Source organism: Nomascus leucogenys, chromosome 17 (assembly GCF_006542625.1).
Source record: "Nomascus leucogenys isolate Asia chromosome 17, Asia_NLE_v1, whole genome shotgun sequence".
Classification (NCBI taxonomy): domain Eukaryota; kingdom Metazoa; phylum Chordata; class Mammalia; order Primates; family Hylobatidae; genus Nomascus; species Nomascus leucogenys.
The window spans coordinates 62,948,887-63,525,602 of record NC_044397.1 but is presented as its reverse complement, the minus strand read 5'-3'; the positions used below and the strand labels follow the sequence as shown (position 1 = coordinate 63,525,602).

General features: G+C 40.9%; 2 protein-coding genes across 3 annotated transcripts; both read right to left on the bottom strand.

Annotated features, from left to right (window-relative positions):
- Window positions 1-108,505: 108,505 nt before the first annotated feature.
- GLI3 (GLI family zinc finger 3) lies at window positions 108,506-384,912 on the bottom strand. 2 transcript variants are annotated; one of them, XM_012496984.2, is made up of 15 exons: window positions 384,674-384,912; window positions 370,854-371,019; window positions 294,691-294,933; window positions 223,753-223,858; window positions 195,536-195,741; window positions 192,440-192,586; window positions 187,099-187,300; window positions 173,274-173,487; window positions 172,341-172,454; window positions 170,638-170,778; window positions 126,066-126,215; window positions 125,025-125,189; window positions 119,767-120,057; window positions 115,137-115,464; window positions 108,506-114,183 (listed from the first exon to the last, which is right to left on the bottom strand). In XM_012496984.2, the coding sequence occupies exons 2-15, from the start codon at window positions 370,975-370,977 to the stop codon at window positions 111,866-111,868; spliced, it is 4,749 nt and encodes a 1,582-aa protein (XP_012352438.2). In that variant the 5' UTR covers window positions 370,978-371,019; window positions 384,674-384,912; the 3' UTR covers window positions 108,506-111,865. The 2 variants fall into 2 exon arrangements, with proteins under 2 accessions (XP_012352438.2, XP_030652552.1); XM_030796692.1 differs by lacking the exons at window positions 370,854-371,019; window positions 384,674-384,912 and adding an exon at window positions 298,837-298,937 and having other exon boundaries at window positions 111,561-114,183.
- Window positions 384,913-400,675: 15,763 nt separating this feature from the next.
- On the bottom strand, window positions 400,676-401,512 carry LOC100604900 (protein Mis18-beta-like). Its single transcript, XM_030796691.1, has 2 exons — window positions 401,125-401,512; window positions 400,676-401,001 (listed from the first exon to the last, which is right to left on the bottom strand). Exons 1-2 carry the CDS (start codon window positions 401,510-401,512, stop codon window positions 400,823-400,825), a joined length of 567 nt encoding a protein of 188 aa, XP_030652551.1. The 3' UTR covers window positions 400,676-400,822.
- Window positions 401,513-576,716: the final 175,204 nt, after the last annotated feature.

The window sequence follows — 576,716 nt, the reverse complement described above, 5'->3', positions numbered from 1 at the left end:
AAATGCCTTACTCCTAGCAGCTTATCAGGCTGATTTCCTCTTTGCCTTGTATCAGGTCAACCACTATGTATGTAACAAAACCTCCTTCATTTTTTGGCTCCACAAAACTCTTACTCCTTCTTTCTCCCTAATCTAAGAAAGAAGAAAAGAGTGTCTTGGGAGAGCAGGGCCAGGAAATAAGATCATTCTGAGAAAGGTATCAGAACAGAGCAACTCTCTTGAGAGAGTAGGAGGTGAGGAGTGAGAAGGGAGGTTGGGGGAATGGCTGGCATAACTGCTGCCACTGTAAGCAAGAGTGAGGGAGGAAAGAATCCAGGTGATTTTTCACAGAACTTGGGAACAGTGCATTTGTATCTTAATCGTTACCTCATTGACTTGCTGTGTGTTAACCTGAGCCTGGTTTATAACTACTCTTGAAAGTGCATCATCAATGTGGAATTCAGACAATGCTTTTACTCTAAGGTTTTGGAAAGATTCCTTCATCAGTTCTCCCCATCCTGGGGTTGGGGAAGGGCAGCAGGAAGAAGGTCAAGGCTTCGCTAATGTTTGCAATGGTAATGAGAATACCACAGGTGCTCCCTCAGCCTCTCTCTTTGGGTGAAAACAACTTGCTATTGGTTCCTGAGCTCTTTCTCCATCAATCCAGAGACTCCCCAGTATCTCAAGATCCCTGCTTCTCTGGGACAACTGAGGTGGCTCAAGACCCTCTTTAGCGTCTTCCCACCACCTTCCGTAGGCACCTTCTGTTTGTGGCAGACCCTGCTGTTGTCATGAATGGATCTTTGGTTTTGGCACTGAGATTTACCTGTGTTTTGAACAGGGACAACTGTTATATACTCAGAAGCCAACTTATCATTATTATTTATCTCTCACTCCAATTGCAATTATTATAGGAGGTTACCCTCCATTGTTGCTGTATAAAAACTTCAGTAGCCCCAAGAATTTTCTGCTCAACCCTACGTAATAGACAGGCAGTAGATATTAAGTAATAACTTTAGAAGTCTTTATTCTGAAGTCAAAATGTCTATACCAAGATTTAATCTACATACTAAACTTTATGCAGTGTCAGGTCTCCCTTCCCTCATCTTAGGAGCTGCAGCCCTAAGGACGGTGGTAAGTTCTTCTTTCTCCTACTGACACTTTCCCCCCCCACTGCACCTGTGCCTGCCAGGTGTTTTGTGATCAGGTCAGAGAATGGCATAGAAAGAGAAAATGAAAGGCTTCATGGACATGTACTGATCAGGGCTGACTTTGCACCCTGTGCCTGGCAGATGAATAAGGCTCACTCCTTCTCTTGTAGGTACTTTCTTTGTTCTCTGGAGTTTCTATCACCAAAGACCACTTGTGCTGTTGCCTTGAGCCTGAAAGGTATATCCTATTCCAAGTGGAAAACTCTAGAAATCTCATGATAAGCCTCAGCTTCTTACTGTTGGGTTTCTTTACTTTCTTATGGGAGGCACCCAAGATGGCCACATGCCTGACCTTACTCTCTCTCTATTTCTGTGTGTCTGTTTATCTCTGTAGGGAATGAACCATGCTCCATGGGAAATGAACAAGCACTCCCTGGCCCAACAAGTGTTGGAATCACAGGCAGGATCCATCACAGCAGTCTACAACTTGTCACCATCATCAACTTTGTCATCATTAAGCACAACTCCTCCATGTCTTTCAAATGTAGGGGACATGTTTCAAGCTCTCCAGCCACTCACTGGGCTCATGATGAATGGGGTAACACCCATCCCTACCCCTCATGCCTTCTGGCAGGAGACGGTCATGGCACTGCACTAGCTCTTCCCAAGGAAATCTGTTTTCAAATCCTCCCTTCTCTGTTCTCAATTTTTGTTTTATTTGAAGCCAATGAGAGGAGTTAAAAATCAGCAACACTTTACAAAATATCTGTTTGTAAATTTTTCAAGTGGGGATCTACCTGACATTCACTTCGGCATCTAATATCTCTTGTGTTCACACCCAGGTCACAACTGTGGTAGGAAGAGCCTCTTTTAACATCTTGATCCTGCTGTTGAGATTTCGAAGGACTCACTCCCCTCTAGTATCTGGGCTACTTTCTGATATTATCTCTCTTTACAAATTAGAAAATGAAGGCTCAGAGAGGTTAAGAAATTGCTCAACATTCATTAGATTGAGGAGCTATAATTTGATATCCAAGACTTCTGGACTCTAATGTAGGTGCTCTTAACCTCTTAGCTCTGATGGCCACTGGGCGCCAAGTACTGCCTTTTGACTTGGAGAAAAGCTCAGTAGCATAAACTGTCCCCACTGTTCTCAGGGCAAGCTGCATCCCATATGCCCATCAGGCACTGACTGCCTGCTTTTCTCTTTGTTAGCAAGTATCAACCGTAGTGTCCTATGGCTGACTCAGTCCCAAAGTCTTCAATACTTTGCTACTAAAAGGGTGGTCCAAAGGCCAGCAGCAGCACCTGAGAGCTTCTTAGAAATGTGTTATGTCAGTGCCTCCCCACCAATATGCCCGAAGGGAATCTGCATTTCAGTAAGGACATGAAGATTAAAGAAGCAGCGCTCTACACTATTGCTCCTAGGAAACCTAAAGAATCTTCTTGCACATCTATCTCTTGGTGTCTTCCCAGGTGTCCTTGAAAGGAGGTGGAGATTAACTATTCCTCGGAATCCTCGCCACATCTATTACTTTATTATATCAGAATATGCTAATATAATAATATGCCACTTTGTTATTCTTTTATTTATACCCTTCCATAGCCTGTCATCTTGAAATAATATCCTCTGCTCTTTATCTTGAAGACTATAAAACTAATCTTTAAATTAAAAGTAAATCTCCAACTAGCTAATTTGTAATGTACCCCAGCAGAGAACCATTAAGAAAAAAGAGTCGGACCTAGCTAAGGCTAGAAAATGAGTGGTTCACCCTTCATCCCTACCTGCCCCCACCTTGAATGCTCATACCCGTGCATGCCCAAACACACTTCCTGAAACAACACACTCATTTATTATATGAGTCAATAAGTATTTGGTAAGCAGCTACAGAGTGCCAGATCCTGTGAAGGGAGTGAAAATTCAATGATGAAACCCACATAGATTCTATAGGAAGTTAATATCCTAATTATGCAAAGCTTGATCATTTAAGGTAGAGTATGAGACCTGCTGTATACATCCTCTTACAATAGACTATGCTTTGATAACACAACCACAAGTTCTCAGTGACTTTCAACAATTCTTCTGCAGTAATAGTCCATCATGGGTGAGCTCCCTGTTGCCATCATTTCTGGACTCAGACAGAAGAAACAGCCCTTTCTGAGACACGTTGTCCTCGAGGCAGCAGCACTGCATGGAGCAGCACAGAAAGCTCCTGCACACAAATGGCCCACATCACTTCTTCTCACATTCCATTTTGCAGCCACAGGAGGTCACTGGCCATGCCTGATATCAGTGGGGCACCAGAGAGGAGCTTCCAGAATTGGCACAAGGGGAGAAGCAAATATTTGGAAATATAGTGCAATCCCTCACACCTCATGACAGAGGTATAAATGAAGTGCTTTGGGGATTTGGAAACATGAAGAATACCTCTAGCTGAAAAAAAAAAAAAGGAAGAGACTTTCTGAAGGAGGTGATGCCAACCTGGGCTTTGAAATCTTGGCAGTGGCAGTGGGGATGAGAAAGGTGGAAGAAGGAGGACTGGGAAAGCCTGCGGCCATGGAGGCAACGTCCTGGGAAATACTCTGCAGTGGAGCAGAGGATGGAAGAGGAAACTCACATAAATAAAGTTGAAATATAATTATGGAAGGCCTGAAATTCTAGCTAAGATGTCAAAACTTCACTGTAGAAGCAATGAGTAAGGAGCTAGGGCCTACAGTGACAGGGCAAGTGACATGGAGAGAGTCATGCTACAGATAGATTCATGTGGTCTGAAAACAGTGCTTGCAAAACAGCACTTGAGCTTAAGACCCCTAGTTTCTCTCTCTCTCTCTCTGTCTGTCTGTCTCTGTCTCTCTCTCTCTCCTGATCATTTTCTAAGACCAGCCCAAATATCTCCTCATTTGTCCTTGAAGACTGATCTAACCCTGTCATGAAAAATTAATTGATTAATTGATCATTTTTCTTCATACCCACAGTCCTTTTACATGTTATCCTAAATTTGTGTGTGTTTGTCTGTGTGTGTGTTTGTGCATATGAATGTTTGTCCTTTAAAGAAATATGAGTTTTCAAACATCAAAGTCTTGCTTTCTACAATTTTGAATTTTCCATTATAGCTCAGAGCTACACACAGCTTTGTTTGTTGAAAAAACAGTTTGGATAAGGAAAGACAGACTCCATTTGAAGATTATTGCAACAGTGTATCAGTGGAGTGAAATGGAAAAGCCCAATGAAATATACTGATTAATATTTATATATGTATGTATGAATGCCCCTTTTACTTTCAGTAAATTCTGAAGAGGCTTGTTTTTTTTTTAATTTATTTTTTTCTTTTTTTTTTCATTGAAACAATTTTTAATAGTACAAATACATGGCATTATCTCTAATATAGGCCTGACAGTCAAGTCCTTTATTTTTCTGGAAGAAGGCCTCAAGTCCCAATCAATTGTCAGTAACAACATTTTTATGAATCAATGTAATAATAAGGGGTTTTAATTTCCTTCATATTTTTGTTTTTAGCATTCTAGTCTTAAAGACTAGATTACAATTTAGTTCAATTCCCCAGAAGGCAAATCATTTTACTTTTGCAGTATGAAAGAATCCACAAAAACACCTTGAAGAGACTTATTTTATATTTTGATATACTACCCTTTGCATTCCAAAGTTAACACTACAAATGAAGCCAAATATGTCACACTTACCTAAGTCCAAACATCCATGCTTAGTCCAACATTAACTGAAAAATCTTGTGGGGGTAAAATGCACTCCAGTGCATAGAAACCACTTCTCACAGCGTGTCTTATGCACATGCACTGTAGGATGGGGTCAATGGCGACGTTCAAATAAGGAAGTCCCAAATCCTAAAACCCACTTTAATATCCACAAGGTCAATGAACCATAACCATTGTCCTGCCTGAAATTCCCAGTTGCCATGAATTGCTCACTAATGATTTTTCTCCAGGGCCTTCTGGATTTTGCAGTTATCTGCTTCATTAGGACCAGGAACTTGTTTTTTTGAGCCGAGAGAGAGCCTGTTGTGGTGACGTTCAAGAGGAGAGGATAAGCCTGGGCCCTTGGAAAGGATGCTGGAGGTGACTTCACTTTTCAACATTCTTTCTCTAAAGAAAATACCAGGGATGGTGTAGATTACAGAAATCCAGATGCTATATTTAGGCTGGAATGAAGGTTACTAAGGGAATTTCTGTCTAACTAATATGGTGCAGAGGATGGGCTATATAGTCATTGACAAACCCTGTGACCTTCCTCTGAGTAGGTGTATTTGTATGCAGGGGTTACTGCAATACATCATCACAAAATTTAGCTGTAGCCTAAAACAACGGTTCTGAAGCCTGGAAGTCTGACATCCAGGAGTGAGTAGGGCCATGCTCTCTCTGGAACTTCTAGAAGAGAATCCTTCCTTGCCTCTTCTTGTGGTTGCCACCAATCCTTGGCACTTCGTAGCTTGTGGCAGCATAAATCCAAATACCTGTCTTTGTCTTCCCATAGCTGTCTTCCCCCTGTGCCTTCTGTATCTCTATTCTCTCTTCTTAGGAAGACAAGAATCATATTGAATTTGGGGCCCAAGTGAATCGAACATGACCTCATCTTAACTTGATGACTTCTGCAAAGACCCTATTTCCAAATAAGATCACGTTTACAGGTTGGTGGGCATGAATTTGGGGAGATACAATTCAATCCAGGGCAGTGGATGTTTGAAGGAAGAACTGAAGAACATGGGGTGAATGTTTTTATCCAATGAAGCCGAGAGCCAGCCTCATAAAAGGCTGTCACATAATGGGCTGGAGGTCTGAATTTGTGTGGTTATGTGAGAAGGACAAAGAAAAGTAAGAACTGAATTCCTATTCTCAACCACTGTCCTCAAATTTATTTCTAGGCTATTTGTGTATAAGTGAATTTATGTCCTATCTCATTCAAATGGACCTGAAGTCACAAAAGTTAGAAGGATTTTAATATTCCTCAAGGAAATCAACATTCTTGAAGTACATACTAGGTGTCTGGCACAGTTCTAGATGCCGTGCACAAGTTATCTCATTTAAACTTCCTTATCACAAGTAGCAATTATTTTCCCAATAATACAGGTAAGGAAACCGAGCCTGAGAAAATGACTTCTTTTTTCCAAGGTTAGTTGTACACATATTTAACTATTCTTTGTATTCAAATAAAAGTACATATAAAACACTAATGAAATTTATTCATACCATTTAATGCAAAGCATTATCTAGAGTCACACTTTCTGCGGGTGATGGATCCTGTTATTGTGATTTAGTTCACACATTATTTAGGGAAGAAATTCTCTTCCACTTCTTCATGACCTCCATGAAATCTCAATACACAAAGAGTACACAGACAGCATCAATGGTGGAATTGCCCATTGGTTTTTATAAATTCTCAAATCAGAATTCACACTTTAATTCCAAGTAAGCTGGAGAAAACCACTGGAAATTATAAAATCCAATTCTAGCCTGAAATCTGCCACATAACAATCATGCCATTTGGGAAACTCAATTCTCTAGATCCCTTATCTGTTAAACCCGGGTGCAGTGCTGATGTATCTCTAAAGACCCCTTCACTTTATTGTTTTATGATAGTAAGCATTTTCAAACTGCATTACCTTTTAAAACTTCTATGCAAAAAGCCATAATTGGTAAGAAATATATTTTAATTCACTTTAAATTCAAATTCTTATTTGACCACAACCTGATTTCTTTCTGACCCATGTTAATTTGTGGGAAAGTGTGGCACCATATTGAGAATAGATGAGATATTATATTCCTGAATGCCCTCTACGAGTTGCACATTTCTTTACTGTTGATGCTTCTGTTTCTCAAATATTGTCTTTCTAGATGTTAAAATTTTTGAGCTTGTGTATACCTGAGAAGAAGGCGCTTGCTGAAGTGTATTGTTTGCTCCTTGTGGGTAATGTTATTCCCTTGGACTGGCTGTGAGACCTCCTCCCCATGGAGGAAAACCTTGGACCCATGTGTTTGGCAGATGATTAAAGCAAGCTCTGTTTAGAGATTTTTCTTTTGACTCAGAAAATCAGAGAAAAGAGAAAGAACACACTAGTGACTTTCCTCTCTACAAGGACTATTCAACTTTAAGAATGTGGACATCATGACTCCTGAAAAGGAGCACTTTGGATTCATGTTGGCGAGCGGGCCAATAAATAGCATGGCTGAAGGATCTGCCTTTAATAAGGCGGCATTTTATTGGCAGTTCTTGAATAGATCTGCTTCTTAGAAGTAGGATAAGATTTTTACAAGGTCTAGGTTGCAAAGAGTAAGTTTTACCTTGCCTTCAGCATCATTTGACCACCTAGGAATTCCAGCAGAAATTTATCAGATTTAAAATGCATGGATTTAAATAGTTCAAAATAGACTGACTTTCCATCCATAATTTTTGAAAATATCCCATTAATTTTTTAAAAGGTAAATTTATGACTTTATATATTATGTAATAATTATGTTAGTTTTACATGCATGTATTTGGGGATATGTACTGACCAGACAATTACTTTTAAAACTGTTTTTTGTTTAGAAATTAAATTATTTAAAAGAAGCCAGCCTGGGCAACATAATGAGACCCAATCTCTACAAAAAAAAAATAAATAAATAAGATAAAAATAAAAAAAAAAATAAAAAACATGGTGGCATGTGCCTGTAGTCCTAGCTACTAGGGAGGCTGAGTTGGGAGCTGGGTGGATCGTTTGAGCCCAGGAGTCCAAGGCTGCAGTGACCTATGATCCCACCACTGCAGTCCATCCTAGGTGACAGAGGGAGACCCTGTCTGTAAATAAATACATATTTAAAAGAGAGAAACTATCTTATCTGTTTTGAGCCAGGTTTCTCAGGTGTTGGGATGTGCTTGTCACACACACACACACACACACACACACACACACGCACCCACACACACAGCTCCAACAATTATAACCATTCAGGTTGGAATATTTGGACTCATACTGTAGTACACAAAGACCCATCTTTCATGACCAGAATGAGTCAGTTATAGAAACTGATGACTTAAAAAATCCCTGGTGTCTCACAAGACACCATGACCACCATGAACAATTATGTATGAGTAAGTTTTTAATGTAAAATCTGTAAGTAATAATAATATGGTCAACTCTCTACAGACAAATAACCAGTTACAGGAATTAAGGTAATTTTTAAAACCAAAGAAAATAGGGTGACCACGAACTCCTTCTTAAAGAGAAGAAGAATATAAAGAGCAGGCCAGGAGCTAGGTAGTAAGGAAAGTGTTGGGAGGGTGGTCAGTTGGTGAATTATTAGTATGCACTGGTTAGTACTGTTAGACATTGTCTGAGTGCCTGCCCACCCTCCCTGACACTGTCCCCTTGGCCGTCTGTCCTAAGAAGCTGGATTTTCCATTTTTCTTTGAATTCTAAGGAAGGCTCTGGTATCCTTCCAAAAAAAATATTTAAAAAATAGCTCACTGAAGCTGGTTTTCAATATCTGCAATGAAAAGAAATTCACTCATCCTGAATGAGTTGCAGGAAGGGTTAGGACTGCTACGGTATTGCCTAGTGCCTCCTGAGTGGGAACACCCCTCAGCCACTGCGACAGGCAGCTCACTCATGGTGCTGGCCCTTGCCTTCCAGTAGGAAAAAGTCACTCTGTGGAAAGTTGATTACTGCCAGAGAGAATTTGTCTGTTGTGACACCTGTTTCCTGAAAAATAAGCTGTTCTCAGTCAACACAGTGAGAGGGAAGATAAGCGTTCCTCTTTCCTAAGCATCTGCACTAGTGCAAAGTTAATGCCACCGAATGTAAAAGGTCTTCTTCACTCTGTGCACTAAGTTCTCATTTCGGTAACCACATTATACGTATAATGGGCAGTTAAAATCAGTGCCACTTGAAACTCATTTGGAATTTTTGGCTTCCCCCAACTCCTGTTTTCTGGATTCAGTCTCAATTTATGGCTTGGAACGTAGTGTTTCCTACAGGAAAAACTTTGAAATGTGCAAGAGAAAAAAGGGCTCTTGGAGAATATTAAATATCTCTTACAAAACACCATGCTGATGAGTAAATGAGAGTGTAAATGAATCCAGATAAAAAGTATTGTGTTTCCATTGAAATACTCAGGGGCTTAAGAGTTAAGGAAAGAAGTTTTGTGGGGAAATGTGTTTTAGGTTATGCCAAATGTAAAACGTGTGCAAAAGCGTTTGAGATGTTTTTCCTAGATTAAGATGCCACCAGATTACCTCTTCTCAATAATTAGAAAATTAGACAAGTACAATTTATGTGTAAATTCAATGCAATTCATGACCATGAATAATGATCTCAAACTACCATTAAGTACAGAATCTTTGCAGAATTGCCCTGGAGTAAATTCCAGACTCAAAAGAGGTTGTGAATTAGGCCATGAAGAAAGAGATGCAGGTATTGACTTGCAGATTTTGATTTACTTTTTAATGTGGCTTTTAAATTCTTTTGAATTTAGTCATTTTAAGAATGTGGATGGGAGAATAAAACTAAATAATGATTTTAAGTGGGCACCCAGGTCAAATTCTTGTCCTAATTCTAGAAGGGGACAAAAGCAATTGGATTTTGGTACAGTGCAAAAAAATTCAGATGATGTTGAGTCACATGTGTGGATCTACAACTGATTGTTCCTTATCTGTTGGCACTATCCAATACAATAAATTCTTTGGTGTCTTGTTTTCCTTTAATTTTTATTTTATTTATTTATTTTGAGATGGAGTCTCCCTCTGTCACCCAGGCTGGAGTGCAGTGACACAATCTCAACTCACTGCAACCTCTGCCTCCCAAGTTCAAGTGATTCTGCTGTCTCAGCCTCCCGAGTAGCTGGGACTACAGGGGTGCACCACCACACACTGCTAATTTTTTCTTGTATTTTAGTAGAGATGGGGGGTTCACCATGTTCATCAGGCTGGTCTCAAACTCCTGACCTCAAATGATCCGCCCACCTTGGCCTCCCCAAGTGCTGGAATTACAGGTGTGAGCCACTGTACTCGGCCTGGTTTTCCTTTTATATCATTATAGTGGGCACTTTTGCCCGGTGTCCATAAGAAAGTGACACCACGAGCAATTGCCACTTTCTCCCTAACTAACCTCTGTAGAAATTTTCTCTGTAGCTGACACTGCACTATTTGTTTGGAGATACACAGATGGATCTTCCTAGCTTCTGTTCTCCCGAAGCTGATGATGTCAGAGAATCGAGAAGACACACCACAATCAAATTCAATATATGACCATTCTGAGAGTTTCAGAATAAAAAAAAACAAACACCATGGGAGTCCAGAAAAGGATATGAAAGTAAATTTATCTATTCTATATCTTTGATAAAGCTTCTTTTAGAACTTTCATCCACACATATATTGTCCTCATTTTTTGAACTCTTTATTTTGCTACCATTTAAATAACATAGCCAATTGTGCAGTCATGCTCCCTTTGTAAGTCTTTTGCATCTGTACATTCTGGTCCCTATCAAAGCTTCTTGGTGTGATATAAATTTCAAGTATTATGCTTCTTTGAATCCTCTTCTATTGTTTGCAAACTCTAACACAATGTAATAATTGTGTCTTAGTCTGTTTTCTGCTGCTATAACAGAATACCACAGACTGGGTAATTTATAAAGAAAAGAAATGCATTTCTCATGGTTCTGGAGGCTGGAAAGTCCAAGAGAATGGCACTAGCAACTGGCAAGGGTCATACCATGGTGGAAGGCTGAAAGGCAGAAGCCAGCATACAAGACAGAGAGAGAGAATCAGGCTGAACTCACTTTTTTAACAAACCTGGTCTTATGATAACTAACTCACTCCTGAAATAATGACATTAATCCATTTATGAGGGCAGATCCTTCATTACTTCATCACCTCTTAAAAAGCTCCACATTAGTTAAATCTCAGTATGAGTTTTGGAGACAACAAACATTCAAACCATAGCATTCCACCCTTGGCCGTCCAAAACTCATGTTTTTCCCACATACAAGATACATTCATTCCATCCCAATAGCCTCCAAAATCTTAACTTATTTCATCACTAACTCAAAAGTTCAAAGTCCAAAGTTTCCTCTAAATCCAATATGGGTGACATTGAAGACATGATTTACCCTAAGGCAAATTTCCTCCAGTTGTGAGCCTATGAAATCAAAACGAGTTATATGCTTCCAAAATAAAATGGTGGTATAGGCATAGGATAGACATTCCCATTCCAAAAATAAAAGAAATAGACGAGAAAAAAGGAGTAAATGATCCCAAGGAAGTCCAAAACCCAACAGAGAAAACAACAGTAAGTCTTAAGGCTGGAGAATAATCTTCACTGACTGCATGTTCCAAATCGTGAATACACTGGGTCCCCAAGGTCTTGGGCAGCCCTGTTCCCATGGCTTTGCTGAGCTCAGCTCACACTTCAGCTTTCTAGAATTGGAGTCTTGTGCCTTTATCTCTCCCAGGGTGGCATTGCATGCTGGCAGCTCTACAGTTCTGTGGCCTCAGGGGTGGTGCTGCGTCTATGGCTCCACTAGGCACTGCCTTAGTGGAAACTCTCTGCGATGGCTTTACTCTGTGCCTGTGGAAAGTTTTGGCCTAGATACCTAAGCTATTTGCAACATTCTTTGAAACCTAGCTAGAGAAAGCCATGCCCCCACAGCTCTTGTATTCTGTGTCCCTACAGAATTAGCACCACATGGGTGCCACCAAGGCTTACCACTTGCATTTTCTGGAATGACAGTGATGCAGGATTTTTTTGGTGCTGCTTCACCAGGTGAAGACCTCTGGAGCTAACGACACCCCTGCCCAGGGCCTCACTAGGCTCCAGGCTTGTTGCAGGAGGTAGCCCGCCCACTGGGCCCAGCAGGCTGCTCTTGGCTTGCACTTTGGCCTGGATTTGCATGGTCTGGTGAGGCCAGGCATGGGCCAGGCATGCAGCTGAGCTGGGCATGCCATGACCTGCTTCTGCTTTGAGTGCTGGCATCTGGATTAGGGGAATGTGGTGGTGCCCAAAAAATTCACAGATATCAGTGATCCCAGAGCCCCAAAGGGCATGTTATTCCCCCCATCTATAGCTCAGTGGATAGGGGCGTGTTAACAGCTCTTTCAGTCCCATCACTTCACTCATGCCCGTGGCTCCTGGGCGTGCCCAGCCCCACCACTACTTCCTGTCACTTGGAGTGGCCACCCAGGGGAGGGCAGAGGGCTACAGTGTTATAGCCTTTCTCACACCCACGTACAGAGGGTCCCAAGTTCTTGTCCCACATCCAAGAAGAATGAGGTTATGCTGACAACCAGAGGGCAAGCAGGGTGGATAGTTTCATTGAGCGACAGCTCTCTGTGGAGAGGAAACCCAAAGATGGCAGCACCTTTCCTGGAGTTTGGTAGTCCCCCCAACCTGAAGGCAGGTAGTCCCCAAGTATGGCTGAGTACCAGTCTTTTACGGGCTCAGAATGGGGAAGTGTGTGCTGATTGGTTTGTGAGTATGGAAAAAGGGCTAAAAAAAGGCACTCCTCAAAGGTGGACATGACAGTGCAAAAATCCAATTAGGGAAGGGTAGGTATATATAACACAGGTGAAGGGTGGGGATCAATCAGAGGAAAGCATGCCAAATAGGAAGAGAGGTTCTCAATCCAGTCTGTGGATTTATCCAAGACTTGTAGTTTGATTTTCAGGCTTTAAACTGTCTTCAGCTTGAAGGTTGGGTTTCACCAGGCAACTGACCCTATCTGCCTAGGCATTTGACTGCTTCCTGCCACTATCTGGGGCAGCCAAGGAGCACTACATTGGGATACAGAAAGCAGAGACTTGAGGCGCTTCTGGGCAGTAAATGCGTGGAGGGCACCCTCAGCCTGTCTCCTAAAACCTCTGCCTTCTTAGAGCTCTGAGCCTGGGGTGGGAGGGGCAGCTTCAAAGAATTCTGAAATACCTTCAGAGTCTTTCTCCAATGGTCATGATGAATAGCACCCTGCCTCCTTCTGTTCTTGGAAATCTGTTTAGCAAATGATTGTGTGGACACAACCTTGAATGCTTTTTTGTTCTTTACATGGCCAGGCTGCAAATTTTTCAAATTTTTCTTTTCTACTTCCCCTTCAACTATAAATTATGCCTCTACATTATTCATTTCCTCTAGCATCTTATTATAAGTGGTTAAAAGTAGCCAGGCAGCAGCCTAAAGGCTTTGCTGGTTAGATAGTTCTTCTATCATATATCCTAGTTTGTCACTCTTAAACTCCATCTTCCATAAAATCCTTAGACATGGATATAGTTTATCCAATCTCTTTGCTGTTTTATAACAGAGATTGTCTTGGCTCTAGTTTCCAATACCTTCTTCTTCAGTTACACCTGAGACCTCTTCAGAATCACCTTTACTGTTCATATTTTTATCAACATTTTGGTCACAACCCTTAAGTAATCTCTAAGAAAATTCTGACTTTCCCTAGTATTCGCTTCTTCAGAGCCTCGCCAGAATCATCTTTAACTTTCCACTTACAGCAAAACAAGTTTTTTCTAGCCTGTTCCTCCAGACTCTTTTAGCCTCTATCACCCAATTCCAAACCTGCTTCCACATTTTCAGGTATTTGTTATAATAACAACCCCACTTAATGGTACCAATTTTATACCTTAGTTAATTTTGCTGCTGTAACAGAATACCACACATTGGGTAATTCATAAAGAAATTTATTTCTCATGGTTCTTAAGTCTGGAAAGTGCAATAGCATGGTATGAGCACCTAGTGAGGGTCATTTTGTGGCAGAAGGGTGAAAGGCAGAAGCCAGCACTCAAGACCGAGAGAGGAAATAGGGCCAAACTCACTTTTATAACAAACTCAATTTTATAATAACTAACCCACTTCTCTGATAATGTCATTAATCCATTCATGAGGACAGAGCCCTTATGACCTAATCACTTCTTTAAAACCCCATATCAATTAAAGCTCAATATAAGTTTTAGAGGAGATAAACATTCAAACCACAGCAAATTGTTTGTTAATTTTTTGTTGTTGTTGTTTTGTTTTTTGTTTTGGAGATGGAGTCTCTCTCTGACAGTCAGACTGTAGTGCAGTGGCATGACCTCAGCTCACTGCAGCATCCACCTCCGGGGTTCAAGCGATTCTCCTGCCTCAGCCTCCCAAGTAGCTGGGATTACAGGCGTGTGCCACCACATCCAGCTAATTTTTTGTATTTTTGGTAGAGACAGGGTTTCACTGTGGTAGCCAGGGTGGTCTTGATCTCCTGACCTTGTGATCTGCCTGCCTCGGCCTCCCAAAGTGTGTTTGTTAATTTTTTTAATGAAGCAAAGTGCTATTGTGAAACATATTCATTAAGCTTTGTAAATTATGTTATTAAGTCAAATGTGTAATTTTCAATGTAATAATTCACATTTCAAGAAGACTATTGGGCAAAATTCTCTCAGGGAAAGATGGAAAAATTTTACCCTTGTGGAAATTCTCATGGGAATCTAAACAGAATTGTGCATGCTTTTATTTGGTTGGTAAGAATAATCCCACCTCAAATGTTTAGCAAGGCAGGGTGGTTCTTCCTAAATGTCCTGGACACTTCTGAAAGTACAACCCTTAAATGAAAATCATACCCCTCACATTTTCATTATGACAAACATCAGCTCTGACCATAATTTGCTTGCAATGTTTCCAAGCAAAATACAATTTTATGAGGGAATTGCAACGAAAAGAGGAGGCTCTTGCTAAGGATCCTGTGAAACACAAACTTCTCTGTTAGATCATTTTTCTTTGAGTTCTTACTCTAAACATAATCTAGTTACTTAGTCAGAGGGGTGGGTAAAGTCAAAATCAGACCAATTTTAGTCTAATACCATCAGCAAGAAGAAAGAGGTGCTGGGATCATGTGGGTGGGCTTTCAAATTGCCTTTTCAAATGGTTTCCCTGACAAATGGCTGGAATCCAAGCGAATACACATAAAGGAGGTATCAAAATAGCACTTCCAAAAGCTCCCAAATAGGGACTATTTATGGGCCATTCTGAAATGCTGTAGCTGACACCAATTACAATGAGACCATGCTTTTGAGAGTTGGCATGAAAATAGAATGTCAACCTTTAGTGTGATTTTTAAGGCTGAAAAAAGTGCAGTGATGTAGAAGCTACTGCTCCCAAGGTGGAAGGTACCTCTCAACATGGTACTGCTGGCAAAGTGAGGAAAGAAATCCGTTTGGAGTGGAAAAAGTGAAAAGATACCATTTCCTTGAAACTGGGAAATTCTTTGAGTTTATAATTCAGATTGTCACATGTGTTAACTAGCCCTATCTTTATGTTTCATAATCTCTTTGAGAATTATCACTATGTAGCAGTTGTATGGTGCATCATTAATTTTTTCTTCAATTCAACACTCATTGAGCATCTTCCACATGTCAGCCATTATGCTAAGCAGTGGGAATGGAAAGATAATTAAGATATAGACCCTGACATCAAGGTGTTTACTGTCTAACAAAGGAGACAGATATCCCCCAAGATGACTATTCTAAAAAGATGAGTTCTGCTAACAGAGTTTCTCAATCTTGGGACTATTAATATTTAGGGCTGGATATTTCTTTGTGTGGAGGCTATGCTGTGCATTGTAAGATGCTTAGCAGCATCCCTGGCCACTACCCACTAAATGCCAGTAGTACCCTTTCAGTGTGACAACCAAAAATGTCTCCAGACGTTGTCAGATATTCCTGGGAGGCAAAATCTCACCTGGTTGTGAACCACCATGCTAAAGCACATCCAAGGAATTTTGGAAAGACAGAAAATGGAGTCCTTATTTCATGTAGGGAGTCAGAAAAAGCGTTTTTTGAGTTAAGCTCTAAAATTTATTTATTCAGCAAATATACTGAGCATCTACCAGATGTAAAGTGCTAGATTATTCATGAAGTGATTTAGGAGTTTCCTAAATAGTGGGAAGAGTATGTACCCAGAACAGCACCATATGTTCAGAAAACTACAAGGTGTTTGATAGCTATGGCCTGTGATATATGGGATGGTCAGTAGGAAAATGAAGCTAGAAAACTAAAAATGCCCCAGTTTAAGAAAAGCCTTGGGCTTCATGCCAAGGGGTTTAGGAGTTTGGGGTTTACCCTGTGGATGATGAGAGGTTACTAAAAGATATTAAGCAAGAGATTCTTATGGATGAATCGTATTGACTGTTATACAGTTGGTAAAACAGTCTATTGAAAAGTCAAACATCCTGTCAACTACTACCTGCCCTACAACTAATGACCATTTTGTCTGAGTTTCCTCACTGAATGAATCTCACAGATGATCTCTCAGAGCTGAGTTTCCTGGGTTTACAGATCCTTAAGGAAAATTCATTTCTGCCCCTTCCTATGGAAGACTTGCCTTTCCAACAGCTGTGAGGTGCAACATTATTGCCATGTGCACTAGAAGTCCTGCCATCCAAGCTGGAAAAGGAAGACACGTAGATGGAGGGAAACCCCAAGTGGATAAAGCAATTTGCAGAGCCTAACCATTTTACCGATGCCCTAATTTCTAACTTCCAGCATATAAATTTTTATTTTTGAAAAGCAAACTTTGCTGCTTGAATCTAGTTTGGATCTAGGTGGTTTGGGGCAGCCTGCCAGGCTCACAGATTAAGTGAAAGTCATTACAAAATGTTTTTACGCACATGGGAATCACAGGGATTGTTTGGTGCTAGTTTGGCTCTCCATCATTAATTTCAATTATCTCAAAATGCAAACATGCTGAAATTTCCAGCAGATGACATTATTTTCTCCTTGACATCAGACATAAAAGGAAGAAAAATAAACATAGGACAGTGACAACCTTAAGCTGGTAGGCATTTTTCTTTAATATTTCAAATCCAATTCCAGACCAGATTCTCTGTTTTGTCCTAGAGATTAGGGTAGGAAGATTGTCGTCTTGGTCTGATGAAAGCCTTGCCTTTCCAGTTAGCTTAATTAAAGGAAGAAGGGAGGAAGCCAGGAGGAGAACAGTCTGGTTTAGATCAGGGTCAGAGGCTTGGTTTTTACAAACACACCACAGATTTTTGTTGTTTTATGTTTTCAACATTTTTCTGGTTCTTGGTAGAAAGTCCAGTTCCGTTTTCAAAATGAACTAACCCCGTAGGTCCAGTGACTTGGCACTTTCGTTAAGTGTTTGGTGTTTCTGATAACAGCAGACCGGAGCCAGGAAGATTCTGTAGTTTCCAACATAGTCTCAGGACACTGAGAGATGATGGGTAGCTACCACAGTAAATTAGCAATGTGGGTACCCTAGCTCTCAAGGTCTGTAACTAGTACCAGAATTAGATCATTTATCAAAACTTTCTTACCCCATTTAAAAATTAATGTGTAAATTCTATCTGCTGTGGAGACTATGTTCATGCTAGGTCTCTTTACTTCCTCTTGCCATATAATATGTCATTTACTGTACATTACAAGAAATGCTAAGTGTGTTCAGCTATATATCTAGGGTAACCGACTCATCCTGAATTGTCTGGGACTTTCCTCATTTGCCTAAGACCTTTCTGGTTTTAACACTGAAAGTCCTCCATCCTGGGAAATCCCTCCATCCTTGGTAAACCAGGATAGTTGGTCACCCTAGTTGACTATATATCAATTGCATATATACATTATATAGTTGGTGGTTGAGAAAAGCTAATTAGTCACAGCCATTTCTTATCAAATGAAAGAAGAAAGCCTTCTCACTGTGACCACAAAAGGCTAAAACACACAACTATATTTTACATGTGACTAACACATTGAAAATAACCAAATATTAAAAAGGCTTTTTTAAATAAATCAACTGTATTGATAGTTTGTTTACAATAAAATGCATTGATTTCAAGTACAAGTTTCAATGAGTTCTGACAAATGTATACACCACATAAACACCACCACAATCAAAATAAAAACTTTTTTTTTAACTTAAAAGTGTCCCCTTCCTAGTCAATTTCCCACCCTCTACCCTGGCATAATTCTGTCATCAATTTTCTGCTAATAATTTGGAAAATATCAATTGAAGAAATTATTTTTAAGACTATGATTACTAAAAGAATTGATTCAGAAAGAAGAAAAAGAAATAAGCCAAAAACTATGCAATACTTTTTAAAAGTTGGAAAACAGTGTCAGATGGCTTAAAGGAACTTAATTTTCAGGCTATCTGAGTTCCTATAATGCATAGACAAGGATGGGTCAATTCTCAATTAATTTTCTTAAGCTAGTAGTAAAATCTGACAATGAAATAAAAGGGGTTAAGGGAAGAGAGAGAGAGACTGAAACTAGAAGCCAAATGCATTTGTCAATTACATGTAAAAAGTCTAAATCACATTATATCCATTCAATTTCAACAGTATATTAAAAGAATAATACAACATAATCTAAGAGATTTAATTCCAGGAATTAAGGAGTTATTTAATATTAGAATTAACCTATTGGGGTAATATGTAGATCAGCTAGTCTATCTTATCCCCCAAATCTATAAACTTAATGCAATTTAAATAAACTACAAATGGAATATTTTTCTTGAATTTGACAAATGAATTCTAAAATCAATCTGGGAGAACAAATAGGCAAAGATAGCAAATAAAATATTGGGGGGGGAATGAAGAAGGGAGAAATTGATCCGCAAAATATGAAGTATTGTAATGAGAAAGTTTAGTTCTGGTGCCAACATAGAGCAGTGGGACAGAATTAAAATATCCTAAAGAGATGTATACAAAGAAGGGTGGCATTTTTCATGTTTCTTGCATCTAAGGGAGCCCATGTGACAAGTTCTCGCCAGTGGATGAAGAGTGCTGCTTTCAGGCTGACCTATAAAAGGTCCTGTAGAATCTTTCATGCTCTCTCTTTTCTTCCTCGCAGTTCACAGTGAAGGACCCTGAGAGGGCAGAGACATGTGATGGAATGAGCCAGGATCCCTGAGTCCTCACCTCAGGGAGAGATGTGCAGAAGAGCCACCAAAGTGATGGTGTGCTGGTAAACGTTTAGTGACCCATTTGAGGTGTGGGGGGAGGCTCTAACTGGTAACATTTGTTAATTTCTGTAATGCATACTCCCACTATGGCTGCTTTTAGGCAACCAAGGTGATGTCACTGAACACAGTTTGGAATGGATGCATATAATCAGTTCTCATGATCCAGGATGAACCAGCCCTAGCATACCACTGCCCCTAACCCACATATAACTGTGTCATAATTTAAAAATAAACATATTGGGTTAAGCCTTCGAGATTTGGGGGTTGTTTGTTATAGCAACTAGGTAGTGTTAACCTAGCTAATATAATCCAGTACTTAGAAAATTATGAGAAGCAATCTACTTCATTTTAGTGTAGCTGTTACATCAAAATTTGACAATGTAATAGAGGAAAGAAAACATAAACTGTCCTTCATAAACATGAACAATAAATGTCTTACATAAGCTTTAAAGCTCTTAAACAAAACCCAATTAGTCAAACAAGCAACAAGCAAATATTTGTGTGCAAGTTCAATTTATTGTGAGGATGCAAGAATGATTTGGAGTTAGAAATTCCATTCATAATTTATCACAGTAGGTTCAAAGAAAAAAAGTATATTAGCATTATAATAGGTCCTGAAAAAGCAACACCCATTCTCCACGTTGAAAAAAGCAACAAAAACTCTACTAAGAATAAGTGAATGTTTCTATAATATGAGAAAGAATATGGATACTAAATAGCCAATGTCATAATTCATGCTAAAATACGAGAATTCAGAATCAAGAGAAGGATGTCCATTTTTTTTTGTTTTATTTAACATTGTTCTGAAGTCTTAGCTATGCAAATTATACAATAGATGGAAGTTCAGTAATTACTCTGGGAAGGAAGAAGAAACGAATCCCATTATTTATGATTGTACATCCAGAAAACCCTAAGATTCATGGAAAATCTATTAGAACAAACATGTAAGAAAAAACACACAATAGCTGTTATGCCCTGCCCAGTACCTTTCAAGCCTAGAATGGAATTTGAAGATGCAAGATGCTTCCACATAAGCCTGTTGAAAATGCAGACAGAGCCCAGAGTAACGAGGAGGTGTCTTTGCCTGATTCTCTCTTCTCTCTTTCTAGCCTGTGCATTTGCATTCTTCTCCTCTCCCTCCTGTCTCTCTCTTTCTCTCTCTGTCTCTCTTTTCCTCTCTCCTTCACAAACACAAACATACAGCCCTTGGGCATCTGCTACATAGAAGGAGAATCAAATTCTCTGCCCTTTTCTCTTGCTTATGGAGAAAAATAGAGGTGTAGACCTGACAAAGTATTTGCGTTTGATTGGAAATATTTTAAAGAAAAAAATAGCTAATTTTGAAACTTCCTCTGGATTTTCCTGTTTTTAAGGATGGGGCCATTTTTGGCTTAGCAGATCACTCTGATGAGTGTAATGCCAGGATGGAGAATAGGGGTCATGTTTGGAAGAGAATACACATAGAGAAGCTCAGAGACTGATGTGATCTGAAGAACAAAAATCCTCAGCATTAGGAACAGCCAGATACTGGGGAGAAATGGACCAGGACCTGAGTGAGAGGAGAAGAAAGTGAGTAAGTCTGGCAATATCGTGGGAGAGTTGGGTTAGGAGAAAAGGTGCAAAGCAAGGCAAAATCCCTACTAGCCCATGTAGCTTTCAGAGCCAACTGTTCATGAGAGACGTCTGCACATGTCTACTTTCTCCCCTCCAATTCACACTTCAAAGAATTCCAGTCTAGTTTTCTCCCCAGAGACATCTCTGATCCTGCCCTTGTCCAGACCGACTACTACATCCATACTCCAAATCCAACATTTATTTTCTTGGCCATTTTATTTGACCTCTCAGTGGCACCCAAGGCAGTTAATAACACAGTCAGCTACTTGCACTTTCCTGCGTGACTTCTCTGCTCTCCCTTCCTTTTCACAGCATACTCCCTCTTGGTACACATTGCTGGGCAGGACAGTCCTGATGTTGAAAGTCTGTGGAGTTACAAGTACAATAAAAATTACATAAAATAATAAATTTCAAATGCAGTGACATTGTATACAGATCATGGGGATCACTGATCTAAAGTGATCCAGGACATGACAATGGACTAATCTCATTTCATAAAAATGTACACTTTATGTAGAGTTTAATTTAAATTATGGTGTGATATCCAATAATAGCATCTCTCATTGGGACACCCTGGGTTCTTGTCTGTACAAGAGAGAGAAAGAGGGCAGGGAGGATGTGGTCTAAAACCAACTGATGCTGATATGATCAACTGTTGCTGATCTGCAGCCTCATTTGGGTAAGATGTAGCAGATGGGGGAAAAGAAAGCTCCCAGGAGGGAAGATGGAAATTCCAGGATGCCTCATGTTGTCTGGACAAATGAACCTAAAGCCAAAAGGTCAGCTTGATTTGTTCTGCTACAGACTTAGAGTTCTCCGAATGCACAGGGCACACAGATAAGAGTCCTTCCCTGAAGCCACCATCGCAAACAACCCCCTCCCCCCATCAAGAATTCAAGAATGCCTCTCAAGATCTCCTTTCTGTTGTATCCCTGATCTACCCCTTTTTGCTGCCTCCAGAGCCCAGCAGTACGTTTTCTTACCCAGAAAAAAATTCACCCAAGAACTATCCAGTGTGGCCACATGGAGTGACATGAGGGTTCAGGAGGCTCAGAGCCCTGTTGAAAAGTCAGTTAATGAAGGTTTTATACCTGGCATTGTGGAGACAACAAGCATCGCAGATGCAATCCTACTCATGGAGGAGATAACGGTGTAATTGGAGGAGACCAGTCACACATCTGAAAAAAGGAGAATGCAAGTGCAAGGGAACATCAGTAAAGCTTCAGGGATTGTGAGTAAACAGGGCACAGAGATGAACAGGGCACCACCCAGACAGGGGACTAGGATGACTTCATTGAAAAATGGGACTTGACCTGGACTTGGAGTGGCACGTAGGATTTGGAAGTGTGTTGAGGAAGGAGTAGGGATTCCAGTGACAAGGACAGGTGCTGTGCTGATCACTGGTTCCTTTGGGAGGGAGCCCCTGACTCTCCAAACATCTCCTTTCTTTATCATGTTGGCCACATCAAGCAGCCTTCATTCCCTGAAGAGAAGGCTCATGTCTGACTCCACACAAGATACAAAACTCAACACTTGTTGAATTAGGGATGGAGGAAGTCTGAGGGTGACTTGTAGCTGCGCTTCTAACAGATAAAATTGGATCTCCCTTCTCTATGACTCTGCTTTTCTCTCATTGTCTCTCCTGGTGTGAGTCTGCCATGTACTTTGTATAACACTGTTCTGGTGGAGGACACACGTTTTTATTGGAGCCCATCAAAAGCACCCCCTGCATGTGACTCCTTGGGAGCCCCAACTATGTTCTCACTAGCTTGTGCATGGGATGGGGTTACAAACCGTAAATCAAAAGAGAAGGCTACAGAATAATTAACCACTGACACAACCCGAGTGATGACCAGTGAGCATGGACCTAGTACTGAAACACATGAGCTACCTGTCCAACCTGTCAGGGCAGACACGGCCCAGACCAACTTTTCACTCAGATTCTGCAAAGTATTTTTTTTCTGGGAGGCCATGTTCTGCCAGTCAGCACCATTAGAGACTGATTTCCCCAGAGAGCATGCAGAAGAACACAAGCTGCCCCAGCTCTCCCTCCTGCAGCTCATGCCTTGCCCACAGCCCTGGAGATAGTCTAAATATCTTGACATCCACTGTGTACTTCACTCTGTATGTAGTTTCCCCTACCCGGCAAAGCAAGAGCTGTTAAAACTATTCTCCTCATTTCTCTCTTTCTCACTTTCCCGGAATGGAAACTCCAGCCCCCATTTCAATTGTCTACACATCATTTCCACAGGTAGCTCCACTTACAGTGACTTCCATCCCCAGAGACCTACTTCTGTGCACATTCCCCGCTTTTGCCACCATTCAATTCTATCTGTTCTATCTGATGTCTTCACTGGTGTGTATGCATGTATCTAAACATTTCCCAGAAGGAATTGGGACTGTTAGATCTTTTTTTTTTTTTTTTTTAGACATAGTCTTGCTCTGTTACCCAGGATGGAGTGCAATGGCACCATCTCAGCTCACTGCAACCTCTGCTTCCTGGGTTCAAGCCATTTTCCTGCTTCAGGCTTCCAAGTAGCTAAGATTATGAGCATGCACAACCACACCTGGCTAATTTTTTTATTTTTAGTAGAGACGGGGTTTCGCCATGTTGGCCGGGCTGGTCTCGGACTCCTGACCTCAAGTGATCCACCTGCCTCAGCCTCCCAAAGTGCTGGGATTACAGGTGTGAGGCACCACGCCCGGCCAATGGTTGGATCTTTAGTACTTCCTGTTCATAACTGTTGAGAAATTACTGTAAAGGGTTTAAACTCCAGGGAATGGAAGATTCCATCCTCTGGAGGCTTTGGACACTCCCCTCACTCTGTAATGAAGGGCACTGTGTGAGGCTTTGCCCTCCGGGCACAAGCAATTTTCTTAATTAAATATCGTCCTGTGGGAATGCAATGACCAAGATATAGTCTGAACAATCACTTAATAGGGATGAGAAAACACCTTTTAGCTAATCTACTTCTTGAACCGAAATCACAGTGTCATGTTGAAGTTCCTTTATAACTGGCCAAAGATTACCTTTAGGAAGAGTGTTTCTAAAGTCCTATGAAAAAGTTCAGAAGGCTTCTTGAACATTAAATGAGTCTTACAACACAAGGTTCTAATGAGTTATTGTAATTGCAAATGAACCAGAAACAGATGGATTACATTTCCTATTGAAATACATAAGGGATTGAAAATTAGAAGAAAAAAAGAATGATTGGCTAAATACAATTTGGGGCTTGGCAAAAGCCAGCCACTTGGAATAATCATATCTAGTATGTGCCACACCCGAAGTGTAGCCAGGTCAGCTAGGAGGATTCTCTGTGGAAGTCCAGTGTTGAGTGGCAGCCACAGGTGAGGCCCGGGCCTGTGGTGGAGATTGTGGAATGCAGCTGCCAGATGAAAAGGAAGACTAGGGACAAAAGAGGCGGAGCAGGTGCGGTAGGGCAGGGAAACGCACCAGAGCGGGTATCAGAGGAGAAAGATAGATGTGGAACACAGGCAGCTGACTTTGTGGAAGAATTTGGAGAGTAGAAGCCCCCTCTTCCCTCACTCCTACCCTAGCTCCTCCCACCTCCACCTGCCAGAAATGTGAAAGAGTCAGCTTGTTCTTTGAAAAGGGCACTGGCACCTAGAGGTGGGGCTGAGCATCCAGATGTGCTTAAGTGCAGTGACTGAGTATGAGAGGGGATTTGAATAGGGCAATGGATTACACGCAAACTTCTCCCCTGGAAAGCAGGCAGAAGAATACAATTCGAAAGAGAAGAATATAAAACATGAACATCAGATATAAACTATGAAAAATTCTTTGTTTTCAGTCTTCTCTGCAAAGTTAAATAAAGCCATTTGTTGGAAGCAATGAGGTTTGCTGGGCAGATGAAACCATCGGATTTGTTGGGAGACGTTGACACCAAGGGGTTAGCTACAGAGAAAGAAAAAGAGGAGGAGCCCAGTCCAACTCTAGGAGGATGTGGCTTAAAGTCCAAGCTAGGTTACTGCAAAATTTGAAATATGAAACATTTCCCTTTGCCTCTTTGTCAGGCCTTCCTTTCCCACACAGCTACATTAGCAGGAAATTCTCCAGCTAAGGCCGGCCTGCCTCCATCTCTTGAGCAACCTCCTTGTAAGCTTGTTATAGGCTCTCAGTCCCTCGAGTCCAGGATATTGACTAAATAAGCCATGCGGGTGTTTGGGGACCTAGCAGAACCATAGGCTAAGAAGCACTTTTATATAGCAAGGACAAAAAACCAAACACCGCATGTTCTCACTCATAGGTGGGAATTGAACAATGAGAACTCATGGACACAGGAAGGGGAACATCACACTCCGGGAACTGTTGTGGGGTTGGGGGAGGGGGGAGAGACAGCATTAGGAGATATACCTAATGCTAAATGACGAGTTAATGGGTGCAGGAAATCAACATGGCACATGGATACATATGTAACAAACCTGCACATTGTGCACATGTACCCTAAAACCTAAAGTATAATAATAAAAAAAAAGAAGCACTTTTGTTTGTCTAACATATTTTTTTCCTTTTTTTTTTTTTTTTTTTTTTTTTGAGACAGAGTCTCGCTCTGTTGCCCAGGCTGGAGTGCAATGGCGCGATCTCGGCTCACTGCAAGCTCAGCCTCCCGGGTTCACGCCATTCTCCTGCCTCAGCCTCCCGAATAGCTGGGACCACAGGCGCCCACCACCATGCCTGGCTAATTTTTTGTATTTTTAGTAGACAAGGGGTTTCACTGTGTTAGCCAGGATGGTCTCCATCTCCTGACCTCGTGATCCGCCCACCTTGGCCTCCCAAAGTGTTTTGTTTTTTTTTTCCTTTTTAAAGCACTGAACACATCTTAGCCTGACAATATCATGTCACAGCTGTGTCCCCAATCCCTTTCACTTCACACTTGAAATATTCAACAGAAATATTGGACAAATAAAAGTTACAAAGTAACATAAGCTCTATTCAAAGAAATGATGGAAGAAACAAATGTAATTGGTCATTTCTCAAACATTTTGTGGTGACTTTGTCCTTATGTGATTCGTTTTTGGCACAGATTTCAGAATCTGTAAGGCCACTGTATTTAGGTTACATTTTATAATGTCATAACCTTATAATTAACATATTGAACATGCCCATGTTTTTCTTCTACCCTGCCTAGCAGCTTAGTTTGGACAAGGGAAATGTAGATAAGAAACTATTAATTATCTGCCAGAAAGAATAAAAAGGCTACTTATCTTTTGGGGTAAAATAGATCCGAGCACACATAAGAATTATAACTATTTTTGCATAAAATAAATAGTCTCCTTTTGGTATTATCAAGAAGGCGTGGTGAGTTGTCATTTATCTTGTACTCCCAGCCCGCACTCTTGATCCTACTGTAACCCTTAATATTTGCAAAAGATGAAAGCAAGATCAGAATTTTGTGGAGCTGGGAATTGGACTGTAGTTTTGTTGCAATAACAGTCAACGTCCTTGAAAGTGTCTCACTCATGCAGACTGTCTGGTTTATTATGATTCTCTGGTATTTGGCATTTGGTATCAAGTCCAGCTGGACAAAATTACATCTGGGAAATTATCATCTATCTGATGCCAGTCTTCAAGTGGCACCAAAGCCCCCTTCATCTGGTAGGCAATTAAAGGAAGCTCTGGAGTCCTTGGGGACTTTCAGCCCCCACTGAGTACAGTACACTTCAGATAAACGACCTTTCAAGCTGATCTCATCTGTAAAGCTCTGGGCCTGGAGAGGAAAGGCTGGGAGATGGGCTGTCCTGCCTGAGTCATTCCTTGTGGCCAAGTTAACAGGACAATGGTGAGCTTCTGCTTTGAGAACAGGTACATACACGTTCTGTCCTGAGGACCCCTCCCCTTGCTCACCCTAGAGATGGCAAACATGAAGAGCTGATTTATCTCTGCAGATTTGCAGCTTCTGGGATTCAGGCGTGGAGCCGCATTTGTATCCCTCTCCAGCCAGAGAAACTGGTGGACTTTCACACTGGCCAGTTGGATATGTGGAAGAAGAAATAAAGTTCATAACTTTGGGGATGCAAATGAAACTGTTTTCATGATTCCCCAAAAAGCTAATCACAGGAGAGCTCTGTGAAGTTGGCCAAGGGCATGCTTCGAGAATGATAGATTTAACGTTTGCTTTCTTTGGCCTGGACGTTTCCCAGAGTCTCCTTATATCTTTTCTTGATACATAATGTGCATTCTAAGGGAGGCAAGGGAGGACTGTAACTTGGCACCATCTTCCTTACATGTAAATCCCTAAACTGAAACGAAAGATTGTATGATACACTCACACAGAGAAGACGATGGGAAGGGAAATAAAGAGGGGACAATCATCTATAAATTTTAATAAAACTCTGACTTAATTTAGTATAACAGTCTTGTTATTTAATAACGCACATATTAAATAATGAAAAAGTGCTTGCTTGAAACGGCTTTCAGTAAATATTGTCAACAGTAACTGGCCTTTTCTTTATTGTCATAAATGTCCCTGCCAATAATACCAGATATGTAATCAAAGAATATCTACAACTCCAGTTACTGCTCTGTTTTGCCACATGTGATTTGGACCCATTAGTCACAAATATAAGATGAAGTCTATTGACAGACACCTTTCCTTTTTCAGACACTAATTAAGAATGAGGAAGATAATGAGACAATTTTGATAAATGAAGAATGAAGGAGAAACAAATGGTTCTCTCCAGGGTATTCCCAGAGCTCTGGCCTTGAAAGATGGGGCAAAGCAGGAATGTCAGGAATTGCAGGCATGAGAATGGAGGTGGCTGGAGATATTCCATAACCAGACCAGACAGCCACTGCAGAGCACCGTGTGACATAGACTGGGGAGAAACCAGAAGGTCGGGGGACGGGAAAAGCCAAGTCCAGAGTCCTGGACAGAGTCCAGACCAACATCCTTCCTGCTGCAGAGCTTTAGGTGGTGGACCCGCAGTGCGATGTCTCATGGATGCCTTTCACAACACGGATTTGGCACTCACTCTGTATCAAGTAAGGGGCCAGGCACCAGGGGTATATGCCAGATTTCCCACTGATGGTTGAGCTCCAGGCCCTATAAGCCCACAAAGCCTGGTTCAAGTAGGCAAGCTGTGAACACTCATGGCCCTGCAGGCCACCCTATGCCAACTCTAATGCTGGCAGGTTTTCACCTCACCTGCATTATTTTCTGCCTTTGCTGTATTTTGAAAGACAAACAGAAGATTATCGAACAAATACTGAAATAGTCATTGGGATTACGGGGAACCACATGGTCAAAGGAGGTGAGGGGCAAACAATGAAGCTGTGTGTCCCAGGAGCTGTCAGTGTGCACATGGCTGGTCTATAGCATGAGAAATGTAGGAGGAGGGCAGTGGGTGTCAGTTTATGAGGGTGAAGGTTGTCAAAGGATTCCAGTTAGGGGACCGTCTCCTACTAGCCTTCTGCTTTAAGAAGACCAGCCTAGCCAGGTGTGGTGGTTCATGCCTATAATCCCAGCACTTTGGAAGGCCAAGGAGGTGGATCACCTGAGGTCAGGAGTTTGAGACCAGCCTGGCCAACATGGTGAAACCCTGTCTCTACTAAAAATACAAAAAATTAGCGGGTGTGATGGTTGATCCCTGTAATCCCAGCTACCTGGAAGGCTGAAGCAGGAGAATCACTTGAACCCAGGAGGCAGAGGTTGCAGTGAGCCGAGATGGAGCCACTGCACTCTAGCCTGGGCAACAAGAGTGAAACTCCATCTCAATTTAAAAAAAAAGAAGACCAGGCTGACTACAACCACAGGGACAGTCAGTGGCTTACACAGATCTTCTGGATCCTGATATTATACAATTTGAGGAGCTCTTAAGCAAAAAAATTCAAAACCAAGAATATATAATTAGGTATAAAACTGAACACTTATTTAGAATGAGAAGATAAACCTCAAAAAAAAAAATAGAAACTTTAGAATGATGATAAATACCACAACCATAGGTTAAAACATGAGAATTCCAATAAATCTCTTTTGCAGAATTCTCATCAAGGAGGAAAGACAAATGTATGAGGCCTGTATAATTGTATACACAGCATGGCGTGCTATATTCCTGAAAGGAGACAACTTCTGTTTTGACTAGCTGTCATTGAAAACAAAGTCCTCTGCTTACGATTTTACATATCTGACTTTGGAAGAATTTTCCAGAGACCAGCTTCCTGCTTTGTATATTTCAAACTTTGCTTCTCCTTGATTCTGCATAAACGTCTGGTGTCAGATGCTGCAGGACAAATTCATATCACCAGATGACGTTTGACCCTCCACTTCCTGTCACGAGGCTGGGTGCGTCAGTGCAGGGGGCCGTAGGAGTATTCCTAGAAGCCGTTCCTACACCAGGATGACTAGTAATAACTTAACTGCATTCAGAAACAACTACCAACCACAAAAATATCCCCTACTGAACCCAAACTAAATATATTCGCAACTCAACTTCCCTTTAGCTGGTGCCCCAAAATGCTGGTGACGATGCTGACACCCTAACAGTAGGTGCACGGAGGGGAAGTTGAAACAGAAAGGGGAAGCAGTCTTAACCAATTATGGCTAAATATAGCTCACTTTTAATACATTTTACAAAAATATATGACCATGTGAACACATTACAAGGTCTCCCCCCAGCTCTTGGAAGGGACCATGCAAGTGAGGCCCTGAGCTGAAGTTTATTAGTTTATCAGCTAACAGGTAGATCTTTCTCTGAGGATTCACAGATCTATCTGGTGGTCTGATTGCAGCTGAGGACCCCAATCTGGAGTAATAGTAAATAGCTGTAGAAGCCAAGGATCAGAGGCGAGGCAGTGCCATTGTAGTGGAAGGGATACATTCGAATGGTAATTAGCAGGTGGAACCAGGATGATTACAGTTTGGAAGAGGACAGAGTAAAAAATGTGGCACCATCTAGTCTGGCACTTGCCCCTCTTAATTTATCCAAAACATTGAACAACACTTAATAACTTGTGCCAGGCATAGTGCTTGCTGCCAAGCAGAGGGGAGGGTGTGTGACCTGGGCTGTGAACTCATACTGGCCGGCTCGCTGTAGCATCCCCTGCCAGCCTCAGCCCTGGAGGATGTCTGTTTCTCCTCTACTCAGTCAGCAAGGGATCTTTCTTTTTGTTCTTACGAGTGAGGCCACCCATTAAGATGTGTCTAGATACTTTGGCTCCCAGGTCACACCCAACTATTGCCTCTTTTTGATCCAATATATACTTTTTCCATAAACTGGTCAAAATCCATACTTACACAGAGATGGAAAGAGGAGCATAATTTCAAATTGCAAGGGGAAGCTGGGTATAACTCAGTTTTTAAATCTCGAATGTGTATATTTTTGGCCTGATTTCCCACTCTGAACCCCCAAATCAGTAAAATCACAAGGTGAATGCAGACAGGAAAGAGAAAGGAGAAAACATGTCTGCCAGCCCATAGACATGACTTGACTCTGGGACCCTGGGGGAAAAGAGAAAGCAGGCACTTTCCCATCATTATGGCTGCACCACTGCAGCAGTGATGCCCTGAGAACATGAAAGCCAGCAGTAGGGGAAACCCCACCAAACATTTGAGATCCGCAGTCTAGGGATTACTCCTCGCCAGGCACTCAATCTTTGCACAAATCTTACAGTTAACGTGCTCCTTTCACAGGAAGCCTTTACTGCTTCTCAAATAATCCCGAAAGGAGAGTTGCTGGATGTCCCATAATGAATAAAACTGCTGATAGGAATGGAAAAAGTTTATGAAGGATTTGTAAACCCAAAATACCATATGTGGAGTCAGAACGTTTTATTTATACTTTTGCCTGATACTTCGCCCGCGCACACAGGATTATGGAAGAAATATATGGCCGCCTGCTGGCCCAGAATTCTCTCAGGCCGTCCCCACCGGCCTGCAGGGAGCGCCGCTGACCCTGGGCCAAATGTCGATCTGTAGCGCAAAATTCCTTTCCAAGTTGAAAGGAAAAGTAATAGAGAGTAGAATTTAAAATAGCAAACATAGTCCCGTATATTTTGTTTCTGTTTCACTCTACAAATAAAAATAAGCCTAAATGGCCTCTTTTGGCATAAGATTATAGGTTAAAAAATAAATCCACAGCATATTATATAATAAGATAAGAATAATTAAGACCAATATATTTCCTTTTAAGAAACTTGATGGATAACCTTTAAGATGCTTTGAAGGTTGTGTTCAGGCCACACACATGATAGGCAATATTTTATCTTTCTTTTTTACAAAGAAAGAAAGCTAATTTTGCTTAAAATAGAAGGAGGTCTATGGGTCTTGCCTTTACCAAAGAAATAAACTTTGTTAATCACACAAAATCATCTCTAACTATTTCAGGGAAATTAGAACGAAAGCCAAACAGGGAGGTCTGTATGCACATCCACTTGCAATGTCTGTGGACAGGGAGAAGGAGCTCAGTGGATCCTTGGTAGAAATAGAATCTTGTTTGCTGACTTTCTGTGATTCCAGAGCTCCTGTGAAACCCAGAGACTGGGCAGGGTGCAGGGGATATAACATTTCCAAGGAACACAGAATTTAATTCCAGTCTGGGTTTTACCCCTACTTCTATTCAGTAGTCTACATGTGGCTTTGACCTCAGCAGATTTTCATTCCTCGAACCCTCTTTTCCATGACTGTGGAAATAGAATGAATGGGCTGCATGCAGCCAGCCTCTAGGAACAGGGAAAAGAGGGTCCTTCTCCTTCAGGAGTATCCCCTCCACTAAGAAGGGTGTAGAAGGAGCAGAAAATGTCCCACACTCCGAAGCTCTGCTACCACATGGCCCTCCTTTTGGGGAGGAGCATGGTTGGAATGAGAGCGAGGTAAGAAGGTGAGACTGTCTACCATGAGCCAGCAATGTCACAGCTGTTTATCAGACATGATGTCTGCTTTAATCTTTGTCACAGCCCCGTGAGGTGGGCATTATCGCATCAATGTGAAATGAACAGAGGCTAGGAGACCTTAAATAACTTACCTAGATCACTTCATGTGAGGGCTAATTCTATGTATTCAGTTGGCTAGGCCACGGTACCCAGATTTGGTCAAACACTAGTCTAGGCATTTCTGGGAAGGTACTTTTGGGATGCAAGTAACACTTAAATGAACAGACTTCAAGTAATGCAGATGTCGCTCCATAATGTGATTGGCCCTCATCCAATCAGTGGAAAACTTGAATAGAACAAAACACAGAAGCCCCAGAGGAAGAGGGGATTCTGTGGCAGATCGTGTTTGGCCTCCAGCTGCAACCCCAGCCCTTCCCTGGGTCTCCAACATGCTGGGCCTGGCCTGTGGATTTTGGAATTACCAGCCCTCAATCATGTGTGAGCCAGTTCCTTGAAATAAATGTCAATCTCAGCCTCTGTCAATCAACTGATCTACCTATCTATCCATATATCATCAATAGATAAACAGATCTCTGTATATATCCTATTTCCTTTTTTCTATCTTCCATCTATCTATCCATCTATCTCTCTATTATCTGTCTATCTCTCCTATTGGTTCTGTTTCTCTGGAGAATTCTAACACACCCTGCCACTACTGGACCCAGGATTCAAGTAAAATTTGGTCTAATTCCGGGGCTCATGTTCTTTTCCTAACACCTGGATGTTACCATGATTGGCAGAGACTTAACAACACTATGTTTAATCCACTCCCTCATTCATTCTGGAAATATTTATAAAGTACCTCTTTTGTCCGTGGTTCTGTACTAAATTCTAGAAATCCACCAGAACAGTATAAACATGGCCACTGCCCTCACAGAGCTCAGGAATGACTGCCAAGAAAACTTGCACTTCCAAGATGCAGCCAGAGTAGAAGCTCCTGGAGAAGCAGGGAAGAGGGCCAACTCATTGATAGTGGGAGAACTAGTAGATATTTAAGTTGAAACCTGGAGAGTGAACTTGAGTTAGCCAAATAAGAAAGAGGAAGATGATTCAGGCAGAAGGAATTGTGTGTGCAAAGATTCAGAGGTGAGAGAGAGTGAGAAACTGGAGGTAACCCGCTAAACCTGAGGCTTTGAGGGTCCCAGCTTGAGGGCAGAGACAGGTCTGGGAGCGAGCAGTGCCAGCTCTCCTTCTGCAGCCTGTGAGGGCCTGTTAAGGCTTTGGGGTGAGAAGAAAACACTGAAAGGATCACAGTCAAAGACGACTATGGCTTTCTCTAAGATCCCAGCCAAATATGACTGTGGCTGAGGGTGAGGGGAAGGTTGGGAAAGGAGAGGGAGATGGAGGCCAGAACACCTGCTAGGTGGCAGTAATTGCAGATGTGGGTGGGTTTGGCCAGACCAGGTGACTGGCTTATGGGCTTGGGGACTGGAAGAAGGAGTCATAAAGAAGAAGCAATTTGGGGGATAAAGATAGTAAATGCACTTTGCGTTTGTTGAGTTAGGGATCTCTGTGTGATGGCAGGGGAGAGCCATCCAGACGTCCCTCCTTCATCCCTGTTTATCTCTCTCTTCTCACTTTTCCTTCCTGCTCCAGGAAACTGGAGATAGGCCGGACGACCTAATCTCCTTTGGCCTGAGAATAATCAGGCCTATGACGACATACCAGGCCCTAAATCTCCACTTGCTAAATGGAAATGAACTCTTGCCCCAAATCTTCAGCTTTTGCTTTTGCTGAGAATTTATTCAGCTGGAGACATATATATTGTGCAAAAATATTTTAAAACATACAAGATCCCGCTACCTTCTTTTGACCAACAATGGCTCCCTGAGCACAACCAGGTCCTTCCCAGTGTGTGGCTGAAGATCTGGAATAAAAATCCCATCACCTGCAGCACGAATAGGTCAAATGGCCCCAGCACAGCACTGCAAGCTTCCAATGACAAGAAGGAGAATTCCAGAACCCAGCCTCTGTGGCTTCCTCCTGGCTCCTGGCCCACCACAGAACAGGGAGCGTCATGCCCTGAAACCTGCATTATGCTTTCAGAATCCCCAGGATCAAATTTAACCAGGGCTTTGAGACCACTGAGTGCATGCAGGCTCGTAAAGGATGACTCAGATCGTGTGAAACCCCGGCAGGCGCTGTCAGGGGCTAAGTGCTTTTGGCAATGGCTGAGGGGAAGCTGCCGACACAGGGGAAGAATGAGAAGAAGCTACAGCTCCTTGGGAAGACGCACATTCAACTTCCCCAGGGACCCTCAAACACAGCAGTGGGGATTTTCTCGGGGGTGCTTTCTATGAACCCTTGCACCCTAGGCTGCTTCCAGAGGACACTATTACCACTTAAATTGTGTGTGTGTGTGTGTGTGTGTGTGTGTGGTGTGTGTGTGTGTGGTGTCTGTGTCTGTGTGTCTGTGCATACAACATAAAAAGTAGGAAAACAGTAGAGAGAAAAGAATAATTATTTCCTCCTCTTTGTCTTCTACATTAAATCTCAGCATTACATTCAGAGAGCTTCCAAGATGGAATTAAAGGCAGGCAGTAAAATCATGTTTTTCTGATCACAAAACACTTTAACAGTTCATATTTTGCAGGTGCAGGTCCTAAATTGCTCCTGATTTGTTTGCCTTAGCTTCTGGGTAGGGCCCCCGTTTTCCCTGGCTCCGGCTCCTTGACAAAGCCTCCTCTCATGCAACGTGTCTCCATGAACAACTAACTACCCAGGAATGAGTATTGCAGAGCAGGCGGCCCCTTGGCTCTGGGCCCTCCAGGATGGGGCAGTTTCTGAGAGCAGAGCCCGGAAGGCTCCCACATGGGGCTGCAAGCTGGACTAGCCCCTGCCGGGCCCTGCCGGGCCCTGCCGGGAATGACCCCTCCAGGGGCACTGAGATTCTCCTGCAGCCCCAGCCAGCTGTCTGTCTCCAGCTTGGAGAACTAGGCAGCTTGTTAATTATCTGGTGGCTCCTCTGCTTGGGTTCACTGACTCTGTAGGCCACCTGCAGTCTCTGAGGTGCTGCCACAGCTCCTGTTTCACCTCTCAACCCATCCCCACCATTAAGCAGCCTGGAAAATGCTGTCATAATAGCAGGATAATAGACTCCTTCCCCTGCCCTTCCTGTGGCCAAATCCAGGTCTTTATCAGGGGTTTTTTCACTTCAAGAGACAGAAACGCTCTCAATCCAGCTCTACTCTAAGAGGGGAATCTTCTCCAGGGTCCTTTCTTCCCCTTACGGATGCTGCAGATCGTAGGACTGATTTTGTTTCCCTGTTCATGCTGTGCAGAGCCAAATGTGTGGTCCATCTCCAGCAAATGCACAGGAAATTACATTATGCATTTTATGCAATAGCCTCACTTCTGGATTCATCTTTCACTCCTATTTTTATCTTCTCTTTGCCTTATTTCTTCACTTCTTTTAACTTAATTTTATCTTGCTGCTTTGGGTCCTTTGTGCTTCTCTAAAATCTTTTTAGCAACAAGGCTGGAAATCAGCCACCCAGTTAATCAGTGTAGTCCGCTAGCCCCCAGGCTCCCCACCTACCCCAAAGCCTTCTCTAGAGCACTTTGAGATCAGTCTTCCTGGCCTCATTTCTTTATACTCTCCCTTTGCTAACCCTGCACTGAAGGAAGCAATTTCAGAGGATAAATTTTAGACTTGGAGCTGGTTGACCTAGGTCTGTGATTTTGAGCTTGAACCTCACATCAGGTTCTCACAAACTACATGGAAAGCGCTGCTCTGTCTCTCACTGTATCTTTTGACAAACTGCTCACACTTGAATTCCCAGTGTCTTTATCTGTAAAATGGAGCCACAGATACCAAACTCCCAAATGTAATGTGAGCAGAGCCTACATCTCTCCTGACCATGCCCTTCCTCATGTTTTATCCACCTGTGCTTCGAAGTCAGGCTTGGACCCACACCCAACCTCCTTTGTGAAGCCTTCCTTAACCAAGAGTAAATTACAATATGGGCATAGGACTTTACAGTTTACAAAGTGCCTCATATACACAACCTCTTGATCTTCATGCGATCCTCTCAATCAGTCCAGAGAGGTGGGCAGACCTGACTACTCCTTCCTGATAGTTAAATACCCCACTGTCTTGGCAGGTCCTTCTTTTTGTTAGGGTTCTTTAAGGATGTGTGTCTTGTCTCTCTGACTATTTTCTAAATTATTTTTGGGTAAACGTCACATCATTTATTATCTTCTCTGTGCCACAACATCCGTATCCAGAAATTTATCTACACAAACACAATTTGCCACATATTTCATACTCAGAATAGAATAGATGTGCCAAGTTCTCAGCTATCCTCATTTTGAATACTGGGGCTTCTGACGGATGGGGCGACTCCCCTGAGCATTGACGAAGGAGGGGAAAATCTATGAGAGGCAGGGAAAGGTTGATTTGATATCAAGGATGTAGGAAGTCATTAAACATATAAGTACTATGGTTCGCTTGCTCTTACAAGTAGCTAAACCAAGAAAACCCACAGCACTAACTTCTGGAAATGTAACTAATCCTCTCTCCTAAGGTTTCTCTTCTACTTTTCAGGTTTTTTCCCTTAAAAAAAAAAGTGCAAAGCCAACAGAATATATTGTTACTCTCTTTTCATAAATGAAAAACATAGCAAAAATTGATAAGCCACTCCAAATGTCTCATGACCAGACAGGGGCCCAGTGAGCAATTCCAGCTCTCCTTCCTAAACCTGAAAGTTTAGACTCCAAATGCAAGAAGCTACCTTACGAAAAACTTCTCCTGCTGTGTTCAGTAGTTTACTCTTAGACAGAGACAGAAAATGAAAGTGTTTTTCCAGGTGGAACGCAACCGGATGATGAGCTCTCTGTTCCACTTGTGTGCATGGGCCATCGTCTGCCCCCTAAGACATGAGGGCTCCCTGTAGACCAGACATACACCACCAACCCAGAATGGGTGGGGTGTTGAGGATCACAGCTGCAAAGCATGGCCCTCTCCTGGCGAGAACAGGGCCCTTCATGCCTGATGCATGTCAGCACACACAATCGGCCTGCAGAAGAAAAAAAACCATCTATCAATCAGCTAACCAGCAACACCTCCTTCCTGTTCTAATCAGTCGTCTAGGGGCTGCCACAAACAAGAGAGCAAACCCAGCAAAGAAAGCCACCCCAAGCCCTGCGTTTCAGTGCCCCCTCCTCTCACAGTCCCCCTCTGCCCTGGCGTGGGACGCACTTCATTATTACATGGTCCCACTGAGCCCATTTCAGCTGGGCTTCACACCCTTCCACTCCCATCTCCCGATTCCACTGGAGCCAGGCTCCTCTGCACTCACTCAGCAAACATTGAGTGACTTAAGTATTTATTAGCTAGAACACTTGAGGCCCTCAAGGGGCTCAGGAATGAGTAGCGGCCTTCTGAAGGTCATGTCCCATCATCTGGGCAAAAACCACCGAAGTGACTCAGACGGAGGGAACCTCAAGTGCAACAGGGAGGATTGTGGTACTGGATTCAAATGGGGGCGAAATTGTCTTGAGACTGTCTTATTTTCTTTGGATTCTCAGATATTAGCAACGGATATGGCACACAATGGAGATGGAAATTCAAAACGGTGATAGCAATGGCTTACACTTATTGAGCACCCACTGTACACCAAACACTTTATATTGGAGTGTCTAATCATTATAATAACCTTCTGAGGCTTGTAGCATTATTCTTACTACTTACAGATAAGAAAACTGAGGCAAGATTGTCGAGTAACTTTCCCAAAGCTAGTAGCTGGTGGAGCTGGGATTTGAATCCAAGAAGGCCAGCATCAAAGCTCCTTTTCTGTGGTAGACACTGATAGTTGTCCCTATAACTATTCTCTCCTTCCTTAGTGATAAAACACCCATTTTCCTCCAGAATATTGCCTCTTAGAGTAAAAGACGTTTCTCAGCCCCCTTGATAGCTGGATGCGTCTATATGAATAAGCTCTGCTCTCTGCCATATGAGTGGCAGAGTGATATGGGAACTTCAGGACATTTCCTTGACAAGGATGTGGTGTGTCCTTCTTTTTCTTCTCCTTCTTCCTGTTTGGAGCCTGAATGTGATTGCTGGAGTTCTAGAAGCTACTGGGGACTATGAAGTAATGTTGGGAATATCAGACCAGAGAGAGTTACAATGAGCCAAGGTCACTGATGACATCCAGATCTGATGTGTCTACCTTCTCTGTCCGGGGATGGAAATTAACTTTCTTCTTATTTAATTGGCTGCTGTCTGGTCTCTCTCATAATCTGACAAATCATTCCTACCTAATAAACTTTCTAACCAGATCTCATGCTTTCATGGTTACTGGATTTAATCCTCACAACCATATTGTTAGGTGGGTGGCATCCATTTTATAGATGGGAAAATGGCAGCATAGGAAAATTAGGCAACTCAACCGAGGTCACCCAGGGGGAGCAGCAGGAATGGGTACTCATGCCCAGGACAGCAGATGCCAGGTGAACATGCGCAGATCAAGGCAAGGCTGCCTGCATCAGAGCTCACCAGGGGATTCGCTGGTCCAGGAGTTCTGGGTGGGGCCTGGGAATGTGTACTGGAAACAACTTCCCACGCAACGTTAACACACAGCTGGAATCACTGCCCTTTCTGTGTTTTATGATTGTTGGACAAAAAAAAAAAAAAAAGAGGGTGAATGGAAAAATGAGACTGAAGTAACAAGAGTGGGAGCGTGAGGGAGGATCCCTGTGGGTCAGACACACTTGAGGGTGGGAAGGAGAGAGAGAGGAACAGCTTCAGGTCAGGAGGCTTCCAGCAGCTGTAGAGACAGGGACAGCCTGAGCTACAGCAGCTGGGACACAGGCACACTGGTCAGTTAAGGGGATCTTGGCTGGACACCCATAGCATTAGCTCCAGTATGAAATGCATTAGAAAGGATGAAGCCGAGTTGACTGTGAGCTGTTGTTCTTGTGGTTAATCCTAGACAAGGGAAGGGCAGGCTGCCTTCAGCTTCAGTACACACTGTCCACGTGGCTCAGCTCAAAGCTATGGGGTTTCTGTGACCATGGCCACTGATGGCTCCAGCCTCTTCTGCTTCTGTGGATCTGTTTTTATTCTGCTACTGAAAGGGTGCTAATAGATGGAAGAAGAAAGCGAGCATCTACTTTCCTGTTTCCTTTCTCTTACTAAGGCTTGTTTCAGTAGTGCTGAGAAATTACCTGCTCAGTAATTATCAGATTCAAATTACCAAAACCTGGTAAATTGAGACTAGCTGCAAGAAAATCCAAAGTATAGGATTTTTCAAATGCCATTTTATTAGTGAACAGCACATACAATAATGTGTCGTCTGTTAGACATTTTCAAGTGGGATGGAGGTGGCAGAGGCTCCAGAACTTCCCATACCCTTGTGCTGCCCCTTCTGCACCCTTTGCTCTGACTTTGTCCTCCCTTTCACTTCCAAAAAGTTCCTGTTAGATGCATACACATAAGATGAGAACTTCATCTCATTCACTCAGTGCCATTACCCTTGCATCCTATGTAGAAAGAACCCATCATGTATGCCCCCTTCATGCAGTGCTCCTGGGTACTCCGCATTGTGCTCAGGGCTAAGAGTACAACCCAGGAAAACCTGACTCTTACCTCTAAAAGCCCACCGTGGAGTGTTGCATGAGCTTGGACTTACAATGCTACCCAATGAGTGCTATCCAGAAGTAGACACAGTATATTTTGGGCGCACAGGGAAGAAATGAAAACTCCATCTGTGTACAGGAAAGGGCAAGAAGTGTTTTTAAAAGGAATTAGTTTTAGTCTTAAAATATGAATAGGAATTTTCCAGGTCAGAGGGTGGGCGGAGTGGGGTTTCCAGGAAGAGGGAAGCCGTGGGCATACGCACAGCGGCAAGAAAGCTGAGAAGGAGTTGGGAGGCTGCAGATAATTGCGGGGGCGACCACTGCACACTGAAGGCCGGCTGGATCGGACAGGCCTCTCTAATTTAAGAACAGCATCTTTCCAAACAGAGAGGACAATTTTGCTTTCAAAATATCTCTAATTCTCACAGATATTTTGGTTAAAAATTATTTCAACAAATGTGAACTAATAACCCAAAGTTCACCTGGTCACTAGATTTAAACGTGGATCAGATCAAAATTCATGTTCAAATTCGGATGGCTCCGAGTCTTCCTCTGTCCTACAGCCTCACCACCCACAACACACAGCCCGGCTCTCAGTGGGAAGCTTCTCTTGTGGCTAGTGCCCCCTGTTACCCCTGGAGACCCTGAAGGACACCTCTGACGTGCCCCCTCCAGGCCATCTGCTGCTGCTTCATGCAGTGGTCTCCTGGCCCCTGCCTGAAGTAGCTTCCAGCTGGCTCCTGGGGCAACAGCTCAGGGGTGGGTTCAAGAGTGGGAGAGTGGCCTTCTCTTTATCATCTTAGTCCAGAGAGGTGATGCTTACTCCCAAAGCCTCACAAAATGTGCTTTGAAAGCAGCCCTATCAGCTTCTAAGTTTCCCTCTCCCCACAATGACCAGGCATGGCCAGGAAGCAAGCTGTTCTCATTCTCCTCTGGCCCCAGCCTGCTCACAGCATTGGTCCTTACCCCTTCCCAAGTGCAAGAAGAAAGCCTTCTGTGTGTGTATGAAGGAAAACAAATGGGGAGGAGGCCAAAAGGCCAGAAGGCCCAGTGAGGGCTTGAATTCTGACTCTGGGGAAATGAGAAGGAAGGGGAAATATGGACTCTCCTCTCAGGACCTAGCAAAAGAACTGGAGAAATAAGATGCAGTGGGTGTAAACATGACCAGGGAGTGAAAATGAAGCCCAAGGCTACATTGAAAATATCTTGAAGGGTAACAAGCTAATGGTCTATTTTATTTTATATTATTTTATTGGAGAGAGGAGTAAGAGGAGGTGCATTTTAAAGAATATTTAATGTATTTGTATTTAACTTTTGGAGTTGATAATTCACATGGTTCAAAATTCCAAATGGATGAATGAGTATGCAATAAATGTTTCCTGTCTCTGTGCCCAAACACCCAGTTTCCTTCCCATAAACACCCAACATTAATTGTTTTCGCATATCCTTTAAGAGACACGTACAAGCAAATGCTTATACATATGTTCCCCTTTTATTTCACAAATGGTAGCATATTTACACCAAATTCTACACTGTGCTGTTTCCATTTAAGAATGTTTCTTGAAGATATTTTTATACTGACTGCTGTGGTCCAAATGTGTCTCTCTAAAATTCATATATTGAAATCCTAACCCCCAAGATAATGGTACTTGGCGTAAGTGACTTTGGGAGGTGATGAGGCCATAGGGAGAAGCCCTCATGAATTGGAATTATGCCTTTATAAAAGAGGCCCCAGAGAGACCCTTCCCTCTTCTACCATATGAAGACACAGCTAAAAGGCTTCGTGAACCAGGAAGACACTGAATCTGCCGGCAAGTTGACCTTGGACTTTCCAGTCTTCAGAACTGTGAGAAATAAATTTCTGTTGCTAATAAGCAACCCAGTCTATGGTACTTTTTTATAGCAGCCCAAAAGAACAAAAACACTGTTACATAAAGATGTCCTTATTCTCTTTTATAGCTGCATAATATGATTCCACTGTGTGAATGTCCAAAGGTTTCTTTAACAAGGCCTATTTATAAGTATTTTCATTGTATACAATCTTTTGCTACTCAAACAGTGCTTCAGTGAATAGCCTTGTGCATATGTCAGTCCATTAATGAATGACTTTATCTGTGGGATAATTTCCTAGAAGTAAATGCTGGGTGAAATGATGTGTGCAAAATTTGTAATTTTGACAGGTATTACCAAATTATCCTCCAAAAATATCATTTCAATTTACATTTCCACCAGTAGTGTAAGAGAGTGTCTCTTCCCCACACCCTCATTAACATTATCAAATTATTTGCCTTTTGTCATTTATATGAAAGATAAAAAATGGTCACTCAGGGTATGGTAATTTGAGTTTCTCTTGTTCTGAGTAACATTGGATATTTTGTTTCCTGTTTTTATAGAGCCATTTATATGTTGTTTTCTGTGAAAAATCTGTCACAGTCTTTGCCTGTTTTATTATGGTGTTGCTAATATTTTGTTCTTTTGTAGAGATCTTTCCACAGGAGGAGAGAAAGAAGCCCTGGTCTAAATACGAGATAGCAGTTTGGGACACACCTCATTTGATTTCATTTATATGACATTTTGTCTATGCAGAAGATTTTTGGTTTGATGCAATTGGTGAATTAGCCTTTCCTTTGTGGCCTCTAAATTTTGTGTCATAAAGAAGTCCTGGCTGGGCGCAGTGGCTTATGCCTGTAATCCCAGTACTTTGAGAGACAGAGGCAGGTGGATCACCTGAGGTCAAGAGTTCGAGACCAGCCTGGCCAACATGGCAAAACCGTGTCTCTACTAAAAAATACAAAAATTAGCCGGGTGTGGTGATGTGCTCCTGTAGTCCCAGCTACTTGGGAAACTGAGGCAGACTTGCTTGAACCCACGAGGCAGAGGTTGCAGTGAGCCAAAATTGCGCCACTGCACTCCAGCCTGGGCGACAGAGCTGACTTTGTCTCGGGGGGAAAAAAGTCCTTCTGAGTGCTAACATATTTGGGAAGAAAAGCAAAGGTATTTGATTCTGTAAAATAACTTTTTAGTACTTCTGAAGATAATCATATGGCTTTTCTCCTTAAATCTGTTAACAAGATATTTACTAATAGACAATCTAACACTGAATCATCCTTGTATTTATGGAGTAACTCCAGAAATTGGTCATAGTATATATTATATTTGAGTATGCTGTTGGATTCATTTACTAGTGTCTTATTTATTTTGTACAAGTATTCATAAGGTGAGATCCTCCTTATCCTTTCAAATTTTGCTGTACCATTTCTATATTGTCTGGCTCTATATCCCTCAAATTCTGTTTTATTGACTTAATTTCCATATTTTTGTACCACAAATAAGTAGATTCAATTGTCACTCCCAAAACTTCTCCTATAGATTTTCCTCAAGAGCTCATGAGATCAATATTTTTGGAATATGCTAAAGACTATCTGGGTTTTTTTTTGTATGCTAAAAACGATGGTTTGACTGTAAATTTGTAAGTATGATGCCTTGCTTCTAACAGTGAATGAAGCTGTGGAAAGGACTAAACCAGCCTTATTGGTCCCCTTATAAATAACCTTATGGGGGAGAGAGTGAGCTGATTTAGATATTTTTTGAAGCCCAGTAAGTTTACCAGAATCTTGAAATGGATCTGTTTTCCTTGTGGCACAGAGTGCCCCTACAATATCTAAGTTTAACTCCTCTCATTTTATGAGCTATCTTTTTTATTTTTATTTTTATTTTTTTATTATTATTTTTTGAGACAGAGTTTCGCTCTTGTTGCCCAGGCCAGAGGGCAATGGCACAATTTTGGCTCACTGCTGCCTCTGCCTCCCAGGTTCAAGCAATTCTCCTGCCTCAGCCTCCTGAGTAGCTGGGAGTACAGGTGCCTGCCACCACGCCCGGCTAAGTTTTTGTATTTTTAGTAGAGATGGGTTTTGCCATGTTGGCCAGGCTTCTCTCAAACTCCTGGCCTCAGGTGATCCACCCTCCTCGGCCTCTCAAAGTGCTGGAATTACAAGCATGAGCCACCATGCCCGGCCATGAGTTACCCTGAGTTCTAACTTGAATATTGGTTCTGTTGCATTCCTTCAGTTTCTTCTTTAGGAGTTCTCATTAAGCATGTCAGATCACCTTTGCTGTCTTCTAAACTCATCATTTTCCCTTCAGTTTTTTGTAATGCTTTATTTCAGGTCATTTTACTCAATTTTGTCATTTCTGTTTCTGTCTCTTGCTGGGATTTGAGCAACGTCCATCCCTCCTTGTGTTTCTTTGGGTTTTACCTGCATTTCTGTGGTAGTTTCGATTTTCTTCCATGTCCTCCCTTCACCCTCTCTGGTGTTCCTGCAGTGCCTTCCCTCAGCTCTAGCATTTCACCATTATTCATAATAAGAAGTTTGCATGAAATTCTTTATCTGATGCATGGCAAGCTGTTTTTCTGAAATTGTTCTTTATCTACCATTTTTTCCTATCTCTTTTCTCATTTTGCTATGGTATTTTGGTTTGGATCCTCTGTTGGTTCTATTTTTTTTTTCATCATTCATCATTAAAAGCTGAAATTTTCCTAAACAACTAATTGCAGGAAGTTCATGTGCCTAAGAGCCAGGGGCATGGACCACACTAGTAGAAACATTTCCCATGATTCCTAGTTTTCCATGAGTTTGGCCTTTACTCTCTCTCAGCTCAGGATAACGAGCAGCTATTGAATTTTCCCATTGCAAAGTCTTTCTTCTCCAAAGTCACATAAATAAGTTGTTTTCTGCAGATATGGCTTTTCTATATGTCCTCAAACAGCCCAGCCTACCTTGTCTTTCAGCACCAAGTCGGGAGAGAGAAGCAGCTGCAGACATTGCACACCAAGGTTCCCACTATTGCCAACCTTGTTTTGGAAAATGAGGTTTTTGATGACTCTTTTGGAGATTTGCAGCTCCAGTGTCCTTTCTTTCCAGCCTCTTCTCCAAGCTGCCCTCCATGTATCGTATGTCAATTGATCACCCCTGCTTTTGGCAGCACTTTCAAATATTCTGTCATTTGGGCTTTTAGCTGTCTCCTGGTTTCACCCAAAAGCAGATTTCCATATCTGTTTCTTGTTCTCCTTGGTACTTGAGATGACTTACTGGAAGAGAAGGGATAATACAAAAAAAAACTCAGTAAAACTATTCTATTTTTAATAAAATTCAAGCAGAAATAATTTTTTTTAAAAAAGATAAAATACAGTGCTTTTAAGAACTCAGAATAATGGGTACTGTCAAATTCTACAAAGTGGAAGAAAAAATAGTAAAACCCATTTGTAAGTCAATTGACAATTTTAACAGTTATGTTGAAAACCTCAAAATGTTTATACCCTTTGACCCAGCAGTTTCAAAATAATAACTACAAAGATGTTCAATAAAGCATTACTTATAATAGCAAAAGTACAGAAACAGATGAAAAGTTCAATAATAGGGTGAAATGATTTATAGTTCATCCCCATGGAGCTGGAGATGTGTAAGATCATAGAACAAAGTTAATGTTATAAGCCCATATGTGTAAAATAAGTCAAAGGAAAGAAGAAAGGAAAGAAAGAAGGCAGGCAGCCAGGGAGGTAGAGGAGAGAAGAGAATGAAGAAGAAAAAAGAAAGAGGAAGAGAAGATGGATAAAGAGAGGAAGGATTTACACTGTAATATTAACAGACATACTTTTGGAGAGATGAAGCTACAGGTATATTGAATCTTTTCTTTGGGTTTCTCTATATCTTCTAAATTTTCCAAAAAAAAAAAAAAAAAAAAAAAAAACTAGTAGTTCAAGACCTGTGCTGAAGCAGACATACCTTTTGCCCCACTCCTCGCCAACATACAAAAATATACTCCGCAATGTCCCAGACCGTGGTGCCACTGCTTTCCTCTATTCTCACTCTCGAACCCGGAATCTCAGCTAAAACTGTTGGTGTGCTCCACCTGGTCCCAGGGGTCTAACTCAACAAAGAAATGCTCTAAGGAGAATTTGACTCTTAGTTTTGAATAGGAAACATTGGTAGTAACTATTATCTTTTGTGAAACAAAAATATATAGTGTTTTTAAAGATCTAATTTAAGCAACTTATAGACAATAAAGTAACCCGACAGAGTCTCTCCATTTTAGTAAGATGAGTTTGGGTTGAGAAGGCTGTGTCAGGTATTTCTTATCATCCTTCTGAGTCTGCACCCTCTTGAACTAACCTCTAATTATACAATCGTGTATGTTTTGCATGGTATCCTCTCTTAGGTTAGGAAATGTACTATACTTGAGCACTATCTACAATTGTTAAATTTCACATGTAAAGAATGGACCCTTGAGCAACTACTCTTATGTAGGGTTAGCTTTGCCACTTCCATCTCAACTATGCACAGATCCACGTGTGTTATAGGTGATATTTTGGGGATATTAACTGAAGGTTTTCATTCCTGGAATAAAATGGCTCTAATGTCTTATAGCCACCACCCATCTACTCCCCTGTTGAGTCAAATGTATTCTGGTGTAATTTGAGTGTCTGTCTCCTGATATTTTTTAATGTTTAGGCATTTAATGACCACTCTGATATGGGCTTGCAAGGACAACATGTTGATGCTAAAGAAAATTACTAGCAGAAAAAAGGAAAAACATACCTGTGGGTGTTCTTTTAAAAATTAAAATCCATAGAAGATGGCACCATCTGTCAGACTCTCCAAATGCTTTCACCAATAACACCATCCCTAGCTCCCAACCCTCCAAACCCATGTCAACACAGATTACTCTTCCCTTTTTTGAGATGGAGTCTCACCCTGTCACCCAGTCTGCAGTGCAGTAACTTGATCTCGGCTCACTGCAACCTCAACCTCCCAAAGTGCTGCGATTACAAGTGTGAGCCACCATGCCCTGCAGATCACTCTTCTAAAGTTCCACTTCCTTTTCCCTCTCTTCCAGACTACCTGTTGATTAATTTAAATGCAATGCCTTCTAGACTCAACAGTGCTGTATGTATTATGGGGAACCACTCCCTGAGACAGTGTGGTAAATGATCAGGGTAACTCTGATCACGGCAACTGGTTCCGAAGCATCAGCATGGAAGCCAAGCCTTTTCCTTGTCCACACTGAGGGGCAAATGTGGGGAAACAGAAATAAATCTGTCCCCTCACACCCTAACAATAAACATACCAAGTGTGTAGATATGATTTTGGCTACATTTCACTTACTTATCAACCTTTATAAAATTATCCAACCCTACTTAAAACATGAGCCCTATCTCAGACTCTGGAAAAGCCCGTCTGATATGGATAATCATTTGTACTAAACACAACTGAGATAAGTGAGAGGAGCCCCCAGAAAGATATTTGCATAATCATCCTAGAATTCTGCCTAAATGTAAAATTGCAGAGTCTGAGAACAGAAGATCAGAGAGCTAAACATGGAGTTACATGACCAAATTCGGAGATGCAGTATGAGTCTCAATGGATAGCCCAGAGGCTGTCTGTGGGGGAAACAGAAAACTGGTTGCCCTAGGTCACAAGCTGTGAGCACTCTCATTGGTGGCTTGGGATCACTGTCTTCATCCCGGGACCGTCTGGCTCTCCATCCGCTCAGCATTCTACAGGAACCCATCAGGGCTGTGACTGGGGGCCTTGCCAGGATTGGAACTGATATTTAAGATCATAAGTTGTCGTTTCTCCTCAGATGGTTGTGTCCCAAAGTTTAAAACAATATTTTCTTCCTAGGAAAAGTATTAACTCTTCTCTCAAAGGAGAGTTTATCAACTGAAACTTCAACAGTCTCTCTCTGGAACGAAGTTCATGGGTCCCCAAACCTACCATCACAGAAAACAAAGCACTTAGCCAGGGAGCCAAGTGTTTTGTGCACAGTTGGAAGAGTATGATTTTTCCCTTCTTTTTCAGATTTGCCTGAAATTTTCATCACAATTCTATATTTCAAGTACTTCGCCTGAAAGAAAATATTTTTTTCCTTTGGTGCTTACTGAAAATTTAGCAAACAGTAGGAGGTGATTTAGTGTGCCTGGCATATGTAGAAAATAAAATGCTTTGTTATTTTCATGTCTGAATACAAAAATCCATAGAGGCTACACTTTTCAGACATTCTTGATGATTGCCACTGTACAAGAAAAATTATTATCTTTACTTCTCAGTCCAACAAAGATCAGCAGGAGAGGGCTAAGCCAAGGCTTCTGAAAAACTAGGAACACAGTCCCCAAAGTGCACTGGCTGGCAAACAGAGTGGGGAAGAAACAATGCAATATTCGGAATTTGAGACGCCAGCTTTGACAGGAAGCTGATGATCAAACAAACTATATTTGTTTCTCTTTTATGTTCTCTCTGAGGAATTTGCCTTTTAAGTACTGATTTTTTTTTAACTTAATGGCATACGCTGCCCACTGACTCAGGATCTCTATCTAAGATGAAACGAAGAAGCTATCTGGATATTTCATCTTAGAAGGCCACTCATTGTCTCCTGATTATGTCATCATATCAAGGTTCATCACAGAAAGGAATATTCAGAAAGTTAAGAACACAGAAACAGTAAGAGAGCTCACCCTCAGCTGTTTTTTGAACCTAGCCACACATAGGTTGGTATTTACACAGGTTTTTACCACACTAACATGGGTCAATCAGGAATATATAAGGGCCGTCTCTTCAAAAGGGGGTGTCATAGATGGCATAATTAATCTTTGAAACTTTACTAAAGGATATTGTGCTCTCAAAATCAATGTGTGTTTCTCTACCACTTCCAGGTGTTTGCAAGATTGTGATACTAGAAAAGGAAAGGAAAGACAGGAAGATGGCCTCATTTTCAAGGACACAGTGGGCTGGATGAGGAAGGAACAAACCCTTGCCTTCTTCTGATCTAGGAAAATAACCATCAGTATACCTGGCTCCAAGAGTTCTCAAATGACCCCGTAGGGGTTCGTGATGACTCATGAAAAAGTTTGCAATTGTTTGCAATGTAATGAGAGAGAAAATAATGCAGTGGCAATTAAAGGGGATTTTTTTAAAAGCTCGATTTATTCTGTGTAAAGACCATTACCTTATTCCTTAATTAAATACTTTTTATGTTGGAGTGGTAAAATATATTTTTATAATATATTGATGACAGCAGAGGATAGGTTTTCATTGGTGTTTTAATATTTGTATTTTGCAAAATAAAAAAGTTGGCCAGGTGTGGTGGCTCACGCTTGTAATCCCAGCACTTTGGGAGGCCAAGGCAGGCAGATCATGAGGTCAGGAGATCAAGACCACGGTGAAACCCCGTCTCTACTAAAAATACAAAAAATTAGCTGGGCGTGGTGGCGGGTGCCTGTAGTCCCAGCTACTCGGAGAGGCTGAGGCAGGAGAATGGCGTGAACCTGGGAGGCGGAGCTTGCAGTGAGCCGAGATTGCGCCACTGCACTCCAGCCTGGGCGACAGAGCGAGACTCCATCTCAAGAAAAAATAAAAATAAAAAAATAAAAATAAAAAAGTTGGTGTTGCTGAGTTCTGGGAGCCACTGAAGGACATTGCACAACCAGAGTGGTGTTTTCCATTCTGGAGGTACATTCGAATGCCTGGGACACTGAAGCAATACTGATGCCCACTCTTCACCCAAAATCAATCCCATTGGCGTCTCTGCAGGTGGGGCTCTGAGTCAACGCTGTTTTTAAAGTTCTCCAAGTGCAGCCAAGATTGAGAAGCTCTGAAGGAGGAGCTGGAGGGGATGTAGTGTTCTTGCCCCGTCTCTGTCTCTCTTTATGCAAAACATTACTGCTTAACTGTTTCATAGGTGTAAGAGGTATCTATTCAATTGAATCCTAAGATTCTAAAATATAGCTGATAGTAACTTCTTTATCCTTTATTAAATCCTGTTCAGCATCATAGATACTCTGTCAATGAAAAGCAGGCCTTAAAAATTATTTCAGAAAGAATAAAAAAAATGCCATGACTTGACAGCAGTAGGTTAGAGTTTAAAGGAGGGTCCCAAGAAACATTTGGTTTTTGTTTTCACAGAAACTGTTTTAAAAGGCCGTTGAACTTCTCAGGATATAAGAAAATGTAAATAATAAGTAGGAGATAGTGTGGAAAGAAAGGAGATTTTAAAACATGGAAACTGAGAGAAATTGAAAAAGAAATAAATAGACAAGCTAATAAAAAATGTAAGATGATGTGAGAATTGTGACACTAAAACAACAAACAAAGGGCTACAGCCTGTAAGAGAAGGCACTCCCCACGACCCCTCAGTATCCTCCCCTCTCAAACACTGCCTGTTGTTCACCCTTAAGGTACCACTGTCCTGATTTTTGACACTCACTTCCTTGCTTTTCTTTAAAATGTTAATATCTAAACATTACAGTAAATCCTCACTTGACACAGATAGGTTCTTGGAAACTGTAACTTTAAGCAAAAAGACTCTAACAAAACGAATTTTGCCACAGGCTAACTGATACAAATTCCTTTGGCATATTTCTGGTCACAAAAACATCACCAAACTTCTAAACAAAGACCCCAGACACTTCTAATAGCAAACATTGCGATAAATGTGAGTTGTATATACATTTAAGAAAGATTAATAAAAACAAAGAAAATAATTACTCAATTTTTGGCGAATCACTGAGTGACAGTGTTAGTAGTGGTGGCCTAAATCAAGGAATAAATATTTGTGAAGTGAAAATTGTAAAGAGCACCTCCTATAAACATGTAGTTCAAACAATCACAAATAGGGCAGGCTCGCTGAGAGCTTTCTACAGTATCGTTTATTGTTGTGCATTTGTATAACTATCATAGACTATGAATTTGTATTTGACAGTAATTTGTACTCATTCATTCATTTTTCATCCCGCTTATTTGAGTTCAGGGTCACCGATGGCCTCAGCCTCTGCGGCAGTTCAGAGCACAAGGGAGACCCAGCCCTGCGTAGCACGCCATCCCATCACAGGGCCTCTCACACCCAACCACCCTCACTCAGACTGGGACCACATAGCCATGCTCATGGACCTCAAGTGCACCTGGAGAAAACCCAAGTACACATCCGTAGAACATGCAACCTCAACACAGACAGCGGCCCCAGCTGGGAATCAACTTTTTTTCTCATCAATGTTATGGGCAAATGATACTAAATGAAGCAATTATTCAAGAACATGCTATACATAATAGATTGAATGATCACTTTCATTTTTTTATCCCTTCCTATAGCCATGGTTTTTGCTAGTCACTCCCGCTAAGAGGTATACTACCTGGTCCACTGACTTTGGGCTTGTCCATATGACAGGATTTGGCCAATAGAATGTGTGTAGAAGGAACAATGCACCAGTACTGAATCTAGGCCTTAAGAAACTTCACACCTGTTTATCTGTCTTTCTTTCCTCTTAAATGCTTTCAAAATGTTATTTTCTTGGGGAAAAAAGAAGACAGAATCTACAGTTACTTAAAGAGAAAAAACTTGAATAAATATTCAACATGACCCAATATACTTTCAGGGAGGAAAAGGCATCATTACAATGTGATTTTTTCTTTGCTTTTTTTCATCCCTAAACAACATTATAGAGATACACTTATATGACATACAATTGACTAATTTAAATTGTACAATTGAATTATTTTTAGTTTATTCAGAGTTGTGCATTTATCACTACAACTACTTTTAGAAAGTATTCATAATCTTAAAATTAAAAACCATACCCGTTAGCAATCACTCCCCATTTCACCCAAGAGGATTTATGTGTTTCTGCTTGCTGTTTTACACACAAGTTAGCATACTGGTTCAAGATGCATGTAGAGAAAACACAGAATCCACCTAGAACTAGAGACATGTAAACAATCCCAGCCCAGATCAGTCAAACCTCAGCCCAATCACAGACACACAAAAAGGACACATGCTATTGTTGTATGCTGGTAAGGTTTTTGTAGGGTTTTGTTATGCAGCAATGGCTGACTGATACAAGAAAGCCATAGACAGAAAATATTTACAAAACACATATCTGAAAAAGAACTCTCACAGCTCAATAACAAGAACATTTTAAAAAACCTAATTTTTAAAAATTAAAAAAAATTTGAGCAAATATTTCAGCAAAGAAGATAGATGGGTATAAAATAAGCACATGCAAACAGGTTCAGCATCATTAATCATTAAAACTACAATGAGATACCACTATAAACCTATTAGAATGGCTGAAATAGAAATTATTCAATCTGAAAACACACTGTCTTAGTCCATTTAGGTTGCCATAACAAATTGGGTGCCTTATAAGCAACATAAACTTATTTCTCATAGTTCTGGAGGCTGGGAAGTCCAAGATCAAGACACCAGCAGTTTTGGTGTCTGGTGAGGGCCCACCTTCTGGTTCACATACAGCACCTTCTAGCTGTGTCTTCACATGATATAAAGAGTGACTGAGCTTCCTGTGGCCTCTTTTATAAAGGCACTAATTTCATTCATGAGGATTCTGACTTCATGACCTAATCAAGACCAAAGGCCCCAAGTCCTAATACCATATCTTATAGGTTAGGATTTCAACATACTAATTTGCTGGGACACAAACATTGAGATTGTAGCATCAACTCTTGGCAAAGATGCAGAACAACATGAATTTTCATGGATTACTGACGGAAATACACAATGTTACAGCCCCTTTGACAACAGTTTGGTAGCTTCTTATAAAGGTAAATATCCATGTAGCATATGATCTAGCAATCTCACACCTAGACATTTACTTGAGGAAATGAAAACGTACGTTCACACAAAAGTCTGTACATAATTGTTTATAACCACTTTAAGTCACCAAAAACTGAAACTAACACAAAAGTCCATTGCTGCAGACTGAATGTTTGTATCCCTCCAAAATTAAGACATTGAAACTCAATCTCCAATGTAATACTATTGAAGGTGGGGCCTTTGGAAGGTGATTGGGTCATGAGGGAAGAGCCCTCGTGAGTGGGGTTATTCCCTGATAAAAAGGACTGCAGAGAGCTTTCTTGCCCCTTCTGCCATGTGAAGACACAGTGAGAAGACCACTATCTTGAATCTAAAAGCAAGCCCTCTTGGACATCTCAGCTTCCAGAACTGTGAGAAATAAATTTCTGCTCTTTGTAAGTTACCTAGATCATTGTAGTTTGTTATAGCAGTCCTAATGGACTAAGACACCCATCAACTGGTGCATGCATTAACAATCTGTGGTACACTCATACAATGGAATACTATTTGGCATTAAAAAAAATAAGCTACTGATACATTAAAGAATATAGATGAATCTCAAAAGCATTATGCTGAATAAAAGAAGCCAGGCCGAAAAGGCTATATAATTGATGTGAGTGTATTACCAGCCTTTCATTGGTTTGGGACTATTCCTCACTTTTATCTAAATATTTCTTCTGCAAATGATTTTCCCTCTTCTCCTTCTATACTTCAACTGCATATATGTAAGATTTTCTCACTGAAATTTTCATAACTTTTGTCTTGTACCTTCCATCCTTTTTTTCTTTCAGTACTTCTTTCTGAAAGTTTTTTTCTTACCTATCTTCCAATTCACAAATCTCTATTCAGCTGTGTCTAAAATGCTATCCATTGAATTCCAAATTTCAGTTCATGAATTTTCCAGTCACAGATTTCCCATTCAGTAATTTTTGTGTTTTCCAGTTCTCTGCAAAAATAAATAAATAAATAAATAACCAATAATTTCATCAGAAGCATAGTTTCAAAAATTTGGTTTTTGGTAACTTTGGCATTGTCATCCTCTATGTGTCTATTTCTACTATCTACTGTTTCTGCTGAGCTTTGTTCATGCTACCTTATTTATTTTTGTTCCTAGTTATTTTTTGCCATATATCACAATTGTATTTGCAAATTATTTCAAAACATAAATTCAGATCTAGAATGATATGATCTTCCATTAGAAAGGATTTACATTTGTTTCTATCAGAATCACCTCATTCAAATTTCAGAGATTAAGATAAGATTAAGTTGTGCTTCAATCTATGCAAAGACCAGAGTACCCAGTTTACTGTTAGTCCTGCTGTGTAAGTTTCTACGGTCTCAACCCAAGTGTGAAGTTTTACTCACTGTTTCTCTTTGGTTCCTGGATTTCAATCCCTGTACCACTAACTCTGAGAGGCTCTCAGAATTTCCCAACTTCCCAGCTGCCCATTGTGAGATAGGCACATATTCCCTAGGAAAAAGGAGCTTCCAAGTGTTGAGCCTGTATTCTCCTTCATATCATGGCCCAGTATTTCTTCATGATCGTATTTGCCCTCTGGCACCTTCAAGCATGTTTTATTAATATTTTGTCAGGCTTTAAATATGTCTTAAGTAACAGGGCTGATTTGAATTATTTATTTCACTGTTAAGAAAAGCACAACTTCCCAAAACTTTTCTTAATATGTCCAAAGTCAATCATCTGATCTTCCTGACACCTGAATCTCCTTGATTTTCAGTCTTTTCATCACAGTTAATGGTAACTTCATCATTCTAGTTTTTCAGGCCAAGTTTTAGTGTCACCCATAACTCCTCTTCTTCTCTCACATCCTCACTCAGACCAATAACAAATCCTTTGGGTCTACCGTCAAAATACCCAACAATGCTATATAACAAACCACTTTATGGTACTTTATGATAATGAGTATTATTGACTTGCTTACGAGTTTTCAGATTGACTGTGGATTGGCTGATCTAGTCTGGGCTCAGGAGGCTCTACTCTAAGAGGCATTTCTGGTTGGACTTTGTTCTTTGCTGTGGGTTAGGCTTAGGTCTACTCCAAATGGCTCTCTGATGACAAGTCTGAAGTGTCAGCAGAAGTCAGGGAAAGTTCTTCTCACAGTGATGTGAGAAGAAGCACAAGAAGCACAAGACAGCAAGCAGAAACATGGGATGTGTCTCAAGGCCAGGCTTGAACTGGTGCCCTGTCATCTCATTGGCCAAAGTAAGTCACATAGCTGAGTTCAGACTTATGGATCAGAGACATGCCCTCTACTGCCAGCTGGAAGGTCTGCAAACTCATGTGACAAAGGGATGGGTGCAGGATGGGATAAATAATCTCATTTACCACAAAGGCCTAACATATAGTGGCCCCTAATTACTTCTCTGAACTCACCTCCTCGTTCCCTCTTCTTTACTGAATCTCCTGCTCCAGCCACATTGGCCTTCTTGGCATTCCTTGTCCACACCAGACCAGGCAAAGCCCTCACATTGGCTCCTTCTGGACTATTCTTCCCTTTTTAATCTACGCGGCTTTCTTTCTTCTTTCAGGTCTATATTCAGAATGTGCATTCCCAGTGAGGCATTCAGTGACCATGCTATTCAAAATTGCATTCCCTCCATCCTGGCATGTCTCTTACACTGCTCTGACCAAAAGCACTTTTACTTTGGAAAAAACTGTGCAATTTACTTAGTTGTTATGACTATTGTCTGCATTCCTCCCACTGGTGTGTAAGTTCCACAAAGTCAGGGGTTTTGCTTATTTTGCTTACTGAGGTATCCCTATCGCCTATCTGGCACTGAATATTTGCTGAAAATATTTAGTCATAAAATAATATAATAAAAGAAAAACAACGATGTGGAAAAAAAGAAATATCAAGAAGAGTAACAAATCTGTATATTAAAGAAAACATAATTCAATCTGGAACAAGTAATATTTTCATAGTCATATTAATATAAATACCATTATATTACTGATTTTAATGAAATTCACACTGAATTTAACTAAAAACAACACTTTAACTACAATAGATGTTCTCTTCAATATAATTGACTTGCCATATTAACGGCACTCTTCATTTCATTTGCAAATTACATTGACAGATTCCCATGTACACTGAATGCAATCCCCTAGCATACCATTTTCTACCACTGCACTTCCATGGGCAAGCATCAACCTCTCTTCACTTTATTATCTTCATCTGTAAAATGAGATGTTAAAAGTTTATTTTCCAAAAAGACAAAATCATGATTCTCTAAGAAACATTAAATGAGTATGTGTCAAAAATTGTATTCAGCTCATTGAGTAAAGCAGTAAGATGTGAACCCAGTACAAAGAGCATTTGAGAAGATATATATAATTTAATAACTAGAATAAGATTTCTGGGTCAAAAGCAAAACTGATAATATCCAACACAGTCATAAACCATACCCTTTGGGGTTATTTCTTCTTTCACACTTAAACTATTTGCATCTCTACCACACAAAAATATATAAATTAGCCTCTTCCTCTACATGGTTGTAAACTAGTCCAGCCAACAGAAAGTCAAATCCCAGTGGTGTACTGAAAGAGCACCCAGGAATCCCTTTTGGCTATTTCAAATTTCACATTATTTTTCTGAGAGGAATAATAACAGGACTTGTGAGATAGGACTATTAAGAGCTTAAAATATGTTAATATGTCTGAGCACTGAGGGCAGAACCTGGCATACGGTCAGTACTTAATAAATGCCCACTGTGACAGCAGGAGCAGGGGTGGGAGCCCAATCTAATGCCATATACTTGGTGCTCGCTTGTGAGCTCCATGCTTCCCAAAATTCTGTGGGTTTTGTTTGCAAACCTATGTTGTATTTGTTATGGTAAATACTTGATTTTGTTTCATATTACAAAAACTAATGAAATTAGGGTGAGACAAAGAGTTCTTTGTAAGGAAGCTAAGTTGAAAGCTTTCATAATGACAAATCACTAAAAATATTGTTAAAAATTAGAGATAACTAGTAATGACTAAAGAGAATAATCCAAACTCTAGAAGTATTCTGTCCTCAGTTTGCTTTGCAAATGTTTTTAATTTCTTGCACTACTTTAAAGAGACCAAAACTGCAAGTCCATCCTAAAGATGTGCTCTGCATTTGGTTTTTGCAAGGCCCATACTCAAGAAGAAGTCCTTGGCCCTACTTCAAAGGATTACATGCTTCCTGTTATGATAAAATAATCAGGAATTTTGTATGTAATTCTTATGATACCTGCTTTAACTCACTATTTTCACATAAAGAATCAACTATCAGTCATGATTATGTTGGTAAGAAGGTCTCTATAATACATGGGAAAAATGAGAAATCATGTAGTGAGAAATCATGGAGGTGACATGTAAGAGAGCTAAATCTTCAACTATGGTAATGTCAGAGGTGTTTGAACCAGAGTGACTCCATCTTGAATAGGGTCTGGATGAAATAAGGCTGAGACCTACTGGGCTGCATTCCCAAGAGGTTAGGTGTTTTCAGTCACAGGATGAGATTGGAGGTCGGCTCAAGATACAGGTCAAAAAGTCCTTGCTGATAAAATGGGACCCAGTAAAGAAGCTGGCCAAAACCCACCAAAACCAAAATGGCAATGACAGTGACCTCTGGTTGTCCTCACTGTTCCTTATACATTAATTATAATTCATTAGCACACTAAAAAACACTCCCACCAGCACCACGACAGTTTGCAAATGCCATGGCAGCATCTGGAAGTTCTCCTATATAGTCTAGAAAGGGGAGTATTGGTGGAATCCGCCCCCAATGTTTCAAAGTAGGTTCTTTCTATTTTCCATAAGTGTCAGCCAGCTGAGAAATAAACAGAGACAGTACAAAGAGAGGAATTTTGCAGCTGGGCTGCCAGGGGTGACATCACATATCAGCAGGACGGTGCTGCCCACTTGAGTCTCAGACCAGCAGGTTTTTATTAAGGGTTTCAAAAGGGGAGAGGGTGTAAGAACAGAGAGTAGGTACAAAGATCACATGCTTCAAAGGGCAAAAAGCAGAACTACTAGTAAGGGTCTAACAAAGATCACAAGGCAAAGGACAAAAGCAGAACTACTGATAAGGGTCTATGTTCAGTGGTGCACATATTGTCTTGATAAACATCTTAAGTAACAGAAAACAGGGTTCAAGAGCAGAGAACTGGTCTGACCACAAATTTACCATGCAGAGTTTTTCCCCACCCTAGTAAGCCTGAGGGTACTGCAGACCAGGGCGTATCTCAGTCCTTATCTCAACCACGTAAGACAGACATTCCCAGAGTGGCCGTTGATAGACCTCCCCCCAGGAATGCATTCTGTTCCCAGGGTATTAATATTAATATTTCTTGCTAGGAAAAGAATTTAATGATATCTCTCCTACTTGCACATCCATTTATAGGCTCTCTGCAAGAAGAAAAATATGGCTCTTTTTGCCCAACCCCGCAGGCAGTCAGACCTTACAGTTGTCTTCCCTTGTTCCCTAAAAATCTCTGTTATTTTGTTCTTTTTCAAGGTGCATTGATTTCTTACTGTCCAAACACACATGTTTTACAATCAATTTGTACAGTTAACACATTGTCACAATGGTCCTGAGGTGACGTATATCCTCAGCTTACGAAGATAACAGGATTAAGAGGTTAAAGACAGGCATAAGAAATTATAAAAGTATTATTTGGGAAGTGATAAATGTCCATGAAATCTTCACAATTTATGTTCCTCTGCTGCGGCTCCAGCCGGTTCCTCTGTTCAGGGTCCCTGACTTCCCGCAACAGGGAAGAACCCTCAGTTCTGGGAAATCCTTGCCCCTTTCCTAGAGAACTCGTAAATAATCCACCCCTTGTTTAGCATATAATCAAGAAATAACTGTAAGTATACTCAGTTGAGCAACTCATGTCCCTGCTCAGCCTATGGAATGGTCATTCTTTATTCTATTCCTTTCGTAATAAACTTGCTTTCACTTTACTCTATGCACTCGCCCCAAATTCTTTCTTGCACAAGGTCCAAGAGCCCTCACTTGAAGTCTGGGTCACAACCCCTTTCCGGTAACAGTAATGGTTAGTAAATAGAAAATATCTCAAATTGGCAAACCAAGAAATAATAGTAGAGACATATGTGGAGATAGAGAGTTAACATACAAAGAATCAACACAGGAATTAAAGTGTTTGCCTCTAGAGTGTAGGACTATTGGCTGGGGAGGCTTGGAGCAAAAGACACTATTATCAGAGTTTGGCACTACTTAATGATTTTAAACATGTGCATATATTACTTCAATAAAATAATTTTTTAAGTGATGGGGAGAAGAAGCTGTGAAGATAGCTTATGAAAACTATCATCTCTTATGGTCTTTAAATAATCAAAGATGTGATTTTTCTCTCATTTCCATTGGATGGCTTATTCTACTGCTAATTAAAGCTGTTTTCTTTTTTATGCTTTAATTCTATTAAAGTAATATTTTAAATTTAAAATTTAAATTTTTAATTTTTAATAAAAATTATAATTTTATTCTATTAAACTGATATTTTTTCTTTGAATTTGCATTTTAACTACCTTTAATATTTACTATCTGTGCTGTTTTAACACACTTCCACAAATTCTTTGATTTTTCTCCCACCTTAAATGTGGGCTCGTGCTGACACTGAAACTTGACAGAAATAAAGCAGTGCGACTCCGGATGACAGATCATAAAAGATATTTTGGCTTTTATTCTACTCTCTCTCTTGGGTCATTCACTCTGGGGGAAGCGGCTGCCGTATTGGAAGGATGCTCCAGCTGACCTATGGAGAGTCTCCTAGGAGAAACTGAGGCCTCCTGACAACTGCCACATGACTGAGCCTGGAAGCAGACCCTCCTGCTGCATTCACATCTCCAGATGACTGCAGCCCTGGAAGACACCTTGATTGCAACTGCATGAGAAACCCAGAGCCAGAACCACCCAGCTCAACCACACCCAAGTTCATGATCCACAGAAACTGAGATAATAAATGCCTGATGTGCTAAGCCACTTACTTCTGGGATAATTTCTTACAGGCAGTAGATAACTACTACACCATGAAAGTAATATAGATCTGGTCCATCTGGCCTTTTCTCAAGAAGTAATTCCATTCCAGAGACGTTGATATTCAACACTTTTCATCAAGGAGAGATGATGAAGAATTCCTCCCAGATTGAAATGAAGGTCACCCTAGAAGCACAGATTATGCAAAGAGCACTACAAGAATACTTAACACTTGCATAAGATTTATTTTAGTTTATTCAGGCCCTAGAATCTTTCCTTAAGTCATTTGCAAGTTAAAATATAACAGCTTAACTGCTAGTGGTTTTACATTTTCCTCTTCCCCGTTCTTTTGATTTACTTACCTATGTAATAGCCCATTGATCAAGATCCTCCCTACACCTGAATTATACCCTCAAGGAGGAAACATAAGGAATTGTAAGGGACAGTAAGGCTATAGGTCAGGAATGCTCCTCAGGTCATAGCATGGAAACTAGTACCAAGGCAGAACTTGCTGTCTGTATAATTTATAAAAGATTTTGTTTTGGTTGTTTAAAATTCCAAAACTTCCTTACAGAGATTCCTAATATTTACACAGTCTACAAGGGTCAAAAATAGACTGTTAGGAGAGGATGGAAGAACAGAGAAAGGTACAGAGAGATGACACAGAAGGGAAATGGAGAAAAGCCTGCTACATCCCCATGTGTTGCGTGCAAGCTGGTCTGACAATTAGTCTCCATGGTGGGCTCTGCAAAGTGTGTTTCACATGAATGGCTTCTGACTCACAATACCTTTGACTGTTATTATTCCATACCTCAAAGGCCATTCTACTTGCCATTTCACATCATCGATTCATATGGCGTGATTCATTGTCATCTTCCATTCATTGCAACTAACTTTAGAATGACTCTTTTTCCCTGCAAGTAAGTCTCTTTCCCATAAACTCAACCATTTTTATCCTGTTTCCCAAGGAGTATTAGTCTATATTTTTTCAAATTTGATTCAGTTGTTATATTACTCTTGCATTTCTTCCCACGGACTAAGTATTACAAACTCTTGTAATACAAAAGTATCACAAGACTTGCCAGTAAAGTCCTTGAGAAGCCATATGCTAACTGCATTAGTCAGGAAGGTTTCAATTTCAAGTGACAGAAATCTAACTCCAACTCAATCAAGCCTAAAAAGGACTTCTTTTGCTCACATCACAAAGAAGGGCAGGGGTATAGCTGGGGAAAAATGGAACAGGGATCTTGACACAGCCACTCTCTGTCCCCTTCTGCTTTGCTTCTCTGCTTGTGAATTTCGTTCTCTCCTACTGCTAAAGGACTTTTCTCCATGAGGAGAACATATGTAAGCAGTTCAGCTGTTACAAACTTACAGGTTTGCCAGAAGAGAGAACAAAAGGTCTTTCACTCCCAAACAGTGTGAGAAATTTTGGTGACCAGTTTCAATTTGGCCTAATGTGTGTTGTATGCCCATCTTGGACATGTGGAGACAGGACACTGGGAAGGAAATGAAAGAAGATTAGCTAGAAACTCGTAGACAGAGGAGAAGAGGAGAGTTTTATTTTCAGATAAAGAGCAGTGAAGGAGTGATGTGCATACAAAAATACTGTGGATATACTACACTGACTGTCCAGATCCATAGTTGTATATGATCTATAACAAACTAAACACCCAGGGAATTAGGGAAATATTTGCAAAACATACAACTGATGTGTCTAGTACCTAGAATATACAAAGAACTGTTAAAATTGAAAATAAAAAAGGCATAAAAACCAATTTAAAAATGGGTGAAATACTCATATAGACATTTCCCCAAAGAAAATATATAAATGACCAATAAGCATGTGAAAAGAGGCGCAGCATCATTAGTCCCCAGGGAAATGCCAATCAAAACCACAATGAGATAGCACTTCATATCCATAAGGATGGCTATAATTAAAACAAACCAAAACAGAAAATATTAAGTGTTGGTGAGGATGTGGAGAAATTTTGGAATCCTCGTTAGCGAGAATGTAAAATGGTGCAGCTGCTATGCAAAACTGTTTGTCAGCTTTATAAAAAGCTAAACAGAGAGTTACCGAATGATCCAACAATTCCACTCCTAAGTATATACCCAAGAGAAATGAAACAACATACCCACACGAAAAAATTGTACACAAATGTTCATAGCAGCTTTATATTTCATAGTTAAAAAATAAAAAGAACTCATAAGTGATGAGTAGATGAGCAAACGCGATATATCATTATAATGGAATGTTACTTATCCATAAAAGGGATGAAGTTGTTACATGCTACAACAGGGATGAATATTGAAAACATTATTCTAAGTGAAAGATGCCAGACATAAAAGACCACATATTGCATGATTCTATGTATAGGAAATGTCCAGAATAGGCCAATCCACTTAGAAAGAAAATAGATGAGTATTTGCCAGGGGCTGAAGAAAAGATAAAATGGGGAGATTGTTCACGGGTAAGAGATTTTGGAAGTGGATGGTAATGACGTTCTAGAATCAAATAATAATGATGGTTGTACAACCTGGTGAATGTACTAAAAACTACTGAAGTATACGTGTTAAAATTGTTATTTGGTATGGTATTTGAATTATACATCAATAATAATGAATTTAACAATTTTTGGTCCATTCTGATCATTGTTTAGTTGCCGTGTTTTTCCTTTTTTTTTTTTTGGCATGCCATTTTTGCATCTGTCCCAGTTTCAAGTTCCTTACCAAATGATTTTGTGAAATGTATACACATTAATTGGCTCTTTTCCTACAACGAATTTAAAAAAAGCCTCTAAGAATGCTAGTTCTAAAATATGTATATGTGTGTGTGTGTGTGTGTGTGTGTGTGTGTATACATATATACACACACATTCCTTCATGGGTTTTATTTAATTCATTCTGGAAAGTATTTTTGTCAACACTTCTCTTACAAGACTCCTTAATCAACCACGGCCATGAACTCTAAGGTATTTTTTCAAGCTATAATAATGACATTATTCCACCAAAAGGGCTTCCTTTGTAATCCTGTTAAAATATTTGCAAAAAAGAGAATTCCAAATACTTTGAATCATCCAGCATGCTACTAGTGGAGAGGGAGCTAGAAATGATAAATCCTAGCACTTCCTAAGAAATTCCTAACAGCAAGTAAGCCTGTTTTGCAGTGTTCCTGTACTGCTTAGAAAGGAAAGATACTCAGATACATGAGGGAGGGAGAGAAAGGAAGGCACAGAAAGCAAGAGAGAGAAAAAAATTCTTGCAATTATCTTGGCATAAATTCTTTTCGACCAGAATATCATCCATTTTGACTAGAAATCATCCATGCGGGAGTTGAGATTGCAGTGGAGTCCAAAGCTCTGCTCGCTGCTCACCACATGACAGCCAATACGTTGAAAGACAAGGTGTTGGAAGGTGACTTTATTTCAGAGAGAGCCAGCAGAACAGTGTCCTAAATAACCATCTCAGAAGGCATGAATCTCAAGCTTCTTTTTATACTGGGGAAGAGGGAACAAGGAGGTGGCTGGTGACCACAGACATCTGAGCATCAGCACAAGTCCAAGGAGGCTGCAAAACTTCTTTGTCCTTGGTCAGGTCACGGTGCTCCTATAAATATTCAACATAACATTGTTACTTGTGCATATGTCCTCCTTATCTCATTGAGGGTTACTTTGGGGAAGGCACTGTTAACATCTTTGCTTTAAAATTAAACTACAGGCTGGATGTGGTTGTTCAGGCCTGTAATCCCAGCAATTTGGGAGGCCAAGGCAGGAGGATGGCTTGAGCCCAGAATTTTGAGACTGGCCTGGGCAACAAAGAGAGACCCTGTCTCTACAAAAAAAGTTAAACAATTAGCCAGGCATGGTGGTGTGTGCCTGTAATCCCAGCTACTTGGGAGGCTGGGGTGGGAGGATCATTTGAATCTGGGAGGTTGAGGCTGCAGTGAGTCGTGTTTGTGCCACTACACTCCGGCCTGGGAGACAGTGTGAGACCCTGTCTCAAATAAATAAATAAATAAATATTAAAAATAAAGTTAAACTGGAAACTAAATTCCTCCCATAGTTAGCTTGGCCTACGTGCAAAAACGGGCAAAGGCAGTTAGCTTGTGAGGTCAGATGCAAGAAGGAGTCAGCTGTATTAGATTTCTCTCACTGTTACAAGATTAGCTCTACATATTTTTTAAAAGTTCAAACTACAATTTTCTTATTCATTTAGAAATGATTGAAAAATCAACATGTGAGTACTAAATTATCAAAATTACCATTGATAAAACCTAACCTAGCTCTCCCAGTGTGCGAAAGCAATGCTGAGCATTATTTATATATTCTTCCATGTCTACTATTGAAGTAAATAGTGAATAGAAATGCCACTGGTCTTGGACTCAGAAACTTAAGGTTGAAGTTCCAGTTCATCATGGCCTAACCATCTGTATGGTCTTTGAGTCACTGAATCGATTTGGGTCTCAATTTTCTTATCTATGAAGAATATTTTTCTGCAGTCTGTGCAGAGATAGCTCATGTCATTCAGGTCTCAGGTTAAAACGTTCTCTGCTCAGAGCTGCCTTTAATGGTCATGTCATCTGAACTAGCCGTCCATCCCACAGCCACCTATTTGAATTATCTGAATAGCACTGAGGACTCTTCAGTTACTTTTTCCTCATTTAATTGTTTATTATATACTCATTGTTTTATTGTCTGCTACCCCTGGCAAAATACAAGCTTCAGGGAGGGAAAAAACAAAAAAACAAACAAAAAAAACACCTGCCTACTGGTTCACCAGTGCATCACCAGTGCCTGGCACAAAAATAGGCATGCAATAAATAGTCGATGAATGAATAAGTGAATAAATATAAAAGGGGCTCGAACTGATGCCCTGCCAGCTTTCAAAGGCTCTTGTGAGGACCACAAAGAGGAAGTAGATGAGACCATGGCTTAGAATGATGGAACACTCTGCAAACGGAAGATTTTATTACTCCGATTTTAATTTTCCTTCAAGGTTAAACAACATGTTTCTACCCATAACTTGATGAATTATTTTCATAGCTAATAAATTCTCCACATGGAATGTAAGATGGCTCTCCAATTTTCTGAAGCAATTTCACTTAGAAAAAATAAAAAAGAACTCAATGAAATTCACAAAGACAATTATGTCAGGGTCCATGTCCTAATTACAGTTTCTTAGCAAGAGTTAGTTCAAATTTCTTAGTTTCCCTAGTCAATGGAACCTCAGGACTTGAGTGTTTTCCCACAGCATTCCATAAGAGGTCACAAAGGAAAGAGGAGGCAGGGAAGAGCATGCCGGCTTGTGTGCATGTGGGTCTCACATTCTCCACCTCAATGTCTTCTCTGATGGCCTGTCTTACTCAACCGCTCAAGTGATGGCAAAGTAGGTGGCAAGTCACAGACCTCATGATGAAACTCTGGTCTCTATGTTCTTGTTCAAAGCTGACTGCACAAAGCCCTGCCTTTTTCTTAAGTCTTCATGATTTATAGGAGGCTGTAGAATAAATATCAGGCTGGAGCCTTGCTCAACATGTTGTCATTGCATGAGTATGAATTCCTGAGCCATGGAATCACTTGCGTTTCCTACTGGGGGTTGGTGAGTTGGAACGCTTCAAGATGTCAGTGTGGAATCTTCTAAATCCACCCAGCTTCCTGAATATTATGAAAACATAGTGGTTAAGATTATTAGCTTTGGAGTCAGTGAGACCTGGGTCACAAACTCAACTCCATCACCTATGATCTCTGCAACTTTGGCCGATCTTCTCGCCTCTCTAAGTCTCAGTTTCTCCAACTTTAAATGGGGTGATACCATCAACTGTCTTAGAAAATTGTTCGGATTAACTGAAATCATCTTTGCTTTAAAATTAAACTATAGGCTGGATGTGGTTGTTCAGGCCTGTAATCCCAGCAATTTGGGAGGCCGAGGCAGGAGGATGGCTTGAGCTTTAAATCTTTGCTTTAAAATTAAACTTCATATGCATTAAAAATGCATATGAAGTCCTTCACACAATGCCTGGGATACCAGGCTTACTTATTGTTAATTATTATATGACAAGTCCTCAAATATAGAACTACATGTGCTAAAATTCAAGGTTGAGAGAAAAAATAAACTCTTCTAAACTGCAGTCTCCAGTATCCAGAACCATAGAGGCATGATTGCTGCATGACTAAAAGTTAGTTTTTAAAAATCTTTTTGCTTTTGAACACTCTTCTCAAGTGTATGGGTTTAATGCTTTGGTGCATAAATAGTAATTAGAGACATAGTTTTAAATTCTGTAATATACCTAATAATTACGTATATATATATATATCTTTTTTTAATTTATAAAGTGGTAAGAGCCACCTTATAAAGTACATTGAAATCAAAGGGTCAGGTCTTTAGATCTGTTTCTTTTCTTGAATAAGTCCTGAGCCCTCAGGAGCCTCAGTTTACTCTTTGTGATAAAACTAGATCATTGATCCCCAAAATGAATTCTCCAGAACATTAGTTCTGGGAGACAACAAATAGTGTTCAATAGTCAAATTCTGTTTGGAAAAAGATAAGTAACAGCTGTCTTTACCATAGAATTTCCCAAATGCTTTGAGCTCCAATTTGGTCATATGTATTTCCCTACGGAAATGTAGTTTTCTGTATTTCCCAAATATAATTAATTAGAGAATTGTTTAATATAATCAGGCATCTTGTAGGACTAGAGTTCTAAGAAATGTTTTATGAAATGTATGGCTATATAAACACCCAAGGTCCCTTCCAAATCTAAACTATAAAGCTCTGACGCACTTCTCCCTTCTCCATGCTCAGACTGGACTTTGCCACAACAATGCTGCTGATCTCTTCCACAACATTTTACCAAAACCCAAGCTGCTGGATGTTTCCCCAAACATCCCGCACTTTCCTTTCCATTATTCATAGAATAGATCCTTGTATTGCTAGGGTCAATTGGCACATCAACCAATGCACGATGCCAGTCTTCAATCATCATGAAAATGCATTTGTGCAGAGATGAGACCATGGTCTGCATCACAAGAGTAGAAATGGTGATCTCTGGGCTGCTCTGAGGAGCTAACTCTCCCCAAGTGTCTATCAGTTACGGATTCCCAGGTAACACTGCACTTTACCTCTTTCTTGGAGGACTTTGGATGCTCTTAGAGAAGGAGGAATTGAACTGTGTTGTTTAAAGACCATGGGATTTATAGCATTAAGAAAGCTGCCTGACTTTTTTAGCAGCTGATTTATCATCCATAACATGGGAGTGTAATGGGATAGGACCTGCACAGAACCCACCACATGCAAAGAACATGCTAGGTTCCTTTCCTTCATTCCTTGCCTCACTATTTTTTTAACATCCTTTTATATCATGGAAACACATGTTCTTTCCTCACCACAAAGCTGGAGAAGAGAGGCAAATGGACCACCTGAGTCCTATTTATACTCTGAGAGGACACAAAATTTAGTGAATTCCAAATAGTTTCACCATGGTACAGGGCATTATACTGCAAAATGATGATGCAGGGGCATTTCTTTCTCCTAAAATAAGTTAGTTACAAAACTTGCTTTTGTTCAGAAAGCTAAAATCTTTATCAGGTTAGGCAAAGTATAAACTGAGGGTTGTGAATGAACTTTAGTTCCCATGAAAGGAACATGTGTGCTATTTATATGAGTCACAGATACGATGGGAGAAACTGACCAGAAACAGAAGGAAAGCCACTCTCCTATGACACACTCCAGTGGGTGGGAAACTCAGTAGGTTAGGATGAATGATGCCTATGACCAGAAACTGACAACACTCACTCCAGAGGTGGTCTTCCTTCTGGTACACTCAGTGACCATACCTTATGTTCTAGATTCCACACAGTCAAGTTAGGTGGGTTGGGACACAATTCTCATGACCTGAAATCTCAGGTTATGAAAGAGGTGGCTGGGGTGGGTGGGGAGATGCTGTACACTCACACAAGTGTCAAGCTCATATTTCTACACTCTGTGTCCCAGGAAACAGTCCTCCTGGGGGCCATACTATCTTTTCTAGTAGATGGGAAGAAGTGGACCAAAAATAGTCCTTTAATCATTATATTAACTCAGAGGGGAAATGATTAGTATATCCATTTTACACATGAGGAGTGCTGAAGTTGATAGAAGTTAAGTAACTTGCCCAAGGTCATAATGCCAGTATGTGGGGATTTGAAATAACCTTCTATTGTGACATGCTCTTTCTACATCATGTTAATGACAAAATGATCCCCAAAGCAATCCTTGCAAAACTTACAAGTTAATTATAAATTTAGAACACAGAAAAGAAAATGAAGAACCAGAATTCTGGTCATAAATGAATTCTGTTAAGAGATTTCCAAAATTTAATCAGAGTCCCTCCAAATTCTATCTTGACACAAAATGCGTGTTTTCACTAGATTCCAAAATCTTACTGAAGGTATTTATCTGCTTAAAATAAAGAAGAATTAAGCTAAAGAAGTATTCACTTAGCATATGCATTGAGAAAACACTGAAGGAATGATAGTAGAAAACTGAAGTGAGAACTTCTAATAAACTCCCCCAAGAGTATATATGCCCTCTTTCTAAAAGGACATTCCCTTTTATCAGGAGCCCTGGCTTGGGAGTTAGGAAATATAGATTATACCTTTAAAATATCATTCCAGTTCATCTACACATCTCACTGCTTCCTTTGAATTAAATTTACTTCTTTCTTTCTTTTTTTTTTTTTTTCGGATGGAATCTCACTCTGTCACCATGCTGGAGCACAGTGGCTCAATCTCAGCTCACTGCAACCTCCACCTCTCAGGTTCAAGCGATTCTCCTGACTCAGCCTCCCAAGTAACTGGGACTACAGGTATGCACCACCACACCAAGCTAATTTTTGTATTTTTAGTAGAGATGGGGTTTCACCATGTTGGCCAGGATGGTCTCAATCTCTTGACCTCGTGATCCATTGGTCTACCCGCCTTGGCCTCCCAAAATGCTGGGATCACAGGTGTGAGCCACCACACCCGGCCCAAATTTACTTCTTACCCAGGCACATTCAGTAATAAGTCTGCGAGTACTAAATTCTCATAGTCTTTTTCCAGAAATGACTTTATTTTCTCTCACATTAAATTATAATATCACAGTATGTAGAATTCTAAAATGATAGCTATTTTCCCTTTGCATTAGAAAGTCTTGCTCCCATTAATTTGTCTGATTTTTCTGATGAGAAGTTTTCTGTTTATCTAATTTTCCTTCCTGTCTAGATAATCTCTCTCTGATTGTCATTAGGATTTTTCTCTTTGGTAATCTCCAGTTCTATTACAATACATAAATGAGTGAATTTTTCTTTTTAATTTTTCTTGGTTTTCATTCTTGAAGCTGTGGTTATTTTAATCTTGGTATTTGTATATTCCTTCTATTCTGGGAAATTATCAATCATAATCCCTTCAAAGGTATCTCTCCCTTCAAAAGTATCTCTCTATATGAGTTCCTTTGAGAATTCCCACTAGAAAAATTTTGCATCTTCTATCTTCCATCTGTCTTAACATCTTTCTTTATCTCTTTGTGATGCTTTCTGGGTGAGTTCCCTGCTATGTCCTTCAATTATGAATTCTCTCAATAATCTTCCTCCCTATACCTCTCTACCGAGGGCTTCTTTTTAATGACTATACTTTTGATTCCTGGTTCCATAAACATACCTACGTATTTCTTAGTGTCCAGTTTTAAAATTATATTTATATTCCTTCATTTATTTATTTAATACTACTGGTAGATTTGTTAATAATCTTGTGTATAAACCATTTCCCTTCGCTTGGATTGGCCGGAGTGCAGCTGGGGTGCCTGTCGGGGCACTGTGAGAGACGTGGCTGGTCATGATGGATGCTAGGGGTCGAAGTCAGATCTTGTAAGTGGGCAACTATTAAGAGTTTTTAGTAACAGACTGGTATGACCAGATCTGCACTTAAGATACAGTTCTCTGACAATAGTAGGTATGATGATTCTGAGTAGGCAGAGATCAGATTTCCGGAGACTCTTGCAATGTTCCAGAAAAGATCTATCTTTGACTGTATAGTGAGGCTAGCATGGGTGGAAAGAATGGCAAAGACATTGTGGATGTCCCTCGGTTTAACCTTCCTCAGAGGAAAAGAAGCGTTCAGCATCCTGATTTTAACAGGATATATTTGACATGTCTCCTAAGTCACTCGGGTTTTATATGAAATTGCTCCAGTTGTTAATAAACAAGAAGTTCTTTATTCTGGAATTTGGTCACCTCTCTTTGCTTTCACTCCAGTTCAACCTGGTGACCAACTACAATTTGAGGTGAAACCTAATCAAGTCCTCATTTTGCTTAAAAAAAAAAAAAAGTATCTTTTTCTGCCCTGTGGCCAATGGAGCTTCCGATCTCAGCGGCCACTGGGGAGAATTTACAGTATGTCAATCCTAAAACATTTCCCAGATGCACTTCCCCACCCAGCACCCTAGCTATGTCCAATCCACTCTGACTCAAAGCAGGCAGCCTTAGGGTTAGGCAGATGTGCTGGTGCTGTCTGGCCACTTGAGCAGGAGGCAAATTAGATATGCACAGACTCCATGGCAGGGAGTATTGGCCAAGATTAGGCCTAACATGAACTCTTGTGGGTTTGAAGATTCCTGTGCAAGAACAGTCCTTTTTGAGAATTGGGATAATTTGTTTTTGGCAAAACACTGTTTCTTTTTTTGAGGGTGAGAAGAAAAGGAGTGTGGGAAAAGCTTTGGAAATCTTGCAAGACCTCTTGGACATGGACTATGTGTTACAAAACACATTTTGATGAGTTAAGTGTTAACCAATCAAAAACAGACAGATTGTCTTTCCCATGTTGGCTTCAAAATGCGGCAGGGGAAGTGCCATTGCTGAATATGGTTGAGAATTGCTGAACCCAGTCATTTGCAAAAGAATGTCAGAGTCCATATCATAAGAGGACAGGGTTGAGTTTGCTTGTTCCTTTTCACAGAATATGACTGCAACCTTCTGGGAGAAAAAAAAATGAACAATACCAAATGAAAAGCAGCTCCAACTGTCAGCGGAGGGCAGTCCAAAATAAAAATTTCAAAGGAGAGAGAGATTAGTTTTAAGCCATAATGAACTCTCTTTGTCATTGAAAGCTCATCCAAAAAAAAAAATAGTTCATGACAACTTTTGACAGGCAATGATCTGGATGCTTGATATACGGAGACAGTTACTTCTTGCTCTCACACAGCTCCTAAAGTCTCCCTAGGCAAATAGACTTATAGGCAGATAACTGCAATATATTGAGATTGTATAGAATTTAATGTAGCAAGGAGGGAAATGCTGACTTTGGTGAGATTGGGAAAGATCTTGTGGAATTGTTGTTTTTAAAGAAGGTCTCTAAAGATGTTCAGGCATCCCAGAATAAGTAAATAGCATATGCAAAGATTTGGATTCATGAAGGAATTTTGTGATCATACACCAAGAAAGGGAAAGTGTGTACGAGTTGCAGAAGGTGTGGCCAGAGCCCTTAGGACAGATTGGAAGGGTTCCTGCATGGCATGCTAAGAGATACTTGAGCCCTAATGCAATGCAATATTTGCTTAAATAAGGGATTTTACTTTTCAGCTTAGGAGTTTATTCAACAGAGACATGTGCATTATTTTTTTGTGAAAAATACCACTGTCTTAGGATGCTGACCCCATATCTACAAAGGAACAAGAGTGCTACCTTCTGCATATAGCACGATTAAAACTAGAATATATCACAGAAAGACACAAGATTTTTTACAAAAGACAGTTCAGCTCAGAGACATGGAGGATAATTTAAATACTGAACATGTCTGAAAGGAGTTCCATAAAAATGAATGGAAGAAATGGGGGATAAAAAGCAGCAGTATAGAAGAGAATTTTACAGAAATGAGGATTAAAAAGTCTATAGATTGAAAATGGATTCCAAGCACTAAGAAGGATGAATAAACATGAATTCACACCCAGAAATATCAATATCAGTATAGCATATTAAATGAAATAAAACAAGATTAAGAGAAGCTCTTAAAAGTTTTGAGGCAGATGAAAGAAATTACCTAGACAAGAATGGAAAATAGCAGCCTTCTCAGAGATATCTTCAGAGTAAAGGGAAAACAACCATCAAGCCCAGAGTTTATACCCAGCTAAATAAACTTGTTACTAAAGAGTAGGGAAAAATAACATTTTCAAACTTGTAAAGTTTTTGAAAGTTTACCATCCTCACAGTTCCCAAAAAAGCTACCAAGAAATGAGTTTCTGAAAGAAGAGAAGCAAAAATAGAGGTGTTGAAATAAAATTTAACCAATAATATTAATCACATGTCTTCTTAAATATTTTTATTTTTAAACTTTTTGTTTATTATTTGTTTTTGCTATTTTATTTTGTTGTTCATATTAACTTATTATGATTAGAATATTTTAATTGAAAAAATACTAATTTTTAAAGGACAAAATTAAACTCCAGACAACAATAACAAGATTGGGAAATAGAATGTCAAGTTGTGTAAAGATTTTTTTTTTTTTTTTGTGACAGAGTCTTACTCTGTTGCCCAGGCTGGAGTGCAGTGGAGCAATCTTGGCTCACTGCAACCTGTGCCTCCCAGGTTCAAGCAATTCTTGTGCCTTGGCCTCCTGAGTAGCTGGGACTACAGGTGTGCAACACCATGCCTGGCCAATTTTTGTACTTTTACTAGAGGCGGGGTTTCACCATGTTGGCCAGGCTGGTCTCGAACTCCTGGCCTCAAGTGATCCACCCGCCTCAGCCTCCCAAAGTGCTGGGATTACAGGCATGAGCCACCACAACCGGCCAACATGTGTGAGGATTCTTGATTCTTATAATGGTAACTAGGAAAGTATACTGAATAATTTTCAACTTAACTAGAATAATATACAGTTAAATGTATATGTTAGAATTTTAAAGTAACCACTAAAATAATAAAAATGCAATCCATATATATTCCAATCCAACATTAAAAGTGAGAAAAAAATTTTTAAAAAACAAATTTTTTTAGTTCCACAGAGCACAGAAAAGGAGAAAAAAGGGCAAAGAAAGAAAATGTTCTATGAAACATAAAACTGTATGGTTGAACTAAATCCAAATATATTATTAGTCATAATAAATATATACAGATTGTATGTGAAAATTGAAAGGCAGAAATTATCATGCTAGGTAAAATAAAATAAGATCTAAGATTCAACTTACAAGATATGCCTCTACGGCAAAAACACACAGAAAGGCTAAAATTGAAAGGAGGAACAGATATATTTTAATAATAATCCAAAACAAAATGATACAACAGTATTAACACCAAACAAAATTTACATTAAGGCAAAGCATGTTAATAAGTATAAACAGCGGCTACAACATGATCATAATAGAACAATCATCATGAAGTTAGAGTAATCATAAATTTGTATGGGCCTAACTCCAAAACCTCAAATACAGAAATCCTGAATTAACAAAATTAGGAGATATTGACAAGCCAATGAAGAATTTAACCCAATTGTATTAGAAACTGATTGCTTAAGCCTAAAAATCGGAAGTAAGGAGAGAAAATTTTTGAAAAATTCTATTAATAGACCTCAGAGAGATCTGGTCTCCTGGATTGATGTAATATGGAACCATATTTCCAACCAATATATGGGTTTTCTTCAACAATGCTTGGAAATTTTAAATGATATATCTTTAAACTAAGGTTTCTCAGGACATGTCTTCTTTTGACACATGTTTTCTCCTATTTTTTCACTCAGATTTATTTTCTATGATTTATGTCTTCCATGTGTCTATTGAAGAGTCATCTAGCCAGTCAGATGGTGTCTACTGTGGCTGTGATTTGAGACTGATGCGTCTCCTGGGAGCTTCCCAACTTGACCAATGTCTTCCTCTTCAGCCTTTGAACAGTCGTCAGTAATAAGATTTAGTCACACTGATGTGAGTTGAATTTCAACTTGTGGCCTCGAGTTCAGAGGTGCTCATTTTCACTTTCTGAAGAAGAAAGTTTCGTCTGGGACCCTCCCTGCCTTTGGAGGGAGACTCGCAAGTCCAGCGGTTATTCGTGCCCTTTGGAACTCTTCCTGGGAGAGTCCAAGGAATGTCATAGAATCAACCCGAAGATGACAAACACTCACCAGTGCCCTTGAATGCCGTCACTATCTCTGACTCCATTAGCCTTTTATGGTCTTTTCCAAAGAGAACATAATTAAGTTATCAGAACGGGTCAGGCCATATATGTCTTCTGGCCTCAGCTCATCTCTCCAGGCTTCTACTATTGGGCTGGGATGCTGCCTGTTTTTACTTTCCCAGCAACATAGAGAAATTAATATGCTGCCCTTCATAAGTGACAATGATGCTATGGTCATACTCTAGGCTAGATGTTCGTTGTGCCATGATAAGAGGTTTCCATGGAGCCATAACAACCACTTACATCCCCATTGCCCTCACACTTTACCAAGCCTTTTCCTAAGCTGGTGTCATCTGATATGACCCCAAGTCTTATTATATAGGCAAGAGAAGTATTATCGTTTTTATTTGAGAAATTTGAGACTAAGAGAATTAAAAGCGAAATCCTGATTTTCACACAGCTTTCTGGAGATGTAAAAATTAAAACTGACATTTTCTAACTCAAATTCTTACCCTCTTCTCACACTCTTTTTGGCTCTGTCGTACATTTCAAGCTGTAGCTATGGGGTGGAAGTGCCCTGGGCACTGTTGCTCAGCAACAAAATTCACTTTTCTAAGTGGACCTGATAACACCTGAATCTACCCAAATCACAATTTGGCAAAAGACACACACTTTGAAGCCAGACTGCTTGGGCTCAAATTCTGACTCCAACACACAGTCTAAGCTGTGTGACCTTGGGCAAGTTTCTTAACCTCTCTGTACGTCAAGTTTCTTCAACTATAAAATGGGGATATGAATTTCACCTAAGGTTGTTATAGGATTCTGTAAAGTAAATACTACACTCAAGGTGTCCAGAATAGTGCCTGGCAATTAATAAGTACTTGCTGCTGTGATGTTGTCATTGATGTTGCTGTTGCTATAGAATCAGGATTGTTTGGCTCAGGCAATGACCAGTGTTTAACTGCTGTGACCAAAACACCCCAAACATGCCAGGATCTGAGGTTAGCTTAGAGGAAAGGGAAACCCTTCCTTCATTGATGATGTGGAGAGGATGGTCTCATTGTAAAAAGAAAAGCCAGGTGGGTCTGCACAGATGAGCGGGTTAGACAGGCACACAGGCCTTCTCGTGTTTGCCCTGTTCCCAGACATAGAACATCGCCACTGCAGCCACGGTGAATTTTCTCCTTCTTAGGGATTTTCTCCAACTCTGTAAGCAGCTCATGAATCTCATCCCTTCTTACCTCCACAGGCCTTGGTGTCTCCCCCCGCGCCCCCTTGTTTTGGATTCATTTTAGAAAAGAATGAACTTCAGTACCTAAAGTGCCAAGAGCCCAATCCTGCTGATGACAGAAGTCGATGTTCCAGTCACTGAGGCCTGACATGTTCACTCTTCTTTTGTCACCACCTGGTTCACTTCGGTGCCTAACATTTGCTGGTTCAAGTACAAATCTGAAGGGTACCACAGTGTACAGAAGTGTTAGGGACATGCTAAATGGAGCCCCCAGGAAACCCTGGATAATTTTAACTTTCTCCATGATCGAAGAAAGATTTTAAGTCCCAAGCATACCTTCTTTCTGGTTTCCCCTTGTCTTCATTCACTTTTTTTTTTTTTAAGAGACAGGGTCTTGCTCTGTTGGCCAGGCTAGAGTGCAGTGGCATGATCACAGCTCACTACAGCCTGGACCTCCCAGGCTCAGACAATCCTCCTGCCTCAAGCGATTCTCCTGCCTCAGCCTCCCAAGTAGCTGGGACCACAGGTGTGCACCACCATGTCCAGCTACTTTTTTAAAAAATGTTTTGTAGAGGGCCGGGTGAGGTGGCTCACACCTGTAATCCCAGCACTTTGGGAGGCTGAGGCAGGCGGATCACAAGGTCAGGAGATGGAGACCATCCTGGCTAACATGGTGAAACCTCCGTCTCTACTAAAAATACAAAACATTAGTTGGGCGTGGTGGCGGGCGCCTGTAGTCCCAGCTACTTGGGAGGTTGAGGCAGGAGAATGGTGTGAACCCGAGAGGCGGAGCTTGCAGTGAGCTGAGGTAGCGCCACTGCACTCCAGCCTGGGTGACAGAGAAACACTCTGTCTTAAAAAAAAAAAAAAAAAAAAAAAGTTTTGTAGAGATGGGATTTCACTTTGTTGCTCAGGTTGCTCTTGAACTCCTGGCCTCAAGGGATTCTCTCACCTTGCCCTCCCAAAGTGCTGGGATTACAGGTGTGAGCCACAGCACCCAGCCTTCACTACTCTTTGGAGCCCGAAAGCCCTGTCCCAGACCCTGAGCTCATGACAGCTCTCATACTGTGCCTGTGTCCTCCAGCCTATCTGGTTTTGTCATTGTTGTGGGCTGTCAGGGGAGCAGACCCTTGACTTCCTGGGCTCCATGAATAATTACTGTGGTTTCTGGCAGGAACTCCCTGCCTTCCCACCACCCAGCCCGCCACCCTTGTCCTCTCCCTCTTCCAGGAAGCCTGCTTGTTCCTTCCGCTCTCTCCAGCCTGTGCTCTCGAGCGCCACTCGCAGGCCCTGCCAGCTGATTTTCTGGGTCTTCTCTGCCCTTCCTTAGAGAGTGCATTTCTTTGGTCCTGCATGTCTTGTTCACTCCAGTTTTCTCACTTGACTCCTCACGGCCCATCCCAGAGACCACACATCCACTTAGCCTCACGTAAGCAAAGCTGGGTTCAGCACCCAGCAATGCCACACACACCTCCTGACGAGGCTGGCCTGCTCCCACCTTGGAAAGCCACCATTTCCTTCCCCCCCTGAAATGCAAAATGCCAAATGTACTCTAGGAAAGTAAAATTAGTTTGTGGTCAAGGGGGTTGTTTGCCCCTCCGTTTGTGGCCTGTTTTGAGGGAGCTGTCATTGTTTGCTGTTTGTGCAGTTCAGGTGTGCAGCTAACACCTCTTCCTTTGCACATCAGCCCTAGGAGGCGACTATTCCTGAGATATGCAGAACAGCTCTCTAGTCCACCTGAGGATCCTGACCATACAAGCTTCAGGCCTCAGGTTCTAACTAACATTTAAGTACATTTCAATTAAACATCACATTTCAGACTAATATGTCTTTAAAGTAAATGCACTAGGGAGATATGGAAGCCCCATGACACATTTAGCAATCGCATTTTCTCGAATTAGTAGCTAATGCTATATGAAGCGAGGTCTCCTGTTCAAACCCAGAGCTCGGCTATATGGAAGCCCTGTCTTTCTTCCCTACTTCTATTTGCCATTGAAACTTCTCCCTTGGCAGGTCAGCTGCCATGGAGTGCCTTACTTCTGCTTGGGAAACATCTTCACTTCCCCATCTAGTAATATGGGAGATACTTACTTTTTCTCTATATTTCCCTATTAGCCTATATATCTATATATCTATATATATTTTTCTTCCATGCCCTCTATCTCCAAAAGGCATCTGTTTAGGGTATCTGTGCCTGCATCCTGATATCCCAGTCCCTTCAGCTGACAGTTAACCCCACAGCACTTTCAGACCCAAAGTGAGGTCCACTGGTGTTTTTGCATTTTATATAATACTTACACGCACATATATGTGTATGTATGTGTGTGTGTGTATATATATAGATCTGTGTGTGTACATATATACATATATGTAGATATTTAGCTGTCAGTGTTATCATTATGTCTGGCAGATTTATAAACAACAGCTTTTAGACGCTCAGTTAGAGTTTACATCATTGAAACCCACAAGAGATTGAAAAATAAAACGGAAAATTTACTGGAATGGTAGCCATCCTTTTCCCACTGGCTCCAGGATGTGATATCCAGAACAAGAAGATTCCAGGATGTGAGGCACAAAGGAGGCTGCTGTAAAGATCCCCTGATTGGGGCTCTCTCCTCCCACCCTGCACTCCCTAATACCACTGGCCCAACCCGTTGCAGATGTCTGTGGTCCTGCTGTGAGGAATAGGAATGCCTTTGAATTAGCAATGTTTTAATACTAATAGAGTAAGTAACTGAGGGAGCCAAATTTGCTCTGCTAATGTAAACTGCTTTATCAGATCCTTTCCAGTTTGATAACAACTAAGAATATTTTCCCAGAAGAGGACAAACTATAGGAAAAATTGCAAAGGTGGGGGGTGGGGACTTAAAATGGGAACAGATGAGCAGGTGCCCTGGGGAGGTCAAAAAGGGGGCAGAATCCAAAGAGCCTGAGGCACTCCTTGCCTTCTTCACCACACACAGAGACCTATTCTGGATAACCTGCGGCTCTGGGCTCCAGTGAGCAATTCTGGCCCTCACCACACCTGTCAGCTTTTGAGTGTCTGTACATCCATAAATCAGATTAGAAATTCTTAGCAAACTCAGCTTCTCTCCCAGCCCATCCACCCCACAAACACTGCCCCTCATACACCTTCTCACCATGAGAACAATCCTCTTTCAGGTCTTTGAATATCAAAGAACTCTCTTTAGGTCATAGATCATCCTTTCCCAACCAGCCATAGATAAGTGGCTGGAGGGAACAAGAAACCAGGAGATGTAATAATAATGGTATTTATTAAATAGATGATATGGAAATATATAGTAATGGCATTTCTTATAGAATAGACTTATGTAATTGTTACCAGAGCACCAGGCATTCAGTCTGGGTCCCATTGCTCACTGCACAGAAAGCCAATCGCTGAGGCAATGAGTATTGCCAGGAAAGAAAGTTTTTGTGTTCAGGTGATGTCAACGAGGAGAATGGGAGATGAGTCTCAAATTCATCCCCCAGACTTGGGGGGTTTGTATGGTGGGGGAAGGAAGGTAGCTATATGCAGGAAGGATTGAAGGAGAGATAAGGAAGTAATCACAACAAATGAGGGGTCTGTCTTCTCATTGTCTGGGTGTAGTGATCTGGCAAGTTTCAGTCCCTTGCCTGAGAGTAGGTTTCCTGAGGAAGAAACTCAGATGAAACTAGTCTAAGTTTCAAGTTTCAAGACTGGGAAGGTCAATTTCCATGTTTATTCGAAAACTCATAAATATCATTTTTATGTGACAATTGGGTTGTCTTATAATACTTATGAAATACATAATAGTTTATATAGTTAAATTTTCCATCCCTCAATTTCTTATCTTCAAAATGGCAATAACAATAGCACACACAGAATACAGTTTTAAGGATTAAATAAGCTGATATCTGTAAAAACTTGCTTGGAAAATAATAAGTGTTCAGTAAATATTATTTATTGGTATGACTATTTCTGCAGAATCTTTCTAATATTCTGGATTTAAGAAAAGTTGAGTAGCAAGTAACAGATTCCCACCTGCATCTGGGTCGTTAGTTGTAGTCAGAGTCTCTGAGTCGGTGCCAAAATATTCCAAGTGTTAATCCTCCCGTATACACACACTACTCCCCATGTGAAATGAACTCAGGTAAAAGTAGAGAACCATGTGGTCAATTAGGAGGAATCGGGAGAGACCACTAATTTTCGGGAAAACTCATTTCTGACTTTTTTCAGATCAAACAGAGCTGTGAGCAAATTTTTTCTGGCTGTAAGGAGGGAACACATTCATAAGCCAAAGACACAGACCTATGAGGTGTGCAACTTCCTGTTTCCTTGGTGAATGCTTCAGAAAACATTCAGTTGGGAATTTAAAATTTTTCCATTTGCTGTCACCCTTCAAAGCTCGTTGAAGAATGGATGGGGTGAGTCAGGGAGCTGGTTTGGGGATAGACTTGGGGAAGGCTTTCACACTCTTCCTTGATTTTGTAGTAACTCACAGAGACCAATGACCTTTGCATTCTGACTCTGGCTCTGGGTAAGGGTGTGTGACTCCTTAAATTCACAGACCCAAAGCTTCTGAAAAGCATAAGGTATTTCGTGCAAGTCAATGACTAAACCATTCAGGGAAAATGGAACACTATTCTCTTACAAAAATATCTTCTGGGTTAGTGTTCCACTCTGATGGCTCATCCTCGAGACATAACTGTTTAATTAATTCGAATAAGTTTGTTTTGACCTTTCCTGACCTTTCTGTGGCTCTTGACAAGGCAGGCATTGGCTCCATCTTGAAACCCTCCTCCCGGGGCTTCAGGTACTAGTCTTTCTTGGTTTCTTTCCTCTTTCCCTCACCACAGTTTCTCGGCTCCTCTGCTAATAGATCCTCTTTCTACAACTGCCTCTAAAATGCCTGGATGTTCAGAGTTTCATATTTATTCTTTTTCACATTTTAATTCTAACCAATGGTTTTTAATCTTTCCTGGTGACCAACCACTTCAAGGAATCTGAAGAATTCTATGGATTTTGTCACTGTAAAATTCACACTCTTACATCTGAAATGTTACACACGAATTTGGGGGATCCCCAGCCCACTGTAATGACCCCACAGCACCCCAGAGGATCCGTGTGGGAAAGAAAAAAAGCAGCCCGTGAGACTCAGGAACTCATCTGACTCTCGGAGCAGGGCCTCTGTGCTGAGAAGGTTGCTGGTGCTCACATGGAGGGTGGAGGATGTCTTATCCTCCTGTTGTATATGAACCATCTCACAGAACACCAGAAACACCAACATCAGACAAGAGCACTTTGAGACCGTAATAGTCACAGACAAAAACAAGGTGACCACGTAACTAACAAAATGCTGCACTTACCCCCTACCCCAGCAAATATGAAAGATGTTTTCAATTACTTATTTATCAATTATAGCTGTATCCTCACTCTCTCATCTTCCATTCCTATAGAGAAGATTTATTTAGATACTCAGCCATAGAATTGTCTCTGCTTTCTTTTTACTTATTTTTGGTAACAGCTTTCTTAAGATATATTAATAATTCATACACCATACAATTTACCTATTTAAAGTGCTCAATTCAATGATTTTTCCAGTATATTTAGAATTGTTCAACCATCATAAGAATAAATTTTAGAACACTTTCATCTCCTCCAAAAGAAACCCTTCACCCCTTATCAATAACCCCCAATTAGCTCATTCCCCCAACCCTAAGCAACCACTAATCAACTTTGTTTCTCTGTATATTTTCCCATTCTGAACATTTCCCATAAAGGGAATCTAATAATACATGTTATTTCTGTGTGGGGGACAGACGGAGGGCTGGCTTCTGTCAGCTGGTATAGTGTTTTAGGTTCATCCATGTTATAGCATTTATCAGTATAGCATTCCTTTTTACAGGAAAATAGTATTCAACATGTATTTCAATATTATTTCAATGGATATACCATATTTTGTTTATTCATTCATTAACTGATTGACATTTGGGTTGCCCTTGTTTTCTGACAGCACCCAATCTAGAACAAACCCCTGCTTTCGTAAACCCACCTTAAATCACCCAACTGGAGCCAAAGTCTTATCATAAGTCCTTTCTAATACCATCTTATGGAGACAACCCACAGTTCTCCAGGATACATGTTTTTCCTTCCTGCAATGAGTAATAAACCCAAGCCTTTGGTGGTCTTTGGCTGGAGAACATTGACACACAGATTCTATGTTACTGCAGATCCTTGCTCCAGAATTAAGACTTGGCCTAAGTTACGCCATTCAAGTCCTTAGCTTCAACAATCAGCAAAATGTTAGCTCCTAAATGAATATACCCAGGCATCATACATCTCACTATTTATTAGACATATCTACCATGGTGTCCTACAAATACCTCAAATGCAAATGTCAAAAACAAAGTATTCTAAAATTTTATTTTCCTCTGACTGCTATCTTAATTAAAGTCACCACTATCTAACAATACACAGTTCAAAAATCAGGAGGTCACCCCGCACATGTAAGCCCTCAGCTCCTAAATCTGTACTTGCCTCTTCATTTCCACCAAAGTTGCCTCATGTCTCTTACCTAGACTTTTGCAATGACCTTCTTGCTACCTGGCCTCCCTCCTCTCCAGCCTTCACTCCTTCCTTTGTTCCTTCCACATGGCACTGACATTTTAAAAATAGAAAGCTTATTATCTCATTTTCTTTCTCACAATCCTTTCATGGCTCCCATCATCTGCAGAATAAAGTCAACATTCCTTAGGAGGGCATTTAAAAACCCCTTGTGTTCCTGTCCCTGGGTATTGCTCCAAGTACCTCTGTCTTTCATGAACTCCCTGTGTCCTAGCCACAGCAAACAACTTGAAGGGCCTGGAAAAAGTCACCATCTTTATCATCTTCTCACATTAGCGGTCCCCCCCTCCCCAGACTACTTAGCAAGATCCTTTATTCCCAGTCTCATCAACACTTACTTGAGTCCCCTCATAAGTCACCAACTCCATGTTTGACTCCATTCATCCATAATGCTCTTTCATACTATTTTTTAGCAATTACCACCTACTGAGATTCTTAAAGGTGGCATCCCGCTCCAAGGAGACTAGAATTATGCTGTAATAACTATTGTATCTTCACCGTTTAACGGCGCTTCACACAAAATAGAGAGTTAATAAATATTTGATAAATAAAAGAATAGTGCAGTGATCTGATGACCCCAGCCCCAGCCAGTGTCTGACTCCTAACCACATGAGACCCAGAGCAAGGACTGCTTAGCCAAGCCCAGTCAACCCCTAGAGCTGTGGAAAGATAGTAATAATGAAACACCGCTGTTATATTCCACTGAATTTGGAATGGTTTGTTACGCAACAATAGGTGACTAAAACAACCCTAGAAGAGCTATAAGACATAATCAACCTGTACTAAGAGAGGCCAGGAGAGTATCTATGGGCCTGGATCCTGGGGGTGCTAGATCAAGGAGAATAAGGAAGAGTTAGTCTTTGTGAAAGCCCTGCCCCCGACCCAAGGTTTAACACGGTGGCAAGATTCCTGACATGCTGCTAGGTCAGAACTTGGAAGCTTAGGCACACTAACTGGAGGAGAAATGCTGAGTCAAATGGTAGAGAGAGAATACAATGCCCAGAGAAGTGGGCATAGTATTGTAGACACACTTCATAAGGCCAAAACTCTACAAGACAATGAAGGCCTGGAGGTCACTCCATTTACTAAGGTAATCAATCATTTTATTGGCAAGATGGACAGCAATACCATTAAGCTCAGGGATGACTGTCTTCTCTAGGCAAGGCCTGCAATAAGGGATGCTTACATAAAGATGCTGTCTTTGGCTCATTAATATAATTCTGTAAAGCATCACACCATTCTTCAAGTGGGGTCAAGAGCAGATCGGGACTCTATAACAGACTAGGCTGCAGTGCAAACAGACCTTCCATGTAAGGTATACGACATAAAAGACCCTAGGATTTCAGTAGTACCTGTCATGGGAAAGACAATGTACTATAGAGTTTTTGGCAAGCCCTGATAGGAAAATTGCAGCCTACACCCCTAAGTGTCTGGAGCAAGGCCATATTATCTGCAGTAGAGAACTATGTGCTAGTTGAAAAATAGCTCCTGTTGCTATGATTTCTTAAAGGGTGGGGCCTTAGGGCTTCAAGTGACCATTCAGCCAGAATGGTGCCTATCCATTCTGCTAGATCTATGAGGCCATAAGTTCTGCTAGATCTACAAGGCCGTAAGGTCAGGTAGGCTTACCAACAATCCATTGTAAGTTAGATGTGTTGTATCGAAGATGATCACAGAGATGGAGGACACAAGAAAATTTTTATTTTCCTCTGACTGCTATCTTAATTAAAGTCACCACTATCTAACAAGAAAAGTGCATGAACATGTGTCTCAAACCCTCATGTCATTCACCACTGTCATCCTGAATCTCTTTCTCAGCTCTTGTAACCTACTGACAGAGGAGGAATTAGGCCAATTTTGCTTCACAAATGGGCGAGTGAATGTGTAGGTGCAAGCTGAAAATGAACTGTCCTGAAATACAGCCTTACTCAGCTAGTGGTTCTGAGAGTCAGGGGTGAGGCTAAATCCTCTCAAAGGGCAAAGCTTGGATAGTGCACTTGATCACTTACATTGTGTAGAAATAAAAGTAATCTAACTTAAGAATATGTATGGACTTATGGTCTGTGGTGAGTGCCTCTGTTTTTTGTCATGATCCTGGAAGGAGAAAGATAGGAAGATGGGGAATAAAGCAGTCTGTAGAAGAGGTATGTGCCTAAGTCTGTGGACTGGACACAATTAATGAAGATTTTTGTATCACGTTTTAAGGTTCACCAGAAAGCAACTACCACTGGAGAGCCAGTAAGCAACTAAGCAGAGAAAATTAGTTGATACCATCCAGTCTGTGTCACTGACCACCTCTTATCTATCACGATGGACTCATGAACAGTGTATGGAGAATAGCAGAGAAGGAGAATATGCGTGGGTCCCACAGCTAGGTTCCCATTCACTAAGGCTGATTAGCTACATCTGTATCTACAGTCTACCAGCAATAGACACCTGTGCTGAGCCATCACATATGGCACCATTTCTCAAGTTGATCAACTGGCTACTTGGTGAAAAGTTGACTACACTGCACTGGAAGCAACAGATATTCCGGGTACAGGTTTGCCTTTTTTGCTTGCAGGGGCTCAGCAAGCCCCACTACCAAAGGCTTGCAAAGTATTTGATCCACGATGTGGAATTCCACATAATATTTCTTCAGACCAAGGAGATGTGGCAAAGGAAGTGTATCAGAGGGTCACAGAACTGTATCACACCACTAGAAGCTAGTAGCCTGATAGAGTACCGAATGACCACCTGAAGCCCCATTTGAAAATCATGCCCTGTGAGATGGGATGTCATCCTCCAGGTACAGTGTACATGCTCAATCATATATGATGCTCTGACCCTGATAAGTAGAATATAGAGTCCACGAACCAAGAGACTGGAGTAGGCATGATCCTGCTTATCATTATTCCCAAATGTGCACTTGAAGAAGCTGTGCTTCCCATTCCTGAAATTCCAAGTTCTACATAACTAGAAGTCTTAATTCCCAGAGGACAATCACAAGGAACATTGCATTAGACTTGAAGCCATTTCTGCAGCCTGGTAACTTTAGGCTCCTTTTTTCTAGATTCCAGCAATCAAGAAAGGAAGCACCATACTTGCAGATGTAATTGACGTTGGTCACGGAGGGAGGTAGAACAGGCATTACATAATGAGGGGAAAAAAGAAATTTGGCCCCCCAAGTGATCCAGTGACACATCTCTCAGTATGCTCCAGTCCAAATTTGACAAGAAATAGGTAAGTGTATCAACTGTGGCCTGAGAATGTCATGGCACTAGGGGCTCAGAGAGATGAGGGTCTCAGTCACCCACCAGAAAGCCACAATACAAGCAGAAGTACTAATCAAGAATGAGAGTCATCTAGAACAGGTGGTAGGGGAGAGAGACAGTGAGTATATATTGTAGCCTCGAGACTGCTGCATTGGCTAGGGTTGAGGGAGTAGATCCTTCTACTAGCTTTCTTCATCTTGTAGGTTTCCTCAAGAAGAGCGCCAGCCACAGTTCTGGAGTATCTGCTCCTAGACGGAGGTGAATGCACTAGATGAAGTGCATGAACCTGAACAACTTGAGTGAAGGACAGCAGTAGATGCTGGGCTGCTGTCAAGATCCCCCTTACAGTTGGGGCACCCATTCATCCAGCTGCCTGGGTTGTTGAAGGGTAGTGATGGCTCTCAGATGACTCCGTGTCCTGAAATATCCTCAGCCAAGGGAAACTGACTCATCTAAAGTTTTGCCCTCTCCCTGGGAACAGGCTGCACCCATGACTAGTCTTTCTGGGGACACAAAGACTTGATTCCCTTGTCTCAATTGAGACAATTCTCATGGCTGTCTCAAGTCCAGAGCTCCATGTCAGCCTCTGTTGAAAGTGTATTGCAATTTAACTGCTCCATTTGCCGAGTTCTGCCTTTGCTTCTCCCTTTGCCCCATTCTCATCTTTCAAGAGCTTTACTCGATAAATATTTTGCATAAAAAGCTCAGGGTTGTGAAGTCTGTTTTCCAGGAAACTTGCAATACAACAGATGGGTAAACGAATATTCAAATAAAGAGATGATCCAATCCACCTGGCTCAACTGTCACGTTGTCAAGGAAAGAAAGTTCGGTTTTGAGAAGCTTAAAGATGTATGTTTGATATGGTTTGGCTGTGTCCCCATCCAAATCTCAACTTGAATCGTATCTCCCAGAATTCCCATGTGTTGTGGGAGGGACCCAGGGGGAGGTAATTGAATCATGGGGGCCTGTCTTTCCCTTATTATTCTTGTGGTAGTGAATAAGTCTCATGATATCTGACTCTGACGGGTTTATCATGGGTTTCTGCCTTTGCTTCTCTTGTCATTCTCTCTTGCCGCTGCCATGTAAGAAATATCTTTAGCCCTCCATGATGATTGTGAGGCCTCTGCAGCCACGTGGAACTGTAAGTCCAATTTTATCTCTTTCTTTTGTAAATTGCCCAGTCTTGGGTATGTCTTTATCAGCAGTGTGAAAACAAACTATACAATAAATTGGTATCAATAGAGTGGGGCACTGCTGAAAAGATACCTGAAAATGTGGAAGCGACTTTGGAACTGGGTAACAGGCAGAGGTCAAACAGTTCGGAGGGCTTAGAAGAAGACAGGAAAATGTGAGAAAGTTTGGAACCTCCTAGGGACTTCTTGAATGGCTTTGACAAAAATGCTGATAGTGATATGAACAATAAGGTCCAGGTTGAGGTGGTCTCAGATGGAGATGAGGAACCTGTTGGGGACTGGAGCAAAGGTGACTCTTGTTGTGTTTTAGCAAAGAGACTGGTGGCATTTTGCCCCTGCCTCAGAGATTTGTGGAACTTTGAACTTGAGAGAGATGATTTAGGGTACCTGGCAGAAGAAATTTCTTTCTTTTTTTTTTTTTTTTTTAAGACAGAGTCTTGCTCTGTCACCCAGGCTGCAGTGCAATGGTGCAATCCCAGCTCACTGCAACCTCCACCTCCCAGGTTCAAGCAATCCTCCTGCCTCAGCATCCCAAGTAGCTGGGATTACAGGAGCCTGCCACCACACTGAGCTAATTTTTGTATTTTTAGTAGAGATGGGGTTTCACCATGTTGGCCAGGCTGGCCTCGAACCCCTGACCCCAGGTGATCCTTGGCCTCCCAAAGTGCTAGGATTATAAGCGTGAGCCACTGCGCCTGGCCTGGCAGAAGAAATTGCTAAGTAGCAAAGCATTCAAGAGGTGACTTAGGTGCTATTAAAAGCATTCCATTTTAAAAGGGAAACAGCATAAAAGTTCAGAAAATTTGCAGCCTGATGAAACAGTAGAAAAGAAAAACCCATTTTCTGAGGAGAAATTCAAGCCAGCTGCAGAAATTTGCATAAGTAGTAAGGAGCCTAATGTTAATCCCCAAGACCATGGGGAAAACGTCTCCAGGGCGTGTCCTAGCTCTCATCCTTCTGTCTCCCCACACAGAGCTTTCATGGCAGCAGATTCTAGGAGAGGGAGAGAAATCAGACAGGGTGCTAGTGCCTTAGTCGGCTTCAGGCTGCTATAACAGTTTGCTACAGACTGGGTAAATTATATAGAACAGAAATTTACTTCTCACAGTTCTGGAGGCTGGGAAGTCCAAGATCAGAGGTCTGGCATCTGGTGTTTGGCGAGGACTTTCTTGCTTCATCCTCTGAAGGAAGAAACACTATGACCTCACATGGCAGAAGAGTGAAAGAATAAAAGGGATAAGCTCTTTCAGACGGGCCCCTTTATATATAAACAGCATTAACTCATTCCCAAAGGCAGAGCCCTTATGATGTAAACATCTCCCAAAAGCTCCACCTCCCAACACTATTGCATTGGATATTACATTTCTAACACAAGAATCCTGGGGGACACATTCAGGCCATAACAACGAGGTAAGTAGAAATTTCTCCCTCTGGCTCTTCTGGGTGGGGGAGTTAGGGCAGGGTGAGGGAACTTGCTGGGGAAATGAGATTGGGACATTCATGCTTATGGATGGACCACAGGTTGAGTTTTCCACCGGATGTAAGAGTCACCTTCTCAGATATTATGGAGAATTTACTTTGTGTGCCTGTACCAAATCACATAGGCCAGAGGAGAGTGCTGAATGTTAGAGAAAATGATTGAACAGGGCCAGGTTTAAACTCCAGGTGAAGGGAATCTAAACAGGAAGGGTAAGACCTGGCAATGTAGTCATGACCACCTCCATAATTATTAACCCCCAATCCTTGGTTCCAGACTTTTAATCCAAAAAGAGAAGCATCTATTGGGCATGCCTTCTTGTGTGCCAAGTAATGCATTGTCTACACTTGAAAGGGGATGGGATGTTGGACTTTAAAATCATTTAAAAAGCCTATTTCAAATGCAGATTCTGGCCCCCAGAGATTTCAGTAAGAAAGGAACAAGGAATCTGATTTTTCATTTAAGAAGCAGACCAGGGCCGGGCGTGGTGGCTCACGCCTGTAATCCCAGCACTTTTGGAGGCCAAGGCGGGCGGATCATGAGGTCAGGAGATTGAGACCATCCTGGCTAACATGGTGAAACCCTGTCTCTACTAAAAATATAGAAAATTAGCCGGGCGTGGTGGTGGGCACCTGTAGTCCCAGCTACTCAGGAGGCTGAGGCAGGAGAATGGCGTGAACCCGGGAGGTGGAACTTGCAGTGAGCGGAGATTGCGCCACTGCACTCCAGCCTGGGTGACAGAGCAAGACTCCATCTCAAAAAAAAAAAAAAAACCCAAGAAGCAGCCCAGAAGATTCTGAAGCAGGTGGTCTCTTAGCCACTCTTTGACAAGCACAGATTTAATGTCTCCTAGACCGAACAGGCAGACACAGCAGAATGAAGCTCTCCAGCTCAACTGCAGGGTAGATGTGCCTAGTCTGTCTTGTCCCTCTTCCTTGCCGAGGTGGCCATTTACAGCTGCCCTGTTCAATACAGATGAGCCACAGGAACTATTGAGCATTTGAAACGTGGCTAGTCCAAAGTGAGATGTGCTGCAAATGTAGCACAGACATGGAAGTGTGAAGATTTGGCAAAATCAAAAAATGTCAAAGACGTCATTAATAATTGTTGATGTTACACACTGAGATGACAATATGTGGGATTTATAGGTTTAAATAAAATATATTATAAACTTGATTTCACTTTTTCAAAACTTTTTAAAATGAGGCCACCAGAAAATTTAAAATTACATTTGTGGCTTGCATTATATCTCCATTGGGCTGCCCAGGTCTAGTCAATCCCTGCCACAGAACACCGAGCAACACTTCCATCCTGTCCCCAGACCTACTGCCCTTAATCACTGAGGCCCCTTTGGAACTCTAATAACTACAATTTATGGTTCCTTGTGTGCCAGAACTACACTAAAAACCTTATCCATGTTATCTCATTTAATGTTTACAATCACCCTCATGAAACAGCCATTTCAATCTCTGGTTCTCAGATACACTGCCCCCAGTACTGACCTCTTCTGAAGCTTTTCTGGTGCTGTATTGAAAACGTCCTCCTCTCTGTAAGTCCTCCAGCCACCTCTGAGCTGCTGGAGATCAGATCCATTTGTATTTTAATTCTCGCTTCCTAGCACATGGCACTCTGGGACGCAGACAGATTGACTTGTCCACCCTCTGGGTCACAGGGCACCAGGATTTGAATATGATCTGTCTGCAAAGTCCATGCTTTTTTTTGTGTTTTTGAAAATCACTTTACTGAGGAATGACACGTGAAAAGCGATATGCTTTCCAACCATCACATATGCCAGCTCCCAGGTGGGCTGCTGTGGCAGCAGGGAAGGGTGCAGGGAGGAGAGCCCACTTCTCTTTCCCTGTGATTTTTTTTCCTGCATGAGATTGTATGGCCAAAAAATGTGCAAATAGATTGGTAAACACTAAAGCTGGTCTTCGTTACTGACAGGTGAAAACATCTGTAAGACCCAAAACACCTAGGAAGGACATTTGTAAGGTGACTAAGCCTGAGCTCCGCCTGTCTCTTTGGAAGCAGCCAAGGTACAGTAAATGCTCTTGAACACCAGGGGGCAGTGTGTGACCGCCGTTTCTCATTCTGTTCCCGACAGAGCCTCAAAGCAGTTTTTCCCAGTAAAGCTGGTCTCTGCTACATGGGTCCTAAGTCTGAGCCTCTGTCACCTCTGTCAACAAGACTTCCCTTGAGTGACAACACTGAACTTAAGTAATGTAAGTGTCCACAACAGCTGAAGTCTGAGCAATTCTTAGGGCAGGAAGATGTTTCTCTTGCTGCCTGAAGTACTAGAATGGTAGAGCATCAAAGAACCATAGATCCTTAAGCATCTCTGGGCAAGAGGTGCCTGACCCCTATCCCTGGTGGGACTGAGTCCCGTCTGGGACACTCTTACATTTCTTTTCTGTCTTTCTCCTTCCTTTCACCTACAAGTAAATCATTTCTGTTTTAAGAAATCAGTCAAGGCATCAGCAATGAATTCTGGGTATGAGATGCCCACTCATAGGAGCTCAAAATCCCCAAGCTCCTGGGTATTTTCACATGGACGAGACGCTCTCCTCACCCTCAGTGTGCCCCAGCCGCGGGTCACCACCCTCGGCCCCTCCCCTTGTGGGTTTCCTTCTCAATGCCCTGCACCTGGGAGCCTCCCTCTCACCCAGACTTTGCCATGACCTTGTTCTGCTCACTCTCTTCTCCTTTCCCTGCCCCTGGCTATTCCCTGTCACCCACTGACTCCGTGGAAGAGGACCCCCTCCCAGCTGAGTGTGTGACCACAGGGCCCACTCTGCTTTCCGCTGGAGGCAGCCAGTGAATGGTAGAAGCATGGGATCTGCCTTCACACAGTCCAGGCTCTGTCACTGACCTGGCAGATAGCCTTGGACACCTGCCTGAACCTCTCTTCCCTTCCGCCCTTCAGATCCCTCATTTCCTCGTTTTGGAGCCTCCTCTGGGGCACGTGCTAAGACCTCTGGGCACATGGTCATCGCTATGACCAGCCCTGGTCCTCTCTTTTTGGGGGGCAATCAGTTACATGCTTCTTTTGGCACAGAGTTCATCTACATCCATGTTTGAAGTGATTGCCCGGACATGAATATAAGGGTCACTGCCTAACTCGCTGCAACAGTTAAAGGGAGTAACGAGAAGGGGGCCCTGCTGAGTGGTCTGGAGTGGGGTAAAATGAAAGGCAAACACACCTCCCTTGACGCTTTGGACTCCTCTACAAGAGAGACTAATCTACCGCATAGACTAGGACACATTCCGCAGATGAGGAAACAGAGGCTCATATAACGTTCAACAACTGGCCGGGCGTGTTGGCTCACGCCGGTAATCCTGGCACTTTGGGAGCCTGAAGCAGGCGAATCACTTGAGGTCAGAAGTTTGAGACCAGCCTGGCCAACATGGTGAAACCCCATCTCTACTAAAACTACAACAAAGTAGCTGGGCGTGGTGGGGGGCGCCTATAATCCTAGCTACTCTGGAGGCTGAGGCAGGAGAATTGCTTGAACCGGGGAGGCAGAGGTTGCAGCGAGCCGAGATCGCGCCATTGCACACCAGCCTGGGGGACATAGTGAGACTCTGTCAAAAAAAAAAAAAAAAAAATTCAAAAGTTCAACAACTTGTGCAGAGCCACTTGCTACCTGAGGACCCGTGACTCAAGCACATTGGTGTGGTTTAAAGTCCACCCTGTGGCCCCTCCCACGCTTCTCCTACCTCCGGGTCAAGGGGCGCTGACGGAAGGCATTCCGCTTGTGCCTTCCAAAATAAACAACTGCTTTCAAAAGACAAACGGAATTATACATAGACCAGGACAGTTGAAGAAATGCTGGATTCTGTCCCCTCAGCGAAGTGGCCGCCCGATCTGTGGAGGGACTGGGAGCTGCCCTGGCCCGCACAACCCGGAGCACCCCGCGGGCTTCAAGCGTGGGCTTCACGCGTGGGACTCGCAGGCTCAGTCTGCAGGGGCGCTGCTGTCACCGCACCCGCCTCCCCAGCTCAGGCAGCCCGGGACTCCCTCTGGCTTATATGTAGTAAAAAACAAAGGCAGTGTCTGGTTCAGATCCAAGAAAGCCACAGCAGTGGCCACAGAGATGTTTCTCCAAGTCTCATATCGATTTAAAATTCAGAATCCCAAGCATATTTGAACTGTTTAATACCCCCCATATCCCAAGATACTCTTTTTTAGCTAGCGTCCAATCCCTATATTACACTTCCTAAACAAGAAACATTCCCTGTGCTGAATCCACGTGGTTCTTTCCTCTTCAGCGCAGAGAGCGGAGGTGGAGATGGGCTGCTATGCTCCGGCTGAACGGCGATCGTGCCCAGTCATTCCCCGCCTGCACCACGCGGTGGCAGCAGCAGCATGGGCTGAGGGGACTGTGGGACGCGTTTGCAGCTCCGCCCGCTGAGAAGCCACTACTAAATGTCCTACAACTGGCTAATCCCCAGGCCGTCCACAAATGTGGTGAGGGGAGTGTGGAGGGAGGGAAAGAGGGCAGTGGCCAGTCAAGTCTTGGAGATTGTGCCTGATGGCTGAATGTTCTGGAATAGGCCTGTCCTTTCTCTCATTGACAGGGGGAGCTAGAGCTGGCAGGAGAGGGCCAGGAATTTTTCTCTTGCTGACACTTTGCAACAGGTCTGGCCTTTGGACCCAGAACCCCATAAGGCCAGGCCTGTTCTTTTGCATATGAGATTTCCTCGTTCGCAGAAGCTATGACTTCTAGACCAGGCACCGTTGACTTCCGGCCTCCTCCCTCTTCTTCTAAAATTTTCTCCAAAAAGCACACCCACTGGCCCCCCTGCTGTGTCCCCTCCAGCTCTGGTCCTCCAGGGCAAAGCCCAGACTCCTTCATGGGGCGTTTCGGGCCTATGCACCTTCACCCCGAGTTTTCACTCCTGCCAATGCCTTATGTACATCCCATCAACTTCCTTCCTGACCCTCATCAACAGAGGTCCACTTTCCCACCTCATACTGTCTCTTGTACCTTCCTCTCCACCTCTTCCTCTTCTGAAAGGGCCCCTCCCTAGTCAGTGTTTAACTCATGTTCTTGGAACCCTTCCCTGATGTCTGAACTGTTAATTATAACCTATGCCACTTCCCTGGTGCCTGCAAACACTGCAAGACTTAACTCACCTCCTGCTCACAATGATTCAGTCATCTGGACAGATGAGGACACTGAGGCACAGATATATAAACTTGCCTGAGGTCCCAGAGCTAAGGAAGAGGTAATCCTAAATTGTCATCTCTGAGTAAACTCACATATTCTCTGCCTTGGAACTCAGAGACTGGGATTTTGCAACTATGTTTCTCTGTGACTGATTATGACCCAAACAATGTCATCACATCTTCTTTTTTTTGAAACATAGTCTCACTCCGTCACTCAGGCTGGAGTTCAGTGGCACAATCTCAGCTCACTGCAACCTCTGCCTCCTGGGTCCAAGTGATTCTCCTGCCTCAGTCTCCTGAGTAGCTGAGATTACAGGTGCACCACCACGCCTGGCTAATTTTTATATTTTTAGTAGAGACGGAGTTTCACCATGTTGGCTAGGCTGGTCTCGAACTCCTGACCTCATGTGATCTGCCTATCTCAGCCTCTCAAAGTGCTGAGATTTACAGGTGTGCACAACCACTCTCAGCTAATGTTTGTATTTTTAGTAGAGATGGGGTTTTACCATGTTGGCCAGGCTGGTTTCAAACTCCTGAGCTCAGGTGATCCACCCTCCTCAGCGTCCCAAAGTGCTGGGATTAGAGGCTTGAGCCACTGTGCCTAACCCCAAACAGGGTCATACATCTTGATTCCCAAAACAAGGAATGTGGAGAAGTGGTGAGGGTTGGGATCCCTGTTCTTGCACTTGCTAGCTGAGTGATTTCAGAAAGGTAATACACACACACTCTCTCTCTCTCTCCATCTTTAAAGTGGTGGTAATACTAGTAAGACTGTTGTGAGAATAGAGATTAGAGATATAATATGTGTTCAGTTTACAGTAGAGTCTGTGAGTGCAGTATCCAGGAGTATTCTATTTTATGGAATCTCCTATAGCCAGGAACTCAGCGTCAGTCACTGTAAATGCAAATACATGCAGCCATACCCCGATGACTCTGTGAGGTTTCTTTTTTTTTTTTTTTTTTTTGTTTGTTTGTCTGTTTGTTTTTCTGAGATGGAGTCTCGCTCTGTCACTCAGGCTGGAGTGCAGTGGTGTGATCTCGGCTCACTGCAAACTCTGCCTCCTGGGTTCATGCCATTCTCCTGCCTCAGCCTCCCAAGTAGCTGGGACTACAGGCGGCCGCCACCACGCCCGGCTAATTTTTTGTATTTTTAGTAGAGACGGCATTTCACTGTGTTAGCCAGGATGGTCTCCATCTCCTGACCTCATGATCCGCCCGCCTCGGCCTCCCAAAGGCTCTGTGAGGTTTCTAAATAAACACTGTAACTCAGAAATATGTGTTTGGAGGTATTAAACTACAGAGAATTGAAGGATGAAAGCTTACCAAGAAATATTAGCTAGGGCCCTTTCTTTGACAATGCATCCCACATGAGGTTAAATCCCATAGCTCTGACCCACGAGGGGGCCCAAGAAGCCCCAACTCTCATTTCCAGAGAACACTCTCCTTCTGCAGACCCCATTTTCCTTCCCAGCTTGCAGCCTGATTTCAGGGTGTGTGCTGGTTCACAGTGACCCCCAATCTGACACCCGCCACCCCACCTGATGCACAGGACTCACCTGCAACCCTCAATTGCACTATTCAACCCCACACTTCTGGCTGGGATGCTGGTCACATCTAACCCTGGCAGAGTCTTTCCTAGACCCCAGGACTTTGGAGGTGGAAGTAAGGAAGAACCAGTCTCTGCAGGTGACTGTAAATCTGAACGAAGAACCTGGGCACTGTGGGCCACCATTTCCCACCAGCCAGGCAGAACAAGTGTGCTGGGAGGGATGCACGAAGAGAGGATGGAGAAATCAGAATGTAAAGATGTGAAGAGGTTGTTCCCAGGGATCCCAGTAACATGCAAGCTCTCAGTTCCGCTCTCCCCAGAGGGGATCTCCTAAAGCACCACCACTCACCTGGCTACCTTGAATTGGCCTCTGTTCCTTGCCATCAAAAAATGTCCTAACTATGACATCAAGCCCTCTGCAGCCAGAGACCCCAAACATGCTGTGATGAGAAAGTGCTGGACCCTGGTGACCTTGTCTGCAGCCTCACAGTGTGTCCTGCCATCCCAAGTAGGTCTTTGAGAGAAGGGAGAATCCTTCCCTGCCATTGTTCTGCATGAAGAAAAACAGAAGTAAATGGCACTGGCGATGCTTCTGCCATCAACAGAAGTCCCTTGCACATCCCTCCAGTTGATTCATGGGAGCCCCGCTGTCTGGGTGGATTGGGTCACCTCCAGCCACCCAGTTCCCACTTAGAGCTATGATGGGGCTTGAGAGAGAAGCGCAAGCCCAAGCCTTTCCCCTGTAAACCACAGGTTCTGGGCCTCCTGCATCACCTGGGAAGCCGTGAAGCCCTTTCCTCTAAAGCCTCACCTGGCGAATGGCCCTTCAGCATGAGCTCAGGACTCACATCCTAGGAATATCTTCCAGGAACCCCCACAGCCTTCAGTTGGGAAGGTCTCCTCCTCCGCGCCCATGCCTTCTGCTCTCACAATACTTCCCATCCTCCCCTCCAATGTTGCATTTTTCTCTTTTTCTTTCTGGACTGTGAGGTCCTTAAGAGGAGAGTTATCCTTCACTTCTTTTTAGTCACCTACTGGTGACAAGTATTCAGTAAATACCTGTCAAACTGACTTTTCAAAATAACAACCAACCATCACACCCTTTCTTAGCATTTCTGGTTTGATTACCCGCACAGGATTCTCATGGGCAGCTCCCAATCTTGTGGAAATCAGTCCCAGGTTGAGCAAACAAGCAAAGTTTTCACAATCATGTTTTTGGGTTCTAGTTTTTGACTTACAGATTTGATAGTTCTGGAAGTCCTGAGGCCTCTGCACCAGACCAGCTGACTCTGTAGTTTCAAAATGTGGACCCCATGTGGACCATTTTGAGGCAGCTGTTAGACATAGTAATGTCAACATGTAGGAACTCTGTGTGATACCAAGTAAAGAAAGCACTAGCGTGGCATGGGAGACATGGAAGGGTTGGGGTGAGGGTCGGGTGAGGTGCTGGTGACTGTGAAACAGGACAGTGAGCCATGGCATGCAGAGTGGAATCCGGGGAAGGCATGGAGGGGCAAGGACATCTACGGGCCCATTAGCGGGTCACGTTTCCATTCGACTGTGGTTTTAGGCCATCTCAAAATGTCTCCATTATAAAAAGACCCTGTGTCAATATTTGTATGCCAATATTCCATACCCCACAGGGCTCCTCCCTCCCCTCAAACTCCCCTTCTGATCATCTGCAGGGAGGCTCAGAGCTACTGTCAGAGGGTGATGTTGCCGGGTGTCCAGGGATCACTCAAATAACCTGTCCAAGATGGCATACATTTCCGGAGACCTTTGGGACAGAGTATCCCCAGCCCCAGACTGTCAGCTGCCTGGTCCGCACATACCCTGCCCTCCTACCACAGTCAAAACCCAGGCACAGACCTGCTGGAGCCAGAAAAAAAAAAGCAAACAGAAAGTCTCTCTCTCTTCACAGCAGATGACTTTCAAGCTACCTCGTGAGCTGACCTCAGGAGTAATAATGATGACAGTTGGATACTCGGCCCCTACTAGTTTTGCTATGGTGCAGACACTCACTCTCTTCCCTCTTCCTGCCACTGTGGCTGTGAAACCAAGTGTGGCTGGAGCCTGGTCAGCCTGGGCCTGCCTGGCAGTGATGGGCAGAGCTCTTCCTTTACCTATGATGGGTGGACAGCAGGAGTGAGAGATAGGGGTTTTATTCCTTTTTTTTTTTTTTTCTTAAGATGGCGTCTTGCTCTGCAGCCCAGGCTGGAGTCCAATGGCAATGATCTCGGCTCACTGCAATCTCCACCTCCCGGGTTCAGGTGATTCTTCTGCCTCAGCCTCCTGAGTAGCTGGTGTTACAGGGGTGCACCACTACCCCCAGCTAATTTTTTTGTATTTTTAGTAGAGATGGGGTTTCACCATGTTGGCCAGGCTGGTCTCAAACTCCTGACCTCAGGTGATCTGCCAGCCTCGGCCTCCCAAAGTGCTGAGATTACAGGCATGAGCCACCGCACCCAGCCACGGGTTTTGTTTCTAACCACTAAGATCTCGGGTTTTTTTGCCAACATTGCATCCTCCTGCCCAGCCACTGACACTATGTGCAACTGACTCTTACACGGCCTCTTACATTTTACTATTAGGTTGGCACAAAAGTAATTGTGCAATTACTTTTACGCCAACCTAATATGTTTTCGCGTATCCACACATGGCCTGCGAGAGTAAGCTGAGGTTCAGAAGGATAAAGTGGCTTGTCCAGGGCTATACAGCAAGTACACAGTGACATTACTTACCATTTCACAAGTACTTGCAGGCTGTAGGATCTGAGCTAAGTGCTCTGCATGGATCATTCATCTTGGCCTCACAACAAGCCTATGGTGCAAAGTTCATTTACCACCTAAATGCATCTCTGTCTGTCCCCTGCGGAGCTCAGGAACTGACTATGGCGGCCTGGAGAGTTTAACCTGGACTCAGTTCTGAAGCCCGTGCTCGTCTGACTCCACCTTTAGCATATCCTGACTAGCAAACCCAAGCAGAAAACAAATGCATGCTTTTATTATGCTTAATGCTGAGAGCTCAGAAGACATGACTGTTTTTATTAAACTAATGACACCAAACTCATCTTATGTACCAGATTGACCAAATCATGTGATAGTGAAAAACACTGGATTAGTTCCTGTACTTCTGAAAGTTTTAGGAATATTTAATTTATATAAGTGCTTACTTATTTCTCTCTAAGCCTATTAGAATAGAACTCCTTTAAGGAATTTTATAAATTAATTTAGTAATACCATTTGGAGGTGGGAAAATATCACATACATAGTCATCTCTCAGTATCCCTAGGGATTAGTCCAGGACCCCCCACAGATACCAAAATCCATAGATGCTGAAGTCCTTGATATAAAATGGCATAGTATTTGCATATAACTATGCACATACTCCTTATACTTTAAATCATCTAGAGATTACTTAGAATACCTAATACAATGTAAATGCTATCAAATAGTTGTTAAACTATATTGTATTTGTATTTTTTTATTGTTTTGTTATTTTTATTTTTTCATGTACTTCTGATTTGCACCGGGTTGAATCCACGGATGTGGAACCCACTGATACGAAGGGCCCCCCACACCTCCTATGCATGCACAAACATATAGACAGACACAAATAGAAATGTTATGGCTTTCATTCAAAAACTTTGGCTACCAGTCAGAAATTAATGGAGGAATGCACAAATTCCCAATTTATGTAAGAGTTGTTTCTTGTCTTTGCCCCACTTTATAATCTAATCCAAATTGTATTTCTAGAAGACGGAACAAGTTGGAGCTACCTGCTCAATATGAGGGTTAAAACTTCCCGCCAATATTTGCAGAGGAAACTTTCAAAGTTTTCTTTGCCCTGCTGCGTAATCCTATGGGGGCTGTGGACTGAGTTTTAGGTGAGGGACTGAGGATACATCTTGATGTCTCCAAAGCCCATCTGAGCAAATAAAATTTGAATCTGCCTCAGATTAGTGTTTTAAGCCTCAGGTGCTTGCTTTTGGGGGTCCCTGAATCTCTCAAGAGCTCCCAAATCAGGGGAGAAGGGGGTCTAAAGTCCCAGTGACTACAGGGAGTTGAAGTGCTGGAATGGGATGGAAAAGTCTTGGAAAAGTCAACTTGGAAGATCTTAAGTTTTTTCGAAGAAGCCACGGACATTTTAAATTATCCTTAGTGCAATGATGCCAACCATAAAGGAAGTGGCTAGAGCTAGCCTTGTAGCTAGTGGTGAAGCAGCAGCAGGGGCTTGAGAACGGGGTTCCAGTCGACTAAGAAGTTTCCATGGAAGCAGTAAGATCAAGTAAGGAGATTAGCAAGGCCTTGAAACAAAAGCTGGGAGGAGCTTCCAGCCCGAGAGGTACCTCTCAAACAAAGAAGCCTGTGCTGTAATCCAGCCTCAGAGAATATACTGTCTCAAAAGTGACTCAAATGAATAAGCCTTTTTCTGACTTAACCACGGACACAAGAGGCATCTCCAAAGGGGGCACAGAAAATGCAGCCCTTGTAATCCAAAGTCATGCCCAAAGATAACAGAAAGAAGGAAACCAAGTTGTCACAGGCATTAAGGGCAAGGGTCAAGGAAAGGGCTTAGATTTGGACATCCCTGAGAGGTGGCAATGGTGGGTAGGAGTATAATGTGCCCTGTGTCTCAGGTTCCCAACTTGACCTCTAGACACTACCTCCAGACACAGATCTGGCAGTTGACAACATTGGCAGGTGGAAAACCAGAGAGAATACCCTCTCTGATTTCTAAAGCCAAGCTCTCAGGACACTATCAGTGAGCAATATTGGCTTATAGGACCAATACCTGGGTTCTGCTCTATCATTCACTTTCTTATAACAAATAATATTTTAAAATATTACAATATTTAAAACCAATATTTATAAGCAATATTGGCTTATAGGACCAATATTTGGGTTCTGCCCTATCATTCACTTTCTTAGAACAAACAATACTTTTAAACAGCACAACACAAAACAGAACAGAGACACAATTGCTGTCTATAACAGGGGTCTCAACAGCCAAAGACCTAGTTCTAACCAAAAGCATTCTCCTGTAAATCCAAATTTTGAAAAAGACAAGGAGAGACTCATACCACCCTTGCTGGGCTAGACCCCGAACAGAAATCTTAGTGTCTGACTGGTGAGAAAGCATCTTTCATCCGACTTGGTCATAGAGCGAGGAGTCCCAGCCACATCACCTTCATTGTCAGAACTGTTAGGAAGAAAACTTTTCCTCTACCATATTAAGTTTAAATGACTGGAAGCCTGCGAATTAACTGGCAATAGATATAGAAACAGGAGAAAAGACAAGGCTGATTACCTGCATGCAGGAGCACCATGTAAAGAGTAACTCACTGTCTAGCCAGAGGTACAGGTTTATGCAGCAGCTTAGCAAAAGGGAGAGTTTAGAGCTTTAAAGGCAGGAAGGTTCTGATGAAGCTTAACACAATTTCCTTTTTGGAATGTCATGGTGCCTAAGTCAGTCACCATCCTGACCTCTGCAGATTTGTATGGGGGATTGTGGTGGCAGCTGAGTCTCTTAAAACTCTGCTTAAATCAGATAAGGTAAGTTCAGATAAGATTTCTTTCTGTGTCTGCTGCTGAGTTTTTGATCCCTTCATAAGGAAAGAGAAAACAGAACCTAGCCAGCTTTGCAGCTATGAGGTGGGAAAAGCAGTTCAATCTCCTGATTCCCTACCGCTGGTCCTCCCTTTCCCTCGGCCACTGAAAAGTTTCTGAAGGATTTTTAATGAATGATATGGAAAAAATATTCATTAGTAAATGTTATGTGTTATAAAACAGACCCAGAACTAGATCACAAAATATTATTTCTGAGTAATTGAATGACAGGTGGCTTTTATTTTCTTTGATGCCTTACTTTATTTTCCACAAACAGTATGTATTTACTCTTTTTTTTTTTTTTTTTTTTTTTTTTGAGACAGAGTCTCGCTCTGTCGCCCAGGCTGGAGTGCAGTGGCGTGATCTTGGCTCACTGCAAGCTCCACCTCCTGGGTTCACGCCATTCTCCTGCCTCAGCCTCCCGAGTAGCTGGGACTACAGGCGCCCGCCACCACGCCTGGCTAATTTTTTTTGTATTTTGTTTAGTAGAGACGGGGTTTCACCATGTTAGCCAGGATGGTCTTGATCTCCTGACCTCGTGATCCTCCTGTCTCGGCCTCCCAAAGTGCTGGGATTACAGGTGTGAGCTACTGTGCCTGGCATATTCATTCTATAATAAGTAAATGAGTATGCATTTTTCTGAAAAAAAATGCATTAAAAAAAGACATAGCAAACATAGTAAACATAGCAAAATATTGAGTGTCTGTCTTTGCACAGAACTATATGTTTCTCCCCACCAGACTTGTCACTGGGTCACCTTCTTGAATGCTGTAGAAGATAATTTATCTTAAAGTCAAAATAGTTGAAGCATCTAATCAATAAATTTTGTGATAAAATAATTGTTCAGAAATATCACCCTTGAGGCTGTGCACAGTGGCAAGTGTGGGTAATCCTGGCAACTCAGGAGGCTAAGGTGGGAGGGTCACTTGAAGCCAGGAGTTGGAGACCAGCCTGGGCAACATAGCAAGACCCTATCCTAAAAATGTTTCCTTTTTAGTTAAAAAAAATAAATGATTACCCATTTTCAAAACCGTGCCAATAAAATAATTGAAGACAAATTTGCTACAGGGTTCTATGTGGTGAAATATGGATTGCCTTTGACCTCAATTCTTACTGCAGTGACAAGAGGTGTGAATCTTACAGTCTGGTGAGCTTTAAGAGTGGGTCTGGATTGTGCAAATATATTTGTTGAGTGTAGAGACACACACACACACACACACACACACATATCCAGGGTAAGTATTCCTTATCCAAAATATTTGGGACCAGAAGTGTTTCAAATTTCAGATTTTTTTGGATTTTGAAACATTTGCATATCCATACTGAGACATCTTGGGAATGGGACTCAAGTCTAAACACAAAATTCATTTATGTTTCATATATACCTTATACACATAGTTTGAAGGTAATTTAATAAAATATTTTTAATAGTTTTGTGTGCCCATCACATGAAGTCAGGTGTAGAATTTTCCACTTCTGGTGTCAGGTTGGCAGTCAAAAAGTTTCAGATTTTGGAGCATTTCAAATTTTGGATTTTCAAATTGAGGTGCTCAATTTGTATTATCATATCTATTTACACGCATAGATATGTATAAAAACACAGACTTAGAACTAGATCACAAAATGGTATTTTTGAATGGGTAAATGACAGTTGGCTTTTATTCTATTATTTTTTTTTAAATTTTTTTTTGAGACAGAGTCTTGCTGTGTCACCCAGGCTGGAGTGCAGTGGCACAATCTCGGCTCACCGCAACCTCTGACTCCTGGGTTCAAGCGATTTTTCTGTCTCAGCCTACCAAGTAGCTGGGACTACAGGTGCTGGCCACCACACCTAGCTAATTTTTGTATTTTTTTAGTAGAGATGGGGTTTCACTATGTTGGCCAGGCTGGTCTTGAACTCCTGACCTCATGATCCGCCCACCTCGGCCTTCCAAAGTTCAGGAATTACAGGCTTGAGCCACTGCACCTGGCCTATTTTTTAATTTTTATATCACATATAGGTATGATAATAAAATGTCTTTTAAAAATGTTTGTCCTTTTTTGTTAATTTGGTATTAAATATAAATTCTAGAATTCCTGTCAGGAGCCGAGTATACCTTGGACATTGGAGTAAAATACCGTGTCCAGTGCTTGCTTCTTTGGACTTTTGATTGCTACAAGGTTGGATGAATGAAGATACGTTCGTAGTGTTCTGTTCTCACATCCTAACACACAGTGCACAAATCTGTCTGCCTTTGGTTTCAGAACTAACAGCAGGTGGACGGGCTGGAGAGTATAGGCCTCAATGCACCCCTTTGCGAGGGCTTCTGGCTCCCGGGAGCTCTCCCTCTTCCTGCACATTGTGGGCCTTCTTTCCTGTAATTCAGTCCTGTGCAGTCCCTGTCAAGGTGAGGGAAAAGAACGAATAACAACACAAACTTTCACTGAACACTTACTGGGTGCTGAATATGCTCAGCATTTTATATCGACAATCTCAGGTCCTCTTTTCCAGATGAGAACTTTGAAGCTACAAGGAATGAATACGTTGAACATCTAGTTATTGGAGAAGGTGCTGGGGCTCTGTCCAAATGTCAGCCCGGGTCAGCTCTTCTCCAGCAACCTGGGACTCCATAGCTCCAGGCATGTCTTACTCTCATCTATTTTTCTTTCTTAGTCCTAGACTGGCTTATTTCCAAGGAGATGCCACTGTTGTATAAGAAGAAATTTGACTGAGGCCTTTTTCCCTGGTTCCTGGTAAGGAGATGCTAAAACCCTTGGAATTTCTCCAGTGATAGGAGTGTCTTTGTTATCATGAGACCCTTGGATCGCACCTGAGTTTTTTCTAATGAGGTAACTTATGGTGGCTTCTGGATGGCTTCAAGATGGGGCTGGTCACAAGAAAGACCAACCATATGATTGAAGGGCTGGGACAGTGGGCCAAGCCTGACTCCTGGAGAAGGGAAGGGGGCTGGAGATGGAATTTAATCATGTGGCCAATGATGTAATTAATTATGCCTACATAATTCAGCCCCAGTAAAACCTCTGGACCCTGAGAGTCAGTGGAGCGTCCTGGTTGAGGAAGATATTGATCTGCCCACAGGGAGAAAGACCCTGGATCCATAAGGAGAGGGCATGGAAGCTCTGGGTTCAAGGCCCTCCCAGACCTCACCCTATGCATCTCCTCATTTGGCTGTCCCTGAGTTGTAGTCTTTATAATAAAAGTTTAATAACAAGGGTGGTACTTTTCTGAATTCTGTGAATTGTTCCAAAGAATTATCAACCTGAGGGGGTTAGGGGAACCTCTGAATTTGTAGCCAGTTGGTCAGAAGTATGAATGGCCCTGGGAACCCCCTCAACTTCTGGCTGGCATCTGAAGTTGGGACTGTCTTGTGGAGGACTGAGCTCTTAATTCATGGGGTCTACACTGACACCAGCCTCCACATAGTTGATGCCAGAACTGAACTGCAGAATCGAATTCAGCCAGTTGGGTTGGTGTCAGAGCACCACCTTTTCTTTACCCTCTTTGTACTCCTTCTCAGGAGGGGAAACCCTGTGACTGAATGAAGCTAAAATTCTAGTACACAGGGCGGGTAAGGCTGGATTAAAATCAACTTGTTTTCCAAAGCCTTCCTTTTGGCTCAGTGTTAAATCCACTTGATTTAGGATAGCCTCGGAATGCATTTCAAAAAAGTTGGAATCATCACCCTGTTGGAAGCTGCCGGGTGTTCAGCTGGAACAGTGGGAAGTCATATCACCTTGTCTAAAACTGCAGAGCAAGTGAAGAAACCCTGGGTCAAGGGAACCCAAGGAAAGTCTGTTCCTTGACCTTCGGTCTTGCAGGTCAGCAGAATGTTCTCCCTTTTGCCTTGAAGGCTCTGAGAGAGTGTTGTTACTGTCCTGTAGATGAGGCAGAGGTGGGTGAGAAAGGGTCTGGGCTATTATCTCAATTCAAATGACACATTTATCTAAGCTCAAAGGGGAAGGAGCTCGGATTGGATATTTGGTTTTTGTTCTTTGCATGAACTTCAGAAGAAATACTTATCATATTTCATGACTTCATCTTTGGAAAGATGTGGATCAAATGGAAGCTGTCTGGGGAACCTGGTTCATAGAGCAGTGAGTTTCTGAAGAGCATCAGGGCTAAGAATGGCTGAGCAATAAATCTGTAACTTACAGTCACCCCAGAGAGCCTGAGATATCCAAGGCATGAGAGAAAGAAGTCTCTTATTTAGGAGAATATAGCCAATCCTTGAGCTACGACATACACACTGGGCTTTTCTGTTTGTTCTTCAGCCAATACAATTTTTCTTGCCTACCCAGTTTGCTGCTTATTAAAAAAATTCTCTCTGGGCAATGCATCTAGGTATATTTTGGATAAACATTTGGGGGCGTCAGAATCATCTTCAAATGAAAATGTAAGCATTTCTTGTCTTGGCTCACTGGGGATAGCAGCCACAGCCTTCTTATCTTGGTAGTAAGTGAGGCAGCTCAGTTCCTTTTCTTCTTCCCCCAAGGCCCTGGCCTGTCTCCAGCTCTGCGCCTCAGCGGGGGAGGAAGAGAAGGGAGGTAGCTGGCTGCTTGTCTCCAAACAGCAACGGAATGCCTTGGCCTGGCTGTTCAGTAATCCCCTGCCAGCTGGCTGCCTCCCTTTCCTCTGGGAACTCAGTGAATCACACCTCCGCAGCGCGCAGCGCGTTTGGCTCTTGCAAGCCCTGAAGGGCTGGAGGCTTGTGCCTGCCAGCTCCAAGGAGCTGCAGCCCAACTTCTGAGCATGGATCATGTCGGGACCCTGGAATTTCTGAACGCAGGAGGCTTTCCAGCTGCAGGGGAAGAACACTCATCTGGAGGCACTGCAGGATTCAAAGTGGGTTGGGCTGTTCACAGGGAGGGGGCGAGCGCTTTTTCTTTCCCCATCTTTTCTTAGGGACCCTTCCAGGAGCAGACGTTTTTGCGTGTAGGGAAGCAAAGCAGGAGAAGAGTGCTTAGTCCTCTTCCTGTATCTGCTCCATGATGACCTCAGGTAAAGTAAACCTTGCGTATGCTCTCCAGCCATCAGTCAGGGCATTAGCAGAGCCCCAGGACGGTTGCACCAGGTCACACGTATGACCAAATGCATATTTGGGGTTTTTATTTCAATAGTTCAGGAACAGGCACACAGAAGCAGGTAACTGCTGAGATGTCCCATCTACCACTGGCGCAGAAGCATGCATTCTAAAACTGGATCTTTTTCAAAGGTAGGGATGTGATCAGGTTTTAGCTTCTTCCAGCTGGAGTGACTAGAGGGTCTTTCTTTAGATGGGGTATGAAGACAAAGGCCGAAGCAGCACAGGAAGAGAGCAAAGCCAATCCATCCATGGACATTCCCCACCCAGGAATGCTAAATGCTTCCCCAAGTTAACAGCAAGCCTCGGTTCTAAACGGAGGGCCCCAGGGTGAGGCTGGCCAGCTCTTCGGCACTGCAGAGCTCCTTCTAGTCGGGTTAGCAGACTTGCCAGGCCACTTCTCAGCCACAGGCTGGGAAGTCTCAAGTAGGAGAAGGGAAACCAGGAGCAAGAGGGAAGCGTGAGCTGAGCCCCACAGAGCTGTGGCAGGGTGGGAAGTCGAGGTACCTGTGAGGAAATTAGCCTGGTACTTCATTACAATATTCCTGTAGAGTGAAAGGAAAAAAACTAGTTCCATGCGCTGCTCATGTGGAATTCCACATACAGTTCCCTCCTTACTTGGTGAAGAGCTGGTGATGGCAAGTCCTGCTTCTTGGCCCCAGTTCTCCCCAGCATCCCACCTCTGTGGTCACAGTCTTCTTTTGCAGGGGTCAGGCTGGAACCGGCCTCCTGGGGGCTGGGAGGAAGCTGAGGGAAGAGTGCATCATTCCTGACCTCTGCAGCCTCTCCCTTGCCCACTCTCCTGCTTTCTTCCTGCAGGGAGGGAGGAGGAACTTGCAGAATGGGAGGGGGGTCTGGCCACTTGAGGAATCCAGCAGCAGGGCAGCTGTGGGCCCCACGAGAGTTGGAAGGCACCCCAACCACCTCCAGTCCTTCTCCAGCACCCTCCTTGCATGCCACTCCTGTCATTGCCAAAGGGTGTTTTACAGAATTATTTTCCCTGAATAGATCAAAATAATCTCCCCCCACCACCCCTGAGGCTTGCTCCCAGTCTATTCAACCCAGGTCCTGCAGGAACTCAGCAGTGGGCAGTGACGCGTGATCCTCGGGCTGCTTCACGGGGTACTTCATGCTTCCTGCTCCACCTTCCAACCACTTCCTCACTCCCCATTCAGTTCAGAGGCCCAGGTCAGGCTCAGCGGCCTTCCTGACACATTGCCAGATGGTCTTGTCTTCACAGGTCTAAGTCACCTTTGCATTCTCTGGGTTGCTTGACCTATGGCCATTCCAGCACATCAATCGGAGCTTCCCCTGGTCCTTACCCTCTGCCTCATCAATCAGGACAGGTATCTATCTCATGGGTCAAGGGAGTTGCCATGCCGGCTCTGTTCACTGGAACGTCTACCTTGTCCACTCTGCTGCCTCTTTCCTATTGGCCAAGTAGCACAGCCAAGCTTCTTGCATGGAGGAGGAGGAGAGAGAGAGGAAGAAAGAGGAACAGTTACAAAAAAAGTTCCACCTTTCCTCCTCTCCACCCCTCCTTCATCCACTATCTCTTTCCTTTCCTTGGGAAATAATGTCTTTCATACTCTCCAAGGTATGCATTTTTTTTTCCAATTTGGTAACTACTAAAATCGGAGCTTGCCTGTTAGAGGATGAAAAGCACCATGTCATAGTTTAATGGGCAGTGCGTGTTCTTTCTTAGTGGGAACATGGAGTACCATGTGTCTTACTGTGGAAGGCGTCTCAGAGGGGGTGAAATGCAGTATGTTGCTTAAAAGAGGCCACTGCGTTCCCCTTTTTTTCATGTGCCACTTAATTCTCATCTATTGTGTTCTGGTTTCTTTTCCCAACCACGCCACTGAAAAATGCTTCCCTGCGGTCGTCCAGGGTCTCCTAACTCTTAAAACCTGTCTTTTCCTGTCCATGTTTTACTTGATCTGGATGTTGTTTTTGACAGTACTGGCCTTTTAGAATCGGCCTCCCTGTTTCTAGAGCACACCCTCTCTGCTGCCTCTCCCACCCTCCCCTCCCCTCCATCCCCTCCCCTCCTCCCTTTCTAATGCAGGCCTTCTTGTCTCTTGGTCCCTGGGGCCAGTGATCCTCAAGATTTCTTCCTCAGTCCTCTACTCCTGCTACCCCTGTGCCTGGCAATGACACTCTTACCCTTTTTTCATCTGTCACCTGCAGACTAAAGGCTGCCGAGTCTGGGCGTGTACTGGATCTGTCTCTGGGCCCCTGCCTGCAGAATATCTCTCCTTGTATTTTCATTCCATAAACCAGGGGTTCTCAGTCTGCAGCGATGTCTCCCCCGCTGCCCAGCCACGGGACATGTGGCAATGTTTGCAGATGTTTTTAGCTGTCACTATGTGGGGGAATGCTACTGGTATCTAGTGGGTACTGGCCAGAGACACCACTAAACATTCTATAGTACTTAAGACAGTGCCCTACAACAAAGAATTATCCAGCCCCAAATGCCAGTAGTAGAATGTCTAAGAAGCCCCGTGATAAGCACTTCAGACGGACAGTGCCCCAAGCTGAACTTCCCCTTGAACATCTTCCATTATGAGTTGCCATTGCATCCTGTTTCCCTGTCTGCCTCTCCCACTGGGCTGGGAGCTCACGGACATGAACTGTGTTTTATTCATCTCCTCATCTCCAGTCCCTATAAGAGAATATGAATGGCATATTAGATACTCAGGCAGCAAGGTTGAATTAATGGAACATGTCATCACTGCCCTATGTCCCAGACAGCGCAAGGTCTCTGAAGGCAGGGGTCATGATAACCTACCACTGGGTGCTGAGGAAAGGTGGAAGCAGTGTGTGACGTTTGAGATTTGGGGACGGGTGAGAAAAGTTGTAGAATGGAATTTCCATGGCTCTGCTGGGTGAGTGCTGGCCGCAAAATGTATGTGAAGAAAAAAAGCCTAAAAACAGTTTAGAGTCTATTACTGTTTTGAAAAATTGTCAAGAGCTTGAATAACTAGGTAGAAAAGGCATAAACAAGGTCTATGTTAGTAAAATCAAATTTTAGAAAGTAAAGGCTAATATGAAAGGAAAGATGTGTTCAGATTATGTTTGGAATAGTAAATATACTCTAAAGTCAAACCAAAAGGGAAGACTGCCAAGAAAATAAGTAGAGAACCTGGGAGGGGGAAAAAAAGGACAAATAAGACATTCTGGCAGTCGGTAAATTTTTGCATCTCATTTTAGCATTCTATTATATTCTTGTTTGGATAAGATATAATGTCTTTACATTCCCAACATTACTTAAAGGAGATCTTTATGAAATAATAGATTGTAGCTCCACCTTTTTACCTCAAACTCTGCTTCCTTTGTATTTCCTGTGCAAGACGCATTTTTACAAACAAAGCTGTGAGCCCCATCCACCCCGGCTCATGTGGATTGAAGGAGTCCATGTCACCCACCTCGTTCCTGGGGGTGTCCCTTCCCTACGTTTCCTTTCTCTTAGCCTCATTTCTCTCATTTCTTTTATTTTGATTTGGTACATGGCACGTCTCTTTGTGAGCTGACAGTTTATACCTGAGGCAGGGCATAAATTCATATTTTCCTTTTTTTTTCTGGATTCATTTGGATACCTTATATAAGGGATCTAGTTACAAAAGCAAAGCATCTTGGATTGGATGGGAGGAAATTCTCCCTGAGAATCAGGAAAGCATGAAGCATCCTTATGGCCGAAGAAACCCTGCTGGAGGACAGGGAACATACATCCCCCACAGGATATAAGGCCTTGGGAACACATGCTGTTGCACCTCTGTGTGTATACATGCATGTGTGCGTGTGTGCGCCCGTGTACACATGCATGCATCCATCCTTGTAGCCTTGAGATACCCACAGCCAGGACTCCTGCCCTTCCCAGAAACAATTATCCTCAGCTGATGGCTCAAAAGACATGTACTACTACTTAGAAAGAGGAAGGGAAGGCTTTTGGAGTGGTTTACGGTAATCTGGAGAATAATATTGCACACTGACACAAGAAAAACACGGGAGACAATTTATTCTGGCTGAGGTCAGTTACTAAAAGCCACATAAAGTAGGCTTCTATCATGTCAGATTTTCTGTTGACATGTGGTAGGGCATCTCTGAAATGAGAAGATAACATACAAAAGAGGGACAAATTAAGTTGTTAGACATTAAACCCCATCACCGTCCTTCCTCATTGAATTTAGAAAGCAATAATAGAAAGAAACACAATAATTGTTGCAACGGTGTGCCTCCCGGGTACACATCCTCACAACACCATGAGCATGTATGTATCTGCATCTTATTCTCCAGTTTAGGGCTAAGGAATCTGGATCTCACAGCAAAAGTCCATTCAGCTTGTACGTGAGGGGTCTGGATCCAACTACAGGCTCTGGATGTTTTCAAAGAAAGCAATCTTTCCATTCAACTATGCATTTAATAAACAACCCAATAAAAATTTCCATACAAAGAATTTTTTATTGACATTGTAAGAAACATTTTTTTTTCTTTGTTACAAAAGGACTAAGTGTTCTGAAAGCAAAGGTAGAGTTCATCTGTGGCTGGGCTGCAGCCCCTGGGCTTGAGGTGGGCATGATCACGGGGAATGCAGGCTTGTCCAAGGAACGCCTGGGCCAGCCACATCCGAACACTATGCCTACAATACTTAAATGTATTTACATGTGTTTCTTTTAAAAAAAGGATTACACATTTTATTTTTTAAAAAATCTAAAAAAGGTGAAAAAAATCAACTTGTATTTTATTTTACACGTCTTCAGGATACACAAGGGTAACTTGTCAGAAGAGAACATCCTCCTATCAGTTCAAAACAACACAGGAAACCAGGATACAAGACAGCCTCGACTCTGCTACCACCATGCGCTCTCTGGCTGGTGCACACACAGCCTTGGAGTGCTGATTGGGCAACACCAACTGGTCCCTCTCGTTGACAAGATTAACATAAAATAAGGCACATACATCGCAAGAATCAAAACTTTGTGGCTCAAGAGGAAGAGCCAATGTGTGAGGAGTTGGGAGGGGTTAACTTTTTCAGAAAAATAAAACGAAAATGGTTAGAAAACGTTTAACACAGACATTAAGCAGGAGTACCATGTGTGAGCCTGCATGTTTTAGAAAAGGCAGGATGGTGACACTAGTGAGGGGGTCCTCTCGCTCTAAATGCATAGGTTAGAGAAATGGAGAGAGGCTTGGAGGCTGGGGGTGAGTCTCAAGATACGAGATGCCTAGCCTACAGAGATCCCAAAAGGATGTCCCAAAAGGATACTTCTAAGTGACCTCAAAAGACCTTCCTTCCACTGGACTGCCACGACAGATCACTGAAATTCTGGAGGAGTATACTTTCTTCTTCCCTCCCTCCTCTCCTCTGTCCTTCTGAAACTTCCATATTGAGAGAAGGCAAACACTGAGCTGAAACTTGCATCTCCTGCAAATCTAAAAGCAGTAGAAAGGAAAGCAAACATGAAAAAAAAAAAAAAAGAAGAAGAAGAATGGGGGAAACCCAGAAAATAACCTGAAACCATAGGAAAGAGCAGAAGCACAATATAAAAACAGTAGTGAGCCAGATCACTGTGCATCCCTCCATGAAGGACAAAGCTGATACAGGAAATGATGGTAACTGAGAAATGGGGGTTGCATCCAAGAATACTACTGGAAGATCCCTCTGATGGAGGAGGTCAGCGTGGTCCGTTCCACCCAAGCTCCTTTCTCAGGAAGAGTGGAGAACACTCACGCCCCATGCTTTGAAAATAACAGTTGGAAAGGGATTGAGCCAAACCATTAGAGCACATAAGATAAGACCAGAGATTTGGAGATTTGTGGAAAAGTGAGACTGGATCTCTGATTCTGTGACATCATGCCCTGTTTCAGAAACACAGAGAAAGTCTTGCTTTTTCAGCTGAAAAGTGGTAGAGCCTCTACTCTCCTATGCTCAGATCAGTAGTTCTCTTTTGTTATGGGGCTGTTCCAAAGGAGACACATCCTTTAATTTCAAAGAAGACTTACATGGGGGAGGACAGCAGGCATGAAAGGGGAATTGCAGCATCCCTCTGCTTGTCTCAAGAACATCTAGTTGAAAGCAAACCCAATAGTCTTAGCCAAAGTCCCCAGTGGAAAATCAACCTCCATGTGGAGATTCTTGGTCCAAATGAAAGAACATAAACATGAGAAAAGTGGGCTGGTCCTAACACTCTTTCTATTATCTAACACTTTATTTTACTTGATTTTGTCTTTCTACTGTAATTTAAATGGCAGGATTAAAGGGGAAAAGCCACATAATTGAATTATCAATCACTTGCAATAAATCCAATTCCAGGGGTCAATGGGACAGAATACAGCAGGTAGCCTGAGGTGTTAATATTTTAACAGTTTATATAATTTTTTAAAGCAATATGCTGGAAAATCCATGTACTCTTTGTGCACACACAGTATGACTTTGATGTGTATCAAATGCACGTGGGGAGTAGCTGCACTTCAAAAATCTTTAAATGTTTTAATCCAAAACAAAGGTACAGATCCAGTCCACATTAAGGACTAACTGCATATAACACTTAACTTCCTGAATGGATGCAGCATTCAATAGACAGGGTGTGAAAAAAGGCATCCACACAGCTACGAAACATCTTCCCTAGTGCTCTCAAATACTAAAAATGGCTGAAGCAATTTATTCCCACTATGTGGGCTTTCTCTTTTACAACTAAGTTTTATAAATCCCTCAAAATAAGGTATTTAGAATGGAAATCCTCCTTCACTGCAGTGGAATTAATAAATGTTACTGATACAGCCGCTTGTGGGGTTGTTTAAATACCTATATACTTAGAGCTATATATAATCAATTCTCAGTTAAAATGGGAAAGAGATGGAACTAATCAACAAACACAGCAACCTATAAATAGTCCCCTAACTAATTCTACCCAATTGCTTCAATCTACCATCTGTCTGACTTCTTACCAGAACAGATAAAAGTAGCAATGTGGCTGAGTGTCACCAACTGCCCGTGCGAAACTGCACTGAATGTTCATGAAGGTAGTGGGAGGAGAGGCAAATGTGATAACTGAGAACCGACCATACAGACGTAGCCTCCCCCAAAGCACACTTACAGACATGAAGAGCTGCAAACCAAAATTGTGAGCGCCTATTTCATTTACAAGAGCCCCACATTCCCATTTCTGTGTAACTGTGCAAAGTATGCCCTGAACTGAATTGGAGATGGGGAGAACATCAATATTCTGTCATCTACGCTACAGTGCACCCACAAAAGCTTCTTAAACTAGCTATCCATATTCTGATTCTTGTGCCCAATGTGGGAATTAAAATAAAAAACAGAAACCAAAACACAAAACAAAACACTAAGCACATGTAAAGGAGAATTTTAAAAGCTGGAAGTGTAACCCCTTGGTCACAAGCACACCAACTCCTATTTCCTTTGAGCAACAGCAAAACATGTCAAATCCTTTAATTTGACTGTTCTTCTAAAAGAAAGAAGAATATGCACATCACACATTTACATCGGTTTACTAAAAAGGGGGCGGGGCTTACAGTTTTTTTTTTTTTTTAAAGAGGGTGGTTTGAGTGTAACAATACTGATTCAAAACTGAAATGGAAGACAGTTTCTCCCTAGAATACTTTAGGGTTTTTTCAGAGTCCTTTTCCATAAAAGGAATATATTTGAAACACATCTCAGTTAGGTGAGATGAGATTGCTAAAATACATACAGAACTAAAAAAACAGCCAAAACAAAGTCAGTTTAATCTCTTCAACTCCTATTGATTTACGTTGGTTGCAGTCCTTTTTTTCCTAAAGCCTACTGCATAACTGCAAGGAATTTGCTTTCTTCCGCTAGGGAGGTCAGCAAAGAACTCATGTCCCCGATAGCCATGTTGGTGGTGCTCATGGACAGCGCTGGGAAAGGGAGGGACGCCCGAGGCGTGGTGAGGCGGGAGGAGCTATGGGAAAGGTTCTGAATGATACTCGGGCTCAGGACCCCCGACATCAGACTGGAGTGGTCCCCATCGTCTATGATGGCATCGAAGTCAATCTGTACCCCTTCCAGGTCATGGCTGTCGAGGCTGTCCACTGTGCTTGTCACCTGATTAGCACCTGGGGAAAGTAACTCAGAGTTTTTGGCGCTGGTCCCCTGTAGCAGGCAGCTGGCATCTGAAATAGAGAATGAACCAGCTTTTGTGTCTTGCTGACTGAAGCCCACGGTTTGGTCATAGAACTGACCAGAGTAATTCTGCGGATTAGAGCACAGCGGATGGGGCTGCCCTTTCATCTCCATCTTGATGCCATTCACCCTGCAGGTCTGACTTGTGTCACTGAGCTGTCCTGACTGCAGAGCAAGGCTGTCCCTCGGCATAGCCTGGCGCCTGCTGCCCCCAAAGCTGGCACATGGCTGGTAGCCCCTGACAACTGCCAAGCTTGACGGCTGGCTGCTCATGCCGTGAGCCCCTGGCAGATAGCTCTCTGGCCCTTGATAGATGTTGATGTGTGAGGTAGCACTAATCTGCCCAAGCACCTGCTGACCGGGGCGGCCTGCCCCCGGGTGCTGCATGCTGTCGCCGAGGAGCTGGTGAGCCAGGTACCCCTGTCCCACTGGGTCCTGGGTCTGCATGCCATTCACCATGCTGCCAGCTGACTCATTTGGCGCTACCGGCAGGCCGAAATTCAGCTGGCCCCCGCTCCCTTGTATGGGGGTGCTCTTCAGCTTTGAGACTTGAATCCCGGCACCACAGGCACCGTCGAGTGCACCAGGGGCCACTGGCTGCCTGTTGAGACAGTTCCCATACTGCGGAGCCTTACAGGGCTGTTCATGGAAGGCGTTTCCACTGGTGCCACTTCCGGGGCTGTTGTGGAGCATCAAGTGCTCTGGGGCACCGTAGGGGTTGCTGTTCTCCCCGAGGATCTGATAGCCCCCAGCAGGCCCGCTCCTCAAGGGGTTCTGCGGGTGGACAACCATGCCGTTGCAGAACCCAAAGGCGCGAGTCTGCGGCACAGCGGGCCGCGGGCCACACTTGAGCTTGGAGGAGGACAGGTCGGCGCTTCCGGAGCTGACTTCGTTCCACTGAATGGGCAGGTCGGTTTTGCTGCCCTCGGGGCAGGGCTGCTCGAGGGCATGGAACTGCTGGCCAGCGTGGCTGTCTGGCAGCCCAGGCGCGTCAAAGTCACTGGGCCCATGGGGCACTTTGCCCTCAGCCGGGAGGGCGCTGGGGAAGTGCTGCTCGTACCCTGCTTGGTTCTGGGAATTTAAATACTGCACCACGTCGTCCGGCAGGAAATCCTCATCATTCAGGTTGGCATCAGCGTCCATGGTCAGGGACTCCAGGGTGACGTTCTCGGTGATGCTGGGAGGACAGGGGGAGGAGTGGAAGTTTCGGGACTGGCCGCCCTCGGGCCGCGTGTAATTCTGAAGCACGAGGCTGCGCTTCTCCGCGGACGTGGCCATCGCCGGGGGTTTGCAGCTGCTGAGGCTGCTGAAGCGCGGCACGCGAGGCAGGGCCAGGCCCAGACCCTCGGAGCCAGTCCGCACGGGGTCGCTGGCCCTCCTCACGCCGTGGCCCGGCGCATCGTGCGGCTGCAGGTGGCGCCGCCCGTAGCTGTGGGCTCCCCCGTCGCTGCACCTCCTCGGGGCATGAACTGGAGGCAGGGCCACGCCAGGCTCGAGGGCGTCCCCGAGCAGCGCCAGGCGCGTCTTCAGGCTCATCCTCTCCATGTTGGGCAGGGGGGTGGGCGGCGGCCCTCCTGTGGCAGCTGCGTACTTGGCCTTGAGGCGGTACTGCTGGGCGGGCGTGAGGCTGAGCAGGCTGGGCAGGCCGTCGCTCTGGCTGGCTTCGCTGGAGCGGCGCGAGGCGTCGGTGGAGATGGGGTCATAGGAGTCAGCCACGCTCACGTTCTGCGGCCGGCCCTCGGCCTGTGACGCCTCGCTGGAGCGGCGGCTGGAGAAGCAGGGCGAGATCCCTGAGGAGCGGCGGCTGCTCAGGTAGGCCGAGCTGATGGTGCTGGCGCTGCTGTCCCTCCTGTTGAGCATGTTCAGCATAGTGACGTCCACCCCAGAGAGGTCGCTTCTGCCCGGGAGAAGCGTCATGGGCCCACCCAAGCTGCAGGTGTTGTTGGACTGTGTGCCTGGAGACAGAGAAAGGGAGAGACCATGCGGAGATGAATTCCCTTCCAGCATGACTTATACCAGGCATGAGCAACCCTTTTCTGTAAAGGGCCAGCTAGGAACTATTTCCGGTGTCCCAGCCCACACTGCCTGCCTCACAACTACTCAGCTCTGCAGTGTAGCCCCAACAGGGCCACAGACAGCAGTGAGCAAGCAAGCGTGGCGGGGTGCCCATGAAGCTTCCTTTACAAAAACAGGGGTGGCTGGAGATGGCCGTAGGCTGTAGTTTGCTGATGCCTGGCTTAAACAAAACAATAACAACTCTATCGATTCACTGAAGCCCCTCCCCAAGCGCTGTGCAAGGACAAAAAGAATCTTGTGATGGTACACAACGCTTGAGTTCCAGGCAAGTCCCCAGGCAAAGGAATTCCACGAGTTTCACATTCATGCTCAGGGCATCCTGTTAATGCCACATCCTATCAACAGGTAACACCTGTGTTGGTGCAGGGAGGAGCTTCAACCCTTAGGTGCTCTCAGAAGTGTAATTTCAGAAGTGCAAACTGACCTAGGGACTGACAATGCGGAGGGATTTCTGACTTTCCTTGAACTGGGTAAATATAAATAAAAGTGGCTGCTAACCTCCTGGTTTTAAATTTTGGAAGCCAGAGACAGAGTTCCAACCACAGATGCCTCCACTGCTGGCATACCCTTACCCTAATCTAACAGTAATGATTTCACCATCAGCATATGAGTCATGCACAGTCACATTTTTTTCTCAATATTATCCTGTTCCTAGCTGTTTTTAAAATATGGACAATCCAAAAAGGCAACTTGAATGGGCTCAACATTAACGGATGGTTACAGCATCATTTTAGGACTGGTGGAGAAACTAGCAAACATAAAACTGAGGGTCTGCATTTAAAAGAACAGAAAAAAACCCCTGAGCAGATGCATGGTCTGATGTAGAACTCACCATTTCCTATGAGAGGAGAGACTGCAGGGGCTTTAGGGGGTAGAATGGGGTTCAGTCGCGGAAACATTCCATTCACTTGTTTTAGCCTCTCTAGTTTTACGTGCTCCATCCATTTGGTCCCTGTCGGGTTTCTCCTGGCTTGCAAAGCAAGGGCTGTGGTTGCAGTGGAAATGGTCGAGTCCATGACTGGGGTTTCATCGATGGCACTGAGGTCTCCTATACTACCTCCATCGGTCAGAGGAAGCTCGAGCCCACTGTTGGAATAGTTGCTGATGGGGGACTGTTGGCTGCTGCATGAAGACTGACCACCAGGGCTTGGCTGAGATGTCTGTTGGGGTCAAGTGGGAAGGAAAGAAATGTCACCAGGGAGGGTCAAGGAAAGGGAGCCAATAATGAGAGCTCATGCATATCAAGATCTTCAAGATCATCGGTTGGTTGAATGAGAAGAAAAACTATGTTCTGGTGAATGGAGCTGGCCACTTTTGGCCAAAATGACGGATGGATCACCAGGCCGATGGGCAATGGGAGGCAATGGACAGCAGAGAATGCTAGCTGCAGTGTGACTGGCATGGTTATCAGCCATGGAATCCTGCCCCAATCACCAACTTTGCAAACACACTTCCTCAGTTCCAATCCCATCTCCACCACTTTATTCTTTGGGCACATTACTTAGCCACTCTAAACCTCAGTTTCCTTATCTATAAAACAGGGACCATTTATTTCAGGGATTGTTGTGAGGAATTAAGTGTGAAGCCCAGAGAGCACACAAGTATAAAAAGACCTGGACAATAGCAATTGGCTCACAGGGTGTTAGCAATTATTATGATCCCAGGTGGTTTTAGTCTTGATGTTCATTTTGCTCAGCTGAAACATAAATGTAAGATATGCGCCATCAGCACACATTACCTCCTCCAACAAGAGCCCCTCTAGGCTGTTCAGGGCTGGTTAGCCAAGCTCTTTGTAACCTCTCCTCCCTCCTTCCACATTTTCTTGCTTTTGTAGAACCTCAACCAAGGTGTCAGTAAAAGCAGTTGAGAGAGGTAAAACTTCAATCACTTAGCTTGTGCTATACCCAGAAAGAAAGAAAGAAAGGCTGCAGATCACAGCCATCATCAGTCTGTAGAATGATTTCACTGTTCTCTTTAGTGTACTCCCTAATAGTTCACTAGGAGGATTAGGAAATGATTCCCTAACTCCAACCGAGTAGACTCTGTAAGCCAATGCTGCAAACAATGGAATCTTAATCTAGTCCACCGGTCCTCAATCAGGGAAAGTACTGCCTCCTCTTGTTCCCAGGGCTCCTGGAAATTCAGGGTGGAAAGCCTGGTGCCCCAATATCTGGGGATTACTATATAAAATGGCCTACAATGCACAGGACAGTCACACAGCACAGAATTGTTCTATCTGAAGTTCCAGCAGTGTCCTGGTTGATAAACAGTTGAATCCTTTTTGTACAGATAAGAAAAGTGATGTTCAGAGAAGTTTAGTGACTGCCCAAAGTCACAAAGTGAATGGTGCAACTAGCCTGGACTCCTAGGCCGGCTACTTCCATGCGTCTGCAGCGCCTTCACCAGTGTTAGTATAAACACGGACAGCAGCCGAAAGGGAGAGTGCTTTAGGGAGAGATAACTACACTCACTCGGTTACAGAGTACTGTAGTCTCAGGTGGAATGCACAGTGCCACCAGGAAGGGCTCTTCGCAGTGGAACCCTTTCACTTCTTCTGCTATCATGGTACATACACCCAAGCAAATGAACACTTTCTAAGTGAGTGCTGCATGGTACACTAAATTTGTCCCGGGCAACCAAGCAGAGCCAAATAAGATATACAAATTTGATCATGAGTATGTGAAGCCTTGCTTAATTTTTGGCCTCAGCAGAGTGCTGGAATGCCAGACCACCTGCTCCTTCCTGAGGTATTTGTTTCCAGAGTTTTGGATGTCTTCTACTCCTGGACTGTCAAATCAGAGTGTGTGCAGACATGAACCCGTGCATTTGTGCAAACACACAGGCAGACACACTTCAAATAAGGCACAAATGCACTCACAATTAGGAAATTGCTTCAGTGAGTGTCCACATTTAAATAGAGATTACATTGCTAACAACAAATGAAGCCAGATCTTCCTCAAAGAAGGTAGTGCACATCTGGTCTAAGGATGAATATGCATTAGTCAGTACAATAATGAGTCTTTCAGAACATCTGCTTGGTAGGCCCCAGTGTGATTTGTTATGGAAACCTAGACAGATAGAACGATGAATGTCACCAACTAACTCCACATTTTTCACATGCTGAATGTTCAAAACACATTGCTTCTATATTTGAAACATATCTGAGTAATGTTCACTACCAAAGATATCACAAAACCACAAAAACTAAAGAAAAATTAACAGAAAAAAGTAAATGTTAAAAAATGAAAACAAAACAAAAAGGACAGAGAAGCCAAAATTCCCTCACCTTATTACCCACTGTCCTTAGGAAGTGAGAACAAGACATTTAGGAGCATTAGACAGAAGAGATGTTGCATTAATAAGAAAAAAGAAGAAAGAATTTAATTTATAGCATGATGATCAAATCAAAGACATGTTTGTAAAGAAAACTAGAAAAGTAAATTTCATGTTTATTAGTAAATGTCTATGAAGATACCTACTTTTAAATGTGTGTGAGCATATATACACATAGTATCTGCTGTGGAAATGTAATTAATTTACTAACCTCACTAAGCCTCAGCTTCCTCAAAATACGGGTGTAGTCTGATCTCTATGGTTTCTTTTAGTCCTGTGGTTCTAGGTTGGTGCCAAAGTAATTGTGGGTCTTGTCATTACTTTTAATGGCAAAACCCGCAATTACTTTGGCACCAACCTAATATGACTGAATTACTTTATAAAATATTCCACACATTGGGACATCTCAATGTTGCTGAGCCAAATCGCTATAATTTTTATTTTTACCAATTTTCTTTTTAAACAATGGGTGTTTGAAGAGAAAATGACAATTTTCTTGAGCTAGGAATGTACCTTAAAAGTAGAAGAGATTCTGGGTTCTTGGACTATCCCAAGAACATAAATCATTGGTTTCATGACATAATCTAAGACTGCAAATTAACTTTCTTTGTTTTGTTAAACACTTGAGGATAAACTGTTGAATGTTCTATATAATTATTATACAGGTAGGCTTCATTTTAAGAATAGACATGTGCTCCCCTTCAAAAAAAGTACATAAAACACAGTTTATGAACTGATTAAAATACAGTGGTCAATCATAATGGATAAACATCTTATTAAGATACTTTTTTAAAGCAAAGTACAGCTACCCACTGAGAAATCATGATAAATCTGGATAGCCGATTTGTGTTATTGTTGGCTAGACTTAATGTCACTCTCTAAGACTCTTAAGAGTTCAAAGACAAACTCAGTAAGTCATTAAAACATAGCTTCTCACCCTCCCAATGGTAATATCGTGCATTATTTCCCGCCCACACGTACTGCGACATCACTCATGTATTCATAGACTGCCCATCCGATAGACTGCTCTAATTTTAAGAAAATGCTGGCTTTAAGTATAAATCTGTTTGCCTGATCATTTCCATGCATCTGGGAGTCTGAGCATGAAACCTCTCTCTGGTACACTTCCTTCACAGGTTAGAGAGTGACAGCCCAGAACCCAATATATTTGCACAATTAAATCCATTCTATGCATGGCCAGATGGGCTGAATCTCTTCTACTATCTACTCTTTTAATTTTTCTTGTTGTCTTTGAAATTTTTAGGTGTTTTATAAAACCACATTCATGAAGCGAAGTCATGAACTGAAGTTTGAAAGAAGCTGAAAGAGTAGCAGAGCCCACATGTCCTATTAGTCTCCAAACACAAAGATTGCCTACTGAATCTTCCAGATTCCTCTCTCGTGCTCTGCCTCACTGGTTCAGGCCCAAATGTAGAAGTGGTCTCCAGTTTACCCAGTCTCTAGACTGGTACTGGAGTGGTTTCCTCAAAAAACAAGAACAAAAAAAAAAACCAAAAAAACTCACCCCTGCTATGCCGTTCCCCTCCCACCCCTGTGCTCCTCTGCCTCCTCATCCTCCTCAGCTCTTCCCTCTGGAGCACTGAACTCCTGTCCCATGGCTTCCTCTGCCCCGACTGACTGGCAGTCTGTCCCTCTCTTGAATCCTCTTTACACAGACTTGTGTGTAAGCCCCCATCACACTGCACGGTATTTGTTTTTCAGTCTATCTATCCCACTGGACTGTAAACTCCTAAAGAATATGGGCCATGGCCTATTTACCTTGGGGTCACCAGGGCAAAGAAGACAGAAAGCATGTTTACAGGAAGAGTCAATGAATGATTTTTGACATTAAAGACACGCTGGAGAGACAGACAGTCGTGTCTTTCTTCCTTCCATGGCACAGTGGTATGGTTCTGGGAGGGATTTTAAAAATCAGTTAGGAAACCTGGAAACTCTTTTTCTGAGCTGACCAACTTCAAGTAAGCAATACGGGTCACTGCCCTCATCGCCTCCTCAGATCAGAGACAGCCTGACACAGTGAGGACCGGGAAGTCCTGTCCCTCTACGCACCCTACCTGGCTCTTTTAAATGGGCCTGCTGTGAAGTCAGAAGGCGAGTGAATGACATACCATTGGCTTCTCCGCCTTGACAGCTTTCACCTGGAGGCATTCTTCCCGCTTTGAGGTAGTGTTGCTGAGGTCCTGCTGCTCACCGAGGGCTCCCTGAGTCGGTCGGCCAGGCGACCTGGACTGTGAATGGCTGCCGGAATCTCTCGGGGGTGGGGGCCGAGGATGGATGTCCCCTCGCTGCTTCTTGGTGACATGAGCCTCTGGGCCATGCACTGTCTTCACGTGTTTCCGGAGGGAGCTTGGGTCTGTGTAACGCTTAGTGCAGCCTGGGATTTTGCACACATATGGTTTCTGCCAAATCCCACAAGAATGAGGTAAGAGATTGTTATGAAAGAGACTATGCCCCAGCCCAAAAGTCCTTTATGGTTGCTCATTACATTTCTAATCCTTTCAAAACACTTTCACAAGGCTTTGAGGTGTTCAGATACCTCTAGGAACTAATAATTTAATAAGGCCATTAGGACACTGTTCCGTGTCCATAGAATCTAGCTTTAATAGATTATGGCTTGAGAGAGAGGCTCAGGGAGAACTAAGAATGTGTAAACTGCCTTGATATTCTTGGAAGCATTTATACTGTGAGTGAGAAGTATCACGGTGCCATAATAGGCACTCAATAGATATTTGATGATGGTGATGATGATGATGATGATGATGATGACAATGAAGATGGTTTAAAAGATGCCCATCATCTAATCAGGAGAAGACTGCACACCTTTCAGAAGAGATTGTGTGGCAAAGTTTTTTATGGATGTCCTGGTTGTGAGATCGAATATCACTCTGATCCTTTTGAAAATGTGCTATTTATGCATAGGCATAATTTAAAAATTGCCGATGGCATCTCCCATGTTAGATGACACTAAAATGTGCTCCTTTGGGTAGCATTACAAGTGTGGGGATGTTCAGGGCTCAAAATAGCCAGAACCTTTCTGCTCTTTGAAGTTGGAAAGCCCTGTTAGAGACTGTCCATGAATCCTCATCATAAACTGCAGAGGGCTGACGGATGTTCTGGGGACCAGGATTTCTGGTCTGTTTTCTTTTCCTGAGTGAATTTATAGCTAAGGTCTATAAATTATTTCATGCTAATCCCATTTTCTATGTGGGTCAGTGATCAAGCTTAAGGATACAGTCATAAAAAATTATGCGGATGCTTATATAAGCAGATTATTTTCTGAAATCACAGAACTGCTGGCCTTTGGCTCATGACCAACATCGGATTTGTGAGTTTGTTCACTTGGCTTAAAATATAATATACGCAAGAATGCTTTCATGAATATATATTTATATCTATGTATAGCAGAGGATGAGCTTTTACGTAAGCAATCGTCAGAAAAAGCAGGATTACCATAATGTACCCATTATATTTAAAAGGATGCTGTGTCTTGTAGAATGTATGTCTAAAAGATGCTTTTTCACTAAAAGCCCAAGAACAGACTGAGTGCTACCTAAAATGCTGAAATGTCCTAATGCAGTGAAGCAAAGATCCTGAAACTGAGAGGTTTTACCTCCAAACCTGAGATTCCTTTGGGCAGAATTGATTCCCATTAACTATGAATTACATCTATTCAGGAGCTTGTGTGATTTGCAGCATATATATATATATATATATATATATATATATATATATAAAAAATAAGATGAGCACATCAAATTCTATGCATTAGGGACAAAAGACTGGCTCTGACAGTTAGTGCCATTACCTTACAGTGTTCTGACACGGGCCCTGTGCTTGCTCACAGCATTCCTGTGACAGGTTGGTCCATCAGCAGGCAGACTGGGATATATGGGGCAGAGGTATGGAGACCAGAAGGAGAGAGGGAGCACAAAGCCTGCATGTTTGGAGAGCTACTCTTCCTACAAATATATGGATGTACATTATGAGTTAGCTTAGAACCAAGGACGCAGCCAATGTGTAATGAGATACAAATGTGTCAGCTCCTGCACTTCCAGAAACAACAGCCCTGTTGGTGCACCTGTGCCCGTGTGCCCTTGTGTGTGAACACACACATTATCTACTCACAAAAATTCACAAATTCACAAGAATACAGGTTCAGAAAATGTATACCTCACAACAACATAACATAAACAAAATATATTAACCCTTCACACAGCTTTTGCCCACAAATTTTGTTGTGATCAGTGACTGAAATAAAATATAATTAGAAACTAAGAAAAATGTTCTCAGACTTACTGAGGTGCAAGATTCCTCAAGCACAAAGTTGCATACAACAAGACTTAATCATAAGGAATACAAAATCTGATAGGAAAAATAAGAAGATGCAATGATCTGTAATATAAAGTGTGAATGCTATGTAAGGATATAGACAGAGGAGGGATCATTTTTCAGCTGGGATAATCATGGGAGGCATCAGTTATTAAGATTCTATATCTGGGCTTAATGCCCAGCTCCCGGGGTTATCAGTAAGTGCTAATTAGATCATGTACATGAAGTGCTTACCAGGATGCATGGAACGTAGTAAGCACTCAATATACAGAGCTTTTATTAGGAGTCATTTTACTTGGGATGTCAAAAGGAAGTGTCCTCAGCAAAGGTCCAGTGGCAGAACCACTTCATGCACCTAAGCATGGCAGTGCACAGCACCAGCTTCTGGAAGGTTTCATTCATGGTTGTGATAGTGAGAGGTCAGGACTAGAGGGGTGAGCTTCGGCCCTGTGAGAACTGACACTTACACAAGCTTAGGGAGTCTCAAGTTTCCCTACAGGAAAGAGGGAGCCATTGCAGCTTTCTAGAGAGGGAGGTTCAACTGAATCAGAGCTCAGGCAACTTGTTTAGTGGTATCTTTGGGGGAAAAATTAGCTGTCTGATCTGAAGTAAGAAGTCCTGTCAGAGCTAGGGTCGGTCTAGCAGCCCTAAATGAGCAGGACAGCCAGAGGGACACAGAAGTGCCAGAAATTACTCCCTTCCTATTCCAGTCCATTATTTTCTTGGCCACACTTAGAACAGCAAAGGGCTTGGCACATAATTAGCTATCAGTATTTGTTCAGTGAATAAATGAAGTTGCAAATAAGAGAGGAAATAAATGAAAGCAAACCACTTGATTTATCTATGATTGTGAGATTGCACAAATCTGGATTTCCTGGACAAACTTAATTTTGATGCGTCTGAAAATGTCCATCAGTCATACACAGGGCCAAAGTCTTGCATATAGAAGAGAGAAATACAATTTGTTTGTAAATATGTCTGTGGGTAGAATTTTAATTATGTATTTATGATAAAAGTTAATAATTTAAGTAAATTGCTCAAGTGTGGTCAATGACATTACTGCCCAAGATATCCTTTATCTTTTAATCTTACAACAAACACTCAACTCTCACATAACATTGCACTTTTTACCTTGGAGAAGAAAATAAGCTCAACTACACCACAATTAAAGCAAACGGACATGTACAAATATTTTAGGTCCATAAAAAGACAAAAAAGCTTGGTAATTGTCTTTATATATGTGCATTCTGATCCTAACATACCCCCTGTCCAAATTTCTCCATGATAATAGGAGACAACATTGGCCTAACATCTATAGGAATGAATGCCCCCTAAATTTCTAGTCAAAATTACACTTAAATCTATGAAATATACGAAATACATTCTAAGCCAAAACCCCTTAAAACTTTAAATTGAAATATAATTCACATGCTATAAAAATAATCCCTTTAAATTGCACAATTCAGTGGCATTGGTACATTCTAGACATTGTGTAATCATCACCATTACCTAATTCCCGAATATCTTCACCACCCCAACAAAAAAACCTTGTCTCCATTAGCAGTCATTGCTATTCCCTCTCCCCTCTGCTTTTGGCAACCACTGATCTACTTTCTATCTCTATGTATCTATCTATTCTAGACTCCCTAAAATTTTGTACAAAACAAGTATAATAGATTATATTCCAGCTACTGCATACTGTAAAAGCATTTTTACATTAAAAATGGAGATGTGGCATCTTTAAAATGTCTTCAAACAGTTAGAAAATGAGATTCCAAATAACTCCAGTTTCCATGACCTTTTCACACAAAAAGTTGGTATATATGATATATGAACTTACATGTGTGAGTTTGTGAGTGAGTGTGCTTTTTACAGAGTGCAGTTAATCCCTTTAGAGATGTTTTTGCTCTGTCAGTTTCAGCTGAAGAAAACATGGTGAGAACCATCTTTGCCACCTTAAAGCCAAAAGACCACTGAGCAGAATGGCTCACTTTGTTTCTGTCAAGATTCTCTCTGCCCATCTCTCTGTCTGAAAGATCATGAATGTGTTTGACCTGCACTGGTGAGATCAAATGACAGCCACCCCAAGGTCTCATGTGTGCACAATGTTCCTTCTCTAACACATTTCAAGCAAACTGATGACACGCTGTGGTGCTGAACTATGTCTCATGTTAACAAATTCTAGTTAGCTATACTATTTCCACTCAAAATGTGGGGAGTCCTTTTGTTAATCTCTCGATACATTCAAGAGAAGGTTTCACAGACATGTCAAAATTTGAGCTAGACCTCCAAGGCCAAATCGGAAGTCTGTAGGGAGATGTGCACTAAAATGTAAGCAATGAATTTGGAATAATTTTCATTCTTATGCCTCTCTACAATTTAGGGGGGATCACTACCTAAAAATAACAGTAACACAACAGGAATCACCCTGAAGCTTTACTCAATATGTTTTCCTAAGTAACTGCCTAGAAAGTATTCTGGGTTTCTGAGACCATTTTCCAAGATCCTTTGGAATTTAGAATGTCTGAAAATTGCATTTAGCCAAGGCTGGTTGCTCTGTAAAAATCTTTTTTGATATAATACCATTTGAAGATACCACTTGGAGGAAGCAAATAAAAGTGGATGACTTAGCAGGAAGCTGTCAGCTGTCAACATGCTACTTCTTAATATATCCTTGGGGCTTATGGGGTCATCCTTTGCATGGATTCCTGCTATTTTGGGCAGAGTGACTGGCTCAGATTCCAAGTTAAATGTTCCCACTGTTTGACCAGTAGGTGGCAGTTCAAAACAACATGAAACTAGTAAGTTCTCAGGGGTTTTAAGAAGTTTCCTCTTCATCTCTTATTATTCTCCAAATAAGATCCAGTTTCCAGTCCCACCTAGGAAGCCCAAGCCTTCACCTGCAGGGGCAGAGCCCGCTCATGCTGGGAATGGCCAAGGGGAAAACAAAACGAACACACTGCGCCTTCCCATGTGCCTTCCCCGGGATGGTTCTTTGTTTCCTTATGCAAGCTCCGTGCCCACTGAGGATGCTTACCTCATTGGAATGCGTTCTGTTTTGGTGTTTGGCGCGATCAGAGGCATTTGAGAAAGCCTTGTTGCAACCTTCGTGCTCACAGACATATGGTTTCTCTCCAGTGTGAGATCTCAAGTGTGTTTTCAAGTTTTCTAGCCTCGAGTAGGCCTTTGTGCAACCTTCAAACTGAGGACAACAGGTAAATCTGGATTACTCTGCACAATGGCAACAGCAGCTTATGCCTAACACGCCCTCCAAGTTGATGAAAAACTGACGTTTCAAGGGTCAGCAGCTTTTCAAAACCCAGGAACAAAAAGTCCACTAAACTCTGCATTTATTGGGATTCAGATGTAGCTTGGTGCAGTTCAAGATAAAGAGTTTTCAGTGCCAGTAAAAGTCCTGAAGTTTTTTTTTTTAATAGACCGCTCAATGTGGACAATGGGTTTCATTATCTGCTCATTGATCTCCTCAAATTCCCACTGATTTCAGATTCAGCACAAAGTTCATTAATATAGCTTTGTGTCCATACAAAGACATGGAATTTGATCATGTTTGTAAAGGGCCTTTAAGATGTAAAGTACCAGGGCTCAGCGTGCCCAGTGCGCCTCGTGGGCACCTCAGTGAAGAATGCACAACCTTGCGGCAGCCCCGTCCCACTCCATACACCTATGCCTGAGGACTCACTAGGAAAGGAAGGGAAAACTTTAAAACCTGGTATAGGGATTAGTTGTTTTAAAAGTCAACTTCAACTCTGTAAGTTGGAAGCTGGCACTTCCCTTTGCCTTCTGAGCCCCATGGTACCATAAGTTGTTGGGCTGTGGCCAGCAGGGTGGCCCTGTGTTCATTCCCAGTGCCAGCCACCGCTGCCTGCTTGCCACTCTGCAGAGTTGCGCTGTCCAACTCAGTCACTCAAACACCAAAGCATTTATCACCAGAAAATACTCTAGCCCTCTTCTCTTGCCACTCAACCATGCTTCCCCTGAGCTGGCGTCATCAGTTTGCACAGCTCTTATGAGTATGGGGAGGGACCCACGTGTGCCTGCCGTCCACTTTTGTACTCACAGTGCATTTGTGAGGCTTCTCGCCCGTGTGTCTTCTCATATGCACTACCAACATATACTGGGCTTTGAAGGGTTTCTGCTCTCTTGAGCAGTCCAGCCACCTGCACACAAACTCCTTCTTCTCTCCATGAATATGGTCGTTATTTATATGCTGGGGTTTGGAAAAAGAGAGAGAAATCAAATGGAAATGTATTCATCATTTCTGAAGGCAACAGAAGAAAATGCAGACAATACCCCAATCTTAAAAATTCTAAAGACCACAAGAATAACTTTACCATATCACAGATTATAAAAATTCCAGTTAGTACACTTCTCAAGTAAATTTGCTTTTGCTAACTGTATGCATGCTTCCTAACCAGCGGGAGTGGCAAGACCGGGATGGAGCCTGGCATCCCAGGAAATATACCACAGTACATTGGCCACCTGAAGAGCAGAGTTTAGTTCCAGGTTTGGGACCAGCTAGTTATGAAATGGGGTGAGCCACTGTTGACTTTTCTGAACCTCTGTCATTTTTCCTTGCCAAGGCTGGCGATTGAGGCTAAAGAACCGCAGAGATGTTCTCCAGCTCTCACACACTAGGCCATGGGTTAGCACCGTGGCTTAGGCTTCAAAAAGGGAAGGCACACACAGACATGCACAATTCCAGAACAAAAAAACCAAAAGCACTTGCAAACGAAACTTTAGCTCAGGGTTAATCAGATTGCTTCCTGAATAAGAATTGCAGAGAAAAGAAAAGAATTATACTGAGGAAGAGGACTGTGTGGTCATCAACAAACGAGTTAGTCTTTCAGGGCCTTGGTTTTCTTCTTGTAGAAAATAAATGACTGGATTCGCTAGTTGCTAAGGGCCTTTCTAGGTCTAAAATTCTATTAATACGGTTTTTAACATAAAGATGAAGTTCCCTGAATTACTTACCAATTCATGGTTTTAGAATCATTTAATTTCTTGGATTAATACAATTAGGAATCATTAGAAACCTACTGCAGCATGAGAGGAAGAGAAGCTTCTTAATTTGAATCAAATTAAGGTCAATTTCAACAGGTTGAGCATACTATTTCAATGTTCAGCTATGGACTACTGAAGACATTTGTATCCTAGGTTGATGCTGTTGGTCTTTATTTTCTGGTGATTCTGCATTTTATTTGCCTTTATTTAAGGCTTGTGGGAACACTTTCTCAAGTATACATAGAACTACATCACCAAAAAACTTTGTTCAATAAGAGAAAGCTCCCTTTGGCTCCATGCCTCACGTGGTAGTGACACAACCTCTCATTACTTTCCTGCTGAGTCCAGGGCTCCTAAAGCGGTGGTCGCTGTGGGTCTGAAGGTGAAGTTCTGCCCTCAGAGTGGGCCTTTCCCAGTTACTCCACTAGATGGCCTACCGCTTTAGGGGGAAAAAAAATTTACAAAAGTAAAGTTTTCTGTGCTGTTCCTGGAGTTTAAAACTGGGTGAGGACAGAGAAAAGAAATTGTTGTTCTCTATCTCCTCTCCTTGGAGCAGCTCCCAGAAAAATCTGATGAACAGCAGAGAGAGAGTGGTACATCGCAGCACACGAGAAGAGAGCCAACGTCCCATCAGTAGCTCCAAAAATGACACAGAAACTGCAGTGGTGGGGGAGCAATCCCGCGGCAAACAGATGTGGGCTTCCTATGAAAAGCCAACCATGCTCCATGTCAGTGTTTCTTAAAAGTTATGATGATGCACACAGGTATAGGAAGAGAACAGATATTCTGGACAGGGGACAACATTCAATCCGCACGTCTGCTTCTAGTGTCTTTGTAGCCCATACACAAGACCAGGGCTTTCCCAAATGTGTGCTGAAGCCCAGCCTTGGAAACCAAGCTCACATCTTACAGAGGTGTTCTATGGATTCTCAAAAGGGAGAAAAAGAAGTGATCACACAAAACCACTCCATAACAGTTGCTCTTGGTTCAGTTTTCCAAGTCATTGGAAATAAAGCTTGGATCCTTGGATTAATGCACATGAAAGGGAGAGAAAAAAGGAAGGAAGAGGGAGGAAGCAAGGAAGGCAAGCAGAGTGAGGGAGACAGAATGAAAGGGAAGAATAAGGAAGGAACGCAGAAGGGAGAAAGGAAAAGTTAAAATTGGGAAACTGAATTACAGTTTGTGCTGAGCCAACTGCTTACGGTTGGTTCCATGTCTTATAGTTCCCTGTTCTCTCTCATGCTTTTATGAGGATGTGCTGGGTGACGCTCACACCAGGCCCTGTGCTGGAGAACATGACAGATATGATTCTTGCCCCAAGGAATTAAGTCTACCAGAGGGAAACCAGTCATGGCTTAAATTACTATACAATTATAGTTGTGATAGGCATTATGAAGGGAGATACCAGGTGTTTTATAAAAACATGTAATGGGATCGTAAGTCAGTGGGCAGCATCAGGAATCAGGGTCCGCTTCTCCAATGAAGCAGCATTTAGAGCAGGACCTGAAGGATGAGTAGACAGATCAGGTGTGCAGGGAAGGATGGGGTAGGAGAATGGGACACTACAGCGGACCAATGACACAGAAGTACCTGCAGAAGAACAGAGCCTGGCGCCTTTGAGGAACAGGGTGAGGGCCACGCATGGCAGGAGAGAACTGGCCAGGGAGAGACTGCCACCACTTGGCATGGCGAGAAGGCATGAGTTTTCTGTGGGTCAAGTGGACATCCGTGACATAGGTAAGCTTGGGTTAGCTTGCCAGGGCTGACCTAAAATGCTGTGTGCTCAGTCACGTCTTCAGCAGTGAGGATGTGGGAAATACCCCTGCATAAAACTCACATACACCCCAGGGAAAAGCCAGGCTTGCATGTCTGCCCCTGAGGAGGAGGGCATCAGGGAAACCTGGTGCTACTCAAGGGAGCAGGGGTGGCTAAGAAAGAGGTGCCAACAGTGGCCAGTAAAGAAAGAGACTCTCATCTTTTCCTTTCCTGTCTCATTCAACACACTGGAGGAGCTGGACCCTTGAAAGAAAGGGAAGGTGTCTCCTGGCAGCCCTCCCAGGCCCCAGTTCCTTTAGGTGAGGTGGCAAAGGGAGGGCAAACAACCTGCCAGTTCCCTTGAGGCCTGTGCCTCGCTGCTGACAGGGAAGGGAAGGCTCTGGATTGGACCTGAGATTGGAGGTTTAAATTGGACACTTTAGTAATCCAAAGCAACTGGGAAGGTATAGAATCTGCCTACAATGGTGTTGAGGGATCCAGCACCGAGCAAAGAAGGGAGAACTGGCAACCAGTGGAGGAGGGCAGTGCCTGGAAAAATCCCAATCATTTCCTATTTATACCGCACCCAGCTTCTTCTACCTTTGCCACTGAGACAATGTGTGGAAATTTGAGTGGCAGGAAATCCCACGCCAGTCAGCAAGCATGAACACCCTTGGTGTTGTCTCCATGTGGGGAGGGGTGGGGGAAACTTATGTTGGGCACTTAAAGCAACCTCATTTTCAGTAAGGTTAGCATCTTGGGAATGTTCCCTTTCCAACCCCTTAGACCTGAGTCCCAACTAATATATTTTTGCAATTTTCTGGAACTGCTCTTAAGTTCAAACTTGCATTGAGACCATAGTTACTTTTCTTTAAATGAAATTCTACACCTAGGAGAGTGGGGAACCAAGTCAATCTTCCTCTTCTTTACTGCCTAAATGCTGCACAGAGGATGTAATCAATTGCTATAAGGAAAAAGGGAGGCATCTTTCTGCCTGTTTAAGTAGTTCAAATGTATTTTAAGCTTAACATATTTCCTAGAACTAGATTTCAAGTGAAAATTAAAATTCTAAGAACTCACAGACTTCACATGTGCATGTGTTCTAAATATTTACTTTCCTTTAAAAAGCTGCATTGGGCCAGGCATGGTGGCTCACACCTGTAATCCCAATATTTTGGGAGGCTGAGTCAGGAGGATCACTTGAGCTCCAAGACCAGCCTGGGCAACATAGCAAGACCCCATGTCTAAAAAAAAAAATCAGGGTGTGGTGGTATAGGCTTGTAGTCTCAGCCACTTGGGAGGCTGAGGCAGGAGGGTCACTTGAGCCCAGAAGGTCAAGGCAGTAGTGAGCCAGGATTGCACCTACTGCACTCCAGCCTGGGAGAGCAAGACCTTGTCTCAAAAAAAAAAAAAATACATTGTACATTGCCCTCTGCAGTGAGTGTTCATCTGAGGGCCTATATCACAGTAGGCAGAGCACTGGAGGGCAATGGAGGACGCATTCCAGACAATTTCTGATGAGTTGTGTACCTTTGGACAGACCAATTCACCTATTTGGACCTTACTTTTCTCATCTGTAAAATTAGAGTAATGAATTAGATCAGGTGTTGGCAAACATTTTCTGTAAAAGCTAGATAGTAAATATTTTAGGGTTTATAGGGCTGTAAGCAGCCACAGACAACATTTAAATGAATGGATTATCTGTTCATTTATGGATGTGGAAAACTTTCATGTGTCATAAAATATTCTTTGACTTGTTTTTCAACTTTTAAAAAGTGTAAAAACCATTCTTAGCTCACAGGCTGCACAGAAACAAGCAGCTGGATTTGGCCTATGGGCCATTGACTGCTAATCCCCAAACTGGATGAGCTCTGTTTCCTTCTCATACTAACATCTGACAGGTGAGCCCTCAAGCCTGAGAAAGCAAAATTAGAAGGAGGTACGTTCTAGTGCCAGAGAAAAGAAAAGGCAGTAGGAAGGACTGAAAATCAGGATCCTGCGCTATAAAAGGCACCCCAACAAAGGGAGGACCATACATTAGACCAAACTTCACTGTTTGTATCATATTCCTAGGACTAAGTAAAAAAAAAAACATTCTTTTTCTCACCAAAATCCAAGGTAGATAAGAAAAGTGATAGGCAATGAATTCTTAACATTCAATGGACGAATTGACCCCGTATGAAGCTGGCCTGAAATTCAATGGGCACGAGTTTATTTGTGGTTTCACTGAAAATTTGATTTCCCAGCAGTGAAAACGTTAATCAAATATATAAATAATTTAATTGGAGGGAAAATAATGCATGATTAAATTCCAAACTAATCCAACACATAGACATGCAATTTGCCAGAGGCCCGAGAGTCAGAAAGAGATAGATGGTGTAAATTACAATGTGGCATGCCAACTCTCTTGGCGCAGCCACTCTGAACTCTCCCTGTCTGAACAAACAGGGCCGGGACATCAGGACCAGGAAATTTCCCCAGAAAAGCCAAGTCCCGACACTGAGCTTCCCGATGGATCCATGTCTTCAGTTTTCCAATTGGGGCTGCAAGCATTAGCCTTAGGGAACTGGTGACTGAGGAAGTGAACACCTCATGAGCCCATAGCAAACCAATGAAGTGATGTTTTTTTAACTGTCATCGAATGGGAGCAAAATGAGCCAAGACTCAGTATTTCTTCCACTGTTTCTTCCACTCCTTTGGGGCTCCGGGAGCCCACAGAAAGGTGGGAGAAATCACAAGCTGGTTTAGCAATCAAGGAGGCGGAAGGTGCTTCTTTCTTTTAAGGAAGTTTCTTTGGGAAGCCGAGCCCTGGATGTCCACCAAGGAGGCTTGGAGAGCTACAGGAAGAAATGGGAAAGTGAGGCTTTCTTTCACTAGCAGCAAAATAGATGCCACAATGGAGTTTACTGAGCTAATCAGGGTCCTTTCTTCTCACTTTGTTATTTCACTATTAGCTCAGAGCAGGCAGTTTTCCCTTGGTCTGCTCCTAACCCTCCAGATGAAAGGACACATGCAGTCCATGGCTCGCAGCTCTCCAAATAAAGCCGCATTCACGCAGCTCATGAGGCTGGGAAGTACACTTCTGCTTTCTTTCAGTCTCCTCTCCACCAGTTCCCACTCAGAAACACAGTTCTCTGGATAGATAAGTGTCCTCCCTTCTAAGTGACTTCTTCAGAATGCTACCACAAGGCTCAAATATGTGTGTGCAAGATCTGCACATCCCCATTCAAACGCTGCCCGAGGGAATCACTAATCCATAGATACACACCTGGCTGCCTCAAAAGTCTGTCCACTCTTTACATCAGCCAGTTTCTTAACATCAAGAAGGTGAATTCCACTGTTGTAATAAAAATATTACCTTTAAGCACCGCTAAAAACAGTGGAGGGGGGAAATGCAAAGCTTCAGGCTCAACCCTCACCAGTTTCCAGACAGCTCTCCTGTGCATGTACATTTCACGCCAGTCTTTCTGTCAGTATCTAATGTTTCTCAAATCCCACATAACTGCTTTATCAATTTAAGATTCCTACAAAGTACGATGCCAAGTTCAAGTTCATCACAGCACAAGCTACATGTAAAAGCAAAATATATGGTCACAGTTTTCAAATATATATGATCTCTCTCACATACACACAAACACCCATGTGCACACACAGGTGGTGTTATGGCCTTCATAGAAAATAGAATAAGGGCTTAGAAAGCAGGGTGTTCCATATATAAACATCTAAGAAAATGGAACAGCCTTTCTGGCTGGCAGTTCACTGGGTTATCTGGTGAGTCACTGGTGGAAGGCTGGGCACACTTGCTCCACCCTCAGTTGTATTTCCAATTCATGCCTTTACTACATTTCTCTCTCTTGAACCATTAAGATGCCACCATTTGTTGTGGTGATTATATTTTTAAAAGACAGAAAATAAAACTGAAACATTCTCTTCTCAGAACATCAAACTGGAAATGTTTGATAGTTTCAAAATCTTTTTATGTTACTCTACCAGGTGAGCTCATAAATGCAGCTTGAGTTAATTAATACACTGAACAGGATTCGATAATTTGAAACTTCTATGGGATTTGCTGGGGAAAGATATTAAGAAAGTCTTCCACTTTGACATAAGACGGGATATAAAGAAGTAAACTATTCAAGTAAGCTCAATTTTCAGTGTTTCTTGACTTTATGTTATAAGCCTATTACTCTTTAGGTAGTAGTCCACAAATATTTCTGAAAAGAAAAAAATGGGAAAATAATTTAGAATCTATTAAAATTTAATTTATATTAAAACTGATTTGCAAGAAAGACTGAAATGTTTTGCCTAAAAGAACACTTTCCACAAGAATCTCTCAAAACTTTCTGCCTGAAATAAGGTCTATACCTTTCAGTTTTGTGTATTACTTGATAAATGTAACATCTTTGAAAGTTTTACAACTGTCATGATGTGGATTATATTGGGGATACCTTGTAATTGGATTCCTAAAGGCATCACTAGGCAGACATAGAAAAAAACATGAATCACAGACTATCAGGACTGAAATAGGCCTTATATCTCAATATGCACTTTAATTTTAGATAAATAAAATAATTTAAATTGTTTTGGTGGCACCCATCAATCTTCCTTCCTAACAGATTATTTAAAAACCTGAAACAGCCTCTGCTGTGGGAGGGATCTCCCTGAGACTTCACAAAATGCCTGTTTCAATTCAAACTGGTTAATACAAATATCAAGGCATCTTTCAGTTTCTGACATAACTATAAAATTATACCAGAAAATACCAAGAGGACTCAAGACTTTGGGTACAAACCAGCATTCTCTTTATAAAAATAAAGCAATTTCTTATTTCTGATTTGTGAATATTAAGAATTAGAACAAGATAAAAAATATGCTTCTTGGTTAAAAATGAATAAATAAATGGACTTCTTCCTGGCTGTTATTTGAATCCTGCTTTTAGGTACAAATGTGTAAAAAAATTACTTTTTCTTATGTGTAAGAAGGCAAAGTTCTTTAACAAGGTAAATGTTTTATCTGAACAAAGGGCTTTATAATGTTGGATTTGGAGAAGAGAAATGAACTAACCTAAAATATGGCTCCCAACCCACCCCATCACCTCCCCAGACCTCCCCGAGGAAAGTTGGACTGTGTTTCACTGCAGCAGAACACTATCATTTCACATTTAAAAACAAAAGTCTATTAAAAGGAATGAAATACACATACACATTACAACATGGTTGAACTTTGACAGCATGCTAAATGAAAGAACCCAGTCCATGAAAAGATAAATACTGCATGATTCCATTTATATGAGTATCCAGAATAGGTAAATCTATATATTAAAAAATGTGGGTGAATAGAGAAATTGGGGATGACAGAAAAAGGGTATGGGGTTTCTTTGTAGGGTAAGAAAAATGTTCTAAAATTTATTGTGGTATTGGTTGCACAGCTTTGAAAATATATCAAAACATACGAATTGCTGTATACTTTAAATGGATGAATTACATGGTAGATAAATTATATCTCAATAAAGATATTAACCCCCACCCCCACCCCACACCTCCAAAGAAAAACTCACAAAAGTATACTTGGTGATGAAGTCTGGTACCAGGAAATCGTGGGAGAATAGGAAGAAGCTTGAAGGAACAGCCAGGTAGAATGGAATCCGACCTCCCCAGAGCTACACCTCTCCTTCAGACTGACAGGGGTAGGGCCCAGCAAGTGTTTTTCCATTGAAGCACAAGACTGAGTCTTAATCACAACTTCTGCTACAACATACACAGACACAGACACAGACAGACAGACACACACACACACACACACACACACAGATGGGTTGAGTCAAAGTGGAACATATTTTATTTTTTTGAGACAGAGTGAGACAGAGTCTTGCTCTGTTGCCTAGGCTGGAGTGCAGTGGCATGATCTCGGCTCCCTACAACCTCCACCTCCCGGGTTCAAGCGATTCTCCTGCCTCAGCCTCCCGAGCAACTGGGACTACAGGCATGCGCCACCACGCCCAGCTAATTTTTGTATTTTTAGTAGAGACGGGGTTTCACCATATTGGCCAGGCTGGTCTCGAGCTCCTGACCTCATGATCCACCTGCCTCGGCCTCCCAAAGTACTGGGATTACAGGCGTGAGCCACTGTGCCCGGCTGTGGAACATATTTTTATGATACAATATTTCCCAGTGGGTTTCATACTGGTCTCAGTTAACAACCTGGGAACCTCACATAAATGACAACTTCTCTGTATTCCTCTGTCCTCATCATCCAAGTTGTAGAGATGAGTGGAAAGATGGAGAAACCTGAACTTTGTGCAGTTGTTAACAGAACAAAACCAGAAAACGTCATATACTAACATCAGTTCAAGTATGCAAAATAGTGCATGATTTGAAAAAGCAGATAGTTTCTAATCCATGATATATTCTAAAATTTACTAAAGATGCTTGAAAAATTGACACACTGTTAATTCAGAATCTTTATCTTTTCGGTTTTCTGTTACCTTGGATTATATAATAACTAGGTATAAATGTAAAATTTGTGATATAATTTATCTAGCTGACCCTCCACCCTACCCTAAGGAATGCACATGTTCCAGGCTCAAACTCATATAAATATAATCACAGTGCTGACTTAAGGTGACCTAAAAACTGAAGGAAATGTGAGTTTTTGAGAAGAGTTTCTAAGAAGTAAGTATTCATAATATTGGTTGATGTTATTTATATTATTTAGGTCAAAAGGAAACATCCTCATTCTTCAAAGTGCCTTAAGGGCCCTGCTATGGTCTGAATGTGTCCCCCGTGAAATCCATATGTTGAAACTTAATCACCAGTGTGGGTGTATTAAGAGGTGGGGCCTTGGCCAGGCACGGTGGCTCACGCCTGTAATCCCAGCACTTTAGGAGGCCGAGGTGGGTGGATCACCTGAGGTCAGGAGTTTGAGACCAGCCTGGCCAACATGGTGAAACCCTGTCTCTACTAAAAACACAAAAAATTAGTTGGGCATTGTGGCAGGTGCCTGTAATCCCAGCTACTCGGGAGGCTGAGGCAGGAGAATCACTTGAACCCAGGAGGAGGAAGTTGCAGTGAGCCGAGATCACTCCATTGCGCTCCAGCCTGGGCAACAAGAATGAAACTGCATCTCAAAAAAAAAATGGGGTGTGGCCTTAAGGAGGTGATTAAGAGGGCAGAGCCCTCATGAATGGGATTAGTAACCTTATAAAGGGGCTGGAGGGAGCCCTCTCCCTTTCTGTGTGAGGACACAGCCAGAGGCTCCAGCTATGAGGCATAGAATGAGCCCTCACCAGACACTGAAACAGCTGACGTCTTGACCTTAGATTTCCCAGCTTCCAGAACAGTGAGAAATCAACTTCTATTATTTATAAATTAGCCAGCGTTAAGATATTTTGTTATCGCAACAGAAACAGGCTAAGACAGGTCCCTAATTCCTTCTAGAAACTATAAAAGTGCTCCTTCTCTTAAAATTTTGTTTTCTGAGTTCTAAGTTATTTTACTAAAACGAAAATATAACTGTTGTCTCTTAAGAGGCTTCTCTCACCATCCAATAAGGTGCCTTTTGTTAAAGAGCTTCTCAGAGTTTCTTTCCTGGAGTGACCTGTATTTAAGTCCTATTGTGATTTTACATGGAGATGTAAAGTGACATCTGCAAACCATTCTAAGACTCTGTGCACATCGTTTCTACAAGTTATTGGGCAGATTTAATTTTGTACCAGATCCTTTTAAATATCAACTTTGTTTCAGCCAAATGACAAAACCAGTAAACTCTTCTTAAGCAAATTGATTAGAGGCTTAATTACCAAAAAGAAAGATACAAAGAGTTAAGCAAGTAAGGATTCAGTAGTATCTATTCTAGAGATAATTTTTAAAAAGACTATTAAACACAGATAGGCAAAATTATTTTAACTGTGTAGTCATGGAAAAAAATTATTTGGAAAACCATTCTCCAAAGAGGCACCTTCTATTTCATCTCTGTAATGAACAAATCCAGCAAACATGGTAAGAGTCAAGGTTTCTGATTTGAGCTCTAGCTCCAAAGGAGGTGGAGTTAAATCCCAATTTCCTGTTCCACAACTGGCTCCTAGATGAGGAAAATAGAAAGGCCAGAGGAGCTAAGAAAGTGGCTATAAATGCAACCTCTCCAAAGGATCAAATGAATTTGTCACTCATATGCACGGATCATTCCTACAAGTCCAGCATATGGAGAAAGCATTACCATCCATTGCAATTGCATTTATCTCCAAGTTAAGGATTTCAGAAGCCAGATTGTATCCCAGAGCATTAAAATTCCCTCACCTATGGGCTTGGTTTTCTGCCAGATTCAGAAAAGAGAGTTAATGGATAGTTTCTCTCTATACTAATAGCAATTTTACTATTCAACCTGTTGTCAAAATCATGCTTATTTTGGGCTGGGTGCAGTGGCTCACACCTGTAATCCCAATACTTTAGGAGGCTGAGGTGGGAGGATTGCTTGAGCCCAGGAGTTCAACACCAGCCTGGGCAATATAGTAAGACCTCATTTCTAACAAAAAATAAAAATAAAAATTAGCACACGCCTGTAGTCCCAGCTGCCTGAGAGGCTATAGTGAGCTGAGATTGCGCCACTGCACTCCAGCCTGGGTGACAGAGCAAGACCCTGTCTCCAAAAGAAACATAATGCTTATTTTGCTATTAAAACTTTGAAACGTAGGACGAATAGGTATAATAATATTTATAATAGTACACTTGCACTTTTAATTTTAGGGTGATTAATGCTTGCTTACACACACACACACACACACACACAGACAAATGATGACTATCCCTAAGAAGAACAGAGAAGATTTAATGTTTAGTCTCCCTGATTACAAAGGTAGACACGAAGTTTTCCTGTTGAAAAATCAAGCTACCAGGAGTACCAGTATCTAGAAGTACACAGAATGTTAGCCTGTATTTCCTAATTTTTATGATTTCAGCAATCCACATGAAGCCTAAGCATATAGGTATTACTAGTAAAGGATCTGAAACAGTGTGATTCTGAGAAAATTCAAAAGTTAAGAATAAAATAAAAAAAGTAAATGAAAAATGAGATCCAACTTTGAATGGGTGGTCTCTGTCTTCAGTGCCCTACGAAAGCAACCATACTCCCTCCACATCACTGAAGTCTGATTCTGAACATTAGAACAATCAGCTCTTGAACTGGCCTTCAAGTTTAGAAATTCTGATATAATTTTGATCACTAAAATATAGGTTAAAATAATCACAGTTACAATAAAATGTATTTGAATTTCAAGTAGATTTGGAGAGAGTATTTTTAATATTGGGAGAAAAGTTGACAATTTGTTTTAATGAAATCTTTTGAAGATGGGAGGTAGAGAAGTGTTTTTGGTACCAGCCACAGTCCAAACTACATCCACGGTCATGGCTCTCCCTGAAGGCCTACTGCTCGTCACATTGCTAAGGGAGGGTCTTACATGGTAAGTGCTGGGAGAACTTTCCGTTGGCAATTAAAAATAGATTAAGGCAAGTGTGTGTGTGTGTGTGTGTGTGTGTGTGTGTAGAGATGGATGGTGACTGCTGATCACAGAAGCACAGGCACGTCTCAAGAACTACTGGAAGAAAGGAAGGAGGCAGGCAAGTAGGCAAAATTATCCATTTGGAAATCTGCCCACAGTCCCTGCTGAGCTGACTCATTCATTCACTTTCACTCAAAGCTTATTTATGATAATGACAGTTACTGTGCTAAACACTGAAAAGGCAAGACAGAATAAGACATGTCCATTGGATCTTCTCCAAGGTTGGCTGCAGGAATGCAGAAACGAATACTGTCTAAAAATTAGCCTTCAGTGCACGGACACATTTGCTTGGCAATTAAAAGTAAGCTCCTCAGAAGAATGCATGATTCTTTTCCTTCTCTCATGTTCCCCACATCATAGAAAACTAGCAGGCGCATTGCCCAGGGCTTTTCTAGGTTTGTCCTACCAAACCAAGGTGGAAAGGAAGCCCCTCTGCTTTGGCATGCTTTTCAACCTGTAGACGTATCAACTCTATCATTTTTCAGTCAACTCTTATTCACAAGCCACCCTGGTGTGCAATACCCTCCTAAACATCTCGACCCCCTATTAACAGTACATCTAAGTATATAAAAGCAAAATTTCCATACACACAATATGAGTATCCACCACCTGTTCTATACCTAGACTGTAATTTTCTTTAGCTTGTTAGTAGAAGGCATAGAGTTTAGAGAAAGAGCATAGGCCCAGACATTAGGCTACAGGGATTAATTCATTTGTGTGCCATGGGCAAAACATATATGAGACATAGGCACTGTGCCTGAGTCTAAATAAGGTGAATGGGAAACAATGGGATAGGCACTAATAAAATAGTGAAGAAGGGAAGGTTTCATAAACAGGGTAACTGAGCTGAATTCAGAAGGAAGAAAGGGAGGCTGACACAGGAAAAAGTGAATTGAGGAAGAAGGGAAGAGAGATAAGAGGCCCAGTGTTAGGAAAAAACACAACGTGTTGGAAAATGGTGCCAAGTGTATGGTTGGGGAATGTGTGTGCGTGTCTGTGCATATGTGTGTGTATGCACGTGTATGTGTGCACATGCTGGTGAGTGGCTGTAGGATGCATGCTGCAGAGGCAGCCTGGGGAAAAATTATAAGTGGTGTTGAGTGCCCTAAGGCAACCAGATCCCAGGCAACCAAGAGCAGGTCTTAAGCAGGGCAATGATCAGATTTGTGCTTATAAAAGGTAACTCTAGCAACATCACAGAGGCACTAAGCAAAGACTGGGCAATGAACCCATCTAGGAGTTGCTATAATCATCCAAGAGAGCTGTGACCTTGAACTAGAGCAGTAAGCCAGGAGGATGAATAGTAAGGGGCTAGATGTGAAAGACATTACGGAATAATTTGTGGGTGACGAATTAGAGAGAGGAGTAATAGGTGATACCGAAGTCTCCAGCTTGAAAGATCTGAGACAATAACAGCATTGGGGGGCCAGGAGATTTGGTGACAATTACCCTTCTGTGTGGAACATATCATAGTGGAGATGCCTCCAGGACATCTCTGGTAGAGAGATTCCACAGAGAAGACAATCCTGGACATAAAGATTTGAGAATCTAAGAAAGACTGCAGCTGATGGAGGAATGTGGGCCCCTTCCCTACCCCATGTTATCTTTGGTAAACTAAAAAACACCTACACAGTATTTTAAAGATTTCACAAAGCCCAATTTGAAAACCCCTGACCAATGGAGACTGTACAGAGGATGAAAAAGGAAGAAATTGAAAACAATGACAAGACCAGTGTTTTAAGAGATAAGGAAACAAAAAAAGAAAATAAGGAGAGAACAAAGGACACAGCAAATGGCAGGGGACAGAGCATGTCATCATGTAGGGTGTCTTTGGAGGACCCCAACAGAAGCGATTAAGGCAAGGAAGTGTTAAGTTTTTTGCCAGTGGTAGCTTGCCAGCCCCAGTAAGTTTGAGGGGATCGGACAGGAAAGACAGAAAATGTCTAGCATTATGTTGGAGTGTGGGCTTAAGCAGGAAAACTGGTTCATTTGAAATTCCTGTGCTGGAAGGGGCTAAGGAGTTGCAAACAGAAATCAACATAGCACTTGAGTTTTAAGCTGTTTGTTGTTTTGAATCTTTTGTTTCTCCCATGCTGCCTGTAAAATTCAGTTCTGTGCAACAGCGTTTTATCAAGGAGGCCTGCTGGAAAAGTGAGACTGTGACCTCATCCCAGAATGCAGATGAGTGGTCACCAGAAGTGAGCTGGATGTGTGACAAAGTGTCTGGCAAGAAAAAAGGTGGAGTGAGAGGAAACCCGAGGACCACACTGACCTGGAGGCACACCTGACCACCCCTGGAACAAGGGAGACAGAGCAGAGCCAGGGTCTTAGAGGAAAATGCCCTCCAGAGGCTGGCAACGTAGAGATCCACAGCTGGAAACGTGTGGTCACGTCTAGGATGGGGTCACTGAGCGAGGATAACTTGACCTCTGGCAGTTCTTCTTCAAATGCCACCTCCTTACAGAGACTCATCACCCTACTCAATCCTGGTCCTGATGACCCCACTTACCGTCCAACCTCCCCATCCTTGAACTCTCCACGCCCTACCCTGCTGCTCTCCCTTTTTTCCGTGGCCCTTATCACTTCCAACACACTATAATTTACTGACTGACATTGTTTAATATTTATTGTCTGCTCCGCCCACTAGAATGTGAATTCCACACAGCCAGGGATTTTTATCAGTTTTGTTCAATGATATGTTCCAAGTGCCTGGAACAATGCCCAGCCTATAGTAGGAACTCAGTAAATACTTGCTGGAGGAATGTGTTATTAGAAATGTGTTACTGAAAACAACAAGCTTTGGAGCCAATGTGGTCCCAGGCCTCAATATACTCCCAACTGGCTGCCTGCCTTAGATTTGTGCTTTGACAATCAGAAGCCACAGGAAACGGAAGCAATTTCCTGTGATTGCTCTATTCCCCACAATCTGATAAACCTAAGCATCACAGATGCCTGTAGGGTCCACCAAGGAGGGCCTCCTTTCAGACTATAATTTTAGACTGGGGTTCTGAGTTAGTCATGACATAATTCAGAGTTATCTTAGTTGGCTCCTATTTGTTATAAATGAAAAGAATTTTAAAATTTATTTTTGCCCACCATGACAATGTTGACGTAACTGTGGGATAAGGGTTCTGGCATTTAAATGGTAACCGTAACTTTCAATGTTATGTCCCACTGGCTGTAGAAAAAAATAAGCTGATGCTTTATCGTAGGTTTCTCTTGAAATAATTCATTAAAGCATCAGATGAAGGAGGAAAAACAAAGACCAAGTTATCCTTGACAAGATTAAGCTACACTCTAACTCACTGGAATTTGGGCCCCTAGCTATTGTTTTTGTGGACAATTTGCACAGAGATTTCTTCCCAACGCAATGCTGTCAATGAATAGAAAATTAAAGGCATAGTTCCTCCTTAATCTGCTTGTGGAAATCTCATTAATGGAATGGAAATTTTGCCCCCTACCATGACTAATGTGTTTGAAGAGTCAAAAAAGGGAAGTAAGGTTGGTCCTACAGAATTTTCATTGGAGAAATAAAGAAGGCACTTTACCTAGAAACACACGTTTAAACTTGGCAATTTAAAACAAATAAATAAGGGTGTGTGTGTGCAAAATTCTGTGGCCCTTCCAAAGGGGAACTGGGAAGAAAGCCTGGCTTGTGCTAAGCACCATTCTTCACGTGGTGAAATCACTCCTGGGGGAGGGTGACTTTTCTTGAATTTCAGCCATTTCTGCAATTCTGTTTTCTTGCTTTGTCTTTTACCTCCCCACCAAAGTAAGAATTTCATTCCTCAAGAAGTGCTAATTTATTTCTCAAAATATGTTTTTAATTTGGGATTTTTATTCCATGAAACTTATTTTTATAAGCAGATTTTCTTGGGAATATTTGGCCAGTGTATATTGCATAATCATTCAAGTCTTTAAAATCTTTCATTTGACACTTCAGGCACATGCCTGTGACATATATGTGGCTTTCATAATGATCTCCACATTGCATATGAACAGAATATTAATTTAGTGTGGTTATACCAGAGCAACTGGTTAAAAGTTTATGCATTTCAGCACTCTCTGGGGAATAAATAATGAATGCGCTTGCAAAATAAACCAGACTGAAACTAACTGAAACTCAATGTTTGGCCAAATTTTGTTACCTGGATATTTAAAGTAAAAGTGTCCTGTTAGTTATTTTATCTAAAGTACATGCAAAATGATGTCCGTATATTTCATTTGTCAGATAACACAACTGCAGTACAAGTATCAAGAGCATAGTTTGTTTAGCAAAAAGTCAAGATGGGTCCCCTGGTTCCAGGCTGTAGGTATTAAGGTCCTTGCCACCCATGATGGATGTGAATCCATCCATCATAGATGTGGGAACATGGCTGTTTGCATTATGCTCCTTCCTGGTTTATCTTCTCTCATCTGTTTGCAGGAACCTGGTGTGTAGGCTGCACACACTGGGCTTTGGCTCATGTCAACTCTTCTGCCTGGCCTGCTTGTCCGATGTCTTTCTACTTGGCTGCCTGCTCCTCGCACCTCATCTCCCACAGGAGGGTTTTCCTGATGTTTAGTGGGGTTCAGAAGCTTACCTAATAGTGCACCATGAGTTTGTGGCATAGATAAGAACAGAATTCAGGGCTAAACTTTCTACCCACTATGCAGATGTAGCTGAGGAAAAAAGTGGTAACCTCAAGGTCAAAAAAGTTTGCTCATTTGTGAGAAAGTCAAAGGCCTCGACAGAAGAGAACATTTCCCAAATGCCTTTTAATTAAATGCTACAGAAAATGCACAGAAGAGAAGGGGTGCTGTGTACCCATTAAAATAAATGAGAGGAAGAAAAGAAAGAAGAAAGGCAAGAAGGGAGGGAGGGAGAAAACCAAAAGCATCCATGCAGACATGCAGACACAAACACACACAGTGTACTGCTAATACTCTGATTATACTTGGTATATATTCCAAGATCCTAGACTCTGGGGCACTACAACATTACAAGGGTTAAATTAGTTATCCTTGGTTGGCATGACCTCTGCTAACTGGTGGTCTGGAAGGAGATACCAAATCTAAGTGAAAGTCCCCTTCAGTGTAAATGGTAAATTTGCTCTGTTTTGATCCCAGGGCCTGTGGTTCAACTCTCAGGAGGGATGTGTTAACACTTCATACAGTGGATGGAGAGAAAACTGCTGTTTTTAGAAAATTTATTTTTGGTGGCTAAATGCCCTTAAACTGTATGTTCATACATTTATATAAACTATAATTCCCTCTTTATTTTGGTCTTGATCCATTCTTATTAAAATGAGCTGGCTAATTTTCCTAAATTATTTTATCATTTAAAAATTATTTGTTGGAACAATGATTTTTTTTTTTCCTCGAGTCCACATTAGAGAAAAGGCCTCTCTCAGAGCCACGGCCAATCCACTTTCCCAGTGGTCTTCACTGAGCATCGGCAGTTCAAACATACCCAACCTGTACCTTTAAAATGCTCAACACAGAGAATTCCCCAAGGGTTAGTCAACCGCTGGCTCATATACAAAGAAAATACTGTATTTTGCTCTGAAGAGCTTTCTGAATCAATTTAAACACAGTGAGACAGACACAATATCCCAGAGAGAGGAAAACCTACCTTATTACATTCCTGACCCAAGAGAAAGGATTTGCCCTTAGGACATAAAAGGAATCTGAGGGGGTATGAGGGAAGAATTATCTAATCCTAAACATAAAAACAGTTCATAATGCAGCATGACAATGCTTTTAATCGCTGACATAATTGTAATATGTATATATAATATGATACAAGGAAGGTAAATGCAGCTTGCTTTTCAGCCTTAAAGGCTCTCTTCAATATTCTACTTAAGGTCTTCTGGATTTTATGCATGCTTGGGGGAATTTTCAGGGGGAGGTAACGTGATATTATAAGGATTCTTTCTCAGTAAGATCACATCTTGTTCTGATTTGATCTGATGCATCTGTATGTGGCAAGTATGGTAAAGTGAAACTGAGCTCTGTGAATGCAGTGTTTTACAATTCCTCCTTGATTTCCTGTGCAAGCCCATGTGGCCATAAAACAATGGGCAGAAGAATTGGGATTTTTATTTCTTCATGTGGGAAAGCTGCTGGGAGAGACACTCCCGTAATCTCAGCTGTGAGTGGTGTGGGCGTTCACTGTTTTCCTTTCAGGGCTATATAAAATACATTTTTTAATGGGAGTTGAGTTTTTCCCCCAGATGTTTCCATACATGATATAATGTAAGCCTGTGGTACCATCTCCCAGGAAGGAACGGCCTCCCTGACTGATTGGTTGGAAGGTTGATAAAGAAACCTGACATTTTGAGAAGTCCAGCTTTTTTTTTTTTCTTCTTTAACATTATTTATGGAAAGAATTTTACAACACCCTTAAAAGTCACTATGTGGTGGCTGGACTTTACCAACTTTGCAGGCTGACATTTTTACACTAGGCATGGCTGGGACCTAGGAGTTTTGCAGTGTTCGCATTTTACTAAAGTGAACGCTATTGACAATTCTGGCAGATGCCAATGATCATTCCAGAATACAGAGTACCAGACCCACTATTGCTCTTTACGGTCATATGATTAGATGAGCAAAAGAAAAAAGTGTCCAAGGAATAGAAATTTAAAAATAAAGAGAAAGAGCTGGTGTTCTGGCTGGACGTTGTGTGTGTCCTAATTCTCCTGAACATCAAAATCCCTCAAATGATAACTTCTGCTTTGCTTTCTAGCTGGGTTTATTTTGCGTGAGCATGGCTTTGACCCCTTCTGGACTGCTTCCTGAGTAGAGGAACTGTATCACATTCATCCTGGTACCCCACAGGCCTTTACCCTGACTTCCACACAGCAGGTGCTCAGGAACTGGTGCTTGGTGCAACATAAATATATAACTTGAACCAATAATCTGTTTCCTCATATTTCATTGTAGCTGGAGTTAAGCTGTTCACCAATCCAGATGCACTGAAAAGATTTTCTTGATTTAGCTCTAATATTGATGTTTTCTTGCTCTACCTCAGAGGAGGGAAGCTTCTGCTCTAGGGCAGAAGATATCTCCTATATGCTGGCTGCACACTTAGAATTTTTTAATGTACATTTTAATTTATTTTTTGCAAAGGGCAAGAATTAGGAATTCTTTTTGGTTCACATGTTGTCATTAAGCTGGCTCCACCAGGTCATTCTAGGGTAATGCTTGGAAAGAGGTGGTAAAGGATGGAAATGGTCATTAGGGACTTAGAGGAGCCAGGGGCTGACTTCATTTATTTTATAAGTAAACTGAGATGGCTGAAGTAATCAATATATGGCACCTCTTCTAAGGTATTCACACCACAGGCTCAAATTCCAAGCATGTGACAGAGAACGTTGTATTTTCTTTATACATATTAAAAAAATAGCTCTTTTACTGCTTCTTATCTGAAGTGTCCAGAAAGCCTGTAAAAACCATTCAAAAGAAGCCCAAAATATGCTGCAAACAACTGCTTCCCACCGTGGCAGGACACAGGATATGTCATAAAAATTGCTAATTACGCATTCATTAATGGGACCTATTCCACGGCCCTCACTTATATAATTTTTCCCTTCTTAAATGCCTCAAAAATAAATTTCACCTCTAACTTTTAACACCTTTCATCAGACTATGAAGTACAAAATGCATTACTCCTAGTAAGAAAGTAAAATAATAAATTAGAGCATTTCAATAGAGGACTTGATTTTATTGGCAGAGACTCTGAATGGTGTTAACATTGGCTCAGTACAAACTACACTCCACAGCCAACTTAATGCACAAGCTATGGATATTTTCACCTCTACATTACTCACCAAATTATTCATCAACTTTGGACATCAACAATCAAAGCACTTTTTTTGTTATGTAAATTTATGATGTAAATATAAACTAACACCTGCAATTATTTTGCATCTTTCTCTTCTGCTAAAAATATTAGTTTTCACCCCAACCTACTTCAATGTCCTATTTAATCTTCTGTGCTTTCTCCCACATGGCCTTTCACCCTCTATGGAGTGTGATGGGCACGTGCATTGAGATTTTGTTCAAATGTGTCCAAGGTTTTCCACATTTGGTATCAAGTGACTTGAGAAGTTGGAAGTTTACTGAGTATGAAAAATGGATTTTTCAGATGAATGCAGTTTCCTGTTGAAGAGAGAGTAGCATACCATTTTCCACAGGACATTACGCCATGATAGGAAGTTATCATCAATAAATGCTGGACCTTAGATGGCAAAAACTATTAAGAAAAAAAAATGAGACCGTCTGGATTAACATGGGGGAAAAATGAAAATGACCTAGGACACCTGCCTTCATCACTGTATGCACAACAGCAGCACTGAAAAGTCACCCCACAGACTGCTGCACCCTCACAGAGCAGCATAGTCTTGACTTATGCAATGTGGCCCTTTGGATACATCTTCTGAACCGGAACTCAATACTGTCCACAAAGACAGAAAAAGGTTCTAATTGATACTATTGCTTTTCATCGGCTCTGGATTACTGGGGCTTCGCTGGCCACAAAATTAGGCAAACATCTTCCCATAAACCACAAGTATGTCAAAGTCATCCAGGGTGGTTATTCTTGCCCTCATCCACTACTCTTTTACACCTTTCAGACACCACATCTCCAACGCCCTGCATCAGGGGCCCTGAAGCTTCTCTGTGGTGAAGGACCATTCTGGCCTCTCTTATCTGTCGCCGATGGATATGCGGTCCTGCTACACATGACTAGAACAAGCGGGGACCTCTCCTTGGCGATCTTGAATTTGATAACATCCAAATGAGTCTATCCTCTGTTTGATGAAAAGAACCTCTAAATCCTACACTTTTTGGCAATGTCAAAATGCCATCAAAGTTTCTAAATGCATACTATCCATTCTCTGTCCATGAAGCACACTTTGAGTCCCAAGGCTCTACAGAATCAGAAAAAAAAAGAGCACCTGCAGCAGCCTCATGGATAGGGCCTCAGGCCAGTAGGGGAACTGAAAGCCACACACCCAGAGACCCACGCTATGACATGCTGTACTAACTAGAGAAGAACCAGTGGCAATGTCTCATCCAGACAGGCAGAGGGAACATCCCACCTTCATCCTGCAGGGCTGAATGCCTGTCAATCACAGAACTGGCTCAGGCTGAGCCAAGCACGCTCATCTGTTGACTGTGTTACACACTGGAAGCATGGCGGGAACTTTCTATCTTAGAAGGGGATGGAGAAAGCAAATATATACTTGTGTTTGCTTATGTACCTAGAAAGGAATTCCAGAAATATGCAGAAATTAAGGATAGTTTATTTGTAGAGTAGAGTGATAATTAGGCAGATACAGGACAAAAGAAAGAGGAAGATTTTTCAATATAAACTTTACAACTTGCTGGGTTTTGAAGTACATGAATGCATTCTAATTCAAAGCTCTAGAAACAATGTAAAATAAATCAGAAAAAGCAAACAAATTTTTAAAAACCTAAAAATATTTGTGAGTTGAGATAGGAAATGTTCCAACATGCAATGGGATTATTTTTGTACACCTTGCACATAGGCCAAAAGCCCCCACAGTCATAGGAGGTCCACGAACATTCTTTTCTTGCTGAGGACAAGGGGGAGGACCACTAAAGACTCAGTAAAAGCGAGCTTGTAAACAAAGAATTGAAAAACAATCAGAAAAAAATTAGAAATATCTGCTTTCTGTTCCCAAATAAAAAAAAGCAATGATGCCTATAAAAAAAGAAAGCATTCAAGTGGAGAAACATGTGGCTAGAAGGCTGAGGGGGATAGGAAGCAGTCTAAACACACAACAGCAGGACAAAACCCACAGTGGAGGCAGCAAGGAGCTGACTGAAGACCAAGGAAACCAAATCAGATCAAATCATGGACCCAAACATGTCCTGACAGAAGAAAGTGGAATAAAGGAAACTGAGATAAATTAAGTCACAACAGAATTAAACATTCTTGGCATAAACCAGACCTGAACTTCATGTGTAAGACCTAGGTATATTTGGCACCATTAAAACATGTTAAGAAAAAAAAAGGAGGAGGGCCGGGAGCGGTGGCTCATGCCTGTAATCCCAGCACTTTGGGAGGCCAAGGTGGGTGAATCATGAGGTCAGGAGTTTGAGACCAGCCTGGCCAACATGGTGAAACCCCGTCTCTACTAAAAATACAAAAATTAGCTGGGCATGGTGGTGAGCGCCCGTAATCCCAGCTACACAGGAGGCTGAGGCAGGAGAATCATTTGACCGTGGGAGGTGAAGGTTGCAGTGAGCCGAGATCACACCATTGCACTCCAGCCTGGGCAACAGTGCGAGACTATGTCTCAAAAAAAAAAAAAAAAGTTAAAAAAAGGGGAAACAAACACAGAAGTATCCTCCCAAAGAGGAAAGCACAAGTTAACATAATTTTGCCATATACTAATCAGAAATAGGATTCTATGATCAATGGTGTTAGGAGGCCAACCTGACCACATTCTCCTCTTGAAGAGCTGCAAGACATAGTGGCATAAGAAAGGCTTGGATAAGTCTCACAGCCAGGTATGGTTAACTCTATTTATCCTAGCTTTCATTTTCACCTGATACCTATCGACATCCTGCAGAACTAGTGTTCTGCAATCCATTTTAGAAAATATTATTAATAAATGCATATAAGAGAAAATAAAATTTTCTCTGCCAAATTCTTGAATCGTTACTAAGGGACAAAGGGATGACAACAAAAATATTTCAGGAAAGAAGAAGCCATTGCATGAGGGGACCCAGCATTGAAGTCAACTAACACACAGGGCAAAATATGAAACATAGTTGAAGACTGTTATAAAAACAAACATATAAAATAATAAGCAAGGGGGACAATAATGGAAAAATTAATCATTTTACAATAACAACTGAGTCTACTGCATTAATTGATAAAACAGAAAGAAAAGACAGAAGGTAAAAACAGTTTTTAAATTATAAATTGTCTTGCAAAATCATGTATGTGTGTTTGGAAGGCAAGGAGTGATATTTATTTTTCCACAATTAGAAATCATGCATTTAATTATGTGTTCATTAAATGTATAAGCAAAGACACTATTTTTAAAACATTGTGTTTACTTTCAAATTGACCATGGTAAAAATAAGGAAAACATGGCAAGACACACACAGACACACACACACGCACACACACACACACGTGCAAATAAAGGCAAGAATTGAGAGGGCACACAAAAATTCACATTCAAAATAAATGACTCAACGCCACCCACTTTAAGGCAAAGTTTCTCAGAGGGTGATGAACACAGCTATAATGCTCATAAGAAAGTCACTAAAAATTACAGAGAATTGTTAAAAAATAAACAGATGAATATATTAGTGATAATAATCTTGATATTAAACAAATTAGACTAATGACAAAAAGTTTAAATAGCGACAACAGCTGTAGTTGTTCTCTAACATAATCATTAAAGAAAGGCAACACTTTTCTCCACCAAATAACAGAGCATCAAAACATAAAGCAAAACCTGTTAAAATAGGAAGAATATGGCTAGAACAATAATCACCTGAGATTTAATATACCAGTACCAATTTATAATAAAATACGTAGACAAACAGGTAGAGACAAAATGAATTTGAACATCATTAGGGTTGCTGAAAGAACAGACACATACCAATCAGTATTGCCTGAGAATCTATTTTCACTTGACCACAGCATATCATATATATCACATCATGAAAATAACCTCAATAAAATATCTGAATCTCTATCAAGATAAAATTATAAAATGGTACCACAAGCTTAAACACTAATAAGCAAAGTCTCACGTCCAGGGGCTATAAGAAATCATAGCATACTTATTGGCATAGTTTGTAAGAAGCCAACTTGGCTCTCCCACTTACTGGCAATGTGACAAGAGACAAGCTGCTCAGACTCACAGTGACTTGTTTCCATCATCTGGAAAATGAGGCTAATGATAATATCCACCTCATTAGGTTACTGAGTGGATTAAGTTAGTGCATGCTCTTAGAATAGTGCCTGGCATGTAACACGTAGTGACAAACCAAGCACCAGTTGCCTAGTATTAGTTTCAGAGCCTGTATTTTTACAGGAATGCAAGCGCCATGAGGACAGGCATCTCTGACTGTTTCATTCACTGATGTATCTCCAGAACCCAGAACAGTGTCCGACTGATAGCAGTAGATCCGAAAACATTTGTTGAGGAATAAGCAATTAATGACTGAATAAATCATACAAATATAATTAGAGATTATTTTGTAATATCAAAAGAAAGAAGAGAGTCAAAATTCATGGAAGTCAAAGGTAAATTAAAGTGAATGTTATAATCTCGAAGTGCATGTATTATTCAAAAAGAAAGAAAGAAATGAAAGCAGCATTTCACACTAGAAATTATGGAGGGAAAAGCAAAACTCAGCCCAAGAAAATGACGCTAGAGAAAAATATTTCCTAAAAGACACAATTAAAATTTAACATGGCAGCATAAATAACTAATTTCAGAAACTCATTCCTGGAAAAAAAAATGAAACAAATAAAAAAGAAACCACTGACATAACTAAACAAATGAGTGAAAGCACAAATGACAGAAAAATAAAATAATGAAGGTGATTTAATGAAGTGTACAGCAGGCACTTATAAGAGTTTAAATAACCACAGTTTGATAACATTAAAGTTGAAAATCTCATCAAAACCCGAGATTCTTCTGGAGAAAATAGAAATAACTCATATTCATTCAAATATGACCCAAGTCATAAAAAGAAATTTTAAAAATCATTATTAAAGGACTTTATTCTCAAAAGGCTGTAGATCCAAACAGCTTTACCAGAATGTTATTTCAGAAATTCAAGGAGCAAATTATTATGCTATGTAAGGCACTCAAGAGACGGAAATGATAGATATGACGTAGAGTATATATTTTTTTACATCTAGCCATGTCTTTGATATCAAAGCAGCACAAAAAAAGAAACAAAGATATAAATCTCAGTCATAACAATGTGAAACTTATAAATAAACAGGAAACCTGTATCTAGCGACATATCAAAAGAGTAACTCACCTGGCACACTCAAGGGATGCAAACATGATTTAAGACATAGAAATATATCATACCACACAGTAATCTCTATGTGGCAAACAGTCAGTAAAGTAACTACAATCACTTGAGATAAAAGTCTTAGAAAATTTAGGAGGAGAAAGAAGGGCACTTCATTCACATGCCCAAACATTATCTATCTTAACTGAACAGTAAAGAGAATAATAAAGGTTGAACCCCAAAGGCATTCCCTTTAATACCAGATACAAAACTGGTGTTATACAACCAACACAATTATCTAACACAATTCCAAGAAATCTATCCAATGCAATGAGGCAGAAATGAAATATGTATCTGATATTTTAGAAAAATATATATCTGATATTTAAGAAGATAAAATTATTCTTACAGATCATAGGAGTGTATTATTAGAAAACCCAAGACATAAAATACAGAGGAATGAGGAAACATCAAGAGTATTCAATAAGTTGATTGCACATAAAATAAAAAGAAACAAAAACCCAGTATACCTTTGCTATTAAAAGCAATGACCAGGAAAGGAAAAATGCATAGAGAAAAAAACTTCCTGTCTAGGAATAGGCCAGAAATGAAATATAAGGTAAATCAAGATAGAAAACTCAGAAAATGAAAAAAATATATACTCCATTATTATATGGGGAAACTGAATTTAAAAGAAAATTATTTAAAATAGAGACAGGGTCTCATTATGTTGCCAGGCTGGTCTTGAAGTCCTGGGCTCAAGCAATGCACCCACCTGCGTCTCCCAAAGTCTTGGGATTCCAGGCATAAACCACCATCCTGGGCCAGGAAACTGGTTTTTAGATAATGATATTCTTTTCAATTCAAGGCTTTAGTAACATTCCAGGCAAAATCCGAATGATATATTCTTTTAAATTTAGTTCAAATCGTTCTAAAATTCATCTGTTTAACTCAGTTATTTGGTTTTAAAAATTATATCTGAAAGGAACAATCCAAATTAGGAACAAAGAATTTTACACAAAGAGGTTTATTATTTCTGATGGCAAAAAGAGTGGCGAGAAAAACCGTAAATTACAAACAACAATGATTCAGTGATTATGGCACATTAATATGATGAAAGCAAGACACAAAATAGAAACTCACAGAACCCACACACCGAGTACAGACTCAATTTTTAGAAATACATGAAGACAAAAATATTTTAAAATATTAACATTTTAATAAAAGTTGCCTTTGGTTTTAACTACTTTTGAAGGAATTATGGATTTGGGTTTTAAAAAAATAGTTATCTGAACCTTACCGTTTCCCTGTTGCTTTAGTAAGCCTCATTATGTTCCCCTTATTGAATGCTTTGGTGAGTGTGGTCTCTTTAAGGGCTCTCTACTGTATGTGAATATAACATTTGCCATATTTTAGAACGTCAAAATTTAAGAATGGATGGATGGATAGATGGATGGATGTGGAGCAAAGTGCTTAACTGCTAAAAAACATTCTTTATCCTGAATTCACATACACACACACACACACACAGACACACACAGAGACACACACACACACACACAACTGATTCAGAGCCATGTCTGGATAGACCTCCTCTAAATTTTGGAGTCCATTGAGTGAACACGGTGCTGCCTTTTGTACCCTTGGCAGGGAGCAGCTGACACCTGCCCCCTAGAATACAGCCCAGGTGCTCGCCTCCCCAGGTCTCCTGTCCACTGTTCAGACACCGACCCACTGGACTTTGCTGCAGCATTAACCACTGCCCGACGTGGGAAGGGAGGGAAGCGGATGAAGACAAAGGATATTATTTTACTATCTCTCTAGCTTCCTGTTCAATTTCTCTTTCCTTGTTTTGTTCCTCTCGAGTTCTAAAGACCAAAGACAGGGTCCCCCCTGGAGTCCCCTGGAGGACACTAGTTAGTGAGAGGAGTTGAGGAAGGGGAGAGGGACGAGGCTGTTCTCAGGGCGTGAGGGATGGGTATCTCACATTATTCCCTAGTTATAGTCCCAAGTTCAGCATGGTCTCCATAAGCGAAATGATGTTACAACACTTAGAACCAACCAAATGCATGTTTCTACCATAAAGGATCTTGTTGCTTTGCCACTTATCCCTAATTTGAATATATATCATCCCTCAAAAGATAAAATAAGTTTAGCAAATGACGCAGGGAACAGATTCTAAACTAGAATATGGATCCCCCTGTACTTAAAAAAGTATAAGGGATAACCGAGCTCGAAGGGCAACATTGCCCAGAACAAGGCTGTCTGTTGTCTGCCAGACTTCAGGCTCCAGTGGGGCACAGGCTGCCTGGTGCTTCCCTCAATGCAGAAAGTTAGTGGGGGCAGTGGTTCTCAGATCTCTGTATGCACAGGAATTATTCCTCAGCTCTGGGGTGAGGCTCAGGAACAGGCATCTCCAAGAGTGGGAGGAGAAGAGGGTGGGCTGGGAGACAACTGTCCCTGGGCCACCACGTGCTGGCAGAGAACTCTGAGGAGTCCAAGAATTCTCTATGAAACCTGCCCTCCCTAGTCACAATACAGGTGTATTAGACAAAGTATGAAACATTTCATTCATTTATCAGTTTGTGAGCTTGGCTTACAGCTTCTAAATATTGAGATATACAGTGTGTGAACCTGCATGTGTATGAGGCTACAGATACCCTATCAGGGGACAGGCCCAAAAGGCTCCGACAAGGATTACAACTCCTAATTTTGGGGGCTGGGGTCAGTTAGGTTTATTCCCAAGTGGGGAATGTGCTATTCCAGGGAAACATGGATAACTTCAAGTGATCCAGCCAGGTGGAGCCCAAGTTTCTCAGGGAAGGCATTTCTGACACTTACAGGATCCCTAACAGGAATTGCCAGGGAGGCCCTGGTAAGCGCATTTCACAGAGCACTTTCTTAGGACTTAAAGACCAGTTCATTTCTATTTGGTTCTTTTTATTCATTTCTTAGTTTCTACATTTCTTAATGTAGAAATTCTACATTTCAGGAGTTCCTGACTATAAAAGCATCAGGAAGTGGAAGTGATAACAGGGTTGGGTCATTTCTCAGGCTTCAGAAATGTGGCTGGGTTCCACAGGCAGCAGGTGTGGCTCTCCCAGGTGTTTTTAGCTCAGCCTCAGCTTACAGCCAACAGTTTCTCAAAAGGAAACATTCATCCTTAACTGGAAATTCACGAAGGAGAGGAGGAAAATGAAGGGCCAGTTGACCAACACCACCAAAGATATCTTAGCTCCACCCAGAACACAGGGGAATAGAGTGAAGTGAATTACCAAGATAATGATGCTAAGGAGGAAATTTTTAAAAAAAAAAAAAAAAGGAAGGAAGAAAGAAGAACCCAACAGCAAGATATTGCTACACAACAGACAGAATGAGAAAGAGCTCAGCCAAGTTAAAAGTTCTTATGTCATCTCTTATGTGTCTGAAATAAAAACAAGATTGAGATGCACTCTGCTAAGGACTGCGGTTTTTAAAAAGTGATTTTAAAAACTCAATGATCACACCAAGTTTTATATCCTTCAGGTTAAGAGTTAGGGCACACATTTCCACAGTGCAAACCCAAGAGAAAAAGAAGTATTTATTGAGGAAAAAAATGCCTTTCCTGGTATTCTCAAAGTACTTGATTATTGACCTCTCAATAAGCTCGGCACTAATGTTTTTATCTCAAAGGATCTCAGAATAAAATGTATGTGATACAAAAGCACTCACGGCACAAGACTAATTTCTAAAGAAAATTATATGGGAATTTTCATATGTAATACCCATAGCAGGAATGGTCACATCAAAATAAAATGAGAAGAAATAAAAAAATCTAAGAAGTTTTCACAACAGAGGTGGCTCTGGTATACAAGGAAAAACTGAGGCCTCACGGTACCCACATTCTCACCCCATGTCAGTTACCTGAGGAACTCAGAGGTTCACCCTTTCAAACAGTATGTCAGCCTAGTTTGTTTTACTAAGTAGTAATATGTTTTATAATTAAAAAAATTAAAATAAAGAAGGGAAAGTCTTGACCTAGATGGAGAGGAAAAACTGCTGGAGTGTTATAAAACTGAGATGATATTGTTCTTTGTTGAGAACAAATGAAAATCCGTCCCTGCTTTGAACACAGGCATGTAACTGGCTTGCAAGAAACTTCTGCAGTATAAAGAATTTCACTCAGGTTCGAGTGGGACTAAGTAAATCTAGTCCAGCAACCCACTGGATGCTCTGTATTACCTCTATAATACCCCACACCCATGGTGTACAGTTTAAACAACCTCACATTGCACTACAGGAGCTCCCATTTCCCTGGGTAAACATTTTGCACGGGTCTCAGAGGTCAATTCGGCTTTCCTTATACCAAGCCTAAATCTGTCTCCCTATGGTTTCCATGCATTGGACCTTTAATCCATACATTGAGGACAAGCAGGATCCAGCTCCCACAGGACAGCCAACCACCAGCAAATATTTGAAAGCAGTTATCATGTCCCTTGGCACTTTCTGCCCACCTTCAACTTGCAAAACTTCTCTTCCTTGGTTCTTCTTTATTTTTTCAGAGATGGGGTCTCCCTATGTCGCACAGGTTGGAGCATAGTGGCTATTCACAAGTGCTCACTGCAGCCTTGAACTCCTAGGCTCAGGTAATCCTCCAGCCTCAGCCTCCCAAGTAGCTGGGACTACAGGCGCAAACCACACCTTCTTACATGGTTCTGTCAACCACTCTACACAAGGCAAGTCTGGCTCTTTCTCTACCTGATCCAATGCCTATACATCAGTGTATCTTTAGAAAGTGGAGTGCCTTTCTAAAGAAAAAGCACTAAGGTGCTCTTTTCCAGAGATACTTTGAGAAAAATTCTAATAACATACTTCTATTTCTATAGTTGAGAATCACATTAGCTAGGCTTGGTGGAAACTATCTTTGTCTTGTAATAGTGAACTTATAGTTAATTAAAGGCCGTATGTTGTTATCAAAATTTTTAATCTCCTTAGAGCTATTTCATGTTTTTTATTTTTCAAGATCTCTGAGGATCCTGATTCAGTCACTAACTGGATATAAACATTCCTCACAAACAACTCTGATGATAATTGCACTCCACAACTTCATCCTGGAAACAAGTACACCAAATTGTTATGCAGACCAGGGCTGGGAGCCCAGCCCAGCAGCACGGTTCTACAAACAGCTCCCTTGACTGGTGCCAAACCATGCCCTTATCATCCACCCAACAACTACATCTCCTAACTGCTGTTTAACACAACCATCTTCCTCTGCCTTGGCCATAGTTTCTTATTAAAGGTTTTGCTGAAGTCCTGTCAATCATATTTACTATATTTTCCTGAACAAACAGTCTAATGATATTGTGAAAGAAAATGTCAGCCCGGTCTAGGGTGACAGTTTTCTTGGTGAACCCAGAGGGTGCCAATGATCACCATTTTATCTTATAATAGGACAACACGTTTATGATAATAAAAATAGAGTTTTCTCTAGAATTGACATGACCCTACCCTTGGAACTTTCAGAATGCATTTTCTTGTCCCCTTTGAAAATACAGAATGATAGTCACCACTTTCTATCTCCCATAGCAAATTGTTCTTTTTTTTTTTTGTAATTGATAAAAAATTTCTGATATTGGTTCATTGTGCCATTTGTAAGAAATTGCAGTCCTGACGTTGCCATTCAACTGGCCTCTGACTCCCTTGCCAATCAACGATCTTACTCCCGTGTCAGCTGGGCAGGTATGCTTCCTTTTCCCGCTGTCTCTGTTCCCAATGGGAAGCCCCAGGAGAACGGGTCTCATCGGCGTCATCGCTGTCCTCTCAGTTCTTGTTCCAAACAAATAAGAAAATGAACAAATGAACATTCACTTGGACCAACACAGAAGATGGGCAAACGAGGAAGTGAGCTGCTTGCTTTCACTGCCATTCGTTGATTCTAAACCATTCATTCCAAGGGATGTGCCTCCCCATTCCTGGATCCTACAGCATCCTCTCTGCGGCCATCAGGACCCACAGTAGCCCCAGTGGACTGGATATGTTCAGGTAAGTCTGTGTCACTAGTTCTTTCTTATTTCCACATATTTACTTTCTTTCAATCTTTTGTATGTATCTAACTTTATCAAAGAATTCCATTGGGATCTATATTCTTCAAACTTGGTCTTTTCTTTCTTAGATAATCCGTGAATGCTTACAGTGGCTTTCTGGAATGGTCCTCAACTGACTTGCGGCACTTTCTCCAAAGTCTCTTGCTATTCAACAAGGCCCCCCGGGAAGCCAGGATTGACACTCGGAACTGCTCCTGGGCACCTGCCCCTGTGCCTGCACGAGGCTCCAGGGGCTGCCCTGAGAGCCGTTTCCCTCTGGAGAAGCCTCATCTCTGCCTCTCTCCATGTGAAGCTGCGGCTTAAAGTGGGACTGGTAAATAACACAGGGCTGGGTAGGCGAGTGCACTGGGAGCTTGGAGGTTCAAGTTAAGAAGCTATGCTTCCTCTAAGTGTTGCTTCCAGCTTTAAGTTTAGGATAATCAATAGCACACCTGCCCACATCAATAGACAGATGCCTCTTCTGGATGAGTTCATGGGTTTTAGCCTGAGTGGAAATATTCAGTTATAGATGAGAATGTGATTTTCACCTGTGTTTTGATCAAAGGGTCTGAAGTTTCTGACAAAGTGTTATATTCGCTTTCAATGATATCTAACTGGCCATAAATATGTGGGCAAATATCAAACTTGAGGCAACTTGAGTGAAGTGGACAGGGGAAGGGGACTGTCTTTGTTGGGGTGAAGTGTGAGATAGTAAAATGCATACATTTAATCGTTAAGAACATCTAAAGGCCAAACCTTCCTTATATACACCAAGCAGCCATTAAAACAATATGATTTGTGTATGAGGGAACTGACTAATCAGTAGCAAACCACTCACTAATGAGTTTAGTGGCCTTCAATACGTTTTTCAGCCTTTCTAGACCTCCTCATAGTTGGTTAGGTCATTTTTAAGATTCCACAATTAGGAGGGACCACAGCAATAATGTCCAGGAAGGAGGACACACAAACCAGCTACTAAAAGAGGATTATGTTCATTCCTACAGAACAGAACAGAACCTACATCCCGTTCCTCTGAGTCATCATTTAGAAATAAAATGTGGTCAACCTACCAGTCTATTTTATTTGTCTGAGCCCACCTAGCCTAATGCTTTGACTATTTAGTCCCACCTTGTTTAGGGGAAATGTGGCCACTGTAGATGTGGCCACTGTAGATGTATGGAGCTATTTGCTGGGTAATGCCTGTGTACCCACAGATAGCAGTGTCACAGAGCACTCCACAGCCAGACTGAGTCCCCAGCCCAGGGGAGCTTAGGCAGCACTCAAGCAAGAAGGGGTGGTACTGAGGGAAGCAGAATGAAGTTAAAGGTGAGACCACCTGAAAAACGCAGAGCCTACAGCTTAAACCCTGCCATAGCTTTAGCAGTTTCTCAAATAAAGCAAAGAGAATCACCACATGGCCTAGCAATCCCACTTCTAGGGATATACCCAAAAGAACTGAAAACAGGTGTTCAAGCATGAACTTGTAAATGAATGTTCACAGTAACACAGTAGCCAGAAAGTAGAAACTCAAATATCCATCAACGGATGCAGGGATAAACAAAGTGTGGTATAGCCATCCAAGAGAATATTATTCAGTCATAAAAAAGAATAAAGCACTGATACCTGCCACAGCATCAATGAACTTCGAAAACATGGTAAGTGCAAAAAAGGCAGAAATCATACAAAAGGTCACATTTTGTATGATTTCATTTATAAGAAATATCCAGAATAAACAAATCCATAGAGACAGAAGGCAAGTTGGTGGTTTTCAGGGGCTGGCAGGGAGGGGGAATGGGAGGTAACCGCTTCATGCATACAGAGCTGCCTTGTGGGGTGATCAAAATGTCCTGGAAGTGGACAGTGTTGGTGATTACACAACATTGTGACTGTGCTCATGCCACACTGAATTGCAAACTTCAAAATGGTCAAAATGGTAACTGCTATGTGATACGTATTTTACTGCAACATGTTCACGCTAGCCCAGTGAGTACACTGGCCAGACCCCTGGCCGGGGCCATCATCTCTCCTCTCTTCCTCCCTGACTTCCTGCTGGTCCTCACCGCTCGTACCTCTGAGCAGAAAGGATAAACCTAATGAGCCCAAGTGTCAGCACAACATAAATTACGGTCCGGGGAAAAAAAGAAACAACTTGATGCATGGCCGAGGATCTAAGACAGGAATGTCCACCATTGTTTGTGATTATGGATCACATCACAATCTAATAGCAATTTTTATTTAATCAATAATTTCCATGCTGAACAGACAGCCCTGTTACAGGGAATCGACAAGCAGGTACTGATAGCGACAAGCCTCGTTATTAATCTTTCCTCTGCCAGCTTATCAGCCAAACTACTGTAAAAGGCACCACCAAGATGGATTTTAGAATCCACCTTGCTCCTCTCCCCCCTCCCTTTTCTTCTTCTCTCTCCCGTAACATTTCATGTAATGTAGACACTACGTTTATTTGAGTAACCTGGGGCTTGTGTAGCATAAAAAGGCAGTTCACATTAAGCAATTTCACAAATCAGTAGGACCTAGACCATTGCTCAGGGTTAGCCATTATAGGCTAATAAATCATACTTTCTCTTTGAGTTGTCAATCCCCAGAAAGCTTTGTACAAGTGCTGGCATCTGTAATTCCATAAAGGCTTTTCATCTTAAAATAAGATGCTCTGGACTGATAACAAGAATAATCCCCTCTTGATCAAGAAAAAAAAAATCTGCATTTTACCAATTAAAGCTACAGCCAGAAGCCAAATGGCTCAGTACTGAGATTCCAGTGAAGTTTATCTCTGCTAAACACGAGGAGGAATACAGTGAGGGCTGTGTTTCACTTGCAGCTTGACTGCTTTATCTTGTGGTAGAAACTGCACCAGAGGAACCTGTGCGAACTCTCCCTGCCCCCAGGAAAGGCCACCAGGAAGACCTCCTCTTCATGAACCGGGCTCTCCCGCCTGTCCTAGAGAGCTCCTTGGGACAGGTCACATGTGCTGAAGCACAAGGGAGAGCCTAAAGAAACACCATGTCCCTTTAGGCAGGTGGAGCAGCCGAGATAAGATTGGGCCGGTTATGTTAGAGACATGGTCGAGTGGAGAGAGTCCTGTGAATCTAACAGAAGACAGCTGGTGCAGTTTTGTTTTCCTGATTAGAAAGACATTTTCATTCCTGCCAAACAGACCAGGAACTACATCCCATTCATCTGAATTGCCACTTGGAAATAAAATGTGGTTGACTTACCTATTTTATTTGTCTAAGCCCACCAGAACTAATGCTTTGAATATTCATTCTCTGTATTTGTCCAAAACAATCCTGCCCTGATTGGAAGAAAAGTGGCCACTGTAGATGTATGGAGCTATTTGCCAGGTGATGCCTGTGTGCCACAGGATTATATAGTCATAACTAGAAAATAAGACACACCTTATTATTTTTCTTTGAGACAGTCTCACTCTGTTGCCCAGGCTGGAGTACAGTGATGCAATCATAGTTCATTGCAGCCACCTCAGCCTCTCAAGTAGCTGGGACTACAGGTATGCCTCACCATGTTCGGCTAAATTATTATTATTATTATTATTTTGTAGAGATGGGGTCTTGCTATGTTGCCCAGGATGGTCTTGAACTCCTGAGTTCAAGTGATCCTCCCACCATGGCCTCCCAAAGTGCTGGGATTATAGGCATGTGCCACTGGCTTGGCCTGGCACACCTTATTTTGCACAAAGCAAAATAATGCCAAAGGAAAGATGATAACAATCACAATAAAAGCTAACTGGCTCTAAAAACTTGACTAGCACTGTAGTAGGTATCTCCCGTAAACTATCAGAGATAATTCTCCCAACAACCCTGATAATCCTCTTTTAAAGAAAGATAGCAGAATCTTAGTACCCTTTGGTAAAGAGTCTGATGCCACACAGGCAAGAGACAGGGGTTCCATGGACATCTCCTCTCAGCGCTCAGCCGGCAGCCCTGAAGCTTCTGACTTCTCTCTGGATATCATGCAGAACATCCACATCAGCTGCTCAGACTGTACTCATACAACATCTCCAAACTATCCTCCCAAATTTTAAAAAATAATTTCAAATAACTTCCACTGCAGAGTCTCACTTCTGGCCCTACCCCAGTCTACCCTTGCCCTCTTTAATACACTGTACTTGCAACTTCCCAGGTTTTGCAAGGCTCAGCCCCATCTTTCTAAAGCTGATGCTGGCTCAAGCCATTCCTCTCATCAAAAGCATTTAATTCTCCTTACTCCATCTGGAATAAAAGTCAGACTCCTAGTCTAGCCATCACATCTCCCATGACATGGTGCTACTCGGCTCTTTAATCTTACTACCCACTACCCTTCTGCCTTCCGGACATACTTTGGTTCTGCTCTAACTGCATTACTTATCATACCACTCTTCAACCAAAAAGCATAAAACAAATCATTTGTAATTATATTTCTAATTCAAAGAGATGCCCAAAACCTCAGCCTTTTATTATATTAGCTATAATCATAGATAAAATTTTCCCATACTTTCTGTACCCATTAACTTCTTCCTGCTGTCTTCTCCACATAGAATCCCCAATGCCTTTCTGCAATGGTCTTTCTGTGTTTAAGTCCGCCAGTTTATTCTGTACCATGCTCATATCCAATGTCCATGAGATGTATCTTTCATTCCTTCTTCTGTGCCTTCACCTTACTCATTTTCCCGCTGTCCTGCTTGTACATCGATAGTACTCATAACAGCCTGCCCTGTATGCTCCCCTTACCCAAAGGGATAGCCCCCAACCCCAGCACCCTAGATCGGATATGCATGAAGCGTTTTCTTCTAGATACTATGCCTGCAATTTCTGTAGTGGCCACCAGGTGGTGATGATGGATCAACAGCAGATGAGTAAACAGGTAAGATTAACAACAGCCTGCATAGGTGAGCCTGTGCAACTGAATCAATGGTATACTTATGACTATTTTTAAATGTTCATAAAAGTGCACTTAATCTCTCCATTCTTCAACTGAGTGAGTTTATTAGTACTACTTGCTATGGATTCTATTTTTCCTTATGTTTGAATAAAGCTTTTGAGTTTACAAAGGACTTCCGTTATAGGATCTCATTCTATCCTCATAAACAAAAAACAAATTTAAAAATCCAGTGAAGAACCTAGAATGGATATTATTATCTCCACTTTACAGATGAGACATGGAGGACTTACTGCAGGGTGACTTAAATTCAGAAACAGTTTCTGGCAGATGTAGCAATGAAAGACAGATCTCCAACACACTATCTGGTGTTCTTCCCATCCCCCACTCACTGATTAATGCTGGTTTTACTGGTAACTGGGTGGGGTCGAGTGGGGTTGGTTTAAGTTTAAGGCCTTGGCTTACACATACTCTCTTGAGGATATCCCATTTACAGTTCTCTTCTCTTGCAACATTAACTGTTCTAGAAAAAATAAAAATGCCTCCATGGTAGTATTTGGCTAATCCCAGAGAAGCCTAAATATCCCCAAATCTTAAAAAAAAAAAGTCCTCGCATTAGAAAACTGCTTTCTGTTCCCGGAGCTCTGTTTTATGTCAAAGCAGGAGCCTGATCTCCAATTCTGCCTGCCATGATCTCAGAATTTGGAGTCTGTGTGACTTCCCCAGGGCTGAAAAAAAAAACAGTGATGGAGTTTCTCCACCAAGAAAAGGGGCTTGGCTGGTTATGGGCCTTACTGAGAACTACTGTGTGCCTAACCTTAGCAAATGTGGTTTTTAAAGTAAGCTCTGCCAGTTTACACACACACACACACACACACACACACATAGGTATATTTAAGTAGCTTCTTACTAGATACATTTTAATGAGATCATCTCTGATTTCTAATCTGAACATTCTAAAGTACATTGAAACAGGAGAAACTTTTTCTTTAATTGCAATTATATTTTTTTTGTTTTTCTTAAGTGTGTTTTTCTTTCTCCACACTATGCGGCAAGAGGAAATATTTAGGGCAGAACTGGGGACAATACTGTCTCCCAGGGACATCTGACAATGTCTGGAAACAGTTTTGGTTGTCATGACAAGGGAGGGAATGCGCAGGACAGCTCCCCACTATAAAGAACTGGCATCTTGTGGGGAGAGGCCTGGGATGCTGCTCAACACCCTACAGTGCCCAGGACAACCCCCAACACCAGAGAATGATCTGCCCCTATGTGCTAGAGTGGAGAAACCTTGGTTTGGTGTAACCACTGAAGAAAATTTCCAGAAGGATGTCAGGACACATGAACAGGAGAGATGGAATCTCCACACCGCAGAAACGCACAAGGAAGAACCTGCAATGGAAGAAATGAACCCAGAGGCCTCTCCAGTTCTTCTCTCGCAGTGTTTCATGAACTGGGGGCCTATCGACATCTTTTTGTAGTTACTAATTTCAAGCTGACAGACCAACCCCAACACTGCCTGAATATTAACCTAACCCCTGCTTTTACATGTGACATGCATGGACATAGCAGCCTCTAAATATCTTTACATTTTTCTCTCTTATAAGCAGAATCACTAACATTTTATTGAGTATAACTTTTTTAGCTAATTCCCTTCCCATTTTATGTGGTAAAAGTCACTATTTTCCTTGGGAGCAGAGCAGGCTGGGAACCCAGGTCCGTCGGCTTTGAAACACATTCACATTGTACTGCCACTGGGTAACGATGGGAAACAAAAGTATTCTTTCAAATCAGGTGCTAATTATTCTCAAATCATCATCATCACCATCACCATCATCATCATCATCATCATCATCATCATCATTTCATCAGGCCTCAAAAGTTTACCTGCATGATTTACTTTGACCCTAACCATATTTTCCACCTGTTTCCTAGGAGTCTTTTCCAGTATTCCTCTGTACTCCTCCCTCTCTCAGCCCATAGAGTCGCAATACACAATTATGACTTCATTATGTTTCGCCTCTTGTTGTTCACTACGCTTTTATGTTTCCTTATCCCCACCTCCCAGTTAGACTGTCCAGTCCTTGAGGGTGTAAATCATGTGCCCACCACAAAGCTGGGGCTGTGGGTACCACACGGGCTGTCCCCAGCCCATGTAGCACCTACCAGGGCTCTGCACATCTCATCAAGAGCTGTTGAGCAAATGGCTGATCCACTAATTTTGGCTTGTACTTTTCCTAATAAACAGGAGAATATATTATGCCAGCAACATCTGCTATAGGCAAGTATATTCAAATGAGGTATGCAGCCCAGCCCAAAGTGACCACCATTCCCACTTGTCTGGAGTGGATCCATACAGAATATTCCATGGCACTAATTGTTGGCAGAATCTAGAATCTCACCTAAAGTATCATTGAGAACCAGCTAAAAAGCTTTCAATAAGAAAATGTTCCCCAGATGTCAGAAACAGTTACTTGGAGGAAGATTTTGATGAAATATTTCAGGGAGTATACAACGGATGAATGAATTAAGAAAGTAACTAATACATGGCCGCCTCCTAAACTCCACCTGGGGGCAGTCACCCATAACTGTTCACAGCCCCCCCGCCACTCCCAGCCCACCCCAAATTCCCTCCCAGGCTGAAAGGGGAGGGGGACTCTGCACAGCACTCCCAGTGGCTGCCAGCCAGCAAGCTGGCACTTGAGGGAGAATCTGTTTGCCATCCCTGTCCTAAGGACTATCCAATTCAAACTTTTTGCTTTCTTTGACTAAAACCAAGGTTGAACAAGGCAAGATGTCTTGGCCCGGTCTTATTCAGCAGAAACACAATGAGGAAGAAAAAGGAAGTCTCTTGGCTTCAGTCTAGCGTACATCCCAGTTTAGCAACAATTAATAGAAAATAAGCCACAGAAACCAACAGTGCCACCGCATTCTCCTCCCCCACTCAACCCAGCGAAACACACACATAAAACAACGAGAGACGGAGTGACCTCTTCGAGACCCTCTGTCTGTTTCTCATTAGACCTACTGCATGTGATCTCTGCTTGGCCTTGGACATTGGGGACAGCGTTTATTTTCACGGCTGTTTCACAGTATGATAAGTGAGAAAATAACGTTCTAAGGGGTCAAATGGTTCTAAGGAGGTCATCCCAAGAGTCAGGGCAGAGATGGGGCTGCCACTCAGAATCCCAGCTGGGCCTGAGGGGCTCTGGCTGGTGGACCACACAGCCCTCACACACCCTCGCACTCGATCTGATCTCCTGAGTGTCTCTTTATGGGAACAATTTCTGCAGGTGCAATTTAGTCAGCAACTTTAAAGAGAACGTGATCCTTAAGGCAAAATTGTCAAAAGATGGCTTTGAAGTTTGTAGTTCTTAGTCTATATTTTATATGCCGTGTTTCCAAATAATTAGAGTAACCGAATTAACTAGCAACTCCATGTAGGGAAAATAAGATCAAAATCTCCACTCATTCGTTTTATGTTTTATGTGCACACAAAACTAATTTCTGCCTCATATCTGAGACCCCTATCACATCTTAAACTCAATTTTCTCTTAGGTAAGGATAGACAATGCAACTTTAGCAAAGGGATCAAAATTATATGGGAAACATTTAAAATGCAAATTTAGGATCACGGTATTAATGTGAAAAGAATGTCTTAACATCCTAACTCTTCCTTGCGTTTCTACAGACACATCAATTCTTCACAAATTAGATGTGCTTTCTTTATATCTAAATCTCTATATTAAAAAGAAAGCCCCTCATTTTCATGCTGCTGATGTATAGAATTTGTTTCCAAATGGCAGCAAAGGTGATTATGACTGTATTCTTCTGATAAAGGAAACTTCAGCATGCTTTTAGAGATCAAAATTCGCAGCATATGAAAGCATTTTAAAATCCAAGTAGGTGGTTAATCACTCTACAAAAAGGTGAATTTTTGACACTATGCTTCAAGGAGACAAATGGAGGATTACAGAGACTTAAATGCCACCCAATTGAAGCTGGGTGCTAACAGAAATACCTCTCACGTTCTCTGCGGTTCTGCCCCACAGGTAGAAGACAACATCCCCCAGTGTGATTGCCAAGGGCCCTGCAGGGTCATGCTGCTGGGGATTGGGCTGGGGAATAAAACTTTTAAAATCATTTGACTTTTTAAAGACCCTTGCGGGGAGAATATTATGTGTGTTATTTCTTACACAGAAATAGGGGGTTTTCAGGGTGAAAAGTTGCAGAGTTACAGCAAACAGGTGGACATGAAGTATGGTGATGATACTATTATTCTTTCGATCTCAGCACTGATGTTTTCAAGCATAACCAGCCACTCAGCAGTAATGACTCCACACTGAGATGGAAGTTCTTTATGTTTATTCCTTTTCCTCCTCTTAGAAAGCCTCTCAAAACATAGGTGGTATATACAATGTCATGCACAACCAAAGTGTGCAGGTTTCAGAGAACCTGAGACTAACGTGTGCTGCAGGCTGTGCATATTTCTGACACCTCAAACATCAAATAGCCAAAGATGGAACTTACTTCTAGGACAAAATTAAAACAAGAGGGAAATGGATCTCTGTGTAGACAGAAAGCATCCTTCCTCCTTGGAAGAAGTTGAGCTGAGCTGTTTTCCATAATAAACACAAGCTAAACCAAATACCATCAGCACAAACCAAATAGCATAAACAGAAAGCAAAACCAAAAAACACTTTGAGAATGGTTACACTACAACTCTCAGAAACACATTTGAAGTTATGATTCACGTCTTTTATAATATAATGCTCAACAGAAAAAGGTCTGGTTAATTTAAAATTGAAGAAAAATATGGACTTTCAATTCATTTTGAGATGTTAGAATGTGTGCCTTGCAAATGGCGAGAGAAAATATTTGCATCTTGGCAAATCAATAATAAATTCAGTCTTCAATGTACTTGGAATTAATTTTCGTTCTATATACTCCTCTTGCTTTTTTGTTTCCTTCAATTTTAACTGACACCAAGAAAGGGATGAAGTACAAGAACAAAGCTAACAAAAATACACACCTATCTTCTTAGCTTCTGGTCATAAAAGTAAATTTATGACAAATTTAATACTAGCTTGAGAGTAACTAAGCCCAATTGTAATTATCTTGCTGGAAAGATAAATTAATTAAACATCCCTGTGATAAAGACCCAGCAGTAAACCTAGAATAAACACATAATTGGTGAAGGAGAGGGGCTTGAAATAAAGGAGAAGAGAAGGGAAAGGCTAATATTTAGCCCATCTGTTCAGATAGTAATGGACGAGGTAATCTTTTCAAGAGTACATGGAGTGCATTACAGTGGAAATGAGACTACCTGGCGGGCAAAGTCAGCCGAGTTTCTAATTCTCTTCTTCAACTTTGTGATTTGCTAATGTGAAACACATGTCTCCCTTTTGCACCAAGTTCAAATAACTCCAGAATTCCAACCGTGCAGCTCAACGACTGAACCAGAACAAGGGGAGAACTTGTCAGGATTTAAGAGCTTTCAGCAAAGCCCTTCAATTGCAGCCAGCACCCTATTCCCCGGAAGGATATCAATTATAGATAGTGACTTGCTTTAGCAGGCAGTCGGGACTGTCAGACACTAGATAGACAACCATGAAGAATCATGAATCTTTCTATTAACTGTAAGAGGGGGAAAAAGAATGGGTCACGGCTATAAATAAGGCAGAGCATCAGAATGGTTTAACACCTTGCCTCTTGGTTGTATGTGGCATGAAAATTCAACTAATTCACAAAATGTCCTCTCTCCAAGGAAAGTCACAGGAATGGAAACTGTTAATGCTTTCCTCTGTAAAAAAGTAGTTTTTGCAACTGGTATTTATTCTACCACCAAAGTAATTAGGTGGACTTGAAGTAGCTATTCCTTCAATCAACATAATACAAAGCACCTGCCTATTCTATAACAGGCCACCACTACTGCTGCCAGATATACTCATGAGTAAGAAAGTACACGCATGGCATGCAATGTAGAATCAATTTAAACATGCAAACTAGGGGTTCCTGCACCTCAGACAGTAAGTAAAAAGGTGGAAAATAAGTGATATAAACTAGTATTCTTATTTATGTTGTTGTAAATTATAATTCTTAATTTATTTAAGTTTATTTATTCACATAATTTGTCTCAGACTAAAATTAATATCGTAAAGGTAATATATTGGATTTTCTTCTAATCCTGACATGAGGATTTGACATGAATTTCTTCTGGTTAATCTGAAATTAAAATAGTCCACTGTATACGTGTGCATTCATATTTTTTAAAGATCGTTTTGATAAAACAGACAATATGGTAGTCATTTACTTGGTAGTTTTAAGCAGCCTTCCTTTAAAACTACTCAGATCTCTCTATTAAAACATCATTGAGATCACTGGCCACTGAAATTAAATTCAAATACCTGCAATTTCATCATCTTTTAAAAGCTTTCACATTACCGTATTTAGGCTGTGAAAGGGTTAAGCTACTACCGCACTCCAAAAAATATTACTTCAAACCCTGCCTCTTATGAGGAGCACAATTCATTTTAAATATAGACTTAGAATAAGCTCTTATTTCGTTCCTGATTTGGTAATGACTGAACCAGTATCCAACATTCCTTGCAAACTACAATGACTTAGCCTCCAAAACAGCACCATGAGACTTCAGGATATTTTAAAAAGCAAGACACCCTGCCAACATCTCTTCTATGATGGCAGCTTTTACACAAACAATTCTCTTCATGTTTGTTGGTCATTCATTATATCACTAAGGATACACATGGCATATGCTACTCTTTGGGAGTATTTCCCCATACTAAAACAAAAATTCCAAACTTTTCTCCCCTTTGGTATTCCAGTGTCTTTGTGATTTCCATTAAAACAGTCAGCAAGAATAAATGGCCATTAAGTCAGGCTTGGCTTAAAAATAACACTTGCATTAAATTAAAGAGAAAGAATTGAATTAAGTTCATGGAAAAATTCTGGAAATATACCTTAATTAAAAACATTTGACTTTTTTTTTCTGTGCTCAGAAATCTACAATTCTTCCCATACAATCACCAGGAGACATAATTTAAAAAGAAATGGAGGGGAGGGACCCTGGCGATGTCATGTAAAATCCTCAAAACCTTCTGTATAGAACAGAGCTCAAAATCTGGCAACCTGTGTGCTTAACACTGTAGTGTAACTGTAATCCGTGGAATACATTACATGGGATGCGCCGAGTTGCAGGAGATACACATTAAAAGCTCACACCGCCTATGAAACATGTGGGATGTAAGAGGGACTTCATAATTTTAGTGTTTAATCTAAATGGAGGAGGGTTATCAAGAAACATGAATTGCCTAAAAATACAGTTACTGTAAAAAAAAGAATGGATCATGAAAGTGGAGAGAGAAAGAGAAAAAGAGAGAGAGCAGGAGGAGCGGAATCGCAACAAACGCTACTTTGTCCAATTTTTCATCCTATTAAAAGTTTAACTGCCACACTTAATGCCTCAACAAGACCCTGTGCTTCTGCCAGGAGTTGTAGCACCTGCGTCTTTTTATATTCGATCATCTAAATGCCCTTCCACGTCAGCCGCTCCTGGTCCCATTTGCCAGGGAAAACTCCACTGGCCTTCAAGAAAGTGCCAAGAACAGTGAAGCACTGGGAAGGGAGTATCACAAATCAGGCATGGGGTGGGGAGAAGGCTTTGTGCACACTGCATTTTTTGAAATGATACGCAGGAGAGTGTGTAAAAATTCCTGAACCTGGTGAAGAGGAGGTGTGGTTCTCAATCTGACCATGCTGCAGTTTCCAAAACATTCATCACTAAATACATTTAAAAACACATATAACTTTTTCCATGAAACTACTAACCCCACAAGGTCTGGCCTCCAACCAAGAAATTATGCTACCTAGCTCATATAGAGTACTAACTGTGGCTTAAAAGAATGGGAGCTTCCTTAGGCTTTGAGAGTTTGGGAGAGGAAAAAAGAAAATCCCTCATCTCCACATTTTTTCCATTGTTACCGGGTCTTGGAAGAGGAATCAAACTTGGTTAAAAGGTTAATCATAATTCATGTCCAGCTTACTATTACTCAATAACCATCAAAGTCGCTGACTCAAAATAGTGTTTTCTGGCTTACAGGATCAGAGTCATTACACTCTCTATTGAAGACTTTATTGAATTTTACACTCAGCTTTAGCTGACTGAACAGGTCAAGCACCGTGGCTCCGAGTTTTCTTTATTCTCAGAAAGTCATAAAGCCCTCTCCAGCTCGCAATACGGCTCACTAAGAAACTTGACTCAGCTCAGGGTCAGAGAGGCCGACCTCCCTGGAAAGGGTCACAGAGCTGTAAAGCCCCGTTCCTGAATACCATCCACTTACATGCACAAGCTGCTCTTGGGTGTCGAACTCCCTGGCGCAGCCTTCCCAGTGGCAGTTTGTCTCATAGATGACTTCAGGCTCCTGTTTGCTTTCATCTTTGTCCCCTTCCTCCTTGACAAGGGTTGTTCCTTCGGGCTGTTCCTGAAAGAAGAGGGTTGGGGGCAGGGAACACAGAAGGGGTAAGAATCAAACACAATGGGAGGGAAGACAAGAAGAGAAAGTAAAAACCCAAATTAGATTTGGGTCTAGGGTTTTGTGAATTGAAGAAGTCAAACAATAAAATCATTTCTATGCATATTTTCAGATTTACCAAATACACTCTGAGAGTTTTAAACGTCTGATTCAAGGCAACAGCCTGTCAAAATGATGAATTAAAAGTTGAGGCCAAACTTTGCTGCCCTGATTACAAAGCTGAAAATAAACCCAAATGTCTTCTAAAAAAAAAAAACCCAAACAAAACCAAAAACAAACAAAAACAAAACAAGCTCGTAAGAAAATAAATCAAAACAGGTCTTTACCCAAAAGATTGGTACTTCTATTTTGCTTAGTTGTTTTAATTATTTTCGGTCTGCTAATTTGTTTATTCTTATATTTTGTAATCTAGGAAAATGGTTTACTAGTACTTCTAATTCTGTTTTCCCTTTGTTGGAGACTGTGTGAGACACTTTTGTGGACTTTATAGGGATAATGCCCTCCGATTCCACCTCTGATCTCTAAGGATATGCTCACTACCCAGGGCCCAGGGGCCACAGCATCAAAGCTCAGGGGCACAGTCCTTCCGAAACCCCTGCGGCAGCTTCACAGCAATGCAAATACAAGTCATTTTGAGAATTCATCTTGTGTAGATTCAGGTCCCAATCCGGGGCTAGATGATAAAAACCGTACGCAGGCATTGAAGTGTAACCAGCAAGGTTGTTGCTGTCTGGCAATATGCAAGAGGAAAGATCCATTTCAGAGCCTGTGACACCAATTTACTCCAGCCTCCATGTTCTTGCTGAAAAGGAAATTTGGGCAAGTAGTCTGAGGTTTGGGCTGAAGCAGCCTGATGACAGCAAGGTCCAGATTCTGTGGACATCTAGAGAGATTGGACAAGAGTCCAAACTGAGGCCCAGAGAATTTAAGTGACTAGAGGCGGAGTCTGGATTGAAATCCTACACTCTTCCTTTCAGAATTTTAGGCTGAGTGCCAGAATCTAACTAGCCTTAGGTTAGTTGTGTTTTCATCCCTTCTGGTTCGCCAGGCTCTCCTAGAAAGTGGGAAGTAGCAAAATAAGAAAAAATGATATAGGACCCATCAGTAGATCCGCCACAGCTCAAGCTTGGGTCCAGGAGCTCAATAACTCAGGCCCAAAATCACAGATGAGGACTGAGGCCTGGTCTCACCTGTGGCCAGCAACAAATTAATGCAACCATTTCCTCTACGAACTACAGTTGCCTATACTCCCAAGCTGCCTAAACTATCAAGAAGGTATACCCCGCATGGCTTCCTGCACTGTCTGCGTTTGCTTCTGAGCTAGAAAAACAATTTAGTCACTCCATATCTAGCCTTTTGCACAACATGTAGAGTATGGCCAAGGTCAACAATGCAGTGGACAGGGAACTGCCGTGAAACAGACACCAGGTCTAGGGAGGAAGGGGGAGCTGACCCAAAGACACCAATCTTGGGAGGAGTGGGCGCTGGCCTGTGTGGCCTGAGTGTCCTACCTGCTGCCCCCGAGCCCCTGGGCTGGGGAGGTCTTCATCGGGTTTGATCTTGGACCTCTTGTTGTGCATCGGGTCACCAGTGCTGCTCACTGCAGACTCACTCGTGGGCTTGTTCTGCTGGTCACATTTGCAGAGCCAGAGACAAAAAGATTTTCATCAACAAGGAGCAGTACCATAATTAAAACCTTGCAACTCAGGACAAGCGGTCTTATTTGGCTATAAAGCAACGACTCTGATAATTCTCCAATCCCAGGGTAAGTAGAGTTCAGATAGTATGTTCAAAGCTAGAAAATACGTTCATGCAGCAGCTCTTCATTTTTAACTTGTGAGTATAAACTCCCTATGGCTTTTTAAAGCTAGAAGAATGGAGCTGAGGCCCTAGGCTTTAACAAGCTCCAACAGGGTATTTCAAAAGAACAAAGTTGTGATGAGGGTAGAAGACCAACACATTCCGTTTGTGAAGTTCTTTAATTAGAGCATCCAGATTCTTCTCCAAACAATATCAAAGTGGCAACAGTTAACGAGGGCAAAGCACAGTTTTAGCCTTACTCTAAAGTACCACCTGGTGGTAAGTCGCAACTGTGGTTCTAGCAGAGGGAGTGAACAGTGACCAAATGACAGCAATGTATCCACACGCTGCATTGACATGGGATGCAGGTTACAGATGGCACCAGGTCACAGTGAAGCCTTATCAAGCAGCCTGCTGCTATGCCCATGGGAAAATGACTCTGGGGGAAAAAACTGTTTGATGAGAAGCACTTACACCACACGTCCACCAAAACTGAAGACTAGACCTCAGCATTAAGAAGACAGGATGCTAGTATGGAGGCTGTGAGAACACAGAGGTGCTGTGTTGATTAACGGCTGACATGGTGGCCTGCCCCCACCCTCGGCTGACCAGCACGGCCGGGTGCATTGACCTGTCCCTCTCACCTGTGAGGACTCGGAAGGGCCGGAGCTGACCTGGACGGGGTTCAGAACCGTAGGGATCCCTGGAATAGGCCTCTGTGTTGGAAAAGTTGGGGCAGGGTGGATGAGTGGAGGGCTGTGTCCAAAGGCTGAACCTAAGCTCTGCTGTCGGCTTAGGATCTGCTGATGCATGTGGAGAGAGACGGGCGCAGAAGAGTAGGTGAAGCTCAAGGCAGGGCTGCGCAGGGGAGATAAAAAAAAGACGATCATCACTTAAACGCAGAGCTCAGACAAATACACAAGATCTGCAGCTTTCTATCTATAATTTTACCATCCCAAATCAAATTTGTTTAAATGAGAAGGTAGGATTATTGCCAAGCATCTTGAAAACTTCTTAAGGGAAAGATGAACACTGAGATGAGACACACATGTGCGTCGTGCACACATACACGCAGACCTGAAACAAGATTCTGCAAAAATGGAAATAAAAGGCATCAGCTCAATAATAACTATTTATTGCAATAACAAACTTTATATAAAAAAGAGAATGGGTGACTACATGCTTTATAGGACTTTTATTGGCCCTTAGTTCCGTATGTTCCTGTGCATGGAGCAATTCCTTTAATCTTAGCTCTCACACCGCACGCTTTCATATGTCTCCAGATCTTATTACAAGAGGAAAGAAAATCAATTGGTTAAATGTGTTTTGAACACCATGCTTGTCATATCACTCATTTGTTTGTAAAGATGGAAAGCTTGGTTCATCCAGAATGCCACCTAAAGAATTTCCATCAGTGCCGTCTGGTTACAGAAGCTGATGGATTAACCTCTCCCCGCTGAATCAGTGATCAATGGGCTTCGATGGAGGAATATTCCAGTGGGAGAGCACTGCTCCCTCTTCTAGCTAAACAGCATTTAATGTCTATTAAAGCCCATTATGCATGCTAATGCCTGTCACCACTTTATTATGCCACACTATTTCCCAGGCTACAGTAAGTCCTGAGGAAGCAGTGATATTACCTAAAGATTTCTCAACTAGCAGGCAATGCCAAATCATTCTTTGTGCCAGCGTGGTTTTGGAATCAAATCCTCTTAAAAGAATGGAGTGTTCTTAAGGAATTTGCCAATGGCTTAAAAATGCATGAAAAACTAATAATTGCATTCATGGAAATTTCTTTTAAAAAAAAATCAGTGAAAAAAATATTTTTATATATATGTATGTATTTCTCCCTGTCCTGCTGTGTAATACCCAGAAAGAATCAGAGTTTCTTGTAATGTCAAAGTTAGAACTCATGCAAATTTCCAATCTGGTGGGTTAATTACTATGGCTGTTAAGCGCATTAACGGAGAATAAAATAATTACAATAGCAAAATTCAAACCATTTCAACAACTTTAAGTAATAATTCCAAAGATATACTCTGTTCATTAATGTGACTCTACATTTTGCGTATTTGACTACAATCCATAACAGGCAGCTTCAATGGGATTACATTACTATTATTCCTACAGAGAACCTTACATTACAATAGCTTGCCCATTTAAGACTGAATATCATTAAGAATACCCTAGGAAAATTTCACCAGGCTTTGAGGAACTCTCCTTTCATTCCACATTGTATTTCTTTAATAAAGGAAAGCAGAAACATGGTGAAAACAGTCATTGTTCACAGTAAGTTAGGGAGAAATCAGTAATAATATTCCGTTTCTGCGGCGTTATAGTTGCTGCCAGTGTTTCCAAAAGCAAGCATGAATGATTATGGCAAGACTTAGCTAAGGTAGCTGTGTGGATGATTGATAGGGCATTAATCAAAAGATGCATATCTGCCTCAGAATTTGTTCACAAGCTTTCTTCTAATAGCTGATTTCATGTTCACTGAGCTCTATGCCAGTTTGTCCAATTTATTTTTCAGTGTACAAGCCATTCATCAAAAAACACAATGATTTCACAGCCCCCCTTCCTTTGGGTGAATGAGTATTACTAAGTGTAACTACGTTATTCTATTCATTAAATAAACAAAACCCAAAATAACCCACTTCACATATAATTACCACGGCACACAGACTTTGCATGTATCTCCAAACACCTTTCCAGGGTTCTAGAAGCCTAGACTATCTGGCAGAGTTGGGAGAGGGTCCCTGAAGGTCATTTACACTTCTAATTCTTGGAGACACGACATTTGGGGGTTTAAAAAATCAGTACTTAATTAAAAATAGAGACCATTCAAAAAACATTTCACAAAGCAAAATATGCCCTTGATTTTATACATAAGCAACTCAAAAGCATTCACAGACAGATAAGGGAAGTGCATTTTAAAAAAGATGTAGGAGGCCAGGAGCGGTGGCTCACGCCTGTAATCCCAGCACCTTGGGAGGTCGAGGCGGGTGGGTAACCTGAGGTCAGGAGTTCGAGACAAGCCTGACCAACATGGCGAAACCTCGTCTCTACTAAAAATACAAAAATTAGCCAGGCGTGATGGCATGCACCTGTAATCCCAGCTGCTCAGGAGTCTGAGGCAGGAGAATCACTTGAACTGGGGAGGCGGAGGTTGCGGTGAGCCAAGATGGCGCCACTGCACTCCAGCCTGGATGACAGAGTGAGACTCTGTCTCAAAAATAATAATAATAATAATAATAAATAAAAATAAATAAATAAAAAGATGTAGGAGGTGTCCTTACAAAAGATAAGGCTCAGCATTCCCACCGCAGTTTCCTAGGTCTACAACCCTCCTTGCCCTCGGGGAGCAGGGGTAGGGGTTCTGAAAGCTCTTGACATACTTTGGCCATATCCCCATTCGGGGCCCCCATCTTTTTGCTGGTAGAACCAGGTGATGGGAATAAATGTTCTCTAAAATCCACATCAACAATTAGACTGCAAGGGCTATGAGGGAACACACAGTGGACGGTGATCCTGAGCCTTCAGGGCTTATTCATAAGAAGCCAGCAACAGAAACACTCCTCCTCGTGCACAGACCTGGGCCAGGGCAGGGTATGGGACAGCTTGTCTGAACCCAGAAGGGCTGGCCCTCAGCCTTCTGCTGCCGCTCCTGCCAGGGACTGTGCCCCAAGAGGGCGGCTTCACTCCAGATGACAAAGTCAACTTAGAATTTGATGACAAAAGTAGAAGTTCTCAGCTCTGACACAGTATCACTTAACAGATTTGGGAGTCAAGCCTCCTCTGCTCTCAGAACACTGCCATCAGAGTGCTGGGGCTGAGGACAGGCGATGACTGGGCACGGCACATGGATGTCGAGAGTCGCAGACAAAATGCCCATGAGAAAGGATGCCTCCCACGCATACCCTTAACTCTCTTGGGCAAGATCAAGATATGAAAAGATTCTCCTGAGGTTTTCCCACTGGCAGGACAAGAAAACCTGAGCCACCACAGCCTCATCCTTTAAATCAAAGTGGGGAGGGCCATGGAGGAGGGGAGTCCTGCATCCTTTTGCCTCCTGTCACAGCATGAGCCCCTCTGCATCTTCAACACTCACAGTGCCCCCTGCCTGGAACCCTGGGCTTCCAGAGCTCAGAATGGCCACTTCTTTTTTTACATTCAGGTTCCAGCTTAAATGTCACCTCTTCAGAGGGGCCTTCTTAGACTCACGCCCCATCAAAATGAGCCCCCTCTGCACCTCCTTGCCCCATCAATTTTCTACTGCATGACAATTCTATTCTCATGGCAGCATGCAGTACTCTCTAAAACTCTTTCTTTCTCTCCATCTAGGAGGCAAAGTCCAGCTGGACCAAGCAGTGTGCCTGGCAGAGCAGACACACAGTACTGAGTCAACGAGTGACTGAATCTATTCTTCAGTGTCTATTAGTTCCCTGTTGCTGCTGCAACAAATAGCCCAAACTGAGTGGCTTAAAACAACAGACACTGTTTATTACCTTACAGTTCTGGAAGTCAGAAGTCTGCAATAGGCCAGCGGGGCTGCATTATTCTAGACGGTCTAGGCTCCCTGCCTGTTCTGTTTCCCGGAGGCTGCCCACATTCCTCAGCTCAGGGTTCCACATCCCTCATGCCTCCTCCTCCTCCTCCTCCTCCTCTGACCCTAACTTGCCTCTCCTGCCTCCCTCTCACAAGGGCTCCTGTGATTACATCACTGCCACCCAAACAATCGAGGATCATCTTCTCATCTCAAGATCCTTAGCTTAATCACACCTGCAAAAGTCCTTCTGGAGTGGAAGGTAACCTATTCACAGGTCCCAGGGATTAGGATGTGGACATCTTTGGGTCTGTTATCCTGCCTGCCACACTCAGAAGAGTCACCTCAAAGAAAACTATGTTTTCCTCTGAAAACTACAATTTGACAACATGTCTGTAAAGCAGTATTACACAAACGAAGCTAGCGTCTACATCCATTTCCTTCTGTAGCACTTCAATGGCACAGGACAGACTTTGCTGATTAAAGAGATCAGATTAAAAACAAAAGGTAAATTCTATTTTTAGGGGCCCTGAATAAGAACCTTCCTAAATAGTTCATGTATTCATTCCACAATTTCCTACAAATAGAAAGTATTACTATTGTTTATTTTTTATTTTATTTTATTTTATTTTGAGATGGAGACTCGTTCTGTTACCCAGGCTGGAGTGCAGTGGCGCAATCTCGGCTCACTGCAACCTCGGCCTCCCAGGTTCAAGCGATTCTCCTGCCTCAGCCTCCCAAGTAGCTGGGATTACAGGCATACACCACCACGCCCAACTAATTTTTGTATTTTTGGTAGAGACGGGGTTTCACCATGTTGGCCAGGCTGGTCTTGAACTCCCGACCTCAAGTGATCCACCCGCCTCGGCCTCCCAAGTTGCTGGGATTACAGGCATGAGCCACTGCGCCCAGCCTATAGTTGAAATTGTTAATAATCTCTTATACCTTCTCTAAAGCAGGACATAATCTACAGTCTAAACCTTGGTACCTGTGCTTCCCATCTTCATGGCCTCCACATTTCTGTTTACCCTACTCTTTCCAACGAGTCAACAGAAGAGATTAATTTTACATTCTGATTCTGAATTCTCTACATTCAATAATTAATCTGTTATTATTTTTTAAATTACTTTTATAGCTTTTGTTTCTAAATAACTATATGAAAGATGGGGTAATTTAAGACAATAACAACAAACATTTATAAAAATGTGACTTGTAACTGTTAATCTATATTTAGTCAATAAGATCAGTAGAAATAAAGTGTTAGATGGCCCAGATCTTCCCAAGTGACGTGCTAACACAGTCAGAGGCCTCCTGAGGTGAGTAAGTGTAATGAAGAGAAAGAGAAAGAAGTACCAAGGTCATCAAACTCTTAGGAATATAGCCCAGGCCTGTTTCTCTGTGCATTCCTAATGTCCACCCCAGATACAGCTGGTAGCAGGATGTGGAGGAGCTTCCAGAGACCAGTGTTCCTCACAACACACTTTGAGAAACACTCTTCCAGGGCAACAATTATAAAGCCAGAATAAATTAATTTAAAAATTAATTTGCCCTTTATTTTACTAAAGAGCAGACAAGGAGAAAAATGTGGTTGTTAGATAGCTTACTAATCAGAGCAGATGTATGGTCACCGGATTGTTAGTTTGAAGGGCATTCCACTGGATGCAGGGTCTAAATAAGGATAATTTCTCAGTCAGTTTCATCTTCGTATTCAGCTCTGAGCTCAGTTAAAGGTGATTAACAAACCGTTGTCTGGGAACCATTTTTTCTTTTTTACAAAGACGTCTTCAAAATAAAATTATCAAAGTCTGAATCTTTAAGGAAGTTCTGATGTAAATATGCATCAGAAATCAGACATATAAAGTTTTGTCAATACTCTTATAAAGTGTGATCAAATTTTGCAAACTGGTTCTTGTTTCTTAGCATTACAGTAAACAGCGCACTAACACCTCACTTACGTGGAAGTCTCCTTTCTGGGGATCTCAAAAACTATACCCAACAGGGCTAAACAGAGTACATGTAAAAGGAAAACTGTTAAGCAACCAAAATAAATGTCCTAAAGTCTACACACTGCATCTCATTCATTAATTCAGCAAGTTTTAACTGAGTACTTTATACAAATCCCATTTATATTGCCAAAGAAAAAAATAATTATTTGTAACCAGAAAGTTACATATAATTTATAATTAATATATTAAACCTGGAAATGCATAATCATGTTTGGCTTTCACAATAAATATTTATTTTTTTCACACCAGGGAAGTGATGTAAGTCAACATTTGTACACAAACTCTTGTGATCCATTCTGCTAATACAATTTATATTTATTCCCCAAATGATATATAAAATGGAAACGCTAAAAGTTCATATTGTAGAAAATCAACCATTAAACATTTATGCACCCTACTATACATGTAGGCACTTGAAAATCATTAATATTAAAATCAAATGGATAACAATTAAAATAGCATATGAGAAAAGCCTACTTTTTTTAAATGCTTCAGGAATTCTATATATGGCAGGGGGGTCAGAGCACTGGGGATATACTGGATTCCTTAACAATGGTACTATAAATAAAGCAGCATAATATGGCTTCCTGTAGTCCTTTAAATTGGAATAGTAAGTAAGAGCTGATTACAATATTCAAGAAATTTGTTTTTATATAAAAATAAAGAAAACAATTGAAGAAAGTACGAAAAATGTCAAGAGGCCGTATCATCCAGGCACCACACACTCAAAGGTAAAAGCTACTATTTTATTGTTTGATGATTTCAATCCACAGGACATTCTTAACCCTTCCCTAAAATAACAGCTTTTCCCTAGAGTTGCCATGGAATATCTCACTCCCATGTAATTACAGTGCCAGGGTTTTTGCACCAGCACATGATATGTGTGGGGAAAGGGCACAGGAGGATGTGGGAAGCTGAGCAGAAAGGAAGGCTCTTCAGTTTCCAGGTTCGTCTCTGAAATCTCTCAATGACCCAGTGTGCACAGAGCTGGGCAAGTAGGTGATGCATTAGAGAACTAAGCCACAGGCAAGCCCTGGCGTGAGTGGTAATCACACTCCATCACAAAGGTACCAGCTGTCAGTCCAATGTGAAGAGTAACGAATATGTGGCACTTCTGGATTCTTGGGAAATGGCTTGTAAATGTAAATGTAAAATCAACTCTGTCTACCCACCACCTATAAAACACTTCTTCCAATTGCTTTGGTTGTTAACTTTCATTCAGGTCTGAATTTTTTCAACATCCTTAAAAGAAACTCATGGGATAGTATCAGGATCTATTCCTTTAGGTCAGGGCACTGGAATTAAGAAACTTCATGCTACAACAAACCTAGTTTTCTACAGGCTGCAGAAGAATCCAATGAGTATCCCACCTCTCCTAACTCTTTTGCTCACGAAATCAAGATTGGAAGTAAAGTCAGGCAACAGGAACCACTGAGATAACATGGTACCAGAATGTGAGAAACTGACTTCAAGAAAAGAGAAGGGAGAGAGACACGTTCAAAGCCAAGCCAAACTTCCTGGCTACTTTGCGACTGTTGCACTAAGAGGTCATCCTCACTCTGGTTACAGCTGTGGAATTTGCTGCACAACAGCTGCCATCCAAAGAATCATTTTTTTTTCCAGTTTTGCAGAGAATGGGTCAACAGCTATCATTACTTGTATATGTGTAGGGACACACATGCACACATGTGCTTCTATCTGAGAGGGAAAAAAATAAAGCTTCCACTTCCATCTATAAAAGTTTCCAGGGCAAGTTTATTGGAAACCCAGCCCAGCCTCAGAAGTAAAGAGTACACAAATAAAGACCCACATGCTCTTAAGTATCTCAACATTTACATTTAGGCATATGCTCTCTGAATAATGCTTTGGAGAAAAATACATTAGGTTTTACATTATGAAACTGATCTAAAAAGCTAAAAAGCTACTTGCCATTAAGCAGCCAAATAGATATGACCTCAATGAACGTGAATGGCAATAACATACTCTCACATGAGATCTGGCTCATCAGGTATGTTAGACGTGGTTAGAAAAATCGTACGTTAATATATGCATAATCCGTTTCTTCAAAATATCATCAGGTATTATTATTTCTATTATAAATAGCATTTCCTGTCAATGCTTTTCACCATGCCTCTCATTTGAGGATTTCTAAGAGAGAAAGAAGTGTGTCTGGTGAACACTCAGCGTTCGACCCACCAGGTTGAATTTGTGGTTCTGCCACGTGAGCAACTGAGTGCCTTTGATTCAGTCTGCTAACCTCTCTTAACATCAGTTTCCTTATCTGTAAAATTAAACAGCCTTGTGGGGGACCTCCAGGGAAGGCCCTTAGATTTCTGGTCTTCCAGATCTAAGGCCCTAGATCTTAGGCCCTTCCTATTGTCCTTAGTGGTCCAAGATGCTGTGGTATAACCTGGCCCCTGCCTGTGTTGCCAACCTTGTGCTTTGGCTAACCTGCCCTGTGTTTAACTGTCATCTGCTGATAGTTCCCCCAACGCCTTACTCCTCCCACCTCAGGGCCTTCACCTGCTTGGTCTTCGTCTTGGAAACTTGTAGAAAGCTTTCCAGGGTATCTTGTCATCATCCTGTAAGTCAATGGCCAATCCCCTGAATTAGGCCCGTGGTGCTATTCTTTCTTAACATCTGGGTCATTTCCTTTACAGCACTGACCAGAACCCTTACCAGCTCCTTTGCCCCTTTGTTCATTCATTTGTTCCCTTGCTAGCTCCTTTGCTCATACATTCGTTTATTAATATGCTTAGAGGCTTCTCCCTTCTGTAAGTTCCATGAAGGTGGGGGTCGTGTCTCTCTCAGGCATTTGTGTAGCCCCCATTCCCCCAGTACAGCGACTAGCACAGAGTTAAGCTCAGCTAAATATGTGGGGAATTAATAACTGATTAAATGAAATACTATATAAAACTACCACATCAGGTAATATTAATTACTTTTAAGGAAGTAAATGAGAGCTATCTTTTTAAGGCAGTATTAACTATTTTACTGAAAATGGGGGAAGGGAATGTCATCTCCAAATTTTTAGAAGATGGAATAAGAATTTTAAAGACGTCAGTAATTTGGCACTGTATTTATCTGTTCATCAGTATTTTCTCAATTCATTCGTGTGTTATTTCTCTGACATAAGCAAGGTGTTTACTAAGCACAGAGCCAAGGAGCTATGGAGGCCGAGCTGATTTCCACCCTGCCTCAGGCAGCATCAGTGGACCTGTCAGTTGCACCCTTACTCCAGGGTCCTAGTGTCAGAGAGGGCTGATGATCCACGAAACAGAAAACACAACTTGCCCTCTCATCATCAGGCTGAGCTCATCAGTGTTGGCAACAGAAAAACATTGCTCTGTTTTGTGAAGCTGGAGATCTTGGCGCTCAGAGGGGTGATGTGCAAAACGGGAATGTCATTTTCACTGAGATCTCTTTCCTGGTCACACCATAATTAAAACCACTAAGAATATAGAACCACTTTCATTGTAGCCATTAAATAGAAAGTGAGAAAGTGAAACCCACTGGGTTAGAAATGAGTGGAGTACTCATTTCTTCATCCCATTTACATTTGCCGGAAGACTACAGAAGAAGGGTGTCATTTTAAACACCTTCTCTTCCAGTGGTGGCTCAATTTCCTAGGGAGAAGGTTTTAGCAAAGGTAAACTATTTTAACCTACTGTGACTCACTGGCTATTTACAACGTTAGCCTTAACTATGTAGAGTGGGGGTTACTGGCTGTATTTGATAAATATAAATGATCTAGTCTTAGATGGGGAGTCTTCAGGTGATGGAGAAGCCACAACTTCTTGAAACATGCCGTATTTTATAACATACTTTCCAATGTGCATGGAGTTATTTTTGAAAGCTATTTTAATTATGAGATTTTAAAAGACTTGTCAGATACGTCTAGACAATGCATTTTAAAAAATCTGACATAATCAAGTACTGTTATAATATGCCAACGGGCTTTTGTGAATAAATATTAGTTTTATGTGGTATTTTTATAGTAGCCTGGATTATTAAGTAAATATATAAACAAAAGAACCACACACAAGCTTAAAATAGACATTTGCTTTTTTAACCCTTTATTTTCTATTCACCCCTCTGTCTCTGTATCTATCAATCTCAGGCCATGTAATAATATAACACTCATACAGATTGCAGCTTTCAGAAAACCAGAATTATTCATCCACCATGTAGAAACTTACTTTAATAAGGGGATGATGAGAATTCTGATTACTCATGAGAGAGCTCCTTAATTTATTTACTCAAGAAATATTTACTGAATGGCGTCAATATGAGAGAATGCAGGTGTCACAAGGGTGGGAACAAGCGGTACACAGTGATTGGCTTTTTGGTGCTTGTGTTCTGTTGGAGAGAAATGGATAGCAGACTACTAAAGGAGAAAGAAAATATGGAAATGTCAAATAGTGGTAAATGCGATTACAGGCATCTTTAACCGCATTTGCACTAGGGCATAGATGTGAAGGAGACAGCTATGGCATTTCTTAGAAACTGAATGAGTATCTTTAAACATTTAATGACATATTTAGAAATGTAAACATCATTACTGATGCACTGCCAATACCAACAGCAAATTAGGTATTAGGAAACATGTAAGTGTGAAAGTCAAGTGTGTTTAGAGTAAATTAACAAGCAGGAAACTGGAGTGCTAGTGCTGATGCCCACTAGGCACGGAACTTTGCTAACTTCATCTTGCAAAGACCCACTGGGCTTATGTGTAAAACAAGAATAAGGCCAGGTGTGGTGGCTCACACCTGTAATCTTAACACTTTGGGAGGCCAAGGCAGGTGGACTGCCTGAGTTCAGGAGTTCGAAACCAGGCTGGCCAACATGGTGAAACCCGGTCTCTACTAAAAATACAAAAATTATCTGGGCACAGTGGTGGGCCACGATAATCCCAGCTACTCCGGAGGCTGAGGCAGAAGAATCGCTTGAACCTGGCGGGCAGAGGTTACAGTGAGCCGAGATCGTGCCACTTCACTCCAGCCTGGGCAAAAGAGTCAAACTCTGTCTCAAAAAAATAAAAATAAAAAAATAACACCACTTGCTTTGCCAAATAGCTGTGACATGAGAACGGTGAGCAAGCCTGAGCCTTGCGCCTGCCCTGTCAGTCAGCATGTCGCAGAGGCTAAACGCACCTGAAGTCGACTTTCTCTCCTGTACCTTTCGCTGTTGAGAAAGTTAGTTACCTTTTCTAGATGTCTCCTTGCTTCTTTCCTTTCCCAGATCCTCTGGTGCTACCACTAACTGATTATTCCTGAAGTCAGTTTTTAGATCTCAGAAAATGAAACTTAGAGCAGGAGTAAGCAAGGCACTGGCACTCCTCCAGCTAAAGAACTGGCAAGTGGTGACAATGATAACAATTATTATCATCATTATATGGGAAGCTGATCTCATCTTGGGTTATCTGCATTACCTGCTCTGTTTGAGAATAGACATACAGTCCGAAAATACAGCAAATGTGTACTAAAGAGGGAGAGATTGCACTGAGAGAGAAAAGATGCAATCGAAAGTCTCAAAGGCAAGAAAGAAAATGAGGACACAATGGGCCCAGGCACCCAACTGTCACAGCCTCCAAGGACCTGACTGGTCTTTAAGTGAATCTCTTCTTCCATCTCTAATGATATAAAGAGGTGTGGTATAGCTCCTTGGAGACGAAATGGGCAATGATGATTTCAAGTCAGCAGACTGACAGTCTGTTAAGTACTGACACTAGCTTACCTGGGTGAAGATGAGGAGACCAGGAGACCGTAAGGACTAAGGAGGCTGGGGTAGGAATAAATAAAGATAGCATCATGACCATTTCTATATCATATTCTAATCTATGTCCTTTAGATGCTGTAAAAAGTTAAGAGACCTGGGCAGAGAGCAAGAGGAAAGAAAAAGTAAAGAAAAACAAGAGAAGTGAATGTTCATAAAGTGATTTTGTGTGTTATCTTTGTGACTATCACTGTGTGCCACATTTCTGCTACTTGGATGCTATGATTTTAGTCATGCCATGTAATAATTGCACAATTGCAGTAAAGTCACCTCCAGTCCATGTCAGTCTATGACCCAGGAATATTTGCCAGGAGTGCAGGAACAGCCAGGCCAGGATTCTGAGATTGGCATGCTTCCTCGGGGCCAGACTGGGATGGAGAGCAGTGTAGCACAGACAGGTCTGTGATGGCTCCTCTCCTGGATGAACCATCCCAGCTCAGCACCCCCTGAAACTTCACCCCAGGTAGGAATCTCATCCTGCCATTGCAGATCCACACCAGCTTTAGTACAATGTGCCTTCTTCCTATATAGTGGGTGTCTTATCTGTAGTTTACAGATGTGAAGACTAAACTTCAAAGAGCTGAGAGGTAAGTTAGGTTTGCATAGTTGGTTGGTGGCAAAGCTGGAATCTGACCATAGACATATCCAACTCTAAAGCCTTTATTTGTGACTGCAGTGGTTAATCTGGAAAGTGCCCCAGGACCCCTCCCTGTGCACTGACTGCTATCACAGTTGCTTGCAGCTCTCCATGTTTCCACACTTTAGTGACCATATGAAAAGAACAAAGAAAAGCAGCAGAAAATGACATCATATTAAAATTAGGATCTACCACATTTAAATATTAACTTGCCTACTGAAGAACATTGCTGATAATTGAACAAGAATTAAAACTGTAATGGAGAACATTAGGGAAAGACAACAGTATTAATTATTTTTACTAAATGTGGGTATTTTGCTACTGCAAACACTTTTTTTTCTGAATTGATGAAGTTTCCCTAATTGTATACCTACCATGGAAGACCTACCAATGAACAACTAATGCTACCGTTCATTCATAGAAACAAACAAAACCTCACTTATTAAAACCAAGGCTAGTGAAAACATCCATTAGTATGTACTTTTCAAGCAAGGAATTATTCACAATTAACAAAACTACAATTCAAAAAGATTGCTAGTAACTGAATTCTTAAATTATTGGCAACAAATTTTGGGGAAATGAGAGCTAAAGTTTATAACCAGGATTACTAAATTAATTAATTAGAGTACTATCTCATTCTATGTCTCAGCCATTTGTGAGCTGGCTTAGTTCAAACAATAAATGATCAGCTAATTCAACTAAAATTCATATGTTGGCTTACTTTTATTCCCTACTTACTGACATCAGTCCAAGTTGATCATTACCAGTAAGAAATATTTTATGTTAATCATGTTTACAAAAGTCTGTGCTTGTACCTTCACATGCAAGAACAGACATGAGGTGCTTCATGGAAGTGTCAAAGCACTTTCTGTCAAGCAAGGAATTATCCACGGTTAACAAAGGTGTATGGTCAAAACAGAGATCTTTCAGATTAAGCTAAAAATACTTAACAGAAAAACAAAGAAATATTCTTTGGCCAGATTTCCTCTGATAACTATGCTTTCCAACGTCATCTGCACTTATTTTCCATCAGACGAAAAGTCCTGCTGTTTCTCTCTCCCTCCCAATGGACTCCTTTCTCTTCAGAGTTGTAGGACAAGACTTCTGCCATGACTGGTCTTTTTATTTCTGTTCATGTTCTGTACATGTGTCATACAACCAGGTATGAAGTCAGTTTTCCTCTAGAGAACATTATTACAAGGAAAAGGCTGGATAAAAAGATTTGCCATACTTACTGTCTCTACGAAGTGGATTTCATCAGAACTCAACAACTGCTATTTCTATATAGGGGCTATTGACTAATGTCTGCAAACACAAAATAATCTGGGGCCCAATAACTGATTTTGCAATTCATGGTGATATTTGACCTGCCTCTTGGTATAGGCACAGCATCATGCGGTTTTATTCTTCCTCATAGGCAGTTGGTACTGAAAATGCATCACTACAGGTGCAAACAAGTGCTGACATTACATTTAAAAAACACATAATGGATTCAGGAAAATACATACCTGATTGCACTTGCAGATAAGTGACCATAGGAGCCACTTGCTGAAGAGCTGCTACGGGAATTATTGAGAATCGTGACCAAGGAGTTGGGAGATGTCCTTATCATGGTCTGAAGGTCAAAGCTATGATCAGACAGTGGTGATATGGACAGTGTACGTTTTCGGCTCGGCCTGGCTGACAGCCTGGGGCTGGGGAATCTGGTGCCTGTTATATAAACAAAAAAGAACCTAATTACCTGCAGTTGGACTCCATACCAGCTATTTATTGCTACTTGCCTATGTGGAAGAAATGAAGGATAAGAAGCTGGCAACTTGTGGTGACAAGCACCTCTCCTCCCCCATGTGATCTACTAGCTACAATTGAGGAAATTAGGGAGAAATATTTATCTTCCAGGGGCTTACCTCGGGGGAGCTCTGTTTATTAATGTGCAGGGAAAATGATAAATTGCTAAACAAAAGGGAGAGACTTTTATGTGTTATCCCTTTCATTTCTAGTGATTTATGAATCTGACGGCTGCTTAGATATTCCCATCATTAATTCACCACAAGCGACAAAGACAGTGGTTCCCACAATGGCAACATACCACTGTCCCCACCCCAACACACACCATTTTAAGTCATGAGCCAAAGGGAGAAAATGAATTAAAGTATCCTAAGATTAAAAATTCAGCTCAGTTATGCCCTCAGTGCTCAGTGATTTCTAGAGTTACCTGCTCTATGGTATACTTACAGCATTACTAAAACAACTTCTACATAATCACCCTGAATCAGTGCTTCTCAATTGAGAGCAATTTTGCCCCCCTAAGGGACAGCTGACAACATCTGAAGACATTCTGGTTTTCAGGACTCAGCAGATGCTACTGGAATCTAGAGGGTAGAGTCTAAGGATGCTGCAGAACATCTATAATGTTCAGGGTCACCCTCCCCACAATAAAGAATTATCTGGCCCAAATATCACTGAGGTTGAGGACCTCTGCCTTACATTCCCCATATAAAAGGATAAATCCCAAGAAACATTAAAAAGCTGGGGATGTTGCTTGTTTACAGATTTTCCAAGGCGGAGGAGAAACCCTTGCGAGCATGATAACGAGGTACAATGAGCCTATAGGGCATTTAAATTCTTCTCTGGACCTTGCTTCTCCAGTCAGATCCAACAAAGGGTAATAAATTTATTAGAATTTTTAACCTTCAAGAAGATTCCACTGATGGAGTCTTAATCTGTAGTCCAAATCTTGAGGTGAGTAACTCAAACTTAAATGCATGCCAACTTAATACAATGATTTCCTCCTGAAGAGTTCAAAATTAAATGCCAATTTGCATTCAAATTTGGGAGATAATAGAGATGTGAGCTTCAAGACAGAGAAGAATGTGGCCCACAGGTCCATTCTGCCTTTTTGAAGGTCACATTTACATTACAGAGTCATCAAACTAATGAGAATGAGAACATAATCTCACCAGGTAGGAGGCAAACAAAACATGATTAGTTTTAAGTAAAATGAAGAGTTTCTAACACCTCATAGAATGAGTATACCAGTTTATAGGAACATGGCAATTTTGTGGTACCCAGAAAAACTGAAGTAGCAGGTAATCTTTCTTTATTAAAAAAAAAAAAATGTCCAGGCTCTTGGTCTGCAGAAAATTCTTTGGGAATATTTTATTCAATAGAGATGGTTCTTGATACAAGATAACAATCTAACATGCCTGGAGATAATTTAATTAAATGGGATAGATGAATATGAATGACTTTATTGTCAATACTATAGAAATAATGAAAAAAAATCCACAAACTGAAATTTACTAAGTTAGTGCCATCCACGTATAAAACTTAAAAACCAACTTGAATGATAAATGTGGTACCTACTCAACTTTTTCTTTCAGGCACAACTAAAATGAGTTCTTTCATTTAGAATAGTTTCATTACCAGCCTGATTTAGAGCATGTTAGTACAAAATAGCAATCCCAACGATGTACTTTTTTTTTTTTTTTTTTTGAGATGTAGTCTCGCTCTGTTGCCAGGCTGGAGTGCAGTGGCATGATCTCGGCTCATTGCAACTCTGTCTCCCGAGTTCAAGCGATTCTTCTGCCTTAGCCTCCCGAGTAGCTCGGACTACAGGCACATGCCACCACGCCCGGATAATTTTTTTATTTTTAGCAGAGACGGGGGTTTCACCATATTGGCCAGGATGGTCTCGATCTCTTGACCTCGTGATCTGCCCGTCTTGGCCTCCCAAAATGCTGGGATTACAAGGGTAAGCCACTGCACCCAGCCTGTGCATATTTTTAAGGCATTTAAATCAGCATCTTACTTTTATAATGGCATCTGCTTTATTAAACACAACTCCTTCACATGTACTCACCATGAGAGACTAATTTCATCATGGAAGTTTTTCAATGAGGGAATACATGTCACTTCCAAGTAACCCCAAGGACAAGCCAGATTTGTTATCAACTTCCATAAAATCCTGGACAATAATTGCCCTTCTCAATGGTACTCAGTGATCACTGGCAAAGTTAGAAGTGACAGCACATGCTAGACATCCTGTTAGAGTGGATATATCCCTAGAAAATCTCTAACGTTTTAGATCACTAATTGTGATGCAAAAGGAAGAAGCCCATTTGATGCTCTCAAACACCAGGAGCCTTAGATCCCCTCACATCCTCCAAAGAGGGTGAGGGGCCTCTCAAGATCTTTTCACCCTTTCCATGAAACCCTTTGGCTTGCTCACAGCCTGGCTGGAACCTTTCCTCTCTGTGTTTTTCCCTCCAAGACTGGCTCTTATTTAAGTCTATTTCCACCAATATAAATAGTGGTCTTCAGGGGCCCTCATCTCTAGAATGTTCCTTATAAGGAGTATTTGTTCTCATCTTTTAAGGTCACTCTAACTCTGAGAGGTAGAATTGGGACCATAAACAGACTAGTTTATCCTAACAAGCTACATATAAACACTCTGTCCTACATCTTGCTGAAACCTAGATATGCCCACTATTTAAAAGTCAGGTGCTTACCTGAACCCAGTTTATTGAGGGTTGTGTTAATTAAGAAGTCCTAAATATCTGTAACAAGGGATCAGAGTGACCAGACAGACCCCAGGCTTCAATCTACCACTGCAGATGGACAACCACTATAAAAATTTAGGATTAATGTTTCGCTTCTTTGTTGGAAAAAATCTCCTATGGTCGAAATTTCTGGGCAATCTTCTTATATTCTAACTAAATAACTATTAATAAATGCTACTTCAATTACTTTAGAAGAAAAGAATATAGTGCCTTAAGAACTTTCCAGCCCTTTAATATGTTCTTTCCAACTCCTTAATAAGCAAGCAAAAGAAGAGAAAATCAGCATTTGGGGACAGTGATTTGGGATACTCTGTTGAAGGGAGCTGCTAAAATACAAGGTAAGCATTTTCAGAACAGCCAAAAGAGAAGTAGCTCAGTTCTTCACTGATCATACTACTTCTTAAATATAAGCCAGAGAATTCTTACTGTTCTAACACAGATATCTCCGATCTGGCTTTCTGTTAATTGTTTTGTTTCTCTATTCTAATAGGAAATTCTGACAAAGAAAAAGGAGGTTTATTTTTATGTGATGAATGATAGGACATCTAAATTCCTACTTAATGACAATCAATTTACCATATACTCAGGCAAATTAAAATTCCTTTAATTAGTTTTTACAAAGTAAAAGGGTAGCTTCATCCTTTATTTAGATAAAAACCGCCACTGCCTGACTAAACACATTCTCATCAAATAGGGAAAGTAATGCGGGCTGACCTTCCAAGGATTCTCTCTTATTTTAATTCTTTATTTGCAGATTTTAAATAACTGATTTGCATAATAACACAACTTTTTTTTTAACAATCGCTAATTGAAATGTGGTTATGATGAATCTGAAATGTAAGCTCACTATGCTAAAAAGCCAAACAGAACCCCTGAAGAAGTTGTAACACGTTTCTTTTACTTGCCATGTAGTAATGAGCTTCCCAGTGGAAACCAACAGAATCTTGTGTTCCAACGAAACACACAAAGGTAGTTCTTGGTGGTAAGCAGACTAAGGCTGTAGAGTTTTTAGCCCTGTGTGAAATAATCACCTTCTTTCTAGTCCAAGACTCAGGACTGAATAACTAGAGCTGACATATGCTTGCCCTCTGTCACAGAAGAACCCAAATAGATTGTAGATGGAAAAGTGTAAGTTAATTGCTGCTACTAGGAAAAACAAACAAAACTCTAAGCAAATGCCCTACTCGAAGTCGTACTGTTGTCCTATTCAAAGGTAGTGACTTTTGCTGATGTACGACTTGGGTGATGCTTTAGGTTCACTTCAGAGCGCCTTGCAAATGGATGTATCCTTAAAGGATCTGAAGAGATGAGCGCTCTGGAATGCTCTGACAAGAGGTAATTATAGGCATGTTTGTCTATGTGTCTACATAAGTGACCCACAAAAATCATTACACACCTAAGGGACCCCAAAATATGTGATACAACATGCATCTAGTAATCTCACCTTACTCCACTGCTAGGTACTAAAAGCAGTCCCTTCTGATTTGGAAAAAGTTTTTATTTTTTCCAAATAAGCTATTTGGCAACTATTGATAACTTGATAACTATTCTGATCCTTTCATATATTCCGCAGCTACAAACGGTCTTAGTGGAATACAATTTTTTTAATGTAAAGAAAACATATGGGGCAAACTAAATGATTAAGGCAAAAATGTAAAACCTGTTAAAACAGGTATTTTTTAAAATTAATTTTTAAAGCACAAAATCCATGAAACCAAGGGGTGGGGAGGCAAAGTCCATCCATATATCAAATCCATTCCCCCTTATTTTGTTATCAAGACAATCACGACAGGAAAAAATTTTTTTTGGTCTGGGGAGACAGGGTCTCACTGTCACCCAGGCTGGAGTGCAGTGGCGTGACCAAGGCTCACTGCAACACCGACCTCTTGGGCTCAAGTGATCCTTCAGCCTCAGCCTCCTGAGTAGCAGGGACTACAGGTACATGCCACTACACCCAGCTAATTTTTAATTTTTTGTAGAGATGGATCTCGCTATGTCACCTGGGCTGGGATTTTTTTAACCAGCTAATATTTATATATCGCTGCTAATTACAATTGCATGCATCTGTCAGTTCACTGGTATCCTTGAGCTAAACAGGGAGTCTCAGGATGTCCAAATCTGTGGAAGCTTCTAGAAAACCAAGGGAACCAGAGCACCAGATAGTGGTGGTTCCATTTTCTCCTCCAGATCAAAAAGTTGCACAATCACCTAATCTTTCTATCTTCTCTGTTTCATAAAGTTGCCTTTGCCATTTCCCAAGACTCTAGAAAACAGCCCCGTCACTTACTATCCATAGCATGAAGATATTCCATGTGGATGGCCCCTGTGCCGGCGGTGGCAGCCGAGGGAATAATGTCTGCATAGGGGCTGCGCTGGCCGGTTAGCAGGGCCATCTGATGATAGTATTCTGCTGGGCTGACTCCTGCATGGGGCGCTAGGAGGAGACAAGAGATGTATGGTTACTAGTGAAAGACGGTCAACTAGAAGTTTCTCTTGAGGCATCTCAGAGTCCATTACACAACCCACATCAGCAATTCCTTTTATGGCTTATTAGAGTAAAGCTCCTTTAACTCAAATTGTGCTCTTACTTCCATTAAACATCTTTTATTTGAAAATAAAACTGAAGGAAAGGAATAGAAAAAAGTGAAATGCATTACTAAGTTTTTGTTGTTGGTCTAAGAAATTATCAACAAGTAAGAATGATTAAAATGTATATATGTATATAACCACATTTGCCTCCCCAAATAAAATCATTTTTATATCAAATCGCTGTATGTTTGCATTTCTTACAATAGTAGACAACTTAGAAGACTATGATATCTTTCCAGACATACTTAAAATACTTCTCTAAGCTTTCTGACAAGTGTGTCTGAGTTAACTCTCACTCACATGAAAAGTCAGGGTTTACCAGTATGAAAAAAGGCAGCACAGCTTTAATAACACAACTGAATGATAAGCTACAATTTCACATTCCATAATTTAAAAGCTCTCTTTTCCTTTTCTTCATTACAAAATCAAAAAGAAAATATACCTATCAATCTGGAGCAATTTACTGCCAAGACTCAGCTTTCTAACAGGATAATAATCGGTTTCCACCTGCCAATTTTCGTGCAAAAGCAGCAAGACATTGTAGCAGTTCTGAGGGTGGCCTCCAGACTCATAGAGATCTGGATTTAAACTGGCTCCATGAGGTTGTCAGGAGCAAAAATTAAATTATGTATGTAACACACTTAGCACATAGCATTCAATCAATAAAAGTTTTGCAATTATTATCTAGAAATACCAGCACTCTAGCGATAGGTTTGTGGGTATTTTATATTTGTTTCATATACTTTTTATCCATGATAGGTGGTAAAGATAGAGTTTTAAGGAAAAAAACTTTAGGCCACAAGGGAAATATTCATCATGTTACTTTATTTGATTATATTAACTGGATTCTTGAGAGGCAAGAAAAGGAAGGCAAATCAACCAGTCAAAGAATGTGATATATATACTCATCATCAAATGCTACACAAAGCAGATGATAAGAGTACTTTCAGTAGTTTAACTAGTGGTATGACTTTCCACTAGCCCGAATAAATTTCTGCAGGCCAGGCATAATTCTAAGTCCACTGTCAGCTAGCCTCCCTCTCTCCCTCAGTCTATTCTCCTTGTCAGTCATTTCCACCAACTCCCAAGTACTTGAAGGAGATGATTCTCCACTTCTTCAAGTGCAAAATAAAATCTGAAGCAGAAAACCTAATTCATATTTGATTTTCATTTTTAAAATGTGAATCTTGGCCAGGCACAGTGGCTCATGCCTGTAATCCTAGCACTTTGGGAGGTAGAGGTGGGTAGATCTCTTGAACTCAGGAGTTTGAGACCAGCATGGGCAACATGGCGAAACACTGTCTCTACAAAAAATATAAAAATTAGCTAGGCGTGGTGATGCACACCAGTGGTCCCAGCTACTTAGGGGGCTGAGGCAAGAACATGACTTGAACCCAGGAGGTCCGGGGTACAGTGAGCTGAGATTGCACCAACGCACTCCCTGGGGAACAAAATGAGACCCTTTCTCAAAATAAAATAAAATGTTAATCCTGCCCAAAGGGCAAAACTTATTCTTTAGCTACCTATATTACTATTATTAACCAGTAAATTCACTGCACTGAATCAAAAAAAAAAAAAGCGGCTGTTACTGAAGGAGAGCTATTTCTGAAAACCCAAGCGAGTGGATGTTTCCTGAGACACTTCATGCAGCTTCTCCCCATGCACACCCAGGCTCAGGAAGGCGTCTACCTAGAGAATGTGAATAGGGCATGGAAGTCGCATCAAGCACTGCTCAGTGAAATGAAATGCCTGGTGTTTCTCTGATGTGGAACAGGCAGTGGTGACTTGTGATCTCTTGCAAAGAATTCAGAGCCTGCTACCTGTAATTAATAGGTGATGCAATTCTGGACCTTGATTCAGATTCCAGTGATTATCGGGCAAGTGAATTCCTATGTGCGCATGATATGGAAAATACTTTTCCTGAATCAAAGGACCAGTTTATAAGTTGACACCAGGAGAATACACAGCTCCAATTAAGAAGAGTCATGTGAAAAGTAATGGGGGGACTAATAGAACCAACAGGAATTCGATCCTTGAGAGCCTAAAATGAGCATCAAGTATGAGAAAGTTTAAGCTCATTTCCTTTCCCAGTACATTCTTCTTCTGGTTTTCATGTGGCATGGTCAAGGATAGAAAGCAACAGCCCTGCACCATGATGTTTTCTAAGACCTTGCCACTCAGAGTGTGGTCCAGGCACCAACAGCACTGACATCATCAGCTTCTGAGGAGCACAGAATCTCAGGCCCCACCTAATCCCACCTGATGCAGAATCGCCTTTTATCAGGCTCCCCAGGTGGTTCATAGGCACACTGGAGTTTGGGAAGCCCTCTTCTAACAGATGCATCTGTATAAATGTGCTTCTCAGACACACAGAACAGAAAAGTGTTCATCAGAAGGTGAGTAAAACATTCGTTACACATGCACGTGTGTGAATGGCTACAGGACCAGTCTAATCATATGTGAAGCAGCAGAACAGAACCATAGTTACCAGCAGGGATTTGGGACTCAGAAATACTTGCAATGAATTCCACCTCTGCCCCTGACTAGCCATGGGATGACTGCGTTGCAAGTAAACCCCACTGCACACTTCTATTCTGACCTGAAAATGGAGATAACACCACTGCCAATGAGGTGTTACAACACTGAAACACAATCATGCATGTAAGGCATGGAGTACAGCACCTGGCACGTGGGAAACACTCACTAAACATCAGGTCTACTTTATACACATCCCGAGTGAGGAGTCAGGAGGAGGTTGCATGATCTCCAGAAGCAGAATCCATCCTGGACTTACCATCTGTAGGGCTCAGCCCACGGGTTGCTGAGATCATGGAGAGCGACGGGCTGCTGTGCAAGGAGCGGATATAGTCCATGTAGGGATTAATGTAGGGATGTGGAGGGCTGAAGGGAGACTCGGAAGCAGCAGCGGGGTTCCGGTGTGGGGAGATCCTAATGAAGGGCAGGTCCGGATACGTAGGGCTACTAGATAAGGCAGAAGTCCTAGGTACAAAGAAAACCAGACACAAGGGGTATGCATGAGACAAATATCTCCACAGGCAGAGGCTGTCTGTGAAAGAAAATAAGATTTTAAGTGAATTCAAAGGAGCCTTGTGGAAAAAATTGCAGGTAAATACATTTTAGTACTATTATCTTAAAATCAGCATAATATAATGCAGGCAGAACATCGCTATGCAATTGTTTGGGAAAATAAATTGATCTCTGAGAAACTTCATTGCACTCCAAAATAGTAAAATAAAGGTCAGCCTATGGCTTCTTCCATGAGAAGAAATTCTAAATAACAGGCAACTGGGCTTAAAGTGGTTGCTACAATTGTATTTTCCACTTGACCCAAATACTAATGTCACCATTTAAAACTTACCTCTTACTAGCATGGTGTTGCATAAAAATAAGAAAGAAAAGACAAAGAAAAGACAAAAGAAAGGGAAAGAAAAGAACAGAACAGAACAGAATGAAAGAATACAATCCCAAATTCGTCTGGTCTAGAAGCCTGATCATGCACATGGCAGAGCTGCCCGTAAGGAAGAAAACTCATTGCAAAAGTCTGCTTAGAAATGGGAAATCAGTCACTCTAAAGATCCAGGCACAGGTCTGTTTAACTTCCCAGGGCCTCGCAGTGGTAAGTAAAATGAGTTTTATGGATCCGGGTGTGAGTGCTTGGAAGGCAACTCCTCCTCTCTGTGCGGCAGCACCTGGAATCAGCTTTCTGCTCAAGCCCTTTTCCATGAGGCATCCCGATGAGCCACGTTCAGTGAGCAGTAGTAACTAAGTGCTCTGGGGTTAGAAAGTTGGGGAAGAATGCGTTTTCGATCAAGCCCCTGCCTTGGTTATAATGAGCTAAGGTAGAATGTAGGCTTTTGGTTAATAAAAATAAATTCTAAAACACACCTTGCTACCATGATAACCTGATCTGCTTCTGGAGAGAGATTCCTCAAAATCCCCTCACACCTGCTGTCCCACAGCCGCAGCCACACCCTGAGACAGCCACTTCTAGAAGGGCCAGTCTGCATAACCTCCTGGACCGCCAAGTTCCTTCTCTAATGGAAAACATTTGGAGTGGATAATCAGGGAACTGGCTCTGACAGGTTAAACAGTTGTGCTCCCCGCTTTTCCTCATTCACAGAGGGTGCAGCCATAGGAAGGGGAGGCCCTGACAGAGAGAGATCAACTGAGAACAGCAAATTCCTCTTCCACCACTCGCTTTAGGAGTGAAATGAAAGGGAGGGGGAAACACATTTTCTCCTTGCAAAGCAAACGCTCACGCACATCCCGGCCCCCATCACCCTGTCAGAATATAATCTTGGTGAAAGCCAGCTCCACTAAGTGCACAGCGCAGGCACTGAAATAAATGAAATCAAAGATCAGATAATGAATTTTCTCTCAGCAGAAAATAAAAGAAGTTGAAATATGGTGGTGGAGGTGGATTTTCTCACTTTCTCGTTCGGACTCTTTTTTCATTTTGAACTAAAAAAAAAAAAATGAGGCTTTTTATTTGTTACTTAGATGCTACTTTGGGAAAGCAAAATAAAAATCCAAAGTTTTCTAAATTTACACATGGGAAGAGTAAGAAATTACCACCAGCAAATAGCTATTTCTTTTCAAAACAGCTTGAGGCTTTCATACCCAATCAGAAATTAGTAAAATGGCTTGTTTAAATAGAAATCAACATAACCTATTAGTTTTTCCTATTTTAGCTCTTTACTACAAAACAAGTTAGCTTTCTGTTCTTTGTTAACTCAGCCCCTAAGCCCCATTTAGACGTGTCTGTCACTGGTTAAATCTTACTCCTTATTTAGATGTGTTTGCTACCTTAGAAGGTACAGGGGATGCTCTAATTCATTCATTTATTCTTCACAAGAAAGGACAAGCAATCATTCCAATCTGATTCTAAACACAAACTTGTTTATAGATTTCCACTGAGGAACTGGTGCCACCGAATGCAGAAGAGCTGTTTCAAGAAAGCCATGAGACGATGCCTCCTGGGCCAGCTTTTGTGATCCAGGAATAACTTGGTCTGAGCAACATGAACTAAACATCAGGGTGGGCAGTGACATTTCTTATTGGCTTTTCTTGATTTACCCAAAGATTGAAACCTATTATTTCTCCAAAATTCCACAGTTGAGAAGAGTAGTAAGAATATCCCTAGAGGTCCACATTCTATTTTGGAGAATTATGCACAGGAAAACTAATCAGCATCTAGAAAAACACAAAAATTATAGAGTCCAGGCTAGGGTGGTCATCAATCCCAAAGAAAGCCTAGGAAGCTGTTTTCTCCTCACCAAAGTCTATCAAGTCTGATGTCCCTGTCACTGCTTCACTAGGATTCAAGCCTTTCCCACCAGGACACTGAAGGTACCTACTAAACCAGCTTCCCACGAGTGAGGCTCCAAGACCTGGTCATATCTTCTCTGGCAGGAGCACTGGGCTCTACGGTCCTTTTACACACTGCTAAGAAGCAACAGTGGAAAGGAGGGTTCCTCCAGGATTTGAAGATAAAGATACAGATGCATCAGGCAGTCATAAGGGGGTCATCAGGAATTCTAGATACAGATGCATCCAAGCAGTGGGACTCAATGTGAGTGGACCTCAGCCTTGATGCTCACCTTCTCCTCTTCCTTAAAGGTCCAAAGGGGAAGATAACCTTGTGGGAGTCTTAGGAAGATGACATGAGGAAAGTCCCATGTATTGAGCCTAGTATATACTGAATGCTCAACACGTACACACACACATATATACAAATATACACATACATCCATATGTAAAATCATATGTGACATATACATCACATACTGTGCTAACATATTCCACCTGTAATACACATATACAGAAACATATTTATATACACATGTGTATATGTACACAGATATATGCACACATATAAACATAAATACACGCATAGTAGGGGTAGCAAATGCAACATACTGTGTGATTTCAAATATTGAAATATTAAGACATTCTTTTTGTTAACAGACTTTGTTTAGAGCAATTTAAATTCATAGCAAAATTGAGCTGTAGTACAGAGATTTCCCATATACCCCCTGCCTCTTCATATAAATAGCCTCCTGCCATTATCAACATCTTCTGCCAGAGTGGTGCATTTATTACGAGTGATGAGCCTACACTCACACATCATCATCACCCAAAGTCCACAGTTTAGGGGTCACTCTTGGTGTTATCCTTTCTATGGGTTTGGGCAAATGTATCTACCATTACAGTATCATACAGAGCAGACTCACTGCCTTAAAAATCATCTTTCACCAATTCTTCCCTTCTTCCTTTTCCCAGCCCCCAACTCCAGGAAACCACTGATCTTTTTGCCCTCGCCATAGTTTTGCCTTTTCCGGAATGTCATACAGTATGTAGACTTTCCAGATTGGCCTCTTTTACTTCGTAATATGCATTTAAGTTTCCTCCATATCTTTTCAAAGTTCACTTCCTTCTAGCACTGAAGAATATTCCATTGTATGGAATAGCTTATTTATTCATTCACTTACTGAAGGAAAACTTGGTTATTTCGAAGTTTTGGCAATTATGAATAAAGCTGCTATAAACATCTGTGTGCAGGTTTTTTGTGTGGAAGAATCCCCTTTCCATAGCAAATCTGATCACACCAGTCGGCTTTGCTCCTCTCCCTGACAGCACCTTGGAGGCACCTCTTTAGATTTTCCAGGACCTCCCTTAGTAAAATCATAAAGTCACATGAGGTGGTTAAGAAAATTAAGTCAGTAATTAAATGCAAGGGTTTTGAAGGAATGGGATTTGAAGGTTTCTTCACTTATTCCCTCACTCAAGCATCAGTTTCCTTATACACAAAATTGGAACAATCACAGCTCCCTCCAGGAGCTGCCATGAGGGCTGGAATCCTGTGTGTAAAGGTAGGAACACAGTGCCTAAGTGCTGTGGTTGTTGATGTTCTTGCAGAACCAGCCAACAACACTTCTTTTCTTCTGATTCTAAACTCGGAAAAAAAAAAAAAAAAAAAAAAAAAAGTCCAAATGGCGATTTGTTCCCTAGCAGAGCAGTGGCTGGTATTCAGTTCTCATTAAAATTTGGTCACTTATTAATTGTTTCCACATTAGGCTCTCGTGAGCTGGGTTAGCATATTTCTCTAGCGCTAAAGTGTGACAAAAATGAGTTTCTAAGCAAACAAAGCTGAGCACCCAAACTTGAACTACCATAGCCAAACAGCCTCCTGACATGTAAATAGTCTTTAAATAAAGATGTTTTTAACCTTACCTAACAGAGCCACCTTCAAATTCTTGGCAGCTAGATCATTTGTCAGTTATTGTGGCTTTGCTTTTTGTTTTCAAGATGGAGTTTCGCTCTTGTTGCCCAGGCTGGAGTGCAGTGACGCAATCTCGGCTCACTGCAACCTCTGCCCCCCAGGGTTCAAGCGATTCTCCTGTCTCAGCCTCCTGAGTAGCTGGGATTACAGGCATGTGCCACCATGCCTGGCTAAGTTTTTGTCTTTTCAGTAGAGACAAGGTTTCACCATGTTGATTAGGCCGGTCTTGAACTCCTGATCTCAGATGATCCACCCGCCTCGGCCTCCCAAAGTGCTGGGATTACAGGCATGAGCCACTGCTCCCGGCCCAATTATTGTGTTTTTAACTGGAAAGCAAATCTGGGAGAGAAGGTTAAGCTCCTTAAATTTATCAGGCAGACGTGTGTTCGCTGCTATGTGAGGGGCACTCAGGATTATGACCAGAGGAGTGCTGAATTCCACTGAAGGAAGAGGACAGGGGAGGTATGGAGAAGGCGGCCACAAAATTTCCCATAGAAATGACATATATTTTCCTACAAACTATCATCAACTTGGCCTGGTAAATATTTGTCGAGCTTGTTAAAAATCTTCATTTGAAGATTAAAAGTAGTGCCAGGAAAAAAATTGTAGGTGTCTGCTTGATGCATATTTTTAGTAGATACACACAGAAATGAACTGAAGATCACCGCTTTGGGTCTTTGTGGCAGTCCACCTTCTCTCTATCCTGGGACTGTCTGTGGCTCAATCATTGGAGGGGGACACAAACCATGGAGGAAAGAACCAAAACAACAAACAAACATTCTGAGAAAAACACTGAAATTCAGAACTGGCCCAAGAACAGACATTCCATGCTATTTATGTTGCAGCAAAAGAGTATAGAAATATGCCTGTGGCCCTCCAAACTAAATCTGACAAACTGCTGTCTGGGCACCAGAGATTCCCAAACTGTAGAGGGTTGTTGGGACTACGGGGCACAGCTAGGAAGATGTGCCTCGCTCCATTATCCCTGTGTCTTGGCTCCTGTATGCAAGGCCTCTGTGTCCACTCAGGGATAAGGCCCCTTATGCTGTTTCTACCCATTTGTCTTCCAAGACAGTGGAGACCTAATGAGTCGCTGGCATTTTGTTTCCATATTGCCCAGTGGAAACTGTTTGTTTGTGCAGATAACTTGATTTCAGAATATTTTTTATATGGTCATGAAAATAGATTACAATGAAAGAGTAGAAGATTCTTATCAGAGCATTTTTAACAGTGTACCATGAGAAACTTAAAACATGTTGCAGAGAATAACTGGACTTCTGAGTTAGAATGAAATATTATTATATAATCTAATTCATTACTGCCTTTTCATCTATCTTATTAGGTTACTAAAATGCCAAGATTAAAATCACAGTATTTAATCACTTGCATTACCCACTGTGAGAGCATTAAACAAGGTTTATATGCCAGATTATTACAATTTGCTCGCACATTGCTTGGGATACTGGAAATGTACACATATCTCCTGCATCTCTGCATGACTGCTCCAACTACTGAAAGACTGAAATATGTTGGTTTTTTACATAAGCTTATTTTTTGTTTTTTTATAATATAACAAGTAGACATCCTTCTTCATATTCAAGCAGTGGTCTAACAGAGAACAGAGGGTAGTTGTCCTTTTTAATGCATTTTTAACCAATTAATTAATTATTCAATAAACACCATTTTAATAAATCAAAATTTGTAAGAAAAAATTTGCTTTTGCCCCAGTGCAGTGGCTCCTGCCTGTAATACCAGCACTTTGGGAGGCTGAAGCAGAAGGATCACTCAAGCCTAGGAGTTCAAGATCAATCTGAGCAACATGGGGAGACTCCATCTCTAGAAAAATAAAAATAAAAAAATTAGACTGGCATGGTGGCACACTCCTATAGTCCCAGTCCCAGCTACTCGGGAGGCTGAGGCAGGAGGATCACTTGAGCCTGGGAGGTTGAGGCTGCAGTGGGCCATGAGTGCACCACTGCACTCCAGCCTGGGCAAGAGAGTGAGACCTTGCCTCAAATATATATATGTGTGTGTGTATATATATATATATACACATATGTGTGTGTGTGTGTGTGTGTGTGTGTATATATATGTTTTTCTTCCTTTCCATACACTAAAGAAAACAAATATCTAAAATGTTCAAGAGTTAAATAGCAGACACTGTCATAAATCTGCACAATCCTATACTTCTTTTTCCCTCTATGCAAGGTAAGCTTTCAGATAACCTCTGCCCTAGAAACACCACGTGACCCTGAGAGGTGCAGATGGTTATGGTGGTTACTTTCCATTTGCTCTTCCTCCTCCCCAAGGCCACAGCCTGTGTGGGGAGTCTGGTCTTTAAGGTCTGAATCAGCTGGCTCGCCTTCCTTCCGGTTTCCACTTAAGGGAAGCATGGCAGGAGTTGGCAGGAAGGGAAAACAAGTCCCCTCCTCCCTCTCCACTAGCTGTGGCTCTGTGGTATGGCACTGCTCCCCCAAGGCCACTGTTCCTGGTGGGCGAGCCCTCCTCTGCTGCTCCAGCCCTCACTGAATCACTGTTTCATTCCAACTTCGACTGTATTAGGGGCTTTACTATTACTTGTTCGTCCCCTTAACCCTACCCACACCCCTGTACATACCCACTCCATCAGCCCCCAGGCCCCTAGTTGATAAAATGGTTCCATTTCCAATCCTATTTTCATCATCTTTGTAGCTATGAAATACTTTTCCATGAATTCTTAATTGGCATATGCTTTTTACAAATTTACCATTTGGATTTTAATTTTTAAAAACTACATGTATAACCACACAGATGAACATTTCAATGATCTCTTCATTTGATACACATTTGATAGCATTTGGCTGTGTCTCTACCCAAATCTCATCTTGAATTCCCATGTGTTGTTGGGGGGAATGTGTGGGACACGGTTGAATCATGGAGGCGGGTCTGTTCTCCTGATGTTGAATAGGTCTCAGGAGATCTGATGGTTTTACAGAGGGGAGTTTCCCTGCACGGGCTCTCTTCTCTTGTCTGCCACCATGTGAGATGTGCCTTTCATCTTCCACCATGATTGTGAGGCCTCCCCAGCCATGTGGAACTGTAAGTCCATTAAACTTCTTTCTTTTGTAAATTGCCCAGTCTCGGGCATGTGTTAATCAGCAGCCTGAAAATGGACTAATACAACATTTTATTGAAAATCCATTCCCTAAGAATCCACTATGATTTCTGCACTTGGGAGAGATTTCAAGGAGCATGATACGTGGTTGCATGGTCTCTTCTCTGAAAGAGCCTACAGTCAAATGAGGCAAAAGGCTACACTCAAAAGAAGTGTGTATGAGTGGATGTGACCTAATGAGTGGCACAGCTAAAAAGCATTCACAGGAGTCTCCCAAAAGCATCTGGGTCATGAAAAATATGGACAATGAACCAGCACAAAAAGTAAATATGATTTGAATGAAAGTGGCCACTAAAGGTGAGGGTTAGAATATTGCTTAATGTATGCATTAATGCTAAGGTGATGAATATTTTCTTACATGGAGAATTTAAGGGCTAAGGCTGATTTTTTTAAAGACAGAGAAGGGAAATGAAATATTTGTTTTAATGACGAAACATTACTTCAAGAGATTTTTGTAAATAAGTTTATTGGCCAGGCACAGTGGCTCGTGCCTGTAATCCCAGCACTTTGGGAGGCTGAGGCGGGTGGATCACCTGAGGTGGAGAGTTTGAGACCAGCGTGACCAACATGGACAAACCCCGTCTCTACTAAAAATACAAAAAAGAAAAATAAAAAATAAAAAATAAAAATTAGCCGGGCATGGTGGCCTATGCCTGTAATCCCAGCTCCTCGCGAGGCTGAGGCTGGAGAATCGCTTGAACCCAGGAGGCAGAGGTTGCGGTGAGCTGAGATCACGCCATTGCACTCCAGCCAGGGCAATAAGAGTGAAACTGTCTCAAAAAAAAAAAAAAAAGTTTCTTGTTCTGAGTATAAAAGGACTTCATATTCCATGAATGAAAAAGACAAGTGATTATTTAAAAAAAGAAATAGCCATTCACTCTATCCAAGCTAACCAATGTCAACATTTTAACATAATTACTTCCAGCATTTTCTCAGGCATTATGCACTTCTTACATATTCAAAATAAAAGTCATGTATTTTGAATTACACTTTATTTCTTAGTATGATAAGGTTTTTCTATTATCTTTTAACTAACTCTCCATAAACATCATTTATAGTGCAGTGCAAATTAAAACCAAAATGAATTATCATTAAACATCCACTAGAGTGGCTAAAATTAAGAAGTCTGACAGTGACAAATGTTGATGAGGATTTAGGCCAACAGGAACTCTCAATGTGAGCACAAGCTAGAACTACCTCTTTGGAAAACAGTCAGGCATTGGGTACTTGCACAAATTCTTACCATATAATCCAGCAATCCTTTTCCTTGGAATATATGAGACAATCACGTGTGCATATGTGCCATATGTACTCAAAGAGTCATAGAAGCATTAGTCATCCACTTAAAAATCGGAAGCAACCTAATATCTATCAACAGCAGAATGGACAAATAATTCATACAATGAAATAGTAAACAGCTATGAAAATGAACAAACTACAACATAAAAAATCTCACAAACATAATGATGGATAGAAGAAGCCCAGCACCCATAAAAAATAATGAAATAATTCCTTCTGAAACAACTTGGATGGAGCTAGAGGCCATTATTCTAGGTGAAGTAACTCAGGAATGGAAAACCAAATGCCATATGTTCTCACTTATAACTGGGAGCTGAGCTATGGGTATGCAAAGGCATACATAGTGGTATAATGAACTTTACAGACTCAAAGCCAGCAGGGGGTGAGGGGTCAGCGGGGGGTGGGGAATAAAGGATAAAAAAACTACATATTGGGTACAATGTACATTACTGGTGTCACAGGTGCACTAAAACCTTAGACTTCACCACTATACAATTCATCCATGTAACCAAAAACCACTTGTACCCCAAAAGCTATTGAAATAAAAAATATGTAATAAAAAAGCTTTAAAAATAAAAAATTTGTGATAAATAAAATGGGAAGTTCATCAGAAAAAAATAAAAATTAACTAAAAAAAGAAGAAACCTGGCACAAAAGAATATAATGTATGATCCCATTTATATAAAGTTCATTAACAGGCAAAAGTCAACTTCAGTGTTAGGATAGTCAGGATAATGTTGACTTTCAGGTGGGTGGAGAGTATGGAAGAAGGGCTTCTGAGGTGTGGGGATGTTCTATTTCTAGAACTGTTAAGTTAGAAGTTTTCACTCCACAATCATTCATCATCATTTACTGAGCTACATGTGTACATTTTGTGCACCTTTCTCTGTATTATTCATCAATAATTTTTTAAAAGGATACATGCCAAATACATCAAGATTTCCCACAGTGGTTTCAACCATTTCAATTAAATTCAGAAAATCAAATTGATATAATTTTTATTTTTCAAAACTTATAAAATATTGATGCTTTAAAAGGTAACATAAATAACATATTTACTGCTATAAAACAAAAATAGTCTAGCTGACACATTAGTCTAAATTCAACGTAAGCTATGGAAGGTGGACATCTGTGTATTAACTTTGGAGGGGGCAGGGGCTACTGCTAAGCCAATCAAAGGAGCTTCTTGTGAAGAGAGAAGCCAAACAAATATATGTTGGTCATGTTCTTCCAACAACCGAAACAATGTTATACAAGTATCACTGTATAAGAGCAATGCAATTCTTTATAGCTAAAATTGATTTCATTCCTTCCAGGAAAGACTGCAAAGAACAATGTGCCAAATTTGTCTCTACTCTGTACTGTAAATATAACTCATTAATAAATTAAAATTTCAAGGTCAAAGAATTAAAAAGAAAGTCCATTCCAGCCACTATAACGTGCAATGCACTGTTATTAAAAAGAGATCTTAATGAACATACTGCTGGTTCAAATAAGTACTTGAGAGCTAAATGACCACATCTCATAGCCTGGGACTGCGTTCTATCCCACTAACTTTTGTTTAAACTTTTGTTTAAAGAGCTCAATGTATGTGTCTCACATTTTAGAATTAAGAACAGAAGAGAAAAAAAGTGGAGAAAAGAGCGTACCTGAACCAAATGGCAGATGACAACTTGTTTTTAAATAACATATGTTTTAAATATTTTAATTCTATGAGTACACATTATATATTAAATTATTATTTTAGCAGACTTTTTTTGTCCTCCAAATGGAGTCCAAATAGTTCACACAAAGGTATCCTTGTTTCTGCAATGTCTAATAAATGGAAGATATTTTCTTATCTTCTTCCCCTGATTACTAGAGTTGGTAAGAAGGATAAAACCGGTAACTATTATATAAAATGTTTTATTATATAATGTATATATTATATAAATATAAAATGGAATTAATAAGTATAAATGAATATAATATTCATTTATAATTATTAATTACAAATTATAAATTAATATAATAAAAATAAATATAATTCATTGCTAATATGCTATGTCCATCTTTACAATGTCCACAGAAATACCACCTTGATGAAGAAACAGCTGTCGCTGTCAAAAGAGACATTCATATGTCCAGTTGCAATTCTTTTCCTACCACCTAGGTGCCATGTTGAATGGGTGATGGAGAGCTGCTCTCATTGGTTGGATTCTGTGACATCTGATGCGGCTCTGTTTTCTAGACAGTTTCCTAACTGATCTGCATTAAGAAAGCACACACATGATGTCCTTTCCTCTCCTCTTCCCCTGAGATAACAAGTGGTTACCTTTGATCAGCCAAGCTTTTTCCCTTGGGTAGTCCCTTTTCCTCCAGTGGAGCAGGCCACGGCAGAGGCCAATCCAGCCAGGCCCAGAGGATCAAAGGAGTCTCTCCTTCCGTCTCACTCTCCTGCTCCCTGTACCTGGAAGTGTGCATTCAGTAAGCTGTTCTATACACCAGTTGCAAAGTCTTGGGCTTAGGTTTGACTGCTGGGTGAACTAGATCTTTAAAAGCCTACTTTGCTCTCCAGCTACTTAAGCCCAGACAGAGAAGTGGCAGCACTGTACCATTTCCTTTTTAACAGGGAAGTATACAGAAAGCATGTAGCCTGGTGACTGCCACATGGTAAATTCTCAGTAAATGTTGGCCCCTACAACCAACACCTTCATTCCTGCTGCTGCTGCCATTCCTAGAGCTCTGGGCTGGTTAAGGCCAAAGTCACCTGGCTTCCGTTGCCTTCTTGAGTACTGATTTCCCTCAAGGACCTGATAGGGAGTGAGCTGTTTGTGGCCGGGTGAGTTCAGCTATGATGTCACTTCGGCATTACTTAGGCGCACCCATCTCATCTTTTCTCCTAACAGACAGATAAAGCGATTTGATTTACCTTAGTTAAGATGATGGATTTTTTTTCTCCAAAGTGAATTCAAGAGCATAATAATTCTGCAGTTTTCGTTCAGCAACTTCATTGCCATGAGGAAAAAAAAATAAACAAAAAACTTTTCTCTTTAGAGACAGAGAAAACAAAAATTTTTAAATCAGTTTGATTTCTGTGACTTTCCTCTCTATTTTCCACTAATTCTACCGATCCTATTTTCTGCAATTTGATGAATTACCAATTCCATCTCAAAAACAGGACTCAAACAGGCAAAATAATATCCTTTCCAAAAGAAAATACAAGGCAAAATAGAAAAATATTGACACACAATAGCATAGAAAGAATGGCTCCTCAAACAACTAAGTCCCTTTATGATGAACTAACTGTGCCTAGAAAACTCCTGGGATAAGTGACATTTGTTTGTATAGGTGTTACATTTTCCAACAATGTGGAAACTTATCCATCATGATTTCCTTTGGCAGAAACTTTTGAGTCTGAGCCATAATACACATCAAGTGTAAGGGAAAATGACCCTAACATACACACAAGAGACTCAATTAGATCTGTTTACAAACAAACCAACTCACGCTTGTATCATTTACATGGAAATCTCAACAATTCAAGGTAAACAGCTACTTTAAAAGTCTCAGCAGCACTAAGGCAGAATCTGTTATTCAAGCAAGAACTTTCCCCTCGCAGACTTCAGGTACTAGGTGGATATAATTAATTGAAAACAGGAAGTTGGGTTCCAACTATTTAATCCTTGCTTAATCTTGGGTCCAGTGGCAGGTGTTACAGAGGATATTTATAACAAAGACAGGAAGCACCTAGAATTCTCAGCCAAGAAGACAGTAAGGCTACCTCAAGAATCAGAATGAATCTTTTATCAACAGTAGTCTCATCTTCTAGCTAGTATAAAGACTTTTTCTATATTAGTATCATCATCATCCTCATCATAATTATTATTACTGTTAACTACTAACTAGACTGTTTTTTGAGCTATCCCTTGAACCTTGACATCTCACTCCTACTTCTCATTCTTTTAATCATCCTTATTTTAAGTTACATAGAGATGTCCAACAAGGAACTATCATTAGTGATTCAATAACTCTTTTCCAGAATAAAATCTTCAAGGTTTGCTAGGGCCATTGGTCCCATAAAGGTGAAAAAAGTGAGCCCTTTTGAAGTGGCAGGCTCTTTAGATGTAACTGGAAGTAGAGCTTGTAGGACTACTGTATGAGACTAAGGCTTTATGTCCTAAGCATACTTCTCAATATTTCAGAACTTTATCCCCTTGGAGGGTGTTAACTTTTCAAACTTAAATTATATATGGAAAAGGAGTATATGTAGTGTACTCTAGAGTGTATGTAGTGATGGGGAACAATTTGTCTATATTATTCAACAGAAAAGCAGCATCAACTGCTACATAAGGGGATACTTTTCTTAGGGGTCTTGTTATCATGGCCTTCGGGAACTTTGCCCAAGACATAGAGAACAGCATCACGGAGGACTGAAAATGAGTCTGGCTACTTAACAAGGAGCTACAAAGTCTCCTCCTGCAGTTCCTTCTTCAGAGAGAAAGCAAGTCTTCCAGTACCATAAAGGAGGAGAGATTCATCTGACTGGAAATGTCTAAATGATGTGCAAGAATTACTTGTTCATATTACCCTTGGAAAACCTGTGCACAGGACCATGGTCTTATCAAAAACAGCTTTTTGAGCCTCACTGTTTTCATCTGTCAAATGAGAAGCTTTGGAGTAGATGATCTCCATTCTACTCACAAGGTTTAAAGCCCCCTTTGTTCCTAAAATCCAATGATTTCTATGATTCAAACCATTTTTCCCTGTCTGTCATTGCTTAGCTTTGACCATGTTATAAAGTCTGTTGCTTGAATACATTTTTGTTTAAAATTTAGCGACCCATCACTTGACTATCCTACAAATGAGAATTCTTTTCTTTTTCCTTTCTCGAGAATAGCATCACAATCATTGCAGCAACTGATGTCGTCTCTGGGCCATTCTCCCAGGAGAAACGATGGGGTCTGGCTTTATGCTAATTGGATTTGGATGGTGATTGATTAGAAGAAAGTGGGACCAGGTAGCCATGCAAAAGGTTCAGTACTGAGCCAGAAGCTTTAACACTAAAGGAGCTTTTGCCAGTGGGTTCACAGCTATTAGATGTTTTTATATTAACAACATTTCTCCCATCCAGGTTTGTGCATTTTATCTTTATTCTTTCAAATCCTGAAATTGCTTGGATAAGAGAGAAGGTTTATATATTATACACACACACAGACACACACACACACACACACACACATTTCTAAGAGCAGCCTGAACTTTTAGGGGAAATTGAAGAGGCTTTGTGTCAAGTACAGCTAAATCCAGCCTTTCCATATCAAACCTCTGCTAGAAAATTACTGTGCAGATGATAAGGCAGAAAGATATAATAAAAAGTGACTCTACTCAATTTACACTGCAATATTGGTATGACTGAATATTTTTCATTCAGGTGCCTGATAAAATCGCTAAACTGTATTGCAGATAAATAAAGGAGGCTTCTGTCAAGAATAAACACCATTAATCATGAAGTCTTACCCTCTCAGAGCCTGTGCTATGCATCTGCACAAATACACCAGCATAACCATCACACAACACATGCTTTCCTCCTTTATAAACTGTTCCAAGCTGAAGAAGTGCTCGTTTTTTCATTTTGCAAGGTTTAGGCAGCAACAGCAGTTTGAAAACATTCTCTTTACATTTTTAACTTTACATTCTTGCAACTAGGTCCATTATTCTAACATTTAGGAAAATGTGGCTGGGCTCTCAGGGGAAAAAATCTTGACAACGAATCAATTTTTTGACTGAATACATACATACACACACACATAATACATACGACATACTACATATCATCAACTCTAAGATGTTACTGATCTAAAGGTGCAAAATTATGTTAGATACCACTAAAAAAAGATAATGGTTCCCTATCACTTTTGGTTTTTACTTTACTTATTAAAAGAGATCTTTTAGAATTATTCAGACATAGATTTTTTAAACATATATCATTCCAGTACATGTACAAAAAAGGGAAATATAAGCAAAATTATTTTATTAAAAGATACCTGGAACTTCCTCAGGACTGCCACTTCACCAATAAGCAATTGTAAAACACTATAGATTGTAAAATACGTCCCAACTTCAGAGATGTTAAAAGATGGAAAAAGGGATGTAGTACTTAGAATAGATGATTTAAATATGGTGATAGATATGTAGCAGGCAATCCTGCCATTTGTCAAATACCTATGCTGTGACAGACACCGTGTTAAGTGCTATATATATGCTCCTTTGCTGAATCCTTGATATAAAATGGGATTGAATGTTGAAACTGGCTTGGACAGATTCAGTAATCTGACAGTAAATATCTGAGCTGAATTCAAACCCAGTCTATGCTTCAAAGTTTAAACACAAAGAAAAACTGCCCCAAACCAGATACACATGGGCATGTATGCTTAAATACACTTATATTTTTAACATTATTGAGGCTTTTAATAGAAAAGGATGGTATGGTTATCTAGCTACCTTGACTTCCAAAGGGAATCTATTTAAATTGATGTTCAAATTGTAGTGCCATGGCAGGTCACACTGGTGGCTGCAATATACACAAAGTGTCACTTGCAGAGTATAAAGAGTAATGAGGGAAGTATGACCAGCATTCAGGCAAGACTTTTTCAGCAGAGCCTCACATAAGGAAAGAGCAGGCAAGAAACTTTATGGCTTGGGGGGAAAAATGGCATGTGGGCATGCATGTGTCAGGGCCACAATATTTTCATGGAATCCCCTTGTAAGTGTCCACACACTAGGAAAAAACAACGAACAAATTTAAATTTTTCCATAAGCATGAGATGTTAAGAACTAGAAAGGATCTTAAAGATCATTTAATTAATTTATTTTGTACATGAAAACAAGGCCTGCAGAGATGAGGGAAAGTGCTCAAGGATCTAGTTAACTTGTGGTAGAGTTGAGAATGGAAACTCACTGAGGTCCACATTTATTACGAAAACAGATGATTAACTAGTTTTACAAAGATGATCATGAGAAGCCATGTGCCAACAGCACTATGTTTGAGTTCTCTGGAATTACACTTTGAAACCCAACCAAATAGCACTGTCGTGGGTGAATGTAACCAACCAATTATCGGGTGGGGAAGGGATGTGCTCAAAGAAACTATTCAGCAAAGCCATAATCCAGTCACACTCATGAGGGATGTTTAGCTGTGTTATGCAGGAGGCATTATGGAAGCTGCATTTCAGCTCACTGGGGGTTCTGTTTGCAGAGCCCACTCCAAGCAGGAAGTGCCTCTTCTAGCCAAAAGAGGTTTAACTCCCATCTTCCTGATAAATCCTCCCTCTGTGAAGAAGCAGCTTGATCCTGCACAGTGAAGTGTTTATTTGCTAAATGGAACACTAGCAGAGAACCTCACAACAAAGTCTGTGCTCCAATGATGCACAGCCATATTGGGGGCTCACAGAGGTCAGACCCCAAGAGCCTCGTTCAAGCCAGGCCCAGCAAGAAAAGAAGAGGATACCAATGAAACCAGGCCCTGACCACACTCCTTGGTACTTCTGCAGTTCTTTAAGGAAGAGCTTCTGTGTTAAAAATAAGTATTTATACTGTATCATTTTCATCACAGACTGTGTGTTCAATCATTCTTGACAAACTTTTTGGTCCTCTTTTTTATTAATTTTATTTTATAAAAATTATATTTTGTTTATAATTTATTGTTAAAATTATTATTTTAATATTAATTATTATTATTTAATATTTTTAAATTATTATTAAAACTACTCCCAGGTACACTATCAATAAATGCAGACCCCTGGTTAGCTACCATACACCCCATCTGCTTGTTAAGAATAGAAATTCTCATGCACAAAAAGGCAAGTAAAAACAATTGAACATACCGTTTATAAGAATTTTGCTTTTAAGACAGCTGAATTTTGTCAAGCTATATCACAATGTTTTACCAATATCTACATTGAGGGTATAATGCATTAAAGAATAAAATATTTACTCTTTGTTAATAGAGTTAGAAAACCTAGTTCATAAGTTTATCAGCTGTTCATTTCTGTCCCAGTCATAAACCATGCTTCAAAAAATAACATGTACAAGAAAATGTAATGGTTATAGTAAGATACTCGAATAATTTTGTTTCTGTTGTTCATTATTTCTATACATATGGCAATCCATTTTATGCAAATTATGATGAAATTCTTTAGATATGTAAATTTAACTCCAATGGAGCTAGTGGGCTCCCCTCTCACCCTACATGGGATGATTTAGGTTACTAACTTGGGCTTGAGTGTAACACCTGAGCTACCCTCCTTCAATAGCCTTATTCACACTGAAAGAAAACGAAATGACTTAGTAGCCTCTTTCACTGATTTTAAGGCTAGTAATGATTCAAGAGTAGCCATGTTATAAAACTAGAATGAAGCACTACTCTCCTCACTAATGAGGTTAAAAAATGTCTTTAGGTCTCCACGTTAGGGGCACTTAGCAAGCACTCTGCTTGGCAGAGACCCACAGCGGATCGAAGCCATGGACTAATCACACAGGCCGGAATCAAATGGACTGGAAGAATTAGGAGACTTGTGGCTCGGAGGAATGTAATTCATGCAGAAAAGCGTTGTCAGAGCAAGGCCAGGGAACCTCATGGGAAGAAAGCAAAATAAACAGTTCAACAAAGAAAACAAAGAAGGGCCAATAGGCTTTTCTAAAGCTTGAGTACACTGAAACTTCAGTGGGTGCCTAGGACAAAGACCTCATCAAAGGACACCCTTGCAAAGCAAACAGACCAAGGAAGGATGTTTCTCTCCAATACACTCGGGGGAAGGGGGTGGACTCTACTTTTCACTCCTTCCAATTCAACTTTCACAACTCCCAACTTCCAACTCAACTCCCTCCTCCAACAAACACAGAAACCACCACCAATAATAACCTAAGTAACTAAAAAGTCCTGTTTGTCTGGTTAAAAGATGGGGAAAGGTGGGGAGGTTAACACAAATTAAATATGGTGCAGTGCATCTCTGGATTGCACTTCAGATCACGAAAAGGCCTTTGGAAGTGTACCCACCTCCTGGGTCAGATCCCCACAGCCTGCTCCCCACATTCCAGAGGATGAAGAGAGACTTCAGAAGTGCTCAAGGATTTAAACTTTGAAAATTCTCTCTCACAAACAGTATACGACATCCACAACCGTGCAGCTATTTAATTGCAAGAATGGAGCCTAGCGTGGCTTTCTGAAGAAGGCTGCACCTCTGCTCACAGCTCCAGCCTCACTCTTCTAATTTCCAGTGGACTCTTGACTTGGACTGTTCTTCTCTCAATCCAATGACTACATGTATCACTGCAGCCCTGAAATGACTTTGATCATTAAAACAAGATTAAAATACTTGAGGCTGACCTTCTTTTCCCCTCTTGACTACTTCCTTTAAGATGGAAGACCAGGCTGTCTTTGGCTGACTAATCCCAAGGACAGGCTTAGAGTACTACAAGGAACACAGACAGAAGTGAGCGCTGTATGGGTACATATGCATATGCAGTAACATAGTGAAGATATATTAAAAAAACATAAAATACTTACTTTAAATAAATCAACATGGCAGGTAATAAAAGTATTAACATAATCCAACATAATTCTAATATTAATCTGTTATATCCCTGGCAAATAACATATGAAAAATCAGAGGCCCCTTTAGAGGTCTGATTGCTTATGTTACTAACTTAAAATTTCAAATTTGTTCCTGAAAACTTTCCTTAGTGTGCACCGTACATGTTAACAACAATGGGTGCTAGGAATATGGGGATTTTGCTCTGTGGGGGAAGCAGAGATTACTTTGAACAGAGGCAAGAAGCATTTTAGTAAACTGGAAATGTTTATTTCCATGCTGTCTTAAAAATGTAAAGCATATTCAAGCAACATGGTTTGGTGATTTGTTTTGCAAATGAGGCAATTCATTTAACTCCTAGAGCTTCCCTCTCCCCACTCCCCATCAGATGACAGAGATACTATTCACTTATGGTGAACTTGGCAATATTTGGATACTATTTGAATGTATTTAGAAGAATATTGGCAGTTTTCCTGTTTCACGTGTAACTTGTTCCCAGGTTTTGAAAGACATATTAACTTTGTCAGGCCTGAGGGAATCATTTACTGTGCCCAGTTAACCTGACTCCCCTAGGCTGGCTACCTAGGCCATACTAGACTTGGCCATGGTATGCACGGGGCTCCTTAGGAACAATTTACAGGTGCTTCCCGGCAATGAGGGACCCTGTGTGGGAGAACCTTAAAAAAAAAAAAAGGCTTAAAAAAAGAGAATGCCTTCAAGGGCAACTGTACACACAATTCATTTTGGTATTAGTTCAGATTTTCAGTCTGGGGCTAGGCTTCCATTCCCTGTAAGAGTCCCAGCTGAGAAGTTTCTTTTAGTGAATCTGTAACCTCCCTGTATTGCATAAGAAAATTTTAAATATCTGTCACTTATAAACATGTGTGATGCTGCATATGCCAAAGTATCAGGTGATGGAATTTTAGAAAACCTATGGCTTTGGGTTACAGACACTCACTTTTATCTTTATTGGAAATGCACTCACATGCTCTAAGGCAGTTCCTGCCACTCTGACCATTCTCCCTGCATTATTTTCTTCCTGCATATGTGCGTAGACACACACAAGAGAAAAGAGGCAGAGTATATTTCTAGCATTGCACTTGATGTTTTTCAACACAGAGTTATAAAAATTGAGGCAATGTCACCAAATTAGCTAAGTCAGCACAGGAGGTAAATACAGGCCAGTAAGCCATTTAACTTGTTAATTTTTACTGAACTGGAACATAATCATGCCCATTTTTGCTCTGGTCTGCCTTTTGCAAAGTCCATATCAAAACTAAAAATGGCCAAGATTGTATTTTTCAAATTTGTTTCAGTATAGCTATCTGCAAAAACATCCCTACGTTTTCTCAGAACTCCCAAGGATGAGTTTCAAAATCCACCTCTCTCCTCCTATTTCCTTTTAGTGTGCTTAGCTTGCTTGGATCACTGAAGATCCAAAATCTGGCTAATCTGTTACTTCATATTCAAAAAGTTAGCAAGCAGGTTCCTGGAAACATATCTGCTAACATTTACTTTCTGATGTGTGATTTTCCCTGGGGCAGGGATGGGGATGCAACAATAACAACAATGAGTGACAGGCAGCCCTGTGTCATTGGCCTTTGTTCCCCGGAGGAAAGGTCTGAAATGAACTCAGCTTGCAGTGTGGCTATAGGAAATGGCATGTCTTTGTTTAGGTGAAAAAAGTGGGGCTCTGTTACCTAAGTGAGGGAGAGACGGCCACATAGGGAAGCCTGCAGGGAGCTTCAGTTTGGGCAGTATTCATCATATAAACCTAACCTCAAAGTGTCTTCCCATCGGGACAAATTCTGTTAAAGTTCAATTTTCTCAAACACATATTTAAAAAAATAGACAAAATGACGACAGTAAATTTCTGTTTTCTTTGAAGCCAGGCTTAACATGAGTGCAAGCATTGTACTCAAAGAAAAAAGTCTGTTACAGCCCAGTACCTCCCAGGCCCCCGCAACAGGTTTGACAGCAGCCTCTATAGAGTCGGCGGCTTCCGGTTCAGTGAACGTGAATACCTCAGTCAATATCTGCTCCCGGACCGTGCTGCTGAGCACAGCACAAAGAACACAGGAATTTTATCCAAGAAGCTGGGGCTCAGACTCTCTGAATATACACTATAATTAGGGCCTGCTTTCTCTGCAACTGAGGACCGAATTCAATATTTCAGTCATTAGAAATACTGCAAAACAGAAAGGAGTATACGCCCTTTGAGTACAATTTATCTGTTTTGTGGTTGTTTCTTAACGCAAAGTAAAGTGTGTATCAGCGGATCTGGATTTATGTGCCCGCTCATCAGAATTTTAAAAGTTTAGGAATTGAAACTCAACCATCTTTTCCTAACTATGAGGAAACTATGTATGTAGGTGGCCTAAGATAGTCCTTGGAAATTAGGCAGGCCTTAAACTTTTTCAGTTAATCATGAGAAATGATAACCAAATAATAAGACATTTATTTTTGATTTGACATGCAGTGAAAAATGTGAAGAATAGCAGTAGAAAAGCATAAAAGTAGAAAACATGACACATGGCATTACTCATAAAAAAGAGAAAAATAAAGCGGAGAAAGAAGTAGAGTGAGGATGGAGAGGGGGTGTTATTTTAGACCAAGGTTGGCAAACTTTATCTTTCAGGCATTCCAGGGTCATATTCTCTGTCACAGTTACTCAACTCTGCCCTTGTATTGCTAAAGCTGCCATAGATAATACTAAATAAGGAATGTCATTGTGTTCCAATAAAACTTTATTGACAAAAACAGGCCATGAACCGTATTTGGCCCATAGGCCATAGTTTGCCAATCCCTGTTTTAAATAGTTGTTCATAGAAGACCTCTCTGAGAAGCAGAAACTGAGCAGGGAAATGTATGAAAGGAGGGAGCAAGCCATAGGTATCTGAAGGAAGAAGGCTCTAGGCAGATACACATTGTGTTCTAACATGGCTTCCCTTCTATTGGGTTTACCACTATAATCACTAATTATTATCTACCCATGTTCTAATACAGTCTTCTCAAATGTGATTAAATATTGGTCAACACTCCACCCAGTTGATGAATCACAATTTACCAAACCACTCCTGTGGCTGAATATGTAAATTGTTCTGTTGTTTAGTGTCATACATTCTACAGTAGCAAAGACTGATAGGCATTTCATTTTTGGGTTACTCAACAGGCATATTAGGTCAAAAGGCCTGAACGTGGCTTTTTATGGCTCTTCACACACTGTTGTATTTCGACCTTGGGAATTTGCAGAAGACAATGACAGCCAGTAACACTGAAAACTTCCTATCAGGTACTGTTAGAAATAGTTGTGCTCATCCAGGAAATAGAAACTAGAGCAGCCAAGTCTGTGGTCTTCATTTTCACTAGCAAGGCATGGAAGTCCGGAGCAAGGGGTGTGGAGTCTGACTCCTCCTGGGTTAACACAATGGCACTACCTACTTGTCAGCTGGGTAACTTCTCTGTGTCAAGGTTTCCATATCTTTAAAATGAGACTAATAACTCCAGCACAGAGTTGTTATAAATATTATAGGAGATGACTACATAAAGTCTTTAATATTGTGCTTAGCCTATAGTAAGTATTCAAAAATGTCAGCTATGGTCATGATTATATATTTTTTCATCTGAATTGTCTATTCATCTCTTTTTTGCCCTTATCTTTGATATTGCTATGGTCTTCTTAAATTGTTCATTTAAGATGGCTAATTTCATTCATTTTATTTCCATGTGTAGGGTCTGGAAAGCAGCAATACATTAAATAGTACTCAGTCATATAAGGGGACCAGTAATTGCTTTAATATCAGGAAATTCATTTGACAGTGGAGAGCATTTGAAGTGGCAATAGCTACTATTAATAGAATCTCTTCTATCAAAAGTAGTCAGCTTTTATTTTTTGAATCCTAGCTTGTTGGCATGAGGTGACACACTCAAACAAAAACAAAAGAAAAATGATGGTCATAGAAGTGACCTATTATTTTTATCATCATTAAAAATAATATTTAGGAGCTACCATGTGTAGAGCATGGGCTCAGCCTAGCAAATGCAAAGAAATACACAGATAGTCTTCACCCTGAGAGATGTAATTATAATTTAGTTCATGTTTTCTTTTTCTTTTTTGGGGTGGGGTGGGGAGTGTGTTAGGGTTTGCTACAGTATTTGCTAGAGTTTACAATTTGATATGTCATTACACTTTACCAGTCTTAATAATGTTTATGGTAAAGCGCAAACGCTGGGGGGGGGAGGGGGGAATAACTTTCCTTTGTTAATTTTAAGTTACGCTATTAAAATATTCCAAACTAGTTATGCCCCCAAGTATAATTATAAGATTTTACTAAATCTCCATATTTTACTGGAAACTTCCCTGAGAATGCAACGAATGAAATCCCTATTACATGCACAGGCCCAATATAGTGTTTTAAGTAAGCAGCTAGACTGAAGAGGCTCCTATGGAATAAGTATGTGAGCTCTCAGTAAAGATAATACCAGGACAAGCAACGTGCTAAATTTGGGGGAGGGGAACTCAGTAGTAGCCCTGGTCATCTACTTACTATTTCCTTCTCTAAGCTTTTATCATAATGATATATCTTTTCTTAGAGCTTTTTCTCTCTGGGAAGAAATGTATTTATTCATATGCCAAACTTGCCTCTCATCTCCCTGCTCTCATCCCTAACAGGCAGCCATAATTACGGGGGCGAGGCCTTACCTATTTCCAGTACACTCTGTCTCACAGCTGATATTAATGATCTTCATGTACTGAGTCCTCTCCCTGAGGTGAAGGGAGGTGGGCCACTTTTAGTGGGAAGAACAGCTCTCCTTACTTAGGTGGAATGATTCCAGAGAGTGTCAGGCAGCCTTGGAAGGAGCCACATTGACTCAACAAAGAAAAAAAAAAGGGCTGACGTACAGAACAGAACATGAGTGCTCATTTTCTCTAAGACAGAAAAGCTGGTTTTCGAAAGTGGATTAGTAAAGTGGATGGTGAAATGCAACAGCCTCTGTGTGAGCTGGCTTGGGGTGCAGTACTGTTCACATCCACAGCACAAAGCAAGAGCAGCTCACAGCTCGACTGGCAAGAAGATTGGTGGGGCTTAATTATTGCAGTGGATTAGTAACCAAGGACCCTGCTTTGGAAAATGAATTGCAGATCTCAGTATGAAACAGAAAGTTCGAAATTCAATTCATACTGGTCCATAAATTAGAAAACCTTGGCTCGGAAAGATTGTACGTAAGGGCTACATTTCTTTTTCCCAAGAAAAATCCAAAATGAATGAAATCAAATTGGAATTTAAAGCTACTTTATAATTTGGGTTTCTACAAATACACCATGTCTACTTTTAAAAAGGAAGCATGCTTAATTGAGCTCTAACACTAAAAAACAAAAAACACACACTCAAAATGCAAGGGAGAAAGTACTTTAATTATTACTGTGGAAAGTAGTCACTTGACAATGCAATTGTATTCTGGGGTAGTAGGCTGTAATATACCAATTGCCTACATTCCCAAGTGAAATTTTAAAAATTAGTACTTATTTTTAGCCTAGCAGGCATCATTTGTTCCCATAGAATACAATAGTGTCTCCTCGAGTTAGGGAAGGAACAGCCCTGATGTCAACAATGCAAGGCAGGAAATACAGAGGAGACCAAGAAGTAAAAATATACACATAAAATAAGAGTATATGTGTATAGATTCAGGTTCTTTCATTAATGCACAAAATAATCTCATTAATAAAGTAGACTCACTCTGATATTTTTTCTAAAACATTATACTTCTTGCAATCTAGCTTAACAAGTCTCTCAAAGGATTTGAGAGAGAGGGAGACAGAGAGCAACAGTCCAGTTGTTTATTGGGCCTAAGACCTGCTGAATTCAGTGAGAATAACTTTCCGAGGAAACGGGAAGATTCCTCATATCCAGTGTTTCTTAATTTTCAAATTACTTGAATTAAACAAATGCAATGCAGGAATTGTACATTTTATAACAACCTTTATGTGACAACTCAGAGAATAATAATACTTATATTCCAGGTCCTACTTAGAAGTTCTGAGTCTAAATTCACAATTTTGATTTAAGAAGCAAAATGCCATTATATTATAAATTATTTCTAGTGCCAATAAATTATAAATTATTTGAATCCATTCAAGTTTCTGTACTCATTCTACACTGCCTAACCATAAACTGTGGATAACACTGTAAGAATAAGCAGCGCAAGCTGAAGGCATTCCATTTAACAAACTGGGTTCCTTAACACAAACTGACGTATTTCCGTACATATTTATAAGGCTTAGTGGTTATTATTAGTCTGTAATTGCAGTTGTTCTAACACCTAATAAGCCATGGTTGGAAAAACAAAGGCAGGTTAATTTGTGATTTCCTCTACTCATTCAGAGGCAAATTAAGTGTCAAACAGCTAATACGAAACATATTTCATTTTATGAGATTTTAATTTAATTCTGCACCATATCGTTGATGCCTTAATATAGGGTGGTTTATCTAAAAAGAGGAGCAATTTATAAACCTCTTTCAATAGAATCTTTAATGATAGGATATGATAGCGTAATTATAGAAGCGCCTGCCCTTCTTCTAAACAGAGATCTGTCGGCATTTCCATCAACACAAATCCTTGTTTTTAGGAGACTCGTAATTTAGTTTTTAAAGCTGGCACCAGAAGAACAATTGTGTGTACAAAACAATGATAATATCTCCAAATTTTGTCTTCTTATAATTAAAAATATTTATTGCAAAAACTTAGTACTCTTCATTTGATCTCATTTTCTATAAGACAATTATATAGCAAACAGTTTGGAATTCAAGTTTTGGATGAAGTGATTTTACTTTCCTAGGTAACTGATTCATCCCTCAGCAAATATGTGCTTTTAAGATTTCTATAACCAAGCCACATTTGCCTTGATTAGCCTCCACTTTCAAGGTGATCACAGGTGTCTACTTATCATACCTCAGAAGGTGCAAGAGCAACCCAGGGACTCATAACTGAGCAAGGGCAGAATAGAAACTCCCAGTATTTTTCATGCCCCCCACTGCCTGGAATGTCAACCTTCAGCATTTATTTAGAGCTCTGTGCTTTTCAGAGCGCTTACATGAACACTATTTCATTGAACTCTCCCTGTGATCTGAAGAGGTGGGTACAGCAGACAGCTTCATCTTCACATTACGAAACCAATACATGCAAAGGTCAGTGGCCAGAGTGCACAGCACAAGAGAGTGGCAGCACAAGAACAGGAATTCGAGCTCTCTGACTGCTCCTCCACCGTCTCTCAGACTGGGCCAATGTCAGTGTCCACTGAGTGCCTTTTACAAAGTGCCTGACCAAGAGCTGGGCACTGCCCATGAAACTAGCAGGGAGCAGTGACCGTTAACAAAAAATCACCAAGCAAGAGGAAAAGCATCACAATAAAGCTACATGCAAGGTGCTACAAAAACAGTCTCTGGGACGGCCCTTAAATTAGGCCTTGAGGATGAATATAAGCAGGAGTTCACCATGCAGAGAGGGAAGGCCACTGAGACCAACGCAGACAGAATGTCAGTCACAAAGACACAGAGGCGTGACATGCCCCAGCTTGCTGGGGCCCACTTCATAAGCATAGCGTCCACCCAGGGCCCTGCCAGAATGCACTAAAACCAGGCAGTCCCAGGAGGCCACAAACCCATAAGCTCACCATTCTCTGTGCCCGCAGCAATGATATTCCCTCTCAGAATCTTCCAGGACTTCCCTTTTGAGGCTCAGGATCATCCATCAGCTTTACATTATCAACCTTTTTGATAATTATACATTTAGGCTGCTAGAGAACCATTTAGTCAGATGCTAGTAAAGTATCCAAAGCCTGGCTAAAAAAGCAGGAAGAACTAAAATCCAAAGAAAACCCAGCTCAACAGTCACACCTGAAATGTGACTCCCCCGACTCTGTCTACGAGGATGGTCCAGATGTGACCCATCTTGTCTTGTGATGCTATCACCATGGGCCAATGCAGGTCAGTAAGCAGGGCCTAGAACACACAGTGGGGGCTACAGGAGGGCTTGCTGTTATATTCTGCCATAGAACCAAGACTTGGGATTTTTATTGATAAATTCATGTTTGAATTTAATTACAAGACAAACTATAATGAATGCAGAGGAAATAGTTCAGCCTGTTATATAAACTCATTTTAAAAAATTGCTCTAGAACATCATTTCTGAAAGAATGAAGAACTCCAAAATTCCATAGAAAATCTGACTTAAATTAACTACATTACAAAGGCTCCAGTCTGGGAGGAATTAGCCATCCATGTCTCCAAGGTCTATCTGGCCCTTGCATGCTCTGAACCATGGGGCAGATCCTCATCTGAGATCCATGTGGTCACATCTGTATCATAAAACCTCTGTATAATGGGGTGAATTACAGGTCATGTTTCAGGCTGAACTAGGAATTTCCTTCCCTTTGTATAGAGAATTTTAAATTGGCCTCCTGGTTTTATTAGAGGGTATTTTTAGCAGGCTTCAGAACCCTGTAAATACTTACTTGTGTTCCAGTGAAAAGTCAAAGGATAAGTCACAAGTTTCTGCATTCTCTCTCTATAAATACCCACTTCTCCTTTAATGCTTATAGAAGTCTGCAACACAGATTTATTACTTACCTCCAGGCAAATCTGCTCTGAAATTACAATTCAGTAATGGGAGATGGATCCAAAAAACTGTTGGTAAAATATTATATGTGTACTTGGGCATGTAGTTAGGATTGTTAATATCAATTAATTCTGTTCACAGAGGAGGACTTGTTTTAAAACAACTTCATTTTTCTTTGGCATAATATGTAATTACACAGCTGTAACTAATAGCCACGGAGATGCAATCTACCATCTGAATAACCAGCATTATTCTTCAAAGTATTATTTGTGCTTTTCTAACTTTACTGTCTCACAATAAAGGGTGATTATTAGATATGACTAAATGTATATATCAAGGCCGTTAGCAAGGGACAGCCCAACCCAGAGAGTGGCTCCAATTATTATGGTACATGACAGTTTACTGGACAGTACTACAAAAGAATACTGTTTTACTTTGCAACTCCACCATCCTTTATTTCCTCCAAACCAAAGAAGATGGTATTTATTTCCAAGAGATTTCCTTTTTCCTTTTCTAATGTATGTTATCACTAGCATTCTTTCCTTTTATCTTTCTGTAAACCATGTGCTCGATCACATTTGCCATTTTGTTTGGCTGACATTCCCATCAATCAAGTGACTTTTGGTCTACTTACATAGGGGCTATGAAAATTTACCATAAAAATTTCACTACAATTCCTTGTGATCCCCAGAAAAGGACTTTCATGTTACAGAAATTTGAACATAACAAACTTCAAACCTAATGTTGACCAAATACATATTCTGAGTGGTAACTTTCCATTAGGCTTTTACTTTTTAATTTAGTATTTACAGCCCACAGAACATATGTCAGTAAAATATATAGGAAATACTTGTCGGCTACCTAGTATGACAGGCATTCCTCAGGAAGCAGCAGGGATTTGCTTCAGTGAACCCACGAACAGATAGGCTTGCTATATTTCAAAAGTAAATCTTACACTTCTGTCACATCTTCAAAGCCCAGTGGACGTGCCATTAACAAAAAGTCCTGAGATGGTAAAAGCCAGTATCTCATTCCATTTCATTAATGAGGAAAGTGTTAATACTTACATATGCAATGGAGGAATCGGAGACGGATCGTAATGGTAACGGCCCTCATGATGTCTGGCATCAATTGGTACAGGAGGATGGAAGGCAGGGAAAAGATGAGGAGGGTCTGAAAAAAAGAGAGAGCCCAGTTTATATCAAATGAACACTTTCGAACAGCATTCCGATTCACAAAGCAACATTGCTATACTATTATATCTTCACTACTTACACTTAATCTAAGAATTTGTAAAAGAACTCTTTAAGATTAGTTATGAGGCTCTGTGAGGTACTGCAGCAGTATGACTGAGTAAGTAGTGCCTGCACCTACCTGAGAAGGCAGAGCCTGGGATTGACTGCAACTCAAACCCAGACACGAAAGCAAGAAAGAGAGGAACGACGTAGGATCCCTATCTTGAAAGACAGGCTGACCAGAGGAGAAGGGCTGAAGGGAGCCACAAAGCCAAGGGGAACAGATTAGAACACACTTATTTGAAAAATAAAACTACATTGTCAAGTTAAGTTTTAGACAAAGACACTGTAATACAAACACCTGTTTCATTTCTCCCATGCTCACCATACTTTTAAGAGTGGAAAGGCTCGCTAGAATCTGTGGCTGATATATACACGCATACATGTGCTTCTTTCCTTTTTAACTTAAATACATATTCCCCTCCTTCTTGGCCTGGGCTAGGCCTCCATAGTCCCCACACAAAGGCAGCAAATCTATGCCCTGTCCAAGGAAATACTGTGCAGCCTTCCTGGAAGAGATAAGCTGACCCACTCAGACTCACAGACATCTAGAGCCAAACTCAGGGAATTCCTCCCAAGGTAGTGTTAACATTCACCTTGGACCCAGGCCCCCTCCTGCTTCTGCCTTTCCCTAGTCCAACGCTGCGGGTTCCTGAGCTGCTGGGTGTGTGCTCTTCCTTAAAAATAGCTCTCCCACCCCCACTTACTCCTAGTAACTCACACCCATTGTCGCTGAAAATAAACTTTTATTAAAAAAAAATAGTGATTCACTGTAAAAACTGAAGAGAGTTTTAACAGATTTTATACTTAGAAGCATGACTGATGAGTCAAGGTTTTCCCAAGTTTCAAGAAACAAAATGAAGGGGTCCAAAACTTGGAGGTTTGACTCCATGGCTATGAAACTAAATACGACAGCAAAATGTGCCAGGACATGTTCTTCAAATGTGACGGGTCCATACTGGTCATGCTGGGAGCCTGCCCAGAGCTAACGCTGCTGAGGATTGGTGTGTACACCCACGAGCCTCAGAATGGCTTCCAGTTATTTTGCCCTGGTGCTGAGGGTAGCAGTCTCTAAAGGCAATTCCAAATGGGCCCCCTCTCCGTGGACAGGTTCTGATCGACCACCTAAGAATGCACAGAGCGTCCCCACGGGGTGCGAGAGGCTGAGGGGCCATGCCAAACACACAGATTAGGATGAAGTCAGCTGCATCCCCTGAGGTCGGCAACACCGCCATCCCAACTGGGTGGAAAAGGATGATTATTAGATGTGTGTAATGTTGAATTCAGGTGGTTTTGATTTTCTTCCCTACCCATTTCTCTATTTCCAAATTTTCTTCAACAAGCAACTAGTAGAATATAAGCACAACAAACATGTTTTTAAAGTTATAGTACATTACTTCCCTTGTTTTGATTTTGTCCCTGCTGCCTTCAAGAATCTAAGACTCTGTTTATGAAGAAAAAAATCCAGTAAGAATAAAAAAAAACAATGAGCATAGCATTCATAGAAGCTCTGTGGTCTACCAGGGAAGGACCCGAGGCTGTAATTCTACAGTTTACCACCAGATCTAGAATCTAGAAAACTTCCCAGAGGACTATTTTACTGAAATGTCAATGACTCACTGTACTTTGTGACTGTCATAAGATTGAGTAGGGAGGGAGTGGGTGGCATGGAAAGAGGAAGGAATCACTTTGATCTTGTATCACTGTCACTGTAGTATCGTGATATACAACAATGCTGAAAATTCAACAGGTGAGGGATATACTAATGACCTGATCATTTATCACAGTTTTTTTGTTTTGTTTTGTTTTGTTTTTTTCTTTGAGACGGAGTCTCGCTCAGTGGCCCAGGCTGGAGTGCAGTGGCTGGATCTCGGCTTACTGCGAGCTCCGCCTCCCGGGTTCACGCCATTCTCCTGCCTCAGCCTCCCGAGTAGCTGAGACTACAGGCGCCCGCCACCATGCCCAGCTAATTTTTTGTATTTTTAGTAGAGAAAGGCTTTCACCGTGTTAGCCAGGATGGTCTTGATCTCCTGACCTCGTGATCTACCCGCCTTGGCCTCCTAAAGTGCTGGGATTACAGGCGTGAGCCACTGCACCCAGCCTCATTTATCACACTTTATACATTTTGTAAAGTCCATATAAAAATTGATTATATTTTAAGTTTACCACTTAGTAGTTAATATGAAAGGGTGTAGGTATTATTCTTTGTAATGTAAATATTGCAAGTTGATTTGGTAAGTTTGAAAGTTTAAGTTGAATGTTTATTCAGCAATGTTGGCACCTTCATTGCTGCACATAGCTCAGCCATCTTGACAATTAAAAGCCACCCTCTGTAGAGCCAAATATTCCATCTCATTTAACCATTTTCAAAGGAAATTATGCACCCTTCTTAAAACAACATAAAATCAAGTGGGGTCATCTTTTGCACTCATTTGAAAGTCTGACATATACTAGTTTATGTTTACTGATTTTAAACTTTAAAACAAACCCAAATCGATCAGATTCAAAGCTGGGTGAGGGTGGATGGCCATGAAATATGGGGGTGGCTCTTCTTTCTCTTCCGCACCTTTCAGCTATCACTGCCGATGCAAACATGCATGCCCCCTGCAGACTTCTTACTTAACACCCATCATCTGCTCTTGGCAATCAGAGAAATAAACTTACTAGAACAGGGTGTGAATTCAGCATTCATAAAGTCTTACCCATCTCCTCAGGGCATCGCACATGCACCAGTTTATGCGGCTGTTTTGAGGGATACTGACAACTACGTCAGAGTTGGAAGGTATTTTCACTTCTTTATTTCATGGCTTTTGGCTGTGTTCTGCATGATGAAATTCTCTCCACCAGGTAAGTGGGTGTCAACTGTATCTGGTTTTCTCTATGTGGGTGCAACTATGAATTATGACAAAGTACAAAACCATGTTTTTCGCTCAAAATGTGTGAATTTATTCCACATTTAATATATGCCTCATATATCCCCGAAGTAACAGTCGCAATCTTTTATATGAGTGTTTATAATGAAGTTGCAGTGATTACATGTACGGAGTGAAGACCAACCAGTTAATCCCATAAAATCAAAAGCGTGTAACCAACAAGTATAAAATTATCTTCCTCAAGGAAAACCTACAGTGCTATCATGGACATTTAAAAGACACTGCCATCTTCTCATTTTCAAGAAATTATTCTTTCAGGGTTTAAATTTTCTCTCACCCTCTCTCCCTCTTTCAGAATAAAGGAGAAAATGACCTAGCACTGCAACAATAAATTTGAGAGGAAAATAAAAAACACAATTACTGGGACACTAAGTAGTCATTTCTCACTGTTGAGTCCACGGTGTTCTGTGAATTTAAAAGTTAATTCTGACTGAAAATATGTGATGCGTCTTATAACACTGTTTGCACCAAATTCTTAACATTTATTTATGTCCCAAGAAAATTTATGAATTCTGCATTCGAGAATTATGTTTAAATAAAGAACAGAAAATTAATGGATAAGATCTGATTTGACCAAAGACATCTGGTTTTGGTTTAAGTGTCTCACTGTTTCTACATTTCCCCTCTTGATTACATTTAAAATAACTTATCCTGGATTGCAGAAGTCTGTGTGGACAATTATACCTTGTGTTGGTTATTAGTAGAAATCACACCTCTTAAGCCACTTTCTGGGAAAATGCAATGGAACACCCCTCTTCCAATTCAAGACGTGCTCGACTATAGCTTAACAGGATAAATGAAGAATGAAAAGCAGTATGGGCATGTCCTGTAACATACGTGGATCCCATGACATTAATCCTAACACGTTTCTCGAAAAATGCTCCTGAATCCTCAAACGTTGAGTACTTGCCTCGCTGGCGTCTCGGTTTGTCGTTTCTATGTGGCTCAACGGCATATTCCATCACCGGCCCAAAAAGCTGTCCAAGAAAACCCACATGACGAGAACAGGCCCTTGTCACCAGAGCCGCCATAATTACCCAGCTCGCGGTTTATTATTTACACATGAGCAGCGCAGCTGTGACGCATCATAACTCAAGCGTATGTGTAATAAGTTACTGCGCCGCAGCCATCTCCTGCCCTGCCCCTTGACAAAACACCACATGATGACTTCTCCAAAGTCAGGCGAAAACTGCTGAAGCAGAAGGAAGTGCCACGAAACCTGGCTACCTCCTATTTATCATACAATTTCCTGACTGATGGCTCCACAAACCAGCTGCTAAGTGCTGTGTACTCTACTGTCAGCAAACTAACGGGGTAAATGGAAGACAGGGAGAATAATGTGCAGAACTGGTGGAATCAATTTTACTGAGGGAATTAAAATTCTACCAGGTGGGGGCGGGTCTGTGGAGCAGTGGTAAGCAGTCAACTGTACATGCTTATGGTTGCAAAGATGATTTATTACAGACCTGCGAGAGGTTTGACTATTGTACCCGAGTCCTCTTACACTAAACAGAGATTTGAAGAGTGTGTACTCTCCCAGGCTTGAATGGAATAGTCTTTAAACCCTATAAATATGTAATTGGCTTGACACATGTTTAAATTGAAATGCATAGCAAAAATATTTGTGCTGGGTAGAGTTGTCAGTATTCCATTTCACACTGGCTGTCATCACGTTGGGCATTAAGGGTCTCATTAGGAATGAGAGGCATTGATTTTTAGGTCTCTTCACAACAGCCTGGGTTGATCATAAAACCTGTAGCCAGAGAATAACCGAGAAAGACACTTGGAGATTTATCTCTAGTTGCATCCTTCTCCCAAGAAATAGTTATAGTATCCTCAGGCTATAAGATCTCTTGGATGCCATCCTGGGAAACTGTCTTTTAAGGTTTGAAATTTACATACAAAAATTGCAGATTAAAAAAGAGAGATCAAAGTCTCTCAGTTAGTGCCCTGAAGGAGTAATTCACCAAATGATACTTGAATGGTCTGAAAGTGTCCGGGAAACAGTGCAAGAGTAAACTGCCAAGTGCAGAAGTCCTCATGGGTGATTTAAATACTGAAGTCGTCTGCACCCTGGCCTTGGAATTTACTCAACACCAGAGCTAGAGATGATTTTCTGTCATTAGAGTTAGCCCTGCCTGTAGGAATGGCCAGTCACCTCAAACTCATTCAATCATGTGCCATCAGCAGAAATATCATTAAACAGCATCCTCTATGCTACAACCAAAATCACCATCCAGCTTCTATAAAATGAAAGGTCTCAAGCAGGAGAGGGAGAGAAGAGAGAGAGAATGAGAGATTCGACTGCCAAGGAACTCACTCTAGTGAGATGGTAGAGAGGCAGCCCAGGCCTCATCACTGTTTCTTCCCACCACGGAGCTTCTCCAGTCATCATCCTCATGCCTGCAAGACCTTTTTCCAGGGCTCAGTGCACTGTGGGAGGCCATTTGGACTGACTCCAAGACGCAGACTGACTTACTTACTCAGACAACCTTGCAATTCCTGCCTATGGATGACATGGCACGGGAAATGAGCTGATCCGCCCTCTGAGGACACCCCAGGTAACCTGACAAGGAGAGTCTAGAGCAACGTGTTTTGAGCAAGGCAGTCTGTGGCCCGCCATGACCTATGCGAGCGGAATCTAAGGAGTGCTACCCCACAGGGCCCCGCTGAGGACTTGCTGGGCAGAATCCCCATGGCATCACCTCATGGAGCACTAGGAATCTTTTTTCTGGTCTCACAAGCATATTATGTGGGGTTAGAAACTCCTCCAGAATCATCAGAATGAGACATTTATATGATCTTCTATAGGGTAATGCAAGTTTAAAGAAGCTGTGGCTCTAGCATACTCTAGAAATCTTGTAGAAATGCCCTGAATCTTTTTTTTTAATTATCTATTATTTTTTCACTTTACACAATGGCAGGAGCCTTAACTTGAAGAGTATATGCTATAGGAGGAATCTGCAAACTATCACATGTGGGCCGGTTTTTGTAAATAAAGTTATGCTTTAATTTTTTAATTTTTATAGGTACATAGTAGATGTACATATTTATGGGTCACATGAGATATTTTGACACAGGCATGCAACACATAACAAGCATATCAGGGCAAATGGGGTATCCATCACCTCAAGCATTTATTATGTGTGCTATAAACAATCCAATTATACTCTCTTCGTTATTTTAAAATGTACAATTAAATTGCTTTTGACTATAGTCACTATGCTGTGCTAACAAACATTGGGTCTTATTCAATCTTTCTATTTTTTTGTCCCATTAACCATTCCCACTCCCTGCTCAACCCCCACTATCCTTCCTAGCCTCTGGTAACCATCCGTCTATTCTCTATCTCTCTGAGTTCAATCATTTTAATGTTTAGGTCCCACAAATAAGTGAGATCAAGTTCTTTCTGCACCTGGCTTATTTCACTTAACATCATGACCTACAGTTCCATCCATGTTGTTGCAAATGACAGGATTTCATTCTTCTTTATGACTGAATAGTACTCTACTGTGTATATGTACCACATTTTCTTTACCCATTCATCTGTTGATGGACACTTAGGTTGCTTTGCAAATAAAGTTTTATTGGAATACTGCCATACTCATTTGCTTACATATTGCCTATGGCTGCTTTCCCACACCAACAACAGAGCTGACCAGCTGAGACAGGAAACACATGGCCTAACATATTTGTTATCTTATCCTTTATGGAAAAAGGTTGACAAACCCTATTCCAGTGTACCATGATAAAGTAATTTGCAGAAATTATTACATTTTGGAAAAAAATATATATCAATTTTTTCTTTATTGTGTTGTTTAAGCGATAACACTAAGTACGTCAAATATTTTCAATGCACTTTCTTCATATGCCAACTTGTGTGACTGACTTAATATAGTAAAAGTGTTCATATTAATCATTAATCAATAGACATCTCATCTAATTTTAGCAAAACCTGTAACAAGTAGACAAATTTCAAGATAATGGATGAAATTAACCATATATCTAGCAATAATAGCAGTAGCTAAGCATTTGAAAATTTAAGTTGTCTTATAAATTAAGTAAAACAAATACAAGTTTACATAAAACACTAATTAACAACAAAAACTAAGCTATTTCTAAAACCCAATAAGCTTTTACTTCTGGCAACTACCCGACAGTCTTGTCTCCTGGTCTATAAACTTCCACGGACATTCTCCACTACTCAAATAGCAAGCTTTTTACAATTTCTTTTGTGTAAGCATGCAGACTATTAAACTAATTAGTATTTTAGACCTAAATGCTACCCATCACTACACTCTGGTCACACCCACAATTCATCCTTTTTTTTTAAACAGTCAGATAGATACCTTCTGTGCTCCTCAACAAATGTGATCATGTATTTCCCACAAGAAAATGCCAAATGGTCCTCTGCAAGTGAACTGACAAAAGAAACCTCTGCCTGGGAGGGGGAAGGGACAGCATTAGGAGATATACCTAATGCTAAATGACGAGTTAATGGGTGCAGGAAGTCAACATGGCACATGGATACATATGTAACAATCCTGCACATTGTGCACATGTACCCTAAAACCTAAAGTATAATAAAAAAAAAAAAGAAGAAGAAACCTCTGCCTTTACTGCTTCAAGTATGTCCTCAGTCATGAACCAACAATTGATCTCGCCCCTTTCTGGAAACTTCTAACTTCTTCTGTCTGTAAGTCTGCATGTTTCTCCCTTCAAGATCACATCCAGTGGATGCCCAGTGGTAGAAAGAGAACCACATCTACCTACTGGCTGACCAACCATATCCTTCCAAACAGAGACTCTGGAATGTGTCTTGCCTGTGATTCCACATATATGCATCCAACATTTTTGTTGTTTTCAGCTTTCCTGCCAGGATAAGAGAGAAAAAATAACCAGAGGGAAAGGCAGCAAAGAGAAATAAGGAAAGGTTTACATCCATTCTAGCTGAACTGCAGAACTCTCTCAGGGAAATCACATGCAAACATAAAAGAATCACTTAAAAGTGACAAATCTGTTTACTTTGAAATATGCTAATGGTGTATTTTCAGTGACAATAAATAAGCTTGGAAATTAAAAATGGAAATCAGTTACTAGTGACAAATTTTTAAATCAATGACTGTATTTTTGTATCACAAAATTCAAAAGTCACAGTTATAGCTCTAAAAATATACATTGGGACTTTTCTTTTTTTTTGTTTTGTTTTGTTTTTTAGATTGAGTCTCACTTTATTGCCCAGGCTGGACTGCAGTGGCACAATCTCAGCTCACTGCAACCTCCGCCTCCCGGGTTCAAGTGATTCTCGTGCCTCAGCCTCCCGAGTAGCTGGGATTACAGGTGCCCACCACCATGCCCGGCTAATTTTTGTATTTTTAGTAGAGACGAGGATTCACCAAGTGAGCCAGGCTGGTCTCGAATGGTTATGAAATGAAAGCAGAAGAGGAAATTTTTCCATAAAAAGTGTTTGGTTATCTCAGATCTAACTACGGAGACCCTAGAGTCAATAGAATCAGAAGTTTAAACTAAGCCTGGTTTAGTTAGGAAACCAACAACTGATCCACAAAGGGGAGGTCTGGAAGTTGTATTCTATTCAAAATTAATCTGCTGCAAAAAGAGCTTTCAGTGTTGCAAAACTAGCAGAAGCAAGTAGGGGGATGTGAAAGCAAAATAACATAGTATATTTTATAATAGTATACATCTTCTTAAGGAATTCTCTTGACATAAAATAAGCATTCCCAAAACGTTATTATTATTCTCCTAAGTCTTGTTTCTTTTTTAAGTTCTATTATCAAGACAATCCTGAGAACTAAGAAGGGAAAATTTTATTATCCACTCAAAAAAGCTAAATGATCTACCCAGTGTTGCATAAAACTAGGGCCTTATGATGCAAGTTTGGTGCTCTTTCTATTCCAATACCAGAGCACACCGGACTTGGCACTTCAAACGTGATCCCTGCCAGGGCAGGGAAACCCAGGTACCTTCATGAACTGTCAATCCTGCCTGGGAGGCGGCAACCCTGAGGAGCTCTCAGGCAGCACAAACGCATGCCTGCCAGAGACTGTCGGGGCTCAGGCTCAGCATATCAAGAGGTTTACCCTTGTCTTCACAGTTGCACAAGAGAGAATGCTGCCACCAATCATAAAGAATCACTTCCAGAAATATTTGGAAGTCTCTGGAAGACCAGCAGTATTTCAAGAGTATGCTGGTTGGCAACTTTGTAGCAATTAAGAAATGAATAAGGCACATTCATTTTGCTCAAAACCAGGCAAGAAGCTCTGAAGGATTATTGACTCTGCTTCTTTTATCTGGACCATCCACTCCATCTGCAGTTCCTGTCAATCAACAACTAAAGGTCTTCCAAGGTTTGCCCCATAAATAGTAATTAAGAAAAATAATAAAACAATCATGATGAGCACAAGTGCAATTCACTGAATACTTTAATGCAGGTCAGGCAATGTGCAGTGCCTTTTAGATTCACCTCATTTATTTCTTCCTGCGGCCTGACCCTGAGAAGCAGGCACTATTCATATGCCCATTCTTATGGATGGGGAAACTGACCTTCTCCAGTGTTACATGGGGAGACAGTAGTAGAGCTGTGTGTCTTTCTTACTTCAGGACCAGGGCTCTTAGACATTCTACTTCCTGACACAACAATGTCAGAGTTAAGGCTTTTTATCATAGCTTATCTAAACTATACTCCCCACACCAGCATCCCTAAAACCAAGTCTGAACCATATCCCTCCCTTCTCCCAAAATGTATAGTAGCCCAAGATAGCCTCTCCACTCCAGCCCAAGCTCTTCACCGTGAATTTCAGGCCCCAGCCACCAAGCTCTGTCCAGGACACCTCCCCATCCGAGAGTCAGTGCCCCCTCAGGCACCATGCACTTCATGGCTTACGGTGTCCCCTCAGCTGAGGACAAATTCCCTCTTACCCAAGTCTTACCCCCTCTTCAAGACTCAGTACAAACACCACCCCCTCCGTCAGGCTTCCCAGGGGCTCCGTGGGATCGCGTGCTCCTTCCTCCCTTCTCCATAATTCAGGTTGGCCGGAACCGGTAGGGACAACCCAAGGAATTCTACTTGGACCCGCATCATGTCCTCCCCACCGCCTTGCCCTCTGAGGGCCCTGTGCTCACCCTCAGTGCACTTCCTCAGACAAGCACGCATTTACTTAATACGGAGCTTATACCAACACAGCCATGGGAGTGAGCACACCACGCTGCCTTTCCTGCCAGGCAATATGGGGACGAGTCCTTGCTAGGGTGCACACACCCACAAGTCAGAACTGTCTTCTTTCCCTCCCAGGAGGTCTGGGGTGTGAGGGCAGAAGAGGCCCACTTATCCGTGTATACCCAGCAGGAACTCAATAAACGTCTGTTCTAGGAAAGGTGAAAAGGGGGAGGAAAGACATGAAAGGAAACTGAGGCCACGCAATGACAGTGGTGGACCAGGCCAGCCATCCCTACTGGAAACTGCAGGACACTTCCATCTACCTAAGGGGCCTCCAACAACAGGCAAAATGAGGGGAACCCACAGGTATGGGCTGTCTCCTCTTTGGAATCCTCCCTGTGCAGGTTTTTGCATGCTTCCCATGTTCAGAGTGAGCCCAGGGCCAAGGCCCAGCAGATGCATGCACACTCTGGACCAAATCCTAGCACTCTGAAGGGCAGCTTCCAGCCTGACCAGGCTGCCTGCCTTCTGCTGGGCAGTGAGTAACTTCATGTGGGCACCTCACCACCCTACCCCACGCCACCACCTCTAAGACAGGGCAGACACTGATGGGTGCTCAGCAATCACACTCCTGGTTGGGACCTTTGGACTCGGAATGCCCTTTCTCATCAGGGAAACACTGATGGCTCCAGTGAATTCAGGATACTTGATTAGGCTGCTAACACCCATATGGAAAAAGCTCTTTGACACAAAAGGTTGGAGGTCAAAAGTTTAAAAGCTCATGACAGAAATGACAGGGGCCCTTTGCCCCCACCACCATCTACTTTTTTTTTTTTTTTTTTTGTCAATAACATCAAAGGCTCTGGCATGTACTTAATGCTATTATTGTTACGCTTTGGAATCCATTGAAATTCCAGCATGTTTACTGCACACTGGGAGCATTAAAAGGCTCCACTTTCTTGTCCCTTAAACTCTGAACTCTCACTGTCTAAGAAGCATCATTGTTTGCAGAAACACATAAAGCTTTAAAGCAAAGAGTTTGTTTTAAGGGTTTCTTTCACCATGACTGTAAAATAATAAAGCACACGACGTGGCTTCCTTGAAAGGATGAGCAAGGAAATGATAGAAAAGGGAGAGAATCCCCCACTGCTTAGGAAGAAAAAAACCCACTTCACATTTCTTGGCTCATCGGAGTACAAGTAGAAAACATTCCCCATTTTTCTTCTATTTCTCCTTTCTCTGCAACCCTATGTTAGCCACAAGCTGCACATTTTATACACACCTCAAAGACATTGGCTATGTGAGCATCTATCGAATGGTATCATCTGAAGGAGTCCGCAATACCTTTCTTCTTTAGAATGCCTTCTCAAGTCCACCGTCCACTCTGCAGCTACTTCATACTCATTCCTGGATGTGCAGATAAAAAGCCCCACAGCTGCCTGCAGGCTGGATCAGAACTACTCCAAGCTCCACTCTCTGAAGTTCCCACTAGTGGCTTCCTCTCTTGTTGGCTACCCTTCCCTTCCTCGCTGTCTCATCTGGCTTCCTATCTTGATTCTTAGCTTAATTCCAGTTGGAATGCTGAATAAATTTCAGACTATCTCTGACCGTCCACCCCTTAGAGCACCTGCTCCTATGGTAATGCCTTGGATGTCTAACCTGTGCTATAGGCAAGAGGCACCCTGCCTGGGCCCGCAAGCCCACCATGCCCATAAAAGGCAGAGGCCACTCATTGCCCACTCTTCCCCTCCCTGATTCCTGCAGTCCAGACAAGCTAATATGCTCAGACACATCCCAGAGAAATTCACTTTGCCAGCGTTCTCTTTTAGGACTGGGGAGGATGATAGGCTTGGGGATGTCAACAAACCTATTCAGCTGGGCTCTGTTGGGGACTCTCCTCCCTGGGAAGGCAATGGTCCTGAGGCTGCTTTCACTGAGCCGAGGCCGCTAGCTGTCTGCTGCCTGTGCTTCGCTGAGGCCTCAAGCTCTCTTGCGCACTTCCGCTTCTGCAGCCTCAGCAGTGATCTCACTGGCCCTTCATCTGGACTCAGCAGCTGCTCACCTTCTCTAAAAAGACTCAGGCTCTAATGTGATCTCCATCTGAGTCCTCTCCTCCCTCTCTACAAAGTGACCCCTGGCTTCTAGACGAGTCTTCATAAACTATACTTGGTAGATATCTGATGTCAATGATGTCCATGTGCTCTAAGGGCCCCTAAGGACAGAGAACATGGTCTACTTCTGGAGTCTGCATCTATACCTTGTACGCCTAGGTCCACACCTACAGCCCTAGGGACTATAGCCTCAACACATGGATGCGTAATAGTGGACACACTCACACAAAGGTGACCCCAATCTGCATTTCCTCAATGAGTTTCCACTAATCAGAGGGTGTGGCATACACTCATTTCGAGAGTGCAAGACTGCTTCTCATACTTCTTTGCTGTTTGCAAGTGTTACTAATGACTTGAAGCATGATAATACGGGATTTAAACAAAACATTTGAAACAAAGCATGGATTTAATAACTGACACTAGGCAACAGACCAAATTGATGGGAACCTACTGGTCATCTTGACACCAATAATATACTTGTACAGAATTTATCACCCTCAATATGAATCCTTAGAAAAGCCATCTTTTCTACTGAGTTTCCCCTTCTCCAAAATCAGGAAAAGGCCAAATACTCAGCACACTGAATGATGCATGCTGCAACCCTTGGCTGGTACACCCTTCCCACGGGAATTTGTCTGCTCTTCATTTCACCCAAGGCAGCTGAAAAGGCTCCCCCATTTAAAGACATATTTTCTAGATTTCTATAAAAATAAATTAAGATAATCACTACAGCTATAATATAAATTTTCTTTCATCCGTAAAATAAGGCTAGTAAGACTTAATTCTGTTGACTCCACAAAGTTGTACAAGGCCCCAGGTGACATAGGTGGAGGTGGTTCATAAATTCTAAATAACAGTCATGCATCTCTCAACAATGGGATGCATTCTTAGAAATATGTCCTTAGATGATTGTGTCATTGTGTGAACATCATGGAGTGCACTTACACATACGTAGATGGTGGAGCCTACTACATATCCATGCTGTATGGTATAGCCTATTGCTCGTAGGCTATAACGGTACGGTAGCATGTCCCCATACCAAATCCTGTAGGCAACCGTAACACAATTATAAATATTGGTGTATCTAAGCATATCTAAACATAGAAAAGGTACAGCAAAAATACAGTATTAAAATATTTTTAAAATGCTACACCTATATAGAGCACTTACCATTAATGGAGCTTGTAGGACTGGAAATTGCTCTGGGTGAGTCAGTGAGTGAGTGGTGAATGAATGTGAAGACCTAGGACATTCCTGTACAGTACTGTTGACTTTATAAACACTGTACACTTAGGCTGCACTAAATTTGTGAAAAGTAAAGTGACTGTAAATTTATGAAAAGTAAAGTACTATGACGTTATGATAGCCACAGTGTCACTAGGTGATAGGAATTCTTCAGCTCCATTATAATCTTATGGGACTACTGTCTTACATGTGGTCAGTCCTTGACCTGAATATCCTGAGGCAGCACGTGACTGTACCCACGTTTAAGAAGTCACTGTTCCTTCCAAGTCCTTCTTCCCCAACATAAACATCCAAGTTACCATGAGAGTCAACAACTTTATGTGGGTGTCTTCAGCTTTGCAAGTAATCTGAAGGTTCAGGCCATGCTTCTCTCTTGCCCTCAAGCCTTCTCTGATCATAAGACCCAGGAAGAGTCCTGCATATCTCTGTCCCTAAGTAAGGTCTGTGGCAAGGACCTCACTCTGTCTCCTGAACTTCACAGTAGACAGACACCGTCCTCAGCTTAACCTTCAGGGAAAAGAAAATAAGTTACAGCTACAAATATGCTCAAAAAAGAACTATCATTTACTGAGCACTCACACATGCTAAGGACTGCCCTAAACACTCTTCATATATTTTCTTGTTTATACCACATGACAATCCAAGGAAGTAGGTATTCATATCCTATTTTGCAAATGAGAAAATAGGGATAGAGAAGGTAAGAAGTTAAAGTCACTCAGTTAGGAACTGACGAAGCTTGGCCTCCAGTCCAGATGTTCCTGACTACAGTGCTCTGTAAGCTACAGCAGGGCCAACTACCTAGGCATGGGGCCTGTGCAGCCGCTGGGCCTGTGGTCAGAAGGGCCCGAGCATGGTTTAACGTTACGCGCAGTAGCCAGCTTGAAATTCTTAGTAATTTTTCAACAAGGGCTCCCCATTTTCTTTTTGCACTGGGCCTCACAAACTATGGAGCTGGTCCTAAGTACAACTGTATTTCCCACAAAACTACTCCCACTTCCAACCTTCTCTGCTTCGCCCTTGCCAACAACAAAAGCTAAAAGCTGCTAACAGACATTGTCATGGATACACTGGGTGATCACATACATCCCGCCCTCACTGCCCAGGTACAGGTCCCCTACTTCACCCAGGCCCTGCCTCAGGCTTACACTTTGGTCCCCTTGCCCCAGTCGCTCAGACACTTCTCCCAGGCACCAGGGACCCAGCCTAGCAGGCAGCAGGCCCCTAACCAGGCCAGATCTGGCAGGCAGGACACGGGCCAGACATCAACCCCACGATGATGCTCTCTTGCTGCCACTGGGGCCTGCGCACACTGTGCTAACACAGTCGCTATCCACCAGCCCGCTGTCCTGAGGGCTAATTGGGCTTGTTTAGACCGAACACAGCAGAAGTCCCTCTACACAGAAATAAATCACAATTACTAACTGCAAGAATCCAGCCGCTCTCTTCTCCCCTCGTGGCTGCTGCAGAGGAATTCCCAGGCCAGCCAGGACTAGCACAAAAGCCCCAGACTGGGCTGCAGCAATATCCGCTCGCTCGGCTCAGTTTATTATTTAAACAGTTCCTTAACGACTCTTCCCGGAGGTGAGTGAGGCCAAACTGTTTTCCTTCCCTCCACAAAGCAGATATGCATGGCTTATTTGAATGTCTCCAACGTTTACTTTAGTCCCCAGTTAAATACCTTCTACCGCAGAGTCAAACAAACAGTTCACTTCATTAGAAAGGCAAACAATTTAGCAAGAGAATACCACCAGCACTTGAGGGGAACCAAGCTGGGCCTTGAAACCCTCTGCCCGGGAAGCAGGGCCGGTGGCAGCCCAGGCAACAGTGCGTGGAGCTCACTTCAAAAGCCTTTGCACAAATACTTCACACATTCACTGGTAATTAACAGATAACCCCGAAGAGATTATCTGCCATGCAGCCAAGGACCCTAGAGGATTATCCACACCACCCATGCAGGAGAAGGCAGAGTCCAAGAGCACACCTTTTTCTCTGCAAATGCAAGTGGATAAAGTCATCTGAGAAAACACCAAAGTGAGCAGCTACACCTCCCCTACCCCGGTGAAAATAATAATGAAGCAACACCTCATTAAGATAATTATTAATTTAAGCAACAGCCGGAAGTTGTGCCTGAGAAAAGCACACGGGCTGGAGCAGCAAGAGGACACAGGGATGGAAAGTTCAGGACAAGAACCAGGGCAGGAGCGCAAAGCCCGTGATGTGCTGTCAGGATTCCAGCTCAGGAGTGGAGACAACGCTGTTCCCAACAAAGACTTGGGGCACACTGAAAACACTGTGGGGGCTGACCATGAGCAGGTTAGAGTCTGGGCCCTTCTTTGCGAGAGACCCTGAGGCAGGGTCAGCTGCCCATTGAGGTTTGAAGCCATCTGTCACACAGCAGGCAAGCCCCGACTCTCAGTCCAGTGGGCACCGCACTGCCCTGGCTTTTATCTCAGAACCACAGGAGGAATGCACCAGGGTCAGCTCTTCAGTTGACCAACAGATGACAGGTTATACCTATCCATCCAAGGCACAGGATTTGGGGCTCATCTTTTATTTTATTTTATTTCATTTTTTATTTATTTATTTATTTATTTATTTATTTATTGAGACGGAGTCTTGCTCTGTTGCCCAGGCAGGAGTGCAGTGGCACGATCTCAGCTCACTGCAACCTCCGTCTCTGGAGTTCAAGCAATTCTCCTGCCTCAGCCTCCTGAGTAACTGGGATTACAGACACCCGCCACCATGCCTGGCTAATTTTTGCATTTTTACCAGAGACGAGATTTCACCATGTTGACCAAGCTGGTTTCAAACTTCTGACCTCAGGTGATCCACCTGCCTCGGCCTCCCAGAGTGCTGGGATTACAGGTGTAAGCCACCGCGCCTGGTCGGGCTCTTGTTTTTAAAAACAGAAGGGGGCCCAGCGTGGGCAAATCACCTGAGGTCAGAGTTCGAGACCAGCCTGACCAACATGGAGAAACCCCGTCTCTACTAAAAATACAAAATTAGCCAGGGGTGGTGGCACATGCCTGTAATCCCAGCTACTCGGGAGGCTGAGGCAGGAGAATCACTTGAACCCGGGAGGCGGAGGTTGCAGTGAGCTGAGATTGCCCCATTGCACTGCAGCCTGGGCAACAACAGCAAAAAACGTCTCAAAAAAAGAAAAAAAAAAAAAGGTTCCCTTCTCTTTTCTATGTAAGAAACACATATACCCACCACCACTGTCCCCCACATATACAGGTACCACAATAGTAGACAGTAACATCAAACAAAAATGGGGTGGGTGGTGCAGCTGTTCCTATTATACTTAAATTTGGGGTTTCACCCATGCTGTGGCTGTTCTGGACAGGGTCAGATTAAGCAATTTCAGTGCTTATGGCTCTTAAGAATTTGGCAAACCTTAAATGCCAACTGCAATAAATCATACAAGTCTCTATTATAACTATAAATCACTCATGAAATTTAATACTGTCATGAAGAGTAATTAAATGCTAATGTAACAAATTTACAAAAGGAAAAAACAAACACATTAATGGAGAATCTTAAGAGTTAGAGAACACTCCTGTACGGGAGCTTTCAGAAAAATCTTTGTCCCCAAAGAATAAACACTGTTTTCTTATCCAAAGCCAGAGGTCCTCAGGAGGTGAAAATCAGGAAAGGGCCACATTCCCCAAATAAACTCAGGACTGAGCGCTAAAGTCCAACTCCCTTCTTCAACGCAGAAAAACGATACCAAAAATTGACTTTCATTCTGCATTATCCTATTAAGGAAACAGAGAGGAAGGACACAAAAGTCAAGCAAGAGATGAGGAGAGGCCAGTGCCTAAGAAGGGTCTTGGGGTTTAAAGGAAATTTCAGGAAGGAGTCACAGTAGTTCCCTCAAGGTCACTACCTCCCTTGCACTGCCCGCCCTTCAAATCATTGCTGGGTTGATACTCAGCTGTTCTTAGCTCTTCAACGATGCTGACTCTTAAAGTTTAGATAGGACACTTAGAACCAGGAATTCTGTTTTGCGCTGCTTCAGTCCTAACACCTCAGGATTCAGTAAGTAGTTGCTGAATACAGGAACAAGTCAAAACCAATTCACTAGGCAGGGTGTGGTGGCTCACGCCTGTAATCCCAGCACTTTAGGAGGCTGAGGCATGTGGATCACTTGAGGTCCAGAGTTTGAGACCAGCCTGGACAACACGGTAAAACCCCCTCTCTACTAAAAATACAAAAAATTAGGGCATGGTGGTAGGCATCTGTAATCAAAGCACTTTGGGAGGCTGAGGCAGGTGGATCACTTGAGGTCAGGAGTTCGAGACCAGCCTGGCCAACATGTTGAAACCCCATCTCTACTAAAAATACAAAAAATTAGGGCATGGTGGTGGGCACCTGTAATCCCAGCTACCCGGGAGGCTGAGGCAGGAGAATTGCTTGAACCTGGGAGGCAGAGGTTGCAGTGAGCCACGATTAAGCCACTGCACTCCAGCCTGGGTGACAAAGTGAGACTCTGTGTAAAAAAAAAAAAAAAAATTTAATTAAAAAAAAGACAATTCACTCTGCACACCTAAGCAGCACTGCCAGGTACCAGGCCCCATGGATTCCAAGAGCCTAACAAGCCGGTTGCTCCAAGGAGCCCCAGAGGGGAGGGAAGCATGTGGACTGAGGAGTCACAAAGCCACCCACAAGCACAACAGCTCAAAAGCATCCCAGGTCCAAAGACCGCACATGAGGGAGCAGTGGGCAGAGGACTAGGTAGGGGAAGGATGAGGGCCAGAGGAACCTCCTCACCTTGAGGAAAAGCCTTGCTCAGAATGGTGACCAGGAGTGTAGAGAAAAGACACCACAGACAGGCACAGCCTGCTCGGGGGTAAGAGCGTGCTTGGTGACTCCTAAGCAGCTCAGTGTTGCTTTCCAGCATACGTCCTCCAACTTGACCTTGCCTCCAAGTTCCTGCAGAGCTTGTTACAGTGAAGACTGCTAGGCTCCACCCCAGCAGTTTCTGACTCAGTAGGCCTGACTCCACTCAGGTGGAGCCTGAGAATTTGCATTCCTAGTAAGCTCCCAGATGAGGCTGCTGCTGCTTGAGACCCTCCAGGAACCAGGGAAGCGCGCAAGATGAGGCAGGCCTGTGCAGGGCTCCTACACCATGCAAGAGAGCACGGAAGGCTCAGCAGGAGACTGGAATGATCAAACACGCCTTTTGGAAGTATTACTTTGGTGGTAACATGGAGAATGGGTTGGAGTGGAATGAAACGAAGGTGGAGAGCAAGAGATGTAAAGACTCAAAAAACCAAGGCAGGGCAGTGGGAATGGAGATGAATGGGGTGGAGGAGGGGCTCTGGGTGAAGCAGAAGTAAAGGATACAGGAGATGGGTGAGAAGAGAAAGATGGAAGGTGGGCTGACTCTAAGGTTCTGGCCCAGGTGAGTGTTAATGATGGTCTTAGGACCAAGGCAGCAACAGAGAAGGAAGCAGGAGAGGACACAAGAGGAGGGAGGAGAAAGCATGGATTCAGCCTGAGACAGGTGGGGTTTGAGGTGACCACCACAGCCAGGCTCCTGGTAGATGTCTGGAGGGAAGTGGATCTGGGATTTGAGAGCCAAGTCTAGCCTGGAGATGGAGGCGGGAGAGGCGATCACAGGAGTGGATGGTGACATCAGTTAGTGAAATCTCCAGGGAAGGTACAGGAAGAGGAAACCTGGAGGGAGGCTGGCAGTTAAGGGATGAGGGGAGGAAGCAGAGTTGTGTGAGGAGGAAATAGGAGAGACACTGGACAACCACCAGTCAGGGGCATCCGAGGGGCCAGACGGAGGAGGCAGTTTCAGGCAAGACGCACAGCTTCCAGAGCCAGGGTGTGTGCACTGCACTGCAGGGAGCTGACGGGTGGAGAAGCCAGGGTGAACACTGTGGTGCACTCCGGGATGTTGGGCTGCAAACAGAGAAGACAGGGCAGCAGCTAGAGAAGACCCAAGGCCAGGAGCGCTATGTGGGTGTTTTGACTCTGTTTGTTTATGGGTGGAAGGCACTGGAGCCACTGAAGTGGAGGAAGAATGAAGTGAGAGAGGAGAGTACCGATGGAGTCAGGGTCCCTAGAATCCAGAATAGAGCGCAGGTTAGCTCAAACTCGCTTCCCCAGAAAAAAAGGAAAGGGATGGGACAGTACAGGAAGTGGCTGGCTTTAAAGAGTGTCCAGTGTCTAGTAAAGCACCTGATCTGGTCCCACCCCTAAACAGCAGGCTCACAGGAGAAACTTCAAACTTGGTAGCATTGCTGAGTCAGAGGCCATGGTTTCAAAGGGGAGCAGGGTACAGGGCATTCCTCTTGGGAGTTTCAGCCTGAAGGATGCATTCAAAGTGGTCACACCTTTGCTGCCCACTGGCAAGGAGAACTGCTAAGATCCTCCATGAGCGGGTGTCCAGGGTCCCTTCAGACTCCTTACCCTCCACTTTGCCTGCCTTAAGCAGCCACATCCCTCTCTGCCTGGAGAGGGGGAAGGAAGAGATTCCAGAAGCCAGGTCAGAGCATGGAGAGTAAGCAGCAAGGGCCCAGAGAACTCTGCCATGGAAATCAGCCATGAAACCAGACTCCAGCCAGGGAGCTCCAAGGGCCTGGTGCCACCAAAGATAGGTTATCTCAAAAGACTGTTGCCTAAAAGTTGGATGTGATTGTGAGGGTTGGAGAAACACTTGGAGGCTGCGCTGCAGTGGCCGGGCCAAGCCAGGTTTTACAAGTTCACAGCAGCTGCGGTTGCTCTGCGGCCAGCCTAAGGGATGTTTAATAAAAAGCTGTGCTCAATTTCACCCCCTTCACGTCCCTGAATTCAGTCTCTTTATTTATAGCCCCAGACTAGGCATGCAGTGGGAAATCAGAGGGGCCAGGAAAAGGAGAGGGAAAGGAGACAGACAGAGACAGAAAGAGTTAACAGGCAACAGCTTTTAAAGGGTAAAGCGTTTCAGAAACAGAGAATTCACTTGCACTCCCTGCTGCTTTTATTGCTTTCGCTCAACAGCTGGAGAAAATGTTTGATCAAAATATTTGTATTATTGTGTTTAAGTGAAATGACATATGACAGCTCATTATCCCAAACTCAGAATTCCCACAGCATCTGTCACAGCCACCCTATTAGAGACAGTCGCTCCCCCTGGAAGATGGAGGGGCAGGGGGCGGGAGATGTGAGACAGGAAGCAGCAGGCATCAGACCCCCAGACGGTCTCAGCCTCACAGGCCCTGGCCCAGGCTCTGGTTAAGCACGGGGGGCGCTGCTGGAGGGAGACGCAGGTGATGCCTGGGGCCCCCCTTCCCCTGGACACCAGCAGCCTGCCAGGAGCACGAGACCCAGCAGGGGCTCTTGTGTCCATGGAAATGGCCAGGATCCCCTCTCTTAGACATTACTTGGCAAACAGCATTTACTGATCTAAAATTTAACAAAATGTCTCTCTCAAGCCTTTGTCCTTTGAAAGAAGAAAAAATAACTTTTTAAAAATTATCATGCCATTTTCTCTATCCTGAAGTGAGTAAACGTGTAATTCTGCAGAACTTGGCTTTATGAGCCTACATTCCTCTCCATGACAACCTTCAAGGGCCTCAGTTCTGCTCAGGCCATGTCCTTCTACGACACCCCTAGTGGACAGATGTCAGGGTATATGTTCTATACCAGACATGCCAGGGAGGGAAAATCATCTACCAGCTGCTTCCTGTGTGCCCAGCCCATTTCTGAGAACTTACTGGCCTTATTCAAATCCCATGACAATCCCAGGAGGCATATGATATTATCTCCTCTTTGCGGATCAGGAGATTGTACTCAGAGAGGTTAAGCAATAAGCCCAATGACTCACAGCTGAAAAGTGGAAGAGTGAGGACCTAAAGCCACCCTTGAGTCCCTAAAGCAGATTTATTTTCCACAGCCTGCAGGTGCGACCACAGAGAGAAACGACACGTGAAGAAGAGTGCTCAGTGGCCGTGGGAAGGCAGGAATCAATGTGGATGTACTTGCACATGCCCTCCTCACCACACGCTGAACAAACCCTCATTCTTAGAACATAGAAAAGTTTGTTTTTATCCCCATCTCTCTGTCTCTGTGTAATGTACTAAAAAGTGACCCACGCTAACGGAAAAAGATGCTCTACATTTTAGCCCCATGTCAGCCATTTCCAAAAAACAACCTCAGAAGCCTTCCCTCTTGAAGTTTTGGAGTCCCAGTTTCCTCACCTATAGGATCAGGGAGATGATGTGTTTCTGCTTCATGGGGCTCCTATTTGATGTACAGCAGAGGGCTCTGAGACAGTTCCCCAGGATAACCTTGTACACATGACTCCATATCTCTGAACATCCATTTTCTCAGGTGTAAAACCTGCTATATCCACCCACTGGTCATTTTAGGAATCCAAACCAAAATAAGATCGTGTTTATAAATATGCTTTACAAGCTGGAAAGTGCTGTGTCAATTTAGGCTATCTTCCACCCTATCATTTGGGACTACCATGATGCCTCATTTCTAGCAATGCTTTTCACCCCAATTACAAATGTCCCTTATTCCCCAATGGGTCAGATTTTTCAGCTACCCCAAGAGAAAACAGAAATAAAACAGGCCAAATATAGAACTCTCTTTATCCTGCTTGGCTACAGAGAGGATGGGTCGCAAATATCACAACCCAATTCTTATGTATTCTCTCAAAGTGTTTTGAGGCTGAAATACATAAGCTTGGGTGGATAGAAGAGCGGACCTTTGTGTTGTGGGTGATCCTGAGACTCTAACAGTGGGACATCCAAAAGGAAGAGCTGTCGCCGTTCATCCAGGGATACATCTGCCCTGAGAGTGGCTCTATCCCCTGCCTGCTCCCCCGTGCCAAGGAGAAGGTGGTGATATCAAGGAGTACAATTTACCAAGGCTGAGTGAGTTCTGGCCAGGGACTTCATGCTCCGCCCTCTTCCCCACTATCCACATAGGGATCCCTGGACATGCCATTTTCAGAGCAACCAGTTGCTACATTGATAGTAACTTGACATGTTTGATCAGCTTAAGGCCAAAACTTCGGGTTAGGAAATACATATGCAAGCCAAGGTTTCACATTCTCCCAATAATGCTCACTCTGAGTGATTACTTCCTTTGAATTCAGCACCATCTCCCATACACATTGTTTTTATAACTGAAAAGCAATCCACCAACCAACCAATGACTCATTCAATCAATACATGAAATAATTGAAATAGCGCGTACTTAACAGGTTTTTTTAGTTAACAGTAAACATATTTGTAATTTACTAGATTTGTTTTTTTCTGTAACTTCAAATTTTTGTGCAATGAACATATTATATTTATTTTTAGAGATATGTTAGTTTAGTTAGTTATTTTTACAGACAGGGTCTCGCTCTGTTGCCCAGGCTGGAGTGCAGAGGTGCGATCACAGCTCATGGCAGCTGCGACCTCCTGAACTCAAGTGATTATCCTGAGTAGCTGGGATGACAGGCACTCACCACACCTCACTAATTTAAAAAAAAATTATTTGTAGAGACAGGGTCTTGCTATGTTGCCCAGGCTGGCCCCGTACTTCTGGCCTCAAGTGATCCTCCCACATTGGCCTCCCAAAGTGCTAGGATTACAGGCATGATCCACTGCATCTGGCCATGATATTTTAAATATAAGACAAAACATACTTTCAAAACAGTCTGACATTCTAGAAGTCTCTGTGACAGCATGCACATGCCAAAGTATTTTCTCTCCATGAGGATCACGGGCACGTTAGTGCCAATCCACTCTCTTTCTCTGTAACCAGCATCAACATGTCTTTGTAATGAAGAGCTGCTCATTGGATAATGTGTTTATAAAGTCTGTGTCATCCTCTTCAAGTCTAAACACAGGCAGCTTTCTCACAGCAAGTGGGTAGTTAACATGCCAAGTCAATCAACACCAGTGTCTCCCACTCCCAAGCCCAGTGTTTTCTCATGGAGCTGAAAACAAAGACTTGGGAGCTGCCCGGTGCAGCCAAAGCACAGATAAAGGGACTGTGACTGTGAAAGTCCAGCAGCATGTGGCCACCTTCTATGCTGTGGAAGGAGGAAGCCACAGCTGCCTGGTGCAGTGGGTTGAACTGTGTCCCTTTGAAAGATATGTTGAAGCCCTCACATCTGGTATGTGTAAATGTGACCATATTTGGAAATAGGGTCTTTGCAGAAGTAATCAGGTTAGATGAGGTCGTTAGGATGGGCCCTAAATCAATACTCCTAGTGTCTTTATAAGAGGGGATCTGTGGCTGGACGTGATGGCTCACAGCAGTAATCCCAGCACTTTGGGAGGCCAAAGTAGGCAGATCGCTTGAGCTCAGGAGTTTGAGACTAACCTGTGCAACATGGTAAAACCCTGTCTCTACGAACATAAAAAAAAAAAAAAATAGCCAGGTGTAGTGGTGCACGCCTGTAGTCCCACCTACTTAGGAGGCTGAGGTGGCAGGATCACTTGAGGCCAGGGGACGAAGGTTTCAGTGAGCTGAGATTGCACCACTGCACTCCAGCCTGGGTGACAGAGCAAGACTCTTTCCAAAAAAAAAAGAAGAAGAAGGCGGGGCGCGGTTTGTACACAGACACACCACAGGAAGACAGCCATGGAAGAGAGGCAGAGAGTGATGCTGCCATGAGACAAGAATTGCCTGGGGCTTCCAGAAGCTGGAAGAAGCAAGGAAGGATCCTCCCTTAAGATTTCAGAGGGAGGACGGCCCTACCAATACCTTGATTTTGGACTTTCAGCTTCTAGAATTGACAGATAATAAATTTCTGAGGTTTTGAGCCCCCAGTCTGTGGTACCTTGTTCTGGCAGTGCTAGCAAACATACACATCTGGGTTTCCTTACAATTTTGTTTTAGGAAGGCCGCCCTACACCAGTGACTTTTGAAGAGGCTACATTCTCTTCTCCTGTGAGTAGGAGTAGCAGTAAATATTGACAAGAAACAAACAACCTAACAACCCTCAGAAGAGCTGAGAAGAGGAAAGCATGTGCAGTATGTCCATCCTCATTTTTTGGCTGTGAAGCATCTATTCCTTCTTCCCACAGAACTCTGATTTCCTTTGCAGAATTAACTTCTCTCCTACTGTATTTAGGCATTGTGGGGTGATAAATAAAAAATCCAGGACTGGCGCGGTGGCTTCCGCCTGTAATCCCAGCACTTTGGGAGGCTGAGGTGGGAGAACTGCTTGAGTCCAAGAGTTTGAGACCACCCTGGACAATATGTCAAGACCTGGTCTCTACAATTTTTTTTTAATTAGCCAGGTATGGTGGCATACACCTCTGGTTCCAGCTACTCATGAGGCTGAGGCAGGAGGATTACTTGAGCCCAGGAGGTGGAGGCTGCAGTGAGCCATGTTGGCACCACTGCACTCCAGCTTGGGCGACAAAGCAAGACCCAGTCTCAATTTTTTAAAAAATCCATCAGCCTCACTGCCCAAGACAGCCAGGGTACCTGGCTCTGATAGCAGACGGGCTCTGCTGAAAGCCTGAGTCCTGAGTCTGAGGAAGGAGAAGCAGTCAGAGCTCATTCCCCCGGGGAGACTCACGCCTGCTTCCTATGCCTCTACAGCACCTGCCTCTCGAGATTTTCTGACAATTTTAAGACAATTCTATGTCATCCCAGGAATTCCTGTTGGTGCAAGGGTTGGAATCAGTTTCTGTTGCATGTAACCCAATAGCCCTGGCTGATGCAGGAGGAAAACCTCAACAGCCCAGCCACCGAGTAGCTGTACAGGCTGGGTGTGCACTTAACCTCCTGGGCTTCGGTGCCTCATCAAGCAAGTTACACCAAATCTCTTCCCATGCCTAGGATTAGAACATTTATGATTCTAAATGTTTCTGCTGTAAGACGTAAATTATCTAAGGCTCAGACATGGTGAGCTGAACTGCAGGTGAACAGCAATCCTGCTCCGGCTTGTCCCTAAGTCAAGCAGGGTCATTTGAAACTTTTGTCTTTAACAATCCCCTGAATACAAGGATATGGGAGTGCCATCTCAGTTCGCCAGTCACACTGGCGCAGAAATGCCTAATTGTGGCATATTATAACATACAGCAAACTCAAAGCTTAAGAGGCTTTGAACTCCATTCTGCAGATAGATGCTGAATTAGTCACAATTGACCTTCCAGGTAGCAGGTGAAAATAGCGACCATGTACTAACTCACACTTTTGGAGGGTAGAGAATCTGGAAGCGGCTTAGCAGCGTGGCTCCGGCTGAGGGTCTCTCAGGAGGCTGCAGTCACCTCAAGGCCTGACTGGGGGAGAGTGTGTTTCCAGGCTTGGCTCCTCCCCATACAGCCTCTCCACCAGCTGAGTGTCCTCATGGCATGGCCACTGTCCACCCCAGAGTGAGGGATTCAAGAGGGAGGGCAAGAGAGCCACCTGAGTCACAGTCCTTTTGTAATCTAATTTTAGAAGTGCCATCCCATCACTTCACTGGAAGTAAGTCATTAAGGAAAGAGGAAGGAAGTCCCACCTCCTGAGGGCAGGAGTATCAAAAAACTTGTACACATGTCCTTAAACCCCCCACAGTGCCATAAATAGCTGAACTTTTTATCCAATCTCCAATTTATACAGTGACATGATTCAAAGATCAAATGTATCTTATTAAAAAAAAAAGCAGGACTAGGAGGCAAAAGACTGTGGCTTTGATTCAAGTTCTGAAAGCAGCTCACTGTGTAATTGCGGAACCAAGATAACTGATTCCCCAAGATACCTAGGGAACCTCTCTGCAACTGTTTCTTCAGCTATTACACTTTGGCCAAGTGCTATGCTTAACACACATGACCTCACCCAGTCCTTTTCACATTCCAGTGATGTAGATATCTGAATCCTCATTTCTCAGCTGCGAACACTGAGGCATAAAGAGATTAAATCGCCTATCCAAGAGCACCCAAGATAACCCAAGATCAGGAGTCAGGATGGGGCCCCAAATCTGTCTCTCAAGCTTCAGATGTAGATTGGCATGTGAAGAGACTCAGAAAAGAGGAAAAGGTAGAAATAAAAGTGCTACAATCTGATAATGCATTACCATGAACCATAAATAATAACAGAGTTAATAAAAGAAGTGAGAACAACAGTAATGATGGTGCCGATGATGATGTTAGGCATGTGTGTGTCATGTGAGGGGACAGCTGACTTTCTAGTATTCACTGCACATCTCTTTCCTTGACTGTTCACTGTATCTCTGAGGACGATGTGCTTTGTTTGGTGCCCTGTACAAGTATATGAATATACTTATGGTCTCCACTTGAAGAGGATGAAAGCATTGAATAATAAAATGGTGCCTGACAGGCCAGTAGTTAAGATCTATCATCTTCAGTAAAATCCTGAACTTCACTTCTCCAAAAGTCAACATTAGTCTAAATCAAAGATGATGTCAGAAGATAATGCATCACGCAAAACCTACCTAGACATACTGCGTACCCAACATCCTTCAGTACCCAGTTCAGTCTCCTGTGAAAACGCCCTGACATCTGCACCCTCCAGCCTTGTTCACACATCCGCTCTAGCACTTCCCACTTCCCATGTCTACAGTGGGTAAACAGGCAGGGCAGGAAAAATGTCTTATTAATCTTTGAATCCCATAAACACAGCAAGGAATCTGGCATAAAGTAGGCATTTCCAAATATTTACTGAATCAATGAACCACTCCTGAGTTTACTATGTGTAATGGGTGTGAGATTATGAAATCATCATTTAATAAACACACATTTCTGAGATTCAAACTCTTGGCTTAAAAAAGGTTGAAAGATGGATTGATTCAGGGAAACATTTAAAGTTACAACATTGCTATAGAGTGAATGTATTCTTCTAAAATTCACATATTGAACTCTAATCCCCAATGCAATGGTATTTGGCAGTATGGCATCTGGGAGGTGTTCATAAGGGTGGAGCCTTCATGGGCGCGGTTCCTTTTAAAGAGGCCCCAGAGAACTTACTGGCCATTCCACCATATGAGGACACAGTGAGAAGAAGGCCATCTATGAACCAGAAGACAGGTCTTCATCAGACAACAAATCTGCTGGCACCTTGATCTGAGACTTCTCAGTCTCCAGAACTGTGAGAAATCAATTTCTGCTGTTTATAAGCCACTCTGTTTATGGTATTTTGTTACAGCAGCCTGAACAGGTTAAGACTGTGATATTGCCAGGAACTTTGATAATTATTATCTGAATTTATCTGCAGAAACACTGTGAAACTGTCTTCATTTTACAGGTGAGGAAACTGGGGTTTAAACAGAATAAATAATCTGCCCTGGGTCCTTCATGGCCAGTCCTGAAACCGTGTGTTTCTAACTCCTGGTCTGACATGTGCCTGCCACTGTGTACCCTGAATTCAAGTGGGCAAATTCAGGACGGCACACTGAACTCAGCTTGATGTGGACTGATAATCAGGTACTAAATGGTTGTTTCTTTTTTTTTCTGTTTCATAATTTACATCCAGATTTGGAAAAATTTGGAAGCAGATTACATATTTATCACCCAAAGTATGTTTTCGGAAAGAATCTTCTTTCTGAGAAGCATAAATTTAGTTTCAAATATTTATAAAAATTACTCTAAATCAAAGCAAAACTCCATGAAAAAGAAAATGCATTGGCATAGAGAGAAAAGTGAGAAGCGAAAGGAAGTAAGAGGAAAATGAGAGATGGGGAGATAGGACGACGCAGTGGGGAAGGAGAAAGAAAATCAGGGAAAGTTTTAAAAAGAAGATAATATGTACTTAAGTTAATTACAGATGACAGAAAATCTTTTCAGGAAATGTACGTCTGAATTTAAAAACAGCATTCTTTAGTTCCACTTCATCAAGCAAACAGCAGAATCTGCAAGGTGTGAATCCTCCCACTTAGGGCTGGGCCTTAATAGACTGTGTGTGTCCAGTGCTAGCCTTGGGGGAACCAGCTCTCCATACACATCTGTTGAATGGAAATCAATTTTCTTCAAGCAAAGAGGCAGCTCTGTCTCTCGTAAATGAGCACCTCCACGTCTGCAGTCACATAAGACTGATTTTAATGAGCGGGGTGTGAGGTCACGCCCGAGGTACATCCGCTCATCCAAGGGGCCCAGACACCCCACCAGGAAATCAAATTTCTCAGTACATACCTCAATGCTGAACCTTCCTTTTAGCCCCTAAAGGTTTCTCTCATCCTTTTTGCATTTGGTTTTTGGCCAAGCAGGCTGGAAAGTATAAAAGCCAAAAGAGGCAGGAGTGGAGCAGCTGGGCAAGCAGGAAGAAGTGTGTGTTTTCTGGCCTCCATCTCCCCAGCAGTGCCAGCATGTTCCGTAATTGGGCAGCCTGGCCTCGCCGTCCAACAGGCGTCCTCATGCGCCCGCAGTTTCCATGCTGCTCACTGTAAATGTCTGATATCTGCACGTCCTCTGAGAGCACAGCCCAGAGGCTGAGCATGCTCACAGACACCCACTCAGCACCTGGCCCTCAGAACTGTGCTGTCCCCAGCCTAAGGCCTCAGGGTCCAATGCCCACCCCACTTGCTCCTGCAGAAATCTAGGCTGTAGGGTGCTCCTGAATCTCTGTGTCCCTCCAGCTGCAATAGGAACCCTACTCACAACAGATCTTATGGCCACGTGAGCAAGGATGGGCTCCTGCCAAAGCATCTGGTAGCTTCCTGTCCAGGTAAGGTGGGCCTCCCTGGTGGGCTCTGTATTTGTTTTGCTGCTGGACAGAAGAGCTCCTTCTTTTAGAAGCATTTGCAGCGGTGGCCTCTACATACTGGTTGGAAATCTATAATTATGTCGAATAAATAGACACAAAATGAGAACAAGAAGGATTGAAGTGATGAATGTTTCATACAGCTAAAGTTACTCGTTTTCAAAGAATGTCCTCTGCTCGATAATCTGTTCTTCCTACTTCGTGGGGTGAAAACAGCCTTTGTGTTGTGAAATGACAATGACAGCAGAGAACGCTCTGGGAATTGTTTGCTGTTTTCCAGTGTTCCAACTTACCCCAGCCCCGCCATGCCCATATTTGGACAAATATCTGGTATCCCTATGTTGGTATCTGCCCCACAGAATTTTTTGGGGGGCTGGGGGGAGGGCGGATTGTTTTTCCATTTCTTACTGCCAAAAATGTGGGAACTACTGATTTGTAGTAATTAAACACTGTGAAGATTTCCGAAGAGAGAAATGAAACACAAAATTGTGTCAGGTGTGGCGGCTCATGCCTGTAATCCTCGCACTTTGGGAGGCCGAGGCTGGCAAACTGCTTGAGCCCAGCAGTTTGACACCAGCCTGGGCAACACAGCAAGACCCTGTCTCTGCTCAAAATAAAATTAAAAAAAAAAAATTAGCCAGGTGTGAAGGTGCAACTCTGTAGTGCCAGCTACTCAGGAGGCTGAGGTGGAAGGACTCCTTGTGCCCAGGAGGTCGGGGCTGCGTGAGCCGAGATCACACCACTGCACTCCAGCCTGGGAGACAGTGACCCTGTCTCAAAGGGAAAACAGACAAACAAACAAAAAACAGAAACACAAAAGCATCAGGGTAGCTAAAAAGAAATGGCATCAACTCATGAACTTGCACAGAAGCATGGAGTGTATTAAACTCAGGCGACTGAGGGTATTTGGGCATAAGAAACAGGTCGCAGGACAACAGTCACAGGGCTGACACCGAAGGCAGGGGAAAGTGAGAGTTCTGCCCTTGCTGACTGAGAATGGCACTGAGGGCAGGGGATGCAGAGGGGCCAGAGAACAGAGCAGGAACTGGCAGATGAGAAAAGTGGAGGGAAGGTGGCTCTCTTCCAGGGTTTTTGTGAATGGATGGGTGGGGAGTATTTCCCCCACATTCCAGAGGAGGGAGGAACAGTGACAAGGCCGGAGGGTGGAGAAAGGCTTAAGGAATCTGTCTCTGGGGACACTTCACAAATGCACAGCAACCTTTGCATCTGTTCACGCCTGCTCAAAGAACTGCTGCCTGGTATCAGCAACCCGAGCTGTGTTTTGTTTCCATTTTGTTTACTGTTGTTGTTGTTTTAAAAAATAACCAACCTTGCCGGTGGTGTGCTGGATTTTTTAAACTCTTTCCTCCTCACTGGCACACTCACAAGTTTGTTTAGTGTAAGTCTGAGAATCCAAAGGGGTTTTATGTGCCTTACATTCATAAATCCTCAACTGCTTTTCAACCAAATTTATTGCCTCTGAGGATTGAGGGTGAATGGAAGAGTCAAAAGGAATCTCCTGGGCTAGAAGGAGAATGCACAGAGCTCTGTGCACACAATGTCAAATATCCAGATGAAAAGTGAAAACTTGAGCAAATCCTCCAGATGCTTCCAAGGACCTGAATGCTTGGTGAGTCGGCAGAAACATGTGGATGCTTAATGGAACTTTGCACCGTTAGTAGCAATAGTTAGCACTGTGTTTGTACAGCCCACCACGGAATTCACAGATGTGTCTAGACTTAACTTTGTCAATACTGATAAACTAAAAATGATATGGTATGCCTCCCTCTAGAGTCATGACCAGCATCTTCAGATTAGACTAGAAACCTCTAATCTAACAGATTAGAAAACTATGCCTCTTCTGGGGAGAACTAGCTTCTCTGGCACTCAACTTGGTGAGCTGATGGCGTCTTTCCTCAAACTGGAAAGCTAGACTCTTCCTCTGGGTAGCTTGGTGAGCAGATTATGTGTTCAAGTTTAGCCCCTTATTTCAGTCCTTTGTGCAGTAAACAGCCAGCACAACTGTACACAGACACCCTGCCTCCCTCTACAGTGTCCAAACACAACTCAACTAGAAGTCTGACCATTTCAAAGTAAGAGGATAGGAAATAATACATGATTAAGACTTCTTTAGCATGAGCCACACATACAAATAGATTCCACAATTACAGAGGGAAAAAGAAAGAGAAAGGGAAAGGAAAAGAGTGAAGCTGCCCTAAAATGGCTTACCTTAGCATAATAAAACCATGGGATTTCAGAGCTGGAAGGCATCTTTTAAATGATCTATTTATCTATTGCAACCATCCCTTGCAAGAATCCTTTGCACGACGTCCCCATCCCACCCTCCACCAGCAGTCATCCAGCCTAACCTGAAACACCCCCCCACCCCTGTCTCTGAGAACTGGAAGTCTGAAGCCATCACCCTCCTTTCACACTGCTCTATGCACAAGAAATCCTGTCCCCTCCACCCTACCACATTGGCCTCCCTCTAACTTTTGCCCAGCCCATCAATGCATCTTAGCGCTGCATTCTGACGCCACCTACATTAAGTGTAATTGCTTTTCTATGCGATAGCTCTTTAAGTACTGGTAGACATTTAACCATGGCCCCCTAAAATCTTTCGTTTTCCCAGCTAAATAAAGGCACCTTGCTTTAATCCAACCCCTCCTACAAAACTAAGTTAACTGCCAGCATCCATGAACAAATCTGCGGTTCATCACAGTCACTACAGGGCAGCCAAGAGCTGGATAAAGAAATACTTTGCTTTCACTGAGAGGCAACCCCATGTTTTGGAAAGTAGAATTCCTGGAAGTCTGGCACCTCGGGAAATTTAAGGCCCACACAAACCCCATGGGCTGTAATAAGATATTGCTGATGTTTTGGCTGATATGCACCAGAAAGCCCTGGGAGGAAAGTGGCCTAGAGACTGTAATGAATGAGAGCGTAACGTCCTGCACTTGAAGCCACACAATTAGAAAGTGAGAGGACTACAGAAACACCAGCAGGGCGCTGGCATTTTCCAGGTGAGCATTCTGAGCCGACAGTGAAAATAACGAATGAAACACGGCAGAGCAGAAGTGGACTTTATTCGAAAAACCTTGTTTTCCTGGAACTGAAGCTAACCTCTGGGACGAGAGGTTTCAGAACAATGAAGAATCAACAAATAAGATGAAGAGATGCCTACTGACAAAGACAGATAAATTCCATACCCTGGAACTGGACATCTTCCTGGCAGAGGGAAACAGCCTGCTCTAAAATGGGCACAATCAGCAGCAGTTACGAACATCGGCTTTTCCACTTGCAAAAGAAAGATTTTAACTTTGCCTGACAGGAAGGAACACTGACCAAGAAAACAGGAAGTTATGGATTACTTTGCTATGGATGCTGGCTATACCTCTTTAGGATACTTTTTTTTATAGAAAACCAAGCATTACTTTTCTGTGAATGGAATTAAATGTCAGGAATATGCATATCTTTCTTATATAAGGCTTTGTTTTATTATAACAGCAAGAATCATGACTGATGCCTAAAGGCGGCCACAGATACTGCCAAGAAAAAATGGGGTAGCAAGTGGAAGAATCTCACAAAAAATTCTGTGTAACAAAAAGACAGAGGAACCAACCTCTGTCTTATTCCTTTCTTCAAATGTTTCCAAAGTTTATTGTTAGTATCTCCATACAAATAAATTAATTTTCAGTTTTATAGTAGAATTCAATTTTAAAAATTCCTTTTACAACCAACTTTCCTAAAAATCCAGCATAGGATACCCAAATAAAGGTGCATCTCCATTCATTTATATTTTCATTCATTCATTCATTCATTCAAACTTCAACAGCTACTGATTGGTTGGATGTCTATTATGTGTCTGCATTATGCTAGGCATTCAAGAGGCAGTGTCAGCAGCACAGGCGAGGGAAGTGGACATTCGTTATTTCCACAAACAATCACCTACTTTAAAACCATGGTAAGTCCAAGAAAGGACAAGTCCACAGTGTGAAGAGAAAGCCGTAATAAACCCGGTAATTCAGAACAGAGGTAAAAAACACATGCCCTGCACAGCATCTACAAAACACAGGAAACCAACACTTGGTTTTGTGAATACCACAGTGTTGCAATTATCTTAAGCTGTTTTTAAGTTATTTCCAAAATATTATTTTTAATTAAAGTAGAGCATATACTAACTTTAAATGATAGAGGGAAAAGGAGAGATTTGCAACTAAATGAATAAATAATGGAACGGACACATTTTGTTTCTTTTAGTAAATGGGTTCCTGAAAAGCAACATCAACTTATTCAGTGATTGTTTGCCCCAAGGAGAGTAGACACCCAGCGCAAAATGGTTCCCAGCTCTGGTTGGTGGCAAATGAGCCTGTGGTGGCTTGGGAATGACAAGAGTCCAGAACAGCACGAGCTTTGGAAACCAGTCAAACTTGGGTTTGAATCCCAACTCTACCACTAGAGATGCAAACTCTGGAAGGCTATTCATCTTCTGCAAGCCTCAATCTTCTTCTATAATTACTACCATAGTAGGAAAAGCAGTATTAAGATTATTAAGGACTTACTACAGGGCTGGCTGAAATAAATAATAAGTAAATAACAACTTGCATAGTCTATCAACCCTTATCCACACTAAGTTTTGTCAGAAAGTCTCCTGCCAAGAGTGAGACTGGACTGAGGCCGAAAACAAGGGGCAAGGCATGCATGCAGAGTGCTGGGATCAGATATGAGTACCAGCGAACCACGGCATAAGATCTGCTCAGGTGAGGCAAGTTCGGCAGTGTAAGAGCGTTCGCATTAGGTGCTAAGTTGCAAGGTAGCTCATGGGGTCAGATCAAGGGATCTGGACGGTGTTGTCAGTGAGGAGCTATGGTCTGAGCAGGAAGGTAATCTTGGGGGCATTTCAAGAAGATTAACAAGGCAGCAGCGTGAAGAACAGACTGGAGAACAGAAAGTCTGAAGGCCATTACCATAGTCCACACATGAACAGGACACCAGGAATAGAATGGAGGCGATACTTCAAGAAACTGTGTCATTTTCTATGGGCCAAAGGCAAGACAGCAGGCCTGAGGAAGGTAGAAAATGTTTCAAATAGCCAATATCAGGTGCATGAGACACAGCAACAAGAAATAAAGTTCTAGAGCACCTAAGCTTCCCTGAAGCTAAGCACCTTTTCTACCAGCTAGCTCACCCAGCTCTGCTCTTTCCTCAGCTCGCTCTCTTTAGTCCAGGAAAAGGAGCACAGAAACCAGGTGGGATGGCTTAGGTTTGCACAGTCTGTGATGTGATCATGAGCACTGCAGGTAAGCTGGAAAAACACTAGATGACCCATTGTGGGCAGTGCACCAGTATGGGGAATGTTAAAGCAAGATCCAGAAAGTGGCCACCCTAGCACTTAGCTCCAGGGTGTAAAGCCCTGGACATCCAGGAAATAAGAGCCTGAGAAAAGGAATAATAGAAAATGGAACCAATAAAGATAGACACAGAGCTTGTGAAGGACAAAAAAGTGTGCCAGATGCTGAAGACTCCCACAAACAATAACAGGGGAGATTTTACCCCACTATTCACTGCAGGACAGGAATTTCATCTGCCATCTATGATAATATCATGGACTCTTTCTGGAAACCAACCCTTTTTCTCCAAATGCATTATGCCTCACTGTGCATATCCGGGCCCCAGAAGACTGCTGTGTCCACTGTTATTATAAGCAGGAAGCCAGCCAGGTATCTTCAGATGTCGAGGAACAAGATTTGGGCTCAATTGTTCAGTGACCTACTTAGCTTTATTTGGTTATATGACCACAGAATACAGTTCTACAGTTATGGGAGCAAAAACACAGTTAGATAGAATGAATAAGATCTAGTATTTGATAGCAAAACAGTGTGACTAAAGTGAACAATAACTTATTATATATTTTAAATAATGAAAAGGGTGGAATTAGAATGTTCCTAACACAAAGAAATGATAAATACTTGAGATGGATACCTCAATTACCCTGATGTGATTATTACATATTGTACACCTGTATCAAAACATCACTTGTACTTCATAAATATATACACCTATTATGTGCCCATAACAATTAACATTTAAATTTTTTAAATTAAACATAATATACTTCTAATCCCAACCAACATTTTTTCAACTAATAACTATAAGGATGCCTGACATTTACTGAATGTCAGAAGAATCTATGGGCTAGAAACGTGTTCTCCCTATGAAGAAGGTACCACTGCCATCCCTACTATAGAGGTGCATATCTGGGCACCAGGAGACTGTGCCCACATGAGATCATGCATCCCAGCCTGCCCAAGAGAGAAGAGACATTCAGTTAAAAATAAATAAATAAATAGGGCCAGGTGCAGTGGCTCATGCCTGTAATCCCATCACTTTGGGAGGCCAAGGTGGACGGATCACTTGAGGTCAGGAGTTCGAGACCAGCCTGGCCAACACGGTGAAACCCTGTCTCTACTAAAAATGCAAAAATTAGCCGAGCATGGTGGCAGGAGCCCGTAATCCCAGCTACTCACCCAGGAGGCTGAGGCAGGAGAACTGCTTGAACCTGAAAGGTGGAGGCTGCAGTGAGCCAAGATCACACCACTGCACTGCAGCCTGGGCGACAGAGCACGACTCTGTCTCAAAAATAAATAAATAAAGTCCAAGGAATGCCAGGGATGCTTGTATGATGTCTGCATCTCTGGTGAGTAAGAAATACAGAAGTACGGAGCAGTGTGAAGAAGAAGAGGTGAGAACGACCCCCGGACCGACCAAAGCCTGCACACCACCACATCCTGTGCCCAGCACCTACGTCCCGCCGCTGTTGTTGCCAGCATGCCCCAGAGAAAGGCTGAAGGGGATGCTAAAGGAGATGAAGCCAAGGTGAAGGATGAACCACAGAGAAGATCCGTGAGGTTGTCTGCTAAACCTGCTCCTCCAAAGCCAGAGCCCAAGCCTAAAAAGGCCCCTGAGAAGGTACCCAAAGGGAAAAAGGGAAAAGCTGATGCTGGCGAGGAGGGGAATTAACCCTACAGAAAATGGAGTTGCCAAAAAAGACCAGGCCCAGAAAGCTGAAGGTGCTGGAGATGCCGAGTGAAGTGTCTGCATTTTTGATAACTGTACTTCTGATGACTGTACAGTTTGAAATACTATTTTTATCAAGTTTTATAAAAATGCAGAATTTTGTTTTACTTTTTTTTAAGGTATGTTGCTAGCACATAGAACACTTCATTGTTGTTTTTGGAGGACAGGATATATGTCCCTAACAGAATGTCTCTGAAGCTGGACTGATGTGGGGAAAACACCTTTACCTTTCCCTTCTAGTTCTGCGAGACTTCTTCTTGGCTCCCAGGAGGAAGGATTCCCTGACTTTGACACACATGTCCACCTTGGCACAAAAACCTTGTGGGAGGGAAAAACAAATTTGTTTTTATGCCCTCTTCTCCCTTTCCACCTTTCAGCATAGGCTTAACTCCCTTAAAGCCAGACATCTGTTGGGACATGATCCCCAGTCATTGGTTACCAGTGTGTCACACAATCTGGACACCCCTCAAAAGGGCAGTGGTTCCCTTTCTAGATTGTGGAACTTCAGATAAATTCTGCCATTTTCATTCCACTTCCTGAAAGTCAGGGTCAGCTTGTGAAAAGTTGTTAAACAACATGCTAAATGCGAAATGTCAACCCTCACTCTAAACTTTCCCTGTTCAGAGCATCAGATGAAGACTTATTGTGTTTTATCTTGGCTTTCTGATTATTGGTAGTCCATAGAAGAAGGGAGTTTGAAAGTTGTTGTATACTGTTAACGACTGTCTACCCATGTCCTGCCTGAAATACTGTGATTGCTTATGGAACGTATCTTTAATAAAGCTAGGTACAGTTTGGCTTGGAAAAAAAAAAAGAAATACAGAAGTGCTTTCTCAATAGCAGGTATATGTGAAGGATTGAACCGGTTATTAGGGTAAAGAGGCTTAGGAAAAAGAAATGTGTCCTTCAGTCCCTGCTAAGTGACACATCCGCACTGTGCTGTGAAGTTCCAAGAACACTAAGGTCACGTGGCCCCTTGCCAGAATACACCTGTATTAACTCTTCCAGAAATCTAGTGGTGTAGGTATGTATGTGTGTGCAGGTCGGGGAGAGTTTGTTTGTTTGTTTGTTTGTTTGTTTGTTTGTTTTGTGAGATGGAGTCTTGCTCTGTCACCCAGGCTGGAGTGCAGTGGTGTGATCTTGGCTCACTCCAACCTCCACCTCCCGGGTTCAAGCGATTCTCCTGCCTCAGCCTCCTGAGTAGTTGGGACTACAGGCATGCACCACCATGCTCGACTAATTTTTGTATTTTTAGTAGAGAGGAGGTTTCACCATGTTAGCCAGGCTGTTCTCAAACTCCTGACCTCAGGCAATCTGCCTGCCTCAGCCTCCCAAAATATTGAGATTATAGGCTTGAGCCACCACACCAGACCAGGAGAGGCATAATTTTAAAAATAACAGAGCATTTGCAATAGTGAAGAAATAAGAAGAGAGAAAGGGGAAAAAAGGGTTAGGAGACAAAAATGTAATCCCTTTTTCTTGTGTTGGCCCCAAATAATTTTCCTACTTTTTTTTTTTTTTTTTTTTTGAGATGGAGTCTCGCTCTGTCTCCCAGGCTGGAGTGCAGCAGTGTGATCTCGGCTCACTGCAACTTCCACATCCCAGGTTCAAGCAATTCTCCTGCCTCAGCCTCCCAAGTAGCTGGGACTACAGGCGCCCTGCCACCATGCCCAGCTTGTTTTTGTATTTTTAGTAGAGACAGGGTTTCACCATATTGGCCAGGCTGGTCTCGAATGCCTGACCTTAAGTGACCTGCCCACCTCAGCCTCCCAAAGTGCTGAGATTACAGGTGTGAGCCACTGTGCCCAACCCATTTTCCTACATTTTCGGAAACTTCAAATTACCCCAGATTTTCAATTCTCTGAATGGAAGCCAATATAATTCATCTCTTCTTTTCTACCAAACTCCTGATAGTTCAGGTGACGTGGATGTTATATTAACTCTGTCAGGCCCCCAGGCTGCTATTAAGTGCCCTGTAACACCGAGGTCCTACACCCATTTCCCTACAAGTACAAGTTTTTGCCTCCCAAAGGGCCAAACTTGCACACAGCAGGGACACAGTGGGGCAGTTAGTTGGTTGGGAAAGAGAAACAAAATTTCTGTTGAGAGTGAGGTTATTTTAAGGTGGTCACAGTTATGCATAGTCAGTTTTATGCTCTCCGTGATTTCTTATCTCCTCTGAGAGTGGGAAGGAGTTGGCATAGAGATTTTTATTTTCATAGCACATTATATAATTTGGGGTTGGTGGCAAGTGCTAACAACTGTCATACTACCCACGGCTATATTAAAAATAAGACCAAAATAGAGATTGTTGTGGGCTGTCTTGGGTTTTCCCCCAGAAATCCTAAGAAAGAAAGTACCTCAAATGAACAGGGAGGGCATCATCAGCTCATAGAGCAGCCTGGGCAACACCAAGACCAGACAGAAACCCTTTCCAAGCAACAAAGTGGAAACACCAACAAACCCTTTTCATGAGACATACATTTCTGCAAGACCTACCTTGACAGAAGCCACCAGGTCCCAAACATGTCACATGTATGAAAAATTCAAATTCAAATGCGGAGAAGAGCAGTTTTATGGGACCCGCCTTCAGGTACAGCTCGCCTATTTAAGTGCTGAGTTAAAAACCTCTGCATTTTGAACAGCAGCACACGAGCTGATGTGGTTTAATTTATGTGATGAAATGTGGATGCTGGGTAAAATTCACCCAGGAAATAGAAGGGAGAAGCAGGATGCTCAACCCATAAACAATACTTATCCTAAGAAATTTTGGCCCTTTGAAACTGGGTGAGTAAACTAAATAAACTGAAAAGCTTCATTAATACCCAGAGGATCTGGTCCAAGTTTTAGATCTGCAAAAAGAAAAAAAAAAAAAAAGAATTAAAGCTTTCCATCCCCTTTCTAAATACGTGCAGATCTGTTTTCAACCCATTCATAAAATCTATCCTTTTGTTTTTATTATATGAACAACTTAAAAATTGCCAGACCGACCACCTCTGATGCGGGAGGGCACAGCATTGGTTACCGGAGTTGGCCAAAGCATTCTCCAAATCAAATTAGGTTTGCCTCAGTTACAGAGGTCATCTTGCTGTATGTTTTCAGGAATATTAACACAAAATGTATCAAAACACTAATAGAATCCATAAACACAGACAGCTAAAGCTCCACCACTTTTAACATGCCATAATTTAATAAGAGGTAAGTCCATGGTCTCATAAGACCGAGGGTGACCTTTTCAAGTTCCTTCCCTCTCAGCTACTTAAGGCAATTCTCAGAAGTCTGCAAAGTTATCTACGTCCTCCCTTTACCAGTGTTCAGCCATACACAGATATCACTTGTGAACTAAACAGTGTCTTTCCTCCAGGGACAGGGCCAAGGGTACAACATGCTGGTGCACACTTTAAATTGTAGGTAAATGCTCAACCTACGGCAGAATTCCCTATTCTGTGGGAGTCCCAGTTCTTTAAACTAATTCTAACTTTTGGTGTTGACTTTCAAAAATTACTATGTCAAGGAATATGCGATGCTGAGATTTCACTCAATAGATTGGTCAGAAGGGCAGGAGGGAGGAGAGAGAAGAAAAGCAAGCGATAGGGGAAGGAGAAGGAAATGATACCAGCAAAAAGGCCAGGGCTCTGGATTCATGGATGCCTTTTTGAGCAACGTTTTCATTCGCACCACCTAGGTGCACCCTTATATGGCTCTGGTCCTTTATTTATAAGGCTGTCACCTGTCTGACAGGTAGTTTTACATGTTGTGGTACCAAGGACCAGCTGCCTTTTAGGAACAGTTTTGAGAATGACAAGTCACTTAGACACTCATTGCCATGACTCAATTTTAAGAGAAATGACCAACGACTGAGCATTCCTAATGGGGAAGCTTTCCCATCTGATGGGTGTGATTCTGACTCAATGAAATGGGTGCAGGAGAGAAGACATTGAGAACTCCAGCTTTACAAGAGGCCAGGACTCATTAGTGAAAATAGTTTTGACTTGTTAGATGCCTGCTTTTGCTGGGGGAATGGAACAAATGATGTTTCAGGCAGGAGCTGCCAGCACATGAACCTCCTTCTAGCAAAGTGTATGATCTCAGAGGCCATACATGTTCATTTACAGTAGAGTTTAAAGTGATAAATGTGGATCTGGTGTACATTTAAATGCCATTTTGAAAGAAAACCCAGCTCGGGGCTTTCCCGCCCTACATACCACTGCAGATTCCGTGGTCAGGGAGATGCTGGCCCTTGAGTAGCTGCCGCTGTCTCCATGGAAGGACGGCACCATAGTTAATTAAATGTCCACTCTGACAGTAAAGTTCATTATCTAACACTGCAAGTGCAGTTATCAGAATATACTTGATGGGCCAAAGCTGTCAGAAGGCCCTCTCAAACACGTAACAGGAAAAGATAAGATGAATTTGCCTTTCATACAGGGATTTTTTTCTTTTTAATGGAGGCTCAAAATACCAACTTCAGGTTTGCAAATATTCTCATCCCCTTTAAAGCTTAATCATCTTAATGAAATACACTCAAGGGCTTTTTCACCTTTCCATTGTTTTTTAGTTTCTTAATGTGCATGTTAAGTCCCAAATAGTTTCCATTGATGGCAGCATTGAGTTCAGAGTCCTAACTATGGACTAAGCAGTTTTTATTTCCTTTCTCACTGAATTCTTCACAGCAGGTCTGAAAAGACAATATACTTATCCTCAGTTTTCAGGTGATGGATACAAAGTTAAGAGAAAATGAAGAGCTAGAAAGTGGCAGGGCCATGACTCAAAATGTGCCTTCTAATCACACCAAGTCTAACACACAGCAGCTAGAGACCCCTAGCCCCCAATTTTCAGTGTTTTTCTGAGACTGGTTTTTGATTCACATGGGGAATCTCAGAGTTTCTGTGGGACCCAGGGGGCCATAGTTTCTTTTCGCTCTTAACCATCCCAAACCATCCTTGCCAGCACCCTTGATTGTTCTGCTTCACTAAGAATGTGAAGCTGTCAAACTCAGGCCAGAATGACGTGACCATCTGGACGCCTTGACACTACACCACTTCCGCTGCAGCCAGGGGGCCCAGTGGCCTTCTGATTTCCAAGTTATAGTTCTCACCAGCTTAACTTGCTCATTTGACACAGTAAACATAGAATGACAGGCTGTCACCACTGTTTAAGAGCTCCTAATGTACATGGGATAGCTATGGGTCAAAACCCAATAAATCACTGTTTTGAAATAGAAACGACATACTCAGCATTGTGAAACCCAAAACTCTGAAGGGAAGAACACCATTTGTGTGACCCTTTCACAGTACAGCAAGGCTCCTTCAACCACTCTCTCATATAAGCCTCCCGTGGCCTTGGAGGCAGCCAGGGCTGTAGGAGGCAGACAGGGCTGATAGGAGCTTCCCTCACCTACAAGTGACAAGGCTCAGCCAAGGGAAGGAGGGACAGGACAGAGCACACCAACAAGGGAAGCCAAGGCCTCTGACTCCTGCACCGTATTCTTTCATTCCGACTTCTATTAGAAAAAGGGATCTTGTCAATGAATGTGTCCTATGTCTACATTTCTATGTAAGCAAAACAAGAAAACCAAAAAGAACATGTGAGGAAAGCAATTTTCAGTGTTTTTCTTCGACTGGCTTTTGAATCACGTGGGGAATCTCAGAGTTTCTATGGGGCCCAGGGGGCTATAGTTTCTGTTTGCCCTTAACCATCCCAAACCATCCTTGCCAGCACCCTTGATTGTTCTGCTATACTAAGAATGTGAAGCTGTCAAATTCAGGCCAGAATGATGTGACCAAGACCAGCTGTAATGTACACTCTCGTCTTGAAGTAAGTGCTGGGGTTTGGAAGGTTCTTACCCTGGGCATTAAGGCTTGGGAGTACCTGCTTGTTATATCAGCTGGGTCCCTTCCCTGCATTAAAGAGCAAAAGTACCTCAAGCAGAACAGATAGAGAACTGACACAACTTAAAATATCCCCGATTTCCTATAAAAAAAATACAGTCACTTTTCTAAAAATGCCATGAGGGTGACAGTTTGGCAGGAGCATCTCTTAACAATCAGCAGAAATCTACTAAATCCCTCCTAAAAGGTCCATTCTAAACAACGTTCCACAGTGACACAGAGGCCTGACTTCGATTTCTGAATAATTTGACTAGAAGCAAGGAAAGTCACAACAACATTAAGTGCAATAACTTTCTACCCCCTTTTTGGTTCCCAGTGTGAAATTTGCTGAAATAAAACTTGACAGCCAAAAGCTCCCGGGGATGTGTTCCAGATGAATTGAGTCATCCACGCAAACTCACAGACACACGCACACACACCCTGGACCCTCGCACTTACAGAGGGAGTTGTTTCCATCTGTATTTGACAACCCGGTGCCATGGGTCTCGAGGCTGAGGGTTGCTTATGGATGCAACTTTAAATTTAATTTGGGGGGAGATGCTAATTGTGTGGAATGGTAGGAAAATGCTGGCGACATTTTGACTTTAGCAGCCCCACTGCCCTGATTAAAAAATATCAGCTTTCCATCTGCAAGACATTTCTAAGGTGGACACCTTACAAATTGTTAAGGTGCAATTTGTGCACAGTTAATTCTTTGTTTAATCGAGAAATCTGCCCGAACTCTGATTGGGCTGATTTCCCTAAGGCCGGGAGTGAAGGTTATTTCCTTATGCCTTTTGGGAGCAGCAATCTCTCTAATACGTTTCTGAATTATTCCAGCTTGTGCCGAGGTTGAACAGGAGAACAAAGCCCTGGTTCCACAGCAGAAAGACTAACTGAACTCCCAGCTGGGAAGGTTTAGGCAGAGATTTATAAGTACAAACACTGAAGAAATTTGCAAGTAATTGCATGTATTTGCTTTCCGTTGTGGGATGCAGTAAACCAGTATTTATTAAAATACATTGGCGAGGTACTGTTTATTACCCCCTCTCCTTGATGTCTTGTAGGGGGAATAAAGTGCTTGGCTCTTTTCATTTCTTTAAATTAAGGGGGCAAAACAGTATTTCAAAGAATATAAGGAAGAAGCTGAAATTAGACATATACTCTGAATGGCTATTGCCTCTTAGTTAACTTGGAATTGGTGCATGAACATGACTCCAGATATGCTGTTCTGATTTAATCTTGTAAAGCTTAACTTTTTTTCTACATTCATAAGTTTCCATGAATCCAGTATTTGGGGATCAACAATTACCATTTTCTCCCATAGAATTTCTGTTATTATTCTTGGATTGCAGCCTGCAAACGTGAGTGCTAAATAGGCACACGTTCACGGGATATAAAATGACAGGCTCAGAAAGTTACAGCTTAATAAGAGAGTGACTTAAACAAACCACCACCAAAAACAGATATTATGTTCACTGGCTCCTGCATCTAAATTCCTGTGCCATCAGCTACTTTGGGTTTTAATTTGCCAATGACAAAAGGTCAGAAGAAACCAGACAGATGACTCTCCTTCCCTCTTCGACTTGGATCACACCTCCCCACCTGCCTCAGTGTTCCCCTTTTAATGACAGACCCAAATTGTTCTACATAATACTCCTTAACACAATGGTCTCAAACTTTAGGTGCATCAGCTTTGCCTAAAGAGCTTGTTAACACAGATTGCTGGGTGCCAGCCCAAGAGTTTCTGATTCAGTAAGACAGAGGAGGTGCACAAGAAGTGCCATTTCTAACAGCTTCCCTGGGGATGCAGGTGCTGTGTGTCCTGGGACCACACGTTGATAAATGCTGGTCCAGAAAGCAAATGGACAAAAGTTTGGTGCAGTGAAGGTAAGCGGTACCTACTGCCCCTGCCCCCAAAATAGCAAATAACAGAAATGAAATACCAATGTATGTTATTTTAGTCAACAAATGTTAATTGCAACCTGCTTAAATATATGGCTGACAACATTATCTCCATGTAGAATTCCCAAGCCCCTGCCCTCTCTTCCACATTGGTCTTTGCCTACTTTTCCTTCCATCTGATGTCCCTTAAGGATCTGGATGGGTGCACCAAGCTGGGGAGTGACAGCTTCCAGTTTGTATGTTTGCTCTTCTTAGAAATGCAGGATCCTCACATCCCCACTTCCTCCCCCTCCATCAGCAGTGCACCTACCTAAGCACTAGGCACCCACTGAATACCAGCTGCTATTGTTTTAAAATGACAATCAGAATAAAACCAGAGAGCAGTAACAGAAGCTAGTGTGTGCTTCTCTGTCCCTCAGCACAGCAACTCTGGTTATCTTAAGTTCAGCATTGGTAATTAATAAGCCCCAGATCTTAAAATTAAAAGGTACCAAGTAGCCACAACAAGTGGAAGGTTTCTGAGACTGGCAACAGAGATGGCAGCCAATCCCCTCTTCCCTTGGCTTGAGGGCCAGTACCTCCCAGGCTTCCGCACCTGTAACTTTGAAACAGAGAACATGCTACCAAGTTATCTCCCAATGTCTGTGGCATGAAGACAAATGAATTAGAGACCCTAGAGGAATATTAAAATGAAAAATGCTATTTGATAAAAATAAGCCAGACCAGGAAACCAGATAGCATGCTTATATATATTAATATATGTTATATATTATATATATTTTATATTATATATATATATGTATTTTATTGAAAAAGTCCTGGCTTTCACACAGCCTTTCCAGTTATAAAACCCTCACCTCCTGATCATATAAAATCAGATTTTTTATGATTTTTATTAGAGAAGAACCATGAGGTTGGTATGTACAACCACAAATTGGCCAGAAGTGATACTGTTGGAACAGGAAACCAGATTGTTCTGTGCCTCAGGTATTTAAACTTCAATCACTTAAGAGAGAGAAGAGCTTCATACCAATATAGGCTCTCATGACCAAGTGCATATAGGATGTCAATGTCTGAATCCAGATGCTCGACCCTCATACAAGCATCTGAAGCAGGTACTTGGTGTCAGGAAGGAAGCTGAGGGGTTAAGTGACTTACACAAGTCAGCCAGCAAAGGGCTAAGACTAGAATCCTGTCCTTTCTAATTCCAAAATCACATCTGATTTTCCTCCAAGAAACCAAGTCACCAGCACCTATCTTTTCTTTATTAAAAGCATGCGCAAGTCAAGTATATTCTAAAAGATAAATAGCTCTTAAAACTGAATAAGGAAAACCAGCTGTAGTAATCCCCTCTGTACCAAATGCCGAATCAGAAAAGACACCTAGCTTTCTGATAATCAGATTTTCCTAGAGCCTGAACAGGGTGAAAAGTTATTGAATGTAGAATATTTTTACTAGAACGCGCAAGAGTGTCTTTTAGACCTTACGATCAAAATGTCCAAAAGGATAAATCTGAATATTTATTACAAAACTTGTACTACTTCAAACTTTTTATTATATTCTACACCTCTACTGTTTTCTTATGGTTATCACAAGTGCTAACAAAATATTAGCATTCATATCGGTAAAATCAATTGGCAAGTCCATTATCAACATTTATTTTAAATGTATATGTCTGAAGTATGTGTTACTCATCCCTTAAATTAACATCTTCCACTTTGATGGGACAATTGGACAGACCAGGCCAACACTTTTTTCACGAGTAATTAGTAACTCTATTTTCACATTTCTGGAGAGAGAATTACACTCAACCAACATTTCTACATCCTGAATCTGCTAATCTCAGCAACAAGACCTTCCTTTAAAACACATGCAGGGTCTTGACCAAAGAGTAATGATAGAAAACTAATTCACAAACTTGGTGGTTTTTCTAGCAAATGACAGCAGTTTCATATTTAGTAAAGTCTGTATTTTTGTTGACAGTATACACCAAAATACATATTCATTAAAATGCATACAAGGGTGTATATATTTCTATTTCCTAAAAGGAAATTCAGAGATACAAAAACATAATTATACAAATTATCCTTACTTCTTGTTGTTAATTCAATTTAGGCACAATACTTGAGAAATAAATAAAAATTCTCCACAGCATAAAATAACTGATATTCAATCTTTACTTACTGGGGAAAGTACTAAATTGATGTCATCATAAATATTCAATTTTATTTTTAAGTAATTACCAAAAGTAAAGTGTAATTCAAAGAATGGTCTGATGTGCCACAACCAGCTGTGCAAATGTACAGGATCTTTTTAAGATGGAAAATGTAAGTGCTTACCAACTGGGAATTTGAAGAAATTGAGATTGACATCTGACCTTTAAAAGCAGTGGTTCTCACACTTTATTGTTTAAAAACTTGTTGAAAACACAGAATCTAAGATCCAGTTCTCAGGAATTCTGATTCAGGAGTCTGGCACGAAGCCAAGATGCTACATGGTCACACCAAGATCCACAAGGTTGGTTCTGTTACTACAGTTTAAAGAGTCACCTTCAGAGACAAGGCCCCTGATGCCCACCAAGTCATCATTCTGCTTTGTTCGACTCTCCCTCCGCAGCTGCCTCTCCCCACTGTCTTGTCTTGCCTTCCATTATTTACTCACTCATGGGTGGAGAGGAGTTACCCTTAAAATAGACCATCTCAAAAGGTGATTTTCCTTTTGATAACTGTCAATCAATGTAAATACACAACAAAACAATCCCTTGCAAAAGTTAAAAAGCCAAACACGTGCTTATCTCTAGAATGTCAGGTGGCCTATATGACTATATCTTTTTCCCTCACTAAACTGACTGCAGGAGCTTAGCTTGCTTCTGCTGTTATTTTAAAGATTATTTCAAATTTGGAAAGAGTCTGACCTGCAGAAAATGTGGACAACACTTATTGTGGGACTGTGTACCAGTTATGGTACTCGTTTTAATTCCAAGTGCTCCTCTTCCTAGAGGACCAAACCAACACCGGAGAAGCTAAGCAAATGCAGTCAGTTGGATGTGAATTATCTTTTGGTTGCTGACAACAGAAAGTTACCCTGAACCACCGACCAAGGGATGAAAAGCATCCGTGTCCTATTAGTAATTCTCAGAATCATCTCTGTTCCCAACCAAGTATGGAAAGCCAAGTACAGTATCATGGAACCAAATTCAAATGCTGGTCTCAAAGTTCCCGACTTGCTTGCCTTCAAGTGCCACTTGAGAGATTTTAAATGACAGTGAAATGCTTTGTTCAACTAAAAATTCAAAGTGTCGGGACAAAGTTTATTTCTGAGACTCAAGAGATAGTTTTTGCTTTAGTTGTTGATGTTGCCATTGTTGCTGTTGTGTGTGTGAAACAAGTCAGAAATAAAATCTGCCACTTTTCTTTTCCTAAATGATGGTATTTAAAATAGCAAGTCTAATAAAATCTAGCAGTTTGATTTGCTCGCTCAAAGAATATATTTTTAAGATGAAGTGTTCCAAGTAGATGCAAGTTATGCTGATAGATACTTCATAAAGACAATGGGTCAAAAGAACTCAGCCATCCCTTCTACAGCCAAGCTACAGCAGATTTTCTTTCGAAAAAGGGACAGAGTTGACAGAGAACAGAGTGAGGAAGTGGAAGCTGACAATTTAGTGCTAATGGTATTGCTCGCACAATAGCAAAAACACAACAAGAGTCAGCAAAGGGTGCTGCATGCTTACAATCCTCACGCTAACAAGTATTTTTAAGTACCAACAACTTGGAGAGGTAAGGGGGAAAAAAAGGCTGCCACGGTGCCTTGTACAGGTGGCGCCAAGGTCCCTGGCTGGGCCCTTGGACAAAACCATCTCATGTAAACCTTAAAGAGGATTAATCCTCAAGAAGCACTGTAATGAGACCTTAAAAGGCTGAACAACAGCAGCAGACCACGGAGGAAGGCAGTCATCTGCTCCCCCAAGTCTTGCTAGCAGAGTTACATCAAAGCAAACGGGCAGCAGATAGCAGGCTTCCACGGCAATCCCTTATCTCGGCTCCAGCGGACACCGCTACTGTGATTGTCTTGAACTGCCACCTGTCCCAGGCATCTTTGAAGGCAACGCTAAGCCTCTGATGGATCTGACCTCCTTGAGCTGAGATCCTTTTATGTCTTTCTTCATTTTCTGCCCTGCGACATTCTTCCCCTGCCATGCACACAACATGAAACAAAGGGAGTTCTCACTCCTGACTCACTGTCCCCAGCCATTTGAGAGCAAAGAAAAACAATGTTCAGGATTATACTCTGCCCGTAATATGGAGCTGTCCTCAGGAGACAAGCCTCTTATTTTTGAGGGTATAACTATAGACAGCATTTATGTGCAAACGCTGTACAATGGGGTTCAATGGAGCTGGGCGCCAAGATAGGAAAGCTGCATGTCTGAGATAACTCAAAAACACAAGGAATGATCATACAGAACTTGATTAATAAAATCACATATTTTCACAGGAGGAATACAAATATAAATACTGAAATATTAAAACATACTTATAAAATCACTGCACATTGGGGCTTGAAAAAATAGCAGCACACAAATGTCCTTAAACCTGGTTCAACTTAAAAGGAATTTTTTTTAAAAAATGAGAGAAAAAAATATTTAAAACACACATATACTGCAGGTGAGAAAAGTTTGAAACCTGAATGGTAAAATAGTTCCCTCTGAGACCTTTCTAAGAGGCTAGAGGTATCTGACTTTTCCAAATCATACCAGGAGAAAGGGTAGTGCCTGTGTTTCTCTGAAAAGTTCTGACATTTGAGGGGAAGGAAAACTGCTGTGATCAAATTTATTCAACACAAGACTTCTCGACATCCACTTATTCTGTCACACAAGTCTGTCTGCACACATTGATTTAACAACGCTCACCTATGTGACTATTTCTCATACTGAGTGAAATTGTAACACACCTCAGCAAGTGATCTAGAGTGGTATGATTTTAATACTTTGCCTCATTTCGTTAAAGATTTCAGGCAGCATACAAGAATTCACAAGGTAGAAAATGCTAACTAAAGAAAAATCTGATCAGAGAACAGTTTAGATGATCGAGACCTAGAGAAAGTTAAGACAGAATATGCAGGGCGCAATCCAATAAAGTTGGAATAACTGAGCAGCAACTTTAAATCTGAGTTTCCTGGTAAGCAATGAGTAAAGGAAACCAAAATCAGCCATATGATATATCCTGCAGGAAGTCACATAACCACCCTATCTTATATCATGGTCTTGTGTTTTATCTGCACAGTATTTAAAATTTTCAGAAAAGTATACACCTCACTTGACATAGACCAGCAATTCTATTGCTACCATGACAACATTCTTCTAGTCTGGGCTTTGGTCTGGGTTCTAAAACCCACTTATTAGAAGAGGGTCAGCCTAAAGGGCTGGGAAGCTGTGGCCTTCTTGTTTCTGGATTACAGGGCTGTCTCCAGCCCAAAAGAGTGAGGACCCCAGAGAAAAACCCAATGACAAGTGTCAGTCCACAGCCAGCCCCTGAACCATCTACACCTTACACTCCCACACTCGGTATGGCCTCCTCAACTCTGGGGCTATTCCAGCTCTTTCAGTTTGGATTTTTTTAGCTTTCAATTTTTCACCAGCTTTCAACCACACGGTCTTGTTCTCTGATTGACAGCCTATCTTCCCACTTCTGACATGGCTCTTGATTGCAGGCATTCCTTCTGGTAACAAGCCTTTTTAACTTCAGCCAGAGAGGCCCAGCAGTAAGCGGACCTCAGAGCTGATCCCAGGCTTGCGGCAGACAAACTGCCTCATGCTCTTCTGTCCAAGCTGGGATAAAGATGTTTTTCTCTGACACCACAGCCCATTACACATTCTTCAGAGATGCATGATTTGAAAAAGAAACACACTGACATGTACTTCATGTGAGGTGGGCAGCATGTATTTGAAGCTCATAAATCTACCCACTTCCCTCTTCTCAATGAGATCTGACTTGCAAAACTGTTTGCAGACTGTGGTGCCTTTAAACAGCACACATGCATCCCCATGATTCACTATGCCCATTTCTTAGACAGGGCCAGTTTCTATGAGGGAATAGCCTATTTAAATACAGTGCCAACCTAAAATCTTTAAACTCCAGTAGTGTTTGGGACAGACTGAAAATGACTTTTCCAATTTTAAAGCAACCTAAGTTTTACAGCGTATTTTTATTTCTCCAAGTTCATGATTTTTAAACAATGCAGTAGGCATTAAAATGAACCATGTTAAGAAACAAATGTAGGGCCTGGCGCAGTGGCTGCCGCCTGTAATCCCAGCACTTTGGGAGGCCAAGGCAGCAGACGGCTTGAGCTCAGGGGTTAGAGACCAGCCTGGGCAACACGGCAAAACCCTATCTCTATAAAAAAATCAAAATTATTAGCCAGGTGTGGTGGCACATGCCTGTGGTCCAGGCTACTCGGGAGGCTGAGGCAGGAGGATTGCTTGAACCCAGGAGGCAGGAGGCAGAAGTTGCAGTGAGCCATGATCATGCCACCACACTCCAGCCTGGGTGACAGAGCAAGACCCTGGCTCAAAAAAAAAAAAAAGAAAAAGAAAAAAAGAAGGAAACAAATTTAAAACAGGTGCCACTCAAGTATCTTCAAATAGACTTAATATGCAATAAAAAAATAAAATCAAAGAAAACATACATATATAGGAAGATGTTAGGAGAAAAACTTACCTGAGTAGCCAGTCTGTAATAAGGGAGCACTCAATTTAAGACACAATTTGCCCACTTTAATTGTCTGCTATGGTATTAGCCAGAATTCAATTATCTGATTTAAATTTCTATCAACCTATCATGTATTTCTATCGAATACTACCAGTTGGATATTGTTGTTACTGTTTTTAATACATTTGGTTTAAAAAAATAAACAAAGTGACATTTTTCTCAGGACATGAAAGACTAGCTCTTCCAGAAGCAAGAAGTAAGATTTTCAAAAGACTTTTTGGCTTTTGGATCACTGTCTTTGGAAAGCTGCCTCTTTAATCTTTGTAAGTAATTCTATAAAATATGATACATGCCTAGTTTTTATCTAGGTAGAAGTTTAGAATTAAATTCATTTATTTTCAGGCTTCTCAAATTTGTAAAATCATAAAGAGAATAAAATACATCTTAAAAACTAAAAGTAAGAAAGTTATAAAGAAGGATTCAGCAGCATCAGAAGAGATCTTAAATGTGCAGAGGGAAAAACTGTCAGTCAGACAGCCCATGAGCCGTCCTTGGTATGTCAGTATTTTTTTTTTAGGGTGAGAACCAAGGCATCAGAGAGGTGAGGGTAGGAATGGAAGTCAATGGGTTTTAACAAATTATCTCACTTAATTCCTGTTATCACCCTGTGCGGCTGCCATTTCCACTCCCATTTTAGAGATGAGGAAGCCAGTCCAGTATCTAAGAGCTTGCTCAAGGTCACACTGCCAGAAGGTGGCAGAGGTGGGCCTGGGTCCTAAGTTTAACTGACACTATTGCAGTGTAGCAGAAATGCAACATATTTAATCTATCATTTCCAGTTCAAGATAGCAGGCTGGGCAAACATATTTCTCGCCTGTCCCTCTAAAGACCTCTGTGAAATGAAAAACTGGAAGTAAGTTTTGTAGTAATGATAAAATAACACTACCAAAGAATAAAATTTACCAAGCCCTTACTCTGTGCTAGGCACTTCTAAGAGCTTTATTTATATTAAGTAATTCAATCCTCAAAATGAACCCATGAGGTCAGAGCTACTCCCAGCCCCACTGTATAGATGAGAAAATGGGGGCTCAGAAAGGCTAAATAATTTTCCCATAATCACATTGTTAGAAGTGGCAGAATTAGGATTTGAACTGAGGCAGTCTGGGTCTATGGCTGAAACTCCTAACACAGTCAATGAAATACATAAAATTAAGATAAAAAATTTCAACCCATTTCTGCAAGATGCAAAGTGGGTAAGACTGGAATTATAGGTGGATATGGTGGGTAGAAAAGCAGCAGCCTGAAATATTCTTCAAGAGGGCAAAGAAACAGGTGGCAGCAGGTTCACCTAAGAAGCCATGGGCTGGGTTGGGCATGGTGGCTCACGCCTGTAATCCCAGCACTTTGGGAGGCCAAGGTGGGTGGATCACGAAGTCAGGAGTTCAAGACCAGCCTGGCCAAGATGGTGAAACCCCATCTCTACTAAAAATAGAAAAAAATTAGCTGGGTGTGGTGGCGGGCGCCTGTAATCCCAGCCACTTGGGAGGCTGAAGCAGAGAATTGCTTGAACCCGGGAGGTGGAGCTTGCAGTAAGTCGAGATCATGCCACTGCACTCCAGCCTGGGCGACAGAGCGAGACTCCATCTAAAAAAGAAAAAGAAAAAAGCCCTAGGCTGGGCAGATCTTTTACCGGACACACCCACGACAGTCAGATGGCCTGTCTCCTGCCCACAGCACATGAGCACAGGTAGCTGGCATTTCCCCAGATAAAAACTGTATGACTCTTCTTCAAAAAATAGAATGAACTGTCCTGGGAAAGCGAAGGCTTCAGCGTGGATTTTGAAGCCCTGTTTCCACCCAGGTCTATCACTCAAATGCACTCACCACAAGAGTCACACCAGCTCTAACTTCTAGTGTTGGTCCCAGCAAGTTGGTGTGACACCCTTATTGGTACGCAAGCCATACCGGTTCTTATAGCTCCCCAGAATCAAGCCCTCTTCGTTCTGGCATGTGGAGAAGCTCCACCCTATTTCCCTAAAGGAAATCCTGCCAACTGATACATGTGGTCAGGATGCTCCATCCATCCATCCAAGTTTCCATATATCGAGCAGAACGACACTAGGCCAGCTATCCTTCTCCACGGTTTTGGGGAATGATACCCAAGGATCACTAGGTTTATGAGGAGAAAAAAATGACAGGAATGAGAATGACCAATATCAACAAGAAAAACTAACCTTGGAAGAAACTTCTAGAAGGTTTTAGAAAGCATTACATACAAAAGGCAAGAGCAAGATGTTAAGAAGAAGTTTCAATAAAAGATTTCTTAAAGTTCTTAGAAATTAAGATTATGACTGCAAAAAGTTAAAAATCATGTGGTGCAATGAAAAATGAAGTCAAAGAAATTTCCCAGAGCACAGAACCAAAAGCAAAGACATACAGGATATCAGAGAAAAGAGAAGAGACACACAGAAGTGACCTAGGAGGTCTAACAGTCAACTATGTAGAATTTTGGGAAGAAAGAACAGAGAAAACACAGCAGATAAAATTATTAAAGATAGAATAGAAATCATCCATAGAGATAAAGAACGAATCTTCAGATTCAAATGGTCCACGAAGGGATGGGCAGAATTAATGAAAATAAAAATTAAATTAAAACACATCTAGGTACATACTTTCAAACCACTAAGGATAAAAAGATCCCAAAAGTTTCCTGGAAGGAAAAAAATAAGCCATCTACAAAGGAATACAAATCAAAGAGACATCAGACTTCTCATCTACAACTTCGGATGGTAATAGAAAATGTAGTGATGCCTTAAAAGATCTTGTGGGGAAGCCTTTTAAGTTAGAATTCTAACTACACCATCAGGAAAGAGCAAGGGCAGAATAAAGAGAATTTCACAGACGCAAAGACTCAGAAGTTCTGCCTCCACTGTTGTTGGGAAGTTACTTGATGTATTCCAATAAAATAAAGGAATAAATTAGGAATAGCAAAGTTGAAGTCGTAAGACATAGGAAACAGTGGTTCCAATCCAGAAGATCACAAAGGGATGTGTAGAGATTCCTGGTTCAGACTTCTCAGGAGAATGAAGTGGCCAGGAAAGAAGGGAGCTTTCCCTCAAGTGCAAAAGATATGGTTGGGAGGTTGGGGAGTGGTGGGATGTAAGATTATTGTAAAGACAAATAATAGGGAAAAAACTAAATCAACTACCAAAAAGCAATATGACAGGTAGGAAAGCAATTAAAGAGTAAGTGTAGATAAAGCACTTGTTCTTAATGCTAGACGCATCAACATTGGGTGATTTAAGAATTTAGAACACTGGACTAACACAGAAGGTTAGGTATGATCTTAACATTCTACTGGTTCAACACAGAGAATTTCCACAACCATAATGCTGTAGATGCTTTCTAGATCTTCAACTTTAAAAATCAACCTATGGACAAAAACATAGCAGATGTGGTTATGATAGTAAGACCCCACAAACCTATTAACAACCTTGACACTATAATAGAAGAGCTGGCTCCAGAAGATGAGATGTGGATGGCAGAGGGGACCTAACATCCTATGCGTTTTGCTATGAAAAGCTGATGAGGAAAAGAAAGAGAAGCTTACAACACTCTTTAAAGTTATAAAAGCACCCAATAGACAAGTAATAATATAATATCAATATTGAAAGAAGAGGGCAGAGTATTAAAAATTAAAGATTAACTCTCATTGCAAAGTCAATATATTGCATAAGAAATATCTGGAGTTGATATGTCAGGATATAAAAATATAGGCACGTTCTGGAGTTGTAATGATTGTTTACCAAAAGAACTAAAATAAAAACAGTGACAAGTGCCCGCTGGGACTAGAGTTGCAGAAGGAAGGATGGACCACTGTGGCTTTCCATTCCAGGGTCTTCAGGGCTTCATGATTTATTTATTTATTTATTTATTTATTTATTTATTTATTTATTTATTTTTGAGATGGAGGCTCGCTCTGTAGCCCAGGCTGGAGTGCAGTGGTTCAATCTCGGCTCACTGCAAGCTCCGCCTTCTGGGTTCACGCCATTCTCCTGCCTCAGCCCCCCGAGTAGCTGGGACTACAGGCGCCCGCCACCATGCCCAGCTAATTTTGTGTATTTTAGTAGAGACAGGGTTTCACCATGTTAGCCAGGATGGTCTTGATCTCCTGACCTCGTGATCCGCCCGCCTCGACCTCCCAAAGTGCTGGGATTACAGGCGTGAGCCACTGCGCTCGGCCGGCTTCATGATTTATTAAAATGAGTATGTGTTAACTTGTACATGATAATTGTCATAAAATATGGTAAAAAATGTTACATTATAAAGAAAGCTTCAAGGTTTCTTTCTTGCTGGATCTTTCCTAGAAAAACAACAAACTAATATTGCAATAATCAAATAGTCATCACATACAGAAAAAAAAAGTTTGGCTTTTACAAATCCATTTCAAGGAGAAAACTTTGCTTCTACCTGGCTTGGCATTCCAATTTTGGAATATTACTCTGAGGAAGAATTCTAGTAACATCTCTTTATAACTTCTCAGTGGATTACAGGCTTACAGCCCCTGAAGTGTCATTCAATTCCGGGATCCTCAGAAAATTAGCCCCAATTGTTCAACCAAATCTGACACCACTGATCAGAAATGAGCCAACATGAGCAGGTTGATTTTGTAAAGCATTTAGCAGAGCATAATCTTATGAAACATTAAACTGACACTGGAAAAAAGACCCTAAAAGGCATTTAAACATAAAATGAGCTCAAAAAAAACACAAGTAATCTTCACCTACCACCCTATCAATAATCATTTGCTTCAAATCTTTGCACATTACCATATTCCATTGTTACTAACACCATAATCCTCTGCACCAAAACCCTCTCCTATAATGTCAGAACACCAAAAGGCCTTCAATATTAATTCCTAAAAGAAATACTTTTTTAAAGAAATTAACTGTGAAGAATGAAATTTGTTTAATAAAAGTAAAACTTATGCAAAAACATTCTCTCATATCATCAGCTTACGTAAGTGAAAAGAAAACAAACTTATGACTCCTTAGAACAACTCTGTTTCTACTTTGGCTCTTGGCAAAACTAGCTTGGCATTCAAATGCAACAAGGAACTCTGAAATAAATCAGTATTTTACCTTGGTCTCAGATATCGTTAGCTAAATGAGGACAAGTAAACAACAGAACACACTCAAGCATTAGTGTTGCTGATGCCTCCAAGTTCATTTACTTCCAAAACCCAGACAATGCAGCTTGTGGAGCTTCTCAGCCAGTCAGACTCCAGGCCTCACTCCTAATTGCACTGAGTTCCCTCCACACACTGGGATCAGGAAATTCACAGAACAGGAGGGCTGACACTACATCATCACCCCACTGGATCCTGACTCTTCTCAGGAAAGGGGCCAATCACAGCTTTCCTATCAAGCTCTGTATAATAGAGTTTCTAATTAGAATCTTAATACTCTGGATAGAAAGCAGCAGAAAAAAAAAAACTGTGCTTTAGAGTCTTGCTCACCTGGTGGCTCATTATGAGAGAGACACTTCAGAAAATCTGAAGATTAATAGCAGGAGTGTGGCATCAAAGGAACAAGGCCTCACCATTACCAAAAGGAAAAAAAAAAAATTAAGAAAATCCTAGCTGGGCGTGGTGGCTCCTGCGTATAATCCTAGCACTTTGGGAGGCCCAGGCAGGCAGATCACCTGAGGTCAGGAGTTCGAGACCAGCCTGAACAATACGGTGAAACACCGTATCTACTATAAATACAAAAATTAGCTGGCATGGTGGCTTGTGCCCATAATCCCATCTACTTGGGAGGCTGAGGCAGAAGAATTGGTTGAACTTGGGAGGTGAAGGTTACAATGAGCCAAGATTGTGCCACTGCACTCCAGCCTGGGCAACAGAGCGAGACTCTGTCTCAAAAAAAAAAAAAAAAGAAAAAAAAATCCTATTAGTATACATTTCCAAAAAGGAAGTCTAAGGTGAGTCTCAAAACTCTTTTGTCATGGCAGTGGGGTAGGTAGTCCCCAGGGATAACATCTCAAGTAGGCTATTTCACATGCAGTCCAGCAGTCTGATGGCTGTGCTCCCAGACATAAGAATACATGGTCACCAATATGAAATATTAACTTCAAATAACTATGCATGAGAAGGACTCATGTATGAGAAACATCTAGCGTTAACGACCAAAAACCTGAACGATTCGTGTCCTCGAATCAGTCCCTTGTTACTATAAACCCATGAGAAAACACAGAAGAAAGGAAAAGGGCATTTTCCGTAGCTGCTATGGTAAACAAAACATGCCAAACGCAACTTTTAACTACCCTAGATCAGAGGGCAAGCCCACAAAAACCCAGAAAATTTATTACTTATGAGCTTATTAGATTTTGGGGACAGGAACTATGTGCTAAATTAGGCATGCTGTGGGCTCTCAGGTTTGATAAATCAGGTATGAGGCAGAATGAAATCAACACTGACAAAGACTAGCCTTGCACCACCCTCAGAATATGACAGCACGTGCCAACATCACTGAAGGGCCCTGAAAGGTCATTAGACAATAAACTATGTGCTTGGCTGAAATATTAGCAAGGGTCAGGATGAGCTCACATGAAATTTTTCCTGCAAGAAAACTCTAAAATTCAGGGGAGCATTTCAGACTGCAGTTCACAACTCCTCATAAATTAATGAAAGTCAGGCATTAAACTTAATAACAGCTGGAACAGATCAAGCAGAAAGAAAATGCAGCACCGGCATATGTGTTATGTGAATTTCTCAGAGTCCATAAATTTGATATTTGGAAGGAAGAAGGGAAATGTTAATTAGGAGAATTTCATACTGGATTTAAATTTGCCATGGAGTCAAAGATCTATTGTAAAAACCCCCTTGGAATCTGAAATCATCGTCACCAGATCTAGGTCCTGCCTTTCATCTTGCTATTTTACACTTGTTGATATGCAACTTCATTGTTGCATGTGTTGTTTCTTATTTTCTCTTCCCAAATTATAAAATCTAGAACGCTAAGGTCATACCTTTTATTCTATTGTGTGTGGAGCTCAATTAATGTTGGGGGACCAATAAAAAAATCTAAAAATTCATCCCTCTGTCTTCTCTAAAACTCTTGTAGCAATTTTTTATGATCTTTAGACTATTCTAGCTAGCTATATCTCAGAGTATTATAGTCACTCGTAAAAATCTCAATGTTGCCTTTTCTTATTTTCCTGATGTAGCAAGAGAGCATTGTCACAACATGCATCTTTATTTAACAGACCAGATATATCTCAGGTCAAATCAAGTCCCCTGAAACATTACTTTATACAGATCCAGGCAGATACCTCATAGTTGTCTTTAAAGCAAGTATCAGTCCTACTTGCAGGTCCCAGAGACAGGAAGGGATCCCAGTGATCTTCTCCTTGCTGTTTTCACAGATTTTCTACTCAGAGCTCTCTGTGTCAGTCTTGGCCTTCCTTAGCATATATTTCTTTAAGTTATTGGTTGAGAATTTCCATGTCTGTCTTTAGCCTGCATGGGCCCTGCTATCTATACTCAGTCCTTTTCATCTTTTCTCATAAATCATTCCTCCAACCTCTTCATCATGCTTAAGATTCTTTTAGTTTATCTGAGACACCAAAATCAGGAGACATGAACTGTCCATATTAGTGGGACTGTTGGATACCAAGATGCCTTTGTGGAAAAAAAACTGTTTTCTCTCTCTCTCACTTTTTTTCCTCTTTCTCTCCCCCGGCCACATGTAAGCATTAAGTATATTTATAAACAAAGGAGATACTCTCTTCCCACCACCTCCTCCCCTGGGTGGAGCAGGGCGGTTTGCAGCCCTGTGTAGAACCACATATAGAGACAGTTAAGGATCTTACAGTGGACTCTGTATGGCTGGTAGAGCTGGTCCCCAAAAATGCCTAGGTAGGGCCATAAACTGTCTTGTATTATCTGTTGACATGTGAAAGCTCCAGTTATTATACAAGCTGTTCTTGAGAACTGAGATTTCACATAATGAATTAAGATCTTTGATCCAAAGAGACAGCCCATCTTCCAAAAGCCACTGCACCATCGACGAAGCAGATGTGGGGGCAACAGGAACACGGTGAGAAGGACAACATTTTACAAGACAGCTAGAAAAGGAATGCACGTAGGCCTCCCTTCCTCAGTCACAAAGCCGAGGTCTGGAGTCCAGACTCAAACCAGCACCATGAGCAGGCTGTATAATCTCCATAATTTTAATTCAAGTGCTAAATGAGTTTGTGTGAAAACTAAAGGAGATCACATAATGAGGTCCTCAGCCCAGTTCTTGGCACGTGGGAAATATCACACATATGGCCTGTGGTGGTGATTACTACTGTGTACCAACTCTTACATCCTCTAAAACATGGGGGCACAGAGAGGACCGCAGGCTTCCCCATTTTTAACTTCTAGTAAGGTAATGTTAAGTTCTTTGCAAAATATCAGTTAACAAAATAAGAAGAAACGTCTCATTCTTCCCTACAACCCAACACCTGGAGCACAGGGAGGGCAGAGGTAGCAAGGACCAGTTCCTGCCTCTCTGACACTGGGATGCATGTGAACAAAGCCTGGACACCGAAGTGGCATTCAGCCTGCCTTCCCTGATTCTACACACTTGTACTCCAAACCCCTGCCCATCAAAACTGGAAATGCCACCACCTGGGTTCCAGGACATAGTTTCCAAGCACTCCCCAGCTGGGCTGATCCCGAACCACTGCCAACCTAGCCAGGCTCTTGCACAGGTGTGGACTATCATTTTGAAATCTCATCCGTTATGGGACATGCGTGAAGAATCTGAGCTCTGGAGCCAATAAACCGGGTTCAAACCTCAGTTCAGCCACTTCCAAACCATGTAAAAATGGACAACTTACTTAGATTTACTGGGTCTCAGTTTCCTCATATGTCGAAGGGGAAAATCATGACAACCGCTCATAAGGTTGTTTTGTGGGGATTTAGTGACTTCAAGAGCAAAGCCCATGGCGTAACATTGTGGTGCAAACAGAGAGCTTAATTTCTGCTGGCTATCATTTCAGCAGGGATCATTTCCCACCTGGGCCACTGCAACAGCAGCCTGCTAAGTCACCTCCCTGATTCCACATTCCACGCCTTCACAAGAGTCACTGCACACCAGCCAGAGTGACAGCCCTAAAACAAAAATCAAATCACAACACTTCTCCCACTGGCTCTTTGTTGGCCCACAAGGTCCCTCAATCTCATCTCCCCCTACTGTCCCACCCCCTGGCCAGTGACCACACTGGCATGCTCTCTGCTCCTGGTACTTTCTCACAGCAAACCTTTCAGTAGAATGCTCTCCCTCAGATCTCCCAGGGCAGCTTCTCTTTTTTTATTCAGTTATTCTGGCTGCAAAGACACCTCCTGAGCAAGGCTTTCCCTGCCCCACCCACCTGACCTAAGCACAACATTCCTACCCAAGTCTCTCTCTAGCACATCACCTGGTTTATTATCCTCAGAGCACCACCAGCTATAGGTTGAGTATCCCTAATCCGAAAATCTGAAATGCTCCAAAATCCAAAACTCTGAGAGCTGAGATGATGCCACAGGTGAAAAATTCCACACCTGACTGACCTCATGTGATGGGTCATAGTCAAAATGCAGCTAAAATTGTTTCACGCATAAAATTGTTTTAAAATACTGCATAAAATCGCCTTAAGACTGTGTGGAAAAGGTATATATAATCTTCACAATAAATGAATTGTGTGTGTAGACTTGGATTTCATCTCCAAGATATCTCATTCTATATATGCAAATATTCAGAATCTGAAATCTAAAACACTTCTAGTCTTAAGCATTTCAGATAAGGAATACTCAACCTGTATCTTCTTGTTAAGGCTCTGCCTAGGTGTTTGTTTTATGTCTCTTCCGGCTAGTATGTCAGCTTTGAGAACAAGAACCTGATTTGTTTTGGCAAACGCTAACCCCTCAGGACCTAGAATAGTGTCTAACTCACAGCAGGCTCTCAAAAAACTGCACAAAGTTTTTTAATGAAAATAAATATCATGCATCATGTACTCAATGGAGTGAGACTCGAGGCAGGTCACGTCAGCAGTGTTATCAGAAGGGCTGAGTTCCCCAGAGGCACTCAGGTGTCTCCAACTGTTCACTATCTCCCACATCATCGATCTGTGGCAACATGATAAACGCATACTACATTTAAAACATCATTCATGGTAAAAGATAGAGGCTACATAAAAATGCATCTCACAGACCTATATATGAGAGGTAAACTGCACATTTGATCAAAAGGTCAACCCACTTGGTCAAGTTCACTGAGCCAAGCTGGGATCACAGACACCAAGTTGGAGTGGATCACAGATCCTCTAGCAGGGAGTGAGGTCACAGGAAAGCTACCATTGTATGTTAGTTTCCCTCCATCCCTGGGGGAGGAGGGAATAAATTTCTTACAAAGAGGAGACACAGGGGTAGGGGAAGGGAAAGGAAATGTGAAATCTTGCCCCATTTGAGAACAGGCTTATTCCACGAAAGCAAACCAAAAGAAGAGCTGGCATTTGCTTCTCAGCATCCCCCACGTGCACTTCTCTGCTCTTCTCTAAATTACCTAGGAAACAGGCACCTCCTTTTACTCCACTCACAAGACAGAAGCACAATCAGGATGCAGATCTGGGTCCCCCCAGTGGACGAGGTAAACACCCCACTTCCTAGAGTGGGCTCCCTCTGATCCTCACAATGTCCACTGATTAGGCCTGCGGCTCCCTAGGGAGCAGGCACAAGTCTCCTCTGGGGTCCCACCCTCTCCCCTGAGACTCTTTCAGTCCTGGCTGGATTGCAGGCTCATTCCACTAATGCCAGTCTTTGTTCTCATGCTCCCCTGGTGGTGTTAGCTACTAAATTTCCCAGCTGAATTTCACTTGGTTATTTCTGGGCCCTATCTCCAACCTCAGCGTGGCCCCGCTGCATAATTTCTCTAGCTTGACTGATGTGAGGGCATTTGGGAGTTTCTAATGAAATAAAACTCAATGCTTTTTTTTTTTTTTTCATTTTGAACACTGTAAGTGGAAATTAAAATGTGCCTTGATACCGAACACTATTAATTCTTTAGGAATGAAGCCACAGTTATTTCCTATGTTTTTTATTTGCAGTTTGTGATCAAGATATTGTGGTGATTGGGGTTACCTATTACAGAACAGCTCAGCAGTTGAGAACAAGTAAAAATAAATTGTCTTGTCTTGAAGAAAAAATATGACCTGCTGGCTGGGCGTGGTGGCTCACGCCTATAATCCCAGCACTTTGGGAGGCCGAGATGGGCAGATCACTTGAGGTCAGGAGTTCAAGACTAGCCTGGACAACATGGTGAAACTCCATCTCTACTAAAAATACAAAATTAGCAGGGCATGGTGGCTCATGCCTGTAATCCCAGCTATTCAGGAGGCTGAGGCAAGAGAATCACTTGAACCCGGGAAGTGGAGGTTGCGGTGAGCCGAGATCACACCATTGCACTCCAGCCTGGGCAACAAGAGCCAAACTCTATCTCAAAAAAATATATATGACCTGCTACACAAAGGGATGCAGCAGCACATCCTTGAAGACCAGTGAGACAGTAGCCCAGCCAGGGACACCTGGGAGGGGAGCCCTGTGACGGAATCGCACGCTGTCAAATTGAAAGCAGGGGGGGAATTCAATTCTGCAATGGAGAAATTCTGGGTAAGTGATGGGGAACCCAAAGGTCTGTTTAAATATACAAAGGGCCATAGAACAAGTCTTAGTAATCACCCCAGACTCTTGCAGGAGAGAAACAAACAGCTCCTCACAGAAGCTTGATGGCCTGGACCTCTTGAGCCCTGTCTTTGCCACTCCCCTCCTGAAATTCACCATCCAATCACAAAGATCCTTCTCAAGTCCTGCAGGTGTCAGTTCTTCCTTTGGCCTCCAGGCCTTGACAAATGCTCCTTTTTGCCTAGATTACTCTTTCCTCGCCTCTTTCAGATGTCACCTCCTCCAGGAGGCCTTCTGGACTGCCAAGGCTGGGTAAGTCCCTCACCTACTCCCAAAGGACTCTTCACTCTGTCTCCCCTGACAGCTCCCTTGTATTGACTTTTCCATGGCCTAAAGCTCCACAGAAGCAGGCACTTGCTCATTTTGTTCAACACTGTTTAGCACTTAGGCGACACTCAATAAGCAGATGCTCAATTAACACATGACTGACAGAATGAACACAAAAATAAATAGCTAAAGGAATCAAATGGAATCTTGCTTTATTTTGTTCTAAGAAGAAGAAACTCATTGAAAAACTGAGGTTAATGAAAAGCCTGGCCCCCTCAAAAGAAGTGAAGACATTAGGATGATGAGAACAGTCCATTTTAGAAGAGACCCAAATTTAATAGCTTAAAGAATTCAGGAAGTTGGATCCTTTTCAAAGAGTATAACAAGAATCCAAACTGTATCAGAAGACAGGCAGAAGAGAGCAATAAAATGCCAGATCAGTTACTCTAAATTAACCCAAACTGTGAACAGCACACAGAGGAAAATCAAGCCCTTTCCCTAAGAACTATGAAGATACAGCACAAATTTATAGGTATGAGATCAAGAAAGCTAAGGCAGGATGGGAGATTGCAGCTTCAAGAGACATCAAAGGTAACATTCTTTAATTATACAAGAAAAAGGAGGAGGGCCCAGGATAATGTTGCCTCTATTAAGAAAGCGGGAGGGAAAGTTGTTAGCAGATGGCTATGAAATGGCAAGAGTTGCTGTTTCTCATGCTTTACTCTAGCAGGGAAGGAAGGAATGAAACAGGGAGGGAAAGGACGGAGGGAAAGAAACCACAAGCAACTACTAAAAAAGTGCCATTTGGGTGGGTGCCAAATTAGAAAAGATAAATAATTACATGGAATCTTTAAGCAACTGGATTTATGATCCTGAACTGAGTTGCAGATGGGGCCTCCTATTAACATGGATCAGACGCATACTTGGATGCTAAGTTGGGAAGATGTTACCAAAATATGAATTGCCTAGAGGCTGTTGAAGACAAGATACATCACTGAAATTTGGAAAAAAGCAAACAAACATCATGCTAACCTTAATTACAGGGAAAATACCTATTTGTTCGATGTCAGATGGGTGTCATGGAAGAGAGGCAGCTCTCCTGTGTTAATCTTACAGTATTTAAAATTAGGGTCCCCATCCAAGTCTATGAGTGAACTGCCAGCTTATTCCAAGGAATCGAAGTCCCTCCCTTATGCCGGTGAGGTGGCTCACGCCTGTAATCCCAGCACTTTGGGAGGCTTAGGCAGGTGGATCACCTGAGGTCAGGAGTTCAAGACCAGCCTGGTCAACATGGTGAAACTCAGTCTCTACTAAAAATATAAAAATTAGCCAGGCGAGGTGGTGCATGTCTGTAATCCCAGCTACTTGGGAGGTGGAGGCAGGAGAATGGATTGAACCTGGGAGGCGGAGGTTGTGGTGAGCCAAGATGGCACCACTGCCCTTCAGCCTGGGTGACAAAGTGAGACTCTGCCTCAAAAATAAAAAATAAAAAAATTCAGATTTTACAAATATACAAATGTACCATAAATACTTTGTACACTGCCTGCTCTCAGGAAGGATTAGGTGGCTAAGTTTGGATCAGAGGTTGTGTACAATAACTAAATTGTGGAAGGGAAGCAGAAACAGCAATGTCTCTTCAGGTGGTCAAGAAGCCACTCTGATGGGCAGCCTGTGAGCATGGGTCACCTGGAATTCCACCTCCATGGTGACTGTGATAAGTATCCGAGCAGCTCCCAACGTCTCTGCCCTATGGTGGCACGCATGAGTCCACAAGTCCTACCCTAGGAGTTTTGGTGTCCACAGAAAGTAAGTACTGCCTTGGACTAATCACATTATTCCAAAGGAGGTTGGGCCGCCAGGTAGGGGCAACACAAGGAAGTAGCTGTGATGTGTTTAAAGGTGAGAAAGACATGACTACTCAAGTGTCCATGGTAGGAAAATATCCTTGTAAGATGGCTCCTAGAGACTTTCCAAGGCGGTGGGTTGTCAGATAGGTCTTTAAACATAAGCAGGATTTCAAGGCAAAGAGAAAGCAAGTAACTGGTCCAGGAGAAACAACTATACAAGCAGGGCAACAAGGGCAGGGCCAGCACCAGAGCAGTGGCCAATGGGAGCTGAGTCGCTGTAGAAGAGAACAGTGCCGGGCGGCAGGGGAAGAGAGGACTGGACCAGTTCACTAAGGGGCTAAGTGATTTTCTCTAGAAAAATGTGATCTCTCTTGGTCTTTTCTTTCTCTTCCTGACCTGGGTGGTCTTCAAGCTTCTCCCAGTCTCCTATAATAAATTTATCCTCAAAATTGATGAATAAAATTGTTAACAAATTTTTCTAAATGCTACAGGGACTTTTCTCACTGTTGGTTCCCAGTTTCATTCACTATCTCCTAAAACAGAGATACACAGACTCACGGTTGCATCAGGCACAAGAGTAGTCAAGATTCACTGGCAACAGTTCAAATCTGGAACACTAAGAATTATCCCTAAATCTGTACTGCTTTGCTCGAAGTTGTCTTGCAATGCAGCTCTTTAAAAGTCTATGGATCCTGGTTAACATGGTGAAACCCCGTCTCTACTAAAAAATACACAAAAAAAATTAGCCGGGTGTGGTGGCAGGCGCCTGTAGTCCCAGTTACTCGGGAGGCTGAGGCAGGAGAATGGTGTGAACCTGGGAGGCGGAGCTTGCAGTGAGCCGAGATCGCACCACTGCACTCCAGCCTGGGTGAGAGCAAGACTCTGTCTCAAAAAAAAAAAAAAAAAAAAAAGTCCATGTAAGTGGCTCACTGTTTCTAGTCTTAAAACATTATCTCTGGATTACTAAAAGAAAGCCAGGTCATTCTATTGAATTTCTAAGAGAAATACAAGAATAAGCAAGGAGCTATTCTCAAGCTCACAAATAACAGTTTTGCAAAGGTTCATGGACTTGTTTGGATCTCCTCACTCCAGCTCTTACTGCAATTCAAGACTAACAGCCTAGGAAGCAAGAGACCTAGCAAAGCCCCCAGGGTGTGACCCAACAACAGTCTTTCTGGTTAAACAATCTAATTTTCAAAGGGGGGAAAAAAACAAAGCATTTCTGATTGGCTCATCAACTGTTCTCCAAAGAGGTAAAAGACAGTCTGGATGAGAAGAGAACTAAGAGCTCAGGGAACTGTCACTGCCTTTGCAGTTTGGTCAAGACAAAACTGTTCATTTATGCCTCTTAGGCATTTTTGTCTCTCACAGTCTCAAGATGACACTTGGATAGTAAGAGAGAGAAGTATGAGCAGGTGTACCTATTAAATATGTAAAATATACATCCTCTCTTCCATTCACTCAGAAGATGTATTTCTAAAGGGATATGGAAAGTCACCTAATATAAAGACAGACAGGTAGAAAAAAATTCTATGCAGATTTTTAGCACACAAGAATGCAAGTGGGCTTAGCACAACAGCCTTCCACAGAAAATAAATGCAAGCCAATTAAAAATTCAGGGTTTTTTCTTTAAGCTAATTCCTCCGGTTTTGCTAATTAGCAACCAATAGTTCTGTCATCTGAGCTGGGGAACATAGGAAGAATACCAGTGGTATGTTTTCAATCAAAGCATTTGCATGGAAGAATGAATCATATTTTCCATGAAGAATTACTGCTTAGGAGCAGTTGGGGGCAGAAGAAAAGCAGCCTTCACACAACTACAAAACTGTAAAGGAGACCTGAAATTTTTTAAAAAGGAGGCATCTTTCTGCCCCCTTTACCAAAACCAGCAGAGACCCTATAATGTGACATGACTAGTGAATCCGAGAAACTTTGCACAAAGATCCCTGCAGAAAGAGTTTAAAAACTAGACTCTTGACAGTAAGACAGAAGACAATGCAACACATGTTTTCTGTAAAAGGGAAGTGAATAAAAGTTAAGTGTCGGCCAGGGTACAGGAATGCTTTAACTATTATGTCACCTGCCTTTGAAAGTTTATAGAAGATAAATGCATGGCAGTCAATGAAAGCAGGGAGAGATGGCGGTTGGAAACACCGGGCTACAGACAGAGCATGGGCAGAAGAAAATTGCTGAGGAATCTTTGGGCAGAGGATGGGGCTTCTTACCCTGACTCTGATACAAGAAGATCAGGTCCTCCAGTCTAACCCCTACCACGCTCCCCCAAATTATAAAGCACCAGTGATCCTGTAGCCGAAAGCCTGTCAACACCACGCCATGTCTGAGTCATGCACCTAAAACGTCTACTTTTGCGCCTTGATATACAGCCCATTCACTGTGACCCTTCATGACAGAATACCCCGTATCCCCCCAGGAGATTTTATTCTAAACATATGCTGTGAATGTTTGAAGTGCCCGCTGTCCCTGAGTTTCTTTTTTCTCTTTTTTTTTAAGCCACAAAACCTAAAATACTTTGATTTTTGCCTAACTACAATTTCTGAAGACGCAACATTGCATACCCAAATATAATAAAATCTTGTGCAATAAAAATTTTACAGATGTCCTTCTGAAGGGGAAAAAAAAACCAAAAACGGTTTTCCCTTTTCCAGTCTTACAGGAAGCCTGCCCACACTTTAGAAATACAAAGTTCATATATATAGAAACACAAATTAGGCATCTTGGAAAGTCTACAATTTCCAACCACAGAGAAATGAAGGAATTGCTGTGAGTGTTCACATGGCCAGCCCACTGGATTAGAGGAGTCTTTTCTTTTGACCGGCTCAGCAGAGCTAGCAAATAACTCAAGGGCAAGGGGAATGGCCTAAAAAGATGTTTCTGAACTTGAGCTACTGAAGGTCTGCAGTGCGCTTGTGTTGTTGACAGGGCCCACGACTGAGACAAGCTATGCCCACAAGATAAACAAATGTGACCAAAACCGTATGTCTCACTTTAAAAGGAGGGTATTTCTTCATACACTAAAAAATTCATGGAAAATTTATCACCTTCAGTTCACATCAATCATTAGCTTTGCCTGGATAATTAAATCCATGTGAGCATATAGATTTTATTATAAAGTATCTTAAACAATACTTGTGATACTGGTAGGAGATTAAGTAATCCAACAGAGTTCTAAAGAAAAAGTAAAGTCACATCCCATATGATGCTGAGGCTTAGTTTAGGATATCTTTAAATATTCAATATGAATAAATAATACTGTATCTTTTATGTTCCTGCATGTATTAAAGTTTGCATTTGTTACATAAAACACTTTCTGCTAAGAATTTAAAATGTTAACACTTCTCAAACTCATTTAAAATCTTTACAATTTCTTCACTTACAAAACAGAAAAAAATTATGGTCGATCTACTGAGGTTGACTGAGAAAAGATTATGTACAGAAGGCCACAGTGCACAGCTCTAACCACACCACAGTTACAGGTTTGCAGTTTGCTCAATTCCTAATCTGTGTTATAGAAGAAACTGGTCTCAGGCAAGCAGGTGACCAGGTCCGGCAAGAAAGAAAGAAAAAAAAAAGTGTACACTGAATCAAATACAAGTGCAACCCTCACAAACATGACTTAGAGAGTCAACTTATCACATATTGATGATGATGATAATGATGACGAGGATGATGACGTAGAAGAGAAGGAAAAAAAAGAGGAGGAGAAGGAGGAAGAGAAAGCAGAGAAGAACTACTTTATTACTTTTGAGGCACTTACCATGTGCCAGAGATTTTAGTTAATACTTTATTTGCATTGTCTCAATTTCCACAAGAACACCATGGAGCAGGCAGTTATATTATCACCCTATCCCACAGTAAGGAAAGGATTGCTAGAGGGATGAGCACACTTGTCAAGGTCACACAGCTAGCAGGTGACAAAGCTGGACGTTGAACCCAAATTCCCAAGCGTTGAGCCAATCTGTGCAGTCTTTAGGACTTCCCGTCCATATTATCTATATAATAATGTAATTTATGACCAATTTAGGGAGTACATTGGGATGGTAGGTCAAAATTGTATTTGCCATTTGGTTACAGACAACTTATACAATTTATAAGTTATCACATAATTTTAACACTGATTTGGACAATATTGTGGGAAAATCTAACGAATAACCCACTGTGAATGCTGTAACCTCAAAACACGGTGATGAATGAATTCAGATCCCCCTAAGAGCTCTCCCGTGCCCATCGTTAGTTAATAGGACATTGGAGGTCCAGGAGATGGGTCCCACCTGCACCGCTGAGGGAGGACAAGGGTCCCAGGTGTAGAGAGCTCCCAGCCCCTCAGAGGACGGGAAGATTCAATGAGGGAAACCGTTAAAACAAACGAACCAAGAACAAGCTGCAAGTTGAATGGCACAGAGAGAAACTTAACGGTTATCTGCTCACTACTGTCAGCCAAAAAAGAAGTACTCATCAGCTGCCCTGACTAATTAAATACCTCACTAATTAGTGGGCATCTTGAAAAGACAACAAAACATAAATATGAGATGGGAAAAGTTTGTGTTCACACATAAGAACAAAAACAATGCAGGGAGCTTTGGCTAAGAGTCTAGCCTGAATTTTTCTTAAAAAGTAAGTCTACTACCGGGGTCTATAAATATAGCTAGAAAGCATGTAGGAGTCCCTCACATTTTCTGCGTGGATGATGTTTAAAAGAGACTCACAAATAAAAATACAATGCAGAAAACTTAAGAATGTGCTCAGAGAAAAAGCCTACCAAGACTATTTTAAACCTTCATTACTAAAAAGAAGGATGAATAAAATAAAACTAAGTAAACCCTGAATGAAGGAAGGAACAAGCCCAATAGCCTTCCTCCTTATTTCTGTATCTACAGAAATAAGACTGACCAGCACTTTTGAAACAGAAAAGTTGTAACCTTTTTCAAAATCTTAGAAGAATCCAGAAAACTACCCTCCGTGCTTCTGACCACTTTTTAAAAATGCTCTCTCCACTTAAAAAAAATAATGTAGCTTCCATCTTTTCCAACAATATAATCTGGTTGGGGGGGTGTGGGGTAGCGGTTGCTGAGACTTAAGGTTATGCGAGGCCCTTTGATCTGAGGAGTGAGCATTCCCCTTTGCTGCAAGCCAACTAATGAAGGGATGAAATTAGCTTTTATCCTGGGCACTTTCTTGAGCAAAAAAACATGCACTAATCAGCTGTCCTCACTAATCAGTCATCTGGCTAATGACCTTTTGCCTTAAAACACTAAAATTTCTGAATGATGTGGAAAAGGGGAAACACAAACCAGTCCCCCTCACTGGAGCTCAATGGATCATCTGGAATTGGAGTTGGGAAGGTTAAATGGCAAGTCTGAATCCTGGCAAGGTGATAAATCTGTAATCAAGAGCTGCAAGCTTTGGCACCTCAATGTGAACTTCATTACTCCACAACCAAATTGTATTTTTTTTAACTAGAAACAAGGCAGAAATAAACTCAACCCTTATACATTTTTCTTTATATTCTGCCTTTGGAGAAAATCATCCCATACTTGAGTTCAGAGTCCTAGTTAATTTCTTAAACGTGATTAGTGCTGCGAAAGGAGCTTCTGATGTGTCTAGCATGCTGGTTAGAGAGGAAAATACAGCACAAAGAAACATATTCCATATTAAGGAATTTAGCACAGATTTGTTAAAAGAGTTTTGTTTTCACAAACCATCAAAAATGGGAATAGGCAAAATCATTAAATTAAAAAATCATTAAAAATGGGAATTGCAGCGGCAGAGCACTTCTCTTAATGCAGCCTGCTTTCATAACTTCATAACAACAAATTTTTCTCCTGCAGCATCTGTTTGGCTGGAGTAACTCTAGTTCTACTTCTAAACAAAAGTCTCATGTGGATTAGTCACCAATGGACCACTTTCCTGAAGGCCGCCCCACTGAAGACTGACGTTGCTTAGAGATATAAGAAAACATCTCTCTCTAAAAAGAATGGGAAGGAAGTAGGGAAAGTAAGAAGGAAAGTGGAAAGAAAAATTACCCCTTTTAATAAATTATACAAGCCAAAACTTCATAAAGCACACACACACACACACACACACACACACACAGTCCTCCCCATAGCTCCTGAACAAGTGCCGACTGGCATGGGCACTTACGGTAGTGGGGTTCCATGTAACCATTCCTGGGGTCCATGGCAAACACCGTCCCGCGGTACGGCACAGAGGGCTCCGCCAGGTGTGGCAGGGACCCATGGATCTCTTTCTTGATCAATGAGGCCCTCTCGTCACTCGATGTTGAAGGTTCCTCACTGACTTTGCTGAGCCCCTGGACATTCTGTGGCTGCATAGTGATTGCGTTTCTTCTCTCTCTGTGATAAGTCTGTCCAGGACTTTCATCCTCTAAAGAAAGAAGAAAAATGAAAGCTCTGTAAACTACTTTAAGGAGCAATTAAAAAAACATGATCAATTAGGTCTCATTCTCGATATCCCTCTCCCAGAAAAGAAGTATCTTTCTTATTCACGGCAACTTTGAAAGCTACAGGGCTGGGACGGGATTTTTGCAAGACAAAATTGTTTATGAATGAGGGTCCAAAGTACAAATACACAGGGAAGGAGGAAGGGGAGCAGGAAATGAGCCTATTAAACTGAGATGTAGGGGTCGGCAAATTGGCATCACCAGCTTCTAGCTGGGTCTGCCCATGAAGTTTCTGTTCATGGGCTGGCCAACATCTTGCAGGTCCCACGTGGAACTGAAACCTTTGCCAATCTAAGACTGTGCATGTCCAGCTTCCCTTTGCCTGCCTGGGGACGCGGGGCCTCCGGGGTGACACAAAGTCCTTCCAGCTACCCACTGAGGCTCTGGTTGCTCCAGGGGGTGTAGGGCCTTTGCTCCTAGAGAATGACCTATTAGGAAGCTATCCAAAAGTTTATGCGGTTTTGTTGTTTTAAGTCAGATTTGTAACCCAGCAAGAGATTTGACAGAGCCAAAAATGGAATAGAAAACTCACTGGTGACAAGAGATAAAGGTGCCAATCATGAAAACCTACAGAGCCTCTCGTGAGATACTTCCTGCTTCTGTCCATACAACAAAGCTGAGACCTAAGAGGAAAACAGAGTGAAACTGAAAGTCCAGGTGCGAGATGGCTCTGAGGGTGAGGAAGGAAGGTGTGGGGGATGTTGATACGTGTCCATGCTCTGATGGGTCCATACATTTCTTCAAACATGTAAGAAACAGCTTGAAGAAATTCCATATGCAGCTGGTATTCCAGTTTCCTAATACTTCAGTTCCCTTTGATCAGTAAGAACTTTCCATTTCTCCACTATGGTTCTCTGCAAATGTGATTGGATGACCTTTCTATAATAGCAGATCAAAGAACCCATGCATAAAATTAAATCACACTGCCTACGTGAACCCACAACAAGTGGACCGATTCATCTCTTTGAATCATACGTGAACTCTAAACTACATGCTCCCAAACAAGTTCCACATTTAATCACCAGACTGTGCTCCGGCAGATAAGTGCTGATGGAAAGAAAGCTGCTGTCCAGGTACCACTCAGACATCTAATGTAAAAACTGTTTCCTATTCCGATCTTAAAAAAAAAAAAAAAAAAAAACTGTATTTGGGTATAAATAATAATATTGTTGTGCATTTTAGAAAAACAGATCTTGAACACATCTTATTCTCATATACAAATTTATCTTCAAAATAATCCATAAAGCAGATATGATTAACTAAGGGCTCCCCCAATAAACAGAAGAATAATGCTTTAGCAGTTTCATAACTCTGTTCAAATTCAGAAGAAAGTAGAACTGTAAACACAAACTTGCATAAAAATACAAACTGAAAATAACAAATACTATTTATGTTGACTCAGGACTTGAACTACCTAAAGCCAGCAGCAAGTTTAGTCTTTCTGCCTGTGTGTATGACTTGAAAACTAAGCAATATATTCCTTACCTTAGCAAATGACTTGCAGAACAGAAAAGACAATGAGGTATGTTTTGGTCTTTACAGAGAATTTGCTGACTACTACAAGGTAACTGTGAAATACTATTTTAATATTGTTTTGTGCAGATCCTCATCCCAAACTTTATAATTAAGGGGTAAATTATACGTTTAATCTATCAAGTAAAAACAAAAACAAAAAAAATCCTGTAATCCCACATGTTCACACTGATCTCTATGAAAGCAATTCATACCATGCTTCTGGTAATTTTAAAACAAACTACAAAAGATAAAATACATTTTTATTTTCCCTTCTAACTAATATTTTTAAGCAGTAGGTCACCCTTGTACTTCATTAGCAGAAAACCCACAGTCTATAGAATAAGGATTTTGCAGTTATGTAAAAGCAAAAGGGTGTCAAAAACACTAAAACTTATGTCAGTTTTATAAAAATTCCTATAACCTACAAATGGCCCAAGTCATATTTTCCACTAATTTGTGCTCTGTATAAAGGCTTTATTTCAAACTTAAATCTGAAATGAACTTCTAGCACTGAGGTGCAAATTCTGTAGAAAGGGACCTTCATTTGGAGGCCAGAAAACCCTTCCTCAGGGGGGCTGTGACACATAATTAGCATTCTCTGGGAAAGATGAATAACCAAACTCGGCTAACCTGTTCCAGGTTTAAAACAGGATTTCCTTGACTTAATCGTCCTAGAATAAATTAACTTTTCTTCTCTTAAAACAGCATCCCTATAATAAACCCTGTCTTAAAAAACTATGTGTTTATGATGAGCATTTGAATCCAACCTCACAAATAACTGAATAATGAATGGGTTATGGTCTGGCCAGAGAGTCCTCCCACCATTCCCCCAACCTCTTGAGAGAATAAACTCGGGAGGGTAATCGGGGCGGCGGAGGGGGGGAGGGTGAGTGGAAATGAGAGTACCTTTTAGCTCAATGATTTTCTTAATGAGAGTTCACCCAACAAAAGTAAATATTAAAGTTATAACAAGAAGTAACCAAAGTGCACACTTTTAATACGGAAAAAATTAAATTAAAATTACTATTCCCTTAGTAAAGTTAAATGCAGGCAGGAATTTTTTTTTTATGTGAAAACTTCCATCAGGAAACTTGCTTTTACAATAGTCAGTGCTACCCTAATTTTACCCAACCACACCTCCCTGCCCCAAAAGGAAAACTCCAGCAGACAAATACTTCATGAAGTTTACCTCCTGTACCAAGTTGCTTTTGACGGGCATTCATATGAAAACCTGACAGTACACACACTCCACAATACAAACAGCTACGAGGCTTGAAAGCACTCTGTATACAGTGAAAGGGACACTTTCCAAGCAATATTCCTGCCTGCTCTTATAAATTTAGCAACCACTTCAGCAAGCCAAAAGACGAAAGCTGTCTAATCTGGTTCAGTTGAGCCGAGTTGTTCAATAAAGTTTGAGAGTCAGTGCAGACAGGCTACGCCAGGCCAAATTATTGACAGAAACACACTGTCCACCATGGCAACAGGCAGAAGTCTGCTGCAAAAATGTAAGCAAACAGCCCACTGCTCCAAGAGCATCTGCCAATGGACTTTAACAGCCAAACACAAGGCAACTGTTCCCGCTTCTCTCTGTTAAACAGCTGCAAGCTCGGGGGTCAAACCGAAACATGCAATTCACTAAAATCTTTCAGGAAAAAAAATGACTTTAAATACTGTCATCATAATCCCACTTTGTACCTCCTTCTTTTTGCATATCCATGCTCAAGTGGAAGTTAACAAATCGCTGCCCCCAGAGAGCTGCCCAAAGCATCACGTTTTAGAAACTGTCCCAGAATTTCCAAACTCATCCAAAAGCAAGTGACATCAAGTCAGATATTCTTAGTGCTAGAAACTCAGAAAAAAAAAAAAAAACAGTGGGGTCCTTGCAAACAGTGCTTAAGATGTTTGCAATAAAAGTCTGGAGAAGGTAATCACGTTGCTGCATGAAGGAGGACTCGAACATGCACCTGTGGGTGCTTGCAGACAAACATCTATCCGATTTCTCACGGTAACCGAGGGAACAGGTTTCGGGTTTTTTTTTGTTTTGTTTTGTTATGTTTTCTTCTGTCCGTGACTTGAAAGAAAAGTTTCAGGTGATTCCTTCAAGACAGAAACAAAACTCTGCCAGGCATCACTAAGGACACCTCCTGTCACCTAACAAAATTAGCTGATTAGGAGCTCACAGTACATGTGTTCACCCCCTTTTCCCACTTAACATCGATTTTCCCTTAAAACCCATTTTAATACCCACTACTCCTCTCTTGTCCCAAGACCTAGAAGATGCGGAGTATAAGAGAACAGACAATACTTACAACACAGTCCCCAGGCTCTGGCTAGCTACTTTGTGCCAACTTCTCTTGGTGAGCTCTCTCTAGCTGCGCAGACCCTCTAGGAACATTCTCGGTGTCTCTCTGCCTCCCTCTCCCTCTCCCTCTCCCAGGCAATGCTGCTCCCATTAGAGGAATTAAAAGAGGTTGGAGCCATGCTAAATTTAACAAGCTCATTAGTATTCTTTCTGAGTGCTTCCGAGTGAACTCTCCCTATTCAAGCCTCTCTCTCCAGCAGAAGGGTCAGGCGGCTAATCATTAAATCAAACTAATGTCACCCTATCACAATCAGCCCGAGAGAAGGAGGGTTTATTATTTCAGTTTATGCTAAATAAACGGTTTTACAAATGGTCCCCAAGCAAGGTCAACAGCAGCTTCAATTACAAGACAAACTTAACAAGAGTTGCTATAAACCAAGTACTCTGTATTGACTTAAGAACAGGCTCCGCTCCACATATTGCCACTAGCAGGATTGTACAGGAATGCATATTGTAAAATAAAGGAAGGGGTGAGCTTTTTTCTTTGCCAGAATTTGCGAGTGCACAGCGACTCCTCATTCACCTCTCTCCAACCAGCTATAGCCGCTCAGCTCAATTCACCCCACACAAAGGCTGGAGCCTAGACCTCAATGGACCGAGTGAAACATGTTCAAAACTAGGCTCTCTATTGTGACTGAATTTCTTAACATCTTTTCAAAAAGCGGAGAATGCCTTGAGGCTAAAGGAAGAAACAGGCTAATGGTGAATTGGGAATTCTGAGCAAATTTCAGAGCCCTTTCCTCCTAGCTTTTGAGGTTGAAAGCAAGCTCTTTCCTTTCAAGTTTCAAAGTCCTTTTTCCTCCCGCAGTGTCACAGAAGGATTTGAAAAGAAGGTAATTGTGCTCGCAGTCTCCCTGATCAGAGCTTACGTCCTATTTCTGGTATTTCGGAATACTTCTTGCAATAATAGTGCATATAGCTCAATCCCTTAACCGGCCTGCACTCTGCAATTGCTCATTAAATGAACAATTGCGGGTATAAAATGCCTTTTATGTTCAAGGTCTGGATATAAGATAAGCATTCTAGGACTCTAAATTTGGTTTACTAAGGAAACTCTCCATCATTAAATTACAAAACTGAAGTCAGAATATCAGGCTTTCCCAGAAAAGTGGCACTCAGGTTGCAGTGAGCCAAAATGAAGGGAGGATGGGGCGGGCAGGGAGGAGGCAACAAAATGTTAAGGGGGGGGAAAAAAAAGACCGGAGGATACTCAGATTTCTAGCCGAATGGGATTCTAACAAGAAAATACTATCTCCATATTTAATGTCTGAGTTTGTGAAACCTTATAACTTCTATATTGAATGATATAATAAAGTCATGTTCAAATGAATTAAAATACAGGACTGACGCTCCATAAATATGTTGTTGACTAATCTGGACCCCTCACAAGCAAACATCTTCCCCATCCTTAAGAAAAGAAATAACCCTTTCCCATCATTATTTACATCATCTCATGTGATCCTCACAGCAACCCAATGATGGCGGTAGGACAAGGTATTAGGCCCAGTTCAGAAACTGGCCATCATGTCCCAGGTGAGTAAGTGATGCAAAGAAAATTCCCAGTATGCTTTACTGAATCCACACATCCCTGTCCCCTGTTAACACGACAAGAGCTCTATTCCCAGGTAGGCTTTTGGAATGATACCTGGATATGTACCCCAACATCCACTACCACCACCAGTAAAAAGAAAAAAAAAAAAAAAAAAAGGAATGACATTGCTATGCACAGAAAATTTCAAAACTGAGACACTCTCCCATTAAGTTTTTGACAACATAAATCCACTCCTGGGAAACACCGACAGAAGCCCAAATGACAAATCTATGGGGAGACACTGGACCCACGTGGAGGACCCACACAGGTGCAATCCTCCCCCTTCCACGCGCAAAGATACACGCAGGCCCCACTCAGCGCTGCACACCCTCTCCGCCGCACTCCAGGACTCAGCCAGGGGCTTTGTGTGTTCCAGGCGTTTTTAATGTGTCTCCAGAAGCTTGGGGCCCCGCCCTCCTGTCCTGAACAACACACAGAGCATCATCTCTCTCTTCCTCCCAGGAAATTGCTTCGCTGTGTTTGCAAAGAGTATTATTTAATTTTTTTTCCTATTATTCATTTGTTGCATCTTATCAGCTTTTATTTCTTTGGTTATTTACATGTTGGTGCTCTTTGAATAAAAACCAACGGAATCCAAGTCCTCGCCTCCCTGTTTCAGAATTCTCCCCAAGATTGACCAAAGAGAGATCAGAAATGAAAAAGAGAAGAGGCTAAGTATATTCAAAAGCATTGCAGAATTATGCTAGGAAGGGGGAATAAAGTTCCTGTAGTTTTTGAAAGCAGAGTATTTCCTCTTTCCATCTAGATTGCAGTTCTGCCAAAGCCAGGGGCTGCTCCCTAGAATGTCTAGAGCTTGGCTTCCAAAGGGCGTGAGCAAACAATGCCTACTCTAAGAACATTTCCAATACCCTCGGGGTCAGACTTTGCCCTTGTGCAGCTACACATACATCTCCCATTGACAATGACGGATGACAGAGGGAGGGGCCCAGATGGATCAGGAGAAAGCACTCAGCTTTGTTTGCAACCTTTAAACTGCACTGCCAGGCCTGCAACATGAGAGGGCTGCAGCAGAATTTGAAGGCTTGGGGAAATTCAAGTGACAACTCTCCCTCAAAGATTACGGGATTGCTCTCTCTTCCTGCTTTCACCAACCAGGAGGTCCCAGGGTGAAAGGAGAGAAAGTAGAAAATGCTCTCCATCAGGCCGAGTATGGTGGATCACACCTGTAATCCCAGCACTTTGGGAGGCTGAGGTGGGTGGATAACCTCAAGTCAGGAGTTCAAGACCAGCCTGACCAACATGGAGAAACCCCATCTCTACTAAAAATACAAAATTAGCCGGGCATGGTGGCGCATGCCTGCAATCCCAGCTACTCAGGAGTCTGAGGCAGGAGAATCGCTTGAACTCAGGAGGCAGAGGTTGCAGTGAGCCGAGATCACACCATTGCACTCTAGCCTGGACAGCAAGATGAAACTCAGTCACCAAAAAAAAAAAAAAAAAAAAAAAAAAGAAGAAAAGAAAAGAAAAAGAAAATGCCCTCCATCAGAGCCATAGAGTAGCTTAATTGTTTTAATATTTCTACTGTTCTTTTTCCAAAGAATAAAACATAGTCTAGACTGACCAATATCCCAATGGCTTCCACTGGAAACCATTTGCTCCAAAGAGCAGCAGGTTAGAGCTCAAACCAAGGCAAAATTCTCACCGCACTCCCCAACTGCTCAGTTTACAGAGCTCCATTCAACTTCAAAAGAGGTCCCTGGGATAGAAGGGAGTGGGCAGAGAGAGCAAGATGAGAATTCAGATAAATGAAAATGCAAAACCTGAAATGGCTGTTCCCCTCACTGCAGCAGAACGCTTTGATGGCATGCAGAGCAAGCTGCCTCCTGTATTTTTTTTTAAAAAAAAAGATAATGACGATGATGAGCAGATAACACTATCAGCTTGTCTGAAGCTTCCCCAAGCATGCCCTGTAGCCCATAGGGTTTCCATACATTTTCCTGTGCCCCTGAACCCTCACAAATAAGAAGTCTGCAGCCCCATCTCTACCCCTGGGAGGATGCTTCTGAACATTGATGATAAGGTCAGCGAAGATCGTTGTGACCTGGTTGAACACTGCCCTGAACAGGCACTTAAGTCCAAGCACAAACCCAAGGATACTAACCATCTTTCAAAGCTCCCTACAGAAAGACTTGCCAAATCCAGCATGCACTTGGGAAGAGGAAAATATAAACAAAACAGTACCCTTGAGGGCCCCAGCGGGTTCGCCTTTAAAAGGGAGGAGGAGATCTACCTTATTTTCCAAGCGCTTACCAAGATTCTTTCTTGAATTAAGAATTCTAAAACAACGTCATGGAGCTTCTTCTATTAGTCTGCTATTAGTTGCCAGTCGCTGCTTACACAGAGTGAGTTAATTAGTGGCATCAAAGGCAGTACAATAAATTCCCAGGAGGGTCAAAAATTTTGCCTTCTGCTTAGTAGCACATTTATGCCTATCTCTCTCTGTGAGGCACAGTCTCATGAACACTTAGGTATTCAAGATTTCTTTGAGAATTCAGTTTTAGTCTTTGACAAGCAAAGAATGAAGAGTCTCTCTTTCTTACTTTGCACATACAGACCTGAGCAGTTAAGATTCCTCCATAAGGAGATCCACGGCCAACAGTTAAGCAGAAACAATGACAGGCCTGTTCAGAAGGCCAGAGTGTCCAGGTTGCTGCCACCTGGCTGCATCCTCCGATGGGAATGATCCTATCACTCTGGAGATCTAGCCCAGCCCCCGTGTGGCCAGAGGACTTACAGCTTGGTTTTCCTTTAAAGGCACGAAGGAATAAACCTCTGTGTACAGCAGCTTCTTCCTTTGGCAGTGCTTTCAGATGCTGGTTCCCAGGTCCACACCCTCCTCCCATCACCAGCAAAGTCCTATTTCCTAACCTTTCGAACATTTTTCCAAACTGCAGAAGTGAACACAAACTTAATGGGTTGCATCTGGTGTGTTTATGTTGCATGTTTTTGTTTTTAGAAGATCACGGAATGAGAAAGCCTGAGCATATGGTGGTATTATATTTTTAATACATTTTAGAGACCATGCTTATGCCCTTGCAGGAATCGGGCGCTCCTGGAGAGTGCATTTAAATATCATGATAATACCATTATTGTACCAAAAGGAGCTAGAGGCCACATGACCCCCATGAGGGACAGACAGCAGGGCTCACCTACACTCAATCAGCCTCTGGGCAAAGGCCAGGTGCTGCCTGGGGCAGGTTTCTGCAACAGAAACCCCCTCTAGCTATGGCCCACTGACCTCAGCTATGAAATGTGCATTTGAGAAACCCAAATGAAAATACCACCTTTTGATTCTTCACAATTGTTACCTAAGCAGCCTGCTTCTAGTGAGTTAGCCACAAAAGTCTGTAACTTTACAAAATCTCAGATAATGGCTCAGGTACTGCCCATGAGGGAGGAGAGAAAGGCCACAAAACGTCACTTCTCACAAAGCACACCTTCAAGGCCACAGACATGACCCTAGCTGCTCTCCTTCCTCACGCCACAGCCCCAGGAGTTCACTCACTTAGCCACTAGGCTGCCATGTCTCTAAATTGTTTAAGGATTCAAATTTTTGGACGAAAGGAAGGTGGTAGGAAGAGAAATATGTAATTATTTCTATACAAAATTTCTAAACAAAAAGAAAAATGTCAAGGAAATGCACCAATTAGCATAAAAATATTTGTATGGATTTTTAACTTCTATTTCTCAATCATTTTAGAGTATAGAAAAAGCTGATTTGTCTTTTATTTTTAATTCTATGTATGACCTTTACTATAATTATCTAAAGAAGTTCAAATTAAGTACACACAAATTGAAAAATTATCCCACAAGTTTATCTGTTGAAGCCTTGCTTTAAATTATTTATTCCACCTCTTGAAACAACAGAACATAGCTAAGATACAGGAGGCTAGGTGTGCACATATTAATAACATCTCCCGCTGGTATAGGACTTTAAAAGATTTTGATAAATTAGCCTATGTAAAATTATGTCATTTTATTTAAAATTAGCCTATGTAAAATTATATCGTTTTGATAAATTAGTCTATGTAAAATTATATCATTTTAATTATCTCCTATGCATATGCAAACACCTCCCCAAAATGCCAGAAATACCCTAAGGTCCCTCCCTGAAAACTTGTTAACTCAGCTTTTACCAGCCGACTCTGGAAAGGCATAAATGAGAAATGCGTTAGCAACACTAGACTATACTCTGCGCCTCACATTTATTGAGCACTTACTAAACGCCAGGCCAGTGCTATGAGCTCCATATGCGTTAATCCCACTGAATCTTCACAGACTTGTCCAGGATGCAGTATCATCAACCAGTTATTCAACTGAAAGTCCTGCGGTTTAACAAAGGTTAAGTGACTGGCTTAAAGTCACGCTTCAGGTAAGTGCCTAGCTTGGCATGACTTTCCTGTGTATTATAAATTACTATTAACCCCTAAAATGTGTCTTCTGTGAGGAGTCTTTGAGAGCATTCATTTGGTTGCCATTGTTTTATCTGTATATGTGAAGACTATTTTTTTTTTTTTTTGAGACGGAGTTTCGCTCTTGTTGCCCAGGCTGGAGGTCAAAGGCGCAATCTTGGCTCACTACAACCTCCGCCTCCCGGGTTCAAGCCATTCTCCTGCCTCAACCTCCTGAGTAGCATGAGAGAGAGAGCCAAGCACTACACCCAGCTAATTTTTGTATTTTTAGTAGAGACAGGGTTTCACAAGTTGGCCAGGCTGGTCTTGAACTCCTGACCTCAGGTGATCCACCCGCCTCAGCCTCCCAAAGTGTGGGACTGCAGGCATGAGGTGAGCCACCGCGCCCAGCCGAAGACTATTTTCATTGTTAAAATTATTCTGCCTCTTCCTCTAAAGGCCATCAGGAAGAATACTACAGACTTTAATCAAATGAACTTAATTGTAAACTTTAAGCCAGAGTCATGAATGAAATATGGTTCAGAAACTTCTTTGAATTTCTTATTCTACTTCTGTTGTTGCTGTTGTTATTTTTGTCAAGCTCAGGCCTTGGGCACATTTAGTATCTTGCAGTGTAAATGACACCTCTCATGCTGTGGCTAAATTATCTTCTTGTCACCCTATTTCTCCCCACACCTCCCCATTTCTATAGGGTTTCCATGTTCTGAATAGCTATTTTGCAAAAAAAAAAAAAAAATTAACACTGTCTTCAGGGGGACTGTGATGAAGGCTTAGATGCAAGAAGCAGCCTGAGTATTTGGCTTGTGCTTAACTTAACAATAGCTCCAACAGTTAGAGCTGCACATAGTTTATTGAAAGGGGCATATGTCCAAAAGTTAAAGAAGCATATGGTTTACAGAAAAAGGAAAAAAAACTTGCACTTGGAAGCAGCTTTGCTTGGACTATTTACCAACAAATGAAAGGCCCTTCATGCTGCCCAAGAGTATAATCCCTTCCCACTGGCTGGAAAGGAATGCTGAATGAGTCAATAAAGTCAGAATCATACAACACAGAGACATTCTCCCTCCCCAACTAAAGATGGTTATCGAATTATAGCAAATTTAAGAAAGTTTTCTCTTTTTTTAATCAAGAACAAAACCAGACTACTTCTTAAAATGCACTATTAGGAATTGTAACTGTTCCTAAATGTGCCAGATATATTTCCATCCATGCGATATTAAAACTAACAAGCGTCTTTTCAATTTCTTTTAATGATGGGGTATGCAATAAAAATACAGCAGTGCTTCATTTAGCCAAAGGAGCTGGAGCAAAAAAGACCTAAATAAATAAATAATAAACGTGCATGGGCCACTTACCAAAACTAAAATCATTCCATTCAACCTTTTACAGGAGGTGCATGCAGCATTTTGAAAGCAAAAATTCTCATAACACAAACCTCCACTTAAAAATCACTGCCAAGGGCTGGAACCACGGCAGGATGTTATTTCTTTTTCAATTTATTTTTTAATGTTTCGGTATTAATGGCATCAACTGCCATGTAGTATAATAAGGCAGCACAGTGTAATAAAAGGAGTTAGAGAACCTAGCTCCCAGACTCGCTCCTAGCACTTAATCGGTATGTGACCCAGGGTACATTAAAATATATCAGGTTGTCAGCTGCCTCCTCTACAAAAGGCAGATAGTAAAACTTGCCCCTCTTACTTTATAGGGTATTCTGAGGGTTAAACATAATAGCATATGAAAGAGAGCTTTATAAACTGTGGCATTTATGAAAGCTAGGTACTATCACTAATCTGATAATCTGTGTGATAATGCAAAACAGGGTGGCAAGATAAACGAGCCCTGAGCCAGGCATTAGGTTTCTAGGCCTTAGGTGTCCAGGTTGAATATCCCTTATTCAAAATGCTTGAGAACAGAAGTCTTTTGGATTTCAAATTTTGTCAGATTTTGGAATATTTGCATATACATAATGAGATATCTTGGGGATGGGACCCAAGTCTAAACACAAAATTCATTTATGCTTCACATACACCTCATATCCACAGACTTAGGGTCACGGCATACAATATTTCTAATAATTTTGTGTATGAAACAAAGTTTCATACACAAAACTACACCCTCACATGAGATCAGGTGTAGAGTTTTCTACTTGTGGCATCACGTTGGTGCTCCCAAAGTTTCAGATTTGGAAGCATTTGGGATTCCAGGTTTTCAGATCAGAGATGCCCAACCTATACTGCTAGAAACGTCTAATGTTAGGCAAGTCACAGAATTTCTTTGGGCTGCTGCTTCCCCTTATATAAAATGGGACATCTCCTATCAACTTCAGCCAACTCCTCACAGACGTCCTAGGAAAAAGGATGGTGCAGAAGAGAGCTCCGTAACCTCTAAGGCAACAAACCAGTAGACGCCTTCACCAGACGTCAGGATAGACAGCTTAGGAGGGAATAACTGCTGTTTCACAACCAGAAAAAAAGCTCCAAGTTAATAATCTATAATTAAAACTGGTCATCTCTTTTACCCACTTCTTCAACGTATCTCTGGTCAAGCCCAAAATCAACATTTACCAGACAAGTATGCTTAGTTCTTCAAATATCTGTTGAAAACATCAGTCCCTTCTACTTGGTTTTCTACAATGACTTGAGACACTTGAAATTTTCCTGAGGAATATATTTTCTTTCTCCATAAACAATATTTACTAAGAAAAATCAAGCAAATTATTTTAGGGTGATTATTGACAACCTGTATCCCCTGACTGCCTTTGTACAGCCTGCGAGCTCAAATATATCTCAACCTTTTTAATGGATGAAAAATAATCAAAAGAAGAATAATACTTCACAACAGGCAAAATTGATAGGAAATTTAAATTTCAAGGTCCGTAAATAATATTTTGTTGGAACACAGCCAGACTCATTCATTTTCATGTTGTCTACAGCTGTTTTGGAGCCACAACAGCAGAGTTGAGTAGTGATAGAAACTAAATCGCCTGTTAAAATCTGAAAATATTTACTAGCTGGTCTTTTGCAGAAAAGGTGTGTTGTCCTCTGACCTATCTTGTCTCAGGATATGATAAGAACACCCATTAGTAAAACTATGAAACACACCTAGGAAAAATATTCAAAAAATAAGGCAACTATCATCTCCACAGTATTTAATATGAATGCTTTGAAATCTTAAAATAACTATGAGGCAGACAGCAATATCATCCTACAGATGACGGAAATAGGCTTAGAGAAATTAACTTCTCCAAAGTCACAAAGTTAGTAAGTCAGGGATCAAATCAGTCCCCTATGATTCTGAACCTGACAATTATACGACCTAGTGTGGCACATACATTTGTTAATAGGGATGAAAGAGGCATATCCAAGAATAAAGTTTTGAGACTTCCTCTTCCCACATAATTGGGAAACTCCTTGCTAGAGGCAGAAATAAATGCAGTCAGGATTCCGAGGGAGTGTTTCCACCTTTTGTGTCAAAAATTGGGTAATAGGATTTAGAGCAGGCTGAGTCAACACAAACAATACAAACCAGCCCAGCTTGGTTCTTCACATTCAGTTCATACAGACTCATCCATGTCAAGGGCTCCATGTGTCCCAATATGAACCCTGACCTTCTAGGGGGAGTAAAAACAGAATGGCTGCTGCCCTCAAGGCCCACATGACTGATTTTTCTAGATGGGAAACTACCTGAGAAGGGACGCAGAGGCTACGGGGTTAGCACAGGGTAAGCAGTAATGTAAACATCAGGTAAAGGCCATGGAGAGGAAAGGCCTCTTCTTCAGGTTTTGACTGCGGGGGAATAGACCAGGCTTACCTTTGTAGAGGTGGTTTGAACAAGAATTGGTTTGGAAAGTCTCTAATTCAAATTTTCAAAGAGGCTGCAATCTCAACCCAACCCCTCAGGGATAGAGTCAACTGAACTTCGCAGTCTCAATGACTACTCTAATACACTAAAATATTGCACCTTTGGTTTAAGTTGAGAACACATGTAATTTTTCCTGCATTTTTCTTTATTCTTTAATTCACGTCTTGTTGACACAAATGGAAATGTACTTTTTTGGCAGAAAAACTTCTAGAGAAATAATAATAGATTTCGCACTGCACTGCTGCCAAGTCATTCAAAGAAGAACTCTTCCATCCTAATCACATTGTCTGGGCCAGTTCTATGAAAGTTCCCAAGAAGAGTTGATGAAAAAGGCAAACGAAAGACATAATCAAGGCTGTGTTACTGTGCCTGACAATTCTGTCAATTCTACTGAGTTCCTCTTATCTACTCTACAATCTGTAGACAAAAATAAAAATCTTAGTATGGACCAGCTAGAAAATGAAACAGCCCCTCCTATAAAATGAATGCACCTCAGAGCTCATTCAGCAGAATATTAGCAACCACTGCAACTTCAACCCCTGCTTTGTCACAAAGAAGCAGCTTCTCCTTGGCTCTCAAGTAGCTCGGCCTTACAAAGCTCTCTTGCCTAAAGGAAATTCATTTTTGTTTCCCTTCCTATGCATTATTGTCTCTGAAGTCCTGGGGAGGAGTGGTCCAGGGGAAGGAGGTGTAAACACTTTTTTTTTTTTGTATTCTCAACCTATCTTCAAATCTACACAGCAAACTTGAGTTTTCCTGTCAGATAGCAACTATACTCACAAACTAGATATCTTCCATCCAAACACTGATCGTTTGCAATACTGACCTTCTTCTGTAATATTCAGGTCACAGTCTTCCTTACTGAGGGCCTCACAAATTACTCAGACTCAAACCAAGAGTTATCTATCTCTATACACCTGCCTTCCTTTGCCCCACATTAAACAGTACTCTTCTAACTCACCTCTGCTTGTCATACCCCTCCGGACACTGCCAAAGAATGCTCATCTCCATCACCAACGGGCCTCTGCTCTGTAGCTGCCTCTCTTTGATTTGCCTTTTCCCCAACTGCAGTTGTCTCTACCCTTTCACTCTGAGTCCTTGTTGAACTCAACGCTGCCTCTATCTAATGCACCATCTCTATTTTTTTTTTTTTTTTGAGACAGAGTTTTGCTCTTGTTGCCCAGGCTGGAGTGCAATGGTGCTGTCTCGGCTCACTGCAACCTCCATCTCCTGGGTTCAAGAGATTCTCCTGCCTCAGCCTCCCGAGTAGCTGGAATTACAGGCGCCCGCCACCACGCCTGGCTAATTTTTTGTACTTTTAGTAGAGACAAGGTTTTACCATGTTGGTCAGGCTGGTCTTGAACTCCTGGCCTCAGGTGATCCACCCGCCTCAGCCTCCCAAAGTGCTGGGATTACAGGCGTGAGCCACCATGCCTGGCCATGCACCATCTCTATTTTTTACACGTCACAGCCACTGGGCCCATCATAGATCTCATGACCCCAGTGTCTCTCTCTCTGACTTTGTGTGGCTTGCACTTGACCCCTAAAGTTTTCCACAATGTTTCTAAGGAGTGTTCTTTGGCCAGTTTAATGGCTTCCTTACTGTGCTGATGCTTTAGTCTTCCAGCCACTCTGTTCAAGTAATAATCTTTTGCTTACTTGTCTTTTTCAATCTTTGAAATCTGAATGGCTTTAAAATATTACTTTCCAAACCTATGTAATTTTTTTTCCTTTCGTAATGGGTCTATCTGGATAGACTTGAAATTCATTGCTTAAAAAAAAAAAATGCATGCAAAAATATAGGTTCTAATTTAATGGCTAAGAAGAAAAAATAATCACTAGGACACATCCTGTGCATACCCCTGCAATATACAGACAAGCTTTGAAAGCTGGTGTTTTAATATAGTTTTATATTCCTGCGTTTAAATCTGTTTAAAGAATCTAAAGACCAGGCATGGTGGCTCACACCTGTAATCCCAGCACTTTGGGAGGCTGGGGTAGGCAGACTGCTTGAGCCCAGGAATTCGAGACCAACTGGGCAACATGGTGAAACCCTATCTCTACACAACATGCAAAAATTAGCTGGGCGTGGCGGCACAGGCCTGTAGTCCCAACTTCTTGGGAGGCTGGGGTGGGAAGCTCCTTGAGCCTAAGAGGCAGAGGTTGCAGTAAGCCAAGATCGTGCCACTGCACTCTAGCCTGAAAGACAGATAAAGACCTTGTCTAAAAAATATATAAAAATAAAAATAATCGCCAGGTGCAGTGGTTCACGCCTGTAATCCCAGCACTTTGGGAGGCCAAGGCAGGTGGATCATGAGGTCAGGAGATCGAGACCATCCTGGCTAACACGGTGAAACCCCATCTCTACTAAAAATACAAAAAATTAGCCGGGCATGGTGGCCTGTGGCTGTAGTCCCAGCTACTCAGGAGGCTGAGGCAGGAGAATGGCGTGAACTCAGGAGGTGGAGCTTGCAGTGAGCCGAGATCACACCACTGCACTCCAGCCTGGGCAACAGAGCAAGACTACATGTCAAATAAACAAATAAATAAATAAATAAATAAATAAAACTAAAAAGGGGTTTTTTTTTTTTTTTTGTAATGAAATCTTTCATTCTAGGAACAGTCTTAACATTGCAAGGGAAAGCAATAATGAAATGATCATAAAAGAAATGAGGCTTTTAAATCACTATTCATGCATGGGCCAGGAGCAGCGACATGTGCCTGTAATTCTAGCACTTTGGGAGGCCAAGGCAGGTGGATCACTTGAGGTCAAGAGTTCAAGACCAGCTTGGCCAACATGGCGAAACCTCGTATTTACTAAAAATACAAAAATTAGCCAGGCGTGGAGATTGCAGTGAGCCTGGGCAACAGAGTGAAACTGTGTCCAAAAAAAAAAAAAATCACTATTGAGTAGGGTGTGCTCTCTGGTTGGTTATAGCAGATCTGTTACAAATCTTTGGCCTGACAGTGTCCCTGCATCTCTACTATAAAAACCATAGAAACCAGCAAAAGTTCTGGTATAATACTTACCTATCCAATGTGAACTATCTTTCTACGTGAAGGTTTTAAGAGTTCAAATAATATGCAAAAACATCAGGGTTTTCATGGGGCTAGGAGGATATTTTTAAAATACCCCCTTAGAAATACATATTCCTGAAGCCCAAATATGGAAACATTTTTCCACATGGACACTTAAACATCAGAAAAGAAGTAACAAATTAGTTTAATTTCACTGACTGGGTCATGAAGACATAACTGTACCATACAATTTATCACGCCATTAAGTCAAATAGACTGCTGGTGCATTTGGGGGTCTCATTTCCTATTGTTCTGGGTTTAGGCCTTGTCTATAACTAGCTGCTAGGGATATCAAGTCTTGAACTTCTTTTGTACCTGCCTGAGCTGACCACAGAAAGAAACATCTAAAATGCCTCTTAAACGTGGGCAAGTCAATTTTGTAAAGTCACTGAGTATACTAATATTCTAAATAATTCAATAAAAAATGTAGAATCTAGTCTTGCAAACAAAGTTAAAACCATAAAACCATAGATGAAAATCCAAAACATTGGGAAACAGATGCTTGGCAAATCCAAAAATTGCATATATTAAATACTAATGTCAAGAGTACAAAAGCCAACTCGTCATAGAGTAGTGAAAACGGAAGCAAAGTTAAAAGTTATGGTGTTCTGTATGCTCCCCTTCCTAAAAATCTTCTAGAAGCACATGTCACTTCCAGGCTCACAAACCTTGCATGAAGCCCAGGTGTCTGCAAGACCAACTGCAAACTGCCCAGCCCGAATAGAGGCTCTGAGCATGAAGAACCATCCTCAGCCCCTTCTGTCCCATCTTCTGAGCCTGCTCAACTTTCCACCCAATGTCTACCAGAGCATTTATTACCTTGTTTGGTAATTAGCTATTCATTTATATGTCTCCACCACTAGAATATAAGATCCTTGAGGGCAGGGGCTGGAATTCAGTACTGTGCTATCTCTTATGTGCACACCATAGGCACTAGTGGAGTATTCTACAGATGAATAAATAATTGAATGAATGTGGTGGGACTTCCAGGGAATGTCTGGAAGCCACAGTATAAGTTTGCTGCTGTTGCTGTTCTTGCTGTCTTCCAAGCGTGGCTGAAACAACAGGCATCTTTCTGATGGGGATCAGGCCCCAGAGGGAATAACACTGGAGCATCCCTGTGGGCCTTGGCAATGGGGCCCCAAGAAATAAAATGCCAAAAGTGAAAGCATAGCTCCAGTTGGGGGGTTGGAGGGACAACAAACAGGGAAGAAGGGTGCAGAGGGAAGTCTCTTATGGCAGTATTCTGCCAGTGTGGTTCTGATTCTTTTTTTATTTTTTGAGACAGGGTCTCACTCTGTCTCCCAGGCTGGAGTGCAGTGGCACAATCTCGACTCACTGCACCCTCTGCCTCCCGGGTTCGAGCAATTCTCCCACCTCAGCCTTCCAAGTAGCTGGGACTACAGGTACATGCCACCATGCCCAGCTCATTTTTTTTTTTTTTTAGAGACGGAGTTTCATGCTTATCGCCCAGGCTGGAGTGTAATGAGGCGATCTCGGCTCACTGCACCCTCTGCCTCCGGGGTTCGAGCAATTCTCCCACCACATCCTTCCAAGTAGCTGGGACTACAGGTACACGCCACCACACCCAGCTAATTTTTTTTTTTTTTTTTAAGAGATGGAGTTTCACGCTTGTCGCCCAGGCTGGAGTGCAATGGGGCGATCTCGGCTCACTGCAATCTCCACCTCCCGGGTTCAAACGAATCTCCTGCCTCAGCCTCCCGAGTAGCTGGGATTACAGGCTCTCACCATCACCACGCCCAACTAATTTTTGTAATTTTTAGTAGAGACTGGGTTTCACCACATTGGCCAGGCTTGTCTCGAACTCCTGACTTCAGGTGATCTGCCCACCTCGGCCTCCTAAAGTGCTGGGATTGCAGACATGAGCCACCGTGCCTGGCCTGGTTCTGATTCTTTATGACTCTGTCAGCGCATGCCAGGTTATCACCTAAGAACATGATACTGCTATTCGTCAACTTAAGGCTGGTGTCCTTTAGTGGAAGACAAAATGTTAAGGACAGTAAGCAATGGGAATGAAAATAAACAAACAGATGAAGGACAAGACAAATGGACACAAACTACCATACTACAGAATTCCTCTCTCCCAGCATCGATTTTCCATCTGTTCCATGCTCAAGGGAGTTGCTGTGGAGATTAATATTTAGCCCATGTATATGAGAGAAGTACAAGATGATTCATAGTTTACAGAGATACCCATAAAATTGGAAACACACCAGCAAATATCTGGCCCTCCTTGAGTTATTAAATTGTCAGTTTAGATATGTTTGGGAATTATTGATAAATTTTAAATAGGCATATACACACTTGAAAGATTAAAGAATAAAAATTTAACAATTTAGCTTTTTCCGTATACATACAGAGAAAGAGAGAGAGAAATAAACGTAACTCTGGCAATTTCTTAAAAAGGTAGGGCATTTTTATGTAGCACATGCTTTTGTTTTTTTCTCTTAACTATCAGCCTTTCATCTTGATGCTGGTAAGGACTGCATTTGCCACAGGCTGATAAGTGGATATGGCAGAACTTCAAAACTCATGTTAGCCAAAGAATTTAGAGACAGAGAAAAAATCAGACATAAAGCTGGTAAAATGCAGCTATAAAAATTTTTAATGCCTTTTATTTAATTCTACCAAAAGATCACACAGCAGCAGGATCCAGATTTGGTACATCTCTCAAACTCAACTCATGCATGCACATGGCCTGAATCCAATTTCTTACCCCAAAGATTGTTTTTCATTAAGCTAGTAAACCTAGGAAGGTTGCTTATAAGACCAACAAGTTAATAAACTCCTTCCTTTTAAGACAATTCAAAAGCCTTCCATTTACTAGAGTAAATCAAGAAAAACTGATAAAGAAGAAAATAACAAGACATAAGACATAATTCTTCATTTAGAAATGATAGCCTGGTCTGAAGCCAACAGTCATTATCCACAATTTAAATCAGAACTCAGTACCTTGTTAAGAAAACTTCATTACTCTCATCCTTCCTAAAAGTAACATCAAGGAAAGACAAAAACACTGTGCACTGCAAGTCTGTGCTGTTCTTTACTTTGCTCAAGAGATGTCAGGGGAGAGGGGAGAATAAAGATATGTGCGCAAGAAAATTTGTGAAAATATTGTTCTACTCCCAACACCAGGGGCACCAAAAAACATGTAGCAGAATATTCACAGGATCACTCTTTGTAACCAAAAATGTGAAGCCACCAAATGTCCATTAGCAGTAGGACAGATTCATAAATTGTGATATAACCACATAAAGGAATACTATACACCAAGGGGGATGAACATCTACAACTACATACAATGTAGATGAATCTCATAAACATAATGTAGACCAAGGAGAAGAAGCTAGACACAAAAAGAAAACAAATTTATAAAGTTCGAAAACAGGTCGAGCATACTGGCTCATGCCTGCAATCTCTGCACCTTGGGAGGCTAAGGTGGGAGGATCACTTGAGGCCAGGAATTCGAGACCAGCCTGGGCAACATAGCAAGACCCCATCTCTAAAAAACGCTTTAAAAATTAGCCAGGCATGGTGGCACGCACTAGTGGTCCCAGCTACTAAGGAGGCTAAGGCAGGAGGAACACCTGAGCCTGGGAGGTTGAGGCTGCAGTGAGCTGTGATCGCACCACTGCACTCCAGTCTGGGCAGTGAAGTGAAATCCTGTCTCAAAAAAATTAAAAACAAAAAAATAAAAAATAAAATACATGCTGTTAGGTGTCAGAGATCAAGAGGGGCTAGAGGGTGCTGAATGGGTCTGTTTCTTGAGCCCGATTCTAGCTTCACAAATGTTTGGTTTGTGAGAAATTATCTAACTGTCCATTTATAAGATGTGTCCTTTTCTACATGCATATTCTCTTTGGTATAAAATGGAAAGTGTCAATTCAAAAAACTTCCAGACAGCCCTTCAATGTCTGCTTCAGATCTGTCTCTGCGCACCCATTCACAAGCACCATTATTTTTCTAAAATATGAAACTTACAGCTGTTTATTTTAGACAGCCTAATATACATTCAAACATTTGCAATATATAACAAAATGTTACTCTGTATCAAAAAAACCGCCTCAAACTGTTCATGAACAGCCAATTCATTGAAGAAGAAATTTAAATGTGCAATATGAAAATGAAAACTAGTTGTATTTCATTGTGTTATGAAAAAAATAAAATTGAAACATGATGCTATTTTTTTGTCTTGGTATCAAACAAAAAAGTGCTGGTAAAGGTTTAATAAGGAGCACGCACTGTTATTAGCAGGATAGTATTGGTGCATGTTGAATACTCACATATACATACACCAATTTGATGATATGGATGACAAGTCTTAAATGTATATACTGGTTGGCCCAATCCTCCCCTTGCTGGGTACATACCCGAAGAAGTAATTCAGGTTCTATGCAAAGACTTCCCTAGAAGGATGTTCACTGAAACAATATTTATAATAGAGCAAGTAAAAGTCCTAAATGGCCAACAATAGAAGATTAATAATGTCCACAAAGCACAAAAAAAAGAAGCAAAGAGAAAAGAACAGGAAGAAAATGCCAAAGTGTTAGCAGTGATGGTTATCTGTGAGAAGTCAATTACTTCTTATTACTTCTTATGTTTCAATTACTTCTTATATTTCAATTACAATCAATTGAAATATAAGAAGTAATATTCAATTACTTCTTATATTTACTGTATTTTCCAATATTTCTCTAAAATTAAAAAAAAAAATTAGGCCAGGCACATTGGCTCACACCTGTAATCACAGTACTTTGGGAGGCCAAGGCAGGCGGATCACTTGAGGTCAGGAGTTCAAGACCAGCCTGGCCAACATGGTGAAAACCTGTCTCTACTAAAAATACAAAAAAATTAGCTGGGCATGCTGGGACATGCCTGTGATCCCAGCTATTCAGGAGGCTGAGGCACAAGAATCAGTTGAGCCCAGGAGGCAGAGGTTGCAGTGAGCTGAGATTACAACACTGCACTCCAGCCTGGGTGACAAAGCAAGACTGTGGTTAAAATAAATAAATAATATATAATATAATGTTATAATATATAACATATATATATATATAATGTGTATATATATATAAATATATATGTGTATATATATACAATGTATATATGTATATATATATAACAGTATATATGTTATATTATATATACATTATATATTGTATATATATATATATACACATGTATATATATATTTAAAAACTTCTCAATGTAGAAATAAATGTGTTTTTATCAGGGCTGTTTCAAACTTAAATATTACAGTTCTTACAGAGAACTTACTGACTTTTTTTTTTTTTTGAGACAGTGTCTCCCTCTGTCGCCCAGGTTGGAGTGCAGTGGCACAATCTCCACTTACTGCAACCTCCGCCTCCTGGGTTCAAGCCATTCTCCTGCCTCAGCCTCCCGAGTAGCTGGGACTACAGGTGCCTGCCACCATGCCCAGCTAATTTTTTGTATTTTTAATAGGGATGAGGTTTCACTGTGTTAGCCAGGATGGTCTCGATCTCCTGACCTCGTGATCCACCCACCTTGGCCTCCCAAAGTGCTGGGATTACAGGCGTAAGCCACCACGTCCAGCCTTGCTGACTTTTTAAGAAAGTACATGGTCTTTTTGAAATACAAGTTAATGGTAAATAAAAGAGATGCCAGCACTCTCACCACAATTGCCACAATCAAGTATTTGCTTGAGAATTATTTTTTTCTTTCCTAAATCCCCTGTAGGGGTGGGAAGGAGGTATTAGACATTCTGTGAGCTCATGCCCAGTTTAACCCTAATTCCTCAGGCAAAATATAACCTGTGAGCTTTTTGTGGCTTCTCCCTGCAGCAACAATCCGATTGACTCAGCACACAGTTATTTATTAATCATTCTATGTAAAATTATAGGGTTCTATAACAATTGTGCAATGTCCTCCATTCCCCACTCACACCACTTTCCAGCTCTTCTAACTCTATACAGCTCTAGGAACTGTATTAGCAGTTCACTGTCTTGCATCTCACCTTAGCTTCTAATAAGTGTTAGATTCAAAGCTAGACTTGATTGCAAAATTTTCAAGATTGTTCAGAAGTCTGTATGAGATGTGATTTCATGGCCTTCTCTATCATACGAGTCCACTGTCACAGGCTTCATGAAATAGACATTTAGCAAGACATTTTAACACTTCTTCCCAAGTGAAAACTTCAAGATTTTTTTAAAAACTTTTCCTGTGAAGAGAACTAAGGAGATAATGGGCCTAAGTACAGAAGAAGCAAATTAAAAAGAATTTCCAACTCCCACATCACTATGTTTAAGCAATGTGAATACATCCATGAGTAGAAAAAAGACAAGAAGGAAATGTACTAAAATGTTAACAATTGTCATCCACACATGAATAGTGAAATAAGGGTAATCTTTGTTTTCTTTTGCTATGTTCTTCAATATTTTTCAGACTTTCCACATTGATTATTGCTTTTGTTATTAGAAACCACAATCAAGTGCTACAGGACAGAGAAAATGTGGGGAGAAAAAAGGTAGACATCTGGGAATCGAAGGCCCTGGGACTTGGAGCTTCTCAACTTGCTCAAGTTTATACAGTTCTTAAAGCTTTCTTCCAAATGTGGGTCAAAGCTAAGTCACTGAGTCCTCAGAGAATTCCTTCTGTCACTGCAGACAGCCCTTTGGCATTTATAATCCATAGTGGAGGTTGAAAATACAGGTGACAATAAAGAAAAGACCCAAGACTGTGCCATGATCTGTTTTTATCTACTTTCCTTAGAAATTTTAATGGTATTTGGGGGCAGCGTTTCCCACCAAAATTGAACAGAATGTACCTTCACATTGCCTCTGAGAATAAAACAATGTTTACGGCTCCAAAGGACAGGGGCTGGGGGTATCTACAGGACTCATGCACATTCCGCTCTCATGCATGAGATCTCAGCTATGGGTTTTGAATAGAAAAGTACATTTCCTTCTAGTCTTTTCTCTACTCCTGGATGTATTCACGTTGCTTAAACATAGTGACATGGGAGTTTGAAATTCTTTTTAATTTGCTTCTTCTGTACGTAGGCCCATTATCTCCTTCTTGGTTCTCTTCGTAAGAGAAGTTTAAAAAAAAAAAATCTTGAAGTTTTCACTTGGGAACATAAAACAATGCTAACTGCTCCAAAGGGCAGAGGGTGGGGGTGCCTACAGGATTCATGCAAATTCTGCCCTCACACATGAGATCTCAGCTAATGGTTTCAAACAGAAAAGAGGCATGTCTATTTTTTTTTTTTTTTTTTTGGAGACGGAGTCTCACTCTGTCCCCCAGGCTGGAGTGCAGTGGCGCGATCTCAGCTCACTGCAAGCTCCGCCTCCCGGGTTCACGCCATTCTCCTGCCTCAGTCTCCCGACTAGCTGGGACTACAGGCGCCCGCGAACACGCCAGGCTAATTTTTTGTATTTTTAGTAGAGACGGGGTTTCACCATGTTAGCCAGGATGATCTCGATCTCCTGACCTCGTGATCCGCCCACGTCGGCCTCCCAAAGTGCTGGGATTACAGGCTTGAGCCACCGCGCCCGGCTCTTAACTCACTGCCTCTGCGGTAGAGGAGAATTTGCATGGCTGGCATTTCTATCAACCAGCAGAATTAGATAGTAAGATGAAAAAGGATAAACTTTTTTACACTAAAAAGTATAAATGAGTTAAATGAATAAAATGGTCTTGAAATCATCCCACACCTAGATAAATGTATGGGTTTGTATGCATTCTTTGGAGCTTCCCCACTTCAAGGTAGCCCATCCAAGAGGATCTGCGGCTGAGTCATTTGTGCGGCAGCAGGGACGGACAGCACCAATGCATCCGATCCTCCTGGTCCAGCCTCTGGCCTGGGCCTCCAAATGGTTGCCTGGGAGAAGGGGACGAGTTTTCAGCAGTGGAGCTGCGAGTTTGCCTTGAGTAAAGTTAACACATTTCATTACTTGGCTGTTAACACCTTCTGTTTACCAAAGCACAAGCCATTTATGACTCTCAAAGAACCATTCACCTTCTACCTAATAGCACTCTCACAGCAACCTTGCAAATTACGAAGATTATTCCACATTTTACAATTACGAAAACAGACTTGGGATGAAGCATCTTACTCCAAACCCCATCCCTGGGAAGCAGCAGTCAGAAGGAGACAGAAAGGATCACTGACAAGTGAACAAGAAGTCCAGTGCCCTTACCCGGCAGTGCCTGCCCTCTGCAGGGTAGCCCACTGAGCACACTGTAGACCTTACTCTTCCCTGCAAGTCAAACTGTCACAACAACGGGTATGTTTTTATGTTGCATTCTCCCACAGGTAGATGTACCGTAAGTGCTGGTGAAATACTTGATGCCTGGCTGACTTGGAGAGATGCAACCTCCATGAGCACCTGGCTGGATTAGCCAAGCCATGGTTGACAGACACAGCGGGGAAAAAATATTCTAAAAGAATCAATTGAAATGCCTAACACAGAGACAGAAATCTTTTCTCTCTCTTCATGTCTCAAGCAACTTTAAGTTACTTATTTCTAAAGCCCAGTCTGGCCCTAATTTAAGAAAAAAATATTTTTTTAAATTGCATTAATATGACTTGTTCAGTCTTTGCAATAAAACTAGCAGCATGAATGGGTGAATGTCCTGTGCAGATCCAGGTAACGAGGGTGCAGTCTATTTTGGCTTTTGTGGAAAGCTGCCCATTTATTCTGATTTAGAAGCAAATAAATATTATAATATTCTCCAGTCATTTTTTTCCTGTATTTTCCTGTCCTCTTTCCCTTTTTTTATGTGTAACCTGAATGATCCTGCCAGAGTCTGATGGGAGCCTTCTAAACCAGGCTCCTTTCACGAGCACAAAAGACTTTCAGAACCTCTCATTCCCCCAAAGCAGAAGGAAGCTCAGAGAATTCTTTGGGAACTCTAGCACAGCCACTGGCTCTCAGGAAGGGTCCATGTTCTCTGCAACAGGGGAGTTATCCAGGGCAGATGAGGAAGCAAAGTACACGCTAAGAGAACTCAAGAACAGAAGCAGAGCTGGTCTATATCAGCTCCTTACCAGTTTACACTTTTAGTCGTTTTATGCTGGGCACAAGCTTGACCACTGCCACATGGCTTTTGTTTCTGAGAAATCACTAAAGGATTACAGAAATTTTGGCCTGCTATGTTAATTCTACCAAAATATCCTAATTTTGTATTTTTCCAAAGGGCCAAAAGGCAATGGAAAGCAGATAGCTGGTGATATTTGATTTTCTAAAAAAATTAAATTAAATGCAGTATGGTTTCAAGTATTCCATAGGATAAAAGACTTTCAAATATGTACAAGCCATGTATAGTTAAAATACTAGATAAAACATAAACGTTATAATTGAGAATTTCTGATGGCAATTTTACTGAATTTAAAATCAATAAAGAACACCGTCATCTGGGTAACTAATTTTGCTTTTCCGTCTGACTTATTCCACCTAAACCAGGTAACCTTCCCACAGAATAAATATTTCTTTTGACGTTGCTTATGAAATGTGGAATTGACCCAGAAATTCTAATTTCCTGACTTTGTTGACTGAGAACTCTCATTCAAAACTGGGTCAAGAGATGTCTGCATTGTATGTCAAAACTTCTTCCAACTGAATTCACCTTTCAGCCAGTCCCGCGGACTCAGTGGACTTCATCCCAAATGCCTGTTTATTCATTTCCTCCCCTGGAAACGTTAAAAGCTCCGTGTTGTTAACCAGCTGGTTAGAGTTGAGCAAATCCTCATAAATCAGCCCTTTGCCCAACGAGCTGGGAGTTCATGGTCGCTCTTCCCTGACACACAGAGAAAACAACTGAAGCACATTTCGGTTCACAAAAGAACATTCACATGTTCACAGACCTTCGCTTTCATCTGTCGGATCACAGTTCGTTTTTGATGAACTGTGTTCATCAACCGCCCCCCAGGGCCGCACAGAGGGTGACGGCACGGGCGAGGAGTCTGGCTGCCAGGGTTCAAGGCCTGGCTCTGTCACTACACTCAGCTCCGGCTCGGGCAAGTCACTGAACTCCCCGAGCGCCATTTCCTCATCTGTAAAACGTGGAAACAGCAGTGGGCTTGCCGGGAGGATTAAGTGAGGATGCACAGGGGAAGTGTTCTATAGATGTCAGCTCTCAGTAGAACCTCTGCCCCCATGCTGACATGAAGTATGTCTATGAAGCGGTGGGATTGTCTTTCCTGCCTGATTTCTGTAAATGCCGTCTATTACCTTACAGTCGCACCCTGTGCAGCTGTTTGAGTCCATTAAATTCCCGGAGAGACCCTGAGACTAGCTGATCAAAAACACAGCACCTGTGTGGTACTTGGTGTGTCTGTGTGTCTGTGATCAACAAAGTGATAAATGCTTTTAAGTGTTGGGATTCACCAGTGATGCTGGCATGAATAAAGTACACTGGGCCAGTCCCCCCGAAATGCTTGCCTTCCATGCCTCGGTCCAGTTGTATAAGCTAAGGAAACAGACTTCACCCTTTTGGGGCTCAGTCTCTTCATTTGGAAAAATAGGGGCTGGGTACAGTGGCTCATGCCTGTAATCCCAGCACTTTGGGAGGCCAACGTGGGCTGATCACTTGAGGTCAGGAGTTCGAGACCAGCTTGGCCAATATGGCAAAACCCCGTCTCGACTAAAAATACAAAAATTAGCCAGGCGTGGTGGCACACACCCATAATCCTAGCTATCTGGGTGGCTGAGGCATGAGAATCACTGGAACCTGGGAGGCAAAGGTTGCAGTGAGCTGAGATTGTGCCACTGCACTCCAGCCTGGGTGACAGAGTGAGACTCTGTCTCCAAAAAAAAAAAGAAATGACAGTAGTCTCTCTTACAAAACTTTTGTGGCTGAAAGTGAGTTTTATACAAACTTATATAAAAAGCATAAACATTAAAAACCATCAACTCTATATGGGAGTAACTGGATTCCAACTTCCATACCATGATGTATAATAACACTAACAGTAACAACTACCGAATATCAGAGCGTACAAAACCCTTTACCTCTTCGATTTCCTTAAATCCTCACCATGAGCTTATTGTTTCCATTCTATAAAATAAATATAAATAAGTAAAACCAAAGCTTATAGAAGGTAAGAAACTTCCCTAAGGCCATACAGCAAAGCCAGAAATTAAGCCTGGGTCTGTTGGATCCCGCAGCCCATGCACATAACTCTGAACAGTACAGGGCCCAAAACCACCCTCTTACTGGCACCAAGTCTGAACTTGTCAACTGAGCTCCAAGTCACAAACAGAATGATAAAGGAGGATTGTCACACAAGTCAGGCATGGTGACCGAAACAGGGACTGATGTCCTGGCCAGCTTGTCATGAAGCCCTATTTCAATTTCATTAACATTTACTCATACCCCATTACTTTAGCCCCCATATGCTGGTGTTGACCCAAAGATACCCTCAAAGATCCATCAAGATGCCAGAAGGCAGCTGGATTCCAAGCAGAGGTACAGAGAATGCCCCCTCCACAGTTCTGTACAGGACTTTCTCCACAAGTCCTGACAAATCCTGTGAAGGCCCATAGGTCACATGAAGTCCGTCATGAAAACAGATCTATCAGCTCAGGTTTCTAAACCTTCTTCTCTAACGCCACCCAGGTTCCTCTCCCTCTGTCTTTCCAGGGGCCTGCCTGTTCCTTGTGCAGTCAGAAGAACAAGACATGAATTCACGCAAACAGATGCCCAGAGAGGCACAAGCCCATGGCTTGCACAAATAGCGGGACTGCCAACCCCAGCCTGAACTCTGCCAGAACAATCTGCTTCCTCATCTTTTATGGGTCTAAGACAATCTGCTTCTTTAGCCTTAGGCTATTGCGAAAAATACAAGGTCCACAACTTAATTCAGTGAGCATTCCCTCAAAGAAACTATTCCCTGAATCTTCACCTAGTTTTGCTGCTCTCCTTTGGAGGTCAGTGAAGGTGGGATATTGATCCCCAGGGTCCACAGCCCAGCCCTCCTCAGCGCAGCCCTGCCTGAGGGTCCTGAGAAACCAGGCAATGCTGGAACCCAAGGAAGAGCACAGGAACGCTTCCCTCTTCCCTCAGGCACTTTTTAAATCTAGCCCCCAAATTTCCAGGCAGGAGGCCAAGCTATTCAATAGAAGGCATACACTAAACTGAGGAGCCAGACTCGAACGGGAAGTGGCCTTCTCATGGAGCTAAGAAGGGACTCTGTTCATTGATATATCCATCCCTTTCTAATTCACCTATTTACTGAACACCCACTTTGTTACATGAGGCGCTGATCTAGGTACTGACGCTCCAGTGATAGGGACACTCCGTCCTTCCCTTGAGAGCTTACACGTCCTAGTTGCAGCCCATATTCTAGTAGGGGTGCGTGAGAGTGATAGAAAGAGAGTGGCCAGAGGTGGAGAGGAGTGTCAGCAAAGGCCTCAGGGACCCTCACATCAAATATTGAGGAATATCCCCTGATGCAGAGTGGGGAGGAGAGACGGAGGCAGCAGGAGGTCGCATATTCAATGATCAAAAACATAAAGAGGACTGCAACTTCAAATAAAGAGAAAGATCTCAAAACCTTGGCCTTTTAGAAGCTAAGGGAACTGAAACTGAAAAGGTCAGATAAGGGTGGAAAATGAGGCAGAGTCCACAATTATCACCTGTTTAAAGGTGAGGAAAATGAAGTGCAAAAAGGAACAGAACACACTTGGTATATGGCAGCGTTGGTTGGTGAACCCCATCAGTCTGATCCAGAACTTATGCCTTTGCCCACCGAGCTCCAGTTCTACATTTCTATGGCTTAAAAATATGTAGATATTCAAAATCCTAAATATGATGGGAGGAAGATCATCAATAAGCAGCTTATTCAAAGGTTATGGGGACTGAAGACAAACGGAAGAGTAAATTAATGTGAAAAAACGTAGATGGGCCAGCAGAGATAAGCAAGGGGAAGGTTTAACAGAGCGAAGCTGATGCAAACAACAGTGTGCTCCTCTGCAAGAGTGCACCCTGTCTCCTCGACGGGCTCGTCCAGTAAGACAATAGCAGAGGCTCACATGCTGCTGGGATGCCTAACATATGATGTCTGGAGAGGCTTTGCTAGGGGCAGTATCACTCATGACTCCATGAACATTCATGCAACCCCGCTAAATGTGGGGACCAGCTGGACCTTGGTGCACCAAGGATGATAAAATGGCTTCGCCTTCATGGATCTCGGTCACTAGCCAAACTTGACATGGAAACAAATCAGTGCTAACAAGAACTTCAGGTGCTATTCAGCTGAGAATCTGAGGGGTACAGTGAATGTGCTGCCTCTGGGCCCAAGGGCCCAGCTGTGTCCCAGCTGAGATGTCGGCCAAACGCAGCACACAACAAATGTCCACACACCCAACTGCTCTGCTTAGAACAGAAAGCTCCAGGGAAGACAGTCAGGACAAAAGGTGCATCACCTAAAGTCCCAACAAAGTTGTGTATCATCCCTGCAGCTTCTGCTGAGACCTCAGCTTACCTTCATATCAGTAAGGCAAACTGCAGGCCACCCAGATGCAGGTGCTTAATTCCACAGTCATTGCAAAAGTTCCTCGAGAAGTGACCAGGACTGCAGATACCATGGTACTGACCATTATGGAATATGTGTCTTTGAAAAGATAGCCCACTCCCACCACCTACAGAAAAACAAATTAAAGCTAAATGGCCTTGCCTCTGATCTCCAAGGAACTCATCACCCCCCTTCAAGAAGAAAGGAGAGCTATTCCTTCACTGCTACAAAGAAAGGCTGCACTAGACTGAATCAGGCCCCTTCACTCATTCAGCAAACATGTACTGAGCTCCTAATGTGTACTGGGGACTAGTAACTAGACCCTGGTCTAGACACTTGGACTCTAGCAATCAACAAAATAGACACATCCCCATTACTGGAAGATTAGAGTTTACCAGGAGGAAAGGATAGTGTTTGTTAGAGGTTACCAAGTGATAAAAGTAGAGTGGCGTTCAGTGGGACCAGGCAACCGGGGGGTGGGCAGGAGGCAGGCAGGCAGACAGGGCAAGGTGATCTGGGTGGATCACACAAAAAATGGACATTCCAGCACAGACTTGACAGACATGAGCGAGTTAGGAGAACAGACACAGGGGAAGAGGAAGAAGGAAGAGCCAGGGCAACAAGGCAAAAATGTTCCTGGTATGTTTAAGGAAAGCCAGTGGGGAGTATGGCTGGTGATACGGTTTGGCTGTGTCTCCACCTAAATCTCATCTTGAATTCCCATGTGTTGTGGGAGGGACCTGGTGGGAGGGAATTGAATCATGGGGGGCAGGTCTTTCCCATGCCATTCTCGTGATATTAAGTCTCACGAGACCTGATGATTTTTAAAAGGGGAGTTTCCCTGCACAAACTCTCTTCTCTTGTCTGCTGCCATGTGATATGTGCCTTTCACCCTCCACCATGATTGTGAGGCATCCCCAGCCACGTGGAACCAAAAGTCCAATAAACCTCTTTCTTTTGTAAATTGTCCAGTCTCCGGTATGTCTGTATTGGCAGCGTGAAAACAGACTAATACCGATGGAGCAGAGGGAGGGCGTGGGTGGGCAGGTAAGGGGAGGGACAGAGTGGGCTGCCCAAGGCCACTGTATGGACCTTGACTCCAAGGAAAATGGGACCCGAGAGTGAAATAATCCAACTTACATTTGTAAAGGCTCACTGTGTTGACAACAGACTCTAGTAAAGCAAGGATAGTGGTGAGGAAACTGAGGGCTGTTTGTGCAATCCAGGAGAGAGCTGATGGTGGCTCCTAGGAAGGCAGTGACCAGGGGGCAGATTCTGGTGGTTTATGAGGAGAAAAGTCCACAGAATTTCCTAGCAAGCTAGACTTGGGGTGTGTGTGGCAAGGGGATATGGGTGTGTGTATGTGTGAGAGAGTGAGAGAGAGACAGAGAGGTGAAGGAGCGGGGAATATGGTTCCAATGTTCCAACGTTGGGAGCCTGAAGAACTGAAAGCACGGCCTTGCCATCACCTGGGCTAGAAAAGGTGGAGCAGCCTGAAGTGGGTGGAGAGTAGCTCATTTCGCCAATGTCATGTTTAAGATGTCTCGCAGATATCCAAACAGAAGTGTCTGATGGGCAGCTGATATGCAAGTGTGAAGTTTGGACGGGACAGAGCTAGGCTGGAAGAATGAATTTGGACATTATAAGCAAATCAGTGGTATTTCAATTCATAAAACTGGCTGCGAGCTCCCAGGGAACGAGTACAGAGGGAGAAGAGGGCCCAGGTCTGAACTCTGTGCTCTCCCATGTGCAGGAGATAAGAACGAGGAGTGGTCTGCAGAGGACAGGCAGTGGTGGGGGCGGAGGGCAACAGAGATGGCCCAGCTGTCATGCAGAGACTGTGCCAGGTGGAGCAGGGGGGAAGACCCCTGTCATCATGTCAAGCATAATGAAGACTGAAAACTGACCACTGGTCTGAGCAACCAGAGGACCAACAGTGGCCTGGACAAAGTAGCTATTGTAGAACAAGTGACTGGGGCAAAAACTAGAGTGGGTTCAAAAGAGAATAGCTGAGGGTGAAAACAGCGAGCTCCAATGGCTCTGTGAAAGAGAGCTTACATACAGGGGAGCCAGGGGCGGGTGGCAGCTGGTGAGGTGAACACGGTCACTGAGTGTCTGTTTCTTTTCAGAGGATGGACATGTGTATCTTGATGGAGCAATCCAGCAGAAAGACAAATCAGGTGACACAGGAGGGAGAGAGGCTGGAGTGATGGCCTGGAGAAGGCTGGAGGGTAGGACCCAGGATGCGCTCAGCATTGCCTTTAGACAGCAGCCAAACAGTTCGAACAGCTCATCTGTGGGAGGCGGTGGGCACAGACCCTGGCAGATGAGAAGTCGGTGAAAATTATCTCCTGTTGGAGTGAAACTCCAAGATTTCCTTAGTGAAAGTAGAAAGTAAGGTTATCGCTGAGAAATGACATCCAAAAAAGTCTTTGACATCCAAAAAGGTATAATGTGTAATTACCCTTTCTATTGTCTACTAAATTATATAGCCCAAGAATAAGGAAATCTCACATCTACTCTAAAACCCTCTGGCAAACCTGGACCTGCACAGATGTTTCCTTACTGGAAAGGCATTCCAATCATTCACCCATTATCTGGACTGGGGGCCGGCAAAGCTTTTTTTGTCAAAGGCTACAGTGTAAATATTTTCAGTTTTGCAGGCCAGTCTGTTGTAATTCTGCAACTCTGCAATAGTAGGGCTAAGGCAGCCACACACAATCATAAACAAATGGAGTGGCTGTGTTCCAATAAAACTTTACTTACACAAACAGGCTGGGTTTGGCCCTCCAACTATGGTTTGCCAACTCCTATAATCTAGAAAATAGACTTTCTAGGGATTATATTAGAATATCAGAACTTCTCACATACACTAAAAATATTACTGCCTAACAAAAGGAAGGTCCAGATACATCGCAGACAGCAATGGGTAACATGACTTAAATTCCAGCTGATGCAGAATTTCCAGGCTAGACGCGGTGGCTCACCCCTGTAATCCTAGCACTTTGGGAGGATGAGATGGGTGGATATCTTGAGCCCAGGAGTTCAAGACCAGCTTGGGCAACATGATGAAACCCTGTCTCTACAAAAAAATCCAAAAAAAAATTAGCCAGTGTGGTTGGTGGCGCACACCTGTGGTCCCGGCTACATGGGAGGCTTGGGTGGGAGGACTGCCTGAGCCCAGGAGGTCAAGACTGCAATGAACCATGATCACAACTTTGCACTCCAGCCTGGGTGCCAAAGCGAGACCCCATCTCAGAAACAAACAAAAAAACAACAAAAACAAAAACAAAAAACCTTCCAAAAGCCAGTCCATATAGTTTTCAGTATAACTCTATAAATACCATTCAACTGTGATTTCAAGGTGTAATAAAAACATTCCATTGCCCCACACTACATTCCCCTGAGATGACTGTACCCATTTTGCAAAAAGATAATGGCCCAGGTTAAAATACTCACACGAAGGAACAAGGTCTCATACATCTTGGTAAATAAAATCAAGCACTAACTAGCTAGAAAAATCATCCATGTACCGAACTTTCCAGGAGCTAGTATTCTATCTATTGACTGGGCCAGTAAAATGAGACTCCCATCTTCAGATTACAGGACTTCAGAGTGGTCCTCGTAGATGAGCTAGCTTTGTTACTGTTGTTGTCTCATGTTTAGGGTCATCTGTAAGTTTGTCTGTAAGAACTCTTTCTCTCCTAGGTTCCTGGGGCCCTGCAATTTACAACGGGCCTCCAAGAGTCCAGGAATCTCTCGGATTCTAGGTCTATGAGCAGCACTGTCCAACAGCACTTTCTGTGTTGATGGCATGTTCCACAGGTGCTCCGTTTGGCAAGGCAGCCAGTAGACCCGTGGCTGGTGAGCACTTCAAATACAGCCAGTATGACTAGGGCTGAATATTTAATTTTATTCCATTTTAATTTACTTAAATTTAAATATAAGTAGTCAAATACGGTGAGTGGCCACCATGTTGTGCAGGACAGCTTTAGAGGAAAAAATGGAAATGAAAACATAACCAGGTACTACTTTTCCTTTCTTCTTTTCTGTCTAAATTCTCCAAATAGTACCAAAGACCCTACTTTATATCCTTGCTTTAAAAATTAATAATAATAATAATAATAATCCCTGTAAACGCACGCTCTTTACCCAAAGAGCCGAAGTTTCTCCCTAAACTTTTTCACTAAAGGACCTCACATTTCACTTGTGACCAGCTAAGCTTATTACCAACTTTCCAACGTTCAGTGGAAGACAAGGCCTCACATAGAATAAAAAAAAACATTTTTATATGCATATGTAAATGTGTATATATATATATACATATGCATGTATATATATATACACACATATAAATATACACACACACACACAAACACACACATAGGAATTTTTTTGGCAAACAAGAGTCCCAAACAAATTGCTTTTTGCCGGGCGTGGTAGCTCATGCCTGTAATCCCAGCACTTTGAGAGGCCGAAGTGAGCAAAGTGGGCAGATCGCTTGAGGTCAGGAATTTGAGAATGGCCTGGCCAACATGGTGAAACCCTATCTCTACTAAAAATACACAAAAAAATTAGCTGGGCATGGTGGTTCACATCTGTAATCCCAGCACACTGGGAGGCCTGGATGGGCAGATCACTTGAAGCCAGGAGTTCAAACCAGTCTGGTCAACACGCTGAAACCCCGTCTCTACTAAAAATAACAAAAAAATAAGCCTGGTATGGTGGCGCACACCTGTAGTCCCAGCTACTCAGGAGGCTGAGGCATGAGAATCGCTTGAACCCAGGAGGCAGAGGTTGCAGTGAGCCAAGATTGCGCATGGCACTCCAGCCTAGGCGACAGAATGAGACTCTGTCTCAAAACAATAAAAAAAATCACTGCTAATATTAACGTTCTCATCCTTTCAGGGTATAAACACCATCATATTGGTGATGCCAACCTCCATATTTGCCTTTCACCAGGTGCTAGCAAACAGCACAAGGACAGGTGGCAACAGGCTAAATGCTGATGAACTTTCATATGCCAGGCTGTTATTTGGGTGGGGGGCAAATCAGGAAGGGGCCTGAGGCACCTCGTCATTAACTTATCTTACCCCAGCCAGGGCCATAGCAAGGGCCCAGGACAATCAAGCTTTGAAAAGTGGACAATTTCTGGGGACAGCAGATAGGAAGGGGTTCCTAGTCAGAAATCATGCCCCTTACAGGAAGTGAGTTTAGTTTTCTTTCCAGGTCACTGAAGGACCTGTGATAGCCTGAAGACTTCCCAATCCCTACACCACCATCAAATAAAGAACACATAAGATGTCCTATATTATATCTATATTTATGTTATGCATTTGCTCAAGTCATAAAATGATGAGTCATCTTGGATTCCTCTCTCCACAACATAGGCTGAGTTCATCCACTTCCCTCCCTCTTCAGAGCTGAACCATCCCCCACTCTCACCTGGACTCAGCCAAGCTGCAGTAGCCTCCTAAGTGACCTCCTAGCTCTCCTCCTGCCCCACATGTTGACCAGGCCACCTTTTCAAAACAATGACCAGAGCATGGAAATCGGGAGCCAGAAATGTAAGCCTGGCCTCCTCAGGTTGGGTCCCCAGCTCCGACACTGGCCACGGGCCTTAGGCATGTCTCTGCCTCAGTTCTCTCTTCTGTAAAACGGGGAGGGATAATGACAGTAGCCACTTGATAGGATTATCGAGGATTAGATGAGTCACTCATGCAAAACACTCAGAATGGGACGAGCACAGGCTAAGCACTCTCTAGGAGGTGCCCTCTCTAGAACACTCCCCTCTGCTCTACCTCCCATCATGCTTAGAATAAAAGTAAAACTCCTGCCTCAGCCTCATCTCCTTCCCCTCATCTCTGCTCTGGCCAGTCTCTGTTTCTGTTGTGAAACACACCACGCCTGGGTCTGCCCCAGGGCTCTGCACTGCCGTTGCCTGACCTGCAATGCCCTTGCCGCAGATCTCCCCGTGGCTGCACCTTCTGGTGTCTCAGGGTCCCTCAATCACCGGCTATCTCATCAGCTCGTTTATGATCATCAGAGCACCCATTCCACCTGGTACCTTCATGTTCACTGCCTTGTTTACCGACTGTCTCCTGACTAGAAGGCAGGCCTGCTCTTCCTACAGTGAAGGAACACCGTATCTGTTTCCTTCAACGCTCCCTTCAGGGCCTAGAACAGTGACTGATTTTAGGAAGAGCACAATAAATGTGGATTGCTTTCATGAATGAATGAATGAAACCATGTAATATATGTTATGGTGACATCATGATGCCCAACCCAGAGACACAGACACCCTTTAGCGCTCAGCCCATGCAAGGATTGCCTGTGCCACAGAAAGCTGCTTTGAGCAGAGGGACACTCGTTCCTAGGGCAGCCCTCACCAGATCAATAACTAATTTGTGTGAAGGCCTGGCGGTCTCAGTACGACTTGGGACAACTCTTACTCCCCACTGGACCCCTGTGGGGTCAGCTGAGGCTGGCATGGCACCTTCGTTGCATCCTGACATCTCCCTGTACTCCTTCCTGCTCCTCCCCTTTCTTCCCCAGATGCCTGTCTTGAGGGCATTCCCTAATAAACATCCTGTGCACCAAACTCTATCTCAGAGTCTGCCTCCTGGGAAATGCAACCTGCAACACACATGATGCCTGTTAAGGTGAACACTGGCTCCCACCCCACCTGGGCATGCAGGCAGGCAGGCTGAGGAGATCTACACAGTTTGGTGTCTTCCTGCCCTGTGCTACTGGGTCCCCTCCTCCACCTGGACTGATTGCTTTTATAAAGCTGGCACCCAGGGCTCTCAATTCACCCTACTGTGGGGGTTTCAGGACATGTTTCCTGAGTCCATCAGAATCTACACATATTCAAATCCACAAATTCAAATCCACTGTAATTTAGCCATGTGTTTTCTCCCAACTCATGGGAAGAGGTCCAGGGACCATCTAAAAGACCACTTCCTTCTCCAGGCTGCTTTCTTATTCCCTATCACCACTCATGCTCTCCTGCATCTTTTTCCTGCATCCATTCAGAGAGGATTCACAAAATATGCTGAGATGCTTTCAAGTGGTAGTATGATCCACACACTCTTCAAGTCACATTTTTCCTATAATTATGGCAGGATGCTTAGAGCCATTTCTTGGGCAATTCTCAGATACTACAGATGAGCTCTAGCTTCTGTCTTGCAGCTCTCAGGAAGTACAAATATCCAAATGCTTTATTCGTGACATTTTGGAGCTGCCCAGATGTGCTACAGCTTCCCTTGTGCACTCCTATGCACCACAGATGTGCTGCTACAGGGTATATGTGCATGGTCTTCTTGAACAACCAGTGAGTCTCTCCAGCCTGCAACTGGTGCTATTAGTATCAAGGATGAAAGACTGTGATCTAAGAAACACACGCACACACACCCTGGCAGCAGTAGTGTGTACTCACTTTCCTGTGTTGACCATTTATACAAACAGCAGCCTCTCAGAGCTTAGAGCCTCAGCCTGTCCCTGGAGTCATGGGGCATGTGCTAGGCTCCCTCTTTGGGCCAGGGAAGCCATTTCAGCAACTCTTGGCACAGACTGGGCCTATTTGGAGCAGCAGCTAAGAACTTAGCCTCACTGTCACCATGCATTATGCAAATGATCACATAAGCCAGACCATATCATCAGCAATCCCAGGTATAAAACACAGCCTTAAAACGTGGCTCAGCATATGAGAACCAAATAGCGAACTTACCATGGGCTTGTGCTGCAGAAGCTCGTGTCCAAAACGAAAAACAGTAAAATCTCAGCTCCTCTCAACAACTTTCCCTGACAACCCTCCTCCAATCAAATAATTTAACGTTCCTCCTTCCAGCTCCCCAGAGCACTTGCAAAGTCTCTCAACCATAATATTCTTGGCATGGTATTATAACTGAATGTTTAGGCACTGTGTTTCACCCTAGTTTGAATTCCTTAAAATCCACCCTCTCCGCCTTCGTTAGCACCCCTAGTGGCCAGCACAGTGCCTGGCGTATAGCAGGTACCCATCAGAGGCTCACAAAAAGAATAATGACGTTCTTGATTTTGCAAGAAAAAAAGTATTTGAAAGGCCTTTTGAGATTCTCAAAACAAGATCATGTGCTCAAAAGAAGGCACAGATGAGACACCTGAAAAATCACATGAGCACCCAGAGGCAACAGCAGCGGAATGACAACTGCCCTGCCTGGGGACAACACCCCTGGCCATCAGTGCAACTGCACTATGGAACGCAAAATTCAGGGTCTTTCAGGCCTTAGTCACTGGAAGGCCCACAACATTTACAACAAATCCAGTTGCCTAAATAAACCTAGACAAACATCATCTTTGAAAATAATATATCCTAGATCTAAATGCTTGAATTTTCAGTTAGTTCAAACAGACTTCACTTCTGGTTATACACCAGATCAACTTTTATAAACCACAACATCTCATTTTCACGACATCTACATTTTGAGATTAAATAAAATAATGGCTAAAGTGAGCTTTTAAATGTTTTGGAGCCATCTAGAATAAACCTGACAAAATAGCATTAAAGATGATCATGATGGTTAGGTGCTGTGGCTACGCCCATAATCCCAGCACGTTGGGAGACTGAGGCAGGAGGACTGCTTGAGCTCAGGAGATTGAAACCAAACTGAGCAATATAGTGAGAACCTGTCTCAAAAAAAAAAAAAAGTTAATTAGCTGGGTGCGTTGGCACAGGCCTGTGGTCCCAGCTACTTGGGAGGTTGAGGTGGAAGGATCACTTAAGCCTGGGAGGTTGAGGCTACAGAAAGCCCTGATTATGCCACTACACTCAAGTCTGAGTGACAGAGTGAGACCCTGTCTCAAAAAAAAAAAAATATCGTAAAGAAGAGTATTAGCAATAAAATTATTTTAAAACGCTATTCACCCCACATCTAAGTAAACCCCAAATACGTTTTCTTTTGAAAATGTTACAGTGAAGTTTGATATCTAGGATATTATTGTTTAATATTTGTATTAACAAGGAAAAAGAAATCAAGAATGAGTTTATCAAGTTTATCACTGAATATGATGGCAACATAAGAAGAAAGGGTGAAAGTTCATTTATCATCATTCCTGTGGCTGCTGCTTGGTATTATTAATTTTCTAATAAGATTTTCATTATTTTTTAAAGCTGAGTAACAAAAGAAAATAAAAATCAGGCAATCATACTAGATTGAATAGTGTTCTCCCCAAAATTCATATCCACCAAGGACCTCAGAATGTGACCTTATATGGAAACAGCATCTTTGCAGATGTAATTTGTAAGATGAGGTTATACTAGATTAAGGTGAACCCTAAATCCAACTAGTGGTGTCCTTATAAGAAGGCCAGCAAAGCCGGGCACAGTGGCTCACACCTGTAATCCCAGCACTTTGGGAGGCCGAGACAGGTGGATCACGAGGTCAGGAGATCGAGACCATCCTGGCTAACACAGTGAAACCCCGTCTCTACTAAAAACACAAAAATTAGCTGGGCGTGGTGACAGGCACCTGTAATCCCATCTACTCAGGAGGGTGAGGCAGCAGAATCGCTCGAACCCGGGAGGCAGAGGTTGCAATGAGCTGAGATCGCACCACTGCACTCCAGCCTGGGTGACAGAGCGAGACTCCATCTCAAAAAAAAAAATAAAATAAAAAAAATAAAAAAAAAAAAAAAGGCAGCAGACACTAAAATACACATAAAGGAGAGAATATCATGTAAAGATAAAGGCAAAGACTGGAGTGATGCAGTGATGCATCTACAAGCCAAGCAACAGCAAGGATGGCCAGTGGCCCCCAGGAGATGGAAGAGGCTAGGAAGAATGCTTTTCTAGAGCTGTCAGAGGAAGCATGGGACTGCCAACACCTTGGTTGCAGAATTCTGGCTTCCAGAACTGGAGAGAGTAAAACCAGCCAGTTTGTGGTAATTTGTTATAGCAGCCTAGGTAAACTAACTAGGTGGAAAGGTCTCTATCCTGGCAACTATTGTATTGAAGATGACTAATAATATAAATACACACATCGCTGGTAAAAGGGTAAGTTGAGTTAGCTCTTCTGAATATGTATTAAACCCTTAACGTAACTATTTCTTGATCCAGCAATTCTACTTTAAGGAATTTATAAAAATAATCAGAGATAGGAACAAAAAATCAGCTACAAGGATAACCACCACCTGCTTTTATATCAGTAAGAAGAAAAGCAAAACATGAACATGCCACAGAGATTATAGCAGGTTTGTTCATAATTGCCAAAACTTGGAAACAACCAAGATGTCCTCCAGTCGGTAATAAATAAATACATCCAGACATTGGAATATTACTCAGTGCTAAAATGAAATGAGCTATCAAGCCATGAAAAGACATGGAGGAAACTTATATTAATAAGTGAAAGAAGGCAGTATAATAGGCATATTACATATAATATATAATTATATATTATTTATATATTATTATATATTTATATTATATAATAAATTATATATTTATTAATAATTAATATATATTATTTATTATTATATATTATATATATTATAATATATAATAATATATATAATAAAGGCAGTACTATATGATTCCAAATATATGACTCTTTGGAAAACGCAAAACTATGGAGATCACTGTTTGCCACGGGGTGAAGAAAGGGAAGAACTGGTAGAACACAGGGGATTTTGAGGGCAGTAAAACTACTCTGTATAATATTATAATGGCAGATACACATCACTACCCATTTGTCCAAACCCACAGAATGAATGGACAACACCAAGTGCCCCTAAAGTAATCTATGGACTTTGGGTGATAATGCGATGTCCATGTTGGTTCACCAGTTGTAACCAACGTACCTCTCTGGTGGAGGACGTTGACAGTGGGGGAGGTTGTGGTTGTGTGGCGGCAGGAAGGCATATAAGAAATGTCTGTATCTTCCACACAATTTTGCTACGAACCCAGCACCACTCTAAAAAATATTCTATTTTTTAAAAAGAATGCCTTAAATAAGCAACAATAAAGGACTAATAAAATAAACTATAATCCAGCCAATCAATGGGCTGTTTAGAAAAGAACAAACTTAGAACAGTCATCAATCAAGGAGAACATGCAACGTACAAAAATCCTAAACACATTCACACAACAGAGAGATGTTGTAGAAAGTCACCCTATTTAAAAACAAGATAGAAACAGAGATAAAACCACTAAGGTGAATGACTTCATCAATAGTTAGCATTTCAGAACTCCTTCCTGTATTGAGTACTAATCATACCCTTATAAAAGCAATGAGTCTTTTGTTCTCCATTTTTAAAAGCTAATCAGGAAAAGCTGTAATCAGCCAAAATAAAAATAAAACTATCAGTGGAAGAAATAAAATATGGAAGGTTCAGATACTCTAACATGTATTTCAAGCATGTAAAAGATTACTAAGAACACCCACTTTGTACTCTGATGGCTTTGAAGAATAAAGGGGAGGAAACAGGCTCAAAACATAGCAAGTAAGACCTGATGACACAGAAGTGAGAATGTTCTTACCAAAACTTGACAGAGTGCTGGAGTAAATTAGCAAGGATAGCAGGAGTCTCTCTTCCTCTCTGCTGATTATTAACAGGATGAATCATTTCCTTTCTTAGATTATAAGAAGCAAGTCTGAATCAATTACTCTTGAAGTATTTTCAAAATCTATCATCATCTAATATTATATCAAGATAGATTCAGATATATCCTATAATGAACATTCATGCCCAAGCAACACATATATGTGTACATGGACTCAACACACACACATACACACACACACACACACACACACAGAACTATGTTTTGCAATTACATAGGGAAAATGTTTAAAGGTATTAACATTTGCAAATAATATTACCAACAGTCATTTTATGCAGTAACAAAGTCAGTGGCATGAATATCATCTTACTGTCAAAACAACAATATATGGAATCATGTTTATAAGTTGAAAAAGGTAAGAAGTGAAAATAACAACAATGGCAAAAATAAGTTATGAACTGGAAAAAATGAAAACCATTACAATTTATAAATATATCCCAAAGCAGGCCATTTAGAGGATGGGGAACACAACAGACTAAAACACCACGGGCAAATCCACCCAAGATTAGAAAGATAGACAATACAAGCACAAACTGAAAATGGGGTGTAAACATAGACAAGAAAGAGTTGTTTGCTTTTTTAAAAAATGTATTTCAAAATTCTATGCAATTAAATTTTAAAATCCTGATTAAATATAAGTGACCAGAATTGACTTAAGAACATATGAAGGATTCAATAACAATGGAAGAAACTGAAATAGCTCTTCAAAATTATTTCCAATAAAGGCTCCAGACTCAGACCCTGGTAGCTTTGTGTGTGAGTTTATTCAAACACTCAAGGGGCAGATGGTTTCATGTTGTGAAAACTTTTCTAGATTAAGACATATGGAAAAAATTGCAATACATTTTGAAAACAAATGCAATCTCAATACCAAAATCTAATATTGTGAGGACAAAAAAGAAAAACTAAAAGTCAAAACTATGTATGGACACACAGCAAAAATACTAAGATACTAATAAATACAATACTAGCATATCAAGTTACACCAAAGTCTATAATCAAATAGACCTTATACCAGAAAACATGATTAGAAATATTATGAAAAAACATACAAAGATCATCAATAGGTCAAAGGAGAAAAATTATATATCATAAAAACAAGATGATAAAAAGTAATTGATAAAATTTAATACATTTTTTTTAAAAAGGAATGAAACCCAAACTAGAAAGACATCTCCTTAACCTGATAAAAAAAAAAATATTAAAGTGACAGCCAAGATAGTTATCATCATTATTAATCACTATTATCCAGGAAGTTGAAGCCAGTTCAATGTTATATAAGACAGAAATACACTGTACAGCAACTGAAAGGAAAATAAAAATATTATTGGCCGGGCGTGGTGGCTCACGCTTGTAATCCCAGCACTTTGGGAGGCCAAGGCGGGCGGATAACGAGGATCACGAGGTCAGGAGATTGAGACCACAGTGAAACCCCGTCTCTACTAAAAATACAAAAAAATTAGCCAGGCGTGGTGGCGGGCGCCTGTAGTCCCAGCTACTCGGAGAGGCTGAGGCAGGAGAATGGCGTGAACCCAGGAGGCGGAGCTTGCAGTGAGCCGAGATTGCGCCACTGCACTCCAGCCTGGGAGACAGAGCGAGACTCCGTCTCAAAAAAAAAAAAAAAAAAAAAAAAAAAAAAAAAAAAAAAATATATATATATATATATATATATATATATATATATAATTGGCAGATAGCATTATAGGCTAACCTGGAAAGCACATAAGATGTAACAGAAAAATGATAAGAACAAATAAAACATTTAGTATAGCCATAAAGTTGAAAATAAACATCCAGAAATCCATAGCTTTTCTATTTACCAGCAATTACCACTTAATAAAAATAGATATTAGCCAGGCACAGTGGCTCTCGCCTATAATCCCAGGCAAGGATTCATTCAATGAATCCATTGATTCATTGAATTCATTGATTCATCCTTTGGGAGGCCAAGGCGGGCGGATAACCTGAGGTTGGGAGTTCAAGCCCAGCCTGACCAACATGGAGAAGCCCCATCTCTACTAAAAATACAAAATTAGCTGGGCATGGTGGTGCATGCCTGTAATCCCAGCTACTTGGGATGCTGAGGCAGGAGAATCGCTTGAACCCGGGAGGCGGACGTTGCAGTGAGCCGAGATCACACCACTGCACTCCAGCCTGGGCAACAAGAGCGAAACTCCGTTTCAAAAAGAAAAAAAAGATAATATTTTTTGAACACATACTAACTGCCAGAAACATATTAACATATTAACATATTAACTCACTTACTTTTCACAACAACCCTATGAAGTAGATACCATTACTGTCCACCTTTTAAAGGTGAGAAAACCAAGACCTGGAAGAATTAAATATCCTGCCCGAAGTCTCACTGGTAGCCACAACAGAACCAGTAGTAGGTTCTGGCGGTGTGAATGCAGACTGCTCATGAGAATCCATTTTACCATACTGCTCCTAATTAAGCCAAAAGGTCATACAAGCTAAACTGCCAAGAACAAACATAGCCAAGAAAGACATGCAACCCATGCAAAAACATGAAAACATTTAAACTTTTACAATCACAGAAAAAAAAATCCTATTTGAATAGAGATATGTCATATTTCACAATAGGAAAATTGTACCTTATAAAAATGTCAATTCCTTTGAAAAATAATAGATTTAACACAATTCCAATCACTATCTATAGAGATAGCATTTATTTTTTGTTGATGCTGTGTTTTGCTTGGAGTGAGGCAGAGTTTAATGATGTGACTCTAAAGTTCATCTAGTAAAAATGTGAGTAGCCAGCCAAGAAATTGCAATCATAGATACAAAAATGTCCTCTAAGATGCTAGTCACTGGAATCTCCACGCTTGGGTCCACGCAGCATCTCTTCCTGACCATCAGTTTCCTAACAGACTTCTGCCTACACCTTTGGTGGCTCCTTAGTTTTAAGAAAAATAAAATATGAAAGAACCAACAAAACCTGAAACAAGGTTTTGACAAAAGAAAAGATGTTAAAGAAAAAAGACAAAAGAAAAGATGTTAAAAGATGTTAAAATTTAAAACAGCTCATGTATTAAAGTGATGAAATTATGTTTGACATCTACTCTTTGGCCTTCAAACTTTCTTTAAAGAGTCCTTATCATAAAAAGTCTAACAAAACAAAAAAGAACCAAAGAGAGATGGGGGCGCTGGAAAGAGGATGATAAATGTAAAAAACAAACCCTAATTTTACAACATTATTTCTTCTGTTGAAAATGTTTAATCTGGAAAATCAAGGTTCAGGAATCATTTTGCAGCTGTCTTAAAACAGAAGGGGAAAGCCTCCTAATCGCTACTTCAGCATACCTTGGGGTGCACCTCAGGACCACCCCCTTAGAGCACCACCTTGAATTCGTGCCTTTGGCAGTCCCTTCCCTACCACTTAGCACCAAATTATCTAGCATCTTGTCCTCTAATTACATGCAAACAGGCAAGGAGAACCAGCAGGACCTGAGGCCGGCCTGTCTCCAGCCTTGCACAGACCACAGGCCCCGGGTACCCAGCACCCAGAAAGACTTGATGATTAAGAGACTGCAATCCGGGGCTTTCATGGCCCCGGGCAAGTTTAGGGTTTCAAAAAAGGGGGGAAACGGCCACATCAAAAAGGTGACGATTTTTTGACTCAGCTCCAGAGTTTTTAAATATTATGTTTCTAAATAAAGTAAATGGATACTCTAGAGAAATAGCTCAAGGAAGGTCACAGAGAGGCACAACTACTTGAGACTTGATAAATCAAATAAACAATGAGGCTGAGCAAAGGAAAGCCGAGAGCACATTACAGACCCTCTTGCCTTTTTGTTTTTCCATTAAGGAGCTGTTCTTATAAACAATGAGCCCATTCAAAAGAGGTTTAAAAAAATCCCTGGAGGAAGCTTCCATCTCCTCCACCCAGAGAGCTGCTCTCCCTTTCCTCCTGCCTGTGAAAGCCTGGCCTCCAGGAACACACGCAGCCTGAGCTCGGAAGGACACACCTTTGATCTAGAGTTCCAAGAAAAAAAAATCCTGACTCAAATTACTCAGGAATTCTACTGGTAGCAAAAGGTGAGAGAAAATTAAAAGCCTCCACATAAAATTAATTTGTTCTCAGGTGGGACGTTTTCTCCCATGCCCAGCGAGGAGCAGAGGTTTTCGTGTTTTATGACTTTCATGTAGAACTATCTGAACATCCACATCCACCCAAGGCCTGGTTTCTGAATGCAGCTCCTTTTTAACTCGGTATTACCTGTGGTTTTCTCATGGTTTCCTGGATCTAAATCAAACAGGCAGTCAGCACAGACCCCATCCCATCTTATTTTTATTTCTTTAAAAAATAACTCTTGATTACGAAATATTCCAACATACAGAAAAGTACTAAAAGGGATATGCTAGTTATCCACGTTACCTACAACTCAGATTTAAGGAATGTTAGCATGTTCCCACATTTGCCTCAGATAACTTTAAAGAAAATAAAACAGATACCGCTAAAGCCTTCCTCCTCTGTCCCCTGAAAATGTACTCCCTCCCTCTCCAGAAACACAAAAATAGCAAATAATTTAAGTCAGTATGTACATTTCCTGTGGATTTTTGCTTTTACTTTTTTGCCCATGATGATAGTATTGATTTTTGTATTTTAAAAATGCCTGACGGACAGTTCCTTGCCCTATTCCCAGCCCATATCCATTTCTTTTTTTTTTTTTTTTTTTTTTTGAGACGGAATCTCGCTCTGTCGCCCAGGCTGGAGTGCAGTGGCGCAATCTCGGCTCACTGCAAGCTCCGCCTCCCGGGTTCACGCCATTCTCCTGCCTCAGCCTCTCCGAGTAGCTGGGACTACAGGCGCCCGCCACCACGCCCTGCTAATTTTTTGTATTTTTAGTAGAGACGGGGTTTCACCGTGGTCTGGATCTCCTGACCTCGCGATCCGCCCGCCTCGGCCTCCCAAAGTGCCATATCCATTTCATACAGCAAACTGCTTGCAGAAAAACCTTTCAGCTCACACCAACTCTATTTGTCCCAGTATTGATCACCCTCATCATAGATACAAAGACCACGTCAAAATGAGGATAATAAGCTTAGAGGATAATTAATTAATGAAACAGACTCATCAATATTTACATTAAGAAAGGACAGGGCCAAACTTTAATGTGTATAGTCTAGGAGGAGTCACCATATTCTCAGTTATCCAAGCTCCCAGGAGGCAGCACTTTTTGCTCTATCTGCTTTCGGCATTGTTGTCCCAAAGGGTTCAGGCCTACATCCAACTCTTCTGGCTCTGCTTCTTGGACCTCATCCTTTCCCAATTAACATCAACAGTTCCAACTCAAGTCTCTTTTCTAAGTTTCTGAGCTTTATATCCAGCCACTTGGATGCCCTCCAACTTAACCTGACAAATTTGGGGTCATCATTGTCTCTAAATCTGCTCTACTCCTGTCTGTCTTAGTGAACGGCATTGCATCTACCCATGGAGCCCAAGCTAGAGAACCCGGTAGCATCTTTGACTCTCCTTCCTCCATCCCTACGGTCCTACTAAGCCCCGTCAATTTTAAACTAACATGTCTCTAATGCATCAACTTCTCTCTCTCTCTCTTCTCTTTCTCTCTCTTTTTTTTTTTGGTGGAGTCAGAGTCTCACTGTCACCCAGGCTAGAGTGCAGTGGCATGATCTCGGCCCACTGCAACCTCTGTCTCCCAGGTTCAAGCGATTCTCCTGCCTCAGCCTCCCAAGTAACTGGGATAACAGGCACCCACCACCACGTCTGGCTATTTTTTTTATTTTTAGTAGAGACAGGGTTTCACCATGTTGGTCAGGCTGGTCTCAAACTCCTGACCTCAAGTGATCCGCCCACCTCGGCCTCCCAAAGCGCTGGGATTACAGGCATGAGCCACTGTGCACGGCCTCTAATGCGTCAACTTATCTCACCCCCACTGCCACTAATGAAGTCTAAGCCATCACCAGTCTGCACTTGAGTTAATGAAGTAGCCTCCTAATTGTCTCCTGTCTTCTGTGTTGCCCCCCTAACCTATTACATACACTATAGCTTGAGTCATATAACACCAATACAAACCTATCTCCCATCCTTGAACACTGCCATGTCTGCCTTAAGGATAAAATGAAACAAGGCTTCTTAGACATTCATAAGCTAGACTCCATTTAGCCAGCTTCGTCAAAACATACCACCTCCCACTTCCATTCCCCAGTCCCAGTAAGGTGATTTCAATTGCTTGATATACAAGGTTCCCTTTCACCTCTGGAAAGTCTCTCCGACAACCCTGTTTGTCTGGAACATAACCTCCCTTTGTACCTGCCTCCTCACATCTGTTTTTATAGTGCTTTTTCTGATTCTTTTGTAAGTTTCAGCTTGCATATCTCTTCTTCCAGGAAATGTCCCCAGATGCCCAGCTCCGTTCCCAATGGTGCCAGTGCCCCCACTAGGTCCTCTCATATCCCTGCAGTGCTGCTCTATTGCGGCAATCATCATAATTTATTAGTATAGCTTATTTAATAATCAAGCTTCACCACCAGACCATCTATTCCCTAAGGGCAGAAATTATTTGTTTAATTCACTCCCTCAGTACTTAGCACAGTATTGGCACATAGGACATACATGAAAAATACCTACTGAATACATGAATTAATGGGTGGATGGACAGATGAGTAAGTATTCAATAAATCTGGTTTGCTATCTTCCTCCCGCAGGATAGAAGGGCCAAATGAGCAGACACAGTGTGTCACTTTCTATGTATCTTGGCTCTAACTAGAATGCTACAATTAAATGTAATTCCTTTTTTTGATCATTTTTCGTAGGTGACTTTGTTGCCAAGTTGTGCAGGTGGAGTGTGTCCAATAAGGTAATGTTAAACACAAAAATTAATGGGAAGAAAAGCAAAAACAGCCTCCCCTATCCTCACTAATATCCAACAGTACATAAATAAATAAGGTGGATCCCCAAGATGCTTCGGAAGACAATGCTGGCTCTCTTCATTTACTCATGATTAAAGACATTTTCATGGTCCTACAAAATGGGAAATATCTTTTAAAGGGACCTACCTCTCAATACAGGTACACCGTAAATCTCTTTTAGCAGAAAGTGATAAGGAAACATAGTTGGATTATCTAGGCTAGAGAATGTAAGTCAGCTCTTTGAATTTCAACTATTAATTCTCACCGGTGTTAAATAAGACCTGCAGAAAATGTGGATGGGAGGGGCCAGCTTTACAGGAGACTAAATATTTTCTCTACCTACAAAGGAGTCCTGATTAATGTTGCATTGCAGAAGATGAACCTCCCAAAAAAGATCTTTTAAAAATCTACATGTAAATAGAACAACAAAAAATATGTTACACAAAGGCATCCTTCAGCATCCCCTTTTAAAGCATTAAAGATTAAATTTATATAGATTTTTAAAGAGTTCACCACCTTTGTTACTTAAAGTTCACACTATTAGTTTGTCTTAGCTCCAACTTATGAACCTGGTGAAGACAACACTGCTTCTGACATGAAGATTCCAAATTTTCTCTGAAATCTCTGTTGGTACACTTGACAAGAGATCATCTTCAAAGCTGTTTCATGTCTCATTTGGGATGTTAAAAAATGCTGGACCTTTCTAATCAAGAAGGAAAGAAAAAGAAGGGAAGGAAAGCAGAAAGGACAAAAGAAGAAAAAGAAATGTATCTGAATATTGGTTGACAGCATGTTTACTTATGGAACAAAATGGCAAAGAAGCCAGCAAGCAGTATTTCTCAACAGAAGGGACATGGACAGGGAATTGACAATGTCGTGTATACATCATGCGCTTCGTTTCTATTACTCCTGATGGCAACCCTTCAAAAAGTTTTATCCTCTGGATTTTACAAATAGGGAAACTGAGGCCTACCATGTAGCCCTGACTTAGGCCTTCCTGGCCCCTGATACTTAGGTCAGGACCTGAACTCACATCCAAGTCTGGCTGTCTGCAGAACCCCCCGTTGCTGACTGCTTTTCTCTACCATATGTGTCCCTCTTAACGTCATCAAGTTTAATCGGCTTTTCCCAGGGTCCCTAGAAAAATCAAGTCTTCACAACCTATCAATAGCTATCCAAGATCTATGCAGCTAAGAGTAATGACATAAAAATCACTCCATTTTTAGGCTTTATTTAATGTACCAATACCAACCAATAGGCCTCAACTTGTGGATACCAAGATACCCTAGCAGAAGTTATAGAGTTCTAACACTATGGTCCCTTTCTAGAGAAATGCAAGGATCTTAACTTGGGCATCCTCTTCTTATTTTAATCCTCTGACTAACACAATCACAGTTAAAACAACTTGTTCTTAGAGAGCAGGCGGAGTTAACAACTGGATGGCCTTGAAGCCGTATGTTCAAGCACACTCTGAATTCCTCTTCATTACATAACTTGAAAACCAAATGAAATGTTGTGCTACTGGAGCATGGAACCCTTACTCAGTACAGAGAAGGATGGGGGCCTTTGTCACCTGAAATTCACCACCTTGCTATGTTCTGGTCAGCAGGAGGTACAGTTTGCTACTCACAGGCCTAAAAGCAGTGTCCGGCTTAGCTACCCCAGACAGGAGAGTCAGCGCCTGCTCATGCATTTAGACTGAAACAATGGTCTGGGCGTCACAGCAGCTGTGCAAATCCCTGAAAATTCAGTCCATGTTAACGCAAGGATCTTGCTCCACATAACCTTCAGGAAGCCCATGTTGATGTGTTTAAAGGGAACCAGTCAAAGATGGTGAATCAGACTGGAGGCGGAGAGCAGAGAATCATGATTTGGGTACATATAGGTGTGGCCGCCCCAAATAAATGGCCCAAGCATCTACTCTGCAAACCCATCTTAACCCAAAGCTAACCTGGAGCATTTTATTCCCTGAAGGGAGTAAAAATTATCCTAAATTCTTCCAGGTGTGGCTTAAGGTCATTTTTAGACCTACTCATTCATTCCACAAATATTTATTGAGCCCCTGCACTGTGGCGGCCCATGTTCCAAGCACTGAGACACCATGTGAAGGACACAGGACAGGCTCATGGTTCTTACATTCTGCACAGAGACAAAAAGTAAACACACAAATGTGCAAAAAATGGAATAACCGCATACAGCAATTGGTTCCTTGAAGGAAAAATGAAGGGAAATGTGATGGGAAGCCCTGGGCGAGGGCAGGTTTGGAGCTTCAGAGAGGCAGTCAAGTGTCTGAGGCTGGAGAGTGAGAAGGATCCAGGAGCACAAGGGAGAAAACATTCACCGTGAGGTGAGTTTTCCCAACTCCACTGCCTGCCTGGGGAGCCGTCCTGAGATCTCCGTTGCAGAGCCAGTCCTGGGGATGCTGAGCTCCAGGGATGTGGGAGGACTGCATGACTGTACTCACAGGCCAGGACAAGTTCTGTTTATTTTCCAAACATCCTCTACCTCATCTGAAGGTGGTTTGGCAAGACCCGGAATCAGGGCCTTCTAGGCAAATGGCTGTGACTTTCCTAAAGGTATCAAGACTGTAGAACTTCCCTTAAGGAATTAATGTAGTATCTAAAATTTTTAAAAATCAGTACATCCCTCTGGGACATAACTTTGATACCTCCTTGAGCTGCACACACACACACATACACACACAGGCGGCACACACAGATTAACTCTCTTGCAGAAAAAAATGTTAGATGGTGGCACATTAAAAACAACCAGATGAGACATAATTAATGGTGTCAAAAACGCATAACTTAAAATTCTCAAACTCTAAAAAAGTTTCTTTTTTTTTCTTTTTACTAAAAAGAAAAGACTTGGGACAATTTCGCTGCCAACTAGAATGACAAGGCACTTTTCCCCAAAATTTATTATGATGATAGATAACAAATGGCATCTATAAAGCAGTCAGTCAACAACCAGAAACAAAAGAAGAATATACTGGGAATACTAGGAACAGGGTTATAAAAATGCCAGTTAGACATGCAAGAAGCAGCAGGGCTTTAAAAACGCACAAAGCTGGATCCAAATGTTAGATGTGGTTTTAGCTACTCACCGCAAAGTTGGGTTACTAACATTTCTAAAATTTCTGAAAATGATTTTCAGGCCTCTAGCCTGCTTCGGAGCAGACGAAAATTTTCCATTGTTGATCCAAAGACATTAGTATGCAAGGTAAATAACAGGCATCAGGCAAGATATCTATTTCTAATAAGTTTACAGAAAGCACATTAAAAGCCCATTAGAACTCTGATTTACCTCAATACACACAGGCAGAAAACCAGAGTACAGGCACACAAGCAGGACTCCCCCTCCAGTTCCACTGTCTCACCAAGCAGGTTACAGTCCCAGCTGGGGCAGACAGCTCTACTTCAACTGGTTTTGTTTTTGCAGTGAGTTTTTATATGCAATGGTTGTCATGCAAAAGTAGAAGGTGAACAAAAGACTGTATATATGTGCGTGTATGTGTGTGAGCACACATGTGTCCTCTCCTTTCACCTTAGCCTAATAGCTGGACAACATGCTGAGCTCTTTGAGGGCAGGAGCCATGTCCTATCAGTTTTATCCTGTGATGATGGGGGGAGGCCAAGGAGAAGATATTTAATAAAGATAAATATAAAGACCTATACCTGGCCAGGTGTGGTGGCTCACGCTTGTAATCCCAGCACTTTGCGAGGTCGAGGCAGGCGGATCACATAAGGTCAGGAGTTCGAGACCAGCCTGGCCTCCATGGTGAAACCCCATCTCTACTAAACACACAAAAATTAGCCAGGCATGGTGGTGGGCACCTGTAATCCCAGCTACTAGGGAGGCTAAGGCAGGAGAATTGCTTGAATCCGGGAGGCGGAGGTTGCAGTGAACTGAGATCACGCCACTGCACTCCAGCCTGGACAACAAGAGCAAAACTCTGTCTCAAAAAAGGACCTATACCTAAGGCCAAACAATGACTACTCAAGTCATTTTCAGCAAAGAATGGCAGAAATAAGACTTGGCAGCAGGTAGGAAAGAATACCTAGGATATCGCCTTCCGTCATGGAGGTCACGGAGAGTCAAACAGCTGTGAAACCTGGCTTCCTAATTCAATCTATCCCGTTAACAGGAGTAGTTTGCTCTATGGTGTATCCACCATGCCCAGCAGCCCACTTTGTCCTTTCCAAAGGGATCACATGTCCAGGCCCAGGTGAACAGACAGTGAACATTCAAAGCCAACTCAGACAGGAAAAAGGTAAAAGGAATAAAGGAAGGAGACGTTGAGGCCTTATTCTTCAAATATTTGTAAGTACTTGAGGAAGAAGAATTATCACTAACTCATGTAGATGCAGAAAGCAGAGAACCCTCCACTCCCTCCCGTGTCCACTATTTTAAAGTGCTTTTGAACGACACCGGGCAAGGAGGGGTCAGACAGTGTTGAAGTGACCGGGAGGCAGATTTTTGCCCCACACAAGAAAGAGTGATAAATTATATCATTTAAAAAATAAAGCCAGCAAGAACAGTTTTCTTGTGTCTGAACAAAAGCTTCTCACTTTGGACAGGCTGGTCTGGCAATTCCTGTTATGAGAGGAAGGTCAGGCTTCAAGTCTTATCCTAGCTCCCTTGTGACTTCTTGGGCACTGTGGGCAAATCATGAGACAGAAGACTCTCCTTTAGTCAAAACTTTTTAGAAAAAAAAATAGACATTTATATGTGGATTGGTTAAACTTGAGCCTGTCCAAAAACATAAGACAGACTGAAATGCATGAAAACCATTTCTAGGAGAACAGAAGCCTGCCTGTGGACACATTCTAGGACAATAAAATGATGTGCAATTTAGTTTTAAGTAGTATTAAAGATTCAGCACAGTAGTCCCCTCTTATCCTCCAGGGATACATTTCAGTGGATTCCTGAAACCACAGATAGTCCTGAATCCTGTATACACTAAGTTTTTTCTTATAAATATATACTTATGATACAGTTTAGTCTGTCAATTAGGCACAGTAAGAGATTAACAATAACTAATAATAAAATAAAATAATTACAACAATATACTGTAATAAGTTATATGAATGTGATCTCTCTCTCTCTCTGTCTCTTTCTGAAAATATTTTCTTGTACTGCACTTGCTTATTTTTCGACCATGATTGACCATGGGTAACTAAAACCTCAGAATTGACAGAATCAGTCCATCAGGTAGAAACTGTTATTGCCACAGCTAAGGGACAGGTTGAGCACTTTATTCTAAGACCCAAAGCTAGTAGGTGGCCACAAATCATGATATAGAATAGCCCTCACATACACATAGACAGACATACTAGTGCAAAGAAACCAGAAGTCACTTTGGGGCTGTACTGTCATGCAAGGATGGGAATGCATTCTGAGAAATGTGTCGTTAGGCCATTTTGTTGTGAGAACATTATGGAATGCACTTACACGGACCCAGATGGTAGAGCCTACTACATACCTAGGCTGTATGGTATGGCCTGTTGCTCCTAGGATACAAACCTGCACAGCATGTTACAATACTGAGTATTGTAGGCAACTGTAACACAATGGTATTTGTGTATCTAAACATAGTTAAACATAGGAAAAGTACAGTAAAAGTACCGTGGCTCACGCCTGTAATCCCAGCACTTTGGGAAGCCGAGGTGGGCAGATCACGAGGTCAGGAGATCAGGACCATCCTGGCCAACATGGTAAGACCCCGTCTCTACTAAAAATACAAAAATTAGCTGGGCATGGTGGCGTGCGCCTGTAGTCCCAGCTACTCAGGAGGCTGAGGCAGGAGAATCTCTTGAACCCAGGAGGCAGAGGTCGCAGTGAGCCAAGATCATGCCACTGCACTCCAGCCTGGAGAGACAGAGCAAGACTCCGTCTCAAAAAAAAAAAAAAAAAAAAAAAATATATATATATATATATATATATATATATATATACACGGTATTATAATCTTATGGGACAACTGTCATATATGCAGTCCATTGTTGATCCATCATCTTCATGTGGCTCATGAATGCATTTTTTAAAAAACATTTAATATTTAAAACTGATGGTAAATGCAAATTATAATGGGATTCTAAAGATAGAGGCAATGGCCATCTTTGGTCCATGTTCTCTCCAAAAATCTGACCTCACCTGAAATTCATAGAATCTGTCTCTCTTTCTCTCTCTCTCTCTCTCTCTCTCACACACACACACACACACACACACACACACACATATACAGGGCAAATTAGTGTACTACACAGACTTGCCAAACATGCTTCCTGGTTCTAAAAATATGTGAGACAGCAATTCCACTAAAACTAGTGATTAATGTCACAGCAGTAGTCAGTATCAATTGTATTCATTTTATGTCAATGATCAGGTAGCATCACTAAGAATGAAGGCAAGGTTGTGGGTTTCATGTCCACAAAAGCTATGTTCATAACTGCCATCTTGCACAAATAAATGACTAAGTGCCCTCACAAGCATGCACATCACCAGGCTGATGGGCTGAGAGAGCAGCCAGGTGAATGCATCGTCTTTTGCCACTGTCCTCCAGGCCCCCAGGCTGCCATCCCTAACCTAGGGCAGCCTCCTGTTCTCTCTGCTCTGTTAGAAGCTGCAGTGAATGGACAGGGGTCCCACTGACGTCATCATAAAACCACCGCACCAACCTCAGGGGGCCCCCAACATGACTGTAAGTCCCACTCTTATGCACTCAGCATCTTCTCCCATTCCTCACAAAGATAGTTCAACATATTCACCATTCCTAAACCCAATTCTTCTATTCATATCAGCCTTCACAATCTCATGGTAAAAACTAGGGAAAGGAGGAGCTGACCACAGGAGGCATGAACATTCCCACCCCAGTCTTGAAGAACAAGTGTGAGGGGGGCTCTGATTTTCTCCCTCCTACAAATTGTTTTATTTGTTTGTTTATTTATTTTAAATTGACAGAAAAAGTTGTGTGTATTTATTTAAACATGATGTTTGAAATATACATACACACACATTGTGGAACAATTAACTCTGCTTAATTAGAATGTGCATTACCTCACATAATTATCATCCTTGTGGTGAAAACATTTAACATCCACTCTCAGCATTTTTCAAGAATACAATGTAGGGTCATTAACTATAGTCACCATGCTGTACAATAGATCTGTTGAACTTATTCCTCCTACCTAACTGTAATTTTGTATCCTTTGACCAACATCTCCCCAGTCCTGTCCCCCAAGCGCCCCATCCTCTGGTTACCTACTACCATTCTACTCTCTACTTCCATGAGTTCAACTTTAATTTTACCTCCCACATAAGAGTGAGAACACATGGTATTTTTCTTTCTGTGCCTGGCTTATTTCACTTGACATAATGTCCTCCAGTTCCATCCATGTTGTCAAAAATGACAGGATTGCCTTCTTTTTAATGGCTGCATAGTATGCCACTGTGTATATAACACATTTTCTTTCTCCATTTGCCCATGGACATGGGTTGTTTCTGTATCTTGCCCATTGTGAATAAGGCTGCAATGAACATAGCACTGCAGATATCTCTTTAAAATATTGATCTAAGGCTGGACGTGGTGGCTCGTGCCTGTAATCCCAGCACTTTGGGAGGCCAAGACAGGCAGATCACTTGAGACTAGGAGTTTGAGACCAGCCTGCCAACACGGTGAAACCCTGTCTCTAATAAAGATACAAAAATTAGCTGGACGTGGTGGTACAAGCCTGTAATCCCAGCTACTTGGGATGCTGAGGCAGGAGAATCGCTTGAATCCAAGAAGTGGAGGTTGCAATGAGCAGAGATCGTGCCACTGCACTCCAACCTGGGGCGAGGCTCCATCTCGAAAAATAAATATATATTGATTTAACCTGGCCTCCTTCTGTCTTCTACACTCCTCCCAGGTCTGCCACAGCCTCCTGATCATCTTCATTCTCCCCACTCCACGCCATTTTTCCCACTAGGGCCAAAGGGTATTTTTTAAAGCAGATGGTATCCCACCACTCTGCTCTTCCCATTCACATGAAGGATGGAGCCCAAAGTCTCTAGCATCGCCTTCATGGGCCTCCACCAAGAGGACTCATATGCCTTTCCACTCACATTGTCTACCTCCATCCTCCTATCCCCAAACCATGCCTATCCAACAAGCAACCTATCCGGATCGGTACAATTTCCCCAAACCACCAAGAATGCTTATGCTTTAAGTATTTGCTTCCACTGCTCCCTCAACCTCCAATACCTTTCTCCTTTGTCTTATTTTCCAGCCCCTAGTTCCCACTCCTGTCTGCCCCCTGCCATTACTATTGACATGTGAAAGATTTAACTCCTCACCTCTTCTGTGAGACTTTCCTTCATACTCTATAGATGTCGTTTATAATGCACTTAATAAGTGTACTGAATTTTGCTTGTTTACTTATCCAATTATAAATATCTTAACAGCAGGCCCCATATTTTGTTAATCTTCACAATCAAATAAAGTGCCTGGCACTTAGCACAGCTTCAATAAGTGTTTGTTGACTATGGAAGCACATCAGTAAAAATGATCCTTACACTTACAACTGCAAAGGAGTTCAGAAAATAGATGGTCCAAGGTTTTCTATATTTTATTTCCCTAAATTCTGTCCCCAACCTCTTCTAAGCTTGATTCCATTTGAGTATGCTAAGGAAAAAAGAAAAGTTCTTATTAGACAGAATTCCCCTGGACAGGATCTAGACGTGAAAAGTTCTACTGTATGCACGACTTCCCTGAGACACTCCTTCGGGAAAGGAAGGAAGTTCAAATTTCTCTGTGGGCTGGCAAATTTTCTGTACTTATTGACATGGCTATGGTGAATTCGTATCTCCTCAGACAAAAGGCCAACCAAACACTGCATGATTTAAAATTTGGAGAATAAACAAGAGTCATGTCTCTTAATGACTTCCAAAAGTTTTCAGGAGCAAGTTGTGGGTGTGCTTTCAAGTGTAAGAAATTGAGGCTTAAGAAACTGCTGGAATTACCTCAGATGGCAACACTTCTTATCTTCGAAGGGATATATAGCCTGCTACGTGGTGTTCTTAAGGGTGTTTGTGATTCTTTTTATAAGAATCCACCTCATACATACGCATCCTAGCAACATATCATGTACAGAACTGAGACCACATCCTACACATACCTTCTCTCTTTGATTTGACCACAACCAGCATTATCTTAAGTCTGGCACCCATAAGTCATTAGTTGACTAAGGTTACCCTAAAGTTAGGGTAACTTAAGGTCAAAGGTAAGAGTTCCAATATTCCTTTGGCCTTTTCCACCACTATTAAGTAACTCCCAGCAATAACAAACAAATAACAAACAGCCTCAACCCACTCCTAATCCTTGTCCTTGGCACTGATAGATTTCAGAAGAAAAAGTCACCAAACAACAGACGCCACCCTCAAAGAACAGAGAGGGCAGCTGGTGTGACTTACTAAGCATGCAGCCCAATGTAGAGAAGCTGGAGAATCATACTTTTCCTGAGCCATTATAAGAGGTGTTTACATTAACCAAAGTACTCATCAATGTACCTGCAACTTTCAATTCAAGACAGATGAGACAAAAGTAAAACTAAATTGCTTCCAGAACATGTTAAAGTATAAAAGGTGAAAATACAGCAAACACCTGTTAGGTCTTGCCAACTGTTATTTCCTACGTATTTTCCTATAAGTGACAGATTTTTTTAAAACACTTCTAAAGATGAATGCAAAATGTAAACGCCAAAGCTAAGTGTGCATTTGTGTGGCTTTGATGTACGCCTGGGAAGAGAGTAACCTTGTGAGAATGAGACAGAAAAACGACTAAGATTGCTTCCCACAGCCAATATAATTACAATAAAGCCCAATAAGTTAGCTTGATATAACACCAGACAAAATTCTGAAGGGGTTGGGTGCAGTGGCTCATGCCTGTAATCCCAGCACTTTGGGAGGCTGAGGCTGGTGGATCATCTGAGGTCAGAAGTTCGAGACCAGCCTGACCAATATGACGAAACCCCATCTCTACTAAAAATACAAAAATTAGCCAGGCATGGTGGTGCATGCCTGTAGTCTCAACTACTCGGGAAGCTGAGACAGGAGAATTGCTTGAACCTGGGAGGTGGTTGCAGTGAGCCAAGATAGTGCTACTGCACCCCAGCCTGGGCAACAGAGTGAGACTCCATCTAAAAATTAAAAATAATAATAATAAAAATTCTAAAGGGATACTTTTAATCATGACATATTTCAGAGAATAACATAAGCAACATCTAGGTATCCACCACACAGGTTTAATACATGTTAATATTTTGTTACATTTGCTTAAAACCTCTTTTCTTTAAGGAAATAAGATGATATAGATAGAGCCGAACCCTCTCCATCTTGTTCCCTTTCCACTCTCCCCAGAGGTAACCATTATTGCAGAAATGAGTATATCCATGCATGTTTTTATACTTTAACTTCATACATATGAATTCAATAAGTAACATAATTCTATAAAGGTGTTCCTCAAGTTCAGCTAGAAGAAAAAATCGAATAGAAGCCAAGAGCCATTTGAAAAGGAAGAATAATAAGAGAGAATGTGCACTATCAGATAAAATGTACTCTGTGTATAACATCTGAAAGAGTATGACACAACAAAAGAATAGACAGGTTGATCATACAATAAAATTTTACAGAAAAAGAACCTAAAATATATATTAAGGCAGTAACCAATAAGGTATCACTTCAAATTAGTGACAGAAAAACTGGTAAACAATTATCTTCCCATAAAGAACTAAAAAAGTTTTTTTAAAAAGAGACTTCAACAGACACTTCAGAAAAAAAGATATCCAAACGGCTGATAAATATCTTAAAAAGGTACTTGAGTCCCTCAGTCATCAGAGACAAATGAAAACCACAACTGGATACCACTGCATAGCCCAAAGAAGGGCTACAATGAAAAATACAGAAAATACCAAGCGTTCACAAGAATGAGAAGCAAGTCTACACAACCCCTTGAGAAGAGTATTAGGCAGTGTCTACTAAAGCTAATATATGCACATCCTAGGAGACAATAATTCCACTCCTAGGTTTATGCCCAATAGAAATGTGTATTCAGATCTACCAAAAGACAGCTACCTGACAGCCAATGTTCCTGACAGCCAAACCCTGGAAGCCACCCAAATGCCCATCAGCAGTAGCGTGGATCAACAAAGCAAGTGTTTCTTTCTTGACCTGGGCTCTGTTTACATGGTGTGTTCATTTTGAGAAAACTCATTAAGCTGCTCACTTATGCTATGTGACTTTTTAATCTGTGTATTGTATTTCAATTAAAAAGTTTAAAAAGCGAGGTAAGGTTTTCACCTATCCTATCTTCTTTTAAAATATTTCACTAATGTTGATACGTGTTTCTGAAAATGAGCACTCACATAAACAGCTGATGGAAATATAAGTTGCTGTGTTTCTTGGAGCTAATTGGGTAAGATATAGTCAAAGCACACAGAATTTTTTGGAAGGATTTCATCACATCATTATTCACAATTGAAAAAAATGTGCATGTCCAGTGATAGGGGATTGACTGAGTAAATTCATAGCCATTAAAGCCAAGTTGGAGAAGAGTGGTTCATGACACAGAAAATGATCCTAGCATATGGTTACCTGAACAGAGAGAAAGACTGAAAATATATCAAAGTGTTAACTTTTATTTTCCAAGTGATGAGATTCCAGGTCAGGTTCGTGTTTTTCTTTTATGCTTTTCTGAATTTCCCAATGAGCAAGTATTCCTTTCATAAAAATAAAAGCACAGCCGAGCACGGTGGCTCATGCCTATAATCACAGCACTTTGAGAGGCCAAGGTGGGTAGATCACCTAAAGTCAGGATTTTGACACCAGCCTGGCCAATGTGGCAAAACCCCGTCTCTACTAAAAAATACAAAAATTAGCCAGGCGTGGTGGCACATGCCTCTTGTCTCAGATACTCAGGAGGCTGAGGCAGGAGAATCACTTGAACCTGGGAGGCAGAGGTTGCAGTGAGCCGAGATTGCGCCACTGCACTCCAGCCTAGGCAACAGAGGGAGCCGTCTCAAAAAATAGATAAATAAAAATAAAAATAAAAATAAAAACACATTTAAGATAGAGGAGAGCAGGGAATAGCATGGAGGGGTCTAAGGTCTCAGGCTGGAGTGAGCAGGCTATGTGGACTTCAGTGAAGTTAGAGGCGTCCTGCATTCCTGGGGCTCCTTTAGGCTCCATTTTTACTGGAACTCTCTAAAATGAATTATTTTAATAATTTCTATATAGTAAACCATCTAATCTTCGTTAGATGATGCAGCATCTTCTCCAAGTGTCCCTGTGAAAGCTTAGTGCCCTTGCTTCTGCTGCATCTGAATGCTGCTGCCTAACTTTTCAATAACAACGCTCCCCAGCTCCCGCCTGTAAATGCCATTCTCAAAGAATAAATTACAAATATGGGTTACTTGAGAGGTTCAGTGTTTAGGGGTCTGGTAATCAAAGTTTATTGTACTCTTGGTTTTGTTTCTTTTTTCCACTCCAAAAAGTTTAATGCAACTAAATTAGCATCAAAGAAATTTGCAAAAGCTCTAAGTGAAGCCATGATGAACTATAACTACATAAAACCAGATGCCAAACAGAAAACTATGCAAAGCACTCTATGAGGATGTTCAAGAGGTTTGAAAGAGGGCCATGATCTGGGAGGAGTTAGTCACACAAGAGTCCAAAATGTTCCTTCTGGCTGCCACACACAGCTTCTTCCAGGAAGATGAGTATAGGAAGCCTGGTGGGTAGTGAATAACACCAAGTCTAAATCAAGAAAATATACATTTCAGATTTCAAAAGATCAACTGCTGTTGTGGCAGCTAATTGTAATTATCAGCAATTCAGCCAAAACTGGGCAAAATCTCCCTGAATTTGTACCTGAAATGATATCTGTAGAGTACCCTTCAAAATACTTGCAATTTTTTTGTTTTAATTTTTATTTTAGAGACAGGGTCTCACTCTGCTGCCCAGGCTGGAGTGCAACGGCATGATCATAGCTCACTGCAGCCTTGATCTCCTGGTTCAAGCGATCTTCCCACCTCAGCCTCCCAAGTAGCTGGGACTACAGCCACCATGCCCAGCTAAATTTTTAATAATTTTTTTGTAGAGACAAGGTCTTGCTATGTTGCCCAAGCTGGCCTCAAACTCCTGGCCTGAAACAATCCTCCTTCCTTGGCCTCCCAAAGGGCTGGGATTACAGGTATGGGCCACCATGCCTGGTCTCTGGAATAGTATTTGACTCAACAATGTGATGGTACATTTTGGCCTAAACAAAATCTTCAGTGGCTTTTAACCCAAGATGGACCCATACATGTGATGTACACAGCTTAATTTAAAAGGAATTCTGAATTTCCTGTTCTAAACTTAGATTAACTCATTCTTCTCCAGCTCCCCTTATTTATGAGACATCTTTCCTTTCATTTTACATTCTGCAAAATTCCTGTGGAAACTGGAGCCCATGTCATAGAGACTTGAATATCAAGAATATCGAGGGAGAGAGAGCTCTTTAAATCACGTGACCCAAGTCCTTCGTTTTCACAGATAAAGTGATATGAAGGCAGAATCTTTTGAATTCTTAATGTGCAACCAACTACAAAGTTAGCTAGGCTACAACTATGTGATCACATTATGTTGTATATGAGAAAGACTCAGCTCCATGTTTCCTAATCCCTGAGAGGTTCTCTCTCTTTTTTTTTTTTTTTTTGAGACAGAGTCTCACTCTTACAGATCATCATTCCTCCAGAGAGAATTCTAATCATTCGACCTAAATTTTCCAAGAGAAAGTTAGAGCTCCAAATACTCCCTGTAAAGGAGAGCCTCTGGCAAATGCGGGGTCATATATCTCTTTAAGAATCTGAAAAAAAAAAAAAAAAGGGCATAGGCCTATGTCCATAAAGTTCAGTGCAAAATAATTCCAAAGGGGTTCACCCATTCTCAGACGCCTCTCCATCAAGGTCAAGGGTTTTGCGGGTGAAGACGCCCTGCTGTCGAAGATGGTTCATTTCCCTTAGATCTCATATTGGGCTTCAAGTCGTTGTCACTGTGGTCAATGGTATTTGTTTATGGAGGCAAGAGCTAGGCTTTCCTAGAGCTTGAAAACTGACATTATCACCACAAGAGAGAATTTCTATAAAAATTTTACTCTTGTTTTTAAGCACATATAATCCCTCACTTCTATTCAAAAATGAAAGCCCCCCCAAGTTAAAATAAGGTACAAAGTTATGCTAGCGTTTATCTGTAAGACTTGTACTTGTATTATTAGTATACCCCAGTATTATAAAGTTTCTATATTTGATAGAGACTCACTTTCTCCCCATCACCAACCTCCCGGCCCCCAGAGCAGTGTGAATACCAGGGATCTAGTCTGGAATAGCGACTCAGCAGTATTTTGTAGCCTGGTCCCAGCTAATATTATCACTTCTTTATTAAGAAAGGTTTTTCTCTTCTACACCTAACTCGCAACTCTGAACTTCTTGAAAAAGTAGTAAACGAAAATAAAATATGCTTTTTAAAAATCATATCCTTTTTTTCAAGAAGAAAAGGGGAGTGACAAGAGATTTGCAAATTATCTTATCCTCTCTCTCCTTACAAATCTGTTGTTGTTGAAGAGAATCAAGGCAGAGATACTTTGCAGACATCCAGACAAAGGCCTAGCAATAGGTACATGTAGGACCATGTTTCTTCTTCAATCTAGAAAAATCAACAAACTACCTTGTGCTAAACCAACACTAGTCACTGGCAAGAACGAGCAACAAGAGAAATTTTTCTGCTGTAACACTGCACCAGCCTGTTTAATCCTTGGATTCCCCAATATTCAACCAATATGTATGCTGATATGTGTGTGTGTGAATACACATGTAGACGGACAACTGAGAGATTTACAAGCATCTTTTTTTTTTTTTTTCCCTGAGTCATCCAGTTTTTTGGGCCAAACAGATGGATAAAAATATTCTAATTTTGTATGAAACCAATCAAAGAAAGTGCTTTGAATTTATGTGAAAAAGTTTCCCATTAAGATGGTAGCTATTTTTTCAAGCATGATTCTTTTTAATTGCGGAAAAGAGCCGAAAGGCTTTGTCAGAGGGCACATGTTTTCTATAAATCAAAATGTAAATAAATGTGAGATTATTTCACTGGGCATACATATGGTTTTTGCTAAGTAAACTCTATTTATAAAACATTGTTAGCCTACACAGGAACTGCTGTCAACATTTATAGGAAAGGAGCTTTTCTACTGCTCTCAAACTTGCCAGGATTTGAAAACAAGCCTAGAAACATTAGTATTTTAGGAAAGATTGAATTTAAGCTTAATGTGAAATGGACCACTGTATGTTTTCTGTTTTTTCAATGCTTGGAAGAAATCTTCAATAGTATATTAGCTTCATATTTTACCAGAAAATGTTTATGTTGATGGAAGTTCCATTATTTCAACCATGCCATTGTTCTAATCTTTCTAGAAGTTCTCTTTTGGTTATAGGTAAGGGTCTCAGATTATTTTTCTTATCATTGCCACTAAAACAAAAAATATTCTGTGAAAGGGGAGTCTTCGACATTAATTGAAGCCTAGTATTCATAATTGCCACACCATGTCCTCCCAAAGGTTCATTTGCACCATCTCTTCTCTTTATTATACTCACCCTTGACCATAAACACATTTATCAGTTCTGCTCAGAGCAGTTCTCAAAATGAATTTGCTGTGAAAGGAATTAGCCATAAGCAAGCATGAGGCAAGAGTCCTTGAAAACCAACAGCAAACCAGTAAGGTAATGGTAACCTTAATAATAATTTACGTTCTCCATTTTCCATTCAACTTTTCTTTCTTGAGCTGCAGTGCCTTCCAAAACAGAATTTTTTCCAGTGCTTTTGCAATCAATCCCTACTCTATGTGGATGTAAGCCAATGGTTACAGTTGTGAGCAGTTCCAGAAAGAGACATCTCGCTCTCTGTCTCTCCCTCTTGCTTTTTATTTTTGCCTTTCAAGTTGCATCTTTCCCAATTGTAAGATTGTCATCTCTTGGCATGAAATGCATTTGTTTTTATTTTTAAAGATAAATATGCACACAGAAATGACTTATCTTCTTGAATGACAAGGGGAAAATATTAGGTAGTTCCACAAAAATAACTCAAAGGATTTTAAAATCTGCATAAGAAACTCCTGAATGTCCAAGTTAATAAAACACTTAAATATATTTTAGGATTATCTAACATGTAATCTGTATATGATTAAACTGCTTTGGAAACAATGGAAATATCTTCACTCCCAAATATTTTTCCCAACTTATATGTCGAATTCCAAAATATTTAACCCAATTTGTAAAGAAGACTCCATTTCTTTGCAATATATTTAAAAGAGAAAGGTTGCTTATAAAATGTAACCATGGTTCCAATAAACTTAAAAAATAGTCATAGATGAAGAAAAACACAATTATTTTCTGTATCATTCATTTTTCTAATTTTGTGGATTGAGAGCTAGCAACCCTAATAGACACTAATGAATTTGAAATTATAAGGAAAGGCCGAGTTCTCCAGAACTTCTGCTCCTAATCAATCACCAGAGATCAGTGACATCATTAGCGCCTTTGATCACAGCTCCTCTTTCAAGCTCAGATGGGATGGATTGATCCTTGCTGGCACAGAGAATGGAGAAACACCTAGGAATACAATTCACCGTGAAACATGAGAGGTCATCAGCATCTCTTCCCTTCCTTCAAGGGGAACAGAGAGCGCATTCCAGAGCAGCCCAACACCAAACAATAGAGCCACCTCATTAAATCCAAACCTAATTCCCGTCTCATCTTCCTAGGATTCCTAAAGCACTTTAAGAGAGGAAGGGATGATAAGCTACTTTTCTTTCAAAGAACCTAGGTTACGAGCCTTTCAGTTTGTTCTTCCTTACCCAACATACCTACCCGGGGCTGGCCCCAAATCCCCTCACCATGTGGGGAGGGAAAGAATCTGTGGATTTTTTTCCTCCCATTTTCCTCATTATGATGGGCTTAAACAAAACAGAACTTCCCCTTCTACTTCTGAATTTTACATAATGAAACAAGTAATATTTGAGAAATAAAATTTTACTGAATAAAACTGCCAGTTACTCCACACTGGCCAAGAAGAAAGTCCTTAAATATAATGTTGACCACTACAATTTCAAAATACTTACATTGCAGTCACTCAGCATGTTCTCCTCTGAAATGGTCACTTTGGGAATGAAAAGTTTTAATTGACCTTTTCTATATTTATTCCATGGTTGTTTTCTCCCCCTCCCTATTTGTAATAGCAGTCTAATTGAGCTTCGTGACTGGTGGTGAAATGTAGTTTATTATCTCCCTCATCAGGTGATCAATGATTTCATTAATAAGACAGATAACAAAACTGTCATATCATCGACACTGTTATGAAAGATGATCCTAGCTTCCTGCTCCATTTTCCAAGGTCTGGGGTTCTCTGTGGCAGCTCTGAGTCCATTCAATATTTTCCACAGACAGAGAAAAGTGAAAATCCATTTTGAAACCAATTTCAATTAGGATCCAGAAGCTGTTATCACAGGTGTCGCAGAATGGGCCCGTAAGTGGAAATGTCGCCTATCCATTCTGAAATGAAACCTTATCAGGGGCTACAAAGATGGCTGGGGACAGCCTATCTGTAAATTACTTTTCGTCCTGTGTTAACTCAACCTTAGTTCTGTCATATGGAATTCTTTCCATCCACTAGTAATAATCTAATGACTAACTAGACACAGCACCCAAACGGCTTTCAGCCGGGCAGGGCTGTCCCCAGAAACCCTTAAACATGGGTACAAATGCAAACACACTTGGGCCTGCAGGCAAGCAAAAGGACAGGCATGCTTTAAATGATAGAACTAAAAGTTTATTATGGGAAATAAAAGAAGCCCGTCTCCACCCATTGCATTCCTGGTGATTTTTCAGTTGCAAACTCCAAGGCCCCGTTATTTCATTAATGCAGCACCCAAATAGTGAGGCTTTTCTCTCACATCTTTCAGTCTCCTTTTAGCAAATTATCCCATGACGGCAGATTTATTCAGTCAAAGACCTCAGACTTTGAGAGGCAACAAAAGAATCAAGAGACTTTCTGGTCCACCTGCCTGGCGAATGATGAGGCAGGGAAAAGTCTCCCCCAGAGAAACCAATCAAACCATTGTGTGGCACAGTCAGACCTTTTCAACTGTCAAGCCAGAGAGCAGGGAAAGAGATGAAAGAACGCGGGATGAAGCTACCATTTACGGAACCATGTGGGAATGGTCTCCTAAGATTTAATAATTGGGATGGAACTCAACTTTCTACAACTAAAGAAAAAAAAAAGAGAAAGGAAGAAAGAGACCAGGAAGAGGAAAGAGTTGAAGAAAGGGAAAAAAGAGCAAGCAAGAAAAAAAAATAACAGCCTAAATTGCACTAGGAATAACTTTAATACAAAAATTCTGTCTACCTGAGACAAAGTCCAATCTATATAAGTAAAGAAGAAAGGGGGAAAGATGCTTCCAAAAAAAAAAAAAAAGACAGAAAAAAAATAGCAAAGCATTTGATATTTTCCCTCTAGGTTATAGCTGCATTAAGTGTTCAGATTCTAATTTTCTCATGCAATTAATTTAAAGTAACAAAAACAATAACTAAAAGCCCTTTAATATGGCTGTCTTGTAGTTTTAAACATAAAATGGAATTTTAAATTGGCCTAAAATATACATTCACTGGATGCTAAAAAAAAAAAAAAAAAGATTCAAAATAGCAGACGCTCTAGGTTGTAGATTTCTGAACAGTTTTCAAAAAGATTTTCGTTCTACTACAAATTCAACATAAGATATTAAAATAGAAAAAAAGAAACTAACACTAAGTTTTGCTAACAGGACCCAAAAGAAACAGGTTTTTTGTTTTGTTTTGTTTTTTAATGTGAAATAAACACAGCATCAAGCAGCTACTGAAGTTCCTATGCTTTCTATCATTACTGGGGACTCACACCATATGCGTTACTGAGCTGAGTTTAAAGCACAAGTAGTGGTCAAAATTTTGGGGAGGTGCTGGAACTGTTCGGTGTCTCGATGGTGGTGGCAGCTATGTGAACTTACGGATTTTCAACTCATAGAACAGCACACCACAAAGAGTGAATTTTACTGTATGTGAATTTTACCAAATAATAAACTAAAGCAGACATATCTGGAAACATTTCTATGTAAACAAGGTAACAGGGAGTTTTTTGCTTTTACCATCACCCAGCCTCCCCAAAGCTGCCTAGAAAAGCAAGCCCTCCTCGACCTTGGGGGTCAGAGCAGGAGGTGGTGGGAGGCCACCAACTACCTCTCCAGAGGGAGATTTTCCTCCCATAATCACCATTTCGCCCCTTAAGCATCCACTATTTAGTGGTTGTTTCTGATTCTGAGCAGCTTGTTCCTGGAAATTTGAAATACTCACACCCCATGATCACAAGTAATCAAAGGCAACCCAGAAACATCCCATCCAAGAAAAACATCATGTTGTGACTTCTTTTTGCTCTTAAATTTGAAAAATGGGAGTGATACTTATTCCTAATTTATCTGATACTTATTTATCCCAGGAATTGTTCTTTTTGAGGAGAAATCCAATAGCTAAAATCCCAACTTGTGCCAATTTCAGGACCAGTGATTTAAGATATTGTTCCTTAACTCTAGCCTGTTAAGCTAGAACCTGATAACCAACCACATGTAAGGATTTCCTATTAGCCAATCCTTCAATCCTCAATCCTCAGTCCTCAATTAGCCAATCCTCAATCAGACTAAAGCCAAACCATTCAGAGAATACTAACAAATGATGTTATGCTGAAAGGAGTGAGATGAAATGCATCAATAAATTTAATCCTGGCAAACTATACCCATAAGAGTCATATTACTATTACTATCAATAGCTAACATGTTTGGGTACTCTCTGTGCCAGAGTCAGAGAGGTTAAGTACTTAGCCCATGATCACACAGCAATTACGTGGTAGGGATAGGGCTCAAACCCTGGCTTCTAACTGCACAACACTACTGCTGTTACACATGCCCCCTGCCCTCCTGTCTCAAAGTGTTGTAATTTGCAGGCTTATTCAGTATCTGCTAAGGCCCTCTCAGCAAACACACTGAATATGAGCAGGGAGGGGGTAAGATAGAAAAACCAGGTGCTACTCTCAAGAAGTTTAACTAAAATGTAAAACTTGAGTGCTACGAAGGAAGGGACAGGATAAACTGGTGGAGCATGAGGGATCTTTAGAGCATTCAAAGTATTCTGTAGCATACTGCAGTGGTGGATATGTGACATACATTTGTTAAAACCCAGAGAACTGTACAAGAGAGTGAGCCCCAATGTGAATGATGGAAAGTTAGTAACAGTGCATCAATATTGGTTCATCATTTGTAACAAATGTACCACATTAATGTAAGATGTTAATAATAGGGGAAAGTATGTATGACGGGGTATATGAGAACTCTCTGTATCTTCTGCTCAATTTTTCTGTAAACCTAAAACTTCTCTAAAACATGAAGTCTATTACTTAAAATAATAATAATTTTAAAAATAAAAAAAATCTAGTGTTATTAGCTAGTTCCCCAAAGGACACAAGACCTTATGAGGAGAGAAAGAGACTGGGGACATATTCACATTTGAGAATTTAAACATGCATTGGTGTTAGCAAAACACTTCTATGGAGGAATGCATGGACAACAGGCCAAGAGCCCTTGAATTTGGCTAAAGCATAGGTTATGGGATGGGATAGTAGTATATCTACTTCTGAACATATCAGATTGGACTGCCAGACTGGGGCCAGATTTTAGAAGATATCTAAATGTTAAGTCAAAGACTTTGAGCTTTATTCTACAAGTAGCTGGGAGTCACTGGAGCTTTTAGAGCAGGGGTGTGGCATAAGCAGAACTGTAATAAGCCTAATTTGGCAGGAGCAAGTCCCACGCGTGACGAGGGTAGAGATGAAAGGCAAGGTGATTAGACAGAAGGTCATTTTAATCATCTAAGCATGAGGTGTGAAGGTTTTCACCACACAGTACAGTAGGTTGGCCTGAAGAGACACACGAGCGAGTAATTACAGAGGAAAATCTAACAGGACCTCCAAACCGGTAGGACATGGGAGCAGGAGAGAAGGAGGGGTCAAAGGTGATGGTGCGGTTTCAAGCCTGGCTGACCACAGGAAAGGTGATATACTTAGCCAAAATAAAGAACACAGTGGTAACCAGAGTTCAGGACATGTGAGTCTGGAGCTCAAGAGAGTCGGGGCTCTTATTAGAATCAGAATATTTGTCATCAGTTAGTTGATTTATAAACATAAAAACTCTTTATAAAAAATAAAATCTAATTCGAATACAGCACAAACCACCAGTTCAACCCAGGAAAAGAATCAAGAAAAAAGATGTATATATGCTGCTTCTAATGCAATAGCATATAATCAGTACAACACTAGCTTTCAAGGTTGAGGAAACTGAAATAAATTTTCCCAAGATTATCTTCCCTATTTTCTGATTTAAGAAGGCATTTAGAAGGAAGTTTACAGAAACTTTGTTTTTTTTAATCCATCCCTCCTCAAGATGTGCAAACTTAGTCACATTTGGGATTTGTGAAACATCTTGAACTATTTTTCAGACATCTGAGTCCAGCAAATTCACCATTACTTTTGCCAAACATATTTCCCTTAATTTGAAAACTGATGTGTATGTTCAAGAAAACAGAATCTTTTTGTTTTGGATTCATAACGTTTAACTCACCAGCATGCTTTGTCCTAATAGCAATGGCTAACGTTTGCAGAGTCCTTCCTATATGTTTATGACATGGCAGCCTGTGAAGTGTGAAGTAGGTCTTACTATTATCTTGCTAAACTGTTGAGGAAACTGGAATGCTGAAAAGTTAATCTGCCCACACTCACATGGCTAGTCCTTCATGTTGCCAGAACTCAAACCAAGCTTTCAGATCCCAGAACCTATGTGTGCTACGAATGAACATCCTATTATCTGAAATCCATTTTATCTGAACATTCTTTCCACGTATCTGTCATGTGCCAGGAAATGGGATGCGGCAAAGAAAAAGGGTTGGACCTCTATAGAAACAAGAAACCGAAAACTCAAAACCTATGTTCTTTATGGCGTGAACTGCCTGCCCATTTCAGAGCAGAACTGGCACATATACTCTTACCATTAAAAAAAGTCAAGGAGACAAGAGCTCATGGTGAAGAACAGCAGATAAATTTCAAACTTCCAAAAAAACTCAGAGCCATCTGACTCCCAGCTAGAAGACCAACAGACATCATAATCATTGGTTGATGCAAAAGTAATTGCGGTTTTTCAAAAACCGCAATTACTTTTGCATCAACCTAATAACGCCCATGCAATGGACAGTTTAAAAGCAAATCACAAGGCCAAGAAGTGACCAAAAGTTAAAGCAAAAAAAGCGCGTCTCCTTAGGAATTTGCAGACCATAACACTTTCCCCTTACCAACCTTGAAGAAAATAATTTTTTAAGCAAAGAATCAAATTCTTCTTTTTGAAAGAATCAAAGTGAACAGGGAACTTCCTTTGCATCATTAATCTATCAACTTTGGTTTCACATTGCATCAGCGTTAGGATAATAATTTCTGCTTTCTATCACTTTAAAGTATGTTCCCAATAACTATCAGATCTGATAAAAGATCCCCAAGACCACAGCCTACATACGTTTATCATTAGTTTCTTTTTTAAAGCCGAGTTGCAGATTAATAAGAACTATCGAATTACTCCTTTAAAACAAAATCATGGGCCAAAAACGAGGCAAAACACTTCAAATTGAAAAGTCAGTATTTGCAAATCGTTGAAAAAAATTGTATTAGAGAATGAGAACATGTAGAACATTGGAAGATTTAGATGAAAAAAACTCTTATTATTTAGAAAACACAACATGTAGCTTATGAAGTAATGAGTCTATATGAAAAAGAGACTATTAAGGCATTTTACTTACAGTCTTCACACATTAATGGACTTGGACATTTTAAAGTCAACAATTATACCTAAGATCTGCATGCATACTTTCTATGGGAAAGCCACCATGTGAAATGCCACAAATGATCACTTAAATCACAATTGCACTTAAATAATTCAGAAAACTAAATGTCATCTCCTTTATCGTTTACACTTCAAATATAACAATAAAATTTAAAATCAAACTATGGGCACATGAAACTATGGGTACCCTGTACTTCCTGCATAAAGATTACCAAAGGCTTTATATGTTGATATAGGTTCTTAAATGTTACGAAAATCAAATTTGGCTTGCCTTTTTTTTTTTGTCATACAAGATGTACAACACAGTTTTTCACTTGCATTATTTCAAATTTCAGTGGTAAGTGGCAAATGCTTCTTTAAAAAGCTGTTCAAGTTTTCTGAACTGTACCTTTTGGTTGTGGGTCTGCATATGTTTAAACAAAACTGTATACGAATGTTATTCCAGGAGCAGATACTCGGCTGAGAAAAGTACGAAAACAGATCTGTAAGGACATGCAGTGGAATGTGAGTGGTTTGGCTGGGAAGCTCACAATGAAGAAAAAATTGCACCACAGAATGGCTGGAAAAGTTAATTAGGGCAACCTCACCAATAACTCGGCCAGTAACAAAACTTTTTGTTCATTTGTGTGACTTTAATCATGAAATGGTGGATAGGAGAGAAAATGCAGGTATCACATTCATTTGGTTTTTGAAACTGAACTCTTTTTTTTTTTTTTTTTTGAGACGGAGTCTAGTTCTGTCGCCCAGGCTGGAGTGCAGTGGCGCGATCTTGGCTCACTGTAAGCTCCGCCTCCCAGGTTCACGCCATTCTCCTGCCTCAGCCTCCCAAGTGGCTGGGACTACAGGCACCCGCCACCATGCCCAGCTAATTTTTTATGTTTTTAGCAGAGACAGGGTTTCACTGTGTTAGCCAGGATGGTCTCGATCTCCTGACCTGGTGATCCACCTGCCTCCGCCTCCCAGAGTGCTGGGATTACAGGTGTGAGCCACCGGGCCTGGCCGAAACTGAACTCATTTTTAATTGTTCAGTTACAAATGGATATAGTTCAGGGCTTTGTAAAGAAAGCACAAGAACCCTTCTGGAAGCAGTAGCAATCAAACTACCTGTTATAGCATCCACATGATTCTGTTTTCCTTTCTACAAATAGCGTCAGTGCAGGAGTCCAAGCATTTATGAAATATTTATAGAGAAAAAGGGAAAAGATAGGAAGAGGGACAGAGGGACAGATGGATGGACAGAAGGATGGAGGGCCATGGCGATGTCAGCCACCAGCCAGCACACAAATAGTGTCCCAACTTGGAAAGCCTGCACCCCACGAGCTCTAAACCCAGACAGGGCCAGGTCCAAAGCCCACACACCAGTCCCTGTGATCAAGACTGAGTGCAGAGCAGCAGGTGACCAGGTTGCAGAAGAAAGGGCCTCTGCGCTTCCAGCAATCCACGCCCCTCAGCATAATCCTGGGACAGTAAAAAGGCTCTGAACTAGTTAGATGAAAACTGTAGAGGACTCTGTAAAAAAGACCATGGTAATTATTAGCATCACATACACAAAGAAAGGGTTTATTGTCCTTTCTTTTACTTGTTCCTCTCTTTAGATTTATTTGTTTTCCAAGAATCTGCCTGTCGGCTTGCAATCCATGTTTAAAAACACCACTTCCATTTTTCTTTTATTTGATTTTTGTCCCAAAATATAAAACAGTAAATCTCTTAGAAGAAACAAGAACACTGAAAAACTGGCCAGAGTTCACCAGATTTCTAGGACAGCTATCATTTAGGCATGTGCCCTGCAAGTTTGACCAATGAGTGTCTGTCCCCAAACAGGACAGGATTCATACACATTTAGGAGAAAATGTGGGCTCAAGGGCACAAGCTGATCAGGGCAGAAAGCCAGGGGAGTGTGGTTGAGGAAACAGGTGATTATTTAACACTGTAGCACTAACATTTGTAAATCATGACTGCTCCTTCTCTGGCCAGTTTTATCTCGGGGCTTCCTGGCTGTTGTGGGGCTGGTCAGGTTAGTTCTCTTCCCAATCACCCTCAACAGAATCATGAGGGAAACCCGAGGTCCAAGAGCAACTCAAGACAAATGCAGCTGCAGTGGAAAACCTCCTGAGAATGTGTCCAGGTGTGGAAGTGGCACAAACAACAGCATCTTCATAAGAATGAGACTCTGTGGCCATGCAGCTGAGATTGACAAACAAGACAGGCGCTTCTGCAGGCTCCATGCAGCGCAGCAAAATCTTCTGCCATGCACTTGTTCTTGCCTGTTCTCACATTCACACACATGCATGCTCATAGTTACCTCTACCACACACACCCACACACCTACACACTCACGCATACACTTGCCCACACTCACACATATCCTCACACACTCACACTCACTCACACCCTCACACACAGGCATGTACACTCATGCAAACTATAAAGATAACCAAAAGCTGATGTTCCTGAAGCCAAGTACGTAGGAAGCATTTATTCCTACAGAATTACCATAAAAATTACCAAATAACCAACACTGCATATACTGATTCTATTTCTGAAATAATAAATTTGCCTAAATTTTACCAATTCCAGAAAAAAGAAACCAAGATCACATATTTTTAAGGAGAAATGCCTTCTATAACCACATTGGATGAAAAATGCAAATATTCTGGCTCAATTAAAATAAGCTCCAGTCTTGACTTTAAATACCATCAATAAAGGAGGAAATATTTTCACATATATTAAATTCATTATTTTAACTCAGACATAAATATATCTCCCTAAGGATCAATTTAAAACTGAAGTCATTTGCCGGCAGGTTTAAGAACCAGCTCCTTCCCTACCCAGTGCAGTCAGCAATGCACACTCATGAAACCGGGTGAAGAAGTGCAGGTGAGAAGCACAGGCTCTCAGCAGAAATGGAGGGGCCCAGAGAGAAGTGGCCAGGCTGCTTGGAAGTATATGCCCGTACAGTCTAACGTTCTGGACTGCAGTTACCTTCCAAAGGAGATTCTGACTCTCCAGGTGGATGTAAAAACTTGTAAATCAATCAAGTAAAACCTGTCTTGGAATATAGAAAACATAAGAATAGCAGGTTGGCTCATACAAATCAATGTGCCGAGATAGGCAGTGTCCAGGAACTAGGAGAACAGGCCAGCTCATTCTTCCTAAAGGCCCATGGAAAAGCAGAGAAATTCAGAGAGGCCAGGAATGGCTATGAAATCTACAAAAAGGAAAGGCATTAGTGGCCCACAATGGAGAAACAGCAGGGACAGGAAGTGAAGGTTACCATTAACATATTCAGTCTGTTTGTACCAGGGAGGCTCTGGAATTTATTTTTAACACTCCATGCTTGAACTGAAATGCCTCTCAACACTTTGCTGAAAATTTAAAAATACAGAATACAGAAACAGTGGCTCTGTGTTATCTCTGAACACAAATAAGTAAATTAAATTTTTATAAGCTAACAACAAAACCTGCATCTCAGATACTAACATTACCTTGAGGTTCAGTCATTAACAATTCTTAAAATCCTTTAAAGTAGACTACTTAAAGTTGGGGTTGGAGGAGACTGCTGTCCTGTCACTAATTTTGACAAGACAACTTTTGTGTCTTTTGTACTAATTATTCCGAGTAGTATAGATGATCCATATGCAACACAAAGCATTTTGAACTCTTGCCAGACTAGTCAAGATGATTTCCAAAATGCCAAAACAGGAACTTCTGATAATAAATAACCTACCACATTTACATCTCAAATTAGAAAGTTTGGAAGTCAACGTGTAGGTTGAGTGCCAAAATAGAGATTACTACATTCCATGTCCCCCTGCCGCCCCCCCGCCCCTGCCCCATTTGCTTTCTTTAGCCTCTCCTAGAACAAACACTGGTCCAGGTGCAAACGCTCAATTCACAAGGAATGCAGAGAACACAGAAATGACTCCAGGCTGGGCTGCTGGTAATCCCTGTGCTGCTCACCATTAGAAGTGGTGCTGGAAGCAACGGCTTTCTCGCTCACATCTGTTCGAGTGGAGCACTTCACTATGGAATTCTCAACTTTTTTCTTTTCAGTGGTCGTGGAGCTGTGGGACTGGGCCTCCATGATGTCTTCTCATTACTTCAGCTCTCTTCGACCAAAAATGCCCTAAAGAAAACAACAGAGCCATCAACTTTCCAAAATGGTGGAAAAAAAAAAATTTCAAAAGTCCACTTCACCTGTCATCTGAGAAAAGCCTAGAGCTTTAGGAAATTCAAAATGTGGATGACACTTCTCCACAGGTTTTCTGGCAAAAAATGTCTCAAAGTTTAACAAACCGGTGAAACGCTACACATGCAAAAAAGAGAACCAAGGGAAATGCCCATAATGTGGTACTTTTCCCAAATCCCTACTGAGCATCTGGTATCAAACGGTATAAAAATCTCAATTTGCAACTGTGTCTATCATGTGAAACAAGTGTCACATTACTTTTTAAAGCCACATCTGCAAATGTCTCTTCAGGTGGCCAACTTTACAGGAAGGGGCATTTGAACAACTTCCAAAGGGAGGGAAGGTTTTTAATATTAATTAGATGTTTTAAAGAGAGTCCAACAATTTCTAACATCGAAGGCCTACTCCAAATTCTGAATCAGAGGATAATTCAGGCCAAGTAGTCAGTGATTTTTGCCTCTTTCATAAAGATATCTGAATTGCAGTATACCTCTTAATCCTAATTCATTCAGGTAAGCTATACTCTTTAACCTCTTTAAAGCATGAGAATATTTCAGTTCATTTAAGTTACATTTTTAAGACAAAGGTAATAGAACAACACGCTCTTGATTCCACATGGAAAAGTTGAAAGGTCTTTGCAATAGCAAAGACTGGGCTCACTTAGGAAATATCAAAATTCAGCTAAAGGCCGGTTCAGTAGGTCTGTCTTTCACTGGCTTCATTCATGTGATAATCGCCCTAACTCATCATTCATCAATTTTCACTCTGGTTCATGTTCCTTTTTGCAGTCATGTTCTACACCTACAAAGAATACAAGAAAAGAGGAAAAGTATCCTCTCTAGCATGTTTTCTTCAAGTTATCTAGATTGCAACATTCGTGGAAAGCATTTCTTAGTTCTGGCCATCTCGCTTATTTTTCTACATTTAGTAGATGTCGACATCCTCAATCACAGCAGCGGTTAGTGAAATGAAATAAGCAACTGCTTGACCAACTAAAAAAGTTAAAATACAAGATAAAATATTTGCAGTCTACTTTAACACATATTTGCAAGAACTGCAAGCTCTTCATTGTATAATAAATTCCTCCTTGATCTGGAATTCAAGTAACTAGAATGCTTAAGAACCAGAGGCCACATGGCACACTGTAGCACCAGCTCTTCCACTCACTTCCATCTCTTTTCTGAGATTATCCAGTGTCATTCATTGTAAAACACACAAGTTATTTAAGAACAGCTTTTGTAGAATAAAAAAGAAAAAAGAAGCACTAAGTTAAATTTACATATCAATTGTAAGATCCACTCCAAATTCAGAGACACCCCTCAAAGGGCACTGACAAAGTATTATACAACAGAAAAGGGAGCTTGAGATTTCCCTTCTGAGCGCAGCCACCGTGTGTGAGTCTCAAGGGCAGGGCTACCTGCATGGCGCCCCCTGGGGCTAGCTGGCCAGTGCATAACCGCCAACAACCTGTTGCTGAGCCTCAGTGATCCCATCTGTCAAATGACAGAATCAGGCAGTGAGATCTGAGCTTTACTTTGGCCGGGGGGAGCACATCTTAAGAACGTGTTAAAAGTTAAAGAGCTTCTCCCCAGAAAATACCCTTAAACTCAAAAGTGCACATTTAATTTCTAAGGGATCACAGACCTTCCAAGCTTTTCCAAGAATCTGGACAGAGAACCCTTAAAGGAGAAAACTTTGATGGTCCCTTCTAGCTCTAACAATCTCAGAATAATTAATTTTTGTAATGGTCCTTCAAAATTGATTTAAATATCATCTTTGAAGTATGCCACAAGAATAATCCAATACAATTGGCATCATTGTTTCTCACGGTACAAGAACCATTTGTATCAGTGTTTCTACGGTGCTTGCTAAGCATTCAGATTCCTGCAATGCATTTGCCTTGGAGGGTGGCACCCATGAACCTCAATGTTAGCAAGCATTACTAATTGTCAGATTCACTAAACCTTGTTTTTGTTTGTTTGTTTGTTTTTGTTTTTTCGGTTTTGTTTCTTTTGAGACAGAGTCTCGCTCTGTTGCCCAGGCTGGAGTGCAATGGCGTGATCTCAGCTCACTGCAACCTCTGCCTCCCAGGTTCAAGCGATTCTCCTGCCTCAGCCTCCCAAGTAGCTGGGATTAAAGGCGCCCGCCATCATGCCCAGCTAATTTTTTGTATTTTTACTAGAGATGGGGTTTTGTCATGTTGGCCGGGCTGGTCTCGAACTCCTGGCCTCAGGTGATCCACCCGCCTCGGCCTCCCAAAGTCCTGGGAATACAGGCGTGAGCCTTGAACAACTGTTCTACACATTTATTTTTGCTCACTGCTGTATACCCGTGCAGTACATACTCATAGAAGTCTTTGCTGACTGGATGAACTAATGAATGAACTGCACTCTAGAACCCTGAATTCCAATGCCCTACACAAACCTATCCTAGCACCCATCACAATGATAATAAACTCTCCTTCATCTGGAAAAGTCTGTGCTGAACATCCACCTCCCCTTTACAGGCTGTAAGCTCCATGAGGACAAGGCTTCTACTTTCTCAGCACTTAGTTCACGTAAGAATGTTTACTGAGTACATAAATGATCGCATCAATGACCCTGTGACTTACAGGACTCTGCAGTGTCTTGAATTTCAATCACCACTGGTTTAGCTATGTACATTTTCTTTTCATATTCAGTGTTTCGTTGAAAACTGGCAAATTCTATAAAAACTAAAAACTTTAGCAGAAATATTTAATTGATCCAAACACTCCATTCTTAGCCATTTGGGATAAACAAGGATTTAGTATGCTATAATTGTTCCCTTCGACACACACATAACAGTTTTATTGGCTATATTTGAGCAGAGTCTACAACGTTAAAACTACACACTGAAACATGCAAATGCACCAGAAAAAAAACCCATTAAGAGATAGGATTCCTAGTAAGAACTAAGTACCTTCCTTAGCAGTGGGTGCTAATTAATAGGAATCAGGAGACAAGTTCCCAAAATTCCTTGACAAACTTGGTTTTTGTGGAGTTGTTGGTTTTTCCCCCAAGGCAAAGGACTTTATTTTAACAAAGCAATAAAACTCTACCAATGCTCATCACCATAGAGAGAGGCTCAAGTGAGAAGAGGTAAAGCTCCAGGCACTGACTGAAATCACACTAATTAATGGTCTTAAAGAATACTAATTCCTACCCCCCGTCTGAAATGGATTTTTTAAAAATAGGCCCTTGGTCACTCAACAATCTACCCCCTTCTTCTATTTTGACAACTTATTTTTGGATCTCATTAGTTAGTAACTAATTATTTAAAAGTGTGGTTTATGCTTGGAACTGGGCTATAAAGATGGCAATGTGCCAAATCAGACATCTGCTTCCTGTACATTCCTATAAATTATATCAGCTTATTTTACAACTTTGTCCCTGTCAGTTATAAAGGAGAAGGTTTAACATTCTAGACGCCCACACCTCATCACACTGTGGGTGAAGAGTCAGTGAGCGGCAAAAGGTGGCCGCTTTGAGTTGTGGTGATGGAATTTTCAGCGAATAGTAAGTGGAGCTTGGAAAGTCAGTCCTGAGCTGGTCCATTCAAGCATTCGGGATAGAAGTGGTCAGTAGAAATTCCTCATGGAATCTCAAAACACCACTAGGACAGTAGCTCCACGACACTTTTAAAACCTGGAGTTTTAAAAATAATGAAGTATAATTTATTTAGAACTTAAGCATCAAGGGAAAACATTAAGTTCTGCTTCACTTCAAAGACTTTTCCCTGAGGAAAACATGCCACTGTTTTTCAGATGTGAATGAAATGATACTTTTTCCCCCGATATAGGTTCCTTGCTTAGGACTCCACACTGTTCTCCTTCAATCCCTTTCACCACTGAAACATTACATGCAAGATGTGCTGGCATGCCCCTTGACTTTTCATGCTTAAGGGGAAAAATGTTTGTAGCTGATGTTTGAGTCCCAGCAGCTCAGTGAAGAAAAAAAAAAAAAAAAAAAAAAGCAACCAAGGAAAATTGCTCTAATGGTATATCCTTCCGAAAGCTTGAAGTTTCATAGGTAAAAGGAGGGATAAACATTCCTTCCTGAAAGCAAACAGTCAAGGCTTTTTCCCACTCAACTATCCCTGAACCTTTTGTAATTTCCCCGAGGCCTAAACCCAGGGCACAATTAATTCCAGACCCTATTTTAAATCTAATCCGTCTCCCATTTGCAACCTGCCTGCAGGTGGGTCTTTTCTTTCTAAATTATAAATCTGAACCTGCGTCAACCTCTTACAACACAAGGCATTTAAAGCTTCCTGGAGCCACTGACCTGGCGATGCTGTAGTGCACGTCTGCATTTGAAAATAAGCAAGAGAACAGCAAGCGAGCAAAAGAACCGCAACCTTTACCACCTTGGCGAATTCTTGCCGGGACCTACATATTAAACAGCACTTGCACACAGACGCCTCAAGTCGTCCTCTTTAGAGTCGTCACTTAGACCTGCAAGGGGCGGGGTACCAGGGGAACCCCAAACACAAACTTTCACCATTACAAAGGCGAGTCCCCATTGATTATGGTAATTGTTTTGCTCAGGTTGTACCGGTATGGCCAATTTTGTTTGAAAGCTCGCTCTCTCTCTGCGCTTTCCTGTCGAGTTCCCTTCAGGTTCTGGTTTCCTCCGACGGTGGCAAGGGATGTTTTTCACGCCTTTCACCACTTTTGCCAGCGCCTGCGTCCCCTGCCCAAGGTCCCGGGCCGCAGCGGCGGCGCGGTGGGTTCATTAGCGGGCGCGCTGGGCCCGCGCAGCGCCGTCTGCAGCCGCGTCGCCGCATCCATCATCATTACATCAGCGCGGGGAAGTCCACGCCGAGTTCTCCCGGCCCCGGCGCGCCCCAGTCAGCGCGCCAGCAAACAGAACATGCTGGATTGCTCAGAGACGGCTCTGGGTGTCTGGGGGCAGAAGAGGTGCTCCCAGGCCCGGCTTTGATCCGCACTTCTGAAGCTGCCTTTTGGGAGACAATGCATCTCCGCCAGCCAGGCCGCGGGAAAGGGAAAAAAGCCGAGGGCTGGGGGCGACGTGGGGGTGGGGAGGTGAGCTCCAGCGCCAACAGCGCCTGGCAGTCTCCCTCCAGCGCAGAGAAGCGGCCTGTATCAAGGCGTATCAGACTGGTCACCCTGCTCCTCGGAATATTCACGGGCATTTGCAAACTCTACAGTTGGCCCAGCCAAATTTCCAGCAAACACTGGCAGGTGCCGGCCCTGGTTGTGTTCAGAGGGCTCTTTTAACTGGCTGAATTCAGGGAGCTGCAACCTTCCAGGTACTTTGCAATGCAACCACCCCGAGTTCGCATTATAATAAAACATTGGGGATCCCTTGAAAAGCCTTCACAAAACCAATGGGTGTGTGCTTCGCTCACAAAACGTCGAATTCACCTTCTATGGATCTGGCCCCCAATGTGTTTTTCTTCATTAGCTGCCATACACAGATTCAAAGTGCTGTGAATGGCTAAGACACAGACACATCGCCTCATTGTCTTGAGCTCAGGGAGGCCCTGAGTGGAGTCCCAATGTTCAACCTCAACAACCAGAGGCTTTCTGTAGTAAATGGAAAGTATAAAAGTCACAATTGTGGGAACAAGAGAAAAAATTAGCTTTTCTCCTTGCAAGTCTCTGCAGTGAAACCTCTAACCCCCATGGGAGCAGGATTCCTTTATCGTTTAAACACTTATATGTTTAAAAAGAAAGCACCCATGCCAAAGCCAACGTTTAAAATGATGTTTGAAGTGAATGAAACAACTTTCTAATGTAGGGTGAAGTGGAACAGCATCCTTCAATCATGATAGTGCATCCTTCCTGAACAGCAGACGACTTCATTTATTAAGCCAGTTGGTTTAAGTTGCCTAAACTTGGGCAAACACTCTCTTCGCTTTTTTTTCTTAGTGTATTTCAAGATTTAAAACAACTAAGTTAAAAGCCTATTTAATGATAACCCGATCTGTTTCTGATAGGTTAAAACAGCTACTGGCAATGAGAGATCAGAAACAGAAGACATCCCAGGCAAGGCAATGCTATTAACAGCACCATGGCTCAGCCTTAACTGAGAAATTATTCCGTGTAGTTTAGGGAACTATTGCTCCAGTGGAAGAAGGCTTTCCTCCAGAGAAATAACATTTATTTACACCTGCCTGTATTTTCATAAGCTGAATAATCTTGATTTGCTTTAAATATCCAGAAGAAAGCAGCTTGTCATAAGGATTTTTGAGGCAACCTACCCTGTAGCACTAAAGAGTGACATTGCTCTCATACTTGTATTACTAGTAGATCAACTGCTACTTCAAGATGCTACTCCTGGATTAACCATCCAGGTAAAACTCCTATTAAAGATATGTACCTCTCTGTAGCTATTTAATAACCCATTTCTCAAAAATAAATAAATCCTTTAGAGAATTTTTTTTTCAAAATCAAGAAGTACAAATACAAACTAATGTTGATTTGAGCTTTTTGATCAATTCTGGAAGTGAGAAATAGTCTGAGTTTCAATGAGCAAAATGCAGGGAATTTTAAACATTTCAGTGGATTTCATGTATTCATGCACCACAGAAAACCTCTCATAGGTTTTTAATGTGGTTGATGTTTCCTTGTGTTCAAAATATCTTCTGAGGGTAAAATCAATTAGATATGCATAACCTTTGTGACACTTTAGCAGTTCCCAGGATTCCTAGGGCTTCATTTCCTCTCCCTTCCCTGTCTGTGTTACCTTTCTTTTTCTTCAAGGAAAAAAAAAAAAGCCCAACTTCGTAAGTTCTTAATGAAATCTTCATTAATTTTTAACCGTTTTTTCATGTATAATTATTTTACCTTTATATATGATTATTTTTCCATAATCAGGAAAGCCTAGAGCCTTAACTCCAAATAAGAAAGCTTCTATCTGTCCACTTTGCCATTTGGTAGCTCAGGGTTCCCCAAATCCACTGCCTAGTGTCTTCAATCTTTCTTTCCTACATTTCTGATGCTCCTAATCACAGATAAGCAGTATTCATGACAGACATCTCCAAATGGAATTACTCCAAGGGGACCTAAATTACTCTAAGGGGAAATAATTGCCTGGCTATGGATTAAGTGAATTTGGTTTTAGTAAATTAACACTATCTAAACTTTTAAGAAATCCATATATTTAACTTCAACCACTGAAAAGCTTATTTGACATGAAAGTAATCATTGCTATTGCAGTTAAAATCACAAATGACATTTCTGTGAGCCAGTTTTACTTTTCTGCTACTTGTATATAAAAGAAAAGATCATCAGCTACTCTTTCTCTGTTGCCAGAAGTACTTGATGAGAAACATTTGAGGGGAGTATGAGGTCTCCATCTAATACTTGTTACCATTTCTGAGTTCTGTAAAACTATGAGTCCCATGTGCCTTGGTTAGGCACTGCAGGAAGCAGCATGCATAGCAGGTGCCATTAAGGAATGAGCAATAACATGGAGCACACTGGCACCCCCCCTTTCTACGGGGGTTAGCTGGTTACAGGCAATACTTCTCAGACAGAAAAGGAGATCTGGAAGTCAGTTATCAGTCTATAGATCAGCTAAGCTCATGAAAACTGTATTCCTCTTAAATCCACATATATCACAACAATATCATGACTGATCAGATGTGTCCCTTGTCTCGCTTCACTGAGGCTTATAGGAATTAAAGGTTTTCACACATTTTCAGAAGAAAAAACTTCAATTATTCTTATAGAACTTGTATAGCTTTGGTTTCTTAGAATCATGTGTGTCTTTACAGTAAGGCTTAAGGGAGTATAAGGGAGTAGAGTGTATGTTCCATGAATAGTAATTTACTGTTAAACCATCACAAATACTAGACCAATAACCTGTTGCATGTTAAAATCATCTATAGCTATCCCAAAGGTATTTAACATTTTTTGTGAAGTACTACTTACCATATTTTATCCTCCCAACTTTTAAACTTTTGATTCTTGATTCTTAATTGCAGATTTAAAAGCAATACTTTCAGAATTTAAGCATTTATAATTAAGGCTTATCCAGTAAAAATTACCCCATGGTCCACTTACCCTATAAACTTTGCTTGTTCACAGACAGAATTCTTTGGCTGTCTTATTTTTCTGCCTTGCATGTACAAAACTGCCAGTGTAACCCACACCAAACTACACACCCTCTCAATGAAACTCTCTGATATGGAATTTCATTGTAGTATCCACAGTTCAAACAGCAGACACTGTCCTGAAGTGGCATGGCCTGCTCCACACATCTGGCCACTGGATTCCAGGTTTCCATACATCAGAGTCATTAAGCCTTCATTCTTAAGCTGCTGGATGAAATTTCTCTACACACTGCTAACTTTCTTCAGACTGAATCATTCTTTTTAAAAATATCACAAAATGAAATCAATAATAGGGCTTAACTGTCTCAGTCCTTCATTACTGCAATTTGAAACTTATCTTTCATCTAAATGGTGAGTTTTCAGTCTCTTTTTGTAAAAATCAATAGTTTGTAATGTAAAGCACTCTGGAACCTTCCTAGGCATTTCATGCAATCTTCAAAAAAGTTAAAGTAGCAAGAGCTAAAAATTTCCACATGAAAATAAGCAATATAATGTCACACTACCTTCTGAAGTTACTCCAATAAAGATTTAAGTAAAAGTGCACTTATCTCCCATTACTTAATTAATTTAATTTTGTGGCATAAGAATTATAGAAGTACACAATCAAATGCTTGTGGTCAAAATGTACTCCTGTGCCACCCTCCCCCACCGCCTAGCCCCCTCCCCTCTTAAAAGAAAAGAAAGGCCCCTCTAGCTGTTTCAGGCCAGCAGTCAATCCAATTTACTGCAGGTACAATTTATATGTACAGTGCATGCCACAACAAAACCACAGTATGATGCCAACACGGCCCTTAAGAAAGTTTTCCCCTAAATCTCTGGAAAGGAGCTTTAAAAGAAAGCAAGGATTACAGTCAGCTAGAAGGTAGGGAGGGGACTTACCTCAAACCCAGCCAAGCGGAAATCAGAGCAGTAATTCTACAAGTCGACAGAGTACACTTTCAAAGCTATAATGGTGTGAAGAAGTGCTGGGCAGCATGGCCTGAAGGCAGCACTAATACACTGATGACTAATGGCTGGGCCCAGGCAGACAATGAATTTGGGGCTTGAACACTAACAGAAACCATGCAGTACTTTGACAAATGGGCTTTCACAATTTCATTCATTGAATAACCTTTAAGCACAAAATTGGCTAGCATTCTCTTGGGAATTATATGACATGTTGTTGGACAATGATGTAAGTATTTTCTTTTTTAATTATGACTCCTATGCAAAATGCAAAAGTGCCATATATGAGGATACAACTATAGATACCACAGATGCAGATGTGGGGCTCAACACAATATTGCCTTTCAAGAGGGGGCTGAAATGTTCCAAAGCCACCTTATTAACTATGTAATGGCTTTTTCATTCAGCTTCTTTAGAAGGCCATAGATTTTCTGAGACATTTTGTCGGGTTGAAATATATACACACAGAACAAAAAACACTTTCACATTTAAAAAAACCAAAAGACACTCACAGAGGTAATGAGTAGTGAAGAAATTTGGCACTCAAATATAGTGCATTTAGAATTACAAGTGGAAAAAGTCTCTCATTTTCAGGGGCCAGGCAAAAGAAAAGTGCCATAAAACAATTGAGACACCACGTAAAATTCGCGATCAAATGTACTTCCAAACACACTTAACATTCAATTTCTTTCAAACAGCTCTCCTCCCTCTCCCTGGAGTGACTGGCCTTTCGATTTAAAAATAATAATTTTGGGAATTTTTTAAAAAGGGAATGAAATATCTAAAGTGTCTCTAAATTAACAAGTACCACTTACTCCAGACAGCATTGCCTTTAGCAGCCCCTAAAAACTTAAGAAAAGGATCTTAAAACAGGAAGCTTAGTGAGCTCATAAAACTGTTGCTGGAGCCAGGAACACATAGCATATTTAATCTGCAAACTGTGAGAGTCTACAGTGATTTCAGCAAGATCTGAGGCATGCCCTCAAGGTTTGCTGGGATCTGGGATTAGGGGGTTGATAAGAACCTCCACTGCCCATGGACATGTTTTTCTTCTGCAGTTAAACACAAATGCATAGAGACGTTTGACTGCTGCTTGGCGTTACTGCTCAAGTTATATAAAAGCTTTGCAGCTCCTTTTGCTGTCAATATATCAAAGTTTAAAAAAAATCATCAAAGTGTGAAATTTCATTTAAAGTCCTCGCCAGTCTACAGCTCTATTTCACAGGCCCATCAAATAAAAGTAAAGATGAAAAATACACTGAAAGTACTTGAAAAAGTTTGCAGCAGTACCCCTGCCCTGTTGTTGTTTATTCTGTCTCCCTTTATTTGCTTTGAAACCAGAAACAGATCAATTTTCATCTAGAAAAATGACAACGTGAAGAGAAGGGCAGCATCTTCTCCTAGGCTTTAATGAAAAGACAACCTGAAGTCATTATTAGAGTGGAACCTTTTGTTTAACAAACGTGTGTGTGTGTGTGTGTGTGTCCTATAAAGTCATTTCAGCATTTTAACTGCCTCTTATGATATAAGTTGGCAGAAAATTTACTGAATCTTCCAAAACAAATCAGACCGACCTCAGAATATGAATGCCAGCAAAACTAAAACCTCCTTCAAAGAATTCTTTAGCTGGGGATTTACAACAATTGCATAAAGGAGAAAAGTCTGACTTTTAAGATAATCTACTATAGTCTAAAAGCATTAACATTCCATTACTAAAGTTTTCTTGAGGATTTCATGACTCATTGATTCACTTTTCCTTCAAGACTGGTTTTTCTTAGTACATTACTGTCTCCATGTAAGTGAGTGCATGCAACAATGATCATTAAATTGTTTCTTTTCATAAGCTCCCAAACTCTATCCTCAAAAAAAGGAGGGGGAGAAGAGGTCTCAGTAAGCAGGATACCTTACATAGGAAGAAGGACCTCTAAATGGCTAAGCACAGAGGAAGTCTGAAACGCTTACAGCATGCAGGTAATTAAGGAAACTTCACTGGCCAAGAAACAAAGGAAAGTCCAACTTTTAGGCTTGCACATCAGATTGATAAATTAACAATTCTTTCATTAAATAAGTAATGAAATAACTCAACTGAGCCATTTTTCATCAGTATTGAATTTTCTCATTTCTGTCTATGGTCCTTTGCAAATTAGATATACAATAGAAATGTGTTTATATCAAGGTTCAATCAAGGAACAAAAGCATGTTAAAGGCACTGGGAATTGGTAGGCATCTGATTTGGACCTACCAGCCTATTAACAATAATACAATCTATATCTTTAAAGTGTTTCTGCTTGTGTGAAATTTCACTAGACACCTCTCACATTGGACTCATTCATGCATCTTAAACCAAAGCTTCCCTAGGCTGACTTTAAGAATTACATACCCTGAATGGATCTCCCCTTAGGCTGGGAGTTTCTAATTAAATAGCTTTTAGTATAAAATAAACTCTCTACTCTGTATAAGCATGCTATTACAACTAATTTAAATGTTATTTCATGTTTGTTTTAGGTTTGAATATACTTTAACTGGCCAAAGTGTTTGTGTACCAGGTTGTTAAGACCAATATTTCCTAACATAAACAAATTCTTTAGATACTTCACAGAGTTTACATTGTTAAAACCAGTCCCGGCAGCTTTAATATATCCCCTCAACTGAAATACTGTTCTTCTTAGAAAAATGAAGAGATTTTGAGGCTATTTCACTATTTTAAAACATAGCATTTTCCTCCTTCAAAATAATCTTGACACATGTAATTAAGAAACTGTCAGACTACTATTAATTTTTAATCTAAAACCTAAATGAAATAATTACAGGAATCAATCAATAAGGCACCTATTCAAAATTACCGAGCAATTACATAAATACTCAAAATTAATACTTTAGGTCAATTCTTGTAGATTTCGGTCTATAATATGCTAAGACATCAAACAACACAAAAAGTGTAGCATGGGGAGGATGAATGGTTTCTGCCTTAAACAGACTGAAAAGAGCTCATTTCAGACGGCCAGGGTACAGGCCCCCCACCTGCTATGTCCAACGCGCTCAAGCTGAAACTCTTTTATTTTTAAAAGTTAATTTATTTCCACCAGACACATATTTCAGGGATCTAAAAAAACGGCCTCATCCAAATTCTGTACAAAAATCACATTTAAGAGGGAAAGGCCTAATTACTCGAATTTTCAGCGAAGTGTATATACTGTGCTCTGGAAAGCCTAATTGGGGAGAAGAGGGAGGAGAGGAAAGGGGAGCAGGAGGTATTTTTTAGAACTAATAATACCAGCCCGGCTAATGGCACTGCCGTGTATTTGCACAGCGGCCGGCCCTCCATACCTTTGACTAAAGGGTTCTTTGACTTGGAGAAGCAGACAGTCCATCATTTCAAACTGAAGTGGCAGCTGGAAAATGTGGAACAGCTGGCAAAGAGCTAGGAGAAAATGTTTTACATAAATATATGTACATATAAACTGGCAGAGGGCCATGAGCACTGTACCCAAGGCCAGAGTCTACCCGGCAGTCTGCACTGGGGAGATGAGAAGTTGGGGGCAGGAGGACCAGCGGCGGAGGAAGCCTCCTTAATCCTCTTTCCACGCGGGGTCAGGAAGGGAAGCCTGGGATGCAGCGCCTCTCGGGGGACGGCATCTTACAGAAGGAGGTGCAATCGGGGACAGGAGCACAAAGTTCAGGAAAGGATAAAAGGCCGGGTGTGGAGTGGAGCGTCCGCTTCGGGCAATCTGCTTAAAAGTCGCTTCACAAACTCTCCAAGTTTGGGGTCAATATTTACACCCTCTCTGCCTTCTCCCGCCCATTTTCGCGCTGCTACTCAAGAAAGTAACTGTTCCCTGCTGCTCTGGGTAAACGCGACACCTTAAATGATTATTGCATGGACCACGGTTACTTTATTGTATGTCTGTGCGCGCTGCCCCTGGAAAGGAAAAGAAATAAAAGAGAATCCCAAATCATATACAGATGGTACGACTTTCACTTTTCCTCTATGACGACGAAGGCGCGCCTCTCTCCATCCGCTCACACCACACCCCCGCCCTCCGAAGCGAAGCCCCGGCAGGAGAAGCCCCAGCGGCGGCGGTCCCCGCGCGCACCCACCTCGCTGCCCGCCTCCTTCCGCCCATCCCAAGCGCCGTGCGCGCCCGAAGCCCGAGCCGTAGAGCGCCACCGCGCAGAGGAAGGAGCCAGGCGCGTGCGGGGCTCGCGGAGTTCTTCTGAACCCTTTGGGTGGGGGCGGAGACGAGGGGCGCTGTCGCCACTGCCGCAAACTTCGTCCCCCCTCCGGGAGGTGAAATTCTCCAATCCGTCTCCGGCCGGTCGGCGGGTCGGACTCTTGGGAAAGGAGCTTCCAGGAGGAGGGAGCGAATGCAAGCCTTGCTCGGACGCCTCACGGGCGGCTCTCTAAATCTGGGCCCCTTTTGACAGCCATTTTCACTCCATCCCGTCCCCACGCTGGGGACCACCTCTGGCCCCGGAGGCGCGGGCGCGGCCGCAGGAGCAGGCTGCGGGGCCCGCGAAACAAAGAACTTAGAGCGGGACGTACCTGCGGCGGCAGCGGCTGTCAAGTTCCCGAACTTCCCATAGACCCGCGGACGGGGCGCAGGCTGGCGGCTCCGGGCTCCGCGCGGCCGCGGGCAGCTCGGGCTACCGCGAGCGGCCGGGCTGGGCGCGGGGTGCGCCCGCCGCGGACATGGTGCGGCGCGGGCGGCCGCGGGGCGCGCGGGGAAGGCGGGAGAGCGGCGCGGGTGAGTGGGAGCGGCGGGTGTGCGCGAGTGCGAGTGTGCAAGCGCGCCGGTGGCGCTGCCCCTGCCCGCTCCCTCCCGCTCGTGCAGCTCCGGCATCAGTTTCGGGGATCGTGTAATCCGATCCCTTCTGACTCACAGGCCCTGAGTGACAGTTCTGATTTGGTTCAACCGCGGGAGGGAGGGGAAAGAGAAAGAAAGAAACCCCCAGCCGTACGCCTCTCGTGGCATCCAATCGACTTTCTGGAAAAAGGTCCCATCCGGGCCTGGAGCCCCGTGCTGGGTGGAGAAGCCCCCCGCCCCGACCCGGCACCGCCTGCACTACTCACGGGGTGGAAAAGTTGTCCCTCGGCTCTGCGCTCCCCTCCCGCGCGCTCCCTCCTTCCCTCCTCTCCTCCTCTTCCTCCTCCTCCCCGCGCTCCTCCTCCCCCAAGTTTTAACAGATGTTGCCGGACTCTCCTCGCTCCCTCGCACTCCCTCTTCCTCCGCCCCCGCCCCCGCCCCCGCCCAGTCCCTTTTCTTTCAGCCACTCTCGGGCTTGGAGGGGACGCGCTGAGCAGCAGGACGCCTGCCGCCGCAGGGGGCGAAGTTGGGAAAACTTGGAGTGCTGCTCGCCTTACTTTTGCTTTCTCGCTCCTTCCAGGCCGCGCCGGGAGCCCGCGCTTCTCCCGCCCGCCGGGTCCCCAAGCCCGGAGTGGGTCCCAGCTGCGAGGCGGGCGGCGGCGGCTGGGAGGCGGCGCGTCGCGGGCCGGGGTCGGGGGCTGGGGGGGAGCCCGGGCGCCGCGAGCCACGCGCGCGCTCCCTCCCCGCCCTCTGCCGCCGCCGCCGCCGCCTCCTCCTCCTCCTCCGCCCCTCCCTGGTCTTCACACAGACACATTCATGCCTGCTCCTCCTCTTCCCACTCCTTGACCCCGCGCCCGCCCGGCGCGCCGAAGCCCCACCCACCCGGCGAGGGGAAGGGGGCCCGGGCGTGATGTCACCCGCGCCCTCCCTCTCCACACCGCCAGGACACCCCCCAAATGCGCGCCCTGGCACCCGTGCTGCGTCCTGTCTGCTCCCATCTTCTCCCACCCAGCCTCTCTTTCTCACTCTTGCTCAAGGGCTGGACTCCCCTTTATTCTTCTAAGGCTTCTCTGATTACCACCGCCCCCGTATCCTTGGCTCCCCATCTCCTTGTTTTACATTTTCCCCAAGCCAACCCCGAAACTCCCTCTCTCGCGGGATGATGCCTTTGGAAGTTCAGGGTTTTTCTCTCCACCGGACTCGTCTGCCCTCGGGGCCAAATCCGCGAATTGAGGAGTCAGGCGCTCCCACTACACAGCCTGCTGTCCCTATGGGCCACTTTATAAAAAAACACAAAAACAAAGACCCCTCCGGCTTGGAGCCTGAACTCTAACGTGCCGCTTTTCCTTGAGCTACAAAGTGTCTCTGTCCCTGCTTCATTTTCAGAGGCCCATGCTAGTAAAAGTTATTTGGCCTCCTTCCTCGACCAGCCAGTCCTTGTTCATCTGCGTCCTTTCAATATATCCAACCTGGACCTGTAACTTAAAAAAGGAGTTCTCGGGGGCGGGAAACACAGGAAGAAAAAGAAAGAAAGAAAAGAAAGCCCCTGTGACATTCCAACATCCCCTCTTTCTGGTTAAGCCGGGTCCACCCAGCCAGAAGTGCCCCGGAGCTCCAGGTAGCTTGTGTGGTGTTGCCGCCAAGTGTCTTGACTGAAGGAAGGTGTGGGTGGATGAATGATGAGCTATTAGAATTTGAAGAGCGTTTTGAGATTCAAATGCTTAACTGAAGAATCTTTTAACGAAATTGAGGGTGGTATTCACTGTTTGTTTCTTGGGACTCCTTCCTTGTCACAATGACATGACAAGTGCAGAGACAGACTTAAGGTTCTATGGTGGAAGTGGTGGAGGTAAGGTGGGGCTAAAGGCCCTAGTTAGCCGTTTAAGATTTCCCTCGACCTCACGGCTCAGGAAAAAACAAAACACCACTGACTCATCGCAGAGAGCACGAGACTCAGAAGCCCTGTGGCAGCCCCGTCTCCACGCTCACTAACTGGCCTCAGGCCTGGGAGGATTCTCTGAGCCTCCATAGGCTCTGAGCCCATCTAGGGGATAGTGTTAGGAGTGCCAGGTCGCGTACCTCCCAGGATGGCTGAGGGTTTGCAATGAGAAATACATGGAAAAGTTTAGAGGGATGCAAGTGTGTAAGAATTATGCTTTTACAATTGAAGATAATTGCAAGCCACTCTTTCCTTATATACTCCCAGCATCAGTTACAATTGTTTTTAGTATTCATGTACTGCTTCTGCCTCAATCACATGAATACAAATAGTACATCCTGATCGCCTACTCTGTTCACCCAATGGCAAAAAATAAGTAAAAAGAAAGACAGCCAATAAATCAACAAATAGAATAAACTAGATATTTTGACTCTTACTTCAAACAGTCTTCTAGCACATTTTGAATCATGAAGATCTTGATTTTTCAGTTCTTAAAAGACAAGAACAAAGCAAAAGCAGCTAATCTTTCCCCCATGCCCGTCACAATAGCTAAACAAAAAAGAGGAAGAATAATGCTGTGTCTCCTATGTGTCCAACTCTGCTTTAATGATAAACCCATATATATAAGTAGACACATTTTGCAGAAACAGTGGAGGGGTAAAAAACCCACTTTGCCTGAGTGTGGGTTAAATAATGTCATAATGCAGTGACTTTCTCTCTGTGTTAACACCAGAACGCTTTCCAAATGAAATCTTATGTAGAATCCCAAAATATAGAAGAGTTATTCTGGTTGAAGTTGGAGTGAGGTCTCGGAGCCCAATCCCCCTAAGCCTTTCTCTCTTTCCCTTTTCTGCAGTTGCTCCTGAGACATCTGTAAAAACCCAAAGACACCCAGAAACACAGTGCTAGAACCTTTGTTGTAGTGATACACAGCACTAAGAGACTTACAGGATTCTGCGCACTGCCCTTCCTTGATGTCTGAAATTCTATCATAGATTGACTTATTGCCATCTCTCCTCAGTTCTCTTTTCAAATGCAAATATCTTAAGAAATTTTAATATAGTAAGTCCTCAGAATAGTTAAGCTTTTAAGACAGACTTTTTTTGTTGTTGCAACAGTGAAGTAAGAGATACTTGAAGATACTTGTATTTGTTTTCTAGGGCCATGGTAACAAAGTACCAAAAACTGGATGGCTTAAAGGATGGACACGTATTGTCCTATAGTTTCTAGAGGCTTGAAGTCCAGAAGTAAGGTGTCATGCAAGGCCACGCTCCCTCTGAAACCTGGAAGGGAAATTTCTCCCTTGCCTCTTACTGGCTTCTGGTGGTGGCTGTCAATCTGGGTGTCTGGTGGCTTGCAGCTTCTCCCTTTCAGTTTCCACCTCTGTCCTCATATGGCATTCTCCCTTTGTCTCTGGCTTCTCTTCTTATAAAAGCACGAGTCATATTCTGTTAGAGGCCCACCCTACTCCAGAATGACCTCATCTTAACTAATTACATCTGCAACAAGCCTGTTTCCAAGTAAGATCATATTCTGAGGTTCCTAGGGTTAGAACTTCAACATTTTCTTCTGGGGGACATAATTCAACTCCTAACAACACTGCAAAAGATAGTGGGAGAGGAATGAAGGATACGTGAGAGAGAACAAAGGATGAACCTGGAAACAAACTTCACGTGCTCCTCTGATCCCTACCATGGGCCGATGTTATATAAATACTTTTCTTCCCTCACTTACCATGGCAGTTCTTCCATATCCCTGCACAGTAGCACCCAGTTAATTATTGGAAAATTCCAGGAGGATAGTCCATGTGTACTGATAAACTTCAAGTTGCATGGGACAAAATTCCACCTCCAATTGGCTTAAGTTAAACTTCAGAGGGACTGGGTGGCTGTTTTTATTGACGAAAAAGTCCAGAAACATGTAGGTGTGCTTTAGGCAAAACAAGATCTAGGGGCTCCAATAATGTCTACTGGGTTCCGTTTTCATATTTCAGCTCCACTTTATTCACACTTCATACAAAGTTTCTTTAGGCAACCGAGGAAGGTGGCCAGAGGCAGCTGCATTTTCATAATCAATCTGAGAGTTTGCATTCCCAGAAGATAATGACCTTTCCCAAGCGGATCCAATATTCCTCTTGACCAGGCTCACCTCTCTAGGTTTCCTCCTGCCCACTCTGCTTTCCTGGGGCCTGGTGATTTTGTGTGTTCTGCACACACTTTGCCAGCCAGCCTGCATGTAAGGAAAGTACTAGAGAACAAAGGTAGATCCCTGGCCACATGAATCTCTCAGGAGTGCCTTGGGAAAGGAAACACTCTGGTGCAGAGTGGTTGGGCCTGAGCCTCCCCACGCTGACTGGCCAGCTGCCAGGAAGGAGAATACTTTTAAGTGCATCGCACGTGGGGCCCTTCTTGGGGTTTCTCACTCAGCACCCGCGTAACTTGTTCTTCCATCTTCCTGGAACATTGGGATTATAAATGTAACCCAGATGTCTGCTGTGTCCCTCTTCACCTTGGAGATGTAGCTATAATTGGCTTGGACCTCCGCCAATCCCACAAGTTGTGAAGATCTAAAATCTTCTCTTTGGATTTCTGCAAATTTCAGAGCCCCTGTGGATGCTGTGTGACATTGACCCATACCCTATACTCAGATCCTTGCCTGCTCTTCTGGAAACTCACTCACAGTGGGCATGACGTGAGCATGGTGGATTTTACTGATCATTTAGGCAGCCTAGAGATGATTTTCTCTATCCTGCTTTTTCTAAATATAAATAATTTTCTCTCAGTTGTCTCAAACCAAGCACTTCAATAACCAGTGTTTTCTTGAGGTCTCTCCTTCCTTCCCTAGGAACTTATTTATGTGACCTGGTGGTTTCACCTGTCTCTTCTAACCCTCTGAGGCCTCTCCACTACCTTCATGACCATCTCTTATCCACCTGGCAGCAAAGTTCTGCCTTTCTTTGAGTTTTCTTAAAGCTGGGTAACAAGCAGTGGTCTGTAGGGCAAATGTCGTCTGCCAATGTGTGTTAATTTGATATGCACCAGTAAATTTTGCATGCCTTCAGATGAAGCCTGTACTCCTCATTTGGCCACAGTCGCTACCACTCCCTACAGCCTTATACTTGCAGCATCACTTGTTTACATAACTTGCCTCACTCCTGGAAACGTGGGTTTGCTACCTTTGCCCTAAATAATCCACTTACATAAACTGCAGGTTTTACCAAATCTTTCCGAAAACAGCCTATAAAGGAGAGGATGTGACATCAAACACATCACAGCAAATAGCTCCGACATTCCCCACTAGAATGTCTGTCCTTTGTCCTTCTCTAGTCATGCCCCCGTAGAGATATTTTATTTACACTGTCCTTCTATTCAGTGCCCAACCCCACTGACTTCTCTTCCCTTAGGCAGAGCAATTCATATCTGTCCTGCCAAACCTTGTGTTCTGAGAAATTCCAGTATGCAGAAAAACAGAGCCCTCCAGTTAGCAGGACCCGTCTTCCTTAGAAGGTGGTTTACAGCATCTTGTACTAGTTGATCTTGTCTTTTAAGTTTTACCCCTAGTCACCTTGTCCCCACATCTAGCAGCTTGTGAATTTATTTTTTCCAAAAACAATAAGGAATTCTTATGAGGAATTTTGGTGAATACAACCTCCTCTATTTTGTTACAGAAGAGAGGGAGAAAATGGGGGCCACCCACCTGGGAATATAATGAAGAGTTTGGGGTATTTCAAGGAAAGACAAGAAACAGTAGTCATGAGCTTGGGAACCACAGTACCCCTGGGAAAAGGGCACTCCCCAACCTCTGTGGGATTCAGAGGAGGAGCTCTGAGATCAGAGGGAGAGGTTAACATGAACGATAGCAGGAAAAAATGATCACCTTCCAGAAAAAACTACAGCAAAGCCAGTCAAGACCAGGTGAACTGGTAAAGAGCTTACAGTGTCCATGAGAGAACTTTAGTGAACACCAAAGAGACTCCTAGCAAGGGAAAGGAAGGACATAGGATCTCGGAGGCATAGGATTCCAATAGCCTAGAGCCGAGGGCCAGTGATGGTTTCTATACCTTTGTTACTACTGTAGCATCCCTTTCACGGTCCAGCATGACCAGGAAAAGAAGCACAAGTTATACAGAGAATTTGGTAGGTGGGAGTTTGTCTGTCTCTCCACCTGTAGCTCTCTCTTTGTCCATTGTGTGTAGCATACAGCTCTGCTTTTTATGATAGTGACTAGTAGCCTCACTTCTTTGGTGCTTTAATATTAATCAGGTGCATATAAAAGAGAACAGACCTGGATTTAAATCATTTCTCCAACATTACTATCTTTGTAACTTTGCTAAATCAATTCACTCAGTTTGCCCATCTGTGAATTGGAGATAACGATATTCATCTCACAGAGTTATTGTGATTTAAAAAGAAAGTGAGATGGTGTAAATAAAGGAGTGGACCTACTATCCAGATTAGTAGATGCCAAGGAAAGCAAGTTTCTTCTTTCTGTCTACTTTTTTTAAACCAGCTGAGCCCCATGTTAACATTCACAATGTTTTCACACACAGTAAGTAGGATGCTTGAGATGTGGAGATTTATGTCTGTACTCTGCCTCACCTGTGAAAGTGTGATTGATTTTGACTAGTTCTTTTGTTGTTGTTGTTGTTTGAGACAGAGTCTTGCTCTGTTGCCCAGGCTGGAGTGTAGTGGTGCAATCTCCACTCACTGAAACTTCCACCTCCCGGGTTCAACCAGTTTTCCTGCCTCAGCCTCCCGAGTAGCTGGGATTACAGGCACGTGCCACCACACCCAGCTAATTTTTATATTTTTAGTAGAGACGGGGTTTTACCATGTTGGCCAGGCTGGTCTCAAACTTCTGACCTCAGGTGATCTGCCCACCTCGGCCTCCCAAAGTGCTGGGATTACAGACGTAAGCCACTGCACCCAGCAGATTTTGACTAGTTTTTTTCTACTGAAATATACAAAGTCACCAGATTATTTTAGGAGACTATTTCTTACAGAGGGTTCTTGGTAGTCCAATTTCTTCCCCAAGAGAAATTAGTTTCTTGTAGATACCATCCAGAGAAACACATGTTCCGCTTACTTTTTATTTGAAATAACAATGAAAAAAATTCATTCTGCTAACTTCTTAAGCTCCACCAAAATTAGGTATGTTTTAGAACATAAGGATACAAGGTTACAGGTAGTGCCTTTCTATAGAGCACATTTCAAAGACAGGCACGCCAACCAGCACTTTTGTATGAAGTTTGTAAGTAAAATCAAAGTTGAGCCTGAAATACAAATTTATTGCAGCCTTCGTTGCTTGTTAACTTGAATTAATAGTGCCTGAGCAACTACAGTCAGACTTCATCTACACATGAAAAATGAAGTGGAGAATTGAGTAAATTATCTTTATACGGGCCAGGCAATTAAGGCCAAAAAGTGGTTAGTTAGCCTGGATTATCCAGATTCTGGACTTATCAGAAGGCTACATCAGAAAGTCAGAATAAAACATCTTTTTTTAAAAAAAAGTAAAATAATCACAGTGTTGATTGGAAAGGTGCTGGGTAGATAGCCATCAAAGTTAGTCTCCCAAAGAAGGATCCCAGCCATGAAGAATTCATTCAAGCTTGCCCAAATAAGAGAGACTTGGGCAGTAATTAAACTCCTGCATATTTCTCAAACCCAAAGAGAAGGCTTTCACTTGGACAAGGCACCTTTTCAATAGGTCTTCTATTAAAGACAAGGTTTTAGGAGTTTTTAGAGACTTTTAAAAATATTGCCAATTGTACCATGTTCTGGAGCAGGAATGGGCAAGGAGACCTGTGTTTCCCAAGGGAAATGACTCATGTCCCAGAATCATAAACTCAGCTCCAGCTTGCTTTCCAGGAGCATTCACAAAAGGCTCTACTGGTTTATGCTGGACTGGGCCTTCCCATTCTTATCCCATTTGCAGAAGATCTCAGTGATGGCGACAGTGGAAGGAAAGTATTTAGTCCATTCACTTGCTGTCAAGTCAGTATGGAAGCTCCCTGGCCCTTAAGATTCAGCTCAGTGTTGACAACAAAGCCTGTAATCACAGTGTTACAGTACAGCCTGTAATCACAGAATCACAGTCAATTTTACTTTTGCCACTTCTCAGTCATATATTTTTGGGCAAATGACAAAACCATTCTGAGCTGCAGTTTCCTCACAGGTAAAATGGAATTTTAAGATCTACCATCTCGTGCCTGTAATCCCAGGCTTACTTTGGGAGGCTGAGGCGGGTGGATCATGAGGTCAGGAGATCGAGACCATCCTGGCTAACACGGTGAAACCCTGCCTGTACTAAAAAATACAAAAAAAATAGCCAGGCTTGGTGGCAAGCACCTTTAGTCCCAGCTACTAGGGAGGCTGAGGCAGGAGCATTGCTGGAACCCGGGAGGTGGAGGTTGCAATGAGCTGAGATCACACCACTGCACTCCAGCCTGGTGACAGAGCAAGACTCTGTCTCGGGAAAAAAAAAAAAAAAAAAAAAAAGATGTACCTTATAAAATAATTTAGAGAATTAAATACAATAATACTTATTCTGTGCTAGGCACATAGGCAATCAACTTGATTTCATCACCCCTTATTTTAAAGATACTTAGAGTAGTTCCAGGATAGGATCTCAACAAACATTTGTTAAATGAAAGAAACAGAGAAAGAGAGAGAGAAAAAAGAAAGAAAAGGAAAAAAAAAAAAAAAGGAAACCATGAGGGGAGATAAACCATAAGGAAATGAAGCTAAATATTCTTCTCAAATAGGAACTGGAGGGTTGTGTGGCATACAGGTCACCTCAGAGATCCAGAAAGATTACTCTCAAGTTCGGGTTGAATTGCCTTGGACAGAGGCCCACTGCAGGAAACACTGAAAGACCACTGTGCTAGGCACCCTCCTCTCACTCTCAGCTCCTCCCTTACCAACTTCCACCTCATGTGGTTCTGCAGTTGTGCATTCAAACACATGATAACATGCTGCTGTGGATTTCCTAAACTCTAAATCCCTGAGATCCATGTGCCTGGAGTAGAAAGACTATGCCTTGACAGGGGAATGGACAGTCATGCTGCCAGGCCCAGACATCTGCCCACCCCTGACATGTTCATAGGGTTCAGCCAAACCCACCTTCTGATCCCAGACACTGATTTTCAATCTTCCCAGTTTTAACTCTCTCCCAACATACTTTATATGCAGGAATGTTGTGGGGGAATAAACTCATATGTGAAAGTCTTTTTGTTCTCATTTATTTACATGTTAGCAATTGTATGCTTTCTTTCTACTAGACAAGGATGTCTCTGAGCACTGCGTGTGCCCTCCTAAGAGGGCAAGAATGACTGGCCATATCATGGAGCTGTATTGCTTTTAAAAGAACAGAACTGTACATACAGAAAAACAAAACAAAACAAAACAAGAACACTACATTAGACTCATGACTTGCAACCAAGGGAATCTCCAAGGTTATGTTCCTGTCTCTAAATAATATCTTTATGGCAGTCCTAAAACTGTTGAAGCTGTTGTCTTCAGCTGTTGGTAAATGTTTAGTCCTTGGGAGTTAAAGGCTCTTTGGATGATAGAATCTTTTGTTTGTTTGTTTGTTTTTGAGGGACGATATCCTTTCTGCTGGGACTCTGACAAAAGTTTGCGAAATCCTTGACACCTTCTGAGAATGGGTTTATATGCACTGCAGTCTTTTATGTGCCAACACCCCGAACAAGGCAAGGCAGTCCGTAATCACAGCCTTTGAGCGTGGTGGTTCCATTAAGCCGGTTGTATGGGGCAGGCCTAATGTCTGGCTTTTCAAAGTTTAGAGATAGATGCAGTTGTTTTGTGTTGCTTTGAGGCAGATATTGGCAAGGTGTTTAGACGCAGGAGGAAGAAGGGAAAGGATGAACGTTGAACCCGGGAGGTGGAGGTTCACTCTGGAAAAGGAATTCAATATTTTTATTATCGATTACAAGTACATTTTTAACTAAAAATATAAACTCATAGCAGCATACCTTCGAGTCCTTTCCTAAAGACTCCCATATCTCAAATTGGTTGCTTTCTGCAACCACCGATGTCCTTCTTTCAGCCCCCAGTTGTATGGGCCGGAGGCTGGTTGTAGCTTGTAACCCAAATCACCACTGATGTGGTGATCAGTGTGGGTTTCCAGGCTACCTGATGATTAAGAACTTCTAACCACAACACTGTACAGTCACCGTCTAGTGTATTGAGAGACAGCAATTCTTCCGCAGCTGTAAACGTCCTGAGATCTCAGGGGGATCAAAGCAAACAAAGTTACAGAAAGGAAGAATGCAAAATATTCCATTCATTTTCCGGCCCACCACCAGGCATCTGCTTCTTATTCTGCTTCCGTGTAAGTTTGTGGTGCATGGTCCAGTACTTCATTCTATGACTGGTTGACTTGAAACCCCAAGTGTTAGGAGGGAATTAGAAACCACTGACCCTGCCATGGGCAGAAGCTGCAGTACCCTTCTACTGCACTATGCTTCCACCCATTCCTGCTGCTCAGCTCTTTCTTCAGGGAAGGTAGATGTAGCATCTGGTCAGGAGCCCTAGCTCTGGCTCCTTGTACAAGGAGTTTCTCTTTGCAAACTATTCTACAGTCACTCCAACTCCATCTGAACTGCGTGAGCAACACAGTGGCAATGCAGAATAAAATGAGCTCGTCCTAGGTAGAATAACAATGCTGCTTTTGAGCCTTCCTATGTGATCCATCAGACAGAATAGACCAGGATCTCTGATAGAAATATGTACCACGAAGAAATACAATGAGTGTTTGTTTCAGTATTTGGATCCATATGTCAATGGATGGAACACTCTGGAAAAGGGATTCAATATTTTTATTATCAATTGCAAGTACTTTTTAACTAAAAATATAAAATAGCAGCATACCTTCGAGTCCTTTCCTAAAGACCCCCATATCTCAAATTGGTGATAAACCAGAGAACTATAAAAGTTTATACAGTTTTTCCCTCAATGCATCCCTAGAAATCTTCTTGAGAAGCAAATCATCATTAAGTTGCTCATATTTTCCTATAGGGACAGTGCCATAATCGGGAGTGGAGATATTGACTAAGAATCTGGACAAAAATAAATCATAAATATGGCCACCGATCTACCATAAATGCAAAGCCATAACTGCTATAAACCTCAGTGATCACTTAACATTTTAAAATTATGTTCTAAATCACAGAGGCCTATCATTTTATTACTACCAGGGACCTTAGGGATTATCTTGTCCAGTCCACAATTTGGAGATAAGAAAATTTAAATCAAAGACGATTAAGTGATTTGCTTAATTTACTTAACAGCAGAGCCAGCCAGGAAAGGGCCGTGGCTCCATCTTTCCCCTCTGCTGAGTTCTTCCTTGGCAGTCCCCCACAAGTTAAACAGGTACATGCTGATAAGAAAAGGGTGAGAATATGCATATGGTAGATGGAAAAATTATTTCACCATCATGTGACCACGTTAATATTTCTATTATAGTAAAATATTAATTTGAGATCATTTAATCATTCTCTTATCCTCTTTTTTATTTTTTATTTTTATTTATTTATTTATTTTTTGAGATAGAGTCTCCCTCTGTCACCCAGGCTGGAGTGCAGTGGTGTGGTCACAGCTCACTGCAGCCTCAACCTCCCTAGGCTCAGGTGGTCCTCTCACCTCAGTTTTTGTATTTTTAGTAGAGATGGATTTTCACCATGTTGCCTGGGCTAGTCTCCAAGTCCTGGGCTCAAGAGACTCATTCACCTCAGCCTCCCAAAGTGGCTGGGATTCATTACAGGCATGAGCGACTGCGCCTGGCCTTATCCTCAAAATTTAGGAGAGTATTTTAAGTGCCAAAAAAATTCCCTTTTCTCCTTCTTAATAAACTTTTCTAAGCAATCACAGACTCTCAAAAACATTCTGTTAGTACAGGAGTCCTTTACAAACTTTTTATGTAAAAGACCACAACTTTTCAGGCCATACAGTATCCACATGAACTATTCCGCTCTGCCATTGTATCACAAAAGCAGTCATAGAACATACACGAAAGAATGGGCGGGGCTGTGTTCCTGTAATCTCTACCGACAGACACTACAATTTGAATTTCATATGGTTTTCATAATTTTTATGTGTCACAAAATGTTATTCCTTATCTGATTTTTTTCCCTCAACCGTTAAAAAATATAGAAACCATCCTAAGCTTACCACCTTACAAAAACAGGTGGAAGGCCATATTTGGTCTGTGGATTTGTTAACCTGTCTTAGTGGGAAGAAAAGGGGTGAGAGATTCAACCCGGAAAGATTTAGTTTCAAAATTTGTTCATGCCTTGAGGTTGTGACTTAACTTTTCTATCTTAATTTGTCCACCTGTAAATGCAGGTGATGCATTTATCTATTTCATAGGGTGCTTGTGAGACTGAGTGAGCTAACACTCACTCATAGAGGGCCCAGTATAGACCCTGAGACTAACAGGTCTTTAACATTAGTTCTCTTCCCTCCCTTTTCCTCTTCCTAACCCTCATACAAGTACATATACACATGTACATGCACACACACACACACACACACGCACACTTTTTGCTTTTAAAAAAAGTTACTGGCCAGGCATGGTGGCTCACACCTGTAATCCCAGCACTTTGGGAGGCTGAGTTGGGTGAATCACTTGATGCTAGGAGTTCAAGATCACCCTGGGCAACATGATAAAACCCCAACTCTACAAAAAATACAAAAATTAGCCAGGCATGGTGTTGCATACCTGTAGTCCCAGCTACTCAGGAGCTTGAGGTGGGAGGATTGCTTGAGCCCAGGAGGTCAAGGCTGCAGTGAGCCAAGATCACATCACTGCACTTCATCCTGGGTGACAGAGCAAGACACTGTCTCAAAAAAAAAAAGTTACTCTCTTTTCTTCCTATCTCTTTCCTTTTTCCCTTTCCAGGTTACCCACTGTAGCACTGAAGTATGTGAAGGCTTACCCAAGACTTGGGTTGTGATGGTTGGAAAATCAATTTTCTTTGTAATATGAACCATTTGTTTTCCCTTTGCTATTTTAACTCCTTAAAAGAAAAAACAAAAACCATACCAACAAACCACAAACAAGAAACCTCACATCTTTAGGAGTCCAAATGTAGGAAGCAACAGATATGAGGACTTGGGTGATTAACTAAGGCAAGAAGAAGAGAACTTTGACCAACTCATCTTGCTTCCAGGTAGATGGACTTCAGTTTGCTGACTGAGTCAGAGTCCAGAACCTTCCACAGCTGTCACAGGGAGTCATCACCAAGCTGAGATGTGTGGCCCAGCACTTGTTGCCATTTCTCAGGCCTTGACTCAGGGCCCAATACAACTGACCTCCAACCAACCAGAGCCATGTCCCCCATGAACAATTCTCCCCTCATTGCTGGAGCCTTGGGAAATTCCCACCAATGCACAGCCTGGTGCGTGGCTAACACCAAAGTGCTCTAACCTTACTCTGAGTCACCAACAACTCTAAAGAGAGGGACAAGAAGTGTCAAAAGGGCAGCTGGATGGATTTGTATGAGGGAAAAGGTGGGCGGCGGGGGGCTGCCATTTTCCTTCACATAAAGGCCAGCAGGGAGTTGGGAGAGGGCGAATGAATAGGAACATATCATGGACATTTACCTCTGTAATCACACCTCTAAATACACATTAGAAAAGTTGCCTACCTTCTTCCTGTCTTCCTCTGTCATTGCTACAGAAACAGGGGACAGACTGGGGCCCCTGAATTCAGGCATCCGCCCATGTACTAGTCAGGAAGTATGAAACAGCATGGTGGGGAGCTGGGGATTCATGAGTTGATGGAACCATAATTTCTGTTCCCACAGAGCTTGTGCTAATGAAGAAGGGGCAGGCAACACACAAGAAAACAAAAGTGACCATGCCCTTGGTAAGTACTGTCCTGGGGCAACACTGGGCCTTAGGAACTCCTAAGAGGGCCTCTGGTCCAGCAACCCCCAACCTTTTCTGCACCAGGGACTGGTTTTATGGAAGACAATTTTTCCACAGGTTGGGGAGTGGTATGAGGGGGATGGTTTTGGGATGAAACTTTCCACCTCAGATCATCAGGCATTAGATTCTCATAAGGAGCAAACAACCTAGATCCCTTGTAAACACAGTTCACAATAGGGTTCTTGCTCCAGTGAGAGTCTAATGCTGCTGCTGATCTGACAGGAGGCAGAGCTCAGGCAGTGATGCTCTAATGCTTGCTTGCTGCTCACCTCCTGCTGTGCAGCTGGAGTTGGGGGAGTTCGGGGAGTGGTTGGGGACCCCCCTGCTCTAGTCTAGTCTATGGTTGATAGGGAAAGAAATAATAGTCACAGGAAATGACACACACACTAGGCTGAGGGAAGGAAAAGGAGAGCAGAGAGAGAAGAAAGAGGGAGAGGGAGAGAAGATCTGGCATTTGGGGGTTGCTACTACATGCCAGGCATCATTCCTGGATGTTTATGTGTATGGCCTCAATTATGATGTGGTTACTACAGTGATCCCCTTTTACATGATGGAACAGAGAGGTGAGGTTACCTGCTCAGTGTTACACAGCCAATACTTGGCAAAACTAGAATTCAAATCAGGCATTCTGGCTCCAGAGCCTCCACTCTTAACCACTACACAGAGAAAACAGAAAGAGAATATGGCGTGTTCAGAAGTAATGGCAAGTTATCTAGTGTGTTCGAATGGAACCACACTCGTGAAACAGATGCATCAAAAAATGAACACACTTTGACAATTCCTCAAAGAACTAAAAACGGAACTACCATTTGCAATCCGATTACTGGGTATATACCAAAAGGAATATAAATCATTCTACCATAAAGACACATGCACATTGCAGCACTATTCACAATAGCAAAGATATGGAATCAATCTAAATGTCTATCAAGGATAGACTGCGTAAAGAAAACGTGGTACATATACACTACTGAATACTATGCAGCTATAAAAAAGAATGAGATCACGTCTTTTGTGAGAACATGGATGGAGCTGGAGGCCATTATTCTTGGCAAACTAATGCAGCAACAGCAAATCAAATACTGTATGTTCTCACTCATAAGTGGGAGCTGAACAATGAGTACCAATGGACACATAGAGGGGAACAACAGACACTGGGGCCTACTTGAGGGTGTTGCGGGGGAGGAGGAGGAGGAGCAGAAAAAATACTAGGCTTAGTACCTAGGTGATAAAATAATCTGTACACCAAACCCCATGACACAAGTTTACCTATATAAATAACAAACCTGCACATGTACCCCTGAACCTAAAATAAAAGTTAAAAAAAATGAACACACTTAACATATAGTGCACAGAGGGACTCGTCAATACTATTCTCACTACTGTACACACAAAAAGTGACCATTGGAGCAAGATGGATAGAATTTGAGTCCCCTCTATGATGCCTGCTGGGAAAGCTACATTTTCTTTATATTATATAATTATTTCAAGAAAAGTAAAAGTATTAAAGAAGATACTAATATAAAATTTATATGAAAGTTCTAAATAATATATTTTCAACTTTTTTTACATAAGTTAGAAAATGATTTATTAGTATTCATAACAACTGCTCCACGTAGGAGTAATAGAAGTCAACATTAAGCCCAACTCTATTTTCAGACCAACCATGCAACTTTAGATCAGAGGACACATGGGACTTTGTATCTTAATTCCTAAATTTACAGTCAAAGACATTTTCAGAGATAAGTATTATGAATTCAATAAGAATCCAAAGTAAGTTCTTAAGGCAAATAGCTATAAAAGAGAAGAATCCTTAGTTTCTCATGTTCTAAAAACAGCTTCACAAATAATTTGGAAAATGAGCCTAAAGGTAAATAGAAACTGCATTTCCCCTCCATTCTTGAAGCCAATCTTTTTCAAGAAATGACTAAGCAGCACCTGTTGTTGAAGACAGCAATAAAGCCTGAACCTAACATTCAAGCTTTGGTACAGGATCAGTTTTCTGGCTTGGACTGGTCAGGAGTCACTTCACTGAGAATCTTCATTAGTGATTTTAAGCGATCGTGCGTTAGCACTATCTTCTCTTTCAGCTCTGCAATCTTTACTGATAGAGGAACATTTTGAATATCCATCTCTGATGCATTTACTATGGCTTTTGTTTTTAAGAGATAGCACACCAATTTGTCACTGGAAAGGCAGAAGTGACCTCTCAAGGCAGCCAGGGCAGAATGGGTAGAATACAGATGGAAACCAATGGGAATCCCACAAGAACCACAGAATAAAAGGTTGTAAGTACTGCCTTTGAGTGAACCTTCAATGCCAACTAGGAAGGGCGCTTCCAAAACGACGTTATTTGTAACTCTGGAGGAGACCACGGCCCCGAGGGACCACGACAGGTCCCAGGCGAGGTGCACCGAGTCGGCGAGCACTGCGTGGCACTGTGCGCACTGGAACACAGCGCACCTCTCAGGCTGCAGCCAAGATGGCAGCTGCGGGCCGGCGGCCGGCTCCTCAGCCCCCAGCCCTGCGGGGCCGAGCGGCGAGGACCCCTTCACTACCTGCGTATCCCACTCCATGGAGGTCGTAGAAGAAGCTTCGTCAATCGCCCTCTCAGTGCCATCACAGAAGTCACCCCGGGGCGGCGTTGCACAATGCGAGCGATGCCGCAGCAGCTGAGCCGCCATCTTCCCGCAGCCGCCGCCTTCGTTTCTTTTCAACATTTTTGGTGAAACACTTGAGCTTGCTTCCACAAACATAACTTTTATATAACAGATTTTAGGCTTCAAATGGTTACAGGGAACTTCCAATTAAGAGTTTTTAATGCCCATCTTTTAAAAGTCTTGATAGTCACCGTCAATGAGAAATTTCAACGAGAGAGACAGGTAATAAAACATTTAAAATGTTTTATTTTGCAACCATTCAAAATGGTACAAAAGTTGAAATTATTAAAATGTCTAAAAGCTCTTTTTCTTTCATTGACAAAGGTGGAAATGAGAAAGGATTTCCAAAGCAATCACAGTCTTAAATAGAGTATTTTAAGATAATGGTGGAGCTTGCATTAGCAGAATCCACGTGCAATTTTAGGGCAGACGCCTTGTAGCTAGCTGAGCCACGACTAAAAGGACATGTCATCCACAACAAGACAGATGTATTCAATTATGTGAAGAAAGAGTTCCCTGCCCCACAACCATGAGCATCTTGGGAGACTCACTGTGCCCCTGGTGCACCTAGAATGTGAACTTCACCAGCATCTCCAGAAGCACCTTGTTCACAGTGCACAGTGACTTGCTCCATGGCTGCAGCTCGGCGAGACATCCAAGCCTGGTGTGGTCAGCGCATCTGCAGCAGAGCAGCAGGCATCAGTTGGGGCTCCCCATTCCTCCTCCTGGGATCAGGATACACCCTTAGACCTGCTGTGCCACCCTTTGAGAAGCCCTGCACAAGGCTGCTCCCAGCCTGAGGCTACCAGCTTGGCTGCCCCAGGGCTGAACGAATCAATTTCTGATGGCACATCTGTGACTCATTCATGGCTCACCAATTGGGAAGTTCTGAATTAAATAGTTCTTAAGCATGAAGTCTCTGGAGCCAGACTGCTTAGGTTTGAATCCCAGTTTCTCCTCTTCCCAGCTCTGTGTCTTTTGGGTAAGTTAATTAAAATTTCTATTTCCTGGCCTTCTCATCTGTAAGGTCCTAGGCCTTTGTTTACATTAATTGACTTTACAAATGAAGTGCTTTTGACTTGTCCTCAGTACTCAATAAATGTGAGCCATGATTATTACGCTAAGATCCTTGAGTTGAGCATCACTTAGTGACTGAATTTAGATACAGGTTTAATTGTTGAGATATTTACCCTCCAAGTCTTTTTTTTGGGATTTTCTTAAAGCAAAGGGGAGTCACTGAAATGTAGTTGTTATTTAAAAGCAATGGGCCGGACACGGTGGCTCACGCCTGTAATCCCAGCGCTCTGGGAGGCTGAGGTGGGTGGATTACTTGAGGTCAGGAGTTCAAGACAAGCCTGATAACATGGTGAAACCCTATCTTTGCTAAAAATACAAAATTAGCCGGGCATGGTGGTGCATGCCTGTAATCCCAACTACTCAGGAGGTTGAGGCAAGAGAATCACCTGAACCCAGGAGGTGGAGGTTGCAGTGAGCCGAGATTGTGCCACTGCACTCCAGCCTGGGCAACAAGAGCAAAACTCCGTTTAAAAAAAAAAAAAAAAAAAAAAGCCAATGGAATGGAGGATATTGCCTTGGGCACGAATGTAGGGTGAAAACCAAGATGACCTAGTTCACAGCCATGTCCAGCATGTGGGCTGAATGCAGGTGAAGGAGGCCATAGTGAAAGAGTGGCCAAAAATATAGAAGAAAATCCTATCTTTGTAGGTTGGCCAATGTGATGACACAAGAGTGAGGAAAAGAGAGTATTTCAAAAGGGTTGACTCGCCGACTGGGTTGAATGCTGCCGAGAGAGCAAGTGGGAGAGCATTTAAATGTGTCATGGATTGAGCAATAGTTGTCATCAGTGACTTTAGTCAGAACATTATATGGCCTACAAAGCCTGAAATGTTTGTTATCTGGCTCTTTACAAAAAAGTTGGCTGATCCTTGATCTGTAGTGCGTGATTTTTCTAAATGCCAGATATAATTCAATAATTTCTCATCGCTCTAAAAATAAAATCCAAAATTTTTCCTGTAATGAAACCTAGATCCTGGGTTCAAACCCATCTCATGCTACCTGCCCACTGCCCCTTCCACTTTTCCATCTGTTCTCTGTGTTTCTCTCTGCCTATCAATCTCTCTCTTGCAATGTTTGTTATCTGGCTCTTTACAAAAAAAGCTGGCTGATCCTTGATCTGTAGTGAGTGATTTTTCTAAATGCCAGATATAATTCAATAATTTCTCATTGCTCTTAAAATAAAATTCAAAATTTTCCCTGTAATGAAACCTAGATCCTGGGTTTATACTCATCTCATGCTACCTGCCTACTGCCCCTTCCACTTTTCCATCTGTTCTTTGTGTTTCTCTCTGCCTATTTATCTCTCTCTTACACCTTTCTTTTTCTTTTTCTGTTTCTTTTTTTTTTTTTTCATCTTTGTGCGTAGGATTCTTTCAGTTTGGAATGCTATTTTTTCTTCCCCACTTTCTATCTTCCCTTCACCCCACTGTTAATGCTACACTACAAAATTTTGGTCTTGTTTCAGATAAAAAAATAAATGTCTTTTCCTTAAAAATGATTTTCCTGACCCTCTCCATCTAATTTGGTCATCCTGTTACACTCTCTTATGGCACTGTCAGCCTTATCATTGTTTTAAACAGCTTTATTAAAGTATAATTTGCATTCCATGAAATTTATCCATTGTAGGTATACAATTTAATAATGTTTAGTAGATTTATAGTTGTACAGCCATCATTACAATCCCATTTTAGACAATTTCCATTACCTAAAAGAAAAATCCCTCATGTCTGCGTGCATCAATTCCTGCTCCTGCCTTCAGTCTTAGGGATTGCTAATATGCTTTCTATCCAAGTTTACCTTTTAGGGGCATTTCATATATGCAGAATCATATAATGTGTAGTCTTTTACATCTGGCTTTATTTACTTAAATAATGTTTTTGTGGTGCATTTATGCGTAGTGTATTTATTCCTCTTCATTGCTGAATAGCATTCCATTGTATAGACGCCCTACCTTTTGTTTACCTACTCATCAATTGATAGGCATTTGGCTTGTTTTCAGTTTTTGGTGATGATGAATAATGCTTCGATGGACAGTCATATAAGTGACTTTGTGTGGGCATATGTCTTAATTTCTTTTGGATAGGTTCCTAGTAGTAAAATTGCAGGGTCGTATGGTGAGTTATGTTTCACTTTTTAAGAAACTGATAAACTGTTTTCCAAAGTGGCTATATCATTCTGCATTATGACTGGCAATACATAACGGTTCCAGTTTTTCCATATTCTCACCAACACTTGGTGTTCACTTTTTGTTTATAGTTATTCTAGTCAGTGTGTAGTGGTATCCCATTGTGGCTTTAACTTTTGTTTGCCTGTGAGTAATGACTTTGAGCATCTTTTTATGTGTTCATTAGCCATTTTCATATCTTCTTAGTGAAATTTCTTTTAAATATTCTGCCTATTTTTAATGTTTTTTTTATCTTATTGTGTTGTAAGAGTTCTTTACGTATTCCGGACACAAGTAATTTATAAGATATATGATTTGCAAATATTGTCTCCCAGTTTGCCTTGTCTTTTTTATCAGGTGAAGCAGAAAAGTTTTTAATGTTGATGAAGTCCAATTTATCAGCTTTTTTTTATTATGGATCATGTGTTGGTTTCTTACCTAATAATTCTTCACCCATCCCAAGATACTGAAAATTTCTCCCTTCACTTATTCCAGAAGTTCTGTATTTTTAGCTTTTAGATTTAAGTTTATAATCAATTTTGAGTTAATTTCTGCATATGATGTGAGGTGAGGGTCTAAGTTTATCATTCTGTATGTGGATATCCAAAGACTGCTGTAGCAATCATTGAAAAGACTATCCTTTTCCTTTCTAGTTGTCTTTGCAACTTTGTTGAGCACAGGTTGACTATAAATACAAGGATGTATTTCTGAACTCTCAAGTGTATTCCATTCATCCATATGCCTATCCTGCATTAATATCGCACTGTATTTCTTACTGTGGCTTTAGAGTAAGTTTTGAAATTTTGTAGTATGAGGCTTCCAAATTTGCTTTTTCCCCCAAAATTGTTTTGGCTACCCTAGATCTTTTGTTTTTCATATAAATTTTATAATCTGCTTGCTAATGTCTACAGAAATGCCAATGGGAATTTTGATAAGGGTTATCTTCAATTTAAATATCAATTTCCAAAAGCTGTTATATTATTTTTGAGTTTTCCAGTCCATGAATATGGAATTTCTCTCTATTTATTTAGATCTCCTTTAATTTTTCTTTGCAGTGTTTTGTAGATTTTAGTTCACATGTCTTGCATATTACTTGTTAAACCTAGCCATAAATTTTTATTCTTTTTGATGCTATTTTGAATTCAATTTTTAAAATTTTAGTTTAAGATTTTTCTTTGCTAGTAAGTAGAAATACCATTGATTTTGATATATTGATCTTGTATCTTGAACCTTGCTAAAATAGTTAATTAGTTCTAGTGGTTTTAGGATTTTCTACATACAAAATTATGTCATCTGCAACTAAAAGCGTTTTACTTCTCCAATCTAGATACTGCTAAATTTTTTTTCTTTTTCTTTCTTTTTTTTTCTTCCCTATTTCACTGGCTCTCTGGTGCAATGTTGAATGACAGCAGCAAAAGCAGGCCCCTGATATTAGGTGGAAATCATTCAGTCTTTTTTTTTTTTTTTGAGACAGAGTCTCGCTCTGTCGCCCAGGCTGGAGTGCGGTGGCTCACTGCAAGCTCTGCCTCCCAGGTTCACGCCATTCTCTTACTTCAGCCTCCCGAGGAGCTGGTACTACAGGTGCCCGCCACCACGCCCAGCTAATTTTTTGTATTTTTAATAGAGATGGGGTTTCACCGTATTAGCCAGGGTGGTCTCCATCTCCTGACTTCGTGATCCGCCCACCTTGGCCTCCCAAAGTGCTGGGATTACAGGCATGAGCCACTGCGCCCATCCCATTCAGTCTTTTACTGTTAAAAATGATGTTAGATGTGGATATTTCACAGATTCCCTTTATCAGAATCTATAAATCTATTCTTAGTTTGTTGAGTGTTTTTTTTTAAATCATGAATAGATACTGAGTTTGTCGAATGCTTTTTCTACATCTGTTAAGATAATTATTGTTTTTATCATTTAGTCCATTACTATGGTATATTATATCCATTGCTTTTTGTATATTAAGCAAATCTTGTATTTCTGAGATAAAAGCCACTTGGTCATGGTGTAGAATTCTTTTTGTATGTTCCTGGATTTGGTTTGTTGAACTTTGTTAAAGAGTTTTCTATGCTCATGAGGAATATTGAACTATATAGTTTTCTTTTCTCGTGATGTCCTTGTCTATGGCACTCTGTAATTCTTTACACACGGGATTTTATAGACACACACATGCTATATATACTATGTATAACCCAATCATAATGTGATTAATGTGCGTCTCTTCAACTAAACTGCAAGCTCCATGAGGTCAGAGATGTTTTCTGTCTCGTACACTTCTGTGTATTATACATACTGAAGTCATAAAAACAGTTAGGATATCCAGGGCACCATTACTTTATATTTTGATTTGAACATGAAACAAATATTGTCACATGTATGACCAGCACTTTTAGCACACTTTGCTCTTATTTAGCTCTGGTCAATATACTGCAATCAAGTAGGATTTTGTCTTTTTTGTTGTTGATGATAAATGTTAAATGAAGGAGTGTACAGATACATCTGTCTAATCTTTATATTGGCTCTTCATTTCATACTCTGAAGGTGATTTTGAATCCAGAATCTGTTGCCTTCCATGAGTTACTGTATTCTCTTCAAGTTGTGTTAAAATGCCTTCTTGGTTTTCCTATACATGATTAAGATGTCACCATAACTCTCTGGGCTACAATAACAAAATAGCATAGCCTGAGTGGCTTATACAGAATAGAAATTTATTTCTCCAGCTCTGGAGGCTGAGAAGTCCAAGAGCAAGGTGCCACAATGACTAATTGATTGATGAATGGCCATCTTTTCACTGTAACCTCACATGACAGAATGGGTGAGGGAGGTCCCTTGGGCCTGTTTTATAAGGGCTTGAATCCCATTCACGAGGTCTCTGCCCTCCTGACCTAATCACCCCACAAAGGCACTACTTCTCAAATCATACCCTGGGGATTAGGATTTCAACATATGAATTTTGGGGGGACACAGACTTTTGGCCCATAGCATTATCTTTCCTGATTGGCACACAGAAAATGTGCCTGGGTTTTCTTTTTTTCTGTCTGTTTCGTTTTTCAGAATGCAGTTGAAACTGTCTGAACTAGTTTGTTGTTTACTCTTTTATGTGTTCTATCTGAGCTGATGGGCTCCATGGCAGACCTCCACCACCTTGGTCACCTGTTAACATTACAGATTTTCCAAGCAGTCAAATTACCCTAAACTTGTTCATCATCTAGTTCCAAGCTTAGCTAAGGAACGATTTTGTTGTTTTTAGCATGCTTTCAAATATTCAACTCAATCTGAGCTTTGACCATTGCTACATTATTCTTTTAAACAAATGCTACCATTTTTGTGTCTGTGAAGTAGAATAAAGAAGGAAGTTCATGAGCCTGTCAACCATACTCTGACATCCAACAGATATAAATATCTAATGGGTTGCTTTTATTCATCAATAAATGGTAGCATTATCTTTAGGGCTTAGAACTCTTTGTGTTTTAAGTGGCATTTTATATAGAGAAGTGCTTAATAATGTAGCCGTTCCTAGTTAAGCTCTAGCTCTAAGTCAGTTTCTTACTGTAAAACAAAAATGACAATTATAATTTATTCTTTTGCTGTTAAGATTGAATAATATAATTTACATAAAGCACTAGTACAGTGCCTGACACATAGTAAGTTCACAATATATTGTTTTGTTATTATTATTGCTGAACACGATAGTAGCATTCTGTCTACCTTTGTAGGGATTTCCGCATGATAGAAAATTATTTGTGACCCCTTGTGCAAGTAGTGAAGGTTTGAGATCATGTATTTTTTGATAAAACGCAGATGACCTCGCATTTTCCTGCAGTCAGTAATCTCTGACAATTAGCATTACCCACCAAAAGAAGACATTTAGGATCCAAATCAATAACATATATAGTGCCTTCCCCTTTGCTTTTGACTCAAAATCGCTTGGATCCAGCTAACAAAATTTAATTTTTTTTTTTTTTTTTTTTGAGACGGAGTCTCACTCTGTCGCCCAGGCTGGAGTGCAGTGGCACAATCTCGGTTAATTTTTTAAAATAAACCTGTGGGCATCTATCTTCTACTCATTGCATTGTTGTGTATTAAGGCAAAGCAGCTTTGTCTGTGGTATGTACAGCATTGTATGCATCTGCTGTTGTAGCTTTCAGGACTGTAGTTTGGTTCTGTGTATGCACAAAACGACTAGGAAATTTATCATGAGAAAATGCTGACTTAAAATGCCTGTATCCCCAAAGAAAATATTTATCAGGAAGATCATTGTAGATACTTGGAAGAGAGCAAAGAAATTATAGAATTCAATTTTGTAGCAAATCGCACTGGCTAGAGCATCTCTGGAGCATATGATAATTTCTGCAGGGTGAGAAACGACATATATAATGAACATCTACGTACCATTTGACAATTTCTACAAATAATCTCACTAGCAGAATCAAGTCCACAAATGTTCACAAATCTGTTGGAATTCCCACTGCTCCTTACACGTGTTGTACTTTATTTAAATAGAAGCAATGTAAGACTCCATTTATTATTTTACGTATTCAACTGTCAAAATACTGAATAGCTGTTATACTTCCCTGGTAAGATAGCCATAACACATATGAAAGGTATTATATTTTTTTTTTATTTTTTATTTTTATTTTTTTTTTTTATTATACTTTAGGGTTTTAGGGTACATGTGCACAATGTGCAGGTTTGTTACATATGTATCCATGTGCCATGTTGATTTCCTGCACCCATTAACTCGTCATTTAGCATTAGGTGTATCTCCTAATGCTGTCCCTCCCCCCTCCCTCCACCCCACAACAGTCCCCGGAGTGTGATGTTCCCCTTCCTGTGTCCATGAGTTCTCATTGTTCAATTCCCACCTATGAGAGAGAACATGCGGTGTTTGGTTTTTTGTCCTTGCGATAGTTTACTGAGAATGATGTTTTCCAGTTTCATCCATGTCCCTACAAAGGACACGAACTCATCATTTTTTATGGCTGCATAGTATTCCACGGTGTATATGTGCCACATTTTCTTAATCCAGTCTATCGTTGTTGGACATTTGGGTTGGTTCCAACTCATTTTTAAAAGAGTATATATGTATACTATGTGTGTGTATAAGTATATACCTATGCAGAAATAGGACAAGTTAGCGATAATCTGTACTAAACAATTACCTCTTGTCAATAGAATTTTGATGAGCAAGGTGTGAGAATGTTCATTTTCTTTATTATATAATTAACAAAGCAAGTGGTATGTCTGATTTACATGTTTAAAAGTTTAATTACAATGTAGTGAATGAAGGGCCAGGGACAAGAGTAAAAACAAGAAGAGCAAGACAATGTATCTCAATGATAGGTGATGTTGGCTTGCACCAGAGTGAAATGAAGTGAACATGGCAACAAAAGAATGAATTTTGAGTACATTTTGCATGTAGAGACAGTGATCTCAATATTCCTGATAGAGAGGGGGCAGGGTGAGAGGGAAAGAGTGAAATAAAGGATGACTCCTGGTTTTTGGCTTGAGAAACTGGGTAGTTGGTGGTGCTATTTATGTATTCACAATCCATACGTTCAGGCAACTACAAGGTGTGCAGCATGGCTAGAGCATACTATCTGTGTTAGTCCATTCTTGCATTGCTGTAAAGAAATACCTGAGACTGGGTAATTCATAAAGAAAAGAAGTGTAATTGGCCTACAGTTCTGCAGACTTTGCAGGAAGCATGGTGCTGGCATCTGCTCGGCTTCTAGGGAGGCGTCAGGAAGCTGACAATCATGGCAGAAGGCAAAGGTGGAGCAGGCATGTCACATGATGAGAGCAGGAACAAGACACACACAGACACACACACACACACACACACACACACACACAGAGAGAGAGATTGGGGGATGCGAGGAGGTGCCACACATTGTAAATGATCAGATCTCATGAGAACTCACTATTGTTAGGACATCACTAAACCACGAGGGATCCGCCCCCATGATCAAATACCTGTCACCAGGCCTCACCTCCAGCATGGGGGATTACATTTCAACATGAGATCTGGGCCAGCTCAAATATCCAAATCAGATCACTCCTTATCCATCCCTCAGCTATCCACTAACCGTTCACTGTATGCAAAGCCAGGGTTCTAGATTCAGGAATGACAAACCAGAGTCCCATTCTCATGAAATTTAATTGGGGAAGTTACACAAGAAATAAACAGACTATATATTTTATATGAATGTAATAATTATATTAGGCCTTCCTAATATACTCAGTACATTAGTTTGTGTAGTAGTTATACTAGGTCTTATTATTCAGCAAGCCATAGACTGCAGGATGAGGCAGTGCCTGATTATAGGTGCCCTGCAAAGAGGATTGGCTTTGATAAAGTATTCTTTAAAGATAGAGATTTAAGTGAATTGAAAAGTGAGTTGAAGTCTGGGTTGATCCTGGCATCATAAGGAACAGTCTTTGTTTTCTTTCCTTCCCTTCCCTTCCCTTCCCTTCCTTTCTGTCCCTTCCTTCCCTCCCTTCCTTCCTTCCTTCCTTCCTTCCTTCCTTCCTTCCTTCCTTCCTTCCTTCCTTCTTTCCTTCCCTCCTTCCTTCTTCCTTTTCTTTCTTCCTTTCTTTTCTTTCCTTTCCTTTTCCTTCCCCTCTCTCTCCTTCTCTCTCTCCTTCTCTTTCTTCTTTCTCTTTCTTTCCCTTTCTTTCTTTCGTTTCTTTCCTCTCTCTCTCCCTTTCTTTCTCTCTCTTTCTTTCTTTCCTCTCTCTCTCTCTCTTTCTTTCTTTTTCTTACTCTCTCAGCCAGGCTGGAGCACAGAGGTGCAAACATGGTTCACTGCAGCCTCAACCTCCTAGGCTCTTTTTTTTTCAGCCTCTTTCTTTTTTCTTTCTTTTATTTTCCTTCCTTCCTTCCTTCCTTCTTTCCTTCCCTCCTTCCTTCTTTCTTTTCTTTCTTCCTTTCTTTTCTTTCCTTTCCTTTTCCTTCCCCTCTCTCTCCTTCTCTCTCTCCTTCTCTTTCTTCTTTCTCTCTCTTTCTTTCTTTCTTTCTTTCTTCTTTCTTTCTTTCGTTTCTTTCCTCTCTCTCTCCCTTTCTTTCTCTCTCTTTCTTTCTTTCCTCTCTCTCTCTCTCTCTTTCTTTCTTTTTCTTACTCTCTCAGCCAAGCTGGAGCGCAGAGGTGCAAACATGGTTCACTGCAGCCTCAACCTCCTAGGCTCTTTTTTTTTCAGCCTCTTTCTTTTTTCTTTCTTTTATTTTCCTTCCTTCTTTCCTTCCTTCCCTTCCCTTCCCTTCCTTCCTTCCTTCCTTCCTTCCTTCCTTCCTTCCTTCCTTCCTTCCTTCCTTCATAGGGTCTCACTCTGTCAGCCAGGCTGGAGTGCAGAGGTGTAAACATGGGTCACTGCAGTCTCAACCTCCTAGGCTCAAGCAGTCCTCCCACCTCAGGCTCCCAGGTAGCTGGGACCACAGGCACATGCCACCACAGCCAGCTAATTTTTTAGTTTTGTAGAGATGGGGTATAACCATGTTGCTCAGGCTTGTCTCAAACTCCTGGGCTCAAGCCATCCTCCTGCCCCGGCCTCCCAAAGTACTGGGATTATAGGCATGAGCCATTACATTTGACCAGTCTTTGTTTTCTAACTAGTCACTAAGTGAATTCAGAGTTTCTGGGGCAGACTCTCTCACTGGTTCAGCATATTTAAGAGTTACTTTATGGCTCTGTAAATAATGACAGTGCAACATTTTAAAGAATTAATTTAAAGAAACTCACACTTTGGAAATGGTCCTTATTTATCAGCCCAAATACCTTTTTGTTGTTTTATCCATTCCTAAGAACTTTAAAGATACTTTCCTAACATTACTTTTTTTTTTTTTTTTTTTTGAGATAGAGTCTCGCTCTGTCACCCAGGCGGGAGTGCAGTGGCGCAATCTCGGCTCACTGCAAGCTGTGCCTCCTGGGTTCACGCCATTCTCCTGCCTCAGCCTCTCCGAGTAGCTGGGACTACAGGCGCCCGCCACCACGCCCGGCTAATTTTTTGTGTGTGTTTTTAGTAGAGATGGGGTTTCACCGTGGTCTCGATCTCCTGACTTCGTGATCCGCCCGCCTTGGCCTCCCAAAGTGCTGGGATTACAAGCGTGAGCCACCGCGCCCGGCCTAACATTACTTTTTAAGTTATTCATGCTACATACATTTTATTTATCTTTATACCTAAGAGGGATTCCATTTTCTCTGCATTTCCTACTGACTGGCAGAAGATAGAACCCAGTGTTTCTCCCCAGACAGAGCAGTGCCTTGCAAGGCAAACCAGAATATCTGCACCTCTTTTTTTTTTTTTTTTTTAAATGATTAATACCACAGGATGTGGTCTTTGGCGAGAGCTATGGAACTAGACTAAGGAGTGTTCTTCAGGTCCCTGGGCCTGTAATTATCCCAGGCATACATGCCAGATGGGCCACGTGCCATCACCATGGTGACCCACGGCAAAGGCATCTCTCTCCTGGCAACTTGAGAACAGCAGATCCAGCATAGCTGGTCTCATGTACACCTTCTGAGTGCTTACTATAGATACAAAATGAGAGAAGCAAAGGCTCTTTCCTGGCTATGACAAGAGCTCAAAGGGAGTTACTGGCACTTTCATGTCCATTACCATAACAAGAAAGTGCCTCCCCCTTGCCAGTGACAAGTTTATGTGTCTATGTTAACTAAAAGGGAGAGCTTTTAGTTAACATAGTTTATGTGTCTATGTTAACTAAAAGTTAAGATGCTTCTTAGGTTGAAGGGTTGAAAGACACTGTGGGTCAATGTGTACCTTCTTGCACCTTTTGATTTTTCAAGAAATCATAAACATCTTCTTGCCTTTTTTTAAATTTATTTTTATTTTTTATTTATTTATTTTTTTGAGGAGTCTCACTCTGTTTCCCAGGCTGGAGTGCAGTGGTGTGATCTCGGTTCACTGCAACCTCCTCCTCCCAGGTTCAAGCAAGAGGCTCCTGCCCCAGCCTCTCCAGTAGCTAGGATTACAGGAGTGTGCCACCACACCCTGCTAATTTTTTGTATTTTTAGTAGAGATGGGGTTTCACCATGTTGGCCAGGCTGGTCTCTTACTCCTGACCTCAAGTGATCTGCCCGCCTTGGTCTCCCAAAGTGCTGGGATTACAGGCGTGAGCCACCGCACCCCACCAGATCTTGATGCCTTTTGAAATTCCCCTAGCTGTATGCTGCAGAGGCTGCAAGTGTCTGGTGGAGTTAGATCAGAGTCTTTTTTGTCCCATATATCAGGATATTTTTCTGCTATGAAACATACAACAACAACAGCAATGACCACAACAAAACAGAATAGCTGAATAAAATGATTTGCAGAGGTTATTGCTAACTTACCTACCTAGAAATCTGGAGCTAAAAAATTCTGAAATTACTTACTCCGGCAGCTCAGCAATGTGAGGCTGCTTGGTTCGCTTCACTCTGATTGTGTTGGCTGTCTCCTCATGGTCATGAGATGGGCTGTCCAGGCATCCAGCAGCACTTCCCTACCCAAAAATGTCCAAAAGCATGAAGGGCCCTGTCTCAGAAGCCTATCAGGAGACTTCCCGGTATGTCCATTGGCCAGGCGTGGGCCACATGACACCCACCTCCGGGCAGAAGGCACTGGAGTTACCATGAATGCCAGTTAGGGCTCAAACCCTGAGAACACTGACACCTGATACACCAATACAATCAGAGTTCTTTTGGCAAAGAAAGGAAGGCATCTAGGAGTGTCTGCTGGCTCCTGAGAAAGGACAGTCATTGGAGGCTTGTTCTTTGTTTCTTGCTGCAGGTGGGACATCCTATTAGCTCTCTATTAGCTTTCTAATATTAGCTTTCTCATTCTCCCTAAAATTCTAAATCACCAGATTCTCTGATGACCCGTATTTTTTCTCATTTTCACTCACATATGCCAGTGAGAACACATAAACATAAAAACCCAACAGCCCTTCAAACAGCAAATTCTGCAGTACTAAGTTTTGTGCATTTATAGGTGTAACAGCCTCTCACCCTCGAATTATTTCATCCAAGCATTTCTTTATTAAGAAGATATTTATTACACTCCCACTGTGTGTTAGATGTGTTCTCTCTCTTGCAGTAGCACACAGTGTAATGAGACATACCTTAACTATGTGCCTACCTGGTAGTTTTCTTCCATGTAATTTGAAGTGTCATAAAAACAAATTTCGATGCAACAAATTTTACTCAGATAAAGGAAAGAAAAAGAACTTAACTAGGGAAATTGGCCACTAGGGTCTAGGGTGGAGAGAGAGAGGGTGTGTGAGTGAGTGGAGGAGGAGGGTGAGAAAGGTGGGTGAAGGGGGAATCAAAAGAGAAAGACAATGTAAGAAAGGGGTAAGGAGTTTTCATTTTTATTTCAGTTAGGAAAGAACCATTTCCCTCAACCATTTTGGACTTGAGGACTTCTGAGTTTAATTATTAATAAAATCTGGGGAACTTGACATGTATGTTCTCTTATACTCTTTTTGGGAAGTCCATTTTGTGGACTGAATATTTGCATTCTTCCAAAATTCATATTTTGAAGCCCTAACCTCAATACGATGGTATTTGGAAGAGGGAGCTTTGAGAGGTGATTATGCTTAAGGAGGTCCTGAGGGTGGGACAAGTGTCCTCTCTCTGCCACATGAGGACACAGTGAGAAGGTGGTTGTCCACCAGCCAGGAAGTGGGTCCTTAGGAGGAAGCAAATTGGCCAGCACCTTGGTCTTGGCCTTGCCAGTCTCCAGAACTGTGAAAAATAAATGTCTGTTGTTTAAGCCGCCCAGTCTGTGGTATTTTGTTATAACAGCCTGAGCTGACTAAGACATCCAGATCCTCTCAGATTCCATTTGCCAGGAAATAAACTGTGGTTTTCTTTAGGGGATGAGATGGGATGGGATGGGGTGGGGGTGAAGGTGGTCCCCTGGCTGTGCCTAGGTGGAAGGATCCCAAGGTTCTCAGCCACTATGTATTTGCCAAGTGCTCTGTTTTCAGCAGGGATCTCAGCCCCACAGTCCCTCTCAGGGAATTTGTAGGACAACTGGTTTCATGCCAAGTTAGTATCCCAAGAGCTACATCACTTAGCCTTTTGTCTGCTCTGTCTTTTCCTGCTCACTTTACCCTTGTGAGTTAATACCTTGCAACATTTCTTTTCTCACATTTTAGTGAGATTTTAGGAGAAACAGAAGTTAAATGTATGTGATCGGTCTGCCATTTTAAACAAGTTAGTCTAATTTTCTTACCTAATATTCTCTTTGTTAAACTTTAGTATTCAAGTCACAGTAGCATCTGAAAATGAGTGGACAACTTTCACTCTTTTATTATTCTTAGGTACAATATGTATAATACTAAGAATATTAAGAACTATCTTTTTCTTAAAGATTTGCTATTACAGAGGGTTCAAACCACCTAGGCCTGATGCTTTTAACAGGGAGAGTAAAGATTTTGCTTTAGTGATTTTATCTTTCCTTCCTTCTACTTTTGTAACTCCTTTTTTTTTTTTTGATAATTGATTCTAGGTAATTATCCCATTAATCATTTCAGAGAACTGCCTTTTAGTTTGTTAAACTACATCTGGTTTTTTTTTTCCAATTTCATAAACTTTTACTTGTATCTTTGTTATTTGTTCCTTTTGGTTTCTTTGGGCTTACCCTTTTCTTTTTCTAGCTTCCTGAGCTGAGCACATAGCTCATTTATTTTCATATTTCCTGTTTTTTCACATACATGTATGTTAGGATAGAATTTTCCCTCTCAATGTTGCCTTTTTTTTTTTTTTTTTTTTTTTGAGACAGATTTCCACTCTGTCACCTAGGCTAGAGTGCAGTGGCATGATCTCAGCTCACTGCTGCCTGTGCCTCCTGGATTCAAGCAATTCTCCTGCCTCAGCCTCCCGAGCAGCTGGGACTACAGGTAGGCACCACCATGCCTGGCTAATTTTTTTTTTTTTTTGTATTTTTAGTAGAGACAGGGTTTCACTACGTTGGCCAGGCTGGTCTTGAACTCCTGACCTCAAGGGATCTTCCTGCCTCGGCCTCCCAAAGTTTTGGGATTACAGGTGTAAATCACCACGCCTGGCCTCAATGTTGCTTTAGAACATGGTTTAAGATTTGCTTCATAGCACTTGGATCGCAGTTAGTTCTAAATATTTTGTAATTTTGATTGTGATTTTCTCTTTAATTCATGTCTTTTTAAAAATTTGTTTTTAGTTTACACAGTATTTTTTCCATTTTTAAATTGTTGGTATCTAATTCAATTGTTTTCAGTAAAAAAAAAAAAACTTACACATGAACATTAATTTCTTGGAATTCATGAGTCTTCCTTTGTGGCTTATTGGTCAGTTTTTATGTACGTTTCCTAAAGAAACAAATGTTCTCTTTTTCAAGAGTAGAGTTTCTAATCACATATTCCAAATTGATTATAATCTTACTAATTTTTTGTCTTCTTTATCTATCATGCTCTGAAAGAGATATCCTGAAATCTTCCACGTTAGTTCTAGATTTGTTAACTCCTTTCATAATCCTTTATATACTTTGAGATTCTGTGTTTAAGTGCATTCAATTTCTCAATTATTGGTTCTTCCTGGAAAAATGTTTCTTTTACCATTTCATAGTGTGTCTTTTTATGTGTGTTAGACTTTTCATCTTATGCTATTTTTTCTAGTATCCGTACAAATGTTTTTTCACTAGTTTCCTTTTGCTATGTATTTTTCCAGTATATCTTTTGCCATCTTATTATTTTTGAATTTGTATTTGTTTTTAGTGTTTCACATAAGGAACATAGAAACATATTTGGCTCTTGTTTTTGTTTTTCCAAGACAACTAAATAGTGTGTCTTCGATAGGTGGGTTTAATTTATTGATATTCATTATGATTATTGATGTATTCAGACTTATTTCTGCTATCTCGTTTTGTATTTTTATTATATTTTCCCTTTGCTTCTGTTTCTTTTCCTACTTTTGTGATTAATACTTTTTTTTTCACTTTTCTCACCCTGCTAATTTCAGAGTTGAGTTATAGATTGTCTTTCTATTTTTAGTATTTATCTTTTAATTTTTATCACAAACATTTAATGTTCTAGGAAGGCTCATGTCTTTAATTCTGATAAATTCTAAGCGATTTCCCTCTATTAAGTTCTGCCTCACTGCCATTTCCCTTATCATATACTTCTGAAATTCCTCTCAGGTGAATGATGGAGTCTCTCAAGGCTAACTTTAGCTGCAGCCATGTATCTGCCCTTCTATCCCATCACATCCCATCCCATCCCATCCCCTCCCACCGCACCCCATCCCATCCCATCCCATCCCATCCCACCCCACCCCACCCCATCCCATCCCATCCCATCCCATCCCACCCCATCCCATCCCATCCCACCCCACCCCATCCCATCCCATCCCACCCCACCCCATCCCATCCTACCCCATCCCACCCCATCCCATCCCACCCCACCCCATCCCATCCTACCCCATCCCATCCCATCTCACCCAACCCCACCCCACCCCACCCCACCCCACCCCATCCCATCCCATCCTATCCCATCCCATCCCATCCCACCCCACCCCATCCCATCCCACCCCACCCCATCCCATCCCACCCCACCCCATCCCATCCTACCCCATCCCATCCCATCCCATCTCACCCCACCCCACCCCATCCCACCCCACCCCATCCCATCCCATCCCACCCCACCCCCACCCCATCCCATCCCACCCCACCCCATCCCATCCCACCCCACCCCACCCCATCCCACCCCACCCCACCCCATCCCACCCCACCCCACCCCATCCCATCCCACCCCACCCCATCCCATCCCACCCCACCCCACCCCACCCCATCCCACCCCACCCCACCCCACCCCATCCCACCCCACCCCACCCCATCCCACCCCACCCCACCCCACCCCACCCCATCCCACCCCACCCCACCCCACCCCACCCCATCCCACCCCACCCCATCCCATCCTACCCCACTCCACCCCACCCCACCCCATGCCATCCCACCCCACTCCACCCCATCCCATCCCATCCCATCCCATCCCATCCCATCCCATCCCATTCTATCCTATTCTGCTTCCTATAGTACAGATTTACCTGAGAACAACTCCTCTATAACGTTCTTGCTTCGAAGAAGCTCTGCTTCTAAAACCCACTGGGTAAGTAATTTGCTCAAAGTCACACAATAGTGAAGGAGCGCACCACTCCCTCAACTATGTCACTGCAGCACCAACTGCAAAGGGGCTGTTAAAAGCAACTCCCTCTTCTCCACCATCCCAGTGCTTCTTCTGGCAGCCCTCAGTGGATGGCTGTCTCCAGTTTCCATTCTCACTGGACTGCTGAATCCTCATGGTCTGTAGGCCTTGGCTTGGCATGCACAGCTGGTCTCTTTCCCAGGCCTCCTTCAGCTGCTGCTGGGGAATGTCCCAGCCTTGGAGTCTGGGAGAAGTCCACATGGGGAGCGTGGGAGTCTGGTCTTCCTCCATCTTCTTTTCAGCTTCTTGTCCTGGCACAGAAGTTCTGCCCTCCTTCCTCTAAGGCCTTCTCTTTTTGGTTCTTAATAGCCTTTTCTTCTCCTAAAAACCTTCCTCTTGCATATCAAAAACTTGGGCTTTCAAAAGTATTGTTTCTGATCTGGGATCAAGAACTTATTTTGGAAATTAGCACCCAACACTGACTATTTCTTTCTCTCTGGATTTCAACTGTCCTCATTCTCCTTCAGGTTCTGTGGGAGCTGAACAAGAAAGAGAAGAAAAGTACAGACATTTGTATTTCAAGATGCCTTCCTGCCATAGCGTTTAGAACACACTAGCAAACAACCTGGCATAAAGTATGCATGCTGTGCATGTTATCTGTATGCTTTTAAAATTATTGAGTGATTTTCAGCAGCAGCATTTGCTGGTGCAGGTTTCATTACCACAGATTTCTTCTTTGTCTGGTGAGCTCTGACCTCCTCAAAGTTAACTGCTCTATAGCCCCAATCTCTTTCCCTACATAGATATCCAGTGGCCTGGGCCATGGTTCCCTTTAAAGTTTCTCCCAAGGACCTTGGTGGCATTTGTACTAATGGAACTCCTGGAGACCTACTATTTCTGCAATAAAACCACTGCACCCCTGCAGATTTACCCTTCTCCATACGTTGTTATTGAATCACATTGAAATAAGCACAAATGTTTCTCCCTTTGCTTGCCTATCGTCTCTGTTTTGCTTATTACTTTTTCTTTTTCTTAAAGATCTAAGAGTATAATATTTGAATTTCTGTTTTGAAAACCAAAAAATGAAAAGGCGTAATGCAAATCAAAAATTACTCTACTACATCCATTTGAAGACTAAAATCGTGGCCTTGTAGCTATAGGGATGTAAAGACTTGGAGGACAAAAATAAAAGAGTATGCAAAGAAGTACATATATTAAGTTACTTCATGAAATATTGGTGAGCTTCTGCCGATTTTACTGGTACAAGACTGTATACTGGTGAGTACAAAGGAAATGTAAATTACTTGATTGGTTTCCTGTAGAAACTCTTAGTTTCCATGGAGAATAACCACATGAAGTAATTGTTGAGCAATATTTAGATAAGTGACAATCTTTGACCTCACCACTGACACCATCACCCCGTTTCTCCACTGCCCCACATGTTAATAATATAGCCAGCACCGAGTGAGCATTAGCTTGGTACCAGGTGCCATTCTATCCCCTCGGCAAATGTTTGCTCACTTAATCCCATAACTCTACAGACTAGCTAGATATTATTATTATTATGATCCTTTTACAGATAAGAAAACTGAAGCACAGAGGTTAATGATAGGACTCTCATCTCTAGGGCAGAATTCTACTCTCTTCCTACTCTTTTAGTAAAAGCCATCATATCTTACAACATATTTTTGTGATTTGGTGCCTCTCAAAATTTTGCAAAGCCTGCTGTGCTCATTTCAAAGTAAGTGCTCAAAAATGTATAGATGTCAGTAAACTTTGGGATACTTCTTCAGTCCCTTTGTGTTCTCCACTGGCCTCTAGATTCTGAACTTTTCTTTTTTTTTTTTTTTTTTCCCGAGACGGAATCTCGCTCTGTCGCCCAGGCTGGAGTGCAGTGGCGCAATCTCGGCTCATTGCAAGCTCCACCTCCCGGGTTCACGCCATTCTCCTGCCTCAGCCTCTCTGAGTAGCTGGGACTACAGGTGCCCGCCACCACGCCCGGCTAATTTTTTTTGTATTTTTAGTAGAGACGGGGTTTCACTGTGGTCTCGATCTCCTGACCTCATGATCCACCCGCCTCGGCCTCCCAAGGTGCTGGGATTACAAGCGTGAGCCACCGCGCCCGGCCGATTCTGAACTTTTCTAACCCTTAGTATTAATTATTCTGCCTAAGAATTACCATCTACAGGATCCTGGTTATCAGACCTTCCAAGCCAAGAAAGTCAGAAACTAAGAGCTTGCTTTAGGCTCAGCAATTGGTTCTCTGAGCCAGGGCTCCTCATGGGACTAGATAGAGCTGAGTAACTATGGCTGCTGCATGAGGGAAAAGGGTGAGTAATAGTTGTGGGAGCATGACTTATCAAGTTCAAGGAAGGACCTGGAAACCAGAAATTGGATCCAAAGTGAATTGCCAATGTGGAATTGGCCAACAGTCAGAAGGTGTGGGAGGCAGAGTCCAGCAGTGCCTGTGCATGGCATGCAGCTGTGAAGGCTGATGAGCCCTCCTGCTTGGTCTGTGGTTCACATGCATGCCCCATGTGTGTGTGTGTGTGTGTGGCGGGGGGGTGGGGGGGGGCGGGGAGGGTCTGCCTGTGTTCAGTCCACCACAATCAGGGCCTCCTTGGTATATCCCTGAGCCCTTCTTCCACCCTGCTCCCTGCATGATTCCATGGGAGGACTTTGATGGGTGAAGAGAGGAGTCCAATTAGGAAGGCAGGTGTGACAATAATGGGGCCTATTTTCAGAAGTGTTCCCAAGCCAAAATGTGAAATCTCTCATTCTTAGGACAAATACAGTCCTCTGATGGCCATGGTGTTTTACAGCTAGGAATTGAACACTTCAGGGTGAAATAGGTATTTTGCAGTCTGGATGTTACATAGATACAGAGAGGCTACTTTATTCCTTAATCTCTTACAACTCATTTTGGCAACATATTTATGATCTCTCCTTTTTCCCTCAGGAACACAGGCAATTTTTACATAAGGCAATCTGAGACTGTGAAGGGCTACCGTTACATGAAAACCTTCAGTTCCAAGTTGTGGCCTTCATGCAAAACCCCTGTCCATTTAATCCACAGTCCATTATTTCTGGGACCTTTGGAAGATGCTTTTTAGGCTAGTGATTTATATTTAAAATATTGTATCCAGGTGAGGTCTAGTGGGTCACACCTGTAATCCCAGCACTTTGGGAAGCAGAGGCAGGTGAATCACCTAAGGTCAGGAGTTCCAGAGCAGCCTGGCCAACATGGTGAAACCTTGTCTCTACTAAAGATACAAAAATTAGCCAGGTATGGTGGCCTATGCCTGTAATCCAAGCTACTCAGGAGGCTAAGGAAGGAGAATCGCTTGAACCCAGGAGGCAGAGGTTGCAGTGAGCTGAGATCATGCCACTGTGCTCTAGCCTGGGCAACAGAGTCAGACTCTGTCTCAAAAAAATAAAAAATCAACAACAACATTGTATCCACATGGCACATAGATTATTCTTAATACATTAATTTTATTCTTGCCAGAATTTTTAGTTTTAGTTTAAATTCTTTTGGGCTCTCCCTCTCATATTTATATATTTATTTATTATAGTTTATTTATTTATTAAACTATAATAAGAAATTTATTTATTATAGTTCGGGAGGCTGGGTAGTCCAAGGTCAAGGGGCTACATCTGGTGCGGGCCTTCTTGCTGGTGGAGACTCTACAGAGTTCTTAAGTGATGCAGAGTATCACATGGCAAGGGTGAGCTGTGTGTTTTTTTCATTTTGCTTTGATTTTTTTCCCTATTTTTAATTTTTTTAAGAGAAGGGATCTTGCCACATTGCCCAGGCTAGTCTTGAACTCCTGGCCTCAAGTGATTCTCCCACCTCAGCCTCCCAAGTAACTGGGACTATAGGCATGAGCCACTGTGCCCAGCTTTGCTTTGATTTTTGTTTTGAATAGATCCTACTTACCTGAATCTGTAACATGATGAGTAGGAGTGAGTCTAGTTGCTCATTGTTCAGAGGGAATTGCTCTATATTTAGATGATACTCTTAATGATCTTAATATTTAATAAAGAAAACAATACCTTTGTGTAGCATGCTGAGATCAAGACAAAAATTTCCTATCATTTTCCCCCTTGCTTGTTAAATGATCAAAAATGTAACATAAATACCCAGTAGCCAGTAAGGACTCCATAAAGTGGGAACTTTTAGATATGGCTATTAGCAATGATAATCTTTGAAATAATAGGGCAGTGTGAACTGACCTTGCAGACTGCCTAGTGTGAGCATGGCTTTACCACACATCAGTGGTGAGATTTGGGGCAAGATGCTTACCTTCTCTAAGGCTGAATTTCCTCTTCTGTAAAATGAAAATGATAATAAAATTTAATTTAGAAGAATTATTGTTGGGATTAAATAAGAATAATAATTATTGCAGGGAATCTAAATTAAGCAACTAATCTAAAAGAATTAAAAGACTGTTTATGCAAAGATGTTTATTTTCCATCATTCATAATTCAAAAATGTGAAAGTCTGTTAAATGTTCATCAATAAGAGAATCATTAAACAGATTATTGTATAGCTTTTTGGTGGAATGTCTTGCTGCTGTGACATAAACACTTATAAAGACTATGCAGCAAAATAAAATGAACAGAAATCCTTAAATAACATAAATTGAAAACATAAAACACAAAATTAATATATTGTATTATTAAAACAAAATATTAACATGAAAGAAGGGAGAGGGTTCACAAAATGATAAGAGGGTCATTGAGTTATACATTTTTCCTATTTTTAAATTTTTCTATTGCATTATTATATTGTCTTTATAATTAAAACAGCATTATTATTAATCACTTTTATTTTTCCTATTTATAAAAATGCTTACTTTTGAGAACATAAAAAATGCTGAAAATCATGAAGAATCCAACTATTAATCTTAATACTGCCATTAGTATTTTAACTTACATTGTTCCATTTTTATGCATTATACATTATATATATTATGTATATATGTATATGTATACATATACAAAAATAAAGCAATAGTATTGCTTTACTATCAATTTACCTCTCAGTCTGCTTCTCAGGCTGTTGGTTTTATATCTCTTTTTTATCTTTGATCTTTTCACAGAAGTCTATTCTCCTTTTGCCAGGAGCTTTAAATTCCTATGTCCTACTGGGAACACCAATCAGCCATTTTTTGAAATGTCCTCGTGTGTTTTGTCAAAAATAATTACCAGAGGTGAACTGTGCCTCCCACACTTCCAGAAAATACTTTTTCCTTGTGGTGCTGTATTTCCCCCATAGATACTACATCATTATTGTGGTTGTTTTCTCTTTAATTATCCTTAAATATAGTGAGACCCCCACCCTGCCGCAGACCCTTGGTCCTGTGCACCTGCACTTGGATCCATGAAGACTTCTCCCAGATGGAAGGCAGTGGAGCAGGTCAATGCACTCAATTACTTCCCTTTTCTCATTATTCATCTAGTTTGATTCTTCTGGATTTAATTGGAATATTCACCTGTTCTCTGCTCAGTTCTTTCAAAATTAGGGAAACACGTATACTTTATGTAAGTATAGACTGTCTTCAACGTATACATCCAGGAAAAACTCCCAGCCCAGGGTCCCCTGTCCCAGGGATCTTTCTATCTTGACTCCTACGCAAAGCATTTTATGTGAAAGGAGCTATCTACCTGTGGGTAAAATGTATTCTCTTCTGCTTCTTACTTAGGCATAGAACACATATGTGAAGAGTTCACTTCAAGGGCTGGGTTTGTGTAGATGCCTGTGATTCACATAGTCAGAGAATTGACTGTAGGGCTGCGTTGCTCTTCAGCTTAGTACCAGAACTGAACTGAAGGAAGCAGTTGCTCCTTAGGAGTGGGCAGGAAGCTCTCCACCCATGAAACGGATCTGCTTCTCCCTTGAGCGGGAACCTCTGCACAAATGTAAAAAAGGAACGCCGATAACTCGTGGAGCACTGAATGGATCTGATGAGCATAAATACATGTGTCAGAAATCAGCGCCTCGGCAGTAATGGCTATACACATTTCTTTTTTCTTTTTTTCCCATCAGTTACAGAACACTTATATCCCAGCTAGAAGTAGACAGTGAGGGAAGTTTGAACTTTCATCCTACCTACTTTGTAAAGGGAAATCGTATAGTTTGAAGGGCAAAGCATGTACAAACCTGTTCTGCATTTTAATCCAGCCACAACTAAATATGCTTGATAATAATTTTTAGGAATACATCTAAGAACTTTCCAAAATGTCCCCTGTGATCCTCGTTTTCAGAGCTGCCTTAATTTTTTTTTTTCTGGTCAATGTGATAGAACTGTGGGAGAAGAATGTCAAAAATTTATTTTAAAATTGGAGGTCCCTGTTTTCAATTTAAATACTTTGTGAAACATACGTTTAAAAATCGTGACCTTTTATAACGTCTCACTAAACTTGATGCAGAAACACAAATAGTTCTCAATGAAAATTAGTTGACAGAATCTTTGAGGAATTTTCACAGACTGTAAGATTAGTGGAGATGGATGGAAGAAAGAGAACTGGTAGCTTGCCCACCCACCACCTTGTTACGACACAGCATTCTGCCTCACAAAATTGATGGAAGTAACGACGAAAGACATTTAAACTCTTCTCCACTCTATGACCCCTGACTCAGAGCCAGGATTTGACTCAACCAGAGAATCTGGGGGCCACCACTTTACTCTGTGGGTGCCCTTCCCTGCCATAGGCTTCTACATTATTTCCTGATACTCAGTAGGAATGGAGAACCAGACTAGCAGTGGTACGTTGTATTCAAGCAGATACTTAACAGGATAGGCTTTTGTTTATGCTGGTGATGGTGATTCATATGTCAGAGAATCGGCCCCAGGACTGGCGGCTCTTGCACTTACTACCAGAGCCCAACTAGAAGCAATGCCCCTTACCTGCGAAACAGATCTTTTACTGGATTAAACCACCTGCTAAGTGGACTATCCAGGGAAGATCTTCAAGGTAGTATACAGGCCCAAGTTAAGGTTATGAATCAAAGAAAAAGGTGTTTTGCTTTGTTAATAATGTCAAAGATGAAGAGGCAATGCTGAGAATGAAACATGAGGCAGAAAGCAGTGCACTGCAACTAAAAGCAGCAAGAGGGAGCAAGGATGCCTGAGAGGATGCCTGTGACTCAGTCTAGAACACAGAGGCAAGGAGCTAGACTCTGCCTCCGGGGCAAGGAGGAGCCATGCACAGCATCCTAGGGAATGACGTTCCCACACTTCCTTGGCCAGCGGAGAACCTCGGTCTGATTAAAATGATCTGGACGTAAATCTGCCTCTGCATAGTGAGATGACCAGCCGGAGGAGTCAGGAGATGCCTGTTGCAGGGCAACAGAGTCACACATATTTGGTTTCTTTGTGGAGCTCATAAGCAAACATAATTTGGATGGGTCTCCATGTACAACACTGTTTTAGTTATAATGATATATTCTGGAGAACAATATGATTTTGGTAACTTAGAGAACTACCTTTTAAGGCTCCCTGGCATTTTTGCTTTCTTTTGTTTTTTGGTTAAAGACTCTGTTCTCCCCTTCCCCTGCACCCCTAATCTCAGCGTTCTGAAGTGGGCAAAAGCCTCTCTGTCCCTAACTCCCATTATTACTCTTCAGTAGAAAATGACTTTGGGGTAACAAAGAAGGAAGGATAAAATACACAAATAAACTTAGTAGAAGCATATATGAATTGCTTAATATTTACTGTGAAATTATTAACTTCTATGCAAGGTTTTATATTATGAAATTGTGTTCTGTAAACTTAAAAAATAGTCCAGTAATGTTAAAACTGTTAACTTCATAGTAAAAACAATGCAAATGCACAGGCATTGTATGAAACAAAACGTGGAATGATTTTCCATGTATGTATTAGTAATAGAAAATGAGTCATGCATGAATTGCAAAATATGTATGTGGTAAAGGCCAGTAATTTGAAGTTTTATGTCAGAAAAATTGCTGATCCAGCTGTCTCACCACGCTGTGGGACTAACCAATCAACTCACAACATAACAAATGATCAGGTCAAGGAATAATTTATACTTAAAGAAGCAAAAAATGGGAGCAATTACAAATTACAATGAATTTAAGATAGCAAAAGGGACTAATTAATAACAAAGTACCACGTCCCCCCAAATGGAAAGTTTCCAGTCTGTATGTGTACGCACAATATTTGTAAAGTAGAGCCTTGTGTGGCAGCTGTATTTTAAAAAGATACTAATTTAGAATTCTCAGTAAACTCAAAGAACTTGCTAATTTTAGTCCATAAATCATCAATTTTTAGTTATATTTAATATCTCAATTAGGAAGTTATAAAAATAGCTCTAAGTGGTAAGGTTCTATGGAATTATGAGTCAGCCGCCAAAAGGAACTCACAAGTGGACTTTCATATCTCTGAGAAGGTCTGTTAGCAGGTGTCCAGAACTATGCTTGGAGAACCCTTGAGCTGATGTGCCCTCTATTTGGGAGGTAAGACAAAGAAAGGTCTTGCTTGGAGTTAGTACCAATCTTTAAGGCAGAGAAAACTTGACCCATGAGGAATGAAATATAAAATGATGTAATATTCCTGGACTACAAATTGAGAATTGCTCTTTAAAGCACCAAAATTTTTAAGAGCCTTTTTTTAATGGAAATTATTCCAAAGATGTGCACTAACCATTTCGTTGGCTTTTAACTAGCATGTACTCATACTAATTATGTGGCCTTTGTCATCACTATTAATATCAGTTGTTGCAAAATGCTGTAATAAAGTGATACCCGCAAGGTTTTCTAAGAGTGGGATACTTGCATCTACATTACATAATCACAATCTAGTCTTTGAATCCAGAGGTTTTAATAGTTTTTTTCCCCAGTCCTCTTTCTCACTGTCAGCGCATCAATTCTCACCTCTCACTTTTTCTCTGGTCATCTTGCCAAGCTTTCTAAACTGATGCTTCTGATGTGAATAAAAAACTACTATTGTATGAAGAATTAAGTTTTAAAGCATAGCATATTCTAGGCCAAGTGTGGTGGCTCACACCTGCAATCCCAGCACTTTGGGAGGTTGAGTCAGGAGGACTGCTTGAGCCCAGGAGTTTGAGACCAGCCTAGGCAACATAGCAAAATCCTGATGCTGAAAAAAAAAAAAAAAAATTAGCCTTGTGTGGTGGCCACTGCCTGTGGTCCCAGTTACTCAGGAGGCTGAGATGGGAGGATTGCTTGAGCCCAGGAGGTTGAGGCTACAGTGAACTGTGATCGTGCCACTGCACTCCAGCACAAGTGACAGAGCCTGACTCTGACTCAAAAACCAAACCAAAACAAACCAACAAAAAAGCATATTCTAAGTGTGTTTAGATTTTGTGTAAGTAAAAACTCTTAAAAATTTTGATTCTTTTATGAATATAATATAGGAAATCAACCACATGGATTTTGAGACAGTGTTTGATTGCACAAAATAAGGCTCTTTTTGCTTACATAATCAGTGTTAGATTACTACTATTGTTATTATTGATTTTAACAATAACATCTTACATTTTTTATGATATTTTTCAGTTTGTAAACATTTTGACCCATCATTTCTGAAATGATACTTGCCAAAATCCTGATAGATAAGGGGAGCTAAGAGTCATTCTTCATTCATTCCTTTGTTCATTCATACAATTACTGATACTGACAATTCAGGTGCCAAGCACTAAGGAAACCAGATCTCTGAGAGGTTACATAATATGGAAAAAGCAAATGCTCAGTAAGTGAGAAAGTGAGATTCAACTCTAGAGCTCTCTGTTCAGTAATCTTTCCCATGTAATAGGTATCCAGATGGTTGCATTTTGTGGGAGTGAAAGGCAACCACTATTTAATCACCTATATTAACTTTCTGGAATTAGATACTTCTATATAGGCAGGAACTAAGGCACACACAAGTTTTTGGCCATTTATAAAACCAGAGCCAAGATGGTCAGCCCACCAGGCTACTGATGGGATATGAGAATTGGCCAGGATGTGATCATTGTATAATATTTGTGGCTTACATACAATATTTTTAAAATCTTTGCTATTTTTAGCTCTGAAAACCCAAATAGGCAGAAACAGCTTTTGGCAGAAAAAGTCACTCTTCTTGAAGTCAGTAGAAACATTTTGTTTCTAGGACTAGGAGGGTAGGTGGGTGGTTTGTTCCTAATGTGTAAGACCCAAGGCCTCTATGACCTTTTCATTTCACTTTCTTTAAAATGGGGACCATCTGAATCAGTTCAGCCTGCTGAGAGTCCCAAGACAAAGATACTTTTAGAATGCCTTAGATTTCCAAGGACTGTCAACTTTTTTCCTGGAAAATATTTTTTCTTTGAAGGAATATATGCCTGGACCCTTGCCCAAATGTGGCTATGTCAAAATTTTGGACCAAATAGGTGTCTATGATGTGCTCCTTCCCGCAGTGACAGAAGTCAAGAACTCCAGTTAAAAAGAAGGATAAAAAAATTGACTTCAGTTCATAGACTGGTAGAGCCGGAAGGAACTTTTAGGAATTGATTATTGAGAAGAATAGTTCTTATCTTTGGTCTCATGGTAGAATCACCTGGGAAAGTTAAAAGGTTCCTAGCATCACTATCTCAAAGATTGATTTAATTGCTTCCTACCTACTTCAGGAAGGTGATCAGGATTGGATCAAGCAGAGGTAGACTCTGACTGAGAACATATTTTTCTTATTCAGGTGCATTGGTCATGATGGGATCATAGCTTAAAGTACAGTGTGCTTATTTTGAGGGTGGCAGAGTTGATATTTCTGGGAGTAGAGGAAGAAGATCAGCAATAAACCTTGTGTTTAGAAGAAAGAAGTGAGAGATACTGAGTTGCTTTCCTTTTCTTCCGTATGTTGAACACTGAAATGAAAGAAATCTGAAAGAATCATGGGCTCTCTGAATTGACAGAAAATATGGGACATGAACAATTATTTGTCATATGGTTTGATTGAAAATGTATGCTTTAATTGAACAATTATCAACTTATTTTTTCTAATATAAATTATCATCCTTTTTTTCCTATATACCAGGTAGTTCTAAAAGCCACTTTAGCAGCAAAGAGTATTAACAAGTGAGTATTTGCTCATTTAATACCCATTACAGATGAGGACGAAGTAATACTCATTGCAAATGAGTATTCACTCATTTAATTCCCCAAATGACAGTGTCAGGAACTATTATTTTCCTCTACTAAAGTACAGAGCAGTTATGAAATGTGCCTGTGGCCTTTCTGTACATGGCAGAGTAGAATGCAACCGAGGCCCTCAGGCACCTGAACCTCAGTTCTCAGGCACTGTGCTGTTCTGCCTTCTAGTTACACAAACTATCTCAAACACAGAATTCTTGTTATTTCAAAAACATCTCTTTGCTCCTTAGCTTTTCAGAAGAAGCCTATTTTCAAAGCTATTATTATGAAACACATATTTAAACTGGTCAACTGCTTTTTCTGAAAACAATGCAGGCTTCTGAGTTAGCCAGTGGAAGTGAGAGATGAGAGGGAGAAGTGAAAGTCTGATCCAGACAATTGTACTGAGATGAAAGCCACAGACACTGGAGGCTGGAATAAGGTCTTGCCACTTATATGTGCTCCACAGCTATAGAATGGAGAAGGGGCTTTTCTGACTACCAAGAGAATACCTGTGAGGCAACTCAGCTATGCTCTCTCTTGACAAACGTAGTGGCCAGGTTAATCTATGTGAGTGAGAATAATGATCACATCAAGAAATTAACTTAAAAAATACTTCAGTAAGATGGATTTTTAGGACAGTGAAACTACTCTGTATAATACTGATGCTGGAGACAAGTCATTATGAATTTGTTCAAACCCATAGAAAACGTAACACCAAGCGTGAACCCTAATGAAAGCTATGGACTTTGAGTGATCATGATGTGTCAATGTAGGTTCATCATTTGTAACAAATGCACCACTCTGGCGGGGGATGTTGACAGTGGGGGAAGCTGCATATATGTGGGAGTAGGAAGCATATGAGAAATCTCTGGACTTTCTGCTCAATTTTGCTGTAAACCTAAAACTGCTCTAAAAAATAAAAAGTCTATGAGAAGAAAAATACTGCAAGACATTATGCTAAGTGAAAGAAGCCAGGCACAAAAAGCCACATATTATGTGATGGCATTTATATGAAATATTCAGAATAGGCAAATCCATGGAGACAGAACACAGATTCGTGGTTGCCAGGGGAGTAGGCAAGAAAGGGAAGCGACAGCTTACTGGGTGCAGGGTTTCCTTTTGGGCTGACGAAATGTTCCGGAACTAGACAGTGGTCATAGTGATTGCACCACAGTGTAAATATACAAAAAGCCAGTGATTTGTACACCTACGACAGGTTAAAATTGTGAATTTTATGTTATGTAAATTGTTCCTCTTTAAAAAAATTGAAAATATTGGAGCACAAGAGAAGAAAACATCACTTTGAAAACTTAGGAAAAACCATGTTTTTGAAAATGATTTATTATAAGAACTAGTTTACAAGAAGCATCCTCTATGATTTCAAGTGAATGTGAGAAGTTTTGATCTCTTGAAGTAGGTGCAGAGAGAAGTAGTGAGGCTATTCTGAGGTTAAGACAACAGACTGATGTGAAATCCAAGTTATGTGAGATACGGAGAGTTTGAAATAGCATTAAAATTGAGTGGCAGAATTTAAATCCAGATGAAGGTGCTCCAAAGCTGAATTGACACTGTGGAAAAGTAAATCACTGATGCAAGGGAAAAACTTGAGATGCTCTCACGGAATGCAAAAGAAAGAACAAATATGAGAAAATGATGAGCGGGTAGGTAAAAAATATGGCAGACAAAGAATGGTAGAGCCCAGAACAAAAGACTCAATGATCAAAAACATAGTTTAGGTTTTTGTTTTTTTTTTCTTCCCGAGCTAAAACAAAGGCCAACTGTTTTTCTTATATACCCCGTGATTTTAAAAGCAAAGGAAAGAAAGCATCTTATAAATATCAAAACAAGACAAACTGGTTGCCTGCAAAGGAACAAAAATTAAGCTAGAAACAGATTTCTCTGAAGCATAGACTATCAGAAAATGTTAGAAGAAATTCTATATAATTTTAAGGAAAAACTAATGTTAAATGAGTATATTTTCCCAGCCAATTTATCATATGTGTGAAGGCAAAAGACAGACATTCTGAGATAAGTAAGAGCCCAGAAAGTATAAATTCATATCTTTCTTTTTAAAATTGCTTGAGTAAAATTGTACAGCCACTCTGGTAAAGTTTCACAGGTTCTTATAAAACTAAACATGCAATTGCCATATGACCTGGCAGCTGGATTTTTGGCATGTATCCCAGAAAAAAAAAAACAAAACTTATGTTCACCCGAAACCTGTACACGGATGTTTATAGCAGCATTATTTGTAAGATCCCCAAGTAATTATTTGTAAGATCCCCAAACTGGAAATAGCCAGATGTCCTCCAAAATGTGGTTGCTTAAATGGTGGCACATTCATAGCATGGAATATTACTCAACCACAAAAAGGAACAAACTATTGATATATCCAGCAATTTCAATACATCTCCAGAGAATTATACTCAATGGAAAAAGCTAGTCCTCCAAAGTAACATAGTATAGGATTCCATTTATGTAACATTCTTGAAATGAAAACAAACAAACGGAAAAAGAAATGGAAAATTGATTAGTCCTTGCCAGGGATTAGAAACTGGATGGAGTAGGGGAGTATGAAGGAGGTAGTAATCTGCTCCTTTCACATAGCACACCCTGGAGACTTTTTCATAGTGTTCCATTTTCTTTTACAGCAAGTGTTTTTGCATTGCAACCCAATCTCAGGTTGACCAGGCACCCTGCAGAAGGTGCCTTGAGAGATGGGGGAAGGAGCTGAGGACTCCTCACTTTCAGTTCATAAAGTACAATTTTGCTTTCAGCTGCTTTACATATAAGGCTCCTGCTTAATATTTTGTTTAAATATTAAACAGGAAGGGTTGTCCACAGCCAAAAAAAAAAAAAAAAAGCTTGTACATTTCAACTTCGGTGACTTAACTAGTTCTCTATTATTGGGTTCTTAAGTTGTTCACAATTTTTCTTTATTATAAACACCTTTCTCATCTTATCTAGCTGACTAATTTATATTCTTCCACTAAAAGTCTTTCAGATATCAACCCATCCCTACCTCCCACAGAAAGTCTTACAGTTTTCTTTCTTTTCTTACATTCTCTTAATCCAGTATGGAGTTTCTTCCCTGGTGTTCAGCAGAAGCCTGTACATAGCTCTATCATACCACCCTCTGTTGCATTTAAAATCTCTACACACTTATTTCCTAGGGAGAGGACTTTTTGTCTTCAGGAAAATGACTTTTCTTTGAATTTCTGCATTCCCACAGAGGAGGGATTCATTAATGCTTGCTGGATAAATGGATTTCCTGTGCAACTCTTTTTGTGCAAGTTCCATGCCCATTAAATCAGTGGGTCCTTCAGCAGGCATAAGGATCCCTGGGAGAGTTTGCATTGATTCTTGGGCTATATCCGCAGAGAACCTAACAAGCTTCCCCAAGCTACTGATGCTGCCCATCTGAGGACACACTTCTGAGAAGCAATGCATTAACATTCATTTATCATTTTGTCTTCCAAGGGAGATTTTCTTAAGGGAATAACATGTTTTGGTAGCAGATGGAAACATGTGAGTCTAGTTGGATGTTCCCTTTTATCTTATTAACATAGTGAGCAGAAACTCTTATTTTGTAACCATTTTTATGAGTTTGGTTACTATGAGTTATTTACCTTGAGTTTGATTCATGGTGGAAAACAGATAATTCACTTTGTACTTTTCATTTTCTGTGGTCCAGCTCTTGGAATATGTGGACCCATTAAGGGGGTGGCATCCTGTGAGGCTCTCTGAGCAGCTGGCTGGATAGCTTTCCTCCCCAGCCTCTCTGTCTTCTGCCTCATCACCTCTGCAACAAATGGAGTATCTTTTTCTTCCTAATCACTTCCCAAAACTGCTTACTGATTTATGTCCATTAGCATGTGTGCTTAGCAGCAGAAGGCTATCCTTCCAAAATTGGCACTTGGAGGACTAGTTGAAAAAGACTGAAGTAAATCATAGCTGTTATCACAAGCAGAGGAATCTGAGGTGTAGAGGTCTCTCAGGAGGAGGGAGGAACTGGTAGGAGTATTGTGCTTCCTGGAGGATAAGTCATAGCAAAGATGTAAGGTAGAGATGATGCAGGGGCAGGAAATAATTCTGAGGAAGAAGATAATTACCCCCAGAGCTGGCTTGTAATGAAGGGCTGACTATAGCTGGGAAATTGCCTTCTTTTGATTCTCATGCATTTAATGGTGCTAGAGAGAAAGAGTCTTGGGTGCCCTGGCTCCTGTCCAGGACAGTATTTAATAATAATGGGTGCTTCTTTCTCACCCGGCAGAGTCTGCAGGGTGGGAGGTTGGTTCACTAAAGCCCCTTTATGTTGTTTTAGTACCTTTCATCCCCAGTGACTTCACAACAAATTATTATTTATCTTCAGAACCTGCTTTGCGTGTGTGTTTGGGGCAGTGGCAGGCAACAGTAGCAATTTGGGGCAGTGGCAGGCAACAGTAGCAAACGTTGATGCCACCACTTTATGACTGGGGCCAAAGAAACATCCAGGGAGCATGTTATTTGCTGAAGTCCACACCAAGCACTGTCAGTTGCTGCACTCCTTGGCAGCCCATGGAAGTTCAGATGCCCAGTGGTTGGCAACACTTTCAGATTCTTGTCATGAGAATGATTCATTTAAATACAACATGAGTACATGGTTTACATTTCCTCACAGAATTAGCAGAAATATGGACAACAAATATAAGCTGGCTTCAATTTCTAAGGAAGATTACACCCTTACCAAATGGCTTGGGTGATAGTCATCCTTAAAATTGTCACGTATATTTCTTGTACATTCTCAGGAAATTCACCCAACACAGAGCAAAAGGAAACATTTCGAATTTTCTGCCACAATGTTAAGGAAATACTGTAGAATGGAGATTTGAAGCTAATATGAACCCGAATGTCTGAAGCCAATACTCAATTGTTCCAATAAATTTCTGTCCCAGGCAGATCTGTGCAGACCCCACTCACCAGCCCTCTTAACTTCCCTTTTTGGCCATTTAATTCACAGAGTCATTTAACTCAGGTGCTACTGGGGTAGGGGTAGCAAGGAAAAGCAGGTCAGCTCTTCACTGTCTCCGGGCTTTTGGGGGACATTAGATGTGGGCAGAGATTCAGCAGGGGCCTCGGGAGGTGTCCACAGCACAGTCCCTGAATCAACCAACCAACCAACCGACCGACCGACCGACCGACTGACTGACTGACCAACAAACCAAACTCAGCTTTCAATTCCAAATGCAACATTTCTCATAACCAGTGCCTAAAAGGGTGAAGCTTTGCTCAAGCTTTGCTTGAACACTGAATTTGAATGACATATTATCTGTCTTTACTAAATCTCTCTCAGAGTCCTGTGACTATCTGAATTAAAATGTCAGCAAAGTCATCCACTACTTCTAGGTCAAGGCAAAGCCAGAGATATGTGAACCTCCAGGTAGGCTAATAATCTGGGGGTACTTTAATATGATGTCTTAAAAAGAGATATTGGACATCCATTTAGGGAAGAGGCTGAGAGTGGCTGCAAACAAGTCCTGAGAAAGATCCAGGGTCTCCTGTGCAAGCCCCTCCCAGGAAAGAAGGTGACCTGTCTGTCTCTCCTTCTTTAGCAGGCAGTTTACAAACTGTTGTCCCTGGACCACCTTCTTTTTTTATTCTGGTAGATTTAGCCCCATACACCCTTTAAGTGGCCCATAAAAATTCTTCCAATCACATATAGTTTTCTTCATGAGAAACTCTTCATGAGAAAATTCATGAGAACTCTATGAAATAAGGCTTTCTTTACTTCTTTTTGTTTCCAGTCTGGTTTGAGGTCACAGTGGTGTTTTTCTATCCCTTATAGACTAGAACCTTGTGACCTGCCCCATAGTCTAACTCTGTTAATAGAAATGCCAATTAAAAGTCTTTCCAATTCTCAGTCCAATAAATTCAGCCACATGCTCTAGAGTCCTCCACAGTAAATGCTGGTCCGAATACAAAACACACCACTTTAGCCCAAGGTTCAAATGTTACCTCATCTCATTGGAAGCACTTAGTTATAAAAACAACAACAACAGCAGCAACCAAAAAGACACCTCAGCTGTTATGTTGACCCATGCACACAAAATCCATCACTGCTATCTGCTTTGCTATCTTGAGCACATCTAGCTTAACTAGTAAGAATTATTTATCAAAATAGAAGCCACTTTGGAAGTAAAACTGACCTGCCCCTCTCTTCATTAATATATCACCAGGGCTAAGAACTTGGGGTCAGAAGAGCAAACCACAGTAGATTTTTGTGGGAAATGTCAGGGCTTAATTACCAAAATGTATCAGGGAATAGCACAGGGGACATACAAACAATAAACTTGCCACTAGAGTCTAACTCTGAAGTTGGAGGTTAAAAAAAACAGAAACTGAAGAGTCATCTTAAGCTTGGTCTTAACACTAGGACGTTTTTACAGCAATCATAAAAACCAAGCTATCATGATGAAGCTAGACTCACTGATTATTTACTCTAGATAAACAATGTAGTGTTTAGGAAATCCAATCATCTACTGTTTTAGAATTATTTTAAGTATTTTTGCAGGTTATCTGGGATCTAGCCACATGTTATCTCTTCCACTTTTGATCTGTTTACCAAAAGTTTGGAGAGAAGGAACTTCCTTCTTTAGCTTGCAAGCAAAATTCCTGGGACTAGGAATACAAACTACCATTTTCTAGGCTGTAGTTAAAAACCTGCTATCAGGCATCATATACAAAAATTAACTCGAAATGGAACATAAATATCAAATCTAAAACTATAGAACGTTCAGAACAAAATGCAAGACAAAGGCTTTGTAACCCTGGCTTACACAAAGATTTCTCAGATATGATATCAACAGCACAAAGCATAAAAGAAAAAAAGAAAGGCAAATTGAACTCCATCAAGATTAAACACTTTCATTTTCTGCAAGTCCCTGTCAAGAGAATGAGAAACACATCATAGACAGGGAGAAAATATTGCAAAGCACATATCTGACATAGGCCTTGAATCTGGAATATATAAAGAACACTCAAAACTCAATAACGAGAAGACAAAGAAACAAACAACCAAATTTTAAAATAATAAGCAAAGGCTTACATAGACATTTCACTCAAGCATATCACATACATCACTCAATTATATGAATGGCAAATTGGCACGTGAAAATATGCTCAACATTATAGCATTAGAGAAATGCAAATTAAAACCACAAGGGGATACTACTCTACACTATTAGAATGGCTATAAACAAGAACAACCCCAAATAAAGCAAACAACAACAGCAACAAAAAACACTGACAATTCTGAGTTCTGGTGAGAATTAGGAGCAACTGGAACTCTCATTCATTGTTAGTGGGAGTGCAAAATGCCATAGCTACTTTGGAAAACAGCTTGACAGTTTCTTACAAAGTTAAACATACACTTACCATATACTAAACATATACTTACCGTCACTCCACCCAAGAGAAATGAAAACTTATATCACAGAAAAACTTATATGTATATATTTATAACAGCTTTATTTGCAATAGCCCCAAACTGGAAGTAACCCAAATGTCTTTAAACAGGTAAATGGATAAGCAAATGATGATATGTTCATAGGCTGCAATACTACTCAGCAATAAAAGGCATCAAACTATTTACATATGCAACAATATGAATGCATATCAAATACATTAGAAGTGAAAGAGACCAGCTGGGTGCAGTGGCTCACACCTGTAATCCCAGCACTTTGGGAGGCTGAGGTGGGCAGATCACGAGGTCAGGAGATCGAAACCATCCTGGCTAACATGGTGAAACCCCGTCTCTACTAAAAATACAAAAAATTAGCTGGGCTTGGTGGTGGGTGCCTGTAGTCCCATCTACTTGGGAGGCTGAGGCAGGAGAATGGTATGAACCCAGGAGGTGGAGCTTGCAGTAAGCCGAGATCCCACCACTGCACTCCAGCCTGGGGGACAGAGCGAGACTCCATCTCAAAAAGGAAAAAAAAAAGAAGTGAAAGAGACCAGATTTAAAGGTTACATACTGTATGATTCCATTTATATGACATTCTGGAAGGAGCAAAACTATAGGGTCCAAAAGCAGATAGGTTGAGTTAGGGATGAGGAGAGGAATTGAGTATAGAAGGCTTTGAGATAATTTTTTAAGGTGACAGAGCTGGACTATGGCCTCCAAGTAGCTGGAACTACAGGAGCGTGGCACATTTGGCTGTGTTCGTTGAAACTGATAGAATTGTTCACTAGGAAGGTGTCTTTTACTGCATGAAATTATATCTCAGTTAAAATGAGCCTAATAGCAATTACTCAACAGGGATAGTTTTAATTAATTAAGACAGTGTTTCCTCTTGATATGTTACTTCACTGTCATTAGCAAGTGTTTGTGCTTATAAGCACATCACTGCCTTAGGGAATCATCTCAGAGAATTTTCCAATCAGCCCCATCTTTATTCTCCCTCTTCTGGCTTTGTTCAGGATCTTATCACCTCTCAGGAAGAGTATCGCAATAATCTCCTAACTGATCTCCCCTCTATCTTACCTTCATTGATTCATATTCCATGTCAATCTTTCTTTCATGGCAAAACTATATCACTCTACTTTTCTACCCTAACTCCATTTATAATTTTCCCTTCCCTGGAATAAAGTCTGAAGTCCTCACTCCTGAGCACATGCTCTGCTGCCCACACTCCTTCAAATGCACCACACGCTGTATCTGCTTGCACTTGTTCACATTTCCATGTGAATGTCTGCCATGATTCCTTTACATATCTTGTTTCCCTTGCTAACTCCTAACTCATCCTTTATGATTCAGATAGAGTCAGAGCACAGATACTTCCCATTCCTTCCATAGCATCCTGGGCATGGAAAATGTAATTGTGGTCGGGCCCGGCAGCTCATGCTTGTAATCCCAGCACTTTGGGAGGCCAAGGCGGGCAGATCACTTGAGGTCAGGAGTTCAACACCAGCCTGGACAACATGGTGAAACCCCGTCTCTACTACAAATACAAACATTAGCTGAGTGTGGTGGTGCACGTCTGTAGTCCCAGCTACTTGGGAGGCTGAGGCAGGAGAATCGCTTGAACCTGGGAGGTGGAGGTTGCAGTGATCCAAGTGGCGCCACTGCACTCCAGCCTAAGTGACAGAGTGAGACTCCATCTCAAAAAGAAAAGAAAATGTAATCCTAACTTTTGTGTCTACTTATATTGCTCTGCCTCTGAAACTTAATTAATGCTATCTCCCCTCAGTCTCATCCAAGGTCCATTTAGTGAATTTCCTTAAATCATTTACCATTCCCTTATGGAGCACTATCTATGGGAAAGGATCCATCATGCTAGGCAACTGGTATGACGTCTCTGTCCTCAAACAACCCACAGCCTAGTGGGGGAGAAAGAACTAAAGCAAATTAATGATAAGTTAGAACAGAGTGTTAAGCGCCAATAAACACGGAGTGATATCTCTGTGTTTGCAGGTACTTCTATCAATATGCTTCTCAGGGTGATTATTAGCTAGTTTTTGTTGTTGAGAGCCTAATGTGCTCTTTGAAATGTTCTAGGACCACATGGTGAACTAGAGAGAATAACAGAGAATAACTGTCTGTCCTTATATAACTTTATTAGCTTATTACAGAGAATAAAATGTTTATTCTTCTAGTTTTCTTTTTTTGCAATTCTGAAAAGGAGGTTTTAAACTTTGTTCTACCAATTTGAAACCTGGGAATCAGAGAGGTTGACCCATACAACCAGGTCTCAAAGCAAGTAGGGAGAATCTTTGGGGTTGGAAATGGGAATCCAAAGACCACATTGTTTTCCCCTCACGTCCCCTCCACTTAGACTTCGTTGCTATTGGTTTGAATATTTGTTTCCTCTAAAATTCATGTTGAAACTTAATCCCCAATGTGGCAGTATTAAGAGATGGGGCCTGTAAGAGGTGATTGAGTCAGAAGGATTAATCTATTCATAGATAATTAGATTAATGGGTTAAAGAATTAAAGAATTAATGGGCTATCACTGCAGTGGGACTGACGTCTTTATAAGAAGAAGTAGAAGAGAGACTTGAGTTAATATGCTCAGCCCCCTCACCATGTGATGCCCTGCACTGCCTCTGGACTCTGCAGAGAGTCCCCATTAGCAAGAAGGCCCTCACAAAAGGCAGCCCCTTGACCTTGGACTTCTTGGCCTCTAAAACTGTAAGAAATAAATTCCTTTATTTTACAAACTGCTCACTTTCAGGAATTCCATAATAAGTAGTAATGGAGTGAGACACCTGTTACTTTAGTGCTTCTCCTCACTTGGTTTTGTGCTCTATTCTTGTATCCGTTTGAATACTGACCTCATTTTTTCTTTTATTTCTCAATCTTTGACATCTCTTTTGACACTTTGCTAAGCCCAAGATCATAGCTTTTCCTACTTCTACCACAAGTCATAAAATTTATTCATTGAAAGTTTACAATTCAACTGTATTTTGTATATTCATAGAGTTGTGCAATCATCACCCCAATCCATTTGAGGGCATGTCATCATCCCCCAAAGAAGCTCCATGTGCCCAATGGCTCACTTCTCACGGCCCTCCAAACCCCACCAGCTCATGGTAACCACTATTTGCTTTCTGTCTCTATTGATTTGCCTATTCTGAACATTTCATGCAAGTGGAATCATATAATCTGTGGGCTATTGGGTCTGGCTTTTTTCATTTACTGTAATATTTTCAAGGTTCATTCATGCTGTAGCGTCTATCAGTACTTTGTTCACTTATATTGCCAAATATTTCATTGTATGGATATGCCACCTTTATCTACATTCAACCGTTGATGGACATTTGGGGTGTTTTTACTCTTTGGCTCTTATAGATAATGCTGCTGTGGACATTTGTGTATAAATTTTTGTGTTAACACACGCTTTTATTCTTTTGGATATATAAATAGGAGTGGAATTGTGGGATCATATGGTAACTTCGCATTTAACATTTTGAGGAATTGCCTAACTGTTTTCCACAGTGGCTGAGTAATTTTACATTCCCACCAGTAATGTGTAAGAGTTCCAATTTCTCCTCATCCTCGCTGATGCTTGTTAGTTTTTGTTTTTTTGATTATAGGCATCCTAGTGGGTGGGAAGTAGTATACCACTGTGGTTCTGATTAATCCATAGCAACTAATGATGTTAAGTATCTTTTTCTGACCTTATGGGGGCATTTTAATATCTTCTTTGGATCTATCCAGATTTTTTAAATCTGATTTTCAATTGGGTTGTCCTTTTATTATTGAGTTATAAGAGTTCTTGATAGATTCTGGATGCAATTCTTTTTATCAGATACATGATTTAGAAATATTTTGTTTCCTTCTGTGGGTTATTTAACTTTTTAATGTCCTTTAAAGCACAAAAGTCTTTAATTTTGATGAAGTCCAATTTATCATTTTTTTCATGTTGCTTGTGCTTTTGTTGTCATGTCTAAGAAGATGTTGCCTACCCCAAGGTCACAAAAATTTACTCCTATGTTTTCTTCTAAGAATTTTATCATTTTGGCAGTTACATTTAGGTCTATGATTCCCTTTGAGTTAATTTTTGTGCATAGTATAAAGAAGGGGTCCAACTTTGTTCTTTTGTAGATAGATAACCATTTCTTTTTATTTTTAATCATTTGCTTCATTATCCTGTGTCTGCAAACTAGTTTTTGTACTTTTGTTCTGGATTTTTTTGTCCACATGCTAGAAAGATAAGAAAACCAATAGGTCCCATGTTTACATGTCATAGTTTCAGCCACCTGGTGAGAGGCTAAATCCTATTTGCAGTCTCAGTGTCAAATTCTCACTCTGATTGGCCCAACTGATTAAAGTATATGGCCCTTGACTCTCTTACAGTACTAGGGGGAGTCAATCATGACTACCAAGAACTCCCTCTTAAGCATGCAGATCCTGAGGCTAGGCAGATACTCTTTAGGTATCCTATGCATGACTGTGGTTACTGCAGAAAGCAGTAGAGTCATCAGATAAAAGGAGGCCATCAAAGCTAAGGGCCATTCTCATCTATAATAGTCTTTTGAAAGGCACAGCATACAGCAAATAGACCTGGTAAGGCCAGCTGTGTAAGTGAAGAACCATCAAATAAATAAATACATTAAACACTGAAATTACTTAAACATTGTTCAGACATTTAAGGCACATTTTAGTCCCCAGTTAAAAAGTGTGAAGGCAACCTGCTGTAATGTGTGGGTGAGGAGGCTTTGATTCAGGAGTCCATTTAAATTGGAGGCCTGACTTGAGCACATGCTGGCCATGTGATCCAGAGTTCCTCACCTGCAAACTGTGCTTACGATGCCTGTCTTACTTCATAGCACTTATGTGTGGCTAAAATTACAAAGCATGAGCGAGAGCATGCCAGACACTGTGATGCACAATATTAATAAGAATGCCAGGTATTACTATGGAAGTAAAGGGGTGTGAGGCCAAGAACTTGAGAGAGGACACTGTATTACAGAAGAAACTGCTAACATGGTAGTTCAGGAAGCTAAAAGTGAGAGCAGGAGGCAAAAGATGGAAAGACTGAAAAAGATATAAACAGTTACTCTATATTTCTTGGATTTTAAAAGGGATGTAACTATTATGCCCTAGTGCCTCCAATGTGTGATCCATATGTGGGTAAAATATTTCTATTATGTATAGGGCAGGTTTCCCAACCTCAGTACTATTGACATTTGGACTGGGTAGTTCTCTGTTGTGGGGGCTGTCCTGTGTATGGTAGGATGTTTAGCAGCCTCTACTTAACTAGATGCCTGCAGCACCCACCAGCTGGGACAATTTTGTCCTGATGCCCATTGGTTGAGAATCACCACCATAAGGGTAAGGATGGGAGAGTTAATTCCTTCTCCTCACTGATGTGCAATATTTGACCTGCAAAATCCCATTACAGTAAGGTTCTAGTTAGATTGTATATTCCCTGTGCCTGCATCACTGGCGGGCCTCAGTGTTCTCCTAGGTTGATTGCATTACCTTCTTAGGTGGACACTTGGCCACTAGTTCCTATCAGTCAAACCTGTCAGGGCTGGATTTGTTGGTTTCCCAAATGCTTTAGCAATTTGGGCCTTATGTACCTCTTTTCCCTCACCTCCTTTCACCATGCACCTTTGCCTCAGCTACAATGAACTTCTAAGTCCTCTCAGGAGATGTTATGCCCAAATATGACTGTGCTTTTATACACACACTATTCTCCCAGCCAACAATGCCTTCTTCCACTTCTCTGCCTAGAAGACGCCTGTAAATCCCTTTTAAGACCTAGCTCAAGTGTAATTTCCTCTGGGAATCCTTTCCTGATAACTTCAGGCAGAACTGGTGGCTCCATCCATTGCACTCTTAAGACACTCAGTTAATATTTTTTATTGCAGAGCTTTTTCTACCGGATTTTCATTATCCATTTTAATTATGTCTCTCTTCCCCATAACAGACTGGATTCCTTGAGTGTAGGAATTGTACTTACTCCACTTGTCATGTCCTCTGCTCATATCACGTTGTCTGGAACACAGTAGGTGCTTAGTACTGATCAGAGTAGACTAGAAGAATAAACTACTCTAAAGGTAGTGCATGGAAGTTTTCACAGTCACAACCCGTGCTCAGTTTGGGTAATTAGTTTAGAGGTTTCAGTTCCCCAACAATTGATGAAGTTATTTGATTAGGAATATAGAAAAACAAGAAAGGATTTAAGTAGAGCAGAACCAAACAATCCTCCAGGGAAGGTACATACAAAACTGTGCCCTAATTAATTTAAGCATGCACATAGCTAATTACAATATGCAGAGTGCAGGTAAGATCTTGTTTAAACACTAATTCCTACTGGTTAATCACAGTGCCCAGAGGCCATGTCTCAGTTGGGATCCTGGTATGGGACTAAGCCCCACCCTCAGTGCCTGACTCACTGTCTCTTGTAGAATGTCAGCCACTCTGCATCTTCCCAATGCAAGTCCGTGTCCCACTCCCACCACCTGTTTCGTGCTTGTCTGTCCTCTGCGAGTTTGGCATTGCATCACTGTGTACCCAGGGAGAGGACTGGCAGCTACCTTCCTGGGTTGGAGTTCTGCTTTTGGTTTGCTGCCAGGCTGGCTGTGCTAACTACTAGCTACATTCTCACCTGTGTGGTCCCTGACCGGCCATGCTTCACCCTGCTGCTGTCTAGGACTCCCACGTTTGTGCTGTGTCCATCTTGATGGGCTCAGGTCACTGCTGTACATCCACTGTTTGCTTTTCTCAGCACTTTGGGAGGGGCTGTTTATCCAGTCCTGTGGTTTCTGGTGGAAAGAAATAGCTTCAGGGCAGAGGCTTATGAGAAACACTTCTTAGAAACAGACCTCTTTCTCCTGGTTTCTTCCTGCCATCCACAGTGAAGCCTCCTGTGCTGCACATAGATGGTAGAAATTATTGTGCCTATTGCATGCCTCCACTTGGTCAGCTGGGATTGGGGAAGGCCTCAAAAATCTTTGAAAATCTTTGGCAGAAGAATGTGTACAGGGAAAAATAACCCAATAATATTTCCCTCCCATTCCATCTTCCCCCTACCATTTGGGGAAAAAAAGAGGGAAACACACACATGCACATACATATGCATATATTTGTATGCTTATACATATAATTTCTTTGGAAGGGCATATATGAAAATCATGGAATTGGTTGCTTATAAGAAAGGGGTATTGGGTAGGGGGAAGATGGGATGGGAGGGAAATGTTATTGTGTCTTATTTCATAACTTTTGACTTCTCAACCAAGGAAATGCATTATCTATTCCAAATATTTAAGTAGGCAAATGCTATAAATGAAGAGTTCATGGAAAAAGAAATAGCAACATGTATAAATATGTGAAAAGATGCACACTTACTTTTAACAAAAGAAGTGTAAATTTAAACTGGAGGCCAATTTTTACATATTTAATTGGCAAAGATCAAAACATTTAATAATACGGAGTATTGAGGAGAGTGTTGGGAAACAGATTCTCTCATACACTGTTGGTAGGATGTAAATTGATTCAACATTTTGGAGATCAGTAGCTATCAACATGCCCTGTGACCTAGCAATGCTTCTTCCAGAAACCTACCTACACATACTTTCATGTATCAGTGCACTGCATGTAAAGGTGGTCATTATAAAGTTCTTTGTATTGGTAAATGACTGGAAGCAATCTAAATTCTATTAATAATGGGCTGGGCATGGTGGCTCACGCCTGTAATCCCAGCACTTTGGGAGGCCAAGGCAGGCAGATCACTTGAGGTCAAGAGTTTGAGACCAGCCTGGCCAACATGATAAAACCCTGTCTCTACTAAAAATACAGAAAAAATTAGCCAGCTCTAGTTCCAGCTACTTGGGAGGCTGAGGCAGGAGAACTGCTTGAACCTGGGAGGTGGAGCTTGCAGTGAGCCAAGATTGCACCACTGCACTCCAACCTTGGCAACAGAGTGAGACTCCATCTCAAAAAAAAATTTTTTTTATCAATAATAAAGAAATTATGGTAGATTTATACAGGTATAAAATTGTCATTAAAAAGAACATGCTACATTTGTATGTGCTTATATGGAAGAACCTCCAAGATATTTAGTTCAATGAAAAAGGCATGATGCAGAACAGTGTGAATACAGTATGTTTCTCTTTGTATAGTATGTTTTTCCTTTAGAAGGTCTGTCTCTCTTTGTTGCTTTCTCTTTCAACTTTCTATCTCCCCCCTCTCCCCTTCCTTATCATCTCTCCATCTCTCTATCTGTATCTCTAACTGCTTAGGCATAGAAAAACTTTGAAAAGATAAACAAGAAACACTACCAGTTATCTCTAGTGATAGATGTTCCATTTTCACCATCCAGCCTTTTGCACTGCCTGAACTCTATCCTATGAAAAACATATATCACTTTTTATTTTAACTTTTTTACTGTAAAATAAATTGCCAACTCTGTACATCTACTGTTTTTTTTTCCCAGCAGAACTTACACAAAACAGAAACGTACGGCTCAGTGGTATAGCCCAAAATGAGCGGTCATGCAACCACCACGTAGGGGCAAGGACAGAACTCTGCCTGCACTCTGGGAGCTGCTCTGTGAACTCATCCAGGCACTATCCTCCCTTCTCCCAGAGATCACCATGATCCCAACTATGGTTGCAATCACCTCTTTGCTTTTCTTTCCCATCAAAGCACTGCAGTTTAGTTTTGCATATATTTTGAACTCTACATAAATGCATCAATCTAGTAAGATATTCTTTTGTTTGTAGCTTCTGCTGCTCAACATTATATATTTGTGAAACTCATCAATGTTGCTGCATGTAACTGTATTCTGTTCCTTTTCATTACTGTACAGAATTCCAGTGTGTGGATAAATTATAATTTGTGTATCTACTATTAAAGGACATTTCAGCTTACAGTTTGGGGCCATTCTAAACAATGCTGCTGTAAACATTCTTGTATCTGCCTCTTGGAGCAGCATTTCTGTTAAATATTAATCAAGGGTGAAATGTCTTGGTCATGGTGTGATGTATTTTCAATTTTAGTAGCTGACGTCAAAGAGTTTTCCAAAATAGTTGTACCATTTTGCCATTTTCCCAAGTGATGTATGTGGGTTTCTATTGCTCTACATCCATGATGACAGTTTATTTTTCCGTCTTTTCCCCACTTTAGCCATTCTGGTGAGTGTATAACAGTATACTATGGTGGTTTTAACTTTTAAAAACATTGTTTTGATTATTAGTGAGGCTGACCATCTTTTCACAAGTGTATTGGTTACCTGAATTTCTTATTTTTGTGAAGTATCTGTCCAAGGCTCTTGTCCAGTTTTCTCTTGAGTTGTGTATCTTGTCTTATTAATGTAGTAGGCATTCCTTGTATGTTTTGGGCAAAAGCTTTATTTGGTTACATGTGTTACAGATATTTTTCTCTCATTCTGTGGCTTGCATTTTTACTTTCTTTCAAGTTTCTTTTGTTTGTAGAAATTCTTCATTCTGAGAATGTTTTCTTTTGTCATCTTTTTTCTTTTGTGGTTAGTACTTTCCCTACTTCAGTGTTATGAGGATTGTCTCTTGTATTATTTTTAATATTTTCTGTGCTATGGTTTTCTTTTTTGAGACAGGGTCTTGCTGTGTCACTCAGGCTGGATTGTGGTGGTGCCATCACAGCTCACTGCAGCCTAGACTTCCCAGGCTCAGGTGATTCTCCCACCTCAGTCTCCCGAGGAGCTGAGATTACAGGCATGCACCACCATGCCTGGCTAATTTTTTTGCATTTTTAGTAGAGATGAGGTTTCCCCATGTTGCCCAGGCTGGTCTCGAACTCCTGACCTCAAGTGATTTTTCTGCTTTGGCATCCGATGGTGTGGGATTACAGGTGTAAACATCTCAGAAAAACATTTTAAATATATGATATGAAATACATATGATTAAAAAGGAAGCTAATGTTGTCAAAACACAGTTGTTAAAATATTTTTAAAAGTCATTTTGTATAGTAATTTATGTGCTTTTTGTTAACATTAGATACCAAGTTCTAGCAATGGATCAAATAACTACAATAATTTTGAAGTAAAACTGAGTGGAAGTGATATATAAAGCAATCTGCAACATCTGTAGTGTAAAATGAAAATACCTATGATTACTGTTGGTGCCAACTGGACAGGTGCTGCTAACACTACTGTGGATCGTTGTCTATATTCATAATTGAAGGAAATAGTGAATTTGAGTCTGAAAAGTTATGTAAAATAAACATCAGTTATTTTTTCCTGTCCAAGTTTATGAACTTTCTGAATTCTAGCTGTGAACTCTTTGGGGGTTCACAGTGTAGACACCAGGCTAAGAGCTCTTGTTCTATAAGCTTGATTGCTTTACTTTTGGCATGCGGTTCCAGAATCCATTTGGAGCTGGTATTGTTATGGTATGAGGTGGGGATTAGGTTTCATTTTTTTTTCCCCCACAGAGATTTCCAACTTTTCTTAGCATTACTGACTGAAAAGAACCTCTATCTTAGACTATTTTGCAGTACCACCTTTCTTGTCAGTTACATGTAAGTTGAGCATCCCAAATCCAAAAATTTGAAATCCAAAATGCTCCAAAATCTGAAATGTTTTGAGCATCAAAACAATGTTCAAAGGAAATGCTCACTGGAGCATTTTCAATTTATGGATTAGGGATGTTCAACCCATAAGTATGTAATGCAAATATTTAAAAATCCAAAATAATAAAAAAATCTGAAACACATATGGTCTCAAGCATTTCAGATCAGGGACACTCATCTGTGTATATATGTGGTCTGCTTTTGAACTCTGTATTTCATCCCATTGGTCTATTTGTTTTGGCAAATATTCCATATTGTCGTAATTACTACAGATTTAAAATTGGACTTGATATCTGGTAGAGCAATTCCTCTAACTTTTCTACTTGAATATTGTCTTAGCTACTTTTGACCCTTTGCATTTTTACACAAACTTTTGTATTAGATTGTGAAGTACCACCAAAACCAAATCAAACCAAACCAAACCAACACAACCTCCATCCCATCCTACCCCAAATAATAACTGTTGTGTTTTGATTCCATTAACTTAGATCTATAATTCAGTCTTAATTCATGAATTTTATTTAGGTCTTATTTGTTTATTTGTGTGTGTGTGTCTGTGTGTGTGTGTGCTGTGATCATAGCTCACTGTGGCCTCAAATTCCTAGGCTCAAGCAGTCCTCCTGCCTCAACCACCCACTTCCCCCACACTCTGTGTAGAGTAGCTAGGACTCCAGGCTTGTGCTGCAGTCAGTGCCCAGCTAATTTTTTTTTTTTTCTTGGTTGAGAGAGTGTCTTGCTTTGTTTTCCAGGCTGGTCTTGAACTCGTGACCTCAAGCAAACCTCCCACTTCGGCCTCCCAAAGTGTTGGGATTACAGGCATGAGCCATGGTATCCAGCCTAATTTTTTTTGGTTTTTAAAGAAATCAGTAGATTTCACTTTTTATAACAGTTTCAGATTTACAGAAAAATTGCTAATACAGAAAGTTTACACAGCATCCCCTCCAACATGTGCAGTTTCCCCTATCATTAACATCTTGCATTAATATGGGACATTTGTTAAACTTAATGAATCATTAATACATTATTATTAGCTAAAATCCAGGCTTTCATTAAGATTTACTTTTTGTTTTGTGTAGTTCTATGGGTTTTGACAAGTGCATAATATAATGTATCTACCATTAAACTATCATACAGAATAGTGTCACTGCCCCAAGAATCTCATTTGCTTCACTTTTTCCATCACTTTTCTACTTCCCCCCAAACCCAGGTAACCCCTGATATTTTTACTTTACATAGTTTTGTCTTTTTCAGATGTCACACAGTTGGAATCACAGAGTAGGCATTTCAGACTGGTTTCCTGCACTTAACAATATATAATTAAGGTTCCTCCAAGTCTTTTTGTGGCTTGATAGTTCATTTTTAATTGCTAAACAATATTCCTTTGTATGGATGTCCCATAGTTTGCCTATCTATTCACCCATTAAAGTATGTCTCAGTTGCTTTTGGATTTTGATGATTATGAATAAAACTGCTATAAACATTCATGTGCAACTTTGTGGTTGGACATGTTTTCAACTCATCTAGAAATGAATCATATATGGTAAAACTATGTTTAGCTTGATAAAAGCTGTCAAACTGTCTTTTAAAGTGGCTGTTGCATTTCCAAAATGGAAAATATCATTTTGCATTTTCCACCAGTCATGAATGAGAGTTCTTGTTGCTCCACATCCTTCCCAACATTTGATGTTGTTTTCTGGGCTTTTAACCATTATAATAAATGCGTAGTGATGTCTCACTCTTGTCTTAATTTGTAACTCCCTGATAACATATGATGTTGACATGTCTCTTATATGCTTATTTGCCATCTATATATCTTCTTTGGTGATCTGTCTATTCAGATATTTTGTCCACTATTTAATTGGGTTGTTTGTTTTCTTAATTTTGAGCTTGAGAGATATTTGTATATTTTGGATACGTGTATCTTTATCAGGTATATGTTCTGCAAAATTTTCTCCCAGTCTATGGTGTGTCTTTTCATTCTCTTAAACTCTCATTTTTAATAGTTTTTGTTTGCTTTTTGCTTACAATTTTGTATATTCTTTGTTAGATTTATTCCTGGGTATGTGATCATTTTGATGTTATGACAAGTGATGTTATTACAAATTTGATAAACTGTTTGTTGCTGACATATAGCAATACCATTACATTTTATATGTTTACCTCAAATATTATTCTAATAATTTATCTGTAGATTCTGTTGCATATTTTACATGTGCTATGAGTAAATAATGACAATTATTTTCTCTTTATAAACTATATTTTTTCAAAAAACTCTTTCTTGGCTTACAAAACTGGCTAGGATCTCCTGTACAATTTTAGTAAAGTGGTGATGGTGAGTATCCTTCTCTGATTTTTAAACTCAAAAGGAAAGCCTCCAACATTTCACCATTAATACAATGTGTACTATATGTGGTCCATCAAAAAATATGGGCATAGATTTCTATCATCCCCATTTACGTGCCCCTTTGCAAGGTGAGCGTGCATTTACTCCTCTCATCAGGAGGGAGGTTCTATTCATCCGTTCTCCCAGAATCAGAGCTGGCCTTGTAACTTGCCTTGATAAAATAATGCAACATACATGACAATGTGTGGATTCCATAGCCTACACCTCAAGAAGCCTTGCAGCTCTGCTGTCGCTTTCTGGAATTCCTCATTGTCCTGTCAAGAAGCTCTGGCTAGCCTCCCAGAGGAGAAGGCACACTGGAGAGAGAAAGGCCCACCTTTCTATCTGTCACAGCCAGCACCGACCACCAGCCCTGTGAAAAAGAGTGTTTCAGACCAACTGGCTTTTGTTGAGCCACCAGATGTGGCTTCATGAGTGACCCTAGACAACATCCAAGCAAGCCACAAGCAAAAGAAGGCAGAGAATGACCCAAGGTGAAGGGAGGACTGATCTACAAAACCTGCCTAGAGCAAATAAAATGGTTACGTTTTAAACCGTTAAGTTTTGGGGTGGTTAATTATGTAGCAAAGGATAGCTGATGTGCTGTAGATTTTATGTTAACTTTTATTAAACTAAAGGCATCTCTTTGTTTATGAGTGTGCTAAAAAGTCAAGATAGATGCTAATTCTATTGATGCTTTTTTCTTCATCTGCTGAGAGGATCATACCTTTTCCTTTTTCTTTATGGTAAATTACATCAACTGATTTTTCAATATTAGACTAACCATGAATTCCTGGATTAAACTGAACTTGGTTGAATTCTATTATCCTTTTTATATATTGCTGGATTCCATATTGTATTTCATTCAGAATTTTTGCATCTATGATTATGAATGGAGTTCATCTATAATTTTCCTTTCTGCAATGTGTCAGGTTTCGATATCAACATTATTCTGGCCTCATAAAATAAGTGCGGAGAATTCTTTCTTCTTCTATTTTCCCAGTAAGTTTTTTTAAAAATTATATTATTTTTTCCTGAGATGTTTAGTAGAATTCACCAACAATGTTGTCGGGGCCAGAAATTTTCCTTATAAGAAAGTTTTAAATTTTTAATTATGAACTCATTATATTTACTAGTTTTAATAAAACTAAACTAATTTGGATTCTTGTGTCAGTTTTCACAGGCTGTATTTTTCTAGGAATTTGTGTATTTCAACTAAAATTTCAAATTTATTGGCAAAAAGGTTTTTTACAATATTTTCTTACTATTATACCCCCACCCCTAGCTTTAGTGAAATATAACTGGCAAACAAACTATATATATTTAAGGTACACGATACGATATTTTGATATACAGGTACTATCTTTTTAATGTTTGCAGAATTTGTGGGGATATCCCCCAGATTTCATTTTCCTTTACTCTTGACATTGGTTTTTTGCTTCTCTTTTTTTTTCTTGGAAAGTCTCGTAGAGAGTTATAGATTTTATTCATCACTCCAATGCTTCATTGATAATCCCTATTGTATATCTGTTTGTTTCCTATTTTTATTAATTTCTGCTCTTCTATTTGTTATTTACTTCATTCTACTTTATTTTAGTTTAATTTAGTTATGTTTTGTAACTAATCTTTAGCTTGCTGATTTTCAACTTTTACTTTTTTCTAAGATATCCATTTTAGGGCTATAAATATTCCTCTAAGCACAGCTGCATTCTACAAGTTTTAATATGTTTTAATTTTCACTGCTGTGGAAATCAAAATGTTTACTCAGTCCAGGGTGATGTGTCATCATGTCAACAGTCCATTTCTTTTTGGAATGTTGGTTGTTTAAAAGTGTAGTGCTAAATTTCCAAACATATGGGGGCTTTTCTTATTGATTTTTTGCTTAATGGATTGTGGCCAGAAAGCAAACTTCTTTTTTTTTTTTTTTAAGTCTTTTGAAATTAATTGTGACTTGCTTTATTTCCCCAAATGCAGTCAATGTTTATAATATAGCAATATCAGCTGTTGGTTTATAGATCATCTTTTTACTTTCAATCTTTCTCTATCCTTAATGTTTTCGATATGTTCCTGGTAAACAGCAGATGGTTGTTTTAAATTTTCTTAAATCCAACCTGATCTTATCTAAATTGGAGCATTTAGTTTATTTACACTTATTGCAGTTACTGATATGTTTGAGTTTAAATTACCATCTTACTAAATACTTTTTATTTGCCTTGTTCCTCGATATTTCATTTTTCCTCCTTTTTTGCCATATTGGATATTTTTTATTATTCTATTTTTCTTCTATTAGTCTAGGAGTAATACATGTTTCACTATTTTCCTGGTTACCTTAGAGATAGCAGTGTGCATTCTTGTCAGAGTTATTCTGGACAATGCAAAGACTTCAGAACTAACTTGAGCTGCATTCACCAGCCTCTTGTAATTCTTGACCTTTGTGTATTTTAATTCTATAGGCATTTTAAACCACATAAAGTATTGTTATTGTTTTATACTGTAGATATCCATTTAGGTATTCCCACATAGTTATGATTTTAATTTTTCTTTATTGTTTTCTCACATCTAACCTTCCATCTGGGCTTATTTTTCTTCTGAATACAATTGTAGTATTTCCTTTGATATAAATCTGCCAATTAAAGATTCTCAGGACTTTTTATGTCTAAAAAGGTTAAAATTTCACAGTCATTCTTAAAGAATATTTATACTAGGTAAAGAATTCTAGGGTACTTATTTCTTTTTCTCCTCCAGTGTTTTATTTTGAATTTTTTTTTTTTTTTTTTTTTTTTTTTTGAAACGGAGTCTTGCTTTGGCACCAGGCTGGAGTGCCGTGGCACGATCTCGGCTGGCTGCAAACTCCGCCTCCTGGGTTAAGCGATTCTCCTGCCTCAGACTCCCGAGTAGCTGGGACTACAGGCATGCGCCACCACGCCCAGTTCATTTTTTGTATTTTTAGTAGAGATGGGGTTTTACCACGTTGGCCAGGATGGTCTTGATCTCTTGACCTTGTGATCTGCCCACCACGGCCTTTCAAAGTGCTTGGATTACAGGCATGAGCCACCGCACCCAGCCTATTTTGAAGAATTTTAAAGTTACACAAAGAGTAGTACAATGAACATCCATATACCTTTCACTTATTTCAACAAGGTATTTCTAAGAAGCAGGGCATTCTGTATAAGCACAATATTATCACCCCAAAGATATTTAATATCATGAATTAATATTACCTAACATTCAGTATTTCCCAGTGTTCTCAAAAATGCTCATTAGAGTGTGTTAAGTGGGTTTCAAAGTCCAGGATCCAATCAAGGATGATGCAATTCCATATAGTTGCTCCATCTCTTCAATCCCCATCAATCCAGATCAGTCTTCCTGATATTTTTCTCACTAATGGTATAAACATTTTTGAAGAGTCCAGGCTGTATGTTTTGTAAAATGCCCCTAAATCTGAGTTTGTTGAATTATTTCCTTATAAGAATCAGGATAAATATTTTTGCGAGAAAACCGACGTCATGTGTTCTTTTCATTGTGTCAGAACGATTCCCCTCTATGATTAATAAACAATCTGCAGGATCTGTGAGGTGATAATCTGAGACCATATGAATGTTCACTTCCCTGAAGCTTTCACCAAATTGCTTTAGCAGCCATTAATGACTCTTAACCTAAATCCACTACTAGCGTGGTGATTGTCAAATGTAATTTTCTAATTCTATAATTATTTCTGTATTTATTAGCTGACGATCTTCTGTATTAATTTTCTTTTAGTGACTCTATGAATTAATCAATACTCTTTTTATTCATCATATTATAAACTATTTCTATCACTATTCTTTTAGATGCTCCAGTTGTCCCATATTTAGCCAGTGGGAGCCTCTTCAAATCTGTGTCCGTTTGAAGACCTTCATCATTCTTTCAGGACCTCTTGCTTTGTGCTACAGTGAAATCTCCTGGCTTACCAGGAACTATCGCTTCCCCAGCGCTGGGAATCAGCCTTTTCTTCAGCTAGCTATGGCCCATTTTGGTAGGGAAGAGTATCTGGAAACTGTACTAGCTTCCTACTGCTGTTGCAACAAATTACCACAAATTCAGCGACTTAAGACAAAACACGTTTTAAATCTTACTGTTGTAAGGTCAGGAGTCTGAAATAGATCTTGCTAGGCTAATACCAAGATATCAGCAGGGCTGATTCTTTCCTGAAGGCTCTAAAGGCGAGTCCATTTCCTTTTCTTTTCTACCTACTAGAGGCTTCCCATAATCTTTGACTTGCTGACACCTTCTATTTTCAAAGCACCAGCAATGCCTGGTCAAGTCTTTCTTACCTCACACCGCTCTGATGCGATGGACTCTTCTGCCTCTTCTGTCATCTTTTAGGGATCCTTGTAATTATTTTGAGCCCAACAATGTAATCCAAGGTTAGCAAACTTAATGTCATCCACAACTTAATTAAGAGCCATAGCACATACCATAGTCACAGGTTCTGGGAATTAGGATGTGAACTGTTTTTGAAGAAGGGTATCATTCTGCCTACCACACAAACCAAGATCTGGCTTTGGCTGTGCTCATTGCTGCTGGAACATCATCGCTTCTAGGCTGTTGTAGGAAACAGCTAGGAACTACAATTTTATAAGTCATGATTTCATACTGATTCTTTCTATTTAAAGCTAATATTGCAGTAATTTTCTTTACCATATGTATATATGGAAAATAAAGAAGATACATGTGTCTTACATTTTGTCACATTGAGAACATCAGTTCCCAACCATATCTGTGTATTGACTCGTAAACTCCATTCTACAATATAAAACAAGGGTTTTAGAATTATGACACAAAGCTACCACCCATTAATAAAGTTTACTAAACAAAGTTCAAGATTTCTGGGCAGTTCTTTCAGTTCCTAAAATATGTATTACTTGAAATAATATTTTTCCCCTATGTTTATATTATGAAATTCATAATCAGTCAAGTTCTCCTTATAGATAACTTTAAATTTTTTTATCCTTTTACATTTAATTTTTAATATGCAAATATTTACCTGATTCAAAAGTCAAAACTTTGTAAAATCTCACTTATTTTCCTATTTCTACATAGAATGCCTCCTTTTTTACACAAGAGGTGGCATACTACATTCTTTATTCTTTGGTACCTTGTTTTTTTCACATAATATACCTGAAAAAAACACTCCACATTAGTTTATAAACGTCTCGTTTGTTCTTTTTAAATAGCTTCATAAAACTCCATTGTGTGGGTGCCTCATCGTTTACTCAACCTCTCTCTTTTGAATAGACATTGACGTAATTTTGTACATGTTGTTTTGTGTTTGTCAAGGTATAACTTTAGAATGAATTCCTAGAAATGGGATTTCTGGGCCAAAGAGTAAATGTGCACATAGTACTGCTGGATATTGCCAAACACTCCTCCATAAGGATTTTACTATTTTCCCTTCCTACTGTCAATTTGTGAGGGTCTCTGTTTCTTCACAGCTTTGCTAATACTGTTAGACTTGAATATTTTGTCCATCCAGTGGTTTGAGAAAAATGACAGCTCAGTGTTGTTTAATTAGCATTTTCTCAGTGAAGGAAGTTGAGCAGGTTTTTAGTTTTAAGGGCCATTTGTACATCTGTTTGGATAAATTATTTATTCACGTCATTTGCCTATTAAAAAAAATAGTGTTTGGTTTTTATTTGATTTTTAAGAATTTCCTGTAGGGAAATTAGCTCATTATCTTTTGCAAATATCTCCTCCCACTTTGTCATTTGTTCTTTGATTTTGTTTATTATGGTTTCCTTTTTGTTTTTATAATGCAAAAGTTTTCTTCAAAAATGTATTAGAATATATCATCCTTTCTTCGAAACTTCGTCTGGATTTTGGGTCGTAGTTAGATCAGCTTTTCCCACATCCATGTGTTAAAGGAATTCATCATTTTTTTTCCTAGCATTTCTACTGAAGATTTTTTCTTTTATATATGGATATCTGATGCATTTGGAGTTTATTCTTGTGTATGATATAGAGATTAATCTTATCTTTTTCCATATGACCATTCATTTGTTTCAAAACCATTTACTCAAACCTTAATATTTTCTTAGTAATTTGAAATGCTACCTTTATCATATTCTTTGTTTTCATATGCTCTTGGGTAAGTTTGTGGATCTTGAACCAGATCTACACCAGTTTGACACTGTTTTAATTTTCCCTATTGTCTTGCAGGGATAGTCTCTCCAATTGCTCTCTTTTTTTTCCAGCAGTTCCAAGCATTTCTTGTATTTTGAATTTTTCATGTGAACTTTAGAATCAACTTATCTAGCTCCAGAAAGAAAATTGTTAATATTTGTATTGGGATCATTTAAAATTTACATATTATCTTGGGGAGAATTGACATGTTCATAATTTTGATTTATACTCCCCAAGAACAAAAGGTGTCCTTCCATTTATGCAGGTCCACTTTTGTATTTTATATATATTTTGAAATTTTCCTTATGGAGATTTTACATACAGGGATACTTTCATTTATTGCACTTCATGGATATTGTGTTTTACAAATTGAAGGTTTGTGGCCACCCAGCATCTGGCCAGTCTACGGGTGCCATTTTTCTAACAGCGTGTGCTTACTTTATGTCTCTGTGTCAAAGGAAAATGACACATGAATCTGTGTCACATGAATAGTGCAAGAATTGTAATTCTCTTTTCATTGAATTAAACTTTTTCATCATCATCATATCTGTTATGACGCTCCGTGGTCAGTGACCTTTGATGTTACTACTGTAATTGTTTTGGGGGACTTTGCCCATGGAAGATAGAAAACTTAATTGATAAACGTTGTGTGTTCTGACTGCTCCACCAACTGGCTGTTCACTGTTTTTCCCTTTTCTCTGGCCTCCCTATTGCCTGATACACAATATTTAAAAGTAGGCCAATTAGGGTAGATCACGAGGTCAGGAGATCGAGACCATCCTGGCTAACATGGTGAAATCCTGTCTCTACTAATAATACAAAAAATTAGCCGGGCATGGTGGTGGGCACCTGTAGTCCCAGCTACTTGGGAGGCTGAGGCAGGAGAATTGCTTGAACCCAGGAGGTGGAGATTGCAGTGAGCTGAGATCGCACCACTGCACTCCAGCCTGGGTGACAGGGTGAGACTCTGTCTCAAAAAAAAAGATAAAAACAAAAATAAAAATAAATTAAAAAATAAAAAATAAAGGACAGTTAATAACCCTACAGTGAACTTTAAGTGTTCAAGTGAAAGGAAGCGGTGCCTGTCTCTCATTTTAAAACAAAAGCTAGAAATGTTAAGCTTAGTAAGAAAGCCATGTTCTAAAGGAAAAATAGGCTAAAAGCTAGGCCTCGTGCACCAAATCGCCAAGTTGTGAATGCAAAAGAAAAGTTTCTGAAGGAAATTAGAAGTGCTACTCCAGTGAACACACAAATGATAAGAAAGCAAAATAACTTTATTGCTGATATGGAGAAAGTCTGCATGGTCTGGATAAAAGATCAAGCCAGCCATAAGCCAGCCATAACATTTCCTGGACCCAAAGCCCAATTCAGAGCAAGGCTCTAATTCTCTTCATTTCTATAGAGGCTGAGAGAAGTGAGGAAGCTGCAGAAGAAAAGTTGGAAGCTAGTAGAGGCTGGAAAGAAGCCATCTCCATAAGATGAAAGTGCAAGGTGAAGCAGCAAGTCCTGATTCAGTAAGTTACAGTAAGTTTCCCAGAAGAGCTAGCTAAGATCATTCATGAAGGTGGTGACAGTAAACAACAGTTTTTCAAGGCAGACAAAATGGTCTTATATTGGAAGAAGATGCTGTCTAGGACTTTTAATGTCTGGCTCAAAAGCTTCAAAGGACAGGCTAATTCTCTTGTTAAGGTTATTGCAGCTTGTGCCTTTAAGTTGAAGCCAATGCTCATTTACCATTCTGAAAAATCAGAATGGTAGGACCCTTAAGGCTAATACAAGAAAATAGAATTATGCCAAATCTACTCTGCCTGTGCTCTGTAATTGAAACAACAGAGTCTGTATGACAACACATCGGTTTACAGTATGGTTTACTGAATATTTTAAGCCTACTGTTGAGAGACAGGGTCTCACTCTGTCACACAGACTAGAGTACAGTGGTGCTATCTTGGCTGACTGCAACCTCCGCCTCCTGAGCTTAAGCATTCCTTGCACCTGCACATCACCATCTCCGGCTAATTTTTGTATTTTTTGTAGAGACAGGGTTTCACCATGTTGCCCAGGCTGATCTTGAACTCCTGGACTCAATTGATTCATCTCCTTTGGCCTCCAAAAGTGCTGGGATTACAGGCGTGAGCCACTGCACCCAGTGTATTCAGGCTTTTCACCTATTTTTAAATAAAATTTTAAAGAATTGTTGCTGTTGTTGTCATTTTTGCTATTGAGTTGTTAGAGTTCCTAATATATTCTAGATATTAACCCCTTGTCAGGTGCATAGTTTGCAAATACTTTCTCCCATTCTGTATATTGCCTCTTCACTCTACTGATTGTTTCCTTTGCTATGAAGAAGTTTCATAGTGTGATGTAATTCCATTTGTCTATTTTTACTTTTTTCACCTGTGCTTTTGAGGTCTTATTAAAAAACTCTTTGCCCAGTCCAATTTCATAAAACATTTCCTTCTAGTAGTTTCTTAGTTTCAGGTCTTACATTTAAGTATTTAATTTATTTTGAGTTGATTTTTGTAAATGGTGAGAGATAGAGGTCTATTTTCATTCTTCTTCATATGGATATCCAGTTTTCCCCCAATACCACTTATTGAAGAAACTACTCTTTATTCATCGTGTGTTCTTGGTGACTTTGTTGAAAATTGGTTGGCTGTAAATGAACGGATTTATTTCAGGGTTCTCTATTTTCTTTCATTGATCTATGTGTCTATTTTTATACCAGCGCCATGCTGTTTTGGTTACTATAGCTTCGTACTGTCTTTTGAAGTCAGGTAGTGTGATGCTTTGAGCTTCGTTCTGTTTGCTCAAGATATCTTTGGCTGTCTGGGGTCTTTTGCATTTGCATATGAATTTTAAGATTATTTTTCCTATTTCTGTGAAGAATGCCGTTGGTATTTTGATGTGAATTTCTTTGAATCTATAGCTCGCTTTGGGTAATATGAACATTTTAACAATATTAATTCTCTCCGATCATAGAACATGGGATATCTTTCCATTTATTTGTTTCTGCTTCAATTTTTCATCTTCATTTTCACTAGTATTTCATAGTTTTAATTGTATAGTTCTTTCACCTCATTGGTTAAGTTTATTCATAGGCATTTTTTTCTTTTTGTAGCTATTGTAAGTAGAATTGTTTTCATGATTTCCTTTTCAGATAATTTGATATTGGTGTACAGAAATGCTACTTATTTTTCTATGTTGATTTTGTATCCTGCAATTTTATTAAATTTATTTCTTAGTTCTAACAGATTTTTGGTGGGTCTTTAGGCTTGTCAATGATCATATTGATATGTATGCTTATATTGTCTACAAACAGGGACAATTTGACTTCTTCCTTTCCAATTCCCAATTCGGATACCCTCTATGTTTTTCTCTTGTGTAATTACTCTGTATAGGACTTCCAGTAGTATGTTGAATAAAAGTGGTGAAAATGGGCATCCTTGTTTCGCTCAATATTTTAGAGTAAAAGTTTTCAGTTATTTTTCACTCAGTGTGATGTTAGCTGTGGTTTTGTCACATATGCCTTATTGTGTTGAGGTATGTTCCTACTATATCCAATTTGTTGATAATTTTTACCATGAAGTGATGTTGAATTTTATCAAATGTTCTTTAGCGTCTATTGGAATAATCATACAGTTTTTGTCATTGATTCTGTTAATGTGATGTATCATGTTTATTGATTTGCGTATGTTGAACCATGCTGGCATCCTGGATGAATTACACTTGATCATGGTGAATGATCCTTTTAATGTGCTGTTGAATTTCGTTTGCTAGTATTTTATTGAGGATTTTTGCATTTATGTTCATCAGGGATATTACTTGTAGTTTTCTTTTTTGTTTTGTCATTGTCGGTTTAAGTATCAGGGAAATGCTAGCCTCATAGAATGAATTTGGAAGTATTCCTTCCCTCTCAGTTTTTTGAAATAGTTTGAGTAGAATTGGTATTCTTTAAATATTTGGTAGAATTCAGCAGTGAATCTGTCAAGTCCTGAGCTTTTCTTTGATGGGAAACTTTATATTATTGCTTCGATCTTGTTATTCATTACTGGTCTGTTCAGGTTTTCTATTTCTTCATGATTTAAACATAGCATGTTGTATGTGTCCAGGATTTTACCCATTTCTTCTAGGTTTTACAATTTGTTTCTGTATAGTTAGTTGTTCATGGTAATCTCTTGTGATCCTTTGTATTTCTGTGATATCCGCTGAAATGTGCCCTTTTTCTCTCTAATTTTATTTAGTTGAGTTTCTATTTTTTCTAAGGCTAGCTAAGGTTATGTCAATTTTGTTTATCTTTTCAGCAACCCAGCTCTTTGTTTCATTGATTTTTTCATATTTTAGAACCTATTTTGTTTGTTTATGCTCTAACCTTTGTTATTTATTTCCTTCTTTTTTCTCATTTCTTGGTTGTTCTTACTTTTCTGGTTCCTTGAGGTGTAATGTTAGGTTGTTTATTTAAGATCTTTCAACTTTTATGATGTAGGTGTTTATTGCTGTAAACTTTCCTCTTAGCATTGCTTTGATGTATCCATAGGTTTTGGTATGTTGTGTTTGCATTTTCATGTGTGTCAAGGAATTTTTATATTTTCTTTTAAATTTCTTTAGTGACCCATTGATTGTTGATGAGCATGTTGTTTAATTTTCATATATTTGTACAGTTTCTAAAGTTCTTCTTATTATTGATTTCTAATTTGATTCTATTGTGATCAGAGAAGAAACTTGATATTATTTTATTTTTAAAAATTTGTTAAGACTTGTTTGTGGCATACAGATGTGGTCTATCTTGGAGAATGTTTCATGTGCTGTTGAGAAGAATGTTTATTCAGTCGCTATTGGGTGAAATGTTCTGTAAATGTCTTTTAGGTACACATTTCTTATTTATTCTTATTTGCTTTTATGTATTTTATCTCTTTTTGGTCATTATATTATACTATATATTTTCATTAGTTATTGCTTGGGTACATGAAAGTATTAATTTTTGAATGTAAATTTTATGATATGATACCTTCTTTATTTCTTTTTGCTTGTTTGTTTAAGCATGTTTTATTATTTATTCTCTTGGGTTTTAACAGGTATACAATTATATATTTTGTAAACAGAGAATTTTACTTTTTTATTGCTAACTTTCAAGGTCTTCAATTGTTTTCTCTTGCCTAATTCCCTTGACTAATGTATCCAATTGAATGTTAAGTAGTAGTGGATGCAATACATATTTTTCTTATTTCTTACCTTAGTACAAATGCTTCTAATGTTTTCTTATCAAATAATGTGACGATTTGGGATTGAGTTACCCAGTAGTTTTATTTCTCTTTCGTTGAGTTTTTCCAGTTCTAAGACTGGTATTTTATATATATCCATCAGTATTTATTTTAATGAATGATTATAGAATATTATCTATCATAGGATTTTCCCAAATATATGCAGGTAACCATATGCTTTAATACACATTAAAATATGTGAATAAATTTCTTTATATTGAGCCATCCTTACATTCTTGGAATAAATCCTAATTGTTCATGATGCATTAATGTTTTTATATGTTGTGGATTACTAATATTTTATTTAGGATTTTTCATCAGTATTCATAAGGTAGACATATAGACTTTGCTTATGCCATCTTTATCAGTTTTAGGTTTTCATTTTTACACTCCTGTTTTTTGGAATATTATATATAGCATTTTGATTATCTAGTCTTTAGATATTTGTTAGAATTTTCCTAGGAAATTATCTAGTCTGAAACTTCTAAAAGATGAAATAATAATTTGACCACTTTTCACAATTTTCTATGGAAATTGGTTGGCTTCTACTTTCTATCTCTATTGGGGTAAGTGTACATTGGATGCCAGGAAATTATGCATTTCAGCTCATCTTGGTTTTCAAATTTATTTACAGAGTTGTGCAAAGTAGTGCCTATGATTTTGAAAATGTCATTTATTTTAATAGTTATTGGTCCTTTGTCATTTCTTTGTTTTTTTTTTTTGAGATGGAGTCTCGCTGTGTCGCCCAGGCTGGAGTGCAGTGGCGCAATCTCGGCTCACTGCAAACTCCGCCTCCCGGGTTCAAGAGATTCTTCTGCCTCAGCCTCCCAAGTAGCTGGGACTATAGGTGCACACCACCACGACCAGCTAATTTTTGTATTTTTAGTAGAGATGGGGTTTCACCATATTGGTCAGGCTGGTCTCAAACTCCTAACCTTGTCATCTGCCCACCTCAGCCTCCCAAAGTGTTGGGATTACAGGTGTGAGCCACAGCTCCTGGCCCATTTCTTATTTTTTCTTAAATACGTGTCCCAGTAGTTTGTCTATATTGATGATTATTTTTCCTCAATGAAAGAGCATTTTCATTTATTCATTAGTTGTATTATTTCTCTATTTTCTACCATACTCGTTCTGCTTTTATTTTATTTCTTTTCTTTTTGGTTTACGTTTTTCTTTAGTTCAGAAGAGGTTATGATTTAATATTTATACTTTTATTCTTTAATTTTTATCTTTGTAAGGCTATTGTTTAAGGCTATCAGTTTTCCTTATTTATTTGTATTCTATATATCCAATATTTAGTGTTATTATAATGTGCTAGACATTCTGCAATTTCAATCTTTTTCACTTTTCACATAAGTTGTTTAGTAGAGAAGTTTTTAAAAATGTTTTTAATGGCTTTAGAATTTTGCTACTAAATTTTCCTTAGAACTTGCATATAATGTATCGAAATTTTCTTTGTGCTCTAATGAGATATAGTATGTCTCTGTGATTGGTCCATTTATGCTTTAGAAAAAGTTAACAAAACTTCATAAATATGAAAGTTTCAATACATATCCCCAATGTACTACCTTAATGATTATTGTTTAGGATTTTAGGATATTTATAACAGTACTTATTGTTTTATTCAGTTCAGGCTGTATCTTAGTCTATTCCTGCTGATATAACAAAATTGCATAAACTCAGCAATTTATACATAGTAGAAATTCGTTTCTTCCAGTTCTGAAGGCTGGGAAGTCCAAGATGAAGGTATTGGCAATTTTGGTGTCTGGTGTCATATTTTTCATATTAGTTATCTTATTACTATTACTATTATATTATATAATGTCCTTAGTACTTAGTTTTATTTACTTAGACTTCTACTATTTAGTTTTGTCTATTTTAAATGATATTATTTGACTCCCACAAATTATCTATGAAATAGTTTTATTTTTTTGTAATTTCTTCTTTTTATCTTCTGTGTCTTTCCACTTATTTTAGCTGTTCCTACTTTTTCATAACATATAATATTTTATACTATTGTTTCTTCTTTGTCCCCATCTTTCTTTTAGCCTTAGACTTATACTTAAACATATTCAATTATTATCACCCCTTTGCTAAAGCTTATCTGGCTATCTCTTGATTATATAAAGCTTGTCCTCTAGTAGCTTCCTTAAAAATAGCTTGTGAGTACAATATATCCTGAGATTGTGCACTTATAAAATAGCCTTGGTATTTCAAGGACAGCTTGGTCAGATATAAAGTTCTTCATTCACATTTTCTTTTCTCCTTTCTTGAAAATATTGCACTACTGATGTCTTGCTTTGTATATTTCTGTTGCAGTATCTTTCAATAACCTACAGATCTTTCCTTTGTAAGTCACTTGGTCTTTTGCCTATTGGTACAGAATCACTTTTCTCTTTTCAGTCTAATAATTTTATTATGGACCATCTTGGCAAGTAAACTTTTTAGGTACATGGATGGCTTCTTCAATGTATAAATTCATATTCTTTTCTTTACAGAAATTTTATTTATTGTGGTTTTAAATGTGTATTCAGTTCCATTGTTTTCATTTTCTTTTTCTTTAGGATTCCCATTATATCTGTTGGATCTTCTTTGCCTGTCTTTTATATCCAATTCTTTCAGCCTGATTCTATTTCTTTCTTTCTTTCCTTCTTTTTTGTCTTTTCTTTTTTTCTTCTTGAGACAGGGTCGCACTCTGCTACCCAGGCTGAAGTGCAGTGGTATGATCACAACTCACTGGAGCTTCAGTCTCCCCAATTTCAGATGATCCTCTCACCTCAGCCACCTGAGTAGCTGGGATTACAGGTGTGTGTCAACACAACTGGCTATTTTTTGTTTCTCGTAGAGACCGGGTTTTACCTGACAGGTGTGAGCCACCATGTCTGGCCTGATTCTATGTATTTCTGACATGATTATGTTATTTTTCACTCAGTTCTTTTCATTTTTCTTCTCAATTCCTCTTATTATAGCTTCATTGGATCTATTCTCCCTTTGACATCTTCCAGTTTTTTCATTTTCAGAAAATTTTGTCTTTTTTTAGTTTCTTCTGAGTTCTGTCAACTCTTGTTTCTCATGGTTATGTTTTTATGTCTTTTCTGCTTTATGTTTTTAAAATGTTCTACTAGAACCTAAAAACATCTGAAAATACTCACTTAAACATGTTTATTTCAGTTTAAGGTGTTGTATTTTATGGATGTCTTATGGTGAGAATTTTCATCAGCTGAAATACTTGATTCTCACTTTCTGTTTTTTTTCTAATACTAACTTGCATAGATATTGTTGCTATTTTCTGTGCATTTTAAAATGTATTTATTTCTGCCAAACAATAGTAGGCAGATATGATGGGTCTGGGTAGATTACCAGGTTTCTCATGAACATCCTTCGTTGGTATAATAAAGTGCAATTTAAAAAAAGATGATGTCCTTTTCTGTGGGAGAGGGGGTGTGGGTTGGAAAAGTTTGTATGTCTTCTGAATTTGAGACATTTTTTTTGGTAGGATCTTAATTTTCACTGCTTATAATTCTTTCCCATGATCATCAAGACTAAAAAGTACTACCACCACTTTGAAGTTCTCTCTGACCCCAGAGTGGTACCTTCCTGAGAACCCAACCTCTGATTTGGCACTCTTTTCTCTTTCTATTACCCTCATTTCAGGGAAATCTGCCAGGTCTCAGACCTATTCTAAAAATTTCTCCATTCAGTATTGAACTCATTTTTGGGAGATTGTGTGATTTAAATTTCATCACTGTTAATATCATAATGCACTTTATTTATTTATTTTTTTCAGACTTCCTTTGTTGCTGCTGTAGTACGTGCACTGAAGCTGGCTCTGCTGGTTTTGAAGTGTTTGTTTTCCAACTCTCATGGAACTTTATGTTTGTAATATCCTCTGTCATGCACTAAGCATAGTTACATGTCAATTAATTTGCTCTCCTTGTTTTTCTGTATAGTTTTAGAAGGATTTATTAAAAGACTTCGATGTAGGTGACTGATACTGTCCTATAGATGTCCTGGAGGTTTTTATCTTTTATCTCTTCAGGGATGTTTTAAAAATTGTTTTGAATCTTATTATTTCTTTTTAGAAGTTAGACATCAGGTGAAGTGCCTATCTATTCACAGTAAGTCCTCTCTCATTTTTGCTGGCAACTTAAAAATTTTCTCTTTTCCTTCGTTTTCAGCACTTTTACTATGATGGGCCTTCTATTTCCTCCTGCTTGTGGTTCATGGTGCTTTTCAATTTATGGCTTGATGTCTTTAATCAAGCCATAAATATTCTCAATCATTATATTTTCAAATATTGAGGCTGATCCAGTTTCTCTCCGCTCTTCTTTTGCAACTCAAATTACATGTATTTTAGGCCTCTTCTCTATACTCCTTGTCTTCCTCTTAGTATTTTCATTTCTTTTATCTTCCTTTTTGATATTTTTTCTTTCTAGGTATTTTTTCTGATATCTTCATTTTACTATTTCTCTATTCAGAGTGCCTAATGTGCTATTAAATCCATTTATCGAGTTCTTAATTTCAGTTATAGTACCTTCCACGTATAGAGTTTGCATATTCTTATATTTTTTAGTTCTTTGCTGAAATTCTCAACATTTTCTTTTCTAGGGTGACCAACCCTCCTGGTTTACCAGGAGTGAGGGACTTCCTGGGACACAGGACTTTCAATACCAAAACTCAGAAAATTCCAGACAAACTGGAATGAATTGGTTATCCTACTTTTATCTCCTTAAGCTTATTAAGGAGCATTATGTTAGAATCTGCCTTGTATAACTCCAACATATATAATCTATCTTTTTTTTTTTTTAGACAGGGTCTCGCTCTGTCCCAGGGTGGAGTGCAGTGGTGTGATCTCAGCTCACTACAGCCTCCGCCTCCGAGGTTCAAGTGATTCTCCTGCCTCAGCCTCCAGAGTAGCTGGGATTACAGGCACCCACCACCACCACCCCACCATGCCCGGCTAATTTTTTATATTTTTAGTAGAGATGGGTTTCACTATGTTGGTCAGGATGGCCTCAATCGCTTTTTTTTTTTTTTTTTTTTTTTGGAGACAGAGTCTCACTCTGTTACCCAGGCTGGAATGCAGCAGAGTAATCTTGGCTCACTGCAACCTCTGCCTCCGGGGTTCAAACATTTCTCCTGCCTCAGCCTCCTGAGTAGGTGGGACTACAGGCGCATGCCGCCACACTGGGCTAATTTTTTGTATTTTAGTAGAGACGGGGTTTCACTGTGTTGCCCAAGCTGGTCTCGATCTCCTGAGCTCAGGCAATCCGCCCGCCTCAGCCTCCCAAAGTGCTGGGATTACAGGCATGAGCCACCGGACCCAGCCTTTCTATCATTTTTTTCCAGCTGCCTTTCTTTGTATGATATCTTGTCTCCTGGTGTGTTTGGTTACTTTGAACTGTGTTGAAAAATATAGTTTTAAAGTAGTTTATAAAAATAATTTGAAGCCTACCATAAGGTTATTCTTTCCCACAGAGAATTTATGTTTGTCAGATGTGTGAGGCCATCACTCTAGGAAGCCTGATACTTTAGAAAAATGGGATTATCTTAATCTAATGATGATTCCAAGCTGAGACAAATCTTCTGCAAGAACCTGACTACATCCTTTATTCTTAATTCTAGGATTAACTCTTTGAGTTCTCAAACAAAGGATTGGGGGTTTGCCAAGGCCTTCTCATTTTGTTGAGCCCTAGATTCCAATTTCTGTTTTACTAATTCTGTAAGACTATTAAAAATGCTACAGAACTTTTAAGTTGTTCCCTCCATTTTAAGCAAATACTTTCTGTTTTAAAAAATTTAAAAATTGTTAATTTAAAAAATCCTTAGCTCTCCTTCCTTCTTTCAGTGTTACATAAGCAAAAGAGAAAGGTAGATAGAGAGTAGGGAAGGAATCATTAAGTCTATATTCATAGAAACAAATTATTCACAAATTCATCTGTTCTTTAGGCTCAGCTTTTCTTTTTCTTATTGCCAGAAAAATCTCCACTTCTCAGAGCCATTACCTTTTGTTCTAGCTAATTCTTAAAGCTTCAAAGAAGTTCATACAGCCAGAAGAGGAGAAATCTGAGCATTGCTTTTCTTGGGCTAGCTCTTGCTTTCTCTTTAGCCTCTCATTGCTGTAGGAATTGGGGCAGTCATGAAGATCTTAGCTCACTTGGTGGAAGTGCTTCACCTCCCAGTTTCAAGGTGGTCATATTTTCTGTTTATCCCCTACTGTCTAGCTTCGGAAAGTTACATTTCCTTAAGGTAAAAGAGGCAGATTGTGGTCATAGTTTGGTCTGATTAGTGCTGATATCCTTTGCTAAAGAAGGTGATGAATCAACAGAGATTGAGTGAACAAAGATTAATCCAATAATTAGAACATGTTGGAGAAGCTTTGCCTTTTGGCCAGAGCCTGAGAAGCAACGAGGTTTTGGCAAGATTAGAATAATGGACATCCCTTGAGGCAGCCACGGATTTCTAAAATATGCAAGAAAGTCTTTCTCTCCTCAGAGGAGTCCTTCCAGTAATCTTCCTATGCCCTCTTTGCAGAATGGGACAGAGGCGCATTTCTTGTGGCAAAAGATACTTCAAAGGAGTTGTTTAGACTCGGAAGAATGTGCGTTTGTTTTTATAACCTCCTGGGTTGTAGTTATGAGCTAGAGAGAAGGGAAGCACACGTTGTTTTTAGGTTTTCTGTAAGTAACCACCACAACCCCTCAACAACAAAAGCTTCCCTTGTCACATCGTCCACTTGGGCACACAAAGATCTTTTCCATATATAGGTAATTGGATGCCATTCTCATGAATTGATTAGTTGAATATGAAGAAAAAGGTGTTTTTTGTATCAACGTCCTTCTCAGATTTCTATTGTTGGGTGTTGTCTTAATTAAAATAAAAATTTGATTTGAAGTCCCTTTCTTAGCGATCTCTGGTTTTGTTTCATGTTTGGTTTAGTTTCATTTCCCCCTTTCCCTCTGCTGTTTGAAAATTAAGTTTATTTTAAATGCAGAGAATGCCCTGTTTATTCAACCAAATGGTATCTTTATGTGGAAAAGGAAAAAAAAAAAAAATCCAGACTGCTTTCATTGCTGCTTGACTGTCTCAGCTGAATAGTTCTGTGGTTTGTTTTTTCTCTTTTGTGTGCATTTTTACTTCCAGCTGTGCAGCACACATAAAACTGCGCTGTGGTGAGACTCTTTGATAAACTATGCTACTTGAATGTTCATTGAACAAACAATTGCTCATCATCTCTCAACTTCAATGAAATAATATTGCAATGACTTCTTTTTTTCTTTAAAAAAAAAAAGAACTTGAACAACTGATTTTTCCATTCACATAAAATTTGTCTTGGGTGTGCGCTTGTGGGAGTTTTGTTTTTGTTAGGAGTAAGGACTGTAATATTTCTTTTGGTTGTTTTACGTGCATTGTGATAGTTTTCATTTTGCTGCGAATTCGACGTGTAAATACTTTTAGAATTAGTATTCGCAAATATTTTCACCCAGTCTGTGGCTTGTCTTTTCATTTCTTGATAGTCTTTTGCTGAGAAGTTTTTAATTTTAATAAAGTAGAGCATATCAATTCTTTCATAAATCATGCCTTTGATGTTATATCGAAAAAGTCATTGTCTCACCCAAGGTCATGTAGATTTTCTCCTGTGTTATCTTCTAGGAGTTTTGTAGTTTTATATTTTACAATTAGGTCTGTAATCCATTTTGCATTAATTTTTGTGAAGGGTGCATGCTCTATATCTAGATTTGCTTTACATATTTTTGTTTCTTGACAAAAATTGTATATATTTATGGTGCACAACTTGATGTTTTGATACGTATTTTTTGTAGAATGGCCAAATCAAGCCAATTAACATCTGCATTACCTCACATAATTATTTTTTTGTTTATGGTGAGAACATCTAAAATCTATTCTCCTAGCAATTTTCAAGTATATACAATGCATTGTTATTGACTATAGTCACCATGTTGTACAGTGGATCTCTTGAACTTATTCTTCCTGTCTAACTGATATTTTATATCATTTGACTAACATCTCCTCAATCTACCCTCTACTCCCAGCTTCTGGTAATCACCATTCTACTCTCTGCTTCTATGAGTTTGTTTTAGATTCCACATATAAGTAAGATCATATGTTAACTACCTTTCTGTGCCTGGCTTATTTCACTAAAATAATGTTATCCAGGTTCTTCCAGGTTGTTACAAACTACAGGTTTTTCTTTTTTAAAAGGCTAAATATTATTCCACTGTGTATATATACCACATTTTCTTTATCTATTTATCCACTGATATACACTTAGGTTGATATCATATCTTGGCTCTTGTGAATATATTCATTTTTATGCATTTGGATGCCTAGTTGTCTCTGCACTATTTGTTGAAAATACTACATTTGCTCCATTTTATCACCTTTGTTCCTTTGTCAAAGATCAATTGACTATATTTATGTGGGTTTATTTCTGGGCTCTCTATTCTGTCCCACTGACCTATCTGTCTGTTATCTTGCTAATACCCTATTGTCTGGATTACTATAGCTTTATAGTAAGTCTTGAAGTTGAGTAATGTCAATTCTCCAACTTTATTCTCCTCCTCCAATATTGTGTTGGATATTCTTGACTCCATATATACTCTGGAATCAGTTTGTCAAACACAGAAAAATGAAACTGGACACCTATCTCACCATAAACCAAAATCAACTCAAAACAGATCAAAAACATACATAAGACCCGAAACTATAAAAATACTAGAAGAAAACCTAGGGAAAATTCTCCTGGATATTGGTCTAAGCAAAGAATTTAAGACTACATCTTCAGAAGCATGGGCAATAAAAACAATAATAAACAAATGGGATCTAACTAAACTAAAAAGCTTCTTCACAGCAAAAGAAATAACAGAATGAAGAGATAACTGGTTGAATGGGAGAAAATATTCACAAACTCTTAATTCAACTAATATACAAGCTAATATCTAGAATACACAAGGAACTCAAGTCAACAGGAAAAAAATCCCAAATAATCTCATTAAAAAGTAGGCAAGGGACATGAGTAGACATTTCTCAAAAGCAGACACACAAATAGCTAACAGGTATATGGAAAAATACTCAACATCACAAATTGTCAGAGAAATGCAAATCAAAACACAACGAGATCTTATTGCAGTCAGAATGACTATTATTAAAAACACAGAAAATAACAGATGTTGGGGAGGATATGGAGAAAGCAGAACTCTTATACACTGTTGGTGCAAATCTAAACTAGTACAGCCACTATGGAAAAAAGTAAGAAGATTTCTCAAAAAACTAAAAACAGAAAATAGAGAGGGGCAAGATGGCCAAATGGAAGGCTTCATAGTCATCCTTCCCGCAGAAACAACAAATTTAGGTTGAATATTTTGGTGACATTTGGTTTGCCATCATAAGAACCAAAAATCAGGTAAGCGACCATACTACCTGGTTTTAACTTCATAGTGCTGAAAGAGACGCTAAAGAGGGTAGGAAAGACAGCCTTGAATTGCCAACACTACCCCTCCCCCAACCGCCAGCAGTAGCCATGTGGTGTGGAGAGAGAATCTATGCATTCTGGGGAGGGAGAGTGCAGTGATTGTGGGACTTTGCGTTAGAACTCACTGCTGCCAACACTGGGCAGAACACAGCTGATGCTTAAGGAGGGAGCATTTAGACAAGCCCTACTAGAGGAGAATTGCCCATCCTAGCCATTGGAACTTCAGTTTTGCAAGCCTCACCACTGTGGGCTAAAGTGTTCTGGGTTCTAAATAAACTTGAAAGGCGGTCTAAGCCACAAGGACTGCAACTCCTAGGCAAGTCCTAGTGTTGCACTGGGCTTGGAGCCAGTGGACTTAGGGGGCTTATTTTCCAAAGTGAGACATGAGCTGGGGCAGTTAAGGGAGTGCTTGTGCCACCCTACTCCCAAACCCAGGCAGTGCAGCTAACACCTCTGAAAGAGACTCATTCCTTCTGCTTAAGCAGAGAAGAGGGAAGAGCAAAGAGGACTTTATCTTGCAACTTAGATACAAGCTCAGCCACAGTGGGATAGGGCACCGGGCAGAGTCATGAGGCACCTATTCCAGACCTAGCTCCTGGATAATATTTCAAGACACACTCTGGGACAGTAGAGAACCTACTGCCTTGAAGGGGAGGACCCAGTCCTGGCAGGATTCATAACCTTGTGACTAAAGAGCCCTTGGGCCCTGAATAATCAGCAGCAGTAATGAGGTAGTACTTGCCATGGGCCTTGAAAGAGACTTTGAGACATGTTGACTTCAAGTGTGATCCAGCACGTTCCCAGCTGTGGGGGCTATGGGGAGATAGTCCCACTTGAAAAAAGCAAAGGGAAGAGTAAAGGGGACATTTATCAGTTAATGGATGTTTGGCTTGTTTCCACTTTTTGGCTGCTATGAGTAATGCTACTGTGAACATTAATGTGTAATTTTTCCTTGTGAACATATTTCATTTCATTTTGTTGTATATTTGAAAATGGAATGGCTGAGTAATATCATAATTCTATGTTTATATTTTTGAGGAGCTGACAAACTGTTTTCCAAAGTGAGTTCACCATTTTACCTTCCCACAAGCAAAGAATGAGGGTCCTTATATTTGTACCTCCTTGCCAACACCTGTTATTGTCTTTTTTATTATAGCCATCCTACTGGTTATGAAGTGTTATCTCCTTATGCCTTGGATTTGCATTTCCTTGAAAACTAATGATGTTGAACATGTTGTCATGGGTTTCTTGGTCATTTGTATAACTTTGGAACAATGATAAGTCATTTGTCCTTTTAAAATTGGGTTATTTCTTCCTTTATTTTTTCTAAATTTTCCCTTTTATACAGCGTTTTGAGACATCTGCTTGATCTAATGAACATTCTTGCTTACAGTCTTCATGATTTCCTTTATACCAACCATTTCACAATCCTTTCAATCTAACTTTATATAATGGCCCATCTAGCCCTTTGGTCATTTTAATTGCTTTTTCCTGATCTTCCTCTGATTTTATAAAGTTTTTCCTGAGGTATATGGATAAGAATTGTAGATGAAATTTTATTGCTGTGTGCAAAGGAAAGGAAATATTTCTTTTTCCTGAAGATGCCCCATCATGAGTCATATTGGATTTCAAACTATTAGGGAAGTATTTGAAATGACTCTTGTGTCCTTCCTCAGTCATAATTAAAGCCTTCCATGTGCTAAATTAAGTTTATGTATCCCTTATGCAGGTAGAATGGAGAAGAGAAAGCCTGGAAGTTTTAATAATAATCAGGCCTGTTCAAGAAGGCTGATTTTGCTACTTACCATTTTGTGACCTGGGGCAAGTTACTCAACCTCTTCATAAGTAAAACTGGGATAATCATAACCACTTCAAAATATTGTTGTGAAGATTAAACTGATGATGACTGAAAAACAACTCATAAGGTAACTAACAATAAATCACAAATGCTCAACAAATATTAACAACTCTCCTATGGGCCTACATGAAAATTCTTATTAGCTTTCTTTTCTACTTGTTGCTTTTGTGTGCTATTATGCCATTTCATTTTCCTACCACTTTAAGTCCATTTTTAAAGCTTCAGGTTTTACACTGATTACAGGACATAATAAAATTTACAGGCTAATTTAATGCTAGCACTGATTTCCCAGATACACTTTGCATGTTCTTTTGTTATTCTGAGAAGTGTGCATACATGCACATGTGCACACATGCACACACACACACGTGCACATACCCACACTCAGATCTTTTCTGTTCTGATAACAAAACAGTCTCTGCCAGTGAATGTTCACTTATTAAAAACAAACTTTGGCATATCACTTTTTTCTCAGCTTGTTGAATATTATCCACTTTCTTCTTAGAGTGACTTTTTCAGAATCTTTAGTCTTCATTTCCAGTTTTGACTGACTAAACAGCTGTTGCCCTGAGATTTCATTTTCCTTGTAGCATAGTTTCCCTCTTTCTTGGACCTCATGCTTCTTTTTTTCATAGATCCAGTTTCATTCACATGAATACTTTTCAGAAAGGGTGTATAAAACAAAAATCTGACTGTCGTGCTGGCCATAGAATTTTAGATACAAAACTCATATCTCTTAGAACTTGGCTTATTTCCATCTAGCATTCTCATAAGGACACTAGTAATCTGCTTGCTGTTCGTTTGTAAATAAACATGGACACCCCTTCTCTCCTGAAGATTTCAGGATATTTCAAAATTTTTGTTATCCTAAGTCTAAGATGTGTCTAAGAGTGGGATTTGATTGCAGTTTGGAGACTAGCATCTTTCTTTTTTTAAATTACTTTTCCAGCTTTATTGAGGTATAATTGACAAATAAAATTATATATACTTAAGGTGTACAATGTGATGTTTTGATAGGCATATATGGTAAAATAATTACCACAATCAAGCAAATTAATGTATCTATCACCTAACATAATATCACTTTTTTTTGGTGATGAAAACACTTAAGATCTACTCTCTTAGAAAATTTCAAGTATATAATACAGTATTATTAATTCCCGTCACCATGTCATACAGTAGATCGCCAGAACTTACTCATTCAGTATCGCTGACATTTTGACCAGCATTTCACCATTTCTCCCACTTCCAGCTCCTGTCAACTACCTTTCTACTCTCTGCTTCCATGAGTTTATTTTAAATTCCACGTATAAATGACATCATGCATTGCTTAGCATAATATCCTCTAGGTCTATTCATGTTTTCACATATGTCAGGATTTGTTTCTTTTTTGAGGTGGAATAATATTGCATGGCATATATAAGTCACATTTTCTTTAGCCATTCATCCAGTGATGGCCATTTGTGTTGTTTCCATATTTTGGCTATTGTGAATAATGCTGTAATGAACTTAGGAGTTCAGGTATTTTTTTGAGTCCTGGTTTTAATTCTTTTAGATACATACCCACAAGTGAGATTTCTGGATCATGTTAGTTCTATTTTTAACTATTTGAGGAAACTGCATATTGTTTTCTGTAATGGTTGTAACAATATACATTCCCACTAACAATGTGTAAGGGTTCCCCCTTTTTCATATTCTCATCAACACTTGTTACCTTTTGTCTTTTTGATAACAGTCATTCTAGAAAGTGTGAGTTACTACCTCACTGTGGTTTTGATTTGCATTTCCAAGATGATTGGTACTGAGTACCTTTTCATATCTGTATATCTTCTTTTGAGCAATGTTTATTCAGGTCCTTTTCTCACTTTTTAATTTTTTTTTTTAATTTTTACTATTGAGTTGTGGGAGTTCCTCATCTAGTTAAGATGGTAAGCCCTTATCAGATACACGGGTTGCAAATATTTTCTCCCATACTGTCAGTTGTCTCACTGTGTTGATTTTTTTCCTTTGCTATGCTTAGCTTTTTATTTTCATGCAGTTCAACTTGACTATTTTTGCTTTTGTTGCCTGTGCTTTTGGGGTAATATCCAAAAAATCATTGCCTAAACCAATGTTTTCCCCTTTGTTTCCTTCCAGGAGCTTGACAGTTTCTGGTCTTATGTTTAAGTCTTTAATTCATTTTTTGAGTTGATTTTTGTATATTGTGTGTGAGATAAGGGTCAAATTTCATTAGTCTGTGTGTGGATATACAGTTTTACCAGCACATTTATTAAAGAGACTATCCTTTCCTCATAGTATATTCTTTTACCCTTGTTGAAAATTAGTTGACTGGATTAATTTCATTCTATTGATCTATGTGTCTGGTTTTATGCCAGTATTGTACCATTTTGATTACTGTAGCTTTATAGTATAATTTAAAATCAGTAAGTGTGATGCCTCTAGTTTTGTTATTTTTGCTCAAAATTGCTTTGGCTACTTGGGGTCTTTCTGGTTCATATGAATTTATGATTGTTGTTTCTATTTCTTTGAAAAATGCCACTGCAATTTTCATAAGAATTGCATTATATCTGCAGATCTCTTAATGTTTAGCCTATTGGGGATTTTCTGGGCACTAAGACTATGGGTGTTCAATTCTCTTCTCTGATTTTGGAAGTTTTCTGTCATTATTTCTTTAAATAAGCTTTCTTTTTCCTTCAGTTTCTCTGTTTCTTTTAGAACTTCCATAATGTATATATTGGTTCACTTAATATTCACATTAGTCACATAAGCTTTCCTCAACCTTTTTAATCCTTTCTCCCTCTAACTTAATAATTTCAAATAATCTGTCTTTGAGTTCAGTCATTGTTTATTTTCCTTCATGACTGAGTCTGCTGTTGAAACTCTCTATTACATTTTTCAGGCCAATCATTTTATTCTCAGCTCTAGGATTTCTATTTGGATCTTTTTAATGTTTATTATTTCTTCAACAGACTTCTTATTTCATTCATGTGCTATTTTTCTAATTTCACTTAGTTGTCTATCTCTGTTCGCTTGTAGCTTATCGAGCTTGTTTAACACATTTATTTTGAATTCTTTGTCAATCAGTTCATGAATTCTTTGTCAATCAGTCCTTTACTTTAGGGTTGGTTACTAAAGCTTTTATTAGTTTCTTTTGGTAGTGTCACATTTGCCTGGTTCTTTGTGATCCATGTAGAGTGGGGCTGGAGTAAAGTCATGAGACTTGCCTCAGACAACACAGTTGGGTCTGAAGTCAGCATGCTTGTAACCTACAGGCCTGGATACTCCTGGGTCCCTTGGCCAGGGGAATATGACTGCTTCTGGTCTGTAGCCAGAACCACAGATGGCAGGCCTGCTAGTGGTGCATGGACTTGCTTTCTCAAAGCAACCCCCCTTGGTCTTGCTCTCTGCTGGGCTTTTGCAACCTTCTACCTAGATTCTAAAGTTTCCAAAAAGACAGTTCATTCCATGGATAGCAGCCAAATGTTTGTTTTTTTGGGTGGGATATGGGCTGGTGACCTCTTGTTCTACTATCTTTCTGATGTAAACACTAGCATCTTTCTTAAGCTTTAGGAAATCTTTTTTTCCTCCCCCCTTTTCTAGTCCTCCCACGTCCTCTTCCTTCTTCTCTTCCTCCTCCCTCTTTATATTTCCTCCTTTCTGTTTTCTTTTTCTGGAACTCCTATAAGACAGATGTCGAACTTTTGGTTTTATCCCTGATGTTTCTTAACTCTTCTTTTATATTTTCTTTTTCTGATATTTTTATTTTAGTTTCAGGGTAGTTTCTTTGGCTTTAATTTTTAGGACTTCAGGGATTATACTTGCATTTCCATAAACTCTTTCTGATACTATGATGCTCATTTTAAAAAATGAAATCTCTTTCTATTTTACAGATCCATTATATTTGACATTTCCTGATGATATTAGTTATATTTTCTAAAATGTTTTCATCCTATACTTGAATAATAAATACTTATTTCTCATAGAGTCAATAATTGCATATGAATATCTGTCTTTTATTTTGTATTTGATTTTTTTCAAATATTTGGTGATCTCATTGTCCATTTGAAACCTTATGAAAGGTTTCCTATATGACTTTCTACATGTTTTTTTTTTTTCCCCAATCACCACCTCCCCTCAATTTTCAACTTCTAATTCTGTGTTTGTGGGCAGGGATTATTTTTAGTCTTAGCTCTCAGGCAAACGTTTGTTCAGCTCCTGTGGAAGCAGTTTGGAGGTTTCTTGAAGAATTAAAAATAGAATTATCATTCAACCTACAATTCCATTACTGGGCATATACCCAAAGGAAAGTAAATCATTCTGCCAAAAGGACAAATGCATTCACATGTTTATCACAGCACTATTCACATAGCAAAGGAATGGAATCCACCTTGGTACCCATCAACAGTAGATTGGATAAAGAAAATTTATCCAATTTAGTACATAAACACCATAGAATACTATGTAACCGTAGAAAAGAACAAAATAATATCCTTTGCAGCAAGATGGATGCAGCTGGAGGCCATTATCCTAAGTGAATTAACACAGTAACAGAAAACAAAGTACTGCATGTTCTCACTTATAATTTGGAGCTAAACATTGGGTACACATGGACATAACGATGAGTACAATAAACACTGGGGACTCCAAAAGAGGGAGAGAGAGCCCAAAGGTTGAAGAACTATCTACTGTGTACTATGTTCACTATTTGGGAGATGGGTTCAATTAAAGCCCAAACCTCAGCATCAGTGCAGCAAACCTGCACATGTACCTCCTGAATAAAAAACAAACAAACAAACAAACAAAAAACCACAAAAACAACAACAAAAAACAGCATATTTAAAAATGAACAGATAAGCAAGCAAAAACTCACTGTCTCAGTCTGATAGCAAAGGGAGAAGAAACAGAGAGATAAGAAAAAAACACTCAGATCCATCTAACATGCTAACTAGAGATATGTTAGATAAAAAAGATAGCAACAAACTTAGTTGTTCAAATAAAGTTCCCCCTAAAGAACTGGAGAAATTCACATTGAACACACAGGACTCTACTGCATAAAAAGAGTAACAGAAATTTATGTTACTTCATTACTGTAATATTAAAAACTGAGGTACATGTGGCAGAGATATGTAGTGGTCAACACTAGGCGTTCAGAAAGGCAGGCTTCAGAAATGCCAATAGCACCTTCAGTTTAAGAACCTGCTGAGGCAATTGACCCCATGAAGCAAATGTAGGGACCAGTGCAAAATTATCCCAGGAAGTAGGCTTTGTGGACGTAAGTAACTCCAGAGCATAGGAAATAAAATCACTGGATAGAGCCTGCACTCAGGACCAACAATAGAAAACTGTAAATGGAATGAGCATTAATGGTCTTGGATTCAGCAGGTGGGAAAGAAAGACACCTTAAGCTTGTGGGATGCCATTGATACAAAGTTCTGAGTTATGTAAGAAAGCTAAAATATCTCAGCTGCCCTTCACTGGGAGAGTAGCATAGAAGGGTTCGCTCTCCCTACCCACTTCAGATATGCTTGAACACAATTCCACAATTACCCTCCTGACTTTCCATTCTGAACCGTAGACATCAACTGGCCTCTGGGTGAGACAGAATGTCTTCTCTTTCTCCAGATAACCCTGATGATCTTCTATAGAATTTATGGGAATGAGATCATATGCAGATAAAATTAGCACTGGGAAGTTAGATTGCTCTTTTCCTCTTCTAAGAGGAAGAGTCATATCCCTGGGTGACCACAGTCACTGAGGTTACGTCAAATGACTTAAGAGAACAAAAGCTCTGCAGATCGTGATGGTTGGCACTTATCCCCCGCTAAGAATGGAGTTTCCATTCTTAGTGACTTCTGCTAGTAACACTCCTGGCCTCTCTCTGTACCCCTCAGTCCCATGTCAATGGTAAATTTGCTAGAAGAAAGTGAGCTCGACAACATCCTTCTCTTTTGTATCTTCCAGGAACACATTCTGGTCTGTTCTCTGCCACACAATAAGGGACCTGACTCTGGCCTGAGGTTATCTGACTCCACGAGTAACTGAGTAGTAAAGTTTGTCTAATTTAGAAAGGAGGTATAGGCTAGCCCATTGAACCATAGAACTAAAGGCATGAACTTCAACCAGTTTTCTCATGGACATAGTGCTTTCCTCTTGATATGACTGACTCCTATTTCTGTCTTCCACCTGATTGAACTTGAAAGAAGAGAAGGAGCACTGTATTAGTTTGCCAGAGCAGCCATAACAAAAAGCACCACAGACTGATCACCTAAATGACAGAAATTTATTTTCTTACAAGTCTAGAGGCTGGAAATCTGAGATTAAGGTGTCTGTAGGGTTGGTTTATCCTGAGGCCTCTCTCCTTCGCTTGTAGATGGCGTCATCTTCCTGAGTCTTCATGTAATCTTTCCTCTGTGTCTGTCTGTGTCTTAATCTCTTCTTCTTTTAAGTCACCTGTCACATTGGGTTAAGGGTCACCCTAATGACCTTATTTTAATTTAATTGCCTCTTTAAAGACCTTGTCTCCAGAAGCAGTCACATTCTGAGGTGCTGAGGGTTAGGAGTTTGACAAATTTGGGGAGGACACAATTCAGTCCACAATAAGTATTTTTTATTGGATTCCTCTAAAACTCCAGCTGGTACAGACGGATGCATTTCTAGTTTTGTCAAAGTGTTACATTCCTTTACTTCCCTAGCATCTATTGCAGGTATAACACAGAATGGTTTCTTGATATAGCTGTCAGTTCTGGATTTTATCATAAGTTTTAATCATTTACTTTTAAATATAACTTACCAACATAAGCCTAATAAATAAAATTAATTACACAAGCGAATATGCTAACAAGAACCAGGTCATTGCAGCCTGGAGTAGAATGTGACCTCAAACATTTCAACCAAGATTATAAATTATCATTGTATCATTCAAAAATAAGTGATTTTATTAGTCATTTCTCATAATTAATTCTTCTACAAAGAAACATGAGCTCAGAATGACAAAGAGTGAGTTTTTAAATCACAGAAAGTTAACATAAGACCCTGGAAAGAGGCAATAGAAGAATTGACAGGGTGCTAAATCTGTACCTAAAACCTATAGTAAGGAAGCATGCAAGTTGAATTAAAATGGTTAGAGGAAACTGTATGGATGAAACAGAAAATGCCCTGTGTCCTCAGAGGTTAAAGGTTTAAGGCAAGTGAGTAGGACTTACTTGGTAAGACTTCTAGGGAGAAAGTGTCTTAGGTTCTTATTCTGGGATGAGGCCAGAGTAAAGAGGCTGAAAGGAATGGACAGCCTCATCTACAAAGACCCAGGCTAGCAGGGACAAGGCATTTTTATAGTTTGGGGAGCACAGGGCTCATGGAAGGGAGGAATGGAGCACAAACTAGAATAGATCATTGGAAGAAAGTCATGTCCTCAAATTCCAGAGGGAACTTTGTATGTGAAGGCAGGCAGTGTTTTGTGACTGCTGTCCCTGGCTTGGGAACCACAGAAGATAGAGAAAGTGTACACCCCAGGTGGTAGGGAACAGGCCAGGGAGGTAGATAAGGACCAGCTTTGAAGGGCTTTGACTCTGATCCTGGGTTGGTTTCTCTCCCTTCTTCACCATGCTATCCTATATTGTTACTTACTGAAAGTCACCACTTCTTCAAAATCAGTTGTTTTAAGTGCTAAACTCGTCCTTCAGATTGATTTTGGAGGTAAATCAAGTGACTGATTTTTCATTCACCATTTATGTCCTGGAGATTAGGGGAGGGCGTCAGAGGCAAGTAACTGGTAATCATTGAAACATTTGTAGACCTGTCCTTCTTAATTGACTTTGACCCACTCGTTTACAAGTCTGAGAAGGTGCCTCTAATACAGTGGAGTGCAGGTTTTAGACACAGTTTAATTAAATAGTCTGGTGCATTATTTGTTTCCTCCCTCAGCATTTAAAGAATAGCCCATCCATAAGGAACCCTATAAAATATTGCGCCGTTTTATGTATCTTTTAGTTCTTCAGTGCCAGGAAAATAAAATTCCTTTGATCCAAAAGAGTTGTGAGGCAAACTTTTGAAGTTCTCTCCCCACCTTCTCTGGAATCTTTAATCTTTTGAGATCATGAAAGTAGAAAATATTTTTGCAAAATCACCAGTCGAATTTAGGACTAAGAAAACGGTGATTTTTTGGAGTCTGTAGATGTAGGTGGAAAGCATGGACTTTGCCTGCCACAGACCCTATATTTGCCTCATAGGATTTTTCAAGCTCTTATCCTGCTTATTGCTCTTGGCTCTGCAATATCAATTTTTTTCCTGATCTCCTTTCCATACAAAAGCAAGGATCTAATTATTTTAGGATCTGGTTCTCGAGTAGGCCAAAAAAACGTAAAAAAGTTGTTTAAGGAAATCTAGGGAGGTACAGGAGGGCAGTCCATTGAATAAAATCAGCCTCTCCTACTTTCATTTATCTCCTTAATAAATAGATATTAATCATCTTTTATGTGCCAGGCATTTGCTAGAAGTGTAATTTTTATCAAATTACTTAACTTCTTGATATTTCTGATTCCTCACAATGTTGTCGATAAGATGGACTGACATAATATGTCAAATATTGACTAATATGTGGCATAACGGGGCCTCAACAAGTGTAGACACTTCTTTACCTTCTTCATTGGTTTTTGCAGATTAATGTTGAAATATGTGTGATGTTTTTGAAGACTATGAAGTAAAAAATTCCTGGTTCTTATCTTATATCCACCATTTACTGAAATTTTCCAATTTTATACAACTTTTTGAGCAATAGTATCCCTATTTGAAAACAGTATTAAGAATACCAACCTAGGCTGTGTATTTGTGAGGATTCGTGAGATAATCTGGCACAAGGCCTGGACTGAGGGAGACAGGAGATCCTGTTGCTCTTCTCTTCCCAGAGTGGGGTTCTCCCTCCATGCATCACCATGCCTTAACCCTGGGACTCTGAGCTACCAAATGAATGAGAAATTCAAGCCCTAGAAAGATTGAAAAGAGAGAGCCTTTTAGGTAGGAAGGCTTTAAAGTAGGTGTTTCATATATATTTTTTTAAGAAAGCTATAATGTTCCATATATGAGATTTTCATAGCAAACTTAATGTTACATTTTAGAGTTACCATTTTACAAGTGCATCTTACTTATTAGTGTTCAACACAGAAAAAAAGGGTAAAATATGCTTTCACAGAATGAAAGTAAAATCATCCCAGAGTTTTGTGAGGGTAAAATAATGCCAACAAATCAATTAATTAATCAAACCAGTATTAGCGTTATTAAGTGAAGAACCTGATTAAAAGCCAAGATCAAATTCTACATTTCACATAGCAGATTTGATATAATAAAGAAAATGAAGATGACAACAAAAGTCCACTGGATCCTGGACCTTAGATGTGGCAAATAAAATAATCTGGATCAAGCTTATCTACAAAAGGCACAACTATTAATTAATTATAATTAACACGTCTATTACCAGATTCTCTTCTCCTTTTACGTTTGGTATTTATAATTTCTTAATAATAAATTAATATTGAAGTTAGATTATCAGATATCTGAGTTAATATAGTTATGCTATATTTGCATTTATTTACTTGTTACTATTAATCTCGCACAATATTTGAGAAGTCATAATGAATCAGGTCCATTTTAAGATTATAAATATAGAAATGTGCTCTCGAAACCCAAAGGGGACCACAGGAAGACCTGCCAATATAAAGTCCATTAAAAGGCATTTAAGTTTTCAGTTATTCAACAAACATGATAGTGTACTACATATAATCAAAGAGAAATCTTTCTCCTTCCTTTCCTTCCTTCCTTCCTTCCTTCCTTCCTTCCTTCCTTCCTTCTTTCTTTCTTTCTTTCTTTCTTTCTTTCTTTCTTTCTTTCTTTCTTTTCTTCTCTCTCTCTCTTTCTTCTTTCTTTCTCTTTCTCTCTCTCTCTCTCTTCCCTTCCCTCTCTTCCTTCCTTCTTTTATTTTTTTTTTCTTTTGAGATGGAGTTTCACTCTCTCACTTAGGCTGGAGTGCAGTGGTGCAATCTTGGCTCCCTGCAGTCTCTGCCTCCCAGGTTCAAGCGATTCTCATGCCTCAGCCTCCTGAGTAGCTGGGATTACAGGCACCCACCACAATGCCTGGCTACTTTTTTTTTTTTTTTTCGTATTTTTAGTAGAGACAGGGTTTCACCATGTCTGCCAGGCTGGTCTCGAAATCCTGGCCTCAAGTGATCTGCCTGCCTCAGCCTCCTGAAGTGCAGTGATTACAGGCATGAGCCACCGTGCCCAGGCTCAAAGAGAAATGTTTCACAAGTCTGTGAAAAAATATTGTTTTTTTTTTTTTTTTTTGCTTTTTGAGACGGAGTCTCGATCTGTTGCTCAGACTGGAGTGCAATGGCACAATCTTGGTTCACTGCAAACTCTGCCTCCCGGGTACAAGTGATTCTCCTGCCTCAGCCTCCTGAGTAGCTGGGATTACAGACACGCACCCCTACGCCAGGCTAATTTTTGTATTTTCAGTAGAGATGGGGTTTTGCCATGTTGGTCAGGCTGGTCTCGAACTCCTGACCTTGTGATTCACCGGCCTCAGCCTCCCAAAGTGCTGGGATTATAGGCATGAGTCATCATGCCCAGCCAAAATATTCTATTTTTAAAGCAAATATGCCCAAAGGGCTTTATGATTTAAGAATGACCTTGTGGTTGTCATGAAAAATGGTGGAAGAAAAACATCTGAAAAGCCTCTTCATAAAAGCAATGAGAATGCTGGAAAAACATGGTCCAAATTAACTTTTTAAAAACACTGGGGCCAGGCACAGTGGCTCACACCTGTAATCCCCAGCACTTCGGGAGGCTGAGGCGGGCGGATCACAAGGTCAGGAGGTCGAGACTATCTGGCCAGCGTGGTGAAACCCCGTCTCTCCTAAAAATGCAAAAATTAGCTGGGTATGGTGGTGTGTGCTTGTAATCCCGGCCACTCAGGAGGCTGAGGCAGGAGAATCACTTGAGCCAAGGAGTCGGAGGTTGCAGTGAGCTGAGATTGACCCACTGCACTCCAGCCTGGCAACAGAGCAAGACTCCGTCTCAAAACAAACAAACAAACAAACAAACAACCACTGGAAGACCAGCAGTCTAGCAGATACTGGAGTGGTCAGAAAAGTGTTAGGGATCTTTCAAAGCCCCATTTCAGAGCAGTACCATTATTTGACCTGTATGATAGTTCCCTGGAAACCCCACTTTTACAGTTTGTCTTCTCTTGACCGGACTTAAAGCTCACCCACTAGAATAACCTTTTCTATGGGGGCATTTATCAGAAACAATTAATAGTGATTGTTTATCATCAGAGCTACCTGAGGTGGAGATATTTGGGGTAAATAACAAGCTATTCAGAAAATTTAAAAGGACAGACTGGGTAGTGAATTCTACAGGAGGTTTTAAAAAGTTCTGACATATTCTTGGGAATTTAGAAGGCCACATGCATGTGTAGGGCTGTGTGCACGCTCTGAAAATATCTGAAAAAACTCTGAGTTCTGACCTCTGGCTAACCTTCAGGTTCTGCCAAGCAGGAAGTGAAAGCTAAGGCACAATTCTAAACTGCCTAGCTAAGTAGTGAAGGCTTACTCCAACATACATACAGAGGTCCTTCACAAAGACTGGGATACTTATTAGTTCCAGGCATTTAAGGAAATCCTCTCTCCAATAACTATCTAACCACTAAACCAACCAAGCAGAGATTTCAGTGGCATACATGAGAAAGAATGCAGAATTTACAGAATTAGTTCAGGGAATTCACCAGAAAGCAGGAGAGCAAAACCAACAACAGTAAACAGCAATAGAGACAGCAACAAACCCTGGAGAGGAAGAAAGATCTGATTTTCTGATTTAAAATGTCCAATTTTTCCAACAAAAATTGTGATATGGAAAGAAAAAATATGGCTCCTATGCAAGAAAACAAAAACAGTCAATACAACCAGTTAATTCCTCAAGGAATCCTAGACATTGGGCTTAATTGACAAAGACCTTATTATTTATTTATTTTTATTTTTTAGAGACTGGGTCCCACTTTGTCACCAAGGCTGGAGTACAGTGGTGCAATCATGGCTCACTGCAACCTCAAACTCCTGGGAGTGCAAGCACACACCACCATGTCTGGCTAATTTTTTAATTAAAAAAAAAATTTTTTTTTGGTAGAGATGAAGTCTTGCTATATTTCCCAGGCCTGTCATGAACTGATGGCCTCAAGTGATCCTCCTGCCTCAGACCCCCAAAGTGCTGGAATTACACTGTACCTGGCCAACAAAGACTTTAAATCAGTTATTTTAAATGTGTCCAAAGAACTAAAGTAAACTATATCTAAAGAACTAAAGGAAAGTGTAAGAATGATGTCTCACCACATACAGAATGTCAATAAAATTTATAAATGATAAAAGAAGAATTAAAAATAATCTGCAGTTGAAAGGTAAAATAATGAAAATAAAAAATTCACTAGAGGGTCTCAGCAGTATCTTTGAACAGATGGAGAAAAGAATCAGCAGATCTGAAAACAGGTCAATGGAGAATACGCTGTCTGAAGAAAAATAAAAGAATGAAGGAAAAATCCCCCACAGGGCTGCAAGACACTATAAAGAGTCCCAATATATGCACAATGTGAGTCCCAAAAGGAGAGGATATAGGAAAAGGGACAAAAAGAATAAGTAAAGAAATAATGGCCCCAAACTTACCAAATTTGATGAAAAACATTAATCTACATATCCAAGAAGTTCAGTGAACTCCAGGTAGGACTAAATCAGAGATCTGCAGCCAGACACATCATAAACTGTCAAAGGCAAGAGACAAAGAAATAATCTTAAAAGCAGCAAGAGAGAAGCATCATGTACAAGGAAGCCTTAATAAAATTAATAGCTGATTTGTTACCAAAAATCATGGAGGCCAGAAGAAATGGAATGATGTATTTAGTGTTGAAAGAAAAAGACTGTTAACCAAGAATTCTATATGCAGCAAAACTATCCTTCAACATGAAAGGGAGGAAAATGACAAGGATATCTGCTGTTATCATTTTCACTCAACATTGTACTGGAATTTCTAGCCAAGGTAATTAAGCAAAGAAAAAAATGCATTCAGATGGAAATGAAGTAGTAAAAATACTTCCATTTTCAGACTATGTTATCTTTTTATAAACAAAATCCTAAGGAATCCATTACACAACTATTAGAGCTAGCTAATAAACAAGCTCAGCAATGTTGCAGGATACAAGATCTAAATCTTGAAATAAATTATATTTCTATACACTGTCAATGGACAATCCAAAATATAATTTAAAAATTCATTAAAAATAGCATCAAAAAGGATAAAATAATTAGTAATAAATTTAACAAAAGAACTGCAGGCTTGCACACTGTAAACTATAAAACATTGTTGAAAGAAATTAAATAAGACATAATAGAAAGACATTCATGTTCATGGAAGACTTAATATTGTTAAGATGGTAACATTCCCCAGATTTATATACAAAGTTAAGGAGTTCCCTATAAAAATCCAGTTGCCTTTTTTTCAGACATTAATAGCTGATTCCAAACTTCATAGAGAAATGTAGGGAACCCAGAATAGCTAAAACAGTCTTTAAAAGGAACACAGAAGATGCACACTTCCTGATTTCAAATTTTACTACTAAGCCATGATAGTCAGCTTCATAAGAAGAGAGTGTGGTACTGGCATAAGAATAGATTTATAGAACAATGAAATAGGATTAAGGATCAAGAAACAAAGGTCTTATATTTATGGTCAGTTGGTTTACTTTAAGGGTATTAACATAATTGAATGGTGAAAAACAGTCTAGTCCTTTCAACAAATAGTGCTGGGCAACTGTTGATAGTCATATGCAAAAAAAAAAAAGTTAAATTGTTACTGCACATCATATATAAAAATTAATTCAAAATTGATCAAAGACCTAAATATAAGAACAAAAACTATAAAATTCTTAAGAAAACATAGGTGTGAATCTCTGTAACCTTGGATTAGGCGATGTTTTTTTTTTTCTGGATATGATTCCAAAAGCAAAACAACCAAAGAAAAAAAAATTGGCTTCATCACAACTAAAAAATGTTGCACATCAATGGACACTATCACAGTGAAAAGAACACAGAGAATGAGAAAACGTGTTTGTCAATTATGTATCTGATGAAGGGGCATGTATCCAGACTATGTAAAGAATGTTTACAATAAAAATACAAATAATTCAATTTAAAAATGGGAAAAAATTGAATGGAGATTTCTTCACAGAAGACATGCAATTGGCCAATTAGAACATGAAAATATGCTTAACATATTTAATCATTAGGAAAATGCAAATCAAAAATCACAATGAGATAGCACTTCACACTCACTAGTGTAACTATACTTTTTTAAATGGACAATAACATGTGTTGGCATGGATGTGGTAAAACTGGAACCCTTACACACAGCTAATGAGAAGCAAAATGGTTTAACTGCTATGGAGTACAGTTTGGCAGTTTCTTGAAATGCTAAACATGGAGTTGTCATTAACCTAGAAAGTGCAGTCCTGACTATATCATGAAGAGAAATAAATACATACGTACACACAAAAACTTGTTCACGAATGCTTATATCAGCTTATTTGTAATGGCCCCAAAGAGGAAGCAACCCAGATATCTATCACCTAATGAATGGATAAACACAATATGGTATATCTAGTATATCTAATGTTCCAATGGAATATTATTCAGCTATAACAAAGAAGGAAGTATGCTACAATGTGGATGAATCTTGAAAACATGCTGAGTAAAATAGCCAGACACAAAAGGCCACATAATATATTATTCTATTTATATGAAATGTTTAGAATATGCACATCCATAGAGATAGAACATAGATTAGTAATACCTAGGGATAGGGTGCAGGAGAAATTGATTAATAGGTAAAGGGTGATTGTTAATAGGTAAAGGGTTTCTTTTTGTGGTAATGAAAGGATTTTAAAATTGACTGTGGTAATGGTTGCACAATTTTGTCAATGTACTATAAACCATTAAATGGTACACTTTAAATGGGTGAATTATGGTATGTAAATATAAATGTGCCATGATAATCATATCTCTTTCTGAGCTCCACAGGCATAATATCCAATTGCTTACCTGAAATCTTCTTTGGATACCTCAAAGATATCTCAATAACAGTATATTCCATTTGGATTCATTATCTACCTCTTTTCCACTCATCCATCTTTCAGAATTCCTTATCTCAATTGCAAAAACCAGTCCGTCATTCAGTTGCATACTGTAGAAACCTGAGAGCCATTCTTTAAACTTCCCTCCTTTTAATTACTTGTTCATCTTACTTCCCAGGCATCTCTTTTATGCACTTTTATACATCTCTACCTCACCACCATAGTAAATCTGGACCGTTTTAATAGTATCCTAACTAATCTTCCCATATCCATTTACAGCTTTTTCAAATCTCCATGTTCTCCACTTTAAATCAAGGTGCATTTTCAGAATGCTAATCCGATCCTGTCACCCTCAACCGAACCCGCAGACTCAAATTGTAGAGGATCCTACATATTCTGGCCCCTTTCTGCTTGTTCAACCTTTCACACCTGATTTCTGCTAAAAAAAAAAAAAAGTCAACAAATATTATAAGTTAGATAGCAAAAAATTATTAAACTGATTATGTATTTTAATGTCTCTTACAAATATCTATACATGAAGCACAACATTTTTCAAGATTTCATGAATAGGTAGGTAATTTAGAATTATTGTGTTTAAAATAAATTCTTCAATATATTTTCAATGATAATTCTTGATGGTATTCTTGTAATGACTGATTATAAACTTATATTTCAATTAAACAGATAGACCAATCTTTCCTTTTATTATTTTCCCCCACATTTTGAAAGTGGAGGTAGCCTTTCTTCAAATGGAATCTTATTAGAAAACTAAATGTGAAACAAGAAAAATTAGTTGCCCTGGTGAGGGGTAGTGGAAACCGGTCTTCTGTCAGCTTGATCCCTTTCTTAGTATCTGATCTAGATTCCCAATTATATAGGAGACACAATTGAAATTCACTGGCCTAACCTATTAAACATTGTTTATAAAAACGAGTGATGTCATGGCTTTGATTTTTTCATTTGCATTAATATTTGTTCTAAAAAACTTACTTTTGAAATCTTCCACGGACCTCTTTTTAATATCATGGGTAGTACCTCCATTCCTCTTTTTTTCTTGTAGTTCCTGCATGTTGATTTATATTATTTTGTTTCCTTTCCTGGCCACCTGTACTGTATTCATATCTCCTGTGAGAATCACCTCAAGGGTTCTCCATGATAGTTTACAGAAAAATCCATCATTTGAGATGCACTAATTTCTTCATTTGGTAAGATTAATGGTGCTTTCGGAAGCATTGACAATTTACCCTTTTGCTGACCCTGCGAATGATGCTGATGTGCCCATGGAGCACTCAGAGATGAGCATATAAATGCCAGTCCTCTCAGAAAGTCTTACTGCACTCCTCCCCTCAGATAGTATCTTTTCAAATGTCTGGCTTCTACTTCTTCAACTTTTTCCATGCCTCAAAATGCTACTGTCTCCAGTGATGTATCGGTAAATGTTTAATAATTGGCTCTCTTGAGGGTCAGGTGGGGGAGAAAGCCCTGATTTGTGGTGTCTCCCTATTTCAGGATATTTACACGCTGGCTAATTTCAAACTGCTAGCGCTGCCACTGGGTGCAGATTGAAGAAGAGCCATGTGGTGGCAGAGGGTTGAATAGTATTTCCAGCAGACAGAGACAGGAGATGTAAACAACCCCAAGGCATAAATGATAGTAAGATAATTAGGAAGGAGTGAGTTTTGAGTCTTGGAAATGCTTCAGCACAGGGTGACTGTCTTACTCATGGGTAGCCACTAACTGGAAGTGGTAAGGATGCGTGGGCTATTTTCCTAAACGTCAAAGAACAGAGGAAGCAGAGATGGCAAATTGGTTTAACTTGGGAGCCGTCTCTTGTCAGTTGCTTGTGATTTAGTTGGCTGTGTTAAAAAGAATTCTGAAACTCTATTATGAGAGTTCTATAGTCTATTATTAATGTTCACTAAGGACTAAGAAGGAAGGCATATTATATTCCACACACTTTTCATCCCTTTTATAAGCATATTTATATTGTAAAGCATCCCCTTTATAACCATCTAAGCAATAGAGGAATATACAGGGTCTATTTCATTCTCCTTTGACCTCTATGCACATCTGCCCATGCCCCACAGTATGGTTCTGTGGTCCCTGCAGGTCCAGAGATACCTTCCCACCCAGCTTTCTGTGCTCGCCACTGCCTCCCAGACACTGCCCTCCATGCCCCCCTGGCCCTCAGCCCTGGCGGCCATGGCGGTAGCCTGGAGGGCATCATAAGGGCTCTGGCTTCCCTTCTGGAGAGCTCTGGCACTCGATTCCATGACCTTGTCTCCTTGGCTTTCTGCTCCTTGGTTGCACACCCCACCCCGTGATATCTGCTACGTCCCCTCCATTTGCTGGTTCAATGGGCAACCCTTCCATGCTTTACAGATACCAGCTTCTTGTTTTTCTCTCAGTTCAGCCTGTGTCGAACTCCTTAGGCCATAGGGAAGAGACATTCTCTCACCTGACCTGAGGCTCAGGGAATCCTGCCTGACCAGGTGACACTTCCTGTTGCCTCCCCCTCATAATTCCCTCTCTGCTCCCAGCTCCAGCAAAGGGTTTTGGTGTATTCACAATTCCAATTAGATATTTGCACTGAGTTCACCTACACAGGGTCGGGTACACAGCATGTGATTGAGTCTTCGTTCTGTCAAATTCTCTTCAGTCTATGTACTTTCTCCCTAAGAGGGTTAAAACTTGAGGGCAAAAAAAAAAAAAAAAAAATCAATCAATTATAGTTATGTAATTCCCACAACCCTTAGAAAATACACTTTTTTATTGCTAGAAAATGGTGACCAGAAATATTAGAAACCGAGGTGACCTTCTGATGGCTTTTAAAGGTTAAATATATTTGAGAGAAACTCGTTGGCATTTTCATTACAACTAGAGGTTCAATGATTTCCCCTTCTTATGCTAACAGTTGGAAAAAATAACCAGAAGTTGTCTTGTACTCACCACTTAGATGACAAACTGTCCTTCACCCTGAAATGGGCTGAAATGCTGTTAACACACTTCTGACAGGGAGGCTTCTGGACTCTCAGGAAGATGAGAAGCTAACCGAGACAGAAAGAGAAAGCAGCTGCCAGAGCTGTTGCGGTGGAATGAAGGGGCAGGGCTGCACATTTTTGGGTTTTAATTTTTAATTTTTCAAACACCATTGAGTGTATGAGGGTTTTGGCTTGTGAACAGCAATCCTTCCCTTCTGGGCCTATCCTAGTTTGTGGTCACAAGGAGACACTTGGAGAGTACAGGTCAGAATAAGTGAACAGGCAGCAGAGGTCATACAAGGAGAACACTAGAGAAAGGATGCTTTAAAAACAATGCTATAAAATGATAGCAGGCAAAGAGGTCTTTAAAATGCCACTTGAGTAAGCACCAAAACATTGAAATTCCCCAAAGTCTGTGGAAAGAATGAATGGTGATTTGCAAAGTTTTATGTATTAATACAAGCTCTCTTTTAACTAAGATCTAAGTTCTCAGCCTTTGCGAGATGGAGGAGGGGCGGAGAGCATGAGATATAAAGTTTCCTAAAGAAAACGAGAACAAAGGTAAAGAAATGAAATGAGACTGCCTCACAAACGTGGCATGCAGGAAATGCCCAGAATAGAGACAGAATGGGAGTCACTGCTGCTTCTTAGATGCTATTTACTTGAAGTGTGTTTTATCTTAAACATATCCTTCTGTGTGCTGTTTTCATTATCCTCATTAGGAGATTAGGGGAACATTTACTTAGTTTAAAATTCTTGCCTTTCATTCCCTCAAGACTCATTGAACGCTGGAGTAATGTAGAAGAATAAATAATATTGTAAAAGAATTTTTTCTTTACTGAATCACAGGGAACATTACTTTTAAATATGTTCTTAAGAGAGAAAAGGTCTTTTCACAGTGGTAACGCTTCATATTTTAGAAGAAAATGTGCATTTAATTAAAATTCCATATGACAATCATAGCATATTATTTAAATACCAAATGACTATTAAAATCACATTTAATTGTGGTCTAAAAAATATAACAGATATGTACCCACAAAACAGCTGTTAAACATCACCAAAATTTCCTTGATCAGCTTTCTTTTTTCCCTTAAGCATTTCCCAATTACAATTAGCCCGGTTTTGAGAAACGTTTCTTACGCACACATGCACACATACACACATGCAGACACACCAGACACACACACTCATGAATGTTATAACAAGAAATTTTGTTGAACTGAATGACAATTTTGTGAGGATTATCAATGATTCAAAAATAATAGCAGAAAAACCCTGAATTTTCCATGTCTGCATGGATGTCTTCACTATGACGTGCTGTACAGAATCAAAGAGCACCTGGAGAATATCAAATATATGCCACATTGAAGACAGAGAAGAGGAGAGAGCTGTCGCTCTCAGATGAATATTAATACAGTTACTACAATGGCATGGTTCAGTATATTCCAAAGGGCTTTGTGATACCAACTCTGGCACTAAAAAACTGTGGTTGTAGTCTGTCAAACCCACACACGACTTTGAAAGCATGTAACTATTCAATACTCACTTTTGAAATAGCCAACTAAATTAAACACTCCATGAGGAAATGGTTTTTGTGTAGCCAAACATGTCAGTGCAATTCATCAAGGTAAACATTTGATTCAGGGATTGCAAATAAGGCAGTTGCTGTCACCAAATTTGTAGGCAGAATTGCACAGAATACAAAATCAATTAGACTTTTCCTCCTATTCTACGTTTTGGTGCACTTCACTCCCTTTTGGCTTCTCAGGACGCCAGTTATCTTGACTGCAGATTCTAGAAGTCCTTAGGCAGGCCAGGCCCATTCCTGTACTATAGTATCACACTTAAATTTCTTCTTCCCCCAGCAGTCTGCTATGTTACAGTAATTTTCCTTCCTACCCGCAATTCCATTCCCACAAAATCCTAATTCATTAAGACTCAGGCAAATGGCAAACTGTTTAAAATAATACACACTAGAAGACAAACTTGCAGGGAGTTATCTACAATTACAGAGGGGTGCTTCACAAACAGATCTTTCCCTCCCCTGGGCCCTCTCCCTCCCGCCTTACTCCTTGCCTTTCTCTGCCTCTGATTTTCCTTTGTTTTAGAAAAGCAACCTAGGACTTCTGGGTAAGAATGTGATGTCAGCACAAGTGTCTAATTCCTGTCCTTCCGGGTCCCCATTAAAATGACCAATAGGTATAAAAATAAGAGAAAAAACTGCTCCAGTGCTGACACTTGGGAAGTCTGAAACTTGCACACAGAATCTCCAACAATTTCTGTTAGATGAGAATGAATTGAAAGAAAAGGCGAACTCATGACTCACCCTAAGTGGAAGAGGGGCAGTGTGCAGACAAAGTGAGTGCAGAGACACAGATGGAACCCTGTTAATAGCCCTTAGGTTAAAGGAGCAAGGGCTGGACATGAGGTTAGACCATCAGGAGGTCAGGAGAACATCTGGAATCCTTCATCCTGTTTGAAAAGTGTGAGCTGCTCCGGGGGGAAGCTGTTGCAATGGGGCTTACCCACAGCCCAGCCACCTAACCCGAAACCTAACCCCAACCCAGCCATGCCACAGGGACGGGGACGCGGGTAGGGGCAGCGGGTGATGAATGTTTTTGTGCTCAGAGTCTCAAATGCATCTCAGCTTATTTCCTAAGGATACACTCTTGAAAAGAGAATGATCAGGCCCCAAACTGTGAACATTTTTCTGATTACTAATTAGAAAATTGCTCCACAAAAAGATTGTAACAGTTTACACCTCCACTAAACAGCAAACTGCAGTCCCCTTTTCACCAACCCTCACCAGTGTCGGACATTAACAACAGGTGAAAAATGACAACTTAGAGTTATTTAATTTATACTGAGTATTAAGAAAGTTGAATTCTTCTCTCTTTTAATGTGCTTTGGACATTTGCATATATTTCTTCTTTTTTGAATTTCCCTTGCCCATTTTTCTTTTTCATTTTGGGGCCCGTCCATTTCATATTGATTTGTGAGACTCTTGTCTATAAGAGAAGGTAACACTTTCAGAGAAAGTATGCGATCCCAGTTCTTCCTTTCAATGTTTTAAGGCAGAGAAAACTTGGTTTCTAGGGGTTGAACAATAAAAATGCACCCATGTAAACAAGTCCCGCGGTATAAACTTACCAGTATAATTCGCAGGCTTTTTCCTTATCCTTTTTCTGGGTCTGATTGTTTTAAGAGATGCTCTGATTTCATGCTATTTTGTGTTTAGCTTTTGTTGTTGTTATTTTTTGATTTTTTTTTTTAGAATGCGTATCTGGGTATATGTACAGGGGTCGTATTTTGTGAACCTCACATCAAATCACCTTGTCTGATAAATGAGAAGAACAAGACGCTTAGAAAAAAAAGAAGCAACAGAAATTTATTTTCCTATAGTTCTGGAGGCTGGCAGTCTGGCATCAAGGTATGAGGGCGGGGTTAATTTGGCTTGTAGATGGCTGTCTTCTTATGTTTTCACGTGGTGGGCACTTTTCTTTTAGGCAATACCTCCAAAAGAATAGGATGATGCTTGTCGTATGTTCATTTTAATTTTTCCTACAATATTAGCAAACCCTGGCCTAGCGAGGTGTCACAAATAGCTGCTTGATATATAAGAGATTATTGGGTAAGTGTTAAGAGACTGAGGACCATGTCCTAAGCAATGAGGACAAATGAGCAGGGGACAGAGGGCCCCCAAAAGGGAAGTATTCTGCCTGTAAGAAACTACAGGTATGAGGCACATATACACCATGGAATACTATGCAGCCATAAAAAAGAATGAGTTCATGTCCTTTGCAGGGACATGGATGAAGCTGGAAACCATAATTCTCAGCAAACTAACACAGGAACAGAAAACCAAATACCGCATGTTCTCACTTATAAGTGGGAGCTGAACAATGAAAACACATGGACACAGGGAGGGGAACATCACACACTGGGGCCTGTTGGGGAGCGGGCAGCACGGGGAGGGAGAGCATTAAGACAAATACCTAATGCATGCAGGGCTTAAAACCTAGATGACAGGTTGATTGGTGCAGCAAACCACCATGGCACATATATACCTATGTAACAAACCTGCACATTCTGCACATGTATCCTAGAACTTAAAAAAAAACACAGATAAACATTGCCTAATTTATTGCTTTACTTCAGGAGACTCAAGTTTCAGGGCAGGTAGAGCTAATTCCACACTTAAACAAATATATTCTGTATGGTTCACTAGGAGTTTTCACAGTCATCGCTTGCAGCTGAACACTCTCAAGTTCCTATTAATAGCCATGCTCAAAATGGTCCTACAACTCAGCCTCTGGAGCCTACGACTTTAAAATGCCTGAGGCCAGCTGAGCAGAAGGCTGTGGCCGCTGTGTCCGGCGAAATCCTTATGGCTCTTAAGTTTGGCTGGCGTTTTAAAAAGTAAGCTGAGAGTTTCTGTGATTTCCTTCTGAAAAATGCAAAAGAAGTGGCTTCTGTGGGACACCTGGATATCTTATTCTTTACTTCCTACTGCTGCAAATGCTTTACAGATCTTCCATTGTGAGGCTGCAGAGAAGGGGGAGAGCTCCTGCCCTGGAGGTATTTCTCTCATCCCATTTGAAGACCCTAATGAAATGTGCTGGTTTCAGAGCTGTAGCAGCTTGCAGTTCTCCACAATTGAATTCCGCTCTCTAATGAGTTCCCCTAAATCTGCCATCAGATGACTTTATTGACTTCAGATCGTAATTAACCAACACTCACTTTTTGCAGTTATTTTGATTTTTTTCCCCCATTCTGTGTTTGAATGTCTGGATCCAACCTAAGTCATATTTTCCGACAGATACTTAATGATCCGACACCAACAAGGGACGCTGTCTCTTCTCGTCACTTCTGAAAGAAATATTATGGGAGTGGGAAGTGGGGAAGCAGTCTGGAGTATTTTCCAGAACCACTTGATGTCTGAAAAAGTAAGTAGTAGGAAAGAGACCCTTCAATGGGTAATTGACACTGTTTGTGATGTTTTTATTACTTTTCAATTAGGGGAGGTGATAGAACATTCTGTGAGCAGAAAGGCTTGGCTTCATTAGAAGCACATGCTGGCTAAAGTTGTAGACGGACAAGGCTAACTCAGTTGCCACCTTTTCCTTTTTACTTCTTAGCAGACTGAGATAAAGTCTGTGATAAATAAGCAATTAGAAAAAGATCTCCTTGTTTGTTACAGAGATGCATTCTCTTCAGCTTCCCCATCATTTGTTTAAATTTGGCTTCCAGACTATCCAGCACACTGCCTGAGTTGGAAAATGCTCATTAAACAGACATTGCATTTTAACCCAGGTGCGCAGGCACACCACACAGCCTGCGTGCCTTTGTAAAGTGTTCTTTGTAATGTGGAACAGATAGATTTAAGTGCTTCACAATTAAGACTGGGAACCTAGCACCTAGGGGATATAGATGAGTCAATTAATTAGTGAGGCAGTCTTTATTGGGCAGAGCAATGAGTCCCATTTTCCTGTTGGGAGATTTGTGGCCCAGAGGAAATTAAGATCAGTTCAGCATACGGGCTAATTGCACAGATGTCACTTAAAAGTAATTAACATCCTTTCCTCTAAAGCCAGGTTTCTGCTCTCCAGCCCTTATTCCTAATAATCCCAACATGTCCTTAGTAATCCCTGTCCCACCTCTCACCACCGTGTATCCTGGGACAATTTGACTTCTCTGAGCCTCAGTCTCCTAATTTGTACAGTGACAGTTGAAGAAACCTAACCTTCCAAGGTTTTCATGAAGGCTAAATGAGGTACTATTGGTAAAGTCTTAGGACATTGCTTGCTGGCACAGATTATTTAGCACAGGAATGCAAATAATAAACAGTAATATTAAGAATGATAATCAGAATTTCATGCTTGCAGATGAGAAACTCACTGGGTTTGGGGTCCCAGAACTATGTTGGTCCCAATAGGCACCCAGTGGGAGTGCCCACCTCTGTAACCAGAGTTACAGGGCAAACCAAAGAGTAAGGATGGTACTTCTCAAGTTCAAGCACCAGCCTGTGCATAGCATCTCAGTCAGTAAGACAGGGCTTAGGGGCCTGGCCGACACATTCGCGAACTTGGCCACTGCTATTCTGGTTTGGATTATCTCAGATGGCTTCTCTGGGCAACTTCCACTCTAAATTTGAAGCACACCTTGAAGGTACTCATGTTGAAGTTCAAAGGAGTCTGGTAACTGATTAAAAATGTATTTCCCAGTTTGCGGCTCCTTCTGTTCTCTCTCTAAACAAGGAAATGGCCAGAAGCAGAGGGCCTCAGGGAGGTGACAGGAAAGGGCAGCCCAGGAGCAGGGTGGGGGTGGGGATGGGCAGTATGTATTTTAGCTCAACTTGAGCCCTGTCTTGCTGACTCAGATGTTATGCACAGACTGGTGCTTGAACTTGAGGAGCACCATCCTTAGTCTTGGGTTGTAGATCTTGTGGGCCTAGAGCCCATCAGCTCTTTGACTTGGCCATACCTGGCCTGGGTCAGTGCCTGAGGCTGGGCATTGGAGGTTCGAAGACGTGCGTGTGTTGGCTATGATTGAATGGAGCCACTGCTTGCAGTTATCATTTAAATGATGATTGTTTAAATTATTCCTTGATCAGCATCTGACTGACTGGAGTCTTCAGTCTGGAACTGGTCTCCTAGAGTCACATTCCAGCCACCTAGAGCCCCTGGAGGCTGGAAGGGTTGAGCAGGAGTCTAGCAAGCCTTGCTGGAGTATAACTGCTCAGGGACACTGCCTGAATAAAGTCGCTCTTTGGAATTAGGAAAGAATAAAGCTGCATGGGCATATTATTTAAAATGACTTTGTGCTCTTTCGAAACAGAGTCCTGTGTGCAGGCCTTCAACAGACTGAGACTGTGAATGATAATTCTTCGTTGTTCAAATTTTTCCCAAAAACTCTGCTGAAATGTGGATCAGCAGCCACATCACAAAGATTCTCATTTGGTCCGTTCGGAGAAACATAGAGTAGAGAGGTTGCCAGACAGCCTTGCAGCTTTGCAGCCTTGGTCAAGTTCTGGGCTTCTAGTTGGGCATGGGATCTTGGGAAAGATACTTCACCTTTCCAAGCCTCTGCTTTCTCCTCTACAAAATGGGGAAAATAATGCTTATTTCAGGGGTTTGCTAGGTGGATGAAAATGAGTACTGCAATTGTCCTTGGCACAGGGACAACGAACTCAGTAAGTGCTCAGTATAAGGCAGCTATTGATGGTGTTGATAGTAACACTTTATTAAATAATATAGTTGTGATAAAGAAGAAAAGTGATAGAGCCTTGAGGGGCATCAGGAGCAGCAGTGTTCTGGGCTTACTATACCCTTCAATCCTCACCCCATCCTGCCAGGTGCGTACTGTTAGGCATTCTGCTCAGAGAGAAAGGGAGCTGGCATATGTGAAGTGGCTTACATATTCAATCGCTAGGAAGCAAAGGAGCCAGGATTCAGACCCAGGGCTGTCTCACATGACAGCTCTTGCTGTTTCCTATAAGAGTGCAGCACCCATCCCTTTCCCAAGTCACATAGAAAATTAGTCCATCAGCTGAGGTGTGGCTTGTTCTACTGGCCCCACTCTGGGGAAAGCACAACCTCCCTTCTGGTTTAAGCTGCTTTTGCTCTTGTTTTCCAAGTATGTTCTTCAATCTCCCCATATTCCTTCTTTACCTGATTAAGATGTACTCATTCTTTTCTAAGTGAGTTGAACTGTGACTTTTCTGATCTTCAGAGCTGGGCTAATGGACCTTCTTGAATTCCCAAACCAATTGCCAAACACAGCTCTTTCATCACACCTGCCTCTCTGGCTTGGAATAATCTATTTATAGATCTGTCTTCCTACTAGACTGTAAGCTCCTGGAGGGTTATGTTTATCCTTTTCCTCCAGTATCTAACATAGGGCCTGACCACCATAGAAGCTCCATATGTGTTTGTTAAATTAAGCTAAACTTAAGTCGACTTGGAGATGTACTTTTGAAGTTCATGTTTTTCTGTTCCTTTATCTATAAATGTGAAAAAAAACAGTGAGAATGATTTTGCTTTGATTATGGAACAGTGCTCATGTGAATGAATTTCATAATATTTTAATTAAATATTTCAGAACTTGATTCCTAAATGCATGTATACTAACAGGACACATTGACCAAATGTGGCCCCAAAATATATTTAGTTAAAAGATTTCCAGCCAATACTTCAAGTTTTCCATGGTTTTCATGTTAAAAAAAAGTAAATCACACTCTGAAAAAAAAAAAAAAAGCTGAAGTAACACAAACTAAAAAAACCAGTAACTCCTTTTTTTACCACCCTTTGATCTCAATTTCTAGTGACAGTTACTACTGTTAATCTCGGTTATATCCTTTTAGACCAATATCATCCAACAGAACTCTGCAATAATGAAAATGTTCTGTAGCTATGCTAATTTCTACTAGCCATTTGTAACTATTGAACTCTTGAAATGTGGCTAGTGTGATTGAATAATTGAACTGTTAGTATAATGTAATTGCAATTAGATTTATATACAAAAAGCTACATGATGCTGGTGGTTGGCATATTAGGAAGCACAGGTCTATCTCTTTGAATATGCAAGCCTATATTTTCAATATATACATATAGAATTTTTAAAACCACATTTATATTGGTCAAAAGGAATGCCTGAAAACTGTTAGTGCCAGGAACTTGGTGGCTTTGCTCACCAGAGTTTATTTGTGATACCTAGTAGTAGTTTTGTCATTTTGTTCTAGGACCACAGGGGAATATGCTAAGAAAGATATGCACTAACAGGTGTGATGCTGGAAGTGGGATTCATGGTAGCTGGATTGCGACCTTTTGTTTCCTTTTTTCTTTTTAAGCTCTTAGTACAAAGAAATGCAGTCAGGTGGCAAAAGAATTTCCTTACTGTGAATGCTTTTAACTTTAAGGGATATTCTTTAAGAAGGTTAGAGAATTCTTTTCTCTAATGCTTATTAAAAATATCCTAAAAAGTCTTAATAATCTGGGGTGTTTTAAGTATTAGTCATGCCCATACCAGGGGGGATGGGCCACGTGGTCTGTTCTACCAGCTTGATTCTGATAAATCACAGCTTCCATTTATAAATCCTAGTGAGGTTTTTGGGAAAGAATCATTTTTCCTCTTTATGATGACAGTGAAAAAGCTGCTGAATAAATATGTATTAAATGTTGACTGTTTTTAAAAAATACCATGGTAAGGGGGATAACACAGTCTGTGTATTATCACAGCAGGAGGAGGGAAAGGCCCAGGTAGGCATATAAACGCCACTGCCATGGTTCCACATTTTCAGAAATGGGTTGAGCAGTTGTGTGTCATATTTGGGTAGTGTTAAACACCAGGTATTCAGCCCAGGGATTTGAGGCCCTGCTTCAACTGAATTGGCTCTCCCTGTCAGTCACTTCTATTCGATGGCTCTGCTTTACCATGGCTGATCTCATGCATCCCAGTCATGGGTTTAAGCCCTGTCTGGGCTTGTGAGCACAGGCAGCTGTCCTAACCTGAGACAGCCCCCTTGAAAACACACACCCTTTGTCACAAGCAGATCTGAGTACAGAATATGGCAGAGATATGGAGCTGAATACTCACCCAGTTCCCACTAAAATCTAATTTCATTTGAATGTAAAAAGCGTGACAGTGACTATGTTGCTGATTCCAAACTCTGCTTCCTCAACCCTCACAAACCAATTGAGAGAGTGTGAATTAAACATTGCGTAAGAAACAGACATCATTTTGATTCCTCACTTGGAATCATCTCAGCATCACCTTTACTTAATCACAATTGCAAAACACCCCAGAGTCTACAAGAGAAGTTGTCTAGGGGTCTCATCAGAAAGAGAGGGAGAGAGGATATAAAATTACTTCACATCTCAATGGATAAGAGGTCAGTGTCCCCTGGATGACCTGATGAGGGTCAAGTTTCTCTTGTGCCTTAAAGTCCTTATGGCCTCTGGTGCAGCCCTGCTCTGACCAGAGCTGATAATTCATCTACGGAGCTCAGCTCAGAGGCCCACGGCTGTACAGGATCTTGCTACCCAAAAACGTGGCCTTTGGATCTGCAGCATCAGGGTTATCTGGGACACGTTTAGAAATGCAGAGTCTCAGGCCCCCCCACCACTGAATTAGAATCTGTATTTTTAGGAGGCTGCATGTGGTTTGTATGCACATTAAAATCTGAGGAACACTATCTCCGAGTGTCTGAACTTTATCTCCTGAGGGGCAAATCCTGTTTGGCCTCTAAGGTCCTTGATTACAGACTGTGTCTTGTAATCTTTCTGATCTAAATCAAGTTTTCTTTCTGTGCACCTACAATAACTGGCATTTATAAAGCATTCCATTTCTCGCTTTTCTCAGTTTTCTGCCCAGAGATTTGCTAAAATGCTGCTGGGTTTGCTTTGGAAAGCCAGGTGGCTGTATTTGAGTCAAAGACTTGCTGTAAGTTGATTACCATCTATGGTTCTGAAAAATTAAGTGGAAACATCTGTTCTAAGGTCAAGATGAATTTAGTTGACACTCAGGATAGATCCCTGAAATTGCACACAACACGGGGCCAGAGCCTTCTTGTTTAGGGCTGCTGTTAAGGAGGGCCTCTGCCAAGCCAGCAACGGATATTAATCACATCCCAGTCGCTGGGATTTCAAACACTGCGAAGGAAAATCTCCGAGAACATGCAGTGGTGTGAAGGGCTACACAATTTTGCATATGGAACATAATACCATGGGAGGGACATGTTCTCTGGATTTGGATTCTCTTCTTTGTTTTATCGGAACAAATACAGTTTGTTGGAGCTTTCAGAAATCTTCATTTCTAAATGGCTATCACCTGGAATTTGACTGTGTTCCTACCTCTGGTTCATAAGAATCACCTTGCAGTGCTCAGACACGACCTCGGGTCTACAGAATCAAGTCTCCAAATGTGAGACAACTATATTTGTCACCAGCTCTACAGGTAATCTTGGTGCACGGGCACAGTCTGTGGTTTAGGAATGTCCTGGAAGTGTCTTATTGGAGCTCAGTAAAATTCTGTAGGAGATAAACATGCCAATGTACACTGTAACATTAGACCAGCTCAAAAACAGGAGCTGGTGTTTTCTAACTTCTTGAGGCTCAGTGTTTGAACCCTCAGCCAAAATGCTTGTGCAGATAAGTGATTCAACCTGTGAAAAGAGACGCTGAGGTCAGAAATGTTTTGCTAGGCACTCTGGAAAAACAAAACCCAAAAACTCCGAACCAACAATGTTAGACTGAATGGGGTTCAAGAAACATCCTCAGGCCAAAAAGCCATTTGGCACTGATTACTGGGGAAAGTGATAAAGGGAGAAGGTTGATGGGGTATATTGGATGTGAAGAGCCTTGAATGCATTATTCTGTTCAAGTATGTAATTTCAGATATTTATTGATCACTTACTGTATTCATGGCACTGTGCCTCAGAACATGCTGGAGAGATGATAATTCGAAAAGACTTTCATTTGTATTGTATATGTGAATGAAAAGGGCCATTCAGGAGTGAACTTCAGAAATACAAGGAGTGTGCAGATGGTCCCAGACTTACAATGGTTCCACTTATAATGATTCGACTTTACAATGGTGCAAAAGCAATATGCATTCAGTAGAAACTGTCCTTTAAGAACCTGCACAACCATTCTATTTTTCACCTTTAGTATTTAATAAATTACATGATAGTCAACACCTTATTATAAAATAGGCTTCGTGTTAGGTGATTTTGCCCAACTGTAAGCTAATGTAAGTACTCTGAGTACATTTAAGGTAGGCTAGGCTAAGCTATGATGTTCAGTAGGTTATTTTCAATGTATGATGGGTTATCATAAGATAACCCCAAAATAAGTCAAGGAGCATCTGCATTAGGATGGGCCTTTTCGGCACCACCTGGAGCTTGGTTGAGCTGACTAGGCTGAGATATTGACCACAATCTTGCTGCCTGCTTGTCTGCTCTGATTTTGGACTTTAATTCTGATGGCTAGTTTGGGGCCAATAGTAGTGGTGTGGAGGTTGCCTAAGTGTGTGTTTTTGCATGTATGTGAAAAGGGTGTTAGTCCCTTTTCTTCCGTAACTACTGCATTCTTTTTCATAAAAAAACTGTTATCTTATCAACCATAGGCAAAGTTCTGTGTCAGCATGGTTTAATTCCTGCCCTGCTACCCATACTGCCTTCTCCAAATACTCTTTATATAGAAATTCTGGAATCATGAATTACCTCTAGCCTGGGCCCGTTTGCTGAACCATGTCTTTTCCAATCGACTTTTTGCCTCTTATCCCAGTCCCTGGCTGGCAAGTGCTAATCTTCCTTCTGCAGAGTAAAAATCTGAGCTGGAGTCCCATGTTGATAGCCACAGTCCTTGCTGAAGGATATCCACGGTGGCTCTTGCCTGCTTGCACATCCGTGTATCTGCCATTCCTAAGTTTTTTTCTTCTGTTGTTCTACCCCATGAGGACACTTCTTATTAGACTGTCTGAAATTGACTATTGGCCTGTTCTCTTGCATCTCTCTTGGCTATTAAACTCTGCCTGTTGGCCTGGACTTCTTCCAAGCATCAGCAGCTGGGTCAAGCTGCCTACCACCTGTCCCACCCCAGGAGGGAAGGGCTGGTTTTAAGGTCTTGGTCCCTCCTCAGTCCCACTGTCTTCAAGTTCCTCAGTCTACTCAATTAATTGAGTCATGCCTGGCTGTATTCCAAGATATAGCCCAGACACGGGGAGAAGTTGCATTTAGTTTGCACAGGGATGGCTCTGTGACCAGCCTTGCATTACAAGAACCCTTGTAACAATCAAGCTACCATTCCAAGAAGATTATCTGACACCTCAAAAGGACTTCTTATAAATTGATTCATACACATTATTGCCATTACACCCTCCCCCAGTCTTGATGATGTAATAATAATCAGTATTCCCATCTTATAGGTAGGGAAATGATCTGAAGTTTTTCCACTATTAATCATTGCCTGAAGTTTATTTTACTGCATTTCAGTTCTCAGATTAATCTTGTCCATGCAAAGAGGTAGTAATTTTTAATAGTGGGAGACACCCAAACGGAGATCTTTTTCCAACTCTGGGCATACGTCGTGCAATTAATAACAAACTCTTTGGGTATGCATGGTTCTTTTCATTCCAAAGATTCCCAAAGCACTTTTACAAGCTTAACTTGGGCTAAATATCCCCATTACCTCATCTAGCTCTGAAATGTAGCAACCTCTGGGGGAAACTGTGGCAGCTGCTTAACAATGCACAGACATACTGTACCGCAGCATGAACACAGGAGGCTGCTGGGCTAACAGCTCTCTTTTATTTTGCATGGCAAGAGATGCAGATCAGGAGAACTGAATCAGGAAATTGCCCAGGAGCACTACCCCACTCCACGTGAGTGTGCTTTTCACAGAATCTTAGAATGTGAAGAGCACACATTCTTACAATCTTAGAATGTGAAGAGCACAGAATCTTATAAGGCACCTTCATCCAAGGCATACATTCCAGCAGCCAGGCAACTTTTCTGATGCTTGTAGGTCAGGAAAGGAAAGGATTGAATAAAAAAATGGTTCTGGGAGGTGGCTTAGAAGGGTAGCACTTTGTAAAGTTTCCTGCATGTTGAGAATTTAACCTTATGCTTTTGGTTTGTGTGTTATGGGAGCTAGACCATTTCCATGTTCTCCTCTCTTCCACTCTGCTCTGTTCCTTGAGAGGCTGAGTTTTGTGGGGTGCCTCCCTGGGGTTCCCCTGCCCTCTGGCTTCTGGGATCAGCCAATGGTTAGAGAACAATGGTATTGGGGTACTCATCTCCTCTGTGCAGCGTTCCTCCGCCAAAGCTTCAGTGCCTGTGAAAGAACCTTATCCTCCAGCTACAGCCACTTCTGCATTACCTACATGCAGAGAAACCTCTCCTTACCCCTTAGACCAACAGGACAAGTGCTCCCTAGTGTTGTTAGTCCCAGGGGCATCATCTTCCCTTGTTAGTTTCCCTTAACCCCACTCCACTCCACCCCAAGTTACCTTTTGTAAAGAATCCATTTATTCATCTCCTCAAATGTGCTATTTGAGTGTAGCCATCTCCTGGGACCTGATGAGTCATGATAGGAACATGTACGAGAAAGCCCAGAGAAGAATATGTGTTTCTATTAAGACTTAATTTGAATGAACATCTACCTTGGGCTAGACAGGTTTACATGCTTTACCTGTACAATCTCATTTAGTTTATTCATTCAACATGCGATTTGATCATATCTCCATATCAGCCATAATTCTAGGTTTTGCAAAACTAGTGGTCAAGGCAGAAGACAGCTTTGAACTTTTGGAGCTTAAATTGTACTGGAGGGGCTCAAAAAGTAAACTAGGAATTCATACTATTTCTGAGTGTCATAGAAAAAGCCTCGTTAAGGCGCACAGGGGGTAAGGGGCTCAGGGGAGGGCTATGATTTCATGGGATGATAAGGGAAGCCTTCTGTGAGAGGAAGCCATGAAGTAGGACTGAAAGAAGGGAGGAAATGAGCCCTGTGGGAAAGGCAAGTGAAATTATTATTTCTCTTTGATGGATTTTTAAAAATGACGCATTGATGAGTTACATGACTTGCTGAAGGTCATGTAGGTAAAAACTGGTAGAGCCAAGACTGTCTTATGAGAAAGCCAAGCGTAGATTTCCTTAGTTACCCAATACAGGAGAATAGCAGGTCTCTATAAATACTTGTTGAAGGAATGAATAAATGAACTTCAAAGTCTGTGTCATAACTAATCATAACTAATAACAACTGATTATGTGTTTATAACTAATATGAATGCTGTCTCCCTGGGAACAAAGGATAGGACTTTCAAGTTAAGCAAAAGGCTGGCAATCTCTGATATGCAAGATTGGCTCAATGTTAGAAAACTAAGAAGTATAATTCACCATATTAGCAGACTGTAAGGAAGAAAAACATACAATCATCTCAATAAATTCGTAAAAGGCAGAATTCAAGAGCCATGATAAAACTCTCAGGAAACTGAGAATGAACAAGAACTTCTATAACCTGATGAAAGACATGTAGTACAAGCTTGTAGCTGATATTTCTGATTACGTATTAATGAAAGAATGAATGCTTTTAAGATTGTAAACAAAGCAAAGTTGTTTGCTGTTACCACACCTACTCAACCTTTTTAGTGGAGTTATTAGGCAACACAATAAGGAAAGAAAAGGTTAAAAAAAGAAGGCATACATATGAGAAAGGAAGAAATAAATTTGTCTTTATTTTCAGATTACACGATGGCCTGTGTCGAGCATCCCAAAGTATCTACAAAAAAGCTTCTAAAAGTAGGTAAATTTAGTGAGATGATAGGATACAAAGCAAATATCAAAAGATCAAAATATTGAAAATTAAAAAATGTTGAAGTACTATTTATATATAACAAAACGTAAAATCCTTAAAACTTAAATACTCAATACTTTATATGAAATATGTGCAAGATATGTATGTCAAAATTACAAAGCATTCATGAAATAAATAATAGTAGATTTAAATAAAATGGGGGCTATATCATGTTAATGGATTACAAATCTTAATATTTTAAAGATGTTAGTTTACCCCAAATTGATCTGTAGATTCAAGGTAATATCAATCAGCATCCTTTTTTTTTTGGTAGAAATTGATAAGCTGATTCTACATGGAAAAGCAAAGGAGTCAATGTGTCCAAAACAATATTGAAAGAACAAAGCTGAAGGATTCATTCTAGATGATTACAATATTTAGTATAAAGTTACCATAATTAAGATAGTATAGTGTCAATGCAATAATAGACAAATAGATCAATGGAATAGAATGTAAATCCTAGAAATAGACCCACACTTATACAGTGAGTTGATTTTTGACAAAGATTCCAAGAAAATTAAATGGAAAAGAAATAATCTTTTCCTAAATGGTTGTAGGACAACGGATACCCACATGGTATTTTTATACTAATGTCTTCCATCGTACGAAAACAGGATAAGTTTAATATAAAGAATTATTGACGCTAACAGGAGCTTAAAATAACAATGGTTTGGCTTGTAAAAAATAAAATCTCTGAAGAGTAGAGGCATACCAGAAATAAGGAACAGCCGCTACTCACAAGGCTAAGACACAGTGTTCCGAAAGAGGCCCCTGTCCCCAGGGCTGAGAGCTAGACCTTGCTGAACAGGGCATGCCTGTGGCTTCCTGGATGGCAGAGAAGTCAGTGAGGTGCTGTGCTGGTGAGACATGCTGGAATCTTTCTCTAGAACTTATTCATGGGAGGACATCTCACTTGAGGCACTCTCCTACACAACTGCCCCGGGTGTGCCAGGTGACAATGTTGGCTGCTGGGAGCTCTGACCGATGAGCACTTCAGGGGCCAGCACTGAGGAGTCTGTTGAGCAGGCTCTCTAGAACCTGAAAGCAAAAGCCTTTTCCTCCTGCAATGTCTCAGGAGCACCCTCTCCTGACAAGGCTCCAGTGCCATCAGGCAGAGGAAAATATCAAATGGTCTCAGATCCATTTTCACAGAGCAGGCAAAGAGTATGAATTTGAAGCTGAGAGGTAACAAATTGTTAACTGGCACAGACATATCATTTTAAGAAGAAAACATGAAAGAAACGTGTGACTTTGGGTTAGCCAATTATTTCTTAGCTTAGGATCCAGAAAACACAAATCATAAAAGAAAAAAATTGATAAATGGGACCTTATTACAATCGAAATTCTTTGCTCTTTGACACTATTAAGAAAATGAAAGGACAGTTTTTGTTTGTTTGTTTGTTTTTTAACAAAACACATATCTGAAAAAGGGTTTATAGTCTACAGCCATACCATTCTGAACATGTCCGATCTCATCTGATCTCAGAAGCTGAAAAAGAGTTTATTTACAAAAATATGTAAGACCATTTACATATTATTTGTTAGAAATCAAACAACTCAATAAATAATAGGCAAAAGATTGGAAAAGTCACTTCCAAAAACATTTACAGATAGAAAATAAGTGAAATGAAATGATGTTTAATATCAGTACTTTTAGGTAAAGGCAACTTAAAATCAAACTGGTACTACCTACATTTGGAATAGCTAAAATTAAAATAAACTGACAACCCCAGGTGCTAGGCAGGATGCAGAGCAACTGGGACTCTCATTCATTGCTGGTGCCAGTGAAAAATGCTACAGCCTCTTTAGAAAATTGTTTGGCACTTTCTTATAAAGTTCAACATCCTCTTAACTTATGATCCAGCAATCTTATTCCTAGATATTTATCAAAGAGAAATAAAAACGTATGTCCACACATATGTCATATGTAAATATTTATGGCAATTTTATGTAAATCTTAAAGGCAATTTTACTTATAATTGTCCCAATTTGGAAACAACTCTAATATCTATCAACTGGTGAATGGATAAACAATGTGTCCTAAATCCACACAATGGAATATTATACAACAATAAAAAAGGAACAAAATATTAAAATATGTTCCTTTTTACAATGCAATACTATACAACAATACAATGGAATACTATATAACAATAACAAGGAACAAATTATTAAAATACGCAACATGAATGAATCTGAAAAGCATTATTCTGAGTAAAAAAAGACAGACACAAAAGTCTATATAAAGCATGGTATTATTTATATGACATCCTGGGAAAGACAAAATTCTAGAAACAGAAATCTGATCAGTGGTTGCCAAGAGTGTGGAAGAAGTGAATTGTCTACAAAGAGCCATGAGAAAACTTTTTAGGGTGATAGAAATATGTTATATTTTGATTGTAGTGGTGTACACGTTTGTCAAAATGAATGGAACTGAACAAAACGGAAAAGTTCTAGTATATATAAATTGTTTCTCAATAGGCCTGACTTTTAAAAATTCTCATCTAAAAATATTTACATACAGTAAAATGCACAAATCTTCAATGTAGTTACCACCCCACTCACAATTAGTTTGTCCATTCTCTTACTAATGGAGATTGTTTTAACCTCAGCTTTTGCTATAACAAATATAGTGCTGTGAAAACTCAGGCACAAGGCTTGTTGTGAATACAGGCCCTTGAATATTTTGGAATTGGAATCCACTCAATTCTGAGGCTAGGAATTGCTGTTACAGTTTAGATACATGTTTGGTACAAATTGCCAAAATATTTTCCAAAGTGGTTGCAGTATTTTATTATCCCATGAACATATATGAGAATTCCAATTGCTCTACGTCCTCTCCAACACTTGGTATTTTGAGTCTTTAAAAAATAACAATATAAGCACCAATTTGGGTACAGTGCATGCCTATAGTCCAGCTGCTCCAGAGGCTGAGGTGGGAGGATCGCTTGAGAGCAAAAGTTTGAGTCCAGTCTGGGCAACATAGGGAGAGCTTTGTTTAAAAATGACAATTCAAAACAACAGTTAAAATTTAACTTTAGGCTTTCTGGGGAGGTCTAGGGTAGTATCTCATTTTGGTTTTAATTTAGATTTCCTTGATAAGAAATGATGTTGGCTAAATTTCCATACACTCATTTGATATTTGGATATTTTCTATGAAATACCTTTTTAAATCTTTTGAAGATTAGAAAAATGAGTTTTCTTTTTTCTTATTGATTTTAGGAGTTATTAATATATTCAGGATAAAATTCCTTGTAAGATATATGTGCTAACATTGTTTTCTCATGGGAAATTTTGACCAATTACAGTTTAGATAAGGATATGCTGAGAAATACAATCAGTGACTAATGTACACTAATATCCTAAACCACAATAGCTAATTTGATGGGAAGTAGGAAGTAATAGACTTTGGCCAGCTGTTACTCTCTACTCTTATCTCAGTATAAGGAAAACTGATTAGATGTTTATCAAAACCATTTTTTCCTCTTTCCATCAAGATTAAAACTACATTCTCCAACCACCCTTTTTGTTAGCTGTGACCATGCGACTGAATTCTAACTTAAAGAAGAACATGGATGGAAATAATACATCCAACTTCCAAGTTTAGCCTGTTAAAACCTCTTGCATGATTCTCGACTTTCTTTTCCCAGTCCCTCCAATTTACTCACTGAGTGGAGAGGACTCTCAGTCTCTAGAGGATGTTGGAACCACAAGATGAGAATGCCTGGGTCCCTGAATGACTGTGTGGAGCAGAACTTTCCTCCTCACTCCCTTCCCCACTTAACTATCAAATGGATTTGTGAATGAGATTCTAATGTGTTAAGCATCCAATATTTTGAGTTTATCTCTTGTGGCAGCTGATATTACTCAGTTAATATACTTGGATATTTAAGTCTATATAGACAGTACCTGTTCCTTCCTGTGAAAATTCTACTTTCCAAAGCAATGGGAGTCGTTTTATTTCTTTATTCCCAAGCCAAAGCTATCATCAACACCTCTACAGTTATTCTGTGACTGTATTTTTCATCAGAGAAATCAGTTGGGGGAGGAAGAAGGGCAAATAAAAAAATAGATGATGGATTGAATCTATCCACACTACCTCACTGTAGCCACCAATCCCATCTAGTGAAGTTGAAGGAGATGGAGGGGTGGAATCCACCTGTACTTATTTCTGATTTGCACCTGCAAAAGAAACCCACTTTCAGGTGGGAGAATTGTGTAGGTACTGTGGCAAGACGTGTATTTTGATCACTTCCACTTGAGGACATTACTAGCCAGGCTGGCAAATTCTGCATCTGTTAAAAGAGCATCTTACACAGTGGCTTCCTGTGGCATAGAAAATTCCAACTATAGAATTAAAATTGGTGGGTATCTGCCTTCAGGTAGAGCCTATAGTCAACTCAAGATTTGCACCAGAAGGCATAGTAGCCTTAGGAAAATTGTTCTAAGAAAGAAACCATAGAAAAAAAAATAAAGCCAACTATTGATATATTAAACAAATAGTTTAAAATATGTATCAAAAAAACCATACTCTGAATGATAAAACAAGTATTTGAATTTCAGTTTCCAGTTTGGCATGCAAGAAGGCTGAAAACTGTCACTTCATCCTGTCAAGTAAAAAGCTAAACAGACCGAAAATCAATAGCTCTTTTTAGATTCATCAGTGAATTGAGGTCACAGGGAAAAACACTGCCCCCAAATTGGAGGTACAGACAGGCAGATACAGAGAATTGCAACTGATTGGAGTGGAGACCCCTGAGCAGAAACCTCCATGGGAATCGGTATAAGGATGGGAAAACTTGAGCCATGATTGACAGATAGCTGGGAGTTCAGTGTAGACAAATACAAGAGTTAGGAACTCCAGAGAGGCCCAGTCTTAGGGGACACAGTCATACTTTTGTTCTAGATTTCCAAGTCCTCACAGTGAAGATCAGAGAAAAATTCCCTAGTGCTTCCATCAAGAGGAGGGGATAAGTAACCCCTGTTGAAATATGTCACAATATTGTGCTCTTAACAAGGCCTTCCCTCAAGAGAAACTGTTTTACCAAAGCCTAACCTTTTCAGGTTTTATTAGAGCCCAGCAGACATGGAAGAATGGAAACACCCAACTAAAGCCTCCTCTCACCATCCTGCCCCACCTAAGGTTGGGGTGGGGAACTGAGAAGCACTTGTGAAGTTCACAGTCTAGGGGCACAGATTTACTAAAAAACTTGAGACCTAATTATAGGACTACAAAATGCCTTCCCTGCCCCAGCTCGTTTCACAGCATAACTACTTACCACAGTTTCTGTCATCCACTACATCAGCGGTCCCCAGCCTTTTTGGCACAAGAGACTGGTTTCATGGGAGACATTTTCCTACAGACCAGCAGATGGGTATGGTTTCAGGATGATTCAAGTGCATTACATTTATTGAACATTTTATTTCTGTTATTATTACATTGTAATATATCATGAAATAATCATACAACTCACCATAATGTAAAATCAGTGGGAGCCCTGAGCTTATTTTCCTGCAACTGCAGGGTCTCATGTGGGGGTGATGGTAGACAGTGACAGATCATCAGGCATTAGATTTTCATAAGGAATATGCAACCTAGATCCCTCACATGTGCAGTTCACAACAGGGTTCGTGCTCCTATGAGAATTTAATGCTGCTGCTGATCTGACAGGAGGTGGAGCTCAGGCGGTAATGCAACTGATGGAAAGTGGCTGTAAATACAGATGAAGCTTCACTTGCTCCCCCTGCTCACCTCTTGCTATGCAGCCTGATTCCTAACAGGCCATGGGCCAGTACCAGTTGGGGACCCCTGCACTACATCATGTCTTGTTTTCAGCAAAAAATTACAAAGCATATGAAAAGGCAAAACACAGTTTGAGGAGACAGAGCAAGCATCAGACCCAGAATCAAATATGGCAGGGATGGGACATTATCAGACCAGAAATTTAAAATAGCTGTGATTAATATGCTAAGGACTCTAAAGGAAAAAATAGAACGGGTGCATAATATAAGTAGAGAGATGGAAATTCTATGAAAGAATAAAAAGAGAGGCTAGAAATTAAAAACAGTATAATAGAAATGAAGATTCTCTTTGATAGGCTCATTAGGAGACTGCACACAGCTGAGAAAAGAATGCCTGCGCTGAAGAATCTGTTAATAGAAACTTCCAAAACTGGGAAAAAAAGAAAAAAAATCTGAAAATAATACAAGTGGGAATTCTCTATCTCTTTTTCTATAGTTTTTCTTTTCCTCATTTTTCTTTATTTCTGATTTCTTTTTACTTTATTCATTTTTCTCATTTTTTTTCATTTGTTTGCATTGTTAATTAGTGTTGTTAGCAGTAAATCCAACATGCTGTAGGGCCATCTTTGCCGAGGAGGAGATCTGTATTGTCAACTACCAACGTTTCAAGACCATTGCCAAGGGTACCTTCATCAAGGTGAAGTTGGCCTAGCACATCCTGACTGGGACAGAGATGGCTGTGAATGTCATTAACTAGACTCAGTGGAACTCAAGCTTCCAGAGACTATCCTGTGAAGGCCATATCATGAAGGTCTTGAATCACCCCAACAATGTGAAATTACTTGATGGAGATCAGTGAAACACTTTACCTAGTCATGGATTAGGCTAGTGAGAGACAGAGAGGTGTTTGGGTACCTAGTGGGTCATGGTAGCCTGAAAGAGCAAAAGACCTGAATCAAGTTCCCCCAGATAGTGTGGGCTGTGCTATGTGATAGTATTGCCACCAGCAAGTATTGCCCATAAGGAGCTGGAGGCAGAATAACTGCTTTTGGATGATGACATGAACATCAAGATTGCAGACTTGGGCTTCTTTGGCAACAAGCTGGCTGGGTACCTTCTGTAGCAATGCCCCTTGTGCTGCCTAGAACTCTTGTAGGGCCAAAGTATGATGGCCCCAGCGAGGAGGTGTGGAGCCTAGGGGCAGCCTGTATATCTAGTCATGGCATACCAGCCTTTTGATGGACAGAACTCCAAGGAGCTGCAGGAGTAGTGGGAACCGAGGGAAACATTTGATATTCCCCTCTACCTCTCCATGGAGTATGAAAACCTGTTCAAGAGAATCTTCATCCTCAATCCAGCAAGAGAGGCTCTTTAGAGGAACATATGAGGAATCCATGGATGAATGCGGGCCATAAGGAGGAACTAAAGCCTTGTGTCGAGTCACTTCCTGACTACAAAGACCCTAAGAAGGCAGAATTGATGGTGTCCGTGGGTTGTGCATAGGAAGAGCTCCAGGACTAGTTGCAAGGCCAGAAGTACAATGAAGTGCTGGCCGCCAATCTGCTCTGGAACTACAAGAGATCTGAGCTAGAGGGCTATACCACTCCCCTGAAGCATCCACCTTCAGCTGATCCCACCACCAGCTTCCCTCCTTCCCCATCCACAAGGTACAGCATATCATCTCTACCAACCCAAAGCAGCAGAGGTTCAGTGAGCCTGCTATTCCCACCTTTAATTCCTACTCTGAGAATAGTTTATGGACACAGGAGTCAGAGGCCTGAGGAGGGCTAGAAGCCAGAGCAGAAGCCAGCAGCACAGCTAACGAGCCTGCCAGTCCCCTACCCGGCTTGGAGAGAGGATCACCTACCCCTGCACGGCCCCACAGTGAGGCCCCCACCTGCTCCTCCACCCGCAAGCCTGCAGCAGTGATGGAGCCCCAGTTGGAGCCAACTTTTCCCAGGGTGTCTCCTCCAAAGAAAACCAAGATATGCTGGGCAGCTCGGACAGGTGCAGAACCAGCAGCATTTGCCCAAGATATGACCCCAGTCTCTCCTTCTGGAAACAGCCAGAGCCGGCAAGTGGCCACAGGGAGGTTCTCCACCTTCTTCTGCAGAGGCCTATGTTCCAGGTCAACCAGAAAGATCCAGCATGAGGCTGAAAGCGGAGTGAAGACAGTGAAACCTCAGATGGTAGGCAGCAAGGCAGCAATGAACACAGGAAAGCGTGAGGGGAGGTGAAGCCAGCTCCTTGCACTTTACATGGAGCAGGGAGGTCCTGAGCTCCAGAGAGCCCAAAATGGTGTAGGAGATGGGCTTGTGCTGGATGCAAACATTTGTAGGTGGGAGCGAGCAGGAAGCACATGCTGCTGTGCACAGTCTGCCTGGTTCAGAGGACATCCTGCACTGGACGTGCAGGTGTGCAAACTGCCAGGCTTTGCCCAGTAGAATCAGATTAGGAGGAAATCCCATACCTCCAAGGCCTTTGAAAGCATTGTTCCCAAGGTAGGTGCTAAGCTGAAAGCCTGGCCAGAAGCCACCCTGGGGACAAGCATGGAGGGAAGATTCTCTGCCTCAGTCACGGGAACTTCAGAGACTGGACTGCTTCCCCTGGGGCTCTTCTCCTCTCCTCTGCTCCTTTCTGTCTTCTCTTCTGTTTTTATTGGGAAAGGGAGAAGGTTCTATAGAAATAAACAAACATAATCAATAAATGGAAATATTTGCTAATTTATTAGTTTTAAATATAATAGTTAAAGAAAAGGCCTTGCTATAGTTGTCACAAGCAGTTTCTGTAACTTTGCAAGAGAAGGACCCTAAGTCTTTCACAATTCTTTTGTGACCCTCTGAAAAAGAATTCTAAAACGCATCCTTCAAGGGAAATCAAGGCCAGGGGAGAGCATCCTGAGAGTAGATAACTGTCAATGGCTGTAAAGGGGCCTTCTCTGGAGCTGTGGTGATGGCTCTTCTTGCTGGGAAACAAGGCCTGAGGGCCACATCTGTATGGTAAATACTGCTGTGAGACAGCCACTCCGATGTGAATAAGCCTCAAACAATCCTGGTGTAGACTCTCTCATATCCTGTGTGTGGCTGGGCTCAGTTAGTTGGTTGTCCTACTCGTTGTGGTCTCTGCTAGACTCACTCCTGTGAGGACATCCAGCTGGGGGCCAAACTGGGCTGCAAGATCCCAGAGGATTCTCTCACACTCTGTGGCCTTGACGCTGATTGAGGGCTTGGGTACCTCAGTTCTTGTTCCTGTGGCCTCTCAATCACAACATGAGAGTCAATACTTCCCAACAGTGTGACAGCTGGGTTCCAGCAGGGAACATTTCAGGAGGAATGGATGAGTGCTTGTCATCCTTCTGCTTGCCTAATTCTCACAAATCACATGGCCAACTTCAGAGTCAATGTAGGGAGGGATCACACAGGCAGGAGAGTGAGGGGAGGCTGGACCCACTGGGCACCCATGTACAGTCTGTCACACACTGCTATGCAGCAGATCACTGGACTCCTTTCGAGAAGTGGAAGAAAATGCTCCTGGTGGTGAGATTCCTGGCTGAGTGTACACAGGAGTAAAAGAGAAAGCAGAATTCCATGCCTGTGTGTGGAGGCTGAAGGTTTGTCTGTTCATTACCACTGTCCATGGTGCCTGTCTGTGGTCATTCTGTGCCATCCTCTGCCACAACTTCCAATGAACCAGGATTTGATTTAGAATGTGCAAGTGGACTGTCAATGCCTGGAGATTAATCAGTTTGGGAACACAAGGAGCCTTCTTTGGAAGAGGATGATAACTCTCTCTTGAGGTAACACCAATAGAAGATGTTGCTTTGTCACACCTATATTCAGGACAACATCCAGCTTGACCAACACAACAATGTTCAAGGTCACTGTCAGCAGCCTGACTGAACTCATTGGGTAAATGGGGCTTTACTTTATAAGGATTGAGGAATTGGGCATTAGGGCATCATTTCCTATTCACCTTTCAAATCTCATTCTAACCCTCATTTCCAAAGTGGTTATACAATCTTCTGAGAGTTTCAGTTCATCTGTGTCCTCACCAACACTTGTGTATAGTCAGTCACTTTAAAGTTAGCCATCTCGTGGTAGGCCTTTTCTCTTAAATGCAGAGTGGCTTCATTTCTTCAGAAGGAGATCAGATGCTCAGATTTACAGGGAACCATACCAACTTATGCCTGTCGTCCTGGTGAGATTATTGATAGGGATCCTCTGACCCTCCAAAGTGTCATGGTCCGGATAATAAAATATATAATCCTTCCACTTCTAGCCCTGTTGGCCAAGCCCCAGGCTGTCCTTCCAACTCACAATGGCCCATCAAGGGTTCTGTTCAACAAAGACTTTACTCTGAAAGGGGTATTACAGGAGGAAAGGACTGGCGTAACGTAGCCTAGTGCCACCCTAGAGGCCATTCTTGCTATTAAGTGGGAAGAGCTTGGCTGACCATGAAACCAACAAAGAGAAAAGTAGAGCTGAGAGACAGGAGTCAGCCCATGTCCTGATGACATCATTTGACCTTGGCATCTCTGTACTTTCCACCATTTTGCTGTTAACCTAAAACTGCTCGAAAAAAAATAAACTCTATTAAAAACAAGCAAGCAAGCCTTTGCACGCATGTGATGAGTCTGAGATAGTTGATCTGGCTGACTCATAGAAAATCTATCCTGTTGGGCCTTAAGTATTTTATATGTCTTTGGAAATGGCATCAGTGAAAACAACCACAACCAAATCCAGGCTAGTGTGGAAGTCCTGTCTCAATTCTGATTGAATGAGATGTTAATTGGCTTTATATTGAGTAATTTGTTCTTTCTTCCACTTATTAACTCTGTCTGCAGTGATCACAATTGGATCCACAGTTAGCTGCAGAGAAACTCTCGATCTTCCAATATTTAAACTTTTGAGTTTTGCTTTTGCTTTTGTTAATATTAGCATTATCATATTAATATAAATGTTCTCTTTTTTCTCTTACTGATTTAAAAATATTTACTTCATCAGAAATTGATATTGATATTTTTAAAAGCCAATATGAACAAATTATTTATACAAGTATATACAGTTTTTATTTTCTCTTTGACCCAGTAGTTTTGTAGAAGACCATTGTAAAATTTCTAACCTGTGGAATTCTTTATCTAAACGTTTACTGTTACTTCTAATTTTATTTTATTGAAGACAGAGATTCTGTTTTTTCCCAAATAAATTGAGATTTAATTTGTGGCTTAAAATAAGATTATTTTCTAAAAGCTACTAATAAACACTGCAAACAAAATAATAATTTATGTTTGTAAGGTAAAAAGTTAAAAATGTGTATTTTATTTATTTATTTATTTATTTGAGATACAGTTTCACTCTGTTGCTCAGGCTGAAGTGCCATGGCGTGATCTCAGCTCACTGCAACCTTTGTCTGCTGGGTTCAAGCGATTCTCATGCCTCAGCCTCTTGAGTAGCTGTGATTACAGGCATCCGCCACCATGCCAGGCTAATTTTTTTTTTTCTCTGTATTGTTAGTAGAGACAGGGTTTCCCCATGTTGATCAGTCTGGTCTCAAACTCCTGACCTCAAGTGATGTGTCCGCCTCAGCCTCCCAATGTGCTGGAATTACAGGCATGAGCCACCGCACCTGGCCAAAAATGGGTATTTTAAATAATTGTTATTCATTACATTGGGAGCCAATCATATCCCAAAAGACAATCTTGAATGCCATGACCCTCAATGTTGATGTCTCAAAAGATCAAAAATCCCTACAGTCTAAATCTCAAAAATCACAATCTCAAAAGATTAAAATTCTGAAAATATAACTACGGAAAAAAAGTTAAAAACTAACAGATATTTATTTACATTTTAAAAGGGGATTTTTTTGAGAAACATATAAAAACACAAATGACCACTTCATGGGACACTTTACACAATAACATAGGCAATAAAACCATACATACTTTTTTTTTTTTTTTTGAGATGGAGTCTCGCTCTGTCGCCCAGGCTGGAGTGCAGTGGCGTGATTTCGGCTCACTGCAAGCTCCGCCTCCCGGGTTCACGCCATTCTCCTGCCTCAGCCTCCCGAGTAGCTGGGACTACAGGCGCCCGCCACCACACCCGGCTAATTTTTTGTATTTTTTAGTAGAGACGGGGTTTCACTGTGTTAGCCAGGATGGTCTGGATCTCCTGACCTCGTGATCTGCCCGCCTCGGCCTCCCAAAATGCTGGGATTACAGGCGTGAGCCACCGCGCCCTGTCTAAAACCATACATATTTTTGCAGGCATCGACATTCGGGTATCCTAACAGATAAAACAGCTATGAGCGAATGAACCCTATTTATAATAAAGAAATAGGTTGAAGAGCAAAATGTATAAATGCACATCACTATGGTTGGTAACCGTGTGCACCCAGATTCATAATGCAGTCATTTGAAATACTGAGATGAACAACCCAAATCTTTACACAAAATTGAACAAAAACCTGATAGGTCACCACCACACCAGTTGCTCAAAGACCTGAGATCTCGAGAAATTTCATCTTTCACAACTGCACATGTACAAAAAGGACATCTCTTCATTTATTGAGAAAGTTTCAACACTTTTACATATACACATAATGCTTACACACAAAGTCAATGTTGTGATAATGCGCTTCCATACAGTCACATTTGCATAAAGTCAATTGGAACTTTCTCGAAGTCTTTACACAATTTATACCTAAAGTATTGGAAATGATGAGATGAAATATACAGCATAGCAAATTCTAAAAGAAAATGCTGACAGTTTAAAATGGTAAAAAAATAAATAAATAAATAAAAATTTAAAAAACTGAAAAAAGATAAAGGAAAACAAAAACAAAAACTAAATAGAAAATCTTGCATTTGAAAAAGTGTATTAAAGGGATAGATAATGGGCATAGAGATAGTTGAAAAGAACTATCTTCCTCATAGGAACTATCTTTCTTTGTAAGAAAGTCGTAAGACTTTCACTATCATTAACTTGTATATTTTGAAGTCTGGTATCATGATGAATAGGGCTTTTTTTCTTTTAGGACATGGCTTTCCTGGGAGAATATGTTCACATTCATTTTCTGTGTGGTGCTGCTTTTTTTTTTTTTTTTTTTTTGAGACAGAGTCTCGCTCTGTCACCCAGGCTGGAGTTCGGTGGTGCTATCTTGGCTCACTGCAAGCTCCACCTCCCGAGTTCATGCCATTCTCCTGCCTCAGCCTCCCGAGTAGCTGGGACTACAGGCGCCCGCCACCACACCTGGCTAATTTTTTGTATTTTTAGTAGAAACGGGGTTTCATCGTGTTAGCCAGGGTGGTCTCAATCTCCTGACCTCGTGATCCGCCCACCTTGGCCTTCCGAAGTGCTGGGATTACAGGCGTGAGCCACCGCGCCTGGCCTCCTTTTTAAAATTCTTCTGTGATTCAACATACACCAACATGAGCATTTTCTAGTACGTTTTCCCATTTTGTATGCCATGCTTCTGTGTTGTCTCGGTTATGTGGGAATCCATTCATCAGGAAAGCTAATGGGACTTCAACAGAGAAGGTCTGAGTGGGTGGGGTCAGCAGAGAACTAGGAGGCAAAAAGAAGGGTATAAGAAGCCATTTGAAGATGCACGTCCCATACCCATGTCAGGGAACTCATTTCTATGAGACCTCTTGGAAGCACCCACATGTCACCTCTCAGGGAAAAGAGCCACTTGAAACATGTCCAGAAACCAACACCAGTGAATCCATTCCTTCTGGGTACACTCATTGCAGACCACGGATTTGGTGGAAACAATACAGGTGATAGTACAGCAACAATGTTGAGTGTCTTCTTATCTTACCATGCACATAATTATTTTTGAATCACTCAGTAACCTCGCTAGCTTTTTCAGGTAAATACAGCTTTAATTCACTAAAAGCTCCTGGAATGTCATCAGCTGGAAGGAATGCAATGCAGGCAAATGACACATTTTTTAAATTGAAGTTTTTGTCGTTGTCATATGGCATGGCCAATCTACTCATTTGAATTTTCTGCCAAATGCGTTGGAGTGAACGGAGAAAAACCAACTTTATAGGTAACACCTTGATGTTTACTTTTAGAAGCCTTGATCACACCTAATTCCAAATCTGTCATTATGGTTTGGGGATTCCATTGAAATCCATTTTCTTCTGCATGAAGACAATAATGAGGTGATAGTTCCACCCAACATGATGCAACTGTCCTGTGATTATGATTTTGGGGATTTTAGCTGTTAGGGATTTTAGACTTTAGGGATTTTGATCTTTCAGGATTTCAACATTCTGGATTGTGTCTTTCAGGATTATGATCCAAACCCCTTATGTTAATAAAATTAATATTTTAAAATATTTGCCTACTTCTTTGACAAAGGCTGAGAGATGTGTTCATTTGTTCTACAACTGTGTTTTTGTCATTTTTTATTTCCATTTTTAATTTTAATACTTCGACATAAGATTATTTGTCACATAAACCTTTATGATGAATATATTGTGCTTTTGCCAACATAAAATGACCCCTATGTCTTATTACTACCTGTAACATAAATTATACATTGTCTGGAATTATCTTTACCTCAGATGTTTATATTACTATTTGTCTTGTATTATATTACTATTTGTCTTGTATTATATTACTATTTGTCTTGACTATTTTTGGCTTATTTTGTTTACTTGTTGTAGGTACAGTGTTGGGTTTTATTTTATTTCTCTATAGATTCACCCAAGAGCATGTATCTTTTAGTAAGTAATCTAGATCACTTATGATCAGTGACATATTTGGTAAGTTTGGTCTGGTTTCTATTTTTTTTTTTTTTTGCTATTTACATTTTGGTTTCCTTGTTTTGTGTTTTGCTACATGAACTATGTTTTATTTGCATTTATGTCCTTCAGTGTTTTGGAGTATATATATGGTAGACAAGTCTTGGGATACCTTCTCAGGCCATGCCCCTTTGCCTAAGAATGCTCCTCATACCTGTCTGAGGGAGTCCTTGGCAGCCATATTTGTATAATATAATCTATAGCACTGGCACTGGTTGAGTGAAACTGGGTAGACATCTGACTCTGGGCTGATCAGAATCTCTCTCTCAGGTATTTGGACTGGGACCTTTTATGTGCTGGTCAGTTTGAGGTTCTCTCAAGAAATAAGAAAATATATACATAGGAGCTGTGTTTGAGTCTTCACACCATTCGTAGTGGAAACTGAGGAGAAAGAAAAGAATAAAGCCAAGGTGCAAATATATTCAAAAGTATCCCCAGAAGCTAGAGAGAGAGTGTGGGTGGGGGATGGGGCCAGCAGGCAAGTAGAATGCCAAAGAGAGGGAGAGGGAGTGAGGATAGAGACCTGCCTGATCGCCTAGCTTGCCCATGGTTCTCATTTCTAAATCAACCCTCCAATGGGTTCTGCTACGCTTCCTGTCCTTAGATGCCATGAGTGATTGCAGTCATATTCCGGTGGCACCAACCTGGTGTTGGCTTCTGGACATGTTTCAAGTGGCTCTTTTCTCTGAGAGGTGACATGTGGGTGCTTTCAAGAGGTCTCATAGAAATGAGTTCCCTGGCATGGGCCATTCATCCCCAAATGGCTTCCTATACCCTTCCTTTTGCCTCCTGGTTCTCTGCTGACCCCACCCACTCAGACTTTCTCTGTTGAAGTCCCATTACCTCCCCTGTGACCCACTTGGGTTCATCCTTTACGATGATGCCAGGCTGGCTCTTTCCCTCACATATGCCTGGCACACATCTGGTCCATAGGAAACACGTGCATTTTACTCTTTGTAGGTAGGAGTTTAGTTATTTACCAACCATAGCCCTCTATTGCCCAAGGCTGCTGGAAGAAGCCCTGAGCTCTCTCCATGGGTTTTCTTTCAGCTTCTCTCACTAGGCTTGAGGTTAGGGGAAGCATCTTGCTCCATAGGAGGAGCATAAATCACAGCACTTCTGACAAGTCTCTGTATAGTAATATTCTCTAGAATTTCCAACCTCAGACTTTTACAAGCATCAGGAGGCTGTTGAGCAAATGGTCACAAGGTTAGTTATTGGCCACCTCCTTTCCATCCCTTTGGTGATGCTTAGATGATCAGCCCTTTACTTTGGAATGGGTAAGTAGAAGGCAACTATTATTCTGGGGCTACAGACTAACTAATCAGATTTCCATTTCTACAAATATAATATACACATAGACAGAATATTTTCTAATTCTTATGAACTCACACAGGATAAGGGGCCATTATTTCTCCAAAATACACTTCATAAATAGGTTCAGTTGGTAATCTTTCACAACTCATAATAATTTGAGTAGTTAAAAGAATGATTCATTTTTTGATTGTTTATTCTCTTATTTGGCTTAATATTTCTTTTATGATTAAAATAAATAATACTTTACACTGTTGGTGGGAGTGTAAATTAATTCAACCATTGTGAAAGACAGTGTGGCGATTCCTCAAGGATCTAGAACTAGAAATACCATTGGACCCAGCAATCCCATTACTGGTTATATACCCAAAGGATTATAAATCATTCTACTATAAGGACACATGCACACGTATGTTTATTGCAGCACTATTCACAATAGCAAAGTCTTGAACCAACCCAAATGCTCATCAGTGATAGACTGGATAAAGAAAATGTGGCACATATACACCATGGAATTCTGTGCAGCCATAAAAAAGGATGAGTTCGTGTCCTTTGCAGGGACATGGATGAAACTGGAAACCATCATTCTCAGCAAAGTAACACAAGAAGAGAAAAGTGAACACCACATGTTCTCACTTATAAGTGGGAGCTGAACAATGAGAACACATGGACACAGGGAGGGGAACATCACACCAGGGCCTATTGGGAGAGATAGCATTAGGAGAAATACCTAATGTAAATGACGAGTTGATGGGTGCAGCAAACCAACATAGCACATGTATACGTATGTAACAAACCTGCACGTTGTGCACATGTATGCTAGAACTTAAAGTGTAATAATAAAAATAAAAAAAGAGGTACCCTGCTTACATATCTCCCCATAGCAAATCTCATAACCCAGCCTCTAAATAAATAAATACATACATACATGGATAAAAATTTAAAAATAAAAAAATTTGTAAAAAAATACTTAATAACAACGTTTTCTACTTGCTTATACTTTAGCATTTACAACATGATTTCAGAAAAATGATTTTATTTCATCTTTACAGCAATCCTTTAGGGTTCATCTCATCCTACAGAGAATAAAGCTGGCACAGAGAGATATTAATCCACATCCATTGGCTTGAAGTCCAGTGTCCCTTATTTTATATTGCTACTACAGCTTAAATAAATACATAAATACAAGTTAAGATAACAACAACAACAACAACAACCATGGCAATGGGACCCTGACTGGAAGAAAGATTCTGATTCCTGGTCACATCTCTTGAGGAGTGGACTATCACTCACAGTCCCATCTCAGCCACAAGCGTTGTGGCTGATGGCAGGCAGCAAGGAGGACAGGAGCTGAACAGATCAAATGACCCTCTTTATGCCAATGGGTCACACCATAAACCTAGTGAGGTAGGAGTGGGAGTAGGAGCATGTAAGAATTTTCTTTCCTGAGACCTTAAAACAAAAGCATCTCTGTTTATAAAGATTTCCAATGCTCTGCAGGCCTGTGAAGTTGTGAAGACCATGCGTAAACTCAAGTCAGATAAATAAGATATGAAACTACAAACATGAGCATCTTGACTCCCCTGCACTTCTCACCCGTGGTGTCCCTCCTGAGCAGCGATTGCCACCCTGGTCCAGCTTTGATCCTACAGGAATGAACGTGCTTCCAACATTCAGTGAGCTTCTCCTTTTGCACCATCACTTCCAGCTGGAGTTTCCCATCCAACCCGTTTTGAATTAAGATTAATAAATGTATTTGAAATTGAAATCATCTTTTCCCCTTGGCCTTATCCCTGGCTCTAAATTCTCACCCCAGTCTCAAGGCATGATAAATACATACATAATTCATATATAGAATAAACCTATCTTCTCTGTTCACTGTATTGTTGCCATTTGCAAATTCCCAGTGCCTTCCAGCTTTGAGAGAATTTCCTGCCCACTCTCACTCCCACCCAAGTCACTTAACAGTATGTTCTGTAAGTTCCTCCAAGTAAGCTGACAGAGGTTTAACTTACTCCTTTTATTGGTTGTATAAGATTCTATTATGCTGATATTCCAAAATTTGTTCAAACCTTCCCTGCAACAGTTCATGCTGTTTCCAATTTTTTTTCATAACAGATCTGTAATTAGAATATTTATCCCATTTTTTTTCCATATTTATGCTTACATATCTATGGGCTGGGTCTCCAGGAGCCAATGCTGGGTCAAAGGCTATGTCTACTTTTAATTTTCATGGATGTTGTCAAATGGCTTTCCAAACTGGGCTGAAACGATTTATATTTCCAACTGCAATTAATAAAAATTCTCTTTTCTCCTACATCCTTGCCAGTAGTAGGTGTTATTTCTTACTAATTTTTTTTATCAAATTGATGGTTGTAAGTAATATCTGGTTGTTAGCTTAATTTGTAATTTCCTTCACTGTGAGGGAGGAGGAGAATATTTCCACATGTTTATTGGATTTATTCTTTCAATTATTTATTTGAATTTACTGTTTTGTGAAGTATGTATTTGTATTCTTTGTCCATTTTAAATGAGAGTTTTGTCTATTCATTATCAATATTTCTTTCTAATATGAAGATTTAACCTGCCATCCACATCACAAATATTACCACTATTTAACATTAATATATAGACTTAATGTATCCTTTCCATCAAACATTTGTTTGTATTAAAACATGTTCTTCTCTCTTTGATAGTATACATGCATATTTTAACATGTCTTTATTTAGTCAATTGCTATTCATTTTTTGTATGAGTAGTAAGGTAGAGAGTTACTTTTTTTGAAAATATTAATTTCTTACAACACTAACTGAATCATCTTTTTGTTCCCATTAATTTATAATAGCACTTTCATTATATTCAAAAATTGTATGTGGCCGGGGATGGTGGCTCATGCCTGTAATCCTAGCACTTTGGGAGGCTGAGGCGGGCAGATCACTTGAGGTCAGGAGTTCGAGACCAGCCTGGCCAACATGGTGAAACACCATTGTATTAGTCCATTTTCACACTGCTGATAAAGACATATCCGAGACCAGGCAATTTACAAAAGAAAGAGGTTTATTGGACTTAACAGTTCCACGTGGCTGGGGAGGCCTCACAATCATGGCAGAAGGTGAAAGGCACATCCCACATGGCAGCAGACAAGAGAAGAGAGTTTGTGCAGGGAAACTCCCATTTTTAAAACCATCAGATTTCGTGAGACTCATTCACTATCACAAGAACAGCACAGGAAAGACCTGACCTCATGATTCGACCTCTCTCACCAGATCCCTCCCACAATACATGGGAATTATGGGAGCTACAAGATGAGATTTGGGTGTAGACACAGAGCCAAACCATATCATTCTGCCCTTGGCCCCTCCCAAATCTCATGTTTTCACATTTCAAAACCAATTATGCCTTCTCAACAGTTTTCCAATGTCTTAACTCATTTCAGCATTAACTCAAAAGTCCACAGTCCAAAGTCTCATCTGAGAAAAGGCAAGTCCCTTCCACATATCAGCCTGTAAAATCAAAAGCAAGTTAGTTACTTCCTAGATACAATGAGGGGACAGGTATTGGGTAAATACAGCTATTCCAAATGGGGGAAATTGGCCAAAACAAAGGGGCTACATGCCCCATGCAAGCCCAAAATCCAGCAGGGCAGTCAAATCTTAAAGCTCCAAAATGATCTCCTTTGACTCCATGTCTCACATCCAGGTCACACAGATGTAAGAGGTGGGTTCCCATGGTCTTGGGCAGCTCCAGCCCTGTGGCTTTGCAGGGTGCAGCTTCCCTCCTGGCTGCTTTTATGGGCTGTCATTGAGTCTGCAGCTTTTCCAGATGCACAGTGCAAGCTGTTGGTGGATCTACCATTCTGGGGTCTGGTGGATGCTGGCTCTCTTCTCCCAGCTCCACTAGGTGGTGCCTCAGTAGAGACTCTGTGTGGGGGCTTCAACCCCACATTTTCCTTCTGCACTGCCCTAGCAGAGGTTCTCCATGAGGGCCCTTCCCCCATAGCAAACTTCTGCCTGGGCATCCAGGCGTTTCCCTACATCTTCTAAAATGTAGGTGGAAGTTCCCAAACCCCAGTACTTGACTTCTGCACACTTGCAGGCTCAACACCATGTGGAAGCTGCCAAACCTTGGGGCTTGCACCCTCTGAAGCCATGGCCCAAGCTCTACATTGGCCCCTTTAAGCCACAGCATGCGGGGCACCAAGACTCTAGGCTGCACACAGCATGGGGATCCTGTGTCTGACCCATGAAACCATATTTTCCTTCTAGGTCTCCAGGCCTGTGATGGGAGGGGCTGCCACAAAGTTCTCTAACATGCCCTGGAGACATTTTTCCCATTGTCTTGGGGATTATTCAGCTCCTCATTACTTATGCAAATTTCTAGAGCCAGCTTGAATTTCTCCTCAGAAAATGGGATTTTCTTTTCTATTGCATCGTTAGGCTGCAAATTTTCCAAACTTTTATGCTCCGCTTCCCTTATAAAACTGAATGCCTTTAACAGCACCCAAGTCACCTCTTGAATGCTTTGCTGCTTAGAAATTTCTTCTCCCAGATACCCTAAATCATCTCTCATTTCAAAGTTCCAGAAATCTCTAGGAAAGGGGCAAAATGCCACCACTCTCTTTGCTAAAACATAACAAAAGCCACCTTTGCTCCAGTTCCCAGCAAGTTCCTCATCTCCATCTGAGACCACCTCAGCCTGGACCTTGTTGTCCATATTGCTATCCGCGTTTTGGGCAAAGCCATTCAACAAGTCTCTAGGAAGTTCCAAACTTTCCCACATTTTCTTGTCTTCTTCTGAGCCCTCCAAACTGTTCCAACTTTTGCCTGTTACCCAGTTCCAAAGTCGCTTCCACATTTTCAGGTATCTTTTCAGCAGCACTCCACTCTACTGGTACCAATTTACTGTATTAGTCCCTTTTCATGCTGCTAATAAAGACATACCAAAGGCTGGGTAATTTTTTTTTTTATGGTCATTGATATATTTTACTTATTTTTCTCTGATTTTGAGTTTTATAGAACAGTCTACATGCACGTAGGCTCACATGCATGAATATATACATACACACATACATGTATCTAAACACACATATGGAAATACATACATTTGATCCTTGAACAACATGGGGGTTACAGACACACAGTTGAAATTTTTGACTCCTCAAAAACTTAACTACTAATAGTCTACTGTTGACCTGTAGCCTTACTGATAACATAGTTGACTAATGCATATTTTGCATGTTATGTTTTTTTGTAAGGCTGGGTAATTTATAAAAGAAAGAAGTTTATTGGACTTACAGTGCCATGCGGCTGAGGAGGCCTCACAGTAATGAGTAGAAGGTAGAAGGCATGTCTCACATGGCAGCAGACAAGAGAAGAGAGTGTGTGCAGGGAAACTTACATTTATTTTTATTTTTATTATACTTTAAGTTCTAGGGTACATGTACACAACATGCAGACTTGTTACACAGGTATACATGTGCCATATTTGTTCGCTGCACCCATCAACTCGACATTTACATTAGGTATTTCTCCTAATGCCATCCCTCCCCCCGCCCCCCACTCTCAACAGGCCCCAGTGTGTGATGTTCCCCACACTGTGTCCATGTGTTCTCATTGTTCAATTCCCACCTATGAGTGAAAACATGTGGTGTTTGGTTTTCTGTCCTTGTGATAGTTTGCTGAGAATGATGGTTTCCAGCTTCATCCATGTCCCTACAAAGGACATGAACTCATCATTTTTTGTGGCTGCATAGTATTCCATAGTGTATATGTGCCAGATTTTCTTAATCCAGTCTAGCATTGATGGACATTTAGGTTTGTTCCAAGTCTTTGCTATTGTGAATAGTGCTGTAGTAAACATACGTGTGCACGTGTCTATAGGAGAATGACTAATAATGCTTTGGGTATATACCCAGTAATGGGATTGCTGGATCAAATGGTATTTCTAGTTCTAAATATTTGACGAATCACCACACTGTCTTCCACAATGGTTGAATTAATTTACACTCCCAACAACAGTGTAAAAGCATTACTATTTCTCCACATCCTCTCCAGCAACTGTCGTTTCCTGACTTTTTAATGATCACCATTCTAACTGGCATGAGATGATATCTCATTGTGGTTTTGATTTGCATTTCTCTGATGACCAGTGATGATGAGCATTTTTTCATGTGTCTGTTGGCTGCATAAATATCTTCTTTTGAGAAGTGTCTCTTCATATTCTTCACCCACTTTTTGATGGGATTGTTTTTTTTTCTTGTAAATTTGTATAAGTTCTTTGTAGATTCTGGATATTAGCCCTTTGTCAGATGAGTAGATTGCAAAAATTTTCTCCCATTCTGTAGGTTGTCTGTTCACTCAGGTGATAGTCTCTTTTGCTGTGCAGAAGCTCTTTAGTTTAATTAGATCTCATTTGTTTATTTTGGCTATTGTTGCCATTGCGTTTGATGTTTTAGTCATGAAGTCTTTGCCCATGCCTATGTGTGAATGGTATTGCCTAGGTTTTCTTCTAGGGTTTTTATGGTTTTAGATCTTACATTTAAGTATTTAATCCATGTTGAATTAATTTTTGCATAAGTTGTCAGGAAGGGATCCAGTTTCAGCTTTCTACATATGGCTAGCCAGTTTTCCCAGCACCATTTATTAAATAGGAAATCCTTTCCCCATTTCTTGTTTTTGTGAGGTTTGTCAAAGATCAGATGGTTGTAGATGTGTGGTGTTATTTCTGAGGGCTCTGTTCTCTTCCATTTGTCTATATATCTGTTTTGGTACCAGTACCATGCTGTTTTGGTTACTGTAGCTGTGTAGTATAGTTTGAAGTCAGGTAGCGTGATGCCTCCAGCTTTGTTCTTTTTGCTTAAGATTGTCTTGCCTATGTGGGCTCTTTTTTGGTTCCATATAAACTTTAAAGTAGTTTATTCCAATTCTGTGAAGAAAGTCATTGGTAGCTTGATGGGGATGGCATTGAATCTATAAATTACCTTGGGCAGTATGGCCATTTTCATGATATTGATTCTTCCTATCCATGAGCATGGAATGTTCTTTCATTTGTTTCTATCCTCTTTTATTTCTTTGGGCAGTGGCTTCTAGTTCTCCTTAAAGAGGCCCTTCACATACCTTGTATATTGGATTCCTAGGTATTTTATTCTCTTTGTAGCAATTGTGAATGGGAGTTCACTCATGATTTGGCTCTCTGTTTGTTGATAGGAATGCTTGTGATTTTTGCACATTGATTTTGTATCCTGAGACCTTGCTGAAGTTGCTTATCAGCTTAAGGAGATTTGGGGCTGAGACGATGGATTTTCTAAACATACAATCATGTCATCTGCAAACAGGGACAGTTTGACTTTCTCTTTTCCTAATTGAATACCCTTTATTTCTTTCTCTTGCCTGATTGTCCTGGCAAGAACTTCCAACACTATGTTGAATAGGAGTGGTGAGAGAGGGCATCCTTGTCTTGTGCTGGTTTTCAAAGGGAATGCTTCCAGTTTTTGCCCATTCAGTATGATATTGGCTGAGGGTTTGTCATAAATAGCTCTTATTATTTTGAGATATGTTCCATCAATACCTAGTTTATTGAGAGTTTTTAGTATGAATGGTTGTTGAATTTTGTTGAAGGCCTTTTCTACATCTATTAAGATAATCATGTGGTTTTTGTCGTTGGTTCTGTTTATGTGATAAATGATGTTTATTGATTTGCTTATGTTGAACCAGCCTTGTGTTCCAGGGATGAAGCCGACTTGATCATGGTAGATAAGCTTTTTGATGTGCTGCTGGATTCGGTTTGCCAGTGTTTTATTGAGGATTTTCGCATCAATGTTCATCAGGGATATTGGTCTAAAATTCTCTTTTTTTATTGTGTCTCTGCCAGGCTTTGATATCAGGATGATTCTGGCCTCATAAAATGAGTTAGGATTCCCTCTTTTTCTATTGTTTGGAATAGTTTCAGAAGGAATGGTACCAGCTACTTTTCGTACCTCTGGTAGAACTCAGCTGTGAGTCCGTCTGGTCTGAAACTGTTTTTTGGTTGGTAGGCTATTAATTATTGCCTCAATTTCAGAATCTGTTATTGGTTTATTCAGAGACTCAGCTTCTCCCTGGTTTAGCCTTGGGAGGGTGTATGTGTCCAGGAGTTTATCGATTTCTTCTAGATTTTCTATTTTATTTGCATAGAGGTGTTTACAGTATTCTCTGATGGTAGTTTGTATTTCTGTGGGATCTGTGGTGATATCTCCTTTATCATTTTTTATTGTGTCGATTTGATTCTCCTCCCTTTTCTTTTCTTCTTTATTAGTCTTGCTAGTGGTCTATCTAATTTGTTGATCTTTTCAAAAACTAGCTCCTGGATTCATTGATTTTTTGAAGGGATTTTTTGTGTCTCTATCTCCTTCAGTTCTGCTCTGATCCTAGTTATTTCTTGCCTTCTAGCTTTTTAATGTGTTTGCTCCTGCTTCTCTAGTTCTTTTAATTGTGATGTTAGGGTGTCAATTTTAGATCTTTCTTGCTTTCTCTTGTGGGAACTTGTCCTATAAATTTCCCTCTACACACTGCTGTAAATGTGTCCCAGAGGTTCTGGTATGGTGTGTCTCTCTTCTCATTGATTTCAAAGAACACCTTTATTTCTGCCTTCATTTCATTATTTACCCAGTAGTCACTCAGGAGCAGGTTGTTCAGTTTCCATGTAGTTGTGCAGTTTTAAGTGAGTTTCTTAATCCTGAGTTCTAATTTGATTGCACTGTGGTCTGAGAGACATTCAGCTGACCTAATGTTAGATTCTGAGAGGAATTGACGCTAATTACATGTCAGATGACACAGGACTGAGAAAAAGGCAAGCAGGGCTTATCTCATGGAAAATCTTGGCTTTGCTTAATGAAGCAGAAACTGTCTGAGCAAAGAGTGGAGGGTGCTTTGCATCTCCTCCATCATGCATACCAGGAAGCAAGGATTTAGGGCTTGTGCCAAAAAGGGAAATGGTGCATTCATTCTTCTGCCTCTAAGATGCTGATTGCGGGGTTGACAAGCATGCTATCTGCCCCGTTGCTTCTTTCTCTCTCATCTTTGTTTATCTACTTATTCAAAGACCTAGAAAAAGATTCAACCAAACAGCAGGGCCTAGTGTTGGCCCTGTAGAGAAGGACTTTATGTAACTCTCAGTAATAAGGCAGCCATTCCTTGCTAATCCTCAGGTGCTACTTTGTAAAATAAGTAGAATGCTATTTTAGCACACCTCCAATATATTACTGCCATCCCAATTCTTATGGCCATCTTTCCATGTTCCAGGAGAGACACCTTTTATGTGCAATAGATGTAGAGGGATGAATTTGTGGCACACTCACATTGTTGTCCAGGAAATCCCTCTGTCTTGACTGTTTACTTATTTATCCATCCCCTTCCATTCCTTATTTACATTCCTACTCCCTAGTAATCCTCTTGTTTTGAATGGAAATTACAAAATTTTAGATAATAAAACGCATCAAAATTTTCCTGTTGTTTATGCTTTTGGCATTGTGTCTGAGAAGGCCTTTCCAGATACCTGTTATCTGGACCTGCTATCCACAGCTGTATAAACTGTAAAAAGTCAGAAACTGCTCACCAGTGTTGGATAGCAACCAACACAGTGCTATATTTTTGGAGAAATGAGAAGCATGGGAAGTGAGCTCCATATTTACTCAGACTTATTCCCTAAGGGCATTTTCCAAACCTTGGCACAGAAAAATAGAGTCCCCGCATACAGCAGTAATTTCATACAATAAAATAAACAAAGATGGGAGTTTGGATTGCTAGGGTGGCTGGGATTTGTGTGGTTGGGCAGTGGATGAGAGGAAGCTGCAGAAAGGAAGCTCAAAAAAATATGTTTGAAAATATTGCTTGTTTCCTCAGCCAACTCCAAAGCTGTGCATGCCCAAGATGGGACTGTAGAAGGCAGAACTCAACAGCACTGAGAGGCCAAAAGCTGAACAGACATTTTAGAGGTCAGAGTGGAATGTGTTAAAATTCTGGCTAGTCGGAGTGGAAGGACTTTGGTAAACACTTCTGAGAACCCAGGAAGGCCATACCCTAGGAGGAAGGATAGGCTCCAGAAATAAAACAAGTTTCTGAAAGATTAGGGCTAGGGGGGCAAAGTGCCCAGGGTGCAAACTTGCATGACTCAGAATGAAGACCTCATTTGGTGATGTGCTCTGGGTGCCTCTTGTGCTGCATCCCAGTGTTGGCCCTATAGATAAGGACTTCATGTAACTCTCAGTAATATGCTAAAGCAAACTCAGGAAAAGATGGATAAGATGGGTGAACCAAAAAATATTTTAATACAGAATTAAAATAATCAAATTGACATCTAATAATTGAAATATTGGAAATAAATAAAACAGTGAATGAATTAACCTCGGGCTGGAGAGACAGAGTAGAAATCAGAAGTAATGAGTTCAAAGACAGATTGATATGGAATGCATAGAGAGAAAAAAATGAAAAACAAAACACCATAATCCTAGAGATAGAGGGTAAAAGCCATGTAGGACACAGAAGATTTAACAGAAGTGTAAGTGGGGTCCCCCCAAGAAAGAGGAGAGAAAGACTGAGGAATTACATTATAATTAAAAAACAGGAAGATAAATTGAAAATCTCTCAGAATTTTTTTTAAAAACACACTTGTAAATGACTCATAGATCAAAGGAGCAATTATAATAGAATTTAGTAATTACTCTGAGCTGAGAGGGAATAATTAAAATAAGAGTAAGTGAAAAAGAAAACAGACATATAATAGAGAAAATCAACCAGGTCAAAAGTTGGTTCTTTTAAAAAACATTGATACATCACTGGGAAGATGCTACAAGGAAAAAAAAGAGAGAAGGAAAACACAAATTACCAATCTTATGTTTAAAAGAGAACAATTACTACAGATTTGACAACATTTAAAGAATGATGCAAGGGTATTCTAAAGAACTTTATGCTATTAAAATTGAAAATTTAAATGAAATGAACAAATTCCTTGGGGAAAAAACCTTATCAAAAGAAACACAAGAAGAAGCACAAAAATTTAAATATTTAATATCTTCATAAAATGAATCAAATAACATCCCACATATAAAACTTCTGGACCAGATGGCTTTACTGGTGACCTCTTCTGTACATTTAATACAAAATGTATTAATCTTACATAAATTCTTTTGGTGACCTCTCCTGTACATTTAATACAAAATTTATTAATCTTACATAAATTCTTTCTGAGAATAAAAAGGAAAACATCTTTTCATTGTTTTACAAAGTGAATATAATCTTGATACTACAACCACATAAGGACATAAGAACAAAGGAAAATAAAAGCTGATGTCTCTCAGGAACAAATTATTAGCAGCCAAAATTTGGCAACATAAAAAAGAGATAATAAATCATGTTCAAGTAGAGCTCATTCTGGGGATGAAAATTTCTTTTAACATTCCAAACTCAATAATAATTCACCACATTTACAGATCAAATGAGAAAAATTATGAAATCTGATTCGATGAAGAAAAAGCAGTTGATAGAATGTAACACTGATTCATTGTGAAACCCTCAGCAAACTAGGAAGAGAGAACTTTCTAATTTTAAAAAGAATATCTATAAATATTACCGATAGTGATATACTCAATGGAGAAATATTGAACACTTTCTCCCTGATTTTAGGAATGCAACGAAGATGCCCCATATTCCCACTTACATTCAGTATTATAGTAGATGTTCTAGTCAGCTCATTGAAGTGAGAAAAGAGGCAAAATATGTAAAGACTGGAAAACAGTACAACAGTCTTTATTCTCAGATAACATTGGATAGAAAATTCAAAGGAATCTAGAAATGAACTATTATAGTCAATAAGTGAATGTAACAGGATTTCTGAATTCAAGGTCAGCATGAAAACAGTATTATTTCTGAATACTAGCAATAAACAATTAGAAAATCAGATAAAATGTCATTTATAATACACTGAGAGATATGCAGGACCTCTACATTAAAAATCATGAAACATTGCTGATATTAAAGAAGACCTAAATAAATGGTGTACTATTTATCTGTTGCTGTGTATAGAATTACTACAAACTTAGTAACTTAAAACATATTTATTATTTCACAGTTTGTGTGGGTCGGAAACTTGGGCACAGCTAAATTGGGTTATCTGCCTCAGGTTCTTACCAGTTTGCAAACCAGCTGATGGTAGCAGGGCTCTCAACTGGAGACTTGACTGGAGAAGAATACACTCTCACACTTACTTAGGTTGTTAGCAGAATTCATTTCCTTGTACTTGTAGAACTGTGTGCCTCTTAGCTAGGTGTCTGCTGGAAGTGATGCTCAGCTTCTCCAGGCTACTTGCAGTTCCCTGCCATGTGGCCCTTTCCTTAGGCAGTTTACATGATGGCAGTTTGCTTCAAAAGTAAATCTAATAGCAAGATGGAGCCTTATAATAATGTAATGTAGTCAAAGCAGTGACAGCCCATCACCTGTGTCATGTTCTATTGGTTTGAAACCAGTTCCATGTCCCACCTATACACAAAAGAAGGGGATGATAGAAAAGAATGTACCCCAGGAGGTAAGGATCATGGAAGCCATGATCATATATCAGGTGCATAGACTAAAAGACTTATTTGTTTATCTGGCAATTATTTTAACATTGATCTATATATTCAGAACATCACAATCAAAACTTCTGCAAAATTTTTGGAGGTTGGCAGATTTCTAAATTCTAAAATTATAGGGAAATTCAAAGGACTAAAAGAGGCAAAGTAATCTTGAAGAAAACAGGAAATTTTCACTACCAGATTTCAAAATTTGCTATAAAGCTACAGTAATTGAAATACAATTAGCAAGCTGGGCATGGTGGCTCACACTTGTAATCCTAGCACTTTGGGAGGCTGAGATGGGCAGATCACTTGAGGTCAGGAGCTTGAGACTAGCCTGATGGTGAAACCCTGTCTCTACTAAAAATACAAAAATTAGCTGAGTGTGGTGGTGCACACCTGTAATCCCAGCTACTCGGAAGCCTGAAGTGGGAGAATCGCTTGAACCTGGGAGGCAGAGGTTGTAGTGAGCCGAGACTAAGCCTGGGCGACATAGTGAGACTCCACCTCAAAAAATCAAAAAATAAATAAATACAATTAGCACTTGATCAATAGACAAATATTCCATTGGTACAAATTAGTCCAGAAATAGACTCACACATATTTTGTCACTTGATTTACAACAAAGACACTACTGTAATTCAGTAGGAAAAGGGTGATATTCTCAAAAAAATCCTGGAGCAATTTTATATCTATATAAAGAAGAAAATGAACCTTGACTGTTGATATTACACAATACTCAAAAATTAATTTATGGTGGATTATACCCAAATAATACTTAGAGCTTCTCAAAGAAAATATAGAACAATATCTTAACAACCTTGGGGTAGCAAAGCCACCACTAGCAAAATCCTATAAGCACTAAACATAGTGTAATTTTAACTCTGGTTTAGTTATGAAATTATGTTTATCAAACAATGTCATTAAGAATGTGAATAGGCAAGTCACAGACTAAGAGAAGATAATCACAATAAATTTATTGTCAAATATTGTGTACTCAGATTATATAAGGAATTTCTACAATCAAAAAAGAAAAGACAGATGTATTAGTTCCTTTTCATGCTGCTAATAAAGATATACTCGAGACTGGGTAATTCATAAAGGAAAGAGGTTTAATTAACTCACAGTTCCACATGGCTGGAAAACCATCTCATGATGGTTTCATATGAGATTTTTTTTTGTTTTTTTTTTGTTGTTTGTTTGTTTGTTTTTGAGACGGAGTCTCACTCTGTTGCCCAGGCTGGAGTGCGGTGGCACAATCTCGGCTCACTGCAAGCTCCGCCTCCCGGGTTCACGCCATTCTCCTGCCTCAGCCTCTCCGAGTAGCTGGGACTACAGGCGCCTGCCACCACGCCCGGCTAATTTTTTTTGTATTTTTAGTAGAGACGGGGTTTCACCATGGTCTCGATCTCCTGACCTCGTGATCCACCCGCCTCGGCCTCCCAAAGTGCTGGGATTACAAGCGTGAGCCACCGCGCCCAGCCCGAGATCTCATGAGACTTACTCACGATCACAAGAACAGCATGGGAAAGATCTGCCCCCATGATTCAATTATCTCCCACTGGGTCCCTCCCACGACATGTGGGAATTATGAAGGCTACAATTTAGGATGAGATTTGGGTAAGAATACAGCCAAACCATGTCAATAGATATTTATTAAAAATGGAGTAAAGCTTGAATAGTTCCCTCACAAAGGAGGGAATTTAAGTGGTTAATAAGCATATTAAAAGGTGCCCAACTTTATTAATCATTAGGGAAATGCAAATTAAAACTACAATGTGATACTTCTATACATCCATCAGAATGTATAGAAGTATGTATATACTTCTATACATCCATCTTTTTAATCGCACAAAAAGAGATGTGCGAAAATGGCCATAGCAACTTTTTTCATAATGGTCCCTAAGCTGGAAAAGAACCCCAATGTCAATTGGAGAAAGGATAAACAATAGAGCTACATTCATGCAATGGAATATTACACAACAATAAAAAGAACTCAGACACACACAGCAGTGAAGACGAATCTCAAAAACATTTGTTAAGCAAAAGAAATCAGACTCAAAAGAGGAGATATTGCCTAATAACATTTCTATAATGTTCAAGAATAGTCATAATTAATCTAATAGTTGCCAGAATGATGGCCGGAATTCTTTTTTTCCTGAAAAAAAGCACAAAGGAACTTCCTGGGGTGGCAAATATCTATATCTAGTTTGATCTTTGTAGCAGTTACACAGTTGTATGTATGTGTAAGTTTTGAATAAAGTACTAATTTGTGGTATTAAAAATGAACAAACCAAAAACAAATAATTTTTCTATCCCTGAGGCATAAAGATATGTTCTTATAATAACTTCTATTAACATTTTAGTTCTATATTTCACCTTTATGTCTTTTATCTTCCCGTAACATTTGTATACGATTTTAGGTTAGGATCCAGTTTTATTTTTCTTTGTGTAGTGATCACCTTCTTCTTAGCTCCTCGACTTAGTTTTCTTCTTTATAATGCATTAGTTTCCATTTATAGGTAGATCTATCTCCAAGTTCCCAATGATGTTTTATTTGTTTCCATGCCAGTCCTATACTGTTGCTATTACTGTGGTATGTCTTAATATTAGGGAGAGCAAGTTCTTCCTCTCAAAGTTATCTCCTATTTAAAAGTGAACTTAGCTATTCATAGACCTTTATTCTTCAGTAGACACTTAGAATAAATCTATCAAGTTCTTTACAAAACTTCCAGTCGGAATTTTGATTCAGATTGCATTGAATTATGTTTTTTATTTCGACTCCTATAATTTTCATATTTTATATTTCATTCGGTTCTTTTTATGACTTCTTCCTGCTTCATATTAATAGGCTTCCTTATGCCTTAGAGGTATTATTATGCTTATTTAAAATTCATTGCTCAATGTTCTAATAATTCTCCTTTCTGGAATCTGTTTTTTGCATTTGTGATTTTTTAAGTGGTTGTGTTGTTCTCTTATCTATTCTTTAAATCTACGACTTTAAACCTCCCTGGGAATATCAGCTGCCCTATGCTGTAATATATGCACAGGCAGGGTCAAAACACACACTCTAGTTCTCATCATACTACAGAGTTTGGAAGAGGGAGAATAAGGAGTGAACCCACAGAGCTCCATTGATCACTACCTCTTTGCTGCCCCTGCACCAGTCAACCCTTTGTCCAAGAAGTCATCTATAAACCCATCCAAAGACCAAGCACCCCATCAGGTCAGGAGTTCGGGAGGGGGATGAAGAATGGTGGATGCCAAAGGCCAGGGCTGGTTGTCATATCTGGTTCTGTTGGCTTTGCAGGCCTTTTATGCAACTCTGATATTCCTCTGAATGGGGGATGTCCCATGGCAACAGAACCTGCAGCAGCTGTCTTCCAGCTGAATGGAATAAGCAACAGCAGAACATACCCTCTTCTTGATGTTCTATATCTTGACTGACATGTGGTTTATGTCGAGTATGCATTTGCCAAACTCACTGAACTGTACACTTGAGATCTGTTAATTGCACTGTATAAAAATTATACCTCTGAATGACAAAAAATCCACCACTATCATCTTTATTTTACTGTCACTGAAATTTAATCTGGAAAGGCCAATTATTAAGATAAACTATAAAACTAAATTGGATTTATAAACATTAGAAAGAAAGATGTAATGTTATTTTATTTGTTCTTATCATTTTTCCTCTGGAATCCCCAAAACTCATTGAAGAAAAGATTAGAACTACGGAGAGTTTAGTAAGGTTGCCAGTTAATCAATAAGCCCACGCTGATCTATGAGCAGGGTCACAGTTCAAATGCTCACAGCATTTTCCCATAATGATAATGAATGAAAGAAACTGTTAGGAAGGTAATACAAATGTTTTCTTTTATTGAATTTTGGTTTAAACAAGCGATATAAACATCTGTGATACTGAAGATTATATTTTAAATTTGAAATAGAAAAATACAAATTGATAAATTGGAACAATTTTGTTTTATAATTTTTTTCTCACTTGGGGAATGCTGATTTAAATCTGAAAAATATGACACATTTTGTATTAAGATATAAATACCAAGTTTTTTATTTCCATCTTAATGTGTAGAACAGAATTCAACCTTGAGTTCTTTAACTGGGAGCAATATTTTGTTTTATATAGTTTCATATTTCATAATTGAAAACAGCTGCTCACAAATTTAGGAAATTCCTAACCTAACAGAATACTTACACAATGATTTTTCTATTCTGTGAAATCACACCCAGATATTTGTAGAATTGTGGAATTCTGATGTAATGGTGTAAACATGTACCACAGTACTGTACTGAGCTCAGAAACTTTCGTCTGTAGCTCTTCCTTCAGTCTTATTCTGATAAAGGTGAAGAGATCACTTAGTTGTTTTCTCAAAAGCGGAAGTTAGGATATAGTGGACTGTATGAACAATATGATTTCAAGGTTAAGAGCATTAACTCTGTAGCCACACTGCCTGGATTCTACCCTGGCTCCAACACTTAGGAATTGTGACCTCGGACCAATTTCTCAACCTCTCAGGGCCTCAGTACAGTGGTCTGTAAGGTGATAACAATAATAGTACCTACATTAGAGGAAGGATTAAATTACTTTATATATGTAAAATTTTGGGATGATGCCCAGTGCATTGTAAGCCCATTGTATTAATTATTAAAAGAACCTGTTTTTAAATTCAGTCTTAAACCTCACTATTTAGGGAATATAGTTCATGCTAGCATATTTTTGTCTTTGGAATTTGATTGCAATGTAGAAAAATCCACCAGACCCAATTTCATCATGTCTAAGGGTGTCAAACAGTAACTGGGTATCTGTCTATGGACTCTCTTATAGGATATTTTCAAAGTATGTAGGACTATTTGTCAAAGCAAAGGCCAAGTCTTTGGTTGAGTCTTTGTGAACTGATGTGGAGCACATTCCTTGGATGACCCAGCAAGTCAGTTTGTTTCTAATATTCTGCTAAATTACTTCCCTCCACACAGAACAGCAGATTACTGTAATGTGCATTGAAGGCATCAAGGACAGCAGTGAACATTCATCCAAGGGTCAGGCCACTTGAGTATATCCAGATTATGGTGTTAATAACCCGAGATGCATGCTATATTCTGTTTCTACTTTTTCAAGTTCAAAGTGTGTCCTAGTAAATGCAGCAACATGTAAAATGAAAAGTCTCCACCTCTCATTTTCCTGGCAAGGTGTAGATTTCCTGGCAATAGGGTGCTAACACCTGGCATGGAAGGAGCGTCATCTGCAGGTAGACTTACCAAGTTGGGCAAGTTGTATTAAAATTCTTCAGACACCAAAGATAAGTTATTCTCTGTTTTGTGTTGCCATGGATACTTTCTCCAAAATTTCTTCTGTTTCATAAAATTTCTCAAGGGCACCTTAAAACAGCTAATAAAGTGGTATTTTGTGTGTATGTGTCTGTGTGTGTGTTATCAGCTGTGACAGAAAATACCAGAAGTAATTTTACTATTCTATGTAACTTCTTCTCAAAGTTCTTAGCCATATTTTCAACAAACTGAGGATATTTGGGCAAAAATTCAAGCTTCTGTAACAAAGAGATCCAGAACTACAGTGGCAGGAAAGAAAAAGGAAAAAAAGGAAGTTGGTTTCACTGTCACGTAATAGTTTCAAGGTGTGTGGGGACTAGGCTGGCTGGGCTGCACTGCTTGCTGCAGTCATTTAGAAACCCAAGCTCCATCTTGTTCTGGCTTTTCTTGGGGTGTTTAACTTGTCCACATATTTGAAGTGGTGTTCTGGGAATCCATCTTCAGAAACAGAAATTGCTGAAGTATAAGGCAGGCATTTTCCTCAGCAAGTGATACAGCATTAAGATCCATCTCCTTTGCTCACATTTCATACATTTGCACTTTGTATTGGTGTCAGCTTAATCAGGTGGCCAGCATTGCCACAAAGGAGGCTGGGGAATGGAGTCTTGTCCAGCATAGTATTTCTCAGCAGACTTACATTTGTAAATGCTTATTTATTAGAGACATGCAATTTTTGCTGCACTGAATAGGTACTCCTATATAAACTCATTATCTGGAAAATGTTTCAATGCCCAGGGAATTTTTTCTATTTAACATATGACTTCATTTTACTGCAGCTCAACCATTTTATTCAAATTCTGAAATCAAATTTTTGGTTTTCATTTCAGTTTATTAAGATTGAATTCACTTATGTTTTGCAAATCTATAAATATATACACACCCAAACATATATACACACACTCACACACACACACACTGATATGGTTTGACTCTGCATCCCCACCCAAATCTCATCTTGTAGCTTCCATAGTTCCCACATGTTGTGGGAGGGACCTGGGGGAGAGAATTGAATCATGGGGGTGGGTCTTTCCTGTGCTGTTCTCATGATAGTGAATAAGTCTCATGAGATCTGATGGTTTCAAAAATGGGAGTTCCCCTGCACAAGCTCTCTCTCTTTGCTTGCTGCCATCCATGTAAGATGTGACTTGCTCTTCCTTGCCTTCTGCCATGATTGTGAGGCCTCCCCAGCCACGCGGAACTGTAAATACCTTAAACCTCTTTCTTTTGTAAATTGCCCAGTCCTGGGTATGTCTTTATCAGCAGTGTGAAAATGGACTAATACACACACACACACACACACACACACATACACGTACATATACATATATATATTCAAACTCTGGTTGGTTGTACAATGACATCTTAATTAAATTTTCATATTACACTGGAAATGATATTCTTCCCTTCGAAAAATAACCATTCTCTCTTTAGAAAAAAAAAAGATTTATTTTCCTTAGGCTTTTATTTTCCCAGATTTTGAATAAGACATAGATATGAGAAATAGTTAACATTCACATAACTTTAAGATTAATAAAATCAATATCACAAGTGAAACGATAGGTGGGAACTGACATTCAACCACAGTGTTCAGAAAACCCAAGTTCATTTTACTGCAGCACAACCAGAAGAACAATAGGCCTGTGCTTCTTTGGAGACGGAGAGCTTCATCTACAAACGGCAGCTGCAGCAGAGTCCTGGCTGGGTGCTGCGGTGCTCATGTGGCGCTAGTTTGCATCTTTTGACCTATAGCTTTCTTAGTGTCAGCAACAACATATGAGCACATGTAATAAAATAAAAGTGTTATACTCATCATGATGACAAAAATTATTAACTACTTACAAATAATCTTTACAGGAATTGTTAGGCCAATAAGGAAAAAATTACAAAACTTTATGGGTGGATATAAAAGAAGATTTGAATAAATCCCAATTATACCACATTTCAGTAAGAGAAGACCAAATCTTATGACCATTGTGATGGTTAATTTTATGTAAATGTGGCTAGACCATGGTACCTAGTTTTTGGTCAGATACCAGTCCAGATGCTGCTGTGAAGATACTTTTTAGTTTTGATTAACATTTAAATTAGTAGACTTTGAGTAAAGCAGATGATGTTTCAATGTGAGTGGGGCTTGTCCAATCAGTTGAAGGTCTTAAGAGGAAAGCTTGACGTCCCCAGCGGAAGAAGGAATTCTCCTCCTGACTGCCTTCAGAACTTGACTGGGCAACATCAGATCTTCCCTGAGTCTCCAGCCTGCCAGCCTGTCCTGCAGATTTAGGATCTGTCGGCTCTACAATCTTAAGAGCCAGTTCCTTAAAATAAACCTCTCTCCATAGACATGCATATTCTAATTTGTTCTGTTTCTCTGGAGGTCCCTGACTGATACAAGTGTATCTATTCTCTTCTTATCATTCTAATTCTAAACATTTAAGATAAATTCAGTGAAAGGCTCACCAGGATGAAAATGATAATGATGATTAGGAGACAAAGGAAGAGAAGTTGATGATTTTTATGGGTGTGGAAGGACCCAATGCCCATATGATCTTAAAGTTGGCCTGGAAAAATAAAGAAATAAAAATATCGAAAGTAAATATTAGGGAATTAATGCAGAGGGGAAAACTTGCTGTATCAAGACCTTCACACATATTTACGAAGACATAGGATTTAGAAACAGCATAATACTAGAATATCAAATTAAAGAAATAAACCAGATTTCAAAAAGAGAGCAAATATACTTAAGAATTTAATATATGATAAATGTAGAATTTCAAATAAGTGAAGACAGAATGTATTTAATGAATACAAGGTGTTGCAACTGACAAAGCATTTTGAAAAATATGAATTTAATTTTCTGACTTAGACCATAAACCACATAGATTCCAGACAAATTAAAAATGTAAATATAAAAAAAGAGTATATAAAATATGAAAGAAAATACAGATGAATATAAACATAATCTTGGGATAGAGAAGATTTTTTAAAATATCACACTTAGGAGTTGTAAACCTGTTGATACACTTGAGCACATTAACAGTCAAAAGTGGCATATATTTGCAAACTATAGGTGAGGAAATTATCTGGAAATCAATAAGAAAGGCATAATTATCAAAATAGGAAAATAAAGGATAAAAAGAGGCAATTTATGAAAGAAGAAACAAATGACAATATATGTGTTGGAAAAAATTCGACCTCATTAATTGTAAAAATTTGCAAATAAAAGAGCATTAAAATGCTATTTTTTTTCACCTAAAAGTTTGGGAAAATGATGCCCTTGCTAATAGATTTAGAAAATGTATACATAAATGGAGACTGGTGAAACCATTTTGGAGGGTAGTATTCAATATGTGTGCATATGTCCTGTAGATGTTAAGGTTAAGACCTTCAATTGATTGGACAAGCCCCACTCACATTATGAAAGGTCATCTGCTTTACTCAAAGTCTACTAATTTAAATGTTAACCAAATCTAAAAAGTATCTTCACAGCAGCATCTGGACTGGCATTTGACCAAAAATACCAGTGTGGGTTGCATATGTGTACATGTGTACATGAATATACTCTCTGTGAATTCTTTTATTCACTTGAATCCAACAATTCCTCCTACAGGCTATATCATAAGTGTCCAATCATGATCACTTTATTGTCAAAACAAACAAGCACCAATAAAAGCACTGCAAAACAACAACCCAGAAACTTATTTGACCCAACAAAGGGGAAACTTGTGATACCAACTCAGAACCTTAGAGAGAAATGTGTGAGATTATGTGTGAGATGGAACTGTGATCTGGGAGGCCTCAGGAACACGGCAGCTCTTGTTATATCCTTTGCTTTACCTCAGTGTCCATGGGAGCAAACTCTCTGAGAAGGGGACATGGGAACAGGCTGTTCTTTGTTTTTTTGAGATAGAATCTCTCTCCGTCACCAGGCTGGGGTGCAGTGGTGTGATCTCGGCTCACTGCAACCTCCACCTACCGGATTCAAGTGATTCTCTTGCCTCAACCTCCCAAGTAGCTGGGATTACAAGTGCGTGTCACCACGCCCAGCTAATTTTTGTATTTTTAGTAGAGACAGGGTTTCACCATGTTGGCCAAGATGGTCTCAATCTTTTGACCTCGTGATCTGCCTGCCTCAGCCTCCCAAAGTGCTGGGATACAGGTGTAAGCCACTGTGCCCCATCTCACAAAGACTTCTTCTAAGGATGCCAGTCATTGGATTTAGGGCCCACCCTAATCTAGTATGACCTCATCTTACCTTAACTAATTATACCTGCAAAGACCCTTATTCCAAATAGGGACACATTCTGAGGTTCTGGTTGGGCATGAACTTTAGGGTACACTATTCAGCCCAGTATAGACACATGAGGCGGATTCACTTTCTGTTCATGTGATTCCCTTTTCAGTACCCATTTTGTACATGTAGGTTTGAGAGGGTCCAATGCAGTATGCTGCTGTTTGTTGCCTAAGTCATGAATTATTTGAGAAATTAGACAAAAATATTAGCTGATGGAAGTCAAAATATCATCTCTTTTTACTGATAGCGTAACTTGAAGAATGTAGCTTATATCTGGAACCAAGTGAGTTTCCTATCCTGAGTCCAGAACTGGAATCACTCCCTCAGCTGTGCTGGCCTCAGTCGGTGTCACTGCTGTAAGAGCAGAGAGGTGGTGGCTGAGCAGGGCCAAGGCCGTCACACTGATGGCTTCTCCGTGGGAGGAGACATTAGCCCTTTGGGGAGCAGTGTGTCCCACCCTAGTTACTATTCCTCAGACCTGTGCTCCTTTCTTTCCCGTGGAGGGAAAGTCCCTTTCAGGAGACACCCATCCCCTTCTGTAGGTAGAGTTTTGTCCTAAACCTCTGGGCAGATAATCAAGCTCTATCGTTATAGCTCTTCAACTGTCAATAACACCAAATGCAGCCAAGGACACCATTCACGGCCAGTTCTTTCCCTGGTCCCCTCTGGCACAAAGTGAAAGGCATATCCTCCCTTTGCCCTCAGGGTCTCAGCTCTGGAGTTCCACAAACACCTGCTTAATGTCCCAAGTCTAAGTCTTGCCTATGCAAGAAATAGCTCCTGAGGGCTATTTTTATATGCAGAAATATATTTTAGTTTGTCACCGAACAGCTTCTCCTATTACCATCCTTATTCCTGAAGAGGACCTGTGCTGTCTTATGCACCAGACCTAAAGGCTCCTTGAGGACCAGAGCCACTTCTTATAGATGCCTGTGTTCCCAGGATTTAGTGGTTGCCAAGATATGCTGCCATCATCCATTTGGAGTGTTTAAATGGAACAAAAAGTGTCTGGGCATCAGATCTCTGACCACCACCTACCTCACACGCCCTTTCCACTCTGCTCCCAGGGAACTGTCAGGGACCACTGAGCATCACCTGATGATCATGCAGCATCAGTGTGTCCTCAGGGATGCATGTTCCACACATGGCAATGGATTTTGGAGAATACGCAAATATGATTCTGTGAGGATCATCAGGCCTTTCACATCTTCCTGAGGGGATGGGATTTGAAGGATGGAGAAAAAGGAGAGGAGAAGTGAGTTTGGAGAATGTGGTATCTTGAAATAATCAGCTCTCAGGTTTGGGCAGGGAGCCATGTGGTCCTGAAGAGAGCCCGGGGCTCTCGGTCTCTGTAAGAAAGCCCCAAATTCTCTTAACAGAACTAAATCTAGTTCATCTGAGGAATGAGCTATGCAGTGAGAATGTGGCTGAACCTCAGTGCCCAGATCCTGGACTCCAGCTTCACTGTCACCTTGGGATGTCACTGCACACATTGCTGCTACCCCTACCACCGGGTCTTAGGGGGTGGGTCACTGCCCCATCACACGGTGGCTTATGCTGGCTTAAACCTGTGTTCAGGCCCAAGAGGAAGAAGCCTAGAGAATGAGCCATGACTAGCTTACCATTCTGCTGGCCAGAGGCCCTCCCTCAAAGCCGCAAGGTCCTTTCTGAAGACCCTCCCTTCCCCAGATGATTGGCAGCCGGGGGAAAACCCACTGAGTCATGGGAAGACCTCCACTCTTTGCAGCCTTTTCCAGGACAACCTCACCAGAATACAGTGTAGGAAGCACAGCCCCTGCTCAAGAAAGGCCCACAGGCAACATGGATGCAGAAGAGGTTAGAGCCAGGTTAGAATAGCCCTTTAGGAGGAGAATAGAAACACCCAGTTAGAGAGAGTGAGAAACACCCAGTTAGAGAGAGCGAGAAACAAAAGCCATGAAAAGGCTATAGGATTACCTGCACTCTGTCAGCTGTGGAGAGGAAACGGAGCTGCCTTCCTCTCTGCAATCCTCTACTACCATCTTTCCTCCAGTACAGGAGAAAAACGAAATCAGTCTTGCCTAGGAGTTCCCAAACCTGTCTGTGCATTAGATTACCTGTGATCTTAAAAAAAAATTCGAGTCCAGGCTACACCTGGGCTGATTAAATCACAGTCCCTGGGGCTGGGACACAGGCAACGGGAGACTTGGAAACTACCCAGGTGACTCTAATGTGTGGACAAGTTTGGGAACCTCAAGTCTAGACTGGTGGTTCCTAAAGCTTAGCATCATCAGAATCCCCCAAAGGGCTTAAAGCACTGGCTGCTGGGCCCCACTCCCAGAGCTTCTGATTCAGGAGTCTGGGGTGGGACCCAGGAATTTGTTTTCCTAACAAATTCCTGGGTGATGCCATGCTTCTGGGTCAGGGACCACATTTTGAGAACCGCTGGTCTCGATATTATAAAAGTTCATTTTAGTCAATAATGTAAATATACCTTTGAGAGTGAATTCACCCACTAGAAGGAAAATTGTTCAGTCTCAGATTCTCTGTAATAGACGATCATATGGGACAGGGGAGGGCTCCACCCTTCCTCAAGACGTTGGGCTCAGTGACTGCTCTGCACTCATCCCAGACTACTTTGCTGGTGTCTGGAGCTCATGTTTACATATGTGGAACTTGGGCCTGTCCTACTTGGCACACTGAGTGTCTGGTGGCCCTGCCTATGGACTTGGTTTCCTTTCACTCTCACAGGTCCTACACACCCTACTGGAGTCTGGCCCTGCCTTTGCAGTGCCATCACTTTGTCCTGCCAGCACAGGCTCCATGGCCAGCTCGCAGGTCCTCAAAGCAGTGAGCCTACCATGCATGGATGAGGGGTGAGGGATCCTGAGTCAGACCCTTTCTCTTCCGGCGCATGCTGCTCTGCCGGTCAGCTCTGTTGGGCCATTGCATGACCGGCTCCTTTACTGGTGCTAACAGGGAGGAGGCAAGTCCCCTTTGTCTGGAGGTTCCTCTGGGCTTGATTCCTGCAGCAGATGAACAAGAGCGCCCCTCTACGATAAGGAACCTGGGCCTGAAGGAATCTCTTTTAGTGGCTCGGGGGCTCTCAAGCGGAGGGGTCCGCAGATGCCAGGGCTGCAGCTGGGTGGGATGCTGTCCTGTGCTCCACCTCTGCTGTCACTCATAGCAGCTGTGCTACAGCTCTGTTCTCTTCTGGTTCAACTCCCTCATTAGATCTTGCTCTACTCTGGCTTGTAGGTTCCATGACACATTCCTGTTTCTTTTTCCACAAAGTGCTCCTTAGAATCAAAGTCTTCTTGACCATCAGACCAGGTGGTGGGCTGGGGGTGCATGCGCCTGTGACACCTGAGATGCTTATTCAGCGTGGAGTTAGAGTTAAGTCATATCCCAGCACCACTGAATCAGACACTCTAGGGACAGGACACAAGAATCTGCACTATAACAGGCACCCCGGATAATTCTTATGTACACTAAGTTTGAGGACAACTCACACTAGGCTATTAGCTTCTGAGGACAACTGTATGCTCTTGACAATAATGTCTTTACCATCTGCCACAGCCCACACAGGAATCACCATACAGAGGATTAGATCCCAGAGAAAGGGGATAAGGACATGATCACAGGTTTGGGAACATGATGCTTGCAAATCCCTAGGAAGGCCCATATTTGTGTGTGCGTGTGCATCCTCTCAACACAGCCTGAATTTTCTTCAGTTTAGGAATAAACAGATCCCTGCTTTTGCTTAGACAGTGGTCACAAGAGGCTGTGGTTATGCTTCAAACACTAGAGTCATAGTCTGCTGCTTACATGAGGAGAGATCCAAGGGGACTGAGGCCCACTTGAGGGAATAGCAAGTGTCTTTCCCTTTCAGGGTTTCCAGTTCTCTCTTGGGCAATCACAGGTGCAGTGAACAGCTGGGACTGTGCAACTTAGATGGTCCTGAGTCTGAATAGTTGCAACCCTATAAGCTGAAAGTGCATTATTACACATCTCCACTGTAAACATGAACACATGTGTGTTGAATGAATGATTGGGCAGCATAGGTGGCAGTTCATGGTCTGTGATGAAGCTCCTACAATGAGGAACAATGCCTGTCATCAGTCGAGCACTTTGCATGTGTCAGGCTTTGTTTCAGGCACTTTATTCCTTCTCTGACTAAAAAAATTTTCCATTCTCCAGAAGCACAGGCACAAAGATATAAAGTGACTCACCTCAGGTTACAGGGCCAGGGGTGCCTAGGCAGGCCTGAGTGTTCAGTAGTCCCCTCTCTGCCTCTCTGAACATGCATTTCAGAAGACTCCAGGGTGCGTTCTAGAAAGTCTTCCTCAGCTCGGGTCCTCTGTCATAAGCATACATTGCTGTCCCTTTGAATCAAGCCAGGTACAAACATTCCTGGAGACAGAAGCCACCTTTAGGCTAAGGCGTATTTTCTCAAGCACACTTGGTGCCCATGAGGAATTGGTAGCGGGATAACTTTTTTTTTTATTTGAAATCCACAAAAAAACCACAACTCCTATTTAGTTTGCTTCTTCTTGCATTTTGTCTTATGTTGAATTCAGGAGGAATTTTGATGTTATAAGACATTGTCAATTTTTTTCTTTTCTTTTCTTTCCTTTTTGAGACTGAGTCTTGCTCTTCTCACCCAGGCTGGAGTGCAATGGTGTGATCTCGGCTCACTGCAACCTCTGCCTGCTGGGTTCAAGCAATTCTTCTGCCTCAGCCTCCCAAGTAGATGGGATTACAAGCACCCACAACCACACCTGGCTAATTTTTGTATTTTTAGTAGAGGTGGGGTTTCATCATATTGGCCAGGCTGGCCTAGAACTCCTGACCTCCGGTGATCTGCCTGCTTCGGGCTCCCAAAGTGCTGGGATTACAGGTGTGAGCCACCACGCCTGGCTGACATTGTCTATTTTACAGCTAAATAAATGTCCAAATTTCAGGCTTCACTCTGTAGTAAGAGTTGAATGTAAACGTGGGAAAACCCAGTGAAATTATTATAATACCTAACTGTTCACATGTCAAGACGGTAAAAATTCTACTTAAATAAAATAGTATAACCAACATAACATTAAATTATGTCATATAATAGTCATTCTGTGACACACACAAAATTTGGGGGCATTCCACTGATAATGATGGATAGTTTCTACAATTTGTACCTTTTCTAACAAAACTAGAGAGTCTGTTTTGCTTGTTAAAATGCATAGTGATTTACAATAGTCGAAACTACATTTGGCAGCAAGTTATGTTGAAGACAAGATAGGTAGGAAATATTTTCTTGATTAGATAATGGTTGGTTGAAATTCCTTCCAGCTTTTGTGAAACAAAAGTTAGCAATTGAAAGCATATCAGAGGACGCATCAATTTTCCATAAACAGAAGACGGTGCAACCTACTTTATTGAAAAACCTTTATGCGGAGCTAGATTTAATCTCTCAATTTGAGAAGCAGTGCCATGAAATAAGATGTTTGCATGCAAAATCTACAGATTTCCAATGGAAATATAAAACAAAGAAGCGCTCCGTTCCCTTGGGCTTGGCACCTATCTCGGCTTCGTTTTTTCTCTGATGTTCTTGCATGGTTTTATCGGTGGCTTCAGGGAAGTGAAACAGCAGTTTGCTTCCTTAAGAACAAAGACTTGGAGAATTAAAAAAAAAAAAAAGAAAAATAATATATTAAAAGTACTTTCTCTATTGTTCTTTGTATTTGTTATGGATTTCCTTAGGAGTAATCATTGTTTCAAATAATTTACCTTTTAATGATTTTAGCATTTAATCTGGCAAGTAAATATGACCTGATTTATGCTTTGCTTTCTGTTTTTTTCCCTCTAAATCTCACACGAAAATGTATCTTGAAGTAGGTAAGTTTGAACTATACCAAAACTGAAAAAAAACATAGCCTTAAAGACATAAGGAGCAAACTATACATTTCCCATTAGCATATCTCTCCCTAATCAATAAATGAAACTTTATTAGCATCTTTAAGTTTAGTTGGTAATAAAGTATTTAGCACATGGTGCATGCTTGGCAAATAAATGAATGACAAATAAGATGTGGTCCCATAGTCAAGATGCAGCAGTGTAGCTGTGCACTAACTGGTATATATTGCAAATGTGGTGCCCAGGGACAAAACATACTTCCAATATGAGCACCTTATGGTTAACATGATAACCATGTTAGTTTCTTCTTCTCCTCGTTTTTGTAACAAGATATTCATTTCAAATCTGTAATATAGCTATTTAGTGATTTCTGTTTTCTATTGCCAAATGTTCAACCGTTTTACCTACTTATGTAAAAAGTGCTGCCACAAAAACGTCAACATTGTTTCACAGTCTGTTCTCACAAAGCCATTTCTCTCTACACATTTATTTGTGTTTTTACAGGCAATTGTAGGTAAAGTTAGCATAATATCTTACCAAGGCAGTTTAGCCAAACAAACAATTTAATTATCTGAAGCCATAAAATTATGATATACCCAAATTGTTTTCTCCAAATACTTTCTCCTATGTGAGGGAACCAGTCATTCTTGGAGAAATCACCGATTCCAGATCTGACTCCTGCATCTAGAAATAAATAAGATAAGCCTGGATTATCTTGAGAATACAGGTGACTTGAAGAGACTTCCCTAGCTAAAAGTAAGACAATTTCAGCATCAAAAATAATGACTGTAATGGTTTGAAACATTTTAAGTAGGTAAAAAATATGTGATTTCAAATGATGTTAACCAAATTGGTCATCTTTGGAAGTTTCTAGGGCACCATCACGTTATTCTGAATAACTAGTAAAGACATATATAATTAATTTTTTGAGGGGATGATATGTACACATTAACTTTCAGGTGACATTTGTAGAAGAATTCCAGCTAAAAAGTACAGAAGAGATGATAGAATTAGATAGTCATTTTACAACCCCAATGAGAGGCTGGATCTAGGCAGCTATAAAAATTGCCTGCTAACATCATTAAGTGAAGATTGACGGGGAACTCAATAACGACTGGACCAGGCTGACCACACTAGAATCTACAGACTTAATCTTAACATATAGCATCACCCAGAATGGAATATCTATCACGCATTCTGGGCAAAATAATTAAGCCAGCATCTAATCAAATCTTGTCATTTGATTATCAGTTTAGAAGAAATACGGGAAATTAAGGAATATGTGAAGTGACATCACGAGTAAGTAACCAACCAAATCTAGAACATAGGAGGTGCAACAGGACAAATAACCTGGTTATTTTAACAAACAAATGGCATAAAAGAAGACAGAGGAAGGGGGACTGTTAGAAATGAAAAGAAAACCTTAGAGACTTATCAACCAAATGCAACATATGGAACTTATTTGGATCCTGATTTAAATAAACTAATCATATGATGTTTTTAAGACAAACATGAGACTGTAAATCCAAACTGAGCATTAGATGACATTGAAGAATTGTTCATTTTGCTAAATGAGATGGTTGTACTCTGGTTATTTTAAAAATTGTACTTATTGGGCTGGAGAATGATACAAGGTATTTATGGAGGAAATGATACAAAATATGAGATTGCTTTAAAATACTCTAGTCATCCTCCCCAAAACATTTATGGGTGAAAGATAAAACAGGATTGTCAAAATGCTGATAATTATTTAAACTGGTTGATTAGGATTTATATGCCTATTCTCTCTGCTTTTGAGTATAATTCTAAATCTCTAGAATAAAATGCTTATAAAATTTAAAAGGCATTAAGTAAGCAAAAGTAAAAATCAATTGGACTAAACTTATTTGTTTCATTTCCCTTCTGGTAAGGAAAATATCTTAAATCCCTCCCTTTTTGTTCTCTGAGAACAGCTCTGGATTTCTCGGCCTCTGCTCTTGGATATCTTGATTTATCATCCAATGTATATATATATATATATATAAGACACCTAGTTTAAAACCATACTACAAACACCCAACCAGACAATCTGCAGTCACATCTTTATAATTGGTTCAAGGGTAAAGGTAGCATGAAAACTAGGGACTCATTCCAACAATAATGAAAGCATTACTCTGTTCACTGCTGTGGCTTCAATGACTGTGAAATTTTTCCATTTCTGGAAATCACATCAGTAAGAGAAGTAGAGCCAAGAGGCTGAGAGCAGGGGCACCTGAAGGGGCCAAGCTTCTAGCTCTGGCTTTGCCACTGAAAAAGAAGTTGTTCTGTAAAGGGTGGAAATTCATAGTGCCCAGTGCAGAGGATTATTGCTAAAGAGAAGCACATTTAGCTTAGAGCCTGATATAGAGTAAGAGAGTAAGGCATGGTGCACATACTAAGGTAATATCTGTTTTTACTAATTTATAGTGTTTCTGAATTCATCTTTATACTCTTTCCAAGCTCATTCCTTCCTTGCAATCAAATTTATTATTCTGGTTTGGAAGTGAATTTCTAAATAAAATCAAGTTACCTATACAAGAGAAACTACCAGCTTAAACCAATTCTTGTGCTTTTTTTTAAAAAAAATAATTTCCACTTTTATTGTAGATTCAAAGGGTACATGTGTTTGTTGCCTGGCTATATTGCGTGACGCTAAGGTTTGAGATACCAGTGATCCCATCACCCAGGTACTGAGAATAGTACCCAACAGTTAGTTTTCCAACCCTTGCTCCCCTCCTTCCCTTCACCTTTTATCAGTCTCCACAGTCTGTTGTTACCATCTTTATGTCTATAAGTAGCCAGTGTTTGGCCTCTACTTATACAGGAGACCATGCAATTAAACCAATTCCTAATCCAATACATTTGACTCAAGAAAACAATGGAAGCACCCTATACTTCATTTTGGATAATTTTAGACTCACAGAAAAGTTGCAGAGATAATGCAGAGACTTTCTATACAACCTTCCGCAGCTTGTATTTGTAAAACATAAGTGTGAATTATTTGATAAATGATATTTACTGATGTAGGTAGTAGCTGGACTATTTTGAGAGAAACAAAACTGCACCTCAAATGGAAGCCAATAAAACCATTCATTCTACCCTTCTTAATAGTTGGTTGTCTGGAATGGTGCTTGTCTCATGGTAGACATGCAGTAATTTACTACTTATGTGTGCTTAAAAAAGTTATTGAGATTATTGACAGCTCTTTGCAATTCTCCACTGTGGAAAATTTCTTTGGTGACAAGAGAGGTTTCTGGCTTCTAGTTCAAGAAAAATGGCAGAAATGGAAGAGCTGAAACCTCAGAGATAGTGATTAAAATATAACTATATTATTTCAGGCACTGGTTCTCAAAGTGTGGTCTAGAGACCCCAAAGACACCCTTTTAGGAGTTTATGCTAGACCATTTTCATAATAATATTTATGAAATTGCTAGTGATATTAATAAAAGTGTTTTATTACCGTAGAATGCTACAGTAACATGAAATGTATTGGCATTTGGAAGATTTGCAAAAGTCATTGAACCAATATGTTTTAAATGAATAAAATCATGAATGCAAGATCTATTTCAGTCATAAGGCAGACCAAATGTGTTTTAGTGTAGCAGAGTACAAAAAGGTCATCATCATGGCATCAGATTTCATATTGCAACCAATCTCTAAGAAACTACCTCTTGTAGAACTTTGGTACGGTATGAAAGAGGAATATCTACTGTTATCTGAAAAGGCTACTGAAATACTTCTGTCTTTTCCCACCACCTATCTGTGTGAAGTTGGATTTTCTTTATATATTTACCAAAACAACGTATCACAACAGATGAAATGCAGAAGCAGATAAGAGAATCCAGCCATTTTCCATTAAGGCAGACATTAAAGAGATTTATAATAATATAAAAGAGTGCAACTATTTTCAGAAATGTGTTTTTTTCTGGAAAACATATTTTTAATAAAAATGTATAATTTATGTTAACATTTTAAGAATTTATTATTGGGATTTTAAAATGAATTATTAAACAAGTATTGATTTATTTTTAAATTTCAAATACAGTAACTCTTAGTGGATATAAGCCACCTGGTGTCATCAATTAATTTTACAAGTGTAAAGGGGTCCTGAAACTAAAAAGTTTGAGAACCACTGATTGAAAGTGTTTCTGAAACTGAGAAGGAACCGCCAGGGCAGTGCAGCCGTGAGCCAGGAAGCAACCATCCCATGGGGCTAGTGACCCAGTTAGGGCTTTGGACTTGAGCTTTAATGCCCTCACAGGGCTCCTGTTCCTTGCTTCTGCATAAATGGGAGTTGGATGGGACACCTTTGCATAAAGCCAGTACTTTAAAAGACCTGCAACCCTGGAGAAAGAGGAATAATGAACTTTCTTTACAGGCTTCCTAGGCTTGGGGGATGACAAGAAAGCCCATTCATGTCATGAATTTGATGCAAAAACACAAATTCTTATGAGAAATAAAACCCTGATTCTCACCCGAATTGGAATCCTAACCTTCAAAGGATGAAAAATCACCAACCAAGGCATTAATGTAAGAATTGGTTCAGAGTGTTTGCTTCTCATGAGCCACACAGAACAGGCAAATACAAAACTTCTTCAGTGATGCTCTTCAGCAACTCAGTCTCCCTGAGATTCAAAATGGTTTGGGGCAAACTGGGTTGTGGTAAATTAATATGTTTACGGAAGATTTTCCTTCTTTTTCTAATGACTGTGATGAAACAAGAACCTCCTTAGCCTGATAAAGGACTTAAAAAAACAAACACCTGCAATAAATACTCGTAGATATGAAACCATTGAAGTAATTCATTTAATATCTGGGAAAGGACAAGAATAGCCAGTATCAGTGTTAATATGAGGGTCCAGGCACTGCAATAGAACCAATTTAAACAGAAAGGAAAGAAATAAAGTTGCCATTTCTCCCAGAAAAATTATTCAAAATAATATGGTACTTCTGCAAGGTTTCTGGGTAAAATAGCCACATGTAAAAATCAATAGCATGGCTGTATGTCAATAACAAATGATTACAAATGCAAATAAAGAGACATAATTTACTATGGAAACAAAAGCTGTAGGGTAATGAGGAAGAAAATAATTTTTTTAAATAAAAAGAAACCTAAATAACTAGAGAGCTACACCAGTTTTTTTTTTCCAGAGAAGGAAATATTCAACAGATATTCTCCCAAAATAAATTCATACATTCAGTGTAATCACAAATAATATTCTGGCATGATTTTTTTCTTTCAACGTTGATACTAACTTTCATACAAATAGCACATGGTCAAGTATATCTAGGACAGTTTTAAATAAGAGTAAAAATAAAGAGGGACACATTATACTAGATATGAAGACTTATTTTAAAGCAAGAGTAATTAAAACAGTGTAGTATCAGTTCTAGGTTAGAACAATAAAGCAAAGGAATAAAATAAAAAGCCCAGCAAAAACCCAGATATGCACCTTTGAGAAGGATATGAGGGAGGTGACATTACAAATCAGTGAGGAACAAGTTGACCAACCAATAAAATATTGAGCTTTCTGCTGGCAATAAAGATAAAATTAGATCCTTCTTCATTTCATAAGCAAAACTAAATTTCAGATTGAGCAAAACCACAAAACTCTTAAAAGAAAGTATGGCCGGGCGCGGTGGCTCACGCTTGTAATCCCAGCACTTTGGGAGGCCGAGGTGGGCGGATCACGAGGTCAGGAGATCGAGACCATGGTGAAACCCCGTCTCTACTAAAAATACAAAAAAATTAGCCGGGCATGGTGGTGGGCGCCTGTAGTCCCAGCTACTCGGAGAGGCTGAGGCAGGAGAATGGTGTGAACCCGGGAGGCGGAGCTTGCAGTGAGCCGAGACTGCGCCACTGCACTCCAGCCTGGGTGACAAGAGTGAGACTCCGTCTCAAAAAAAAAAAAAATAAATAAATGGAGGTATCAGGTAATATGGGAATGGCATTAGAAGAGAAAATGATATATTCAATTATATACAAAGAAAAAAAAACAAAAGGAAAAGATTGGAACACTTTAATCATGTATCAAATAATGCCCCAAAATTCATGGCTTAAACCACAAAGGTATATATTTTGATCATGCTACATTCCCTTCAAGGCTTGGCAGGAAGCTCCGTTTATTGGAGACACTCAAAAGCTTATGTTGCCAAAGCAGCCACCACCTTGAAATTGTCAGACCTTAGTGAGCCGGGCTGAGGGTACCTTTGTGTAAATTCTATGTGGTCCAAGCTAACAGGGCATTTACACTGATAGCATGTGCCACAGAACCAGTAAAGTACATGAAAACACAGAAATTCTGGTTTGGCTTTGTGAAATTTATAGTAATCAGAGCCACCTCTGCAAACTGCTATACAGTAATGACTAATTATTATGCTTCAAATGACTGTGAATACATGCAAATAAACAGAAGATTCGTCTTTCTCTACACTTGATTTAACTTGATTAAAACACAGAGCTCCATACATAGCTTCAGAAGACACTTAGAGGGACCAAGGTTTTAATGTAATTCTTTTCTGAGTCTTTGGGGAAGTGATTTTGATCTACAGACTTGACTTTTTTATTTGTATATTGAGGAGTTTGGGCTGGATTGTTGCTAACATTCCTTCTAGGTTGTTGACGTCCCTAACTCCATGTTTCCACAACGTAGCCAAGGAAGCACAGTATTAAAGATTAATCTGAGAACTCCAAGCCCATGGATTCACTGTCTCCCTGAAACTGGCAGCATGATCTCTTTAATACCTTAAACTCGTTTTCTCCCTTTTCAGTCATCTCTGAAAATGGCTTTTGTTTAACTTAACTTTTCTTTTAGCCAATCGGTGATATCATTCTTTTGAAGGCTGCAATTAGTTGATTGAAGAAACCACCAAACGAAACCATTGACTAATTAAGGAGCAGAAAACTTGGTTTATGCAATTTTGGTCTACTGATGAATTAACAATAGATGTCATAAAGATTGCCAGTCTAGGTCTCAGGGCTAATTTAGGCATCCTGTAAGTACCACACAAAAGCCCTAACAGAATGTTTTCAGAGACTGCCAATTTTTCTTTTATTTTCAAAGTGAAGGGTTAATGAGGAGATGGGAGAAAAGCTAATGCGAAAGAATCTTGTTTCTGAGCCTGAGAAGCAGATCATTCAAGGAGACCAAAATGTAGGCATTGGCAGAAGTATCGAAAGTATTTGGTGAGACCCGGAATGAAATTATCACCAAGATCATCTCTGCATTGTTTGACTTGCATAAGGTCATCTGCAGCTTGGTTAATGTGCAGCTAGCAATGTACACATTGTGTCTTTGGAACAACCCATCTCTCTGGAATCTGCTTTCTATGTCAAAGATTGTTTGGAGAAGGAGATGAGGCCCATACTAACAGAGTTTGACAATTTTTAAATTTCCGTTCATTAAATACATTCACATCTAGGCACAAGATGCTCCCAATATGATGTCTTATTTATAAGAAGATGCGAGTAGACTCATCATTTGAGAGTAACATTTTTATTATTTTCTCTTTTTTAAAAAACACAGATAAAAGAATGTACACACTTTAATGTAAAATATACCAAACCTATAGACCTTGAAGATATTACATACAAGGCTTAATCATGCTTGTGTATTAATGAAGCCTTTATTAGGCATACAATTCCCAGCAGTTGCAGGACAGGAGCAGCAGCCTCCTCTCCAGGGGGTGAATCAAGTCCATATGGTGGCCAGAGAAAAGGACTGATTCCAGGAGAAAGCCAGGGGATATGACTTATTAACATGCCCCCTGCTTGTTTTGCTGGGCTAGTGTCAGCATCCTTTTAGATCTCTGGGCTAGATTAGAATTACCTGAAGCAGGCATCAAACAGGAAAGCGAAGAATCCTCTGGAGAGATTCCAGGAGCTGTTGGCAAAGGCCTACCCTCAGACAGATCTTGAGCAACAATGCTTTCGGCTCTCTGTGTTGGTTGGACAGAATTGAATGGTGCATTGCTTTTTCCAGTGTTACAAAAGAGAAGGCTATGTAATAATTTTTCTAGAAAAAGTAAACAGGGACATAATTTCTCTTTTTCAAAGCTGTTGTGTACGAAGAGGTGAGGGACTGAAAAGACTAAATATCTCCCCTTTTTAGTGGCTTGATGAAAAACGATGCTCTCTGCTTTGTTTTTTGCCACCTCCCAGAAGCAGGCAGGGGAAGAGTGCAAAGCTTCCTCTTCCTATTTGGTGGGTCCACTTTGTATCAAAGGTCTTTTAAAGCTTGTCTGAATTCTAAGAGCAGTTGAGTCTTGTGTATCTGAACATGTAGACCCCATATTGGAAAACTCTTTCTAGAGCAGCAATGTAATTGAGCTCCATTTCCATTGTCCTGGCTACTGCCTCACATGTGTTAACATCCTACTGAAATTCGCTCTTTTCCATTCTGATGCTTCTAAAAGCAAGTTAGTGTAAATGTACATGGGAATCATGTGTGTGCAGATCTATGTGCACAGACCCATGTTTAATAAATATTTATGTATAGTCCATAATAGAGACTGCTGCCTAACTGTATGTACCAGCCTTTCTGCAATGGCCGGTTTCATAAGTAGACTACAATGCAGAATTCTATGACAGATCTGAAAAGGAAAGCTATATCTCCTTATGTCCAAATGCCTCATTTTAAGTTCAGAAACAGTCGTGATATAAGAAACTTTGAAAGATGATTATCAGCTCTGAAATATGATGTTGCTCTTCCCAAGTTATCCTTGGGCACTGTAAACACAGCCATTAAATGCAATAGAGAGGACTTGCCAAGAAGGGATTAGAAAAGCTAAGATGGGGGGGTGGGTGTTTTTGTTTTTGTTTTTAAATCTCTAGCATATATTGTTACTTGCTAGAGCAAAGCAAAACCAAACAACAAGGACAATAATGAAACCAACACAATCTAACCCAAACAACACAAAATGAGAACATATCAGAGAATGTTAAATAGGTTCTTCCTTATTGGCAGAGACTACAGTTAAGCTCCAAATTATGGACAAGTGGTACTAAGTTTCTGAAATTCTAAGTTAGAGCTCTGCCAGTAGTTTGGCCAGCCATCTCACCAGAAGGCTGCCAGACAGTTGGCAAGAGAGAGGGGGCAGTACTGCCACCCTCCACCCTCATCATCACTTTAAGGGTAGGCTTTGGAGAAAAGGGCAAATAGGAGAATCCTGAGTTTGTGAAAACAGGGTGATTTCCCCTGTCAACCCTTGCACTGGGAATGGGGCTTGAGCTCCTGCTAGTTCCTCTCCTGCAAGCATGGGAAAAATAGAGTAAGAATTGCTCAGAAATAAAGTTCCTGCAAGACATGGAGACAAGATATTCACCCTGGCTGGAATGTTTAGCCAGTGTACCTCCTGACTTGCCCAGGACTACTAAGGCTGTTGGAACTTAAAAGAAATTGAGAAAAAGCCTGTAATCCCAGCTGTTGGCTTGAGCCCAGGAGTTTGAAACCAGCTACGGCAGCATAGCCAGGCCCTGTCTGAAAGAAAGAGAGAGAGAGATAAACAAAAATAAATTGAGGAGAGATGTCATTTTGATAGACTTTTAGGTACAGAAAAGGCCAGGGTTATGGAAGTGGGATTCTACTGAAATGAGGAGTAGATGGTAGATGTTTGGGATTCAGGGTACCAGTACCAGGTGTGGTGTGATGCCTCCAGTGGGAGATGCAGTCTGATCACCAGGGGTGACCAGTGCAAAGGAGTGAGACCTTTATCAACTGGGTTTGTTAGGGCCACTCCCAGGTCTTCTCATATGTCTTCAAGAGAGGGACATATGCCCATTCCTCTTTCCCTCTTTTGCTTCTCACGATTAGAGGAGCTTGTGCCTATAACAGGCTGAGGGAGAGCCTGGTTCTGTCTACTCTCTGACCACAGATGCAGCCTCCATTAAGGAAAGGAGAAGAAAATAGTATTGAATTCCCAAATTGCATATTGTTCTAATGACTCTTGGTGGCTGGAAAAAACACAGAGTTGGGCCAAGCTCTTGTTAAAAGGGTCCTAAATTGGGGATTTGTTGGTGAGATATTGAACAGTACTTAGAAGAAATAAAACTGTTGCAGGTTTGATTCCTCAATATACCTGTTATAGAGACCAGACTTCAAATCTAGTCTATCCCCTCAAAACATGGAAAACTCTTAACACCACCCTGGTACAGAGTGAACGACCCACGTTAATGAGGTGGCACTGGAAGGGGACCATATGTACTTAGTAGCACTCCTGGTGATTAGAGTTGAGACTTGAAGAGATGACAGCCCCAAAGAAGGTATTTCATTTCTTAGTTTTCTGTAGAAAATTGAGCCTCATTTGCATGTCACTTCCAGGGACTCCACACTGGAAATAATAATGAAATTTGGTTGAAATTAAAATGCAAATACCCTGTGGACCCAGTTATAATGGGCCTAGTCATTGGCATATCACAGGTCTCTGCCACTTCAGGACTGAGAAACTCATCACCCCAGGTACTAAAAGTATTGTAGACGACAGCTCTCAGTTGAGTCCCTTTCTGGGACTTGTCCTGTGTTGAAGAGAGCCACTTTATTGGAGGTCATTCCTCTGTCCCATGGACATATTGCATCTAAGACCCCGGTTTAGGGGCATCTAAGCCCTGATTCAGGCTCTCAGCTGGGCCATCCAGTTCAGGAGCTGCTCATGAGATAGGTAGAGGCCCTGTTACTGCTCTGTCTCTTTTCAACCTCTTCCTCTAAACCAGGGATCAACAATCTAAAGCTCACTGGCCAAATCTGGCTTGCTGCCTGTTTTTGCAAGGCTTATGAGCTAAGAATGGTTTTTACATCTTTAAATGATTGAAAAAATTCAGAAGGAGAATGATATTTTGTGACACCTAAAAAGATAGGAAATTCAATTTCAGTGTCCATAAGTGAAAGTTTACTGGAACCCAGCCAAGCTCATTCATTGATGTATTTTCTGTGGCTGCCTTTGTGTTATAACAGCAGCATTGAATAGTTGCCACAGCAACCATATGACCCACAAAGCCTAAACATTTAGTATCAGGTCAGTAATAAAAAAGTTTGCTGACCGCTGCCTTAAAGCAGGCCTGCCTCCTTTGCACCCCACAGGTGGTGATTCTGAGTGTATTTCCTAATAAGCTTGCACCATGTAAACCTTCAGTGCAGGGCCTGGTTCTGGGGCTCCTGACTGAGGATGGTGCCTCATTCTTGGTTATTAAGGTTCTCAGAGAAAGGATACTGTATTTTATATTCTTGGACACCTCATCCCAAGGAGTATTGAATAGTAATCTAATTTTAGTCAGCTACATGGAACTTGCTTAATAATCGTTTAAAAAGTAATACTTGCTATATAATTATCACATAAAACTGAAATGTATTTAATGTTCTCATCTGTATAGTATTATTTTCCCCTCCAGTGAGACATGCTCATTTTCCTCTAGGACCTCTCCACTCCTGGATCATATGAACCCACCCCTGGTACATTGGGTGAGCACATAACCTGGCTAGCCAATGAGAGCACCACATCCCTACACCCTCAAACCACAGGATGCGCACATGACCCCAGGCAGACCAGCAAGAACCCGGCCCAAAAAGTTCCTGGCACTTTTAGAGAAGGGGTCTCACTAAGCTGATGTGATATCAGCTTGAAAATGTGTGGGCCACCATGATGAAGGTCTGCAAAGAGCTGGAGAGATAGAGGTGAGGTCCTAATGGGGTCCTTCCAGCTCTGTTCTCAGTCATGATTTGTCAACAAATTCCTTGGCTTGCTTCAGCCAGTTTTGGTTGGTTTTTGGCACTTGCAACTTACAGTCCTCACCAATGCAGAGATTTGCTTCTGTCCCCAGGGTTTTCACACATGGGGCTCCTTGATCCTTACAACACTCTGACATAAGTATCTTCACACTTGAGGACACCAAGGCTCGGGGAGAAGTAACCTGCCAGCAAGTGATGAATCTGGAAAGTGAATGCCTCTCATTTCACTCTAAATCCCTGTTCTTTCTCAGAGATGATGTACATGATCATTTCTCCACTGCATATATAAAGCAACAGAGAAAATGTTCTCTGCAATTTACAATCAAAGAGAAAAAAAGTGCCCTTTATATTGTGGTATAGTGTGGACTTATTTAACTTTCGTCAGTGGAAATGTAAAACTTATTTCAAGAAAAATACTCAAAAGATTTTAAAGATATCAGAGGACGCTTCAATAAAAGAACAGTTATAAGATTTCATACTAATTGAGTTAGAAATATATAAATTTAATATTATTTAAAATCCCCAAAGTCTTGAAGCTTAAAACAGAGAATCCGTGGCATGTAGAAAGCATCATGTTGTTTTGCTTTGTTTTAGAAGTCTCACTGCTCATGCTGCCACCACTGGTCTGGGGTTCCCTTCATATGGCAATAACAAATCCACCTACCATAAAGACTTCATTATTTTTAAAATTAAAATAGAGGTATTGTTTTGTTCTGATTACATAAATAATGCATACTGATTTTAAAATAAGAGAACAGAAGATTAAAGAAGGAAATAAACATTGCTCAACATCCTTGCCACTGAATGAAAACCACTGTTTCTATTTAGATGACACTTTTCAGCCATTGGCAATGGGGAGCTGGAGGATGGATGGACAGAACATGAGAGTTTGTTACATATTCTCTACTTTTAAATATACTCGAAAATTTCTTTAACACAAAAATTTAAAAGTATTCTGTAGTTAACATCCCTAATATATGCATACTAAATTACAATAAACAAAACATTAGAAATATCATCAAAAAAACCCAAATTCTACTTATTTTTTATCTTATTTATTAAATTAAACAAAGAAAACCACTGATGAGGCGGAAGCCCTTTCAGGATCTTACTGGACTTAACACGCCTGCCCTGCCTTCTGCGCGCAGGCTTCTGAGTCTTCAGAGTACAGAGGGTGCAGTCTGCTCATTCTCTTCTCCCTCCTTTCCCTCAGCATTTCTCCATCTTCTGGTACTGGGACAGGGAGGAGAGAGTAGAGAAAAAGGTGTCACCTCGCCTCTTGGGTGCTTCTGCTTCGAGTTTGCTTACGTCTCTGTGCGCCCTAGAGGTGTGTGCTACGTTCCTGGTGGCAGGTACCGAAGGCGGCGCCGGGGCGTGAGTATGAGTTGGTTAACCCCACAGTACCCCGGGACCCATGTTGCACGTAGGCTCAGGCTTCCAGTGCCATCCCGCCCTCCGCCCCCTCTCTCTTTTCTCTCCTTCCCTGCTTCAAACAGGAACCACGGGCGGAGCAGCACAATACATAAAATTAAATAAATTAAATCAAACAAATTAAATGAAATTAAACAAATTAAATTAAATAAGCACAGTGGAGGACGAGCCTGCCTAGATCAAGGTACCCATCCGCTTTCCCTCCTTACAATGCTGTTATTGGTTTGTTTTGGTTACTGTTTTGTTTTGTGGTGGGGAGCCATCCTGAACCTCTTCCTGAGGAGAAGCGGGAAAGTTGCACCGCCCTCCACAAGGCAGACTCTGAGTAAGGACTGGGAACATTCCCATTTCTTATGGGTTTACCGTTTTTTTGGCCCCCAGGGTGCCCTGAGGTGGGAGGACTACCTCTGGAGAGCCAGGGCCGCATGAGCGCCGCTATTCCTCAATGGATCTCAGGGACTGGGAGCTTCTTTCCCACGGCTTTTGTACCTGGTTGCCAATTCTGCCTCCACAGGAAATTGTCGCTCAGCCTCTTCTTCCACTGGCCCTAGGCGTACTTCGCAAAGTCCAATTGCCTGGAGGTAAGTTCCTCCCCAGAGTTCCTGTCTTCAAGCATCACCTCTTGCTGCTCTCACCATCTGTTTCTCCAAGTCTGTGTTCTGTTTCCATACAGAATGGGAGATGGAAGAGGAAACGAGCCGCAGAGAAAACAGCGGCAAAACTACCCTTTGTTCTTCCTTGGTAAAACGATGAACTAATTCATACTCAAATGATAATGGTTGCGATTTATCATGTCTTCCTACCAGTATTCTGCAGATTGTCCCCTGAGGATTGCCACCTCAGGGCATGGAAAAGCTCCTTAGAACTGAGCATGTGAAGTGGGTCTATTCCATGAAAGGAGCAGAAAGACGCTGAGGGTTGCTGCATAGTAACTAACCATGCATTCAGGAGTCCAAATGCTGTTGGAGTCCTGCAGTAGTAGTGTCTACTAAGTAGCAAATACTTCCATAAACCTCAGTTTCCTTTTCTGTGAAAGAAACGAGTACCCTTCTTCCAGGGTTGCTGTGGGGGATTAATTGAAACGATGCATGTAAAAGAGCTTTGGAAACTGTAATACACTTATACAAATAGGAATTAGAAACGCCCCTCAGGGCCCTGAGATGGTAAGATATTATTACCATGGAGCTGGTTTTGCTTAGTTAAATCAAAAGAAGTTTTGAAAGTTAGTAAGATATGAGATTTATAGGCTACCTTTTGTGGCCTTGATCCATTTTATACTTCTCGTAACTCAGCACTTTGGGGACTTCAAAGAGGAATCTACTCACAGAAAAAGTGCACGGACCAGAAAGAAGAGTCAGGAAGCTTGTGACCGGTTACCTCCTCCACATGGCAAGCTTCACCTCCCTGCACAGGGATGTGGTTAGCTGGCCTGTCTCTTATTACTCTCCTAAGGGCAGGCCAGGACTCTTCCCCGGGGAGCATCAGGAAACTGAATTCCACTAGTGCTTGCTTGTAACAAACCAAAGGCAGACTTTCTTCTCTTAGCTGGCTCGGGCAGCCAGGCCCTTGGACTCACTGTTTATTGTCACCTGGCACCAGGGTTTTAGATAGTGCATGTAATCTCTCCTCACTCCTTTTAGTCTGAGAGCCATGGATTGCACTGCAGGTCCTTTATTGCCATCGTAGCATAACATATGCACTTGTGAGGAAGGACTTACACACAATGTCTCTCCTCTTTATATTTTGTGTAGCAATAGCGTAACTTCTTCAGAAGTGGGCAATAGTAAGCTTTGGACAAAATCTACCACTTGGCTTGAATCTTAAGGTAATATTATGTTTGTCACTGACTGAACAGTTGAGGGGATAATATTCTCCCAGTGATATGCAATAATCATGCCTTTCAGAGTAGATGTTCACATCTTTCATGGAATAGACCATGAATGTGGCTCCACAAATTCCTCATGAACTCCTACCGTGTGGCCACCTTGGTGTGAATGCTGAGAATATGACTGGACTAAGACCAATGGAGTCTCAGCCACAGATCACCGGGAGAAGACAGACCTTAAATAATTATACAAATGCATAATTAATTACAAGAGTAACATGTGCTATAATTAGGGATGTCAGGTAAGATACCAGACAGTTAAATCTGAATTTCAGATAAATATTTGAAACTTACTTATACTAAAAGAGTATACACTGTTTGTCTGAAATTCACATTTAACTGGCCACTCTATATTTTTAGTTGCTGAGTGTGACAACCTCAGCAGCTATGAAGGGGTGCTGGATGCTGTAGGAACATATTTACAGTAAGTCTTAAGCTTGTCTGAAGGTAACAGTGAAATGGACAACTCAGGGGCTAGGAGTAGAAGAGGCTGATGAGCCATTATCAGTTAACTATAATTTAGTATTTTTAAGAAGGAAGTAACCTTCATACACAGCTAAAGAGAAAACATTGACAATATATGGACAAGGTTTGTCCAGCATGCACGCATAGGTAGGAAGCTGATTTCTAAAATTTAATATTGCCATACAGGGTGATTTATAGATTGCACCATGGAAAGGTTTTATGGGAAATTTCCATGCAGAGCTCCAGAGCTCAGGGCAGGTGTAGGACTATGTTCCAAGAAAGTCCGGAAATGCTCACCCTGACCAATTACTGCAAATCCTCTGCTCACAAAGGAGTCCTTGAGAAAGAAAGAAAGTCAGGTGGACACATACCATTTTCTCCAGGCAAGACCAATAGCCAAAAAAAATAAAAATGAAAAACCCTGCAGCCTTAGCTTCCATGGAAGAATGCCTGTTTCACAGTGCATTTACTTTTCGGTCTGGAACCTCCAGGGCTGGCGTGCCTGAGTGCAAAGCCCCTTGGAGGCCGGTCTGAGGAAGAACCCTCTGCAGTGTAGGGGAGGGTAACAGCAGAGCTCTACTGGGGGTTCATGCATGGGCCCAGGCCCATTCTCCATCCTGCCTCCAAGGCCTGGAGCACACCCTCTTGGGCCTTTTCCTTTCCTTCCTGCCTTCTCCTTCACTGAGCTCTCTCCATCTCCGTAGGTCCCGGTCTCCTTTTGTATTTGTCTCTTATGTTAAAAGAAAAACTTTAGACTAGTTAATTGTAACAGAGTGTGATTTAGCAAAGAACGACTTGCTAATCGGGCAGCACTCAAACATGAATAAGTTCAGAGAGACTCCAGCACAGCCGTGTGGTCCAAAAACATTTATGGACAGAACAACGAAAGTGACCTACAGAAAACAGAAATAGGTTATAGCAACAAATGGTTTTTGCCTTATTTGAACACAGTTTGAATAGTTGGTCACCTTTGATTGGCCAAAACTCAAGGCACAAAAGTAGGTTACAGTCTGTTGACACATCCAGTTAGGTTGCAGTTCACTACGTACTGAGAAACCTTTAGGCTGAACTTAAAATATGTGAAGAGGCAGATTTAGGCTAAACTTAATTTAACACCTGTTTTTTCCCTTCTCTTTCCCCTTCCCTTTGCTGGTCAACCCATGAGATTCAGGTATTTAACACAATATCTGCTTATTGTTTAAGGGCAGCAGCATTGTCCATGCTTAACCTTAAAAAAAAAAAAAGGAACTGAACTGTCCTATCAAGAAAACCTAAAAATGAAATTAAGGTGTGACCCTGAATTGTTAGCTACGGTTTAATTCTTTCTCTGTGAGTGGTCCTCCCTAGAAAAACATTCCTTTTTTTCCTATTGTAGATAAGGCCTAAGACCTAATACGGAGTTCAAATCACAGGCATGGAAAAAAAGTCATTAAGAATATACCACACAAGTTTAACTTTCACTTTTTTTCTTGTAAATTTGTTTGAGTTCATTGTAGATTCTGGATATTAGCCCTTTGTCAGATGAGTAGGTTGCAAACATTTTCTCCCATTCTGTAGGTTGCCTGTTCACTCTGATGGTAGTTTCTTTTGCTGTGCAGAAGCTCTTTAGTTTAATTAGATCCCATTTGTCAATTTTGGCTTTTGTTGCCATTGCTTTTGGTGTTTTTAGACATGAAGTCCTTGCTCACACCTATGTCCTGAATGGTATTGCCTAAGTTTTCTTGTAGGATTTTAATGGTTTTAGGTCCAACATGTAAGTCTTTAATCCATCTTGAATTAATTTTTGTATAAGGTGTAAGGAAGGGATCCAGTTTCAGCTTTCTACATATGGCTAGCCAGTTTTCCCAGCACCATTTATTAAATAGGGAATCCTTTCCCCATTTCTTGTTTTTGTCAGGTTTGTCAAAGATCAGATAGTTGTAGACATGCGGCATCATTTCTGAGGGCTCTGTTCTGTTCCATTGATCTATGTCTCTGTTGTGGTACCAGTACCATGCTGTTTTGGTTACTGTAGCCTTGTAGTATAGTTTGAAGTCAGGTAGTGTGATGCCTCCAGCTTTGTTCTTTTGGCTTAGGATTGACTTGGCAATGCGGGCTCTTTTTCGGTTCCATATGAACTTTAAAGTAGTTTTTTCCAATTCTGTGAAGAAAGTCACTGGTAGCTTCATGGGGATGGCATTGAATCTATAAATTACCTTGGGCAGCATAGCCATTTTCACGATATTGATTCTTCCAACCCATGAGCATGGAATGTTTTTCCATTTGTTTGTGTCCTCTTTGATTTCATTGAGCAGTGGTTTGTAATTCTCCTTGAAGAGGTCCTTCACATCCCTTGTAAGTTGGATTCCTATGTATTTTATTCTCTTTGAAGCAATTGTGAATGGGAGTTCACTCATGATTTGCCTCTCTGTTTGTCTGTGATTGGTGTACAAGAATGCTTGTGATTTTTGTACATTGATTTTGTATCCTGAGACTTTGCTGAAGTTGCTAATCAGCTTAAGGAGATTTTGGGCTGAGATGATGGGGTTTTCCAGATATACAATCATGTCATCTGCAAACAGGGACAATTTGACTTCCTCTTTTCCTAATTGAATACCCTTTATTTCCTTCTCCTGCCTGATTGCCCTGGCCAGAACTTCCAACACTATGTTGAATAGAAGCAGTGAGAGAGGGCATGCCTATCTTGTGCCAGTTTTCAGAGGGAATGCTTCCAGTTTTTGCCCATTCAGTATGATATTGGCTGTGGGTTTGTCATAGATAGCTCTTATTATTTTGAGATACGTCCCATCAATACCTAATTTATTGAGAGTTTTTAGCATGAAGGGTTGTTGAATTTTGCCAAAGGTCTTTTCTGCATCTATTGAGATAATCATGTGGTTTTTGTCTTTGGTTCTGTTTATATGCTGGATTCCATTTATTGATTTGCGTACGTTGAACCAGCCTTGCATCCCAGGGATGAAGCCCACTTGATTATGGTGGATAAGCTTTTTGATGTGCTGCTGGATTCGGTTTGCCAGTATTTTATTGAGGATTTTTGCATCAATGTTCATCAAGAAAAAAACAAACAACCCCGTCAAAAAGTGGGCAAAGGACATGAACAGACACTTCTCAAAAGAAGACATTTATGCAGCCAAAAAACACATGAAGAAATGCTCATCATCACTGGCCATCAGAGAAATGCAAATCAAAACCACAGTGAGATACCATCTCACACCAGTTAGAATGGCCATCATTAAAAAATCAGGAAACAACAGGTGCTGGAGAGGATGTGGAGAAATAGGAACACTTTTACACTGTTGGTGGGACTGTAAACTAGTTCGACCATTGTGGAAGTCAGTGTGGCGATTCTTCAGGGATCTAGAACTAGAAATACCATTTGACCCAGCCATTCCATTACTGGGTATATACCCAAAGGACTATAAATCATGCTGCTATAAAGACACATGCACACGTATGTTTATTGCGGCACTATTCACAATAGCAAAGAGTTGGAACCAACCCAAATGTCCAACAACGATAGACTGGATGAAGAAAATGTGGCACATATACACCATGGAATACTATGCAGCCATAAAAAATGGTGAGTTCATGTCCTTTGTAGGGACATGGATGAAACTGGAAAACATCATTCTTAGTAAACTATCGCAAGGACAAAAAACCAAACACCGCATGTTCTCACTCATAGGTGGGAATTGAACAATGAGAACTCATGGACACAGGAAGGGGAACATCACACTCCGGGGACTGTTGTGGGGTTGGGGGCGGGAGGAGGGACAGCATTAGGAGATATACCTAATGCTAAATGACGAGTTAATGGGTGCAGGAAATCAACATGGCACATGGATACATATGTAACAAACCTGCACATTGTGCACATGTGCCCTAAAACCTGAAGTATAATAATAAAAAAAAAAACAAAAAATATCTTTCACTTTTGTCTCCACCCAAACATTTATTACTCTTTAAAATTCTTAATTATAATGTGATGCAACTGGTTAGGAAAGAGCTGTATTCATGCAGCATTGATATGCAGTGCTACATTTCTTTAACAATACCCAAAAAACCTATGTTAAATTGGGTTTCTATAAAAATCAGAAAGGGAGGGGTGGACAATACAGTCATCCCTCACTACCTGTGGGAGATTGGTTCCAGGATCTCCAAGATTCTCACATGCTCAAGTCTCTGATATAAATGGCATAATATTTGCATATAACCTACCGACATCCTCCAGTATACTTTTAATCATCTCTAGATTACTTATAGCACCAAATGCAATGCAAATGCTGTGTAAACCATGGTTATACTGTGTTGTTTGGGGAATAATGACAAGAAAAAATAGTGTGTACATGTTCAGCACAGCAGCCATGCATTTTTTCCAAATATTTTCCATCCCTGGTTGGTTGAATCTGTGGGTGCAGAACCCACAGATACAGAGAATCTATTCCGTGGAATGAACCATGTGCGGTGAGTGGAAATAAGGAATCATTCTCACTAGGTACAAATTAAATCATTGGCCAATTGGGGCTTAAGAAATATCTCTGCCCTCTCTGCATTCTTTCTTTCTGTCATCTGCCCCAATGTCAACTGATAATCCCTTTTCACTTTTCACATCTGACTATGTCCCATATCATTCCTTTCAAGGAAGCAATCCATTCCTTGTAGCATGGTGTTCTGACCCAAATGTTTTTTTTTGTTGTTGTTGTTTTTCCTACAGGATGATTTTTCTTTCTGCCTCTGGACCTGTTTATTTTCCAAGCCTGGCTCTTCAGCCTTTTGTCAATTCTAAAAACCAAATATGCTTCCAATGAGCCCCCTATGACTTTATAAGGTAAACAGGGCCTATTTCTGTTGCTTGCAATAAGAAAGACTGATTACCTGCTTAAAGTGAAGTCTATTTTGTTCTTCTGAATGTCTTCAAAAGTGATACATTTAGATTAAGCCTCTGCAGTATTTTCTGCATATTATATTTAATGGTTCATTTCATTTTTTATTTACTTATACAAATAATGCACAAATGAGTTCACATTATTAAACGATCAGAGGTAAAAAGAGTTCCTCTTCAGTGACACTCTCTTGATGTTAGGTCTCCTCTAGTGTGCTGGAACCAGCTCCTACCAGCTCCTCAGAATTGCTGTTGAGTTTTCAGGGATTTCTGTGAGCTCGTTGCAAAATACAGCCATTATGGGTGGGAACCACAGTGGAAGTATTTACACCACAGAAATCGGCAAATGCTACAAATCCATTTTTGTTTTTCTTCTCTTGAAAGCTGTGCAGACCACTATGCTGTGCATGCTGTTTTCCAATTTCTTTTTCTCACATAACCTAAATGTACCGTGAAACTTACCCTGTTGACACACACAAAACTTCCAATTCATCCCTGTCACCTGGAACAACAGTGCTTATTGTGGCCTGAGACCCCATGGGAGTTGCTGAGCATCTCAGACTGCCTGCGAGGTCCTTGCTTTTCCAGTGATATGTCTGTACAGGGCAGCATTTTCTTCATATAGTTTAACTAAAACAATATATCACAGCGGATTGATGCAGAAGCAGATATGAGAATCCTGCTGTCTTCTATCAAATCATACCTAGAGACAACACAAATGTAAAACAACATCAATCTTCCCTCTAAAGTTCATTTGTATAGTAATTTTTCATGTTATTTATGTTAAAGTGAAACAGATTTATTATAGTTATTTGTAAGTCAATTAGTAAATAAATATTTAATGTTTTGTAGTTTTAATTGTTAATACAAAAAATATTGATGGTGTAACCCACATAAACAAAAAGTTTTGCGGGCCTCAATAATTTTTAAGAGCATAAAGGGCTCTTGAGATTAAAAAGTTTGAAAACTGCTGCCATGACCTTTTGGTGTGGCAGCTGTCAGACACTGCAGACAGCCTCATGGTCTGGAGGGAAATTCTCTGTGTGCGATCAGGTCTTATGGATTGTAAGATTCCACATCACCCATTGGTGGACAAAGCGTCTCACATCAGTTGAAGGTACTGATAAAAGCATTGCTTTCTAGCTGTGAGGACAGCCATTATATTTAATGGTTCATTTCATTTCTGTTGGAGAAGGACTAGATCCCAGGCAGGGCATTCTCCTATGAAGGGAGTCAGCAGTCTCCCTGAGATGGAGCAGCCCCTCTGGTGTAGACCAGGTGCATTTAGCCTGAAGACACATTGTCCTTGGTAGGCTGCTTTTCAAGGATCTGTAAAAATGGGGGTCTGGGTGCAGTGGCTCATGCCTGTAATCCCACCACTTTGGGAGGCTGAGGGAGGCAAGTCACGAGGTCAAGAGATCAAGACCATCCTGGCCAACATGGTGAAACCCCATCTCTACTAAAAATACAAAAATTAGCTGGGCATGGTGATGCATGCTTGTACTCCCAGCTACTCAGGAGGCTGAGGCAGGAGAATGGCTTGAACCCAGGAGGTGGAGGTTGCAGTGAGCCAACATCACAACACTGCACTCCAGCCTGGGCAAGAGAGTGAGACTCCATCTCAAAAACCAAAAAACAACAACAAAAAACAAAAACAAAACAAAGCAACAAGAACAGCTGAGAACTGAAAAATGAATCATGCCAAATATGAAACTATAAAAGGAAAGGACCAAATCAATATAAAAAATAATCCTAAAATCAAACTCATAAAAATGTGTTCAAATTTGGGGCAGAAAATGCATATGGGATGCATGTGTCTATCCACGTTTTTACTATGATGTGGAGAGGGCCTCAGCAACTAAGACTGCTTAAGGTTTACTGAAGTTTTTTGATAGCCCATTTGCAGATTCCAGGTGGAGTAATATTTTGTGAGATGTTCCTCTGCATGTGGTTCATATCATTGCTGTGACTTTAAAATGTAGGTGCTTTATCTAGGTCATCAGTGACAAACATCTAGGCTTCCAGAATTGCCTACTATGGGATTTTTAAAAGATTTTTCAAAAATTGATTTTGAAACTTTGTCCTGATGATGGGATGGGAGGTGTAAGTAGTTTTAAAAATCCAATATGGAGATCAAATGACCCACAATGCCCGCGTGGCACAGTTTTGGTTTACATATCAGTGCTTTGGTATCCAGACATCATCTTTCCAACATGAATTCTTGCAAGTCTTGAGCGCCTCCTTGCTCTTCCTTGGAACTGCAGATGCTCTCCCGCGTGTGGCCTTGTCCTTTGCATTTATTTGTCCTGGATGCTCTTCCCCACTCCTCACCTCCATGTCTGCATGTTTCATTCATTCCTAAGCTAATTCAAATATTCACTAAAATGCCTTCTTAATGAGGCCTTCCCTGGCCACACTATCCAAAATCAACTCCTCCTCCTAATGCTTTCTAACTATTCCCTTTCATTTTCACTTTTTGTTTCCGACTTTCTCTTACCATCCTTCTTCCCACTTTCCACTAGAATATTCCCATCAGTAAGGCAGGAATTTCTGCCTTCTTTGTTCACTGTGGTCTCCCCAGTGTCTAACATGGTAGATGTTCAACAAATGGGTTGACTTAATGAATAAAATCAAACTTTACTAGGAGGATATTATTTCTTTTTGATGGTGTAGTTCTACTTTTAGAGGAAATGAGGAAAATAGTGGAAAGGGGTAGCTTGGAGCACCCTGGTCTCCATACCATGTTAATATCTCCAGGTGCCATAGCTAATAGGGAATGGATGGAAATGAGAGGTGCAAGGATGGGGAGAAGACAAAATCGTTCTACTCTGAGGAACTGGGAGGGATGGTTCTTCTTTGAGTCATCTGTCAGTGTATCTTCCAGAGCAGGAAATGCCCCTGATGATGAATTCTTGCCAGCCCAGCAGGTTTTGATTTTGGAATGTGTTCATGTTCCTTGTAGGGGGAGAATGGGTAGGTCACTTCTCTATGTCCCTGCTTTGAGGCAGCTCCAAATTATGTCTTAGAAAATTTGACTCTTACAGGTGCTTTCTTGGGTTCAAGAAGATGTGACAAGGCATTCTCTTTAGAGGTGTGTTGACACGTATCATCCCCAGCCTACGTAATCGGATTGTTACAGCTCATGGCTCTATTTAACTCGCAGCATAAAATAACAGTTCTTGAGGGCTAACATGAAACTCATGGATTTTCAATGGCTATCAGCAGCTCAGTTGAGAGAAACAGCATTTAGAGAGGGCTGCCTTAATAAATCATTTGTCTAGATTCATATTTCTCAAACTTGGCTGGGCATTAGATCACCTGGGCATTTGTAAACATATAGACAGCTGGACTTTTGCTGGGCTTTTCAATGGAATTTTTACTGGGAATCTGATTCAGCAGGTCTAGAGCTATCCCAGGTATCAGCATTGTTAAACATCTCCATGGATGTCTTTGTTGAAGAGCCAGCTGTGAGAATTACTGCAAGACAGTCTAAATATTGATCACAAATTAAAATGCCTAAGTGGGAGCCAGGCAGGTAATGTAAATGAGTTACACAGATTAGTGAAGACTGGACAATCTACTGTCTATCCCCTGGCCCAAAGGGGCAGCCTGGTACTCAGTGCCAACTAATTGCAGCCATGTGAATCCGCTGTTGCCAGGTCTTACAATTCTTTAAGGAATGCTGAAGTATCTGGATTTTTATGTGCAATTGTCCAATTTTTATGTTTGTTCAATTTAAACTCCCCACTATTGTGGCCAAAAAAAATATACTTCAAGCCAAATTTTAGCTCAAGGGGAGTCTATTTGCAACCTCTGCAAAATCTTCTCTTGGTTAAAGCCAGTTTGCTAGAGAGCCATGTTCCTGGACTGCATGAACTTGACTCTCCACTTAGTAGTTTTTATAGAATGGTGGTGTATTCCCATATTAGGAGAAAGTACAAGAACAGCCCCACCAAGGTGAATCACGTTGTTCATTGGAGCACTGCTACAGGGGCATTCCTTGTTACACTACTGTTTATCCTCTTTCTGACGACTCTGGGGGAAATGTGTTCCCAGCCTTAGCATGAGGACAAGCTGAGGCTCTCCTGAGTGGCTGCTTTGCACTGTTCTAAAGACACTCTGAATGACATAACTGATCATACTCCCTCTTTCATTGGGTTTTATAATTCTTGGAGCCATGTTACATCTCCTGATTTTAGCAAGAATATAAAATTATATGGTATGTATTTTTTCATACTGATTGAATTCCTGTTTTCACTTTGTAATATTACCTTGTTTATTCTCTATGTTTTCAGTCTTACTTCTGTCTTATCTTGCTATGTTTCCAGGTATTTAATTAGATATCTTAATTTATTTTTGAGTGGATGTAGAACAGGTGAAAAAATCGTAAATATTGAAGAAAATTTCTGCTTCCCCCCTCCCCCTTTTTTAGAGACAGAGTCTTGCTCTGTCACCTAGGTTGAAGTGCAGTGGTGCAATCACAGCTCATTGTAGCCTTGAACCCCTGGGCCCAAGCAATCCTCCTACCTCAGTCTCCTGAGTAGCGGGGACTACAGGTGTGCACCACCACACCCAGCTAATTTTATTTTTTACTTTTTTGTGTAAACATAGTAGGGGTCTCACTTTTTTGCCCAGGCTGGTTTTGAACTCCTGGGCTTAAGCCATCCTACTGCCTTGGTGTCACAAAGTGCTGGAGTTACAGATGTGAGCCACCACACCCAGCCTGTTTTGTTTTAACAGAATGAAAATATCATTTGAAGTTTTTGAAGGAAGACAGTCAGGAAATAATACCTCAGTGTCCAGCAGAGCTTAAAGCATTCTATATTATGCCCAGGGTGAAAGCAAAGTATCTGCAATATTTATGCATTTTCACACTTATCTACATTAATTAGAGTCTGTAGGATTAATCTGGATTTAGCATGACATGGGGACTTCAAAGCCGATTTATAATTAAGTTCTAAAAACCATCATTACATTTTTAATATCTCAAAAGAAATGCATATTTAAATTTTTGAAGGATACTACGAAATTGTCCTTGACGATTTGCGTCTCCAATGCTCTCCATCTCCACAAGAAAGCATGGACATTAGCTTCAGCCTTGTCTTCACCAGCACTGAATAGCATGAACCTATAAAATATTTCCACAATGTTTTAGGTGATAAGTTGCTTTCATTTGTTGGTGAACTTGAACATTTTTTCCATACGTTTTTTGGCCATTTTTATTTCATCTTCTTAAATTTTTTTTCAAATATTTTCCAGTGTTTTGATTTTTTTTTTTTACTACGTTGTATGTGGCTCTTTTATCCTGTGAAACTAAATATGTAATTAGTAATAGGTAATTGGTACTATGTTGTAAATATTTCTATCTCTTGGACACTGGTATTTTAATTTTACAATAACAAAAGATACCATAAAGTTTTGTTTTCATGTTGTCAAATCCAACATTGCTTTAATTTTGCTCTGGAAAATCATCCCGAATAAAATAGTGGTAAAATATGAGAAACCATAATAAAATAGTTTAAAATTTTATATGCAAATGCAAAATTACATATTTCTGTTTAGTTTTTAAGTCCATTTGGAATTTATTGTTGTAAGTCATCGTGGGTTAGGGATTTTATTTTCAGTTTGA

Excerpts from the sequence above, each read along its gene's own strand:
- GLI3 (XM_012496984.2), bottom strand. The coding sequence starts at position 370,977 with ATGGAGGCCCAGTCCCACAGCTCCACGACCACTGAAAAGAAAAAAGTT. Across the intron at positions 173,488-187,098 it reads TTATCTGCAAGTGCAATCAG|CCCTGCCTTGAGCTTCACCT; the intron begins GTATGTATTTTC and ends TCCCCTGCGCAG. Across the intron at positions 115,465-119,766 it reads TCAAGGCGGAGAAGCCAATG|ACATCTCAGCCAAGCCCTGG; the intron begins GTATGTCATTCA and ends TGACCCCAACAG.
- LOC100604900 (XM_030796691.1), bottom strand. The coding sequence starts at position 401,512 with ATGGCGGCTCAGCTGCTGCGGCATCGCTCGCATTGTGCAACGCCGCCC. Across the intron at positions 401,002-401,124 it reads TGAAGGTTCACTCAAAGGCA|GCTATCTCTTAAAAACAAAA; the intron begins GTACTTACAACC and ends ACAAATTGGTGT.